We start from the raw sequence: 534125 nt of genomic DNA on the forward strand, positions 1-534125 counted from the left end.
AAGGAGGGCAGTTTGAACTTCCCCAATCTCTCCTCAGAGCTGAAATCCCTCATTCCAATTTGAAGAGTGGTAAAGATATTCTGTTCTCCTGGAAAACTGGGTCAGATTCCCACCTTTCACATCCCGAATTATAAACAAACCCAAAAAGTGGATCCAGCCAATGACCCGGCAGGTGACACAGGGTGTTTCACAGAGACTTGCCCCCTGTCCCTGTGAGAATTCCCTCAGCTACATGACCAAGACTTTCCCTGGAATGAGATTTGCACTTTGACATCCACCTGAATGTATCTGCCCACTTCGCCCATTTCCAATTATTAATCTCAGAAATAATGTGACTCCCTCTCACAGAAACGCAAACATCTGCAACTGCTCAACTTCCCTACCCAGATACAACAACTCATATTTATATTGTGCCTGAAGATACAGGCTTGGAGGTTTACAGCATGGAAACAGGCCCTTCGGCCCAACTTGTCCATGCTGCCCTTTTTCTTTAACCACTAAGCTAGTCCCAATGGCCCATATCCCTCGATACCCATCTTACCCATGTAACTGTCTTAAAAGACAAAGTTGTACCCACCTCTACTACTACCTCTGGCAGCTTGTTCCAGTCACTCACCACCCTCTGTGTGAAAAAATTGTCCCTCTGGGCACTTTTATATCTCTCCCCTCTCACCTTAAACCTATGCCCTCTAGTTTTAGACTCCCCTACCTTTGGGAAAAGATATTGACTATCTTGCTGATCTGTGCCCCTCATTATTTTATAGACCTCTATAAGGTCACCCCTCAGCCTCCTACGCTCCAGAAAAAAAAAGTCCCAGTCGATCCAGCCTCTCCTTATAACTCAATCCATCAAGTCCTGGTAACATCCTAGTAAATCTTTTCAAATCTTGTGAATCTTAACAAAATTTAATATTGGGCCACATGCACGGATATTAGGACAGAGACTTGGTCGAGGGAGAGTCTTTGAGAAGAAGAGAGAAGGAGAGAGTTGGAGAGGTTTGGGGAGGGAATTCTAGAGCTTGGCCACCAAGGGGGAGTGATGGAATTCCGGGATATGAAAGGGGCCAGATTGGGAAGTGCAGATATTTTGGAAGATTGTGACTCTATTAAAGTTGCTGTCAAACTGCTGCAGTTCAGAGCAGTAAAATGAACTTTGCCATGGCAACACGGGATTGACTTTTTCCACTGAGGCTAGGGGAGAAAAAAACTAGAGGGCATGGGTTAAGGGTGAAAGGGGGAAAAGTTTAAAGGGAATATTAATGGCGGGGCTTCTTCACACAGAGAGTGGTGGGAGTGTGGAATGAGCTGCCGGATAACGTGGTAAATGCGGGGTCACTTTTAACATTTAAGAAAAACTTGGACGGGTTCATGGATGAGAGGGGTGTGGAGGGATATGGTCCAAGTGCAGGTCAGTGGGACTAGGCAAAAAATGGCTCGGCACAGACAAGAAGGGCCAAATGGCCTGTTTCTGAGCTGGAATGTTCTATGGTCCTATGGTAAATAATGCCAGCTTTGCCAGTGAGACCCACACCCTGTACTTCGTGCCCAGTCACAGTGTGAGGCATCTCTCAGCCAGCAGATGGAGGTGTGACTCTGCTCACTGGGTTGACTCAGGTGTTGAGATTGAATGTTGAATGTCTCTGGTCACTTGGTGCTGGATTTGGGGGACAGTGGGGAGGAGGCCGGGGAACTAGAGGAGGAGACTGTGTCAGGATGGCTTTCCCTGTAATCCCAGCGGCCGAGAGCTCTCCAAAAGGCGGCTGGAGAAGCAGATTGGCTGGCAGCCACTTGATATCATTAAAGCCCAAATTGACTGTTGGATCCGATTTGGCAGCTTTGCGGGCACCTCGCCACCAGCAGAGATGCTCCCTGGCACGAGGGGAGATTAGCAGCTCAGTGGAGGTGGTCACATTGAGGAAGGAGGCTTCATGCTGCCTGGACGGTGTGAATCTGCCTGGAGGGGTTGCCTCTCTGCTCTGATGTACCAAGATGTGGAGATGCCGGCGTTGGACTGGGGTGGGCACAGTTAGAAGGCTCACAACACCAGGTTAAAGTCCAACAGGTTTATTTGAAGGGGCAGCGCTCCGAAAGCTCGTGATTCCAAATAAACCTGTTGGACTTTAACCTGGTGTTGTCAGACTTCTTACTGATGTACCAATCCAGCTCCAAACCACACACCATCCTGACTTGGAAATATATCGGCCTTTCCATCACTGTCACTTCCTGGAATTCCTGGAGCACTCTCCCTAACAGCACTGTGGTTGTACCTACACCACGTGGGCTGCAGGTAGACCACCACAACCTGCTCTTGGACAATTAGTGATGGGTGATAAACCCTGGTCTATCCAGCGACACACAAACATCCTGTGAATGGATAAATTTATAAAATAACTGTATGCTTCTGCCGGGCTGCTGAGGTCCCGGAGGTGCCAGCTCTCTGATTGGATGAGAGCCCGGCTGCCATCTTTAATGGGATGGTGAGTGCGGAGGCAGCCAATGAGATCCACCCCCAGGGAGGCCACACCATTGGTCTCACTGTTCGGGTCTCCCATTGGCCCTGACACTGGGGCCTGTATCCATGGGGAAAGCCTGCCCTCGCTTCCCGATGAATATCCATTGCACGCACTCCACCAGGAGGGGTGGGGGGGGAGTTGTCGTCTCTCCAGGATTGGCCGGGAGTCTCTGAGTTTTGTGGATTGAACTCCAGGAGAAAAGCGAGGAGGAGAGTCTTTGAGGCAATTGTATAAATGGTGATTTTATAAAACAATTCTTTGAACATTCGGTTTAACCAGAATATTGTAATGTGTGGGGCAGCAATGCAGAAACTGTCTCCTCGCTGTTCATTTTGTGTACTTGTTTATTACAGTCATAGAATCCCTACAGTGCAGAAGGAGGCCATTCGGCCCATCGAGCCTGCACTGGCCACAATCCCACCCTGACCCTATCCCTGCAACCGCACATATTTATTCATCTCCAACACTAAGGAGCAATTTTTAGCACGGCCAATCCACCCAATCAGCATGCTTTCGGACTGTGGGAGGAAACCGGAGCACCCGGAGGAAACCCACGCAGACACGGGGAGAATGTGCAAACTCCACACAGACAGTGACCCGAGCCGGGAATCGAACCCGGGTCCCTGGAGCTGTGAGGCAGCAGTGTGCCACCGTGCCGCCCAATCATTTTCCACTGACAATCTCCGACATGGTGGGACAAAGGCTGTTTGATTGGTTGGGGAGGATCATCCAATCAGATACTGCTTGCTGATTGGCTGTGGGAAGGCAGGACTCCATTAAAACAGATGTATCAGGTGACCAATGGCATGAACTTAGGGGCGGGGCAGTTGAAGGTCATGTGACAAAGTCTCCAGGACTGGGGCTAATCTGAGTTGGCAACCCGACCAATCCCAGTGTGCTGCGTATTCCCAGTGCTGCTTTTCCATCCCCCTGCCGTCCTTCCCACTTGCTCCTTTTCTCTCCGGCTCCCTCTTCCTGGGGTCAGTGCGGCTCAATATTCCCTGGGAATTGGAAATAAAAACAGGAAGAGCCATCAGGCAGTATTTGCAGATATGATGGTGAGATCTAAGGAGCGTCTTGACAAATACATGAATAGGACGGGAATAGAGGGATGTGGTCCCGGAAGGGTAGGGAGGTTTTAGTTCAGTCGGGCAGCATGGTCGGTGCAGGCTTGGAGGGCCGAAGGGCCTGTTCCTGTGCTGTAATTTTCTTTGCTCTTTGTTCTTACCCGTGGAGACAAGATAAAACAGATTTTCCAATCTATGACCTTTGATTCAAATTGGAATTTCGGGCAGCATGGTGGCACAGTGGTTAGCACTGCTGCCTCATAGTATCAGGGACCCGGGTACGATTCACAGTGGCACAGCGGTTAGCACTGCTGCCTCACAGCGCCAGGGACCTGGGTTCAATTCTGGCTTTGGGTGACTGTCTGTTTGGAGCCTGCACGTTCTCCCCATGTCTGCGCGGGTTTCCTCCGGGTGCTCCAGTTTCCTCCCACGGTTCAAAGATGTGTGGGTTAGTGGATTGGTCGTGGTAAATTGCCACTTAGTGTCCAAAAACTTCTAGGTTGGGGGGATTAGTGGAATAAATGTGTGGGGATAGGACAGGGAGTGGGCCTGGGGTAAGGTGCTCTGTCGGAGAGTCAATGCAGACTTGATGAGCTCAGAAGCCTCCTTCTGAACTGTGTGCATTGTATGATAATGATTATTTTAGTTTCCTGTTTAAAAACCATTGATAGATTTACTGGAATGAGGCCAATATGAGAAAGAGCGAATAGTCTGCAGTCGTGTTCGCTCGATATGTGACCTGATGAAGGGGTTAAGAGTATGAAAGACTTTGATAGAATAGTTGTAGAGAAGCAGTTTTCACGTGTGGGGGATCCAAAACTCATAGCAAATAAAAATAGAATATTCTCTTATGAATCCAATCCTGAATTCAAGAGAAACGTCTTTACCCAGAGAGTGCAGAGAATGTGGAACTTACTCCCACGGGGAGTGGGGAGAATGTGGGACTCGCTCCCACGGGGAGTGGGGAGAATGTGGGACTCGCTCCCACGGGGAGTGGGGAGAATGTGGGACTCGCTCCCACGGGGAGTGGGGGAGAATGTGGGACTCGCTCCCACGGGGAGTGGGGAGAATGTGGGACTCGCTCCCACGGGGAGTGGGGAGAATGTGGGACTCGCTCCCACGGGGAGTGGGGAATGTGGGACTCACTCCCACGGGGAGTGGGGAGAATGTGGGACTCACTCCCACTGGGAGTGGGGGAGAATGTGGGACTCACTCCCACTGGGAGTGGGGAGAATGTGGGACTCGCTCCCACGGGGAGTGGGGGAGAATGTGGGACTCACTCCCACAGGGAGTGGGGGAGAACGTGGGACTCACTCCCACGGGGAGTGGGGGAGAATGTGGGACTCACTCCCACGGGGAGTGGGGGAGAATCAAAAATAAGCGATTAGGTTTTGAAAAGGATGCCACTGACTGAATGTCTTTGGGAAGTGCTGGAGTTGTGGAACGAGCTGTATCGATGTAAGATCTTTGTTTCCACTTCAAAGATCAAAGAAAATTCCAGCACAGGAACAGGCCCTTCGGCCCCTCCAAGCCTGCACCGACCATGCTGCCCGACTGAACTAAAACCCCCTACCCTTCCGGGGACCATATCCCTCCATCCTACTCATGTATTTGTCAAGATGACCCTTAAAACTCACTACCTTATCTGCTTTCACCACCTCTGCCGGCAACGAGTTCCAGGCACCCACCGCCCTCTGTGTAAAAAAAATCTGCCTCGTACATCTCCTTTAAACCTTTCCCCATCGCACCTTAAACCTGTGCCCCCGAGTAATTGATTCTTCCACCCTGGGGAAATGAGAATTCCTGCCATGTTTGCTTAAACTTTGACTTGAAAATGTGAGCCAACAATTAGCCAGAGGCAGGGACCTGTCAGACAGGCGGATCTGTTCACTGTCGATTGCAGTGTGTGAACAGAATCCAGGGACTGATTCTGTCTCCTTCTCCTGATTCGATCTGAACAATGGGTGTCTGGAATCCATCGTAAAGACAGGTCAATATGGAACTCAAACCGATTGTGCTGCCTCTTCCCCTAGCTCAAAGGAGAGGTGGCACAGTGGTTAGCGCTGCTGCCTCACAGTGCCAGGGATCCAAGTTCGATTCCCCGGCTCGGGTCACTGTCAGTGTGGAGTCTGCACATTCTCCCTGTGTCTGCGTGGGTTTCCTCCGGGTGCTCCAGTTTCCTCCCATAGTCCAAAGATGTGCTGTTTAGGTGGATTGGCCGTGCTAAATTCTCCCTCAGTGTACCCAAACAGGCGCCGGAGGGAGACAACCAGGGGATTTTCACAATAACTTCATTGCAGTGTTAATGTAAGCCTACTTGTGACACCAGTAAATAAACTTTATATTTTAAAGAAGGTGAGAACAAGAGACAAGAGAGAGAAAGAGCTTTCACTTGTATAACTACTTTCAAATCCTTAGGAATCCCGAAACACTTCACAGCCAATGAAGTAGCTTTGAACTGATTGATACAACATAGGAAATGGAGAAGCCAAGTTTCGCACAGCACGATCCCACAAACAGCAATGTGATGATGTGATTGAGGGGTAAATATCTCTCCCAGCACACTGGCACAAAACCCTTTGCCCCCCTTCAGGATCATGCCATTATTTTCTTTTACACGCTCCTGAAAGGACAGATGTTTAAGTGTAAGTTGGCACCACTGACAGGGCGGCACTCCCTCCGTACGGGACGGGTCTCTCAGCCTTGATTATGTATCTCCTTCTCTGGGCTGGGAGTTTGAACTCAGGATCAGTGAGTCACAGGCGGCCTGATGGTCTGGGGGTGTGGGGGCAGTGGGATAGATTAGGGGAATTACAGCTCCATTCCAGCCATCCTCTGGGAGGTAGGAGCCAGCCAGTGGATTCCTCCCTCTCCTGTCCCTGACGTGGACCCTCAGCTTTACCCCCCCTGTGTGGCTGAGCTGGATAAACAGTCAATGTCACATTTGTGTGTGTGTGGGGGGGCGGGGGGGGGGGGGGGGGTGGATGTGGATGTTGTGTAGGGTTTGTGTTGTTGGGGGGAGGGGAGGGTGTGTAGGGTTTGAGTTGTTGTGGGGGGAGAGGGGAGGGTTTGGGTTGTTGTGGGGGAGGGTGGGGTGTGTAGGGTTTGGGATGTTGGGGGGAGGGGATGGGAGGGTTGTTGGGGGGGGTTCGGGTTGTTGGGGGGGAGGGTTCAGGTTGTTGTTGGGGGGGCTCGGGTTGTTGGGGGAGGCTCGGGTTGTTGGGGGGGTTCGGGTTGTTGGGGGGGAGGGTTCGGGTTGTTGTGGGGGGAGGGTTCGGGTTGTTGTGGGAGGGAGGGTTCGGGTTGTTGGGGGAGGTCTCGGGTTGTTGTGGGGGGAGGGTTCGGGTTGTTGGGGGGGAGGGTTCGGGTTGTTGGGGGGGAGGGTTCGGGTTGTTGTGGGGGGAGGGTTCGGGTTGTTGGGGGGGAGGGTTCGGGTTGTTGGGGGGGAGGGTTCGGGTTGTTGGGGGGGGAGGGTTCGGGTTGTTGGGGGGGAGGGTTTGGGTTGTTGGGGGGGAGGGTTCGGGTTGTTGGGGGGGAGGGTTCGGGTTGTTGTGGGGGGAGGGTTCGGGTTGTTGTGGGGGGAGGGTTCGGGTTGTTGGGGGGGAGGGTTCGGGTTGTTGTGGGGGGAGGGTTCGGGTTGTTGGGGGGGAGGGTTCGGGTTGTTGTGGGGGGAGGGTTCGGGTTGTTGGGGGGGAGGGTTCGGGTTGTTGGGGGGGAGGGTTCGGGTTGTTGGGGGGGAGGGTTCGGGTTGTTGGGGGGGAGGGTTCGGGTTGTTGGGGGGGAGGGTTCGGGTTGTTGTTGGGGGAGGGTTCGGGTTGTTGGGGGGGAGGGTTTGGGTTGTTGGGGGGGAGGTCTCGGGTTGTTGGGGGGGAGGGTTCGGGTTGTTGGGGGGGAGGGTTCGGGTTGTTGGGGGGGAGGGTTCGGGTTGTTGGGGGGGAGGGTTTGGGTTGTTGGGGGGGAGGGTTTGGGTTGTTGGGGGGGAGGGTTCGGGTTGTTGGGGGGGAGGGTTCGGGTTGTTGGGGGGGAGGGTTCGGGTTGTTGGGGGGAGGGTTCGGGTTGTTGGGGGGGAGGTCTCGGGTTGTTGGGGGAGGTCTCGGGTTGTTGGGGGGGAGGGTTCGGGTTGTTGGGGGGGAGGTCTCGGGTTGTTGGGGGGGAGGGTTCGGGTTGTTGGGGGGGAGGGTTCGGGTTGTTGGGGGGGAGGTCTCGGGTTGTTGTGGGAGGGAGGTCTCGGGTTGTTGGGGGAGGTCTCGGGTTGTTGGGGGGGAGGGTTCGGGTTGTTGGGGGGGAGGGTTCGGGTTGTTGGGGGGGAGGGTTTGGGTTGTTGTGGGGGAGGGTTTGGGTTGTTGGGGGAGGGTTCGGGTTGTTGGGGGGGGCTCGGGTTGTTGGGGGGGGTTCGGGTTGTTGGGGGGGGGGTTTGGGTTGTTGGGGGGGAGGGTTCGGGTTGTTGGGGGGGGCTCGGGTTGTTTGGGGGGGGCTCAGGTTGTTGTGGGGGAGGGTTCGGGTTGTTGGGGGGGGTTCGGGTTGTTGGGGGGAGGTCTCGGGTTGTTGTGGGGGAGGGTTCGGGTTGTTGGGGGGGGCTCGGGTTGTTGGGAGGGGGTCGGGTTGTTGGGGGGAGGTCTCGGGTTGTTGTGGGGGAGGGTTCGGGTTGTTGGGGGGGAGGGTTTGGGTTGTTGGGGGGGAGGGTTTGGGTTGTTGGGGGGGGGGTTTGGGTTGTTGGGAGGGAGGTCTCGGGTTGTTGGGGGGGAGGGTTCGGGTTGTTGGGGGGGAGGGTTCGGGTTGTTGGGGGGGAGGGTTCGGGTTGTTGGGGGGGAGGGTTTGGGTTGTTGGGGGGGGAGGGTTCGGGTTGTTGGGGGGGGAGGGTTCGGGTTGTTGGGGGGGGTTTGGGTTGTTGGGGGAGGTCTCGGGTTGTTGGGGGGGGTTTGGGTTGTTGGGGGGGAGGGTTTGGGTTGTTGGGGGGGAGGGTTTGGGTTGTTGGGGGGGGTTCGGGTTGTTGGGGGGGAGGTCTCGGGTTGTTGGGGGGGAGGGTTCGGGTTGTTGGGGGGGAGGGTTTGGGTTGTTGGGGGGGGTTCGGGTTGTTGGGGGGGAGGTCTCGGGTTGTTGGGGGGGAGGGTTCGGGTTGTTGGGGGGGAGGGTTCGGGTTGTTGGGGGGGAGGGTTCGGGTTGTTGTGGGGGAGGGTTCGGGTTGTTGGGGGGGAGGGTTCGGGTTGTTGGGGGGGAGGGTTCGGGTTGTTGGGGGGGAGGGTTCGGGTTGTTGGGGGGGAGGGTTCGGGTTGTTGTGGGGGAGGGTTCGGGTTGTTGGGGGGAGGGTTCGGGTTGTTGGGGGGGAGGGTTCGGGTTGTTGGGGGGGTCTCGGGTTGTTGGGGGGGAGGGTTCGGGTTGTTGGGGGGGAGGGTTCGGGTTGTTGGGGAGGAGGGTTTGGGTTGTTGGGGGGGTCTCGGGTTGTTGGGGGGGGCTCAGGTTGTTGGGAGGGGGTCGGGTTGTTGGGGGGGAGGGTTCGGGTTGTTGGGGGGGAGGGTTCGGGTTGTTGGGGGGGAGGGTTTGGGTTGTTGGGGGGGTCTCGGGTTGTTGGGGGGGAGGGTTTGGGTTGTTGGGGGAGGGTTCGGGTTGTTGGGGGGGAGGGTTCGGGTTGTTGGGGGGGAGGGTTTGGGTTGTTGGGGGGGAGGGTTCGGGTTGTTGGGGGGGAGGGTTCGGGTTGTTGGGGGGGAGGGTTCGGGTTGTTGGGGGGGAGGTCTCGGGTTGTTGTGGGGGAGGGTTTGGGTTGTTGGGGGGGAGGGTTCGGGTTGTTGGGGGAGGGTTCGGGTTGTTGGGGGGGAGGGTTTGGGTTGTTGGGGGGGAGGGTTTGGGTTGTTGGGGGGGTCTCGGGTTGTTGGGGGGGGCTCGGGTTGTTGGGGGGGAGGGTTCGGGTTGTTGGGGGGGGTTTGGGTTGTTGGGGGGGAGGTCTCGGGTTGTTGGGGGGGAGGGTTCGGGTTGTTGGGGGGGGTTTGGGTTGTTGGGGGAGGTCTCGGGTTGTTGGGGGGGAGGGTTCGGGTTGTTGTGGGGGGAGGGTTCGGGTTGTTGTGGGAGGGAGGGTTCGGGTTGTTGGGGGGGAGTTCTCGGGTTGTTGGGGGAGGTCTCGGGTTGTTGGGGGGGAGGGTTCGGGTTGTTGGGGGGGAGGGTTTGGGTTGTTGGGGGGGTCTCGGGTTGTTGGGGGGGGTTTGGGTTGTTGGGGGGGGCTCGGGTTGTTGGGAGGGGGTCGGGTTGTTGGGGGGGAGGGTTTGGGTTGTTGGGGGGGAGGGTTTGGGTTGTTGTGGGGGAGGGTTCGGGTTGTTGGGGGGGAGGGTTTGGGTTGTTGGGGGAGGGTTCGGGTTGTTGGGGGGGGCTCGGGTTGTTGGGGGGGGTTCGGGTTGTTGGGGGGGGGGGGTTTGGGTTGTTGGGGGGGAGAGTTCGGGTTGTTGGGGGGGGCTCGGGTTGTTGGGGGGGGTTCGGGTTGTTGGGGGGGGCTCGGGTTGTTGTGGGGGAGGGTTCGGGTTGTTGGGGGGGGTTCGGGTTGTTGGGGGGAGGTCTCGGGTTGTTGTGGGGGAGGGTTCGGGTTGTTGGGGGGGGTCGGGTTGTTGGGGGGAGGGTTCGGGTTGTTGGGGGGGAGGGTTTGGGTTGTTGGGGGGGGTTCGGGTTGTTGGGGGGGAGGTCTCGGGTTGTTGGGGGGGGAGGGTTTGGGTTGTTGGGGGGGGTTTGGGTTGTTGGGGGGGGTTCGGGTTGTTGGGGGGGAGGTCTCGGGTTGTTGGGGGGGAGGGTTCGGGTTGTTGGGGGGGAGGGTTCGGGTTGTTGGGGGGGAGGGTTCGGGTTGTTGTGGGGGGAGGGTTCGGGTTGTTGTGGGGGAGGTCTCGGGTTGTTGGGGGGGAGGGTTCGGGTTGTTGGGGGGGGAGGGTTCGGGTTGTTGGGGGGGAGGGTTCGGGTTGTTGGGGGGGAGGGTTCGGGTTGTTGGGGGGGAGGGTTTGGGTTGTTGGAGGGGTCTCGGGTTGTTGGGGGGGGCTCGGGTTGTTGGGAGGGGGTCGGGTTGTTGGGGGGGAGGGTTCGGGTTGTTGGGGGGGAGGGTTTGGGTTGTTGGGGGGGTCTCGGGTTGTTGGGGGGGGCTCGGGTTGTTGGGAGGGGGTCGGGTTGTTGGGGGGGAGGGTTCGGGTTGTTGGGGGGGGTTTGGGTTGTTGGGGGGGAGGTCTCGGGTTGTTGGGGGGAGGGTTCGGGTTGTTGGGGGGGGTTTGGGTTGTTGGGGGAGGTCTCGGGTTGTTGGGGGGGAGGGTTCGGGTTGTTGTGGGGGGAGGGTTCGGGTTGTTGTGGGGGAGGGTTCGGGTTGTTGGGGGGGAGGGTTCGGGTTGTTGGGGGGGAGGGTTCGGGTTGTTGGGGGGGAGGGTTCGGGTTGTTGGGGGGGAGGGTTCGGGTTGTTGGGGGGGGTTCGGGTTGTTGGGGGGGGTTCGGGTTGTTGGGGGGGAGGGTTTGGGTTGTTGTGGGGGAGGGTTTGGGTTGTTGGGGGGGAGGGTTTGGGTTGTTGGGGGGGAGGGTTCGGGTTGTTGGGGGGGAGGGTTCGGGTTGTTGGGGGGGAGGGTTCGGGTTGTTGGGGGGGAGGGTTTGGGTTGTTGGGGGGGTCTCGGGTTGTTGGGGGGGTTCGGGTTGTTGGGGGGGAGGGTTCGGGTTGTTGTGGGGGGAGGGTTCGGGTTGTTGTGGGGGGAGGGTTCGGGTTGTTGGGGGGGGTTCGGGTTGTTGGGGGGGAGGGTTCGGGTTGTTGTGGGGGGAGGGTTCGGGTTGTTGGGGGGGGTTCGGGTTGTTGGGGGGGAGGGTTTGGGTTGTTGGGGGGGTTCGGGTTGTTGGGGGGGAGGGTTTGGGTTGTTGGGGGGGAGGGTTCGGGTTGTTGTGGGGGGAGGGTTCGGGTTGTTGGGGGGGAGGGTTCGGGTTGTTGGGGGGGAGGGTTCGGGTTGTTGGGGGGGAGGGTTTGGGTTGTTGGGGAGGGTTCGGGTTGTTGGGGGGGAGGGTTCGGGTTGTTGGGGGGGAGGGTTCGGGTTGTTGGGGGGGAGGGTTTGGGTTGTTGGGGGGGAGGGTTCGGGTTGTTGGGGGGGAGGGTTTGGGTTGTTGGGGGGGAGGGTTCGGGTTGTTGGGGAGGGTTCGGGTTGTTGGGGGAGGTCTCGGGTTGTTGGGGGGGGTGGTTTGGGTTGTTGGGGGGGAGGGTTCGGGTTGTTGGGGGGGAGGGTTCGGGTTGTTGTTGGGGAGGGTTCGGGTTGTTGGGGGGAGGGTTCGGGTTGTTGTGGGGGGAGGGTTCGGGTTGTTGGGGGGGAGGGTTCGGGTTGTTGGGGGGGAGGGTTTGGGTTGTTGGGGGGGAGGGTTCGGGTTGTTGGGGAGGGTTCGGGTTGTTGGGGGAGGTCTCGGGTTGTTGGGGGGGGTTTGGGTTGTTGGGGGGGAGGGTTCGGGTTGTTGGGGGGGAGGGTTCGGGTTGTTGGGGGGGAGGGTTCGGGTTGTTGGGGGGGAGGGTTCGGGTTGTTGGGGGGGGTTTGGGTTGTTGGGGGGGAGGGTTTGGGTTGTTGGGGGGGGTTTGGGTTGTTGGGGGGGAGGGTTCGGGTTGTTGGGGGGGAGGGTTCGGGTTGTTGGGGGGGAGGGTTCGGGTTGTTGGGGGGGAGGGTTCGGGTTGTTGGGGGGGAGGGTTCGGGTTGTTGGGGGGGAGGGTTCGGGTTGTTGGGGGGGAGGGTTCGGGTTGTTGGGGGGGAGGGTTCGGGTTGTTGGGGGGGAGGGTTCGGGCTGTTGTGGGGGAGGGTTTGGGTTGTTGGGGGGGAGGGTTCGGGTTGTTGGGGGGGTCTCGGGTTGTTGGGGGGGGCTCGGGTTGTTGGGAGGGGGTCGGGTTGTTGGGGGGAGGTCTCGGGTTGTTGTGGGGGAGGGTTCGGGTTGTTGGGGGGAGGGTTTGGGTTGTTGGGGGGGAGGGTTCGGGTTGTTGGGGGGGTCTCGGGTTGTTGGGGGGGGCTCGGGTTGTTGGGAGGGGGTCGGGTTGTTGGGGGGAGGTCTCGGGTTGTTGTGGGGGAGGGTTCGGGTTGTTGGGGGGGGTTTGGGTTGTTGGGGGGGGCCTCGGGTTGTTGGGGGAGGTCTCGGGTTGTTGGGGGGGAGGGTTCGGGTTGTTGTGGGGGGAGGGTTCGGGTTGTTGTGGGGGGAGGGTTCGGGTTGTTGTGGGGGGAGGGTTCGGGTTGTTGGGGGGAGAGGTGGGGTGTGTAGGGTTTGTGATGTTGGGGGGAGGGGAGGGGAGGGTTGTTGTGGGGGGGGGGTTCGGGTTGTTGGGGGGGGTTCGGGTTGTTGGGGAGGGTTCGGGTTGTTGGGGGGAGAGGTGGGGTGTGTAGGGTTTGGGATGTTGGGGGGAGGGGAGGGGAGGGTTGTTGTGGGGGTGGGGGGAGTCTGTGACATATTCCCCGCGAGCTGTTTCTACATCGAGCTGTGGTGAGCTGAGTGATTTATTTGGATCATTTTTTTTCCACAGACTGAAAACTCATTCTAAACCCAGGCCAAGTGGAACATGTCCGGCCAATGACAATTCTTCTTGTGTCTTTCCCAGTGGCTTTTTGCCTGGCAGTTGGCGACACGCCTGTTACAGCTATTAGAGAACTCACTCACTGGGCTTTGTTTGAACTATATGTAAGAGGTATTGTCTCAGTGAAGGCCCCCTGACCTCTCCCTGTGCTGTAAATGCTGTTTGTTTCTATGTGATATCCTCATTGGAAAAAGAGTATGAAGAAATCGGAACTGGAGGAGGGCCCTCGCGCCTGTCCCACCGCTCAGTAACAGTGTGGCTGATCTTTTGCTTGGTAACAGAGATGGGATTCGATTCCAACCTCGGGTCACTGTCTGTGCAGAGTCTGCACATTCTCCCCGTGACTGTGTGGGTTTCCTCCAGGTGCTCCGGTTTCCTCCCACAATCCAAAGATGTGCAGATTAGGGGGATTGGCCGTGCTAAATTGTCCCTTAATATCCCAAGGTGTATAGGTTAGGGGAATTAACAGATTAAATTATATACAGTAAACGGCAGGACCCTTAAGCGTATTGATAGGCAGAGGGATCTGGATGCACAGGTACACTGAAAGTGGCAATGCAGGTAGAGAAGGTAGTCGAGAAGGCATACGGCATGCTTGCCTTCATCAGCCGGGGCACCGATTTTAAAAATTGGCAGGTCATGTTGACGCTTTATAGAACCTTAGCTAGGCTGCACTTGGAATATAGTGTTCAATTCTGGTCTCCACACTACCAGAAGGATGTGGAGGCTTTGGGGAGGGTACAGAAAAGATTTACCAGGACGTTGCCTGGTATGGAGGGCATTAGCTATGAGGAGAGGTTGGAGAAACTTGGTTCATTCTCACTGGAACAACAGAGGTTGAGGGGCGAACTGATGGAAGTCTATAAGATTATGAGGAGCGCGGACAGAGTGGATAGTCAAAACTTTTTCCCAGGGTTGAAGAGGCAATTACTAGGGGACATAGATTTAAGATACGAGGGGCAGGGTTTGAAGGAGATGTACAAGGCAAGTTTTTTACACAGGAGGTGGTGGATACTGGAGGAAGTAGTGGAAACGGATACGATAGTGACTTCTAAGGGGTGTCTTGACAAATACATGAATAGCATAAGAATGGAAGGATATGATCCCTGGAAGGCGAGAGGGTTTTGGTTCAGTTGGGCAACGTGGTCAGTGCAGGCTGGAGGGCTGAAGGGCCTGTTCCTGTGCTGTAATTTTCTTTGTTCTTTGTTCTTTACTCTTAAATGTGTGGGACCTGGGTGGGATACTCTGATGGAGAGTTGGTGCCGACTCAATGGGCCAAATGGCCTCCATCTGCACCGTAGGGGGTTTTATGATTCTATGATTCCACACTCCTGCACTATCCCCATAATCCCCCAATTCCTAAGGATTTATTGATCACTACCTTGAATATACTCACTTACTGAGCATCAACAACTCTCTGGAAAATAGGCTCAAACAGGCTGCTCACCAACACCTTCTCAAGGAGAATTAACAATGGGCCATAAATGCTGGCCTAGTCACTGACACACATATCCCAAGAACAAAGATAAAACATTCCACAACCACGAAGGGCAAATGAAATTAAGACACAAATCAGTACTGCAAAAAGAGACATGCTGTTGAAGTTTTTCATCTTGCACTCATCAGGACAAATCAAAGAATGTTAAATTTCAAATAGGCAAAACAAGTTATTCTACAGAGGAGAGGAGTGTTGATTGATTGGCTAAGGTGTTGTCATGGAGAAAGCAGTAGGGAGTTTTAGGTGCCACAAGCTTTTGGGTAATTTACAGAAAGATTCAAGACTTGAGCATATTCCTTTTGTTTGCAGAGAATGAATGCCACTTCTAGCAAATGCAAATGAGCCACATTATATGTGCAACTAATTGCCTCAAATGGGTTGTTAGTATAGTTATTAGCACACTCAGGATTGTTCAACGATTGCCCGATCGTAGAATCACACCTAACAGGAGACATTTTGATATGGGTTGTGCAAGTTCAGACTGGTTGAGTGCATTCTGTACTCTGTCTGTGACAAACAAGCAAAGGAACCTATTGGACGACACAGATTAGTCAGGGGCTACAGGGAAAAGGCAGGAGAATGGGAAGGAGAAAAATATCAGCCATGATTGAATGGTGAAGAAGACTAAATGGGCCGAGTGGCCTAATTCTGCTCCTATGTCTTAAGAGCTGGAATTCTCTGGCCATTCACGCCCCGCCACCGTGGACAGCACAGATGGAGAATCTCCATTCAGTGCAGCGTGACAGGAGAATCTCAGGCATGGGCGAGGATGGAGAATCGGCCAATGATCTCAAGGAATGGCGGGATAGGTTGGAGGTGCTGAATGGCCTCCTTCTGTTCCTGGGTTCCTATCATTGAATCACATGATCACCAGGATGGCAAAAGATAAGCGATGTTACATAAGAACATAAGAACATAAGAAATAGGAGCAGGAGTAGGCCATCTAGCCCTTCGAGCCTGCCCCGCCATTCAATAAGATCATGGCTGATCTGTCGTGGCTCAGTTCCACATTCCCGCCCTCTCCCCATAACCCTTAATCCCCTCGCTTATCAAAAACCTATCAACCCGCGTCTTAAATATATTGAGCGAGGTAGCCTCCACCACTTCAACAGGCAGAGAATTCCAGAGATTCACCACCCTTTGAGTGAAGAAGTTCCTCCTCAACTCCGTTCTAAACCGCCCCCCCTTTATCTTGAGGCTGTGCCCCCTAGTCCTACTGTCTTTTTTGAACTTTTACATTAGTTCCTGTTTCTTAGTTCCTTTGCCTAGATTCCTGGTTTGCCGGGATTATTTGCTGTCTATTTCGATTTAACGGGTTGGACTGGAAATTGACTGAAATCTCGACTCCAGCATCTTTTCAATCACCTGTATCTCCCGATGAGGAACAGGTGGTAGAAAGTTGAACATCTCACCCAGAATATCGGGGATTGAGAACTACAGAGAAGCTCAACCCCCAAACAGTTAATCCTTATCCCATCTCGGTCTCATTCAGAAAACAGACACACACTCACACACACACGGCTAATGAAAGGCTTGTGACTGGATTACAGTCAGTAATAACAAGGCTCTGCTCAGATCCAAACCTGCACCATCAACTTAGCACTGAATAGACTTCAGTGTCTGAATGGCGCTGGCAATAGACTCTGTCTCAGACTGCAGTTATACCGCACTGCGCCTCTGACGCTGGCAGCTGCACAGGGTGACTCTGCCAGTGGGATCTGAGGAAGAGTGGAATCATAGAATTGTAGAATCTCTACAGTGCAGAAGGAGGCCATTTGGCCCATCAAGTCTGCACCCATCACAATCCCACCCAGGCCCTCTCCCCGTATCCTCATGTATTTACCCTAGCTAATCCCCCCCTGACAATAGGGTCAACTTAGCATGGCCAATCCACCTAACCTGCACGCCTTTGGATTGTGGGTGGATATCGGAGCACCGGGATGAAACTCATACAGACACGGGGAGAATGTGCAGACTCCACGCAGACAGTGACCCAAGCCGGGAATCAAACCCAAGTCTCTGGCGCTGAGCTAACCGCTGTGCCACCGTGCCGCCTAAACGTGAATCACACTCAGCTTGTCCACAGACCCCGTGTGCTGAATGGGTCAAGAACCAGGGCTCAGGGATTTAAAATGGTAGGAGAGGTGAGGAGAACTGTTTTCGTTCAGATGGGACCTGGAGCGTTCATGGGCATCGCGGAGAAGGTGCTGGAAGTGAGAACCACCTGCTGCCTCTTCTCAGGAAGGCCTGTTGCCACTCAGGTACCTGACAACACCGCCGCGTCACTGGCTCCCCCCACCCCCTCCCCGTCTTTAAAGAATTCCGGAAAGTTGGCCAAGGAGAAGCTCTCTCCAAATCCTGAACCAATCCCGGCCTTGACCAGCTCCTAATTCCCTGAGCGCTCAGTGAGAATTCCCGTCTGCATCACCGGCTAACCAGTCACTCCAGCTGATTAACAAGCCTTTCATTCTCTGGCCCCCCCCCCCCCCATCTCCTTTCATGAAACATTGAGTCACATTTGGAACCTCCTGGCCTGCTGAGGAATCTTGCTTCTTCCCACAAGATCTTTAAAGCCTCCACATTCCATATGCTTCCTCCGGGCAAACTCAGCTTCAAGATCCTCACACAGGAACCATTGAGTTTGATGCCGTGTACCCTTGGGTTTGGTCCCATCTCTCTTTGAATAAATTTGGGGTGGCACAGTGGTGAGCACCGCTGCCTCACAGCGCCAGGGGCCCGGGTTCGATTCCCAGCTTGGGTCACTGTCTGTGTGGAGTTTGCACGTTCGTAGAATCATAGAAACCCTACAGTGCAAAAGGAGGCATTCGGCCCATCGAGTTTGCACCGACAAGAACCCACCCAGGCCTTATCCCCACTGCCCCACACATTTACCCCACTGATCCCTCTAACCAACACATTCCAGGACACTAAGGGGCAAATCTGCAAGGCCAATCAACCTAACCCGCACATCTTTGGACTGTGGGAGGAAACCGGAGCACCTGGAGGAAACCCACGCAGACACGGGGAGAATGTGTAAACTCCACTCAGATAGCGACCCAAGCCGGGAATCGAATCCAGGTCCTTGGAGCTGTGAGGCAGCAGCGTTAACCACTGTGCCACCCATTCTCCCAATGTCTGCGTGGGTTTCCTCCAGGTGCTCCGGTTTCCTCCCACAGTCTAAAAGACGTGCTGGTTAGGTTCATTGGCCGTGCGAAGTTCTCCCTCAGTGTAACCTGAACAGGCGCCGGGGTGTGGCGACTAGGGGAACTTCATTGCAGTGTTAATGTAGCCTATTTGTGACGTTAATAAACTTTAAACATTTAAATAAAAAACCCAGTTAACACATCTGGTGATTTGACAATCCCAATATCCACCTCCCCACGAGCATTTTTTTATTTTCTGCTACATTCCCTCACTGCCGCTGAGGTTGTATCTATTGAATATCGAACCCCCCCTACACTGGTGTGACTACAGACAGCAATTTCACTGCTTTTGCCAGAAGAGAAACCCTTTAACTAATACTTTCAAAAGAAATAACTTGCATTTCATAGAATCACAGGTATCACAGAATCCCTACTGTTACTAATTTCTACAGCACCTTTTCACAGAATCCATAGAATTCTGCAGTACAGAAGGAGGCTATTCAGCCCATCGATTCTGCACCAACCACAGTCCCACCCAGGCCCTATTCATGCAACCCCACATATTCACCCTGCTAATCTCTCTAACACTAGGGCCAATCCACCCAACCCACACATCTTTGGACTGTGGGGAGCCAGTGAGGTTATAATGCAGGAAATGCAGCAGCCAGTTTGTGCACAGCAAGATTCCACAAGAGAATGATGTGTTCCCTTCTGGATAATTTGCTGCGGTGATGTCGCGTGAGGGGAAGGTAACAGGTGTACGCCCAGGATAACTCAACCGCTTTTCCCAAAACAATGCGGTTACGTCCAGCTGAGATGGCAGACGGGGCCTGGGGATAATGTCTCGTGTGGACGACAGTGCAGCACTCCCTCAGCACTGCACTGGAGGGTTCATCTGGATTACAAGGCGTCTGTCCTGGGATTCCAACCCACAGCCTTCACGAGTCAGCGGGAAGAATTCCTCCCACTCAGTCACATACACTCACTACTTGTCAGATTCCCGAAAGCAGTGTTTACACCATTGGTAGGAATACAGGGAGGCCATTCAGCCCGTCTATCCCAGCTGATCATAGCCAACAGGCACCTTCAATTAATTTAGCCGCCATAGTTTCATATCTCTTGACTCTAAAAAAACCATCAATGTCAGTCCAGAAAGGTCCATTATGCAGCTCGTGTCCACAGCTGTTTGGAGAAGAGAGTTCTAGAATCCTACTGGACTTAATGTAGAAAAGTATTTCCCGCAGTGACCCCTGAATGACCTGACTCACAGTGTACGATTCTGGATTACACCGACGGAGTTTACAGCATTCGCTGGAAATCTGTCACACAGTCTTGTCTGTATTTTTAGACACTCTAATCCTATTAGCTCCCATCCTGAAGTCTGACTTAAGTTAATATAATTATAAAGTGTGCAGTCGCTGAGGTCAGGATGGGGTGAGATAGTCTGAGCCTTCCTACATGTATCTGCGGAAGGCAGGGCGGTGAGGGCGAGGCCAAGTATGTTTTTCCCTCTTGTTGGTTCCCTCACCAGTCCCAGTCCAGCAGCGATGACCTCTGGGGCCCGGCCTAGCTTGGTCTGTGGTGGGACCATCAAGTCAGTCTCGGTGATGGACACTGAAGACCCCCCTCCCCCCACCCAGAGCACTTTCTGCCGTCCTAACTGTTTCCTCCAAATGTGCAACCTGAATAGTTCACAGTCTGAAGATGTGTAGGTGGATCATTCCCTTAAACAGCTGGAGTTGAGGTTTAATAGGCCCAGGCTGGATAAGGTCAGTATGTCTCCTTCCCGACACCATGAACCAGTTGGGTTTTGATGACTGGTCCTGTACCAATCGTCTCGGCAATATATTAAACAACAAAAACAGAAAAACGCAGCAAAATCTCAGCAGGTCTGATAGCATCTGTGTGGAGAGAGAATAGAGCCAATGTTTAGAGTAGGAAGAATGGTAGGAAGGAATATTACTTACAGGGCGAAAAACTGCAGCAGGCGACGGTGCAGAGGGACCTCGGGGTCCTTGTGCATGAGTCGCAAAAACCCAGCCTGCAGGTGCAGCAGGTGGTCAGGAAGGCGAATGGGATGCTGGCCTTCATAGCGAGGGGGATTGAATATAAAAGTAGGGAGGTCTTGCTGCAGCTGTATAGGGCATTGGTGAGGCCGCAGCTGGAGTACTGTGTGCAGTTTTGGGCGCCGCACCTGCGCAAAGATATTTTGGCCTTGGAGGGAGTGCAGAGGAGGTTTACTAGGCTGATACCGGAGTTGAGGGGGTTGAGCTATGAGGAGAGGCTGAATAAACTAGGCTTGTACTCGTTAGAGTTTAGAAGAATGAGGGGAGATCTCATTGAGACGTATAAGATGATGAATGGGATGGATAGGATAGAGGTGGAGAGACTCTTCCCGCTCAGAAAGGACAGTAGGACTAGGGGGCACAGCCTCAAGATAAAGGGGGGGGGCAGTTTAGAACGGAGTTGAGGAGGAACTTCTTCACTCAAAGGGTGGTGAATCTCTGGAATTCTCTGCCCGTTGAAGTGGTGGAGGCTGCCTCGCTAAATATTTTTAAGACGCGGGTTGATGGGTTTTTGATAAGAGAGGGGATTAAGGGTTATGGGGAGAGGGTGGGAAAGTGGAACTGAGCAGCGACAGATCAGCCATGATCTTATTGAATGGCGGGGCAGGCTCGAAGGGCTGGATGGCCTACTCCTGCTCCTATTTCTTATGTTCTTATGTTCTTATGACCCTTCGTCAGAGCTCAAACAAAGCTGACAAAAGATCATCCAGACTCGAAACTTTGGTTCTATTCTCTCCCACTTAAAGCCCACTTTATCCTGGTGTTGTCAGACTTCTTACTGTGCTTATCCCAGTCCAACGCCGGCATCCCCACATCATGTCTATCCTCTCCCCACGGAGGCTGTCAGACCTGCTGAGATTTTCCAGCATTTTCTGTTTTTGTTTCAGATTCCTGCAACCGCAGTATTTTGCTTTTATTCTGAGTATTAAATCACTGAGCCTGTTTGCTGTGGTTTACGGGGGGGAGACAATTGATAAGATGGGCTTGGATTTCTTGGAATGTAGATGATTTGATTCTGATTTTTAGGATCTTAAAGTGAATTGATAGGATAGAGAGAGGGAGAAAGAGGGGTCTTTTGTCTGCTTGTGGGGGACAAGAGAACATCACCTCAAAATCAGGTAATTGAAGGGAGAATTTAGGAAACACATCTTCACATCAAGAATGGTAGGAATGTGGAACTCTCCCAGAAAAAGCAGCCATTAATTGCTCAAACAGCAATCAATAGACTTTTGCAATACAGGACAGGTGGATGGATTTGGGATATGGATCAACTATAATCTGACTGAAAGAGGAACAGGTTTGGTGAACTGAATGGGCCTCCTCCTGTTCCTATTAAAAGTAAAGGCAAAGTTTATTAGTCAAAAGTAAGGCTTACATTAATACTGCAATGAAGTTACTGAGAAATTCCCACACTCTGGCACCCATTCAGGTAATTTAACATGGCCATTGCACCAAACCAGCAGGTCTTTCAGACTGTGGGAGGAAACCGGTGCATCTGGAGGAAACCCACGTAGGTACAGGGAGAACATGCAAACTCCAAACAGGCAATGAACCAAGCAGGAATACCTGGCGCTGTAAGGTAGCGGTGTTAACCACCGTGCCACTGTGCTGTCCCAAATAATAGTAATAACACATTCGCACGTGCACATACACACTCACACACACACACACACACACACACTCACACTCACACACATATACACACTCACATGTACACACACTCAAACAGACATACTCACACAGACACACACAGTCATTACTTACACTCACACACGTACACGCTTACACTCACCACACAGCCAGGTAATCACAGGCCTGTGAGCCTTAAATCAGCGGTGAGGAAATTATTGGGGAGAATTCTTCAAGACAGGATTTATTCCCGCTTGGAAATAAGTGGATGTATTAGTGAGAGGCAACATGGTTTTGTGAAGGGGAGGTCGTGTCTCACGAACTTGATTGAGTTTTTTGAGGAAGTGAGGAAGATGATTGATGAGGGTAGGGCAGTGGATGTTGTCTACATGGACTTCAGTAAGGCCTTTGACAAGGTCCCTCATGGCAGACTTGTGCAGAAGGTGAAGCTGCATGGGATCAGAGGTGAGCTGGCAAGGTGGATACAAAATTGGCTAGGTCAAAGAAGACGGAGGGTAGCAGTGGAAGGGTGTGTTTCTGAATGGAGGGCTGTGACAAGTGGTGTTCCTCAGGGATCAGTGCTGGGACCTTTGCTGTTTGTAATATATATAAATGATTAGGAGGAAAATGTAACTGGATTGATTAGTAAGTTTGCAGACGACACAAAGGCTGGTGGATTTGTGGATAGCAATGAGGACCATCAGAGGATGCAGCAGGATAGAGATCAGTTGGAGACTTGAGCAGAGACATGGCAGATGGAGTTTAATCCGGACAAGTGTGAGGTAATGCATTTTGGAAGGTCTAATACAGATAGGAAATATACAGTAAATGGCAGAACCCTTAAGAGAATTGATATGCAGAGGGAGCTGGGTGTACAAGTACACAGATCATTGAAAGTGGTAATGCAGGTGGGGAAGGTAGTCAAGAAGGCATACGGCATGCTTGCCTTCATCGGCCAGGGCACTGAGTTTAAACATCGGCAAGTCATGTTGCAGTTTTATAGAACCTTAGTTAGGCCGCACTTGGAATATAGAGTTCAATTCTGGTCGCCACACTACCAGAAAGATGTGGAGGCTTTGGAGAGGGTACAGAAAAGATTTACCAGGATGTTGCCCTGGTATGGAGGGCATTAGCTATGAGGAGAGGTTGGAGAAACTTGGTTTGTTCTCAGTGGAACGACGGAAGCTGAGGGGAGACCTGATAGAAGTCTACAAGATTATGAGGGGCATGGACTGAGTGGATAGTCAGAAGCTTTTTCCCAGGGTGGAAGACTCAATTACTCGGGGGTACAGGTTTAAGGTGCGAGGGACAAGGTTTAAAGGAGATGTACGAGGCAGATTTTTACACAGAGCGTAGTGGGTGCCTGGAACTCGTTGCCGGGGGAGATAGTGGAAGAAGATAAGATAGTGAGTTTTAAGGGCGTCTTCACAAATAGATGAATAGGATGGGAATAGGGGGATACGGTCCCCAGAAGGGTCGGGGGTTTTAGTTAAGTCGGGCAGCATAGTCGGTACAGACTTGGAGGACCGAAGGGCCTGTTCCTGTGCTGTAATTTTCTTTGCTCTTTGTTCACATATACACACTCACATGGGGCATGCACTCGGGGGTCGTGCGTGGGCTGCTCTTTGATGTTTCGAGGGTGGCCTAGTACTTCACGTCGTTTGTGTGTGCTTAAACCTGGACCAGCAGATGGACACCACAACAGCTCAGTGACTATCACTGATTGCTGTGCAGATACATGGATTTGGGCCTGTGTCTGTGGGAGTTTGCGCATTCTCCCTGTGCTTGCGTGGGTTTTCTCCGGGTGCTCCGGTTTCCTCCCACACCCCAAAGGTGTGCTATTAGGCTGATTGGTGGAACAAATTGCCCCTAAATTATTCCCCCCTGAATCTGGTTTCCAATGGGGGTACCATACGCATACACACGGGTCAAGGTAGGTGTAGGAAAATGCTTTGCTAAGATGGTGGCGCGGGCTCGTTGGGCCGAAGGGCCTGTTTCCCATGCTGGGTTGTTCTTTGTTCTTTGTTCACACACACACACTCACACTCACACACACTCACCCATACACGCACACTTTCACACACACCCACACACACTCACCCATACACGCACACATTCACACACACCCACACACACTCACCCATACACACACACTCACACACACATTCACACACACATACACACACTCACACACACACGCACAAACACACACTCACACACACACTCACATATACACACACACACAGTCACAGTCACGTGCCCAGTCACACACACATAAACACACACACACGCACACACAGTCACACACACATTCACACACTCACACACACACACACACACACACACACACTCACACATACACACACACAGTAATTTAATTGCAGTGTTAATGTAAGCCTTAGCCTTACTTATGACTAATAAATAACATTATATTACATCACACACTCACATGGGACTTTAAACAATTCCCATTCCCCCAGAGTAATTCACATTTATCAGCAGAAAGGTTACAAATACATTGATATCCAAGATTTGACTCAGAGTCTCAGAGTTTAACTGGCAGTGAATCATTTACTTTTAATAAGGCAGCAGGTGAAGGTGTGTTGTTAATTCCAAAAATACTTCACTAAATATTTTGACCTTACTGGATTATGAATTACTTAAGATATTCACCTCAGTTATATTCCATCATTGTAACATGCTGACTGGTTTATAGCTTCCATATCAGCTATAACTATGTAACCACAAAGTGCTGATGATTGTAAAACATTAGTTAACAGCTTTGTAGATAAGATTTTTTTAAGAACACGGCAAGAAATTTCAGGTTCAATGCCTTGTCAATGATCAGTGATCCAATTCCAGTGAGACAATAACGGAGTTAATTTTGGATTGAAGTGTAAACATTCTCTCCCTCCACTGTTGGGTGAACCATTTACAAGATGCATTGCAACAACTCACCAAGGCTGCTTCAACTGCACCTTCTGAAGCTCTAACCTGTACCATCCAGAAAGACAAAGGCAGCAGATACATGGGAGGACCACCAACTGCAAGTTCTCCTCTAAGCCACAAACCACCCTGACTTGGGAACATATCGCCGTTCCTTTGCTGTCGCGGGGTCAAAATCCTGGAACTCCCTCCCTAACAGCACTGTGGGTGTACCTACACTGCAGCGATACAGGAAGGCAGCTCACCGCCACCTTCTCAAGGGCTAATTAGGGTTGGGCAAAAATGTTGACCTAGCTAGCGATGCCCACATCCTGAGAAAGAAAAAAAATCAGGATGTAGGATTTCGCAAATGGAAAATGGGGAAAAAAGGAAGGTGAGGAAGAGGGACTTTTCCTTGTATTTCGTACCTCTGTCCACATCCTGAGAATGTAGACAGGTAAGAGTATACTGCAATAGCACACTGTATCCAGAAAGGTAGGTTATACAGATGTGTGAATGGGGATGATATTGTTACAGCCAGCCCCCAGTGAGATCCCTCAATTTGTTAGCATCTGGCTGGGATTTGCCTAAATTGCTCTGCCCAGTTGGGGAGGGATGGTTTCGCTCCCTTCGCATGAGTCGCAAAAACCCAGCTTGCAGGTGCAGCAGGTGGTCAGGAAGGCGAATGGGATGCTGGCCTTCATAGCGAGGGGGATTGAATATAAAAGTAAGGAGGTCTTGCTGCAGCTGTATAGGGCATTGGTGAGGCCGCAGCTGGAGTACTGTGTGCAGTTTTGGGCGCCGCACCTGCGCAAAGATATTTTGGCCTTGGAGGGAGTGCAGAGGAGGTTTACTAGGCTGATACCGGAGTTGAGGGGGTTGAGCTATGAGGAGAGGCTGAATAAACTGGGCTTGTACTCGTTAGAGTTTAGAAGAATGAGGGGAGATCTCATTGAGACGTATAAGATGATGAATGGGATGGATAGGATAGAGGTGGAGAGACTCTTCCCGCTCAGAAAGGACAGTAGGACTAGGGGGCACAGCCTCAAGATAAAGGGGGGGGCGGTTTAGAACGGAGTTGAGGAGGAACTTCTTCACTCAAAGGGTGGTGAATCTCTGGAATTCTCTGCCCGTTGAAGTGGTGGAGGCTGCCTCGCTAAATATTTTTAAGACGCGGGTTGATGGGTTCTTGATAAGAGAAGGGATTAAGGGTTATGGGGAGAGAGCGGGAAAGTGGAACTGAGCCACGACAGATCAGCCATGATCTTATTGAATGGCGGGGCAGGCTCGAAGGGCTGGATGGCCTACTCCTGCTCCTATTTCTTATGTTCTTATGTTCTTATGTTATTCAAACCCCTCTTTTTGCTGAATTCAACAACCAGAGAGAGAGAGAAATACCTGCAAACAGCCTCACAGGAATTCTGCTGCTGCTGGCTGCCTTCATTGCTCTGTGTTACACTGTTCTTATATACGCATATGCACACACACACGAACGCACGCATACACACACACACACACACACACACACACACACACACACACACACACACACACACACACACACACACACACACACACACCCCTACACACACACACACTTACACACATACGCACACACATGCACGCATGCATGCACACACACGTATATAAATGCACGCACGCATACACACGCATGTATGTACACACAAATGCACGCATATGCACACACACACGAAAGCACGCATACACACACATGCGCACACACAGACAAACACACATACACACACCCACTCGTGTATATGCACATGCACACACACACACATGCACACACTCACTTTTCATTATGTCCCATTGTCCCCATCAGAGATGGCAATTAGTTTCTGTGTGCCTCAGAAAACCATGCCTGGAAAAAGGATGGTTCTCTCTCTCAGAGTATCGCTCACCAACAATTCAACCAATGACTGACTTTACACCCTCAGCCATCTTTATGGTTCATGTATCCATTCGATAAAACCTCACCGGTTCTCAGTTATAAGTTCAGTATTTCCGGATGTAATTTGGTGTTTTTCCTTCATTATTAATACACTTCCCACCTTCACCAGAATGAAACATAAATCGTTCTTCTTTCTTTATAAAAAGGAAAACAACAAAACTAAGACAACAGCAACTCTGTCTCACACACATTCATTCTCTAAACAATGGTCAATTTCTCTTTTTCAATTCTAACTGGACTTCTTTAAGTGTTGTATATAAATGTAAAGTTTTTTTTCAGAAGTTTATTTATTAGTCACAAGGCTTACATTAACACTGCAGTGTCTGTGAAATTCCCCTAGTTGCCACACTCTGGCATCTGTTCAGATTAATGCACCCTAACCAGCATGTCTTTCAGAATGTGGGAGGAAACTGAGGCACCCAGAGGAAACCCAGACAGACACGGGGAGAACGTGCAAACTCCACACAGACAGTGACCCAAGCCGGGAATCGAACCCAGGTCCCTGGCGCTGTAGTGCAGCAGTGCTAATCACTGTGCTACTGTGCCACCCCATTCATCCATGGGGCATGGGGTGTTGCTGGCTGGCCAGCATTTATTGCCCATCTCTAGTTGAGCTTGTTCAGAGGGCTGTTAAGAGTCAGCCACATTGCTGTGGATTTGGAGTCACATGTAGGCCAGACCGGGTAAGGACGGCAGATTTCCTTCCCTAAAGGACATTAGTGAACCGGATGGGTTTTTCTGACAATCGACAATGCTTTCATGATCATCAGTAGATTCTTAATTCCAGGTATTTTTTATTGAATTCAAATTCCACCATCTACCAAAGTGGGATTCGAATCCGGGTCTCCAGCTGTTGCCTGTGATTTGGGAACCCAACACATTTACTCTTGACAGGGTGGGTGTGGAACGGTTGTTACCTCTTGTGGGGGACTCTAGAACAATGGGTCACTGTTTAAAATTAGCAGTTGCCCATTGAAGACAGAAATGAGGAGAATTTCTTTCTCTCAGAGGGCAGTGAACCTCTGGAACTCTCTTCCTCAAAAGGAAGCAGAGTCTTTGAATATTTTTCAGGCAGAGTTGGATAGATTTGTGATAAGCAAGGGGGTGAAAGGTTATCAGGAGTCGGCAGGGATGTGGGGCTGAGGTCACAATCAGATTGGTCATGATCTTATTGAATGGTGGAGCAGGGTCAAGGGGCTGAATGGCCTATCCCTGCCCCTAGTTTATATATTTGCGTTCTCCCTGGTGTCCTGGCCAATATTCAATCAAAGATCACAAAAACAGGTTACTTGGTCATAATCTCACTGCTGTTTGTGGGATCTTGCTGTGTTTTTGCCTGTTGTATTTTCTACATTATAACTGTGACTATAGTTCAAAAACACTGTGTTGACTCTAAGAAATTCTGGGATGTCCTAAAAATTGTGAAAATTGCTATAAAAACATGTTTATTTTGTGAAGAATTTGGAGTTGCGAGGAGGGCTGACTCCTGTGTTTGAAAACACCAGCTGTGAAGGAGCTGAGAGTTTAGTTGCTGATAAAAATGGATATAAGGCTGGAACTTTCTGGCTGTTCACTCCCGCGGGATCTTCCGTAGGCGCACCCCATCGCGACGAGGGGTGCATTTCACAGCGAACCCCGTTGACAATAACAGGACCAGGAGATCCCCCCCTCACTCCTGTTGGGTGGAAAATGCCACCCATTAAGTTCTGAAATTCCATAGAACGGAATTTTGATGCCAAGTTCTGACATTTGAAAATAATCAGCATGAAATGACTTGCATGAGAATTTTAAAATGTGCAAAGTGACTGCTGAGATTTGAAGGGGAGAATTGCAGATTCTTTCGGAGAGTGTGAACCAGCTAGTTGTGGGGAGACCATCAGATCCTCTTGTCTGTGTCCAGTCCCTGTCCCCGTTCTTTACCCAACTCCCCGGGAGGAAGGTCTGATTATTCTCCAGGGGAGAATTTGGGTGGACTGGGCCTCTATCCTCTGGAGTTCCAAAGAATGAAATGTGATCGTAGTAAAATGCATAAAATTATTTCTGGGTCAGACGGGGTCAGACCAGGCTCCTGATTTATGGCCAACCAGTGCAGAAGGGGGTGGGGAAGGAGGAGGGTGTCCTTGTGAACCTGCTCCTGGGCCTGGTTAAACGCAGTGTGCGCGGGCACTGTCGAGGCATTCTGTACCCATTGGGTATCGCAGCGACTGGGTGTATTATCAACCCCTGTCATCACATTTTGGTTTGATGGTTTAAGTTTCCTTTACGCTTTGATTTTTGTTTCAGACAGTTCCCTGCTTTTAAGGAGCTGCCTCTCTTGGCATTATCCCTTAATTTAATTGTTTTAACCAAAAAGAAAGACAGGGTCAGACACTGTGATGTTATTTCCCTCTACTGGGCAATCTAGAACATGAGGGTGACTATCTGAGGATACAGGGGTTGATTATTTAAGACTGGCATGAGGAGAGATTCCTTCAGTCAGGGTGTTGTGAATATTTGGAGGTTTCTAGGTTAGCTGTAGATGCTCAACTGTTAAGTATCGATCATAGAAACCCTACAGTGCAGAAAGAGGCCCTTCGGCCCATCAAGTCTGCACTGAACACAATCCCACCCAGGCCCTAACCCACGGATCCCTACATAATTGACCCACTAATCCCTCTAACCTACGCATCTCAGGACATTAAGGGGCAATTTTTTTTTAGCATGACCAATCAACCTAACCCACACATCTTTGTGGGAGGAAACCGGAGCACCCAGAGGAAACCCACGCAGACACAAGGAGAATGTGCAAACTCCACACAGACAGTGACCCGAGCTGGGAATCGAACCCGGGTCCCTGGAGCTGTGAAGCAGCAGTGCTAACCACTGTGCTACTGTGCCGCCCTGTAAAGTATATTCAGGACAAAGGTTGATTGTGGGAATTAAGGGAATTACAGGATATTGTGGGAAGGTGGATTAGCGGTAGAAGATCAGCATTGTGTCATTGAGTGGCACAGCAGTTCCGCAGTCTCCTGTAACTCCTAGGGTGGGACGTTTCAGCCTGAGGTTAATGGACCTTTGCAGGGTTCAGCCCCCCTTCCTCCCTGCCTGCTATGACTCTCGTGGCAGACAGGATGGGGACAAGAAAATCTCCCCCTCTAGTGTTTACGTTCTCCCTCATCTCTCCACTCTTTCCCAGGTAAGGTCAGTTAGTTTATCCCAGATTAGGGAGCTGTTTGTGCAGAGCACTTTGCCATGGAAGTAGCTCAGTCGCCGGCTGTTCTTTGCCTGAGTCAGTAACTGAGTAATGGGATCTTGCTGAGTACAGAGGTTAATTCTATACCAGCGATTCACTTTGACCACTGAGCCACCAGCAGAGCCCAAATCCACATCCAGCCACTGACCACAGGCACAGGTTTCTTATACCCCACCCCTGTTGTGATTACACGGTAAGAAATCTCACAACACCAGGTTAAAATCCAACAGATTTATTTCGGTAGCAAACACCACCAGCTTTCGGGGCTTTTCCCCTTTGTCACTCACCAGACGAAGGGGCAGAGCCCAGAAAGCTAGTGGTTTTTGCTACCAAATAAGCCTGTTGGACTTTAACCTGGCGTTGTGAGGCTTCTTACTGTGTTTATCCCAGTCCAACGCCGGCATCTCCACACCACGATTACATCATCAGAGTGTAAACTGTGAAATTAAGGGAAATATGATCTAAATCTGTAACAAAATTGACGGTTGAGCTTCCACATCCAGTGTGAATCAGCTATTTTCTGAAGCAATTGTCACAAACACAGGAAGTCTGTGTGTAATTCTAAATACTCCCGAGCTTTCACGAAAGAATCACTTCCTGCTGGAGTGATTTCAGAGGAAGTTATGGGGGCCACAGGGTCTCAGAAGCAATCCTGATCAGCTGGGGAAGTGGGCTAGGAAATGGCAAACGGAGTTGAATACGGATAGGTATGAGGTGTTACAGTTTAGAAAGTCAAATCAAGGTAGGACTTTTGCAGTGAATGATAGAACCTTAGGGAGTATCATGGAACAGAGGGACCTTGGAATTCAGGTGCATGGTTCTCTAAAGGTGGAGTCACAGGTAGATAGGGCAGTGAAGAAGGCTCTTGGCACGCCGGCCTTCATCAGTCAGGGCATTGAGTGTAGGAGTTGGGAAGTTATGTTGCAGTTGGACAGGATGTTGGGTGAGGCAGCGCCTGGAGTATTGTGTTCAGTTTTGGTTGCCTTACAATGGGAAAGATGTGATTAAACTGGAGAAAGTGCAGCACTCCCTCAGCGCTGACCCTCTGACAGTGCGGCACTCCCTCAGCGCTGACCGTCCGACAGTGCGGCACTCCCTCAGCACTGACCCTCCGACAGTGCGGCACTCCCTCAGCACTGACCCTCTGACAGTGCGGCACTCCCTCAGCACTGACCCTCTGACAGTGCGGCACTCCCTCAGCACTGACCCTCTGACAGTGCGGCACTCCCTCAGCACTGACCCTCTGACAGTGCGGCACTCCCTCAGCACTGACCCTCTGACAGTGCGGCACTCCCTCAGCACTGACCCTCTGACAGTGCGGCACTCCCTCAGCACTGACCCTCCGACAGCGCGGCACTCCCTCAGCACTGACCCTCCGACAGTGCGGCGCTCCCTCAGCACTGACCCTCTGACAGTGCGGCGCTCCCTCAGCACTGACCCTCTGACAGTGCGGCGCTCCCTCAGCACTGACCCTCCGACAGTGCGGCACTCCCTCAGCACTGACCCTCCGACAGTGCGGCACTCCCTCAGCACTGACCCTCCGACAGTGCGGCACTCCCTCAGCACTGACCCTCTGACAGTGCAGCACTCCCTCAGTACTGACCCTCTGACAGTGCGGCACTCCCTCAGCACTGACCCTCTGACAGTGCAGCACTCCCTCAGTACTGCACTAGAGAGTCAACCTCGATTAGCGCTCACGTTGGTGTGGGACTGGAATGCAGAAACGCCTGACTCTGAGGTGAGACTTGGACTGCCTAATCAATGTGCTGAGGTGAGCTCTGTTGGGAGCTCCTGGATTATAAAAAGATCATCAGGCAGTGCTGAGCTGGTATACGGAGAGATACTGAAATTATAAACCCATCAAAGGACGCAGAGCAGCCTAATATCCACAAGCAATTGTGTAAATGGAAGATGAAGGAGGAAAGAATGAAAATAATCACTATTTATTTCTAATCGCTGTGTTTATTTTGTTCTTGCACTGTTTCAACAAAAGACATAATACAATTCTTATTCAGCTGAATATCTTTATTATTGAACAGCTGTTTAATCTAATAAATTACAGATATGGAAACTGATTAAAAACAGAATCACCACAATCAGCCATTTCTAAACAACTCAAAACTGAGAACAGATCCCAATGCCCAGGACAATCTTCAGGATACAGAGTAGACATTAAACTTGTTTATTCTTACCAGTATATACCCTAGTCCGTGTAAGATCAGTTATGGTATGTGTGCTTTGCTGGTTGGTCAGCATTTATTGTCCAACCATAGTTGCCCTTGAGAAGGTGGTGGTGAGCTGCCTTCTTGATTCACTGTAGTCCCTGCGGTGTAGGTACACCCACTGTGCTGTTTGGGAGGGAGTTCCAGGATTTAGACCCAGCGACAATGGAGGAATGGTGATATATTTTCAAGTCAGGATGGTGTGCGACTTGGAGGGGAATTTGCACAATCCCAGTGGTGTTCCCAGGTATCTGCTGCCTTTGTCCTTTTAAGTGATAGAAGTTGTGGGTTTGGAAGGTGCTGCGGATGGAGTTATAGAGCATTGTGTAGATGGTCCACACAGCAGCTACTGTGCATGGGGGGTGGTGAGAGTGAGTGTTTAAGATGATGGGGGTGATCAGCTTTGCAGTCAAACCTGAGGGAGTGCGGCACTCATCCAGGCAAGTACCCAACGCACTGAGCTTGCTGAGCAGTGATTTTGGACGGTCAGTGATGCCTAACCAGTGATACAGCTGCAGACTAATGTTAGGCCAAGCGGTACCTGGGCAGTCCCACAGCATAGCTCCACATAGCTTGTGCTATATCTAGTTCAGTGTGAACTGAAATTTATCAAATGCTCCTGTTTATTTGTGGGTGGAGAGGAAAGGGGAAACGTCACGATGAAGCTTGGAAGGAAGTGGGGGAGCTAGAGTTTGACCCGTCTGCTCAGAGCTCTGCTGGCCTGCTGGGGACCTGGCAGTGCAGGGTGAGCTGGAGATTGCTATCTGCAGTATATATCATCCCCAATCACTCATCGCTGGCTTGTCGCCCCAGTTCTGCATGCAGAACCTTCACCTTCAACCATTGCTGTCGCATTTCTAACAGGTTTGAGAGAACGTGAGTCAGAGTCACCCAGCACGGAATAGGCCCTTCGGCCCATCAAGTCCACACTGACAGACTACCACTTAATTCACGTTAATCTCATCTTCCAGCACTTGTCCCTTGAATGCTACGATGCGTCAAATGCTCACCCAAATACTTTTCAAAGGCTGTAAGGTTTCCGGCCTCCCAGACTGAGCATTCTAGATTCCCACCAAACTCTGAATTTTTTTTCTCAAAATCCCCTCTGATTCTCCTGCCCCTCACTCTAAGACAGTGCCCCCTTGTGATTGACCCCTGAACCAAGAGGAGCAACTGCCCCCTACTCACTCTGTCCACACCCTTCATATTCTTACGCACCTCAATCATGTCCCCCTTCTCCACTGTGACCAGCCTTCTCCACTCGATAGAAAGGAGTGTTTTACAAAAACATTTGACAGGCAGGTTAAGAGTCAGTGACATTGGTTTGGGTCTAGAGTCACATATAATAGTCCCAGGTTGCATAAAGAGAACAGATTGTCTTCTCTTGAAGGACATTATTGAATCAGTTACACTAATGGAAAGCAGATTTTGGATTGCTCAAATGATTTAAACCCTGAAACTCCCCATGGTAGAATTTGTAAACTCGTTCTCTGGACTATAATGGTGGGTAGAGGTAATGTCTCGTTCCCCCCACTGTTTGTTAATCTGTAAAGAATACATCTCAGAAAACAATGCATGGAATTCAACAAAACTCAGTATATAAATATATATATATATATATGTATATATGGAATGGCCCAAAGAAGAACTGGTTAGTTTCTGGTGAAGTTCTGGACCCCGATCTGGATCCTGGACTGTTTAAACATTGGGAGATATGGCAAATTTACCTTTTTTTTAAAGAATGTAATGGGTTGTTTTGTATTTAAGAATATTGCAAATTGTTTCAGTTGCTGGGGTGAAATTTGTCATAGATGTCAAAATGTGAGCAGAGTTTTCAGATCAGGCTGTTGGATGTGGAACCAAAAGAGAAAATGCTGGAAAATCTCAGCGGGTCTGGCAGCATCTGTAAGGAGAGAAAAGAGCTGACGTTTTGAGTCCAGATGACCTTTTGTCAAACCTGTGTTGGATGTGGATTGGCTTGAAACCTCCCCACTGAGACTGAAGCTGTGAATCAGAATATTTCTCTTTTGTGAAAGCATTTGTGAAAAACCTCATGGATAAGCTGTGTAGTTACATTAACGGAGTTAACACAGTGTGTTAACAGTATAGAGTCTATTGGGGTAACACAGTGTGTTAACAGTATTGAGTCTATTGGGGTAACACAGTGTGTTAACAGTATAGGTCTATTGGGGTAACACAGTGTGGTAACAGTATAGAGTCTATTGGGTTAACATAGTGTGGTGACAGTATAGAGTCTATTGGGTTAACACAGTGTGGTAACAGTATAGAGTCTGTTGGGTTAACATAGTGTGGTAACAGTATAGAGTCTATTGGGGTAACACAGTGTGTTAACAGTATTGAGTCTATTGGGGTAACACAGTGTGTTAACAGTATAGGTCTATTGGGGTAACACAGTGTGGTAACAGTATAGAGTCTATTGGGTTAACATAGTGTGGTGACAGTATAGAGTCTATTGGGTTAACACAGTGTGGTAACAGTATAGAGTCTGTTGGGTTAACATAGTGTGGTAACAGTATAGAGTCTATTGGGTTAACACAGTGTGGTAACAGTATAGAGTGTATTGGGTTAACATAGTGTGGTAACAGTATAAAGTCTATTGGGTTAACACAGTGTGGTAACAGTATAGAGTCTATTGGGTTAACACAGTGTGGTAACAGTATAGACTCTACTGGGTTAACACAGTGTGGTAACAGTATAGAGTCTATTGGGTTAACACAGTGTGGTAACAGTATTGAGTCTATTGGGGTAACACAGTGTGGTAACAGTATTGAGTCTATTGGGGTAACACAGTGTGGTAACAGTATAGAGTCTATTGGGTTAACACAGTGTGGTAACAGTATAGAGTCTATTGGGTTAACACAGTGTGGTGACAGTATAGAGTCTATTGGGTTAACACAGTGTGGTAACAGTATAGAGTCTATTGGGTTAACACAGTGTGGTAACAGTATAGAGTCTGTTGGGTTAACACAGTGTGGTGACAGTATAGAGTCTATTGGGTTAACATAGTGTGGTAACAGTATAGACTCTACTGGGTTAACACAGTGTGGTAACAGTATAGAGTCTGTTGGGTTAACACAGTGTGGTGACAGTATAGAGTCTATTGGGTTAACATAGTGTGGTAACAGTATAGACTCTACTGGGTTAACACAGTGTGGTAACAGTATAGAGTCTATTGGGTTAACACAGTGTGGTAACAGTATAGACTCTACTGGGTTAACAGTGTGGTAACAGTATAGAGTCTATTGGGTTAACACAGTGTGGTAACAGTATAGAGTCTGTTGGGTTAACACAGTGTGGTAACAGTATAGAGTGTATTGGGTTAACATAGTGTGGTAACAGTATAAAGTCTATTGGGTTAACACAGTGTGGTAACAGTATAGAGTCTATTGGGTTAACACAGTGTGGTAACAGTATAGAGTCTGTTGGGTTAACACAGTGTGGTGACAGTATAGAGTCTATTGGGTTAACATAGTGTGGTAACAGTATAGACTCTACTGGGTTAACATAGTGTGGTAACAGTATAGAGTCTATTGGGTTAACACAGTGTGGTAACAGTATAGACTCTACTGGGTTAACAGTGTGGTAACAGTATAGAGTCTATTGGGTTAACACAGTGTGGTAACAGTATAGAGTCTATTGGGTTAACACAGTGTGGTAACAGTATAGAGTCTATTGGGTTAACACAGTGTGGTAACAGTATAAAGTCTATTGGGTTAACACAGTGTGGTAACAGTATAGAGTCTATTGGGTTAACACAGTGTGGTAACAGTATAGACTCTACTGGGTTAACACAGTGTGGTAACAGTATAGAGTCTATTGGGTTAACACAGTGTGGTAACAGTATAGACTCTACTGGGTTAACAGTGTGGTAACAGTATAGAGTCTATTGGGTTAACACAGTGTGGTAACAGTATAAAGTCTATTGGGTTAACACAGTGTGGTAACAGTATAGAGTCTGTTGGGTTAACACAGTGTGGTAACAGTATAGAGTCTGTTGGGTTAACACAGTGTGGTAACAGTATAAAGTCTATTGGGTTAACACAGTGTGGTGACAGTATAGAGTCTATTGGGTTAACACGGTGTGGTAACAGTATAGAGTCTATTGGGTTAACACAGTGTGGTAACAGTATAGAGTCTGTTGGGTTAACACAGTGTGGTAACAGTATAGAGTCTATTGGGTTAACACAGTGTGGTAACAGTATAGAGTCTATTGGGTTAACACAGTGTGGTAACAGTATAGAGTCTATTGGGGTAACACAGTGTGGTAACAGTATAGAGTCTATTGGGGTAACACAGTGTGGTGACAGTATAGAGTCTATTGGGTTAACACAGTGTGGTAACAGTATAGAGTCTGTTGGGTTAACACAGTGTGGTAACAGTATAAAGTCTATTGGGTTAACGCAGTGTGGTGACAGTATAGAGTCTATTGGGTTAACACGGTGTGGTAACAGTATAGAGTCTATTGGGTTAACACGGTGTGGTAACAGTATAGAGTCTATTGGGTTAACACAGTGTGGTAACAGTATAGAGTCTGTTGGGTTAACACAGTGTGGTGACAGTATAGAGTCTATTGGGTTAACACAGTGTGGTAACAGTATAGAGCCTATTGGGGTAACACAGTGTGGTGACAGTATAGAGTCTATTGGGTTAACACAGTGTGGTAACAGTATAGAGTCTATTGGGGTAACACAGTGTGGTAACAGTATAGAGTCTATTGAGTGGCCTTTTCCCTTGCCTTTCACTTTACTGCAGGAAGTGTTTTAAGAGAGGATAGATATTGGAATTGATGTGTAATGCAAATAACCCCAATCTGGGTTCCAACACTCTGAAGATAAGGCTGGATTCAACCTGCAACTTTAGTGTACTAAGATCCTTTACCTGTAGGTGTCCCTACCCTTGATCAGATAATGTCCTTTCAATCGATAACAGCAACAACCATCATTCCAAGATTAAATGACCACCCCTGTCTTCGTGGTGTTAATAATCCATTGACACAGGGTAGTGACTGGATATGTGTGTGTGTCTGTGTGTGTGTGTATGCACGCACGTGGATGAGTATGGGTGTGAAGGTGGGTGGGTAAGTGTGTATATATTTATATATATATATATATAGGTAAGTGTGTGTAAATGTGCGTGTGTGTTTGTGTGTGAGTGAGAGAGAGATTTTAAACCAAGCCCAGATTTTAATATTAATCCCGATGCAGCTCCAAGAGAGAATTCACACCAACGAACAGAAGCTTTTGCACATATGAACTAATTAGCGCAGAATATCAAGAAATTAACTTAAGGGTGGGGGGAAGATGGGTATGGAATAGAATCACCATCTGATGCCACACCTAACAGAGACTATCAAGATCTTGTACCTGAGGGAAGGTGAGGAGAGATTTGGTTATGTAGGAATGACAAGTCAACTGGCCAGTGTCCCATTCAGTCCATCTTGTTCCCAGTTTGCTGTGTTCTATCCCCTGCAGGTATGTTATCTTCAGTTTGGATCCAGGAGTTGGTGCAGGGTTGGTGAAAGCTACAATTGGAAGGAAGCAAGAACTGTTCTTCCTTTGAGGGGCTGAGGAGGCCGGAAATTATCCACCATTGGCTGCTTCTCAGAGTCTTCCTCTCCTGAGAAGAGGAGCATCCGGAACTTATCCATCTGCAGAGAAGAAGTTTATATTTTCACTCTCACTGGTAAATGGACTCTCTTCCACAGAGGGCAATACATGCTAGTTTAATTCATCATTTTAAAGCTGTGACCAATGGACTTTCACTAGACAGGAAGGGACATGGAGCCAAGGCTCGTGGATAGATTTCAGATACAGGGCAGCCATGAACACACTCAATGGCAGAACAGGTTTGAAGGGCCAAATGACCTCCTCCTGTTACTGTTACAACAAAAGGGTTTACATCTCACTCAGAGTCATAGAGGTTTACAGCATGGAAACAGGCCCTCTGGTCCAACTTGTCTATGTGCTCTGTCTGAGGCCAGAACTCTCCATTCACCTGACAAAGAGGGTGTCCCTCGAAAGCTTGTGAGTATATTATCAAATAAATAGGTTGGACTAAAACCTGGTGTTGTCAGACTTTTTACCAACTTGTCTATGCCACCCCCTTTTTTTTAAGCCACTAAGCTAATCCCAATTTGCCTGCATATGGCCCATATCTCTTTATACCTATCTTACCCCATGTAACTGTCTAAATGCTTTTTAAAAGACAAAATTGTCTTGGATATGGTCCCTGGAAGGGTAGGGGGTTTTAGTTCAGTCAGGCAGCATGGTTGGTGCAGGCTTGGAGGGTCGAAGGGCCTGTTCCCGTGCTGTATTTTTTCTTTCTTTTTGTCCTTCTCTTAGTAAATCTTTTCTGTACTCTTTCTAGTTTAATAATATCCTTTCTATAGTATGGTGAAGGAGGCCAAGCGAGCTAGTCAAGATGGTAGTTTGCAAGAGCATGCTGGGAGAATTGGACAAGTGCTGAAACAGACAGGCTGCAGCTGTGATATCGGAATATACAGGATATAGGCCATCTCCAGTTCAAAGGACACTTCCTGGTCAAACCAGACACAGGGGCGCCTTAACCCCTTATTTGGGAGGGAGGGGTGTGTCCTACGTGCCTTCAGCACCTACAGACACGGCCATTGAGGACACACCCAGAGATCCGGGTGGCAGCACCTGATTGGACTTTATCGATCAGGGTGATCAAGTCCTGATTGATTGATTGGTAATGGCCAAGAACAGCGTAAAACAAACGAGGTATAAAGGACACTGCGCAACAGAAGAAACTCTCTCTACCATCGAACGAACGACAACAACGGTGACCATTGCCAGCAATGACCGGCAGGAGGAGAGACACCACATTAAAGGAGGAAGGAATTCCAGAGCCAGAGTGTCAGACCAGACCACGCAGAGGGCCACAGAGAACAACACACAGATAAAGGCCAATATCTGCCTGGGTACTTGCCAGGCAAGCAAAAATTAAGTCAAGGCCTAGTATTGGACTTTAGTATTCTATAAGATAACTTAATATTGATTGTGTGGGTAATTAATAATTATGTGTGTAATTAATATTAGTATAGTAACAAGAAGTTTACTTGCAATTCTTTGTCCACCATATAAGGGTTTAAACAGACTGTGTGGCAGGCACAACAGTGACCAGAACTGCACACAGTATTCCAAGTGTGACCTTACCAATGTCTTGTACAACTTCAACAAGACGTCCCAATTCCTGTACTCAATGTTCTGACCAACGAAACCAAGCATGTCAAATGCCTTCTTTACCACCCTGTCCACATATGACTCCACATTCAAGGAGATATGAACCAGTATCCTAGATCTCTTTGCCGTATAACTCTTCTCAACACCCTACCATTGACTGAGTAAGTCCTGCCCTGGTTCAGTCTACCAAAATGCATCACCTCGCATTTATTTAAATTAAACCCCATCTGCCATTCATCAGCCCATTGGTCCAACATGTCAAGATCCCGTTGCAATCCAAGATAACCTCCTTCACTGTCCACTAAGCCACCAATCTTAGTGTCACCTGCAAACTTACTAACCATGGCTCCTAAATTCTCATCCAAATCATTTATGTTAATGACAAATAACAGTGGGCCCAGCACTGCTCCCTGAGACACACCGCTGGTCACAGGCCTCCAGTTTGAAAAATAACCCTCTACAACTACCTTCCATCTTCAAGCCAATTTTGTATCCATTTGGCTACCTCACCCTGGACCCTGTGAGATTTAACCTTATGCAACAACCTACCATGTGGTACCTTGTCAAAGGTCTTTGCTAAAGTCCATGTAGACAACATCAACTGCACTGCCCTCATCTACCTTCTTGGTTACCCCTTCAAAACAAAACTCAAATTCGTGAGACATGCTCACTATTACTAATCAGTCCTTGTGTCTCTAAATGCCTGGAGATCCTGTCTCTCCGAATACCTTCTAACAACTTACCCACTACTGATGTTAAGCTCAGCGGCCTGTAGTTCCCAGGCTTTTCCCTGGAGCCCTTCTTAAACAAAGGCACGACATTTGCCATCCTTCAGTCTTCAGGCGCCTCACCTCTGGCTGTTGATGATTCAAATATCTCTGCTCGGGGACCTGCAATTTCCACCCTGGTCTCCCACAACATCCTGGGATAAACTTCATCAGTCCTGGGGATTTATCTACCTGGATGTGTTTTAAGACTTCCTTCACTCCAGAGACTCCAGACCAGCAGTATCGGTACAGTACTGAGGCCGTGCTACATTGTTGGAGACACTATCACTCTGATCAGATCTTTTCAACTTTCACTAAGCCTCTGGAATCGAGACTTCAAGCATGAGCTCTTGACTCAAGTGAGCATTGTTACCTATAGAGCCACAGCTGACAAGACCAATTAAAGTAATCCTTAATCTGGCCAGGCACAATCTCCAGATCGAGGGGGCTGTGGTGGGCAGGAGGAGGTAAAATACTAATTTGCTGACTGAAGTCCAAACAACGAGCTTAAGTGCTGCGTTATTTCTCCATCTCCACATCTGACATTTGGATAACTTAATTCAGAGTGAAGTTTACAAGCACTGTGCTGGCCAAATGCCAGGGTCAACTTGAAGTGGAACTAATTTACAAACCTGATGTACAGCACTGAGCAGCAGGAAGAAACACACGTCTCAGACACATCGGCATGTCTCTCATCGCCGCCTGCACACCCACTTGTTCTCCTGCATCACACCCCATTTACCGACCCTCGGGGCACAGTCCCCACCACGCTCACCAATTCAAAGCTCAGTTACTCTCACTGATACCGCACCCGACTTTTAAATTCCAGGTTTAAATTCTCAAACTGCCCTGGTGGGTTTTAAATTGACAGTCGTTGGATGATTAGTCTCACTTACACCACCGCATTCATCACTTATGCCACTTGCTGTGGATTCAAGTGATGACTCACTTTGGCCCACTCCCCACTCCCAACACTCCCACACTCCGGCACGGGGGTGTACAAAATCAGCCTGATGGACTGGGTGGGTTTTTTTTTTGATTGTTTCTATTCTAAACTCAGTGAAATCGAGAGGCTGTCTGTATTAGCCTCTCCATCACGACCGCTCTCCGCTCAAAAATCTGATCAGATCCTTCAGTCCATCACCAGCTTCCAGGAATCACACTTATAGATCCGAGCTTGTGGCACAGCCTGGTCCTGTACTGAATGGCACAATTCCCACTTTCCTGCAGCATCAATTACCGGGAGGCCGGGGTTAATCAGTGCTCCCACTAAGACAGGCGTCTATATCCTTCACCGCAAGGTCCCTAATTCTACCCGCCTCATTACATAACACCAGATCCAAGATAGCTCGCTCCCTCGTCGGCTCCAACACACACTGTTCAAGGAAACTATCCCGGCAGCATTCCAAGAACTCCTCCTCGAGCCCACCGCGTCCAACATGGGTCGACCAATCTATATGTAGATTGAAATCCCCCATAACTACGGCCATCCCATTCCTGCACGCTGCACTTATTTGCGCGTTAACAGCCCGCCCCACCTCCAGATCATTATTCGGGGGCCCATAGACGACACCCACCAGCGTCTTCCTCCCTTTGCTGTTCCTAATCTCTACCCACAACGATTCCGCTTTCTGCTCCTTGGCTCCAATATCATCCCTTGCTACCACCCTGATGCTATCCTTAATCAGCAGAGCTACGCCCCCCCCCTTTTTCCTCCCGCTATCCTTCCTAAACACTTGATACCCCTGGACATTCAGCTCCCAGTCCCTGTCACTTTGCAGCCACATCTCTGTAACAGCCACCAGATCATATCCATTTGTGCTGATCTGCGGTGACTAGTGGAGTGCCCCAGGGGTCGGTGCTGGGGCCTCAGCTATTTACCATTTATATAGATGATCTGGAGGAGGGAACAGAGTGTAGGGTGTCGAAATTCGCTGATGACACCAAGGTTGGTGGAACGGCAAATTGTGCGGAGGGTGTGGAGAGTCTGCAGAAGGATCTAGATAGGCTGGGCGAATGGGCCAGGAACTGGCAAATGGAATTTAATGTTGGCAAGTGCGAGGTGGTCCACTTTGGTAGGAATAATGGTAGGAAGGATTATTACATACGTGGCGAAAAACTGCAGCAGGCGACGGTGCAGAGGGACCTTGGGGTCCTTGTGCATGAGTCGCAAAAACCCAGCTTGCAGGTGTAGCAGGTGGTCAGGAAGGCGAATGGGATGCTGGCCTTCATAGCGAGGGGGATTGAATATAAAAGTAGGGAGGTCTTGCTGCAGCTGTATAGGGCATTGGTGAGGCCGCAGCTGGTGTACTGTGTGCAGTTTTAGGCGCCGTACTTACGCAAGGATATTTTGGCCTTGGAGGGAGTGCAGAGGAGGTTTACTAGGCTGATGCCGGAGTTGAGGGGGTTGAGCTATGAGGAGAGGCTGATTAAACTAGGCTTGTACTCATTAGAGTTTAGAAGAATGAGGGGAGATCTCATTGAGACATATAAGATGATGAATGGGATGGATAGGATAGAGGTGGAGAGACTCTTCCCGCTCAGAAAGGACAGTAGGACTAGGGGGCACAGCCTCAAGATAAAGGGGGGGGCGGTTTAGAACGGAGTTGAGGAGGAACTTCTTCACGCAAAGGGTGGTGAATCTCTGGAATTCTCTGCCCGTTGAAGTGGTGGAGGCTGCCTCGCTAAATATTTTTAAGACGTGGGTTGATGGGTTTTTGATAAGAGAGGGGATTAAGGGTTATGGGGAGAGGGCGGGAATGTGGAACTGAGACATGACAGATCAGCCATGATCTTATTGAATGGCGGGGCAGGCTCGAAGGGCTAGATGGCCTACTCCTGCTCCTATTTCTTATGTTCTTATGTTCTTATATGGGTGCGCAGTCACCCAGAATATATTGCACAGCCCACTCACAAGCTTCCCTCTTTAGGATGTGCAGATTGCAAAACAACTATACCATATTGGGAGATGTGACAGCAATGTCACTGGGCTAGAATTCTAGAAGCCCAGGCTAATACTCTGGGGACACGGGTTCAAATCCCATCAACACAGGGGTGGTATTATCACTAGACTATTAATCCAGAAATGCAACTAATGTTCTGGGAACCTGGGTTCGAATCCCGCCACGGCAGATGGTGGAATTTGAATTCAATAAAAAAAATCTGGAATTAAGAATCTACTGACGACCATGAAACCATTGCCGATTGTCGGAAAAACCCATCTTGTTCACTAATGTCCCTTTAGGGAAGGAAATCTGCCGTCCTTACCCGGTCTGGCCTACACGTGGCTCCAGAGCCACAGTCAATGTGGTTGATTCTCAACTGCCCTCCAAGGGCAACTAGGGATGGGCAATAAATGCTGGACAGCCAATGATGCACATGTTCCATCAATTAAAAAAAAAGACAGCTGGTGGAATTCAAATTTGATGAATAAAATCTGGAATCTAAGCTCTCTTTGTGTTGTATAACATATCAGGTTCCGGGAAGGCCGGTGGTCAGGAAGACTGACAATGTCAGGAAACCAATGATGGGAATGTGGAGTGGGAATGTTGGAGATGGAAGGTCACAGGATAAAACTTTCAGGAATATGTGTAACCAGAGTCGGCAACCCGAGGTTACCTAGCCTGGCCTATATGTGACTCCAGACCCATAACAACAAACATACAAATTAGGAGCGAGCCACCTGACCCCCTCCAACTTGAACATAGTCAATCTGATCAACATGGTTGATTTTTAACTGCCCTTAGCCTAGTTCAAGGGTAATCAGGGATGGGCAATTGCTGGCTTGGACAGCAGCAGCCACAGCCCACCAAACAGGTGGCACAGTGGGTTAGCACTGCTGCCTCACAGCGCCAGGGGCCTGGGTTCGATTCCTGGTTTGGGTCACTGTCTGTACGTGAGTCTGCATGTTCTCCCCATCTCTGCATGGGTTTCCTCTGGGTGATTAATTTCCTCCCACAGTCCAAATACATGCGGGTTAATTGGCCGCACTAAATTGCCCCTTAGTGTCAGGGGGACTAGCTAGGGTAAATGCATGGGGTTATGGGGAAAATCTTGGGTGGGATTGTGGTCAGTACAGACTCAATGGGCCGAATGGCCTCTTTCTGCACAGTAGGGATTCTATGATTCTAAACAATAGAGGAACAAAATGAACTAAACAGACCATGAACAATACAAACACATTGTTGTCAACACCTCCAGGATTGTTCTGGAAATTTCCACCAGCTCTGCTGCAGCAAAATCAGGGACATAGAAAGCGTTTTTGTTTTAAATTTCCCGTCAACAATTTGTACATTCATTAACACAGATATTGGAGATGGGGGAAAGCCACTGTTTGATTGGATGATCTTTGACTGTCCATCGTTACCGATGGATCAGTTCCAGGAAGGCTGGTGGTCAGGAAGACTGACAATGTCAGGAAAGCAATGATGGGAATGTGGAGTGGGAATGTTGGAGATGGAAGGTCATGGGATAAAACTTTCAGGAATATGTGTAACCAGCGTCGGCAACCCGAGGAATAAGTCACAGCAGGCAGTGCAACGTCAAAGATTTTGCCCAAGAAAAGGGCAGCCTCCCAACATTCACTTCTTGAATAAAAGTTTGTCCTCTCCTTCTCACGAAAGTCTGGGCTCTCACTGACATTCCAGCAGTTATTAGGTGGGGCGTGAGCTTCATCAGTCACTCCTATCTCCCGCCGTGTTCACAGCACCGGCCACTTGGTCCAGTTCCTCACAATAATCTCACCCCTTCAACATATCCTTCTGTTCCTCTCTCCCTCAGTATTTAGGGAGCTTTTTAAATTCATTTACAAGGTGTAGGCATCGCTGGTAAGGCCAGCGTTTATTGCCTATTTCCAATTAACCTCCATTTCAAAGGGCATTTGAGAGTCAACCACATTGCTGTGGCTCTGGAGTCACATGTAGGCCAGGCCGGGTAAGGATGGGAGATTTCCTTCCCTAAAGAACATTAGTGACCCAGATGGGTTTTTCCAACAATCAACAATGGTTTCATGGTCATCAGTAGACTTTTAATTCCAGATTTTTACTAAATTTCACCAGCTGCCTTGGGGGGGGATTCAAACCCAGATTCCTGGATCTTGCCCTGGGTCTTTAGATTACTGTTCAAACTACAATATCACTGCGTCACTGCTTTTCCCTCGAATTTATCCTCAACCATTTCTTGTAGCAGTGATCCCCACAATCTCTCTGCAAAGTTTCTCCTGAATTTCTCTTGCATTTTTTAGCGAGTGTAGGAACTGTTGTAAGGCAGAGATTTAAAAGGAAACTTTTTTTCATATAGCAAGTGGTTAGGATCTGGAATGTACTGTCTGAGAGTGTGGTGGAGACAGATTCACACAGCAAGTGGTTAGGGTCTGGAATGTACTGTCTGAGAGTGTGGTGGAGACAGATTCACACAGCGAGTGGTTAAGATCTGGAATGTACTGTCTGAGAGTGTGGTGGAGACAGATTCACACAGCGAGTGGTTAGGATCTGGAATGTACTGCCTGAGAGTGTGGTGGAGACAGATTCACACAGCGAGTGGTTAGGATCTGGAATGTATTGTCTGAGAGTGTGATGGAAACAGATTCACACAGCGAGTGGTTAGGATCTGGAATGTACTGTCTGAGAGTGTGGTGGAGACAGATTCACACGGTGAGTGGTTAGGATTTGGAATGTACTGTCTGAGAGTGTGGTGGAGACAGATTCACACGGTGAGTGGTTAGGATCTGGAATGTACTGTCTGAGAGTGTGATGGAGGCAGGTCCAATTGAGGCTTTCAAAAGGGAATTGGATTGTTTTCTGGAAAGGAAGAATGTGCAGGCGACTGGAAGAAGGCGGGGAGTGGCATTGCCCCTTTGGAGGGCCAGCACAAACACAATGGGTTGAATAGCCTCCTTCTGTGCTATAACAATTTTGAGAGTCTGAGAGAGATGGGGTCAGAGTGGAAGAGAGTAATTAGAGTGGGAGGAGGTTCATGCGGAGTATAAACACAAGCAACAAACAATCAGGCCAAGTGTGCACTTGTAAAGTCTATTTTGTGTTGAGTGGACGGCAATCTGCAGGAGCAGGTTAACAGGAATGGAAAGACGCAGCAGAGCAGCATGCAAAAGTGGTGCCAGACTGCCGTGGTGTAGAGCTCTGAGTCACAGAGTGACACAGAACCAGGGCAGACACAATGACGCTGCTGCAGGCCTAAGCTTTCTCATAAACAGCTGCTCCACTCTGCAACCGAGAGGAGGTGAAAGGGAAACAGCTCATCTCCTACACACTGAGGCAACACTCATCGCCAGCACCTCAATCAGTTTAACCCTTTGCCTTCCAATTCACATTCTCAACTCAGCGCGTCAGTGCTGGATAGAGGGGAGCGGGAGACAGTGAGACCCCAGCCCACTCACCCACTCCCTCCACTAATCAGCAGGGTGAGGGGGAGAGGACACACACACACACACACACACACACACACACACGAGAAAGAGAGAAGTTGCAGCCGCACGCACAAAGTGAAAGGAAAAAAGCAACATCTGTGGGGGTGTGAGTGTGACAGAGAGAGAGAGAATGTGGGGAATGAGTAAGAGAAGAAGATAGTGAGCAAGAGGGAAGTTAGATAGTGGGAAAGGGAAGACACATGAGAAAACTGTCCAACTTTCTTGAACTTTAATGGTATATTATAATTAATGTTATATTTTAATTACTAATATTTTAATGGTGTAATGGTAATCGGGATGGCATGGCGGTTATCATTGCAGCCTCACGGGTTCGATTCCTGGCTTGGGTCACTGTTTGTGTGAAGTTTGCACATTCTCCCCGTGTCTGTGTGGGTTTCTTCTGGGAGCTCCGGTTTCCTCCCACACTTTGAACGACGTGCTGGTTAGGTGCATTGAACATGCTAAATTCTCCCTCGGTGTACCTGAACAGGCACCAGAGTGTGGCAACTGGGGGATTTCCACAGTAACGTGTTAATGTAAGCCCTACTTGTGATACTAATAAATATAAACTTTGACTTTATATTTAGACTTTGTGGCTTTCAGTTCCTCTGGCATTAATCATATCATTATAACCTCTTGAAGCAATTAATCTTTAACTAATGATTAGACTAATTGATTTTTAACACACTCAATAAACAGCCAATATCACAAAGGTCCATTTGAAACAGTCCTTGATCAATCTCACAGGAAAAGCCAAGTGAGATATTGGGGGAATGGGCAGTGCAGTGACAATATCACTGGACTAGTAATCCTAAGGCCCAGGCGAATGCTCTGGGGACACGGGTTCAAATCCCACCACGGCAGCTGCTGGAATTTAAATTCAATTAATAGACCTGGAATTGAAATAGGTTCTCAGTGACCACGGCCGGGATTAGCCCCCTGCTCTCTCTGCATGGCGGGAATTTCCGTGGTGGGCTATTGGCCACTGGTTGGATCTTCCAATCCAGCCAAAATCAATGAGCTTTGCCTGGCTTTCCTGCCCAACACTGCGGGAGGTTCCCTTTGGTGGGACTGGAAGATCCAGCTGGACAACTGGAGAATTCTTTCCCACGAATCTATCAACAATTGATGTAAAAACCTATCTGTCCACTAATGTCCTTTAGGGAAGGAAATCTGCCATCGTTACCCAGTCTGGCCTACGTGTGACACCAGGGCCACAGTGATGTGGTTGATTCTTACTGAAATAGCGTCCAGCAAACCTGCTCAGTTCAAATTTAGACATAGAAATTTAGAAAATAGGTGCAGGTGCAGAGATGGTAGACCATCTCTCTCCTTTCTGTAATGCAGGATTTATGATGATGCTTTCAGTCTTTCCAAGATTTATTTGGAGCAATTTCTACACAAGCGGTACGGAGTGTCCGAATCGGAGAGCCAGCAGTGCTGGCGAGGAACCTTGGCTACCTGGAGCCTTGAAGACAATTCTGGACGGTTGGCAACCCTGAGGTCACTCACCTGCTTCTCAGACACTAGGATGGGCTCCTTGAAGACAATCCAGGTCACGCTCTCGTAGAGTGGAGGGGTGGTCAGAGAGCCTGGGTACGTCCAGTAATCCCTGCATTTTGGCAGCAGACATTGTGGGTCAAAGTCCTTAAACTGGGCCTTAGTTTCCTGGTAAGAGAGGAACACAGTTTCCATATCAGAAATGGCCACCTCAGGTAGCAGAGAGTTTCAGCCTCGTTAATACATCCCAGCATTTATCAGATTAACAGCAACTGTGCATAAGGGATAGGAATAAAAGGAGGCCATTCAGCCCCTCAAGCCTAGTCAACCATTCAGCAAGATCAATCCACTTTCCCCGGTTTCCCTCAAGTATCCAAGAATCTTTCAATCACAGTCATAAATTTACCAATCGGGTGAAGACTCACAATTCTCTGAGTGAAGAAATTTCTGGATCCTAAATGGTTAACACCTAAGAACATAAGAAATAGGAGCAGGAGTAGGCCATCTAGCCCTTCGAGCCTGCCCCGCCATTCAATAAGATCGTGGCTGATCTGAAGTGGATCAGTTCCACTTTCCCGCTCTCTCCCCATAACCCTTAATTCCCTTGTCTATCAGAAACCTATCCACCCGTGACTTAAAAATATTTAGCGAGGCAGCCTCCACCACTTCAACGGGCAGAGAATTCCAGAAATTCACCACCCTTTGAGTGAAGAAGTTCCTCCTCAACTCCGTTCTAAACTCCCTCCCCTTATTTTGAGGCTGTGCCCTCCAGTCCTGCTGTCCTTTCTAAATGGGAAGAATCTCTCTCCCTCTACCCTATCCATCCCCTTCATTATCTCATACGTCTCTATAAGATCCCCCCTCATCCTTCTAAACTCCAATGAGTACAGACCCAGTCTATTTAGTCTCTCTTCATAGTCTAACCCCCTCATCTCCAGTATCAGCCTAGTAAATCTCCTCTGCACTCCCTCCAAGGCCAAAATTTCCTTACACAAGTTCGGCGACCAAAACTGCACACAGTACTCCAGCTGCGGCCTCACCAGTGCCCTATACAACTGCAGCAAGACCTGCAGCAAGACCGGTGCCTCCTACCTTGGATCTGTGCCAATTTGTGTGTCAATACACTGGTGAAGCATCTTGGAGCATTTTACTGCATTAAGGAGGCTATATAAATGCAAATTGTTGTTATTGAGAAACCAAAACGTCCCAAAGGCATTCAACACAAAACATATTTCACTTTGAGCTCCAGCACAGCCTTCCTGTTATTTGATGTGTGTGATAAAATCTGGCAAGATTGTTCTCCAATCCCAACTAGTTCAGGATGTTCTTCGGGGCAGGAAACCTGAGTCAAGTTGGTCAGTCCAACGGCTAAGTTTCAGACTATGTGGCTGACTCAATGAAATGGTCTAACAAACCACAATCTTTTCAAAATTAACTGGTACCAACCAGAGCCCCAGCACCTTTTTGGTGGCAATTAGAGATGGGTAAATAATCAAATGGTCAAAGCGAGCATTAATATCTCATTGCAAAACAGACTGAAAGCTACGCTGTTCCGATTCAGGGAAATCAACTGGCTGTCGTCAAATATCGACAACCCTCCAAACTTCCCGTCTTACCTTGAACTTAACCATGTACAAGGCATCTGTTAATCTGTGCAGGTTGGCATGTCTATCACCAGTCTGTAAGAGAGAAGAAATTTCAAAACATAGGATACAGAAAAGGCCATTCAGCCCATCAGGTATGTGCCGACCCTCCAAATGAGTGCCCTACCTATGCCCAGTCCACCACCCTAACCCCATAACCCTGCGCATTGATCATGGCCAATCCACCTAACCTGCACATCTTTGGAGTGCATGAGGAAACTGGAGCACCCGGAGGAAACCCATGCAGACATGGGGAGAATATGCAAATTCCACACAATGACCCAAACCGGGAATTGAACCTGGGTCCCTGGCACTGAGAGGCAGCAGTGCTAACCACTGTGCCACCCCATGACTAGGTTAGATTGGTTAAGAGTATCTCATGGAATTTACAGCACAGAAGCAGGCCATTCAGCCCAACTGGCCCTTGCTGCTGTTCATGCTGCAAGGGAGCTTCCTCCCACCATCTTACTGATTCTATCAGCACTTTCTTCTATTCCTTCTCACTCGGGTGTTTGCCCGATTTCCCCCTGAAGTGATTTGCTTCTGCACTCTGTGAAGGAAGTTCTACGTTCTCGTCATGCTCTCTGTAAAAATGTTTCTCCTGAATTCCCTGTTAGATTTATTACTGATTATCTTATATTTCTGGCCCCTAGTTTTTGTAAACATCCCTCTATCCATGCTATCAAACCTTTTCAGAATTTTAAAGATCTCCGTCAGGTCACCCCGTAGCCTTCACCTTTCTCCCAGCTAACTCCATTTTCAAGTTTGCTGATGACACCACTGTAGTGGGTCAGATCTCAAACAGTGACGAGACAGAGTACAGGAATGAGATAGAGAATCTGGTGAACTGGTGCGGCAACAACAATCTCTCCCTCAATGTCAACAAAACAAAGGAGATTGTCATTGACTTCAGGAAACGTAAAGGGGAACATTCCCCTGTCAATGGGGGTGGGGTGGAAATGGTTGAGAGCTTCATGTTTTTAAGTGTCCTGATCAATAACAACCTGTCCTGGCCCCCCCAATGCTAACACTATAGTTAAGAAAGCCCAGCAACACCTCTACTTTCTCAGAAGTTTAAGGAAATTTGGTGTGTCTGCTACAACTCTCACCAACTCTTACAGATGCACCATACAAAGCATTCTTTCGAGTTGTATCACAGCTTGGTCTGGGCTCCTGCTCTGTCCAAGATTGCAAGAAACTACAAAGGATCATGAACGAAGTCCAGTCCATCACGCAAACCAGTCTCCCATCTAATGACACTGTCTACACTTCCCGCTGCCTCGGCAAAGCAGCCAGCATAATTATGGACCCATGCACGCACCCCGGACATTCTCTCTTCCACCATCTTCCATTGGGAAAAAGATACAACAGTCTGAGGTCCCGTACCAACCGACTCAAGAACAGCTTCTTCCCTGCTGCTGTCAGACTTTTGAATGGACCCACCTCACATTAAGTTGATCTTTCTCTACACCCTAGCTATGACTGTAACACTACATTCTGCACTCTCTCCTTTCCTTCTCTATGAATGGTATGCATTGTCTGTACAGAGCGAAGAAACAATGGCTACGATTCTCCCTTCCCATCGTACTAATTTTTTAGCGCAGCGGGCTGGGAGCATCACCGTCAGCCGATTCATGGGGTTCCCGCGAACATTGGCGCCACGCTTGCATCTCCCAACACTGGATTTTTGCTCTGCTCTGCACTGGGAATCGATGAGGAGATGCGGAAATCATTTAGTTAATCATTTTTCTCCAATTTAAATGTGGTTATCAGGCCTGGGACTGGATTCTCCAGGCCATTGGGATTGATGGGGGCAGGAGGAAGGCCAGCGATTGGGTCGAGCTGGGGAGTGGGGGGGGGGTGGGGTTGGGGGGGGGGGCGTCTGCACAGTTTGGGGGTGGAGGGGATTGGCACTGCGGGGAGGGCTGGAGATTGGAGCAATCCGGAACGGAACAAGAGTTGGGGTCGAGGCTGGCCGGCAAACAGGAGACTGACAGTTTGGGTCCACTGCGCATGTGCAGAGACTGGCTGCTTTCAGCCTCCTGGGTGGGAATAGGCCTCGCTCCCTGAAATATGATGACATTCGCACCAGTGGCCTCTACACTGCACAGACTGTGGGAGATTCGAGTCTGAACTCCCACTGAACAAAACATCGTGAATTACTCCAGTTTTCCCACGAGGAAAGGCTGAGGGACTTGAGGTTATTTTTGTTAGAGAGAAGAAGGTTACGAGGTGACCTGATTGAGGCAGACAAGATGATCAGAGGGTTAGATAGGGTGGACAGTGAGAGCCTTTTTCCTCGGATGGTGATGGCTAACACGAGGGGGCCTGGCTTTAAATTAAGGGGTGGTAATTATAGGATGGATGTCAGAGGTAGGTTCTTTACTCAGAGGGTAGTAAGGGTGTGGAATGCCCTGCCTGCAGCAGTTGTGGACTCGCCAACTTTAAGGGTGTTCAAATGGTCAGTGGATAGGCATATGGATAACATTGGAATAGTTTAGGTTAGAGGGTCATTAGATTGGTTCCACTGGTCGGTGCAACATCGAGGGCCGAAGGGCCTGTACTGCGCTGGAATGTTCTATGTTCTATTTGACACTTAGAATATTTTTGGGAGAATTTCGTCCAATACTTTTTGCTGTATACTAATACAATAATAAATCAAATATCAAACTTTTCTAGAGAAAAGAGCCCCAGTTAAACTTTACTCAGTAACTATAAATCATAAAGTTCCCTGATTCTTTCTCCGTGGCGCCACCTTGGTCGATCACAGTCCATTGGCAAAAAATCAGTACCTTCCTTTCCTTACAGTATAACTCTTGTGAAATTTGGCATCCTTGAATTTGATGAGAGCAAAATAACTTGGCAACAGCTTCGTCTTTTCAGCTGAATTGCAATGATCTAGTAAATCATTGTTTGCATCTCCAGTGACTCCATATCACTTCGATATTAATCTACTAGTTAATCTACAGGGTTAGAACAAATAAACCTGTGGTTGGGAGACACTGATTATATACTGTAGAACAATATAAACGCATTGCTCCCAGCATGTAATCCTGGCTGGTATTCCCAGTGCCGGCACTGAGGGCGCGCTGCACTGGAGGTGCCACCTTTAAGATGCTAAACCATTCTGAATCTCTGTGCCTAATTCATTACATTGTTCAGGTTTATTGGCAATTACATTGCTAAACATTGCTATTTGTACACCTATAAACGGGGATGGCTGGGACACCGGGATTGGGGTATTATTGACTGTGAATGAAGGGTATTTGTACACCTATCAATGGGGATAACTGGGACACTGGAGATTGGGGTATTATTGACTGTGAATGAAGGGTATTTGGGGATGACTGGGACACTGGAGGGTTGGTCTACTGTTGACTGTGAATTAAGTCAATAAACTTGCTCCAGTAAAGAAAGCAATCTTGGCTGTAACTTCACCAACAGCACATGGATCTGATCAAGAAATATTGTTCCCTCGTGTGCGTGTAAGAGGTTTCCTGGCTTTATTTCAAAGGGCAGAACAGTTCTGCCGGAGCCCTGGTCATTATTTATCCTTCAACCAACATCACCAAACCAGATGATTTGGTTCCTGCTGTTTGAGGGAGCTTGCATTATAACAACGTCTGTACAAGCTAAGTGCTTTGAGAGAATCCGAGGTCATAGTGGGCCTAAATGTAAAATATTCCTCGCTCATAAAGTATTTTGTAACAATGGTTGTGACAGATCTGACCTTTCATTCATCAGCCTTGGCTGAATTCGGCGACAGGGCACGCTGGTTATTACAGGTAGAACCTTTCTGCCTTTCTCCTGACTAAATTCAGATCAGATCACAATAAATATTTCCTTTTCCGACATTAAATTGAAAGTTTACCTCCAGGAAAACAGCGACCACAGCCAGTCCATCCGGTGACACTGCTGCCTCTCCAAAGGTTTTGTACTTTGCTGAGTTCCAGTGAACCAAGTGGAGCTGTAACGTGAGGATAAAGGAAGAATTATCATGCAAATTCGGAGAGGGCAAGGACCTCACCGCTGTCAGCGAGTGGAGCCAATTTGAACTGTATTTCCCGGCAAACAGAGTCTCCACAAACTCCAACAAATAGAACTCATAACCAGAACTAAAGCAAAGTTTTCCGATAAAAGCAGGATATTTATCTGGCAAGATGCAGTGAGTAGAGGATTATCACGGATTGTGTGTGAAATTCATCCCTCTTACTCCCACCCTGTTTGATCCTTCCAGATGTGACCGACAGGGGAATTCACCAATCATCTCAATTCTGATTGGGAATTGTGGTTTCGTTGGCTGTGCGCTGACTAAATTAATCCTAATTAGAAGTAAAAACCAAGATAGGCTAAAAGAGTTGGGATTCTATCCTTCAGTATAGGGGAAATTTGACGGTGGTTTGTGTGATGAAGAATGGTTGGTGTTGGAGTCAATAGTTTATTCTGATTAAACAGGTTAGTGAGCACCAGGGGTTCACAGAATCCTACAGTGCAGGAGGCCATCCAGTCTGCACCAACCACAATCCCAGCCAAGACCCTATCCCCATAACCTCATGCATTTACCCTAGCTAGTCTCCCTGACACCAAGGGGCAATTTAGCATGGCCAATCCACCTAACCCGCACATCTTTAGACTGCGGGAGGAAATCACAGCATCCGGAGGAAAACCTGAGCACAATCCCACCCAGGCCCTACCCCTATATCCCCACATATTATACCCACTAATCCCTCTAACCTACGCATCCCTGGACACTAAGGGCTAATTTCTTAACATGGCCAATCAACCTAACCCGCATGTCTTTGGACTGTGGGAGGAAACCGGAGCACCTGGAGGAAACCCACGCAGACACGAGGAGAATGTGCAAACTCCACACAGACAGTGACCTGAGTCAGGAATCGAACCCAGGACCCTAGCGCTGTGAAGCAGCAGTGCTAACCACTGTGCTACCGTGCCACCCGTGAATCAGTTGCTTGGAGCATCCTTGAAACCCAGGGGGTTGGAAATGTTACACGGTTAAAGAGCCACTTGATATTGTTATCCTCTCTCAATTTGGGTCAGATAGTGAGGTTACCATTAGTCTCGGCGCCCCCAAAATAAACAGAAACTAAAGGGGACTATCCATTGCAGATTGTGCTGTTTGGGAACTTTGGATTAAAGTGAAGGTTGCAGGGGGAGGGGTACAAGCTCAATATCTGCCATTACTCATTATCTCAACTGATGAATGAAGATTGGTCTCTAGTCTATACAAGCTCCCTCCGTCCCTCTTGCATAGAAACAGCTGTGTGTGTCATTTAAAGATGCATCGCAGAAATTCACCAAGACTCCTTAGACAGCATCTTCCAAACCCACAACTTCTACCATCTAGATTGGAAGGACAAGGGCAGCAGACACATGGGAACTCCACCACCGGCTGGTTCCCCAAGTCATTCACCATCCTGACTTGGAAACATATCGCCGTTCCTTCGCAGTCACTGGGTAAAAATACTGGAATTTCCTCTCTAACAGCATCGTGGGTGTACCTACACCAGACGGACTGCAGAGATTGAAGAAGGCAGCTCACTACCACCTTCTCAAGGGCAATCAGGGATGGGCAACACTTTGCGAGTGACACCACATCCCGTAAATGAATAAGAAATGGAATTTGAGGAGGACAGAGTGACAACAAGACTGAACCCTAAAAACCTTCAGGGCAGAGGGTAAAACACAATGATCACAACCGTCTACAAGATGATGAGTGACATAGACAGGACAGAGGCTTTTTCCCAGGGTGGAAGTGTCAATAACACAGGGGCACAGGGTTCAAGGTGAGAGGGGGAAAGTTTAAGGGGGGATGTGCAGGGGACATTTTCATGCAGAGAGTGGTGAGTGCCTGGAACACGCTGCCAGAGGGGGTGGTGGAAGCAGGAACATTAGCACCATTTAAGAGGCATCTGGATGGGTACACGGATAGGGAGGGAATAGAGGGATACGGATTGAGTAAGGGCAGAAGGGTTGTTTTTACACAGGGAATCATGACCGGCACAGGCCTGGAGGGGCCGAAGGGCCTGTTCCTGAGCTGTGCCGTTCTTTATCTGATTGAAGAAAGGTCTGCTTACCTCGCCAGGGTATGACTTGCCATCGACAGTGTGCTCCGATCCCTGCCTGCCTCTCTGTCCCCAGTGAAAATGGAATTGTTTCAGTTTATAGGGATTCTCCAGGGGGCCACCACTCACCACTGCAGGATCAGGAACGGGGCCAAGGTTAGAACTGAGGATCGAGGAACAAAACCATTCATCGTCATACAACAACAACAACAACAACTTGCCTTTAACTAGCACCTTCAGCGTGGTCAGATTTCCCAAGGTGTTTCGTCGGAGCGTTAGCAGACTGGGACAGTCGCCGAGCTGCACAAGATGCTGCTGATTCACTTTTGAACTGCTGCGCTGTATCATTCTGTGACTTTATTTGTGGGTCTGATTAGCTCAGATGGCAAACATGTGGTTCAGAATAATGCCAACACTAGGAGTTTGATTCCTGCTCCAGCTGAGATGGACCTGGTTCCTGCCGCCACCCGCCACCTGCACCCCCCCAGCAGCACCACCCCCACCCCCCCCCCCCACCCCACCCCAACCCCCACCCCCCACGAGTGGAAAGGCCACCACTGACGAAAAATCAGAGTCAAGCAAACAGCCCAGGGTGAAGCACCAGCAGAGAATGAGCCAAGGAACTGCCTCTGGACAGAGCCCAGAATCTAGCTTAGTGAGGGGGGGGATAGAACATAGAACATTACAGCGCAGAACAGGCCCTTCGGCCCACGATGTTGCGCCGACCAATTGAAAAACAATGACCCTCTAACCTAAACCAATCCCTTTCCATCCATAAACCTATCCACGGATCTCTTAAACGCCCCCAAACTAGGCGCATTTACAACTGCAGCAGGCAGGGCATTCCAATCCCTCACCACCCTCTGGGTAAAGAACCTACCCCTGACATCCGTCCTATAACTACCCCCCCTTAATTTAAAGCTATGCCCCCTCGTGCTAGCTTTCTCCATCCGAGGAAAAAGGCTATCACTGTCCACCCTATCTAAACCTCTCATCATCTTATATGTTTCAATAAGGTCCCCTCTTAGCCGCCTTCTTTCTAACAAAAACAACCCCAAATCCCTCAGTCTCTCCTCATAGGACCTTCCCTCCATACCAGGCAACATCCTGGTAAACCTCCTCTGCACCCTCTCCAATGCCTCCACATCCTTCCTATAATGTGGGGACCAGAACTGCACACAATACTCCAAGTGCGGCCGCACCAGAGTTGTGTACAGTTGCAACATGACGTTGCGGCTCCTAAATTCAATCCCCCTACCAATAAACGCCAAGACACCGTATGCCTTCCTAACAACCTTATCGACTTGATTTCCAACTTTCAGGGATCTATGTACACATACACCTAGATCCCTCTGTTCGTCAACACTATTCAGAGTCCTACCGTTAGCCCTATACTCTACACATCTGTTATTCCTGCCAAAGTGAATTACCTCACACTTTTCCGCATTAAACTCCATCCGCCACCTCTCGGCCCAGCTCTGCAACTTGTCCAAGTCTCTCTGTAAACTATGACACCCCTCTTCACTATCTATGTCAAGGAGCATCTTAGCAGCAAGACAATGAATCATAGAATTTCACAGCGTGGAAACAGGCCCTTCGGCCCAACTTGCCCGTGCCACCCCTTTGTTACTAACCACTAAGCTGGTCCCAATTGCCCGCATCGAGGTGGAAAGAATCCAACAACTTAGGACCTTGGCAGCTAAAGACACAGCCACCAGTGGAGGAACAACCACAAATCAGGATAGCCAGAAAGTTGAGAATTCAGATCACAGCAGAGAGCAAAAAAATTTGCAGGGAGTGAAGGCCATTCAACCCATCTTGTCCACTCAGTGATTCCTTACTTACCCACCCTGTCCTCCCATCCCCCACCTCACTTGCTGATTATCTCAGAACCACGTCCATACATATACTGAGAAATAAATTAATGAGCAGTGTTGTTAATCACTCTGTAATCCTTAATCTAGATATCCAGTCTGTTGCTTTTAAATAAAGCTCCCCATTGATTCAAATCAGGGAGGAAGGCACAATGGGAAAGCAGAGACGAATTCTCTCCCATTGTTACCTGTCCTGTCCAAGGTTAGGAACAAGACTGAAAGTGGCAATGGAGCAGGATAGAAGCACTGTGGAGTCAGCACAATTTAAATTCACCAGAATCATACCATTGCCTCCACAGGTAAATTAAGGGAATACAGGTTTGCTAGAATTTGAGGGGCTGAATGGCCTCCTTTTTTACCGCCCTGTGCTGCAGAAACCAGCCAACGTGGGCTCTCTTCCCTTTACTGAAACTGGTACAAGAGTTACAGCTGAATAATTTATACACAGCAAGCGCCAAGTTGGCAGAAGTTTCATTTCAGTAATTTGATTCACTCAGAGTCCCACCATCTCATTGTTCATTTTACCGGGCTCTCAGAAACAAAGCGCTGCACTTAAAAAAATATTTCCATTGAACCATGAACATACTAATCATGTAGACTTTGGATTCGACAACTTGTATTTATATAGCGCCTTTAATGCCCTGTTAGAGCAGGTGGCAGAAAGCTGAGACATAGCAGAAGGTTTTAGAATCCCTACAGTGCAGAAGGCGGACATTCAGCCCATTGACTCTGCACCAACAATAATCCCACCCAAGCCCTATCCCAGTAACCCCTCATATTTACCCTGCTAGTCCCCCTGACGCTAGGGTTAATTTAGCATGGCCAATCAACCTAACCCGCACATCTTTGGATTGTGGGAGGAAACCGGAGCACTTGGAGTTGACCCACGCAGACACAGGGAGAACGTGCAAACTCCACACAGACCTGGAATCGAACCCGGGTCGCTGGCGCTGTGAGGCAGGAGTGCCAACCACTGGGCCAACCTGCTGTTTTAAAGAAAATAGGGGAGATAGCAAAGTGGAAAGATTTGGAGAGGGAATTCGAGAAAATGAGTAAAGAGATGTTTAAACAATGGAAATTTATCTAAACAGCCAGCACGGATATGATGGGCAGAATGGCCTGCAACCCCCCCCCCCCACCCAATCCCCAATCCACCCCCCTCCCCCACCCCCACCCATCACTGAATGCTTGTTCCCAACTTCTGGATCAACACAGTTTAGGGATGAACTGGGAAGGATGGACAGATCCTCAAAGTGCCAGAAATAGGAACCTGAGAAGATAAGGCCTCTTCATTCATCATCACATTGACCAACAGATAAAACCCAGACACTCTGTGTTTGCTTTGAAATTCAAACCCCGTGAACAAGGCTCACTACATCTTAACCCTTAACATCTGAACAAAACGCTGGTCTACAGTTCCAGCAAGCAATTAGAAAAGCTAATAGAACATTATCACTTATTGTGAGGGGAATTGATTACAAGAGTAGGGAGGTTATGCTTCAGTTACACAGGGCACTGGGGAGAACACAGCTGGAATATTGTGTACAGTATGAGTCCCTTTATCTAAGGAAAGCTGTAAATGCATTAGCGGTTCAGAAAAGTTTACTAGATTAATACCAGGAAGGGGTTGCCTTATGAGGAAAGGTTGGAGAGGTTCACTTTGTATCTACTAGAGTTTAGAAGAATAAGATGCGACTTAATCAAAATCTTTAAGATCCTGAGGGATTTTGGCAGGCTGGATGTGGTAAAGATGTTTCCCCTTGGGGGAGAATCTAGAACTAGGGGTCTCTGTTTAAAAATAAGGTTTAGAAAGGATAGCAGGACTGGAGGACACAGCCTCAAGATAAGGGGGGGGCAGTTTAGATCAGAGTTGAGGTAGAACTTCTTCACTCAAAGGGTGGTGAATCTCTGGAATTCTCTGCCGTTGAAGTGGTGGAGGCTGCCTCGTTGAATATATTTAAGTCACAGGTAGATAGGTTTTTGATAGACAAGGGAATTAGGGGTTATGGGGAGAAAGTGGGAAAGTGGAACTGATCCACTTCAGATCAGCCATGATCTTATTGAATGGCGGGGCAGGCTCGAAGGGCTAGATGGCCTACTCCTGCTCCTATTTCTTATGTTCTTATGACCCATTTCAGACAGAAGCAAAGAGAACTTTTCTCTCTCAGAGGGCGGCGAGTCTTTGGAACTCTCTTCCTCAAGAGGCAGTGGAAGCAGAATCTCTGAATATTTTTAAGAGAGAATGAGATAGATTTTTGATTAACATGGGGGTAAAAGGTTATCGGGGGATAGGCGGGAATGTGGGGTTAAGATTACAACCAGATCAGCCATGATCTTATTGAATGACAGAGCTGGTTTGAGGGGCCAAGTGGCCTCCTCCAGCCCCTAATCTGCATGTTTGTAATCCTTTGGGAACCTAATTACCGAACAACGTTGTCAAATTAAAATCAATTCCCTATCCTCCTGCCAACTACCTCCTGCCCCTCTCCCAGTAATTCAGTGCCAGGGTACAGCCCACTGCAGGAAAGACCCTCCCGTATTTCTGTCACTGGACAGGTGTGACCTTTGCAATGGGCAGCACCACCAACTCAATTCTTCCTCCGACACTTAAACAGTTTTATTCCAACTGAGCCTTACTGAGGGGCTTGAAGAATAATTAGTCAGCAACGGGGATGGGAAATGCCAAGACTCAATGTCATCCCCACTTACATTCGCTCAAAGCTAGATAACAAGTTTTGACAGGCTCGATCCGAAGAATTGTGCACCAGGTTATGGTAGTGTATAGATTCAGGGATACTCATTCATGAGACCCTGGGAGGAAATCCATCATCATTAAACGGAGTTCCCATCTCTCCCGGACTGGCCTGGAGTTCCCAGCAATTAAAAATTAACCAGCAGACTTGGTTATGGGCAGGAGGAAGATATTAGAAAATTTAAAACATTGTTTTGTTTCTTTGATCAGTTGTGGGTGACACGGTGGCATAATGGTTAGCACTGCTGCCTCAACAGTGCCAGGGACCCAGGTTTGATTCCCGGCTTGGGTCACTGTCTCTGTGGAGTCTGCACATTCCCCCTGTGTCTGCGTGGGTTTTCCCCCTACAGACTGAAAGATGTGTGGGTTAGGTGCATTGGCCGTGCTAAATTCTCCCTCAGTGTACCCGAACAGGCGCTGAAATGTGGTGACTAGGGGATTTTCACAGTAACTTCATTGCAGTGTCAATGTAAGCCTGCTTGTGACATTAACAAAAAAAGCTTTAAATAACTTTAGAAGAAACTTTATTAGAGAGAGGAACAGCCAAGGAAACTGCTCGCTTTCTAATTGGCTGCAGGGAGCCAACGATTGACATGTAGAGCAACCAATGAAACAGAGTGGGGGAGGGGCAGCACGTAACGAAACATTTGTGAAATTATTCATGTGGTTAATACAGGACTCCAGATCCGCACTCAAATCTCAGGCTCCATCTGTAGCTTTGGCTGAATGAGTTGATCTGGGAAAGGCCAACAGTTGACTGTTCCTCTGACATTGGTCCAAGGCAGTCCTCTCCCCCACTGAGACAGCAGCACTCCCTCAATCCTGCCCCCATTCCTCCCTTGTGCTCCCTCTGATGAGGTGGCACTCAGTACTCCCACCTCTGGCAGTACAGCGTGCCCTCGGTGCCAGCCCAGCACTGCCTCGGTACCGCCCACCCCACCCCGAACAGTGTGACGCTCCCTCTGCGATTAGCAGCCAGATGATGTGCTCAAAGTGTCTGGAGTGGGACTTGAACCCACAGCCTCCTGACTCAGAGGGAATGTACTACCCACTGAGCTACAGCTGCTGTGTGTTTGGATCGATTTTCTATTGAAGTAGAGTCTGTCTCTGCTTTCTGACCAGTTTATTGTGCTCAGAAATTCATCAACAAGGAACAATGCCGAGTCCTTTACTGCAGTTCCCTGTACTCTGGTCAGCTGTGTCGCTCCATCTCTCAATGATAACCCACAGCCTCAGTCCTGTAATTTGCCACTACATTTAGCTCAAGAGGTTTGCTCAAACCGCGTTAGTGAGTGACAGATTAAAACCCAGGCCAAGAGATCGAAATCAATGTCAGACCTCCCACTTCACTGTTTATATCAGCTGAAGCTTTTAATTAAACTCCGAGACATGTAACAACCACACTTAATGACAGTTGATCCTTAAAGTGGCTTCTGATTACCTGGGACTGCGTGTCTGCTGCTATTTCCACCATCTCCCTTCGTCACTGAAAATAATAAGTCATGTTTAGATTGGCAAAGGCACACAGTCTAGCATTATAGACTAGCACAATTGGACTCACATATGGCGATCTTTAAAGCCTGGGGAGGCATCACAAATCAAAGGCTGCTGCTTGAATAGTGTATGTGCCTGTGTATGTGACCGCAGAACCACAGGGCAGCGCAGTGGCACTGTGGTTAGCTCTGCTGCCTCACAGCGCCACAGACACAGATTCAATTCCCGGCTCGGGTCACTGTCTGTGCAGAGTTTCCACCTTCTCCCCGCGTCTGTGTGAGTTTCCTCCGATAGTCTGAAAGACATGTTGGTTAGGGTGCGTTGACCCAAACAGATGCCAGAGTGCAGCGACTCGGGGAGTTTCACAGTGACTTCATTGCAGGGTTAATGTAAGCCTTACTTGTGACTAATAAATAAACTTAATTTTCAGAATCCCTACAGTGCAGAAGGAGGCCATTTGACCCATCGAGTCTGCACTGACCATAATCCCACCCAGGCCCTGTTCCCATAACCTCACATATTTACCCTCTAATCCCCTGACACTAGGGTCAATTTAGCATGGCCAATTAACTTAGCCTGCACATCTTTGGACTGTAGAAGTAAACTGGAGCACCCAGAGGGTACCCACGCGGACATGGGGAGAACATGCAGACTCTGTGCAGACAGTGACCCGAGGCCAGAATTGAACCCGGATCGCTGGCGCCATGAGGCAGCAGCGCTAACCACTGTGCCACCCATGTGCGTGTTTCAGTGTAGATATCCCAGATCTGCTTCATGACCCACTCCCTCCATCAGTGACAGCCACGTACACCAACTACAAGGGGCGCTGCAGAAACTTGCCAAGACTCCTTTGACAGCACCTTTCAAACCCTTCACCTTTACCACCTAGGAGGACAGGGGTCAGGGGGCATGGGAACACCATCACCTGCAATGTGATTGTAATTTTGAAATCTTAGATTTACAAAAACAGATTATAGTTCATTTATCAGGAGAACGGCAGTCAGTGTTAGCTGTGGCCTTGACTGTGTAATATATCGTGCTGCCATTTCTAAATGAATAATTAACTGGCAGAAGATTGCAGGAGAAGATTTAACCCTTGCAACACCACATTCTGCACCCTGGATCTGTCACTTTCCTCCCTCTAGAAACTTGAGAACATTTTACCCAAAACTTATTTGGCTTTAGATTTACATTTTCTGTCTGCAATGATCTCATTTGGTAATAACTTAAATTTCTACACATCTCCTCAGGCAAGAAGGAGACCAACACCTGCAGAGAAGCAGCTGGAGCTGAAACTGAACTGGATCCAGCCGTATAAATACTGTGGCTACAAGAGCAGGTTAGAAGTTAGGAATGCTGCGGTGAGTAACTCACCTCCTGACTCCCCAGAGCCTGTCCACCATCAACAAGGACCCAAGTCAGGAGTGTGATGGAATATTCCCCACTTGCCTGGGTGAGTGCAGCTCCAACATCACTCGAGAAGCTCAACACCATCCAGGGCAAAGCAGCCTTAATTGGCACCACATCAATAAACATTCAATCCCTTCACTACTGACACTCAGTGACAGCCATTTTTGCCATCTATAAGTTGCACTGCAGCGACTCACCAAGGGTCCTTCGACAGCACCTTCCAAACGCATGATCCCTACTATCTAAAAGGACAAGTGAGGCAGATACATAAGAATATCTGAAAGTTCCTCTCCAGAGCATTCACCTGGAAATACATCGGCCATTCCTTCATTGTCGCTGGGTCAAAATTCTGGAACGCCCTTCTGAACTGTGGGTGAACCTACATCACAGCGACTGCAGTGATTCGAGAAGACAGCTCGCCACCACCTTCTCAAAGGACAATTAAGGTTGGGTGATAAATGTTGACCTAGCCAGCGATGTTCCCAACCCATCAACGGATAAAAAAAACAGTTGAGTGAGGAGGAAAGACGTAATGATGTCAGGGCGAAGGAGGGTTAAATTATGAGTACAGGTTTCATAGACCAGGTTTGGGAGAGTTTAAAAGATTAAAGCATGAACTAATTAATATGATTAAAGAGGAGAAAGAGGGAGAGAAATTATTTGGTTTGGTAACAAAGGGATAGAGTCTCAAACTGGTGGCGGGGGGGGTTAGTGGGTGATGTAAGAAAGCATTTCTTTACACTAAGGTAAGTGGAAATGAAGAACTTCCAAACTTCTGAGGTTGGGGGAATGGGGTGTCAATGGAAAATTTTCAAACAGAGATTAATATATCTTTGCCAGGCAAAGGTAGTAAGAGATTATGGAGCTAAGGTGGAGAGATGGAATTAGGAAACAGTTCAGCTATGATCTAACTAAACAATCAAACAGGCTCCAGGGGATGAATGGCCTTCTCCAGTCAAAGAGGGAAAGTGGCGGGGGGGGCGGGGGTGGATTCAGCAAAGGGAAACTGCATTGGCCAAGGGCACGCAGAGAGGAGATAGCTGTAATCGGAACTGCAGTACCACCTGGAACATTAATCTACTGACCTGTCCCGCAATATTGGGGCTGAATTTCAACTGCCCGGTGAGGCAAGATAGCAACAGATTTGCTATAGAATGGAGCAAAGCTTACCACTGAGGGAAACAAACTCTGCTCACATCATCAGCACCCACTTCCCAAGAATAATTTTTTCTAAAATACGCAGAAAATCAAAATTTCTACACATCTGTCTGGCCTTTCGCTTGATAGATGCGTTGTTGCTTTTTGACAGCATCTAGTCACTTGCTGATCAATCCTGTGCTTTTTTTCCCACATCTAAGGAGCACTTTTTGAAGTGTCGTCAGTGTTGTGATGCAGCAGCCAGTTTGGGCACAGTAAGCTCCCACTAACCAACAGCAAACTACTATGTCCAAGGAACACAAAGTGAGTGTGCAGGTACAGCGAATGACCAGGAAGGAAATGTCACATTCGCCTTTGATTCAAGATGTCTGGGGTACAAGAATAATTAACTCTTGTTACATTTTCATGAGCTTTAGTGAGATCACACCAGAAATACTGTTTTGGTCTCCATATATAAGAATATACTTAGGCAGTATAATGAAGGTTCACGAGAAGGCCTATGATGAAAGGCTGAAAAAATTGGGCCCATGGTCTCTGAAGTTAATAAGAATGAGAGGGGATCTTGTTGAAATATGTAAGATTCTGAAGGGGCTTGGTAGGGTGGGGGTGGAGAGATTATTTCTCCTGGTCGGGGAATCTAGGACACAGTCTCAGGACTGGGAGCTGGCTGTTTAGGATTTAGAGGAGAACTTTCTTCAGTCAAAGGGTTGTGAATCTTTGAAACTCTCTACCCAGGGGATTGTAGATGCTCCATTGTTGAACAAATTCAAGCCGAGACAGAGATTTTTGATCTCTTGGGGAATTAAGGGATCTGGAGAGCGAGCGGGAAAATGGAGTTAAGGTGGCCATGATCATTGAGTGGTGGAGCAGGCTCAGGGGTCAACTCCTGCTCCTGTTTCTTACATCCTTCCTACAGCAATCAAAGGAACTAATATTTTTTTCAAGGTGACTTTGGTTGAGTGATAAACAATGGCTATGACACTTCCAGGGGCATTGAGAAACCTTTAGTGGGCACTGTAGGGGCTTGATTTAACAATGCAAAGCCAACACGTTCACCTCCGACAGTGCAGCATTCCCTCTGTACTGGCATTGGGAGCATCGGCCTGGAACTTGTGCTCCAGTCTCTAGGTTGGGATTTAAAACTCTGACTCACCAACAGACTCAAACACTGAACAACCATCTGAATTGTTTCAACTTCAAAGTGAAGGTCAAAGGTCCTTCGGTGTTTGTTGGCTTCCTCACCCATTAGTCAAAGAAATGTTAATGCTGCCACTGCACCATTTGTTACCATCGAGCTTGAGAACATAATCCAGGCTGACATTCCCAGTGAAGCACTCACTGATTATCAGAGGAGCCAGCCTTCAGATTAGACATTACACCAAATGCCCTATCAACCTTCTCTAGAAGAGGAGGGGGGGAGGAGTTTACCCCAATGTTCTGATCCAAATTAATGCCTCAACCATCATAAAGTAATCTGGTCATCATCATGTCTGTGGGAACTTGGCTGCCTCATTTCACTACATTACAATTTAAAAATATTGCGCTGGAATGTCCTGAAGTTAGGACAGTTACTGCAGAAACGCAAGTTAGGTCTGTCTTTAGGCAATGGCGTCAGCTCGATGTTTGTCTGGGGGTCTCTGGAAGTGGCCCACACCCCTCCCCCCTTTGCAGGAGTTCCACGTTTGTCAATATTTACAGGAGGTTTGTTGGCACACACACAAGTTAAAGCCACAAACATTTGTGGAATAGGGATGTTAGTCTGTGATGCCGTCACAACCAAAGAGAAACAGGCGCAGAAACCAAGCTAGTTAAATATAGGTCAACCAGTTCCCTACTGTATTTCATCAACCTTATTATCAGTCTACACACAATACCCACTGCAGAGATACAGCAAGATTAATCTCATCTGTTTGGTGTAAAAGATACAGTGACACAGTTTTTGAAAAGTGCAGAAAAGTTTCTGCAGGCCAATATTTCAGTGAAAGAACAGATTCTCTGGTTATTAGCACATGTAATGGGATCTTGCTGTGTGCAAACTGACTGCTGCTTTTCCTATATTAAGATAGCCACCAGGCTGGAAAAACATCTGATTGTCTTTAGGATCGTGAATGCTGCAAGTTTCTTCCTTAATATAGAAACATTCTGATGCCCTCGCCTCAGCCCCCTCCTCCCCTCAGCCTCCTCCTCCCCTCAACCCCCTCCTGCCCTTGGCCCCACACCCTTGCTCACCTGTCTTATCATTGCAGTCCTCGAACTCCACCATGACCGAGTGGCCATTGTTGCAGATGGACAGGGAGGTACAGGCACTGTAGGATATGGAGATTGGCGCAAGGTTGGCATCATAGACCGCCTGAGCAGGCACAATGTCGATAGGTGACTGCCGATCTCCCTCTGCGAACGGGAATTGCTTGTGCCAGTTCAAGGGACCTGGAAGAGAAAACAGAATTCAGTGAGGTGGAAGGGAGCCATTCAACCCTCCATGCCCGTGCTAGCTCTTGGAACACGCTGCCCAATTAGCACTGACAAGGAGCTACCCAGACTTTCTCTGCAGATCTTCTCAAATGGGACTGGCTAAGATTTTCAGACATTTTCTGTTTTTTTTCCCCGATTCCACCGTATTTTGCTTTTATCCAATTGATCTTGCTCTCTTTCTCCTTGAGCCCTGAAATATTTTCTTTTCCAAGTTTATTTCCCTCCCTGGTGGCCTTTTCTGTGAGTTACATTCAGAGTCCAATTTGACCATAGATAAAAACAAAATACTGCAGGTCACCTAAGTGACTATTAATGGGTGCTGTTAGCACCATTCTCAGCCTTTATCACCACCATTTACATTCCCTTTATGTCAATGACATCTCGGTTAATTACATCCCCCCCCCCCACCACCACCCTTACAGTAAAAATCTTGTCCTATTTTCTTTGTCCTTAGCCCTGACGAAGGGTCACCCAGACTCGAAACGTTGGCTCTATTCTCTCACTGCTGAGATTTTCCAGCATTTTCTGTTTCATATCCCAATTTGCCCATGGTGGGTGGGGGGTACCTGCGCCACAGTCCAGTGGCACCCAGTTCCGAGCGCTGATTAGCTGTGTCCAATTAGTCTTACTGCATTATATCTTTCCTTGAAATGTTTGTTTAGAATATTTCTCCAATTGCCTTTCGAAAGTTCAGGCTGAATCGGCTTCCACTGCCTTTGTTGGCAGCACCTTCCAGCTGGCGTTAAAAAAAATCTGATCTCCCCTTCTGGCTGGCTTTGCTGATGATTTTAAAATGTGTGTCCTTGTGGTTACTGACCATTCTGCCAGCCCTTTCCGCTCATTTACTGTTACAACCAGCTGGTTGGTACCTTTCAGCCTAACTGCAGTCGAGCCCACACACACACAGCAAGCTGCGAATGTACCTGAGACACGGGGAGGGATCGTTCATCACAACCAAATACAATTAAACACAATCAAACTTCCAATACTACAATCCCAGTCCTTCAGGTATTCACAATCCCAGTTCCTTAGCTGCTGTATCGAAGTAAAGGACAATGTAGCAATCTGCGATGCAGGATGTATCCAGAGACATTAACTGTGACATTTCCATGTCGCCACTGCGGCAAGGTGCTATTTCACAAGAGTTGAGAGATTCGAATGAAAAGAATTGTTTTATTAAAAAATTTTTTAAAAAGCTACTGCTCACCATCCTCATGTCCGTAACCCCAGCAGTTCTGTTCACTCATTGTCAGCTGGTGTGGGTGGGTTTGGGTGAGAGGTTCCTGTCCGAGGTGTCTGTGCCTCTCACCTGCCCGCTCATTGATCTGAGGGAGGGAGGGAGGGAGGGAGGAGGGAGGCAGAGCGTGGAGGAGCACACAGCCCTTTCCCAGTGAAGGGGAAACCAGTTCTGCAGATTGCACAGCTCATCAGCGCCTCTTCCCGATGCTGCTGCCTGGCTCCCCGCTCTCCGGCGCTGTCAATCAGCCCGTGTCCCCGGGGAGGAGCTGCCGGCTCTGGAGTGGGACACGTCCTCCCCCCCCCCCCCCCAAGTCCTGTCCCGTCCCGCAATCTGGGGAAACTTGCTCCGAGAATGAAGCAGCGTTAGCCAGGCTGTCTGGAGACCCATTCTCTTAGCAAACAGTTTCATTTCAACAGCCAGGGCTAAAATTAGCCAAAATATGTTTCAATATTTCTTAACACAATCACGTGTGTGAGAGACTGTTTAACATCCTCTCCACGCACCATCTGAATAGCTACTTTCCTGAGGAAACAAATCACTTCATTTTTTAAATCTTCATGTGTAGTTCCCTAAGAGAGAGTCAGGCTCCATCCCCTGCTCCCAGTTTGCTGCTACCTGTCCGTAAATTTCGGCACATTTTTGTGTCAATTAGACACAGTTTATGCCACATGTATTTTTTAAGCTCCGGTATTGAAGGGGAACAGCCTCTAGTTTCATGTTTAGTAAGCAGAACACGCAGAAACCGCAGTTATTGGAGAGTGAGAGAGAAATGCAGCTCTCCTTAACCCTTTCACATCCTACCCCTGTACAGGGCACTGGTGAGGCCGCAGCTGGAGTACTGTGCGCAGTTTTGGTCACCGCACTTGCTGAAGGATATTTTGGCCTTGGAGGGAGTGCAGAGGAGGTTTACTAGGCTGATACCAGAGATGAGGGGGTTGGACTATGAAGAGAGACTAAATAGACTGGGTCTGTACTCGTTGGAGTTTAGAAGGATGAGGGGAGAATCTTATAGAGACGTATGAGATAATGAAGGGGATGGATAGGGTAGAGGGAGAGAGATTCTTCCCACTCAGAAAGGATAGCAGGACTAGAGGGCACAGCCTCAAGATAAGGCAGGGGGGGGCAGTTTAGAACGGAGTTGAGGAGGAACTTCTTCACTCAAAGGGTGGTGAATCTCTGGAATTCTCTGCCCGTTGAAGTGGTGGAGGCTGCCTCGCTGAATATATTTAAGTCACGGGTAGATAGGTTTCTGATAGACAGGGGAATTAAGGGTTATGGGGAGAAAGCAGGAAAGTGGAACTGATCCACTTCAGATCAGCCGTGATCTTATTGAATGGCAGGGCAGGCTCGAAGGGCTAGATGGCCTACTCCTGCTCCTATTTCTTATGTTCTTATGACTCTGAAGGAAGTTGCAGGCGACGGTGCAGAGGGACCTCGGGGTCCTTGTGCATGAGTCGCAAAAACCCAGCCTGCAGGTGCAGCAGGTGGTCAGGAAGGCGAATGGGATGCTGGCCTTCATAGCGAGGGGGATTGAATATAAAAGTAGGGAGGTCTTGCTGCGGCTGTATAGGACATTGGTACGGCCGCAGCTGGAGTACTGTGTGCAGTTTTGGGCGCCGTACTTACGCAAGGATATTTTGGCCTTGGAGGGAGTGCAGAGGAGGTTTACTAGGCTGATGCCAGAGTTGAGGGGGTTGAACTATGAGGAGAGGCTGAATAAACTAGGCTTGTACTCGTTAGAGTTTAGAAGAATGAGGGGAGATCTCATTGAGACGTATAAGATGATGAATGGGATGGATAGGATAGAGGTGGAGAGACTCTTCCCGCTCAGAAAGGATAGTAGGACTAGGGGGCACAGCCTCAAGATAAAGGGGGGGTGGTTTAGAACGGAGTTGAGGAGGAACTTCTTCACTCAAAGGGTGGTGAATCTCTGGAATTCTCTGCCCGTTGAAGTGGTGGAGGCTGCCTCGCTAAATATTTTCAAGACGCGGGTTGATGGGTTTTTGATAAGAGAGGGGATTAAGGGTTATGGGGAGAGGGCGGGAATGTGGAACTGAGCCACGACAGATCAGCCATGATCTTATTGAATGGCGGGGCAGGCTCGAAGGGCTAGATGGCCTACTCCTGCTCCTATTTCTTATGTTCTTATGTTTGTTGGGAAGAAAAGGGAACGATGGCAGTTGGGGTACGGAACGGGCAGAGAGACAACAAACAGTCATGGTGAAGATGTAAGGACCTCAAGGAGGCCTGTGAGGTCGGCCTCTTGGAGTATGAGATCCTTGATTGAGATAATGATTGCCTGCCTGGGGTGGGGGCGGGGGTGGGGGGGGGGGGGGGTGGTGGCAGGCAGAGTACCTCCTCGTGAACCTGCTCCTGGGCCTGGAAAAGCTTGCCATCTACAAGTCCAGGAAGCGGGCGACCAAGGGTGTCATCAGACCTCACTGTCTGCCCCTTACTGTGGCTATATTCACTGCTGGGTCTCTCTGGAGAGGGAGTATGCAGTGTCCGAGGGCACTGTTGACACCTTCCATGCTCGCTGGGCACCGCAGGGACTGGGGCGCATTGACGATCCTCCTAATCACATTTTATTCAATGTTTTAAGTTTCCTTTCCACTTTGTCTTGTGTTCCAGGCAGTTCTCCTCCTTCTGGGAACTGTCCCTTTTAACATTCCCCTCCGTTCATTTGATTTAGTTTATTTAATTGGTCTAAAAGATTGGTAATGGTTGCCTGTCCAATCAGGGAGTCTCATCTATATATATATTGAGGAGTGTCAGGGCTCCTGACACTCTGGATTCTGACTGTGACCCTGAAGCACTCTTAGGAGTGGAGATAAGTTTGTAAATAAAGGGAATCTGAGTGAAGGGTACCAGTCTCTAAGGAGTTATTTCGGAAGGGGAGTTTGTCAGACTGCAGGATATTTTACACTGGGCTTCACCACAGCTGGCTGCTAGCACCCCTGCTTTTCCTCATCCATACAGACTTGGAAGTACAAATGTTTCCAAACGTTTCAGATGATAAAAAGCTTGGGAAGTATTCTGCCCTCCAGGACAGGTGGAATGGACAACAGGTGACAAATGAAACTTAAAGCAGAGAATAAGGAACAGGAGCAGGATTGACCACAGCCCTCCCCCTCCCCCCCCCACCCCCCACCCCCACCCTGCACTGAGCACCCCCCCAACCTGTCCCCACCGCCATCCCCCAGAGTACACTCTGCCATCTTGCTCTATTATGGCTGATCTTGGGCATCTCTCCATTCTCTTGCCCACTCCCCATTTCCCTTAGAGATCAAAAATTCCCAGCCTTAAATGTAAACAATGACTGACCATCCACAACCGGCTGAGGTAGAGAATTTCAAATACTCACAATTTCTGATTGAAGGAAAGTCTCCAGATTTCAGTCCTAACTGACTGTCCCCATATCCTGACATTGCGCCCTCCTATATTAGATGTTTAGGGATACCTCTCTGTCTCTAACCTGTCAAGCCCCCTCTCGTATGTTTCAGTGAGATCACTCATTCTAAACTCCAGAGAATATTAACACAACTATTCAAGACAACCCTCCCAACCCAAGGACCAATCTGGCGACCTTCCCTGTATTGTCATCAATGCTTTCAGGAAGCATTTCCTTCCTTAAGAATGAAGACCAAAACTGCACACACTTTTCCAGGTGTGGCATGGTGGTACAGTGGTTAGCACTGCTGCTTCACACTGCCAGGAATCTGGGTTTGAACCCCAGTTTGGATCACTGCCTGTGTGGAGTTTGTACATTCTCCCTGTGTCTGTGTGGGTTTCCTCCAGGTGCTCCAGTTTCTTCCCACATTCTGGAAAACGTGCTGGTCAGGTGCATTGACTTGAACTGTGGCGACTGGGGGAATTTTACAGTAACTTCATTGCAGTGTTGGTGTAAGCCTTACTTGCGACTAATAAATAAACTTTAACTTTAGATGTGGTCTCACTAAAATCCTATACAATTGTAGCGAGACTTCTTTATTCCTGTACTCCAAACCCTTTGCCATAAAAGGCTATCGAGGTTTGCCTTCCTCATTGTTTTCTGGACTTCAATGCTAACTTATTGTGATTTCTATAAAAGTACACCCAAGCCCCTCTGAACATCAACATTTATCTGTGTCATGCCTCAAACAATTTTCTGCTTTTCTATTCTTACAACCAGAGTGAATGACCTCACACTTCCTGATATTATTCTCCATTTGCCCCTACAACCTCTCCGTATCACTCCCAAAACTTGTTTTGTGCATTAGCAAAATTGGTTACGTTAGTGTCAGTCTCTCTGCCAAAATCATTAATATAGACTGTAAAATGTTGAGGCTCCAGCACTAAACACAGAATCCCTACAGTACAAAATGAGGCCCTTCAGTCCATTGAGCCTGCACTGACAACAATCCCACCCAGACCCTATCACCGTAATGCCATGATTTACCCTAGCTAATCCCCTGACACTAAGGGGCAATTTAGCCTGGCTAATTAACCTAACCCACACATCCTTCCAGAACCCCACTAGTGGCAATTTTCAACTTGAGAATACTCCATTCATTTCTACTCTCTGCTTCCTGTTCATTAACCAATCCTTGATGCGTGCTAATGTATTACCCTCATATCAATGAGCCTTTATTTTGCACAAGAAATTTTCATGAGACACTGTGTTGAATGTCTTTTGGAAATCAAAGTTTACTAAAACTATTGACTCCCCTTGACCTACCCTTCACTACTAACACCCTCAAAAAGCATTAGTAACTCAGTCAGGCATGATTTTGCTGTTGTGAATCCATTTTGACTCTGTCTTATTACTGTCTTTAGCCTATTGCTAAAACTTGGTAATAGATTCCAGTGTTTTCCCAATGACTGATGTCAGATGAACCATCCTTGAATGTGAAGAGGAGAGACAAGGGAGTGGGGGAGAGAGAGGGGGGTTAGGGGTAGGGGGAGAGATTTAGGAGAGACAACGAGAGAGAGAGGATGGAGAGAGAGAGAGAGAGAGGGTCAGGAGAAAGAGGGAAGAGAGAGATTGGAGAGAGAAGCAGGTAAAGAGAGCAGCTAACTTCCAATCTGCTGGGGTCGGGTTAGAATCTTCCACTACAAAGACAGACAGAAAATACTTATTCAACATTTCTGTCCTTTAATGAAGAGAATTTCTCCTGTCTTGGCCTCCAAAGCCCCAGTGTTTAATTTAGCTACTCTACTTTTATACACTTCCAAAAGCTCTGACAATCTGGTTTCACGTCCCTGCCTAGTTTACTGTAACATTTGTTCCCTTTTGCTTCAGCTGAAATGGGTGATCGTTGTGTCACATCTTTGATCTGGAACTCCAGATCTTCCTTCTTGCCATTGCCAATTTTGGTATGAGTTTCATGCCATCACTTATCTTACTCTCGAGGGCATCATTTTCCGATCACCGTGCTGAGTCACTTTGCACAGATCTGTGAAGATGATTGTACTGCATGACCATAGAAAATTACAGCTCAGAAACAGGCCTTTTTGGCCCTTCTTGTCTGTGCCGAACCATTTTTCTGCCTAGTCCCACTGACCCGCACTTGGACCATATCCCTCCACACCCCTCTCATCCATGAACCCGTCCAAGTTTTTCTTAAATGTTAAAAGTGACCCACATTTACCACTTTATCCGGCAGCTCATTCCACACTCCCACCACTCTCTGTGTGAAGAAGTCCCCCCCTCATAATATTCCCTTTAAACTTTTCTCCTTTCAGAGAAAACAGTGTCTATTTGACATTTCTTGCTCCCTTGCTATTTTCACTCTGCAGTATGGTAACAACCACAAACCATTTGTTTATAGACTTGATTGAACCAACCTGTTGTATTGTGCTTAGTTCTCCATTAGACTCATAAGAACATAAGAACATAAGAAATAGGAGCAGGAGTAGGCCATCTAGCCCTTCGAGCCTGCCCCACCATTCAATAAGATCATGGCTGATCTGTCGCTGCTCAGTTCCACTTTCCCGCTTTCTCCCCATAACCCTTAAACCCCTCTCCTATCAAAAACCCATCAACCCGCGTCTTAAAAATATTTAGCGAGGCAGCCTCCACCACTTCAACTGGCAGAGAATTCCAGAGATTCACCACCCTTTGAGTGAAGAAGTTCCTCCTCAACTCCGTTCTAAACCACCCCCCTTTTATCTTGAGGCTGTGCCCCCTAGTCCTACTGTCTTTTTTGAGTGGGAAGAGTCTCTCCACCTCTATCCTATCCATCCCATTCATCATCTTATACGTCTCAATGAGCTCTCCCCTCATTCTTCTAAACTCTAACGAGTACAAGCCCAGTTTATTCAGCCTCTCCTCATAGCTCAACCCCCTCAACTCCGGTATCAGCCTAGTAAACCTCCTCTGCACTCCCTCCAAGGCCAAAATATCTTTGCGCAGGTGCGGCGCCCAAAACTGCACACAGTACTCCAGCTGCGGCCTCACCAATGCCCTATACAGCTGCAGCAAGACCTCCCTACTTTTATATTCAATCCCCTTCGCTATGAAGGCCAGCATCCCATTCGCCTTCCTGACCACCTGCTGCACCTGCAAGCTGGGTTTTTCGTTTGCAGATATCTCTCTGATGGCCATCCATGTAGACATGGTTTGCTTTTTTTCTGGGCATACACTTGTGTGCAAAATGATTTTGCTTCTTGCTGTTAAAACACTGCTTTCCCCTTGCTGGACAATTGTTCTTCTCCCGTGCGTGCTGTACTCTGCAGCATTTGCATCCTGCTCCTTGCCTGTAAAAGCTCCTTTCTTTCAGATTGGCTTGTCTCTCAGTATAACGTATCCCCTGGTCTGCTCTGCCATGCATATGCTCTAACTGATGTTTTACAACTTCCGGACTTCAGCACAGCACTTTCTTCAGAATCAGTTTCTCATCTTTTAATAGAATTGCTCTCACCAACTGATCTCTCACGCCTAAGACTACTTTATCTTTAATCAGATCAAATTTTAGCTGTCCAAATTCATATGATTCTGCTAGCAGTGTTACTGCCATGGTGTACCATTCAATGGTCTCATTTTCACTCTGAACTCGAATGTTGACTCCATAACGTTCATACGCAACATTCACTTGGGGTTCAAAATGTGCGCTCGAGGCTTCCAAAATCTCTGCCATCTGCTGTCTTTACTCATCTCTAAGATTGAGAATGGTAAATGCTTTGCAGCAGTCCCTCCCCAGCAGTGTTAGGAGTCTGACTACTCTTATCAGTTCAGGCTTCTTAACTAAATCTGTTGCAATCTCATAGTTTGCCGTTGGAAGTGGAAAAACTGCCAATTTTGCCATGCATCATTTTGGAGATGGGATTGGAAAGTTTACTGCCATATTTTACTCACTCAGTAATTTACCTGCAGCCTCTGTCTGTGTTCCCTTTGTCCTTTTTCTCTGCAGTCCATAATTTTATTTGTGTGTTCTTTTCTTTCCTCAGGAGCTAATTTTTTGCCAATTTGTACTTTTCTATGGTGTCTTTCTGAGCTCGTCTGCATCCTTTGTCTGTTTCCCTTTGTTGTTTCCAGCGGCTTTATGTTGCAGATCTGAACATTTCTGTGTTGCTGGGCTCTCTGTGTCTTCTCTGCGCATTTACAGGGTAGACAAACCTATTCTTACCCTCTTGTATGCACCAAGTTTGATATATAAGGATGGCAGTCTTTTTCAACAAAAGCAAATTGCTGCGGGATGCTGGAATCTGAAACCAAAAGAGAAAACGCTGGAAAATCTCAGTAGGTCTGGCAGCAACCTCTTCAGTGTTGATCTCTATGAAAGGCTTTATTGAATTGATCTTAAACTGTCTGTCCCGAAGCAGCCTCATGGCAAAGTCACATCTGAGTGAGCCACACTTTCAATCCACGGTATTAGGTTATTCTATTCACTGATCAATTTCCCTTAACAGGATAATCACCAATTTAAATCACATCAGCTTGAGATAATATAATTTATGCCTGAAGCTGTGGACTAGGCAGAGGGGGGTCAGTCAGATTGGTTACATTTCAACACTGCTGTTCTATGCAATGTTCTAAGCCTCTATAATCCAGTACGAATCTTACCTTCACTGGTAAATCACAGATGAGTCTTCCTTGCTGCAAATTTGTTTTTTTTTAAATGGGACATATTTTTGCTGAATTTGAATAACTTCTTTAAATGTTTCTCACCGTTTGTTGACTGCCACTAAGTCTGGTGAGTAAGCACTTTCTTACGCAGTGAGTTATTGTGATCTGGAATGCACTCCCTGAAAGGGCGACGGAAGCAAGTTCAATCGTAACTTTCTAAAGGGAATTGGATAAGTACTTGAAGGGGGAGAAATAAGGCCAAAGGGCAAAAGAGTGGGGAGAATTGGACAGTTTTACCAAAGAGCCAGCACAGACACGATGGGCTGAATGGCCTACCTTTCTGCTGTACGAGTCAAGAGTTCTCAAAATGCTTTGTAGGCAGTGAAATACCTTTTGCAGTGGAATCGCCGTTGTAATTTGGGCACAGTAAGATCCCACAAAAGAGGAATGAGATAAATGATCACAGGATCTGATTTTTATTCAGCATCCTCAGCTAGGCGATTCGGAGGGACGGAGGGCTTGGGATCAGGAATACGGCGTTAAGTTTGAAGGTAATTTATTTATTTTAATGTGATAAGGTCCTTGCCAAGCTCAGCAAGCTATCCCAGTATGTATAACACTCAATTCCACAATAAGTTAAAAGCCTGTTCCACGGCTTCAGACATAAACTGTATTATCTCAATCTGATGTGGTTTAAATTGGTGATTATCCTGAAAAGGGGAATTGATCAGTGAATAGAATAACCTGATTGAAAGCGTGACTCACTCACACTCTCACTGTCCGTGTTGCTTCATTCCAGATTCCCCTCCCACATCCAAACCTCACCCCCCCCCCACATCCCCCCCCCACATCCCCCCCCCCCCACCCCCCCCCCCCCACCCCCCACCACACCCCCCCACACCCCATCCCACCAGTCCTTATGAAAGAAAACTATTCCGCTCCGATTCGGGACAAAAGCTTATTTAAAATGTGCGCAAGATATCCAAGTGTTTAAAGTTTATTTACTAGAGCTTACGCTAACACTGCCATGCAGTTACAGTGAAAATCCCCCAGTCGCCACACCCCAGCGCCTGTTCGGGTACACTGAGGGAGAATTTAGTACGGCCAATCCACCTGCACATCTTTGGTGTGTGGGAGGAAACCGGAGCACCTGGAAGAAACCCACGCAGACACAGGGAGAATGTGCAAACTCCGCACAGACAGTGACCCAAGCTGGGAATCGAACCAGGGTCCCTGGCGCTCTGAGGCAGCAGCGCTCACCACTGTGCCGCCCCAGAATCAAAGGGAAAGTTTGACAGGAGATTCACTATGCAGACTGAGCATTGGAATTCTCTGCAAAGGAATCATTATTTGAAGGAAAACTTAGGCAAAGAGATTTGGGGAAATAATAATGGGGAACCAGGAAATGGCAGGGGAGTTAAACAAATACTTTGCATCTGTCTTCATGGTGGAAGACACTAATAACATTCCAAAAATACTAAACAATCAAGGGGCAAAAGCAGAGGAGGAAATAAATACAACAGGTGGGATTTTAACCTGCCTTGTGTTCTGAGCAGCGGTGGTGGTCACCATGGGCCAGTGGTGGCATCTTAAGGTCCCACCATGGGGTTTCCTGTTGAATACACTCCTCGCCGTGGTGGGGATCACCTTCGGTGTCACCAGAGAATCCCACCGGTGTGAATGGCTGGAACATTGCAGCCAATAACTATCACTGGAGAAAAAAATACTCGGGAAATGAGTGGGGCTAATGGCCGATAGGACCCTGGAGCTGATGGGCTGCATCCGAGGATATAAAAGGAACAGCTACAGAGACAGTGGATGCACTGGTAGTAACCAAGACCCCTTTAATTCTGGAAAAGACCCAGAGGATTGGAAAACTGCCAATGTAATGCCTTTACTCAAAAAAGGAGAGAGACAGAAAACAGGTAACTACAGACCTGTTAGCTTAGCATCTGTCACTGAGAAAGTGTTCGAGTCCATTCTAAAGGACGTATTAGCCCAGGTTCAGTTCCCATCAGAGGAAGCGTCAACCATGGAGGGAGAGTTCACCTGGCTCAGAGCGGGTTGTTGAATTGGCCAGAAAAATCCTTCCAAAACTCCACACCATTCCTTCCATTCTTCCTTTTGGGGAGAAGGTGGGAAAGTGGAACTGATCCACTTCAGATCAGCCATGATCTTATTGAATGGCGGGGCAGGCTCGAAGGGCTAGATGGCCTACTCCTGCTCCTATTTCTTATGTTCTTATGTTCCAAGGCCCAAAAGAGTGTCACAATGTGCTTAAAAAAACCGTAACTGGCAATTAAAAACTGATGTTGAGAATGAGAGATTGCAGTCACTGTCCGTTTAGCTGAGTCTGCCTCGGTCTCCAAACTGGGTCCTGATCCAGCGTGGGCAGGGGTCATGGTAAGGGGCACGGGTCAGTGGTCAGAGGCAGGGGTCAGGGGTCAGAGGCAGGGGCATTCTTGTGAGTCTGCTATTGCGATCGTCCTAGTGGCTATCCAAAGATCATGTGTTCAGTGGTGGGGGTCTCATCAATTGCCTCCAACTCCTCTGTGATCTTGTCAAGGTTAGATACAGAGTAAAGCTCCCTCTACACTGTCCCCCCATCAAACACTCCCAGGACAGGTACAGCACGGGGTTAGATACAGAGTAAAGCTCCCTCTACACTGTCCCCCCATCAAACACTCCCAGGACAGGTACAGCACGGGGTTAGATACAGAGTAAAGCTCCCTCTACACTGTCGCCCATCAAACACTCCCGGGACAGGTACAGCATGGGGTTAGATACAGAGTAAAGCACCCTCTACACTGTCCCCATCAAACACTCCCAGGACAGGTACAGCACGGGGTTAGATACAGAGTAAAGCTCCCTCTACACTGTCCCCCCATCAAACACTCCCAGGACAGGTACAGCACGGGGTTAGATACAGAGTAAAGCACCCTCTACACTGTCCCCATCAAACATTCCCAGAACAGGTACAGCATGGGGTTAGATACAGAGTAAAGCACCCTCTACACTGTCCCCATCAAACACTCCCAGGACAGGTACAGCATGGGGTTAGATACAGAGTAAAGCACCCTCTACACTGTCCCCCATCAAACACTCCCAGGACAGGTACAGCACAGGGTTAGACACAGAGTAAAGCTCCCTCTACACTGTCCCCCATCAAACACTCCCAGGACAGGTACAGCACGGGGTTAGATACAGAGTAAAGCTCCCTCTATATGGTCGTTTTAGTATGTTTAATATTCATGTCAGGGAGAACAGAGATTATTTGGTGCTGTTTATTTGATTGCAGCTTATTTCTGAGCAGAGTGTGTAGTTCTGGCCCAATGGTTGTGGATGGGGTCTGTACTCAGCGTTAGTGTGGAGCACACTGCACCCTGCTGGACATGGGAATATCTGCTCTCGTCAAATGGTTACACCGATCATTGGATTTCAGAATGATAAAATGGGATAAAAATTCTTGCCTATATACAGCAACTTCCAAATCCTTAAATATCCCCAAGTGTTCGACAGCTTTTTAGGGTGTAGTTATTGTATTGTAGCAAATGCATCAGGCTATAAATCCCCATTACTGGCCACGGAGAGAAGCCCCCTTCCGTCTCTGAAATAATTTCATTGAATCATCAAATCCAGATGGCAGAAATTCAGTGGCCTCGATTTAACATCTCAGCTGTAAAGATGCACCTCTGACAATGCGGGGCTCCCTCAGTACTGAGTGTCAGCCGGGATTGCGTTTCGGGATTGGGATTTGAGGCTGTTGTTATGGAGTCACAGCTCAGGGACGGACGGTGCTGAGGTGTAGAGTGTGGGGACCTTGTTCAGCTTGTGGTGCTGGAGGAGGAGGGGAGGGGCTGGAAAAGAGTGATAGTGGGAGGGGGGAAGGGGGACGAGAAGCCCCCGCAACTCTCCAGGGTATCTGTGTTCCTCTTGTGTACCCTCAGCTTCAGTCTTTCCATCATCCCTGGCCATGCCTTCCACTGGTTTGATCCTAAGCTGTGAAGTTCCCTTGCTGCAACCACCCACACCGCCACCACTCCCCCCCACCCCCACCGCTGCTCCTTTAAGATGCTCCTTAAAATCATCTGACCATAGAATAATAGAATCCCTACAGTACAGAAGGAGCTGTTCGACCCATCGAGCCTGCACCAACCACAATTCCACCCAGGCCCAATTCCTGTAACCCCATGTATTTACCCTGTTAATCCCTCTGACATTTAGCATGGCCAATTCACCTAACCCACACCTCTTTGGACTGTGGGAGGAAATCGGAGCACCTGGAGGAAACCCACGCAGACACAGGGACAACATGCAGATTCCATACAAGCAGTGACCCAAGCCGGGAATCGAACCCAGGTCCCTGGTACTAACCACTGTGCCACTGTGCACTCCCTCTGTGACTGAATCCCAAACTTTCTAACTCACAGACCACAATCAGTAAGGACAGGCAACAACACCTCCTCCACGATCACCCCACAAGGCTGTGTTCTCAGCCCCCTACTATACTCCTTACACACTTATGACTGGCCAAATTTCTCTCCAATTTGGTTTTCAAGTTTGCTGATGACGCCACCGTAGTGGGTCGGATCTCAAACAATAAGGAGGCAGAGTACAGGAATGAGACAGGGAATCTGGTGCGGCAACAATAATCTCTCCCCAGTGCCAACAAAAAGGAGATTGTCATCGACTTCAGGAAGTGTAAAGGAGAACATACCCCTGTCTACATCAACAAGGACAAAGTAGAAAAGGTTGAGAGCTTCATGTTTTTCAGTGTCCAGATCACCAACAATCTGTCCTGGCTCCCACCCGCGCGCGCCCCCCCCCCCCCTCCCCTCCCCATGCTGACATTATAGATAAGAACGCCTCTGATGAAATTTGGCATGTCAGCTACAACTCTCACCAACTTTTACAAATGCACCATAGAAAGCATTCTTTCCAGTATCACAGCTTGGTATGGGATCCTGCTCTGCCCAAGACCACAAGGAACTACAAAAGGCCGTGAATGTAGCCCAATCCATCACACAAACCAGCCTCCCATCCATTGACTTTGTCTACACTTCCTGATGCCTCAGCAAAGCAGCCAGCATAATCAAGGACCCCACGCTCCCCAGACATTCTCTCTTCCACCTTCTTCTGTCTGGAAAAGGATACAAAACTCTGAGGTCGTGTATCGACCGACTCAAGAACAGCTTCTTCCCCGCTGCCGTCAGACTTTTGAATGGACTTACCTTGCATTAAGTTGATCTTTCTCTACACCCTAGCTACGACTGTAACACTACATTCTGCACCCTCTCATTTCCTTCTCTATGAACGGTATGCTTTGTCTGTAGAGCGCGCAAGAAGTAATACTTTTCACTGTGTGTTAAGACACGTGTCAATAATAAATCAAATCAAAAAAATCAAATCAAAATCAAAAGAAAATCTCCTTATGCAGCTCAATATCACTCTTTGCTCCCACAGAGTCTTGGGACATTTCAGTATGCTGAAGGCGCTATATAAATGCACCTTGTTGCTGAAAGGGTCGATATTCAATGCCACCGGATATATCTGAGCGACACGTTGACAGAAAGCAGAGTATTCGAATGAATGGGTTTGTATAATTGTGACATGAAGCAGCTGAACCCATTAAGCTGCAGAGCTGGAGTGATCTGAGTCATGTATCAAAGAGACACTGCAGACAGGCAGGAAGATAAAAGAAAGCTGAGAAAATCAAATTAAAAAGACATCTGTTTCCCAATCAAAGGAGAGACTGTGTGAGGGGGTTGTTGGGAGGTGGGGAGGGAAGGGGATGGTTTGGGGAATTCACTGGGGGGATGGGAAGGGAACATACATTGAATAATTAAACTGCTTTGCTTCACAACAGAGGGTCATAGAATCCCCACAGAGCAGGAGGCCATTCGGCCCATTGAGTCTGCACTGACAAAATCCTATCTAGGCCCTATCCCTGTAATTCCATGTATTTATCCCCCTGACACTAAGGGGCAATTTAGCACGGCCAATCTTTGGATTGTGGGAGGAAACCCACACAGACACAGGGAGAATGTGCAGACACCACGTGGACAATGACCCAAGCTGGGAATCGAACCCAGGTCTCAGGCGCTGTGAGGTAGCTGTGCTACCGAGCCGCAGTGTAAGTCAGCTGATGAATGCACCTGCTTGTGTGGGAGGGAGACACTCGGAGTTGGGTACCCCTCATCTCAACCATGGCACCACTTGGGGGGGGGGGGGGGCGGGGGGTTGCCAACCCTCCAGGTTTGCTCTGGAGTCACCTGGAATTGAAGGTTCACCTCCAGGATCCTGCTGGGATCCAGTACCCAGGAGAGGAATCGCCGGGACCTTATAGTGTTTGATTTTTAATTATCTTTGAATACTTTCACTTGTTGTTTATAAAAATATTGAACATGAGGGGAAAGGGTAGAGTCAGAACCGTCAAACTGGGTAATGTTAAGTCTGCTCACTCTCTGATTGGGAAGGTGGGGCAACGCAAGGTGAGGGTAGAATGGAAGGGTTTGTCAACACTGCTATTAAATAGCATTTACTCAACTGACTGGTGGCCTGGGAGTCAGGGGGTGAGTTACTCACTGCAGGATTCCTAGCTTCTGAGCTGCTCCTGTAGCCACAGTATTGATACAGCTAATCCAGTCCAGTTTCTGATCAATGGTAACTCCCAGAAGAATGATTTTCACCCAAAGTCTGTCCACCAGCTGCCAGCCACTCGCCTCTAGCCTGGATGGGTGCGGCTCCAGTAACACGCAGGAAGCTCAACAGCATCCAGGACAAAGCAGCCCCGCCTGATTGGTACCCCCTCCACCATCTTCAACACTCACTCCCTCCACCACAGTAGCGGCCGTGTGTAACATCTACAAGATGCACTGCAGCAACTCACCAAGGCTCCTTCAACAGCACCTTCCAAACCTGCAGCCTCTATCACCTAGAAGAACAAGGGCAGCAGATATACGGGAACAGCACCGCCTGTAAGTTCCCCTGACCGGAAACATATCAGTGTTCCTTCACTGTCACTGGGTCAAAATCCTGGAACTGCCTCCCTAAAAGCACTGTGGATGTACCTACATGATTTGATTTGATTTATTATTGTCACAAGTATTAATGTACAATGAAAAGTATTGTTTCTTGCCCACTGTCCAATCAGATGTTGCCTTCATTCTCTCATCTCATATGGTAGAAATACATTTTCTCCTTTTTTTATGTATTTTTCTGTTGAATTTTTATTAATGTAAAATAACTGATGAACATTGTTGGACCTGCATACCCTGTTTCTCACCTCCCCCACATCAGACCCAGTCTTAAACTTGAACTCACGATCTAGGCTGCCACTGCTGTGCAGTACTGAGGGAGCGTCACATTGTTGGAGGCACTGTTATCCACAAATGTGGTTAAACTGAAATAGCCATCCACTTCAGGTTATAACATATGAGTAATTTGAGACATGGCCGTGTGGTAAGTGGGAGATATAAGAATAATATTGGCACCCAGTGCCAGATATACCAAAAGAAGGTGTGATTGATTGAATTGATGGGGAAGTTGGGAGGGGGTGAAAACCACACTCAGTAACTCAATCTCAGTGAGGCTGCCGTCGGTGGTGGTGGAGGCGAACTCGCTGGGGTCTTTTAAAAGACTTCTGGATGAGTACATGGGATTTAATGGGATTGAGGATTACAAATAGGCTTGGTAGGTATGGATGTGATCGGCGCAACTTGTGGGCTGAAGGGCCTGTTTTGTGCTGTAGTGTTCTATGTTCTAATATATTTCTTAACCCAAAAATCTCATCTGATTGACAGCACCCCGTGCAAACTCAGTGTTCCCTTAATGCTACATTGGAGATTCAGATTTTATTTTGTGTTTAGATTCTGAAATGGGACTTGAATTTGTGACTCAGATGTAAGAGTGCTACCAATTGAGCCATACCTGATACTACTTAGTTCACTCACTCTCTCTATAACTCTCTATAAGCTGCAGGAAAGATTGTTCCCAGATACAGGACATCGGCAAGACCATGCAGACACTACGACAATGGCTGAACGGACACCGTGTGACAGAAGTATTCCCTTCCAGTCAGGGAACACTTCAGCAGTCACGGGCATTCAGCCTCTGGTCTTCGGGTAAGCTTTCTCCAAGGAGGCCTTCAAGACACACAACAGTGCAGAGCTGCTGAGCAGAAACTGATGGCCAAGTTCCATACACATGAGGACGGCCTCAACTGGGATCTTGGGTTCATGTCACACGACCTGTAACCATCTGGCCTGGACTTGCAAAATCTCACTAACTGTCCTGTCCTGAGACAATTCACACCTCTTTAACCTGTGATTATCCCTCTCTCCACTCACATTGTCTGCACCTGGAAAGACTTGATCACCTTTAATGACTCACATTCCAACCATTATCTTACAATTGCATCTTTGTCTGTATATGCCCTGTTTGTGAATCCCAACTCTCCACTCTCCTGATGAAGGGGCAGTGTTCTGAAAGCTAGTGATTCCAAATAAACCTATTGGACTTTAACCTGGTGTTGTGAGACTTCTTACTGTGCCCACCCCAATCCAATGCCGGCATCTCCACATCTCTCCATAACAACTGTCACCAGATGAGAGTTAACAAACTAGGAGCACTCTCCCTTTAACAACCGAGGACACTGCCCCTTTAATAAACCAAGGAGACTGCCCCTTTAATAAAACAAGGAGACTGCTCCTTTGACAGACCAGGGACACTGTTCCATTAACAATCCAGGGACATTGTCCCTTTAACAAATAAGGAACACTGTCCTTTCAACAACCCAGGGACTCTATCCCTTTAATAGTCCAGGGACCCTGTCCCTTTAACAACCCAGGGACTCTGTCCCTTTAACAGCCCAGGGACTCTGTCCCTTTAACAGTCTAGGGGACATTGCCCCTTTAACAATCCAGGGATACTGACCCTTTAACAGACCAGGGACTCTGCCCCTTTAACATTCCAGGACTTCTGCCTCTTTAACAGTCTAGGGATTCTGTCCCTTTAACAATGCAGGGACTCTGTCCCTTTAACAATCCAGGGACTCTGTCCTTTTAACAATCCAGGGACAATCTCCCCTTAACAATCCAGGGAGTCTATCTCTTTAATAGTCCAGGAACTCTGTACCTTTAACAATCCAGGGACACTGTCCCTTTAACAATACAGGGACTCTGTCCCTTTAATAGACAAGAGACTCTGTCCCTTTAACAATTCAGGGACAATCTCCCCTTAACAGTCCAGGGACTCTGCCTCTTTAACAGACCAGGGACTCTAACCCTTAAACAGACCAGAAATTCTGCCTCTTTAACAGTCTAGGGACTCTGTCCCTTTAACAATCCAGGCACTCTGTCCCTTTAACAGACCAGGGACTCTGCCCCTTTAACAATCCAGGGACTCTGCCCCTTTAACAGACCAGGGACTCTGCCCCTTTAACAATCCAGGGACTCTGCCACTTTAACAATCCAGGGACTCTGCCCCTTTAACAGACCAGGGACTCTGTCCCTTTAACAGACCAGGGACTCTGCCCCTTTAACAATCCAGGGACTCTGCCCCTTTAACAGACCAGGGACTCTGCCCCTTTAACAGACCAGGGACTCTGCCCCTTTAACAATCCAGGGACTCTGCCCCTTTAACAGACCAGGGACTCTGCCCCTTTAACAATCCAGGGACTCTGCCCCTTTAACAGACCAGGAACTCTGCCCCTTTAACAGACCAGGGACTCTGCCCCTTTAACAATCCAGGGACTCTGCCCCTTTAACAATCCAGGGACTCTGCCCCTTTAACAGACCAGGGACTCTGCCCCTTTAACAATACAGGGACTCTGCCCCTTTAACAGTCCAGGGACTCTGCCCCTTTAACAGACCAGGGACTCTGCCCCTTTAACAATCCAGGGACTCTGCCACTTTAACAATCCAGGGACTCTGCCCCTTTAACAATCCAGGGACTCTGCCCCTTTAACAGACCAGGGACTCTGCCCCTTTAACAGTCCAGGGACTCTGCCCCTTTAACATTCCAGGGACTCTGCCCCTTTAACAATCCAGGGACTCTGCCACTTTAACAATCCAGGGACTCTGCCCCTTTAACAATCCAGGGACTCTGCCCCTTTAACAGACCAGGGACTCTGCCCCTTTAACAGTCCAGGGACTCTGCCCCTTTAACATTCCAGGGACTCTGCCCCTTTAACAATCCAGGGACTCTGCCACTTTAACAATCCAGGGACTCTGCCCCTTTAACAGACCAGGGACTCTGCCCCTTTAACAGACCAGGGACTCTGCCCCTTTAACAGACCAGGGACTCTGCCCCTTTAACAATCCAGGGACTCTGCCCCTTTCCGTGCTCACTGCGCCCTCTGCTGCTGAGCCGCTGTCCCTGTCCCGGTGGCGAATCTGCGGCCGGCGGAGCGGGAGCGGTGTTTACCTGAGCGGCTCCATGGCGGCGGGCAGCGGCCTGAGGAAGGAGGAGAAATATGACCGGCAGCTGCGGTGAGCCCGTGGCCGGGGCAGGGCGCTGAGCCCCCGGGGGAGCCCGAACCCGAGGCCGGGGTAGGGCTCTGAGCCCCGGGCCTGCGATAGGCCTGAACCCGGGCCTGATCATAGAAACTCTACAGTGCAGAAAGAGGCCCTTCGGCCCATCGAGTCTGCACTGACCACAATCCTACCCCCATAACCCTACATATTATCCCCACTAATCCCTCTAACCTACACAACCCTGGACATTAAGGGGCAATTTCTTAGCACGGCCAATCAACCTAACCCACACATCTTTGGACTGTGGGAGGAAACCCACGCAGACACGAGGAGAATGTGCCAACTCCACACAGACAGTGACCCGAGCCGGGAATCGAACCCAGGACCCTGGAGCTGTGAAGCAGCAGTGCTGACCATTGTGCTGCCCACTCCTCAGCCAGGAGCTGCTGGGCAGTGTTTCCAGCCTGGGTAATTCCACCCCTCCCAGGCACCCCCCCACACATCAGATCTGATTTATTATTGTCACGTGTATTAGTATACGGGGGTATATATGTGGGTGGTACAATGGTTAGTGCTGCCGCCTCTCAGCTCCAGGGACCTCGGGTTCAATTCCCGGCATGGGTCACTGTCTGTGTGGAGTCTGCATGTTCTCCTCGTGTTTGTGTGGGTTTTCTCCGGGTGTTCCGGTTTCCTCCCAGATTCCAGGGATGTGCAGGACACGGAAATAATTTCTCTGAGACCATTATCCCCTCACCAAACTTAGATTTATTTCCATAGTCAATAACACACAGCTGTGGTGGCACAGTGATTAGCACTGCTACCTCACAGCGCCAGGGACCTGGGTTTGATTCCTGGCTTGGGTCTGTGTGGAGTTTGCATGTTCTCCCTGTGTCTGTGTGGGTTTCCTCCAGGTGGTCTGGTTTCCTCTCACAGTCCAAAGATGTGCGGGTTAGGTTGATTGGCCTTGCTAAAATTGCTGCTTAGTGTCAGGGACATTAACAGGGTAAATATGTGGGATTACAGGAAAAGGACCTGGGTGGTCAGTGCAGACTTGATGGGCTGAATGGCCTGCTTCTGCATTGTAGGGATTCTATGATACACAGTGAAAACTATTATTTCCTGTGTGCTATACAGACAAAGCATACCATTCATAGAGAAGGCACGGAGAGGGTGCAGAGTGTACTGTTACAGTCACAGTGTAGAGAAAGATCAACTTAATGCGAGGTAAGTCCATTGAAAAGTCTGATGGCAGCAGAGGAAAAAACTGTTTTTTTACCATAATCATAGAATCCCTTCTGTGCAGAAGGAGGCCATTTGACCCATTGAGCCTACACCAAGCACAATCCCATCTGGTCCTGATCCCTCTAACTTCATGCATTCATCCCAGCTAGTCCCCTTGACGCTAAGGGTTGATTTATCATGGTTAGTCAACCTGACCTGCACATCTTTGGACTGTAGGAGGAAACTGGAGCTCCTATGGGAAACCCACGCAGAGACAGGGAGAATGTGCAAATTCCATACAGACAGTCACCTGAAGCCAGAATTGAACCCAGGTCCCTGGTGCCATGAAGCAGTTCTGCTAACCATTGCCACTGACTCAAGCTGTTCTTGACTCAGTTGGTAAGTGATCTCAGACTTTTGTACCTTTTTCCCAATGAAAGAAGGTGGAAGAGAGAATGTCTGGGGTGTGTGAGGTCCTCAATATCAGATCTGCTGGCATTTTCTGGTTTTTTTTCAGAATCTAGCATCCACAATAACTTTTAACTCACTGCCCACCCTCTCTGATGCCATCCCCTTGACAGAACTTATTTGTTATTAGTGTCACAAGTAGGCTTACATTAACACTGCAATTAAGTAACTATGAAAATCCCCTAGTTGCCAAACTCTGTTGCCTGTTTGGGTGCACAGAGAGAATTTAGCATGGCCAATGCACCCTAACCAGCATGTGTCTCGGACTGTGGGAGGAAACCAGAGCACCTGGAGGAAACCCATGCAGACACGGGGAGAATATACAGACTCAGCACAGACAGTGATTCAAGGCTGAAATTGAACTTGGATTCCTACAAACAGAGGCTTTGCATCTTTACACTTGCTCTAACCATCATCCCAGGCAGCAGTCAGTGGACAGTAATCCTACATCTTGCCTCACACCAAGTCTCTTTATTCATCGCCTCTGTACTTGCTGAGCTACTTTGATTCCTTATCTGCAATATTCAATTTTAAAATTATCACCTTTGTTTTCAGATCCCTCCATGGCCTCACTCTCCCTATCTCTCTGATCTCCAGCCCTCTGAGATAGCTACGCTCTTCTAATTCTGGCATCTGAAGGAGGTTTTGACTGGTGGGAGAGACTAGAATGTAGGGTACAACCCCAGAGTGAAGGGGCACTTCTTTAAAACAGAGATGAGGAGGAATTTCTTCAGCCAGAGAGTGGCGAATCTGTGGAACTCATTGCCACAGAAGGCTGTGGAGGCCACGTCATTGAGTGTCTTTAAGACGGAGATAGAGGGGTTCTTGATCAATAAGGGAATCAAGGGTTATGGGGAGAAGGCAGGAGAATGGGGATGAGAATCATATCAACCATGATTGAATGGTGGAGCAGACGTGATGGGCTGAATGGCCTAATTCTGCTCCGATATCTAATGGTCTTATCTTGCACATCCCCGATTTTAACTGTTGGTTGTGCTTTCTGTTGTCTTGTCCCAAGCTCTGGAATTCCCTCCCGACACATCTCTACCTCACTCTCTGTAACACACTCCTTAAAATCTGCCACTTTGACCAAACTTTTGGCCCTCTAATCTAATATCTTCTTAAGGGGTTCAATATGTTTTTAGTAACACTCCCGTGAAGCCCCTTGGGATGTTTTACTATGTTAATGATGCTACGTGAATGCAGGATAGGTGCAGCCATATCCAAGCCAACTGGAGAACACATTTTATTTCCTCCTCCCCCCACTGCAATGAGATCAATCAAACCAGGAATAGAGCAATTAATGTTGTGCGTGATTTCACTCCATCTGTGCCCAGTTATTTACATAGTGAACCTGTGTCTGTCTGTCTGTAACTGTGCTTCAACAAGCTTGCAAAGTTTAACTCCACTATCTGCATTCCGTCCGCTAGGCTGTGGGGGGATCATGGACAGGAAGCATTGGAAGCCGCTCATGTCTGTCTGATCAACGCTAGTGCCACCGGCACTGAAATCCTGAAGAACCTGGTGCTTCCTGGTAAGATTGGAGTAGCTAACATTCCAGGAACACACAATTACAGCCAGCCTATTAGAAATGTTAATTCCCCTTCTTCTCTTCCCCAGGAATTGGATCTTTCACCGTAATAGATGGCAGTGTTGTCGCTGGGGAGGATGTTGGCAATAAGTAAGTCTTTAAACATTATGATGTTTTAGTTTGTCCATTTGAAGTTTAATGCTGAATGTATAATGTTTTATTCAGGAGAGCGAACAGGCCAGTGTGCTGCCTGACCCCAATCCTAGAGCTCCTCCCTCCACATTCAACCTCGATCATCAGCCTTATTCCATGATTTCAGTTGCTCCTGACTTGTCCTTCCCTTCTGTTTCACCCTCAGGCTTGGTGATTGCTCTTTGGGGCCCTATTTTACCATTTTGATTTTAAGTGCTGGGTGGACTTGAACTGGGAATGTTCAGATCCGACTTTTGGACCCATTCACAGGTGCTCCTGTACGCACTCTGCCTGAAAAAATATCAGCGATTCTGAATCGCACTGCAGAAGCCTGTGAGCGGGGCTCAATGTGCCCGAAATCCTGCAGCTCCAGTTGGAGTCTCCAACTGCACAAAACCGTAGAACGCAGCTCCGCTGCCATATTGTTCCTGGCCTGGATAATGCCTCCTGCTGGCCCCCACAGACATTGCCCCAACCGCCCAACATTACTGACCGACCACCTTATTCCCCTCCCCGTCGATGGAGATGTTGCACATCCCATGTCCCCCCCCTCACTGATGGAGTGCCGAATCGGACTTATATGGAGCATGTCTGTTTTGCGCTGATTCTGGATGGGCAAAATGCGGTGGTAAATGGGGATGTGACGATAAAATTGGGCATGCAGCCCATAAAGTCAATTTAAATGCGTCGGGCGCAGTCCTGATCACAGCCATTTTTGGGCCTTGGTAAAGGGGGAATGCGCATGGAGGTGGGCACGGATTGCACTACTCGCCTCGTACCCGACTTTAATTTGAAAACAGATACAACTCGATGGTAAAATCAGGCCTTTTCGATTCAGTGTATTTTGCCTTTATCAAACTCCTGGTTGAATGTCTTTAACATTAAAGCGAGGCCACAATGTCAAGAAGCACTCGTTCATACAAAAGCCAGTGGAAATCTGGAACTTTCTCTTCCGCCTCCCTCCAGCCCCCCACCAAAAAAAAACTTAAGGTTGGAGGTCAGTTAAAAATTTCAAAACTGAAATTGATGGAGCTTTTGGCAAGGCTGTTGACAGTTACTGGAACAAGACGGGCAGAAGGAGTTGAGACACCAGAGTGAAGCACTATTGATGCTGAGAATCTGGAATTATAAACTGAAAATGCTGGAAATACTCAGCTGGTCAGACAGGAGAGAGGAAATAATGAATGATCTTTCATCAGAACTGGGAACGGTTAAGGATGTAACAAGTTTTAGGAAAGTGCAGAGGCAGGGATATGGGGGTGTGAGGAAAGGACGAAAGTGAATGTGCGGGATGGAGTGGAAGCAAGATAAAGGAATGACAGGATATTGATGGAAATGGAAAGGAGGTGGTCATGGGGCAAGAAAAGAAACAAAAATGGGGCTCCTTAACAAAAGAATGCGTGGGGTTCAGTTTCAGGTCAGTAGTAGCCCACAGGATATTGAGAGTGGGGAGTTCAGCATTGTTAATGCTGTGGAATATCAAAGGTAGATGGTCAGATTCTGTCTCATTGGCGATGCTGATTGTTTGCCACTGGTATGGCCTGGATACTACCTGCCACTTGTCTCCTCAAACTAGGACATTGTCCAGGTCTTGCTGCGTTTGGGCATGAAGTGCTTCAATGTCTAAAATGTTACATTGTGCAACATCCCCTCTTCTAATATTAATGATTGGGAGGTTGTTGATGAAGGAGCTGTAGATGGCTGGACCTAGGACGCTCTCTAGAGGATGTCCTGCAGTGATGTCCTGGGGCTGAGAAGATTGGCCTCCAACAACGACAACCACTGTGCTAGGCATGAGTCCAACCAATGGAGAGTTCCCCCCCCCCCGATTCCCATTAACTTAAGTTTTACTAGGGCTCCTTAGTGCAACATCTGGTCAAATGCTGCCTTGATATTGAAGGCAGTCACTCTCTTCTCACCAAATGGCATTAATACTGTCCACAAATGTGATAAAAGGAAATGGGAAGGGGGAACCTGAATAAGAAAAGAACAAATAAAGAAAAACATGCAATTATGTCGTGCTTTTCACAATCATCGGACATCTCGAACACTCTTTTGAAGTCATAGAATCCCTACAGTGCAGAAGGAGGCCATTCAGCCCATCGAGTCTGCACTGATCATGGTCCCACCCAGCCCTATTCCCATAACCCCACATATTTACCCTGCTAATCTCCTGACTAGGGTTAATTTAGCATTGCCAAACCATCTAATCCACAAATCTTTGGACTGTGGGAGGAAACTGGAGCACCCGGCAGAAACCCACACAGACATGGGGAGAGTGTGCAGCCTCCACACAGACAGTGACCTGAGGCTGGAATTGAACCCAGGTCCCTGGCGCTGTGAGGCAGCAGTGTTAACCACTGTGTTGCCCCAAGTGTCATCTCTGATGTCAGCAGCCAGAGCAATGTGACCACACAACCTGCTTTTGTGATTGCTGATTGAGGTGTGAAGATTGGTTTGGACACTGTGGAGAACTTCTGTGCTCTTCTTGGAAGTACAGCCTTGAAGACAGGCTTTAGTTTACCGTCTTACCCCATAGCCGGCACTACTGCAATGTTAGCCTTGTTCGTCAGTCCTGTTGTGGGACTTGGAGCACAGAAACTTGTGAACCTGAGATGAGAGTGCTACCAGCTGCGGCACAGCTGACATGCACAGTGCCGCATGGATCCCACTGAAAGGCAGGTGTGGCTGCAGTCCACACAGATACCTTTCATTTGAAGGAAGGTTGTTATTGTTTCCTAGGGTGTCACTGACTAGGCCAGAACATATTGCTCTTCCCTGATTGCCCTTGAGAAACTAGTGGTGAAAAGCCCTCTTGAACACCACCTTCTCGAAACGTGTCTCACTCAGCCATTTTCAGAGGGCAGCTAAGAGTCAACCACATTGCTGTGACACATTGCTGTCACATGTAGGTCAGACTGTGATGCAGAAATGCCGGCGTTGGACTGGGGGTGGGCACAGTGGGCAGGCGGAATGTTGGCACTGCTGCGTCACAGTGCCAGGGGCTCAGGTTCAATTCCCTTGCGTCATTGTCTGCGCAGAGTTTGCATGTTCTCCCCGTGTCTGCATGGGTTTCCCCCAGGTGCTTCGGTTTCCTCCCACAGTCCAAAGATGTGAGGGTTAGGTTGATTGGCCGTGCTAAATTGACCCTTAGTCTTAGGGGGACTACCAGAGTAAGTATGTGGGGGTTACGGGAATAGGATTGTTGTTTATGCAGGCTCGAGGGGCCAAATGGCCTACTTCTGCACTGTAGGGATTCTAATGATTCTACAGTAAGAAGTCTCACAACACCAGGTTAAAACTCAACAAGTGTACTACCAGGTAAAAACTTTTGGAGTGTGGCTCCTTCATCAGTTGTTGGACTTTAACCTGGTATGAGACTTCTTACAGTGGGCCAGACCAGGTAAGGATGGCAGATTTCCTTCCCTAACGGACACCAGTGAACTCGTTTTTATGACAATTGATCATAGTTGTCATCACTGAGAATAGCTTTCAGTTCCAGACTCTCAGAACCTATGTCCCAGCATATTAATCTGGGCCTCTGGATCACTACCCAGTGACAATACCAGTGCACCATCATCTCACGAGAGTGGGATTAAAGGTGAAGTTATTCAGCACATACAGACACACCGTGATCTAATTGAACGATAGAACAGATTTGAGGGGCTGAATGGCCTTCTCCTGTTCCTCCTCCCTTCCTGTCTGAATGTCTTTGTGGTTAGAGTTATGAGTTCATTATTTCTTGCTCACAGACACCAGATGTGAGAAGTGGCTGAGAGATTTTGTTTTCTTTACTGACTGTATTTTATCCTCTTGCAGCTTCTTCCTGACAAAAGACAGCATTGGAAAGGTGGGTTCCTGTGTCATCTTTAAATTTAGAAGCTGCGAATTGAATAGTTCCATGAAGGGAGATTGTCTTTTTCCTCCGGGGCCCTGCATCACGCTTCCACTCGGGGTGGGGTAAGGCTGGGGTCTGGAACGGGGTCTTGGGTTTGGCTGTGCTCTGGAATGGGTCTGAGGGGTAAGGCTGGGGTCTGGAACATGGTTTGTGTGAACTCTGGAAGGGGTTTGGGTGTAAGCGGTAGCTGTGTGCTCTCTGGGGCAGTCAAGAGTGGAGCTCATGGTGTGAAAACCTGTGTGCATCACACTACAGCTGGATTCAGCCATTTGGGAAGAGTGAGACAGAGAGGCTAATGAGCCACAAGGAAGAACAGGTCCAACATTGGAGTTAGTTTCTAGAGCAGAGACATTATAGTAAACTTATGTAGACCTTTTGTTTTGGCTACATTCTGAGAGCTGAGCACAGATCTGGTCTCCAAATTTAAAAAAGATGTGAAGACACTGGACAATTAGTGTTAACGTAATCCTACTTAAAGTCATAGAGGTTTACAGCATGGAAACAGGCCCTGCAGCCCAACTTGTCCATGCCACCCTTGTTTTTTGTAAACCCCTATGCTAGTCCCAATTGCCTGCATTTGGCCCATATCTCTCAATACCCATGTAACTATCTAAATGCTTTTTAAAAGACAAAATTGTACCCACCTCCACTGCTATTTCTGGCAGCTTGTTGCAGACATTCACCACCCTCTGTGTGAAAAAATTGCCCCTCTGGACACTTTTGCATCTCTCCCCTCTCACCTTAAACCTATGCCCTCTAGTTTTAGTGTGATACGAATAAAATTTAGATACAAAAAATATTTCCTGAGAAGGTACCCAAATTGAGAAGTTATATCTCTCTGCATCCTCTGTTTGGCTGCTTCTCCATACTCCCAATCTTTGCCTTCTCTATCGATATTGAAGGAACCTAGTTGCATATGAGGTCAAAAGACAAGCTCTATAATCTACCCAGACTGAAAGCAAAGGCAGAAACGTATTGTGTCCTGATCAAAGACTCCTTCCTCTGAACGGACAATGCTGAGTTATTTGCCCACACAAACTCAGCTACAGTATTCTGGCTCCCATTCCTGGAACTTGTTCTCTCTGTCTATAAGGGTCAATAAAACTGTGGTCGTGGGACAGAGTGTTACATCTCTGCAGCTGATCACACTGGACAGCACCCTGCTGATCTTGATTCACAAATTCTGGTGCCTCAGATCCACTGTGACAGAGAATCTGTCCCTTGATACTTTTGGCTTTTGGCCAATTCATGAAACGTTGATGCGATAATGTCAAGCTGACTCTTTGGATCAAACAGAAATACAAAGAACAGCACAGGAACAGGCCCATCAAGCCTGCGCCAATCACGTTGTCCTATCTAGACCAACTGCCTATATCCCTGTACTTGAAACTGAATTTGCTCAAATCTCCGCAGGTCAGGCAGTATCTGGAGATGCTTTTCGTTCGATTCTCTCTCCTCAGATGCTGCCAGACCTGCCGAGTTTTTCGGGCACGTTTAATTTTTATTTCAGATTTCAAGCATCTGCAGTATTTTGCTTTTACGTTGGGACCAAGCTGCTATTTTATGAAGCCTGTAATCTCGGCATCTTGCTGCGGGGCTCTGAAACATGAATGGCCCATTGAGTCTGCACTGACCACAATCCCACCCAGGCCCTACCCCAATATCCCTATATATTTACCTGCTAATTCCTCCAACCTATGCATCTCGGGACACTAAGGGGCAAGTTTACCATGGCCAATCAACCTAAGTGCACACCCTTGGACTGTGGGAGGAAACCGGAGCACCCGGAGGAAACCTATGCAAACACGAGGAGAATGTGCAAACTTCACGTAGACAGAGACGTAAGCTGGGAATTGAACCCGGGTCCCTGGAGCTGTGAAGCAGCAGTGCTAATCACTGTGTTACCATGCCACATTCTCAGCCACCCAGAGAGTCCTGAGAATGTGGATTGATCACCAGAGGTGGTTGAGGTGGATGTCCTGCATTTATTTAAGGGGACTCTCACTAAACACAGGGGACAAAGGAACTGAAGGATCTGTTGACAAGGCAGTGAAATAGGGTGGGAGGAAGCTTGTGTGGAGCATAAACATCTCCGCCAAGCAGACTGTTTCTGTGCTGTTAATGCTTTCTAAAGGAAGGGAAGGTAGCAGATAGCTGGAGATAGTCCATTTTGGTAGGAATAACAGCAAAATGGACTGTTACTTAAATGGTAAAAAGTTGCAGCGTGCTGCTGTACAGAGAGACCTGGGTGTCCTTGTGCAGGAATTTCAAGGAGTTGGTTTGTAGATGCAGCAGGTAATTAAGAAACAGATGGAATTTTGACCTTCATTGCTAGAGGGATGGAGTTTAAAAACAGTGAGATTATATTGCAGCCGTATAAGGTGCCGGTGAGGCCACACCTGGAGTAGTGTACAGTTTTGGTACCCTTAACTTGAGAAAGGATATACTGGCACTGGAGGAGATGCAGAGGAGATTCACTAGGTTGATTCCGGAGCTGAGAGTGGCTTATGAGGAGAGACTGAGTAGACTGGGGCTATGCTCATTGGAATTCAGAAGAATGAGGGGGGATTTTACAGAAACATACAAGATAGAAGCAGAGAAGTTGTTTCCACTGGCAGGTGAAACTAGAACTAGGGGGCATGGCCTCAAAATAAGGGGAAGCAGATTTAGGACTGAGTTGAGGAGGAACTTCTTCACACAAAGGGTTGTGAATCTGTGGAATTCCCTGCCCAGTGAAGCAGTTGAGGCTACCTCATCGAATGTTTTTAAGGCAAGGATAGATACATTTTTGAACAGTAAAGGAATTCAGGGTTATGGTGAGCGGGCGGGTAAGTGGAGCTGAGTCCACAAAAAGATCAGCCGTGATCTTATTGAATGGTGGAGCAGGCTCGAGGGGCCAGATGGCCGACTCCTGCTCCTAGTTCTTATGTTCTTAGAATGAAGTTTTTATGTTTCTGATTTTTCAATTCAGAATCGAGCCCAGGCAGCCACGGAGCTCCTACAGGAGCTGAATAGTGACGTCAGCGGAAACTTCATGGAGGAGGTGAGGATGTTTAAGTCGGGTAGCATACAAGACTTTCCTATATTGCTATGAAATAGCATTAGAAACAAAACAATGTCATATTGCAAATCCAAAGTCCTTCCACACAATTAATCAAAAGCTGCTGCTTCCACTGGCAATTACTTCCACATGTCAGTTACTCGAGGTCACAAGTTTATGATAATTTTGCAAAAGAGCCAGAGGGCAGATGAAAATGAAAGTAGTTGCTATAATTGGGAATGCGCAGTCTGGAAGAGCGGTAAACAGGGCTAAAAGTAACTTTCCAAAGGAATTTTGATTAAAGGAAATCAACATTCAGATTATGGAGAGAGCAGGGGTGGGACTAAGTGGACATGTCCTTATAAGAGGCAGTACCAATAAGATGGACTGAATGTCCTTCCACTATGTTGTAATATTCTACACCAAATGAGGCACTGTTAAGTTAATGGTTTAGCTGCTTCACCTCATGGCATGTGACCAAAAAATCACATGCTGAAAAACCAGTTAATTTGGTTTTGACTCTGTTCTTGGGATGTCATTGGTGGAAGTAGTGTTTGGGGGGGTGGGGGGAGTGAATGTTAGTTGAGATAGTATTGGTGGGAGTGTTGGTTGGGGTGCTGTTTGGGGGAAGGGGGTGTGAGTTGGGTATTGTTGGGAATGAGTATTGGTTCAGTGCTGTTTAAGGGAGGGGGGGGTTGGTAAGGGGTGGGAGTGGTGGTTGAAGGCCTTTTGCTGGGGGGGGGGGCGGGGGTGTGTGGTGGCGGTGGTGGAGTGTTGGTTGGGATGCCACTGGGTAAGGATGGAGCTTTTGTTTTTAAGTACCCAGCTCTCAACGGCTCTTTGACTTTAACCTAAGACAACAAATGGCAGGGTAGCAGGATCTCCATTTCACATCTTTATCTGTTCCTGGGATGTGGATGACATTAACCTTCATTGCCTGTCCCTCCCTGTCCTGAGGTTAATAACATTCAAACGGAGAATGGTACAGGAGTCATGCAGGCTAGAGTGAGTGAAGGAAGTTAATGATCCAGCTGAGATTGTATGAGTAGCTGATAGCTTTGTGAAGGAAAGGATAATGGGGAGATATTTGTACGTGAAGCTAAATGTTTTCTATATAATCTTTTGTCTTTTTTGGAATTGGACGGGGAATAAAATGTTGACAATTTCAGAGCCTTGAACAGCTGCTTGAGAATGATCCCACAGTCTTCCTCAGATTCGACATGGTGATAGCTACACAACTCTCAGAAAGGTAATCAGACCTTTATAATACATTGATGCTTTTTCCATCATTGTTTTCCCTTCCCTCCGAGATCTTACAAGTCAGGAATACTCTCCCTGCCTGAATGGTTGTAGCTCAAATGGCAAAGAGACAGCACAAATCCATTCAGAGCAAAGCAGCCCATTCACCAGATTCAATATTCGCTCCCTCACTATAACCGTCCCCCCAGTTTATGATGATTCTGGCCAGATCCCATCCCCCAGATTGTTCTGCTCCCGGGTGAAGCGGAGTGAACTGCCTCCCCTTCTTTATTAAACTCTCTCGGTAAGTCACAACAAGGTTAATTTAAAAAGGACCCCCCTCCCTCGTGAATACCTTTCCTCAGTCTGAATGTATTCTGTGTTTTAAAAGGAGCAATTTAACCAGACTTTGTTGAGTTTAAAAAGGTGAATTTATTATTTACTAAAATGCAGGAGGAAGCTAATAGAACACAACCGATATACACACAGATTAGAAATGAGCAGTGAGTCCAAAAATAGAAGTTAAAACAGCTATCAGTCTTTAGCTTGTCTGAGGAGTAGATGGTGATACATTGAGTTGGGTGATTACAGTAGCTCTGACTCTGTCAGCTGAGCAGTTGGTTTGGAGATCCTTGGTCCTGCAGATTAACTGAAAGGATATGATGCCATTACTGGTGCCATAAACACTAGGCTGCCTTAAACATGGTTGGTTTTCTGCGGATGTCAGAGACTCAAGAAAAGAATAACGAGCGAAGAGGGGATTCATTGGAAGACCTACCTCCACCACACTGTTAATTTAACATTGTTACAATTACATAGCTCTTCCTTCTGAATTTTTCCCTGTCCGATCGACACTATGTAATTATCAAGCTGATAAAATAAACTTGTTTATTAAGACTTCTATCTCACTGAGGGAGGCTTAATGCCAATTTGCATCCAACAACCTGCTCTGAAAACTGCACATGTTTTGGCACCTGTGACAAATTCCATCACACCAACTGAGATGATCCACAACATTCTAAAACATGCTAAAAAACAAATCAAATTACCCTATCTCTCAATGTTAACAAAGGGAACCTTTTGAAAAGAATCCCAGGATCCAGATTTACACCTTACCCAAAGATGAATCAGTTTTTCCTTGGACTGTACGTTATCTTTGTACCAGGATTCATTAAAATCCATCCATTATTTTTTGAGATTTGTTGTTTATAAATAGTCTAACAAGTGGGTGGAACCATTACCTTCCTGTACTCAGTGGTGGAGGTAAAGATGGCAGTAAACCTAATGCAAGAGTGCTGGTGGCTATTTGTAAATTTTTTAGATATGACCATTTCCTTAGAAAATAAATAGCTTTTTTCTTTCGCTGTTGTCAGTTCGCTGCTTCGTTTGTCGACCATTCTTTGGAACGCTGATGTGCCGCTGCTGGTGTGTCGCACGTATGGGCTGGTTGGCTACATGAGACTGGCCATTAAGGAGCATCCAGGTAGGTTTCCACATAACACAACCACTCAACCATCACTGACCCCCCTGCAGTGCTGCTCAAGGTGAATCAGACAGTACGGTTTTAATAGAGTCCTAGAGGTTTACAGTATGAAAACAAGCCCTTCGGCCCAACACGTCCATGCTGCCTTTTTTTTTCATAAAAACTCCTAAACTAGTCCCAATTGCCCACATTTGGCCCGTATCCCTCTATACCCAACGTACCCATGTAACTATCTAAATGCTCCTTAAAAGACAAAATTGCACCCACCTCTATTACTACTTCTGGCAGCTTGTTCCAGACCCCCACCACCCTCTGTGAAAAAATTACCCCTCTGGACACTTTTGTATCTCTCCCCTCTCATCTAGTTTTAGATTCCCCTACCTTTGGGGAAAGTTATTGACTATCTAGCTGATCTGTGCCCCTCATTATTTTATGGATCTCTACAAAGTCACCACTCAGCCTGCTACGCTCCAGAGAGAAAAATCCCAGTCTATCCAGCCTCTCCTTATAACTCAAACCTTACAACTAATACCGTAGAAACATTGTAATGTAGTGTTAAAAGGCATATCCACAATGTGGGCAACCTGTGACCCAAGGGCACCTGCAGCCCACAAGATATTTTGTTGATCATGGGCAAGGTTTCCACGTTCCGTTGACTCCTGTCTGCCTAGTTTCTTTCCTACTGGAGCGATTCACCCTTAAAGCAAGAAAAAGTGAAGTGAGATGTGTGCTGATTGCTCACAATATTGACTGTGTGCTCGCTCTGTGCCCAGAGTGTCAAATTTTTTTTTGACGATTTGAATCAATGACAATTCTATCAATAAATGATTAAGCATTTTCTGTAATTCATTATGAGATATTTGGTGTATATTAAATATATTTTTATGGGATCAGTGTTAGTGAACATGCCTGATTCCAATCTTGCGGCCCACTGAGATGAAAGAGGGCCACTCAAGTTGACCAGCAATAATCATAAAATTCAAATCATAAAATCCCTAAGTGCAGAGGAAGGCCATTTTGCCCATTGAGTCTGAACCGACAATAATCCCACCCAGCCCCTATTCCTGTAATCCAACCTATTTACCCCACTAATCCCTGTAACCTATGCATCTCAGGACACCAAGGGGCAATTTAGCATGGCCAGTGCACCTAACCCGCACATCTTTGGACTCTGGGAAGAAACCGGAGGAAGCCCACCAGACATGGGGAGAACATGCAAACTCCACACAGACCGTCACCTGAGCCGGGAATCGAACCCAGGTCCCTGGAGCTGTGAAACAGCGGTGCTAACCACTATGGTAGGACTAGTGAAGCTGTGATTATTCTCCTTGGAGCAGAGAATATTCAGGGAAGGCTTGATAAAAATGTTCAGAATTGTACAGATTGTTATTAGAGAGACTTTTGCCACTGACAGGCAACACGAAGCCATATTTAAGAAAAGTGGCAAAAGAACCAGAGGGCTTTTGGAGAATATTTTAAAAGGAGTGAGTTACAATCTGAAACACTCTGCCTGAGTGTGTGGTGGAAGCAAATTCAACAGTGCCTTTCAAAAGGGAATTGGATGAATACCTAAAATGGAAAAAATGATGGGATATGGGGAAAATACGGAGGAGTGGGATTAATTAGTAAGAGGTACAAACACATTCGGAAGCACATGTGCGCATACACATTTAGACTAGTATTCTGGAGAGTTTATTTAACATCCAGCATTTAAAATCCTGAATTTGTACCTTAAATTCGTCAGAGATTGAGGTGGATTTGAGAGATTGAAATGAGTCATTGAGACCATTCAGGATACAGTGTCAGGTTTATTGCTGATTTTGTGATATATATTGTGAATTTAAGGTCTTGCTGATGCAGCTGTTTTCTTTCTAGTTGTGGAATCGCACCCTGACAATGCACTGGAAGATCTGAGACTTGACTCGCCTTTCCCTCACCTGAAGGATCACATTCAGGCATATGACTTGGATAGAATGGATAGAAAGGTATATTGCAAAGACCAGTGAAAGATCCAATAATACAGGTGGAAATTTCCCCTGGCCGGAGGGTCTAGGGAGTCATAAACACAGGATAAGGGTTTAGCCACTTGAAACTGAGGTGAGAGGAAATTTCTTCACAGAATAATAGAATCCCTACGGGGTAGGAGGCTGCCATTCGGCCCATCTAGTCTGCACTGACTTGCCAACATCTTAACCAGGCCCACCCCACGTCTTCCTCTGTAACCCCATGAATCACCCTAACCTACATGTGTTGGGATACTAAGGGATAACGTAGCATGGCCAATTCATCTAACCTGCACATCTTTGGACTGTGGGAGGAAACCCACACAGGCATGGGGAGAATGTGCAACTCCACACAGTCACCCAAGGCCGGAATAGACCCGGGTCCCTGGCGCTGTGAGGTACTACTGCTAACCACTGTGCCATCGTGCTGCCCAAACTTTACTTGGGGAGTTGTGAATCTGGGGAATTCTCTATCCCAAAGGGCTATGGATGTGAGTCATTGCATAAATTTAAGGCAGAGATGTTTGGACATTGCAGAATTCCAGGGATATGGGGATCAGAGTAGGAAGATGGAATAGTGGTGTAAGATCAGCCATGATCTTATTGAATGACGGAGCAGGTTCAAAGAGGCCTATTGCCTACTCCTCTTGTGCAAATTACCATTGCTGAACATGATTTAGCAGGTTTAGAAATTGGTTTTGCAGTTGTGGCATTGATTTAAATCTAGCCCAGGGTAATCAGGTGAAAGTTTCTGTGGCTATAGCTGAGTTTGTAATGCTTTTAAAGTTTTTTTGTTTATTAGTCACAAGTAGACTTACATTAACACTGAGCGAAGTTACTGCGAAAATCCCCTAGTCACCGCACTCCGGTGCCTGTTCCGATGCACTGAGGGAGAATTTAGCAGGGCCGATGCACCTAACCGCCAAGTTTTTCAGACTGTGGGAAGAAACCTGAGCACGCAGAGGAAGCCCACGCAGGCACAGGAAGGACACTGACCCAAGCTGGGAATAAAAGCCATGTTCCTGGTGCTGTGAGGCAGCAGTGCTAATTCACTGAGCCACCATGCTGGAACAAGCAAACAAAGCCAGTTGAAAGCTATTGTTAGGCATCAGCAGTATTGAAGGTAGACCAGTCCCACTCATCAATCTCAGTAACTTCAGTGTTCCACGAGGCAGTTATCTCCTTTAGACTCAATAAGTTATAAAGTCAGGACTTAATAAATTCAAAATATGGCTCTAGTTTGTAATATTGGAGATGTATGATTATGTTATGGGTGCATACTTGAAATGAGTTTGGGCAGTTTAATCAGCATGGGACCATAGCACAGAAACGCTTTTAATTCAAAATTAGTTGTTGTTAAATTGACCACATCTCCCAGTTAGGCTGCAGTATAGGGCGTGAGTGGGATTGGAAAATGCTGAACCAGGGTGAATGTTCGTATTGAGTAACGGGAGTCTTAGCTTGTGCATAACCCACACTGTGACTGAGCTGGCACACTGCCCAAAGCAGTAAAGTTTGTGTAAAAACTCACGCACAGAAAGAAAACTTTGAGGGTGGAAAAAAGCAAGGCCAAATGAGGTATTGTGACGTACGTTCATTGGTGCAGTCGTACCCACTAATGCAGTTTATTCCTGTTCCCTGCAGGACCATAGTCATACACCATGGATAATTGTGATGGCCAAATACCTGGAAAAGTGGTGCATGGAGGTACGTTGTGGATTTTCTGTTGATATTTCCTTTGATTTCCTTATCCAGCTGAACAAATCGAATTCACAAATAGTTCTGTACAAGATAGAAAATATTACTTCAGTTGCCACAGGATTCGTTGCCGTTCCGATGCCATTATTAAATTGGGACGTTGTGTCAATATTCGTAATATTTCAATGTTTAAATTACAAATCTTGTGTCTGTGATATGTAGGGAGTGCAATTTCTGCCTCCTCTCATTTACTGGTGAATTTTTTCCATTGTCCTTCTCTCTGTCATTCTTCATTTCTCTCCACCTCTCCTTCAGGTATTGTCAGGATGCAGATTCTGCTGCATCAGTGGTCATTATCACATACTCTGCCTTGTGAGGGATGCATCAGTGAAATCCCAGACTTCATCCCAATTCAGCGGGAGTCACTCGTAACATTCCCCTTCCCAACCCTGGAATGTCGAGTGCCTTTAACATCTGCATCCCGTTGTTCCTGCTTTGTTAGGCAAGGGAGTCAGGGGTTATGGGGGCAGACAGAAAAGTGGAATTGAGACCACAACCAGACCAGCCATGATCTTATTGAATGGTGGAACAGGCCCAAAGGGCTGAATGGCTCCTGCTCTCATGTTCCTGTCTGAGATGACTTGGATAACAGCAGATGTCATCTGCCCACGGAGCTGTATCTGAGCACAAGCCAGTATCTTCAAGAAAGGAAATAGTTTTGCTGCAGTGTGTGTTATGATTTAGACTTGGGTCCAAACAATTACTGTATTAAAGCACAATGGAGTTGTGTTACAAAGGGTGGCTCTGAAGGTAGTCTCTTCCCTTTAGAGTAGAAAGTTCAGGGTTCAAGTCTGACTCAGAGATGTGAAATAGGCTAACACTGGTGAAGTACTGCACAGATGTTACATTGCCTTTTGGATGAGGTCTAAAGGCAAGACCCTGTCACTTCCCTCAGGTAGATGTAAAAGACCCTGTGGCAACTGTTTGATGACAATGGAGTCAAAACTAGCACAAAGAAAGATGTCTGTTGGAGGCCAATTATCTCAGCACCAAGAGTTTGCTGCAGGAGTTCATCAGTGACTTTTCTCCATCATAAGGTCAGAAGTGGAGATGTTTGCTGATTGTGGAATCTTCAGCACTATTCAGAGCTCTTCTGATACTTCTCAAGTCCGTGTCTGTATGCCTAGGCAATATTCATGCTTGGGCTCAGAAGTGGCAAGTTAACATTTGTGCCACACAAATGCCAGGCAATGACCATCTCCAACAAGAGAGAATCTAACCACCTCCCTTGACATTCAATGGCATTGCCATCGCTGAATCTTTCACCACCAACATCCTCAGGGTTACCATTGACCAGTAGCGTTGATAAGTTATATAAATACTGTGGTTCCAAGAGACTTATGGTGAGTGATTCATCTCTTGACTTTGAAAAGTCTGTCTACCAGCTTACAAAATCAAGTCATAAGGGTGATGGAACACTGTTCACTTGCCTGGATGAGCGCAGCTCCAACAACACTGAAGAAACTCAACACTAGCCAAGACAAAGTAGTCCACTTGATTGGCATCACATTACCAACTTAGATATTCATTCCCTCCACCACCAATGCACAGGAGCAGCAGTGTGTACCATCTACAAGGTGCGCTGCTGGAACTCACCAAAGCTCCTTTGGTAGAGCCTTCCAAACTCTCATGCTCTACTACCAAGAAGGACAAGGGCAGCATGGGAACCGGTGAGAGTTCCCCCGCAGTCACACACCATCCTGACTTGGAATCATATAACTGTTATAGGATCAAAATCATGGAATTTCCTTCCTGTGGGTGTACCTAGAGCAGTGGTTCAAGAAGGCAGCTCGCTACCACCACCTTGAGGGAAATTAGGGATGGGCAATAAATGCCAGCCTTAGCAGCGAAGTTGCATCCCTAGAACAAATAGAAAAGAAAGGGATGTTCACCTTTTGTGTCCTAGCCAATGTTTAACCCCTCAAGCAGCATCCCTTCAGTATTACCTGGGCAAAATCTCATTACTGTTTCTGTGCTTGCTATGTACAGATAGACAATGTTGCAGCAGCCTATGTTCCAATAGTGATGCCATTTCAATGAAAGTACCTCATAGGCTGCAAAGTGTTTGGGACTTCCTTGGGTTTTGACAGATTGATATGAATGCGAGTCTTCAACAGCTCCAACATTAAAATGTAACACTGCTCTGTGCTGACATAACCCTGTAAAGCCATTCATTGAATGCTTGTATGGTCTTTGTGATCAGAGAATCTCATTTCCTCCTCTTTCTTTAAACTATGCAGCACAACAGTCAGTTACCAAAAACATACAAAGAAAAGGAAGCATTTCGAGAGTTAATACGGCAAGGTACAGAATCTTTGTTTCTTTTTATGGGTGGTTTTGTCAATTAGATTTAGTGCACGTGAACAGCCAATTGTTGTTATTTGTTTTAGATCTTCCTAACTTGCTTGTCAAACTAATAGTTCTTGTGGTTCAGTGATTTACACAATTGGACCAGCAATCTTAAAGCTATGAGTTGAAGTCTCCCTTCCCATGGCAAGCTATGTAATTAAATTCAGAAGGCCTGGGAATTTATTGTCTTGTCCCAGAAACCTGCTCAGATGCTGTTTTGTGAAAACCCAGCCATTTGGTGGATGACGTTCAGTGCTGGAAACCTGCCATCCCTACCCACCCGATAGTGTCACTTGCTGCCAGATATGACCCAGTGTCATCTTCAATTTTGAATGTCTCTACAAAACAATGTGTATTTCAGAAATCAGTGTGGATAAACACTGTAAACTGATACAATTTTAGGGGAGGTGGCAGGAACAAAATGACCCAGAACTGTGTCGATACGCCAGTCTGAAAATGGCAGAGCAAGCTGAGGAGGCTGTTTAAAAAGGCATTTGGGTTCCAGGCTTTATAAATAAAGGCACGGGAGTTATATTAAAACTTTATAAAAGTCCGGTTAATCCCCTCTAGAGTGTTTATAGAACCATAGAATTCCTACAGAGCAGGAGACCATTCAGCCCTTTGAGTCTGCAACAACTCTCTGAAAAAGCATCTTATCCAGACCCTATCTCCATAACCCCATGTATTTACCCTGCTAATCTCCCTAACCTACACATCTTTGGACAGTAAGGGGCAATTTAGCATTGGCAAATCCACGTTGAAAATTATGAAGATAGAATAACTAAGGAGAAATTGCTTTTAATATCGGACAGTAAGTAGTCTCACACCACCAGGTTTATTTGGTATCAGGAGCTTTCGGAACGCTGCTCCAGCTCCAAAAACTCGTGATACCAAATAAACCTGTTGGATTTTAACCTGGTGTTGTGAGACTTCTTACTATACCCACCCCAATCCAACACTGTCATCTCCACATCCTGGCTTTAATATCAGAAGGGTTGACAACCAGAGAATGAAGGCTTGAAATAATTGGCAAAAGATTCGCTCGTGACATTAGGAATTTTATTTTACAGAGCGAATAGTCCACAATGGACTGTGAGTTATTCTCATTAAAGAGAGGCAGTTGGTTATATAGCTTGACAGGCACCACTCCACACAGTGAGGTAAGATGAGGAAGCAGGCCTGGAACTGTCAGGAAGATAACTTGGATGTTTGGGTTTCTGTTTCAAAAAACAATAAATGAAACTGTTTCATGGATTTTACTGAGACTGAGCCTGGCCTGTGCTAAACAAGTTTAATGGCCACTAATTAATTAATTTTTGCCTTGCAAATGAATTCAGGATTGTTGAAGAAAGACAGTGGAGCACCAGAAGATGAAGAGAACTTTGATGAAGCAATCAAAAATGTCAACACTGCCCTGAACCCTACCAAGGTACAACTGATGGGCTGGTTATTGCATCATGCGTTGCTTTGATACTTGAGCATGAGATTGGTGCATCAGAAGAAGGCATTCTCCTGTTCTATTGGCTTGGGTCACTCTCTGTACAGAGTCTACACATTCTCCCTGTATCTGCATGGGGTTCTTCCGGGTGCTCCGGTTTCCTTCCACCGTCCATAAGACCTGCTAGTTAGGTGGACATTCTAAATTCTCCCTTAGTGTACCTAAACAGGTGCCAGAGTATGGGATTTTCAGAGCAATTTCATTGCAGTGTTAGTATAAGCCTATTTGTGACACCAATAAATAAACTTTAAAACTTTCACTTCCGCAAATGGGCCTTGCAGGGGCCAACACTAGTTCTGAGGTGATTTAGCCATATTAACTAGGTCGTGGGGATGTTGCCATAGATCGTTACACAGCTCGCTCAAGAGTTACCAGTCGTTTTGTCCATTTTACTCCTGACACAACTTGCCTCCTAATGGTGAGATTATCAATGCCAGCACGGAGGTACAGATTGTCCACTTTAAGCAACTATTCATAGGAACTGTAATAATAATGGAATCCAACGTCCTGACGTGGGTAGTGTGTTCTCTTATCAGCTGCTGCGAAGCAGACAAAGATGGTCATTTGTAATATTTTCAGGTCAATTGTCCATTTAGAGTTAGCTGACCCTTTCAGACGTAGTTTTTTTTTGCAGCTTCAGCTTTACTTTGATAACCTGATCTTTTAAAGCTTAGCGTGTGATCCAGCATTACGTTAAAGTAAACTGGCTTATAATTGTGCACCAGTGTTCCCTCATTCCAGCATTAGTTAAGTTCTTGTCTTGTTTCTCTAATCCTAAGATGCAGAACGCTGACCTGTTGTGTTTAGGGTTGGTCAGCAGACGGTGAATTACTTAGAGTGGGAACATATTTGGAATTTTAAGAAAGACTTCAGCTGCAGAAAATGAATAATATCTGCTTCAAGTTAGAATAGCCAACTTCTCCAAGAGGGTAATTTTTGATGTTTTGAGAAGTCAGATGCTTCCCCCACTCACGTTGATCTGATTAACAGAAGGTTAAACCTCACTGCTTTAGATGATGACTGATTGTGAGATAGTTTTGAATGAGGAAGATGTTTGAACGTCTTAGCTTATCCGTCTCCTGGCCCAGCAGAGAATGTTAAGAGAAGATTTTATGAAGAAGCAACAAGAAACTGTTCCCACTGATGGGAAGGTCATTAACCAGAGGGCACAGGTTGAAGGTAATTGACCTAAAGAACCAGGATTGAGACTGGGGGGGAAGTTTCTGTATGCTGAAGTTAGTCTGAACTGGAACGTGCAGCCTGAAACGTTAGTAGGGACAGAGTCAATAATAACTTTGGAAAGGGAAATAAATACTTTAAAAAAGGATAAGTACCATTCTAAAGACTTGGACACAATATCCAGGTTGACACTCCCAAGTGAGGCGCTGAGGGAGTGCCGCATTTGCAGGGCCAAAAAGGAAAAGAGCAGTGGAGTAGATAATTTGTTCAGTGATGGACTGAAAGCGCCTTACTTTATGCTGTATGATTCAATATTATAGTTGAAAGAGCATTTCCTATTCCCATGGCATTTACTCTCCTTCTGTCCAAATGCACTTTTGCAGATTCCAAGTAATGTCCAAGAGCTGTTCAAGGATGAGAGATGCACCAACATCAATCCACAGGTTGGAACAAAACTTAAAACCAAAAAATATTGTAGGAGAATGTTTGAACTTTGAAGTTAGATGAGAATTTTCTGTAATGCATTTATCCTTGTCTCCAGCAAAGGATCAGTTGCAATTGAACACATGTTGTTGAACTATTGGTTTTGTGTCCATGTATGATTGTACCTGCATTCTTGGCTGTCTTTTTTTATTTACAGAGCCCTCCGTTTTGGATCTTAACCCGAGCAGTGAAGCAGTTTGTGGAAAAAGAAGGACTAGGAAGCTTGCCAGTACGTGGCACCATCCCAGATATGATAGCAGACTCGACAAGGTTTATCAGGCTGCAGAATGTGTATGTAACTTGTGCTTTAAACAAAGTTTTTTTCCTTTTGCGTAGTTTGATCTAGAAATTTTGCTGCCCTAATCTTGTCTCTGGTTCACAGTGTCCTTTAGGTCCTAACATCTTAAGGCCATTCCCTTTTCTAAGATATTCCTTTGCAGAGATCTGTTTTGGCAACTACATGATACTGTGCTGCTTATGGTTTTGATGTGTCAGATTTAACTCAGTGACTAACATCCTCATTCAGTCGCTAGTACAAGCATCACTTGAAAGATGAGCACAATATCCAGGCTGACATTCCCAGTGTCGTGCTGAGGGAGTGCGGCACTGTCAGAGGGTCAGTGCTGAGGGAGTGCGGCACTTCTTAAAAAATTATTTCTCGGGGGGTCAGATTATGGAACACTCCCTGACCTGTGAGATCTCATCTCCCCACAGAGCTTCCATTACCTGCTGGAACAGGTAGGCAGGATCTCAGTCCCACGTCCAGATGGAAAGTTGAACAATGTGTTACTTGTCCCATGCAGTACTGGATCATGGATCTGGTGACCATGTGTGGCCTAAACCACCCTGTTCCCTTTGATGTTTAGTTTTAAATAATTGACAGTTCTTGTTACAGTTTCTATTTATATACTTGGTTCTCTCTCTTTCCCTCTCTCAGATACCGTGAAAAAGCAAAAGAAGATGCGTCTATTATAAGTGATTATGTAACTGAAATATTAGAATCTATTGGCAAGGTAAGTTATCCTCTAGATTGTTCTTCTTACCTATACTTTTTTGCAGCTGGGGTTTATCAGCTTGTTTCCATTAGTTTTCCTTCCGTTTTTTTTCTCCTTACCTACTTTAAAAATTGACTGTTAAATAACATATCAGGATGTCTTGTGATGCTGGGCAGCACGGTGACACAGTGGTTAGCACTACTGCCTCACAGCGCCACTGCATTCAATTCCCTGCTTGGGTCAGTGTCTGAGTGGAGTGTGCACATCCTCCCCGTGTCTGCATGGGTTTCCTCCGGGTGATTTCGTTTCATCCCACAGTCCAAAAGATGTGCAGGTTAGGTGGATTAGCAAGGTAAACACATGGGATCGTGCAGATAAGAGCTGGGTGGGATTGTTGTCGGTGCAGTCTTAGTAGGCTGAATGGCCTCTTTCTGCACTAAAGGGATTCTGTGCCTCACAGTTAATGAATTGCTTTACGGAATTTACCGATCTGGTGAAGGATAAGTCTGGTGAATGATCGTCTAATCTGGTTTTGGTGTTGGCTGAGAAAGGAACATTGACCAGAGAACTCACCTGTTCCCCTCCCAGTAAAACCGCAGCATCTTTTAGATCCACCCAGACAGGCAGATCAGGTTTAATATCTCATCTGAAAGACAGCGCCTCTGACAATGTAGCTCATTTTATGTTTATGTTTATTATATAAAATATATATGCATTCATCTCTATATGCATTTACAGACAATATATTTATTTCAGATTTTTAGCATGTGTCATATTTTGTTTTTTGTGTTATTGTAACACATTCCCCGACCTTCTTGAGAATTCTAGAATAAACAGCAACAGGCCCACACTGGCTGTTTCAGAAAAGTGATTTAATTGATTCCTATCCTCCACTTTCTCCCCGGGGAACCTTTTTAGTTCTGCTTTAGCCCTGTAGCTTTCTCCTTCAAATATTTATCCAATGCTTATTTGAAAGTTAACACTTTTGGGTAGCACGGTGGCACAGCGGTTAGCACTGCTGCCTCACAGCGCCAGGGACCCAGATTTAATTCCAGCCTCGGGTCACTGTCTGTGCAGAGTCTGCACTTTCTCCCTGTGTCTGCGTGGGTTTCCTCTGGGTGCTCTGGTTTCCTCCCATAGTCCAAATTTGTGTAGGTTGGGGGATTAACCATGGTAAATACATATGATTATGGAATAGGGTCAGGATAAGATGCTCTATTGGAGAGTCAGTACAGACTCGATGGGCCGAATGACCTGCTTCTGCAGTGTAGGGATTCTATGAATCAGCTTCCAATGTCCTTCAAGCAGTCTATCTCGCATCATAACAGCCAACTCTGTTTAAAAATAAAGTTTTCTTGGGTCACCGGTTGATTTTTTGCCAATTTAAACTTGAGTTTCTGATCTAGTTGCTACTGAGGAAGGTTTCTGATTTGATTTATTATTGTCACATCTTTTTAACGTACAGTGAAAAGTATCTTTTTGGGCGCTATACAGACAAAGCATACCGTTCACAGAGAAAGAAACAAGAGAGTGCAGAATGTAGTGTTATAGTGATAGCTAGGGTGCAGGGAAACTTAGTATAAGATAAGTTCATTCAAAAGTCTAATGGCAATAGGGAAGGAGCTGTTCTTGAGTCAGTTGGTACATGTCCTCAGACTTTTGTATCCTTTTCCCAACAGAAGAAGGTGAAAGAGAGAATGTCCAGTGGCGTGGGGTCCTTAATTATGCTGGCTGCTTTGCAGTGTAGGCAGAGTCAATGGATGGGAAGCTGGTTTGCATATTGGATTGAGCTTCATTCAAGCCCTTTTGCAGTTCCTTGCGGTCTTAGGCACAGCAGGAACCCATACCAAGCTGTGATACAACCAGAAAGAATGCTTTCTATGGTGTATCTGTAAAAGTTGGTGAGAGCCGTAGCTGACATGGCAAATTTCCTCCTTTTCATCAAATGCTTTATGATTTTGAACATCTCCATCAAATCTCCTTTTAACCTGCTTTAAGGAGAGCAATCCCAACTTATCAAAACACTCCACACAATTGAAGTCCCCGATTTCTTGGAAAAAAATAAAAAAGTCATTCAGTTGCTAGTTAAAAAATTCAATAACAAAAGGTTTAATGTACGGTGCCTTTTGAGATTGAGATCCACAGCATGCCATCACAAACTAGTCGTGCTTCCTTTTGCTTTCTCTGAATCCTTATTACCTTCTCTTATTTAATTAGAGAAGAACGTCAGAGGGTGAAAACATAAGAACATAAGAAATAGAAGCAGGAGTAGGCCGTCTAGCCCTTCAAGCCTGCCCCGCCATTCAATAAGATCATGGCTGATCTGAAGTGGATCAGTTCCACTTTCCCGCTTTCTCCCCATAACCCTTAGTTCCCTTGTCTGTCAAAAACCTATCTACCTGTGACCTGTGAAAAACCTTCTTAAATTTTGAGATTGAGGCACGGGCCATGGGTTAGCCACTGCTATGGTTCCTGTTGTTGCTTTTTTCCTGTTGTTTTGTGTAGTGATGTGCAAATTAAAAGTTATTTGTGTTCCTTTGACAGCCTCCTGAGACCATCTCTGAAAAAGACATTTGGCTTTTCTGTAAGTGAACTTGTCGTAACCCATTTCTGAGAGCATAGCATTGTTTTCTAAATGTGGAAGCTATTGTTGGGGCCCATTGTTATTCCAGGTATGCTGTACAGGAAGCTGCAGCAGGGAGGTGCGATGCTTATGTTACTGGACTAGTTATCCAGGGAGTGAGTTTGAATCCCACAGGGACAGTTTGCAAATTCTATATTCCATTCAGAAAATCTGGAAATAAAACGCAGGTACAGACCAGAAACCTGAGATTGTGAAAGCCCAGTTGGTTTTAAAGTTTTTAAAGTTTATTTATTAGTTTCACAAGTAGGCTTACTTTAACACTGCAGTGAAGTTACTGTGAAAATCCTGTATTTGAATTTGGGAGTAAACATTTTTAGTGAAACTTCCCAAGCTGCTTCACAGAATTATAAATCGGACAGAAACTGCCACTGAACTACACAAGGGAACATTAGATCGTGTGATCAAAAACTTTTCAAAGGGTCTATGTTTAAAGGGCATCTCAGGAATGTGAGGAGCCCATTCAGTTCCTTGAGCCTGTCCCACCATTTAATTAAATGGTGGGACAGGCTCGCAAGTGGAGGATGTGGTCAAGAAGGCGTATGGTGTACTGGCCTTCATTAATCGAGGGATTGAGTTTAGGAGTCGGGAGGTAATGCTGCAACTTTATAAGACCCTTGTCAGACCCCCACTTGGAGTACTGTGTGCAGTTCTGGTCGCCTCACTACAGGAAGGATGTGGAAGATATTGAGAGGAGATTTCCAAGGATGTTGCCTGGATTGGGAGGCATGCCTTATGAAGATGGGAGCTAGGTCTCTTCTCCCTGCAGAGACGAAGGTTGAGAGGCGACCTGATAGAGGTTTATAAAATGTTGAGAGGAATAGATAGGGTGGATTCTCGGAGGCTATTTCCCAGGGCTGAAGTGGTTGCTACGAGAGGACCCAGGTTTAAGATGCTGGGGAGCAGGTACAGAGGAGATGTTAGGGGTAAGTTTTTCACTCAGGGTGGTGAGTGAGTGTAATCGGCTGCCATCGGTGGTGGTAGAGGCAAACTCGCTGGGGTCTTTTAAAAGACTTCTGGATGAGTACATGGGATTTAATGGGATTGGGAGTTACAGGTAGTTCTATGGCTTGGTAGGCATAGATGTGATCGGCGCAACTTGTGGGCCGAAGGGCCTGTTTGTGCTGTAGTGTTCGATGTTCATATCTTAAAGGAAGAAAGAAAGGTGAAGAAATTTGGGAATTGAGTTATGGATTTGGAGTTACATGAGAACTCACTAGCTGACTTTCCTGACCTTTTGATTTCACTCTTGGTTCAGTGGAGATCAGAAGTTTTCCTGTATGGGGAATTGTAGATAAAGAGACAATTAGTGAGGCAAGTTAATGCAGCAAAGTGTTTGGTTTTCCAATTGTTTTCTCCATAAGCAGTGTGCGATGAGGGATGAAAAGATTCTGTCCTTAAACATTTGTTTGACTTTTTATATTTTTAAATGGTATTGCTCCTAATCTCAACTATCTCCATCACCAGGCAGGAATGCTGCTTTTCTACGATTGGTGCGATGCCGTTCGCTGGCAGAGGAGTTCAATACAGAGACGACCAATAAAGATCAAATAGGTAAATGTCGTCAGTTTGTGGGGCCCACAAATGGTCTTTAAGGGGGTATCTTAAAAATATATATTAATGCAGGACAATGTGCAGCCAGCCAAACTATATCTGAAGAATATGTCAACACCATTATACTGTTTTTCAGGAGTTTTGCATTGTAGATTTAATTTTTTTTATTCAGATTTTTGGAAAACTGTGTTCAATGCCCACAATCTTCTCTATTATGGGAGTGTTGCACTGCCAGAGGTGCTAAAGCTCCATCTGCCTGATCTGCCATGATGTTAGTTAAGGGAGTTGTAAATTTGGCAACAATGACAAAGTAGTTAATAAATGTTCAAGCCTGGATGGTGCATTCCTTGGAGGAGAACTTGGAGACGATGGTGTTCCCTTCCATCTGCTGTCCTTCTCTGTCCCCAAAGCACCTGTGCTGCGCTCATCAAATTAACAATTTAGAAAAGGATGTCTAAGATTTCAACTACAAATCAATTTTGAGAGTGTGTGGAAAACCAGAAAGCTTTGTTGATTGATGTGTTCCTTTTGATTCTGTGCAGTTAAACACCTCATCAATAAATTTCACAAACCAGCTTGTCTTTTTAAGAAGTCGAGTCCATGCACCCTCCAGTGCTAGCGAGGGAGAGCCAATACTCCCTTCACAAGATGGATAACATCACCAACTTTGTATTCATAAAGCACCTTTCAATATAGTAAAGCTTCCCAAAGTGCTTCACAGGAGCGATTAGCAATCAAAATTAGACCATGTGTTTTTATTTTTATGGTGCAGGGATATGGTATTGTTTGCAAGGCTATCATTTATTGCCCATTCCAAATTGCTGTTGAAATGGTGGTGAGCTGTAGTTCATGTGGTGTGGATACACCCACAGTGCTGTTAGGGAGGGAGTTCAGGATTTTGACCCAGCGACGTGAAGGAACAGCAATATGTTTTCAAGTCAGGATGATGTGGAGCTTGGAGGGGAACCTCCAGGTGGTGTTCTTGTGTGTCTATTGCCCTTCTCTCTCCAGGTGATAGAGGTCATGAGTTTGAAGAAGCCTTGGTGAGTCGCTATAGTGCATCTTAGTGTACACAATGCTACCACTGTGCGTCAGTGGTGGAGGGAGTGAATGAGATATTAGGACAGATGAGTGAAAGTTTGGTCAAAGCATTAGGCTTTAAGGAATATCTAAAAGGAGAGGACAGGCCAAAGGTGCAGCTGCTATTGATGTTGCCTAGAATTCTCCGAATGTCCACGTGGCAACAGCTTACCTCCTGTTGTGTCTCCTTTATGAACCTCCTCGTTCTGAAGCTGTTTAAAAGACTACAACCTCACCAGCAATCTGAGCCTAGACCCAAACATCTCATTGTGTGAATCTCACTGCCCAGGAACATGTTGAATTTTCTGGTGCACTCAGATAAAAATGAAAATGCATTACTGTCTGCCTCAGTAATGACTCCAGATACCATTTGCGTTTGTGATAAAGATCTGAGCACTCCTTGTTTGCAGATGACTTGGCTTCTCTATCTCACATGGCGCTAATCGCTATGAACTCCATCCTTAACAGTACTTTTACCAGCTAGCTTGTTCCAACAGCTTTCGAACATTCTTAACTTGCCGTGAGCACTTGGCCTGGAACCTCTTGCTCACGAGTAAATTTTTTTTTGTCTTCCAGCATCATGTATGGAGAATCTCGACAGCGAAATGGTTTTGTACATAATGCTACGAGCTGTTGATAGTTTTCATAGGCAGCATGGACGATACCCAGGTATGTAATCTCCACATCGGGTACGCAGCCACCTCCTAACACCTATTTCCTGACCTGTTATAACTCCCCAAGCGCACAGTTTTCAGATTGAGACTCATTGTGTCTACGTCAGCTCCCAGCAAAAACCTTCCCTGTTTTTCAGTAGTGGCTCAGTGGCCCTTGTCCCAGAGACACAATGTTGTGGGTTTGAGGCCTGCTCCAGGGCTTCAGGCTGACGCTCCAGTACAGTTCTGAGGGAATGCTGCACTCTCAGTGCTGCTATCCTTCAAATGAGGCTTCAGTCTGCGGCCCCATCTATCCACTTGGGTGGGTATAAAGGATCCTGTGTTACTGGCGCATGAACAAAGAGTTCTCCCTGGTGTCCTGGCCAACATTTGTCCATCAAACAGCATCACTAAACACATTGTGGGAGCTTGTTCTGTGCATGTTGGCTGCAGTGACGACATTTCAAAATGTACTCTGTCACTGAAAAATGCTTTGGGATATCCTTGGACCATACCTGACTCCAGGTGTGAGTATTTGCCCCGTATCCCTTTGGTTAACCAAAATCTGTCAGATTTAAATTTAATAACTGAACTATTGCTAACAAAAGACATTTTGTTGAAGCTTTTCATCTTGCACTCATCATGACCATCACAGAAATAACGATGTCAGGGAAACAAAGTTTAAAGTGAAGTTTATTTATTAGTCACAAGTAAGGCTTAATTAACACTGGAATGATGTTACTGTGAAATTCTCCTTGTCGCCACAGTCCGGTGCCTTTCGGGTCAATGCACCCTAACCAGCATGTCTTTCAGGATGTGGGAGAAAACCAGAGCATCCGGAGGAAACTCATGCAGACATGGGGATAATGTGCAAACTCCACACAGACAGTGACCCAAGCTGGGAATTGAACCCAGGTCCCTACTGCTGTGAAGCAACAGTGCTAATCGCTGTGCCACCCCATAATGTATGAAAAAGTGCTGATTGGCGTATCGTATCAAACATAATGTTGTTTCCACTGTTCACACCGAGCGAGGTATCAAACCAAACCATGCTGCAAAATTCAAAACAGTGTCCAACATTAGGTGTGATTTTGCATTAGACAACATTTGCTAAATAATCCTCAGCCCGTTTAAGAATTACGCTGACAACCAATTGAAGATTGTCATTCGGGCTTGCAGCATTGGAAATTACATATATACAGGGCCCTGTTCTTTGCAGACTGCTCTGGTTCTGTTTCAGGTAAATAAAAGGTGTTAACTATTTGCCGGCTCATTCTCAGAGAAATACATTTCTCTATCAGCCCGGTTGTGAATTTTTAAATATTGCTTGAGTTACCATTAATTGGTGCATTCTCTATGGAAACAACTCTACCAATCAGCACTCTTGTTGTACAGAATAAAGTTATTGTTTCCTCTGACATTGTTGTTCTTGCGATTATCCTGGTGAGTGCAGGATGTAAATATTCAACAAATTGTCTTTTACTACAACCCTCAAGTTCTGAACTGATGTTGTATCAATTTCTGTTCTGTCTATTGAGAGCATCAATGGCAAGACATGTGTTGCCCCTTCCTAATTGCCCTTGAACAGAGTGGTTTACTCAGCCATTTCAGAGGGCAATTAAAAATCAACCACATTGCTGTGGGCTAGTGTCTCATGTAGGCCAGACTGGGTAAGGATGGCAGATTTCCTTCCCTAAAGGACACCTGTGAATCAGATGCATTATTTTTTCAACAATTGTTTCATGGTCACTATTACTGAGACTAACTTTCAATTTCAGATGCTGTTAATTGAATTGAAATTCCTCCAGCTTCCATGGTGGGATTTGAACCTTTGTCCCCAGAGCATTAGTCTAGGCCTCTGGATTAGTATCCAGTGATGTTATCACTCCGCCATCATTTGTCAGACAGTTCCCATCTCTGACCATCCTTTGTGTGTAGAAGTGTTATCTAATTTAACTGCAGAAAGGTCTGGCTCTAACTTTTGGACTATATAGTCTAACCTCCAGATTAAGTTCCCAACCAGAAGAAATTACTTATGTTTGCTGATCTGTTCCTCTTAACTTCAGAATCATAGAATCCCTACAGTGCAGAAGGAGGCCATTTGGCCCATCAAGTCTACCCCAACCACAACCCCATGCAATTAACCTAGCGAGTCCCCTTGACACTAAGAGGCACTTTAGCATGGCCAATCCACCTAACCGGCACGTCTTTGGACTGTGGGAGAAAACCAGGGCACCCGGAGGAAACCCACGCAGACAGGGATAACTGCAAATTCCACACAAACAATGATCCAAGCTGGGAATCAAACCCAGGTCTCTGGTGCTGTGAGGCAGCAGTGCTAACCACTGTGCCACCGTGCCGCATCTTGAAAACATAAATTAAATTACCCCATAACTTTGTAAATTTCAGGAAACACAACCTTAGTTTCTGTAAACGCTCCTCCATAATTTAATTTCGGAGCCCAGGTACCTTTCTAGTAAACCTACGGTGTATTCCTTCCCAGGATGCAGTGTGAGAACTGAACACACTATCCAGCTGTGCTGTAACAAGGGATTGATATAGCTGAAACACAACTTTTATCCCCATGAAAAAAAAAATTTTTTTTCAAAACTACTACAGTGAATAATGGAGGGGCATGTGATGTGTGGTTTCTGTATGATGTGGGAACTGGTGGACTCCAGGGTCCATCCCAGTGACCATGTCTGCAGTAAGTGCAGGTTGCTGGAGGAGCTCCAGCTCAAGGTGGATGAGCTGGCCTCTGAGCTACAGACACTGAGGCTCATCAGGGGGAGAGAGGGTGCCATTGTCAATGGGATGCAAGAGACATCCACCCCCCCCTAGACTGGCTAACTCTAAGGGTCAGGAACAAGAGGGGGCTGCTGGGAGGAGGAAGGAGAGTGGGGAGAGGAGGAAGGAGGGTGGGGAGCGGAGGCCTCAGCCTCTTAATCTGCATAACAGGTTTGAGGTTCTTGCTTCCAGTCTGGAAGAGGACGAGGCAGGTGAGGTTGGTGAGCAAACTGCACACGGTACAGTGATGCAGCAGGACATAGGCAAAGAGAAGGGGAAAAGGAACGTAGTAGTGATTGGGGATAGTGGGGTGAAGGGTATTGACACTGTCCTTTGTCGCAATGACAAAGTACACAGAAGGGTGTGTTGTCTGCCTGGTGCTCGGGTCCGGGATGTCGCAGCTGGGCTGCAGAGGAACCTGGAGTGGGAGGGTGAGAATCCGGTCGTTGTGGTACATGTGGGTGCCGGCGACGTAAGCAAAATGCGGACTGAGGATCTGGGGAGGGAGTATGAAAAGCTGGGAATGGAATTAAAAAGTAGAACCGAAAAGGTGGTCATCTCTGGGCTACTGCCTGAACCGAGTGCAGACGGGCATAAGGTTGACAGGATTAAGGAAGTGAATGGGTGGCTCAGGGATTGGTGTGGGAGGAATGGGTTTGAATTTATGGGGCATTGGCACCAGTATTGGGGTAGGTAGGACCTGTTCGGGTGGGATGGGGTTGGTCTGAACCGTGCTGGGACCAGAGTGCTGGCGAATCGAGTAAAGAGGACTGTAGACAGGGCTTTAAACTAATTAGGGGGGGGAGGGTGCGAGGGTAGGTGACGTTACGAGGTCTAAAGTTAAGGATAGGGTACAGGTAAGGGAAGAGGCCAAGGATGTCCCAATAATAGAGGGAGTAGGGGGCGTGAGTATGGTTGGTGGCGTTATGGCAAATAGGGTCCAGGTGAAGGCTGGGATGAAGGTGCTTTATCTGAATGCGCGAAGCATTAGGAATAAAGTGGATGAGCTGGTGGCGCAGATCGACACAAATGGATATGATCTGGTGGCCATTACAGAGACGTGGCTGCAGGGTGACAGGGACTGGGAGCTGAATGTACAGGGCTATCAAGTGTTTAGGAAGGATAGGCAGGAGGGAAAAGGGGGGGGCGTAGCTCTGCTGATTAAGGATAGCATCAAGGTGGTAGCAAGGGATGATATTGGAGCCAAGGAGCAGAAAGTGGAATCGTTGTGGGTGGAGATTAGGAACAGCAAAGGGAGGAAGATGCTGGTGGGTGTCGTCTATAGGCCCCCGAACAATGATCTGGAGGTGGGGCGGGCTGTTAACGCGCAAATAAGTGCGGCGTGCAGGAATGGGACGGCCGTAGTTATGGGGGATTTTGATCTGCATATTGATTGGTCGACCCATGTTGGACGCGGTGGGCTCGAGGAGTTCTTGGAATGCTGCCGGGATAGTTTCCTGGAACAGTGCGTGTTGGAGCCGACGAGGGAGAGAGCTATCTTGGATCTCGTGCTGTGTAATGAGGCGGGTAGAATTAGGGACCTTGCGGTGAAGGATTCTCTTGGGGAGAGTGATCATTGTATGGTGGAGTTTCTGGTGCAGATGGAGGAGGAGAAAGTGGGTTCCCGGACACGCGTACTTTGTTTGAATAGAGGGGAGTACGGTAGGATGAGAGAAGAATTGGCGAATGTTGACTGGGGGAGCGTGTTGGAGGGAGGGTCTGCTGAGGAGCAGTGGAGGATCTTTAAGGAGATCTTTCTTGGTGCTCAGCGGAAATTTATTCCGATGGTCAAAAAGGACAGTAGGAGGAGAGGTAATAAGCCGTGGATAACGAAGGAGGTGAAGGAAAGTGTTAAATTAAAAGCGGAGGAATTTAGAGTAGCTAAGAGTAGTGGGCGAGAAGAGGATTGGGAGAGGTTTAAATGTCAACAAAGATTGACAAAGAAGTTGATAAAGAAGGGTAGGAGAAACTATGAAGCTGGGCTAGCGCTTAATATAAAAAAGGATAGCAAGAGTTTTTATAAATATATAAAAAGGAAGAGGCTGGCTAGGGTGAACGTTGGTCCTTTAGAGGATGAGAAAGGGGACCTAGTGGTAGGGGATGGGGATATGGCTAAGGTATTGAATAACTTTTTTGTTTCTGTCTTCACGGAGGAGGACGTGAATAATTTGTCGGGTGTTAGTGATGGAAAGGTGGTAGGACTGGAGGGTCTTAATGACATTACTGTTACTAGAGAGGCGGTGCTCGACAGACTGGAGGGGCTGATTGTGGACAAGTCCCCAGGACCGGATGGAATGCATCCGAGGGTTCTGAAAGAAATGGCGGAGGTGATAGTGGATGCCTTGGTGGTTATTTTCCAGACGTCGCTGGATTCCGGGGAAGTGCCGGAAGATTGGAAAACAGCTGATGTTACGCCGTTGTTTAAGAAGGGTGCCAGGCAAAAGGCGGGGAATTATAGGCCGGTTAGTTTAACGTCTGTGGTAGGTAAAATGTTAGAATCCGTCATTAAGGAGGAAATTGCGAGGCATCTTGAAGGCAATTGCTTGATAGAGCAGACGCAGCACGGTTTCATTAAAGGGAAGTCGTGTCTGACAAATTTACTGGAGTTCTATGAGGATGTGTCTAGGGCGGTGGATAGAGGAGAGCCGGTGGATGTGGTCTTTCTGGATTTTCAGAAGGCGTTTGACAAAGTACCTCACAAGAGGTTATTGCAGAAGGTCGAGGGACATGGAGTTGGGGGTAGGGTGTTAGCGTGGATAGAGGATTGGTTGTCAAATAGGAGGCAGAGAGTGGGGGTCAACGGGTGCTATTCGGATTGGCGGTTGGTGACTAGTGGAGTGCCCCAGGGGTCGGTGCTGGGGCCTCAGCTTTTTACCATTTATATAGATGATCTGGAGGAGGGAACCGAGTGTAGGGTGTTGAAATTTGCTGATGACACCAAGATTGGGGGAACGGCAAATTGCGCAGAGGGTGTGGAGAGTCTGCAGAAGGATCTAGATAGGCTGGGCGAATGGGCCAGGAAATGGCAAATGGAATTTAATGTTGGCAAGTGTGAGGTGGTCCACTTTGGTAGGAAGAATGGTAGGAAGGACTATTACTTACGTGGCAAAAAACTGCAGCAGGCGACGGTGCAGAGGGACCTCGGGGTCCTTGTGCATGAGTCGCAAAAACCCAGCTTGCAGGTGCAGCAGGTGGTCAGGAAGGCGAATGGGATGCTGGCCTTCATAGCGAGGGGGATTGAATATAAAAGTAGGGAGGTCTTGCTGCAGCTGTATAGGGCATTGGTGAGGCCGCAGCTGGAGTACTGTGTGCAGTTTTGGGCGCCGCACCTGCGCAAAGATATTTTGGCCTTGGAGGGAGTGCAGAGGAGGTTTACTAGGCTGATGCCGGAGTTGAGGGGGTTGAGCTATGAGGAGAGGCTGAATAAACTGGGCTTGTACTCGTTAGAGTTTAGAAGAATGAGGGGAGATCTCATTGAGACATATAAGATGATGAATGGGATGGATAGGATAGAGGTGGAGAGACTCTTCCCACTCAAAAAAGACAGTAGGACTAGGGGGCACAGCCTCAAGATAAAGGGGGGGCGGTTTAGAACGGAGTTGAGGAGGAACTTCTTCACTCAAAGGGTGGTGAATCTCTGGAATTCTCTGCCCGTTGAAGTGGTGGAGGCTGCCTCGCTAAATATTTTTAAGACGCGGGTTGATGGGTTTTTGATAAGAGAGGGGATTAAGGGTTATGGGGAGAGGGCGGGAATGTGGAACTGAGCCACGACAGATCAGCCATGATCTTATTGAATGGCGGGGCAGGCTCGAAGGGCTAGATGGCCTACTCCTGCTCCTATTTCTTATGTTCTTATGTATTCTAGTCAGAATATGATGGGATAGAGGTCAGAATTCCAAGCCTTTCTCGTTGTGTTCTTGTGCATTTTCTGAACCTGTCCATAACAGGGTTGATGTGGAGATGCTGGCGTTGGACGGGGGTAAACACAGTAAGAAGTCTCACGACAGCAGGTTAAAGTCCAACAGGTTTATTTGGTAGCAAAAGCCACTAGCTTTTGGGGTGCTGCCTCTTCGTCACTCACCTGACCAAAAGGCAGTGCTGCGAAAGCTAGTGGTTTTTGCTACCAAATAAACCTGTTGGACTTTAACCTGGTGTTGTGAGACTTCTTACAGTGCATCACAGGCTTAGACAGGGTAAATTCAGAAAGAATGTTCCCGATGGTGGGGAGTCCAGAACTAGAGGTCATAGTTTGAGGATAAGGGGTAAACCTTCTAGAACTGATGGGAGGAGAAATTTCCTCATCCAGAGGGTGGTGAATGTGTAGAATTCACCCCCACAGAATGTAGTTGAGGACAAAACACTGAGTTCAAGTAGAAATTAAATATCGCTCTTTGGATTAAAGTGACCTAGAGATATGGGAGGAAGGGGGAATCAGGATATTGATTTTGATGATCAGAATGAATGGTGGAGCAGGAGGCTCAAAGGGCCTAATGGCCTCCTCCTGCTTCTAGTTTCTATGATATTAGAATGATTCATGTACTTGGGTCCTTAAGTTTCTTTGAAAGTCAACGGTTTCTGGCATTTCACTATTTAGGAAGTTCTCTGATCTATCTTTCTTGGGTCCAAAATAAATTACCTCACAATTACTTATATTGGGCAAAACTGTAGCAAATTGACGTATTTCTGTAACTGAACACACCAATCTACACAATTTACAATGTCTCTGATCTTCATTCATTCACAAATTTGCATCTGTGACTTTCTACCCCCATCGTAAGTCATTGGTAAATGTGATGAATAGTTGAGGAGTGTTTGAGATAAAGAGGTTACTGGTTCTGCCCTGTGACTGGCTAATCAGTTGTATGAATGAGCACCCCCCTCCCTGGCTCATAGCGTAGAAGGCCCTGCCATCATGCTCCGTGATGTAACCTGCGTAGGATCGATGTTCGCTTCTGTCGGGGTGTAGAGTGTGCTCTCTCATTTTGCAGAGCAATGCTCTGGAGATCGTACTATCATGTGCTCTCATTCTGCTTGCTAGAGAATATGGCAGAGTGGATAAGTGCATCTGGCTTGTGGAAAAGAACCTTACAGGCTAAAAGGACACAGGTTCCCTTCCCTGAATTAGTGACGTCAGCTGCTACATCAGTTAAAGATGTGACAGTTTCCTCAGTAGCTGTTGGTTAAAGAGAAGAAACCCTTGTTCTTGTTTCTGCTCTGACTCCTGGTGCAATCTCCTGTGAAACTGTATCCCAACACCGGAGAGGAGAGGTGTTTCATTTATTTTAGAAGCATACTGTATTTTGAGGAGATAATGAATCTTTCTTCCGGCAGGTGTTTATAATAACCAAGTGGAAGACGACATTGGGAAGCTGAAATCGTGCGTGGTCAGCCTGCTGCAGGATTGGGGTGTCTCGGTATCTGTGAAGGACGACTACATCCATGAATTGTACGTTGTGTTTAAATGATCTTGTGTGCATCACTCACTGCTAGAGACAACTGCGTGGATGATGTATAAGAGCACAATGCTGCTTGGAGAGGTTCACATCTCTTATTATTCACTTCATCCCCTTATTTCAGAACACTCCCAGAATGTATCAGCGGGAATTCCACACTCTCCTGCTCCAGCCCTCTGACACTATATCAGTGTGGGAGAATCACAGCCTCTCACACCAACTCCATCAGCACTCTGAAACTATACCCATGTGGGGGTTCGTAATCCACCACACCACCTCACTCAATCCCTGACACTATATCAATATGAGGGTTCACAATCATAGAATAGAAGCATAGAATCCCGACAGTGCAGAAGGAGGCCATTAGGCCCATCGAGCCTGTACCAACAACGATCCCACCAGGCCCAATCACTGTTACCCTGCTAGCTCCCCTGGCATAAAGGGGCAGACACAGGAAAACATGCAAGTTCCACACAGTCACCAAAGGTCAGAATTGAACCCAGGTCCCTGGCGCTGAAAGGCAGCAATGCCACCAATCCCTCTCTCCAACTTCATTGGCACTCTGCAACTATGTGAGGAAAGGAATGGTAATCTGTTGTCTATTTCACAATCTCATTACAGTCTGTGTGTGAAAGTGTGTCTCCTGCTTTCTGTCCTAAGTGCCATGTGATCTTGTATCTGTGACTGTGCCAATTCTGGCAATTAGGGGATTTTTTTACAGTAACTTCATTGCAATGTGAATGTATGCCTACTTGTGACTAATAAGTAAACTTTAACTTTAATTAGGGTGTACCAAAGTGAATAAATTCAAATTGGAAAAGTGGATTGGATTAAACCTTGATATTTGACTTTGAAAACTACTGGACACAGATAGAGGTCCACACAAAAGAATGTTTGAGAGCATCACTGCAAACTGCTGTCTGTTTAAGGGGAAATGGGCACTGTGTTTTATGTATAGTTTAAATCCGCTATTAACTGCATAGAGTTTCTGAAGAGCGTACCTGTTCTATTTCAGTTGTCGCTATGGTGCTTCAGAACCACATGCTGTTGCCTCGTTTTTGGGAGGTATGTTATTGGTGTATTTCTGTTTACAGCTAATTGTTACATTAGTTATGGTGAAATATGAGCTGATTGACTTATTTTATCTTCCCTGCTCTTAACATTTTTAAAATATAAATTGTCTTTGTAAGATGTTAACTTTAACATTTTGCCACTCGGTTAGATTTGTGCTTAATCAGTGCCTCAGCCTGATTTTTTTCACAGAATCATACAGCACAGAAGAGGCCTTTCAGCCCATTGGGTCTGCACTGACATGTGTGAAACACCTGACCCCCCCCCCCCAATCCCATCTACCTGCACTTGCTCCATAACCCTGAATGTTATGACATGCCAAGTGCTCATCTGGGTACTTTAAGTTTGACTCTCCTGTTGTTGTACCTTTCCCTAACAGAAATGCATCCAATCTCAGTCTTAAAATTTCCCAGGCCCCTCCAGCATCCACAGATCTTCACTACCATATGTATGGGGAAGTAATTGTCAGATTGACCTCTCTCCTGAATGACCTAACTCTAATCAAGGTTTTGCCTCTTGTCTGGACTCCCCCATAGAAGGAAGGTTTCTCTCAAACCTATCGAATTCCTTTATCATTTTGAACATTAACACAACAAAATTTGAGCCATTCGACCTGTCCTCCTCATTTAGCCCATTAAGGTCTGTATTATCTGTCAATCTGTGCTGCAGTCTCCAATTCAGTATATCCTTCCTAAGGTGCAGTGAAGCTAGATGGAACTGATCGAGGCTCTATAACTGGAGCATCTACCTGTTTGTAATCTAGTCTCCTTGTGATAGAACCCCTTTATTACAGGGTCATCCAGACCCAACATTGGTTCTATTCTATCTCCACAGATGCTGTAAGACCGGCTGAGATTTTCCAGCATTTTCTATTTTTGTTTCAGATTCCAGCATCCGCAATGTTTTGCTTTTGACTTAAAGTCAGAAATGTACTCAGTTTAAAGCAAGTGAAAGAGGAGGCAGAGTGAGATAATGAACAAACGGGAAGGCCAGTGATAAAGTGGGGGAGATGGGAGAAATTAAAGAACAAGAATTGGTGATACAAGGTCAAAGATTTTGGAACAAGAAACAATAGATGTCTAGAGGAGATGTGAATGACTGAATGATCATAGGATCCCTACAGTGCAGAAGGAGGCCATTCGGCCCACTGAGCCTCACTAACAACAATCCCATCCAGTCCCTAACCCTGTAACCCCACACATTTACCCATCTAATCTACCTGGCACTCAGGGTCAACTTACCATGGCCAGTCTGCCTAATGTACACATCTTTGGAGTGTGGGAGGAAACCAAGGCACCAGAGGAACTGCAGACACAGCGAATATGCGGACTCTGCACAGCAGTGACCCAAAGCCAGAATTGAACCTGGCTCCCTGCACTATGAGGCATCAGTGCTAACCACTGTGCCATCGTGTTGTGCCGTGTTGAACAGCTGCACGCCAGAAGTAAAAACAAGAGAAAAATTGAAAGAAAAAGGAAGCAAAATGTGGACTGAGATTAGTCTGGAATTGTTGAACTTGATGTCTAATCTGGAAGGCTGTAGCATACCTCATCAAAAGATGAGAGACTCCCTCAAGCTCACATTGAGCTTCATTGGAACCATGCAGGATGCTGAGGGTCAGTGAGGAGCAAGGTAGAGAATTACAATGGCAGCCCATCAGAAGCCTGGATTTATGGGCTTGTCTGTGAAGCCTACACACAGGCCCCACCTGAAGCCCCCACACAACCTACCTTACAACATCCACACCACTTCAACAAATGAGCCTGTACTCTGCACTCCTCCCCCAGTCAGCCTCACCATCTCAACTTCTCAAAGACTGATCTGACTGCAGCAAATAGAATTCACCATCAAGACACCCTGGAGACTCTGTGTAGTACAACAGCATTATTTACTCCAGAGAAGTGCAGTAATGGGGTGTGTATAAACTCAATCCCAGCCTCTTAAACTGTGTTATTGGTGGGATAATTACACACACACACCCCCTGGATTCTGGCTGGGGTTTGTGGCATAATCATCATCATGCAGCTTTCTTTGTAATTAAGACCTGTCACCAAAGGCTTTGTCCATCATTGCTTATTAGGTGGTTGACAGTAATCTGCATTATTAATTTCTGTATGTTTTTTATTTCCCTAGGAGCTGCTGCCCAGGAAGCCATCAAAATCATCACCAGGCAGTTTGTACCATTCAATAACACCTTTATTTACAATGCAATGTTACAGACATCGATGACTGTGATGATGTAGGGCCCAGGTTTCCTGCAGCCACGTGACCGTGTGCACATGAAGACAAGGCGTGTGCTTCTGGAGGAGTTTTGTTAGTAACCAATTTATGTAACATAAAATTCAATTAAATTAATAAATTTCCATGTTTGTTTTTGTAAGAGTGCTATGTTTATTCCAAAGGAATCAGTGAATTCTGTTGCAAAAATGTGATTGATGTAACAACCATCAGCCGTGGCTCTGTGGGTAGTGCCATCACCTTGCGTTAATCACAACAGGCTGAGTTCAAGTTGCACTTCAGAGGCTTCAGTAAACCAAAACTAGTCTGAGGGAGTGCTGCACTATCAGAGGGGTTGTCTTTTAGATGAGAAGTGAAACCAAGGTCCCTGCCTGCTCGCTCACGTGAATGTAAAAGATCCCACAACAGTAATTCGAAAAAGAACAGGGCCGTTCTTTCAAGTATCTTGGTCAATATCCATCTGCGAACCAACTTCACAAACCGATCTCATGGTCATTATCACATTGCCTTTTTGTGGGAGTTTCCTGTGTGCAATTTAGCTCCTCTACATGACAACTGTCCCTGTAAAACACTTTGGGACATTGTATTGAAAAGGGCTATGAAAATGCAAATTATTTCTTTCCTGAATAACCAAATAAAAGCCTTTTGTACCGATGGTTTAGAAGCTGGGGGCTACGAGTATCTTGTAGCTCTTGTCCTGATCAAAGTAGACTAGTACAGCCATGAGCTGGACTCTGAGTGTCTTCACCTAGCTACTTCCTCCTTTTCATGTTATGTTTATGCCCGTTTGAGAGGTAGAATGTGTCTGGCTCAAGCCAGAGTTGGTGGGTTCCATCCTCCCGGATCTGGCATTGCTTTTGGACAAGTGTAGGTGACTGGTGTTTTGAGTTGGTATTTGGGTCAAACACCTTGCCACGTCACTGATGTCGCACTCAGTTGAGCGAGACACTTAACAGTCAAAGCTGAAAAGACATTAATACACAGTGAATATTTTATAGGTGTAAAAAATACTTAATTATTTATATGTTAATAGAACTGGCATCAACTTGAAAACAGAAGAAATATTAACACGTTGAACACGGGGAGTGCACGGCTCTCTGTCAGTGTTATAAGCAATCAAGATGCACCTCACTTCACTTGTCCTTGCTTTAGGTGCAAATCACACCAGTCACACTGGTAGGAAAAAACTACATGGACAGAAATCAGCAGAATCTGGCAACTCTGTGCGTTAGCACTCTGACGCTCCACAGAACTCCGATATCTGTGTTGAGGCCTCTAGGCTGCAGGTTGCCCACTCCAATCTAATCTTAAGATAAAGTTAAACTAAGTAGTCTGGTACACTATGTTCAGAGAACCATGAGGTTGAAAGATGCTCTTAGAATCATAGGGTTTAACAGCACAGAAAATGGCCCTTCAACCCATTGTGTCTGTGCCAACCACCAAGCATCTATTCTCATCCCATTTTCCAGCACTAGGTCTGTACCCTTGTATGCTATAGCATATTAAATTCCCAACTAAATGCTTCTTAAATAGTGTGAGGATTCCTGCTTCTACCACACTTGTAGGCAGTGAATTCCAGGTTCCTACCACCCTCTGGGTGAAATGGGTTTTCCTCAGATCCCCTTGAAATCCCGTGCCCCTTTCCTTAAATCTCTGTCCCCTGTTTATTGACCTTTCTACTAAGGAAAGTGTCTTCCTCTCTATATACCTTATAATTCTGTATACCTAAGTCAGGTCCCCCTCAGCTTTCTCTGCTCTAAGGAAAACAACCCCAGCCTAAGCACCCTCCCTGCATAGCTGAAATGCTCCAGCTCAGGCAACATCCTGGTGAACCTCTGCACCCTCTCTAGCACAATTACATCCTTCCTACAATGTGGCAACCAGAACTGCACACAGTACTCTAGCTACGGCCTAATGAGTGTTTAATCCTCCAAACTCTTAACCTTCAATACCTCAGCTAATCAAGGTAAGTGTCCCATATGCCGTCTTAATCACCTTATCTACCAGTCCTGTTGCCCTCAGGGATCTGTGAACGTGCCCCCCAATCTATGTGTATAGAAACTGCTCTAGACACACCTGATTACCTAACAAATTTATCATTTATGCAATTTTATTGGAACTTTGAATCGGGTGAATAGAGAGGGAAAACCTGCTTGTCAACTAGAGCAAGATGCTACTAAGAATGCAAGAACAGGTGTGGGTCATTGAGTCTGGGCCTGGTCTGCCATTCATTTAGATTACAGATAATCTATTGTAATTCAGTCTACCCACCTTGGCTCCATTTCTTTAATACTGCCAAACAAAGGTCTATCAATCTCAGTTTAGCTAGCTCCACTTACTGGTCCTTTCCCTGGAGCCTTGCTGTTTTTATTCCTTCAGGTGCTTTATAAACTTCCTTTGAAAGCCATGATTGAATTAGCTTCTGTCACGCTCTCAAACAGTGCATTCCAGATCTTAACCACTTGCTGCATAAAACTGTGTTTCCTTTTCTTATTGATGGGCACCTCTGGCAAGGCCAGTACTTTTTTTAAAATGTTATTTATTTATTAGTGTTACAAGTAGGTTAACATTAACACGGCAATGAAGTTACTGTGAAAATCCCCTAGCCACACTCCGGCCCCTGTTCGGGTACGCTGAGGGAGAATTCAGCATAGCCAATGCATCTAACCAGCATGTCTTTGGACTGAGAGAGGAAACCGGAGCACCCGGAGGAAACCCAAGTGGACACAAGGAAAACATGCAGACTATGCACAGTGATCCAAGCTGGGAATCATAGCGCTGTGAGGAAGCACTGCTAACCACTGTACCACCATGCTGATCTTTGTGCCCAGTCTCTGACCTGCTCTTGTAGCTATAATATTTAGATTGCAGGTCCAGTTCAGTGTCTGCTTAATGGTAAACCACCGAATGCAGCAAAAACTACAGTTCAAGTGGATTTATTTGGTTCTAAAGTGCTTTGAGATGTCCTGAGCTGGTGAAAGGTGATACCTCAATGCTTGTCTTATTTTCTAAATAATAGATCTCAAGCAGTTAAATCTTTTCTGATAGGTATACTCACTGAGTGCACGGTACTGGGTATGAGTGGGCGGGGCTGTGCATGAGTGGGCGGGACCGGCTTCCCCGGAGCAGTGGTCAAGCTGAGTAATCCAAGTACGCTCACTCAGGCACCAAGGTGCTCACAGGTAAGGCCAGACAGCAACTAGAGATGATTTCCAAGGAGAATCTTGCAATGATAAACAGCAAGACAAGGAATGGGAGACAGGTTGATTGGAAAACAGTGGATGCAGGGGTAACTAAGAAGCTAGACGAGGGCAGTGCAGCTGATGTTATCTACATGGACTTTAGCAAGGTCTTTGACAAGGTATCACCTGGTAGGTTGTTGCACAAGGTTAAATCTCACGGGTGAGGTAGCTAAATTGATACAAAACTGGCCTGATGACAGAAGCCAGAGGATGCTTGTGGAACGTTGTTTTAAAACTGCAGACTGGTGACCAGCGGTGTGTCTCAAGGATCAGTGCTGGGTCTCACTGTTATTTGTCATTTATATTAATGATTTGGATGAGAATATTAGAGGCATGGTTAGTAAGTTTGCAGATGACACCAAGATTGGTGGCAAAGTGATCAGTGAAGAAGATTGTCTCGGATTGCAACGGGATCTTGATCAATTGGGCCAGTGGGCTGACGAATGGCAGATGAAGTTTAATTTAGATAAATGCAAGGCGATGCATTTTGGTTGACTGAACCAGGTCAGGACTCACTCAGTTAATGGTAATGCATTGGGGGAGAGTTACAGAACAAAGAGATCTAGGGGTATATGTTCATAGCTCCTTGAAAGTGGAGTCACAGAGGTGGACAGAGTGGTGAAGAAGGCATTCAGCATGCTTGGGTTTCATTGGTTGTTGGGACAACTTGTTGAAGTTGGTAAGGCCACACTTGGAATACTGTGTACAGTTCTGGTCACCCCATTATAAAAAGGATATTATTAAACTAGAAAAAGTGCAGGAAAGATTTACTAGGATGCTATCGGGACTTGATGGTTTGAGTTATAAGGTGAGGCTGGAGAGACTGGGGCTTTTTTCTCTGGAGTGTTAGAGGCTGAGGGGTTATCTTATAGAGGTCTATAAAATAATGAGGGGCATAGATCAGCTAGTCAATATCTTTTCCTGAAGGTAGGGGAGTCTAAAGCTAGAGGGCATAGGTTTAAGGTACGAGGGGATAGTTACAGAAGTGTCCAGAGGGGCAATTTTTTTCACACAGAGGGTGGTAAGTGTCTGGAACAAGCTGCCAGAGTTAGTAATACAGGCATGTACAATTTTGTCTTTTAAAAAGCATTTAGACAGTTCCATGGGCATGATGAGGTATAGAGGGATAATGAGCCAAATGCAGGCAATTGGGACTAAGAACATAAGAACATAAGAAATAGGAGCAGGAGTAGGCCATCTAGCCCTTCGAGCCTGCCCCGCCATTCAATAAGATCATGGCTGATCTGTTGTGGCTCAGTTCCACTTTCCCGCCCTCTCCCCATAACCCTTAATCCCCTCTCTTATCAAGAACCCATCAACCCGCTTCTTAAAAATATTTAGCGAGGCAGCCTCCACCACTTCAACGGGCAGAGAATTCCAGAGATTCACCACCCTTTGAGTGAAGAAGTTCCTCCTCAACTCCGTTCTAAACCGCCTCCCCTTTATCTTGAGGCTGTGCCCCCTAGTCCTACTGTCTTTTTTGAGCGGGAAGAGTCTCTCCACCTCTATCCTATCCATCCCATTCATCATCTTATACGTCTCAATGAGATCTCCCCTCATTCTTCTAAACTCTAACGAGTACAAGCCTAGTTTATTCAGCCTCTCCTCATAGCTCAATCCCCTCAACTCCGGTATCAGCCTAGTAAACCTCCTCTGCACTCCCTCAGGGCCAAAATATCCTTGCGCAGGTGCGGCGCCCAAAACTGCACACAGTACTCCAGCTGCGGCCTCACCAATGCCCTGTACAGCTGCAGCAAGACCTCCCTACTTTTATATTCAATCCCCCTCGCTATGAAGGCCAGCATCCCATTCGCCTTCCTGACCACCTGCTGCACCTGCAAGCTGGGTTTTTGCGACTCATGCACAAGGACCCCGAGGTCCCTCTGCACCGTCGCCTGCTGCAGTTTTTCGCCACGTAAGTAATAGTCCTTCCTACCATTCTAGCTTAGGGTTTTTTAAAAAAAGAGCAGCATGAACAGGTTATGTCAAAGGGTCTGTTTCTCTGCTGTAAACCTCTATGATCTCTATATTCTGGCACCCATCCTTACACATTTTTCTTCGCATCCACTTTTCAAATAAATCTGTCCCCCATTCCTTGTCTCGCTGTTTATTATTGCAAGGTTCTCCTTGGAAATCATCGCGAGTTGCTGTCTGGCCTTACCTGTGAGCACCTTGGTGCTGAGCGAGCGCACCTGGACAACTCACCTTGGCCACTGCTCAGGGGAAGCCGGCCCCGCCCACTCACGTTTGTCCACGCCCATTCATGCATATCCCCGCCCGCTCATGCCTACCCCCGTTCACGTCTAGACACGCCCACTCACGCACGACCCTGCCTACTCAAGTCCGACGGCGTGACGCAGCAGCCTGGCCGTGCTGTGACGTCAGGACGTGAGCGTGCACCGCGTGGGTGGCGGTTCCCTTTTGGCGGGAACAGTTCGTCCGCACGAAGCCGCGGCTCTGACTGAACCGGGGGCCGGTGCCCGGTGCCCGGAGGCCGCGGCGGGTAGGCCCCAGTTGAATACGCGGCTGATTGCAATCAAACCGAGAAATAAGTCAGCAATAATGAGGCAGAAAGTCTGAAAAACACCATGGGCTCAGATTGCCACTGAATGCGGTAAAATCAGAGAGGCTAACATGAGGGAGAAATGGGAATGAGGAGGAAAGTTTAGAGTTTATTTATTAGTGCCACGAGTAAGCTTACATTAACAGTGCAATGAAGTTACTGTGACGAGGAGGCAATGGGTACATGGGAGAAATGGGGAATGAGGCAGTGGAAAATGGGGCAATGGGAATGGGGAGCAGAGGGGTAAATATGAGGGGAAAGGGGGAGGGACAGGGAAGCAAAAGGTGTTCAGAAGGGATTGGGGGAAAGGCATTGCAGGGGAGAGGGATTGGACCAGGAACAGGAATCTTTTTAAAAATTGAACCCCACAGTGCAGAAAGAGGCCATTCGGCCCATCACATCTGCGCCAACCAACCCCCCATATCCCTACATATTTACCCCCATATTTTACCTGTTAACTCCTCTAACCTATAAGCCTCAGGACACTAAGGGGCAATTTTAGCATGACCAATCAACCTAACCTGCACATCTTTGGACTGTGGGAGGGACACAGTAAAAAGTCTGACAACACCAGGTTTTAGTCCAACCGATTTATTTGATAGTAAACTCACAAGCTTTTGAGGGGACTGCCTCTTCGTCAGGTGAATGGAGAGTTCTGGCCTCGGACAGAGCATATAAAGCACAGACAGTTTAGAGATTACTGATTAGAATGCGAGTCTTTACACCTAACCTGCTGTTCAAGTCCTGAAGTGGCTGACAATGTGAGTGGAAGGAGCACTGATCACAGGTTACAGAGATGTGTATTGTTTCCAGACAGCACAGTGAGTGAGGTTTTGCAAACCCAGGCAGAGACCGTCCTCAACAGGGATCTTGGGTTCATGTCACACTATCTGTAACCATAAGAACATAAGAAATAGGAGCAGGAGAAGGCCATCCAGCCCTTCGAGCCTGCCCCGCCATTCAATAAGATCATGGCTGATCTGTCGCTGCTCAGTTCCACTTTCCCGCCCTCTCCCCATAACCCTTAATCCCTTCTCCTATCAAAAACCCATCAACCTGCGTCTTAAAAATATTTAGCAAGGCAGCCTCCACCACTTCAACGGGCAGAGAATTCCAGAGATTCACCACCCTTTGAGTGAAGAAGTTCCTCCTCAACGCTGTTCTAAACCGCCCCCCCTTTATCTTGAGGCTGTGCCCCCTAGTCCTACTGTCCTTTCTGAGCGGGAAGAGTCTCTCCACCTCTATCCTGTCCATCCCATTCATCATCTTATACGTCTCAATGAGATCTCCCCTCATTCTTCTAAACTCTTAACGAGTACAAGCCCAGTTTATTCAGCCTCTCCTCATAGCTCAACCCCCTCAACTCCGGTATCAGCCTAGTAAACCTCCTCTGCACTCCCTCCAAGGCCAAAATATCTTTGCGCAGGTGCGGCACCCAAAACTGCACACAATACTCCAGCTGCGGCCTCACCAATGCCCTATACAGCTGCAGCAAGACCTCCCTACTTTTATATTCAATCCCCCTCGCTATGAAGGCCAGCATCCCATTCGCCTTCCTGACCATCTGCTGCACCTGCAAGCTGGGTTTTTGCGACTCATGCACAAGGACCCCGAGGTCCTTGCCTGGGTTTGCAAAGCCTCACTCACTGTGCTGCCTGGAGACAATACACATCTCTTTAACCTGTGATCAGTGCTCCTTCCACACACATTGTCAGCCACTTTAGGACTTGAACAGCAGGTTAGGTGTAAAGATTCGCATTCTAATCAGTAATCTCTAAACTATCTGTGCTTTATATGCTCTGTCCGAGGCCAGAACTCTCCATTCACCTGACGAAGAGGGAGTCCCCTCGAAAGCTTGTGAGTTTACTATCAAATAAATCGGTTGGACTAAAACCTGGTGTTGTCAGACTTTTTACTGTGTTTACCCCAGTCCAACGCCAGCATATCCACATCTGTGGGAGGGAACCAGAGCACCTGGAGGAAACCCACGCAGAAACAAGGAGAATGTGCAAACTCCAGACAGACAGTGACCCAAGCTGGGAATCAAACCCAGGTCCCTGGAGCTGTGAAGCTAACCAATGCTAACCACTGTGCCACCGTGCTGGCCTCCAAAGGTAACCTTGGTCCCTGGAGCTGTGAGACAGCAGTGCTAACCACTGTACCAATATCGGAGGTGACACAGCATTTTTAAAGATGTTTTCATTTCCCAGATGTAATTTTTTAAAACTTTGTTCCGAGTGAAAGAACAGAACTGACCCAGTTTGTCTGATGCAATATTTTACACTCTGTTACCCATATCATATTGCAGCCCTCAGGAGGAAAATGTGTGTGCTCACTGAAGTGAAATTTCCTGAGTTCATGTGTGAAACAGATTGCAAATCATTTAAATGTATTGAGCTGAGATATTTTAAAGAACACATTTCTAGTTTAAAGGGAAAATTTCTCCTTCCTTTAGAGTCTTACATTATGGATCAAGATGGATAGAAATGTTTCTGTTATTTCTTCTCTTGACCTGGGCAGAGGTCAATTGAGGGCAATTAAAAAAGTTTCAATACAGCTCTTTCTATGTGTTGGAATTTCTTCTTTCCCTCTTCCACTAATAACATGGTCACAATTAAACTTGTTATGCAAGTAATTTTGATGTATTCTGCATTCTATTGAGCTTTCTCCTCAATTCAGCTATCAACATACTGCTGTGTTTTCCTGAATACCAGGTTTAGAAAACTCCAGTCCTTAGTTTTAATTAACTTTCTGACAACTATTCACGAGTGAACTTAATCCAATACAGTCAGGCTATATTAATTGTTGCAATTAATTAACTGTTATAATCTCAAAAGGATGCTACAACGTTGACTACCTCAAGTTTCTCACATTGTTGAGCCATACTGTTGTTGGGTTTAAGTCTCCAAAGGCAAAATCTATTTAATAATTTAACATTTACACTTTAAAGCATCCACTGTATTCAGATTCTCTGAAACTTCACGTAACATCTTTGTTTACCCTAATTTTACACAACATTCGCTACTTATTTACTCTTAAACATGTTATTAAATTGATTCCCTGTTATGGGTGATGAACTCAAATTGTTAAGTGACAGTCCCATATCATGAGACCAGGGGATGTTTGCACGATTTACTCATTCAGCTGTCTAGACCAACCTATTGGAAAGCATTTTACATTATTTAATTGATCAAATCCACGGTCTGCAAATAATTCCTCTGATTCAGTTCAAATCCAATTTCAGATGATAAATGTAAAATGCATGTACAAAAGTTGTGATGACGTATGACAATCCATTATATTATACATTATCTTCAATATACCTTGTAGACAATTTTTATATATACTGATTAACTGAAAAAATGAGTTCTCACAAAGTAAATCAAAAACTGAAATATTTGTAATGTCAAAATTAGTAATGCTAAGGACTGCAAGTGGCTGAAGCTTCAAATCCAAAGAGATTTTATGACAACTTGGTGAAGCCAGCTCCTTGTAAGCTTATTTTTTAGTTACAACTATAACTCTAGTTTTTAATCCTGTACATTAATTTGGCTGTTATACTTCTTAGTTTCTATCTTTGTACCTTTGTTATTTTATAAAATAATTTTCTTGGTTTTGACTGGTAAAGTCATTTCTTCATTCATTATGTTGTAAAATAGCCAGTTCCTCTGGGGTCCTAAAATGCCAGATAATACTGCTAAGAGAAACAAGTTTTGAGCTGTTGTTTCCACATCAAGAACGAGAATTCCAGATGTGGAGTCTTTTGCTTAGAGATTTATTAGAGGTCATGACATATTCAATATACTAGTGATGCAAAGGTTGTGGGACGTCTCGTGTTATATCCACTAAGCTCAGTACTTGCCCTCAGTACTTAGCCTCTATATCTTCCTAATTTTGCCTTGGAGCAGTCTAATTTTATCTGAGGGGACTTTCACAGTAACTTCATTGCAATGTTAATGTTAGCTTACTTGTGACACTAATAAATAAACTTTAAACTTTAGTTTATTTCAAGGTTGATCAACATTCTGAAGAGTAGTTAAATGCTGTATCTTGTTTTTTATAATTATAACTTGCATCACCATAAAGATCTTTAGGTCTGAGGTAATGTTTGGACATTTTTCAAGATGCTAGCCAATTCTGGAAAAGTTATCTGTAGTAAAATAGTCTTTAACTAAAAGATAGATTCCTTAAGACAATTTTCCTTGTTGTGTTTTTGACAGACTCATTGTCCAAATTTTCAGACCTGACTATCTGTAGCTTGCACACCTGGCACTTACACTGAGTAAAAAGTCTGACAACACCAGGTTTTAGTCCAACCTATTTATTTGATAATATACTCGCAAGCTTTCGGGTTAGCCCCTTCGTCAGGTGAATGGAGAGTTCTGGCCTCAGACAGAGCATATAAAGCACAGACAGTTTAGAGATTACTGATTAGAATGCGAATCCTTACACCTAACCTGCTGTTCAAGACCTGAAGTGGCTGATAATGTGAGTGGAAGGAGCACTGATCACAGTTTAAAGAGATGTGTATTGTCTCCAGACAGTACAGTAAGTGAGGTTTTGCTGAGACCATGCCTTCCTGCACTGACCCTGAATCTTGGATATTTGCTTGCCCCTTGCCGTAGGAAATCTTAACTCCGGGCCACCGTGCAGGAAAGGAACTGAGTTCAGTCACATGGCCCTATGACATGGTTTGCCTTATAAGGATTGAGCAGAGATTTCATCCCAATTTCACCCCAGCGTGTCGGAGCTCCAACATTTTTCGAGTGGTTCTACCCCAGATACTGCTGGAGTCTGATGGAAGAGTGAGGAATTTCCCTACTCATCACTCTGATTGTTCCTTAAAATTTATTGTTCTTCCACGGAATGATATGAGTTTAGCAGTTTAATGGAAGAAATGTGGCTTAGATTTGATATTTAGTTTGATTATAACTGTATGTTATATTAAAACAATAATGCTGTCAGACGTGCTGAGTTTCTCCAGCATTTTCTGTTTTTGTTTCAGATTCCAGCAACCACAATATTTTGCCTTTATAATAAATTCACATTATTTCCTTTTTGCAAAGGCACAGCCACAAGATTTTGATTTCTAAATCTATTGAAATATTTAGGCAGTGTACAGATTTGTATTTGACAAATGCCCTTAATGGTACAGGAACTGAGTATGTAACCAACTTTTATCAAGTTTTAAAACAAGAATACCTCATAGAAGTTGCAGAAGAGGCGCATTTCATGAAATAAAATTTTGCCATTAACTAAACCATCTACTTGCAAAGATTCCCTTATTAGCAAGTTTTTCTCAATGACTCCATGAGCAGGAAATTTCAATTTTTTATACCTGACTCCTGCTGGTGTGGCGAACATCAATTACAGTGAAGACGTGATAAGGGAAAGCGGTAAGGGAAAAAAAGTTGGGAAGCAGGGTGAAATAGGGGATGGAAAAATAATTCAGTGGAAGAAATGAAACTAAAAGGATGGATATAAAAATAGATGCAGATGGAGGAGAGAATTCACAATCTGAAGTTGTTGAATCCAGTGTTAAGTCCACAAGGCTGTAACATGCCTAATCGGAAGATGAGGTGCTGACTTGTAGACTTGTCATGCCAGTGCTGTGGATAAATCAGGGGTTAAAACCTAATGGTAAATTGTAAAACAGTGTTAAGTATGCTAGACAGATTTTCTAGTATGTAGGGATGTGTTTGCTGAAGTTACATCAAATTTCTGCTGACCAAGCGATGCATTTCTACAAACCACTTAGTGGAAATTAACAATACCTTTTAAATTTCAGGATCCAGTTCTTTGTGTTCAACAAAATTCGGGGAGTTATGTGGTAAAGATGGAGAACCCAGAAAGAAAAGGTGGCAACATACTTTGTGGTAAGAAGTTTTTATACTGAGTGATTTTAATGCCAGGAAGTGTTTTGTGGGTTGTTTAGTTCGAATGATTTATCTTATTAACGGATCTGAGATATGTGGTGCTGAATAATGCTTTGGTAAAGTTGGTCCGGTTTTGTTTTCTAAAAGTAATATGTGCAGCTCTACATGTAAAAAGTCAGTTCTTAGAAGGTATGTGCCTTCTCTTTGTAGTAGCTAGTCTCTTTAAGGGGTGGTCTTCTGAAGGGTCATGTGACCTGCTCATTCAGTCCGTAACTAGCATGTGGGATCACCCAAGCAGAGCACAGTCTTTTGCTCAGTTAGATCCTAGAGACATGATTGGAAACATTGAATCTGGATCATCCTGTAAATAGTTGTTAATAAATATTTATAGTTCATTCATGACTGGTGGAGCCAAGTTATTACATTTGGCGACAAGTGAAAAAGCAGCAAAAGTGCTTGCAAGTTTATCAGCACAGAATCTGGTCCAGTCGAAGTCCAGCTCACAAAGTAGTGGAGGGCTACAGAGATGCCTGTGTTTGTTAGATTAGATTCATTCAACTCCTCCGCTGAAAATTGGGTACAATGTGTTGAGTGATTAGAATATCTTTTCAATGCAAATGGAATTGAGGAAGAGGGAAAGAAGAAAGTGATGTTAATAACTGCATGTGGGACCCAAACCTATAATTTAATCCATAGCCTTATGTCTCCAAAATGTACCCGATCCAAGCTTGTTTGCAGAGATTCTGGATTTTTTAAAAGGGCCTTACCACTCAAAGCCCTCTATGATTTTGCAACAACTTAAATTGAATTCCATGGGGAGAGCTCTAGGGAGACCATTGCAATCTACATGGCAAGGCTTAGGAAAATTGCGGAACACTGTGACTAAATGATATGCTGAGGAATTGCTTGGTTTGTGGAGTCAATGATGAGGCCATACAGAGGAAGCTGCTGGCAGAAGCTGAAGTTAATTTTATAAAGGCACTGGAAATAGCGTTAACAATGGAGAACGCTGAGAAGGAATTCCAGAACAAGCAGAATGGCGCAGTCCAACAGTTAGGGCAGGAAGCTGCAGGCAGTAGTGGCACAACAATGAGAAACAAATACAGAAGCTCGGAGAGTTAGAAGATTCAGGAGAATTAATCAAAAGCCTAGGATTGGTATACAGTGTTACAAGTGTGAGTACCCTCTTCAAAATCTCCACATCCTTCTGGTAGTGTGGCGACCAGACTAGATACAATATTCCAAATGTGGCCTAACTAAAGTTCTATACAGCTGCAACATGACTTGTCAATTTTTATACTCTATGCCCTGACCAATAAAGGTAATCATGCCATAGATGTTCTTGACCACTTTACCTACTTGTGTTGCCACTTTCAGGGAATTGTGGACCTGTATACCTAGATCCCTCTGTATGTCAATGCTTCTAAAAATTCTGGCATTTATAGTATACTTCCCTCCTGCATTAGACCATTTATGTGGACATGAGTCACCCAGAGAGCCAATGTTACAGCCTGATTTGTTGTTGCTAGCTGGGAGTGTTGTTGGCTGCCTGAGAAGTGAAATGTCCAATCAGCCTGTGACAGGCGAGAATATTGTTCCAACTGAAATAGAGGAGATTCAAGCACTGGTACCTGAAGAGAAACCAAGTGTGACAATTTCTAGAGACAGTACCCCAACAGAAGCACTCCAATCGGTGGACTTGTGCCACTTTATGAAGAAACAGAAGCCACCAAAAATATTGAGTTTTTGAGGGATTGATTAGAAATGTTCTTTGTCGTAAATTATGGGGAATTACATTAACTATCATTTCATCTAATCGGTAACTAATGCATGGGATCACCTGAGCAAATCCTAGAGACATGATTGGAAGCACTGAATCTGCATCACCCTGTAAATAGATTGTTAATAAATGGCGGAGTCAAGTTATTACACCCTAATTAAAGTATCAGAGGTTTTATCCTAAAACCCAGAGTGTCCTTGGCTCCAGGTCAGTCGCACTCTTCCAAAGCAAAATTAATACTAAAAAAGAAATTAAAGAATGAACTTGTGTAAAATACCAGAGGCGGCACAGTGGTTAGCATTGCTGCCTCACAGCGCCAGGGACCTGAGTTCGATTCCCAGCTTGGGCCACTGTCTGTGGGAGTTTGTACATTCTCCCCATGTCTGCATGGGTTTCTCCTGGGTGCTCCAGTTTCCTCCCACAGGTTAGGTGCATTGGCCATGCTAAGTTCTACCTCAGTGTACCATAACAGGCGCCAGAGTGCAGCGACTAGAGATTTTCGCAGTAGTTTCGTTGCAATGTGAATGTAAGCCTGCTTGTGATTAATAAATAAACTTTACACTTCATGATCTCATGATGACCTAAAGCACTTCATTGCAAATTGATAAATTTAGTGGTCTGCTTTGTTGGCAAATATGGTAGCTAATTTATACACAGCAGTATGCTATAAACATCAGAGAGACCAATGACAAACTAACTTGCTTTTTGGTGTCTTGTTAAGGGATGAGTGTTGGCTCATATTGTCTGTACCTTCAAGACTTGATTATCTATAAAAACTCGCATTCCAATCATCATCTTGTAAATTGAGTTTGTGTCTATATATGCCCTGTTTGTGAACACAACTCCCACTCACCTGATGAAGGGGCAGTGCTCCAAAAGCTTGTGCTGCCAAATAAATCTATTGGCCTTTAACCTGGTGTTGTGAGACTTCTTACTGTGCTTACCCCAGTCCAACGCCAGCATCTCCACATCATGACCATGAAACCATTGTCGTTTGTTGGAAAAACCCATCTGGTTCACTGTTGTCCTACAGGGAAGGAAATCTGCCAAGCTCACCTGGTCTGACCTACATGTGACTCCAAAGACACAGCAATGTGGTTGACTCTGAATTGCTCTCACTCAGTTTCAAGAGCAACTAGGGATGGGCAACAAATGCTGGCCAGTCAGCAAAGCTCATGTGCCTCGAATGAATAAAAAAAGAATCACAAACACCTAGTGCAGAGAATTACTGTGTTACCAACTTAAATATTTGCTTACATGATTTAATGTCACAGGCATGATGATATATGCATAATGTTTTCTATTGTGGTGCAAAGTTTGAGGAGTTATATATACATGGATGAAAACAAGTTTCAGTGAAATACATTACTATAATCAGACTTGATTTTGCTGCCATTTGTGCTTTGTAAGCCCTTAATTTTAATGAGTTCCTTATTGTGTTTGTAACTGTATCACCCTGCATGCAAATATCACGTTGTTATATTTTATTTTAATCTACAGGGTTAAAAACAGATTTGAATTTACTGCTGGAATGTCTGAAATATCAGATGGACAGCCCTATGACTCAGAAACAAGCTCTGATCACCATCCATTCTATATGTCAACAGAACAGTAAGATGGATTATGTTGAGATTTCATGCAAATTATATTTTAGGAATTATTAATGTTTAGATTTATTATATTGCAGTAAACATTCTCTATACTGCAGTGTTAATGTAAGCTAACTTGTGAAACTAATAAACAAACTTTAAACTTTGAAGAAGTGTTTAAAGTTGCACACAAAGACATGACACCAAAATGAAATTGGCATCTATGTTCTCTAAGAGTGCACTGCCCGAGAATTAGTGGAGGCAGGGTCCATTGAGGCCTTTGAAAGGAAATTGGATCATTATTGGAAAAGGAAAGATTTGCAGGGCTACAGTGGAATTAGCTGAATTGTTCCTTCAGAGGGCCAGGACAGACATGATGGGTTGAAATACCTTCTTCTGTGCTGTCACCATTCTACGATTCTATTACAATGCAGAATCTAATAGTGACATTTGAAGTGACACTTACCTTTCATAATGTTGGCGATTCCTCAGCAGGGTTCTCCCACTGGTCACAAATTCTCCAAGGAGGTGTATTTTTTAAAGGGTTCCAAAATCACGCAAAATAAAACCATATTCGGGAGGCAATATAGTTTTCCTGTGGTCTTCAGAATGGGGACCCTAACCTTGCAAAAGGTGCTTGTGTGTTTTGTATCTAAATCTTTCCCAACATACTAGGATCCACAGATTGACGACAGTACTATCCCCCATCAATCATTGAGTGTTGGATACCAAACTAGAACTAAAAGAATTAGAATCAGAGAGATTGTTATCTGGCCTGAAACAGGGAGACTTATTCTGAACTGAGTTGGAGTAGACAGAGAGACTTGCAGCCAAGTCACCACTCACCTGTAGGCTGCTGTTCAAATAGATGCACCAATGATCTAGGAGACAATTTTAAAGGGAGTAACTGACCATGGCTCATTGAGGCTACAGTGGAGCCCGATTGCTAACAGGCCTATAATTGAGCTTAGTGCAGCCTGCAGAGACTCCCCTGTCCATTCTCTTCCTCCCTAGAAGAAGAACCTTTTAGTAGGTAGGCCAGCACTGACTCTTAAAAGGTGAAAAAATGCATATTAGAGATTGCTGTCCCTCTCTCCCAACTCTTCCAACTCTTCCCTGTCTGGCAGAAGTGGTTATAACTCAATAGAGGAAGTTCACAAAATGTGCTAGAGAAGATGAAAATAGGGTGCAAGGCAAAATATGAAATGACTGCACCTTTTGTAATGGCAGCCTTGATGTCAGCAGACATGTGTGCGGATGTGCGACCCCAAAGCCTTCCTACCCTGTGAAAGAGTCACACAAAAATAGTGCAAGGTTGGGAAGGGACTGGAATTATGAATTTGTTGCAAAACATTTTGATATTTTGGCCTTCCCGATCTCACCAGCAGATGGAAATCTGGCCCAGAGATTGTCAGATGGAAAGCAATAGTGAGGAGAGTGGCTCTTACTTTTTGGACCATCAGTTACAAAGGTGGCAAGTCGAGCCGTTTTCGATTGGGAAATTAATCTCTCAGAGGGCAGGAAGAGGAAAAGATTGACGAATGATAAACAATAATTGAAAAATAACAAAGTGAGAAATAAGAAAAATCTATCTGGTATATTTTTATGAATGTTGATTGGCCTGTAGTGTCACGAAAATAGTGTGACCAATCTTGGAATCTGATTGGCTAAACTGTCACAGGTTGAACCAAATAGCATCATTACAGTATTAAGCACACTGCCAAACAGCTAAAGCAAGTAGGCACAACTACTGTTGTTGGTTTTGATTTTGAAAGGATAGATAATATGTAGTGTTTTAAGAAATATTTGTGGGATGGTAGAGAAATAAAATTAAATCTTACGTTAACCATAAATCTCCATCTGTTTTTACAAAGTAAGCTGTTTATTGCTTTCTTATCTATAGGTGAAGCAAGTGATTACTTTCGTGAGATTGGAGGCTTGCAGTTTGTTAATGGACTTATAAAACTGAGTGGTGCTCCTATCCTTCGGGAGGCTGCACTGTTCACTTTAGGAGCTTTAGCTGAAAGCAGTGGTAGGAATCACTTTTATGTAATTCTATTTTTACCTTTTTTGAAACTTGCCCAATTTTGATTTTTGTAGGCTTTTATTTCCTCATTCTTTTTTGTTTGCCCTGACAGTGAGTAGAAGCATTGGCTGATGCAGACATGGTGACTGTGAAACTACCAGATTGTTGTAAAAATCTATTGGGTTCATTCCTAATGTCCATTAGGAAAAGAAATCTCCTGTCTTTCCTTAGACCATCTCTGCAAGGTGGTTGACTGTAAAGTAAGTGATACAAAACTGAGTGGGAGGGTGAGCTGTGAGGAAAATGCAGAGGTCCTTCAGTGTGATTTGGACAAGTTGAGTAAGTGGGCAAATGAAGGGCAGATGCAGTATAATTTGGATAAATGTGAGGTTATCATTTTGGTAGCAAAAGTAGGAAGGTGGATTACTATCCAAATGGCCATAAATTGGGAGAGGGTATGTGCAACGAGACCTGGGTGCCTTTGTACATCAGTGACTGAAGGTAAGCATACAGGTGCTGCAGACAGTAAAAAAGGCAAATGGTATGTTGGTCTTCTTAGCAAGAGATTTGAGAACAGGAACAGGGATGTTTTGATACAATTATATAGGGCTTTGGTATGGTCACCTGGAATATTGTATGCAGTTTTGGCCTCCTTAAGGAAGGATGTTCTTGCTCTAGAGAGAGTGCAGAGAAGGTTTACCAGACTGATTCCTGGGATGCCAGGACTGAAGTATGAGATGGCAGGATTGAGATATGAGGAGAGATTGAGTCAGTTAAGATTGTATTTGCTGGAGTTCAGAAGAATGAGGGATATCTTGTAAAAACCTACAAAGTTCTAGCAGGACTAGACAGGATAGATGCAAAAAGGATGTTCCCAAGATGGGGGTGTTCAGAAGCAGTGATCACAGTGTGAGGTTACAGGGTAGACTTTCTAGAACAGAAATGAGAAAACATTTATTTACCCAGAGAGTGGTGAGTCTGTGAAATTGGCTATCACAGAAAGTAGCTGAGGCCAAAACACTCTTATGTTTTCGAGAAGGAGTTAGATATAGGTGAAGGGGATCAAAGGAAGTGGGGAGAAGACAGGATCAAGTTATTGAATTGGATAATCAGCCATGATCATAATGAATGATGGAGCAGACTCGAAGAACTGAATGGCCTCCTCCTGCTCCTTTTTTCTATGTTTCTATGTCCTCTGAAGAGGCCAGGCAAACCACTTAATTGAATTCAAGGAGGCAGTTCACCACAACCTTCTCAAGGACAATTAGAGATGGGCAGCCACGCCCACATTCCATAAATGGATTTAAAAAACACATCATATACACCAAAATGTTTGATATTTGTTTTCTCTTACGCACTGAGTTTGTTGGTCTCAGAAGGGGTGGTAATTGGTGTGCTACAATTAGTCTTGGCACCCCTGGGCTGTGGAGGAATGTGGTGAAAAGGCTACCAAGCTTCCCATTCCTCATCCAGGATCCAGTGCTTCCTGCTGAAAAGTGTGTGTGTGAATATTGGGTGAGAACTTGATCAGGTTTGATGATGATATTCTGTGCATCTAAATGACCATTTGGTATGCACTGCCTTAGCTCCTGCATAAGCAAAAATGAACATTTGTGTCACGTTCTGGAAGGGACAAGCATCCAGGAAGTTTGGGAGCGAGAAGGAAATTGAGAGGGTCATAATGGATGCATGGGTTTATTTCATGGTAGAACTCGCAATTTATTCAGAAAATGCTTATAAGTCATTCAAGCTTCTTCCAACAAGCCTTTTGAAATCAGCCAGCTGTGCATGAATTATTGTTCACATTTCTTGACTATTGCAAAGTATATATCATAGCACTTCTTCTTTTATGTGTTTCCAGTGTACTGCCAGCAGAGTTTGTGCACTGCAGAACTGCTGTCTGATGTTGCCTTGTCACTTGCTCAGAAGGATGCTTCACTGATTCTGAAGAGGATGAATGTCTATGTGATCCTGGTTTTGGTGTCACAAAACAGTATGGAAGTCATGTTTATATATTGAAATGTCCTCTGTTCTGCAAGTAAAAAAACTTAATGTCAAATAAGCATAAATATCATGTAATTACTTTTCCCTTATCCTGCTAAACCCTTGCAGTACAGTAAATGAAACTCACAGTATGAATGAACAGGCCAGTGTACATTAACTAATCCTTATATAATTGAATAAATAACAACCTGATGCAAGTAAGTAACAAGCAATACTATGCTGTACCAATAAACAGAAATGCCAGAAAGCACGATAAATAACCCTTGCCTTTATGATCAAACAAAGGACACCACACCGAACAAAACATGCCCTGCTGAATAAACTGTATAGATCCACTAGAAGTGGATGGCTGGCAGGCAAGGTGTGTTGTTTAAGGGTGGCATGGTGGTTAGCACCGCTGCCTCAGCGCTAGGGACCCTGGTTCAATTCCAGCCTCAGATCACAGTGTGGAGTTACACATTCCCCTCGTGTCTGCATGGGTTTCCTCTAATTATCCCGTTTTCTCTCACGCTCCAAAAATGTGCAGGTTAGGTTGATTGGCCATGCTAAATTAACCCTTAGTGTCAGGGGGATTAGCAGGGTAAATGTGTGGGGGTTACAGGGATAAGCCTGTGTGTGACTGTTGTTGGTGCAGGGCTGAATGGCCTCCTTCTGCATGGTAGGGGATTCTATGGTTGTATTCTATGATTCCTCTCCAACCCAAAGGAGATTTCTGAAACCCTGGCACTGTGTGGGAAACACAGTAAGAAATCTCACAACACCAGGATAAAATCTAACCTGGTGTTGTGAGACTTCTTAGTGTGTTTACCCCAGTCCAATGCCGGCATCTCCACATCATGACTGTGTGGGAAACACAGCCTTTCGAACGCCAGCTCTCGGCTTCAGAGGACAATATCTATCTTCTAACTTTACTGTTCTTTACTACAACTACATTTCTCTTTACTCGTCCCACTTAAATGGCTCCCTGCACTTAAATGGCTCCCTGCCACAGTCAGCATGCCCCTGCAGTCCCTGTTCTAGTCCACATAAGCTGCAGGAAACTTGAACCAGTTGGACAATTGTAGGGGCTGAGGCTCCTCTATTGCTCCCTTTTGAGTTCCTATACTTTCCTCATTCACGGTTACACTCTCCTGTTCCAGACCATGTACCAAATCAGAAATACTTAGCCTAGGAGTTGTGACACCTTCCTTGAATGTATGTTGCTAACTATCCCCCTCCCTGAGCTCAGACTCCAGTTCATCAACTCTGAGCCACAGTTTTGTAACTGCAGCCATTTACTGCAGATAAGATTGGTGTACATCTCACTGGTGCCTACAAGCTCCCACATGCGACAGCTGCAACACATCACCTGCTGTAACAATATTATTGTGTTTTTTTAACTAATTAAGGTACCTTTCAGGTTTTAGAGTGGGAGTAGTTATAGGCCCGAATTCTCTAGCTGTTCACATCTACCCGCTGTCAGTGCGAATGGAGAATTTGGTGCTCAGCTGTGGGTAAGGTTGGAGCATCTGACCCATTATTTTGTATGTGGCATGCCAGGAGCATTTTTTATCCTAACATGGGCTGAACAAAAGTATAAAAATGATAACGTCTTGAGTACTGATGTCAGTTAAAATTAAATCTGAACACAGTAATTCCTCTGGGCATTTTTACAGAATCTGGGCAAGCATTGGTGAGGACAACTGGATGTATTGACGTTCTGCTGAATTTGTTCAGGTAATTAGCAAATTGTGCACTTCACATTTTTCTCATATTATTCACAAAGGTGATAGATGGAAACATATTTTATACCATGAAAATTACTTTTGATCCATTCAAAATTATCTTGGGAATTAACAAAATGAATGCATGCAATTCATTGAAATATCAGGGAGTTAAGTTAAAAAATCATAAAAAGGGAAATTATGAATGTCCTTTGTTTGCAAAAAATACAAAGATTTAGAACAGTTATCTGGTAATAAAGAGACAAACAGTATATATGGCTTCAGGAAACAAATAGATGTTTTACTAGAGAATGGAGGGAATGAGAAATACGATGACCTTGGAAAGCATGCTGAGCGCAATAATGGTATGATGGCTTAACGTGTCCATAACAATTTCCTTTGACTGCTATTTTAACTGAAGATTTAACCCACATAAAATCAACAGGTAGATTAGCAGATAGTTCAATGCAGTGTCAGATGATCAGAGACGGCCCAGCCAGCGTCAAAGTAGTTGAGTTGAACCCTATGAACTTGCAGCCACTGTACTTTTATGGAGCTAATTTTCTCCTTTCCTCTTTGCGTGAAAACAGTGAAAGATGCAAAGATATATGGTTCCACAGGTAACAGTCATTCTTTGGTATTTATTTCTTTAGTTGGTTCTGTATGCCTGAGTGCACTCAGGGTTTTCCACTGTGGATATTTGGGCATTATGTGAAGAAGAGAGTGCTTCTGGGAAAGCCTTCCAACACTCTTAACACAGAGATAGTGAAGGCATTTTAGCATCTCAATTGGTGCCCTGGTGAAGATCAGCTAAATTAAAATGTACTAAAGGTCAAGCCTGGAACGCACAGGTCTGTTTGATTCAGTACCACATAGACAGAGAATATACTGTAAAGTTATCTGAAGAACCTTAATTTTAAGAAACTACCTGCTGAAGATATTCAAAATAACAAATGAAGCAGTAGGTTACTGAAGTTCTAATCGCACTTGGATTAAATATAACATCAGAAATAGGAGTTGGAGTGGGCCGTACAATCTCTTGAGCCATGTCCATTGTTCTAAAAGATGAATGTTGACCTTAGACCTCAACTCCACATTATAGCAAAGATATATTGTGTAACCTGTGTGTTATCCTTGCAATAGGTGTACATTTATGAAGATAAGGGGGAGTGAAGGAATAATGTATTACAGTCAAACTTTTCATGTCCTGTTGTTAAAAGCTAATTGGCAGTTCTGTGACTTTATAAAAATTATGGTCTTTTGAACCAAGGTTCTATTGAAACAAATGTAGATTTACATTTTTGATTTTATTTTTCACCAGAACTAGTTTCCCAATATTAGACAAGCAGTCCATACATGAAAATATTGGTCAGTGCTATGAGCTGTGGTCATCCATTAGTAGCACTCTCTGTGCTTGTGTCAACAATCCACAAAATGGTATTTAATTTTTGTCTCTTTCAGATGTGCTTGTGACTTTGTCTTTTGATGTATTTTCTTCAGGATTTTTGTATAATGATTAAAGAGAAGCTATGCTTATTTTAACTGTGGCACTACTACCTTTTCATGAAGATTGCCTTACGATTCATCATTCTTCATATTTCTAGTTTCCACTCGATTCAAGCATATTGCCAAAGTGTGGCCATTTCTTGTATGTGTGTAAGGCAGTGATTATTGGCAAGTTTTTGAGGAAAATGAGAACCACATCTGAGCTAACAAGATGTGGATTTCCAGTTGGCAGTTGTTGGATAAAATTCAATAGAAATAACCCTGGTTTACTTTTAACTCTTCTGTAGTTCAGGGATGCTGTAGATAATTGTAACAATAATAATAATCTGCTAACTTAACAGAGATCAGCTTTAAAACTTAAGAACTTTATTGGCACGGTACAGTTATGGCTTATGGTCCATTCACCCAATGAGCCTACAACAGGATGATTTGATTTTATTGAACACTTAGAATGACCTGCTCTTTACATGGTAAGTTCTCACTGCTGTTAACTATTTCATGTTCTCATGAGGACTTGGAGCAAGACCCTGACAAGTACGTTTATAGATAAATCTCCCAAACGATTGCCTGCTGCTAGTTTGAGCTGGTCATGGCAGCAAAGATTAAAATAAAAAAAACACAATTTGAGTTAGTTGCTCTGAAGAATAACAATAAAGTTTTATGATTAGCCTCGAAACCCCTCAGCTAGGTAATAGAAATCAATTCCCACTGCCAGTTGTTATCAAGAAAATTTGTATCATTGGTTGAAGACAGTGCAAGCTTGGCTAAGATGTCTGGTGAATAGCCTGCCATCACTCAGCGTCTAGGTTGACAAAGAATAGCTACATAGAAAAAGCACCAGAGGGCACTCAATACTGGCGAAACTGTAATATTGCATTAGTCATCATCCGTATGGGGGGAGGGAGAAAACTGGCTTAGTAAAAGGAATTTTAATATTGTTGAATTCACTTGTGCTTTGTGCATCTACATTGACTGTTACAGAAGAGAACCAGAGACTGTGTACAGCAGCCTTTCCATTTGCAAAAGACTGCCTGCAGAAATGCATCAGACAAGAAGTAATCCGGCCCATTTGTGCATTTATTGGTCTCGCTGTTGCTAACAACTGTAAGTATTTGGTTGTATAAAATGGTTATTTGTATGTGTATGATGTGATAGTGTGTAAAGAGTAGGAGAGGCCATTTTTCCTCTGTTTCACTCCCACCATCCCCCTCCCCCACTTAAGATTCAGCTTCATAAATTTCTGAGATCAGCTCGTTCATGTAGCCAGGTTTTCAACTGGAAATGCCTAATGAATGGCTGGATGGCCCAGAAAGCTGCTGTCTGAAAGGGCTAAAAGAATGCAAATTCTCAACAGACACTCAGTGTTCTGGCTTCTGTCAAAATCCTTATTGCTATGGGCCTGAAGTGGTTGCTGGCATCTCTTTTCAAATTCTCAAACCTGAAGTAGCTGATCACAGCTTCTGAAGCCACTGTCTGTTTTCATGGGTGACCAAGAGCAGATATTTCGGAAATGCATGCCAAGTACAAATGAATGGAAACTCTGCTCCACTTTGCTGTTCCCCTTTATGTTGACTGCAGGTCTTTTTTCATTATTCCTCTTCCCTTCTCTTCTGTGCTTTTTCACCTCCCTTGTGGGCCTGGGTCTCAATTGTATTTTCTACCCTTAAGTCTTTCATAAGCACAATTTTTCTTGTTTATCTTAATTTATATCTCCTTTTTCATCCAGTGAACTCTGGACTTGTTTGCCCTACCTTTTGCTTTTGAGGGAATATACTTTGATGGTGACCAAACCATTTCTTCTTTGAAGGTGGCCCATTGTTCAGTCAGAGTTTCTTCTGCCAATCTTTCATTGCATTTCATCTGGCCAACTCCATTCCCATCCCATTGAAGTTGGCTCCCTCCTACCCTGGAAAGCCCATTGTCCTTTTCTACTGTCATGCTAAATCTTGCGGTGCAATGATCACTGTCTTCTAAGTGTTCCCCGCTGACAATTGATAAGATCATAAGATGTAAAAGCAGAAATAGGCCATTTGGCCCAGTGCTCCACCACTCAATGAGATCATGACTGATCTGATATAATCCTCAACTCCATTTTCCTGCTGTATTCCACAACTTTTGATTCTCATACTGATTAAAAATCTGTACATCTAAGCTTTGAACATACTTAATGACCCGGCCTCTATAGCTTTCTGTAGTAAAGAATTCCACAGATTCACTACCCTCTGAGAAGAAATTCCTCCTCACATCTGTCTTAAATGGGTGACCGCCTTACTCTGAGATTATGTCCTCTGGTCCTAGTCTCTTCCATTAGGGGAAACAATCTTTTAGCATCTACCCTATCAAGCCCCCAAAGAATCTTATATGCCTCAATAAGGGTGCCTCTCATTCTTCTAAACTGCAGTGAGTACTAGCCCAGCCTACTTCATCACTCTCGTAAGAAAATCCCTCCAAACTCAGGATTAAACTAGTGAACCTTCTCTAGCCTGCCTCCAATGATGTGGAGATGCTGGCGTTGGACTGGGGTAAGCACAGTAAGAAGTCTCACAACACCAGGTTAAAGTCCAACAAATTTATTTGTAGCACAAGCCACAAGCTTTCAGAGCACTGCTCCTTCATCAGGTGAGTGGGAGTTCTGTTCACAAACAGGGCATATAAAGACACAAAACTCAAAATAATGACTGGAATGCAAGAAACTGATCGCATTCAGAAACTGAACACATTCCAACCATTATTTTGTAAATTGAGTTTTTGTCTTTATATGCCCTGTTTGTGAACAGAACTCCCACTCAACTGATGAAGAGCAGCACTCTGAAAGCTTGTGACTTGTGCTACCCAATAAACCTGTAGGATTTTAACCTGGTGTTGCGAGATTTCTTACTGCCTCCAACGCCAGTCTTTCCTTAGACAATGGGGCCAAAACTGTTAACAGTATTCCAGGTGTGGTCTAAGCAGTGCCTTTTAGCATTTTAGCAAGACTTTCCTATTTTTCTACTCCATTCCCTTTGAAATAAAGACCAACATTCCATTTGTCTCCCCAATAACCTGTTGAACTTGCATGCTAACCTTTTGTGATTTATGCACTTGGACCCCCACATCCCCTCTCTGTGTCCTTCTTATCTTCTCCAAACATCTTGTACTTAGGAATATTTAACATCCAGTCCTGTCCTTTCTTAAATTTCATTATCGCCACAACATAATTCCACATCGTAATCTGGGCCTGTAACTCAGCAATATTATTTACTATACACTGTACATTCGCATACATTCAGTATAACTTTGATTTGGACTTCATTACTTTCTTCTTTACTCCAACTCCACCTATTAACTTACAATTCTCTGAGCTACCCCACAGGTTCCCAACCTGCTGAAGTTTAAATCCTCTCCAACAGCACTAGCAAATCTTCCTGCAAGGATGTTGGTCCTGACCTGATTAAGGTGTAACCTTTACAGCTTGTACAGGTCCAACATGGCCCAAAACTGGGCCTAGTGGCTCAGAAATCCAATGTCCTTCTTCCTACACTAATTATCCAGTGACATGTTCATCAGATAAATTTGAAAGTCTGTGTTTCAAAATTACTTTTGGATTTCAACCAAGTTCTCCATATACCCAGGTGACAACAACGCTTGTTCTGCTACCATTAGTCCTGCCCACACAAACACACCTTCTCGTTCCATCTCTCCACCCCAAACACATATTCACGCAAATACCACCCTCTCTTCCCAAATCCCAATCTGCCCGCACACTTTCGCAGCAGCCCCTCTTCCTAACTCCCTTCACACAAACCCACGCACCAACTCCTCTTTCCAAACCCATGTTCTCCACTCACCAGCCTCTTCTCAACCACCTCCCCCAACTCACTCAACAGCTGCTCTTTCTAACACTCAGTCACTCATCTCTCTTCCAAACTCCCTTCCTTCACTCACTCAGCAGTCCCTCTTCCCAACCCCTTCCCCGCTCACTCCCCCACCAGCTCCTCTTCCCAAACCTCACCCATTGACTATCTCAGCAGCCCCTCTTCCCAACTCCCTCCTCTTCCATTCAGTCAGCAGGATTCTTCCCAAACCCCTCACTCACTCACTCACTCACTCACTCACTCACTCACTCACTCACTCACTCACTCACTCACTCACTCACTCACTCAGAGCACCTCTTCTCAGCATCCCAGTAATTAGAAATCTCATAGGAGGGGCGGTGAAAGTGAATTTGGGCCATCTTGAAATATTGGTATAAAACTGCTCTTAATCCACCACTGCTTGTCAGCTTTGCTCAGACAGCTTGTAAAGATAACTAGAATTGAAATGTTATACTGGTGCCATGAAGATTGTGCAGTTGAGGCTGAGTTTAAAGGGGACCTCTCAGAAATGCTGTTTTGCTTTACGGGGCAGAACTTGTGAATAAAAGGTTTCCACATCTAACGTCATGAGACCCTGTCTATAGATCACACAAGTGGTCTCAGTGTGTAATGGGTAGATCCTCAGCAATAAGTTCACTGAGTAGGATTTTGTGATCTCACAAAAGGGGACTTCTGTTGCAGTGCTGCTTCTATCCCAAGAAAGATGATTTTGGTTGTTGAGTAACCATCTCAGCCTCACAACATTGCTCCAGAAGCTCCTGACATTAATGTTTTAAGCCCAAGCATCTTCTGCTTCCTTCCATTGTAAGGTCAGAAATGGGGATGTTTTCCAATGATGCACAGTGCTCAATGCCATTTGCAACCCCTCAGATGCTGAAGCAGTACCTGAACAAAATTCAGGCTTGGACTGATAAGTAGCGAGCAACATTTGCACCACACAAATGCCAGGCAATGATACCTTCACAAGAGAGTATATAACCATCTCCCTTTGATATTTAACAATATTACCATTGCTGAAACCCCCATCAGCAGCATGCTCGGAGTTATCTTTGACCAGAAACTTAATTGGGACTACCATATAAATACTATGATTACAAGAGCATAAGAACATAAGAAATAGGAGCAGGAGTAGGCCATCTAGCCCTTCGAGCCTGCCCCGCCATTCAATAAGATCATGGCCGATCTGAAGTGGATCGGTTCCACTTTCCCGCTTTCTCCCTATAATCCTTAATTCCCCTGTCTATCAAAAACCTATCTACCCATGACTTAAATATATTTAGCGACGTAGTCTCCACCACTTCAACGGGCAGAGAATTCCAGAGATTCACCACCCTTTGAGTGAAGAAGTTCCTCCTCAACTCTGATCTAAACTGCCCCCCCCCTTACCTTAAGGCTGTGTCCTCTAGTCCTGCTATCCTTTCTAAGCGGGAAGAATCTCTCTACCTCTACCCTATCCATCCCCTTCATTATCTCATACATCTCTCTAAGATCCCCCCTCATCCTTCTAAACTCCAACGAGTACAGACCTAGTCTATTTAGTCTCTTCATAGTCCAACCCGCTCATCTCCGGTGTCAGCCTAGTGAACCTCCTCTGCACTCCCTCCAAGGCCAAAATATCCTTGCGCAAGTGCGGCGACCAAAACTGCACACAGTACTCCAGCTGTGGCCTCACCAGTGCCCTGTACAGTTGCAGCAAGACCTCCCTACTTTTATATTCTATCCCCCTGGCTACAAAGGCCAACACTCCATTTGCCTTCTTGATCACCTGCTGCTGTCAGTCCCGGTCAGAGACTGGGAATTCTGCACTGAGTAACTTACCTCCTGACTTTCCAAAGGCTGCCTGTCATTTACAAGGCACAAGTCAGGCATTTAATGGAATAATCTACACTTGGCTGGATGAATGCAGCTCCAACAATACTCAAAAACATTCATCCAGGACAAAGCAGCCCGCTTGATCAATACCCTATCTGCCAACATAAACATTACACCCCCTCCCAAAAACTGGCTCAAAATAGCAACATATAAATGTAGTTCCTTTGACTTGCAACCTCCACCATCTAGAAGTACGAGTTGCCCTTCAAGTCACACACCATCCTATCATGGAACAATGTCACCATTTCTTCACTGTCATTGTGTCAAAATCATTTGTGATGGATAATACATGCTGGCAATTTCAGCAATGCTCATATCCCATGATTGGAAAGAAAGCTCTAATGCAGAGAACAGCAAGTCATCACTAAGAGATACTGATAAGAAAGAGATGCAGTTTATTCTATTAAGAACTTCACAAAATCCCCTTGGAATCCTCTAAAAGAATATGGGTTATGTTGATTGGCCATGCTCAATTATCTCTTGTCAGGGAGATTAGCAGGGTAAATATATGGGGTTATGGGGATAGGGCCTGGGTGGGATTGTTATTGGTGTAGGCTCGATGGGCTGAATGATCTTTTTGCACTATAGGGATTCTATGCTTTATGCTCAGACATTTACCATTGGTTTATTAAGAATGCTCTGTTCTTGACACTGGACATGAAAAGTAGAAAATGTTATTTTGCCCCAAAGCAAACTTGATTGATCTTAATGAGTTTAATGTTCTCTTCCAGAAGCTTAATTATTAAACTATAATTGCATTTATTATTTATCTTATTTTGCCTTCAGCATACGTACAGGACTACTTTTGCAAAGTTGGTGGCCTGGATGCTCTTGCTCAGGTTCTTGTGAAATTGTTGGACGAATCCATAAGACATCATTCCAGAACAAAGCTGGCAGTAGCTGTGATAAAGACACTGGATTCCTGTATTTCAGAAAATCGTGAGTAAATCAGTAGTTTGGGCCCCCCAAGACGTAGAGGCATTCAGGGGTCTAAGGGGAGTGGGCTGCAATGTGGATGATCAGCAGGTATCAACTGACTCTGGTTGGATGAGTGTCTGTATATGAAAGAGAGGGAATGGGATCAAGATAACCTATGAAATCCTGGTGTTACAAGCAGAAATAGACAATTTGGCGTAACCAGCCTGTGAGTGTCTATGTATAACTTCATTGCAGTGTTAATGTAAGCCTACTTGTGACACTAATAAAAAAAATTAAAGTGGCAATTACTCATCTTGTTTGCAAATCCATTCAACACCTTCTCCTTCATCTACCTCACTACCTAGTCTAATTTTGATTTTGTTTCTGCTTCAGCCATTAACCCTGGAATGAATTACAGTTTCAATTTTTTGCATTGTCACAAAAATACCTCTTTAAATGAAAAAAAGATTTTTTAAAATCTTTCAACTGCTTGGAATTTCAGTACTTTAAAAACAAGACAGGAAACTGCTTTGAAGTGTGAGCACAGTAAGAAGTCTCACAGCACCAACTTAAAGTCCAGCAGGTTTATTTGATAGTAAACACCACAAGCTCTCGGGGCTCTGCCCCTTTGTCAGGTAAGTGGAGAGTTTTGGTCACAAACAAAAACTCTGTTACTCAACAGGGTGCACTTACTCTGAGGAGGAAGACGGGACAAAGAGAGAGGGAGAAGAAGGTGGCTGCAAACATCCCCTTAGAGCAAAGGCATAGGCACGGGATGCTCAGGGCCAGCAGGAAAGGCAAGGAGGACATCTGTGCACAAAATATTTAATATGCAGCGGCCAGCGCATACAGGCAGTGATCCAACTACCCTGACATGATCGAGGCCTAGTGCACAGGAGGCTTTGGCTTTCAAATGATGCCATCATGACCTTTGGATCTTTCCAGGGGTTAGAGGGTGATCTTTGCAGAGTATTCCGTCAGCTGCACACAGTTGTGTCAAGCTGGATGGTTGACTGGTGACAAAGCGTATCCTTTGAGAAGGCTGCACAGTGGCAAGGTAGTTAGCACTGCTGCCTCACAGCTCCAGGGACCTGGGTCCAATTCCAGCCATGGGTGATTGTGTAAATTTTGCATGTTTTCCCATGTCTGCATGGGTTTCCTCCAGGTGCTCCGATTTGCCCCCCCCCGGTCCAAAGATGTGCAGAGGAAATGAACATGCTAAATTGTTCCTTAGTATTCCAAGATGTGTTATTGCATGCGAGTGTACCTTTAAGAAAGTTTATTTTTTAAATCATTCAGCTTTCAGCTTCAGCGGTGTCATTGGGGCTTTCAGTTTTGTTTGTGGCTGTCAGGTGATAGGGGTTTTTTCCTTTGGGCTTTCAGTTTTGTTTAGGGGAGTGTGTTGGAAGCAGTTTAGCAGTAAGCTAAGAAGCATGCTCTCTCTCTTCCTGTTCTCTTTGTTTGGTTCTGAAACTATTATAAATTAGCTGAAGGAAGGCTTATTGCCATCCTGCCTTAAAGAAGCAGTGTTTTGGGAAACAGACTCGACTACAACCTCTTCTGAGGTTATTCTCGAGGGATTTTAGCATTCGACCCAGGAGGCTGAATTTCTGTAACAAGTGGGCATTCACCTATGCTGTATTGTGCTTATTTGGAGGGGTTTGTGCATTGGATGTTGGCTTTGGTTGGAACAGGTTGGAGATATATCCTTAAGAGTTATACATTATCGTGGTTGCTGTGTTTCTTGTTTGTAATTGTTAAAAGTTCTTGCTAATTGTCTTGCTATACACGTCAACAATATTCTTAATTAAATGTTTTTGATAAAAGCTCCACGTGAGTCAGCTAAATCACACCTGAAGTGAAACCTCCCATGCTCATCCTAGCCAAATTCAACATAAAACGTTACAGGTCAGGTGAGCTTCGTAGAACACCTTGAAGTATATAACTTGTATCAGTAGGCTAGGGGTAGGATAGAATGGGGTATAGAGCCTGGGTAAGATACTGTCAGAGAGCTGCTGCAGACTCAATGGGCTGAATGGCTTTTCTGCATTGTAAGGATTCTTTGATTCGTTCTATGAAAAGGTGGCTAATGATGCCTCTCAAGTCCCCAAGGACAGGGGAAAGATACAGCTGTTGCCAGGTATCCTCAAGGGCGATGATGGACATGACAATAGGCCTGATGAAGATGAGGTTCCGATGCCTGGACCACTTTGGGGATGTTCTGCAATAGCCGCCAGAGCAAGTTGTCATTTATCATCAATGTGCTGTTCACAATTTTGCTCTCTGTAGGGCAGAACTACTGGACCAGGAGAACACTGAGGCAAGTTCACCAGCCTTAGAGGAAGAATCCAATGAAGGCTCAGGTGGAAAGTCTGGGCAGGCAGCTGACAAGGATGAAGAGGCTGAAACGAGGAACCTTCAGGGAGGCAGGGATGTGGGGCCTTGATTCAACCTTCTATTAGCTAGGCTGGCAAGGCCTACTGTCAGTCTGAGTTCATGGGCACCACCTCCCAATGTGGCATCACTGCCTCAGAAATAAAGTTTAAAGTCCCTAAGATCTCAACAGTCATTGCTGAGGGAAATACCAATACATGGAATACTCATAACTTGTGAACAAGCAGTAATTTATCATAACATTAATATGAAACAAAACAAAAACATGCAGTCAAAATAGTTCAAAACACTAGTGATATGAAAACGAAACATAAGCCTCCAGTGCAAACCCATTCTGTGCTCACTGTATCTTAAGCTTACATTTGTGGGTGCTACATCTATATGTCAACCCCACCCCCACTTTTGCTTACAGCGGCATTAGAGGCAGGTTGATGACTGATGTTCAGTTAGCATCGATGACCTCTGCCATTGGGTAGCCTTTTCCTGGGAGGGTGTGCTCATTGACATGGCTGGACACTCCTCAGTCATCGCAGACTCTAAGAATGGTGCAGTGACTGGCAGCGATGCAGAGGAGCTCCTGCTATCATCCAGGGCACTGTATGAGAAGACTAGCTTAATTCATGCACCTGGACCTCCCTGTCCACCACAGAAGAATGGGCACCCATCTGAGAGACTGGGTGCTGCATCGTTCTTCCATACTGACAGTAATCTCCTGAGGTCAGTGCCTGTGTGAGGGCTCACAGATCTGAGCGCAACTCCAGGAACCTCTCATTCTGTTCCTGAAGCTGCTGTCCTTGAGAGTCATCACTCTCTGAATGGTTGAGGCTGTGCACTTGGAGCTAAGGGTCAGTGCAGTGTTCATGCTTTGCAAAGACTCCTCCAGGACTGAAACCGTTGCACGCTGGTAACATTGCAAAGGGTGGGCACGGTATCCTCTAGCCTTTATACTTGTCAGTGGAGGAAACATAAATCCAGCCCTAAATGTATTCAAAGTTTTTAAAGCACTGTTTTAAGTTTTATATAATTTCAATCTTGTATGTCATACCGATTTGTTCATAAATTATTGCTTTCTAATTAATTAGAGTTTGGCCTATTAATATTGTACAACGTAGGTCAAATCTATTCTGTGAGAGCACAAAGGATTTTCACCTCAGCTAAAGAGAAGGATTGGTTTCTCATTATTTTGACTAGTATACCCTGAAAATTGAAGCACCGTGCAAAAGTTCTGTTCCAAGGTGAACATTTTATTATGATTCTATATTCACATTCTATCCTTTTAATATCAAAACGAAATGCCTTTTTAAAGCGAAAATATTACATCTGACAGGCTTATTTTTGACAGCTCCTGCGGCTTCCTGCTTGTCGGAATACTTAATCGTACCCAAGCTTCTGGCACTGTTGATGCAGAATGGTCTCGACATAAGCAGTAAATTGGGCATTATTCTTGCTATTGGGCACTGCACTGATGGATGTGGTAAGTAACAGAGATTGTGCTAACAAAGCACTTGAACCTTCATATTTGGAATCCGCTTTCATCTAATAATGAGCTCAGTGTATTTCAGCACAAGGCTTAAAGTAAAATGGAACTACAAGCTGAGAATTCTCCATGCTTGTCATAACGTTTGAAATAAAGATCTCCAAGTTGTCCAGCATTTCAAAGATTGGGGACAGAATTCTCCCAAATAACATTCTAGATATTGAATTAGCGGGAAAACTGGAGTAATTCATGCTGGCTTTTCAGGGAAGTTCAGATTAGAATCTCCCACACTCTGTGCACTGCAATTGTCACTAGCGCAAATATCATTATATTTCCGGGGGCAGGACCTATTCCCGCCCAGGAGGCTGAAACCAGCGGGCCTCTGTGCATGCACAGTGGACCTGAACTGTCTGCCTCCATTTGCTGGCCAGCCTGGGACCCCTGCAGTGATGCCCCCACGGCCCAATCATGTCCCGTCTCCCTCTCCCTCACCCCAGACCATTCCCAGGCCAGCCTCAACTGATGTTACAATTATAAGATGTTGTTTTGCTGGAGGAGTCTGGTAATATTGGCTTCCAAACTGGGCAGTACACTTATTCCAAGAGAGAGCCCAGCTTTCAGCCTGTTTTCTGTGCTGTAAACTTTCTTGTAACCTCTCTGTAATAGCTGGCTGGTTATACTTAACCCATTGTGTATTTCCAAGCAGTTTTGTGGTTGCCATTGTTTCATGTCCAGTGCTTTGCATTTTATTGTCTCTTCCTTGGACAGTGACGGGTTTTGACGGGTCTTTGAGTTATAGAAAATGTTTCCCTGTGAGTGATTTGTTTGTTTTCACCTTCATCTTGGAAGATCACCTTGCATTTTTAAGTAGCTTGTTCTGTCTCAATTTAAATTTGAAAATTTTCAGTTTGTCAAAATTTTCAAATTTAAAGGGGCATATATAGCCTTGTGGAACCCAACATCCACCTCTACTTCTTTATTACTAGATTGGGGCAATGATTTCACTTACTCCTATGTTTTCCTACAAGGAAAACATAGTTGTCTATGATTTTCCTGTTAATCTCCACCCCAGTAGAAAACTTTTTTGATGAACAGGAACACCAAACCATTTCCCCCATTCCTTAATGTTCTGAAGCATGTCCACTGTGGGCAGAGGCCCATTGGTTTCAGCCTCCTGGGCAGGAATAGGTCCTGCCCCCTGAAATATAATAATATTCTGTCAGCCCAATAGCAGATAGCCCTCGGCACTAGTTAGAGAATAGTTAGAGAACCTAGGAACATGTTTACTTCTGCTATCCATTAGGACACTGGGATAAGTCCCACAGTCACTTGAAACCACCCAGTTGCTACCTAAGTGGCAATATACTATGTATGTGCAGTTTGAAGAGAAGAAATTACTTTGGATTCCATAGGAAATCAAGGAAAAGACGAGGAGGAGCCACATTCTTCAGCCATCAAAAGAGAAAATGCTGGAAAATCTCAGCAGGTATAGCAGCATCTGTAAGGAGAGAGAAGAGCTGACATTTCGACTTTGAACCTTTGTCAAAGCTTTGACCTCCTGAGATTTTCCAGCATTTTCTCTTTTGGTTTCAGATTCCAGCATCCCCAGTAATTTGCTTTTAGCCACATTCTTCTGAGCTACATAAAATACTTTAAAAACATATAGTATATTCCACCGAAGAGAACAGTGTTGACTAATTTAGAAATCACAAGATTAAGTCATACTGAATACAATGGAGAACCTAGTTTGTGGATATGAACAAAGAAGAAAGAACAAAGAAAATTACAGCACAGGAACAGTCCCTTCAGCCGTCCAAGCCTGCATCGACCATGCTTGTAACCTTTCAAACGCGCTTAATATGTTATTACTTATTGCTGAATACTTTACCAATTTCAAATATAGAAGTTAGAAGAATCCCTGTTCCTGCTCAGCTAAAAGAACATTGCGATTTTGAATAGTTTATTATATGGTTGCCTGGTAACATACAACAGTTGTGTCTGGTCAACTTCATCTGGTACTTCTTTACAAATTCCCCTCAGACCGTGCTGGGCCAACACACAGATGAGCAGGAAACTAAATGATGTTTACACCTCTGTAAAGCACACGTACTCTATTCAAAAGCAGTTTCCCCACCCAAAGCAACTTAGAACTGCCTTTGAGATATTTTCTGATTTGTGCTTTACAACTACATCAGAAGATTGAAAATGAGAAGTTTTCTCAAATTCCAGCGTAATTATCAGGTTTCAAAGGCTTCTAGCAATCTTATAAATCAGCCTGTGGAATGCTTTCACAGTAATGCACATGTAAACTGACCAATTCTGATAATGTGTTTATTTTGTTACAGATAGCAGAGAGACAGGCAAACTGTACTTCTTTCCTCTCATCAACTGTTCATAAACAGAGGATATTCTGAATTATGTTGTAATTTCCAGTGGCAATTTTTTCCTAAATCCTTAGCTATGTGAAGAAATCTACTACTAACCCGTAGCAAACTTGTGTTATGAACAACTCAGAAAGTTACTTCCTTTCACACCCACGCACATGGGGTGGAGGGGGAGTTGGGGGGTGGGCGGGGTGGAGGGGGGAATGGCAGCAGGTGAGAATGGAAGAAGAGTTTTACAATAATGGATAGTAACAGGGCAAAACCACAGAAATTAATATCAGTTCTCATGATGTCCAGAGTCCAAGAAGTCAAAGTCCAGAGGGTGTTGCCTTCGTGGCTTGGTTCAGTCCCAGTGAGTTTCTGGTTGCAGGTGACAGCACAAAAACCCTTGAAACAAATGGTGTTGCCACATGCTTTTTGTGCTTAGACTGGTTGGCAGGCATGATCAGATATTTTTAAAATAAAGCATGTTTCATGGGACAGGATTTACTTCCCCCATATGATGTGTTTTGTGGAGGCACCCCACCATTGGCCAATGGCGTGATCTTCCGGTCCTGCTATCCCAAAGATGTGCTCTTAGGCTGATTGGTGTACCAAATTGACACTATTCTCCCCTGAATCTGGCTACATTAGGGGTTCCACTCACATACACACAGGACAGGGTAGGTGTAGGAAGATGCGGCGGCGCGGGCTCGTTGGGCCAAAGGGCCTGTTTCCCGTGCTGGGTTGTTCTTTGTTCTTTGTTCTTTGCTACTGTCAGTAGGTTTTACTGTTGTTGTATCCTCCGTCATTGGAGAACCTGCAGCGGAAGGTCGCTGCCGGTGGTCTGGCTGTAAAATGTCACCAATGGTGATGAGATATGGTAACTGACTACGGGCTGCTAGAGTCCTTTGCAGTTCATGTTAAAACAGCAGACTGCCTGCGAGGCCGAAGATTTATAGTTAAAACTATTGAAAAAAAACAGAGGCTTGGGTCATGTGGCATAACCTGTTAATGGTTAATTGCAGCTTAACAAGCAGTTTCTGTGCTTCTGGCCATTGTTCTCTCAATATTTTCCTTTTGAAGTGGACCTGGACAGTCGCAGATATGAGAGTCTGTTAACAGATCTGTTAGCAAGGCATGATGAGTTTCGATTTCTCTTTTTTACAATAGTCCTGATTGGGAAGCCAGTTCATCTGCACTTCCTCTGCTTTCATTGATTACAAGGTGTCTGCATAGAGATTCCATTGACTGAGAGGGGAATTATTTTGTGCTTGCAACTCATGTTGGTAGCTTCCAGAACTAAAGGCCGTTTCTGTGATCATACGACGGGTAGCATCCATCTTTTGGTTCAGTGGAAAATTAGTATTTAAATGTGGCAAACCTTTTGGATTTTGTGTCACATGGACCCAACACTTTAAAAATAAATTTGTTATGATTGGATCTCTGATTTCCTTGTTAACATGAAGGGAGTCAATTACCCAATGGCTTAATGGGTAAATACATTATTTGCCACCTCCAGTATTATTTGATTTGTAATTGTCACATGTATTAGCATACAGTGAAAATTATTGTTTCTTGCATGCTATACAGACAAAACATGCCGTTCATAGAGTATAGACGAGAGAAAGAAGGCAGAGGTGCAGAATGTAATGTTGCAGTTACAAATAGGGTGTAGAGAAAAATCAGTGTGATGGAACCATTCAAAGGTTTATAGTAGCAAGGAAGAAGCTGTTCTGGAGTCAGTTGGTACATGTTCTCAAACTTTCATATTTTTTTCCCCAACGGAAGAGGGTGGAAAGAGTATGTCCGCGGTGCGTGGGGTCTTTGATTATAATGGCTGCTTTTTTGAGTTAGCAGGCAGTATAGACAGAATCAATGGATGGGAGGCTGGTTTGAGTGATGAACTGGGCTACATTCAGAACCCTTTGTAGTTTCTTGTGGCGTTGATCAGAAAGATCATCTGGTGAAGGTTGTGTGTAACTGGGCCAATAAGTTGGTTAACTGAGTTAGTTAGCTAAGTTAAATGATGTCAGCCCAGGAGGCTACTAGAGTGATTAAAATTATGAGGGGCATGGACAGGGTGGAAAGTCAGTAGCTTTTTTCCAGGGCGGAAGAGTCAATTACTAGGGAGCATAGGTTTAAGGTGCGAGGGGTGAAGTTTAAAGGAGATGTACAAGGCAAGTTTTTTTACACAGAGGGTGGTGGGTGCCTGGAACTTGCTGCTGTGGAGGTATTGGAGGCTACTACGATAGTGACTTTTAAGGGGTGTCTTGACAAATACATGAAAAGAATGGGAATAGAGGGATATGGTTCCCGGAAAGGGTAGGGGGTTTTAGTTTAGTTAGGCAGCACAATTGGTGCAGGCTTGGAGGGCTGAAGAGCCTGTTCCTGTGCTGTAATTTTTCTTTATTCTTTGCCCTCTTTGAGTGATCCAGTTGGTCTTCAGGGAAAAATGGAAATGGTAGGAGAATAAAAATCAAAATTTCAAGTTGAGGAGGGAGAGCGCCACATCTTGAATTAGCAGAAACTGTTTGTATTTTAACGTAAATAAAAACAAACATGCTAAAAATACTCAACAGGCTTGACAGCATCTATGACAGGAGACACAGCTTCAGACCTGTGAACTTTCATTGGAACCCAGTTCCTGATGCTTCCTGACCTGCTTGAGTATTTCCAACATATTTTGTTCTTATTTCAGATTTCCAGCATCTATAGTCTGAGGATTCAGGGTAGACCCTTTAGGATGGAGCTGAGACGACATTTCTTCACCCAAAGAGTGGTGAACCTGTGCCACTCATGACCACAGAAAGTAGTTGATGCCAAAACATTGAATGTATTCAAGCTGCAGCTGGATATAGTACTTGGGGTGAATGGGATCAAAGATTCTGGGGAAAAAGCAGGATTAGGCCTTTGAGTTGGATGATCAGCCATGAATGTGATGAATGGTGGAGCAGGCTTGAAGGGCCAAATGGCCTCCTCCTCCTCCTTTCTTGTATGTTCTATGTTTATACTATTTTGGTATTGTGATTTTAACATACTGTTCGCTAGTTTAAAATAATTGGGTTAACATTTTCATTAAAATACCAGATAAGGATGTTGCCACTGACAAGGGAATCCAGAACCTGGCTTACAGTCTGAGGACTTGGGGCAGACTATTTAGGACTGAGATGAGGAGAAATTTTTCACTTAGAGAGTGATAAGTCTTTGACATTCTCGACTACACAAAGCATTTGAGGCCAAAACATGTTTTTAGGAAGGAGTTAGATTATAGCTCTTGCAGCTAAAGGGATCAAAGAATATGAGGGGAATGTGGGAACAGATTACCAAATTGGATAATCAGCCATGATCAGAATGAATGGCAGAGCAGGTTCAAAGGGCTGAATGGCCTATTCTGCTACACCTATTTTTTATGTTTCTAAGTGATGACATCCAGTTTTAACCCAATGGTGCAACTGGCTGGTTTTTGAATGAGTTAAAATCTTGTCCATCACTACTAATGCAGCATAATTTCAAAGACTGCATATTTTGTTATAGTAATGCTAAAAATCTGTAAATACATTATGGACTGCTGATTCCGTTTTCTAGTGAAAAAGTGAATATATTACATAAGACTTAAGTGGAAATGATTAAGGAACTTGTACTATGGGTCATGTTCCCTGCTGTCTGAAATTGATGAATTTGAGTAGTCAAGAAATGCTGCTCATGCACAAAACAAAACTGTGCGACTGTGAGCATATAAATCACTTGTCTGGGAAGAGCAGAGGCTTGTAGATATCACTTCTATAAGGTGAACAATGAGTAATTTTAATTTAGTAAGTTATTTATCCTGCTCCAACTGAGGTAGATTTGAGATCTGCCTCCTTATCCTGCCTGAGATGGAAAGACAATGACAAACCATCGTTGACAAAAACCGCCAAGAAAATAACTCAGGATGAAGCATCAGTAGATAAAGAGCTTTTTGGGCTGAAGACAAGTGAGATGATGAAAATATCTAACTAGGTCAGTTTTTTTTTGTTTATATCCAATTCAATCCAATCAAAGTCCAATTCAAAGTCTCAGCAAGTGAGATATTCCTGATCCAAGCTGACAAGACAAGCATCCCACTTCCTCTCTTGGGCTTGAGCTACATGATCCAAGCTGAGTGGAGTAGACACCTTCACCAAGGCTTGATCTCATTTGCATCTTAGCCAAAAGGCCTAGATGCTGCTTTAAAAAATTGCTTCAAATAAAGCCTCAGTGTAACCTCATGACTTCAGTGAAGTGCAGGATGCCAAAACTACACTTGATCTTAGCCAAAAAGGCTGAGAAGTGATTCATAAGATGTCATGTTGACATGTTAATTTAACATAAGAAATAGGAGCAGGAGTAGGCCGTCTAGCCCCTCGAGCCTGCCCCGCCATTCAGTAAGATCATGGCTGATCTGAAGTGGCTCAGTTCCACTTTCCCGCTTTCTCCCCATAACCCTTAATCCCCTTGCCTACCAAAAACCTATCTACCCGCGTCTTAAATATATTTAGCGAGGTAGCCTCCACCACTTCAACGGGCAGAGAATTCCAGAGATTCACCACCCTTTGAGTGAAGAAGTTCCTCCTCAACTCCGTTCTAAACTGCCCCCCCCTTATCTTGAGGCTGTGCCCTCTAGTCCTGCTGTCCTTTCTGAGCAGGAAGAACCTCTTCACCTCTACCCTATCGATCCCCTTCATCATCTTATACGTCTCAATAAGATCCCCCCTCATCCTTCTAAACTCCAACGAGTACAAGCCCAGTCTATTCAGCCTCTCTTCATAGTTCAACCCCCTCAACTCCGGTATCAGCCTAGTGAACCTCCTCTGCACTCCATCCAAGGCCAAAATATCCTTGCGCAAGTGCGGTGACCAAAACTGCACACAGTACTCCAGCTGCGGCCTCACCAGTGCCCTGTACAGTTGCAGCAAGACCTCCCTACTTTTATATTCATTCCCCTCGCTATGAAGGCCAGCATCCCATTAGCCTTCCTGATCACCTGCTGCACCTGTAGGCTGGGTTTTTGCGATTTATGCACAAAGACCCCCAGGTCCCTCTGCACCATAGCATGCTGCAGCTTTTCGCCCTTTAAATAGTAGTCCCTCTAATTTGTGAAGATTTAACTGTAATTAACTCCAAGCTTGTTTGAATTGCATTTACTTCAGGGTTACTTATCAATTTCATAATCAGATCCCAGTTAAAACTTAAATTCTTAAACTAAAAACTATATTCATTTGTGGGCATGGGGTGCCATTGGCTGGCCAGCATTTATTGCCTATCCCTAGTTGCCTGAGGACAGTTGAGAATCAACCACATTGAATTATGAAATTACAACAACAAATGAAACCATCTGTGACTGTTAAAAGATTTCCAGCATTTTCAAATCTCCTCCATTCTTTTGGTTGTGTGGAAATTATTATGCAATTCTCAAATGCAATGAGGTCAAATGGAGAGGTTGAATGTATTTGTTCTTTGTTCTGAGAAAATCTACCAAGTGAGATAAGTTTTGAAAGTGTGTGACTTAGAGTAAAGAGCAGTAATTTGCTTTTAATCAGATTTATGATCACTACATTGAACTGCGGTCCCAATTTCAATCCCATGATTTGTGCAGAGTTAACTGATCTCAGCTGGGGTGCTAGTTGGAGTATTATAATTAATATTAATGGCCAAGACTCTTTTTTGAGGTGACCAAGGCTCATTACTACACCAAGGTAAAATATAATGATGAAATCATGGAGCAAGTAAGTTTCTTTATTTGTTGAGATTAAGGAAATGTTTATTTTTTATAACCAAAAGAGAAAATGCTGGAAAATCTCAGCAGGTCTGGTAGCGTCCGTCAGGAGAGAAAAGAGCTAATGTTTTGAGTCAAAGTGCTGCCAGACCTGCTGAGGTTTTCCAGCGTTTTCTCTTTTGGCTTCAGATTCCAGCATCCACAGTAATTTACTTTTATCTATTTTCTATAATGTTGCTTGACATTTTATATTTTGATGATTTGTATTTGTCAATAGTTAATAAACATAATGGGTAAAACCAAAATGTTTGTTTTCAGAGGCACATCAGTACCACCTACTGCAGAGCAATGGCCTTCCACTTATGATCCAAATTGTAGCTGAAGCCCAGGATGAGGAGCAAAGGAAAGCAGCCACCTTTGTTCTACAGAGTTGCCAGCTAATCAGTAAGTACATAAAAGCATTCGTGTTCTTTTAACCTTTACTAAGGGCTTTACTTAGATTTGTAGTTTTGGAATTTCACTGGTACAACCAGAGCCCAATATGTGGTTAACTCTTAGAGAACAATTTCACCAAATATTGTACATAAGAACATAAGAACATAAGAAATAGGAGCAGGAGTAGGCCAACTAGCCCTTCGAGCCTGCCCCGCCATTCAATAAGATCATGGCTGATCTGTCTTGGCTCAGTTCCACATTCCCGCCCTCTCCCCATAACCCTTAATCCCCTCTCTTATCAAAAACCCATCAACTCGCGTCTGAAAAATATTTAGCGAGGTAGCCTCCACCACTTCAACGGGCAGAGAATTCCAGAGATTCACCACCCTTTGAGTGAAGAAGTTCCTCCTCAACTCCGTTCTAAACCGCCCCCCCTTTATCTTGAGGCTGTGCCCCCTAGTCCTACTATCCTTTCTGAGCGGGAAGAGTCTCTCCACCTCTATCCTATCCATCCCATTCATCATCTTATACGTCTCAATGAGATCTCCCCTCATTCTTCTAAACTCTAACGAGTACAAGCCTAATTTATTCAGCCTCTCCTCATAGCTCAACCCCCTCAACTCCAGCATCAGCCTAGTGAACCTCCTCTGCACTCGCTCCAAGGCCAAAATATCCTTGCGTGAGTACGGCGCCGAAAACTGCACACAGTACTCCAGGCAATGATGAGATGGCCAACTTTTGGAGTTTTAAATTCAAACATCAATTAAGCCTGCATTTGGTGCATGATGCCCTCTTGATTAAGGAGTAAAAGGCAGCATTTGAAGAAAGAGCAGTACAGCAAAGGAGCAGGCCCTTCAGCCCAACAAGCCTGCGTCAATCACGTGGTCCTATCAAGGCCAACCGTCTGTATCCCTCTAATCCCCACCTGTTCACATGTCTATCCAGATAAGTTATAAATGTCACTCTGCCTCAGCAACCTCACTTAGCAGTGCATTCGAGGCCCCCGCCACCCTCTGTGTAAAAACCTTCCCCTGCACATCTCTACTGAATCTTTCCCCAATTACCTTGAACTTATGCCCCCTTGTAATTGTCATTTTTGCACTGGGAAAAGGTTTCCAGCTGTTCACCTTATCTATGCCCTTCATAATTTTATAAGCTTCTATCAGGTCGCTTCTGAGCCTCCATCTTTCCAGGGAGAACAATCCCAGTTTATTCAATCTCTCCACATAGCTAATGCCCTGCATACCAGGCAACAACCTGCTAAACTTTTTCTGTCCTCCCTCCAAAACCTCCACGTCCTTCTGGTAGTGTGGCAACCAGAATCGGACACAGTATTCCAAATGTGGCCTAACCAACATTTTATATAACTATAACATAATTTGCCAACTTTTATATTCAGTGCCCCAGCCGTTGAAGGCAAGCATGCCGTATGCTTTCTTCACTCCCATTTCCACCTGTGCTGCCACTTTTAAGAATCTGTGGACCTGTACTCTGATATTTCTCTGTGTGTCTATGCTCCTGATGGTTCTGCCGCTTATTCTCTACTCTTATCTGAATTGGATCTACCAAAATGCACACCTCGCATTGTCCAGATTAAATTCCATCTGCCATTTCTCTGCTCAATTTTCCAGCCTATCTATAACCTGCTGTATTCTCTGACAATCCTCATCGCTATCTGCAACTCTAACAATTTTAGTATCATCTGCAAACTTGCTAATAAGACCAGCTACATTTTCTTCCAGGTTGTTTATATACATTACAAGCAACAGACATCCCAGCACTGATCCTTGCAGAACACCGCTAGTTACAGACCTCTATTTAGAAAATCAACCTTCCACCGCTACCCTCTCTTCTATGGCCCAGCCAATTTTGAATCATCTAGCTAGTTCACCCCTGATCTCGTGAGATTTAACCTTTTGCACCAGCCTGCCATGAGGGACCTTGTCAAATGCTTTACTAATGTCCGTGTAGACAACATCCATGGCTCTTCCCTCGTCAATTATTTTTGTCACCTCCTCAAAAAACTCAATCAAATTAGTGATACATGACCTCATACAAAATCATGCCGTCTGTTGCTAATAAGACCATTCAGTTCCAAATGTGTATAGATGCTATCCCTAAGAATCTTCTCCAACAATTTCACTCTCACTGGGTTATCCTTGCTACCCTTTGTAAATAACGGGACAACATTGGCTATCCTCCAATCCTGTGAGACCTCACCTGTGGCCAACAATGTATCGAAGATTTCTGTTAGAGGCCCAGCAATTTCCTCTCTCGTCTCCCTCTGTAATTTGGGATAGATACCATCTGGCCCTGGGGGTTCCTAACACTTCCTCACTCGTAATGATGATTTGCTCTAGAGGGTTTACATTCCTCTCTGAGACACCACCAATCGACATGTGCCTCTCCTTTGTGAATACCAATGCAAAGTATTTGGAATGGCCATCCAGAGGCTTGTTGTATAGCTGATTGCCACTTAAACTGTCTGCTGGCACTTGTTAAAGAGGCTGCATAGCATTTTTGTGGCTCGTGTTTCAACCAACATCCTCTCTTGATTAACTGTTTGAGAGCAACCAAAGCATTAATATTTTTAAGCATTATTTTAGAGGAGACTCACCATTTCTTTTTGCTTTAGGTGTCACTGGCTGGGCCAGCATTTCTTGCCCATCCCTACTTGCCCCTGCAGGGAAGTTAGTGTCAACCATATTGCTACAAATACTGACTAAATCAAGATAAAGTAACTCAGTACAAACTAAGATTAATAACACAGATGTTTTGTTACTTTGTATGAATACTAACACAATTAGCACATTTACTGATTGAACTATCAGGAGTAATTGAGTATGGTTGGCCTCAACACCCCGAGTTCAGCAGGAGCTCCTACCTGAATCATTATCTAATGACCTTTTCGGGAATTTGTGTGGACCTCAGAACAGAACAGGACCCTGCACTGCTTTGCAGTTGTATGTTCTGCTTATCCACAATATTGAATTCCAAATATCAGTGAGTACTTGCTAATGAAGTCAGGCTTGGAGCTGTTTGTTGATAATTTGATAGTGTTCTGTTCCATTCATAACTTTGACAATATTAAAGCAGCTTACCATCACCTTCCCAATTGTTAATGGTTTGCTGATTATGTGTTAAAGACACACAAGTGATGTGCATTCTTTCATTCAAGGTTTTAATTTCAGCTGCGATGTTGAATTATTCATTAGGAGACAGATGTTGCATCTTGTGAATAAATCTATTAGCAAGAAAAAGAGCTGTTGTTTGGTTTGTACTTCATCTGGTTTTGGTCCATTTAATGTACAACCACAGAAAGGTAGCCTAAAGGTGAAAATTGGAAACTAAGAATGTATTTTGAGACAGAAGATTGTAACTGGAGTTACTTTTGAGAGGAATGGCTGAAACCAAGAGTAAAGTGTCAGGATATGATTTCTATCCCCTGCAATGTTGTCTGAATCTGAATCTTACGATCAGTGGAAAATGCAGTAGATATGTGGACATGGGTTATATCCTTCCCAAAGAAACAGCAGGTTTGGCTTTGGTACTGTTGCTTCTTAACATAAGCAGGATCAAACTCAATGTACTTTTGGAGCTAGTGGCAGTTAGATACTGAGGAACAAAGAACAGGAACAGGCCCTTCGCCTAACAAACCTGCACCAATCACATTGTCCTATCTAGACCAACTGCCTATATCCCTCTATTCTCCGCCTGTTCATGTGTGCTTCCAGATAAGTCTTAAATGCCACTAATGTATCTGCCCCAACCACCTCACTTGGTAATGCATTCTAGGCCCCCACCATCCTCTGTGTAAAATAACTTCCCCCGTACATCTCTACTGAACCTTCCCCCCACCACCACCGCCGCCACCGCCACCACCCTGCTCTCGTGCCCCCTTGTACTTGCCACCTCTGCCTGGGACAAGACTTCCAACTGTTCACCTTATCTATGCCTCTCATAATTTTATAAACTTCCATCAGGTTGCTCTTCAGCCTCTGTCTTTCCAGGAAGAACAATCCCAGTTTATTCAACCTTTCCTCATCATTCCCTGCATACCAGGCAACATCTTGCTAAACCCTTTCTGTAATCCCTCCAAAGCCTCCATGTCCTTCTGGTAATGTGGTGACCAGAATTGGACATAGTATTCCACATGTGGCCTAGCCAACGTTTTATATAACTGTAACATAATTTGCCAACTTTTATACTTGACACCCCAGCCGATGAAGGCAAGCATGTCATATGCTTTCTTCAACCCCATTTCCAGCTGTGCTGCCATTTTTAAAGGTCTGTAGACCTGTACTCCCAGATACCTCTATGTATCTATGCTCCTGATAGTTTTGCTATTTATTTTGTAGCTTCCACCTGAATTGGATCACTTCACATTGGTCCAGATTAAATTCCACCGCCATTTCTCCACCCAATTTTCCAGCCTATCCGCATCCATATCTGACAGTCATCATCACTATCCGCAACTCCAGCAATCTTAGTATCATCTGCAAACTTGCTAACCAAATCAGCCAAGTTTTCTTCCAAGTCGTTTATATACATTAAAAGTTTGGATCGTCTATTAAAATTTATGGATAAAATTTATAAGAAAAATGACCTATTAAAAATGCAAAAAGGGCATGGTAAGACTTTGATCATCTTAGAAAGATGGATGGTTGTTTCATCAAAGCATATATCATTGAATTTAACAGACTATGTACAAAATTGCAGAAAGTCAACTTGTAAATAGCTGGTTCAGTGTTTGCTTTCAAATTGTTGGATTATGCAAAAGCACCCGGGCTTTAACTGGAGTTCGATTCTCTGAAGGAGACACTCCAATGTCTGAGACTTTAAAAAAATTCCTGGGAAACCAGTTATTTACCGTGGCCTTCAGTTCAAAATAATGAGACATTCGGCAGTGTCACAAAAGGTGAAGGAGTCAATGCCTGTGGCATTTCAAGACCGCATAGATATGGGATGCAAGACGGCATACATTAATGTAACACAGGAATCACAGACAAAAGAACTGAGGATGCAGTCATTTTATGGCAGATCTGGCAGATGACAAGTCTGGAATAATAATAACAGAAGAATGAACTGCAGGAATGCTTGAGGAATAATTAACAGATGTGATTTGAAATATCATTATGCAGTAAATTGTCCAAAATGGAGCAACAGGGTTTTTGATGGCAAAGCATGACACTGAAGGTTCAGAAAGGTTAAGCTGACAAGATTGATCAGTCTGAGAGAATTGTATTGGTCACAAGAAGCTTCAGTTTAATAATGTGTAATAAGTCATTGATTTATTTAAATGTGCTGTGTTGGACAGAGTTGCACATCCACAGTTTGTGGAACGGATTGGTTGAAATGTAAGTTGGATTGATGCAGTAGTCGATAAAAGTAAGATCAAGGAATATAAAAATTCTACTTGCTTTAGGTTCAGGGATGATAACGCGTATGATTTTCTTGCCATGTCGTGCCTCGCGCAGATCGCAATAATCCAGGAAAATTGCGTGCAGGCTCAAAGCCTGGCGCCATATTGGTGCCAAATACTGTACGATATTCTTTAATGTTGATTAATTTTAATGCAATTATCCTATCCGGAACTACGGTGTTTGCCTTCACCCATCCTGCTTGGTGGTCCTAAATTTTCTTAGGCATGGTCCAATGCTACGTCCAAGTGACTTGGCAGAATGCACATCAGAGGTGCAACCAGTCTGCTGTCTTCCTTACCCCATTGCCTGTGATGCCCTTGTCCAGCAACCTCTGGAGGGCTGGGACCCGGAGGGCCCAGCCAACTTTCAGATGTCACGGATGTAGCCGTGCCACCCGGTTCAGCTCACTGTTCTTGAAATGCACCAGTGTCTGGGAGGGAGAATTTGGAAGGGCTGGAGATTGCTGGAGTCTCCTGGTGGAAGGCCTCTAGAGCTTCCTCCTCCTTTGGGACACTTGTGGGCCCCAGGGACAATCAATGGGAATAGAAGGGCAGCTGGAGTGAGAGCCAGAAACCGCTGTGCCACCTGGGGCTGCCAGTCCTGGAGGCTCAACATTTGCACTAATGTTGATGTGACAGCCCTCAGCTATGGCCCTCTATATCTGGAGCATGTTTCTGAATTCCTTAGCTGTGGTCCTCAGGGACTTAGCCATGCCTTGGATACTGCTGATCATGGCTACAAATTCTTGCTGTGGAGATGCCGGCGTTGGACTGGGGTAAACACAGTAAGAAGTCTCACAACACCAGGTTAGAGTCCAACCAGTTTATTTGATAGTAATCTCACAAGCTTTTGGAAACAGTGTTCCTTTGTCAGGTGTGTGGAAGGTTCTGATCAGAGACGGGCATATAAAGTCACACACAGTTTACAGAATACAGATTAGAATGCAAGTCTTTACAGCTAACCTGCTATTCAAGTCTTAAAGATGCAGACAATGTGAGTGGAGATAGCATTAGCATAGGTTAAAGAGATGTGTATTGTCTCCAGACAGGACAGTAAGTGAGATTTTACAAGCCCAGGCAAGTCATGGCGGTTACAGTTAGTGCAACACGAACCCAAGATCCCGGTTGAGGCCGTGTTCTTGTGTGCGGAACTTGGCTATCAGTCTCTGCTCAGCGACTCTGCATTGTCGTGTGTCGTGAAGGCTGCCTTGGAGAACACTTACCCGAAGATCAGAGACCGAATGCTCGTGACCGCTGAAGTGTTCGCCAACAGGAAGGGAACAGTCTTGTCTGGTGATTGTTGAGCGATGTTCATTCATCCGACAACGTGATGAATGGCATGACTGTTCCCTTCCTGTTGGCAAACACTTCAACGATCACGGGCATTTGGTCTCTGATCTTCGGGTGATCTCCATCCCTCTGGCAATAAAGGAAAAAATTTCATTTGCCTTCTTAATTACCAGCTGCACCTGCAAACCAACTCCTTGTGATTCTTACACAAGGACACCCAGGTCCTTGTGTAGCATGCTGCATTATTTTACCATTTAAATAACAGCCCATTTTGTATCCTTAAGAAAAACTAAATAATAGTCCATTTTGTATCATAAGGAGAAACTCACAGGCATATTAATGATGCACATCGATTTTCTATGGGGTGTTCTGTGGAATTTGAGCAATTTGTTTTTGGTAAAAGGGGAATTTAAGATTGGAAATCAGGCTTCAAGGAGTCTTTCTATAGGGTGAGATATTAGTGGAACAGGTCAGGAGTAACCTTGAATCAACAATCATACCTAGAAAGTGTGAATCATATTCCTACAAAGTAGATCAGGTCTTCACGGAAAGATAATCCAGCATCCAAAGGACAAATAGAGGGTTAAGAAGCTTGTTTGGAGAGTTAAACTGGCTGTACGCTCAGATAAGACCTGATACCAGTTACAATGTTTTGGAACTTAGTACCATGATTAAACATGTTACAATTGAGGAGGCTCCGAGGAGAATTAAAACATTTAAGTAATTAGATTCAGAGAAATGCATTTGTACACAATACAGAGATCAAGGCACATGCGCAATAGTATACCTTGCAGTTAGTAGCCAGCTTCCCAACAAGAATAGACTCCATCCACTCCCTTTATTGGCGTGAATCACACTTTGCCTCATTTTCCTTAGGTGGCATGAAATCGAGTCTGAGAGCTTGTCCAAAAAATGGGTGCAATTCTTTCCCGTTTTACCACTCTTTTGGCCCTCAATTGTTTTGGTAAAATCACCCTCTATATCTTTATATTTAGGGTTTATTATGTTTGCCTTTATACCTGTTGTTGTCTCTTTCCAAGCTGAGAAACTATCGAATAGCCTGATGGAGGATGTTCAACCAAGACGAGACACGGTTACTACATCTGACATTCCTAATCAAAAGAACAACAGCCTGAACAGTTACTGGAAATTTGCAGAACAATTTTTAAATAAGATAAAAGCATTAGAAAAACAGCAAGAACAGGTTAATTGTTTAAGTTCTCCTTCATATAATTACTTTTTTCTAAAAAATAATAATTTGCATTTATATAGAGTATTCTTAGTGCAATAAAATACCTCAAGACACTTCAAGGAGCTTTAGCATCCAAAATTTGACACTGAGCTATAAAAGACACTTTTAGGTCTGTTAACCGAAAGATGGTTTAAAATTTTTGAGTACCTTAAAAGAACTTAAGATGCAGATTGGTTTGGCAAGGGAATTCTAAAACTTAAGTCTTAGGTAGCTGAAGGTATGGCCCCCAATGATGGGGCTGAGGATATCTGCGGTAGAATATGAGGGTCCAGAATTGGAGGAGTGCAGAGTTCACAGAGGACTATAAGGCAAAAGGAGATTACACAAGTTGGGAGGGTGTAAGACATGGAGGAATTTGAACACAATATTGAGCATTTCAAATTCAAGTCATTGGTGGGCCATAAGTTGACAAGCACAGGGGGAATGGGGTGAATAGGACTCTGTGCAAGTTAGGACATGAGCAGCAGAGCTTTGGATAAGCTCAGGTTTAGGAAGAGTGGAAGATAGGGAGACTGGTCAATAAAGCATTGGAATATTCAAGTCTGGAAAATCATGGATGAATGTTTCAGCAGCATGGGCAGAGAAAGATGATGAATTGCAGATTCTGTTTGGTGCAGTGGATCAGTACATGAATCTTTCATCTCTGGAGGTTGGATTCAATCCCAGTCTGTCTAAAGTGATGGGATAATATTACTTTTTTTTGACTTTTTGAAACTGACAGCAAGAGAGAGATGAACATGTCATTAACCCTAAGTGCCTGCCTTTTTAACTAGAGTTAATTTGTGATTTCATAGCATTAGGCTTAGTAAGTGAAGGATTATGCAAAGTCTTTAAGAGATATTCAAAAAATATATTTGAGTCTTTCCCCAGTTACTGTCATTTATTTATTTTTCCCACCCTCTCCCAGAGATGCATGGCCACTCATGTTGAGAAAGTGTGAAGTGATATTTCTCTGAAAGTTCTGTGTTGCTACGAACTTGCCACGTGGAGGCAATCTGGGATAAGTCTTAGGGTTTATCAGCCTTCCTGTCTGTAGGTATCTAGCTTTTGCTCCGTACTTGCCCACAGTGCCACAATAATTCCCTGTAGTGGAGCTACTTGTACTGTTCCAAACATTTTGACTTTGTTTTTCAGAAAAACTCAGGGGTGGGTGTTGCACGATTTGGATTTCTTCATTTTCTCCTGAGGGTGCTGATAAATGGATTTTGGTTTCATGGTCACTGTCAGACATCTTCCCCACATGGCTACTCTTCACATAAGGAGAAGCATCCCAGCTAACTGGCTCCCATCTTGTCTAACCTCTGCCAATGCAAGCAGTTCTAATCCTAGATAGGAACTAGAAATAGAAACAATAGTTGATTGTTTTATACTCCTATACCAGCTCAGAAACACTGAAGCAATTGTAGAAAGAATACCAGCTACTGTACTGACTGTGATTAGCACTAATAGAGATTGACCTCTGGAAACTTCTGCTCTAAAGACCTCAGTACTACAGCAACCATTGCAATTATCTACTATGCCGCAGCTAGACCTCTCATGATAGTTGACTGATTTTTTAAAAAATCATTCATGGGATATGAGCATCGCTGGCTAGGCCAGCGTTTATTGCCCATCCCTAGTTTCCCTTGAGAAAACAGTGGAGTTACTTTCTTGAAGCTCTAAAGCCCTTTAGATGTATTTTCACTCAGAATGCTTTTGGGGAGAGTTCCAGGATATTGATCCAATGACAGTTAAGGAATAGCGATATGTTTTCAAGTCAGGATGATGAGCAATGATGTGTTGTTATTCCTGGTATATATTCGATACTAATGAACTTGTTGAAAAATAATTTCTGATTATGTTGCTCTAACTTACATTATTCTGCATTAAATCATATAACAGACGGCAAGTAGCGTTATGAATGCTGGAGAGACAAATGTACACCAAGCAGCTACAGGACCAAATTCACAATTGATCCTGAAGCTTCAGTCATGTGAGCCATTGCTTACGGAAAGAGACCAGATGGTGAAACAGAAGGAAGATGTGCCACTGAAACATTGCAATGAACAGCATTCCTTGGATAAACTTTGTGTGGATAATTCAAGGGCTAAGTGGACTGGTGGAACAAGACAGGCAACAAATCAGGACTTTACCCCAGAGAAAAGAAAACTCCATCTCAATCATGCAACAAATGAATACAGGGAAGAGAATTCTGTTATTCCTGCAATTAATTCATCCTATTCAAGAGCTGATGCGAATAAAATTCAATGCAGAGATCAGCGGCTAATGGTGCGGCACTTATTTTGTTGTTCTTTATTCCTATGACAATATTGAATCTTTTACACGTTATTAAACAGTGGTTTGTTTTCATGTACCGTTATATATTGTTCTATTCTAGAAACCTAATTGGTGAAGGATCGAACTGGAGTCAAACTTTACACACTTTTGTGTTTATTTATTTATGTTTCCTAACCCAATGATTACAATTTCAATCTGTGTCTATAGGAATTCAGGTGAACAGTTAATGCCCACCTTCTGCGCAAAGTTCAATACAAACATATATATCAAAATTACCCTTATTTTCTTGCCTTATTCTTGGAAAGTATCCAGATGAGAGCAAGTTGAAAAGCTTTGACATGTCTTATTTCAGCAATACTCGAGTCCTGTACTACCAAATGATTATTCGTAGAAAGCTTACAAAGATGACTTGGGGTGGTTTCTCCAAATTTTCTGTTTTCTTATTCTCTCCCTATTGGAGGGGGCTTAACCTCCAGCAATATCCCCCAACAATGAGATGGTAAAGTAAGGAATAGGAGCAGGAGTAGGCCATTCGGCCCACTGTGCCTTCTCCAACATTCTGTAAGATCTTGGTTCATTGGATTGTGGCCTTAACCTTTCCTGCCAGTCTGCCATAATCCTTGACCCATTTTGTAAATTAATCTGTCAGCTCAACGTTGAATATGTTCAATGACCCAAATTCTACTGCTCTCCATGGAAGAGAATTCCAAAGACTAACAAACCTTTAAGAGGAAAAAAATACTCATCTCTGTCTTAAGGATTCAGGTAGACCATTTAGGAAAGAAGTGAGGAGACATTTCTTCACCCAAAGAGTGGTGAGCCTGTGGAATTCATTACCACAGGAAGTAGTTGATGCCAAAACATTGAATGCACTCAATACTTGATATAGCACTTGGGGCGAATGGGATCAAAGGGTATGAGGGAAAAGCAGGATTAGGCTATTGAGTTGGATGATCAGCCATGATCTTAATGGCCTCCTCTTGCTCCTATCTTCTATGATTCTGTGTAAATGCGAGACCCCTTATTTTAACTGTGCCCCTTAGTTCTAGATTCCTCCATGAGAAGAAATATCCTCTTAGATTCTATCCTGTCAACCTCCCCCTCACCAACTCTCCCCCCACTTCATAATATATGTTTCAGTAAGTTCGATCTCTTTTTCTTCTAAACCCCGATGAGCGCAGGCCCAAGCTTCCTTATGAGATAGCTGTTTCATCCCAGGAATCAGCCTCGTGAAACTTCTTTGAATTGCTTCCAATGCAAATACATGCTCCTTAAGTAAGGAGACCAGAACTCTGCACAGTACTAAAGGTGCTATCATATCACCACAGATAGATGCAGTATCACCAATGTTTTGTACAGTTGTAGCAATGCCTCCCTACTTTTATATTCCATGCCTTGTATTAATGGCCAACATTCCATTAACCTTCCTAATTAGTTATCTTCATGTTTTGTGATTCAGTGTTTACCCTCTCAATTTAAATGATATTCATTTCTATTCTCCCTACCGAAGTTGACAGCCTCAAATTTTCCCATATTGTACTCAGTTTGCCAAATTTTTGCTGACTCACTTAAACTTAGGTTTATTTCTTAATGTCACACATAGGCTTGTATTAAGACTGCAATGAAGTTACTGTGAAAATCCACCAGTCACCACGCTCCAGCAGCTGTTTGGGTACACTGAAGGAGAATTTAGCATGGCAAATGCACCTAACCAGCATGTCATTTGGACTGCGGGAGGAAACCAGAGCACCCGGAGGAAGTCCATGGGGAGAACATACAGGCAGTGATCCAAGCCATTAATCGAACCCAGGTCCCTGGTGCTGTGAGGTAGCAGTGCTAACCACTGTGCCACCTATCTAATACTTAATTTATCAAATTCCCTTTGCAGACTTTATATCCTCCTTATAAATAGTTTTCCTACATATCTTTGTATCATCAGCAAATTTGGCTATAATACATTTTGTTCTTTCGTCCATGTCATTAATATAAATTGTAAATAGTTGAGGCTCCTATATTGATCCCTGTTGTACTCCACTAGTCACAGTTTGATCTCCTGAAAATGACTCATTTATCCTGACTCTGGCTTTCTGTTAATTAGCCAATCCTCCATCCATTTTAAAATTCACCCCAACACCATGAACTCTTGCATAATAAACTTTTATTTTGCATTTTATTGAATACCTTTTGGAAGTCCAAATACATTACATCAATTTGTTCCCTTTTATCCTCTTTGCTTGTTACATCCTCAGAGAATTCTACTAGATTTATCAAACATGATTTCCCTTTCACAAAACCATGCCTGATAATATTATGCTTTTCTAAATGCCCTGTTACTAGCTCTTTAATAATGGATTCTAGCATTTTTTCAATGACTGGTCTATAGTTTCCATGAATAATCATGTTACATTTGTGGTTTTCCAATCTGCTGGGACCTTTTCACAATATAGGAATTTTTAAAGTTTTCAACCAGTGCTTCCACTATCCCTTAAACTATTTCTTTTAAGACCCTATGATAGAGGCCAGGTCTAAGTGACTTGTCGATGTTTAGTTCCATTAGTTTTTCTAATACTTTTTCTTTAGTGATCATAATTGTTTTAAATTCCTCCTCTGTTGTACCCAACTTTCTGCCATTCCTGGAATGTTTTTGAGTATTCCATTATGAATCATAACATAAAATATTTATTCAAAGTATCTGTCATTTCCTTGTTTCCCTTATTAATTACCCAGCCTCACCCTGCAAAGGACCAACATTCACTTTAGCCAGTTTTTTTTATATACGTGTAGAATGGTGGCATAGTTGACAGCGAAGAAAGTTATCTCCAAATGCAACAAGATCTTGATCAATTGGGCCAGTGGGCTGATGAATGGCAGGCGGAGTTTAATTTAGATAAATGCGAGGTGATACATTTTGGTAGATTGAACCAGGGCAGGACTTACTCAGTTAATTGTGGGGCTTTAGGGAGAGTTACAGAACAAAGAGATCTAGGGGTACATGTTCGTAGCTCCTTGAAAGTGGAGGCACAGGTGGACAGAGTGGTGAAAAAGGCATTCAGCATGCCTGGTTTTATCAGTCAGAACATTGAATACTGGAGTTGGGACGTTGTGTTGAAGTTGTACAAGACATTGGTAAGGCCGCACTTGGAATACTGTGCACAGTTCTGGTCACCCTATTATAGAAAGGATATTATTAAACTGGAAAGAATGCAGAAAAGATTTACTAGGATGCTACCCGGACTTGATGGTTTGAATTATAAGTAGAGGCTGGATAGACTGGGACTTTTTCTCTGGAGCGTAGGAGGCTGAGGGGTGACCTGATAGAGGTCTATAAAATAATGAGGGGCATAGATCAGCTAGATAGTCAATACCTTTTCTCAAAGGTAGGGAAGCCTAAAACTAGAGGGCATAGGTTTAAAGTGAGAGGGGTGGGATACAAAAGTGTCCAGAGGAGCAATTTTTTCACTTAGTGGGTGGTGAATGTCTGAAACAAGCTGCCAGAGGTAGTAGTAGAGGCAGGTACAATTTTGTCTTTTAAAAGCATTTATGTAGTTACATGGGTAAAATGGGTATCGAGGGATATGGGCTTAGGGATTTTAATAAAAAGGAGGCATGGATAAGTTGGGCCGAAGGGCCTTTTCCATGCTATAAACCTCTATGACTAAGCTTTTAATTTGTGTTTCTGTATTTCTTGCTAGTTTTCTCTGATACTCCAATTTCTCCCTTTTTTTTAGTCATCCTTTGCTGATTTCTAGAAGTTCTCCAATCTCCTGGCTGACCACTTATTTTTGCAGTATTGAACGTTTTTTTATTTGAAACTGCCCTTAACTTTGTTGATTAGTCATGGATGGTGTATCCTTGTAGAGTCTTTTTTCTCAATAGAATATATCTTTGTTGAGAATTATTAAATATTTCCTTAAATATCTGTAGCTGCTTCTCTTACCTTTTAGCCTATTTTCTCATTCCACTAACTTTGTCATCACACACTTGTAAATGTCTTTATTTAATTTTAAGGCATGAGTTTCAGGGCCTAATTTCTGACTGTCAAACTGAGAGTGAAATTCTGTGTTGTAATGAGCACTCTTACTATGGTGCTACAGTGGCAACATGGTAAGCACTAGTGCCTCACAGCGCCAGGGACCTGGGTTTGATTCCTGGCTTGGATCACTGTGTGGAGTCTGCACATTCTCCCCATGTCTGCGTAGGTTTCCTCCGGATGCTCTGGTTTCCTCCCACAGCCTGAAAGACACGTTGATTAGGTGAAATGGCCGTGCTAAATTCTCCCTCAGTGTTCCCGAACAGATACTGGAGTGTGGCATTTTCACAGTTACTTCATTGCAGTGTTAATGTAAGCCTACTTGTGACACTAATAAATAAGCTTAGGTTGCCTTTGTCAATTTGATTCATCCAATCTATATGAAGATTAAAATCTTCTGCACTGATTGTAATACATTTCTAAGCAGCCCCATTATTTCTTAATTAATACTTGTCCTACAGGGTGGCTACTGTCACAGACTATAAACCACTCCTACCAGTGGCTTCTATCCTTTGCTATTTTTTATGCCCACCCAAACTGATTCTACATTTTGGCCCTCTGAACCAAGATAATTTTTCACTACTGTACTGATCTCATCTTTTATTAACAGGATTATACTGCCTCCTTTTCCTTTCTTTCTGTCTTTCCAAAAACTCAAATACATTTGAACGTTGAGGTTCCAGCCGTGTTTACTTTGTAACGGTGCTTCGGTAATGGCTTTCATTCAACCCATTTATTTCTATTTGTGCTATCAATTCAGCTGTGTCATTTTAAATGTCACATGCGTTCAGTTAAAAAGCCTTTACTCTGTCTTCTTACCATTTTTTCTACTTTGATTTTATTTGCTTGTGCACTCCTACATTTGTACGTTTGTCACTTTCTGTTATATTGGTTATCATTGCCTGCAAACCTACCCTGCATTATTGGCTTCTTTTTCCTTTTAACATTACAAATCTCCCCTCATATGAACCCTTCGCCGCATGAATGAAATACATCAGGGAAATTATGGATTTAAAATCACATGGCAAATGATTACTGCCTTGCTTGGTAGTATGGACCAATATGGTGTGTCCACCCCACTACCCCAGTGAAGGCAGCACAAAACAGGAAACCTGAGTGATGAATTTACTCACTGTGCTGTGGGAGGAGCAGAGAGCAGACCATTTATACAATGTAATAATATCAAAATATTACATACTTGTTCTCAAATATCATCCTAAGCTTTATTTAATTGAAAACAAGCAAAAATAAATAGTAAGAAATTAAAAGCAAATTCTTATCCTTTATTTTTTTCTTAGGAAAAAGTGAGACGACAGATATTTGTAGAAGATGATTTTCCACAGGAGGCAAATAGAAAAATTTCCAATGCACAGCAATTTGGTAATGTTGACAAATGGAGTTCTGATGCGAAAGCAAGGGATATGGAAAGCCAGCAATATGATTTGTCCTTTGACCCAGCTGGTAGTAATGGCCCAAGTGCATCTTCTGATATTAAGAACAAAGATAGGGTTCCAGAAACTGATCAGCAATATGGTGCAAAATTTTGGTCTGTGCCAGGTGAAAAGCCTTTTAACCAGTCAGTAATTGCACCTGAGGCTGAACTTCCAAGACCAAGTACATCAAGAAAAGAGCAGAAATCCAGCAATGAGCAAGATTTTACAAAGAGGTAGGACACCTTCTTATGATTAAGTAGGAACGAAAGGCATTTTTTTAAAGGGTAAACAAAAAAGAAAACAAAGGGCCATAGATTCTAGATTCTGCAGCATTGATTTGTGGAGGGTGTCCCTCTTGGACGTTCCCAAATGAGGGTTTGCATCACAATTACTCAGACCTGCTACTGCCTCTGTATTGTGTTGTGCTGGGAACCATCTGACAAAGTGATTTAAATCACAATGGGCAGGGTTTTCCAGCCATGCTCACTCAAGACTGCAAAATCGTGCACAAGACCGACGGACCTCAGCATGGTTCATGTTCCGCCTGCTGTAGTGGGCTGTATGGGAAAATTCCACCCTAACTTGGATGGTTCTGCCATTATACTAATAGTTACTGAGAAATAGAACCTCTTCTAACTTCTGTGTGACTATTTTTAAAAATCCCAGACTGATCTCTACATGGGACTCTCCTCACAATCACAGCTCTCCAGAGGAATCTTGACATCCCCTCCGATTAATTGACCACCCCCCCCCCAACTTCATACCCCACTCCTTGACACCCCATTAGGAATCTCCCACCCCTCGATCTTACCACTCCCAACCTGCAGGCCTGACTCTCATCCTCAACCTAATGCCCCAACCTGGCTGGATGGCACTTTGATCCAACCTGACTCCCCAGCCTGTCTCCCACCAGCCTCCTCCCTCCCCCCCCGACCCTCTGACCCCAACACCCCTCTCCCAATGTCTGACCCTTTCATCCTATTCCAATGTCCAACCCCTCCACCTTCCCCTGATGTCTCATCTCAGCTGATGTCCAATCCTCCTCTAAGCTGACCTCCAATTCCCCCCACCCCACGAAACCTGCCCACTTACCTTTGACCTATTCTCTCCCTGACCTGTCAGTTTCAATGGAACCTTTATTACCTACTTTACAGCAACTAGTGCAGAAAAAAGGAGCTTCAACTTTATTAGACTGTGATGCCGGTCCCCAGTGAAATCTGGATCTTGCCCTGCCTGCGTCAGAAGGTTGGTGAGACTGGCATGGAAGGCATTTGGTGCAGGTAAGTGGGTGCAGAGTAGCAGTCTGACCCTGATTGCCATCTGAGGAAGTTCATCATCATTAATGAAGGAAAGCTACCACAGAAATAGATGAACAGCTGTTTGGCTGTAGTTATCTACAGAAGAATGGTCACTGCACTTTATTGGCTAACTGTGAGGCATGAAAGACATTAAATAAATGCAGGCTATTTCACCATTTTCATAACTGGGTGGTGTATGAGAGAATTGTAACTTTCACTTACTTAATTATCACTTGTCTATCATGTTTGAATCACACAATGCAGATTTTGCAATGTGCACAACTTTCTAAAAGTTGAAGTAGACATCCAAGGTATTTCAGATAAATGTTGTCTGTGATCTCTTTAGTTGTCCATGGTTGTCTCTCCTTGGCAGGTAGAGTTCTTGCCCCTTTGAGGTATGAATTGTCACATTAAACACATTATTCCGATCTTTTATTTCACCCTTCAGTACATTTGCCCAGTTTATTTTGGACTCTTGTATCCTTCCATTGAAGTCAGTCCTAGTAATATCTAGAATCTTAGTAGCTGTTTAATGTGTGTCCTTTTAGTGAAGGAATGCAGCTATAACTACAAAATTATAAGAGAGTCCAATTCAAAATAAAGTGCTATAAGATTTAAAAGAGTGATTCTCCGATGAAATGGGCATTAAAATTTAAAGCAGGATTCAAATTAAAGGCAGAGTTCATCTGCTGGATAAAAAGAAAAGATTTTAAAACTTTATAAACATGTCTAGGCATAATTGTGTGCTCAAGTAAAAATATCCCATAGCATAGAATTTAGAACGTCCTTTAACACAAGGTATTTTTGAAAAACAGGAACCTGCCCTTTACATCACCTCAGCAAGGAATTAATAAATTATAAGATGCTGCAATCTAAAATGGATAAACTTAAGGATGACCTAATTAGCTTGTTAACTGAATCTTGGAAACTGGGTGCTGCAAAGAACCGACTGCACCTCTCAGTCCTGTTCGATTGAATGATGTTGAGTCGAAACTGATTTGATTTGATTTATTATTGTCACATGTATTACTATACAGTGAGCAGTATTGTTTCTTGCACGCTATACAGACAAAGCATACCGTGCATAGAGAAGGAAAGTAGAGGGGATAGAATGTAGTGTAGAGTCATAGTTAGGATGTAGAGAAAGATCAACTTAATGCAAGGTAGGTCCATTCAGAAGTCTGATTATTAACCTCCAAAAGGACTGTGCTGTTGTAGGAAAATAACTTTTAAAGTAATTGTAGAATCTGCTGCCAGATCATGATGAGTTTACATGTGGACATAAGAGTTTATAACAGGAGGAAATTGACACAAAAGGGTGGGATTTTACAGCCTCGCTCATCCCAAAACCATAAAATCCCACTCGAGGTTAACCATTGTCTGCCCCTCACCCATTCTGATGTCAAGTGTTGCAGGCAGAAAATGTATTACATATGAACCAGTAAAAATGATTATTTTTTATCTTTTTAAAACTATGAACATTTATCATTTTGTTCATTCAACCTTGCATTATCTTATCCCATAATTGTTTTTCCTTTATAGCCATGACTCATTCAAAAAACCTGTTCCAGTTATCAGAAAGAGAAGCAAACAGAACTACATAGGTATGGAACACTTTCATTCTGAAAACAATGATAATAACATGTCAAAAACTCTTGAATGGAAAGCAATATCATAAATTCTAATTGGTTAGTACAGCTAACATTAAGAGGGGCCATATGTTGTGGGCGGTGCAGTAGCATGGTGGTTAGCACTGCTGCTTCACAGCTCCGGGGACTCGGGTTCAATTCCTGGCTTGGGCACTGTCTGAATGGAGTTTGTACATTCTCCCTGTGTCTGTGTGGGTTTCCTCCGGGTGCTCTGGTTCCCTCCCACAGTCCAAAGATGTGCAGGTTAGGTTGATTGGCTATGCTAAATTGCCCCTTAGTGTCCCGAGATGCATAGCTTAGAGGAATTAGCAGGAAAATATGTAGGGATGCAGGGTTGGGCATGGGTGTGACTATGATTGGTGCAGACTTGATGGGCTGAATGGCCTCTTTCTGCACTACAGGGTTTCTATTTCTATGTTTATATCTTCTACATCTGTGGTTCTCAGGCTTTCTTTGTTGAAGGAGCCCATTTTAAGTGGACTAGTGATCATGGATTCCCCCATCGAAATGCAAATGCTATATAACTTTATATAGCTCTGTAGATATAGGACATGGTTTGGATGTGGGGCTCTGTGAATATCAACATATGAAGCATTTTCCTGCTATGAGTAGTAATATACTACATAATATTCATAGTATGAAAGTGCTGCATGTAAAGGGTGTTTTAATAATGCTTTAAAGAAAATAGATATTTACTTACAGATTCACTGGGGTCTTTTAAAAGACTTCTGGATGAGTACATGGGATTTAATGGGATTGGGAGTTACAGATAGTTCTATGGCCTGGTAGGTATGGATATGATTGGCGCAACTTGTGGGCTGAAGGGACTGTTTGTGCTGTAGTGTTCTATGTTCTATGTTCTATATCAGTGAGATGAAACTGCCTGCTTCCTTCCTAGGTGAGATAGCCAGCCCACTCTGTGCCGCTTGTGTGGTGGCCTCACTCTGTTCCCGGCTTGCATAAAGCCTACCCTTGACTGCTACATATTCACTTCAATGCTCAGTAAACAATTTTAGATTATCTTGCTGATTCCCTTGGAATACATATAGGACCTCGTGTGAATCCTAAAAGCATGTAAGCATTCCATCTGTATGTGGCAATAACCTGGACTATTCCAAAGTAGAATGTATAGATAGATTTATCTGCCAAATCATATTTAAACTATTTATAAGTGCACTTTGGAACATGCATTCCATACTATGACATTGGACCATAGCGAGCAGATCCCAGGTGTGATGGCTGTTCTGAATTCACTAATCTTAGCAAGAAAACAAAAAATGCTGAAGTTCGCTTTGGTATTCCTGCAATGTACAAAGGACAAATTGGTTTGTCATGCTATTGATTAGGTGATACCCAGTGGTGGAAGTCTGGATGATTTCGCTCTCAGTAACATTAGGAAACTGAGCCATCTGTTGGTGCTTCTACCATACCTTGGTTGAGATTAATTAATCCAGCAGGATCTGGGACTCAGCCTGATCTCTATGGTTTAGCTACTTATTGTTTTAACTAACTAAACTTTTGATTTCCAAACTCAGACAGTACCTCTGGGATGTGGGAGTGGAGATGATTTTTTCATCCAGAAGGAAATGAAAATGGTACTCCTGCTATCCTCCAGATACAGAGTTATATTGACAGAGAACCTCGCAATGGGTTGTAAACCCTATTAGGCAGGACTGAAAAAGAAAATATTACTTTTATAATGAAGAATAGACTTGTAAAGTAAATGTTTTCAATGCTTTATTGTCTTCCTATTTATAGATCCACTGATTCTGTGTTCAGATCTAATTGACAATGAAATCACTATTAGTCTTACAAACCCTGCACCTTCAGTTACTGTGGGCCAAGATTTCCGATGTTCAGGTATGTACATATAACTTTTAAATTTCACTTTTACCCACCTAAGTATGTGCCAAGTCTTTAAATTATTACAACATTTTTCTAGGGCCCTCATTCTCCTTTACTTTATAACATGGTTAATGGAAATCTAATTGGATGTTTCAGATTTCGCTGACCACTGAGGGATACTGTGGTCAATTTTCCTAAGTTTGCATCTGGGGAATGTCTGTACCCTATTTGCAAAGGTTAGGGCAAAGAGGGCAGTGATCCATGATCTTGGGATTCGATCACCATCCCACCTTTCTGATTGTCATGTTTAACCAATTTACTAGAGTTCTTTGAAGAAGTAATGTGCTGTAGATAAAGGAGAACTGGTGGATGTAATGTACTTAGATTTCCAGAATGCATTTGATAAGATGCCACATCAAAGGTTATTGCAGAAAATAAAAGCTCATTGTATAGTGGGTAACATATTGGCATGGATAAAAGATTGGCTAGCTAACAGGAACCAGAGAGTAAACATGAAGAGGTAATTTTCTGTTTGGCAATAACAGATGTGTCACAGGGATCAGTACTGGGGCCACAACATTTTACAATTCATACAAATGACTTTGATGAAGGAACCAAAGATATGATTGCTAATTTTGCTGATGGCACAAAGATAGGCTGAAAAGTAGTTCATAGTTTTTTTTTTATTAGTGTCACTTGTAGGCTTACATTAACACTGCGATGAAGTTACTGTGAAAATCCCCTAATTGCCACACTTTGGTACCTGTTAGGGTACATGGAATGAGAATTTAGCGTGGCCAATGCACCTAATCAGCATGTCTTTCAGACTGTGGGAGGAAACTGGAGCACCTAGAGAAAATCCAGGCAGACACGGGGAGAATATGCACACTTCACACAGTCACCCAAGCTGAGAATTGAACACAGGTCCCTGGTGTTGTGAGGCAGCAGTGCTAACCAATGCACCACTATGCCACCCCAGGAAGTAAGTTGTGAAGAGGACATAAGGAGGCTGCAAAAGGGCATAGCTAGGTTAAGTGTCTAGGCAAAAATCTGGCAAATGGAATATGATATGGGAAAATGCGAAATTGTCCATTTTGACTGGAAGAATGAAACATAAGCTAAACATCAACATTATCTAAACAGTGAGAGAATGCAAGCTCTGCAATTCAGCAGGAGCTGAATGTCCTGTGCAAGAATCATAAAAAGTTAGAATGCAGATACAGCAAATAATTAGGAAAGCAAATTCATCATCATATCTTCCTTGTATCTCTAAAAGTTTATGACATTCACCACTTTCCAGTCTTGTGATATCTCACCTATATCCAGGAAGATTGGAAAGTTATGGCAAGCTCCTTCATTACCTCTACCCTAACTTTCCATAGCAGCCTGAGATGCAAGCCATTCTTGGAGGCAATTACATAATGATATTGTCACTGGGTTAGTAATTCAGAGATCCAGGGAAATTCTCTTGGGACCTTGGTTCAAATCCCACCAGAACAGATGGTGAAAATTGAATTCCATAAAAATCTGGAATTAAAAGTCTGATGAAACTATTATCAATTGTCCTAAAAATCCATTTGGTTCGCTAATGTCCTTTAGGAAAGGAAATCTGCCATCCTTACCTGATCTGGCCTATATAATTTTCTCTGAAACGCACTAAATTCGAGGGCAGTTAGGGAAGGGCAATAAATTCTGACCCAATCGGTGATAATGTGGAGATGCCGGTGTTGGATTAGGGTAAGCACAGTAAGAAGTCTCACAACACCAGGTTAAAGTCCAACAGGTTTATTTGGTAGCACAAGCTTTCAGAGTGTTACTCCTTCTTCAGGTGAGTGGAGAGTTGTGTTCACAAACAGTGCATACATAGACACAGACTCAATTTACAAGATAATGGTTGGAATGCGAGTCTTTAGGTAATCAAGTCTTAAAGGTACAGACAATGTGAATGGAGAGAGGGTTAAGCACAGATCAAAGAGGTGTGAATTGTCTCCATCCAGGACAGTTAGTGAGATTTGCAAGCCCAGGCAAGTCATGGGGATTACAGATAGTGTGACATGAACTCAAGATCCCGGTTGAGGCCATCATCATGTGTGCGGAACTTGGCTATCAGTTTTTGTTCAGCGATTCTGAGTTGTCCTGTGTCGTGAAGACCGCCTTGGAGAACGCTTACCCGAAGATCAGAGGCTGAATGCCCGTGACTGCTGAAGTGTTCCCCGACAGGAAGAGAACACTCCTGCGTGGTGATTGTCAAGCGGTGTTCATTCATCCATTGTTGTAGCGTCTGCATGGTCTCGCCAATGTACTATGCCTCGGGACATCCTTTCCTGGAGTGTATCAGGTAGGCAACGTTGGCCGAATCTCACTAATTGTCCTGGCTGGAGACAGTTCACATCTCTTTAACCTGTGCTTAACCCTTTCTCCACTCACATTGTCTGTACTTGAAAAGAGTTGATTATCTATAAAGATTCGCATTCCAACCATTATCTCGTAAATTGAGTCTGTGTCTATGTATGCACTGTTTGTGAACACAACTCACTCACCTGAAGAAGGAGCAACATTTGGAAAGCTTGTGCTACCAAATAAACACGTTGGACTTTAACCTTGTGTTTTGAGACTTTTTACTGTGCCAATCAGTAATGCCCATATCCCATGAATGAATAAAGAAAATCTGGTAATATATCCACACTAAACAAATCCAGCAATTGCATCATTTTTAAGAGGATTATAGTTCTCCCCTCCCAAATTCAGACATACAGACAATAGATCCAATCTGACGAGTTGCACTCTTGTAGATATAGCAAACAAAAAGTGAATGCTGGAAATAAAAAATTGAAATGCTCTGTTAGTCATACAGCATGTAGAACAGCCCATTTCCACTACATTTTCAAATAATTGTGCCCATTTTACACCTATTTGTTACCAGATTGAAAATCTACCCTGCTGTTTTCAACTTCTGTTATATGTTGCGGAGCCAGTTATATTTTAAGTTTATTTATTGGGGCAGCCCAATGGCACAGTGGTGAGCACTGCTGCCTCACAGCACCAAAGACACAGGTTTGATTCCTGACTTGGGTCACTATCTGTGTGGAGTCTGCACGTTCTCCCAATGTCTTTGGATACTGCAGTTATCCTTAACATCTCTAGACTAAGGGTGTAAATCAGGCGTGCGTTTCCTCCAGGTGCTCCAGTTTCCTCCTACAGTCTGAAAGTGCTACCTACTGAATTAGCCGTGCTGAATTTTCCCTCAGTGTATTTGAACAGATGCCAGAGAGTGGGGACTAGGGGATTTTCACAGTAACTTCATTGCAGTGTGAATGTAAGCCCACTTGTGACTAATAAACTTTAAAAAAAAGCTTTATTAGTGTCACATTAACACGGCAATTAAGTTACTGTGAAAATCCTTAAGCCACCACACTCCAGCACCTGTTTGGATACATTGAGGGAGGATTTAGCATAGCTAATGTACCTAACCAGCATGTCTTTTGAACAATGGGAGGAAACCGGAGCACTTGGAGGAAACCCACACAGACATGGGGAGAGTGTGTAGACTCCGTACAGACAGTGATGCAAGCCGGGAATTGAATCCAGGTCCCTGGCACCGTGAGGCAGCAGTGCTAACCACTGTGCCATCCTAGTAAGGATAACAATTTGGATACTGCAGTTAGCCTTAATATTCTCTAGACTAAGAGTATATATCAGGCACAGTTTCAACTCATTATTGATATCTGTTAAGATACCTTTCAGGAAATGTGTGTGTGGGGGGCCTTTGGATGAAGACACAATTTCCATCTTTGAATAACCTAGTCCTCATTGGCTAGGTGCACATAATAAAAAAATGGCACTTGAGAGAGGTACCAGTTAGTGGTTGTGAGCCACAGAACCATAATCCTAGTCCAAAGTCTGTGAATTCAAGGTTACAGGGAAGAAAGCTGAAATCAAAATCAGTGAATGCTAGACATGCACAGCTGGTTGGTCTTCATCTGAAAGACTATGTTAACATTCCTGATAAAGCCCTTCATCAGTACAGCGAATCAGCATTTATTCTTTTCCAATGTGTGACACAACTTTTTTCCCATCCTCTGTCAAAGACATTCGAGTATGGTACAGTGGGCACCTAGCAAACTGCAACTTAGCTAAATGATCATTCTTCATGAGTAAGATGAGTCCTTTCTTACCTTTAGACAATATTCACATATGCACACACATGCACGTATTCTATCAGAGGTCAATGTTAATGTCAAAAACCCTGCCTGACTTAGACCACTTCAATTCAAGGGACCCAAATTTAACCCACTCAAAACCCACCCACTGGCAAGGAGCTAAAATTGGGCCTCATTGACTCCAAGGACAAATGTCGCACTCCTCCAAATCAGCTGGTGTTCCTGCTAGTGTCAGATAACTAAACACTGAATGGGAAACAAACTTGTACCTGCCAATCTGTCTGATGAAGTGATTCTGATTTTACCGTTTGGGCTGTTGAGGAGCCAGGGCACAATTATTTCAGCTTTAACTGACTGTAATCCAACAAAATAAAATCTTCTAAACTCTTAATTAGTAAAAGAAGTATGGTGCAGATATTAATCTCATCTAGTTTAATCTCTAATAGGTTGTTCAACTATATCAACATCCTTGAATAGCAGAAATTTCTGCAAAATTCTTCAGTTGTGCCCCAACAAATGCGACCGTCACAAAGTGATTCAAGAATGTGAGGACAGATACAAAAAGGAACGAAAGAAGTTATTAAGTACTGTGCATGACAAAAGTAAGTAATCAATTCATCATCTTTAAGATTGGCTATAGGTTATATTCATACAAATATTTATACACCCAAACTGTAACACTGAATTGTGGAAGAGCCACATGTACTACATTATTCCAGAGAGAAGCTTGGAGAGAAGTTATTCTTGTAGGTTGCAAGCTAGCATCGGAGCCAACATTGACCCTGCACAAGCTTTATAATACAACAGCAAAACTATAGAGTTCAGAACACTATTACCAATATACATTAGGTGCTTTTTAAGTTACCCATTTACTTATTCTGACCAGGGTTCAGTTTGTATTTCTGACGGAAATTGTCCAGGAAAAATTGAGGTGATGACTCAATGTCAGTAGACCACAGCCATCATCTGAGAAGGATCACTTTGTTCCCAAAACAGTCAATTAGGGGCACTGACCTAACAACTCCAGGTAATGATAGGAGAGGACAGTCCATTGAGGTAGACTGTTTGGAGACTTGGGACAATGTGACCACAGTGCAAATGTTCCAGTGACTTACTCGATGACCTCTCTCCTAATCTTGCCCAAGTCATTTATTTAATTTTTGGATCATATGCCATACCGCAGCCAAAATAGAATCACTGAATGATTACAGCACAGAAGGATGCCATTCTGCTTGATGTGTCTGCACTGGATGCCTCGTGAGTTGCTGCCATGCTTCTTGTAGATGTGGTAGAGCTTTTTCTGGAAGTTGCTGCATGAGAATCTGAATCACTCTCCAGAAGTGTCAGAAGGGTGGAAATCTACTACCTCCGTAGCATCTTTGGTTTCTGGTTCTAAGGAAAGAATTTATGTCCATTGAGGTACTGCTAAATTAGAATAATAGAGATAGCTAGCTGTTAAGAATTATACTTTCTCATGCTTGAGAATTTTAATTGATAAAAGTTATGCTAATTCTTTTTGTTATTTTCTAACTAAATAAAATTTGTTTTGATAAAAACTTCCTAGTTGGTCACTTGAATCATACCTAGTGTTAAACACCTAATGCCAAAATCAAATGTAAAAATTAGGGTCTAGGCTAACTTCATAAAATATCTTGGACTTTCTGATCTGGTCCTTACCACTGAGCACAAGGCCGAATGCTGTCCAGGCCTAGCTGCATATGGACACGGACTGCTTCAGGATCTGAGGAGTCACGAATGGTGCTGAACACTGTACAATCATCAGTGAACATCCCCACTTTGGACCTTATCATGGGAGGAAGGTCATTGATGAAGCAGCTAAAGATGGCTGGGCCTATGACACAACCCTGAAGAATTCCTGCTGTTATGTCCTACAACTAGGCGGCACAGTAGCACAGTGTGGTTAGCACTGCTGCCTCACAGCGCTAGGGACCAAAGTTCAATTCCTGGCTTGGGTTACTGTCTGTGTGGAGTTTGTACATTCTCCTTGTGTCTGCGTGGGTTTTGTCCAGTTTCCTCCCACAGTGCAAATGTGTGCGGATTAAGTTGACTGGCCGTGCTAAATTGTCCTTTAGTGTCGGGGGATTAGTAGGATAAATACATGAGGTTATGGGGATAGGGCCAGGATGGGATTGTTGGTGCAGGCTCGATGGGCTGAATGGCCTCTTTCTGCACTGTATTCTATGAACTGATCTGCAACAACCGCAACCATCTTCCTTTATGCTGGGTATGATTGCAACCAATGGCGAGTCTTCTCCTGATTCCCATTGATGCAGTTTTGCTTGGGCTCCTTGATGCCACGCTTGGTCAAATGCTGCCTTGATGTCAAAGGCAGTCACCGTCACTTCACCTCAAGTTTGGTTACTTTGTGCATGTTTGGACCAAGCACATAACTGGACTATTTTCCACATTGCCAGGAAGATGTAATGTTGTAGCTGCACTAGAACAACTTGGCTAGGGCTACAGCTAGTTCTGCAGCACTAGTCATCAGTGCTATTGGCAGAATGTGGTCAAGGCCCATAGCTTTTGCAGTATCCAATGTCTTCAGCTCTGTCCTAATATGTGGACTGAATCTAACTGGCTGAAGACTTGCATCTGTGATGCTGGTGACCTCAGGGGAAAGCTGAGATGAGTCATCCACTTGGCACTTCTGGCTAAATATGGTTGCAAATACTTCGGCCTTGTCTTTTGCACTGGTGTGCTGGTCTCAACCTGATGCACTTTGTCCCAGTGCAAGAATGCCGTATGCCCTCTTGGCTATCTACTACTATATAATAGTTTATGAACAAAATCCTACTCAGTACATTAATATTGAATTTCTGAGTCCACCAGAATCTGAGAACCAACAGTTCAGATTAACGTTCAGCAGCACGATTAAACCCCACATGATGTAGATAGACCTTGTATGATAGACCAGACTGAGAATTGAAAGAACAGATTTAAATAAAGTGAGTTTGTAAATCACGTTACAAAAGAGAAACTGAAATAAAAAATAAACAGAAAGAAATACAGCTCAGTAACTTGTAAAACATTGAAAGAGTTTCAGAAATGATGGGAAGGGAGGTATTTAGCATCAAAAACTGCAAAACGAATCAAAGTTGGAGGGAGAAAGAAATCTGGAATCAACAGTGAAAACCCCCTTTGTAAATTGGCTGCTGTCCTGTTCTTTGAGATTACTAAAGCTCTGCTTAATAATTGTGGTATGGCAGGTTCAGTTATACTAATTTAATCACAAGTAATAGAAAAATCCCCAAAGGATCAGACTTTTAAACAATTGATGATTTTTGTACTAAAGTGAAAAAAATGATAATGGAATATTTTGCTCATTTTGTTTAGCTGGATGAGAGAATAAAGGTCATAATAAACAGGCATGGGATTTCATGCAGCTTTACATGCAGTCTCATAGTGTAACTTCCAGGATATTATATATTTTGTTTTAGAATATCAAATGCATACTTGGAAGTTATTTCTGCACATAAAATTTTGGAAATTGCGTACTGTTCAGTACACAAAAGGGTTATAATACAAAGACACTTGACACCAACACAGAGAGCAGTCTTCCCAACCCACCCAGTACTGGAATCATAAGAACATAAGAACATAAGAAATAGGAGCAGGAGTAGGCCATCTAGCCCTTCGAGCCTGCCCCGCCATTCAATAAGATCATGGCTGATCTGTCGTGGCTCAGTTCCACTTTCCCGCCCTCTCCCCATAACCCTTAATCCCCTCTCTTATCAAGAACCCATCAACCCGCTTCTTAAAAATATTTAGCGAGGCAGCCTCCACCACTTCAACGGGCAGAGAATTCCAGAGATTCACCACCCTTTGAGTGAAGAAGTTCCTCCTCAACTCCGTTCTAAACCGCCTCCCCTTTATCTTGAGGCTGTGCCCCCTAGTCCTACTGTCTTTTTTGAGCGGGAAGAGTCTCTCCACCTCTATCCTATCCATCCCATTCATCATCTTATACGTCTCAATGAGATCTCCCCTCATTCTTCTAAACTCTAACGAGTACAAGCCTAGTTTATTCAGCCTCTCCTTATAGCTCAATCCCCTCAACTCCGGTATCAGCCTAGTAAACCTCCTCTGCACTCCCTCCAGGGCCAAAATATCCTTGCGCAGGTGCGGCGCCCAAAACTGCACACAGTACTCCAGCTGCGGCCTCACCAATGCCCTATACAGCTGCAGCAAGACCTCCCTACTTTTATATTCAATCCCCCTCGCTATGAAGGCCAGCATCCCATTCGCCTTCCTGACCACCTGCTGCACCTGCAAGCTGGGTTTTTGCGACTCATGCACAAGGACCCCGAGGTCCCTCTGCACCGTCGCCTGCTGCAGTTTTTCGCCACGTAAGTAATAGTCCTTCCTACCATTCTTCCTACCAAAGTGGACCACCTCACACTTGCCAACATTAAATTCCATTTGCCATTTCCTGGCCCATTCGCCCAGCCTATCTAGATCCTTCTGCAGACTCTCCACACCCTCCGCACAATTTGCCTTTCCCCCAATCTTGGTGTCATCAGCAAATTTCGACACCCTGCACTCGGTTCCCTCCTCCAGATCATCTATATAAATGGTAAATAGCTGAGGCCCCAGCACCGACCCCTGGGGCACCCCACTAGTCACCAACCGCCAATCCGAATAGCACCCATTGACCCCCACTCTCTGCCTCCTATTTGACAACCAATCCTCTATCCACGCTAACACCCTACCCCCAACTCCATGTCCCCTGACCTTCTGCAATAACCTCTTGTGAGGTACCTTGTCAAACGCCTTCTGAAAATCCAGAAAGACCACATCCACCGGCTCTCCTCTATCCACTGCCCTAGACACATCCTCATAGAACTCCAGTAAATTTGTCAGACACGACTTCCCTTTAATGAAACCGTGTTGCGTCTGCCCTATCAAGCAATTCCCTTCAAGATGCCTCGCAATTTCCTCCTTAATGACGGATTCTAACATTTTACCTACCACAGACGTTAAACTAACCGGCCTATAATTCCCCGCCTTTTGCCTGGCACCCTTCTTAAACAACGGCGTAACATTAGCCGTTTTCCAATCTTCCGGCACTTCCCCGGAATCCAGCGACGTCTGGAAAATAACCACCAAGGCATCCACTATAACCTCCGCCATTTCTTTCAGAACCCTCGGATGCATTCCATCCGGTCCTGGCGACTTGTCCACAATCAGCCCCTCCAGTCTGTCGAGCACCACCTCTCTAGTAACAGTAATGTCATTAAGACCCTCCAGTCCTACCACCTTTCCATCGCTAACACCCGGCAAATTATTCACGTCCAGCAGGCGGGACACCAACCATGCAAAGGTCTGTTGATGTTAGGTGGGATTTAAGAACATAAGAACATAAGAAATAGGAGCAGGAGTAGACCATCTAGCCCCTCGAGCCTGCCCCGCCATTCAATAAGATCATGGCTGATCTGTCATGGCTCAGTCCCACATTCCCGCCCTCTCCCCATAACCCTGAATCCCCTCTCTTATCAAAAACCCATCAACCCACGTCTTAAACATATTGAGCGAGGCAGCCTCCACCACTTCAACGGGCAGAGAATTCCAGAGATTTTCCGGGCAGCAATTCACTAAGGTTCCTTTGAAGCACCTTCTATATCTGCAATCTCTACAACCCAGAAGGATAAAGCAGCAGATGGATAGGAATACCACTACCTGGAACCATACACTATCCTGACTTGGAACTATTTTGTTGTTTCTTCACTGTTGCTGGGTCAACATTCTGGACCTCCCTCCCTAGCAGCATTGTGGCTGGATCTACATCACATGGACTGCAGCAGTTCAAGAAGGCAGCTCCTCACCGCCTTCTCAAGGGCAATTAGGGATAGGTAATAAATGCTGGTCCAGCCAGCGGCACCCACATCCTATGAAAGATTAACAAAAAAAAGGTTGTTCTCCATCTTGGGGCAGCGTGGCCAGAAAATCCCATGCAGAACGTTACAGTTGAGCCTAATCCAGCCCATTTACCATTTTGCAGCATTTGGGAACCTGCTACAAACTATGATTTGTTTGTCCCCTTTAAAAAGTCAAGAAGTATTTATCTTCTTTTGCGTAGTCAGTCAGCTTAGCCAATGAAAGTAGATCATCATTTTTTTTTGGCATGATAAAAATGTAAAGCTTTACATGAAGCGACAGCCCAAAGCCAAAGCTCTTTACTGCTTGTGAAGTTTCAGCAATCTTGTGCTTTGAAGCAATTACTTCTGCTCTATAAAGCAAGAGTTATAGTTAATAATAAAGAAGGAATATTTTTACCAGCAGTTGTAATTTATTTGAAAAAACAAATGCATTTGGTCTGAAGAGCAGGATTATGTTCTGAAGCAGAATTAGTATGCTCAGGAGTCATACATTTGATTGTGACCCAGAGTCATATCTTTCAGCAGTTTGCTGGGTAGATGACAGGACTTCAAATAATCAACTATATAAAAAAAAGAGCATCTTGCAGATTGTAGCTATGCATCAAAGCATCCATCCTGAATGTTTTATTAAAGAATTCTTACAAGTATAAATGTATTTGCGGGCATACTGGAGCAAGATCCGACAGTATCAAAGATTTTTCTGTCCAATAATGTAATATTATTGTAGATAGCCAAGAGGGCATACAACATTCTTGTCTTCATCAGCCGAGGCATTGAGTTTAAAAATTGGCAAGTCATGTTGCAGCTTCATAGAACCTTAGTTAGGCCGCACTTGGAATATAGTGTTCACCACACTACCAGAAGGGTGTGGAGGCTTTGGAAAGGATACAGAAAAGATTTGTCAGGATGTTGCCAGGTATGGCGGGCATTAGCTATGAGGAGAGGTTGGAGAAACTTGGTTTGTTCTAACTGGAGGTTGAGGGGCGACCTGATAGAAGTCTACAAGATTATGAGAGGCATGGACAGAGTGGATAGTCAGAAGCTTTTTCCCAGGATGGAAGAGTCAATTACTAGGAAGCATAGGTTTAAGGTGCAAGGGGTAAGGTTTAAAGGAGATGTACGAGGCAAGTCTTTTACATAGATAGTGCCTGGAACTTGATGCAGAGGGCGGTAGTGGAAGCAGATATGGTAGTGACTTTTAAGGGGCATCTGGACAAATACATGAATAGGATGGGAATAGTGCGCTATGGTCTCCAGAAGGGTAGAGGGTTTAGTTCAGCCGGGCAGCATGGTCGGTGCAGGCTTGGAGGGCCAAAAGGTTGTTCCTGTGCTGTGATTTTCTTTGTTCTTTTCTTTGACCTTTGTTATGGTTAATGCTGTCAAGGGCCCTTAGTAACTATGGAAATATGTATGCCTGGGTATATAAGGATACTGCAGCATTGCAGATTTTTTCAATTCCTTGAATGACCTCCACAAATAGTGATTCTTCGTAAGTGAAGTCAGGCAATGGGTAAAATTCATTCACCTTCAGCTGCTCTTCCCTGTTCCCAGCATTGCCACGTTCCATCTGTACTGAGCAGAAGTCATACCAGCAAAAATTCTTTATTGTTATATTCTGCGTTGGCCTTGTCTTGTTTCTTTGTCCCTCGTATTGCATTCAGGTGTTTTATATGTAGCCACTCACAACTCATCTGGGCACAACCTTTGTTTCTTTATATATAATCTGTCTTGTAAAGTTTTGCATTTGTAGCACTTTGTTGAACGTCAACAGCAAGTTTTGTTTTTGGCTAGATACCATGATTATGAAAATTAGACAGCACAAAGTTACAGTGCTGCTTGACTCAACAGGACTGGGCACAGTCTAATCATAAATTGTGATTCCAGCTCCTGAAAGCAGGAACAATCCAAGCTTTAGCCCTCAATGTCTCGTGGTTTCACAAAGAGTGTTACATATTTCCCACATAGGATACATAAAATCTTTGCAGCCATTATGCATTGGCACCAGTATTGGGGTAGGTGGGACTTGTTCAGGCGGGATGGGGTTGGTCTGAATCGTGCTGGGACCAGAGTGTTGGCGAATCGAGTAAAGAGGACTGTAGACAGGGCTTTAAACTAATTGGGGGGGGGAGGGTGCGAGGGTAGGTGACGCTACGAGGTCTAAAGTTAAGGATAGGGTACAGGTAAGGGAAGAGGCCGAGGATGTCCCAATTGGTGGCGTTACGGCAAATAGGGTCCAGGTGAAGGCTGGGATGAAAGCGCTTTATCTGAATGCACGAAGCATTCGGAATAATGTGGATGAGCTGGTGGCGCAGATCGACACAAATGGATACGATCTGGTGGCCATTACAGAGACGTGGCTGCAAGGTGACAGGGACTGGGAGATGAATGTACAGGGCTATCAAGTGTTTAGGAAGGATAGGCAGGAGGAAAGAGGGGGTGGCGTAGCTCTGCTGATTAAGGATAGTATCAAGGTGGTAGCAAGGGATGATATCGGAGCCAAAGAGCAGAACGTGGAATCGTTGTGGGTGGAGATTAGGAACAGCAAAGGGAGGAAGACGCTGGTGGGTGTCATCTATAGGCCCCCGAATAATGATCTGGAGGTGGGGCGGGCTGTTAACACGCAAATAAGTGCGGCATGCAGGAATGGGACGGCAGTAGTTATGGGAGATTTCAATCTGCATATTGATTGGTCGACCCATGTTGGATGAGGTGGGCTCGAGGAGGAGTTCTTGGAATGCTGCCGGGATAATTTCCTTGAACAGTGTGTGTTGGAGCCGACGAGGGAGCGAGCTATCTTGGATCTGGTGCTATGTAATGAGGCGGGTAGAATTAGGGACCTTGCGGTGAAGGATCCTCTTGGAGAGAGTGATCATTGTATGGTGGAGTTTCTGGTGCAGATGGAGGAGGAGAAAGTGGGTTCCCGGACACGCGTCCTTTGTTTGAATAGAGGGGAGTATGGTAGGATGAGAGAAGAATTGGCAAATGTGGACTGGGGGAGTGCGTTGGAAGGTAGGTCTGCTGAGGAGCAGTGGAGGATCTTTAAGGAGATCTTTCTTGGTGCTCAGCAGAAATTTATTCCGATGGTTAAAAAGGACAGTAGGAAGAGAGGTAATAAGCCATGGATAACGAAGGAGGTGAAGGAAAGTGTTAAATTAAAAGCGGAGGAATTTAGAGTAGCTAAGAGCAGTGGGTGAGAAGAGGATTGGGAAAGGTTTAAATGTCAACAAAGATTGACAAAGAAGTTGATAAAGGAGGGTAGGAGAAGCTATGAGGCTGGGCTAGCACTTAATATAAAAAAGGATAGCAAGAGTTTTTATAAATATATAAAAAGGAAGAGGCTGGCTAGGGTGAACGTTGGTCCTTTAGAGGATGAGAAAGGGGAGCTAGTGGTAGGGGATGGGGATATGGCTAAGGTCTTGAATAACTTTTTTGTTTCTGTCTTCACGGAGGAGGACGTGAATAATTTGCCGGGTGTTAGACATGGAAAGGTGGTAGGAATGGAGGGTCTTAATGACATTACTGTTACTAGAGAGGTGGTGCTCGACAGACTGGAGGGGCTGATTGTGGACAAGTCGCCAGGACCGGATGGAATGCATCCGAGGGTTCTGAAAGAAATGGCGGAGGTTATAGTGGATGCCTTGGTGGTTATTTTCCAGACGTCGCTGGATTCCGGGGAAGTGCCGGAAGATTGGAAAACGGCTAATGTTACGCCGTTGTTTAAGAAGGGTGCCAGGCAAAAGGCGGGGAATTATAGGCCGGTTAGTTTAACGTCTGTGGTAGGTAAAATGTTAGAATCCGTCATTAAGGAGGAAATTGCGAGGCATCTTGAAGGGAATTGCTTGATAGGGCAGACGCAACACGGTTTCATTAAAGGGAAGTCGTGTCTGACAAATTTACTGGAGTTCTATGAGGATGTGTCTAGGGCAGTGGATAGAGGAGAGCCGGTGGATGTGGTCTTTCTGGATTTTCAGAAGGCGTTTGACAAGGTACCTCACAAGAGGTTATTGCAGAAGGTCAGGGGACATGGAGTTGGGGGTAGGGTGTTAGCGTGGATAGAGGATTGGTTGTCAAATAGGAGGCAGAGAGTGGGGGTCAATGGGTGCTATTCGGATTGGCGGTTGGTGACTAGTGGGGTGCCCCAGGGGTCGGTGCTGGGGCCTCAGCTATTTACCATTTATATAGATGATCTGGAGGAGGGAACCGAGTGCAGGGTGTCGAAATTTGCTGATGACACCAAGATTGGGGGAAAGGCAAATTGTGCGGAGGGTGTGGAGAGTCTGCAGAAGGATCTAGATAGGCTGGGCGAATGGGCCAGGAAATGGCAAATGGAATTTAATGTTGGCAAGTGTGAGGTGGTCCACTTTGGTAGGAAGAATGGTAGGAAGGACTATTACTTACGTGGCGAAAAACTGCAGCAGGCGACGGTGCAGAGGGACCTCGGGGTCCTTGTGCATGAGTCGCAAAAACCCAGCTTGCAGGTGCAGCAGGTGGTCAGGAAGGCGAATGGGATGCTGGCCTTCATAGCGAGGGGGATTGAATATAAAAGTAGGGAGGTCTTGCTGCAGCTGTATAGGGCATTGGTGAGGCCGCAGCTGGAGTACTGTGTGCAGTTTTGGGCGCCGCACCTGCGCAAGGATATTTTGGCCCTGGAGGGAGTGCAGAGGAGGTTTACTAGGCTGATACCGGAGTTGAGGGGATTGAGCTATGAGGAGAGGCTGAATAAACTAGGCTTGTACTCGTTAGAGTTTAGAAGAATGAGGGGAGATCTCATTGAGACGTATAAGATGATGAATGGGATGGATAGGATAGAGGTGGAGAGACTCTTCCCGCTCAAAAAAGACAGTAGGACTAGGGGGCACAGCCTCAAGATAAAGGGGAGGCGGTTTAGAACGGAGTTGAGGAGGAACTTCTTCACTCAAAGGGTGGTGAATCTCTGGAATTCTCTGCCCGTTGAAGTGGTGGAGGCTGCCTCGCTAAATATTTTTAAGAAGCGGGTTGATGGGTTCTTGATAAGAGAGGGGATTAAGGGTTATGGGGAGAGGGCGGGAAAGTGGAACTGAGCCACGACAGATCAGCCATGATCTTATTGAATGGCGGGGCAGGCTCGAAGGGCTAGATGGCCTACTCCTGCTCCTATTTCTTATGTTCTTATGTTCTTATTATGAGGCGTCATGGTGGCACAGTGATTAGCACTGCTGCCTCACAGCGCCAAGAACCTCGGTTCAATTCCTGTCTTGGATCACTGTCGATGTAGAGTCTGCACGTTCTCCCCTGTTTGGATTTCCTCTGGGTGCTCTGGTTTCCTCCCACAGTGTGAAAGACGTGCTGGCTAGGTGCATTGGCCATGCTAACTTCTCCCTCAGTATGCCAGACAGGCGCCGGAGTGTGGCGTCTAGGGAATTTTTCACAGTAACATCATTGCAATGTTAATATAAGCCACTTGTGACACGAATAAATAAACTTCAGTATTTTTCAATGTCATACAGTAGCTCACATTTGCAATGAAATAAGCTTTACAGAAGGCATTTTGTTTCCATTGTACCTCAGAACTGATGATCTCAGAAAAGGGATATTCCAGATGAGTCATTCCAGAACAAGTGTGGATCGGAAGTTGTGTGATTTATGATCACTAGAGTTCAAGGAGGTTTTGAAAATTTTGGACACTTGGGTAACATACAGTGCTTCAGATGCCAGTTTCAAGAAAGGAATTAGAGGACATTAAAAAAATCAGTTTTACCATACTAAAGTATTATAAAGCCCAACTTGAGCTAAAGCATTGTAATACAGCTTTCATAAAATGTCAGCCTGCCTCATTTTGTAGCACTCATTTCTAGGTTGGAAGATTGTGGGTCCAAAAGTTATCCCCAGGCTTGAGTGTGTAATCTAAGCTAACTCTATTCTGAAAGGTTCCATATGCTATCTTTTGGATGAGATGTTAAAACCAACTCGCCTGTTTAGGTGAATGTAAAAGATCTACTGACACTTTGTAAAGAAGAATGGGCAAATGTTCTGGTTACCGCCCGACAATCTCCCCACTACAAAGCTGACCGTTAACTGTTTATGGAATATTCCTGTTTACAAGCTGGTTGTCTTATATTGCTGCCAATGTAAGAACAGTCACTATACTTCAAAAGTAAATCATATGTGAAGTGCTTTGGGACAGACAACCTGAAGCTAAGGTGAAAAACCATGGGTCTTCTAGCTTTACAAAACCTTTTAATCCATTTGTCAATAATTAGTACATTAGTTCTATAAGCTTAATTAGTTGCCAATCATGTAATATTTAGTGAAACCTTTTTGAAGGAGTTATGCATAATCCTTTTTTGCCGATTATTGTCAGCAAAATAATCTTAAAGGAGAAAACATGATTGTGATAAATTCTATATATGATTTGTAAGTGATTGTGGCAGTGTACATTTTCTAATGATGCTTTATTTTGTAGAGGTTCTTTTGACTCCAATCAAAAAAACTGCATCTCACATAACAAATTTCTACAGACAACATACAGATTTTATAACCGGGCCTAAACCATCTACAAAAGATGTGCACGAGAAAAGTAAGTATGGTTCTCGCTGCTGGGTGCTGGATTATACCTTTGGATCCTAGGCTCAAATTCAATTCAGATGTTCATTAAAAGCACCATTCCCTTTAGAAATGCATAAGCATGGCTGTATATCAATCTTAAAGGATTGCACAGTTCAGTAAGCTCACCAACAAACAGAAGTTAGAGGGCACATTGGTAAGAACTAATTTACTCCTGGTCTGTGTTATGGACAGGAGAGAAAGGAAAATTGAACTTTTTTATATTCTCATTAACTGTCCATAAGCAAAAGATACTTTTGAATTGTTTTAAGTAGTATGGTGTGTTTTCCCAAACCCTTAGTTTGGGTAGTCCAATTAATGAGTAACTCACCGCAAACTCACATTGTGATTAACTCAAAAGTTTATTCACATTCAACAGGGGAGGAGTGTTCACAATGTCTCACACCACCACACACACACATACACATTAAGCAGGGTGAAATGGGAAAATATTGCAACTTTGGATAGTAACAGTAAAAGAACCACAGAAATGAATTTTAGTTCACGTGATTATCAGAGTCAGTATCTAGTGAGGAGTTCTTTCATGTAAGAGCTCAAGTTCATTGGCTGAAAACCGCAGTTCTAGAGTTCTCTTTGTAATTTGTGCGGATACCCAAGATGAAGTTGGTCCACAGACACTTGGTCAGTTTTGCAGTTGATAGGAAATCTTCCACCTGAGATAAGCTTTGAGTAGAAGGCTGTTGTTCAATTTGGAGTCCTACTTCTTGGGGTTCACTGGTTGGATGTTAAACACCAGACTGAGGGGTTCTCAATTCTCAAAGGAATATAGAGATTTCAAAATGTGAAATAGGTTTCACATTTTGAAATTTCTATATTCCACCTTCTACCAACCTCTCAGACAAGTCATGTGACCTTTCACCACAATGATTTTGAAAGGAACCTTTATCAGGTGTCTGGAATTGGCTTTAATTTCAGAACTGATAATATCCTAGCCATTAGCTTTTGAAAGAGTGACCATCTATTGAGGGTCCTAGACTGGAAAACCATTGTCCAGGCAGACCTTCTGACTCCACCAGAAGAATAAGTTTATCAAGTTGCCAATGACATCCATTATCACCTTAGTGGCCCCGTTTTCAAATGGACTTGGACAGTCCAAGGTATGGGATGGGTTGCTTAATGAGTCTGCAGCATAATGAGTTTTGATTTTCAAGTCCCCTACTTTTGTCATCATAATGTCCTTACAATTGGGTGTGGTATTCCACAATGATAAGAGGAGAATTAGTTTGTTCTTCTAACTCTTATTGGTAGCTTTCAGAAGAAAGGGCCAGTAATGTGGTCATGTGACTTGTAGCAGCTATCTTTTTTGGTTTGGCAGAAAATTTATTTAAAAAAAACAATTTCGAGTAATTTATTTGTTGGTGTTTATTTGATGTTTCTGGCATTTACATTATGTTTCTGTGTACAGATATCCACTCTTGTTTGCCTACATGTCTATTAGAATCCCTATAGTGCAGAAAGAGGTCATTCGGCCCATCGGGTGTGCATTGATTTTCCAAAAAAGCATCTTAGCCAGGCTCACCTCCTTGCCCTATCAGAGTAACTCCAAGCATTTACCATGACTAATCCACCTAACCTACACATCTTTGAACACTAAGGGACAATTTAGCAAGGCCAATCCACCTCACCTACACATCTTTGAATGTGGGAGGAAACCAGAGAAAGCCCATGCAGACACAATGGGAGCATACAAACTCCACACAGATCGTCACCCATGGATGGAATCGAACCCGGGTCCACGGACTGTGAGGTAGCAGTACTAACCACTGTGCCATTATGCTGCCCCTTATTTCTTTTCAAAACTAAATGTATGTGAAATGCTTTGGAACACCTTGAGCCCAAGATGAAGAACTATGTTTCTTCTTCTGTATTTGCAAAACCTTTTAATTCATTTGTCAATGACAACTTCATTCACAAGTTATAAAGTTTAACTAATTGCCTTTCATGCAGAACTTTATGAAATTCTTTTCAGCAACTGTGTATAATCTTTTGTCACAGTTACTGTGCTTAAGGTAATCTTGATGGGCAAGAAACATGATTATGACAAGTTTTAGACATAATTTTTAAGTAGTTTGTAACATTCTGAAGTTTATAATAATGTTCTATTTTCAGAGATTCTTTTGACTCCAATCCAAAAGCCTGTGCCACTCATGACAAATTTCCACAGACAACAAACAGATTTTATACCTTGGTCTAAACCGTCAACAAAAGATGGTCATAGAGAAAGTAAGTATGGTTTTTACTGTTGGGTAGTGGATTACAGCTTTCGGCTCTCGGCTCAAAAGCAGTTTAGATTTATAGTAGAAATGACCATATGTTAAGCAAACCATGATATAAACATAGCTTATAATGGAAGAAGAGTCTTTGAGTAATTGCACAACATAGAGACATTTACCATAGATCTTTGCCTTTTGGCATTGCAAATACCATGGAGATTTCCCATAGGCAAGGTGAGTGCTCTTGCTTTGAGCTGGCATGGACATTCTAAAGCAGTGTATGTGAGATAGGAAGAATTATTAGACCTCAATCATTGCATCTAGGTGCTCTCAAATCTGAGAATGGGAGGAGAATAGTCTACATGGGCATATTTGGCCCTAAAAGGGAAGGTATGGCAAAGATTATTCATCCTTAACTGGTACTTCATTGGATCTCGTCAGAGGATCTCATGGGAGTCTACATGGTCAACAAGACTGGAATATCTCCTAGTTGTAGGGTGGAGAGTAATCTCCACCAATTCCACTGAATTCAGGCAAAAGAATCCTTGTGGCACTGCAGTGGATACACTGTGACGGCACCGAACTGATATGGCAATGAAAGATTTCATAGAGATAAAAAGTCTATAAGGCCAAATCTATTCTCCTGCAGATGGCCTCAGCCAAGACAAGATCACTTGGCAGGTAATTCTTTCTCCAAGACAGGTTAGAGATCCCTCTCCTTCTACTAAAGGATCAAATTTCACCACTGCTTCCTAGAGCCTGTGATCACATTTTATTTTGTATGCCAGGAAGTAATAGCAAATTGTGAAGAAGCACTGAGTGTAACAAGGGCACAGAATGTACTCTGGATGGGGAACATCAATGATGCTTGTTAGCACCATTATTGATCAAGCCTGTGAGACCTGAAGGACATATCTGCCAGATTGGGCCTGCAGCAGGTGGTAAAAAACCAGCACAAAGGAAAACCTACTGGAACTCATCTTCATCAAAATACCTGTTGCAAATGCATTATTCATGACAATATTGGTAAGGGTGAACATCGTGTAATCCTTGTGGAGACAAAATTCTATGTTTGCACTGAGGATATCCTCCATTCTGTTGCATGGCATCATCACCATACTAAATGGAGTAATTCAGAATAGATCTAGCAGTTCAAAACTGAGCATCCAGCAGTAGCAGGATTGTGTTCCACCACAATCTGAAACCTCATGGCCCAGCATATCGCTCAATCATTGCCGTCAAGGCAGGAGACCAACCTTGATTTCAATAAAGACTGTGAAGAGCATGCCAGGACGACTAATCATACCTACAAATAAGGTCCCAACTTGTTAATGCTCTGTTATAGAACGACATGGTAAATAGCATGCTATAGACAAAGCTAAATAAAATATCAGATTAAACGACTGTAGTTCTGCCAGATCTAGTTATGAATGGTTGTGGACAAGTAAACAATTTATAGGAGGAGAAGCTGCATGAACCTCCCACCATCAATGATGCAAAAGGCAAGACTCAGTGTTTGCAAATGTCTTCAATCAAATGTTTCTCCTCACGAGTTCCCCATCAGCACAGATGCCAGTCTTGAGCAAGTTCAGTTCACTCCATGTGTTTCTTTAAACTCTTTCAACTGTGCTGGCTGGGCTAAGTAGGTTTCCCATACACCCCTGACTTGTGCCTTGTAGATGGTGGACAGTCTTTGGGGAGTCATGAGCTAAGTTACTCACCATAGAATTCCCAAACTCTTGTCGCTGCAGTATTTAAATGGCTGGTCCAGTTCAATTCCTAGTTCCATTTCAGTGGTAACCTCCCTGATTGTTGTTAATAGGGGATTCAGAGATGGCAATGCCACTGAGTGGCAAGGGAAGATGGTTGGGTTCTTTCTTGTTAGAGGTGGTCATTGCCTGGCACTTGTGCAACACAAATGTTACTTCTTACTTATTAGCCCAAGCCTGAATGTTGTCCAAGTCTTGTAGCATATGAGCACAGACTGCTTTATTATCTGTGGGGTCATGAACTGTGCTGAACATTGTGCAATCATCAATGCACATCCTTACTTCTGATTTTATAATGGAGGGAAAGTCATTAATGAAGCAGCTGAAGGTGATTGGGCCTGGGACACTACCCTGAGAAATTCCCACAATGATGTCTTGGAATTGAGATAGTTGTCCTCCAACAATCGCAGCCATCTTTCTTTGTGCTAGGATAACTCCAACCAATGGAGAATTTTCCCTCTCATTCCAGTTTTGACCGGGCTCCTTCATGTCACACTTGGTTAAATGCTGCCTTCAGTACAGCACCTTTACCATGTTTGGACCAAGGCTTAATAAGGTCAGAGTGGGACAGGACATATCCAAGAATGGTGATGGTGGCAAATGGGACATTGTTCGCTATGATTCTATGAGTGTGACCATACTCAAGCTGTTGCTTGAACTACTCTGTGAGACAGCTCTCCCAACTATGACACAAACCCACAGATGCTAGTAATGATTACTGCAGGGTAGATAGGGTGGGTGTGCCATTGTCATTTCCAGTGCTTAGGTGAATACCAGATGGTCCATCCAGTTTGTTTCCTTTTAGACATTGTCATGATTTGACACAACTTAAGTGGCTTGGTAGGCCATTTCAGAGGGCATGTGAGAGTCTGGAGTCATATGTAAGCCAGACGTTCATTAGGCTTTTTATGACAATTGATAATTGATAATTACTGCTTTGACAAAGAGTCATCTGGACTCCAAATGCCAGCCCTTTTCTCTCCTTGCAGATGCTGCCAGACCTGCTGAGATTTCTCGGCATTTTCTCTTTTGGTTGATTATCACTGAGACTAGATAATTAAATTCTAGATTTGGCTGTCATGGTTGGTCTGAATATTGTCCCCAGAGCATTTGTCTGCGCCGCTGGTTTGTTGGTCCATTGACATAACCACCAAACACATCACCTCTCATGAAACAGCTGAGCATACTGGATGCAGCAATGACCATCAACATCCAGGCTGCAATGCTGGAGACTTGTGCTTTAGAACTGTCTGTGTTTCTAGCTAAGTTGTTCCTTGTAGAAACTCTTCTTATCTATTTTTATGTTACTCACTAGTTTACTCTAATATTTTAATTTCTCCCTTTGTATTATTTTTCTAGTCACCTTTTGCTGGTTTCTAAATTTTCACCAATCTTGTGGCCAGCCATTAATTTTCACAGCATTGTATACTTTTTCATTCAATCTAATACTAGATTGTTCATTTGTTAGCTTGAGATGGTCAATCCATCTTGTAAAGTCTTTCTCTTTCAATGAGTTTTTTTGGGAGTTATAAAATATCTCTTTAAATGTCTGCCACGGCTTGTCTATCACCTTTCCTCTAACCTATTTTCCCAGTTCACTACAGTCAATTCTGGTTACGTGTCTTTGCAATTTCTTTTATTTAAATTTAGGATACTAGTTTCAGACCCAAATTTGTTACCTTGAAACTGAATGCAAAATTCTTCATGTTATGATACTATTTCCCAGAGGATCTATTACTAAGAAATCATTCATAATCCTGTCTCATTACACATTACCAGATCTAAAATAACCTATTCTCTGATTGGATTTAATGGGATTGGGGGTTATAGGTAGGTCTAGTAGGTAGGGATATGACCGGCGCAACTTATGGGCCGAAGGGCCTGTTTGTGCTGAGTTTTCTATGTTCTATGTTCCGCAAGGTATTATTCTAAATGCAAGACAGTATTCCTGCATCACTGACGAATAAGAATTCATACTTATGAATTCTGAACTTCAGCAGATCTGTTGATGCATTACCTCTCATTGTAAATGCCAGGAATTACAATGGAAGCTCAAATAAATGGAACATAATAATAATCTTGTAACATTAGATGGTGTCCCATTCTTTCTTTGAGTGTCAATTAACATTATGTTTATACTTACTAGTATATTAAATTTGGAATGGTGAGATGAGTCACCAGTTGCTGATACTTGACACTTAGTTTTTACTACATAATAGAAATTTTTTAATTCCTTTCCAACGTTGAGTTAACTGATCTTGGTCAAGATAGCTATAGAAATTGCTCTATTGAGTTCCAAACAGATTGGACATTAGCACTCTCCCATTTGAGTCAGAATGTTATGCTTTAAAACTCCACTCCAAGGTCTGAGAAAGTCTGGGCTGACATTTCATTACAATAGTGTGGGAGTGTAGTATTGTCAGAGGAGATGTCCTTTGGATGAGGTATGTCTGTTCTGTTGAAATGGAAGCTTCATCAGCACTAACTGAAGAAGGGAGAATAGTTGTGCAGTAGTAATGTCACTGTACTGGTAATCCAGAAGCCTAGGCTAATGCACTTGGAGACATGATTTAAAATCCCATCTCAGTAGCTGGTGGAATTAAAATTCAATTAATAAATCTGGAAATAATGGTCGTCTCAGAATGGTGACATGAAGCTCACATTGATTGCTGTAAAATCCCATCTTTTCACTCATGTCTCTTAGGGGAGGAAATCTGTCATTCCTACCTGGTCTGGCATGCATGTGACTCTAGACTGCCCACTGAAACGGATGAACAGGCCATTCAGTTCAAGGGCAATTAGGAATGGATAGCACATGCTGGCGTTGCCAGTGACACATCCCAGAACATATCTTTTAAAAAGGTCTCTCAAACAACCTTCCTCTCTTTACCAATGTCATCATGCAATTAGATTTATTAGCCCATCATCAAATGCTATCCAAGGGGCATTAGAGTATGTCACAGGGCTGGTACATTTGTCTACGTAAGCGTAGGAAATTCATTGCATGTAAAACACATTAGGATATATCTGAGAAAACACAAGAAGTGTTATTTTTAATTGCAAGTTATTTCTTTCCAGAGAAGGTCTCTCAGGGAATGGTAATGTAATGGTTGTGTTATGGAATTAGCAATCACAGACTTGAACTAATGTAAAGAATGTGGGTTTAAATCCCACCATGGCAATTTGATATTCAGTTTTAAAACATTGGAAATATGACTCCAGTCCCAATGTGATTGACCTGTGTTCCGAATTAGCCTCACAATAGTATTGGTCATAAAAAGCAGTGGGCTTTAACAAGCTGAACTGCTGAAGGAACTCTTTCTTACTGTTAAGCTTTGCAATACATATCCAACTTGCTGGATTATCGCCATGTTTTTAAATTGCTTGCAGGATGTCTTTTGACACCGATGAAGAAATCTGCATCTGGTGCTACTGCTTCCCCCAAACAGCGAAGAGGCGATATATTACCATGTAAACCAAATGTAGGACAAGGTTGTGTAAATAATGAAAAAAATCAGGGCAATTATTTAAATGTGTAAAGCTATATTTGGTGGGATATTTTCTTGAACAAACTGTGATGGAGAATATTTTATTATTTAATTCTAAATGATTTTCTGAATACTTGCTTCTGATACAATCTTTTTCACTGCAATCGAGCTTTGAGAAACTACAGGTATTCCTCAAGATTTCCTGATTTGTGTTCCCGCATGCAAAATGCACAAATGTGATAAAAAGTTTACAGTTGTTCCTGTGGTACTGGATTTCATTGATTGTTTTGTAATTTTAATGATTATTAAAGGTAGGAATTTTAATTAATGTGTGAATTACTATAGCTAATCAATAGACTGGAGGAAAGAGGATAAAGAGCTGTAGTAGCAATTGCCATCAGGGCAGCCAGTACCAACGTGGTACAGTTTGGACCATTCAACCTGAAAGGGATGTAGAACAAACACTTGGGGAGTGAATTTTCAGATTGTTTTATGATAATGAGGCCATATGGTTCTGCAGCTCTGAAGTTCCTCTTTTAACACCTGCAATCCACTGAGAGTAACTTATACTGAAAATCATAAGGCACAGCTGTTGCCAAGATCAGAGGAGACTGGTGAAAATGAGTTTCTGAGCGTCAAAACTCTAGAGAATTTCATTAGGTAATTTCTGCAGGTTTTACAGCTATTATTTTTGATTACCTCTAGCTTTTCATCTCCCACTACCAACATGGCTTGCCACCTTTCCCCTCACCTCCAACAAGATGTGTAGGAGCTCATGAATTACTTTCTTCCTGAGATTCAGATCAGCTGCTTGATCCCAGCCTTCCCCTTTCAGAAGAATCTTAATTTTTTTTCCCAAGAATTCCCTGTCTTAATTGTTTATCCATGTCATTCTTTTCTTTGCTGCCACAGCCTTAAAATGGCTCTGATTAAAGTCACAAATAACATACCCATGACTGGCCATGGTCATTCTCTCATGATATTCTTTGTGATTTCTTCAGCTTTTGTCAAGTCAGCCACACCATTCTCTTCTGACGACTCTCCTGCATTGAATAGCTGATTGGTCTGTTCAGACTTCCATTTTACTTACCCAGTCATAATCAGAGCATTTCCAGCAGTGAGTTCTTTTTCAGCTCTTATGCCATTATGTCTGAAATTCCCCGAGCATCTCCCTTGGGGGTCTTCATTTACACACTGCTCTCCTACAGCATCAGCCAAAGAAATGCCATGTTTTTTTACATGTATCTTGTTTACACCTAGTTCAGACTTCCCAGGGCCTCTCTTACTCCCTCCACTTACTGCTTCCGCTTTGCCAATTGCTTTACTGACTTCCACTTCTGGATAACCATAGTTACCTCCAATGAAACATTAAGAAGACCGCAAGTCATTGCTTTTGGCCCATTCTGCAAATGCTTTACACTCTCTACTAATTCCAACTCCCCCAGATAATAGCTACGGTTCGAAGCAGGCTGTTCACAACCATCGTTATTATTTGACCTGAAGCTCAGCTTCCAGCCTCACAAATTCCTCTCCATCACAAATTCTATCTACCTTCACCTCTCTAACAATTGTTTGCTTCAGCGCCTGCCTCAGCTCTACTGCTGAAACCCTTATCCATAGCTTTGTCACTTAAAAATGAATCCAGTAGTTAGCTTTGCATTTTCCATCTTTCATACAGTTCAGCTCATCCAAAACGCTGCCAGTCAAGTCCCATCCTGCATCAAATCCCATTCACCCCATCACTGCTGTGCCAGCTGACTCATTAACTAACTTCCATTTCCCCAATATCAGATATTTAAAATTCTCAAATTTGTGTTAAATACCTTCATGGACTAACACCTTCAAGGTGCATTTCTCACTCCTTTTGCCCCATAATAGGTAGCCTTAGCTTCAGCGAACTAGTCCCCAAGTTCTAGAATTCCCTCCTTAAACCTCCTTGACAGCAACTTCTTTAACCAGGCTTTTAGTCACTCCTCCTAATATGACCTTCCATGGCTCAACGTCAAATTTCAGACATCTGATTACACTTTTGTAAAGTGCTTTGGGACATTTTTCTACATTAAAAGCACTTTGCAAGTGGAAGTTGTTGTTTTTTTCCCTATGAGGTTTTGCCAGTTATAATTCTTTTGCTCATCTCCAGTTATGCACTAATGATCCGTTCATTTAGAGTTGAGATGCTCTGGCTTTATCTGATTGACAGCTCTCTGGAGACTAATGCATTATTTAGACCAATGTGAAATGGACTGTAATGAACTTCTGAAATTTCAGTGAAGGAGCAGCAGTTTGTTAGTGCTTTCTTCATTCAAGACATTATTCATTTGTCTGTGCTCTTGCATCATTATTAATCTAACCTCTATCTTATTGCTCTGATGGCTCAGTTATATTATTGGACTGCCTTGTAAGGTGAGCTGCTCCTCTGTCCTTGGGGTGGAGGGGACAAACCACCATTAGTAAATGCTAGTTCTTGTTGTTGGTTGTTGGTTCTTGCCATTTTAATCTGTGCGTCTCTTCTTTTCCTGGTGCCCTTGATTCTTAGTGGGGTGTGACTGCAAACATGCCTGCAACCATCCTTTTTTTCCATTCAAGCTAACTTATTCCTTCTTACCGGAAGGAATCAAGGTCAGTTATAGTAGCAGCTACAATTCACTTCAGCTGAATTAACACCAACTTCAGATCTACACCTAAAATTTTGCCTTTACTCAAAGGATATCCTATTCCCAGAAGTTATTTCTCTCAACCCCCGGTGCAATTCCCTTCCATCTTTTTCCCATGGCCTTTCCATGGCATTTCTTAGCTGAATACCAGTTTCCAAGCTTCACCAGTGCTGTTATTTTTTTTTTGCCTTCGATCAATGAAAAGAACTAAGAAAACACAGAGGAAATCCTCCACATAATATTTGTTTGTCAAAATATATCAAAGGGACTGCACTTTAAAGTAAGTAGCTAAGGAAGTTGGGGATGTCTTTGAATGATGTGATCAGTAATTACAAAAGATTTTTTTTAATTCGTTTTTTAGGATGTGGGCATTGCTGGCTAGGCCAGCATTTATTGTCCATCCCTACTTGCCCTTCAGAAGGTGGTGGTGAGCTGCTTTCTTGAATCGATGCACTGCATGAGCTGTAGGTACACCCACAGTGCTGTTAGGGAGGGAATTCCAGGATTTTGATCCAGCAGCAATGAAGAAATGATGATATATTTCCAAGTGAGGATGGTGAATGACTTGGAGGGGAACATCCAGGTGTTAGTGTTCCCATGCTGCTCATGTCCTTCTAGATGGTAATGGTTGTGGGTTTGGAAGATGCTGCCTAAGGAATCTTGGTGAGTTCTTGCAGTGCATCTTGTAGATAGTGCATACAGCTACTACCGAGCTGGAGAGTTTGAATTTTTGCAGAAGGGGTAGCAATCAAATGGGCTGCTTTGTCTTGGATGATGTCGAGTTTCTTGAATGTTGCTGGAGCTGCACTCATCCAGGCAAGTAGAAATTATTCCATTACATTTCTGACTTGTGCCTTGTAGGTGGTGAACAGGCTTTGGGGGACTCAGGGGATTAGTTACGCACCATAGGATTCCTAGTTTCTGACTTGCTCTGATGGTCACAGTTTTTATAAGGCTAATGTGGTCAATGGTAACCTCCTGGATGTTGATAGTGGGGGATTCAGTGATAGTAATGTTATTGACTGTTGAAGGCATGATGATTAGACCCTCTCTTGTCGGAGATGGTCATTGCCTGGCCCTTTTGTAGCGTGAATGATACTTGTCATTTTCAGTCCAAGCCTGGATATTATCCTGGTCTTGCTATATTTGGACATGAACCACTTCAGTGTCTGAGGAGTTATGAATGGTGCTGCACATTGTACAGTAATCTGCAAACATCCCCATTTCTGATTTTATGATGGAATTGCTGAAGCAGCTGAAGATGGTTAGGTCAAGGACATATTATCATATTTAATTGCAGTGGTGACCTGTCAAAGGCAGGCCCTCTACTCCATGTCTTGGGGTACTGTACTTTTCTCATTTGCTCATAAAAGCCTCAGATTTTCAACTTCAACAGACAATATGACTTGAGAAAAGAATGAATAAGATGGTTTCCTATTGCATTCCTCATGCGTGCTTAAAGAAAGCACAAGTCCTCGTCCTGAAGAAAGCAACTGTTGTCCCTCAAGGATCACTACCAAAAATTCACTGGTTCTACAGTTGGCCATAGCTCGTAACCCTGAGTATGGAACCTCCTCCTGGGCTTAGTACAACTCACAAAAGGATAGCGCTGACTACCCTGAGGTCTCCACTGGCCCTCCTACCTTAACTTGTAAGTTGGCAAACCATTTGCAATTAGCATTCAATTCAGGCAATGTAAGGTTCTTCTCATAGGGTTGAAAAGCTTTTGTGTTGAGGCTGTCAAGAGATTTCAGCCTTTGTTTGTAACAAAAGGTATTTATTGATAAGAGAAACATAGGTACTGGAGGTTTTTGCAGCATGAAGCACGCCCTGGGGCAGAGCCCAGTTCTACATGCTTACAACATGGTTCCAGAAGTAAAATGCCTGAGAGAGAATTCTCTCTGGTGTGATCACTCACTCTCAGTTCCCCTTAGTCCCTCAAGCCAGAAGACTCATTTCAGCTGTACTGTCTTAAAGTGACAAGACACCACCTACACAACATCCCTCCCCTTTTAACTTTCTTATACAATCTTCGAAATTGATTTACCTAACCCTTTCTAAATAAACATTATACAAACAAGCTAGACATTTGTAAATCGATGTAGCGATTGTACATTGGAGTGATCTTGAGGTTTGCATTTAACCTTACACTTCTACTACTATGCTGCAACTATGTACAGTTCCAAATATAGTCTTGCATGGGTTTCTTCTGTACAGGCTTCCTGCTTTCCGAGTTCTGTCTAGACCATGCACTGACCAAGGACTACATACTTTGAGGATGGTATCACTCTGTAATCCTTTGTTGGTCCTTTTCTCTGTCAAAAAGCTTATTCTACAATGCATGCAGGTACTGTCATTGCAATATAACACAGTCTTATGTCTTAGCCGTTCTTGCACAATCTCAGTTTGTCCCTTGTAAAGGAAATGGTGGTTGGATTCTATTTCTGGCACTTAGGTCATGTCATAAAGTTTCTTATCTTCCTAGCATTTCTATTCAGCGTGTTTGCCATCAACCATGTTATCATATTTGTTCTTGTGCATTTCTATTAGTGTGACCATTTTAGCAATCTTGCTCTGGCATGTAATCTCAGGTTCCTTCTCTGCCTGAATAATTGCTTTGTATAGTTTCCTCTGGCACAACTTTTTCAACTGGGTGGCTTCATGTTCCAATATCTTTCATTTTCTGACTCAGCCAATCTTCAACTTGGACCTGAGTAGTTCTTTATTCTATTCTCTGCTTTTGCAATCCATTCAGTTTATCCATTTCTGAGTTTCTTCCAAGGTGAAACCACCATTGTCTTCTAACATTTGGTAACGATTTCTCCCTTCTCATGCTTTGCATGTTTTCAGAACTGATACATTCCTTTTGTTGTAATTGTAACAAACTCTGCTTCTACATGCAACATTTCTTTCTTTTTTTTAGACAATTCTTCTGAATGGATAACTTGTTCAACAATTGTGTTCCCGCTCTGGGTTTGTCCATTGCTATATTCTCCTTCGCACCCTCAAATACCAGACAATTTCTGCATCTCTGCAGAATGGGTCTGTAGTGAATTCCCAATATGAATCTGGCGAGTGATAGCTCTGTTCTAATTTCTGCTTCAACAGTACAATGACTCTTGCAGTAGATCGTTTAGGATGTCGTACATGAGCGCCATGGATCAAATCCTTGAGCTGCTTCACTCTGAGACGAGCAAATCTCTCACCGATCACAAAAAGATACCACCCATTATGTGAGATTTCCTTGGCTCTTCGAGTCACGTGCCATAACCTCTGTTGCTGAGTTATGCTTGTGCCTTTTCTCTCAATCCAGCTATTTTTTATTGACACCTTTTTATTCAAATTTGGCATGGCAGCTACGATTCTCACCAATGTGTACAGATGCACCATAGAAAGCATTCTTTCTGATTGTATCGAAGTTTGATATGGCTCCTACTCTGCCCAAGACTCCAAGAAGCCACAAACAGTTATGAATGTAGCACAATTCATCACGCAAACCAGCCTCTCATCCATGGCCTCTGTTTACATTTCCCGCTGCCTCAGAAAAGCAGCCAGCATAATTAAGGACCCCACACACCCTGGACATTCTCTCTTCTGCCTTCTTCTGTTGGGAAAAGGATACAGAAGTTTGAGATCACGTACTAATCGACTCAAGAACAGCTTCCTCCCTGCTGCCGTCAGATTTTTGAATGGACCTACCTTGCATCAAATTGATCTTTTCCTACACCCTAGCTATGACTGTAACACTACATTCTGTACTCTCTCGTTTCCTTCTCTATGAATGGTATGCTTCACCTATATAGCGCACAAGAAACAGTACTTTTCACTGTATACTAATACATGTGACAATAAATCAAATCAAATCTTGAGCTCCAACTCCAGTTTCTTGTACCATTTGTTGGTAAATATTGTACTGTTTTTTACTGGTCCTAATAGATTTTCTAGCTACTTCCATCATTTTCATAGTGCAAATTTTTGTTTTTTCCTTGATGTAGCTAGGCCGCTTCGCATTTAGATTGCGGGTCACAAATTCTTATTTAATTTTCTATTGTAGTTCTTGGTAAAGTTTATCCAACTGTTTTTTTTTCCCTTCCTGCTTTTCTGTGGCTTGTTTTACTCTGATTACAGTTTCATTGTTCGCTTGTAGTTCATTGCCATAACTTCAGGAAAGTTCTCATTATAATGCAAAGGGATGGGATGCAACTCAGCTTTGCTTTCAGCTCTTCACTTTGTCATTTAGGGTCTTTCGTTGCCCTCCTGGGATCTTGCATCATCCTACTTTTGGGCTCTTTTATTATCCTCCTGCAGTCTTTTTGTACTCAGGAGATTTTTATTGCCCACTGAGTCTGGCGTTGCTTCTTGCTACTGGGCTTATTATCTTCTATGAACTCCAGCATTGCATCTTTCTTTCAGGTATTAATTTCCTCTGCTGACGTCTTCATTTGCATATGGACCCCAATTTAGAGTTGCCCCCTATCTGGGGCCTTCTCTGTTTTTCCTGTCCCTTGTCTTTTGTCCCTTATGTGTTTTGCATTTAAATGCATTACCTTTTTAAATGCATCACTGCTTTAAGATTGTCAAAGTTTTCAGTAACTGCAAACAGCTGTTTCTATCTATCCGCTTTTCCTGTGCTTTTGGAGTATTGGCGGGAACCTACAGCTCCTCTATTCTTGGATCCTTTCTTTAAACATTTAACTTGCTTTGCCACTGGAAGATTTCTACCTCAACTTCTGCAGTTTTCCCAATTTTTTCTGGCTGCTTGGAGATTTTGTTTTCTTGCCTTCTTTAAACATTGATCTATTTTGCCAATTTCATTACTGGCCCCAATCGGGACTGTTTGTTTAAAAGCATTTTCAACAGCTTTACTTGCAAACAGATGGAGGTCATCTCCTCTTCCAAAAGCTTCAGAACTTCTCTGCTGGAAATTCCTCAGGGCAGGGGTTGCTACCCGGATCTCTTGCAGGTTCTATTCAGTTTGGGAGGCTTGCACAGGCTCCAAGGCTTTTCCTCCTCTTTTCCACTTTATAGCCTCTGAACTTATTAACTTATCTTCAATATCTTCAATCCAATATCTTCTTAAGAACAATATCTTCTTAAAAACTTCCAAAATTTCTCCTTTTTAAATTTGGAACACAGCTTTCTTCTGGCTCAAAATATCTTGCTTTTATTTCAAACACTCCTGTCTTTTTTGTTTCCTTGCTAATTTCTCTTCCTTTTTAATTTTCTATATCTTTCCAAACTGGCAGCACCAGCTTCAGTACTTCGACTGCCCCTCAGGGTCTGTGAGTAGTTTAGCAACTCTCGCTGAATCTCTTCACTGAGTCTGTTCGCCCAAGCGATATCCCTTTTTTTCCAGCTTCAGTTAAACTGAATACTCACAGATAGGCTGTGCTATTCAATCAGTCCCAACCTCGTCACCTATATGTTATGTCGTGGCTGTCCTGGCGTCGTCAAGAGATTTCAGGCTGTTAGGAACAAAAAATTCGCTGTTAAGCGAAACTTAGATCAGGAGGTTTACGCAGCATGAAGGGTGCCCAGTTCTACACACTTACAACATGATGCCTGAGAGAGGATTCTCTCTCTCTAGTGTGATCACTCACTGGTCCCTCAAGTTAGGTGAATCACTTCAGCTGCACCATCTATGTGACACACGCCACACACATAACAAAAATAAAACAATTAAGTGAACGGTGCTGGAATTGGTAAGGATGAAGTTAAGAGAGACCTACATATTCACTTCAGCACTAAGCATGTCAAACCAATCAACAACACTGACAGAATGATGAACTACACAGCAAAGTGAGTAGAATACAAGTCAGAGGAGGCAGTGAATCAGATGGCCCTGTGGTAGCAGAACACCAATCTTTTTTTCCCAGGGACAGGAACAAGTCTTAAGTTTATTCCTGGTAAGGTTTAGGAAGTAGTCTAATAAATAGAGGCATTTAGAAAATATTCAATTATTTTGCTCCTCAGTGCAATATACTGAGTGTAGAATCAGAGAATCCCAATAGTGCAGGAGGCCATTCAGCCCATTGAGTCTGCACCAACCACAATCCCACCCAGGCCCTATCCCTGTAACCCCACTTAATCAGCCCTACAAATCCCCCAACACTAAGGAGCAATTTAGCATGGCCAATCAACCTAACTTGCACATCTTTCAGACTGTGGGAGGAAACTGGAGCACTTGGAGGAAATTCATGCAGACACGGGAAGAACATGCCATCTCCACACAGTGTCCCAAGCCTGGAATTGAACCCAGATCCTTGGCACTGTGAGGCAGCAGTGCGAACCACTGTGCCACCGAGTACATAAAAATCAACTTAGAACAAACTAATATTGTAAATAATCTAAACTAAGACAAGGCTGAGCAGATTGAGTAACTGAACTGCAGTATATGTGAGTTTGTAGAAAGCAAGGCTGTCTCAAATGGACACATCTGCAGTAGATGTTTTTATCTCCAATCTGTCTGGCTCAGAGTTACTGAGCTGGAGCGCTAGTAGGTAAATCTCCAACACATAAGGGAATGTGTTCTTTATCAACAAAGAAGTTGATAAAGAAGGGTAGGAGAAACTATGAAGCTGGGCTAGCGCTTAATATAAAAAAGGATAGCAAGAGTTTTTATAAATATATAAAAAGGGAGAGGCTGGCTAGGGTGAACGTTGGACCCTTAGAGGATGAGAGGGGGGACTTAGTGGTAGGGGATGGGGAAATGGCTGAGGCCTTGAATAACTTTTTTGTTTCAATCTTCACGGAGGAGGACGTGAATAATTTGCCAGGTGTTAGAGATGGAAAGATGGTAGGAGTGGAGGGCCTGAATGACATTATTGTTACTAGAGAGGCGGTGCTCGACAGACTGGAGGGACTGATTGTGGACAAGTCCCCAGGACTGGATGGAATGCATCCAAGGGTTCTGAAAGAAATGGCGGAGGTGATAGTGGATGCCTTGGTGATTATTTTCCAAACGTCGCTGGATTCCGGGGAAGTGCCGGAAGATTGGAAAACGGCTAATGTTATGCCGTTGTTTAAGAAGGGTGGCAGGCAAGAGGCAGGGAATTGTAGGCCAGTTAGTTTAACGTCTGTTGTAGGTAAAATGTTAGAATCCGCGATCAAGGAGAAAATAGCGAGGCATCTTGAGGAGAATTGTTAGAGCAGACGCAGCACGGTTTCGTTAAGGGGAAGTCGTGTCTGACGAATTTATTGGAGTTCTATGAGGATGTGTCTAGTGCGGTGGATAGAGGAGAGCCGGTGGATGTGGTGTTTCTTGATTTTCAGAAGGCATTTGATAAGGTGCCTCACAAGAGGTTATTACAGAAGGTCAGGGGGCATGGAGTTGGGGGTAGGGTGTTAGCGTGGATAGAGGATTGGTTGTCAAGTAGGAGGCAGAGAGTGGGGGTCAATGGGTGCTATTCGGATTGGCGGATGGTGTCTAGTGGAGTGCCCCAGGGGTCGGTGCTGGGGCCTCAGCTATTTACCATTTATATAGATGATCTGGAGGAGGGAACCGAGTGTATGGTGTCGAAATTTGCTGATGACACTAAGATTGGTGGAACAGCAAATTGTGCGGAGGGTGTGGAGAGTCTGCAGAAGGATCTAGATAGGCTGGGCGAATGGGCCAGGAACTGGCAAATGGAATTTAATGTTGGCAAATGTGAGGTTGTCCACTTTGGTAGGAATAATGCTAGGAAGGACTATTACTTACGTGGCGAAAAACTGCAGCATGCGACGGTGCAGAGGGACCTCGGGGTCCTTGTGCATGAGTCGCAAAAACCCAGCCTGCAGGTGCAGCAGGTGGTCAGGAAGGCAAACGGGATGCTGACCTTCATCGCGAGGGGGATTGAATATAAAAGTAGGGAGGTCTTGCTGCAGCTGTATAGGGCACTGGTGAGGCCGCAGCTGGAGTACTGTGTGCGGTTTTGGTCGCCGCACTTACGCAAGGATATTTTGGCCTTGGAGGGAGTGCAGAGGAGGTTTACTAGGCTGATACCGGAGTTGAGGGGATTGAACTATGAGGAGAGGCTGAATAAACTAGGCTTGTACTCGTTAGAGTTTAGAAGAATGAGGGGAGATCTCATTGAGACATATAAGATGATGAATGGGATGGATAGGATAGAGGTGGAGAGGCTCTTCCTGCTCAGAAAGGACAGTAGGACTAGGGGGCACAGCCTCAAGATAAGGGGGGGCGGTTTCGAACGGAGTTGAGGAGGAACTTCTTCACTCAAAGGGTGGTGAATCTCTGGAATTCTCTGCCTGTTGAAGTGGTGGAGGCTGCCTCGCTAAATATTTTTAAGACGCGGGTTGATAGGTTTTTGATAGGCAAGGGGATTAAGGGTTATGGGGAGAGGGCGGGAATGTGGAACTGAGCCACGACAGATCAGCCATGATCTTATTGAATGGCGGGGCAGGCTCGAGGGGCTAGATGGCCTACTCCTGCTCCTATTTCTTATGTTCTTATGTTCTTATGAATGGGAGCAGTATCTGAATATTTTGCTCCAAGCTTTAGTCATACCTCATGGAGAGGTACGGGTTCAGAATGGGGTTGTTGCGACCAATGTTGTGGAGAACAAGGGGAACCCAAATAATAAACATGTGCAAAAACTGATCCTATCCAACCAATATAATGCACCTGTGAGAATAAGATTAAAGATGCTTGCAAGGATAACTAATATGTTTACTATGGTACCCTGAAGTCGGAGACTGACACAAAAGGAGGAGGAGAAGCATAATACTGTAGTTGTATTGGGGGACAGATAACATCCTTTGTAAGGATGGAGGTCCATAAGGTATATTATCTACCTAATAAGCCACTTAAGGGCATCAATTGGCCCAAGGGTAAGCTGGTAGGTGGGAATCATAGAATCCCCACACTTCAGATTTGAGGCCATTCAGCCCATTGAGCCTGCATCAACAACAATCCCACCCGTGCCCACTGGGCACTTGAGCAATGCCCATCGGGCAATATCAGGGGAGGGGCCAATGGCAGCGGAAGCTGTGGGAGGGCAGGGTCAATGGGGACGGGCCAATGAGGAGAGGGTCCCGCTGCCACTCTGCATGCGATCGGTGGGAGAGGGAGGGGGGTGTGATCGGTCTGGGGGGCGGTGAGGGCAGTGAGCCCCTGCGATTATGGGAGGGTGGGGATTGCTATTTGAGGCTGCCTGCGCTTCCAGGAGGCTGACAGCTCTCTCTTTGTTTGTCAGACCCCTGCTACTGTTAATGCGCATATGCAGGATTAGAGGTCTGCACATGCGCAATACCTCCCTCCACAGACTGTCTGGTGAGTTAAGCCCCACCCACAGCTTCTCCAGCTCGAAACTGAATAGCCCATCTTTTCAGAGATAGAGTGCATAAGATCGGGCGTGAGAACTCACCCAAAAAATGGATCTGGAACTCTCCCATTTTCGGACTAACTAGACAGAAAAAATCTTGTAAAATTCCACCCAGTGACTTGTTCCTTAAACTTATATGTAATTGCTATTTCAGCATAAGGCGTCAGACAGACCATGTTTAATTTTGTCAAATATTTAACTACTTTTGTCCTTTCACAGCTCTCTTAACCACATTATTTAGTAATCATATCTTGACATTTTTGGACAAGTTTAACTATCATACTTTGCAATTTGCCTTTGAAATAGAAATACAACTAATGTCAGAAAAAGATCATAGAAGACAATTGAACCTTATGGAAGTATGTGATGAGGGGCAAAAGCTCTATTTCCTTAAAGACAACCATGGACAACCAAAACAATAAGGGAGCGCATAAAACTAAACGGAAAAGCATTCAAAATGCTAACAAAAAGCATAGATTGGAAATATATACCCCAAGAAAATTAATACTGAATCAGGACCATGGAATTACTGAAACTAATGTAAGCAAAATAACAGTAATAAAGACAATAATGATGCTGAAGTGTGACAAATCCCCAGGACCAGATGGACCCCTTCCCAGGATTTTAAAGGCAGTGGTTGAGAACATTGTAGATATGCTAATGATAATCATCCAAAGATCTCTCAATTCAGGAACCATTCATTTAGATGGGAAAACTGTGCAAAATTGAAAGTCAGCTATTCATCTTAAGTAAGAGTGGGAAACCAAGAAATTGTAGACTAGTTGTGACTTTTCATCAGTCTATTCTGCAAGAATCTCAACTACTCACCTTATTAAGGACTTAGATAATGGAATAGAAAACAACGTATCTAAATTTGCTAATGACACAAAGATAGGCACAATTTATTATGCCTCTCCAAAGATGTGCGTGTTAGGTTGATTAGCCATGCTAAAATTGCCCCTTAGTGTCCTGAGGTGCGTAGGTTACAGGGATTAGCAGATAATCAGTTTCAGTTACAAGTGCTGTACCTCAAGGATCTGTTTTGGGGCCACTGCTGTTTGGCATTTTTATAAATGTCCTAGATGAGGGTGTAGAAGGATGGGTTAGTAAATTTGCTGACGATACCAAAGTCGGAGGAGTTGTAGACAGTGAGGATGGATGTTACAGTTTGCAGAGGGACATAGATAAGCTGCAGAGCTGGGCCGAGAGGTGACAAATGGAGTTTCATGCGGAAAAGTGTGAGGTGATTCACTTTGGTAAGAGTAACAGGAATACAGAATATAGGGCTAATGGAAGGACTCTTGGTAGTGTTGACGAGCAGAGAGGTCTCGGTGTACATGTGCACAGCTCCCTGAAAGTTTGCACCCAGGTTGATAAGGTTGTTAAGAAGGTGTACGGTGTGTTAGGTTTTATTGGTAGAGGGACTGAATTTCGGAGCCGTGAGGTCATGTTGCAACTGTACAAAACTCTGGTGCAGCCGCACTTGGAGTATTACGTACAGTTCTGGTTGCCGCATTATGAGAAAGGTGTGGAGGCATTGGAAAGGGTGCAGAGGAGGTTTACCGGGATGTTGCCTGGTATGGTGGGAAGGTCTTATGAGGAAAGGCTGAGGGACTTGAGGTTATTTTCGTTAGAGAGAAGAAGGTTATGAGATGACCTTATTGAGGCATACAAGATGATCAGAGGGTTAGATAGGGTGGACAGTGAGAGCCTTTTTCCTCGGATGGTGATGGCTAACACGAGGGGACATAGCTTTAAATTAAGGGGTGGTAATTATAGGACGGATGTCAGAGGTAGGTTCTTTATTCAGAGGGTAGTAAGGGCGTGGAATGCCCTGCCTGCAACAGTTGTGGACTCGCCAACTTTAAGGGCGTTCAAATGGTCAGTGGATAGGCATATGGATAACATGGGAATAGTTTAGGTTAGAGGGTCATTAGAGTGGTTCCACTGGTCGGCGCAATATCGAGGGCCAAAGGGCCTGTACTGTGCTGTACTGTTCTATGTTCTATATAAGAACATAAGAACACAAGAAATAGGAGCAGGAGTAGGCCATCTAGCCCTTCGAGCCTGCCCCGCCATTCAATAAGATCATGGCTGATCTGTCGTGGCTCAGTTCCATATTCCCGCCCTCTCCCCATAACCCTTAATCCCCTCTCTTATCAAAAACCCATCAACCCGTGTCTTAAAAATATTTAGCGAGGTAGCCTCCACCACTTCAACGGGCAGAGAATTCCAGAGATTCACCACCCTTTGAGTGAAGAAGTTCCTCCTCAACTCTGTTCTAAACCGCCCCCCCTTTATCTTGAGGCTGTGCCCCCTAGTCCTACTATCCTTTCTGAGCGGGAAGAGTCTTTCCACCTCTATCCTATCCATCCCATTCATCATCTTATACGTCTCAATGAGATCTCCCCTCATTCTTCTAAATTCTAACGAGTACAAGCCTAGTTTATTCAGCCTCTCCTCATAGCTCAACCCCCTCAACTCCGGCATCAGCCTAGTAAACCTCCTCTGCACTCCCTCCAAGGCCAAAATATCCTTGCGTAAGTACGGCGCCCAAACCTGCACACAGTACTCCAGCTGCGGCCTCACCAGTGCCCTATATAGCTGCAGCAAGACCTCCCTACTTTTATATTCAATCCCCCTCGCTATGAAGGCCAGCATCCCATTAGCCTTCCTGACCACCTGCTGCACCTGCAAGCTGGGTTTTTGTGACTCATGCACAAGGACCCTGAGGTCCCTCTGCACCGTCGCATGCTGCAGTTTTTCACCACATAAGTAATAATCCTTCCTACCATTATTCCTACCAAAGTGGACCACCTCGCACTTGCCAACATTAAATTCCATTTGCCAGTTCCTGGCCCATTCGCCCAGCCTATCTAGATCCTTCTGCAGACTCTCCACACCCTCCGCACAATTTGCCGTTCCACCAATCTTGGTGTCATCAGCAAATTTCAACACCCTACACTCGGTTCCCTCCTCCAGATCATCTATATAAATGGTAAATAGCTGAGGCCCCAGCACCGACCCCTGGGGCACTCCACTAGTCACCATCCGCCAATCCGAATAGCACCCATTGACCCCCACTCTCTGTCTCCTATTTGACAACCAATCCTCTATCCACGCTAACACCCTACCCCCAACTCCATGTCCCCTGACCTTCTGCAATAACCTCTTATGAGGTACCTTGTCAAACGCCTTCTGAAAATCAAGAAAGACCACATCCACCGGCTCTCCTCTATCCACCGCCCTAGACACATCCTCATAGAACTCCAGTAAATTTGTCAGACACGACTTCCCTTTAATGAAACCGTGCTGCGTCTGCTATATGTAGGGATGGGGGGTAGGGTCTGGGTGGGATTGTGGTCAGTGCAGACTCGATGGGCCAAATGGCCTCTTTCCACTTTGTAGGGTTTCTATGGTTCTCTCAAGGGTCATCCTGACTCAAAACATTGGCCCTATTCTCTCTCCACAGATGCTGTCAGACCTGCTGAGTTTTTCCAGCATTTTCCATTTTTGTTTCAGATTCCAGCATCCGCAGTATTTTGCCTTCACACTTAACCAGATTATGCTCCTTGTGCTATATTTCTGCCCATTCATTTAATCAATCTATAATCTCATTGCAGCCATTCCATGTCCTGCTCTTTGCTAACATTTCCACCTAGATTTGTATTGTAAGCAAACTTACTTTCTATCTTTTTACTTAAGCCATTAATATGGATTGTAAATAGCTGAGTTCTCAGCACTGATTCTTGCAGCTTCCCATTAGTTACAGCCTGCCAATGTGAAAATGCCCCATTTATGCCACATCTGCTTCCTGCCCATTAACCAACCTTCTAACATCTTTTGTGTTACACCGTATCAATGTAGACAGACAGCTGCTTTGGATTTTTAAAGGTCCTTTATAAATGACGAAAAGTCAGAAAAAGTGACAGTTCAAAGAAGCTTCAAAGAAGATAAGGGGGAATAGATTTTTAAAACGTTAACCAAAGTTACTAAGAATATGGGGCAGAGACATGTATGTGGAGTTAGGTCTCTAACAAGTCCGAGGATTCCTCTGTTGTTGTGCTCAGATGTTGTGCTGTGGTGGTCAGACTGCAGTTTGCAGCTGCATTAAGTTCTTGTTGTTGAGACACAGGACATTCAAATGCTGATTGAAGTGCAGGAAATTACCATAAAGCTGATTCTAACCTGCATTTTGAGGCAAGACTGGACAAACATAGGGTGGTAGGCATAGGAGGTGAATTTATAGAGATGAATAAAATAGCTAAGGAAGAGGTAAATCTCGAATATTACCTAATTAGATACTGAGATTAGGACAAATGTTTAATCAATAAATTGTCAGTTTAGGACTAGAAAAAGAATTTAATAAAAGGACCATTTTTTCCCATTTATTCAAAGGATGTGGGCATTGCTGGCTAAGCCAGCAGTTATTGCCATACTAATTACACTTGAGAAACTGATGGTGAGCTGCCTTCTTGAACCACTGCAGTCTATGTGTTGTAGGAACTGCCACAATGTTGTTAGGAAAGGAATTACAGGATTTTGATCCAGCAACAGTGAAGGAACGGCGATATAGTTCCAAGTCAGGATGGTGCGTGACTTGGACGGGAATTGCATGACTTGCAATTTTTGGATTAATAGTCTAGTGATAATATCATTAGGCCATCTCCTCCCCACATGAAACATGATGGTCAATTTCTGTACCCCAGGAACAATGTAATCTTTGGTGTTGTTAGTTAAGAAATTAACATGAGTCAGGATCCCAAGGAAAATTCATGTGCTCTTTGAAATGGTGACACAGGATTTTTTAAGTTCAACTAGTGGACTGACAGAGCTTCAATTTATTGCCGTATTCAAAAGAGGGCACAGCTAATGATAATGGGGCACAAATTCTTCATACGTAAACCCAACAGGTAAAGTCTCTGTGCTAGGAGCACAAACTCCTAAGATTGCCAGTTGTGCTACTCTGATTTTTTGCATCCATTTCAAGAGTTTGCCTGCATTGTGTTATATTTCATTGACTGAGCTGGGGGGAGGGGAAGGACCAACTGAGAGGGCAGTCTGTCAGGATGAGGTTATCTCGTAAATGAGTCTTGGAAGCAATTCCCTTGAATCTTCACTTACTGCAGGTTAGCTGTAAATGTACCATGTAAAATGTCCCAATATAGTAAGAGTTAAAGGGAACATCTGCAAAAGTGTCAAATTTATACATGTTTGTTCACCAGTTTAGTATAACAAAAGAGAGAGCCATTTTAGTAGCAGAAAACCTTGTCATTTAAAATGGAACCCTGGAGAATTGCTGTGAAATGGCAGGGGAGCAGGTGGTCATCCAGCCTCAGCTGGCTGGCTGAAGGAAATGCAATGTTTCAAGCAAAAACAGAAACTATAAATAACACCAATGGATCACCAGGGCTTTCAACTATCTTAGTTGGCAATATTGCTACTACATAGCCACTGTTTCCTGGTATAGCACTGCTGTCTTATAGCGCCAGAGACTCAGGTTTGATTCCTGGCTTGGATCACTGTCTATGTGGAGTCTGCACATTCTCCCCATGTTTGTGTGGGTTTCCTCCTGATGCTCCGGTTTCCCCCCCATAGTCCGAAAGATGCGCTGGTTAGTTGCATTGGCCATGCTAAATATTCCCTCAGTGTACTTGAACAGCCGCCAGAATGTGGTGACTAGGGGATTTTCACAGTAATTTCATTGCAATGTTAATGTAAGCCCACTTGTGACACTAATAAATAAAATTTAAACTTAAAAAAAACTTTAACTGCTTCCTTGTCAGAGATTTTAACCCCTGCTGAAATAGCTTGTATAACTTCTTAAAAAACATCAGTTCACAAATGGAAGAAACAAAAAAAAACACATTGTGAAGAGGAGGGAGGGATTTTCCAAAAGTTGCTTCTTCTGATGCATTTCATAAAGGCTTTTAGAGAAGGAGAGGGAGAATTTGAGGGTGAGATCGGGATAGGGAGTGCAAAAAAGATTAGCGGATTAAAGGGGTGGGGTGGAGGCATGGTTGGCATGGTGGATCCTGAGAGTGAAGTAGGTAGCAAACAGAAAGTGGGGCAAGAACATGCAGGGATTTGAAACTGAGAAATTGAAAATGATTATCCTGTGGACAGGAACCTGGAACTAGCTTAGACTAGTGAGAATAGGGTGATGTGCAAGCAGCATTTAGAGTGGTAGCTGGAAAAATTTCACTACAAACAACAAATGCATTTAAACTCACACTATTCCTTTTACCCCTTACAGAACAAACCCCCAGTGAAAATTTACCACTAAGTTAATACCAAGTCTTCTTGCTCAGATTGTCTCAATTGCAAACAGTTCTCCTTCAGTGCTTCCTGAGCATTCACAAATGCTTTTCCCTAGCTGTCCCTGTCCCTGAAACACCTAAAAACCACAATCTATACTTACCAATACTTCAATTCCCAAGCAGTCTTGCAGAATTTCTTGCTAGAGAGCTGACAACTTCTGCCTCCATTCTCTGGCATACACAAAATGACTGAATTGCCTTTCTGTCTTTCCCTGTGTTTCTATGTGTCCCTGGGCCCTGTCACGAGCACAGTTTTTCCAGTATCTTTTCTGCCCAAATTCACTGAACATCTAACCCTTTCACTTTAAGGGTAGTAAAATCCCTTTAAAACTTCATGTATATAGACACAGCTTCCAGTACCCAGCTCACAAAAAACTCAAAATGAAACAAGAACCATGTTTCACCTTTCTGAACACACAAATATAAATTAAAATTCAAGTTTCTCATTGTTCCTAACACTTGAAATCCCGATTTCCTCCAGTCGCTTTCTCTGAAGGTGGTAGCCCATGCTGGTTATGCCTTGTCCAAGAGCCAACATATCTGCTTGAACCAACACAGTGTCCGTTGACAGAATGTTCAACCATGGAGTGAATGTAGCTGAGTCAAAGCCATGTCTTTATCTGATGTCATCTCACAAACACAATGCAGCAACAATCACTCGATCACAATCAAAACTAGGGACCCTGGTATTTTTATTAACTCCTCAATCCCAGGGTCACTGACAATTCAAGATGCATGGTGTACTAAAAAGCAAGAAGAAACCTGTTTTAGTAATTGGGGCCATTCAGCACCTCACTAAATGGTTACCCACTCAATGATCAGATGCTGGTTTCTGAAGTTTTTTGGAAGTGCAACAGATATCAGCTAGGTTCATGAATGACAGGCTTATCCAACTTTTTTGTGTAAGGGGCCAATGAGCAAATTTCAAAATGATATGGTTTGGCACAACATTAAATATGAATATCAATAAAATATTGAGGTACAAAGAAAATGAACAACCTGCTGAGTAAAAATAAAGCAATGTTAAAGCAATAAATTGATAAGTTAAAATTATGAATAATTAATAAAGACGGCCATTAGAGGGTCAAATTGTGTATTTCCGGCTCACGCTCAGTCTCAGGATATTTATTCACCCACCCTCACCCTGTGTGAATTGGTGTGAGTGAGTTAGCAAATGACAGTGAGCGTGGGTGCTAACTCTGAGACTGGGAGTGAGACAGACTCTCTCATTCTCGTTTAGATACATATCCCTCACTCACACACACACACACACACACACACACACACTCGCTCACTCAGATCCTTGTTCGCACACACAAACTCTCCCAGCAGTATCTGGTTCCTCTCCCCACCACCAACCTGTTTCCTGCCCCCACCCAATGGTTATGTACTTGCTCCCCCGCTTTGCCCCACACAGCCTCCACTTTCCTGCTTGCCAGCCATTTTGGCAGCCACTTTGACTCTTGCCTACTCTGAAAACCTCCCTCCCTCCTCAGCAGACTCACCACTGCAGTTGTGCCATATTTTCTGGCCTTTCTTTAGGCTGAAGAAAGCTGCTCCTCCAATCAGAGACTGATTCTGTCCTGCCTTTACTGCTGTTTGGCTCACTACTTGATTTTGGCAACAACAAAAGCCTGTGATTGGAGGAACACTTCTTTGAAGAATCTTCAAATTCATCTACTGACATTTTGAACAAAGAGTCCATGTGTGGATAGAGGCCCGCTGGGCCAGGTAGTGGCTCACAGGCTGCACATTGAACAAGCATATTTTAGAGTATCCTAGTCAATAACAACAATATATTATGCAGAATACATAATGTAGAATACACACTGTTAAGCTTAGAGCCAAGATGAAAGATTGAAATCGATGTAATGTTTTAAATTGGTTCTGACTAATGGACTTGAGTCACATCCCTTTGAGTACTGGTTTGCCCGAGTGTTTCTCAATTTCGCACACGTATCTTGAACTAATATAGTTCCTTTAATGGAGTTGAATGCCCATGTTGGATTTATCTCTAAATGTGCTGCTCAGGAGATATTTGCACCTGCAGTGCTTGCCTTTCGGCTAGTCTGGACTGTCTCAGGCTGAACAGAAATACTGGCCTGGTATTCTGAGATGATTGGTGAAGGCCTGATGGGCAATGTAATTCTATGTGACTTCAAAGCTCCTTCAGGGCTGAGTCAGACTCACTGTCATTTTGATAATCTGTGCGCAGAGTAGTGCTTTGGCATTAATAGCTCAGCTTTGAATCTCCAAAGGTTTGATTGCAACCCTCCCCAGAGACATCTAAAAAGTTAAAAAATATATAAATCGAAGGGAATTGCACATATACTTAGAAAGGAATAACTTGTATCAGCACAGGAAGGGAGCAAAGGACAATTGGATGGTTCTTCCAAAGAACCAGTGTGGGCACGATGAGCTACATCGTCTCCTTGTGCTGTATAATTTTATGAAGCAGCAACTTGGTGGTTGGTGACTAGTGGGGTGCCCCAGGGGTCGGTGCTGGGGCCTCAGCTATTTACCATTTATATAGATGATCTGGAGGAGGGAACCGAGTGCAGGGTGTCAAAATTTGCTGATGACACCAAGATGGGGGGAAAGGCAAATTGTGCGGAGGGTGTGGAGAGTCTGCAGAAGGATCTAGATAGGCTGGGCGAATGGGCCAGGAAATGGCAAATGGAATTTAATGTTGGCAAGTGTGAGGTGGTCCACTTTGGTAGGAAGAATGGTAGGAAGGACTATTACTTACGTGGCGAAAAACTGCAGCAGGCGACGGTGCAGAGGGACCTCGGGGTCCTTGTGCATGAGTCGCAAAAACCCAGCTTGCAGGTGCAGCAGGTGGTCAGGAAGGCGAATGGGATGCTGGCCTTCATAGCGAGGGGGATTGAATATAAAAGTAGGGAGGTCTTGCTGCAGCTGTATAGGGCATTGGTGAGGCCGCAGCTGGAGTACTGTGTGCAGTTTTGGGCGCCGCACCTGCGCAAGGATATTTTGGCCTTGGAGGGAGTTCAGAGGAGGTTTACTAGGCTGATACCGGAGTTGAGGGGATTGAGCTATGAGGAGAGGCTGAATAAACTAGGCTTGTACTCGTTAGAGTTTAGAAGAATGAGGGGAGATCTCATTGAGACGTATAAGATGATGAATGGGATGGATAGGATAGAGGTGGAGAGACTCTTCCCGCTCAAAAAAGACAGTAGGACTAGGGGGCACAGCCTCAAGATAAAGGGGAGGCGGTTTAGAACGGAGTTGAGGAGGAACTTCTTCACTCAAAGGGTGGTGAATCTCTGGAATTCTCTGCCCGTTGAAGTGGTGGAGGCTGCCTCGCTAAATATTTTTAAGAAGCGGGTTGATGGGTTCTTGATAAGAGAGGGGATTAAGGGTTATGGGGAGAGGGTGGGAAAGTGGAACTGAGCCACGACAGATCAGCCATGATCTCATTGAATGGCGGGGCAGGCTCGAAGGGCTAGATGGCCTACTCCTGCTCCTATTTCTTATGTTCTTATGTAACTTGCAACCTTAGAATATTTTAACATAGAAAAACTCTCCAAGGCATTTCACAGAAATGTAAGGAATTAAAATGGACATTGACTCAAAGTTGATACTAAAGGGCGGCATGTTGGTACAGTGGTTAGCACTGCTGCTTCACAGCACCAGAGCCCGGTGTTTGGTTCCTGGCTTGGGCTACTGTCTTTGTGGAGTTTGTATGTTCTCCCTGTGTCTGCATGGGTTTCTTCCGGGTGCTCTGGTTACCTGCAACATTCTGGAAGAAGTGCTGGTTAAGTGTATTGACCTGAATGGGCGCTGGACTGCGGGATTTCACTGTAACTTCATTGCAGTGTTAATGTAAGCTTTACTTGTGACATAAATAAATTTTACAAACTTTACAAAGTCATCCAAAAAAAATTAGACAAAGTGGTGGGTTTTGCAAAGGGTGTTAAAGCTGAGGGTGGTGGGTGAGGAGGCAGGGGTTCTGGAGGGAATTCCAGAGAAAAAGGGCTGGAAATGCAGAAATTGCTGCTTACAATGACAGGATAAATGAAAATGTAATGCATAAGAGACCAGAGAGGAGCAATGGAAAGGTTTGGGCAGAGATGTAAGACTGAAGCAGGTACGAGAAGTAGATAGGAATATGGCCATCAAGAGATTTAAGTAAAAAACATTTTAAATCCAGACAGGAATCCAGTATCGTTCAGCAAGGTCAAATGTGATCGTTGTTGGCTTAGGGTGAGTTAAAGTTTAGAGAGCATGGATGATGAGAGGTTGGTCATGTGAGCATTGGAATATGGAGCTTTGACAAAGAGCCATCCAAACTTGAAATGTTGGCTCTGTTGTCTCTCCACAAAGGCTCAGACCTGCTGAGATTTTCCAAACATTCTCTGTTTTGTGTTGGAATAGTCAATCTAGAGATATAACTAAAAGAGAACAATGTCACGAGTGGATCTATGCAGCCTTTGTGTTGGCAAGGATGTGGTTTCAGAACCTCAGTTTGGCGTTAAACATGATGCCAATGTTGCGAACAGTTAGGTTCAACCCTCTTCAGTGGTCAGGGATGAGGAATGGAAAGTAATGACGAGGAAATGGTTTTTGTTGCGAGGGCCACATGCAATTGACCCAGTGTTCAAACGTTTAACTGAATGAAACTGTGGGTTGTCAAAGGCTGGATGTTGGAAAGCAATGTGATAAACGCTGTTACAGTAATGAAGTTGAGTGTGGCAGTGAAGTAGAATTGGGTGTCAGCTGCCTATATCTGGAAGATAATCCCATGTCTGTGAGTGAGGTCAACGGTGATGAGTAATTTGATTTATTATTGTCACATGTACTAACACACAGTAAGAAGTATTGTTTCTTGCAGGCTATACAGACAAAGCATACCATTCATAGAGGAGGAAAGGAGAGAGTGCAGAATGTAGTGTTACAGTCATAGCTAGGGCATAGAGAAAGATCAACTTAATGAGAGGTAAGTCCATTCAAATGTCTGACAGCAGCAGGGAAGAAGCTGTTCTTGAATCGGTTGGTATGTGACCTCAGACTTTTGTATCTTTTTCCTGACAGAAGAAGGTGGAAGAGAGAATGTCCAGGGTGCGTGGGTTCCTTAATTATGCTGAGTAAATAATGTACCCTGATCATAGTCACAGGCAATATTGTACTTAGTGAGGAATAGAATATAAAAGCAGGGAGGTCTTGCTGCAACTGTACAAGGCACTGGTGAGGCCGCAACTGGAGTACTGTGTGCAGTTTTGGTCCCCTTATTTGCAAAAGGATATATTGGCCTTGGAGGGTGTACAGAGAAGGTTCACCAGACTGATACCGGAGATGAGGGCGTTGGTTTATGAGGAGAGATTGAATAGACTGGGCCTATACTCGTTAGAGTTTAGAAGGCTGAGGGGGGATTTTATAGAGACTTACAAGATAATGAAGGGGCTAGTTAGGGTGGAGGTGGAGAGATTCTTTCTGCTTAGAAAGGAAAACAGAACTAGAGGGCACAACCTCAAAATAAGGCGGCGGGGGGCAGCAGTTTAGAACGGAGTTGAGGAGAAACCTCTTCTCTCAAAGGGTGGTGAATCTCTGGAATTCTCTGCCCATTGAAGTGGTGGAGGCTACCTTGTTGAATGTATTTAAGTCACAGGTAGATAGATTTCTGATAAACAAGGGAATTAAGGATTATGGGGAGAAAGCGTGAAAGTGGAACTGATCCACTTCAGATCAGCCATGATCTTATTGAATGGCGGGGCAGGCTCGAAGGGCTAGATGGCTTACTCCTGCTCCTATTTCTTATGTTCTTATGTTCTAACCCAAAGCAAAGGATTCAGACTGGAATGATGGGCATGGACTAAGGTAGCAAGAACAGGTTGAAGAACTTTGGAAGGAAATGGAAAGGTTAAAACACAAGATGGTAATAGGACAGAGGATGGCTTTTTTGAGGATGTGGGATTGGAAATTGTTGTGTGGTCTTGAATGGAAGGGATCATTGAATCCCTACAGTGCTGAAGGAGGCCATTCAGCCCATCAAATCTGCACCGACAATAATCTCGCCCAGGCCTTATCCCCTTAACCCCATGCATTTACCCTGTTATTCCCCTAACACTATGGGGCAATTTACGATGACCAATCAACCTAACCTGCACGTCTTTGGACTGTGGGAGGAAACTGGAGCACCCAGAGGAAACCCATGCAGACATAAGGAGAATGTGTAATCTCCGCACAGTCACCCAAGGCTGGAATTGAACCCGATCCTTGGCGCTGTGAGGCAGCAGTGCTAACTACTGTGCCACCATGCTGCCCAACAGTTCAAGAGGAGAGTGAGTCATTTATGATTTCAGCAAGCATGCATAGCAGGATGAAATATTTGGGTAATTAGGAGTTTGATGGGTTTGGATTAAGGAAACAAGAGTTTGATCTCATGAATGGAATGGGTTTGAGGAAAGCATGGTGAGGGGGAAACACGGCAATAAAGCTAAAGAGACTGCTACAGGTGGGATGGGGAAGTCTTGGCTTCACAGGAAGGGGAGGAAACAGCAGAGGCAGCTGAAAGGTGGTCACTATCTTTACAATAAAGAAATCGATGAGTTACTTGCACTTCTTGCAGGGCAGCATGGTGGGTTAGCACCGCTGCCTCACAGCGCCAGGGACCCAGGTTCAGATCCCGGCAGCACGGTAGCACAGTGGTTAGCACGCTGCCTCACAGCGCCAGGGACCCGGGTTCGATAGCACTGCTGCCTCACAGTGCCAGGGACCCAGGTTCAATAGCACTGCTGCCTCACAGTGCCAGGGACCAGGGTTCAGTTCCTGGCAGCATGGTGGCACAGTGGTTAGCACTGCTGCCTCACAGTGCCAGGGACCAGGGTTCAGTTCCCAGCAGCATGGTGACACAGTGATTAGCACCGCTGCCTCACAGCACCAGGGACCTGGGTTTGTTAGCATTGCTGCCTCACAATGCCAAAGACCTGGGTTCGATTCCCGGTGGCACAGTGGTGAGCACTGCTACCTCACAGCACCAGGGTCCTGGGTTCTATTCCTGGTGGCACAGTGGTTAGCACCGCTTCCTCACAGTGCCAGGACCCGCATTCGATTCCCAGCAGCACGGTGGCACAGTGATTAGCACTGCTGCCTCACAGTGCCAGGAACCCGGGTTTAATTCCTAGCAGTGTGGTGGCACAGTGGTCATCACTGCTGCCTCACAGCGCCAGGGACTTAGGTTCGATTCTGGCCCCGGGTCACTTCTGTGTGGAGTTTGCATATTCTCCCCATGTCTGCGTGGGTTTCTTCTGGGTGCTTTGGTTTCCTCCCACATTCTGAAAGACGTGCTGGTTAGGGTGCATTAACCTGAACAGTTGCCGGAGTGCGGCGACTCGAGGAATTTCACAGTAATTTCACTGCAGTGTTAATGGAAGCCTACTTTGTAACTAATAAATAAACTTTAACTTTCTTATATGAGCAGGTAAGAGAGGGAGAGGATAGAGGTTGAGGGAGATGATTGTGAAGTGGAGAATTGATACCTTAGGTTACCATGGGAGATGTAAAGAAAAATTGGAAATTTGAAATCAAAGCAAAATTTTTATAAACATGTAAATTAGACATCATCACTTTCAGATGAGGTGTGGCATCAGAATTGAAATTCTAAAGCCCCTTGCCCCTTATGTTCTTATGAAATGTTAATTTGTTATTTAAACTTCAGATGTTAGCTGAGCTGCAGTATCTTTCCAACCCGTTCTCTTAAACTGAAAGTGTTTTTTTAAAATCTTGAATGCAGCTGAAATGACGCCACCACTCTGATTTGAGCATTGGTGTTATTTCTCATGGTTTCTCTCAGTGTTGTGTGATATAGTGTACCACATATACAATAGCTCCAGGGTTTCTCTATGAACAGAGGACAGTAGGTCACGTTTACCCAGGAGCATCAGTGGATGCTGGCTTGTTCAAATTGCAGGGAAATTCAGGTCAGCTGGGAGTACCACACACGTTTGCTTTATCTACTCGTTTTAATTCACTGGTACATGATTTAGTTGTGCTTTGAAAGAAAGAACTTGCATCCCCACAACCTCCCAAGGCATTTCACAGCTGATTACTTACTTTGTTATTAAGTGTAGTCATACATATGTAGGCGGTTAATATGTACCCAGCGACACCTCACAAGCAGAATGTGGAATGACCAGATAATCTGAGGTTGAAATTCAAATAACGGCCATGACACAGAGGAAAACTCTCCCACTCTTATTCAGATTGCTTTTTGTTTAAGTTTATTTTTAGTGTCACAAGTAGGCTGACATTAACACTACAATGAAGTTACTGTGAAAATGCAGAATACTTAACATTGGGGACCTCCATAAGACATAGGAGCAGAATTAGGTCACTCAGCCCATCGAGTCTGCTCCACCATTCGATCATGGCTGATATTTTTCTCATCCTCATTCTCCTGCCTTTTCCCTATAATCCCTGTTCCCCTTATTAATCAAGAACTTATCTATCTCTGTCTTAAAACACTCAATGACCTGGCCTCCGCAGCCTTCTGCACCAAAGAATTCCACAGACTCACCACTCTCTGGCTGAAGAAATTCCTCCTCATCTCTGTTTTAAAGAATCATCCCTTTAGCCTGAGGTTGTGCCCTCTGGTTCTAGTTTTTCCCACTAGTAGAAACATCCTCTCCATGTCCACTCTATCCAGGCCTTGCAGTATTCTGTAAGTTTCAATAAGATCCCCTCTCATCCTTCTAATCTCCAACAAGTTCAGACCCAGAGTCCTCAACCGTTCCTCGTACGACAAGCTCTTCATTCCAGAGATCTTTCTTGAAAACCTCCTCTGAGCCCTTTCCAAGGCCAGCACATTCTTCCTTGGATGTGGGACCCAAAACTGTTCTCAATATTCCAAATGGGATCTGACCTCAGCAGGAAAGTGGAACTGATCCACTTCAGATCAGCCATGATCTTATTGAATGGCAGGGCAGGCTCAAAGGGCTAGATGGCCTACTCCTGCTCCTATTCCTTACGTTCTTATGAATCTCATGGATATATTTGGTGGTTTTAAAAGGTAGACTTGAAGGTTTAAACAACTGAGAGATTATTGAAAGGACGTTAACATAGCACACTGCTAAAGTAGACTGCCCGCTTACCCGCCGTCAGTGATCAGTTTCTGAAAGCGCCCCTGTGTCACTGCACAGCTGCAAGTGACGAAATGCTAGAAATAACATGCATACACCACAGAAAAGACTGCATCTTCTGGACAGGCATCCTTATAGTGCCTGCGAAGATGGCCTCCACAACTAGCTAACTCAGGGAGGAGTATTAAGACCATAAGACATAGGAGCAGAATTAGGCCACTCGGCCCATCACGTCTGCTCTGCCATTCAATCATGGCTGATATTTTTCTCTTCCCCATTCTCCTGTCTTTCCCCCATAACCCCTGATCCCCTTATTAATCAAGAACTCATCTATATCTTAAAGACCCTTAATGACCTGGCCTCCCCTCATCTCTGTTTTAAGGGATCATCCCTTTAGCCTAAGGTTGTGTCCTCTGGTTCTGGTTTTTCCTACTGGTGTTACCAGTGAGCCAAGCTGACTCTCAACTTCATGTTTACATCATTCTGGATGGAACATAATCCTTGGTTAAGGCAGTGAATGTTTTGTTCATTTAATATTAATTGCATGAAAGAAAAACAATTTTGTCAAGCACATTTTATTCTAACTTCATTTTATTGCAGATATATGCTTTGCTTGTCACATTTTTTTTAAGTTTGATGCACTTATGGGCCAGTTGCTGCTATATGGGATTAGGTAGCTAGGTTAGGTGATTCTCATGTGTTGGTGCAATCTCGATGGGCCAAAGGGTCTCTTCTGCATTGTATAATGCTGAGATACCTCTCGCTTTTGTGAACCAGCACAGAATTGTTTCCAAATAGTGGATTGAAATTTCTGGAATTATTGATGCATGTTTAAACCACCCCTTCCCCCCCCCCCCCCCCCCCCCCCACCCCACCCCACTCTAAAGATGCTAGATTCGGGTTCTGATGGATGGTGCTCAGGACGGAATGGGTTATTCTAAAGTTTATTAACTGAGAGATTATGAATGTTACACTATCAGGTATATAGATCTAGTATGTAACTTGAACCGATTTGCAGACAAACATGCTACTGCCTCAACTAGTCAGACACTTAGCAGCTATTTATTTATTAGTCACAAGTAAGGCTTACATTAATATTGCAATGAAGTTACTGTGAAATTCCTCTAGTCACCACAGTCCGGCGCCTGTTCGGGTCAATGCACCTAACCAGCACGTCTTTCAGAATGTGGGAAGAAACCAGAGCATCCGGAGGAAACCCACGTAGACATGAGGAGAACGTGCAAACTCCATACAGTGACCCAAGCCGGGAATTGAACCTGCTAACCACTGTGCCACCATGCCGTCCATAGCTAGCTTAATAAACAGACTTCCGGATTTGTTCTTCTGATCAAACAACCCTCCAAATATTGGTAGTTTAATCCTGTCCTCACATAATGTTCACAATTAAAACATTTCACCAGCTGCCAGCCCAAGGGTAGGAACACAGAGCGATTTTCCCTTCTCTCAGGGTGGCCAATTTCTGAGATTGACTTACTCAGCATTGGACAGATTTAATTGAAAACAACCTTTATTAAATTTCTTTCTATTGCACAACTGCAACACGATTTGCAAAACTGATTTGGGTAACTGGATAGTCACAGCTCTGTTGCTTTTAAACCAAGAATAATTAAATGAGATTCCTTGCTTTAATATTCCACCACGTACCCACTTGTAGGAACAAAATGCAACTATGGTGTTTTAGACTTTACTAAAAGGGTGTTGAGGGGGGGAGGTGCTCTGCTGCAAATATTAACAGATTGTTGGGGACCATTCCATTCTAACCTTTGGAAGGCAGCATTAGCTATGCGAAGGTAATGCAGAAAGTTCATTGATGTACTGAAGGGGTGCTGCACTGCCAGGAGATGCTCGCTTTCAGATGAAACAGTGGTAACAAGAGCAAGTCAGAGGACTAGGAATCTTGTGACAAGTAACTCACCTCCCGACTCCCCAAAGCCTGTCCACCATCTACAAGGCACAAGTCAGGAGTGTGATGGAATTCTCCCCACTTGCCTGGATGAGTGCAGCTCCAACAACACTCAAGAAGCTTGACGCCACCCAGGACAAAGCAGCCTGCTTGATTGGCACCACATCTACATTCAGTCCCTCCACCACTGATGCTCAGTAGCAGCAATGTGTACTATCTACAAGATGCAATGCACCGATTCACCAAAATCCTTAGACGGCACCTTCCAAACCCACGACCACCTCCATCTAGAAGGACGAGGGCAGCAGATACATGGCAACACCACCTGCAAGTTCCCCTTCAAGCTCACCGTCCTGATTTGGAAATATATCACTGTTCCTTCGCAGTCGCCGGGTCAAAATCCTGGAATTCCCTCCCTAACGGCATTGTGGGTCAACTCACAGAACATGGACTGTAGCTATTCAAGATGGCAGCTCACCATCACCTTCACAAGGGCAACTAAGGATGGGCAATAAATGCTGGCCAGCCAGCGACACCCATGTCCCATAAATGAATGAAAAAAACTTGAAACAGATGCCCTGGCCACACTCAGGTAGAAATTGTAAAGGATCTCATGGCAGTATGTCAAAGAAGAGCCTAGAAGTACTGACCAATATTGTTTTTGTGTCTCATCTGAAAGAAAACACCTTAGACAATTTGACCCAGGAGCAGAAGTAGTCCATCTGGTCCACTGGGCCTGCCCTTCTGTTCAATGAGATCATATCGAATATGATAACCCTTAACTCCACTTTCCTGCTTTATCCCCATAACTCTGGATTCCCTTACTGATTAAAAGTATGTCTACCTCAGACTTAAATATATTAATGACCCAACCCCTACAGCTCTGTGATAAAGAATTCCACAGATTCATTCCTCTCTGAGAAAAGAAGTTCCTCCTCATATCTGGGCAATCCCTTATTCTGAGATTGTGCCCTCTGGTCCTAGACTCTTCCACAAGGGGAAATAATCTCTCAGCATCTATGCTGTCAAACCCCTTGAGAAGCCTATATGTCCCAATAAAGTCACCTCTCATTCTTCTAAACTCCAACGAGTACAGGCCCAATCTACTCAACCTCTTTTCATAAGAAAATCCCTCCCTACCCACGATCAATCCAGTAAACTTTCTCTGGTCTGCCTCCAATGCCAGAATATCTATCCTTAGATAAGGGGACAACACTGTTCACAGTATTCCAGATGTGGTCTTGTATAGTGTTAGCAAGGATTCCAGGGTCTTGATCCAGTAACAATGAAGGAATTGCGATATATTTCCAAGTAAGGATGGTGAATGAATGACTTGACGGGAACCTTCAGGGCTAAATTGCAAGAATGTGTTGTTTAGATCAGGTTCATGTGCTGTTGAATATAGACGGCTAAGGGGTGATCTAAAGCACATGTTTAATATGGTTAAAGGAGTTGATAGGGGAGATAGAAACTTTCCTCAGGTGAAACAATCCAGAAAAAGGATCATCACCTTGAAATTATAGCTAGGTCATCCAGGGTTAATGGCAGGAAGCAGTAATTTATGCAAAAAGTAAGCAGAAATTTGGAATTCTCCCCAGAAAGCTATTAAGGCTGGAGTTAATTAAAAAACTAAAAACTGACTGATGGACTGTTAAGTAACAGTGTTAAAAGAAATGGGAACCAAAGGAGGGTAGATTGGAAGGTAGTTGTGATACACTACAGCCACAATCTGATTCAATGATAGAATAGACCTTCTCTATACATCATACGCATTCAGGTACAACCACCTTTCCCAGGCCTCTGCAAATATTACTCAGAACCTTATGATTCCACCAGATATTGGCTGATCATACCTGGCTCCCAAAGCCAGTTGGTGGTTTTCCTTGATAATCTGGACACTGACCCTTAGATGCCAATGTAATCATCATAGCTGCGCCCACTCCTAATCTGGCTTTGCCAAAATCCACATGCATTGACAAGCAAGAGTAACGATCGGGAAATCTGTGCTGTTTCTGTTCTCTAACTCAAGTTGCATTGGAGGCTTAGCGCATACATAACAAGTGCTTCATTTCAGATGCAGGTAAACAGTAACTTGGATAAATCTACTTTACAGATCAGAAATACCTGGCCGATGGTAGAAAAGATCTGTGCACGCCACAAGCCTGCAACCAATCTACATTTCGGGATCATATTTACTCTTTCGATGATAATAAGGTTTGTTTACTTTTTTTATTGCAAAGGATAAGGGAATTCCTATTTGCAGATTGATGCCTTAACTGGTTATATCTTGAATCATTGGGCAGGTTTAATTCTCTAACATACCATATCAATATCCCAAGATGAATTCTGACACTGACCAACATATAGAATCTACGTTGCAAAAGGAGGCCATTTGGCCCATCAAGCCTGCACCGAGAACAATCCCACCTATGTCCTGCTCTATCCCGATAACCCCACATATTTACCTCCTAATCCCCCTGACATTAAGGAGCAATTTATCCTAGCCAAGTCAACCTAACCCACACATTTTTGGACTGTGGGAGGAAACCTGAGCACCGGAGGAAACCCAGGCAGACATGATCTGGAGGAGGGAACCGAGTGCAGGGTGTCGAAATTTGCTGATGACACCAAGATTGGGGGAAAGGCAAATTGTGCGGAGGGTGTGGAGAGTCTGCAGAAGGATCTAGATAGGCTGGGCGAATGGGCCAGGAAATGGCAAATGGAATTTAATGTTGGCAAGTGTGAGGTGGTCCACTTTGGTAGGAAGAATGGTAGGAAGGACTATTACTTACGTGGCGAAAAACTGCAGCAGGCGACGGTGCAGAGGGACCTCGGGGTCCTTGTGCATGAGTCGCAAAAACCCAGCTTGCAGGTGCAGCAGGTGGTCAGGAAGGCGAATGGGATGCTGGCCTTCATAGCGAGGGGGATTGAATATAAAAGTAGGGAGGTCTTGCTGCAGCTGTATAGGGCATTGGTGAGGCCGCAGCTGGAGTACTGTGTGCAGTTTTGGGCGCCGCACCTGCGCAAGGATATTTTGGCCCTGGAGGGAGTGCAGAGGAGGTTTACTAGGCTGATACCGGAGTTGAGGGGATTGAGCTATGAGGAGAGGCTGAATAAACTAGGCTTGTACTCGTTAGAGTTTAGAAGAATGAGGGGAGATCTCATTGAGACGTATAAGATGATGAATGGGATGGATAGGATAGAGGTGGAGAGACTCTTCCCGCTCAAAAAAGACAGTAGGACTAGGGGGCACAGCCTCAAGATAAGGGGGAGGCGGTTTAGAACGGAGTTGAGGAGGAACTTCTTCACTCAAAGGGTGGTGAATCTCTGGAATTCTCTGCCCGTTGAAGTGGTGGAGGCTGCCTCGCTAAATATTTTTAAGAAGCGGGTTGATGGGTTCTTGATAAGAGAGGGGATTAAGGGTTATGGGGAGAGGGCGGGAAAGTGGAACTGAGCCACAACAGATCAGCCATGATCTTATTGAATGGCGGGGCAGGCTCGAAGGGCTAGATGGCCTACTCCTGCTCCTATTTCTTATGTTCTTATGTTCTTATGACATGGGGAGATTATCTATATGGAGTTTACACAGTCACCAGAGGCCGGAATTAGACAGTCTCTGGCGCTGTGAGGCAGCAGTGCTAACCACTGTGCCACCACGGAGAGATTAGAACAAATACCTCCGTCCTCCTTTGCAGCTGGGATTCTCCAGTGCTGCTGAAAGCGAACAGAGTTTTGGATGGAACACGAAGTTCTCCATTCGCACCTGCAGTGGGGCAGCCACAGACGAGATTGGAGAATCCCACCCTAGGATAGACAACTAAAAATTTGATCTAAGAGGCAGGTTTTAAAGGAAAAGAATTGGGTGGAGAGATTGAGGGATGGAATTCCAAAGCTTAGGGTCTATGGCATGGTCACCAATGGGTGACGGAAATTGGGAACCTGCAGGTTGGAGAAACAGAATTCTCAAGTAGTTGAGAGGCCAGACCAGGCGAGAGGCTGAAACATGGAGCAAAACTCAAATGGCGAGTCAGCAGATAATCAGTGTTTCCAATTTTCTCCAATCATCCTGGAATACATTTGCAAAGGTAAATATCTGGTACCTTAGCTCAATGTGGAACATTGCCTGTTGAGGCGTCACAATCAATCCTGACCACAGAAATGCACAATTAGGGCATTCTGCCCATCATGTCTGGCCCAAAATAAAATAGAGTTAGCTGCTCATTTTAATCCCAGTGATTAGCCTTGCGGCATTTCAGGTACCTTTTACCTAACCACCAATTTAGGCAGCGAATTATCCCATATCTTTGAATGTTTTGATATTTCAAGTGCTCATTCAAATAGTTGTAAGGTTCCAGCCTCCACTACATGGAATTTAGAACAGTACAGCACAGTACAGGCCCTTCGGCCCTCGATGTCGTGCTGAGCTACGTCCAATCCCAAGATCAAACAATCTCACCCCCTATCAATCTGGTGTGTTCCATGTGCGTATCCAATAACCGCTTGAAAGTTCCTAAAGTGTCTGACTCCACTATCACAGCAGGCAGTCTATTCCACACCCCATCCACTCTCTGAGTGAAGAATCTACCTCGGACATTTCTCCTATATCTTCCCAGACGACACATTCCAGATTTCCACAACCCTGAGTGAAAAGATTCTCAAATTCCACCTGAATCTCCTTTCCCTCACCCCAAAACTATGACCCCTTACCATCCTCTCACAATCAGTCTTAATTTTTTTCCCAGTAATTTGCCCAAAGTCTAGTTTTCTGGCCTATCCCGTGTGCCTGTTTTTGATCACAAAATACTGTTAATATTTCTAAGTAAGATATGCTTACTCAATTCTGCTGAACTATGTGAAAATGAAATGCATGATTAGTTATCATTGCCAAATCTGAAAGCTGTGTAACATAATATCAGGTTTATTGCTGATCAGTAGAAGATGGCTTTGAATTTCTGGCTCATTTATCATACTCATTTATCTATAGCTGTCTGTCACATTTCCCGCTAAACAGACTTAAAAATGTGACATTTGCCATATCTTGTAACTTCACTTATAACCATAGAAAAGTTACAACACATGAGGCCATTCGGCCCATCTTGCCCATTCCAGCCGGAAGACACCCAGGTCCCTTGCTAATCCCACCTTCCTGCACTCAGTGGTTTACAGCAATTAAGGTGCAGATCCAGGTACTTCTAAAAAGAGTTTAGGGTCTCTGCCTCCACCACCAATTTGGGCAGGAAACTCCAGACACCCCACCACCCTCTGCATGTAAAAGTTCTTCCTTGTGCCCCTCTACACCTACTGCCACTTATCTTGAATCTGTGTCCCTGGTTCTAGAATTCTCCGCTTGCTCAATAATGTTGATGTGCACTCTGGTTCTTTACCTGACTGCTCTGTAAGGTTGAAATAAACGTCCTTTAGGGAAGGAAATCTGCCGTCCTTACCCGTTCTGGCCTACATGTGACTCCAGAACCACAACAATGTGGTTGACTCAACTACCCTCAGGCAACTAGGGATGAGTAATAAATGCTGGACAACCAGGGATGCCGACATCCCATGAATGATTAAAAACTACTCACTGGATAAACTAAGCAACTGTGACATGTTTGGGTGGCCAACAGTGCAGTGCATCTTGATACATCATTTTAATTATTTGACCTTGAACTGAGATCTCCAACACCATTAATTGTTAATCACTGGTTACAGCCCAAAAGTTAAACCTGCCATGATTTGCTGAAGGCAGAAAGGCCCAAGTAAAAGTTCCAGATATTAATCATCACAAATCCCACAGATTGGTAAACGGCATGGGTCTTGCATTTATAATCTGAGCAAGTGACGACATTCAGCCGGGCTATCCTGTTCACCAGATAACTGTTAACAAGAATGATGGTTGATTTATTTCCCTTCCCCTTCTCTCAGCCCAGAAACCAAACATTCCGATCAGCAACTTAAACTAGACTCACTGATTCAGTGCATCCCATACTCCAATCACTAAATAACTTACCTTTAAAACCATTTTAATCCATCCTCAGGGTGCAGTATAGTTACCATTGACAAACATGGTAACCAGTCTCAAATGCCAAATGAGTGAAAGAGCAAACACACTGATTGATGGTATTGATTGAAGGAAAAAGAACTTGCCATTGGTGAGACACAGCATGGGTTCATGAAGGGCATATCATGTTTGGCTAATTTGGTGGAATTCTTTGTGAACATTACATGTGCAGTGGACAGTGAGGAACCTGTGGAGGTGGTGTATCTGGATTTCCAGAAGGTATTTGAGAAGGTGCCGCACCAAAGGCTGCTGCATAAGATAAAGGTGCATGGTCTTACAGGTAATGTATTAGAATGGATAGAGGATTGCTTAATTAACAGAAAGCAAAGAGTGGGGGTAAATGGGTGTTTTTGTGGTTGGCAATCGGTGACTAGTGGTGTGTCTCAGGGATCAATGTTGGGACAGCAATTGTTTATGATTTACATGGATGATTTGGAATTGGGGACCAAATATAGTGAGTCAAAATTCACAGATGACACGATGAGTGGTGGAGCAAAATGTGCAGGGGACGCTGAAAGTCCACAAAAGGATATAGATAGTCTAAGTGAGTGATTGAGGGTTTGGCAGATGGGAGTACAATATTGGTAAATGTGAGGCCATCCACTTTGGTCGTGATAACAGCAAAATGAACTATTATTTAAATAGTCAAAATTGCAGCATACTGTGTGCAGAGGGACCTGGGTGTTCGTGTGCAGAAATCTCAAGGATTTGGTTTGCAGATGCTGTAGGTAATTAAGGTGGTAAGTGGAATTTTGTCCTTCATTGCTAGAAGGATGGAGATTAAAAACAGTGAGGTTGTATTGCAGCTGTATAAGATGCTGGTGAGACCACACCTGGAGTACTGTGTACAGTTTTGGTTTCCTTACTTGAGAAAGGATATTCTGGCACTGGAGGGGGTGCAGAGGAGATTCACTAGGTTGATTCTAGAATTGAGAGGATTGGCTTATGAGGAGAGACCAAGTAGACTGGGGCTATACTCATTGGAATTCAGAAGAATGAGGGGAGATCTTATAGAAACATAAGATTATGAAGGGAATAGATAAGATAGAAGCAGGGAGGTTGTTTCCACTGGCGGGTGGAACTAGAACAAGGGGGCATAGCCTCAAATTAAGGGGGAGCAGATTTAGGACTGAGTTGAGGAGGAACTTCTTCACACAAAGGGTTGTGAATGTGCAGAATTTCTTGCCCAGTGAAGTGGATGAGGCTACCTCACTGAATGTTTTTAAGGCCACGATAGATAAATTTTTGAACAGTAAAGAAATTAAGGGTTATGGTGAGTGGACAGGTAAGTGGAACGGAGTCCACAAAAAGATCAGCCATGATCTTATTGAGTGGTAGAACAGGCTTGAGGGGCCAGATGGTTGCCCACTATTTCTTATATTGTTGCTGCTCTCATTAAATTATGCTGCGGGTTTTTGAACATCCTTGTAGATGGGGCTTCAGTTATGATTCACCTGAATGATGGCATTCCCTCAGGACTGTTATCAGCATGTATTCCAGTCCTAGAACAGACTTTAATGCATTTCAGCAGCATGTTAGACAATGTTTACCAAGCAGCGTGAGAGTGCTATTGATGTTAGTGTTTTCTCTTTGCACCAACCTGTCCTTCTTTTGCTTTAGCATTCAGACATCTGTAAATACGCATCGAGACCAAAACGAAAGACGAAAAGGCGGCGACGACGCAAGAATTTCACAGAAAAGGAAGTTAGCTACCTTGTAGAAGGGGTGAAGAAAATGGGATACCACTGGAATTCTATCCTTTGGTCATACCCATTCCAGAAAGGAAGGACTAATGTGGATCTAGCACACAAGTATCGCAAGTTGCAGGTGAGGGAAAAGATCCATGTCGGGCTCCATGTAGAAGCTTTGTTCAACTAGTTCCAGTGGTATTTGGACCACCAGATCATAGATTTAAGCTGGCAAGTATCTAGAATGCTCATTCCTGATAGGTAGCCAATAATATTAGTTAGAGAGATTGGATATTGGGTAAATACAGGATAAGGCTCATCCCTACTAAAGTAGGGTGTTGATTTTCAGACACTGGTTTTGCTGGATTACATTTTCCCCACTTACCTGAAGACAGAAACTGTGTTTGGATTTAGTAGTCATTAAGAATCAGTAACTCTAACTTTTCTTTAAATTTAGACTCAAGCATTGTTGGGAAGGCTGGAATTTACCACATTCCTGTTAAAAACCAAGAGGGTCAAAGTGGGAGCAGATGAGTCAATCACATTGCATAGGATTGGAGTCATCTATAGGCTAGAAGTCTCCTTCCCTTGGTCACTTGAATCCAAATTGCTTCTGGTGGGATTTGAACACATTCTCTGGATTAATGATCCAGGATCATAACCTTTACATTGTGATAGAGGAAGCGCAGAACCCAGACCCAATCCCATCTTCAGAAAAATGTTAGAGCAGTGTGAATGACTTCAAGTTTGGGTTGAACTTCACCTCCATAGTCCAGAAGCACTGGACTTATTCCAATGTTCCTCATTCCACCCTGCAAATCACTAAGATTGCCAACTATATGATGCAATGGATTTAAGGGATTAGCCTGAATGGAATTCAAGTCAGGCTTAATGCCAGCTGCATAGTGATGAAAATTCACTGCATTGGCAAATAATTAATGCAGTTGGACTTCATGTCTCACCTTACTACCCCAGTGAGGTAAAGTGTACCATGGAGTAAGGCTGAAAGAGCTAGTGGGATGGTTGTGTGTGTGTGGGGGGGGTGGGGGGGGGGGGGTGGAGGAGACACCAATAGTGCCTCAAAGCCATGACTTCCACCGTCTTTAAAGGACAAAGGCAGCACATCAGGTAGTTTGGCCCAATTTGTCCATGCCACCCAGTTTCTACCACTTAGCCCCAGTTGCTTGTGTTGACCCATATCCTTCTGCAGGCAGTGGTATTGTCACTGGGTTAGAAATCCTGACTAATGCTCTGGGAACACAAGTTCCAGTCCCACCATTGCAGATATTGATTTTTTTTGGACAAATGTGGGGTAATGCATCTTGCAATGTCTGGTAGATTGGAAATATACAGCAAATGGCAGAACCCTCAAGAATATGATAGGCAGAGGGATCTGGGTGAATAGGTATACACACCATTGAAAGTGGCAAAACAGGTGGAGGTGGTGGTCAAGGCAACATACCTGCCTTCATTGACTGGTGTATTGAGTTTAAAAATTGGCAAGTCATGTTGCAGCTTTATAGAACTTTAGTAAGGCTGCACTTGGAATATAGTGTTCAATTCTGGTCACCAACTACCAGAAGGATGTGGAGGCTTTTGCAAAGGTACAGAAAAGACTTACCAGGATGTTGCCATATGGCAGGCATTAGCAATGAGAAGAGGTTGGAGAAACTTGTTTTTTTCTCCCCCCCTCACTGGAATGAGGGGAGGTTGAGGGATGATCTGATAGAAGTCTACAAGATTAGGGAGCACAGACAGTGGATAGTCAAGCTTTCCCCCCCAGGGTGGGAGCATAGGTTTAAGGTATAGGGGCAAGGTTTAAAAGGCAAGTTTTTATTTTAAAAAAGGGTAGTGGGTGCCTAGAACTTGCTGCTGGGGAGGTAGTGGAAACAGATAGCATAGTGACTTAACTGGTGTCTTGACAAATACATGACTAGGATAGGAATCAAGGGATATGGTCACTGGAAGGGTAGGGAGTTTTAGTTTAGTTGGGTAGCATGGTCAGTGCAGGCTTGGAGGGCCAAAGGGCCATTCCTGTGTTGTAATTTTGTTTTTTTAAATCCATTAATGGTCTAAATGCTTAAAAACAATTGTACCTGCCTCTACAATAGCCTCTGGCAGCTTGTCCCAGACTCTCACCAACTTCTGAAAAAAAATTGCTCCTCTGGATTCTTTTGTATCCCTCACCTTAAACCTATGCCCTTTTGTTTTAGACTCTACCTCTGGGAAAAGATATTGACTATCTAGCTGATCTATGCCACTCATTTTATAGGCCTCTAAGATCACCCCTCAGCCTTCTGTGCTCCAGAAGGAGAGTCCCAGTCTACCCAGCCTCTCCTTGTTACTCAAACCATCAATCCCAGTAGCATCCTAGTAAATCTTCTCTGCACTGTCTAGTTAATATCCTCTTGTGGGAGAGAGTGTAGGATAAGAGGAAATGACCTCATTATCTCACTGGTCTTCCTCCAACAAGGTCACTTCATTCTTCTAAACTCCAATGAGTACAGGCCCAACCTCAAAAAATCTCTTCATACCCAGGATCAGCCTGGTGAACCTTCTCTGGCCTGCTTCCAATGCAGGAATATCTTTCCTTAGACAAGGGGAAAAAGTTATTCAGGGTGTAGTCTAAGTAAAGACTTCCATTCTGTGAAAGACTGATCAACATTCCATTTGCCTTCCCTATCACCTGTACTTGCATGCGAGCTTTGTGATTTATACACAAGACTTCCAAATCCCTCTGCAGCAACTTTAGGAATAATGCACCTAACTGATCACTGATGTGTCATCCTTGTCCAAGTAATAAATATAGTGACCCTAGTACTGATCCCTGTAGAACACTATTAGTTACAGGTTGCATCCTGAAAATGTCCCTCTTATTCCAACTCTTGCCCAGTTAACCAATCCTCTCCATAACATACCAACTGCAACGCCATAGCTGCTCGTTCAAATGCTTTCTCATTACACATCAAATCCATAATATTTCACTAGTTCCCCTTACCAATTCAATTTTAATTGGTCAGGCATAATTTCCCCTTCATGAAGCCATGATTATGTATTTCTAGATGCTCTGATGTTACAATCAGAAGTTGTAACATTTTCTCAATGTTGTCAAATTAACTGGCTTAGTTACCTGCCCCCACTGAGCAAGGGTTTTATGTCAGTAGTTTTCCAAACTTCTGGAATGAGCCATTTTGCCTGCACCAAGAGCATCTTACAAGCCTCAGTCCACCCCAGCATCTTCATAACCCTATGCTTTACCATGGCCAGTCAACCTAACCCAACCCACATGGAGAAAAAAGTGAAGCACTTGTGTCAATCCATGCAGATCATACAAACTCCAATCACCTAGAGCCGGATTGAACCCAGGTCCCTGGCACTGAGGCAGCAGTGCTAACCACTGCACCACCCCATTTGTTTCCCCTAGTACTTTTGCCACCTTGGAGTTATTTCCTCCCCTTCTGCACCTTGATTAGTACAAGTTGTGTCTTTTACCATGAGAATTGACAATATATTTACTTATCTGCCATTATTTGGTGGCACAATCTTGTTTAGACCTATGTTTGCTTTGGCTTCTTCCAATAAAATTTAATTCTTGCTGCTCTATATAATAGGGCTAGTTCACCCTCAGTTTATTTTCCCTGTATTATTTGTGGTCATTTGTCTCCCAATCCTCTGACTTGCCACACAGATTAAAAAAACTAGTCAGTATTTCCAGTCCTGCTGCTGAGAATGGAGATTTGGCTGAGTTCTTGCTTCAAGTGGTAGAGGAGCACACAAGCAGCCTTTGTTGCAAGTCATTACTTGCCCAGTCAATTCTTAACTGTTCCATAATTAACCTTAAAGTCTCTCTCAACTGGAAGCCAAATCCTACAATGTTATGATCACGGCTTCCTAGGGGATCTTTCACTCAAAATTACCAGATCCAGAATACCCGATCCCTGGTTGTATCCACAACATACCATTCTAGGGATGAATACACTTACCTCTGCCAATTTGGTTTTCCTAATCCATAAAAGATTGAAGTCACCATTTTTAACAATGCCCTCCATCAGGATTTATCTATCCAACAGCATAGCTACTCCCACTAGTATCTCCTTCCTCTTTCTTGCCTCCACCTACATGGATTCTACATCTGATCCAAGATCATTTGTTGCTATTGTAGAAAAAAGAGTCATCAATTCTAGTTTTGCCACTAAATGGGCAACATAGCCATTGGATTCTGTCTTTGCAGCAAAGATCAATGCTAATCCTCTCACTATCCAACTGTCAATACATTGACGTTTCTCTTCACTGCAAAGACCACCACCACCCCCCCCCCCCCCCCCCAATGGCTCTGTGCCAGTGCTCTGGCCTATTGATTCTGCAGCTTTTCAGCCCCCACCTCATCCAAACAAGCAGAGAACCCCACACCTGTGACAATTGCAAAAGGCTGACAGAAAAAGATGGAGCAGGAAGCCATTTGTCCCTTCAAGCCTGCTCCAATCATGGTTGATGATCTAACTATCTAATCCTGCTTTTTCCCCCCCAATAATCTTTGAACCCATTCACCCCAAGTGCTATATCCAGCCACTTGAATGCATTCAATGTTTTGGCATTAACTATCACCTATGGTAATGAATTCCACAGGCTCACACCTGAAAGAAACATTTTCTCACCTTTGTCCTAAACAGCCTGGATCTTCAGACAAATTTCTAGTTCTGGACTCTACCATCAGCAACATCCTCCCTTCATCTACCTTTAGTCCTGTTAGAATTTAAGGCTCAATGAGATCCTCTCCCCACCCTCATCTGAGCTCCAGCAAAAAAGTCACACCATCCCTGGAATCAGCCGGATAACCATTCTCTACTCAGAGCAAGAACATCTTTCCTCAAAAAGAGACACCAAAACTACATAATACTTCAGGTGTGGCCTCAAGGCCCTGTATAATTGCAACATATCCCTGCTCCTGTACTCAACCCCTCAAAATGAAGGCCAAAATGCTATTTGCCTTCTTTACCACCTGCATGCTTACCTTCAGTGACTGGTGCACAAGGACACCCAGTCAAGTGGCACACTCCCCTCTCCCAATTTTCAGCAGCAATCAAGTGGTCATCTACCTTGTTTTTGCTTCCAAAAATCAAGGACTTCACACTTATCCAAATTATACTGCATCTGCCATTGATTTGCCCACTCACCCAGTGTCCAGATCATTGAAGGATCTCAGCATCCTCATTTTACCCAGTTGAGTGGGAGGGTATCTGCCAACTTTGTTACATTTTGTTCCCTCATCCAAATCAAAATATTGTGAATCCCTGTGGCACCCCACTGTTACTGCCCTCCAATTTGAAGAGCAACCATTAATTACTACTGTTTCCTCTTTTCTATCCATCTCAGTACACTTCCCCCAATCCCATAACACCCTGCAGTCCTGCCTGCTGGGTCCCCCTTACCTGCTGTTACACCCCCATCCTAAACACTAACTTGGAGTTACCTGGATGCTTTGTTTCAGGAGGTAGTCCCCCCTTCATAGTTTAGGGTCTTCTGGTTTGCAGTGTCCACAGCTCACTGACTGCAGATGTGCGCTCTAGATCAAATGTTATCCAGCAGCTCCCACAAGCTGTAGCCTTGACACATGACTTGTCCTCCTATCCTTAGTATTAAATATGGTGCTTTATGTATTTTAAAACACAAAACTGGTCCTTTACCATGTTAAACCTCAAATTAAGCCAACAGGTCTACACCAAAGAGCTAACTATTCCTGTAGGAAGGCAAGACCATATTAGAAAGCAAAAGAGCACCCCATTCCCACTTTAATCAAATTCCCACATAGGATGGCCTCTCCCACTCCTACTGCACCTCTAGCCTCATTTACTGTCTGAGTCACTTGTGTATTATAGGAAGTTGGCATTGAGATTATACACTCAATTTAAGACGTGTGAAGAAAAATAAAGTGCAAGAGTTTACAGCAGCATTATTGCAACTTTTGTCCACTACCTCGTGCACTGTTTCTGCTATGACATTAGTATTTAATTTTTCTTCCAAAAGGGAAATGCCACAAAATGAAAAGATCAAAGCAGCCAGGCCTCAAGTGGAATTGGGATGCCCTCAAATGTATCCACAATGAGACAACTACAAGGAACCAAGCTATGCTGAAATGTAATTGCTGTACATATTGTAAAAGGCTAAAGAAACCCTGCCATGTTTAAAACTGAATTGATTGCAATAGTGGTTACTCTGTGCATGTCAGAATTTGCATTGGTTAGAAGTCAGCATTCACTATATTCAAAACAGTGGATGGGAGAGGGCACAATCCCAAGTCAAACCCCTTCAGGGGTTAATTGGCATATTATGGGATGGCTCCCAGGTTTAATCCAAACCTTATCAGGTTGTGATAATGATTCAAATGGTTATGACTGCACTAACAGGTGGTAGTGTTCAAAGGAATGGCTTACTGATTGGGTAGCACACCGAATGTTTCTGCTTTAGACCAGTGGCATAGAGCTTGCTTGAAGCAACTGCTCAGAAAGTCCTCATTAGAAAACTCCAACTTGAGCAAGGCAGTGCTGAAGCCAACAGATAGACCCAGAAGTGATTAGTGCTGGTTCTTGGCACAATTGCTTTGTTATCAACACCTTTAGTCCCTCAGCTGATGCCATCATACACACCCAAATCCCTTCATTAGGGATTCAATTTTCTCCATTAGTTTTGAATCCACATTCACATTTATTTAGATCAAATTGAACAACTAAAAATAAACTAATCACAACTGTACTTGGTATTTTTGATCTGTTAAGTATTGTGATCACAGCAAGTACTGAATATATGTCTTAATTTTTAAAAGTTTTCAAATGAGTTGTGCATGCAGCCTAAAATTTCACTTACATTTACAGCATCCAGTATTTGGCTTTGAAATCACAGGTAAACTGTAAAACAGTTAAGTATAATTGTGGGGGGGGGGGGAAAAACACTACAAGATTGCTGTTAACATGACTGATTCAATGACAATGTGGATAATGTTTCTTGTAGGCAAATGATTGAAGGCCTTTAAGAAAATCAAATTCAGAAACTTACCCAGAATAGTGATCAGAGTTGAAGCAACTGGTATAGATGGTATAAAAAAGTGAAGCTTGACAAACTAGGGAGGGAGGGAGGGAAGGAATAGATGGGAGTTTGGGGAACAAACCAGAGAAGGATACTTGGGCTTAAGCACTTTCTGCCTTGTATAGCCAATGTAATCCCACAAATTGTATTAGCTGGAGCTCAGATAGCACACTGATCAGAGGACAGGACAATTTTGGATTCAAGCCCCACAAAAGGGTGCATAATTTAGGCAGCCTTTAAAGTATACTTTGAGTTGGCATGCTTCAGATAAGACACTGGACTTGAGCCTTCATCCCACACCATCCCAACATGAAGTGAACAATGAGTGGAATGTGGTGTGTGTGGGAGCTGTGCCTGAAGTGGCTACTACACTATTCAGATCTCAAAGCAATTTGTTTAGAAAATCAGATGTTTCCCCTCCCATCTGTTGGTTGGCCATTAAATGCCCATTTATTTTTGGGAATTGCACTGATGAGCCCCAACATTCCAGACAGTAGTAAAGATTAGGCAGAGGTGCAGGTTGCTACTGCTAAACTGGCTGAGTCCAGAACAGACCATTTGATTGATGGGTCAGTGCCAGTCTTTATGCTGCTTTGGAGTGGTGTTTGCAACAGTTCTATGGGTGTAGCTACACCACAGGGACTGGTTCACCATCAATAGCAATTATTAACAAAAATACTGTCCTAGCCAATGATACCTACATGCTATGAAAAAGCTGACTTACCTTGAATGTAAAGACTTCCTGTAATTGCATTTGCACAACTATGGTTGTCAGTTTCTCCAGAATTCCATATTAGACTTGATCAGAACCCTTCCTTACAAGTGAATGAAATTGCTACTTTTGCCAAGTGCAGTACTGCTGACATGAGGTTCCTGCACCAGTTGAATATGTTCTTAGAAAGAAGAGTAAAGGTTACACTTGAATTTTCAGAGGTTTCTGCCAATCCACAACATTTAAAATCTGAGGAATTAAGTAATTCTCAGGCATCAACTCCCAAAGTTGGAGACTCAAGTTCCATCAACTTGATGCAATCTTAATTCAGGAATAAAAGGAGAATTGCCATTTAAACCCTGGACTGGACCATTGGGCAAAATAAATTGTGCAAACCAGTATGACAGATAGTATTTATTTAGTGTCAAAGCATCAAAATTTTAAAACCTTCATCCAATTAATTAGTTACAACCAGCTTTGTAAAACATGAATGGGAAATTTCTAGTTATCTTGACTACTTCAAATTTGCAGTTTAGCTATCCTTAAATTACTGTAGAGCTAAAGTGGTCTGAACAGATTTAGTAGATCTACATGCCTTAAAAAGGTAGAGTTAACATTGGACATCTTGCACACCAAAAGCTATTGGCACAAGGTTGGGTCTTCAATCCATCTTCGTGGTTTTTTGGCATCTCAAAAGTAGTCAGTGAAAGATTGTGGAACCAGTTCATTCATATGCTGCAAGTCAAGAGTCCATCATACTTGTAGCAGTTAAGCTCAGTCTTTACTCAAGTCAAACCTAGGCACCAGCTGGTTTGAAAAAAAATCAAATTCCATCTTCCACTTAATACATGCTCTGATTAATTCCAAGCTTGCATTCAGGAGCTTTTCTGCTTGATATCTTCTCATAGCCCTGAATCTAGAGTTTGATTATCCAGTTTGAGACATCCAGGTTCCATTGCAGGTGGATTTGAATTCATTTGTTCAATGGATTTAGATCCTACTGCTGAGTCAGAAATGCTGTCTTGGATATTCTCTTCAGCTTTTATAGTTTCACTTTGGCTGTTCATTTCAACTTGGCTCTTTTTGCTTTGATCTCCATCAACAGGTGTCCCATTCAAAATGGAAGTGTTTGGCAGCTTTTCCCCTTCATCCTTGAGAGCAGATTCATTCTGGCTTTGCTCATCTACAGAGAAACCATTTTCAGTTTTTGTGGAACTAATTTCTTCTGTCTTTATCACATCTGTTGGACTTGATTCTCCAAATGTTGGAGCACTTGCAGTTCCAGGTACAGTGCTATCCAGTTTGGGTGGATGTGCTTCAGAGTCAGAAACAAAATTCTCAGGAAGACTTTCATCACCTGTCAATCCCTTTGTTGGTTCAGTTCCTGTTTCTATTTGCTCTTGTAAACCTTCAGTATAAAGAGTGACTTTAATATCTGGTATTGTTTCAGAACTGGTCTCAAGTGGAGCTGTTTTGACACTATCTTGGTGGCTGACCAGTTCTGGTGTTTGCTCACACCTGGTTTCTGTTACCATGTTGGACTTGGTCTCAGGAGCAGATTCTGCAGTGATAACCTCTGCTGCACTCACTGATGTACTGACTGTCTCTGGAGGACATTCTGCCATGGTATCCTTGGATTCTACTGGGACTACATCTGTCACACTAGCTTCCCTTGAAGTGTCTACAGATAGATTTCCAGATCCTTCTGCCAAGTTCTGATCTGCTAATACTTTATCACTGTCCTCTTGACCAGAACCATCTTGTACATGGTCAGAATTCTTTACAGAATGCTCTGTAGGTTCAATTTTTACATCAACCACCATTTGGTCAGTTGGGTGACTAGTTTCACTCATTGTTTCCTGGATTTCATCCAGGGTGTCTGATCCAGCTACATGTTTCTCACAGCTTGCAATTTCATTCTTCAATACAATATCAATGGGTGTTTCTACAGTTATTGGCAATCTGGGAATCTCAGTCTTAGGGGGAACCTCAACTCCAGAATCAGATGTCTCCTGGGGAGCACTTTCAACCTCTTTCAAATTGGATTGTGGGGAAACATTGTCCTGGTTTTCAATTACTTCAGGAACATGAGATTCATCTTGATTTTCTGGGATTAGGTGGGAGTTCTCCAACTGTTCAATTTTCATGATTTCTGTTGCAACATGGTCACCTAAACTAGATGTCTCATTTGAGGGGTCTTCAGAGGTCATACCCATTTCTTGGTCTAAAACTGGTTTTGCCTGGGTTTTGTCACACACTGCCAGAACAGTTTGTTTTTCCCCTTCACTGAGCTCTGGCACATCTGGAATGTCAGCACTTGACCCAGTACGAGAAGAACTGGATTCCACGGTTTCTGTTACAAGATGGTGTTCAACTGGCTCAGGTTCTGTTGCCTTTATCAAGTTTATAGCTGGTAAACTGGCTTGTACATCTGAAGCCTGCACATCAGTAGCTAGTATACCTGAAGCCTGCACAGAATCAGTAGCTGATACATCCAAAACTTGTACAACTTCAGTAGCTGCTACACTGGTTTGTACATCCAAAACCTGCACAGGATCAGTAGCTGGTACATCTGAAACCTGCACATCAATAGCTGGTACACTGGCCTGTACATCCAAAACCTGCACAGGATCAGTAGCTGGTATGTCTGAAACCTGCATATCAGTAGCTGGTACACTGGCCTGTACATCCAAAACCTGCACAGGATCAGTAGCTGGTATGTCTGAAACCTGCATATCAGTAGCTGGTACACTGGCCTGTACATCCAAAACCAGCACAGGATCAGTAGCTGGTATGTCTGAAACCTGCACATTGGTAGCTGGTACACTGGCCTGTACATCCAAAACCTGCACAGGATCAGTAGCTGGTACATCTGAAACCTGCACATCAGTAGCTGGTACACTGGCCTGTACATCTGAAACCTGCACAGGATCAGTAGCTGGCACACTGGCCTGTACATCCGAAACCTGCACATCAGTAGCTGGTACAACAGTTGCTTCTTCAGTTTTCACATCAAATGTTGCCAAGTCAGCTGGTTTTACAGCATCACTGGCTGCTTTGGGAGCTTCAGTTTCTGATTTCTCTTCAGGCAGCTCAACATCTGGTTTCTTGACCTCTTCCTTTGAAGCATCTGGATTTTCAGGTGCAGCTTTCACCTCTGGATCTTGTGTGGATTCTACAGTGGCTTTGCTCTCTTTTGGGTCATTTACATTATAGCCCCTCTTCTTTCTGCTCAACCTGCCACCCATGGTGTTAACTGCAAATTGAAAGTCAAGATGTCAGCTGGCAATAAAGACATTTAAAACAAGAATTTAATGTACACAGGTGGCATGTTTTCCTTCCACTTACCCATCTTAAATCAGTTTACAACTAATATTGCAGAAAACCACCATCATACTTAGAGTTTAGTAATCTGTTCTACAGATTCCTGCAGTATAATAATGGTGGCAAAACATGCTAACAGTTGATAAGGATACTGCCCCACAATTAGGCTACAGATCAAGGGAATGTTGCTGTCTCATCTGTGCCCCAATACAGGGGGGTGTCTACAAGGAGTGAGGAGACTAAGTTTATATTCTAGAATCCCTACAGTGCAGAAGGGAGCTATGTGGCCCATCAAGTCTTCAGTAACCACAATTCCACCCAGGCCTAGCCCCATTACAGTATTGGGCAATTTACCACATCCAATCAACCTAGCCCATTTGAGTGTGGGAGGAAACATGCAGACAGAATGTACAAACTCTGCAGTGACATAAGGCTGGAATTGAACCTAGATCCCCATCACTGAGGCAGCAGTGCAAACCACTGTGCTGCCCCCATATTCTCTGAATACTAAGGCACAATGACTTGACAGGGCAGATGTAGGATGCCTTGTTTCATGGAAGGGCAGGGGAGGTTCTGAATAAGAGGCAGCCATTTTAAAAGTGAGATGAGGAAGAACTTCATCCTGATAAGCAATGTTAGTAGCAGTAGATCACAGCCTCTAAAGCCTGCTCTGACATTCACCAAGATCATGGCTGATTGGATTTTAACCTTAACTCCAGATTCTTGCTCCACACCTAATAATTTTTAGCCTCTACCTAGCCTTCTACTTTTAGAATGCAAGAAACTTAAACCTAGTTTCACATTCTCCAAAAGAAAGTATCTTTTCCACATCCACCCTGCCAATACCTCTCACATTCAATCAAGTTGCCGCAGGGATAAAAGGGGGTAAACTTTAAGAACTGAGTGGGGGGGGGGGGGGGGGGGGGAGAGAAATTTCTTCACCAAGGGTGGTCAATGTGTGGAATTCACTACCACGGAATGTGGTTGAGGCCAAAATGTTGGCTGATTTCAAGAAATTAGCTATAGTTCTTGCGGCTAAGGGAACAAGGGGGGGAAATCAAGATATTGAATTGATGATCAGCCATAATCAAAGTGAATGGTGAAGCAGGCTCAAAAAGGGCCAAATGACCTGCTCCTAGTTTATGTTACTATGATGTATAGAGTAATAGACTCAGAACACTCTGGAAGCAGCTTGGGGCTAAAGGGATCTTGGGTCAGGATATGGGATTGGTTGGTGAGCCATGATCAAGATGAATGGAGAAGCAGGCTCAAAGGGCTGAATGGCCTGCTCCTGCTTCTAGTTTTTAAAAGAAACTAGAAATTTTTGCTGCATGAGTGACTATTGAGATTTACTCCACTCCAGTCCAACCTAAAGAAGCCTCAATTGCAAGCTGTTCAAGGGCACAAGTTAATAGAACTAAAAAGACAGCTGAGCCCAAACCAATCCCAGCAACATCAAAGCTTGAAAATAGACATTCAAGAGGCAGTGCTGTAGACGAGAGATGAAGATGAGAATGTTTTGGTCTACTGGACTAATTGAACCATACAAAGCTGCTCAGAGACTGGATGAACCAGCTGTGTTTGATAGAGACAAAACTAACATTTTGGTCAGTGCTCAAACTGGTGGCAGTCTGATGGGGCAGGGAATTAATTGGTGGCTGCAAGATCTTGACAGAACAAAAGAATTGATGTAATCTAGTTGAAGCAGACAGCTCCCAAAACCATGCAGCTGTATTAAAGTGGCTTTTAGCAATTGATTACTTCAGGTTGCTGAGCATCAAGTCTGTCCCAAGGGAGGACAGCACTTTAATCACATGAGCACAGCTGGCAATGAGCCTTCACTAGGATCAACATGAGGTAGACCCAGCTTAAGCAGCAGATGGACTCAATTTTAATAAATCTAAACTCACCTCATCTCTGGCATTTTTCCAAAGCTCAAGATATAAGCAAGAGAAACTCTGCTGCAGAGAAAAGTGCTTAAAGTTTGGGCTATGATTCTACAGAATCAATGCATGATTGATTCATTCAAAAGGATCTGAGCTCTCATTTAATGCCATTCTAGTCCTCTAATAGGGCTTTTAATAAAATGGACCTCATTCTCCCCTCCATGACATGGTCAAGTGTTGAGATTCAGACCCTCAAAAAAACAGGTATTAGGATATTAAGAGCAGAGTAGAGCCACAAAGTTGTACTAGTGAAAAGTGCATTTATAATGGACTATTTTCAAAAACCATATGAAAGAAAATGCTGAATGGCAGCATTCATGGAGCTAAATAGTTTAGGCCTAAACCTTTTCATTCAAGTAAAATTAAGCTGTACAAGATAAAAAGGTATGGATAAAATAGACATGAAGTGGATGCTTCCTCTGTGGAAGATTGTCAGCTGAGGGGTCAGTCTGAGGATAAGGGGCAGCAAATTTACAACAGTTGAAGAAACTACTCCCAAAGGACTGAATGTGTGGAATTTGCTATTCAAGTGTGTTGGATGCTGGGACAGTAAATTTGAGTTAGATTTTTAATTGACAATGGATTGAAGGATTTTGGGAAAGAGGCAGGGAAATGGGGGTTAATATGCTTAATCATGATAGAATAGTGGAGTGGACTCAGTGGGCTGAATGGCCCATTCTGTTCCTGTATCAGGATCTTGTTAACTATGATATTGCAAGTCCATATAACTGAGCCTAACTGCCTCTCCAGATGCAGTCAGACCTACAGAGTTTTGTTAATTTTCAGTACTTGTGGCATTTTTACTGGTCAGAGCTTGCTCTACCATTCAAGATCAGTTGATATTCCAGCCAAAATATGTAACAGCCTTGACCCAGCTTCCACTGCTGGAGGAAGTAGATGATTCCAACAGCCCCAGAAATTCCTCTTCATGCCCATCTTAAATGGGCATTTTTATTTAAACCATGCTCCCACATTCCAAATTTCTGCAACTTGCCCCCAAAGGCCCCCACCATCTCATGTTTCATAAGATCATCTCAATACATCAGAAATGCAAATGAATATACACCCAGCCTTCTCAACAACCCTTCAGCCCAACCCAGCTGGGTGAACTTTGAACCATTTCCAACTATATCCTTCAAGGAAACCAGAACTGGTGATTGCACTGCTGCTGCAAAATGGGCTCACAAACATGGCTGCTCACTACATACTCAGCTTATCAGATTTCATTCCACTTAGTCAGAGGCATAGGCAGCTAAACAAACCCACAATTGAAAGCTGCTGGCTTCATCTGTCCAAAGGGATGAGGAATGAGCTCAGTTTCAATCCTAATAAAGACAGCTGTGCCTGCCAATAGTCAGAAATGGACAGATCAGGTTCCCTATAAATTAAAGCATTCCTTATTGCACCAAGGCAGGATGGGCAAGCTATACATGCTTCTGCCCAAGGTATAATTACCCAGGCTGGCACCCTGCATATATTGCAGTAATAGTATTGACATGCTCCAATGGCAAAAATAACCCCCACTACCTTTTAGGATTGGGGCAAAAACAACTTTAGAACCAACTTAGTTGACTAGTCCATTAATCACAATGAGATGTCACTGTTGCTTGGCTGTTAGTTCTGTCATTTAGACAAAAATGACAGTTTTTCCCCCCTCATCCCAAGTGCCAGTTTGAAATAGGTTCAAACTGGATGTGGAGTTATGGCCAGAATATTACACTAGGGGTCCTGAAACCAAGGCCTTGTGAAAAATCCAAACTGCTCACATGGTGTTTCAATATTTCTAACATGTTTTGCTGAACTGTCATGAGATTGATGTTCACATGAAAAACCACCAAGGTGTGAACAGTTAATGCACAATATTTATCCAGTAATGTGAGCCACCTTCTTGTGTCAGCATTGTATAAACTCCAATTCAGATTTTTGACCCAGCAACAAAGGAACAGCAAGGTGCATCAAGCAATGAAGTATTGGTTGATAGCATTTCTATGCATCTGCTGCCTTTTGCAAATCCAGACTGACTACGCAGAAGGACAAAGTGCTGTTGAAGAAGCTGTGGCCATGCTACTCTGCACTAACAGTGGAGGAATTGCAGGCAATCTAGTAGGCTGCTTTGTACTGGATAACGTCAAGTGGAATGTATTCTATCACTCTGACCTAGGGAGACAACCTTTGGGGAGTCAATGAGGTGAGAAACTGATACAGGGCTCCTAGCTTCAGATCTGCTTTTAGTTAGTCCCCTTCAGATTCTGGTCAATGGCAATTCCTAGGAATTTGATGAGATGTGGCACAATATTGCCATTCACTGAACAATGGTGAAATCATTTTAAGGTTGAAATATATTATGCTGCTATACAAATAGCAAGACATGGGCCTGAAATGGAGATTCTAGCCTCATTTGAGCCATCCAGCACTGACCATACCATCAAGAGGTAACTCACCTAGCTAGGAGCAATCCCTGGATAAGTCATGGAGGTCAGGGATAACAGGAAGCAGCTGTATGGTCACTGCCTTTTTGCTTCCTCCAATCAGGAAACAATGGCATTTGTCTCACTGAAAGCCTGAGCAAGATGGGTGTCTTAAAATGAACATTCCCCAGCATCCTGGGTGTACAGCTGAGATTGAATCTAGAGAAGTGAAGGTAGAACTCAACAGTTCACTGCCCAAAAGATCCATCAAGTCCAAACTTTAAATGGTCAATAAAGTTTGAAATGCATTTAGGGGCAGTCTGGTGGCCACTTATCTGCCTCTAATACACTATAGAAAACTGGTCATACTTGCTCAGTCTTACAGGAAGCTACAATCCCAATTTATTAGTAAATAAGCCAATGATGCTCAGTTGAGCATATATTCAAGCCACACAAGACTCCAAGTTCCACCCTTAGCCTCCACCAGGAAGTTGAAGTTTCAATCCCTCCTTTTCACCCTGGGCTGTGGCCTCCAGCAATGCTGAATCTCTCATCCACAACCCCAATTGGGGAGAGAATGTCAGAAGGAGACACTTTCTCCTCTCTCCCTCCCCCTCACCCCCCCCCGCCCCCGCCATGACCTTTTAGGTTATTTAAAAAACTAGGCCGGCCTTCTTTACGATGCAGAGTTGAAGTCAGATATTGACTTGGAGCCTAATCTGAAGTAGCTTCTCCAATTGGAAATCATTTGATCTGCAAGGTGTAGACCACAGCAGGGACATCATTTAAACTAGCACAGAAAAACATGAGAATGAAAAGCTATTCAGATCAAGTGTTTCATGCTCCACACAAACCACCAATTCTCTCCCATTTGCCAATTAAAATGTTTGCCACAATAGATTCAGGATAAAATGAGGAATTTTTAAATTCCCACAAGCAGCACCAACTGGTTCGGCCCTTCCTGATTTCTGGTACTGCTGTCCCCATTGCCTGTATTCTTTGTCCCAATGTTACATAAGAACATAAGAACATAAGAAATAGGAGCAGGAGTAGGCCATCTAGCCCTTCGAGCCTGCCCCGCCATTCAATAAGATCATGGCTGATCTGTTGTGGCTCAGTTCCACTTTCCTGCCCTCTCCCCATAACCCTTAATCCCCTCTCTTATCAAGAACCCATCAACCCGCTTCTTAAAATATTTAGCGAGGCAGCCTCCACCACTTCAACGGGCAGAGAATTCCAGAGATTCACCACCCTTTGAGTGAAGAAGTTCCTCCTCAACTCCGTTCTAAACCGCCTCCCCTTTATCTTGAGGCTGTGCCCCCTAGTCCTACTGTCTTTTTTGAGCGGGAAGAGTCTCTCCACCTCTATGTTCATGTGATTGAATGTGTTTCAATCTATTCAACTTGTCTCCAATCAGTTCTGCACATTAACCCTATCATGTCAGGTCCTTCTCTATCCTGGAAGAGATTTCTTTCAATGTGCTTTGTTGCCAAGACCAAGTTAATGATTTCATTTATCACATGTATTTGAATACAGTGAAAAGTATTGTTCCCTGTGTGCTATACAGACAATAGCATCAAGGCCAGACTGTTTTTGTCAATGTCAAAACCACTCTAGCCTTGGTGTAAAGTAAAAAGTTTATATATTAGTCACAAGGCTTACATTAACACTGCAAAGTTGTTTGTGAAATGCCTGCACAAGCATATTGAAAGAAATTTAGTCCAGAGGGTCTGGCATGTACAGGGTTAACGTGGGACTGAGTCCATGATACAAGAGAACATAACATGTTGGGACAGAGTTGTGCGTATAAGCAAGCTTGGAGTTAACTGCTGGTTTATCCTTTACTGTATACACGTACATAGTTAATACATAGTTAACCCATTTAGGATTAGGCTTCATTAAGACCTACTTAACAATATCCAACATCTTAAATAGATCACAAAGACTTCATTGTTCGATCCCATTCCTGCTTTCACAGCAAAAGGGCAAACGGACAACTCCCCAAGGAGACTGGAGCAGTTTGCATTCTGCCTCTTGTGTAGTCAAATCACATGCAGATTAATCCAGAGCTCCAGGAAGCTAGGTAACCAACCCAACCATCGAGGCAAACGTCCAAACCCCAGCGACAACCAGCTCAACATTTAAAAATTGGCTGATACGAGATTTGGACACCACCCCTTCAAATTTGCAAAGCCAATTCCGTTATAGAATCCTAGGTCAAAAAAGCAGCCTTGAACCGCTTCTAGCGAGAAAAACCCATGTCCAAATAGGATTGACTGAAGAACCTTTTATCCTCTAGTTCTTTCCTTTCCCACCACCTCCCCGCGTTTTAAAATCTGGGCAGCAGACAGTCACTTTACACCCAGACAGGGTGTGTTTCCCACCCAGACACTGACCGGGTGGGTTCTGCGCTCACTGCCAGTGTTCAGAGAGAGACAGTCCCACACTTGCGGTGGGAGCTGTCCAGAGTATGAACAGATAAAGCGGACACTGGAACGACCCCACCCCCATTTACAGAGGATGTTGGGGGAAAAACAAATCCAGCCAGCAGCCCCACCCTGTCCAGCCCGTGGACGCCCCCCCCCCGCCCCTCTGTTCCCCATTCCAAAACGGAGTCCAGACCCAGATGGCGAATATGCCGGGAGATTGCAATAACTCATCAGCACACTAACAAATTCCTTGCTCAAATTTTTTTGGTCGCAATAAATGAGGAAGCGCCTCCGGGCAAGATGAGACAAAAATACCCCCCCACACCTCCCGGAAGCAATGGGGAACCACAGTTTCAGGGGGGGAATTAGTCTTACCGCACGGTTGACATGCTGATATCTCGATCAGGAATTCAGAAGGTGTTTAAATTAATTCTGCCAAGATTCCACTGGGCAGCTCACACACCCTCTGGAGCCGAAACCAGGATTAACAAACTCCACTCAAACCCCACCGCCCCCGCCCCCCCAAAAAAAAACCCCACCATCCCAATATAACTGGTGGAAAACACGTCGCTGAGGAAACTTGATCAAGATTAGGGTTTAATTAATGAAATCACTGATTTCAATGACCCCCCCCCCCCCCACCCGGGAATTTCACAGCTACTTAGTCACTACCCCGAATAAATTTAAATATCTTGTTTTAATCTAACTTCGCGAGGAGACACAAACCCGGAGCACCCTAATCACAAAGTCAACTGGACGATCCCGTATCTTATTCGTTTTTTAAAACTGTTCAGAGCCACAGTTTTCTTAATGCTGATGTGAACATTTCCCCGAATCATTGCAGGGAAGATTCAGAACAGCATTGGAGATTTAGGGGGAGTTACAGTAAGAGTAAGAATCCCCAGGGCTGTGGGGAAAATACATTTCTGAAATCAGGGTCAATCTCTCTCGGGTTTGAAATCACAGTAAGAAGTCTCACAATACTAGGTTTGAGATTACAGACAGTACAACTCGGAGGCAACTGAACCTGAGATACAGACCAGCTCCTTACAAACAGGACTGGGGTGGGGGTGGGGGGGGGGGGGGGAAGAATATACAAAACATGACAGAGGATAAATGAAGGAGAAATTCCTAAAGGGGTGTAAGGAGGAAGCAGCTCAGACCCCCAGGGAAACAGCTAATTTCACCTTCCCTTGGTTCAAGGCGAGTTGGAGACAGAAGGAGGAGGGAGGGTTCAGTCCCGGGGATAAGAGTAATGGGAGTGAGCACATGGAGAACAAAAGCTCCGGGCAGCCCCGGGCTCTCCAGCACAGAGAGAAGACTTCACCGCAGCTCAGACTCACTGGGAAAGCAGAGACTATAGACAAACAGCAGGTTCAATTCCACCCACCAAAAAGAATAAAATAAACATTGTGTGTGGGGGGGGGGGGAATCAATTATAACTTCTGCAATATAATAGAGAACTGCACCCCCCCCCCCGGAGGAATAGCCTCCTCTAGCTGCCACCTACCGCTCTGAGCTCCTCCTGCCCGGCAGCAACACAAGGATCTGCTCCACTCGCACCAGCGGCTCTGCAGCGACTGAGCAGCAGGGCGGGACATCTGGAAAAGCCGATTCACACTGCCCCCTCCTCCAGCCCTCCCCCTATTTATTCCCTTCCCACTCAATAGCTTTCCCTCATTATTGATCCCCCCGATCTCTCTCCTTCCCTCCCTCCCTAAAACATCACCTCTCTCCATCCTTTCTCAGTCTCATTTTTTTTTAGATTAAAACAATTGTCTTATTTCAACAGACCCTTTCACCAGAAGTCTATTCCCATTGGCAGAGAGCCCGCCCTTCCTTCCGATCCTGCTCCTGACTTCTTTAAAGTTTATTTATTCGTCACAAGTAGGCTGACATTAACATTGCAATGAAGTTATGGTGAAAATCCCTTAGTGGCCACACTCCGGCACCTGATTGGGTACACTGAGGGAGAGTTTAGCACAGCCAATGCACCTAACCAGTGCATCTTTCAGACTGTAGAAGGAAACCGGAGCACACGGAGGAAACCCACACAGACACGAGGAGAATGTGCAGACTCCACCCAGACAGTCGGTGTCCGTGGGCACAGTCGATGCCTTCCGCGCCCGTTGGGCACCGCAGGGGCTGAGGTGCCTTATAGACCCTGACAATCACATTTTGATTTGACATGTCTTAAGTTTCTTTTGTACTTTTTGTTTCTGTTCAGGCCATTCCCCTTTCCTTTTTGGGGAGCTGCCCCTTTTACTTTGTCCTAACGTAATTTCAGTTTGTTTACTTGGTTTGTCCTAAAAAAATAGGCTCCACCCAGACAGTGACCCAAAGCAGCGAACCCGGCTGCCTGGCGCTGTGAGGCAGCAGTGCTAACCACTGTTTCTTTACATTAACTTTATTTAACTTTCAGATGTGAAATATTGTTGCATGATCAGGGCAGTTCTCCCCAGTGCCCTGGCCAGTATTTATTCCCCAACAAACATCACTAAAGAGACTGTTTATCGCGTGTTGCTTGTGGGATCTTGCTGTGCACACATTGCCTGCTGCAGTTCCCACAATCTAACACGACTACATTTCGAGAATACTTTATTTACATTAAAGAGCTTCAGGGCATCTTGAGTTGTGAAATGTTTTTCCACAGGTAGTTGATGCGATCCGGAAGACACAGCCTGAAGGAGCGGTGGAATCAGATTTTCAAAAAGGGATTTGATAAATAATTGAAGGTGGGGGAGTGCGGGAAAAGGTACGAAGCTGGAACAGGAGACTAAGATTCACTGGAGATATCTTTCTTGATTTGATTTGATTTATTATTATCACATGTATTAGCATAGATGAAAAGTATTGTTTCTTGTGCGCTATACAAAGCATGCCGTTGATAGAGAAGGAAAGGAGAGAGTGCAGAATATAGTGTTACAGTCATAGCTTGGGTGTACAGAAAGATCAACTTAATGCAATGTCCATTCAAAAGTCTGACAGCAGCAGGGAAGAAGCTGTTCTTGAGTTGGTTGGTACATGACCTCAGACCATTGTATCTTTTTCCCGACAGAAGAAGGTGGAAGAGAGAATGTCCGGGGTGCGTGGAGCCCTTAATTATGCTGGCTGCTTTGCCGAGGCAGTGGTAAGTGTAGACAGAGTCAATGGATGGGAGGCTGATTCGTGTGTGGATTGGGCTACACTCATGACCCCTTGTCGTTCCTTGAAGTCTTGGGCAGACCAGGAGTCCATACCAAGCTGTGATACAACTAAAAAGAATGCTTTCTATGGTGCACCTGTAAAAGTTGGTGAGAGCTGTAGTGGACACGTCAAATTTCCTTTGCCTTTTGCGGAAGTAGAGGGGTTGGTGGGCTTTCTTAACTATAGAGTCAGTGTAGAGGAACCAGGACAGGTTGTTGGTGATCTGGACACCTAAAAACTTGAAGTTCTTGACCATTTTCACTTCATCCCTGTGATGTAGGCAGGAGCATGTCCTCCACTTCCTGAAGTTGATGACAATCTTCTTTGTTTTGTTGACATTGAGAGATTATTGTCGCTGCACGAGATCACCAGATTCTCTATGTCATTCCTGTACTCTGTCTTATCATTGATGAGATTCAACCCACTACAGTGGTATCGTCAACAAACTTGAAAATTGAATTGGAGGGGAATTTGGCCACACAGTCAAAGGTGAATATGGAGTATTGTAGGGGGCTGAGAACATAGCCTTGTAGGCAGCGGTGTTGAGAATGATCATGGAGGAGGTGTTGTTGCCTGTTCTTACTGATTGTGGTCTTGGACTTAGGAAGTTCAGGATCCAGTCACAGAGGGAGTGGCTCTCCAAGTTCCTGGGTAATTCAAAGAAAGGTGCAAAGCTGGGACATATTCCTGTGTAAGGGGTTACAGGCTGGACATGGAATAGGAGGACTCCCCCCTAACCCTGTCCACAGTCCACATCGATTGGACATGGAAAATGAGGTTGTTTCACCAAAATGCAGCTAATGAAAATACTCCAACTTATAAATCAAAGAAAGGGTTAAATAAAGAAACATCGTTATTCCAAACTTAGGGCCTCACCCTGGGCCACTCCAAGCTCCCCTCAATTCTACCTGGTTCCTTATTTGTCATGAATCAGCTGGTCAGCTGACTATTACATCACTCTGTAATTGGTTCCTTGGTTTACTGGTCAGCTAACCCTTACATCTTGTTCCCATTGGTAACACTATATCCAATACAAAGTTATCACCGGTTATATACTAACAGAGGGCTCCCCCTAACCCTGTTCACAATCCACACTGACTGGCTGACATCCCGCTAGGTAGTCAGACCAGAGCCGCAACATTGACCCACTTGTTGGTCTTCCCAAATAAGATCACAATTCACTGCAGTCTCTCCTGGCTGTTGTATTGTTGGGCTGCTGGGGTGCAGGGGGGTGCAGGGCAAGGGGTTGGTTTGTCTCTCTGCCCCTTCGATGGTTTTCTGTGTGGGTCAGGTGACTCTGGTATCTTCTGCAACCTGTGAGAACCACACTGGGCTGGAGTGCCTGCTCGATATCAATAATAACAATTGGATTGCATAAGGAAGTATTTACTTTACACAGGATTTATTGTTATTTTGCCATTGTGTTGGTTTGATGGGGGCCATATATTTTGTTGCTATATTCAGGACACCTTATATCGCTGTGACCCTTGTCGACTCACCCAGCATCTCATTCCCATTCCAGCACAAAATGGCCCCATTGGCTATCAAACCATCCTTCTGGAAGCTATAATTTGGAGCAAAATTAATTGTCATTTAGTCAGGAGCAGGGTCATTAAGGAAAGCCAGCATAGAACATAGAACATTATAACGCAGTACAGGCCCTTCAGCCCTCGATGTTGCGCCGACCAGTTGAACCAATCTAATGACCCTCTAACATAATCTTTTCCAATATTATCCATATGCCTATCCACTGACCATTCGAACGCCCTTAAAGTTGGCGAGTCCACAACTGCTGCAGGCAGGGCATTCCATGCCCTTACTACCCTCTGAGTAAAGAACCTACCTCTGACATCCGTCCTATATTTATCACCCCTCAATTTAAAGCTATGTCCCCTCGTGTAGGCCATCACCATCCGAGGAAAGAAACTCTCACTGTCCATGGATTCATTAAAAGGAAATCATATTTAACTAACTTGCTGAAGTGTCTGGGGTGGGGGGATGGGGTGTAATAGAGAAGGTTGATGAGGGCAGTTTTGTTGATGTGGTGTATCTGGATTTTCACAAGACATTTGATACAGTGCCACACAACAGACTTGTGAGAAAAATTCTAGCTCATGGAGTGAAAGGGAGATTAAGCACTTGGATAAGAAATTGGCTGAGTCACAGGAAACAGAAAGCAGTGATAAATGGTTCTTTTTCAGATTGGTGGGAGGATTGTAGTGGAGTTCCCCAGCGGTCAGTGTCGGGTCTCTTGCTCTTCCTGAATTATATTAATGACCAAGACTGCAGTGTTCAGGGAATGATTTCCAAATTTACGGATGATATGAGGACTGGGAGTATTGTCAACTGTGATGAGGATAGTCTTGAACTTCAGAAGGACATAAATGTAACGGTGGAGCGAACAGAAATGTGGCCAATGAAATTCAATGCAGATGAGCGTGAGGTGATCCATTTTGACAGGAAGAATGTGGAGAGACGATCCTAAATGAAGGGATAAATAAATAAATCCTAGTTGAGGAGGAACTTCTTCACTCAAAGGGTGGTGAATCTCTGGAATTCTCTGCCCGTTGAAGTGGTGGAGGCTGCCTCGCTAAATATTTTTAAGACGCGGGTTGATGGGTTTTTGATAGGAGAGGGGATTAAGGGTTATGGGGAGAGGGCGGGAATGTGGAACTGAGCAGCGACAGATCAGCCATGATCTTATTGAATGGCGGGGCAGGCTTGAAGGGCTGGATGGCCTACTCCTGCTCCTATTTCTTATGTTCTTATGAGTAAGGAGGTGATGTTGAACTTGTATAAGACTCCAGTTAGCCCTCATCTGGAGACTGCCTCCAGTTCTGGGCGCCATTCTTGAGGAAGGATGTGAAGGAATTGGAGAGAGTACGGAGGAGATACACCAGAATGATTCCAGGGATAAAGAACTGGAACTATGAGGAAAGATTGGAGAGGTTGGGACCGTTTTCCCTGGAGAAAAGAAGCTGAGAGGAGACTTGATGGAAGTATTCCAAATCCTGAGGGGTATGGACAGGGGAAATAGTGAGAAAGTATTCCCTCTCAGGGTTACATCAATTAATAAAGAGCGCAGATTCAACATAATGGAGTAGAAGGATGTGAGGTAAAATGCTTCCACCCAGAGTATGGTTGGAGTCTGGAATGAGTTTCCTGACAGGGTGGTGGAGGCAGGTTCAGTCGAGTGATTCAAAAGGGAATTGGATTGTTATCTGAAAGGAGAGAATGTTCAAGGTTACAGGATAAGGCAGGTAGGACTAGGTAAAACACTATTTTAGAGAGCTAGTGAAATCTGATGTGCTGAATGGCCTCCATCTGGACTGTAAATATTCTGTGATCCTGTGAAATCACCTCACCAAGGATTAACCTCAGGACTCAAAACCACTCCTCTCTCTCAAAGTCAACATAACATTCAATTGGATTATGTTTGCTTTCACAATGAGAACATCAATTAGTTCCATCTTGTTACCAGGGCTGGAACTCTCCAACCTCACCCACGGCTGCTATTCTCCAGTCCCGCTGCTGTGAGCGCTAGATTCTCCGTTCTCACTGGCAGCAGTGGCCGGGTGGCTGACATCAGAGAATTCCAGCCCAGGGCTAGTTGAGGGCCAAAGGGCCTGTTTCCTGTGCTGTACTGAGCTTGCTCTCTGGCCAGGCTGTTCCAAAAAACTACGACAAAAACATGGTTCTCATCACTGCAACATTTGCCCATCTGATTATTCCAGGCTATCTGCAGATTGAAGTCCCCCATGTATTGTAGAAATGTCAGTCTTTCTTGTCCTTGGTATGAGTGAGGATCCTGAGGGGAGAGAGTCACTGGAATATAGATTAGCTGTAGCTGGACAAACAGATGGTAAAAGGATAGCTGAGCAGAGGTCTAGTGCAATCGAATGGGCTGTCAGGTAAAGTTCTATCCATGTGCAGTCTCATGTTTCAATGCAGCAAAACCACTCTCTGAAGGAGTGGAAATAGATTTTTAAACTCTGTAATGTCTCTTCCTGTAGCTTGACGTTGTCAATGACGTTCTCTCTTCTCCCTGACGTTACTGCTACCAAGGGATGCTGCTTATTTTTAACACTTTCTTGTTTTTATTTTCTCCATTTTTCAGTAAATCCTGACTGTTTTTGGGGCAAAGTTTTATGGAAATCTTACTATTATTACCACTTAAATTATTGACAACAGTTCAGCACAAACCAACCTCCCATCCGTTGACTCTGTCTACACTTCCCGCTGCCTCGACAAAGCAGCCAGCATAATCACGGACCCCACGCACCCCAGACATTCTCTCTTCCACCTTCTTCCATCAGGAAAAAGAAACAAAAGTCTGAGGTCACGTACCAACCGACTCAAGAACAGCTTCTTCCCTGCTGCTGTCAGACTTTTGAATGGGCCTACCTCACATTAAGTTGATCTTTCTCTACACCCTAGCTATGACTATAACACTACATTCTGCACTCTCTCCTTTCCTTCTCTATGAACGGGATGCTTTGTCTGTATCACGCACAAGAAACAATACTTTTCACTGTATGTTGATACGTGTGACAATAATACATCAAATCAAATCAAGTTCTGCATGTCAAAGACAGACAGGGATTAATACAGAGCCTTCCGTGTCCCCAGGATGTCCCAAAGGAATTTTTTTCACAGCCAGTGAAAGTATTTCTGAAGTATAGCCACTGATTTACTGTCAGAAATACAGCAGCTGATCTGAGCACAGCAAGATCCCATACAGTAATGTGGTGGTTGACAGGGAGTCTGTTCTTTTGTGATGTTGATTGGTAGATAATTATTACCTGGGAGACTGGGGATAACTATCGGCTCATCTTTTATGTTCTTCATTTATGGGCTGTGGGTGTCACTGGCTGGACAACATTTATTGCCCATCCCTAATTACCCCTTGAGAAGGTGGTGGTGAGCTGCTTCCTTGATCTGCAGCAGTCCATGTGGTGTAGGTACCCACAGTGCTGTTAGGGAGTGAGTTCCAGGAGTTTGAACCAATAGATTAGGCAGAATCGCTATAATTCTGCACCCCATTTCCGCCATCTCACTCCCAACCCCCTTTCCTCTTCAATATCCTTGAATGAGTTGTCACCTCCCAGATTCATGCCGTGTTTCCTGGAACTCTGGGTTTGAATGCCTCCAGTGAGGTTCCCTCAATACCAAGACAGCTCTTCCCAAAATCACCAGTGACAGCCTGTGTGACTGTCACAAAGGTACACTTTCCTGCCTCGCCCTTCTCCAGCTGTTTGCAGCCTCTGACACGGTGACCACCCCGTCCTCCTTCTACACCTCTCTACTGGATGCTCCCGCTGGCTGGGATTACACTCCCAGGTTCCCGCCTTATCTATCTATAGCAGAGGTTCACTTGCCTCCCTTCCTGCTCCCGCAGTGTAAGCTCTAGGCTCCCCCAAGAATCTCTCTGTGGGTCCATCCTATTTCTCATCCACATTGTCTGGAAGCACATTGTTGGTTTCCAATGACCTATGATGGTCACCAGCTTTACCTCACCACCATTCTCCACTCTGTCGGTAAATTACCAGATTTCTTGTCCAACATCTAGCCCTGGATAGCCAATAACTTTCCCCAATTAAATATCAGCAAATCTGAAGCCATTGCTTTCTGTCCCCACTCCAATCCCTGGTTTCACCTCCGACTCTATCACCCTTCTCAGCAATTACCTTTCATAAATGACCTGGATGAGGAAGTGGAGGGATGGGTAAGCAAGTTCGCAGATGATACGAAGGTTGGTGGTGTTGTGGATGGTCTGGAGGGATGTCAGAAGTTGCAGCGGGACGTAGATAGGATGCGAGACTGGGCGGAGAAGTGGCAGATGGACTTCAATGCAGATAAATGTGTAGTGGTCCATCTTGGCAGGACCAATGGGATGAAGGAATACAATATCAAGGGTAGGAATCTCTGCTGTGTTGAAGAGCAGAGGGATCTTGGGGTCCGGGTCCATAGGACTCTTAAATCGGCCTCGCAGGTGGAGGATGTGGTCAAGAAGGCGTATGGTGTACTGGCCTTCATTAATCGAGGGATTGAGTTTAGGAGTCGGGAGGTAATGTTGCAACTTTATAGGACCCTTGTCAGACCCCTCTTGGAGTACTGTGTGCAGTTCTGGTCGCCTCACTATAGGAAGGACATGGAAGCTATTGAGAGGGTGCAGAGGAGATTTACAAGGATGTTGCCTGGATTGGGAGGTATGCCTTATGAAGACAGGTTGAGGGAGTTGGAACTCTTCTCCCTGGAGAGATGAAGGTTGAGAGGCGACCTGATAGAGGTTTATAAGATGTTGAGAGGAATAGATAGGGTGGATTCTCGGAGGCTATTTCCCAGGGCTGAAATGGTCACTACGAGAGGACACAGATTTAAGGTGCTGGGAAGCAAGTGTAGAGGAGATGTTAGGGGTAAGTTTTTCACTCAGAGGGTGGTGAGTGAATGGAATCGGCTGCCGTCGATGGTGGTGGAGGCGAACTCGCTGCGGTCTTTTAAAAGACTTTTGGATGAGTGTATAGGATCTAATGGGATTGGGGGTTATAGATAGGTCTATGGCTTAGTAGGTATAGATGTGATCAGCGCAACTAGTGGGCCGAAGGGCCTGTTTGTGCTGTAGTGTTCAAAAACAAAAAAAAAATTACCTTAGGCTGAAGCCTGTAGATACACCCACACACACACACAAACACACTCATGCACTCAGACACACACACTCAGTCACTCACACACACACACAGTCACGCGCACGCACACAGAGTCGTGCGCACACACACACACACACATACGCAGTCGCGCACACACACACACACGTCGCTCACACACACGTGGCACACAGTTAGACAAACACAAACACACACAGATACATACAGACACAGTCATGCACACACACACAGTTGCACAAACACAAACACACAGGGACACAAATGTACAGATGGACACAGGCATATACACACAAACACATATACACACATACACTGAAAGACAAATGCAGACAGACACAAACACATGGGCAGCACAGTGACACAGTGGTTAGCACTGCTGCCTCACAGTGCCAGGGACTTAGGTTTGATTCCCAGCTTGGATCACTATGCGGAGTTTGCAAGTTCTCCCCGTGTCTGCATGGGTTTCCTCCCACAGTCTGAAAGAAGTGATGGTTAGGGTGCGTTGACCTGAACAGGTGCCGGACTGTGGCGACTAAGGGAATTTCGCAGTAACTTCATTGCAGAGTTAATGTAAGCCTTACTTGTGACTAATAAATAAACTTTTTACTTTACACAGACTGGTAGACAAATACAGATACACACACACACACACACACACACACACACAGAGACACACAGAGACACACACACACAGACACACAATGATAAACAAACAGAGGTAGACAAACACAAGTGAACATTTGAATTTTTAGTCTGACTGCAACAAAGGACTCAACACAAAGATTTTAATTAGTTGGCGCTGAACTGGAAGCTGTGTTGGCACAGAGCTTTAGCCTGGTACAGACGTCTTCAGGGTTTTAGAGCAGACAGACATATGGCTTGTGCGGTTGGCAATCTCCTCCAGGGGCACTGGGCTTTGACTGGCAGGAGCAAGGCACAGCTGGCTGGGTAACCCCACCCTCGCAGAGAGAGTGTCTAATGGTTATCTGCAGCCAGCCCTGTCATTTACCAGGTGTTTAACTCTGCTCACTGTAATTTAACACTGGGGATTCGAGAGGAAGTGGTTGTTTACAGGGATCAGGGCACCCGGAGGATGCTTCTCGACAAAGCCACGTGACCGATGCCTGTGTTTTTCCATTAGGGAGGTGGCAATGAGCCTCTCTCCCAGCCTGAGAGGGCTGGAGTGATCAGACTGGAGGGTGATTAACCCCCAGCCAATCACTGCACAAATCAGGCAGGCTGGAGAATTCATCAGGAGAATGAGGGGGATTTTTCCGATTCCATTTGCTCAGGCACAGACAGCACAGGTTGGAAGGATTGCAGGGGGAGGGGATAGCACGCTTAGCGCTGGCGAGAACCTCCTTTGAGACTCTCCCAGTCCTGTGCCCGGACGTGATCTGGTTCCTGCCCAACGAGGGCACGAAGTAGATTAGCATAGTTAAATATTCATTTAAATATTCCTTGTCCACTTCAAGCTAGATTTCCCCTGCTCCTAAGTGTCACTTTGGGCGGCACAGTGACACTGTGGTTGGCACTGCTGCCTCACAGCGCCAGGGATCCGGGTTCAATTCCAGCCTCGGGTCACTGTCTGTGTGGAGTCTGCACATTCTCCTCGTGTCTGCGTGGGTTTCCTCCGGGTGCTCCGGTTTCCTCCCACAGTCCAAAGATGTGCAGGTTAGGTTGATTGGCCATGCTAAAATTTCCCCTTAGTGTCCTGAGATGTGTAGGTTAGAGGGATTAGTGGGTAAATATGTGGGGGTAGGGCCTGGGTGGAATTGTGGTCGGTACAGACTCAATGGGCCAAATGGCCTCTTTCTGCACTGTAGGGTATCTATGATGATCTATGAACCACTCTGATCAAGGGCCTTGCGATCAGCATCAAATTCCTCAACGTCTCAGAGGAAAGTAATCCCAGCTTCTCCAATATATCTGTTCAGCGGTGTTGTGAAACATTCTAAGATGCTTCATTAGGAGCAACTGTCAACTTAAATCTACACAGCATAAGAAATAGCAGCAGGAGTAACCATTCAGCACCTCAAACCTATTCTGCCATTCAGTGAAATCATGATCAAATCCAGTTTCCTGATCACTCCTCATAGCCCTTGACTCTTCAGGTTTATCTCAGCATTGAATATGTTCAGTGACGGAGCATCCATATCTCTCTGGGGTAGAAAATTCCAAAGATTCACAATCCTCCGAGTGAAGAAATTCTCCTCATCCCAGTTCGAAATGATCAGTTCCCTATATTGAGTGTGCCTGTGGAGATCTGAACCACAGGTAGTCAGGTGTGGTTACACTATAGCTCTGTACAAATATAGAAAGATGATCATTTGGTAGGACAGAACGTCTTGACATGTTGTCAGACCAGTTTGTCTAACATTCATCAGCAATACCAAATATAAAGGGAACAACAATAGTACTTCATGAGCAGAGAGTGCTGATTAATTGGCAAGTGGACTCTGATTGGTGGAAGTGTTGCCATGAAGAATGCACCAGTTAACTGATGATTGACAGTTAACTTCCAAGCATCGTTTAAATTCAAACAAGGCAGGTTCGCTCTGATTGGTCAAGACATTGGCCTGAGACATGAACCAGAGACTGGTTGTTGCCCGTTATGTTTAGTTGCAAAAGGTGCATTGCGTGCACATGTTCTGTCTGTAAAAACAGGGGTCTGTGTATGAATATATGTGACTTCCAGCACACATAAGTGAGCCACACTGTGAGCCAGACTGATAATCCTAAATTGGTGGTCTGTGTAATTCTTAGCACAATCAGGATTGCTTAACAAGTGTTGCCCAATCAAGGAATCAAGTCATGAACAACACTTGTCTGAAATATGCCTGTTCTGTAACCTCGCTGAAGCAGAAACAGTTTGGCAATGCAATTAACAATGTCAACAAACACACAGTAAATCTCTCTAACCTTGAGCTCTCTGAAAGTCAGGAGTTTGTTCTTGCGCATGGTTTAAATTTCATTCTGCCTTCAACCCATGTCAGACAGGAGGAGGTATTTGCTGAGTTTGAACTCCTCCACTCCAAGATCTCCAGCCTCAAAGCAGCGTCCAATGAAGATGTTGAGTTCTGGAAGGTTCACCAGGTTGATCGAGTGCCCACGTATGAATTTGGCTGATTTTCACAAGCAACACAAATATCTGTTAGCGTTGTGAAGCCTCAAGGCCGTCAGATATTGGTTAACTGGTGCATTCTCTATGGCAATGTCTCCACCAATTAGATTCCACGTACCAACCAATCAGCACTCTCTTCTTATGGAGCATAAATTGTTGTTCCTTTACAAGTGGTATTCTTGTGAATCTGCCCTGAGTGCAAGATGAAAAGCTTCCACAACTTGTATCTTTTATAGAAAGACCTCCTTATTCTTGTATTCCAATCCCCTTACAATAAACACCAACATGGCATTTGCCTTTCTCATTGATTGCTGTCCCTGCACATCAAGAGGGAGATAGACATAGTTCTAATAAAAAAGGAATAAGGGGATATGGGGAACAGGTGGGAAGGTGGATTTGAGGCCAGGGGGAGATCAGCCATGATCTGATTGAATGGTGAAGCGGGATCAAGGGGCTGAATTTGCAAACTTCTGCCCCCAATTCCTCTGTTCCTGTATTAACTTTCTGTGATCCTTGTCTGAGTACACCCAAGCACCTCAGAGCATCACCATTTAGAAGTTTCACACCTTATAAAAACCATTTTGTTTTTCTATTACCAAAGTGAAGAACCTCACACTTCCCCACATTATTCTCCATCTGCCACCTTGTTGCCCATTTACTTAACCTGAAGTGTGGACCTGTCCTCTAATGGAGTGAGCTAGCTCTCACCATTGCGGCCAAGTCTCCCAGGTGGGTGGGAGGTGGTGGACGGTAGGGTGGGGGTGGGTGGGGTGGGGGAGCGAGGAAGGGGTGGTGAGCTTGCTCGCTGGATGTCTGGCTGGTCGCGGGTGCAGAGTGTTATGCCTCTGCTCCAGCAGTTCCCTCTGTGAAGTATGGTGCTGTGTTCCTCGCAGTCACCTCCCCCCCCCCCCACCCCGTCCCCTCCACCCCCATTGGGAATCGGACTCGGAGCTGGGGAGTTGGTTACAAAGGGACGCCATACTGATTACAGAGATGAAGATTTCCCAGGGTGAGCCAATCAGAGACAGGCCACCACCATCATGGCGTGAATCACATTGGAAACATATTCTTGTTAAAGAGTTGAATAAACAATGAGGTTTCCTGCCATCGGCACCAGCCGGATTTTTCCTGGTTTCGTCGACACCGACACTTTGGAAAAAAAATGGAAAAATTCCACTCCTGGTCTGAGCAGGCCATGGAATCCCTACGGTGCAGAATGGGGCCCATCAGCCCTTCAACAATCCCAGCCAGGCCCTATCCCCGTAACCCCACCTATTTACCCTGCGAATCCCCTAACACTAAGGGGCAATTTAGCATGATCGTGAAGATATTGGATCTGATTTGATTTATTATTGTCACATGTATCACCAAACAGTGAAAAGTATTATTTCTTGCACGTTATACAGACAAAGCATACCATTCATAGAGAAGGAAATGAGAGTGCAGAATGTAGTGTTACAGTCATAGCTAGGGTGTAGAGAAAGATCAACTTAATGCAAGACAAGACCATTCAAAAATCTGATAGCAGCAGGAAAGAAGCTGCCCTTGAGTCAGCTGGTACATGACCTCAGACTTTTGTATCTTTCGCCAGATGGAAGAAGGTGGAAGAGAGAATGTCTGGGGTGCGTGGGGTCCTTAATTATGCTGGCTGCTTCTCCCGAGGCCGCAGGAAGTGTAGACAGAGTCAATGGATGGGAGGCTGGTTTACTCTCATCTCATTGACTCCTTACAGCGCAGAAGGAAGCTATTCGGCCCATCAACCCTGCACTGACAACAATCTCACCCACATTCTATCCCAATAACCTTACATATTTATCCTGCTAATCCGCCTGACACTAAGAGGCAATTTAGCATGGCCAATCAACCTAACCTGCACATCTTTGGACTGTGGGGGGGAAACTGGAGCACCCAGAGGAAACCCACACAGACACAGGGAGAATGTGCAAACTCCACACAGTCACCCAAGGTTGGAATTGAACCCAGGCCCCTGGCGCTGTGAGCTTAAAAAATGTTGAAGTATTATTTATTGGTCACAAGTAAGGCTAACATTAACATTGCTATGAAGTTACTATGAAATTCCCCCAGTCACCACACTCCGGCAACTGTTTGGGTCAATGCACCTAACCGGCATGTCTTTCAGAAAACCGGACCACCCGGAGGAAATCCACGCAGACACAGGGGGGATGTGCAAACTCGACACAGATAGGAATCCAAGCCAGGAATCACACTGGGTCCCTGGCGCTGTGAGGCAGCAGTGCTAATCACTGTGGAACTGTGCAACCTGCCATAAGAACACGAAATATTAACTTTGTTTCTCTCTCCACGAATGCTGCCTGACCTGTTGAGATTTTCCCACATTTTCTGTTTTTATTTCAGACTCGCAGCATCCGCAGTATTTTGCTTTTATTTTGGATGGAGAAACTGTTCCATTTTGCACTAGGATCAAGAACTAAAGATGGTGATTCAAACAATCTTAAAAGAACCAACAGCAACGAGGAGAAGATTTCTGTTTTACATAGTGAGTGGTTAGGATGTGCAATGGACTGTCTTGGAGTGTGGTGGAGGAAAATAAAGTTTAAAGTTTTAACTATTAGCCACAAGTAAGGCTTATATTAACACTGCAATGAAATTACTGTGAAATTCCCCTAGTTGCCACAGTCCAGCACCTGTTCGAGTCAATGCACCTAACATGCACGTCTTTCAGAATGTGGGAGGAAACCACAGCACCTGGCGGAAACCCATGCAGACATGAGAAGAATGTGCAAACTCTGCACAGGCAGTGACCCAGGCCAAGAACTGACCTGGCACTGTGAAGCAACAGTGCTAACCACTGTGCTGCCAAGCCAATCATGGCTTCCAAAAAGGAACTGGTTAAGCATTGATGGAAGATTGCAGGGAAATATGGGGAGTGGGACCAATGAAATTGCTCTTCCAGAGAGTCCACATTGGGTTCTATGTTGTTCAAAGTTGTTGTTTTATGTGATGAAATGGTCTAGTGTCATTCCATAGTGACACTGCTGGTCAGCTGTGGAATTGCCACAGGTTGTTGCTGCAATTCACTAAAGAACCAATGGTGTCACTGTGGAGTCACTGAATGGCCCAGATGAAAGGTACACCAGGCATCGAAAAGAGATCTGCATTGATATAGTGCCTCTTACAGACATCTCAAAGCATTTTACAATCAATGAAGTACCATTTTAATGCAGGAAATGCAGCAGCCAATTTAGCTCACGAAGAGAGATTTTGAATAGACTGATCCTGTACTCGTTAGAGTTTAGAAGGCTGAGGGGATCTTATAGAGACCTACAAGATAATGAAATGGCTAGATAGGGTAGAGGTAGAGAGATCCTTCCCACTTAGAAAGGAAAACAGAACTAGAGGGCACAGCCTCAAAATAAGGGAGGGGCAGTTTAGAACGGAGTTGAGGAGGAACTTCTTCACTCAAAAGGTGGTGAATCTCTGGAATTCTCTGCCCGTTGAAGTGGTGGAGGCTACCTCTTTGAATATATTTAAGTCATGGGTAGATAGGTTTTTGATTGACAAGGGAATTAAGGGTTATGGGGAGAAAGCAGGAAAGTGGAACTGACTCACTTCAGATCAGCCATGATCTTGTTGAATGGAGGGGCAGGCTTGAAGGTCAAGATGGCCTACTCCTGCTCCTATTTCTTACGTTCTTACATAAGCATTTATTGTCTGTCCCTAATTGCCCTTCAGTTGAGGGCATTTAAAGGTTAATCACATTGCTGTCAGTCTGGAGTCACATTTAGGCCAGAACAAGTAAGGACAGATTTCCTTCCATTAAGGTGAATGAGTTTTTACAACAATAGTTTCACAGTCATCAGTAGACAATTAATTTCAGATGTTTATTGAATTCAAATTTCACCATCTGCTGCGGTGCAAATTGAACCCGGGTCCCCAGGATATTGCTCTGGGTCTTTGGATTACTAGCCCAGATTGTCAAGTCTTGTTGGTACAGTTGGTCAATAGGCCAGCCTCAGCCCCCACCCCCAGAACCAATTCTCCATCCCAATGACGTCATTGACAACCATCATGGCGGCCTGACCAATCCACTCCTGCCTATACAGCTGCCTGACAAGTAAAACAACATTTGGAAACGGAAACAAACATTCCGCCTAGAAAGCAAACAGAGTAACTCATTAAATAACAATATTATAATCGCAGCAATTGCAAACTGGCAAAGCTGCAGTCACGTCAATGACATCATTGCAGCATCACGTGACCACCAACACCCTGGGGCTGTCCCCAATGTTGCCTGAATAAAGTGGTCTTTTAAAAAATATTCTGAATAGAGAAGCAGCAACTTGGTGCGTTTGGACTATTATAACTATAGCGGTTTCGGAAGCGCTGATTTCAGATCGAGTCAGGAGCCGCAGTCGCCGTTACCCCCCCCGGGGCCCTGAGGCAGCGGGGGCGCGGTGACGTCATTGATTCGGGTGCCGCGTCATTGCGCGGTTACGTCACTGACCTGGTTGCCGCGTCTTTGCGCGGTGACGTAATCGATCCGGATGCCGCGTCGGTGCGCGGTGACGTCACTGATCCGGGTCCTGCGCCGGGCGCGGTGAGGAAGATGGCGCCCGTGGGGGAGAGGAAGGTTCTGGGCGGAGCGGTGGACGGGCAGGAGGCGGTGGAGGAGGATGAGGGACACAATCTGTGGTAGGTTAGCCGGGCCAGCAGCGGGACCTCTACCCTCCTCCTGCCCCTGGAGTTGCTGCCGAGGGTCGTGGCGGTGCGAGCGGGCGGGCCCTCTCTCCCTCCCTTCATCTCCCGGCTGTGTGGGTGCGCGGGCGGGCGGGCCGGTTTGTTTTCATCATGTTTGCACAAACAGCAACTTATATAAGTTACAGTTCTAGCCATTGGTGTGATAGAAGCGCCTTTCATCTAATTAAACATCCCCTCCCACTTCCCCCTCAGAGGGTTTGCCAAACTGAATACAACCCTGAGTCACATAGGGTGGTAGTGATTTATTATTGCCTCATGTATCGGGATGCAGTGAAAAGTATGGCTTCATACCGTTCATAGAGTACGTAGAGAAGGCAAGGAGAGGGTGCAGAATGTAGTGTTACAGTCATTGCTAGAGTGTAGAGAAAGATCAACTTAATGTGAGGTAGGTCCATTCAAAAATCTGATAGCAGCAGGGAAGAAGCTGCTGTTGAGTTGTTTGGTATGGTGTTAGGATGTCCCAAAAGCTTTATATTTTAAGGAGTGTCTTAATGGGGAGAGAAAGAGAAACAAGCATTTAGGGAGGGGGTTACAGAGTTAGGCCCAATGTGGACACTGGTTGTAATTGGGAATGCTGGTGACCAGAATTCAATGATTTGTTTCCCTCCCCTCCCTTCTCCTCTGTTTCTGCAGGACCTCCATCCTGAGTGAAGTCTCCACCCGCTCACGATCCAAACTACCCTCCGGGAAAAATATCCTTGTGTTAGGTAAGCATGAGATTGATGGATTAACGTAAAATTAATTAAGACAAAAGCTTTGGTATTTAAGTCTGAACATACTTTGTACAGATAATGCAAATCAGTTGCCTTAACTATTCCTGTAATTGATAGAAATGAATGTTTGCAATTAGCAAGGAAAAATATGAAATGATGGGTGAATGTTTCAGAAAATTATAGATTTTATGTCATGTAAGCATGTCGTTTAATCATTTTTGAAATATAAATGAGTGTTTTCTGTATTGGTCTAATATATTTACTTTTGCTCTTTCTCCAATTTTGTTTATTACTTCTCTCACCCAGTTATTTACTTCATTGTTAGTAATCACTGATCAATACTGACATCTCTTTGTAGGTGAGGATGGCTCGGGCAAGACCACACTCATGGCCAAGCTCCAAGGTGCAGAACACAACAAGAAAGGGAGGGGACTGGAATATTTGTACCTAAATATACACGATGAAGACAGAGATGGTCAGTGAGTCATCTGTGAAAACAGCATGGTGACTGTGTGTGTCAAATGTAATATGCGAGGGGTTGGGTTAGAAATACAGTGCAGCAGAATTTGTCCTGGTATGTCGTAACTTCTTGACCATGTCTTCATTTGTTTCTTTGTGGGTTTTTTATTCCAGTTCAGTGCAGTGAGTCCCCGGTGTTGGGATGATCTGATGGTGACAAGGGATTGTGTTTTGTATTCTGTAGTTGCATGTAGTTCCATTGACAAACTACAATTAAAATGGTTTTTGTGTGTGTGTTATAAAATGTACTTTCTCCAAATTAAGCAGGGTGTGTGCAGATTAATGTTTTTGGCAGGTGGTTAGGTTTGGGGTGTGCACTAAACATGGATAACCAATGTAAGATTCACTTTGTCTGCTGTTTGTTTTCTGAGAGCTTTTACTTACTACTATTTGAGGCAATTTGGTTTTGACTCTGTTCCTATACCAAAGGCAAGTGTTTTGTTGACACTTGTTGAGTTGGACAATTTCAGTTTTGTCAGAGCTGTGTAAGATGAATTGTTCTCACTAAATCTCCCAGCAGCATAATGAATCTCTCACTGTCCACTGCACAAAGTGATGCAACTGAAAAGGTTCAAGGTTTAATTCCTGCTTGGGTTAATTTGAGTAGCCTCAGTGTGTCTAGGTTAGAGAATGTTCCTACTGTTGATTTTCTGTTCTTGTATAAAATCTGGTGAGGTCAAGCTTGGCTTTATTTATCCCCAAATCAGTTGATTTAAGAGTCTGGGAACTATTGCTGATTGTGGAACATGACGCTGATAAGAATCTGCTTCTTAGAGTGGGCAAGAAAACATTCAGAATATAGTATATATGGTTCAGTGGTGCGTTTTGAATGTTTAAAGAAATGTTCATAAAATAATGCCTTGTCCCTCAATGTATTCACATTTGTTCAGATAATGGAGTTAGTGTCACTAGTAAATCATGTTAACTTGCTGTGGGAAGTGATACACTCGTTGTGGATTTGTTTATTGTCTTTTTCCTGTGCCATCTAAAGTTTTGAATTGATTTATTATTGTCACATGTATTGTCACGCCTTATACAGACAAAGCATACCATTCATAGAGAAGGAAAGGGGAGAGTGCAGAATGTAGCGTTACAGTCATAGCTCGAGTGTGGAGAAAGATCAGCTGAATGTGGGGTAGGTCCATTCAAAAGTCTGACAGCAGCAGGGAAGAAGCAGTTCTTGAGTCGGTTGGTACATGACCTCGGACTTTTGTATCTTTTTCCCGACGGAAGAAGGTGGAAAAGAGAATGTCCGGGGCGTGTTGGGTCCTTAATTATGCTGCCTGCTTTGCTGAGGCAGCAGGAAGTGTAGACAGAGTCAGTGGATGGGGGACTGGTTTGCGTGGTGGATTGGGCTGCATTCATGGCCTTTTGTAGTTCCTTGTGGTCTTGGGTAGATCAGGAGCCATACAAAGTTCTTTTTGCAGAATTTTATTTCTGTACATTTACATTTCAGTTCAGCCTTGATTTCAAAATGACTTTGATATCAAGGAGCTCGAGAGAAACTGGAACACGTTTGAATTTGGGTGTGTACAAGGAATAACTGACACCCGCAGTGAATAACAAGCTTAGAGTACAATTGGAAGTTTGAGTGGTTAATATATGGAATGGATCAGATTTTTATATCCAAGTCCCATTCCGGGAGTTCACTGAATGATCTAGTTGATTGTGTCATACTGATGGAGTGCTGCTTTGCAAGATTCTGCCTTCTGGGTGAGATTGAGGAATTGTCTGTTTGTGATTCAAGTGGACAGGAAAGATTCCAAGTCAGAGAGTAGAGCCAATGTTTCAAATCAGAATGACCCTTCATCAGAGCTCTGACGAAGCATCATCCTATCTCAAAACGTTGGCTCTATTCTCTCCCCACAGAAGCTATCAGACCTGTTGAGATTTTCCAACATCTGCAGTGTTTTACTTTTATCTTAGGATTCTGAGACTGGGTAGTTTTCCTCTTGGTGACCTGGGCATGCTCTGCCACGCAGCACCCCACAAAACTGAGTTTGAACCCTGTACCCTCCGTCACAAAGACAGCCTGTGGCTATTTTCCTGTGATTTGGAGATGCCAGTGTTGGACTGGGGTAAGCATAGTAAGAAGTTTCGCAACACCAGGTTAAAGTCCAACAAGTTTATTTGGGAGCACAAGTTTTCGCAGTGTCTCTCCTTCAGATGATGGACTGGGCTACATCACCCAGTCCATCACCTGAAGGTGTGACACTCCAAAAGCTTGTGCTACCAAATAAACCTATTGGACTTTAACCTGATGTTGTGAGACTTCTTACTGTGCTATTTTCCTAAACATTGTACGTGTCCATGCTCCTACCTCAAGGCTTTTGCTGCTGAAACTTTCAACCATTCCTTAGTCAGCTGCACTTTGAGCTATTCTGGTGTTGTCCCTCATCCAGCACACTCTGTAACTTGGGTATTGCTGTAAAAAAGAGCTACTTTTGTAAAGTCTTGCGATCATCAGGATATTTGCAAGAATAGAGCGTAAAGGAAGTCAACTGTTGATACTTTCTGAGAAGAGAATGCTGAATGGTAAAAGCGTTGCCAGTGAGAATGCATCCGTTGATAGTGACTGACACGTCATAATTAGGGCCTGCACCATTTGCTCACCATGCAAGCTTGATGCTGAAATAGGGCACATCAAAGACATCCTGCAGGCAAATGCTACAATGATCAGATCATTTCATGCTGTATGCTGCAAGCTCATGAATGTCACTTTCAACAATGAGAAGTGCCCTAATTACCTTGGAAGGGTAAGATATCTCAAATATGAACGACAGATGAAGTTGTTACTGTGTTGTAGCATTCGCCATTAACAAGGCACTACCATCAAGGCAAAATATGTTCTGGCAATCATACAAATGAATAATGTGGTATGAGTTTCACTGCCAATGTGATGCTGGATATGGACATCTCCATAATGGATCGCTTCAAACAGCTTTTCCCTTCTGCTGTTCACAGCAGGCAAGGTACACACCAGATCCAACCAAACCATGCTTGTAAAACTAAAAACTCTCCAACATTAGATGTGATTCTGCAATTGGACAACATTTCTAAATAATCCTCTGTGTTAAAAACTATGCTGACAGCCAATTTAAGATTCAGTCAGCCTTGTAGTGTGATGCATGCATGTGCGCTGGAGGCTTCATATATTAATACACATCTCTGTTCTTTGCAAACAGGGCATGTGCACACATTACACCTGTTTCAGTTAAACAAAGTGTGACAGCCATTCACTGATTCATTCCTCAGGCCACTGCCTTGACCAATGTGAGTCAAGCTGTCTGGTTTAAATTTCAAACAATGCTTGGCAGTTAACTGTCAGTCACCATAAACTGATGCATTCTCCATGGCAATGCCTCTCCCAGATTCTACTTTGTCAATCAGTCAGCACTCTTCTTCCACAATATAAAATTGTTGATTTACCTTACATTGTTTTCCTGTAAGTATCCTGATAAGTGCAAGGTGAAAAACTTTTAACAAAAGATGTTTCTTTTTTCAGCAATACTCATGTTCGGTATGACCAGATGACTATTTACACACTGTAACCATCAACTGCTCTGACACTCTGCTCCCTCCTAAGTCCTGTTTATCTGCTGCATGAGTCCTCACCAATCCAGATTGGTTCCTGTCTCTCTGTATCTTCAACTTAAGATCCTCTTGTGCTGAGATCCCTTCAGCTATTTGAATCTGGAACGTCCTCTACCCGAATAAACTCCAATTCATCCCACCTTTTTTTTCTTCTTTCATGGGTTGGGGGCATCACTAGGAAGGCAGCATTTTGTCTATCCCTAATTGCCTTTGAACTGAGTGGTTTGCTAAGCCATTTCAATGGGCAGTTAAGGGTAACCACATTGCTGAGGTTCTGGAGTCACATGAAGGCCAGACTGGGTAAGGACAGCAGATTTTCTTTTCTAAAGGACATTAATGAAGCAGAAGGGTTTTTACAACAATTTATACTTTCATGGTCACTTACCAAGACTAGCTTTAAATTCCAGATATATCAGTTGTATCTGTACTTAAATTCCAGCAGGTGCTTAGCTTACTGTTCCAGTGATATTCCATGATGCTGCCATCTAACCCCACCATAGCAATCTTCCCACTCACATTTGTGCCTCCATTTGTCTGCTGCCACACTCGCACATTTCCCATCTGAACCCATCCACCTCTTCTTCTGTCTCATCCTCCAGGACCTTCCTTAGCTTACAGTCATCCCTCCTGACACCTCTTTCTTTGGTTGGGTCTTGTTGCATTTTTGATTGTGCCTCTGAAGCACCTTTGCATCTTTTTCAGTGTTAAAGTTGCAATTCCTAGTTATTTTAATTCACTTTTTTGCAGGCTAATTGCTACCTTCAAAGCATCCACCCCCAGCTGTGTCTGTTCCTGCATCCCCTTTAAAATTTAGTCTTCCTTGATCTGGGACTTGTATTTATCCAGTGTCATACCAATTCCTCAAGACATCCCTAAAGTTCTTTCAAACCTGTTGAAAAGAAAAGATTGACATGAGGAATGGATTACAAAAATAAGAAGGTTTAAATACCCTGATGTACATCAGCTTGAGTATTGTGAACAGTTCTGGGGAGAGCCGTAAGGAGGATGGAAAAGAGATTTCCTTGAATGGTACCAGGTTATGTGAAGAAACTCTAGTTTGGCTCTTCCCCTTACAGCAGACAAAGTTGAGGAGAGATTGATAGAGATGTTAAAAATCTGGACGAGTTTGGACGGGGTAAGTAAGGAAAGGTAGTTTTGAGGACCTAGAGCAGGTGAACCAAATCGCCTCCTGTACTGGACTCTTTGATGTTCTTATGGAGAATGTTATAGGCTGGAATCTGAACAAGGGTTCAGCTGATTTACGTGCTCAATTGTGGACGCCTGGACTTGGACTTTTGAACTGAAAGGGGAAAGGCCCTGCTTTTTATATTTAACTGGAATATGATTATTGTCCAAGCTGTCAGCTCCTGCATGTAGTTTCAGCATCTTAATGTGGATAATTGCCATTGATTATTTATAATTAATGGTGCCCTGCCCTAACTCCCACCAAGCCGTACTTGCCCACCACCTCTGCCTGTCACTATCATGTATTGGTTCTCAGTCTGACAACTCTTGGCTTGCCTGCCCCTGCCCCTCCCTGTCTCTGTAATCACCCCCTGCTCATCAACTTTACCAGACAGCATGCTTCTCCGGTTTTGATTTTCATTGCTCCACCATTGGCGGCCAGATGCTGAGACACCAGGTGCTGTGGAATTGTTACCTTTCCTGTCCCTACATCAACCTTTCTGCCTCTCTACCCTTATCCAGTAAGATGCTCCTCAAAACCTTGCCCTTTGTCCAAGCTTTCGGTCACCTTTTCGGATATTTGTTGATGGGGATCATTGTCAGATTTGGTTTGATAATTGTTCTGGTGAAGCATTTTGGGAAGTTTCACTCATGGGGTGTTAGATAAATGGAGGTTTGGTATGTATTTATTAGAATTAGTTTAGGGTTTAAAGTGAGAGAGTCTGATCTGGACCATTACTGAATGAGTAGAACATTTGTCCAGCTACATGTTGGGAAGACCAAAGCCATTGTCTTTGATTCCTCGCATAAATTCTGTTTCCTTGCCCCAGATTCCATCCCTTTGTCTATTTACCATCCTGTCTCCAGTGAACCAGCCTGTTCACAACCTTGATCTCATATTTGTGATGATCTTCTGACTAATTTTCTATCATTTAAGGCTGCTTATTTCTATTTTGCCTGACTTTACCCCTGCTGAATGTCATTTGCCTCAAACCCGCAGCATGCTTTGTTACCTCAAGACTTCACTGTCGCACATCAGCCTCCCATGTTCTGCCCTCTGCAGATTTGAGGTAAGCCAAAACTCTGTTGCCCACATCCTAACTTGGTCCAGTTCATAGAAATTTAAGGTATTGGGTGGAGGCCATTTGGCCCATCCAGCCAAATTCCAGTTCTTGGTCTGTGGTGCTCTAGGCTCCAGTGCTTCAAGTATGAACGAGCTACTTCTTGAGTACAGTTCCAGACACTAGAACTCCTCTATTCCTTCTGAGACTTAATTTTGAGGAATTTCTTCAGCCAGAGAGTCGTGAATCTGTGGAACTCTTTGCCACAGAAGGCTGTGATGGCCAGGTCATTGAATGTCTTTAAGTCAGAGATAGGTAGGTTCTTGATGATTAAGGGGATCAGGGGTTATGGGGACCAGGCAGGAGATGGGAATGAGAAAAATAGCAGCCATGGTTGAATGGCAGAGCAGACCCAATGGGCCAAGTGGCTTAATTCTGCTCCTATGTCTTATGGCCTTTCAATCTATGTTCGTTGTTTAAGGACCTCTCTGTTAAGGGAAGTATTCACTTCTATCTGGGCCTCATAATTTTATGAGCCACTGTTGAATCTCCTCAGTCTTTTACATTTCATCTTTGCGAAAACCCAACCCATCAAATCTTTCTCAGCTAAAATTCTCTGATAGTCTTTCAAAAAAAATGCCTAGAAACTACCCAAACAAATCTCCATCCCTGTATGTGGAATTATAGAGCGCAGAAGGAGGCCATTTTTGAAAGTGGTATCCAACTTTGGGATCCATGGGGGTGGAAGACATCAATAATGTGCTTTGTGGTGATATGCTCTTTGTCCTCTGACTAAAGCTAAAGTGCTTTAGGACCTGACACGACACGTAAGGCACTATATAAATGTGATTGTTAGAATGTTGAGTGACTTTCACATGCCCTTCAGGAGAGAAATGAATATTGATAAGATGGGTTCTAATAAATTTGAATCTCTGAACTGGATACTCTTCCTTTCATTTTTCTGTTAATACGTATTGCTGTTTCTCCAGTAACTCCCAAGGCACTTTCCCCTTCACACCTTGCACCTCTGTTGCCTTGTCATTTTGTATTTCAAATATTTACTATCTGAAGTGAATTGAATATTTAGGTGCAGTGTTCCAATAATGTGGCAGGTTTTCCTCCATATACAGTAAAGTAAAGCATTTTAGGTTTATGAGTAGTAGGGAGGGGGTGTGCAATAATAACCAGGAGTCAAACTGTATCGCTATTCAGCCCTTGTTTAAAGTGGTTCCTCGGTAATTCGTAACTCCTCCCAGTTTTTGACTATAGTCTCCATGCGTACAGAGTGACTGTAACATCATGTTACCAAATCCATGTGCAAACAAGACTTTCGCCATTTTATGTCAACTCCCTATTACTTTTGTGTTTTGAAACCAATACACTATGAAATACAGTATCTGTTGACTGTTGTATTAATATCCAGTAAAAAGTTGAATATCAGAATTTATTTTGGAATCTTAGTTGAGGCAAGCGTTCCCTCAGATAGCAGGAGAACTTGCTGTGTTTACCTTAATAGTGACATTCACTAGGTCAGGTGGCTAGCAGCTTTCTTGTCTGAAGGATAGCATCTCCAACAGGGTCAACTCTCCCTTGCTACTGTCTCGAGAATCTAGATCTTGATTATACAGATTGTGCCATGCCTTCTGATGTCACACAAATTAAATCAAGCACTCAATAATTGTACATGTATCTAAAGCTATGGGTACAAGTTTGGCCTTTGATTGAGGATTTATCTAGTACTGAGGCAGTGGTGATGAAGGCGGCTCTTTTCAAACCAGCAGATCAGAATGTTATGGATTAGAAATCCATATGGTGCAAAAGGAGGCCATTTGGTCCATTGAGTCTGCACCAACTCTCTGACAGAGGATCTTAACCAAGCCGCACCACCCCCCCGCCCTATTCCTGTAACCCCACACATTTAGCATGGCTAATCCGCGTAACCTACACATCTTGGGACTCTAAAGAGGCAATTTAGCATGGCCAATGCACCTGACCAGCATGTCTTTCAGACTGTGGGAGGAAACTGGAGGTGTTGATGTGATCGGCGCAACTCGTGGGCCGAAGGGCCTGTTTGTGCTGTAGTGTTCTATGTTCACCCAGAGGAAACCCATGCAGACAGAAGGAAAATGTGCAGATGCCACACAGACAGTGACCTGAGGCCAGAATTGAACCCGGGTCCCTGGTGCTGATGCAGCAGTGCTAACCATTGTGTCACCGAGCTGCAGTGCCAACGTGCTGTGTTAACCTGGAGGAAGCAAGAATTTGGAAATAAGCATTGGCTTTTGAAGGCACTTTGCCAGATTGATATTGTGACGATGTCCCAGTGCAGATCATACAATGGTTGGTCATACTCTGGGATAGCTGCTCTCTGGACTCATGAGTCTTTGTTCACAAACGGTAATGTCTTTAAATCACACTCTCATTTTTTATCTTTTGGACTGTTCAAGAGTTTCACTGTCTCATAATGGGCTCAATGCTGTGATATCAATTGCTGACATATCAACAGCCAGATCTGGTTTCTAGACTTCACAACATGGGAGAACTGCACAAATTGTCAATTCTTTTTGGAAGTCGTCTGCTTCCTGGTGTAAATATATTGAACCTGTATGGATCGGATTCTTTCTTACGATCAGTCCCCAAAACGACTATTAACAAATGTTGCTGTTGAAATTTGTCAAATTAAAAACAATATTCCAATTTAGCAATGAATGATGTGCATCTGGTAGTACATAGACTTAAAGATGTAAGGCTAATGGCATTGCCTACGTGCTGAATGGCGTTGCCTGTATGATCTCTAACTAGATCCAAACAGCAAATGCTGGAAATAGTTCTCAGTGTAGTAATACCTTGAACCATTTTATTTGGTGCTTATATTTTTGAAGTTTTGTCCTGCTGTACTTGCATCAAGGAAACAGTAGTTTGTTAATTAAGCAGTAGAAATCCTGCCATGCGCTTCTATCAATGTGTTGCTGCTTATAGCTTGAAATAGATGAGAGTAGAATATTTTAATTTTCTGGCATTTAGTCATGAAAAGTGTTCAAACTAAATATTCACCTGCTGCCTCTTCTGGTCAAATATTTGGTCCCACATGACAGTTGCATGTTTATGGATGGCTTTGGCTGTCATCTCGTGGCTTGTAGTGATGCTGGGATGATTTGGTTCAACTCACCCTGCATGGTCTTTGATGTGGCTTGCATGGTGCTGGGTAAGTGCCGAGTGATGGTTTGACATTGTTTGCAATGGAGAGGTTGGAGAAGTTAACTGTAACCAGGAGGTTGTTGCAGATTTCTTGCTGACTGACTCACTCTAATATAGATGGCGCCTAACTGGCCCCAACTTGTTTGCAGGAGCATCCGTCTAGAGAAACTGAAATTGGAGAACAAGTTGATATTCGGGGATAAGTTTTTCAATGTTCTAAATCTTGATACCTTGAATGTAGGATAAAATGTCTAAATTTCTCTGGTTTATTTTCTCCTAGCTCACCTCTATTGCTAGAGATTATCTTGTTGCACTTCGCAGGTCATACGTGATTCCAGAAGTTTTAATGGTGCTTTGGAAATTGCATTCTTCCATGAAAACTGCATTGCAATATCCATGACGATGACCTCATTTTATTGGGTCTAAGGCAAACTTCAGATGCTGTGGTGTCATCCAGCGTGTAAACTCAAATCACGTCAAGTATTTGAATACCAGTAACTATCAATGCATAATGCCAGCTCCAGTCAATTCCTGCATATAAATCTGCTTTTAACATTGTGATGCCCTTGTCATTTTCTGAAACCATAACTTCTTGCCCAGGCATTTTTGTGGTGGTTGGCCTGTCTTATCCAAGTGACTGCTAATGTTTTTGCGTGCCATACAGACAAAGCATACCATAGATAGAGAAGGAAAGGAGACGGTGTAAAATGTAGTGTTACAGTTATAGTTAGGATGCAGAGAAAGATTAACTAGATATGAGATAGGTCCATACAAAAGTCTGATAGCAGGGAAGAACCTGTTCTTGAGTTGGTTGGTACATGTCCTCAGACTTTTGTATCTTTTTCCTGGCGGAGAAAGGCAGAAGAGAGTATGTCCAGCTTGCGTGGGATCCTTGATTATGCTGGCTGCTTTTCTGAGGCAGTGGGAAGTGTAGACAGAGTCAATGGATGGGAGGCTGGTTTGAGTGATGGGCTTTGTTCATGACCATTGAAGATTATTGTGATCTCGGACAGAGCAGGAGCTATATCAAGCTGTGATACAACCAGAAAGAATGCTTTCTCTGGTGCATCTGTAAAAGTTGGTGAGGGTCGTAGCGGACATGCCAAATTTCCTTAGTCTCCTGAGAAAGTAGAGGCATTGATGATCTTTCTTAACTATAGCATCAGCATAGAGGGACCAGGATAGGCTGATGATGATCAGGACACCTCGAAATCTTGAAGCTGTCGACCATTCCTACTTTGTCCCCATTGATGTCGATGGGGGCATGCCCTTCACTACACTTCCTGAAGTCAATGACAGTCTCCTTTGTTCTGTTGATGTTGAGGGAGAGATTATTGTTGTAGCATCAGTTCACCAGATTCTCTATCTCTTTCCTGTACTCTGTTTCATCATTGTTTGAGATCCGACTCACTATGGTGGTGTCATCAACAAATTTGAAAATTGAGTTTGAAGGGAATTTGGCCACACAGCCTGACTGTTTGAAAGGTGCTATATAAATGCTAAATTGATTTGTTTTATTATTATCACATGCATTAATATATAGTGAAATATGTAAACCTATACAACAACTAGCATTTATTTGGCATGTTTGAGACAGGCAACCCATGGTACTTCATGTGGCACAAAATTTGACATGGAGCCACGTAAAACACTGAGACAGGTGACAAAAGCTCAATCAAAAAGGTAGGTTTTAAGGTTTAGGAATTCAAAGCTTGGAACATGGACAGCTGAAGCCACAGCTACTTGTCATGGGCACAGGAAATTGGGAACATGCAAGAGGCCAGAATTGAGAATTTTAAAGAGCTGGAGGAAGTTATAGTGTGTGTGTGTTTTGAATGCTTTTTGATTGGGACCATCATGGTTCAGCCAGATGTCTCTATGTAGGTACATAGCTGTATGAAGTTATCAGATTTGCATTACGGTGTGGGAAGCTGGACTGCCACTTCCACTCATCAGCTGGTTCACTTCAGACAGAAACTGGTATCTTTTCAATGCTACAGCATGCATTGCTTTTTTTAAAAACTTTATTAGTGTCATAGTAGGCTTGCATTAACACTGCAATGCAGTTACTGTGAAAATCCCCTAGTCAACACGCTCTGGCGCCTGTTTGGGTACACAGAATTTAGCATGACATGGTCAACATAACCAGCACATCTTTTGGACTGTGGGACGAAACCAGGGCACCTGGAGGAAACCCACACATACACAGGGAGAACATGCAGATTCTGCATAGATAGTGACCCAAGCCTGGAATTGAACCCAGGTCCCTGGCACTGTGAGGCAGCAGTGCTAGGCACTGTGCCACCTGATGTACTCTGCCTTCAATGATAATGATCTACCTAATTCAGCCATTTGATGCTAACAATTTTATTTAAAAAGCACCCTTCCCTAGATGCTTAACTAGAGTCCAACCCTGGTCAGAGGCATGTGTAGGGAACAACATAGAACATTACAGCGCAGAACAGGCCCTTCGGCCCACGATGTTGCGCCGACCAGTTAAAGAACAATGACCCACTAACCTAAACCAATCCCTTTTCGTCCATAAACCTATCCACAGATCTCTTAAACGCCCCCAAACTAGGCGCATTTACAACCTCAGCAGGCAGGGCATTCCAATCCCTCACCACCCTCTGGGTAAAGAACCTACCCCTGACATCCGTCCTATAACTACCCCCCCTTAATTTAAAGCCATGCTTTCTCCGTCCGAGGAAAAAGGCCATCACTGTCCACCCTATCTAAACCTCTAATCATCTTATATGTTTCAATAAGATCCCCTCTTAGCCGCCTTCTTTCCAGCGAAAACAACCCCAAATCCCTCAGTCTCTCCTCATAGGACTTCCCCTCCATACCAGGCAACATCCTGGTAAACCTCCTCTGCACCCTCTCTAAAGCCTCCACATCCTTCCTGTAACGTGGGGACCAGAACTGCACACAGTACTCCAAGTGCGGCCGCACCAGAGTTGTGTACAGTTGCAACATGACGCTGCGACTCCTAAATACAATCCCCCTACCAATGAACGCCAAGACACCGTTTGCCTTCTTAACAACCCTATCTACTTGATTCCCAACTTTCAGGGATCTATGTACACATACACCTAGATCCCTCTGTTCATCCACACTATTCAAAGTCCTCCCGTTAGCCCTATACTCGACACATCTGTTATTCCTACCAAAGTGAATTACCTCACACTTCTCCGCATTAAACTCCATCCGCCACCTCTCGGCCCAGCGCTGCAACCTGTCCAAGTCTTCCTGCAAACTATGACACCCTTCCTCACAATCTACCACACCTCCGACTTTGGTGTCATCAGCAAATTTACTAATCCACCCAACTATACCTTCATCCAGATCATTAATAAAAATTACAAACAGATTTCTTAGTGAGAAATCCCAGAGTGAATGATGTATAAAGTGAGAACAACTTCATATTAAACTATGATTTCAGGATGAGAACGTAGGTGTAAATTGGTAAAAGCTGAGTTGAGGAATAATATTGAGCAACAGTTTAATTGACACATGCAATGGCCAATTTCTCAACTCTTATTGAAATGGTCTTGTGGAAGGATACTGAAGGCACAAACCTTGGTGTTAACTGACAGATGCTTTGATTTGAGTGGGGTGGGAGAGAGGGGAGAAAACTTTAGGTTTTGTTACTTATTGAGTTTGTTTGTCGGTGTACATTGATTCTCTTTCAGCCTGTGTTTATCTGAGATGAATTTCATCTCTCCAGCATGTAGTCTGTCTGTATTCCAAAACTGCCACTGCAATCTATCAAATTACTCTTCCCACACTTGTGTTATGGTATGCAGCAGGATAGAAATCTTGTCACCAAGCTGGTGAATGATAGGAAGCTGAAACATTCCTTCATGTCTGACTGCTTAGTAACCTTCAGATTGCAGATGTGGCAGCAGGGAAATGCGTCAATGTAATGCATAAGTCTCCTAGAGTGTTTGTGTTTATTTCCAGAATTATTGGTAGAAGAAAAAATGTACTTTCCCACATCTGTATTTTTGACTGCATTTTGAGCGATGCTAGAGCTTTATCGCATGAAGCTTATTGTGTAGCCAGGTTGGTATTTTTGAAGAACACAAGGTAGCCAGTATGTTTTCAGATTTTTGTACTGGAAAATAAAGTCTACTGCTTGGAGGATTACAACTCAGACTCTCTGTTTCAATCGGGTTAAATAAGTTGTCGTCTTGGGGAACCACGACAGTAGCCAGTATGTTTTCAGATTTATCTCCCAGAAGTAGCTGGTAGATTTTTATATTTTGATTCTTCATTGACTTGTCAGGCTACATGCTGGTTTCTGTGCTGTAATGACTGTGCAAGCCATTTAAATATTGGTGGGCTTCGGAACGCTGGATGGTAGGCATCTGTCCATCTTTGGTGAGGCAAGTGGACAAGGGCATTGAAAAAAGATTTTACAAATAATAAAATTCTCTCTGCCAAACACTTCCCACCCATCCAATTGTGTAAAATATTATTTTAATAGGATTGACTTGACTTGACTTGAGCTTGTTTTGTACTCCTAGTTGGTGCGACCTAGTGGCGGTGTCATTAAGACTTTCCATAGTAATAGTCCATCATAGTCACATCACCTGATACTGTTCTGTTTCAGCTTAATGTACAGTAGGAGCATAATCGTATTAAATTTGATACTGGGCTAGCTGAGGTTTCAGGATAGGTGAGCAACAGTTTATTCAAAGAACTAAGTTTTTAAGGAGAGTCAAAGGAAGATAGAAGGGGGGTTTAGGGAGGGCGTTCTAGAGGTTAGGCTTTGACAGCTGAAGACATGACTGCTAATGGTGGAGCATTGAAAATCAGGGACTTGCGACCTACTGGCTAGTAATAAGCCAATTCATTGAAATTAAATTCAGTTCAATGCAATTCAAAGTTCCCACTGTTGAATGATTCCCATCATTGTAAAATGATTACCTGGCACAATTGTGATAGCTTCCACAATGGAACTGCTGCTCTCCACCCAAGCTGGAGTGATGAGTTGACACTTGGGTGCCTATGGCATTGTTACTTTTGTCAAATTCAAAATGCCTCAGAATTGGATAGAATTTAGTTACACCATTAGATGTGATTTTTCAATACTTGTCCAATGCTGACCCTGTTTTCATATTGCCGACTGATGTACTGAAACCTGCTGAGTTCGGCTTGTAAAGGTGAGAATTCAGCAATTTGAACCTCTGCTTCATTGTATTAATCTTAGATTTGCTGCATTCAGCAACTCTGAACATTAACAACACAAATTCAAGCATGAAGACTTTAGCAACTCCCATATCTAACCTGTTTCACCTCCCTCGTTACGGTGCCTCCCTCCTTACCCTTAGGCTATTATATCAGTTGGTAGTTGCTGTTTGTGATGAAATTTGAATAGTTGATTTCCTGTGTATATACTTTCCCCTCAAAGCTGGGATGCACTCTACCTGAGAATATAATTTGCATAGCTGTGGGCTGTCCCCTGAAAGTCCATAAGAGTATCCTCCATAGCAAAGCCTTTTCTAAGGCTGATATTCTGTCACTCTTTTTACCTGGTGTTTTCCACCTAGGGTGCCAATTTTCCCCAGTGTCTCTGGGAATTAATCTCTCGACCATCCTGTGAGCAAACCAACGACTGCATGGCAAGGTAGGGAGCTAGCTCAAGAAGATTAAGGTTTGGCAGGAATAGATTGCATTGTCCCTGGAATCTGCTCAACCCATGTAAGATGGTGACTTGTATTTGACCTCAAACTCCACTTTGCTCTCCCATCCCTATTTCACTTAATTCTCTTAGCTTGGAGTAAGGAGTTTTGAATATGGATGAATCGCCCCTAATGCTATGTGTGTATGGGCATTCCTGATTATTATTTATTCATCACTGCTGTCTAATGTATGCATGTGGAGGTTTTGGTTGAGACATAGGAACTAAAGGAGGTTTTCATCCTCCTTAAGCCTCTTCCAACATTCTTTTAGGTCATATCCAATTGGTGTCTTAACTTCATTTAGCCCCCTATTTTGATTACCCTAATGTCCTTGCTTAACAAAAATCTATCAATCTCAGTTTAGAATTTTTTATTTGAGCTCTCCTAACTGTACCCTCCAAAAGCCCCCAGCCTCAGCAGCTTTGTGGGAATTACAACAGATTTACAACGCTGTGTGAAGTAGTACTTCCTGCTATTACCCCTAAATTGCTTGGTTTTGATTTTAAGATTATTAGTCAGGACATGATGGCACGGTGACAATGTCATTGAACTAACAATCCAAAGGCCCTAGCTAATGCTGTGGGGACCCAGGTTCAAATTCCACCACGTCAAAATAAATTTGTTTAATAACACCTGGACTATAAAACTACTCACAGTAACGGCCATGAAATTATTATAGATTTACCATAAAAACCCATCTGATTTGTTAATGTCTTTTCGGGAAGGAAAGCTACCACCTGTACCTCTGGTCTCCATGTGACTCCAGATTCACAGCAATGTGGTTGTCCCATAACTGCCTTGCAAGTCACTCAGTTTAAGGACAATTAGTGGTGGTAAAAAAGAGCTTCTGGACCCCTTCTGGACTTTGCCAAAAGAGGAATAATGATCCTTTCCAGTCCTTTCTGACAGTTTGCCATTGAGCACTTCAAGCCTGTTACAGCACTCATTGTTTGCTGGGAACAGAAAGATGGTGGTTATGTTACTGGAGAAGTAATTCAGGCATGATGATCTGGAGACACGAGCTCAAATTGCACCATGTCAACTGAGGAAAGAAATCTGGAATAAAAATCCAGCACTAATGATGACCATGTAACTACTGAATTATTGTAAAAACCCAGCTGATTCTCTGATGTCTTTCATGTGTGGCAAAGTATTGCTGTGCTGGTGCTCCATCATTTCTGCACTAGCAGTCCACCTTTATTTGCCACTGTGGTCTAAAAGCTGGGCTTTCTAGGCTGACTAGTGACTGTGTTTAACCTGAGTGAGTGACTAATCCCATGTTTCTCCACAGATCACACACGATGTAACGTATGGATTCTAGATGGTGAGCTGTACCACAAAGGCCTTCTTAAGTTTGCGGTTTCTGGGGACAACTTGAAGAACACCCTGGCAGTCTTTGTGGCAGACATGGCCAGGCCTTGGACTATCATGGATTCTTTGCAGAAATGGGCTAGTGTTTTGCGGGAGCACATTGACAAACTGAAGATCCCACCTGAGGAAATGAGGGAGATGGAGCAGGAATGTGAGTATGGTATCGGATTTTATAATGTGGAATGATGAGAAGTTCTATTCTGTTTTCTCCCTGTGGTTTATTTTGCTGAGCTGGATTGTATTGGATGCAGTGGTGAGGTTGTTGGTATGCTTAGTTCCATATTTGGTGTTACTGCTGTTTCCTGTAAGCACAGTATTAAAAAGCCATGTGGCACTGAATGTTGATTTTTAGAACTGTTCTATTGACTTGGGTTTTAACTACTGCCTATAGTGGTGTCCATCCTTCAGCTTTGTTATCTCAACTGCAGCGATAGGATTTGTTGGATTCTGTACTTTTAATATTCTGAACTAGAGTCTCAAAAGATCAAAAAAGTCTAGTTTTGGATTATGAATTTTTGATTTGGGTTGTCTTTATGTCATGCTGCACAGAAATGAGTAAGAATGACAAAATTGATGAATTGAAGTAATTGTTTTCAATACTAGAATGCCTTGTTCCTACATGTATGATGTTCAGTGGTGCAACAGGAGTTAGAATTGTCTTAGGATTGGGGTCAGCCTGATAGTTGTGACACTGGAGTAACAACCCAGAGTTTGATGGGTTCAGATTCTACCATTGCAAGCTCTGAAATTAAATTCCGGAAGAGTTTCCGGGCTCACGTTCTCAGAAATGCAAATAAGGAGATCATATTTTTAATCTCTCCATGGTAACCTACAATTGTCCCTGGTTCTGACCTTGCTTGGCATTCATAAGGAGCTATGGTAGCAGAAACTATCCAGTAGTACCCTCACCACTCCCCTGGCTGAGATCAACACATTGTGAAAATGGAAATAAGACCTGGGACATTCTGCTTTTACCAGCTGAGTCTCTGAGTAACTGTAGTCTATTAGTTTCATGTTTTGGGGTTGATTGACACAATGGGCCTTTCCTTTCTGGCATCTGGGCCAGAACCAAAAGTTACCTTTGCTGGCTGGCTGTAAAATTCCCATATCCTCATTGTGGGGAACATAACTGCAGCACAAAAAGAAATAACCAGCAGAGTATTTTCTTGCCTTACTGGCTTCACCCTACAGTACAACAGCTCCACACTTGAACTGATGATATCACAGAATGACAGTGTGACATTCTTGAGTCACGTGGGGAATAACCATGAGAACCTAGTCTCCATCATTCTATTAATCTCCAGATCTGAAATGGGAAGTATTTTAGTTCCCATATGAATTGGAAATTCTCTGTTTCACAAGTGAAATTTGCAGGAAAAGTGAATTTTGCACAGTTAGAGAATCACTGACCCTGTTGTTTTAGCAGCTGGCTCGGAGAAGTTAAAAGGTGCAGCTTCCGCAGTAGATGCTTTTATATTGATGTTGTTTGTGATGGGTGCCACTGCACTCTACTGCTACAAAGCGGTTTTCAAGATTAATCTGTCTGTTCAAATCTTTTCCCCTCCATGCCCCAAGAATGACCCAAGGCTCCTTCTGATTGCCTCTTTAGGAGTTGTTATAGGAGGTGCTGTTAAATGTTATAATGGACTTGGTAATTCTGACATTGTAGGCCTCCACTTAACCATGGCTGAATGAATCAATGTAATGGAGACCACTGGAGTATGGATTTCAGTGGTTTATATCCAGATGCAGCATTTAAAAAACAAATCTAATTATAAATTACTAATGATAACAGCTTTGTTATACATTTTAACAGAAACTGAGATTTCTACTTATTCTAATATGTATTTACATCTGTGTGTGCACGTATGTATGACTATATATGCATGAATATGTATGTATGTATGACTATGTATGTCTGTGATCATTACACTAGTGGCTGGAATTTGAATTAAGTCAGCCAAATTACTGAAGGATGATTAACAGCTTCTTCCCCGTCGTATAGTCACTGTGCTGTTTGTTCCATTCTTTAAGTTAGTGTTGGGAAGATTTTCTTTGGCTTCATTGGCTATTTTTATTTTGAATGGGTGTTACTTGTAGAAGGTGCAGAAGTTGAGAGGTATAGATCGGGTGGATTCTCGGAGGCTATTTCCCAGGGCTGAAATGGTCGCTATGAGAGGACACAGATTTAAGGTGCTGGGGAGTAGGTACAGAGGAGATGTTAGGGGTAGGTTTTTTACTCAGAGGGTGGTGGGTGAGTGGAATCGGCTGCCGTCGGTGGTGGTGGAGGCAAATTCGATAGGGTCTTTTAAGAGACTTCTGGATGAGTACATGGGACTTAATAGGATTGAGGGCTATCGGTAGGCCTAGTAGGGAGGGATATGATCAGCGCAACTTGTGGGCTGAAGGGCCTGTTTGTGCTGTAGTTATTCTGTTCTAAGTCGTCCCCATTTATTCCAGACCATTATCTTTTCCCAGGCCAATGTTATCCAGTTGAAATCATCAAATAACCATAGATGTGGCTGCAGTGAATCCATTTTAGCCACATTCTCTCATTTTACTAGAAAGCACCTGACACATTCCAAGTGACTTCACTGTGTACATTTACTTAATCATTGATCATTCAGTAAACAAGGAAATCAAACACTTAAGGATCAAAAATCTCCTCATTTTCATTTTAACATTTTACCAACAGCACCCAAAAGGTTGAAGTTCACAAACCTTTTGCATATTGTGTAATGATATAATGAATGCCGATTACTTGTATATTTTTTAACTTAATCAGATATGCAGTTATCCACATCTGGATTCCCACGTAGTGATTAGACTATAAGTAAGAATAGGAGTAGGCTGTTCGGCCTCTTGAGCTTGTTCTGCCATTCAGTTGAATCGTGGCTGGCCAGTGTGGCCTGGGGGGAATGATCGTATTGGACAATATAGTTCCAGGTTGTGCATCTTCTGTATCCACATTGTATGGGAGGGTGATCTTGTGAGAAGTCTCACAAGACCAGGTTAAAGTCTAACAGGTTTAATAAGAACATAAGAACACAAGAAATAGGAGCAGGAGTAGGCCATCTAGCCCTTCGAGCCTGCCCCGCCATTCAGTAAGATCATGGCTGATCTGTCGTGGCTCAGTTCCACTTTCCCGCCCTCTCCCCATAACCCTTAATTCCCTTGTCTATCAAAAACCCATCAACCCGCGTCTTAAATATATTTAGCGAGCAGCCTCCACCACTTCAATGGGCAGAGAATTCCAGAGATTCACCATCCTTTGATTGAAGAAGTTCCTCCTCAACTCCGTTCTAAACCGCCCCCCCCACTTATCTTGAGGCTGTGCCCTCTAGTCCTACTGTCCTTTCTGAGTGGGAAGAGCCTCGCCACCTCTAACCTATCCATCCCATTCATCATCTTATATGTCTCAATGAGATCTCCCCTCATTCTTCTAAACTCTAAAGAGTACAAGCCTGGTTTATTCAGCCTCTCCTCATTGTTCAACCCCCTCAACTCCGGTATCAGCCTAGTAAACCTCCTCTGCACTCCCTCCAAGGCCAAAATATCCTTGCGTAAGTGCGGCGCCCAAAACTGCACACAGTACTCCAGCTGCGGCCTCACCAGTGCCCTATACAGTTGCAGCAAGACCTCCCTACTTTTATATTCAATCCCCCTCGCTATGAAGGTCAGCATCCCGTTAGCCTTCCTGACCACCTGCTGCACCTGCAGGCTGGGTTTTTGCGACTGCAGGCTGGGTTTTTTTTGTCGCAAGCGCCAATAGCTTTCGGAACTGGCTGTTCCTTCGTCAGGTGAGTGGAAGTTCAAAGTATGAAGTGCTTTGAAAAGCCCGATATTATGAAAAGCACTGTACAGATTATTTTTGTCTTTTTCCTTACGTTCACTCAGTTAAGGTCTGGTGTGTCCCTACAGTAGTGGAGCAACTTTCACTGGTCTTGCAAACTTTCTTGTGTTTCTGAATATGTAGTGGTGCTTTACTTGCTAGTGATTCATACTTTGTCAGTACTTCCAGCTTTGTGTAGCAGTTGTGTTTATATGGTGGCTCTGTCAGATATAATTGAAATTTTAAGTATAGTGTTGTCATGTAGTTAGTTGATTGCTTTTTGGCGCAACATTGTGATCATGTTTGACTGAGGGAGAAACTTTAGCAACAAGACCAAGAGAACTCCACTGCCATCCAGTAATGCTGTGAAATTGATAAAAGCTGCATGAGCTGTATGAACTGGAGTGTTTGCTATATCTTAGGGATAGAATTTATTAGACAAGATGCTTGTGGTTTTGTCCCACTTGAGATTTAAACACATAATTCAGACTTGCATTGCAGATTTCAGATGAACCCTACCATACAAGCCAATTGAGCTGGATTATGACTGTGCAACCCATATCCATCTGGAAATAGTATAGGATCCTGGCAACGTAATAGTTTGAAAATGCAATTTACTTTGGCTGTCTAGTGAGGTTTCTTGTAGCTTTTCTAACTATGGCACATCATTTCTTCACTTGGCTTTTTTTTGACCATTGCTTTAGTCATTTGGCTAGTTGTTTTAAAGTTGAAGCTATTTGAAAAGTTTGCTTGAAATGGGAAGTAAGTAGGCAATAACTTTAACACTGTATATCTCAGTCTTGCCACTCTCTAATCCCACTGAGCACTTACCACTAGCTGGTTACTCCCATGACACCAAAGCACTCTGGGGAAATGAGCTCATCACTTTGGGGAAATTACTGGAACTCATCCAGAGCTCAACAACAAAAGATCACACAGTATTTGACAAAGTGATTAAAGCATTGGTGGGAGAAATCTATGGATGTTGTTTATGTGGACTTGAGAAGGCATTTGATTGAAATCTCTCATAGCAACTGTTAGCTTATGGCAAATTATTGACCTGGTTAGGGAAGTGTCTGAGGGGCAGGAGAGTCATTAGGGATTATGTGCAGGTATTCTCATTGGCTGGATTTGATTTGTTTGTCCTTCAAGGATTGGTGTTGGGACTGAACCTTTCACTATTAATGATTTTTTGATAGTCATTGATCAAAATTTGCCAATAACATTTAGTGTCGTAAGCAGTTTGGAAGGAAGCATGAAATTACTTTGGATTTGAAAAGGATAGAACCAGGGTGTATACTTAATGGTGGAAAGCTCGAAACAGTGGAGGTCCAAAGTTGGGCTTTATAGCTGGAGACTAGAATACAAGAGGGTAGAAGTCATGCTACAGTAATACGAAGCCCTGGTTAGACCACATCTGGAATATTGTGAGCAGCTCTGGGCATCACACCTGAGGGAATATGTTAGCTTTAGAGGGATTGATGTGGAGATGCCATCGTTGTTGGACTGGGATGGGCACAATACCAAGTCTCTCAACACCAGGTTAAAGTCCAACAGGTTTATTTGGACTCACAAGCTTTCAGACCACTGCTCCTTCATCAGGTGAGTGGAGAGGTAGGTTTCACAAGCACAGCATAAGTAGACAAAGACCCAGTTGCAAGATAATGGTTGGAATGCAAGTCCTGAGGACTCTCAACTATCTTGCAACTGTGTCTTTGTCTGTATATGCTGTGCTTGTGAAACCTACCTTTCCATTCACCTGATGAAGGATCAGTGCTCTAAAAGCTGTGATTCCAAATAAACCTGTTGGACCTTAACCTGGTGTTGTGAAACTTCTCAGAGGGAGTGAGCATAGTTTTACCAGAATGGTACCTGGACTCCAAGAGGAGGGAATACAGAAACTAGAATTATATTCCCTGGAATGTAGAAAGTTAAGTGATGACTTGATCAAACCCTTTGAGATATTTACCAGAAATAGATAGGGTAGATGGAAAGAAACTGAGCTGGCTGGTTGGGGTATGAAGTATAGATGTTGGGTGGAGGAGAATGGGGTCGAGCATAGTTTTAAAAATTAGAGCTAGAAAGAAATAAGGAAACGCTTCTACATGAACAGGTTGGTAAACTTTTGGAGTTCTCTTCCCCACAGGGTAATGCTAGGCCAATTGTAACTTTTGATTAGAAATTGATAAATTCTTGTTACCCAAACGATATGGAGCAAAGGTGTAAGTATATGGCATTAGGACACAGATCAACCCAATCCAAATTGAATGGCGTCCTCTTGCTCCTAGACTCGTATTTTGTTTTCAGGGTGGGCACTAATAATGAATCCTGAACTAGTGTTTCAGCTTTCACTAGTTTTTTTGTGTTGGCTGCAGGACCTGGCAGGGGTGAAACCATAATCAAGCAGGTGGTTCGCCCAGAACGAGCCTATCCCGTTGCACTCCGGATGTGCTGACGCCTGTGATGTCCCTAAATGCGGGATATTCGACTTGCAGGAGGGTACTGGTCAAGCAGGCTCGACACCTCTCTCTCTTTGCACTGTATCTACATACCACCTCATCTGTTTATAGTCTCCGTTCTCTGAACTCATTGAAACATTGGGACTGGGAGTTTGCTCTCTCTTCCTCCATTGTTCATCAAAAGTGACTTTTGAATGGGCCTGATAGTCATACTCATTGAAGTAGTCATGCCATGTAAACTCTGCCAATGCCAACAGAGACATGGGGTAGGAGTGATCAGATCAACCTTTCAGACCTGTTTCACCATTCTCTTGGATTGCAGCTGATAATTTAATCTCTGTTTAGTTGTCTATTCCCCATATTTTCTGATAACTCTGACTTATAAAATCTATTGATTCAGTCTTGAAACTTGCAGTGAATCACAAGAACACACAATCATTTTGGTAATGGGGAACTGAGAGGCTGAATGCCAGATTTCTACTCCACACAAATCCCCAATTCCATTCAATAGCTTGACTTCAATTTCCAGTTTATAATCTCTAGTTTTGGATTTGCCATAAGACGAAAAACTTTGTCTACCTACCCCATCAAATTTCTTTGTCATTTTAACAACTTCTGATCAGGTGGCTCTCAAATTTTGAAATTCAAGTGAACACAAGCTGGTTTATGCAACCCATTCTCATAATTTAACCATTTAAAGGCTAGCGTTCAAGATTAGCGTCTTTCCTGATTTTTGATGCCAGACTGGATGCAGAACACCTGATGGAGCAATGGAATAAAAATAATTTGGAGTGTGGACTGTGATAGAAGGACTGGGCCATTCACCCCTTGAGCTTGTTTCACTATTCAGTTAGATCGTGGCTGACTTTCATCTTCATGTGCCCGCCCTGGCCCCATTACCTTGAATACTTGTACCTCACAAAGTCTGTTTCATCTCAGTTTTGGATTTGTCACATGGGAGCCCCCAGCCTCAACATGCTGCCTTGCTGTTATGGGCAGTCACTCGTGCCTCGACTCCTGAATTCAACTCTTTTATCTGTGTTTGAATCAAGGCAGTAATGAGTTCAAGAGCTGAGTAGCCCTGCCAGGTATTGCACAGTGGTTAATACTGCTGCCTCAGTCAGAGACTTAGGTTTAATTCCAATCTTGGGTGACGGAGTGGAGTTTGTATGTTTGCCCCATATCTACATGGGTTTCCTCCTGGCGCTCAGTTTCCTCCTCCAGATATGTAGGTTAGGTGGATTAGTATGTTAAATGTGCGGGTTACAGGAATAGGACCGAGTTAGCCCTGAGTCAGATGCACTTTTGAAGAGTGGATGCAGACTTGATGGGCTATGTGTCTTCCTTCTGCACTGTAAAGATTCTTCGGGTCTGAGCACCCAAACTGAGAATAGTGAGCAGGCTATTGTTAAACAAGTGCTGCTTGGCAATGCTGTCAATACTTTGATTACATGATTACTTTGGTGATTGAGAGTATACTGATGCCAGTGTTGTAGCTGTATTGGGGCAGCTTGGCTAAACAGTTCAGGAGCACAAGTCTTCAGTACAGGTACTATTGTCTATCTGGACTTCCCACTAGAGGAAATAGTTGCTCGCTATCTGTTCTTTGGCTCCTTCCATCTTTGACGTCTCTTAACATGGTGGCTTGTCTTGGGGAGTTTATTTTTTTGCTGGGTGATGCTGCACAAGTAGTGTAGCTTCTGTGGCAGACAAAAATAACAAGGAGACATCCAGTGATTTTGGATCTATTATAGGATCACTTCACTGACAAGCTGTGTGTGAAGCGGAGACAGTGTTTTCTGGCTGCTGGGGCAATTGCTGTCTGCTGCTCTAATGAGATTCTTTCTGCGTAACTCTTCCCTTGGACAGTGCTGGTGGAAGTGCCATCAGTGCAAGAACTTTACCGTGTTTAATTCACTTCAGCTGAGCTTGAGACAATCCAGTAAAGAATGTGAGCGTTTGGGCATAATTTAGGAGATGTTTTGGTTGTTAGTGACAGCCTCTGGAATTTGTTGCAGATAGTTGCTCAGGTTTTTCTGAGGGCTGATGCTGCCTTCAGCTTTTTTTCGTGACTAGAATTTTCATGTGTCCCATGCCCTGCCACCCAGCTATTCCTTAGAATTACTGTGTTGGATTCTGATTATGATCAGACTGTTTGCTATTTTCAATTCAGTTATGTTACATAGTGTTGTGGTATAAGTTCTGTTCCCTTCACCCTGGGTACTATGTTGGATTTTTTTCTTCCTTTGCTTTACCAAGAGGACAAACATGTGATCTTTTCTCAGCTGCTCCTTTAGTGATTTAAAAATTATATAATTTTGCTAATGTTCCCCTCCAGGAGTGCCAGTTATCCCCATGTCCAGATCAATCTTCAAATTACTCCAGGCAACTCGCTCTGTCTTTTGAATATCAAGGGCTTCCCAACCAAGTATATTCAAATGTATGCCTTATATCCAAGCATCACTGGACAGTTTTCCAGATGTTAGGACATGGTTTTGGTCCCGAGAATTCCTCCCATCCCAAATATCCCACATTATAGCTACTGAGCTCAAGTCAGAGCACCCCAGCTGCCGTTCCGGTAGAACCGGTTTACTTGTCACAGAATTGAATCCTGGAAGGTTAGGGTCTGCACCTCGGCTGCTATAAATCAGGGAAATTGTCCTTGTGTTTGACTATAATGATAGAAAACAGCCTCTGACATTGTCTTTCTCCCCACTCTCCCCAGGAAGTCTGTCACTATCATAGAATCCCTATAGTGCAGATCACAGTTTGGCCCATTGAATCTGCACCAATTCTGTGACAGAGCATCCCATGTCTGCCCCATTTCTATAACCTCATGCATTTACCCCAATATCCCTCTAACCTGCATATTCTGGGATACCAAGGGGCTAATACACCTAACTTGCACGTTTTTGGGTTGGGAGAGGAAACCACCAAGCTATGTTTTGGAGTCTTCCTCTAGATGGCGCTGAATTGAGACTCTGTTCCTGCTTTGTCCTCAATGACTGCTACGCTGGCAACTTTTACAGTTCCTGGCAGCAATGCAAGCTACTGACTAAATTCAGAAAATCATTGGTAACAAATACACAAGGCTGTGCAGATTTTCCCAAGAATTCTGTGAAAGACCTGACAGAGTCGTGGGGTCAGCACAGTTTCCCACCTCCCTGGGATGATTGTTTTATTTTGGGGGGTAGATACGCACTCAGATTTACTCCCTCAAAGATGAGCTCATGCAGGGAACACAAAGCTCGCATTCTTGAATGCAGAGTGCTGGCTGCCAATGAGATTACATCATAGGCAGTCCTTGCTACTGAGTGTCTAATCCTCTACGAATAGATTACCATCAGAATGAAAGCTGGAAGCTGATTTGCATTTTCCTTTGTCAAAATGAGACGTGCATGTGTAGCGCAGCATGTTCGTGTTGGTCAGTGACACAAAGTGGCGCGAGATACTCTTTTTTTCCTCCTTTGAATTTTTCCTCTGTCTAAAAGCTTTGGCTCCTTGATGGGGGTGGGGATCTGCTATCACTTTCTACATTGTTTAAATAACGTGAATCTCGGCATTTTCTTCAGGTGGATTTTCTAATGTGCACCTGAACAAGCGGACAACATTGTTCCTCCAACTGCGAACTCTCCACATCTTTGCCCTTTCATCGATGGCTGTGCCTCAGACATCTATGCCTGAAGCTCTGGAATCCCCTTCATAACCTCTCCACCTCTCGCTCCTTAAGACCCAGCTCTTTGATAAATTGTCTTTATGTTTCCTCCTTTGACTCAGTTTCTGGTTACATTGTTCTTAATATTCTCCTATGTGATGTAGAAATGCAAGTTTTTTTCTTGCTAACTTTTTTCTCATCTTACTGTCCTTCCCTGTCTTCCCCCATGATGTGGAAGCTGCTGGACAATGGTCGAGTGAGAGCCCATCCCGATTTTCTATGCCCCCCCCCGCCACCCCAAGAAGTCCAAGCTGCAAAGGCCCTAGCTCTGTTGTCTATTGTTGGCCTGTTTGAGCTCAGCGCAGTTGGAACAGACCAAGGATGGAATACCTACGGTGCGGAAGAGGCCATTTGCCCCATCGAGTCTGCACCGACTCTGTGACAGAGCATCTTACACAGGCCTTCTCCCGCACCCTATACCTGAAACTCACGCATTTCCATGGCTACTCCATCTAACCAACACGTGACCAAGTTACCCTCCAGTTCGATTTTCACGTTTGCTGACGGCACCGCCATAGCGGGTCACATATCAAACAATGATAAGACTGAGTATAGGAATGAGATAGAGAATCTGGTGAACTGGTGTGCAAACGATAATCTCTCCATCTACTTCAACAAAATGAAGGAGATTGTCATCGATTTCAAGAAATGTAAAGGCGAACATGTCCCTGACTCCATCAATGGGGAAGAAGTAGAAAGGGTTGAGAGCTTCAAGTCAAGCTAGGTAGTCAATATCCTTTCCCGAAGGTAGGGGAGCCTAAAACCAGAGGGCGTAGGTTTAAAGTGAGAGGGGTGAGATACAGAAGTGTCCCAAGGGCAATTTTTTCACGCATGCGGTGGTGTCTGGAACAAACTGCCAGAGGTAGTCGTAGAGGTGGGTACAATTTTGTCTTTTAAAAAGCATTTAGACAGTTACATGGGTAAGATGGGTATAGAAAGATATGGGCCAAATGTGGGCGATTGGGACTAGCTTTGGGGTTTTAAAAAAAAGCGGCATGGACAAGTTGGGCCGAAGGACCTGTTTTCATGCTGTAAACCCTCTATGACTAAGTGTTAGGTGCCCAGATTGCCAACAACTTATTCTGGTCCCCCCATGCCAACAGTATAGTTAAAGCCCACCAGTGCCCCTATTTTCTCAGAAGACTAAGGAAATTTGGCATGTCAGCTACAACTCTCACCAACTTTTACAGATGCACTAGAGAAAGCATTCTTTCTGATTGTATCACAGTTTGGTATGGCTCCTGCTCTGGTCAAGACAGCAAGAAACTACAAAAGGTCGTGAATCTAGCCCAGTCCATCATGTAAACCAGCCTCCCATACACTGACTTTATCTACACTTCCTGTTGCCTCGGCAAAGCAGCCAGCATAATTAAGCACCCAATGCACTCCGCACATCCTCTCTTTCACTACATTCCATCGGGAGAAAGATACAAAAGCCTGAGGTCACATATCAACCGACTCAAGAACAGCTTCTTCCCTGCTGCTGTCAGACTTTTGAATGGACTTACCTCACATTAAGCTGATCTTTCTCTACACCCTAGCAATGACTGTAACACTACAAACTGCACTCTCTCCTTTCCTTCTGTATGAATGGTATGCTTTGTCTGTATAGCATGCAAGAAACAATACTTTTCACTGTATGCTGATACATGTGACAATAATAAATCAAATCAAAACTCTAGATGGCACAGGAAAAAGACAATAAACAAACCCACAACGAGTGTATCATCTCCCACAGCCAGTTAACATGAATTCATAAATCAAATCAATTCTTGGGACACTGAGGGAGAACTTAGCATAGCCACTTCACCTAAACTGCACATCTTTGGACTGTGGGAGGAAATTGGAGCCCTCAGAGGAAACTCACTCAGACATGGGGTGAACATGCAGTCACCAAGGGTGGAATTGAACCTAGGTCCTTGGAGCTGCGAGGCAACAGTGCTAACCACTGTGCCACCTGTGAACTTGGTCTGAAGCAATTTACCAACTGAGCTATTGAGCCTACAATAAAGGACTGAACTGACTGACGCTGCCATTCTGTGGGTTGGAGGAATCTTGGCTTCTGAGACGCATCTCAGATGTAATAAGGAGCACACAAATATATAAACGTCCATTTAAAAACATCTCATTACATCCTCAACACATTGCTTTAGGCTCTCCAGGCACACACATTGACACACGTTGTGTGCTAGTTTCTTGTATATTTCATGGGGACTGCCGAATGGGATCTGGGGTAATTATGCTACACATCAAAACTGCTTTCAATATGTCTCAAAACAGCATAAATTCCCGCAGTTGTCCAATACTTTAAGGATTAAGCAGCCCCAGTGAGTCATCAAGTACTCTGACATCTGAATGGCACCAAGCCGGTTTCTAAGTTTACAAAATGGAGCAGATACATCATCAAGTCGATGAAACTTTAATACTTGCTCCATTTGTCTTACTGTTGTCACTGAGACGGGATCTTTCAAATGATGTCCTGCCGGGAAAACAGCGTAAACTTCTGGATTTTAGAACCTGCTTTCTATTTATCCTGGTAGAAGTTAAATAAAGCCAGTCACCCAGCTGCCATTTAATTGTTAGGTGACAATAAGCAAGCAACTTAAAATTATTCAGGGGAATAACAAGCTATTTAATTGATACCAGCCTAGGTTTGGCTCACTTAATCGATACTGTTTTGAAAACTACGGGCTTCCAGCCAAGACTCTCAGCAGTTCAGTGGGTAGTGCGTTGTTGTGAAATTTATTAAAATCATTTTTTATGAAGAGTAATTTGCTAGGCTCAGCTCTGCTGTGGCAGAGCTATAGTGCCCTCTCATTACATCGTCTAATGCACCCTTAAACAATTTCCTGACACTACTGGTCCACTGCCCATGTTTTCCATGCCACATTCCAGATGAATGCCTGATATCAGTCTGAGATTTATCGGTTTGAACCCATATCCAATCCTCCTGTTGTTCAATTCGGGAGAAATTGCAAAACATTGTGGATTTTCATAGCACTCCCTTAAGATTGCACTGCAGTGCCAACCTAGATGATTTTCTGAAGTCAGTGTGTGGATTTTAAGCTGTGGCCTTCTGTGACAGACAGGGTGCTGACTGAGCCAAGTTGACTCAAGTTGTGGTTGAAGTAAGTCTCCAGCGAATGTTAGTTGTGATGCAACTCCCCTCGCTGGTTGATATGCCCTTCATATTTTCAACTCCATCTTTCATCTATATAATATTTCAGTCACACAACAGACCAAGTGTCTGTGAAATGGGAAGTAACAGATCTAACTTTAGAGGGATGAGGAGGATGTGACTTTATGTGCTGGAGTAGCAGTTTGGTTTGCGAACATTGTGTCTGTTTCCTCTGTCTCATTGGATGAAGAAACCAGCGAACTCCACCCATTGGGAACTATGAGAGTTACACAATTATCCAGTTTTAGTTTGAAGAATGTTTGAAAAATGCTTGTATTTTCACATCACCACATGGCAGTCAGTGAAAGCACTTCACGCAGTGAATTACTTTGGAATAAAGTGACAACCATCTCGGCAAATACAGCAAAAAAATTAGATGAATGAAGTTAACAAAAACAAATGAAAGAAAATGGAAATTGATGCAAATAAGGAGTGAGAGTAACCACAGTAACAGCTGTGACAATGCAAGGCTTGTGGGAATGCTGCACTTGGATCCCTGATCAGGGTATGCGTGATGTAAATGACGCTCATTACCTAGGCATAGGCATGCAAGACAATTAGAAAAATTTCCAATTTTACCATTTGTTCCACAACTATTTGCCAGCCAAGCTATTGAAGTGCAGCTACAGCATTGGCATCTATCTACCTGATGATGTGGAAAATTGCCCATCTAAGTCCTGTCCTTAAAAGGACCACAAATCTGACCATCAGTTACCACCACTCCATCAATCTCCTTTCAATTATAAGCCAAATGATAGGCGGTATCATCAGCAGAGCTATCTTGTTGCAGTTAGTCCTAACTTGCTTATCAATGCTCAGGATTGGGTTCTGCCAATGCCACTTAGCTCAAGACTCAATGCACCCTTGATTCAAACAGGGATTTAAAAAAAAACTGGATTCCAGAGGTGAGTGTGACTACCCTTGAGTCAGGATTGCATTTGACTGAGTGTGCCATCAAGGGGTCCTAGCAAGATTTGAGATCAGTGGGGATCGGAGAAACAGCTATCCTTTTTTGGACTCATACAAGGTTGAGTTTTTTAAACCCTGCCCCAGCAGCATTGTGGGTGTACCTGCACCTACAGTGGTTCTAGAAGGCATCTCATCATCACAGGCAATTGGGGATGGGCAATAAATCTAGCGTGGCCAGTGACACCCACATCCTGTAAATGAATCTAAAGGAAAATTCTACAGTTCTTAATAATCCCTGATAACACACACATTCTGATAATCACTTTGAGATGTGATTTATTTAGGCAAACCCTTTGTTTTGGAATCCTTCACCAGAAAAATAGTTTATCTGTCCTAAACTAGTCATTCCTTCTTAGACAATTCAGTTAGATTACACCTTGACTTGAAAATAACTGGTTTTATCTTTGTGACATTTTGCCAGAAGTTGGCCTGTTTAGCCTTGGTATCAGTGTTGTCAATTTGTTCTTTGAAGTTCCATTTCTAAAGATATTTCAGATACATTTTGAATAAGGCTGTCAACAACTGAAGCATTATTTCCCTACTTTTGCATACAAATCCCTTTATATAGATTGTCTATATTGTCTTTTTGATTGAGTGCACTATCTTTGTGATGTGTTCTTCCACCGATAGTTAAATCTCTGCTCCTGTACAGCTCCAATTTTCTTGGAGTAGCTTTTTGGGCACAAGTTGTTTTACTGCCAGGTAATGGTGACTGGTCTGCTCTCTGTTGCCTTTGTTGAATTCAATATGACACATCCTCTCTTCACCCCCCACCCTTGACTGGCCAAATTGGTATCTGTAAATTCAAACTAATTGAAAACCCATGTCCTATCTTGCGACATCCCACTTTCCTCTCCCCGTTTTCGTTGACTCTTGTTGATTTCCAATCCCCCAGTACTTCAATTAAACCTTCCTCCCCTTGTTGTTAAATCCTTCCATTTCTCATCATTCCTTTCTGCAACCATCTCCAGTCTAACAATTGCACTCTCTTCCCTTTTGTCCCTTTGATTCCAGACTTCCCTCTGACTGCATCATTGACAGCTGGGCCTTCAGTTACTCAGGGCCCACAATCTGGGATTCTCTTCCTAAGCATCCCTTCTTCTTTCCCCATTCCCCCACTCATCCACTGCTTTCTGCTCTCTTGTTTTCTTTAAAATCCACTGGAGCAGGATTTCAGTCACAACTCCGAATCTCTCTCAAATTTGCTTACACTATGTACTGTGGGATGTTTGTAACATGCTAAAGACCCTATATAAATGCTAGACACTTGTTTGCGTCTGTGCACACCTAGGATTTACACAGCTGAAGTCAGTTTAAAATTGGCGTTATGCAACAGTGGAGCTAATTTGAATTTGCAGTACTATATCTATTTGCATGGTTCATGTCTTTGGGTGGAAGGAGAAAGAGATAATGTGTAATTTAGCTTATCTTCTCTCCACCCTAGATAGATGACCATGGATACATTTATCAATTTTACTGCATTATTTGCTTTGAGAGGGCAGTGCCCTGCACTGAAAGCCCGGATAGCTCAGTTTGCTATGTTTATAGAATCATAAAAGTTTGCAGTATAGAAACTGGTCCTTTGGCCCAACTTGTTTGTGCTGTCCAGTTTTGAACATTAAGCCAATCCCAGTTGTGTGCATTTAAACAGTTTGCTGCTGTGTCTCTTCAGTGCTGCATTCGATGCTTAGACTTCTGCACAAAATAAATGTAATTGTTTTCTGAAAGAATTCCTGTAAATTTGTAAAGGGTTTCTGCAGCCCCAGTGTTTAAGCCATGAGATATTCTGTGATTAGCATGGCTAGGATTTGATTTCATTTATGATTGTGACAAATATTGGTATGCAGTGAAAAGCACAGAGCTACAGTGGAGGTCCCAGAGGATTGGAGAATAGCCAATGTCCTTCCTTTGTTTAAGAAGGATAGCAAAAATAATCCAGGTAATTACAGGCTGGTGAGCCTTACATCAGTGGTAAGGAAATTATTGGAGAGGATTCTTCGAGACAAGATTTAATCCCACTTAGAAATAAGTGGACATATTAGTGAGAGGCAACATGGTTTTGTGAAGGGGAGGTTGTGTCTCATGAGCCTGATTGAGTTTTTCAAGGAAGGGACAGAGATGATTGATAAAGGTTGGGCAGTGGATATCGTCTACATGGACTTTAGTAAGGCCTTTGACAAAGTCCCTAATGGCATACTAGTGCAGAAGGTGAAGTCGCATGGGATCAGAGGTGAGCTAGCAAGGTGGCTACCAAACTAGCTCGGTCAAAGAAGACAGAGTAGCAGTGGAAAGGTGTGTTTCTGGCAGGAGGGATGTGACAAGTTGTGTTCCTCAGGGATCAGTGCTGGAACCTTTGCTGTTCGTAATATATATAAATAATTTGGAGGAATATGTAACTGGATTGATTAGCAAGTTTGCGGACAACACAAAGGTGGTTGGATTTGCAGATAGCGATGAGGACCATCAGAGGATACAGCAGGATATAGATCTGTTGGAGACTTGGGCGGAGAGATGGCAGATGGGGTTAATCCGGACAAATGTGAGGTAATGCATTTTGGAAGGTCTAATACAGATAGGAAACATATAGTATATGGCAAAACCCTTAAGAATATTGGTAGGCAAAGGGATCTGGGTGTACAGGTACACAAGTTACTGAAACTGGCAATGCAGGTGAAGAAGGTCGTCAAGAAGGCATACGGCATGCTTGCCTTCATCGGCCGGGGTATTGAGTTTAAAAATTGTCAAGTCGTGTTGCAGCTTTATAGAACCTTAGTGAGGCCGTACTTGGAATATAGTGTTCAATTCTGGTCGCCACACTACCAGAAGGATGTGGAGGCTTTGGGGAGGGTACAGAAAAGATTTTCCAGGATGTTGCCTGGTATGGAGGGCATTTGCTATGAGAAGTTGGAGAAACGTAGTTTGTTCTCACTGGAGCGACGGAGGTTGAGGGGGGAGACCTGATAGAAGTCTACAAGATTGAGAGACATGGACAGAGTGGATAGTCAGAAGCTTCTTCTCAGGGTGGAAAACTCAATTACTAGGGGGCATAGGTTTAAGGTGCGAGGGACAAGGTTTAAAGGAAATGTATGGGGCAGAGTTTTTACACAGAGAGTAGTGGGTGCTTGGAACTTGCTGCTGGGGGAGATAGTAGAAGCAGGTACGGTAGTGACTTTTAAGGGGCATCTTGAAAGTACGTGAATAGGATGGGAATAGCAGGATATGGCCCCAGATGGGTAGGGGGGTTTTAGTTAAGTCGGGCAACATGGTTGGTGCCGGCTTGGAGGGACAAAGGGCTGTTCCTGTGCTATAATTTTCTTTGTTTTTTGTTCTATTGTTTCCTGCATGCTATACAAAGCATATCCTTCATAGAGAAGGAAGGAAGAGAGTGCAGAATCTAGTGTTACAGTTATTGCTATGGTGCAGAGAAAGATCAGCTTATTATGAGGTAGTTCCATTCAAACGTCTAATGGCAGCAGGGAAGAAGCTGTTCTTTAGTTGGCTGGTACGTGGCCTCAGACTTTTGTATCTTTTTCCTGGATGGGAGAAGGTGGAAGAGAGTGTGCGTGGGGTCCTTAATTACGCTGGCTGTTTTGCCGAGGCAGCAGGAAGTGTAGACAGAGTCTACACTTGGCCTATCCAATTCCACTTTTGTCTTTTGATTTGGAGGGCCATTGGGTCCTTTGTCTCCTCCTACAGTCTAATTTTGTTGATGGTGTTTGGCAAGTGTATCCTCAGGATCCTCCCGAGGCATCTGTTGGTGAAGGTTAGTTTTTCATTGACATTGTTGGTGGTCTTCCATGTTTTGGAGCCGTAAAGGAGACCAGACTATATGTTGGAGCTGAAGATCTTTAGTTTTGTGGACTTGGTGATTAATTTAGGGCATTTTATGTTATAGGATGCCTTTGGCTCAATTTATAAACTGTGTGTGTGTGTGTGTGTGTGTGTGTGTCTCTCTCTCTCTCTCTCTCTCTCTCTGAACTGGCAGCTGAGAAGGAAAAACATGTTCTCAGGTTGTTGACTTCGAGTGTTATGTTGTACTGTACGCAGTGTTCCACTCCAGAAAGCTAAGGGGAGCAGGATCTTCATCTTGAGAAACCAACAGGAGCCACTGAGAACAAAATAACTATTGAAGTACTATGAGCAGTTTCTAGAATAGCATGTGATTGCTGGTTTATTCAGCAGCAGCTGGTTGATGCCTCTTTTCAGCCTCTCTGAGGCAGAACATGTTAGATTACTGGGTGTTCACTGGTGGCTGGAGTGTATCAGCAGGAAATTAGCTACTGCAGTTCAAGAGTTTGCATTGTATTGTAAAATTTTTAGTAAAGCACTTGCCCAATATAAATGACCTAGATCTTCTTGCAATTTACCAAAGATTCTTAAGCAGTACCTTCCAAACCCACAACCACTTCCATCTAGAAAGACAAGGGCAGCAGATACTTGGGAACACCACCATCTACAAATTCCCCTCCAAGCCACTCACCATCCTGACTTAGAAATATATTGGCTATTCTTTTACAGTCACTTGATCAAAATTATGGAACTCCTCCCTAACTGCAGTGGATGTACCTCATCTCAAGGACTGCATCATTTCAAGAAGGCAGCTCGCCAAGGGCAACTAGAGATGGGCAATAAATGCTGGCCGAGCCAGCGACATCCATGTCCCATGAAAGAATATAAAAAACTTGTTGTGCAGAGGAAATTTTTTAGTCTGCAGGTGACACAAAACTTGGAGGTATCGTAAATTGAGGACAACAGTGTAGAACTTCAAAAGGATGTAAACAAGTTGGAGTGGACAGACAGGTGGCAGATAAAGTGCAAGGTAGGAGAGACAATATGAAATAAGAGGGTACAATTTTTGAGAGTGCAGGAACAGAGAGACCTAGGTGATTATATGTATAGATCACTGAAGGTGGCAGGATACTTGAGAGCAGTTAAGAAATCATATATTATTCTGGGGTCTATTAATAGGGACATAGAGCATAAACCTGTTGGACTTTAACCTGGTGTTGTGAGACTGCTTACTGTGCCTACCACAGTCCAAGCCAGCAACTCCACATCATACATTGGGAAAAGCGAGTGTCCCAACATTCACCTCTGGGGGAACACCACTACAAACCTCCCTCTAGCCTAAAAAAAAATCAACATTACTCTCCCTTTCCTGTTATTCAGCCAGTTTTATAACCATGTTGCTACTGTCTGTTATTGCATCAGTAAGAGCTGTCTCCCGTGTGTCAGTCCAGCCCCAATGTGAAAGTGCTTAGGTATTCAATTTAGGTACTCTTATCTTTCTCCAGTAGTTCTGGTTTCACTAGTTGTGCTACGTTTTTACTGTTGGTCTGCTCTGGTGTCTGTGTGAAGTGGAACAAGCGTGGACACTGTTCCAAGCATGTCCAGTTCCCATCTGCTGAGTGTGGGACACTTGATCCTACGTGCACAGTTGAGCCAAATTTGTTTAAATCTGTCTGCTGTGACTAGCTTTACCACATGCCTGTAGATTTCAAATTTCAACCAGTAAACTTGCTGGAGGCTGTGAATTTTTTAAATGGCCCACACGGCAAGATATTACAAAATTCACAGCCTGAAGCAAGACGTGAGCTTAGAAAGAATGTGTTTTTCCCGTAAGCCAGTAAATTGTGAAATAGAATACTGGTGCAAATAACTAACTATGGTTTAGTTGTTGCCTATTTGCAAAAGAGCTGTTTTTTTAGCCAATGTAGATAGATCTGTTTGAGGGAGTTCAGAAGAGAAGGAGGAGATTTTGGATTGGGAGGTGAGGAGAGAGAAAGCTGTTTTCTGATTTGCAGTGGACTGTGGGAACAGTGGGATTAATTCAGCATCTTGTGTTGTTCCTAATTCTATGCCACTTTCTTCATCTCTGCTCCTAGTGGTGAAGGAATTCCAGGAGTATGTGGAGCCTGAAGAAGGATCTCAGGGGTCCCCACAGAGGAGAGCCCCGGTTCCTGGACAGGAAGATGAAGAGGTGGTTTTGCCGCTGGGCGAGAATGTACTAACGCACAATTTGGGCATTCCAGTACTGGTCGTCTGCACAAAGGTAGGATTGTCATCCTATAAGATGTGGCATTGCAAAAAATCAAGCTGTGGATGTCCAGTTTATAGAATGAATTGAATTCAAATTTGTCAATGTTTTTAGCAGGTATCTGCTCCAGGAAAGTTGGTCTCCAGTAAAATCACTGGTTAATGCAGGAGTCATTGCTAATTATGCATTTTAAGGGTGTAGTTAATAAGTTCATGTTTAAAGCAGTAAAATCCCTGGTTTATATTTGGTTAGTCAATCTTTGGACAAGTGGTGGGTATGGTACAATTGGGTTCAGACTCACTGGACCTCTACTGGAGAGAGAAAGAGTGCATGTATGAGTGCGTGCATGTGCACCCGTCTTGTTTAGTCCCTCTGTTGTTTATATTCACACATCAGCAATGATCAGCTTGAGTGAGATGCTGGCTGTTTGCCATTGCTCATGAAGCACTATCCTAGCAAGCTTCTGTGTCTCAAGGGGAGAAGGTACCATTTCAGTTGGCAATGGTTATAGTGCCTTAAAGTTGGTGTTCCTCTCATGGGAGGAAAGAATGCAAGCAGCAGTCATCTCCTGAATGTTGTATAATAGAAGGATGAGAGAGCATTGATGTTGAATATTGAAAGGTTATTAAGTCCGCCCTTAAATGCCATTATATCCAAGTTCTCTCTCAAGTTGTGCATTGTTCTTCATTGCTACGCATAATTCAAGAATTTCCTATCTTTCCATCACCATGTGGACTGCAACAGTTCAGTAAGCCCCATCATCATTAATTTTGGGCAATTGGAAATGGCAGTAGTGAGACCACATCTTAAGGGAGGGGAGGCATGAATGTATTCGAGAAGTGTTTGAATTTAAGAATGAGAGTGGGAATGGTACATCATGATTGTAGCGTCCTTTAGGAATGAGCCTTGGAGCAGTGTTGTGATTGGTTTTAGGAATGTGTGCATGTTTTGGAGTGGTGTGTCTTGTTAACGAATGGGTTGGTCGCTTGGTTTGAAGATGCTCTGCTGTTTTCCTGGAATTGGGGTTACGATACACAGAGCTCAAATATGTGGAGCAAGTTTTCAAAATCCCAAGCAAATGCTCAGTATCTTCTGCTCTTGAACCTCTCTCTTAAAGGAGGTGAAGGAAAGTGTTAAATTAAAAGCGGAGGAATTTAGAGTAGCTAAGAGTAGTGGGCGAGAAGAGGATTGGGAGAGGTTTAAATGTCAACAAAGATTGACAAAGAAGTTGATAAAGAAGGGTAGGAGAAACTATGAAGCTGGGCTAGCACTTAATATAAAAAAGGATAGCAAGAGTTTTTATAAATATATAAAAAGGAAGAGGCTGGCTAGGGTGAACGTTGGTCCTTTAGAGGATGAGAAAGGGGACCTAGTGGTAGGGGATGGGGATATGGCTAAGGTATTGAATAACTTTTTTGTTTCTGTCTTCACGGAGGAGGACGTGAATAATTTGCCGGTTGTTAGCGATGGAAAGGTGGTAGGACTGGAGGGTCTTAATGACATTACTGTTACTAGAGAGGCAGTGCTCGACAGACTGGAGGGGGCTGATTGTGGACAAGTCCCCAGGACCGGATGGATTGCATCCGAGGGTGCTGAAAGAAATGGCGGAGGTGATGGTGGATGCCTTGGTGGTTATTTTCCAGACGTCGCTGGATTCTGGGAAAGTGCCGGAAGATTGGAAAACGGCTAATGTTACGCCGTTGTTTAAGAAGGGTGCCAGGCAAAAGGCGGGGAATTATAGGCCGGTTAGTTTAATGTCTGTGGTAGGTAAAATGTTAGAATCCGTCATTAAGGAGGAAATTGCGAGGCATCTTGAAGGGAATTGCTTGATAGAGCAGACGCAGCACGGTTTCATTAAAGGGAAGTCGTGTCTGACAAATTTACTGGAGTTCTATGAGGATGTGTCTAGGGCGGTGGATAGAGGAGAGCCGGTGGATGTGGTCTTTCTGGATCTTCAGAAGGCGTTTGACAAAGTACCTCACAAGAGGTTATTGCAGAAGGTCGAGGGACATGGAGTTGGGGGTAGGGTGTTAGCGTGGATAGAGGATTGGTTGTCAAATAGGAGGCAGAGAGTGGGGGTCAACGGGTGCTATTCGGATTGGCGGATGGTGACTAGTGGAGTGCCCCAGGGGTCGGTGCTGGGGCCTCAGCTTTTTACCATTTATATAGATGATCTGGAGGAGGGAACCGAGTGTAGGGTGTCGAAATTTGCTGATGACACCAAGATTGGTGGAACGGCAAATTGTGCGGAGGGTGTGGAGAGTCTGCAGAAGGATCTAGATAGGCTGGGCGAATGGGCCAGGAAATGGCAAATGGAATTTAATGTTGGCAAGTGTGAGGTGGTCCACTTTGGTAGGAAGAATGGTAGGAAGGACTATTACTTACGTGGCGAAAAACTGCAGCAGGCGACGGTGCAGAGGGACCTCGGGGTCCTTGTGCATGAGTCGCAAAAACCCAGCTTGCAGGTGCAGCAGGTGGTCAGGAAGGCGAATGGGATGCTGGCCTTCATAGCGAGGGGAATTGAATATAAAAGTAGGGAGGTCTTGCTGCAGCTGTATAGGGCATTGGTGAGGCCGCAGCTGGAGTACTGTGTGCAGTTTTGGGCGCCGCACCTGCGCAAATATATTTTGGCCTTGGAGGGAGTGCAGAGGAGGTTTACTAGGCTGATACCGGAGTTGAGGGGGTTGAGCTATGAGGAGAGGCTGAATAAACTAGGCTTGTACTCGTTAGAGTTTAGAAGAACGAGGGGAGATCTCATTGAGACGTATAAGATGATGAATGGGATGGATAGGATAGAGATGGAGAGACTCTTTCCGCTCAAAAAAGACAGTAGGACTAGGGGGCACAGCCTCAAGATAAAGGGGAGGCGGTTTAGAACGGAGTTGAGGAGGAACTTCTTCACTCAAAGGGTGGTGAATCTCTGGAATTCTCTGCCCGTTGAAGTGGTGGAGGCTGCCTCGCTAAATATTTTTAAGACGCAGGTTGATGGGTTTTTGATAAGAGAGGGGATTAAGGGTTATGGAGAGAGAGCGGGAAAGTGGAACTGAGCCACGACAGATCAGCCATGATCTTATTGAATGGCGGGGCAGGCTCGAAGGGCTAGATGGCCTACTCCTGCTCCTATTTCTTATGTTCTTATGTTCTTAAATTGGTCATCACTGTCCTTAGGTAGTCTGTCCTGAATATTATTTGTTGCTTGTGTACAACGTTCCTTTGGCTCAGATTTTTGACTTGCCCCATTACAGGAGAATGCGAGTCCCCCACCCCCACCCACCCAATAGCAGGACTCCTTTTGTGGGCTGCTTAAAAGAGCGTGAGGATGATGATTAAGGAGAAGTGTGTTCATTCTTACTCCCTGCTTCTATTCTTGCCCAGTACCGACCCTAAACACAATTCCGGAGCTGAGTTTGGGGAGAGTGGGGGGATTTGCTGAGTTAAGTCACATCATAGAATATTAATCAAGGGAGAAACCCCTGACTTCAGTCCTTTATTCCCAGTCCGAATCTGGGGCACTGACCAATTGTCCCAGCTGAGGCTAGCTTGACCCAAACCCAAGTCTTTACTGATCTGTACCTCTGTTTCACACCTGACCTTTTTTTTCATTCATTCAACGAACCGCAGTGAGACTAAGAGGAGCTGGTGATTAGCGATGAGCTGAAAGAAGTAATTCAATCGAGGCGGCTGATGTTTCAGAGATACTCCATCCAGCATTGCTGCTTCTTGCCATGTCATCACAACAGCTTGATTCAATTACTTGCGTTTAGCTCACTGCTGGGTATCATAAACTTCTGCTATATTTAAACGGCTGGCGTGGCCTTACAGCTGAGTCACAGTCTGCATCTCATTCACCGATTCAGGCCACGATCATGCTTTGCAAAAATCTGATTTTAAAGGGGCATTGCAGAGGATGTGATTTCCCACCACATCCCTCCCCTTCAATTTCAATATTCCTTAATTTTTATTGGCTTCAGAAAGTATAATCTCACATTTCATCAAGGCTTTGAATAGGTAAGGTATAGTGTATATATAGGTAACTCCATTGCAGTGTTAATGTAAACCTACTTGTGACACTAATAAATAAACTTTAACTTTAAACTTTATATATTGTATAGGTTTGCATTAGTGGAGACATTGTACTGCAGTTGCATAGGGGAGGCTGGCTGAGCAGAGCATCTTTTCCTGCCTGTTATTATTTGTCTTTAGCTGAGTAAGCAGATCTGAGGTCACTGAGTTCATATTTGCATATTATACTCCGCTGTGCAGTTCTTGTACCAGGGAAATATTCAGGTTTGTTGGTCTGATTGCCTACACTGAGAAATGGGAGTTTGAGGCAGCTCCTTTGGTTTTAAATTCCAGATCTTCCAGAATGGCTTGGTGACCGTATTATTAATTTTTCGTATAACAGTGTTAACAAGGGGAACCAGCATATTTAACTGTGATTAACTGGATGCAGAGCGTTGACTGGCATTTCATTTGTACACTATAAATAGACACAAACTAAAACAGGTATTTTTATTCAGTTAATTTGCCACGTGCCTGTCTGTATCTTGTTTCATTGCTTCTGCTTTCAGCCAGAGTTGTTCATTATTCTGCCATTGACTCTCACTCTGGGCCAATGCTTTGTTTCATTACTGCTAAATTTACCTCCTTTTGTTCCATCGTATCTTTATTTTATCTGTCCACCCTGTATCCTGTCTCAGACCTACCCTTTGCTCCTCCTCCTCTCTCAATCCTCTCACCTCACCCTCCCCCCTATGTGTCCTCACCCACCCACATGCACTCTCGCATTCGTGCTTTTACACTTCAACATAAGAACATAAGAAATAGGAGCAGGAGCAGGCCATCTAGCCCCTCGAGCCTGCCCCACCATTCAATAAGATCATGGCTGATCTGAAGTGGATCAGTTCCACTTTCCCGCTTTCTCACCATAACCCTTAATTCCCTTGTCTATCAGAAATCTATCTACCCGTGACTTATATACATTCAACGAGGTAGCCTCCACCACTTCATTGGGCAGAGAATTCCAGAGATTCACCACCCTTTGAGTGAAGGAGTTCCTAAAAGCCATCATAGCTCTATCTCCCTTCAGTTACAAAGAAGTCGTATTCTACTTGAAAAGTTAACTGGACTGCATGGTAGCACAGTGATTAGCACTGCTGTCTCACAGCGCCAGGGACCCGGGCAGCACGGTGGTACAGTGGTTAGCACTGCTGCCTCACAGCATCAGGGACCCGGGTTCAATTCCTGGCTTGAGTCACTGTCTGTGCAGAGTCTGCACATTCTCCCCGTGTCTGTGTGGGTTTCCTCCTGGTTCTCTGGTTTCCTTCCACAGTCAGAAAGATGTGCTGGTTAGGCGCATTGACCCGAACAGGTGCCCGAATGTGGCAACTAGGGGAATTTCACAGTAACTTCATTGCAGCATTAATGTAAGCCTTACTTGTGACTAATACATTATCTTTAACTTAACTTTTTCTCTCTCCACACATACTGCCAGACCTGCTGAGTATTTCCAGCACTTCCTGCTTTTATTTCAGATTTCCAGTAGCCGCAGTATTTTGCTTTGATTTTTGTCTCCTGACACTGAAACTGTGGCAGTTGAGTTTGGCTTGTATGATTGTAATGCATAGATATAAATAAATGATTGAAAGTGTGTAAAGATTGGCTGCACTTCTCACTGTTATCAGCTGCCTGTTTGGAATATCATTGGCGTGACTTCCCTCTCGCCAACAGCAGCATTTTCCAGCAGGAACTCCTGAAGCAGTAATCTGAGTCTGAATCACTGATTTTCCACCCTCCAGTTGTGCCCCCGCACCCTTAACCCTAAGGTGCAGAGATTGTTCATAGTGCCTTGTGTGGCGCTGCAGCTGCAATCCTGTTACAAAGTGATGCTGGAATCTTCCAAGTATCTGCACTTGGGCCTGTGAAAAGATTGACAGTGTGGTTGCAGTCAGTGGGCATGCGTGCAGACACAGCCCAATCCCTGCTATTGCTGTATTCCCATCAGTTAGTGTAAAAGTGACATCATCTGGCTAGGATCAGCTACTGCAAAGAATGTTACATTGAAATGGGGCAGAATAAGGAGGAGGGTTTTGTGTGTGTGTGTGTGTGTGTGTGTGTGTTGGGGGGGCGGTGCGGGAGACAGTGTTCCTGATCCCACCTGATTGCCCTATTTCCAATACCTTTATTCCTCATCCAACCTTGCCAACCCTGTTTTGAAATGCTAACATGGTCTGTCTTTCCACTGCCCTCTGCTATTCCAATCTCAGCAACCTCAGTGTTTAAAAAAGGTTCCCGTGTGCGTGCGCTCTTGCTTGCGCACACAGCCTCGCATTTAGTTATCATACCTGTCTGTCCCTTCAATCATTGGAAATAACCTAAACATTGGGAGACTGAAGCCACTGTTTTCATCAACGTCCTGTCAAGTGCTTAACCCTCATCCACCCTCCCCACTACATCAAAGAATTTTATCAGTTAGTCACATATGATTTGCCTTCGTCAAATTGGATAAAGTAGTTATAATGGTTATGTTTGCTTCACCGATAATCAAAAATCTTGAACTAAGAATCCACAAATCCAAATCCCATCATGGTGGTTGATTCATAAAGATCCAGGAATTTAAATTTGCTGTCACCTTTCTGCCCCTAATTTCAGCATAAGGCAATATTGCAGCTCTATGTTTAACTGAGATCACTGTGCCCTCATCAATGCTCTTTCTGTTTGTAGCACAATCACTTTCCTTATTTAGATGTCTTCTATCTTTTCCCCACAATATTTTAGATAACAGTCCTGAGATAGTAATGCCTGAAATGTTGTGTGTTAGGTTTTATTTTTCACCATATTCCATCTATATCCAATTTAAAAAGCTTTCCCTCTAACTTTGTTACTGCCAACTGGCTAAGTGTTTGCCCTTGTTGTCCTGAAAGTACCCAGTCTTGCTGGGGTGTCATTTAATGGAGTGTTACCATTACGGTTGATGGACAAGTAATCCAAATCTTGAACTAACAGCTCTGAACCCACTATGCACTTCAAGACTTTTAATTTAGTTGAATAAAAAAACTATAGAATTTTTTAAAATGCTGGTGTACATAAACTGATCATGAGGTTAGGTGCATTGGTCATGCTGAATTCTCCTTCAGCGTACCCAAACTGGCTCTGGAGTGTGTGACAAGGGGATTTTCGTAGTAACTTCATTGCAGTGTTAATGTACACCTACTTGTGATGCAAATAATAAATTTAATAATAAATAAAAGTCAATTTTAAAAACGCAACTGCTTTCATGTTCTTAAGGAAATAAATCCTTCCTTATCCTCTCTGGGCCGCAATGATAACTTCCGTCCCAGGCCACCCTGGTTAATTATTAACTGCCCTTTGAAGTAGCCTGGTAGGAACTCAGTTGAATCAAACCAACAAGTAGCAATTGAAGGGCAGAGAACCATACTATCATCTTGGAGTGACTGCGAATGGGCAATAAATGCCAACATTTAGGAGTAAAAATTGAAGTTGAGATTGTAAGTTTTATTCAGCTTTAATCTCTAGGGCTTCAGTTTTAATATCTTCCAGATGACAGGATAGAAATCTCTACGTTAGCTGTATACATCCTCTGTGTGATGAGTTCAGATTGGTTATATGTTGTGGAGAGAACTCTAGGCACTGTACTTTGGGGCCTTGACCTTGTCTGAAAGTATGCTGATTTCTTGTCTCTCTCTCCGTCCTGAATGTGTTAGAAACCCCTCAGGGGTTCTGAGGTATGTAAAGTGGCTGTATTTCTATGTTGTGATTACTAGATTGCTTGCAGTTTATTTGTGCTGCTCGGTTGCTAAACATGTTCCTTTCTCTTTCCTCTGCAGTGTGATGCAGTCAGTGTACTAGAAAAGGAGCATGATTACCGAGACGAGCACTTTGATTTCATACAGTCACACATCCGCAGGTTCTGCTTACAGTGTATCCTTCAGCAGATGAGTGTCATCAGAATGCAGTTGTTGACACACCCCCTCGTCTCATCCTGAAGAGGCTGTCTGTATTTGTTATCTTCTCTCATCAGTTAGATATGGAAATTGGAAAGAACAGATGGGAAGCGATCAGTTCATTTAATCGTTGCTTATTGGACCTTTCAGTGCAAAATTGGCTGTCATATTTGCCTGCAAAAATGGGCAGCAACTTATGGCTGTTTGCAACGTACTAAGGATGTTTCAAGGTGCTACATTATTAATGAATTTGTATTTATTCATGGAATGTGGACATTGCTGACAGGATCAGCATTTATTGACTATCCCTTGTTGCCCTTGAAAAGGTGTCTTGCTAGGCAATTTCAGAGGGCATTTAAGCACCAGCCCCATTGCTGTGGATCTGGAGTCATGTGCCGGTCAGACTGGGTAAGAATGGCAGGTATCATATCCTACAGTGTAGAAGGAGGCCATTTGGCCCATCGAGTCTGCAACGACCATAATCCCACCCAGCTCCTATTCCCGCAACCCCACATTTACCCTTCTAATCCCCTGACACTTGGGTCAATTCAGTTCAGCATGGCCACTCAACCTAACCTGCACATCTTTGGACTGTGGGAGGAAATCCACACAGACATGGGGAGAATGAGCAAACTCCACAGTGACAGTGACCTGAGGCCAGAATTGAACCCGGGCCCCTGGCACTGTCGGACAGCAGTGCTAACCACTGTGCCACCCCAGAGTAACTTTATTGCAGTGTTAATGTAAACCTACTTGTGCCACTAATAAATAAACTTTAAAAAGTTTAAAAATACTTTCACGGTTTATTCCTTAGCCATTGCCCTTTGTCTTTCTTCTAAAGGCCATGAAAAAAATGTGTTTTTGCAGTTTTTGGATTATTCTAGTAACCAATCGTGGTTTTATACAAAGCTCTCTAATGAGGCGAGATTTCCTGGTATGTTCATGCGTTTTAGCTTGTTGAATAGCTGATTTAGCAGAGGCAAGGTCCAGGTTCAAGCCCCAGCCTGTCGAGTTAGCAGACCACAAACAGGACATTGAAGAGGCTGCTGTGTTATGAAGGAAAAATTGAAGTGGTATTACCACACCTGATTGCCACCCAATCTCACAGCTCCATGATAATCATTGCCAAGGTTCACTCTTGAAGAATCAGTTAATGGTGATTTGAGGAGAGGTACCAGTTGGCAGCCTGCACAATATGTGAAAATATGAATTAGGAACAGGAGTAAACCACTCGGCCCTTCAAGCCTGAAAAGATTATGACTGATTGTAACCATCCTGTCTATGCCTGATAACGTTTCTCCCCCTTGTTAATCAAAAATCTATTTAGCTCTGCCTTTAAAGTTGTTCTAACATTCTGCTTCCACTGCCCTTTGAGGAAGAGTTCCAGACACTGACGAGCTACAAAGAGAAAAAAATTCTTCTAAGCTCAGTCTTAAAGGAGTGACCCCCTTATTTTTAAATAGTGACCCCTAGTTCTTGATTCTCTCACAAGAGGAAATGTCCACCTTGACAATACCCCTCAGGATCTTAAAGGTATTGATGAAGTCACCTCTTACTCTTCCAACCTCAACTTGATGCAAAGCTAAACTCTCTAACCCTTCCTGAAAAGACAGCCCGCGTCTTTGGAAATGAGGGAGAGGGGGAGGAAGAGAATTAAACCAGTTTGAAAATAAGAGGGGGAAGAGCATTAAAACACCCAGATGTCATTTGAAACATGAGCAGAGTGTTGAGTTGGGTGGCAACTGTGTTAGTTTAAGTGTAACCAAAATCACAGGCATGCCATTCTAAGCCAGCCCTGAGCACAGAACACCCAGGTTTAAATGATTGAGTCAGTGATTCTTGTATATTACTCAAAGAACTAAGGCAGTATCATCACTTGTTGCATCTCTCAGCATGTTTTAAATCCTCAAACTCTTGACAGTTTGATCTTAACCATTGTCAAGTCAGGCAATGGTTAAACTGCAGATTAGAAATAAATTGAAATCATTGTGACTTTGGCCTTAAATGTTAATGTGCTGATTCAGGACCAGGGAAAATGGTTTTTGTCTCCTCTCCTTGCCAAACCTGCACCAAACAATCGCCAGTCAAATGGCTTCCTTAACCAGCCTTTCAGATGGTGCTGCCTTGATCTACACATCAATAAAAGAAGAGAAGAATGTTGATCTCTTGTATAAATATCTTGTCCACAAAATGTATGATTTCCAGTTTACTACGCCTGCCTTAGTGGTGGAGAAAGATGCGGTTTTTATGTAAGTACCTGCCCTAAAGTATGTGCTAGAGTTATGCCAATATGCCATTGTGACAGTACACTTGCAGTGTGTCTCTGAGTAACATGCCAGTGATTTAATGTTGGCTGAGTCTGCGCTGAAACCCGAAGCTGACAGCACTTTCCAATCTGCTTGCATTGTCAGGCGTGGCTGACTGAGTAGCACTCTGGCCTCTGAGTCAGAAAGTTGTATGTTAAAGTTCCCCTCCAATAATTGACCATACTCCAGTGTAATACTGACAGAGGGCTGTACTGTCATATTTCCTATGAGATGTGAAACTTAGACCCTGCTTACCCCCTCAAGTGGGTATAAAAGTCTAACAGATAAATAGTCTAACAGATAAATAGATCATTGTTTCTAAGGAAAGTGGGATGGCTATTCCCAATCTCATGGCCAATGTTTGTCTCTGAATCAGCATCACCAAAACACTGTCTCATCATTTATCACAAAACAAGTTACTGCAGATGCTAGAATCTGAAACAAAAACAGAAAATGCTGGAAAATCTGCCAGCATCTGTGAAGGGAGAATAGAGCCAACATTTTGAGTCTGGATGACCCTTCGTCAGATCTGGCTAAGGGTCATTCGGACTTGAAACGACGGTTGTATTCTCTTTCCACTAATTGTGGGAGCTTATTAATGTGCAAATTGTCAGTCAACAGTCAATGCACTTCATTGGCTGTAAAGCCTGAAAGATGTGCCAGTTAGGCACATTGGCCCACGCTAAATTCTCCCTCAGTGTACTTTAGGCACCAGAGTGTGGTGACTAGGGGATTTTCACAGTAACTTCATTGCAGTGTTAATGTAAGCCGACTTGTGACGATAATAAATAAACTTAGTGCTTTGAGTCCTTCTATGGTTGTCGAACAAACTATATAGATGCAAGTCTCTTCTTTTCCCCCCACCAAACCAAACAATGGAACCCTCACTAGCTAATGATTGGATTTTGTAGCCTTGAGCACTTGTTTTGTACATTTTAAAAAATAAAAGAAAATCTCAGTCTAACCTGTTTCCTATCCCACCATTGATTTGATGGTTGAGGAGAAATTATATCATGCAAATTTAAGCCAGGCTTCTTAACAGGAGAGTAATACACTCTATACTGCCTGCAGATTTCTGGTGTTGCTCATTGTGAATCACAGGTTATGCTAAACTGTAATGGCTTGTGCATATTGTATACAAGTCTCTTCAGCATAGGTCTAGCTATGGCGTGATATTTCCCTCCTTTTAAAATAGCACATTCTATGACTTCACGTGAGTGATATTTATAATTTATTTTGAATGCATTTGCAATGTATTTTACTGTTGTTTCTGTCTGTTTTTCAGTCCTGCAGGATGGGATAAAGATAAGAAAATTGCTATTTTACACGAGAACTTCGCAACAGTGAAACAAGACGACGCTTATGAAGACATAATCGTCAAGCCCCTGGTCAAAAAGGTAATATTGTTGATAGAGTTCCACTAGTGCTCACCTTGCTCGGTTAAAACTGGCTCGTCTTCTCCTCCTGAGACCAAGGCTGGTGACCCCCACCAACACTCAGCTCTGACACCCACCCAGCTCACAACCGAGCAGCAGCCCACTGATTCTCCCCACTTGGACCCACACTCAGAGAGGAATGCTTAGTTGGTAAGGGGCTGAGAGTTCTGTTGCTGCCCATGCCCTAGCTTAAGGATTGTGAAGGTGAGCAGTGAGAAGGGTGTGCGATTGGGAACACAGTTATTAGAGGTTACTGACAGCTTTTAAGGAGGTGTTGGACAATCACTGGGAAATTTGTAAAGTGCCCAGGAGAGTAATATTTTGAATTCCTAGAGGATTGACAACTGATTTACATGCATGAGTGTCCTCTCGGGAGTTAATGACACCCAGACAAGCGCACTTTTTAGACACCTCATTTAGATCAGTGTTCCGTTCTGGGCATTGTGTATCAGCAAGGATCTGTTGATCTTGGAGTGAGTACAGTGCAGATTCACCAGAATGATAGAGGCTAAAAAGAGTTAAATTATCAGGAAGACTTGCATTCCCTTGAACGATTAAGTAGTGATCTCAATCTTCAGGATGATTAAAGGATTTGATTGGATAGATCGATAGATAGAAACTATTTCCTCTATTTGGATGGTGGGGAGCCCAGAATAAGTGGGCAGAAACTTCAAAGTAGAGCAAGGCTGTTCTGGAATGATGCCAAGCAGCATTTCTTTATAGAGATGGTAATGGAAATGTGAATGTTCTTCCTGTTTAAAATAAATTGTTGATGCTGGGGGCTCATTGAAAATTTCAAACTGGGATTAGTAGGGTTTTTTGTTAAATGAGGCCATTCAGAATTATGGAACCGATAAATTTAGGATACAAATCAGCCATTTTCTGATGGAATATTGGGACAGGTTCAAAGGGCTGAATAGCTTCCTTCCTGCCTTCTCTTTCTTTGAGCCTCTAGTGGAGCAAAAGCTGACCATTTGAGAGAAGAACTAAGGGAATGTTGCTGCTCTCTCGGGTTTTTATCATTTCTCAAATATTCATTTTAAATCACATCTTTTTTCAGCCTGTCCACGATAAAGAAGTGGCTGCAGAGGACGAGCAAGTTTTCCTGATGAAGCAACAGGTAAGATTGCAGTGCTGCGAGTGTTTGAGCTCTACCCCCTCTCCTCCTACTTAAGAACAACCAACATCTTGTGAATTGGGAATGTTCTCCCAGTGCATGTGGAATTGTGATCCAGGGCACACATCAACATATAGGTTAGGAGCAGGAGGAGGCCATTAGGCCCTTTGAGCCTGCCCCATCATTTGATAAGATCGTGGCTGATCTGACTGTGACCTCAACTCTACTTTCCTGCCTACTCCTTAAACCTTTTGACTCCCTTATCAGTCAAGAATCTATCTCATTCAACCTCAGTAATATTCACCAACACTGTCCTCACTGTCTCTGGGGAAGAGAATTCCACAGACCGTTGACCTTCTGAGTGAAAAGCGTTTCCCCTTGTATGTCATAAATGGAAGACTCCTTATTTTAAACTGTATTCCTTACTTGAGGAGATGGTGGGTAGTGGTAATGTCACTGGACTAGTAATCCAGATACTTGGGTTTGCGCTGTGGGGACATGGGCCCAAATCCCACTGTGAGAGTTGGTGGAATTTAAGTTCAATGAATACATCTGGGATATAAAGCTAGCTTTAGTGATGGTGACCATAAAATAACCATAGTTGTTATAAAAACTCATCTGGTTCGCTAATGTCCTTCAAGGAAGGAAATCTGCTGTCTTTGCCTGTGACTCCAGTAATGTGGTTGACTCTTAACTGCCCCTCCTGAAGTGGCCAAGCGAGATGCTTAATTCGGGGGCAGTTAGGGATGGGCAATAAATGCTGAGCCCCACATTCCATGGAATATTTTTTAAGAAGGCACTTGTCTCCTGCAGGGGGAGCATCCTTTCAGTATCTGCCTTATCCAGTCCCCTGGGGATCACTGTTTCTATCAGGTCACCTTTTATTCTTCTAAACTCAAATGGATACATGCCCATCCTTTCCTCACGAGATCGGGGAAGGCGGGTGTTGTGGTATTGTCACTGGAGTAAAAATCCAGAAACCGAGGTAATGCTCTGGGATCCAGGTTCAAATCCCACCATGCCTGATGGTGACATTTGAATTAAAAGTCTAATGAAACCATTGTCAATTGTCGGGAAAAACCTATCTGGTTCATTAATATCCTTTAGGGAAGGAAATCTGTTGTCCTTACTTGGTCTGGCCTACATGTGACTCTAGATCCACAGCAATGTGGCTCTTAAATGCCCTCTGAAATAGCCTTGCAAGGGCATCTGGGGATGGGCAATAAATCCTAATAAATCTTGTAATTCAAGATTTCCCCAGCCAGGAATCAGTTCACTGAACCTTCCCTGTATTGTTTTGAACACTATAATGTCCTTTCTCGGGAAAGGAACTACATAGTACTCTAGGTGTGGCCTCATAAATGCCCTACACAATGATTTTTTTTATATTGGATACTTTTATATTCCATTCTCTTGCAAAAAATGCCAAAGTACCATTTCCTTCCTAATCTTCCTAAGATTGCCTATCAATCTTCTGTGATTCGTGTATCAAGTAGACTTTGTTGCCCTCCAGTGGTGACATGGCAGAATTCTACCTTCCTGGGTATTTCAGTGTCTATATTTTTAAATAGCTGCATTTTAAGTGTTCTTTTAATTTGACGTTGAGGTGGACCGGCACTTACGTTTCGAAGTGCCTTTATAGACATGACAGGCTGGTCTGAACTTTGGGGGTTTCAAAAAAATCATCTGTCTGTGTCCTCACACCTGTTCACCCATTACCCCTGTGCTCCCTGAACCTACATTGGTTCCCATTTAAGCAAGGTCTTTGTTAAAATACTCATCCTTGGGTTTGAATCCCTCCTGGGTCTTGCTTGCCCTCCATCTCTCTGGAATTTCCTCCCTAAACTGTCCCATCCCTCCACCTCCTTAAATATCCTTTATTAAAACGATTAACCTATCTCTTTGATCAATCCTTTAGTCATGTGCCCTAATATCTGCTTGTTGAGATCGATGTCAAATATTGTTTTATAATTCTCCTATGAAGCACTTTGGGACACTTGTTTTAAAGATGCTGAATAATTAAGTGTTGTTTGTACTAAGTTTAAATGAATTAGCTGTGTGCACTTAGTGTGAATTTCTGACACCCCAGACAGACAGCCCCCAGTAGCTTCCATTTATTTATTTGGCACAGTGGTTAGCACCGCTGCTTCACAGCGCTAGAGACCCGCGTTTGATTCTAGACTTGTACGAGTTTGCACATTCTCTCCGTGTCTACGTGGGTTTCCTATGGGTACTCCCATTTCCTCCCATTGTCGAAAAGACATGCTGGTTAGTTGAATTGGTGCCCGAACAGGTGCCGGAGTGTGGCAACTAGGGGGATTTTCACAGTAACTTCATTGCTAAATTATTGTAAACCTACTTGGGATGATAATAAAAATAAACTTTAAAAGTAGCTTACATTAACATTGCAATGAAGTTGTAGTGAAAATCCATAGTTCGTTCCTTGCAAGAAATGTTCTGTGATAAGGAAGGCTGATTTGTGTACAGCAGGAAGATAGATAATTCACAGGCACTAAAGCTGCAGCTAGTTTCTGCTCAGTTTAGAGTTACCATTTTTGGAAAGCTCTGTCAAACTACTACAAAGAGCAGTTTCATTTTTTAAAAAAGCCCACCTCCTTACACCTTAGAATAGCTTAAGAATGGGCAAATGTCAGACTTGTCAGTGACGCCCACATTCCAAAAATTAATTTACCAGGAAAAAAGATCCTAATTGCAGAGAGTTTGTTTTTTCAGGGGTGGAGGAACTGGGGGCCATGAGGTCAGATGGAGGGTAAAGTTTGAATTCTTCCTATAGCCTGAATTAGACTGTCCTTTCCCTTAACCGTCTCAGGTTTAAGTTAAAGTTTATTTATTCGTGTCACAAGTAGGCTTACATTCACATTGCAATGAAGTTACTATGAAAATCCCCTAGCCGCCACACTCTGGCACCTGTTCAGGTATACTGAGGAAAAACTTAGTATGGCCAATGCACCTGACCTGCACATTTTTCAGATTGTGGGATGAAACCGGAGCACCTGGAGGTAACCCATGCAGACACGGGGAGAACATGCAAACTCTACACACACAGTGACCCAATTCAGGAATCGAACCCGGGTCCCTGGTGCTGTGAGGCAGCAGTGTTAATCAAAATTTGCCATTAAGTCTCACTGAGTACTAATGTTGTAGGGGCTGGAAGAGAATGCTTATCGGAATTTGCCCAGAGCGCTCCACATCTGGAGTTCTGAACCACTGGAAGCTGCTGAGCCCCAGCTAAGTGTGACTCTGCCTCTATTCCAACAACCACAGCTTGCATTTAGACAGTTCCCTTAATGTCGTGAAGAGTCCCAGTGTTCTAGAGCTCTGGAAGCCTGTTGTAAGTTGAAGTGTCTGAGCACTGCATCTCAATGCAGTGAGATGTGTAAACCTGAAATTATTCTGCAAAGGGAAGAGAGGTAAACAGAGGAGTCCTAGTAGAGTAACACTACCTGTAGATGCTCTGCTAACAGCGGGAGGGTGACTGAATGGCATGGCGGGTTAGGTGTTTATGCACATCCAGGACCCTTGTTTTAATCTTGCCTTTAAAGTTTAATGGATATTTTAAAAAAAAATAATTCTTCGATGATGTTTTGTTGCCCCTGAGAATGTGGCAGTCTACAGTCTACTTCAGAGGGCAATTAAGAGTCAGCCTCATTGGAGTGGGGTTGGAGTCACATAGCAGACAATGGGTTTCGTTCCTCTGAGTTCCAGCCCTGGCTCACTTGATAGCACCCTTATCTCTAATTCACAAGATTCTGTGTTCAAGTTCTAAACCAGGGCTTGAGCACAAAAATCAAGGCTGACTCGCTGCTGCACTAGTGCTGCTTGTTGGAGCTACTCCCCTTTTGAATTAGACCTTAGACTGAGGCTCCATCTTACCTGCTTGGGCTGAAGTAAAAGATTCTTTGCCACTTTTTCAAAGAGCCCCCCCCACCGGTGTCCTATATTTAATCCTCAATCAACATCACAGAAAGAGAGGATCTGGATTATTACGTTGCATGTTAGCTGATGGCGTTCTTGTAACAGTGACTGCACTTCAACAGTACTTCATTGGTTGTAACGCATGTGGAAATGTTTGGAGTCATTGAAGGCCCTGTACAAATGCAATTCTTTCTTTTCTACTAGAGGACATCAGTTGGGTTTTTACGATAATCCAACAACTTCATGATTACTTTCACTGAAGTTATTCTCAAACCGCCCAGGGTGGGATTTGAACTCTCGTTCTCTAGATTATCAATCTTGGCTGTGAATACTGGTCCAGTAACAACCACTACATCAACATACTCCACCTCTATGGCTTTGAGCTTTTACAGTACTCCATGTCACAGAAAAAGCAGAATTATGAATCATTTTCTGCCCTTTGCTTCCACCCCATCGCAAATCTGAAAAATGAGATTGCACAGAAAAAGATGCTGCCTTTTGGCCATCATAATGCACGCCAAACTTCAGCCTTTGTAGCAGCACAATACAGATCGATGAGTTGGCAAAGCTGTAGGAAGGTTTCCAGTTTCTCTCTCTGATGAGACAGTATCTCCCTTTTCAGATGTACTCTAACACTACCCTTTCTCTTGCAGTCTCTTCTTGCCAAACAGCCTGCCACTCCTTCAAGACCTGCCGTAAGTCCGAACAAATGAGAGCTTGAACTGTCTGAAACAAAAACGTGTTTATTTTTTAAAAACCAAAAAGACTTTATGTTCCTCCGGACAGCCCAGTTATCCCAATGAAAAAGGGTCCCTTCTGTGCTGAGCTGGTGCTCCTAAAGCTGTCTGTACATGTGTGCTGCTTGATAATTTGGTTTTAGGAAGCCAATATCCGCAGGTTCCCTACTTCACCAGCAGATTAACGGGCCCTAGTGCAAGCAGAAGACTCAAATTTAACAGTGTAAGAGGGAGCTGTCTCTCAGACTCCTGGTACTCAAACAGGTGCAATACAAAAGCAGGTTCAGCTGCCCCTCCTTTGTGTCTCTTGCGTTGAAGAACTGCCAGTGGTATAGGCAGCCTGAGAATGGATGGAGCTTGTGACTTGATGCTTGGGTGCATTGCTCACATACAGAGTGTGGAGATGCCGGCGTTGGACCGGGGTAAGCACAGTAAGGAGTTTCACAACACCAAGTTAAAGTCCAACAGGTTGGACTTCAAGCTGCTGCTGTGAGACTTCTTACTGCACATACAGAGTGGCAGCCTGACAATTGACTTTGCTGCAGCAAGACTTTACAATGTCACTTGGATGAACTGTGTGCAAGGAGGGGAGCTGGGAATGTAAGTCTTCCCCATGTTTATACTGCAGGCCAGCGAGTGTTCTGATGGGGCAATAACGTGCAGTTCGCGTAATGAAATTATTCTTTCTAGACTTTCCTTCATGCTGTTTGAGGGGCTGTAAGAGAGATCGAGGTGGGGACATGATGCTGAAAGAGGTCATTCAGCCCATTATTTCTGTGCTGACTTTGTGAGAGCAATCCAATCTGGCTATTCTATTCTTTCCTCTTGGCTCTGCATCAAAACCTTATCCAGGTTTCCCCCTTCCCTGTGTCAAATCATTGCATTCTCCAAGTTGAGGGGCAGGAGGTGAGGAAAATCTTTTTTACTCAGAGGGTGGTGATGGTCTGGAATGCACTGTCTGAGAGGGTGGTGGAGGCGGGATGCCACCCACTCTCTTAAAAAGTATTTAGATGAGCACTTGTCTCATCATAACATTCACGAGTATGGGCCAACTGCTGATAAACGGGATTAGGTGGGAGTTCAGGCATTTCTCGCATGCTGGTGCAGACTCGATGGGCTGCAGGGCCTCTTCTGCATTGTATGATTCTGTGATCCTTTATCATTGCTGCCTTGGGCACAGTTTTAAGTTGGTGATTCTCAGCTGTGACACCCCATCTGGAATAAATAGGCTTTCCTTGTTCATGACACTGAAACACTTTGCAGTTTTAAATGCCCCTGGTGTCTCTTCATTTTCTCAGCTCCCATACAAACAATTACAATTCCTTGCCTTCCAAAAGAAAGATAAACTTGCATTTATATCTTCAGATCTTTGCAAAGCAATTTACAACCAATGAACCTTTGAACCAACAAAGAAATTTATTGCTTTAATGTCAGAAATATAGCAACCAATCAGGTCCCTGATACCATGGTGTTAGTGACTGTCCCAGTAAATCTGAGGCCTGTATTAATGATCAGAGACAGAGTTCAAAGCCCACTGTAGCAGCTGGGAACTTTAATTTCATATCACCGAACAAATATGGAATAAACTGCTGGTATCAGGAATGGTAACCGTGAAAGTATCAGATTGCCTAAGAATTCGTCTAGTTCACTTCAGAGGAGGAAATCTGTAGTCCTTGTTTAGTCTGGTCTTTTTTTTTATTATTATTCATTCATGGGATGTGAACATTGCTGGCAGGCTAGCTTTCATTGCTCATTCCTAATTGCCCTCGAGAATCTGGTGGTGAGCTGCTGCAGTCCCTGAGGTGTAGGTATACCCACAGTGCTGTTAGGAAGGGAGTTCCAGGATTTTGATCCAATAGCAGTGAAGGAATGAGTCATGATGGCTCCAGACCCACTGCAAGGTGGTTGACTTGAAATCACCCTCTGAAATAGTCCAACAGGCAACTTGGTTACATTGAAGATGGCTCACCACCATCTTCTCAAGAATAATGCTGGATAGGCAATAAATGCTGGCCTTACCAGCAATGTTGGCATCCTGAAAATTAATTTTTAAAAAATCGTGAATGCCAAAATCCTACACACGCCTGAGATAATGACCTTACAATTTGTTTCTGTGCTGTGAGTTGAGTGATAAACATTGGCCACAGGGCATTGGGGTGAACTCACCGACACTTTGTCTGCCTGAGAGAACAAATGTCTCATCCGTAAGGTGACATTTCTGGCAATGCAGCACTCCCTCAGTACTGCACTGGCACAAGCCAATTAATAGGATGAAATGTGAATAAATTGCACTCTGCGCTGCTCTCTTTCAGCTCAAGATTAAATTGTTGATTGAATAGGAAGCTAGCAGATAAACTCAGCAGGAAATAACCTGGTAAAGAGTTTGCATTCATTGCTTGTGATATTCTGTAGCTAAGCAAAAGGGAAAAGCCACAATGTGTAATAAACTGCCTGTAAGGATGATAAAATCAGATTCAATAATACATTTCAAAACAAATTGCGTATATATTTGAAAAGGAAAGATGTTCAAGATTATGGACAAGCCGTGGGGATTATTAATTGGATATCTCTCTCAAAGAGCCAGAACAGTATGATGAGTTCAATGGCCCTCTGTGTTGTATGATTCCATTGTACTCTGGCAGTCAGGAAGACCTGAGCTGAAAGATCATCTCTCTGGATTAGGTAAAGTCAGTTCTAGATTTGGTCAGTTTACGGTGACAGTGGTTAGCAGTGCTACTTCAGCGCCAGGGATCTGGGTTCGATTCCCGGCTTGGGTGACTGTCTGTGTGGAGTTTGCAGGTTCTCCCGGTGTCTGCATAAGAACATAAGAAATAGGAGCAGGAGTAGGCCATCTGGCCCTTCGAGCCTGCCCCGCCATTCAATAAGATCATGGCTGATCTGTCGTGGCTCAGTTCCACTTTCCCGCCCTCTCCCCATAACCCTTAATCCCCTCTCTTATCAAAAACCCATCAACCCGCTTCTTAAAAATATTTAGCGAGGCAGCCTCCACCACTTCAACGGGCAGAGAATTCCAGAGATTCACCACCCTTTGAGTGAAGAAGTTCCTCCTCAACTCCGTTCTAAACCGCCCCCCCTTTATCTTGAGGCTGTGCATGGATTTCCTCTGGGTGTTAAGTTTCCTTTCACAGTCCAAAGATGTGCAGGTTAGGTGCATTGCCATGCTAAATTGCCCCTTAGTGTCAAGGACTAGCTAGGGTAAATGCATGAGGTTATGGGGATGGGATCTGGGTGGAATTGTGGTTGGTGCAGACTCCTTCTGCACTGTAGGGATTCTGTGATCTCAAGAGAAAGGATTTGCTTATTTTTAAGCTGTATCCAAGTGCTAGATGTGGGGGAGATATTGTCATATTCCGGCAGTGTAGTCTTGCTCATGTCATATGTTTTCCTTATATATCAGTGTGTTTAAAGTCAAACCTGGATAACCTGTTTTACTGTGATTTCTCTAAGGATTCTCCAAGGCAACCAGGTGGCTCCCCCCGGACCCCAAGACAACCAGGTGGGACAAACATGGTGACTGCAGTCCCACCCATGACATCAGGAACTCCAAAAGGTGAGCGCTGTAAGCCACAGGTAATGTTGTAGCTGTTGGTGAGCATGCAGGGGGTTAATGCATTCATTTATTGAATGAATTAAATATTATATGGATCACAGACTGAACAAAAGGAAAGGACTGCATTTATATAGTGCCTTTCCTGCCTTCTAGATTTACCAACGTGCTTTACAATCAAAGGGCAGCATGGTAGCACAGTGGTTATTGCGCCAGGGACCTGGGTTCGATTCCCGGCTTGGGTCACTGTCTGTGTGGAGCGACTGTGGCGACTAGGGGAATTTCACAGTAACTTCATTGCAGTGTTAATATAAGCCTGCTTGTGATTAATGAACTTTAGAAGTCCTTACAGTGCAATTAGTATTGTAAATTGGTGACCTGCTTACATGCAGCAAGATCCCGCAATTGGCATCCCAGGAGGAAATGATACAAGATGCAGGACAGTTAAGTAAAAGAAAGCTACAGAATAGTTGGTTGCCCTGAGTGAGTGTATTATAGCTAAATTTGCCTACTGTGCAAAGGTAAGAAAGCAAATTGAGAGGAGGACACAGTCTGCAAAGGGATATTGAAAGGCTCAGCAAGTGGCAAAAAATTGGCAGATGGAATACACTGGAAAATTGAGAAATTTCCCACTTTGGGAAGAATAGAAAAATAGAATATTACTTAAATGGTGACAGAGTGCAGAATGCGGCAGTACAGAGGATCTCCTGGTGCATGACTCTCACAACATTAGCATGTAGGTGCAGTAATTAGGAAGATATTTGGAAAGTTGGTCTTTGTTGCGAAGGGGAGAGAGTATAAAAGTAGAGAAGTTTTGTTACAACTGTATAAGGAATTGGTGAGACCAAAGCTGGGGAGCTGTGTTCTGGTTTGGCCTCCTTGTTTAAGGAAGGATATGCCTGAATTGGAAGCACTGGGGCTTGTCCCTCCTTTATTGTTCTGACCTTGTTTTCCATAGAGTCTAATGCTTGTGCATCTTCGTGATACCCCAGGGAGACTACCTCAGTTGCTTGAAAAATACATTTCTCCTCCTTGAGGCAAATTCCAGTCTCTTGAAATCTTTTTAGCATCTCCTGTTATCTAGCTAGGTGCTCAGCTTCTGTCAATCCAGGTAACAAGACATCATCCTGGTGCACTACAGCTCATGGCAGTCCTCGCAATAGACTCCATTGTCCTCTAAAAGATAGCACATGCCGATGACCCATCAAAGTGTACGTGCGCATACTGTAACAAACCTTTGTGCGTGTTTATCGTAACATAAAGGGGACCTAGTGGTAGGGGATGGGGATATGGCTAAGGTCTTGAATAACTTTTTTGTTTCTGTCTTCACGGAGGAGGACGTGAATAATTTGCCGGGTGTTAGCGATGGAAAGGTGGTAGGACTGGAGGGTCTTAATGACATTACTGTTACTAGAGAGGTGGTGCGTGACAGACTGGAGGGGCTGATTGTGGACAAGTCCCCAGGACCGGATGGAATGCATCCGAGGGTTCTGAAAGAAATGGCGGAGGTTATAGTGGATGCCTTGGTGGTTATTTTCCAGACGTCGCTGGATTCCGGGGAAGTGCCGGAAGATTGGAAAACGGCTAATGTTACGCCGTTGTTTAAGAAGGGTGCCAGGCAAAAGGCAGGGAATTATAGGCCGGTTAGTTTAACGTCTGTGGTAGGTAAAATATTAGAATCAGTCATTAAGGAGGAAATTGCGAGGCATCTTGAAGGGAATTGCTTGATAGGGCAGACGCAACACGGTTTCATTAAAGGGAAGTCGTGTCTGACAAATTTACTGGAGTTCTATGAGGATGTGTCTAGGGCGGTGGATAGAGGAGAGCCGGTGGATGTGGTCTTTCTGGATTTTCAGAAGGCGTTTGATAAGGTACCTCACAAGAGGTTACTGCAGAAGGTCAGAGGACATGGAGTTGGGGGTAGGGTGTTAGCGTGGATAGAGGATTGGTTGTCAAATAGGAGGCAGAGAGTGGGGGTCAATGGGTGCTATTCGGATTGGCGGTTGGTGACTAGTGGAGTGCCCCAGGGGTCGGTGCTGGGGCCTCAGCTATTTACCATTTATAGAGATGATCTGGAGGAGGGAACCGAGTGCAGGGTGTCGAAATTTGCTGATGACACCAAGATTGGGGGAAAGGCAAATTGTGCGGAGGGTGTGGAGAGTCTGCAGAAGGATCTAGATAGGCTGGGCGAATGGGCCAGGAAATGGCAAATGGAATTTAATGTTGGCAAGTGTGAGGTGGTCCACTTTGGTAGGAAGAATGGTAGGAAGGACTATTACTTACGTGGCGAAAAACTGCAGCAGGCGACGATGCAGAGGGACCTCGGGGTCCTTGTGCATGAGTCGCAAAAACCCAGCCTGCAGGTGCAGCAGGTGGTCAGGAAGGCGAATGGGATGCTGGCCTTCATAGCGAGGGGGATTGAATATAAAAGTAGGGAGGTCTTGCTGCAGCTGTATAGGGCATTGGTGAGGCCGCAGCTGGAGTACTGTGTGCAGTTTTGGGCGCCGCACCTGCGCAAGGATATTTTGGCCTTGGAGGGAGTGCAGAGGAGGTTTACTAGGCTGATACCGGGGTTGAGCTATGAGGAGAGGCTGAATAAACTAGGCTTGTACTCGTTAGAGTTTAGAAGAATGAGGGGAGATCTCATTGAGACGTATAAGATGATGAATGGGATGGATAGGATGGAGGTGGAGAGACTCTTCCCGCTCAAAAAAGACAGTAGGACTAGGGGGCACAGCCTCAAGATAAAGGGGGGGCGGTTTAGAACGGAGTTGAGGAGGAACTTCTTCACTCAAAGGGTGGTGAATCTCTGGAATTCTCTGCCCGTTGAAGTGGTGGAGGCTGCCTCGCTAAATATTTTTAAGAAGCGGGTTGATGGGTTTTTGATAAGAGAGGGGATTAAGGGTTATGGGGAGAGGGCGGGAAAGTGGAACTGAGCCACGACAGATCAGCCATGATCTTATTGAATGGCGGGGCAGGCTCGAAGGGCCAGATGGCCTACTCCTGCTCCTATTTCTTATGTTCTTATAACCTGAGAAAGCATAGTCTAGTTGCAGATTTGTCAGACTTGTATCCAGCTTTGTATAAGACTGACCTCCGGCCAGCTTTACACGCAAGTCTTCAATCTTCAGCATTGGATACTTATCTAACTTGGCAGATTAATTCTTAATTTGTAGTCTCCATCGATACAGGTGGTCTTCTCAGACTGTCAAGAGCAGTGGATGCCACATAATACCATTTTCTTCCAATCTCCTTAGTTCCCTGTCCAACTTTTCTCACCAAGGCATCTGATACTGGTCTTACTCTTAAAAGAAACAAGGAGTTGCCTTTGGATCTACATATATCTTCATCTGGGGGCCCTTGATTTTACCTAACTTGTCACAAAAAAACATTCTCATACTTCTTCTTTAACTCAGCAATCCCCCTTCCTGGACTTGGAAGCTTTCCATCCAGTTTAAGTTGATTACCTTGAACCAATCATGGTCCAAAAGACTTGATGCGGAGATGCTGGCGTTGGACTGGGATAAACGCAGTAAGAAGTCTCAACACCAGGTTAAAGTCCAACAGGTTTATTTGGTAGTAAACGCCGCTAGCTTTTGGAGTGTTGCTCCTTCATCAGGTGAGTGGGAGTTCTGTTCACAAACAGGGCATATGAAGACACAAACTCAATTTACAGAATAATGATTGGAATGCGAGTCCTTACAGCTAATCAAGTCTTAAAGGTACAGACAGTGTGAATGGAGAGAGGGTTAAGCACAGGTTAAAGAGATGTGTATTGTCTCCAGACAGGACAGACCCAAAAGACTTGGCCCTTAGCCTGACACTTCAATTACTGGGAGCTGAGCAGACTACAGCAGATAGCTTCCACGTACGGGGGTACCTGCATGCAACTTGCCAGGGTACCTACTATCATTTCTGATATTCTTATCATTGCTGAGATTTCTCTCTCTACATTCCCGACTTGTGGACTCTATTTTACACTGCACTGTTATCATGGTAATTCTGTGCGACCACTGTTCTATCCAATTTGTGTAACTTCAAAGAGAAAAATGGTAGTTTGCCTTCAGTTTATATCTTAGCCACTGGTTCTGGGGAATTTAATACTGAATTAGGAAGACCCAGTGAGACATTAAATGAAATATTCAGAGTTGTGAAGCGTACAGGTAAATTTAGTCCCAATATAAAAGCAAATTACTGTGGATGCTGGAATATGAAACCAAAAGAGAAACTGCTGGAAAATCTCAGCAGGCCTGGTAGCATCTGTAATGAGAGAAAAGAGCTGATGTTTCGAGTCCAGATGACCCTTCGTCAAAGCTTTGAAAAATGGTCATCTAGACTCGAAACGTCAGCTCGATTCTCTCCTTACAGATGCTGCCAGACCTGCTTAGATTTTCCAGCATTTTCTCTTTTGGTTTAACCCCAATATGTTGGACAAATTTATAAACTTAAGGGAGCAGTCAGGGTGAGTGAGTGATGCAGATCTTAGCTTGGAAGAATGAATTGGATTGATGGTTCAGGTTTAGCTACTTTTGACTAAGCATGTGGGAGTCTGTCCCTGTGAGTGGAAAAGATAATGTCCAGTCAGAAAGGACTTGTGGCCAGTTACATGGTCTCCCTCAGTTAGTAAAATGGAATCACTTTAATTTATTTTGGGAATATGACTCTGCTGTTTATTGACCTGGTTGAACTCGAGCCTGGATGGAGCACTCCTAAACACAGTAAAAAGTCTGACAACACCAGGTTTTAGTCCAACCTATTTATTTGATAATATTCTCACTAGCTTTCGAGGGGACAGCCTCTTCGTCAGGTGAATGGAGAGTTCTGGCCTCAGACAGAGCATATAAAGCACAGACAGTTTAGAGATTACTGATTAAAATGCGAATCCTTACACCTAACCTGCTGTTCAAGACCTGAAGTGGCTGACAATGTGAGTGGTAGGAGCACTGATCACAGTTTAAAGAGATGTGTATTGTCTCCAGACAGTACAGTAAGTGAGGTTTTGCAAACCCAGGCAAGTCACGGGGGTTACAGATAGTGCGACATGAACCCAAGATCCCTGTTGAGACCGTCCTCATGTGTGCGGAACTTGGCTATCAGTCTCTGCTCAGCGACTCTGCGCTGTCGTGTGTCGTGAAGGCCCCCTTGGAGAATGCTTACCCGAAGGTCAGAGGCTGAATGCCCGTGACCACTGAAGTGTTCGCCAACAGGAAGGGAACAGTCTTGCCTGGTGACTGTCGAGCGATGTTCATTCATCTGTTGTCGTAGCGTCTGCATGGTCTCCCCAATGTACCATGCTTCGGGACATCCTTTCTTGCAACGTATCAGGTAGACAATGTTGGCCGAGTTGCAAGAGTATTTACCATGTACCTGGTGGATGGTATTCTCACGTGTGATGATGGTGTCCATGTCGATGATCCGGCATGTCTTGCAGAGGTTGCTGTGACAGGGTTGCATGGTACATTGGGGAGACCATGCAGACGCTACGACAACGGATGAATGAACATCGCTCGACAGTCACCAGGCAAGACTGTTCCCTTCCTGTTGGCGAACACTTCAGTGGTCACGGGCATTCAGCCTCTGACCTTCGGGTAAGCATTCTCCAAGGCGGCCTTCACGACACACGACAGCGCAGAGTCGCTGAGCAGAGACTGATAGCCAAGTTCCGCACACATGAGGACGGTCTCAACAGGGATCTTGGGTTCATGTCGCACTATCTGTAACCCCCGTGACTTGCCTGGGTTTGCAAAACCTCACTTACTGTACTGTCTGGAGACAATACACATCTCTTTAAACTGTGATCAGTGCTCCTACCACTCACATTGTCAGCCACTTCAGGTCTTGAACAGCAGGTTAGGTGTAAGGATTCGCATTTTAATCAGTAATCTCTAAACTGTCTGTGCTTTATATGCTCTGTCTGAGGCCAGAACTCTCCATTCACCTGACGAAGAGGCTGTCCCCTCGAAAGCTAGTGAGAATATTATCAAATAAATAGGTTGGACTAAAACCTGGTGTTGTCAGACTTTTTACTGTGTTTACGCCAGTCCAACGCCGGCATACCCACATCAGGAGCACTCCTCCCAGGCCACTTTGGAGATGGATTACAGCTGCAATACAGCCCGCAGTGAGCACTTAGCTGTGATTAAGTAACTTGTGGCAGTGACAGAGCAATTTGCCTACTTTTGATCGGACTTCACTTCAGTGGGAAGATGGATCTTTGTCACTAAAACTTGATTATACAATGTAAGCTAGCCTATGTGGGACTCTGAATTCATCAGTAATTATCACACAATCTCTGTGAGCTACGTGTAGAATTTAAAATCAGTGAAGGGAATAGATAAGGTAGAAGCAGGGAAGTTGTTTCCATTGGCAGGTGAAACTAGAATTACGGGGCATAGCCTCAAAATAAAGGGAAACAGATTTAGGACTGAGCTAAGGAGGAACTTCACACAAAGGGTTGTGAAACTGGAATTTCCTGCCCAGTGAAGCAGTTGAGGCTACCTCATTGAATGTTTTTAAGGCAAAGATAGATTTTTGAACAGTAAAGGAACTAATGGTAATGGTGAGTGGGTGCATAAGTGGAGCTGAGTTCAGGAAAAGTTAGCCATGGTTTTATTGAATGGCGGAGCAAGTTCGAGGGGCCAGCTACTCTTGATCCTAGTTCTTATGACTCTTGAGCCTGTGGGTAGGAAGACGAGCACTAGAGGGCCCTCTTCTGGTTAAATGTAGTAAAGTTGGTTTGTAACAAGAGGAGCCTTTTCATCTTCCGGAACAACAACCAAACACTGCTAATAATTGCCTAATTGCTGCTTTGCTGGTGAAATGCCTGACCTGGCACTGCTCTGTGTTTCTTCGGGAACCTTCTGAGCCTGACTTTCCCAGAAACATGGGGCACACCATCCCCTGGGGAACTCTGTTGAAATGAAGATGGGCTTTACTATCTTTTTCTCTATCTCTGTCTCTCTCTGCACCTGCCCCCCTCCGACCCCGACCCAAGTCACCCATCCACAGGACCTAGCTGTGTATGGTAAGTGTAAAGATACAGTTTGAATATGAAATGAATAGGTGGGTGAGATGGGTGGGGTGGCAGGTGAATGGGTTAGATAATCTGGTCAAGTTGGTGGAGTAGCCCAGAGATCAGTGTGTGTAATTTAGAGGGTCAGTTATGTCAGACTAGGTTTTAATTTATCTAATGTTTCCTGGATAAGTTAAGTCACATGGAGTGATCCAAAGTCTCTGGCTCTTGCTCAGTGTCGCAGTGTTTGTGGGAAATCCCAGGGAGCAACAGAATTGCCCGTTGGAAGTTGAAGCATTGCAGGCAATTGCAGTGGAGGTCGACATATCAGAATATCCACAGGGTCCCAATGTACATCCTTGGTGTAATTCCAGTCTCCAATAACCCGTAGATCTGAAGGTTTGAACACTATCACCAGCTCATCCCTGCTCTTGATTTCTACTTGAACAGGCAGGTGAGGCCTACTGCTCATCCAAAAAGCAGAACTCTCTATGTAAAGCACTGGAATATCAGCCCAGTTTAAACATTAAAGCTGCAGTTTGTTTCCAATTCACAATATGAAGCAAGAGTGCCACTGACTGAATTAAGCTGACGTTCAAACCTTAGCAATTCTGAACTATCAAAAAACAGTAAAGCACAGGAACAGGCCCTTCAGCTGTCCGTGCCTATCATGATGCTCTAACTAAACCTTTTTTAAAAATCCTTCTGCCCTTGGTCCATATCCTACTATTCCCTCCCTATTCATGTACCCATCCAGATGCCTCTTAAATGTTGCTAATATCAACTTCAAGTTTCCCCAGCCATCACCCATGATTTCACTCTTAATTAATGTCCAATGCCTTCAGTTTATAATTTGCATCCTTGTGTTCAATCCCTCCCTAACCTCTTTCCTTCCTGCACCCATAACCACTTACAGCAAGGCAGCTGCTCAAGCTTTCTGTGTACCTCCAGCTCTGGCCTTTTTTGTATGTCCCCAGTTTCCTTTGCCCTGCAGTTGTTGGCCATGCCTTCAGCTGTCTCGACCTTGAGCTCTAAAATTCCCTCCCTAAACCCTTCCACCTCAACTCCCCTCCCCTCCCCTCCTTCAAGACTCTTATTAAAAGCTTATTTCATAACCAAACTTTTTATAATCTGTCTGAATATGTCAACGTTCAGCTCAGTTTTCTATGGAGCAACCTGGGTGATTCATATCCTGATTAAAAAACCAGTTATTTGGCTGTGTTGCTGTTTGTGGGGGCTTGCTGTGTTCAAATAGGCCACTGCATTTTCTATGTTACAATATTGGCTTCTTGTTTCGATCCCAGCTGATGCTGCTGGACAAGTCAGAGCCCAGAGATTGGTGGAACGGCAAATTGTGCGGAGGGTGTGGAAAGTCTGCAGAGGGATCTAGATAGGCTGGGCGAATGGGCCAGGAACTGGCAAATGGAATTTAATGTTGGCAAGTGTGAAGTTGTCCACTTTGGTAGGAATAATGGTAGTAAGGACTATTACTTACATGGCGAAAAACTGCAGCATGCAACGGTGCAGAGGGACCTCGGGGTCCTTGTGCATGAGTCGCAAAAACCCAGCCTGCAGGTGCAGCAGGTGGTCAGGAAGGCGAATGGGATGCTGGCCTTCATAGTGAGGGGGATTGAATATAAAAGTAGGGAGGTCTTGCTGCAGCTATATAGGGCATTGGTGAGGCCGCAGCTGGAGTACTGTGTGCAGTTTTGGTCGCCGCACTTACGCAAGGATATTTTGGCCTTGGAGGGAGTGCAGAGGAGGTTTACTAGGCTGATACCGGAGTTGAGGGGGTTGAACTATGAGGAGAGGCTGAATAAACTAGGCTTGTACTCGTTAGAGTTTAGAAGAATGAGGGGAGATCTCATTGAGACGTATAAGAAGATGAATGGGACGGATAGGATAGAGGTGGAGAGGCTCTTCCTGCTCAGAAGGGATAGTAGGACTAGGGGGCACAGCCTCAAGATAAAGGGGGGGCGGTTTAGAACGGAGTTGAGGAGGAACTTCTTCACTCAAAGGGTGGTGAATCTCTGGAATTCTCTGCCCGTTGAAGTGGTGGAGGCTACCTCACTAAACATATTTAAGACGCGGGTTGATAGGTTTTTGATAGGCAAGGGGATTAAGGGTTATGGGGAGAGGGCGGGAAAGTGGAGCTGAGCCACTTCAGATCAGCCATGATCTTATTGAATGGCGGGGCAGGCTCGAAGGGCTAGATGGCCTACTCCTGCTCCTATTTCTTATGTTCAGAGTAAAACCTGGTTTGAAAGTTCTTGTTTTTTAGAAGCTGTGGCACTAAGTTACTGAACAAATTCGCAGGAGTTTTTCACACTTTTAGCAAGAATAAAATATTTATTAAACATGAAAATTGATCCATATTGCAGCAGACAAAAACATTTGAAAGATCTCAATATAAACAAGAGAAATGATTCAAATATGCTTGATTCCTTCAATCGTATATATCTTTACAGACACGAATGCATTCAGAAGGATGAAACAATTTGCCGTGACTGCAAACCTCTGTCCTCGTTCATGGCTGGGATTCTTCAGTGCTACTGAAAGTGAATGGAGTTTTGGCTGGAATGCCAAATCCTCTGTTCTCACTCTCACTTTCAGCTGGGCAGGCACGGATGAGATTAGAGAATCCTGCCTTCTATCTCTCATATTCTAACATTTAGAGTAAATATGTGGTACATGTGAACCAACTAGCGAACTGTAGTCAAATACACCACACTCCAACGTAAATGACAGATGTGAGCAAGACAGATTTTGTGGATTTCTCACGAGGGTCTCCAATCTCCACATTTGACCGTGCTTTGGAATTCTCTCCAAAAGTTGATCCAACTCGACAGCTTCAACAAGAGGCCACCTCCAGGATTTCCCTACTACTACTTGAAACTTCTTTCCCCTTGATGTCCGCATACACTTGAGTTTCATGTTCTGAGATCGTTTTCAGATTTTTGGCTGTGTCAAGCTGAACACCACTGCTCTGAAAAGGCATCTTTGCCCTTATGGCCTGTAGCATGGAGACACGAACCTTTGACTCTTGGATCTTCTAGGTTTCTCTCAAGCCCATTTTGTTTCGTCTGCACCCACAACTTTCTTTTAATTTGGGGCATTTCTGTCAGCTCATTGCCCCTGCCCAGGACTGTCCCGCTCCCTAGTTTGGTAATTCTCCCTATTCCCCCTCCTTGTGTCCTGCTACCTGGGATACTTTATCTGAAGTGGCGCACCTGTACAAGTCATTGAGGTTTACACCATGGAAGCAGGCCCATTACCCAACTTGTCCATGCTGCCCAGTTTTTACTAAGCTAGTTTCAATTAACTGCATTTGGTCCATATCCCTCTATACCCATCTCACCCATGCAACTGTCTAAATGTTTTTTAAAAGACAAAATTATACCCATGTCTACTACTGCCTCAGGCAGTTCGTTCCAAGCACCACCCTGAGAGTGAAAAATTGCCCCTGTGGACATAGAACATAGAAAAACTACAGCACAAACAGGCCCTTTGGCCCACAAGTTGCGCTGATCATATCTCTACCTACTAGGCTTACCTATAACCCTCAATCCTATTAAGTACCATGTACTCATCCAGAAGTCTCTTAAAAGACCCTATCGAACTTGCTTCCACCACCACCGATGGCAGCTGATTCCACACACTTACCACACTGAGTGAAAAACTTATCCCTGAAATCTCCTTTTTGTATCTTTCCTCTCTCACTTTAAACTATGCCAGTTTTGAGCAAGAGGTCAAAGAAAGTATTTCCCTGTCCTGGAAGCCTCGGCCAAACTGGTATTGCAGACATCAGATCAGCCGCCTTGAAAGTTAGCCCATGGAAAGCGACTGGTCCGGATTGGGTACTCAGGCCTGGATCATGTGCAGACTAGCTGGCGGCAGTATCCGCAGACAAATTGAATCTTTCCCTATCCCAATCTGAGGTCCCTACCTGCTTCAAAAAGATGACCATCATCCAATGGCATGGTGGCAAAGTGGCTTAGCACTGCTGTCTCTCAGTGCCAGAGACCCGGGTCAGTTCGGGCTTGGGTCACTGTCTGTGTTGCACTTTCTCCCCGTTTGCATGACTCTCCTCAGGTGCTCCAATTTTCTCCCACCGTCCGAATGTGTGTGGGTTAGGTGGATCCGCCATGCTGAAGTACCCCTTAGTGTCAGGGGGACTAGCTAGGGTAAATGTACGAGAGTTATGGGGATAGGACCTCGGTGGGATTGTTGTTGATGCAGACTTGATGGGCTGAATGGCTTCCTTCTGCTCTTCCCTGATTCTGAGATTCTATGACTCTACCAAAGAAAAGTCAGGCAGCATGCCTAAATGACCATCACCCGATGACTCTGACATCCATCATTATGAAGTGCTTCGAAAGATTCGTAATGGCATGGATCAATTCCAGCCCTGCCGGACTACGTGGATTCACAACAGACGCCGCAACAGGTTCACAACAGATGCCATCTCCCTGGCCCTGCACTCAAACCCTGGAACACCTGGATAACACAGACACTTGTGTTAGACTTCTATTTGTTAACTACAGCTCAGCCTTCAACACCATTATTCCTGTGAAACTCGTCTCCAAACTCTGTGGCTTGGGTCTTGGCTCCTCCCTCTGCGACTGGATCCCGAACTTGCTAACCCACAGACTGCAATCAGTAAGGATAGGCAACAACACCTCCTCCACGATCATCGTCAACACTGGTGCTCCGCAAAGCTATGTCCTCAGCCCATTATACTTTTTATTCACTGAAGTCTGTGTGACCAAATTCTCCTCCAACTCCATTTTCTAGTTTGCTGATGACACTACAGTAGTGGGTCAGATCTCAAACAGTGATGAGACAGAGTACATGAATGAGCTAGAGAACCTGGTGAACTGTGCGATGACGACAATTTCTCACTTACTGTCAGTAAAATGAAGGATATAGCCATCGACTTCAGGAAGTGTAGTGGAGGACATGCCCCATCTACATCATGGGGATGAAGTGAAAATGATCGAGAACTTCAGGTTTTTAGCTGTCTAGGTCACCAACAACTTGACGCTACAGTTAAGAAAACCCACCAACACCTCTACTTTCTCAGAAGGCTGAGGAAATTTGGCATGTCCACTGCAACTCTCCGAATTTTACAGATGCAGCATGGAAACTTCCAGAAATGATGTATCACAGCTTGGTATGGCTCCTGCTCTGAGCAAGACCACTAGAAACTACAAAGCGCTGTGAACAAAGCCCAGTCTGTCATGCAAACCAGCCTCCCATCCATTGACTACCTACACTTCTGCCTTGGAAAAGCAGCCAATGTAATCAAGGACCCCACACATCCCGGACATATTCTTTTCACCTTTTTCTGTTAGGAAAAAGTTGCAAAAGTCTGAGGACATGTACCAACCAACTCAAGAACAGCTTCTCTTTGAATGGACCTACCTTATATTAAGTTGATCTTTCTCTGCACTCTAGCTATGACTGTACACTACATTCTACATCCTCCTTTCCTTGTACGCTATGTGCTTTATGTATGGTATACTTTGCATAGCGCACAAAAAGGACATTTTTCACTGTATACCAATACATAGGATAATAAATCAAATCAAATTGATTATCATGGGGTGTTTTAATCTACATGTAGACTGGAATAATCAATTGGACAAAAGTAGCATAGATGGTAAATTCATAGAAGGTTTTCATGATAGTTTCTTGGATCATGTTCAGGAGCCAACCAGGGATTGGACTCCACTAAGCTAGGTATTGTGCAATGAGATAGCTGTAAATCAGGAACTAGAAGGGAGGGAGGAACTCAAATTGCAATCATCAGGGAAGTGCTACTTATCCAGGTAGTGGTGTTCCCATGTATTTGTTGTCCTTGTCCTTGTCCTTCAAGTTGGTAGAGATCATGAATTTGGAAGGTTCTTTTGAAAGCGCCTTGGTGAGTTCCTGCATCGTAAATGGTACACAATGCTACCACTGTGTTAGTGGTGGAGGAAGTGAATGTTTAAGGTGGCGGAAGGGGTGCCAATCAAACAGGCTGGATGGTGTCAAGCCTCTTGAGTGTTGTTGGAGCTGCACTCATCCAAGGAAGTGGAGAGTACTCCATCACAGGCTTTGGGGAATCGAGGTAAATCAGTCACCGTGCAATTCCCAGTCACTGACCTGCCCTTGACATTTATGTGGCATGATTCTTATCAGCCCAAGCGTGAATATTGTTCAGGCCTTGATGCATGGACTGCTTCAGTATCTGTGGAGTTGCAAGTGGTGCTCAACACTGGGGCCTTGTGATGGAGGGGAGATCATTGGTGAAGCAGCTGCAGATGGATAGACCGAGGAGGAAATCCTGCAGCTCTCTGGGCCTGAGATGATTGATCTCCAACAACCATTATCATCATTCTGCTCAGTATGACTTCAACCAGCGGAGAGCGTTCCCTTTGCTTTGCATTGACTTCAGTTTTGCCAAAGCAATAAAGGCTCTTGGATGCCACGTTCGGTCAAATGTTGCTTTGGAGTCAAAGACAGTTATCTAATCTAAAAATTGTGTATTTGACCCTTTGCCTTTTCCAATTTACAGCCTTTCCCCAGAAGGGTAGTTACTCTGCATTTCCCAGTCTTTTACTATATTTGTGGCCACATTTTCTGCATTATAGCAGTAGCTACTCTTAAATTCCTAATTGGTTGTAAGGTTTGTTGGGATGTCCTGCGGGTGTGCAAGATGCAATATAAAATACAAGTTCTTATCCTCCGTTCTCCTTTGTTGGCTGGTGTCCCACCAGGTTTTGGTTTCAGGCTGTGCCAGTGTTGAAATCTATTTTTATTTCAGGCTTCTGGCACAGTTCTCTTTATTTCATTTATTATAAAGCGATGGAGGTTGATTTAGTGAGGGTAAGGTTCATTTAATAGAAAGCAGGGCTGCTGAAACTGGCATCTGATGCAGTGTGAAACAAGACGATGATAAAGTGATGATTTAGTATTCACAGTAGATTTATTTTGTAGCTTGAAGGCACTCATGGAGTTTGTGACAACTGAATGAAAAGTGTAAATATAACTCGTGCCTGTGTTTCAATTCCCTGCAGCTTGAAATCATTTCTGGAAACTGGTTTTCGAGGCCTTTAAAAAATTCCTGCAATTATTCATGGGTGAACAGACTGAGCAAGGTTCAATTGGCCATTCTCGTCTAAGATCACTCATCACTGAGGGTGTACTGCAACGGGAATATTGCACTCAGCCTCTGAGGAGGCTCCCGCCATCCCCCTCTTGCTCGGCCCCCACCGTCCCCCTCTTGCTTGGCCCCCGCCAGAGCCTATCCTACTCCTATTTTCTATGTTTCTATATTTGAGTCAAATGTCACTGAAGCATATAAAGGGTTGCTGGATAAACATACAGGGGAGACAGTAATAGAAAGAAATGTTGATGGGGTGAGGTGAATTTAGAATTGTGTGGAGCATAAACATCAGCACAGGACATTTGGGCCAAATGACCTGTTTCTGGACCATTTATTCTTGAGCAGATTCTTTGGCATTCCAGGGCTGGTCATTGAGGGCATTCTTTAGTCAGTTTGATTATGTTTCAGTCTCCTTGCTGGCAGGAACTGAATAGTGAAACTGATCTGTGTATTCGACAGCTGCTTTGTACATTTCAGACTCACTGTTTTTCCGTGACTGAGAGCAAAGTGAAGGATACTGGAAGTTCCTGCTCTCGCAGTTTGCTTGTTTTGTTTAAAGATGATTGTGTTTCTTTATTCATTTCTTGTTTGTTGGTTTATGGCATGAGTGGAAAATCTGTATTACGTTTGGAAAGGATCCTTGCCAAGAAAGATCCCTTGAGCAGGGAAGACATGTTGAAGGATAACCAATAAGATCGCACTCATGCTTTGTGGAGCTGTGCGATTTCTGTTTTTCTGCAGTACACAATCATTCTGTGTTTAAAGGAAAAACACACAACTGGTGTTCCTTTTATATCAAGCAGTCTGGTTGATTGCTACCCCTTCCACAAACGTTCAATCCCTCCAGCACTGAGGAACATTGGCAGCATGTGTACCATGTACAAGATGCTTGGTGGCACTGCTACAGCATCAGGGACCTGAGTTCAACTCTGACCTCGGGTGACTGTGTCAAGTTTACACATTCTCCTTGTGTTTGCGTGGGTTTCCTCTGGGTGCTCCGGTTTCCTCCCACGCTCCAAAGATGTGTAGATTAGGTGGATTGGCCGTGCTCAAGTGCCCTTTAGTGTCAGGGGGATTAGCTGGGTAAATCTATGGGGTTATGGGGATAGGGCCTGGCTGGGACTGTGGTCAGTGCAGACTCGATGGGTCAAATGGCCACCTTCTGCACTGTAGGGATTCCATCCTATAACATGCCTCCATCAGCATTTGAGATACCATGCTTTCTTTTGGAGCTTCAGCAAGGATTATAGGATCCCCCTGTCCTCTAATTCTCTGCCCGCTTTCCCCCTCCAACAAACCAAACAAGCACCAGAACCTGCATCTGATGGAAGAGGACAGGGGAACCCAGACACACTAAAAGGACAAAATTAAATTTGCAAGACCCACAGAAATGTGCTTAACTCTTTACTGCCCTCTGAAATGGCCTAGCCAGCCATTCAGTTGTACTGAAGAAGGGGGCTCACCATCATGCTCACTACTGTCATTTCCCAAGATTCCCTGGATTCAGGTAAGGTGGCATTAGATTGGGAACTAGCAAATGTATCTCCTTTATTCCAAAAGGAAGGGAAACAGAAAGCAAGAAACTACAGGTCAGTTGGCTTAAAGTCAATTATTGGGAAAATGTTAACTGTTATTAAAGATGCTCAGGCAGAGTCAACATAGATTTATGAAAAGAAATCATAATTTATTTATTGGAGTTCTTTGAAGGAGTCACGTGCTGTGTATAAAAGGGGAACCGGTGGATGTACTATACTTAGATTTCCAGAAGGCATTTGGTGGGGTGTCACATCAAAAACTAGTGTGGAAAATGAAAGCTCATGTTGTAGGGGGGAACATGGTGATATTGATGGAAGCTTACTCGCTAACAGGAAATAGAGGGTGGTCGTAAGTAGGTCTTTTTCTGGTTTGTGAATGTAATGGATCATGTGCCCCAGGGATTAATGTTGGGCCCTCAACATTGTATAAAATTTGCTGATAGAAAAGCAAGTTGTGAAGAAGGCATAAAGAGGCTACAAGGAGACGTAGATTAAGTAAGTTGGCAAAGATCTGGCAAATAGAGTATAATGTGAGAAAATATGATGGTTAATTTTGGCAAGTAAAATAAAAAGTCATATCTCAGTGGTAAGGGATTGCTGAGCTCAAATTCAAAGATCTGGATGAATCACAAAAGGTTATTATGCTTGTGCAGCAAGTAAATAGGAATGTTATCATTTATTGTGGGGGAATTGAGTACAATAATAGGGAGGTTATGCTGCAGGATACTGGTGAGACCACATCTTGAGTATTGGTCTCCTTATCTAAGGAAGAATGTAGATGCATTTGAAGCAGTTCAGAGAAGTTTTACTTGACTAATACCTAGAATGGGCAGGTAGCTTTGAGGAAAAATTGGACAGGCCAGGTTTGAATCCATTGGAATTTAGAAGAGTAGGAAGTGACTTGATTGAAGGGTTTTTACAGGATGGATGTGGAAAGGATGTTTCTTGTGGGTGAATCGTGAACTTAGGGGGTCACTGTTTAGAAATAAGGGGATGTCGATTTAAGATGTGGATGAGGAAATTTTTTTGAGGGTTGTTAAACTTTGGAATTCTCTTCCTCAAAGGGGATTTGAGGCAGAGTCTTTGAATATCTTGAAGTCAGAGATGGATAGATTTCTGGTAAGCGAGGTGGTGAAAAATTATCGGAGGTGGGAAGAAGCATGAAGTTGAGGTTAAAAGTAGATCAGTTCTGATCTTACTGAATGACGGAGCAGGCTCTGAGGGCCAAGTGACCCCCTCCTAACTTGTATGTTTGTATGGTCGTTGCCAGTGATGCTCACACTCAGTCAATGGATTAATAAAAACCCCAAGAGTAATCAGCGCATGAAATAGACTTTCTGACTAGAGAGTGGAGGCACAAACCCAGTAATCATTTCAGAAAATGTTGGACCCTGATAGGAAAAGTTATTGTCTCTCCCCTGAAGGATAAGCCCCGATAGGCAAATAGCATTCATCATGGTAGTTGTTTATTCGTGAGATGTGTGTCACTGACCAAGCCAAAATTTGTTGCTCAACCCTGAATCTCCTCAAGGCAGTGGTAAGCCATCTGGTGTCGGTACGTCAAAAGTTTCGATAGGGAGAGTGTTCCAGGGAATTGACCCCATAACATGCTTATGATACAGCTTGTTGCTTCACTTCCAGCTGATTTGAGGTGTGTACCGATGTGTTAATTTCCTCATGTCTCCTTCCTATTACTCCTTCTCCACTTCTACCTAGCGAGTAGGGAGATAAGAATGCCCCTTGTTCACCTGTGTACATGAGGTCCAAATTCCCTTGAAAGCATCTCGGCTGAATTATTCTGTCCTTTCTGATTTCAGGTCCTGCCGCTGCAAATGAAGGAGTGCTGGCAAACTTCTTCAACAGTTTATTGAGTAAAAAGACAGGGTCTCCTGGAAGTCCTGGAGCTGGAGGAGTACCAAATGCAGCCAAGAAGTCAGGTAAGACTTTGCCAGCAGTCATGTCCATCCGGAGATGGCTCATTCAGTTGTTATCACTGAGATTTGGGGAAAGTATCGTGTGGGAGGGCTGGTGAAGGAGATTTTCATGGAAAGCGTTCGTCAGTACTTCTCAAAGTGGGGGCAGCTTTGAGCAGTGAATTCAGGGTATCTTGATGGCTGACCTGAGTCTTGGGGGGCAGAAAGATCCCATATTCATTTCTTGGTTTGTGATGAATTAACTGTTCACTGTCAGAGCAGTGACAATTAGCTCCCGATTTATAGGAAGGATAATCATAGAATATTTATGGCACAGAAGGAAGCCATTCAACCCATTCTGTTCATGCTAACCTTCTCCAAGAGCAACTCACCTCGTCCCACACCCCTGCTATTTCCCCATAACTCTGCAAATCTTTTCTCTTCAGATAACTATCACGTTCTGTTTTGAATCTGTCTCTACCAAACCCTCCGTTAGTGCATTCCAGATCCTATCCGCTCAACTGTATAAGAAAAAATCATAGTTCTTCATGTTGGCATTGCTCTTGTCTGAGGTTTGCTGCTCCTGATGCACATTCTCAGCAGGAATTGTTCTGTATGCCTATGTGGACCCTGGGTGGATTGTTAATGTCCTACATGAGCAGCCAGCTATCACATCAAAACTCATAAGTAATGATGTGTAAGCACTGGAGATTAACTGACTGGATCTGTGGAACTGCTTCTGTATCAGGTATTCAGCACAGTGGAAATTGGTGTTATAATCCAGAAAACCAGGTGAAGAAGGATAGAACTGGAGCCGGTCCTTACACTCTTGTAAAAGATTATGTGCAGTGATCTGCATTACAAACATGCACTTCCTTTTGGAGTTTTATGAGCAGTTTTGGGCCCCGTATCTAGAGAAGGATGTGCTGGTCTTAGGATCTAGAGGAGGTTCACAAGAATGATTCCTGGAATGAAGAGCTTGTTGTATGAGGAGTGGTGGAGGACTCTGGTCTATACTCGTTAGAATTTAGAAGGATAAGGGAGTATCTTATTGAAACTTACAGGATACTGCGAGACCTGAATAGAGTGGGCATGGAGAGGATATTTCCACTAGTGGGAAAAACTAGAACCAGAAGGCACAACCTCAGACAAAAGGGACGAACCTTTAAAACAGATGAGGAGGAATTTCTTCAGCCAGAGAGTGGTGAATCTGTGCAACTCTTTGCCGCAGAAGGCTGTGGAGGCCAGGTCATTCAGTGTCTTTAAGACAGAGATAGATAAGTTCTTGATTAATAAGGGGATCAGGGGTTAGGGAAAAAGGGAGGAGAATGGGGATGAGAAAAATATCAGCCATGATTGAATGGCGGAGCAGACTCAGTGGGCCAAATGGCCTAATCCTACTTCTTTGTCTTATGGTCTCACTCCACAACCCAGAGTTTGTCTGTTCCTTTTTATAAGGGTATAAGTGAATTCCCAGTTAATGCCCACCATCGGCACATAGCTAAATACAATCCTACAATGGATTGGGTAAAATTACATAGACTGGGACTTGGTGATTTACATTTATGGATTCTGAGAAGCTTGGGAAAAGCAAATGGAAAAGTTGGCTCTGGTGGTCGTGGAAGTACCCATTGGAAGGAGGAGGAACGAGCTTCTATTTTAATAACCATTACTCATGTCGTCCAAGTTAAGATAATGGCTGCATTCACAGATCTGTATTCTTCATTATTTACTGACCTGGATCATGTCCTCACAACTTGTTTTGCCTCCACAATGAAAGTTAAGTATTGTCATTGAAATCTTTCTGCATCATCCTGTCTGCTGAAACCAGGAATTATCCTTCCCCTGTTCCCTGTGCGAAATGACTGTTCAAGTACTCGCTTTCTCCATTTGTCACTGACTAACCATGCTGGTCACTGTTGCCTCACAATGCCAGGGACAGTGTTTCAATTCTGGGTGACTTAGAGTTTGCATGTTCTCCCCATGTGTGCATGGGTTTCATCCAGACGCTCTGGTTTCCTCCAATAGTCCAAAGATGTGCAGGTTAGATTGAATTGCCATGGTAAATGTGCAGGGTTATGGGGATAGAAGGGTTGGGCCTGGGTAAGATGCTCTTTTGGAGAGTGGGTGCAGACTTGATGGGCCAAATGGCCTGCTTCTGCACTGCAGGGATTCTGTGGAGTTTGAACCAAAACTCTGCTTCAGCCAGTGTCAGGATTGAATAGAAACAGCATTTGATTGTTGGGATATGGTCCAGCTGCAATGATGCCAGAGGACTTTGGGGGTTATGTTGTTGCCAAAATTGTATTTTGTGTGTGGATGGGGAAAATCAGACAATTCAATCACTGGGAACTCTGCACTAAGCAGTTTGCAAGATCTTTGTATTAATCAGGTCATGACCAGCCTGACAGTTTCCTTTGGAGTTGGTTGGAAATTCCTGAAATTCTTTGGAGCAGAAATTCTAGATCTTCAAGCAGTTTGACAAATAAGATGTATTCACTGAGCAACTAACCATAGGGTGGTCAAGAGGCAGTATCCTGACTGCATTCTCCCTGTGGTTGCGTGGGTTTCCTCCGGGCGCTCCGGTTTCCTCCCACACCCCAAAGATGTGCTCTTAGGCTGATTGGTTTTACCAAATTGACACTATTCTCCCCTGAATCTGGCTAAGTCAGGGGTTCTAATTGTAGATACGCAGGGTAGAATAGGTGTAGGGTGATGCGGTGGCGCGGGCTTGTTGGGCCGAAGGGCCTGTTTCCCGTGCTGGGTTGTTCTTTGTTCTTTGTTCTTTGTTTGTTCTTTATACCTCTACCTGCCAAGTAGTGTTCATACTTGGTTTATGAAACTTTCCCTGATGACTACCTAAATAAAGACAGTGGAGTAAGTTTTGCATTCATTCAGCAGCTTTCATGGACGCGAACACAAAAACAGAGCAACTGCACAGAGCCCAGCAAGCTAACCTGCAACCTGCTGACCTGTACAACGCAGGATTAGAACACACTGTCCCTGCCAAGATGACAGGGTTCAGGTTTGCACTGCAGAGATTCGAGCACAAAAATATAGGTTGACTTTCCAGCATATTAAACTAAAAGCAAAACACTGCGGATGTTGGAGATCTTGAAATAAAAACAAAATGCTGGAAAAACTCAGCAGGTCTGGCAGCAACTGTAAAGAGAGAAAAGGAAAGTTCACATCTCAAGTCCAATAGAAAAGTCATCTCATGAAGAATCCCTTTGGGATATTATGAGGTTGTGAAAAGCACTGATGAAATAGTCTATTTTCTCTTTGGCTTTAAATTCATACAGACAGCAGTGTGTTTTCATATCTGTGCTGTGGCTCATGATTGCAGGTTTTGATGCTAATATGTTGGGATATGGTCCTGAGTGGTGCTGACAACGTCAAGCATATACTTATTGAAGGATTAACTCCATTGCCGCCTTCTCCCTCTCCCCCTCCCCCTCCCACGCACTCTCTGTCTCTCTTGCGCTCTCTCGCGCGCTCGCTTTGCTCTCTCACTTTCTCTGCTTCTTGCTCTGTGTCTCTCGCGCGCGCTTTTGCTCTTTTTATTCCCCTTTTTCCAATCCCCATATCCTCCCTGGTGGGCATAAGTGTCCTAGAATGTTTAAATTATACAACAACTTATGCCCGCCAGAGAGGATGTGGGGGGTTGGGGAGAGGGGAATAAAGATTGCATGTATGTGTGATATAAGTTGTCTCTTGAATCCATCGTGTCTGGTTTGGGTAGTTTTCCCAGGTAACACCTGAAGAGCAATACCTGAAAGGGTGGTGGAAGCAGAGTTAATAGTGATCTTCCAATGGGAAATGGGTGATTACTTATAATGGGGAAAATAGAATCACCAGGTGAGTGGGACTAACTGGATCTTTCAAAGAGGCAGTCACAATGACGTGATTCTATACAGACAAGAAGAAAACTGAGAAAATGTAAAAAAAGAAGTGACGGTTTAGCTGTTTCTCACAACCTTTTCGATTGTGATTTTAAAAAATTGACTTTCTCTTGATTTCTAGGACAAAAGCCGGTTTTAACAGATGTTCAAGCAGAGTTGGACAGGATGTCTCGAAAACCGGATTCCGTAGTCACAAACAACTCTTCCCCAACAGAGAATGAAGCCTAAAAGCTGCAAGACACACTGTATAATATAATATTTAAAGATAAAGACCAAATTAGACAATTGTATCAATCGAGAGGGCCAGCAGTTGTCTAATGCGGCAGCCGCTATCAGTTTCTGTTCAGGGGTTGGGTGGGGGGGGGAACATGAAGGCATTAACTAAATTTTAAAACGGCTTGTGGCAGGATAAGTGTGCATTCCAGAAATGTAAATAAATCCCTGTGTCGGACAACACCGTAATAAAAAAAAACGTTTTATCAGAAAGGCTGAGGAGGATTAAAATCTCACTCAGTACACTAGTGAAGGAGGGGTGTGTTACTGGGGTTTGAGAGCTTGCTTGGAAGGAGGAGAGGGGAGGAACAGTTGGGGTCAGAAATTGGACTAGGTTGCTTGGCGAGTTAAAATTCTGAGCGGGGGGGGCGGGGCGTGGGGATACGGTTATGAAGCGATCTAAGAATTATCAACTGAGATTAATAGCAAACGCTGCACTCTTATTCCCTTTACCCATTGACCGCTTGTACGAGATGGTGAGCGATGCCAGTGAAGCAGTCAGGTGGTGTCAGTCAATTAGTAATTTGCAGAGTTAACTATTGGATGGAAGGGTGAGGCTGGTGCGGGAAGTGGAACCACTAACAGTGGCAGGGCATGATGTGTGGGTGTGTGGGAGGAGGAGAGGTTCAGGAAAGAAGAGGAGGGGACATGACTGAGAGTTGAGGGTGGCGGATGGGTTCAGACTCTGGCTGTAAATAACCCAAGTGTAGAAGTAGTGTGGAACCGTTTTTACCTTAGGGAACAGTTTGAATGAATCAGGAATTGAGGGTGGGCATGGAAGCAACTCTTAAAATCATGAATTCATCAAAGACCAAGTTGAGTCTTTGAACTTAAAGACTTTTAGGATGTTTAGAGGGTACTTTGAATTATTAGTTGTTGTTCAGGATATAGAGAAGAAGGAGAAACCTGCTGGATACAAGTGCCTGACACACCACCATGCAGGTGTTGTAGTAAGCGCTCAACTCAAACATGCACTATAGCACAAGCGGACAGTCGCTTCATGGCATTTTATTTTTTAACTTAATTTAAACATTTTATCCAGTGATGGAACATTTTGTGTTAATTTTTCTGATAGCTCCTGCCTTCCTTGAACTGTGGTGAGTTAGGCCATCTTGAATCAAGAATGGATTAAAAAGGAGAAAAAAAAATGTTTTTTCCACCTTGCCCCATCCCTCCCACTAAAAGATATATTTGAGGAAAACATCATTCCATTGTCTAGCTGCAGTTAATGAAATGGCACATTATTTCTCTAAGTGTAAACACTAAGCGATGTAAAGTACCTTATTGCATTGTATTCTCAAGGGGATAACCACAGAATGGAATTGTGCGGACTTCTACTTTCTGTTGTACAAACTGTCCTAACTTGTGCTGAAATGGGAGGTCTGGATAATCAGCATTTTCCCTATAACATTGCATATATATTATTAAAAGCAGTAATATATTTACCACTGAAAGCTGGGCATAATTAGCTTTGAGTATTTTCCAATAGCAAGGCTGTTTGTATAATTTTTTTATTTTTATTCTTTTCAAAGCTCTTATCTGTAATATGTATGTATGGAGGTAACCAGGAATGATCCACTCCTGTTCCCGGTATCCTTGCACCAAGAAAGGAAAGGGGAATGTTTCCAGGTTTGTCTAGAGAATTTACCTGATAGCTAGAATCAAAGTTGGTGTAGCTTTGGAGAAACTGCACATTTAGTCCACTGTTTTATTTTGTTTTTTAGATTAAATTGCTGGAACCAAACTTTAAACTGCTTTGATGATAACAGAACAAAATGTTAATCCATATAACTGTTGTATAGAGGATGCTGAATGATTGTTACACTAACCTTGAGAAACCAAATTAATGCTTCGTAGAATTTTTTCCGACTTTGTCTCTTCCCTTATCTATCATGTCTGACCCAACCCTTTTCTTTCTTCCGTGATGCATGTTGTCTCTTCCCCCAACCACAGAACCATCATTTTCCCTTTTTCATTTCTCTCTAGCATCTGCTTCTTTGTCCTTTTCTGCTCTGTACCTTTTTCAGTCCGGACATCTGTTCATATTCTTCTGCTTTTATCTCCTTTTTCCATTTTTCTTCTCCCCCATTCCTCTTCTCCATCTTCCTCCTTCTCTGTTTCTTCGATGTGTTTGTGAATCTCCATTTTGCCCCTTCTCCTTTTTCAGTCAGTATCGTTTATCCTATTTCTGTTCTTTCCTCCCGGCCTCCCTTCATCCGTGCCTCTCTCCTTTTCATTCCTCTCTCCCCCTCTATGTTCGTCAGAGTTGCAGTTCCAACCAGAAGATGCTGTAATTGGAAAGATTTGACTTGATCTTGTTCACATTCTTTTTAGAAATGAAATGAAATATTTATGCTGCTTAATTTAAAGTTTGCACTTGAAATATTTTGTGGGAAGAAAATAACAAATTGGCATTTTTGAATCAAGTTTTAAGTGAGAATTATTTAACAAATGGATGTTAATGTTCACCTTTTAATGAAGGCGAATGTTTAATAGAGGGAGAGAGATAGGGGAGATATATATATGTATAAATAAAGTTCTCTGTTAACCATATTAGGTTAAGATTTTTTGTACTGTGTTGGACTGAAATTGTAACATTGAGAGGAGCGTTCTGATTTAGTTCACGTGTATGGCTTTAACCTGATACATTCATGTGGAATCTTGCTTTTTCTCTAGTGCTGACAAAGACAAAAATGTGTGTCTCCACGTGCCGGCTTCAATAAATGTGAATCCAGACTCCGTTGTCTGCCCTTGTATCATGTTTAGCGTTGTTTTAGTGGTTTGGAAGGATTTTCTTCTGGATACACTGACTGCCAGAATATGGGATCCAGTCTGTGAGCCATGCTGGTTTTAGGCTCCATGCATCCGATGGGTTCTATGGGCCTTGATTCGTTGCTCGTGGGGGGCGGGAGGAGGTTAAAAACGAAAAGAGTGCTTGCTACCATGCTGTCCATTGTTGGCTAGGCAGCCAGTATTCACTGTCCAGGTCCATGCAGGAAGAATGGGAGCTTGGGATTTGATATCAGAGAATGAGTTGCTCTCTCAGAAGTGTACCTTAGTAAGGGGTCATAAACTGCTGTAGGCGTGAACGATCATTACTTTCACCTAGAGTTGTCCCTCTTGGAAGCAAAGAACAAAGAAAAGTACATAACGTGGAGATGCCAGCGTTGGGTTTGGCACAGTAAGAAGTCTGAATACCAGGTTAAAGTCTGACAGGTTTATTTGGAGGGGCAGCGCTCTGAAAGCTCGTGATTCCAAATAAACCTGTTGGACTTTAATCTGGTGTTGCGAGACATCTTAAAGAAAAGTACAGCACAGAAACAGGTCCTTCGACCCTTCAAGCCTGTCCCGATCATATCTTAACTAAAAACCTTCTGCCTTCAGTTGGTCCGTATCCCTCTATTCCCTCTCTCTTCATGTACCCATCCAGATGCCTCTTAAATGTTGCTAATGTGTTTGCTTTCACTGCCTCCTCTGGCAGCACATTATTCTGCCTGAAAATCTTTTCCCACACATCTCCCTTAAACTTTCCCCCTCTCACCTTGAACCCTTGTAATTGACACTTTCACCTCTGGAAAAAGCCTCAGACTATCTACCCTGTCTATGCCTCTTGTAATTTTGTAGATCTCTATCAGGTCTCCCCTCAGCCTCTGTCTTTCCGGTGAAAGCCCTCAAACACAAATCTTTTGTGAGGAACTGTCACGATTTTGTTTACTTGTGATTTTCTTTCAGAAGTGCTGATGGCATTGCTGAGAGCCAGAAGCTTTGAGTCTGCTATTGCTGAGAGTGGGTCAAGCTTCTCTCCACCCCTGTCTCCATCATTGTTCTTTCCATCTACCTGTTTATAACTGTACCTCTCAGCACATTACAAGCATCACTCCAAAGGCTCAGCAAATTTATTCATTGAGGGAAAAGTTATTTTCATTCAAATCAAGTTTTAACATTCTCAGAACATCCCAAAGTGCTGAAGAGCTAGTAAGTTAATAGACAAGCCGTCACTTTTGAGGAATCGGGATCTAGCTGGAGACTGACAGGAACAACTATAATGGCACAATGGGTGATCTTCAAGGAAAAGATGCCTTGGTTACAGGCTAGGTAAGTTCCACCAGTGAAAGGTCAGGGAGCCTAAAACAAGGCTCCTGGGATAAGGAGAGTCAATGAAGAAACAACAGAAGAAGGGTGTAATGTCAGGGGAATTCTTGAGAGAGATCCAGGTCAGATGGGTAAAGAGGAAAATAATATTGGCAAAGAGTATTAGAAGAAAATGGCAGTAAACATAAAAAGAACCCCAAAAATCTTCTCCCTGCATATAAATACTAATTAGTTATTAAGAGGTAGAGTGGGACTTATTTGGGACAAAGGGTGATATATGCTTAAAGGGCAAAGCTCAAGTACTTAAGTACTTTATATTGGCATTTACTAAAGAAGAGGAATCTGACAAGTGGAGATAATGGAGACAATAGGTAGTATGAAAATTGAAAGGGAGGAGATACTGTAGGGCTAGCTATATCGGGAAGACGAGTAATCTGGTCTGGACAGATTGAAGAAGAAAGTGGGAGTAGAGGCAGTGAAAGGGACTGCCTTAATTTTCCTTAGGTATGGGGAAGTACCAGAAGATTGGATAGTGGCAAGTGTGACACTTTTATTCAAGAAAGAATGAAAAATTTTTTGCATCTACCGGCCAGTTAGTTTAACATCGGTGATGGGTAAGGTTTTGGAATCCACATTTGGGGGAAAAAATTAACAGGCAGTTGGGGAGGTTTGGCTTAATTAAGGAGAGTCAGCACAGATTTGTAAAAGGCAGATTGTCTTTGACTAATTAAGTGAATTTTTTGTTGAAGGAAGTAACAAGATTGATGAAAGGCATGTAGTGGTTATTATCAATACGAATTTTAAGGTGTTTAACAAGGTGCCACATAAAAGGTTGATTAGCAATATTGAGACTTATGGAATAGGGTGGCAGTGTTCAATTGGATTTAAAAAGACATTGGCTTAAGGACTGAAAGCATGCTCTAGAAGGTTGTTTATTGGACTGGAAGGTGGATTGTCATAGTTTACTCCAAGGGTCAGTGCTCGGACCATTTTTTAACTTGGACCTTGGAATACAGAATAAAATGTCAATATCAACCACCGATATCAAACTGAGAGGAAATGCCAGCAACAGGAGATAGGCGAGCAGAATGGGCCGACAAGTTACGAACATACAAATTAACAGCAGGAGTAGGTCACTTGGCCCCTCGAGCCTGCTCTGTTTTTCAATAAGATCCTGACTGATCTTGTAACTTCAACCCCACATTCCCACCAATCCCTAATAACCTTTCACACCCATGTTAATCAAGAATCTATCTCGCTCTGCCCCCGCAATCAGAGTATTCCAGGGATTCATGATCCTCTAAGAAAATATTTCTTCTCCTCTGTCTTAAGTGAGTGTTCCCTTATTTTTAAACAGTGACCCCCTTAGTTCTAGATTGTCTGACAAGGGCACATGCTCTCCACATGTTGCAGATGGAATTTAACAGATGTGTGAGGGAATGAATTTTGGCCAAAGGCAATAAACAAACAATTCCAAACAGTTTGCTGGGGTACATGTGCTGCATTGATTTTTGAAGGTGACAGAATACATTGAGAGAGTGGTTAGCAAAGCATATGGAATCTTGGGCTTCATATGTAGAGGTGTTGAGCACAAAAGCAGGGAAGTTATGCTGAGCCTTTATAAAGCTTTGGTTAATCTCCACCTGGAGTATTGCATCCTGTTCTGGTTGCTATGTTTTATAAAAGATGTGAAACTCTTTGAAAAGGTTAGAGGAGATTTATTCGAGTGGTTCCAGAGATGGGGGAGTTGGGCGGGATTAGTTTTGAGGTTGGGTTGGAGAATCTGGGATTGTTGTCCTTGCAACAAAGGAGATTTGATATAAGATATTAGGTTTAGATTTTTAAACCTCCCCCCCCGCCACTTATCTTGAACTTGTGCCCCCTTGTAATTGTCATTTCTGGCCTGGGAAAAAGCTTTCAACTGTTCACCTTATCTATACCTCTCATAATTTTATAAACTTGCATCAGGTACCCCCCCCCCGCCCCCCCCCAGCCCGCGTCCATCCTTTCCATGATGTTGAGTTGCCAGCGTTGGATGAAGAAGCAGCGCTCCGAAAGCTTATGCTACCAAATACACCTTTTGGACTTTAACCTGGTGTTGTGAGACTACTTACTGTGCTCATCTTTCCAGGGAGAACAATCCCAGTTTATTCAATCTCTCCTCATAGCTTAATACCCTTCGTACCAGGCAACACCTTGGTAAACCTTTTCTGAGCACGAGAGTAAGAGACTTCTTCCCAATGCCTCGACAATTTTCATCCCTTGAGCAGTATCAGAAATACATCTCCTATCACGTGGCTGTGGGATCTCACTGTGCAAAAATTAGCTGCTGCATTTCCTGCTTACAACAGCCGCTACATTTCATTGGCTGGAATGGGCTCTAGGATGTCCAATGGTTGTGAAAGATGCTGTATAAATGCAAGTCTCTCTTCCGAGTGTGTATATTTAATAATTTTCTGATGTCTCACCCTCTCCACTTGCAACTTAAAGGCAGTCAGTTGTGATGGGGGAAAAAACTGTTCTGGAACATGAGGTCCTTGGATGAATGTATCTGCATGTTCTTAGCTGACCTTCCCAAGAACAATATTTCCATTCTAACCTCAGGCCTAAATAGCAGCTAACCTTTGAATGAACTCAGCTGAGGTTTACTTAACAGCAGTTATCATTTGTAGGCTTACAGCGGCACACCCAATACTTTACATTTTCATGTAGTGCAGTGCTTGTGTGCATGTACAGTACATTCTCTGCCTTGTGTGAGGAGCCTCTTGGAGAAATTTATTGTATGTAAAAACAATACACCTGACACCCATTTTCTCCAACATAGCTGTCTAAATGCAATTTTCACTCTTTTATAAAAGACAATTGATCTGATTTATTATTGCCACGTGTAATAACATAGTGAAAAGTATTGTTTCTTGCGCATTGTACAGACAAAACATACCATTCATAGAGAAGAAAACGAGAGTGTGCAGAATGTAGTGTTACAGTCATAGCTAGGGTGTAGAGAAAGATCAATTTAATGTGAGGTAGGTCCATTCAAAAGTCTGACGGCAGCAGGGAAGAAGCTGTTCTTGAGTGGGTCGGTACATGACCTCAGACTTTTGTATCTTTTTCCTGACAGAAGAAGGTGGAAGAGAGAATGTCCGAGGTGTGTGGCAGTCCTTAATTATGCTGGCCGCTTTGCCGAGGCAGCAGGAAGTGTAGGCAGAGTCAATGGATGGGAGGCTGATTTGTGTGATGGATTGGGCTACATTCAGGACCTTTTGTAGTTCCTTGCGATCTTGGGCAGAGCAGGAGCCATACCAAGCTGTGATGTAACCAGAAAGCATGCTTTCTATGTGCATGTGTAAAATTTGGTGAGAGTCTTGGCTGATATACCAAATTTCCTCAGTCTGAGAAATTAGAGGCGTTGTTGGGCTTTCTTAACGATAGTGTCTGCACTGGGGGGACCAGGACAGGTTGGTGATCAGGGCACCTAAAAACTTGAAGCTCTCAACCCTTTCTGCTTCATCCCTGTTGATGTAGACTGGGGCATGTTTTCGTTTATGGTTCCTGAAGTTGATGACAATCTCTTTCATTTTGTTGACATTGAGGGAGAGATTATTGTTGCTGCACCACAGTTCATCAGATTCTGTATCTCATTCCTGTACTCTGTCCCATCATTGTTTAAGATCCCACCCACTATGGTAATGTTGTCAGCAAACTTGAAAATCGAATTGGAGGGGAATTTGGCCGCACAGTCATAGGTGTATAGGGGCTGAGAACATAGCCTTCTGGGGTGCTGGTGTTGAGGAAGTTGCTATTTAATAGCCGTTTAAAGGGGAACAATACCAGCAACACACAAATACCTCAACACAGAAGAATGAATGTTTCCCAATTCTCAGGTGGATGTGGAATATATGATATTTTGAAGGTAAGAAAGTTCTCTCTGAATTCTGGTCCAATATTTATTCCTCAACTAATGTCACTAAAAGGGATTACCTGGTAATCGCATTACTGTATGCAGGAACTTGCTCTGTGAAAATTAGCTGTTGGACGGAGAGAAACTATTTCTTTTGGTGAGACAGTCCAGAATAAGTAGAAAGGACTTTGAATAGAGAGGCAGACCTTTCAGGGAAGGTCAAAGGATAGTGGAAATTTGGAATTCCCTGTGAAAAACTTGATACTGGGAGTCAATTAAAAACGTCAAAACTGCAATTGATAGATTTTTGTCAGGCAAGGATAATAAAGATTACGGAACCAAGACAGGTCGATGGAGTTCAGAAACAAACATCTCACGCTCCTGCTCATTCTTTAAGGCAAAGCTGACCTTGTTCACCATCTGCGATATTTGGCAGAGCTCCAATAGGTAGGTATGTGATTGGTAAGTCGCTCTGTGTTTGAAATGTTCTGCAAACAAAACAGGAGAAAACAAAACCAGAGACTATTGATTTGAGCTTTGGACAAGTTGCTGGCCTGGGATATAGTCCTCTTGCATTTTGTCTCCTCTTCTGATGTGAGCTTGCTTTCAAAGGAGACCACGCCTTTTTAATTGGTTTCATAGAACCATCGAAACCCTACAGTGCAGAAGGAGGCCCTTCGGCCCATTGAGTCTGCACCGACCACAACCCCACCCAGGCCCTACCCCCATACCCCTACATATTTTACCCGCTAATCCCTCTAAACTAAGCATCTTAGGACACTAAGGGGCAATTTTAGCATGGTTAATCAACCTAACCTGCACATCTTTGACAGCTGCAGCGATCCTGGGCGAGGTTCTTCCGGGACTCGGAGTTCGATACTGAAGCCCCTGAGTGAAGCGTTCAGTGTCCTTGGAGAGCTGCTTCTGGCTGACTTGAGAGGGGACTCAAGCCCTCCATTGAAGATTCACACAGGGTGTCAGGCACTCTGGCTACATGAGCAGCCCAACTCAGTTGTGACTATCTCAGTATGGTGTGGATGCTGGGCAGTGCCAACGTGGCTGAGATGCTACCTGATCTTCAGAAACCTCCAAAAGCATCTCAAGTGAAGATGATTGAGTTCCTTGGCATGAAGTTGGTGCACATCATTAGATCCATGACCTAATTCACTGTTAGAACACTTTCAAGCGGCTGAATGGCTTCATCCTTCTGTTCCTCAATCTGTTTACTAATAACAGACTTTGGGGCCTTAGAAAGACACAGCTTCAATTTAACAGCAGAATAATACTCCTCATCTGGTGCAACATTCCAGTACTTGCTGATCAGTATAGTCATCTAATTTACAGTGAGCACCACCACAGGAATTCTGTTGGAATTGGGTCAATATTTTTCATCCAGTGTATGTCATTCAGTCTTGGCCTGGAGTCCAGAGCAGTTAGGAGGGGGTACTGACCAGTCTGAAAGTGCTGCCTGGGTAGGGCCATGTGTTTGTAATGATATAAAGAACATTGATTGTTCATAATGGGTTGTGTAAACATGTTAGCTGTTCATTTATTGACACTAGGCACATGAGAACGTTCGTGGAGGCAGAAAGCCTGAATGTATCAGAGCTGAGTTTGTGTACCCTGCTGAAAGCAGAACACAAACAGGACCATGAAACATTTCCCTTCCAGTGAATGGCATGTTGCTATCCCATAAAGACATATTAGAACAGATAGTATCCGGCCACAGAAGGCTGCAGGTTCAAGTCTGATTGCAGAGACTTGAGGATACTTGAGTACAGTATTGAGGGAGTGCTGCACTGTTGGAGGTGATGTCTTTTCTGACACCGTCCACCCTCTTGGTTATGGTTCCCAAGCATTAATAGAAGTGGTGTATGGCAGTTCTTCCAGAGTCCTGGTCAAAATATATCTCTCTGCCAAAATTGGTAAAACAAATTATTTGGTCAATGTGACATAGCTTTTTGTGGGAACTTGCTGGACACACATTGGCTGGCATGCATTGGAGTTCTATGAGGATGTGTCTAGGGCAGTGGATAGAGGAGAGCCGGTGGATGTGGTCTTTCTGGATTTTCAGAAGGCGTTTGACAAGGTACCTCACAAGAGGTTATTGCAGAAGGTCAGGGGACATGGAGTTGGGGGTAGGGTGTTAGCGTGGATAGAGGATTGGTTGTCAAATAGGAGGCAGAGAGTGGGGGTCAATGGGTGCTATTCGGATTGGCGGTTGGTGACTAGTGGGGTGCCCCAGGGGTCGGTGCTGGGGCCTCAGCTATTTACCATTTATAGAGATGATCTGGAGGAGGGAACCGAGTGCAGGGTGTCGAAATTTGCTGATGACACCAAGATTGGGGGAAAGGCAAATTGTGCGGAGGGTGTGGAGAGTCTGCAGAAGGATCTAGATAGGCTGGGCGAATGGGCCAGGAAATGGCAAATGGAATTTAATGTTGGCAAGTGTGAGGTGGTCCACTTTGGTAGGAAGAATGGTAGGAAGGACTATTACTTACGTGGCGAAAAACTGCAGCAGGCGACGGTGCAGAGGGACCTCGGGGTCCTTGTGCATGAGTCGCAAAAACCCAGCTTGCAGGTGCAGCAGGTGGTCAGGAAGGCAAATGGGATGCTGGCCTTCATAGCGAGGGGGATTGAATATAAAAGTAGGGAGGTCTTGCTGCAGCTGTATAGGGCATTGGTGAGGCCGCAGCTGGAGTACTGTGTGCAGTTTTGGGCGCCGCACCTGCACAAGGATATTTTGGCCCTGGAGGGAGTGCAGAGGAGGTTTACTAGGCTGATACCGGAGTTGAGGGGGTTGAGCTATGAGGAGAGGCTGAATAAACTAGGCTTGTACTCGTTAGAGTTTAGAAGAATGAGGGGAGATCTCATTGAGACGTATAAGATGATGAATGGGATGGATAGGATAGAGGTGGAGAGACTCTTCCCGCTCAAAAAAGACAGTAGGACTAGGGGGCACAGCCTCAAGATAAAGGGGAGGCGGTTTAGAACGGAGTTGAGGAGGAACTTCTTCACTCAAAGGGTGGTGAATCTCTGGAATTCTCTGCCCGTTGAAGTGGTGGAGGCTGCCTCGCTAAATATTTTTAAGACGCGGGTTGATGGGTTCTTGATAAGAGAGGGGATTAAGGGTTATGGGGAGAGGGCGGGAAAGTGGAACTGAGCCACAACAGATCAGCCATGATCTTATTGAATGGCGGGGCAGGCTCGAAGGGCTAGATGGCCTACTCCTGCTCCTATTTCTTATGTTCTTATGTTCCTGACATTGTAACAGTGACTGCACCTCACAGAATCTTCATTGGCTTTGAAGTGTTTTGGGTTGTCCTGAGTTGTGAAAGTCGCTATATAAATGCACAGACAATCATAACCTGACATTAAGTGCAAATGTACACTGTGTTTTGGGGTTCTTTTCCAAAAGCTTGTCATTTACAAGCTGCTTTCCTGACAAAAGGACAGTCCTTTGTAGTTTCCTACATTCGATTGAGAGCATTGGCTTTAGTCAAAGGGACAGGCAATGTCACATCATCCACCAGACTCTAGACTGTCCCTGAACAACGGCCTGAGATATCTGCTGATATTGTAAGTATTGTAAATAGTTTTGTTCTAAAAAAAGACTTCACTGTGTACACCAACACACAGAGTAGAAAAAGCGAATACAAAAAGCTAGAATATAATGCTAAACTTTAACAAATCATTGATTAAACCCCAGCTGGAGTAGTGTGTTCAATTCTAAGAATCACACATTAGGGACTTCAGTTACATGGAAAGACTGGAGAACAGGGATTATTTTCCTTGGAATAGATAACTTTTGATCGCCGCTTTATTTTAAGAAGAGTCTTGATAAACAAGACACAACTGTTCCTAATGACAGGAGGGTTGGTAATTTAGCGGGCAAAGATTTAAGAGAATTATGTAAAGGACCAGAGGGTGGTTAATTTTTTTTACAATATATAATCCAGAAAAGATTGTGCTTCCTTAATTAAATCGTAAGTTTACACAGAGAATTTTATATGGATTTGAAAAGGAGAGATGTGCAGGGCTGGGGTAGGTGCAGATGAAGGGCTAATTGGGTATTTGTTTTGAAAAGGTTAGTTAAGGCATGAGACTGAATAGCCTCTTGCGCTTTATAATTCCAACTTCTGTTCCTGGCAGGAGGGGATTTAATTTAAACAGTCCTGATTTCTCCCCTCACCACCCATCTGTAAACAGGAAGGTATTTTGATTTATTTACGATTGGTGGCATATTTCCCAACCCCTCAGTTTTGGTATAATGCAATTTCTATCAGTCCCACAGCAAAATAATGTTAGAATGAACTCAGAGGGTTAGTTTATTTGAATACATTCAAGTGCAGGAGGAGGATAGTAAAATTGCCTCCTTTTCACTTATACAATAAAAGAGCGGGACAGAGAAAGAGATTTAAAGGACAAAGACCACAGAAAAGAATTATTGTTTTACGTGAGTCCAAAATTAAAGTTTAAATGTGTATTACTTCATAGAGGTTGGAGATCAGAACTGGATATTTCACTTTTCCAGTAGCAATGGTTTCCACAATGAGATAGGCAGAACGAGATGAAGGCAATGGGACAGAAGTTACAGTTGAAACAGTGTAGATGGGGCCAGGTAATCAAACTTGGGCAGAACCCTTTTCCTGCTCTGCTGCTAGGAGGATGGAAGAATGGCAGACTAAGGTTTACGTGTACCACCTGGCACAACCAGCTGAGGGGGCATGTCACATGATTCCCACCCCTCCACTTTGGCTGTTACAAAGAGGGTGTATCCCTTTGCCTGAGTCACTGAGATTGTTGATATTCCAACCACTAAGTCTTAACAGGAAGATGTGGGGTCCTCAAGATAAAGGGGGGGCGGTTTAGAACAGAGTTGAGGAGGAACTTCTTCACTCAAAGGGTGGTGAATCTCTGGAATTCTCTGCCTGTTGAAGTGGTGGAGGCTACATCGCTAAATATTTTTAAGACGCAGGTTGATGGGTTTTTGATGAGAGAGGGGATTAAGGGTTATGGGGAGAGGGCGGGAATGTGGAACTGAGCCATGACAGATCAGCCATGATCTTATTGAATGGCGGGGCAGGCTCAAAGGGCTAGATGGCCTTCTCCTGCTCCTATTTCTTATGTTCTTATGTCCGAGCAGACAAGTGAGCTGTGGTTGGTTAAGCCTGGCTTATGAAATGTAGCTGACAGTTGTATAGTTCCTTTTACATTTGGCCTCTTAGCCCACCTCCAGGTATTGTTAGGGCTTTTTCAGAGATAACGAGTCATCAATTTCTGCAAACTGCATATTAACTGCTTTTGACCGAAGTTGTAGACAAACACGGCTTCAGCCATTTTAAACAGGGTTTTTGTCCCATTATTAAAATTTTAGAAATTAGCCGTGAGGATATATGTTTTATTCATTCATGGGATATGACCATCGTTGGCTAGGCCAGCATTTATTGCCCATTACAGAGAGCATTTAAGGGAGCATTGCTGTGGGTCTGGAATCACATGTAGGCCAGACTAGGTAAGGATGGCAGATTTCCTTCTTAAAGGGCGTTAGTGAAACCAGATAGGTTTTTCCAACAATGGTTTCATGGTCATCGTTGGAATAATTCCAGATTTTTACTGAATTCACATCCCACCATTTGCCATGGTGGGATTCAAATCCAAGTCCCCAGAGCATTTCCTTGGGTCTCTGGATTACTAGTCCAGCGATAATACCACTACGCCATCGCCTCCCCCTAACTATATATAAAAAATATAGAGTATGAAATCTTAGCTCCCTGGAAAATCATTTACCGTAAGAAGTCTCACAACTGTGCTTAACGCTCTCTCCACCCACATTGTCTGTACCTTTAAGACTTGATTACCTGTAAAGACTCGCATTCCAACCATTATTTTGTAAATTGAGTTTGTGTCTTTATATGTCATGTTTGTGAATAGAACTCCCACTCACCTGATGAAGGAGCAGTGCTCCGAAAGCTACCAAATAAACCTGTTGGACTTTAACCTGGTGTTGTGAAACTTCTTACTGTGTTTACCCCAGTCCAACACTGGCATCTCCACATCATTTACCAACATTCTCTGCCAGTCGATGAATTAATTCAATTGAAACACCTATAACCTGAATTTCTTGTTTATCCCGATGCGGGTTTTTCTTTCCGAAATGCCTACTGTGCTAAATAGAAAAAGCATCCTCTCCGTTATCGCAGCTAATTACCTGTTCTTGCCCCCCTGTGGTTTCAATAATTGGCGGTAGTCTGCAACTTCACTTGGATCCAGTATTGCACTAAGGATGGCAAACGACCAAATACAGGGCGAGACCTCTTCACTGTTCTAATTGAAATTGACCAGAATACACAATACTGAATCCGTGATGTTTGCTGCAATGGTATAATAACATTTTGCAATTTACACGGATCCTTTACATAAAATAATGTTCCAAAGAGCTATTTTGTAAAAAATGACAGAGCCACCTGGAGGGAATTTAGGATAAGTGATAAAAGATTTCCTTAAAGAGGCAGGTTTTCGAGAATGTCTTAAAGGAGAGAGTTGGTGGTGGTGGGGAGGCGAGAGCATTTGAAAGAGAATTCTAGAGGTTAGGATCTTCTGCAAGGCATATTTTCCAGTGGTGGAATGATGAAAATCATGGATATGCAAAAGGCCATGTTGGAATCACAGAATCCCTACAGTGCAGAAGAAGGCCATTCGGCCCATCGAGTCTGCACTGATCACAATCCCACCCAAGCCCGATTCCCGTAACCCCGCATATTTATCCTGTTAATCCCCTGACACTAAGGGGCAATTTAGCATAGCCAATCAACCTAACCTGCACATCTTTGGACTGTGGGAGGAAACAAGAGCACCCGGAGGAAACCCACGCAGATGTGGGGAGAATGTGTAGATTCTGCACAGTGATCCAAGGCCAGATTTGAACGCAGGTCCTTGGCGCTGTGAGGCTAACCACTGTGCTGCCTCTCCAAGGAATGCAGTGATCTCCACTGGGCTGGAGGAAGTTAGAGAGATGGGGGGGCGGTGAGGGCGAGGGAAGATGAGAATTTTAAAATAAATTGATATTTGTGGAATGAATACCCAAAGTAATGTTTAAAATTCATTTGTGGGACATGGGCATCGCTGGTGTTTATTGCCCATCCCTAGTTGCCCTAGAGAAGGTGGTGGTAAGTTGCTTTCTTGATCCACTGCAATCCCTGAGTTTTAGGTACACCCTCAGTGCACTTAGGGAGTGAATTCCAGGATTTTGACCCAGTGACAGTGAAGGACCGCTGATATATTTCCGAGATCTTAGATCAAAACAGGGAACTAAATATTCAGGGAAGTTTGACCATTCGGAAAGATGGGAAGAAAGGAAAAGGTGGTGGGATAGCACAGTTAACTAGGTGAAATGAGGTCAGTTGTAAGAGACAATCTAGGCTCAGATGATGGAGAATCAATTTGGATAGAGATAATAAACTGCAAGGGAAAGAGGACATTGGTAGGATTGGTGTATAAACCCCCAAACAATAACCATGCTGTAGGAATGGGCATAAATCAACAAATAAAAGGAGCACGTAAAAAGAATAGAACAATAATTAGGGTGACTTTAATCTTGTTGATTGGGTTAATCAAGTTGGAAAGGGTAGCTACGACAACCAATTCATAATATTCCTTGGGGATAGTTTCCCAGTGCAGTGTGTCATGGAAACCAGGAAAATGCTATCTTGCATCTGGTAATGAGGAAGGTTGAATAAATGACAGAATAAAAGATCCCTTAGGAAGTAGTGATCATAACATGATTGGATTTAATATTCAGTTTGAGGGTGAGAAACAACTGAGTTTAAGTTAAAGAGAATTATAACGAAGATAGAGTTAGCTAAAGTGGACTGGGTGGATAGATGAGCAGGAAAGGCGGGAAGCAAGCAGTGACACATAATTCATAACTCTCAGTAAAAATATAGCACAGTAAGGAGGAAAGATTCTAAGGGAGGGATGAACTGACCATGGCTAATCAAGGAAGTTAAGGAGAGGATTAAGAACATAAGAAATAGGAGCAGGAGTAGGCCATCTAGCCCTTCGAGCCTGCCCCGCCATTCAATAAGATCATGGCTGATCTGTCATGTCTCAGTTCCACATTCCCGCCCTCTCCCCATAACCCTTAATCCCCTCGCTTATCAAAAACCCATCAACCCGCGTCTTAAAAATATTTAGCGAGGCAGCCTCCACCACTTCAACGGGCAGAGAATTCCAGAGATTCACCACCCTTTGAGTGAAGAAGTTCCTCCTCAACTCCGTTCTAAACCGCCCCCCCCCTTTATCTGTGCCCCCTAGTCCTACTGTCCTTTCTGAGCAGGAAGAGTCTCTCCACCTCTATCCTATCCATCCCATTCATCATCTTATACGTCTCAATGAGATCTCCCCTCATTCTTCTAAACTCTAACGAGTACAAACCTAGTTTATTCAGCCTCTCCTCATAGCTCAACCCCCTCAACTCCGGTATCAGCCTAGTAAACCTCCTCTGCACTCCCTCCCAAGGCCAAAATATCCTTGCGTAAGTGCGGCGCCCAAAACTGCACACAGTACTCCAGCTGCGGCCTCACCAATGCCCTATACAGCTGCAGCAAGACCTCCCTACTTTTATATTCAATCCCCCTCGCTATGAAGTTAAAAGAAAAAGCATATAAGGAGGCAAAAGTCAGTGATAGCCTTGAAGACTGGGATAAATTCAAAATCCAGCAAAGGAGGATTAAAAAGATAATAGAGAGGAAATACCAGTGAAGAATATAAAAACAGAAAAGAACTTCTTTAAATATATAAAAAAAAGAGTTCAATGTGAATATAGTTACCTTAGAAAATGAATCTGGGGAGATAGTTATGGGGAACAAGGAAATGGCCGAGGAATTAAACAGGTATTTTGCATCAGTCTTTACGTGTAAGATATGTTGAACATTCCTCTAATGCTAAAGAATATGGGGAGGAATTACCATCACTAGATAGTGGATAGTCAGAAGCTTTTTCCCTGGGTGGAAGAGTCAATTATTGGGAGCCAGAGTTTAAGGTGTGAGGGGCAAGGTTTAAAGGAGACGTACGAGGCAAGTTTTCTCCACAACAGGTGTTGGGTGCCTGGAACTCGCTGCTGAAAGAGGAAGTGAAAGCAGATATGATAATGACTTTTAAGGTATGTATTGACAAATACATGAATAGGATGGGAATGGAGAGATATGGTCCATGGAAGGGTAAGGGGTTTTAGTTCAGTCAGGCAGCACAGTCGGTGCAGGCTTGGAGGGCAGAAGGACCTGTTTCTGTGCTGTAATTTTCTTTGTTCTAGAGAAGTAGTATTAGACAAACTAATGGGGCTTAAGGCTGATAAATCCCCTGGCTTTGATGGCTTGCAACCTAGGATCCTGAAAGAAGTAGCTACAGAGATAGGGGATGCATTGGTTGTAATTTTTCAAAAATCCTTGGATTCTGGAGAATTACTGCAGGATTGGAAAACTGCCAAAGTGAAGGGAAGGAGGCAAAAAGCAGGTAACTATAGGCTGATTAACCTAACATCTCTTGTTGGAAAAATGTTGTGATCAGTTAGTAAGGAAATAATAGCATGTTTGGAAAGTCAGTCGAATCAAGCAGAGTCAGCATGACTTCATGAAAGGGAAATTGGCTCTAAGGAACCATGAGTTCCTGCAGTGCATTTTGTAGGTGGTAGACATTGCTGCCATTGTTCCTCAGTGATGAAAGTATTGAATTTTTGTGGAAGGGATTGTAATCAAGCGGGCTGCTTTGTTCTGGATAATCATAGAATCATACCTTGCAGAAGAGACCCTGTGTCCAAGGAGTCTGCACTGCCACATGAGAAACACTTGACCTGCCACCTAATCCTATTTACCAGCACGTGGCCCATAGCCTTGAATGTTACATCATGCCAGTTTTGTTGGAGCTGCACCAGATGCAAGTGAATGTTTATAGATGTGCCAATCAAGCGGCCTACTTTGTCCTGGATAGTGTCAAGCTTCTTGAGTGTTGTTGGAGCTGCACCTTTCCAGGCCAGTACACCCATCACACTCCTGATTTGTGCCTTTTAGATGCTGGACAGGCTTTGGGGAGTCAGGAGATGAATTACTCACTGCAGTAGTCCTAGCCTCTGACCTGCTCTTGTGGCCACTGTGTTTATGTGGTGAGCTGACTTGAGTTTCTGATCAACGGTAACACCAACAATGTTGACAGTGGGAGATCCATTGAATATCGAGGGGCAGTGGTTCCATCAGCAATTCCTGCTTCTGGATTCACTGGGAGGACCGATGAATAAATGCTAGTGTCCTTGAAGTGTCTCTGAGTGTCCAGGCAACATTGCAAAATCAACTTTGCGTTATGTCCAAATGGCCAAACTTGTCTTTGCACCAGATCCAGTTTTCCCAACATTCTGGGAGAAGACAACTGTCTGGATCCTAAGCCCTGGAATTCTCTCACAAAACCTCTTTTCTTTAAGATGTCCTTTAAAAGCTGACTGACCAAGCTGTTAGTAACTTGTCCTAATATTTCCTTGTGTGTCACAGTATCCATGTTTGTCTGATTATGTTCCAGTGAAAAGCCTTTGGGATTTTATGTCAACTGTGTTGTATAAATTGATGTTATTACAAATGATTACAATCACCCAAAATTGTTGCATTGAGTTAGCCATTGGATGAATGCACCAATTTCACACTGTGCTTCTGGTTTATTGGTGGTAGGACTGACTCTTATTCAGTGCTTCCTCTGTCTATTGAATCTATTGATGTGAGATATTATTAATTTAATTGCTCTGTATTGTCTATTGTAATGGATAGATACAAGTTAGCCAGTGGAGTTTAGTGTGTCCATTGCAAATTGTCATAAGAGAATCATCTGTGGCTTTTGTTTCCAACCCTGCGCCATTACCCCTGGTGCCGTCCAAGGATCTTATCTGTCCTTATCTGAGATTCAGCATTGTCTGAGCAGAAATTTCCTCCATCTAAGACCAGGAAGATTGAAGCTATTGTCTTCAGTACTTGCCACAAACTCTGTTCCCTGGCTACCAACTCTATCCTTCGCCCTGGCAAACCTCTGAGGTGGAACCTGACTGTTTGGAGCCTTAGTGTTACATCTGATCCTGAGATGAGCTTCCAACCACATAGCCACACCATCCTTAACACCCCCCCAGCCCCTCTCCCCACGTCCACACCATCACTAACCCCCCCACCCGCACACCATCACTAACACCTCCCTCCCCCCAAATATACACCATCACTAACACCCCCCCATCCCCACACCATCACTAACACCCCCCTCCTCCCAAATGTACACCATCACTAACCCTACCCCACCCAAATATACACCATCACTAACACCCCCCACCCCCACACCATCACTAATAGCCCCCCTCCCCCCAAATATACGCCATCACTAACACCCCCCCTTCCCCCCAAATATACACCATCACTAACACCCCCCTTCCCCCCAAATATACACCATCACTAACACCCCCCTCCTCCCAAATATACACCATCACTAACCCCCCCCACCCACCAAATATACACCATCACTAACACCCCCCTCCCACCAAATCCACACCATCACTAACACCCCCCTCCTCCCAAATATACACCATCACTAAACCCCCCACCCCCACACCATCACTAACACCCCCTCCCCCAAATAAAATACACCATCACTAACCCCCCCACCCCCACACCATCACTAACACCCCCCCCACCAAATCCACACCATCACTAACCCCTCACCCCCACACCATCACCGACACCCCGCTTCCCCCTCCCCCACCCCCACCCCCACCCCCACCCACACCCCCACCCCCAAATCTCATTTCTATCTTCATAGCATTGGCACACATTTGAAATAAAGGCTAAAAGGAGTAGACATGACGTGAGGAAAAGATTTTTCATCCAGATGATTTCTGGAGGCTGGAATGAGCTCAGCTGCTGAACGAGCAGTGCTCCTAAAGCTTGTGCTACCAAATAAACCTATTGAAGTTTAACCTGGTGTTGTGAGACTACTTACTGTGCTCACCCCAGTCTAATGCCGGCAACTGCACATCATAGTTATTAAAGTCCACCAATGCCTCTACTTCCTCAAGACTAAGGAAATTTGGCATGTCAGCTATGACTCTTACCAACTTTTACAGATGCACCACAGAAAGTATTCTTTCTGATTGTATCACAGCTTGGTATGGCTCCTGCTCTGCCAAAGCCGCAAGAAACTACAGAAGGTAGCCCAATACATCAGGCAAACCAGCTTCCCATCCATTGACTTTGTCTATACATATACTGCCTCAGCAAAGCAACAGCATAATTAAGGATTCCAAACACCCCAGCCATTCTCTCTTCTGCCTTCTTCCGTCAGGAAAATGATACAAAAGTCTGAGGTCACATACCAACTGACTCAAGAACAGCTTCTTCCCTGCTGCTGTCAGACTTTTGAATGGACCTACGTCCCATTAAGTTGATCTTTCTCTACACCCTAGCTATGACTGTAACACTACATTCTGCACTCTCTCCTTCTCTATGAATGGTATGCTTTGTCTGTACAACACGCAAGAAACAATACTTTTCCCTGTATGCTAATACATGTGACAATAATAAATCAAATCAAGAAAGAGGTCGGTCTTTTTTTAGATTTTAATGGCATCAAGGTGTATGAGGAGAAAGCAAGAACATTAAGTAGTCTCACAACACCAGGTTAAAGTCCAACAGGTTTATAAGGTAGTACGAGCTTTTGGAACACTCGCTCCAAAAGCTCGTGCTATCAAATAAACCTGTTGGACTTTAACCTGGTGTTGTGAGACTTCTGACTGTGCTTACCCCAGTCCAGCGCCAGCAACTCCACATCAAAGCACTGAGATAAAGGATCAGCCATGATCATACTGAATGACAGAGCAGGCTTGAAGGGCTGAATGGCCTATTCTGCTCCTAGTTTATATCCTCACCAATCTTCCCATTGTAAATGCATCTATTGATGACAGTACGGTAATAGAACATAGCCCTTGATGTTGCGCCGACCTGTGAAACCAATTCTAAAGCCCATCTAACCTACACTATCCCAGTGTCATCCATATGTTTATCTAATGACCATTTAAATGCCCTTAATGTTGGCGAATCCACTACTGAGTGACCACCTCATCTGTTTGTGGAGAGAAAGTCCCATCTTCACACTGAGGATGCCCTGAATGGATTCAGAATGGACTTAGCAGCTCAAAACTGGACATTGATGAAGTGCTGTAGACCATCAGCATCAGCAGCAGGATTGTATACAGCCAGAAGACTGTAAGACATTGGAACGCTGCTCCCAGACCACTCAGGGCAAATCATGGCTGATCTTATTAAAATCAACCTTAAAGTCACCTCTTATTAAAATCAGTTTGATTTCTGGCCCAACCTTGTTCTTTTTCATAACAATCTTGAATCTAATGAAGAATTAAGACCATAAGACGTAGGAGTGAATTAGGCCACTTGGCCCATCAAGTCTGCTCCACCATTCAATCATGGCTGATATTTTTCTCATCCCCATTCCCCTTATAACCCCTGATCCCCTTATTAATCAAGAACCTGTCTATCTCTGTCTTAAAAACACTCGATGACCTGTCCTCCACAGCCTTCTGCGGCAAAGAGTCCCACAGATTCACCACTCTCTGGCTGAAGAAATTCCTCCCCATCTCTGTTTTAAAGGATCGTCCCTTTAGCCTGAGGTTGTGCCCTCTGGTTCAAGTTTTTCCTACTAGTGGAAACATCCTCTCCATGTCCACTCGATCCAGGCCTCGCAATATCCTGTAAGTTTCAATAAGATCCCCCCTCATCCTTCTAAACTCCAACGAGTACAGACCCAGAGTCCTCAACCATTCCTCATATGACAAGCTCTTCGTTCCAGAGATCATTCTTGTGAACCACAATTTATAACCTTGTATAACTCTTCAGAAAATGAAGCAGTCCATGTCTCTGCGCATCAAACCCCAGACAATATCCAGGCTTGGGCTGCTAAGTAACAAGTGACACTCTCACCACACAATTGCCTGAAAATGACCAAAATTCAGAAGGAGAGAACCTAACCATCACCCCTTGACATTCAATGGCACTATCATCACTGAATCCACCACCAACAATCTCCTGGGTGTTACCATTGGAGCAGAAACTGAACTGGACTAGCCATATGAATACTGCGACTACAGGAGCAGGTCAGAGGCTGGAAATCCTGGAGCAAGTAACTCATCTCCTCACTCCCCAGAGCCAGTATACAATCTACAAGACATGAGTCAGGAATATGATGGAGTACTTCCTTCTTGCCTGGACAAGTGCAGCTCCAACAACATTCTAGAAGGTCATCACATTCCCGATCAAAGCAGCCATCTTGAGAGGCACCCCACCCAGCACTTTGAACATTCACTTCCTCCACCACCGACACACAGTGGCAGTCATGTATACCATCTACAAGATACAGCAGCAATCACCAGGACTCTTGACAGACCTTCCAAACTCTTAACCTCTACTACCTAGAAGGATAAGAGCAGCAGACAGAATCATAAAATCCCAGAAGGAGGCCATTCGGCCCATCAAGCCTGAACCGACAACAATCCCACTCAGGCCTTATCTCCATAACCCCATGTATTTACCCAGCTAATCCCCCTAACACCAAGGAGCATTTTAGCATGGCCAATCCACCTAACCTGCACATCTTCGGGAACACGGAAATACCACCAACTGGAGGTTCCCCTCCGAACAACTCACCATCCTGACTTGGAAATATATCACCGTTCCTTCACTGTTGCGGGGTCAAAATCCTGGAACTCCCTCTCTTACAGCACTGTGGGTGGACCTACACTTCAGGGACTGCAGCAGTCAAGAAGGTAGCTCACTACCACCTTCTCAAGGCAATTAGGAATGGGCAGTAAATGCTGGTCTAGCCACCGAAACTCACAGCCTGTGAATGAATGAAAAAGAAACAGACAAACTGGAAATAAGAGGTGGAGAGCGACAGAACAGAATTAGATCCAGAGGGAGAGAGAGAAAAAAACTGGGAATAGAGACAGGAGAACTGGGAATACAGACAGGAGAACTGGTAATAAAGTCAGACAGTCAAATTGGTGTCTGGCCCTTGGGAAAATGGTGCTCTGAGTGAGCTTGTACCCTGATGCCTTTTCTTTGAGTTTCAGTATGTGAAACAATTAATGAAAAGAAACATCATTTTTAAATGTCAAAATTTCTGTCCTCAGTTCAAAACTCAGCCGAAACTCATTTTCTAGGCAAATTTCACCTACACCTGACAGTAAACTGAATGACTCACTGACAACTGCTACATATTTAAATATTTCCTTCTCTTGAGTAACATTCAGTAAAAGTCTTAAACACGCAGCTTCTATTATTTATTTCAGGTTATTTGGGCTATTTAGAAGCAGCCTGAACTCTTACAAATTTGAGAAATAAGAACAGGAGTAGACCATCGAGTCTGCTGCGCCATTCAATAAGGGTAAGGCCAGTCTGTCTGTATTTCACATCCCACATCCCCATCTACCTCCCATAACCTTTGGTTCCTTTGCCTGACTGGAATTCCCAAAAGTAGGGGAGTCTAAAACTAGGAGGCATCGGTTTAAGGTGAGAGGGGAGAGATACAAAAGGAGGGACAATTTTTTCACACAGAGGGTGGTGAGTATCTGCAACAAGCTGCCAGAGGTAGTAGTAGAGGTGGGTACAATTTTGTCTTTTAAAAAGCATTTAGACAATTACATGGGTATGATGGGTATAGAGGGATATGGGCCAAATGCGGGCAGTTGGGACCAGCTTAGTGGTAAGGAACTGGGCAGCATGGACAAGTTGGATCAAAGGGCCTGTTTCCATGCTGTAAACATCAATGACTCTATCAATGTCTTAACAATATTCAATGACCCCCTCTCCACTGCCTTCTGAGGCAGAGAGGTCGAAAGTCACGCAACATTTCTCCTCAGCTCTGCCCTAAAAGGGTAGCCGTTAATTTTAAAACGATGCCCTTTAGTTCTGGACTCACCCAGAAGAAGAAATATTTTTTCCACGTCCATCTTGTCAATCCCGTTCAAGACTTCAATTTGCTGAACTCCAGTGGAGACAAACCCAGTCTGTTCAACCTTTCCTCATTAAGCAACCCACTCATTCCAGGTATCAATCCAGTAATCCTCCTCTGAACCACATCTACATCCTTCCTTAAATAGGGAGACCTGAACTCAGCAGATACCCAGCACAGCCGTGCTAACTGCTGGTCCACTGGGTGATCTTGGTACCTCCCCTTCCACACACTCTCCCCTCAGTGAGATAGACCGCTCTCCTCTGGATGTGTGAGAGCACCCCCCCCAACTCCACCCCCCCCACCCCACCCCCATCTCCTCTTCCAACCGTTGCTCATTCATTTACAATCCGCATTCCCAAAGCAAATCCTGATTGATCTGCTGGTCAGACTGGGAGCGTACGGATGGAGTGTTAGAGTGTGGGAAGTGAGGGTGATTCTGCTCACTCTGCGTACAGAACGGTTCGCTGTTCGGGCTGCTACTCATGACCCATAAAAACAAATTACTTAATCAGCTAAAGCTTCAGGTCTTTCCGGCAACAACATCCTCGTCAAAGGATTGAGAACGAGAGGGCATAGATTGCAAGTAATTGGCAAAACAAGACAAAGTGATATGAGGAATATAACTTTCATGCAGCGAGTGGCTAAGATCAGGAATGTTCTGCCTGAGAGTGGGGTGGTGGTAGGTTTGATGAAAGCATTCAAAACGGAATTGGACTGTCTTCTGAAGTGGGACAATGCGCAGGGTTACAGGAGGAGGTTTGGGAATGGCACCAAGTGGCACTCAGATAGCCAGCATTGACATAGTGGGCCGAATGGCCTCCTTCTGTGCCCTAACAATTCTGTGACTCTGTAATCTCTCACATCCATTTTAGAGGGCAGATAGGGCCTTGGTTTAAGATCCCATTTGTAAGATGGCACTTCTGCCAGTGCAGCACTCCCTCTGCGCTCCTTGGAGTGTTGGCTTAGATTTGTTTATACAGAATGGAACTGTTACCCAAAACCTTGTGAGTCAGTGAGTGAGTGAGTGTACTGGCCATTGGTTCAGAGACTGATAAAGAGCTAAAATAAGGATATGGAGAGCAGGAGACAGTGGAATAGACAGAGAGAATGGGAATTCATTGACTCTTGTCTACACTTCCTGCTGCCTCCAAAAAGAAGCCAGCAAAATCAAGGACCCCGCACACCCCGGACATTCTCTCTTCCACCTTCTTCCTTCGGGAAAAAGATACAAAAGTCTGAGGTCATGGACCAACCGACTCAAGAACAGCTTCTTCCCTGCTGCTGTCAGACTTTTGAATGGACCTACCTCACACCAAGTTGATCTTTCTCTACACCCTAGCTATGACTGTAACACTACATTCTGCACCCTCTCTGTTCCTTCTCTATGATCAGTGTGCTTTGTATAGTGTGCAAGAAACAATACTTGTCACTGTATGTTAATAATAATAATAAGTCAAATCAAAAAATAGACAGACTGGGAATGGGAATAGACAGAGAGACTGGGAATAGACAGACTGGGAATGGGAATAGACAGATTAGGAAGAGACAGATTGGGAATGGACAGAGAGACTGGGAATAGACAGACTGGGAATGGGAATAGACAGATTAGGAAGAGACAGATTGGGAATGGACAGAGAGACTGGGAGTACACAGACTGGGAATGGGAATAGACAGACAGGGAGAGGCTGGCAGTTTAGGGGTTGATAAAATTGGGGATTACACTGGATCGCGAGTTGCGAATATAAATAGTGGGGAGATGACAGATTAAAGAGGGAGAGGCGGAGTGAAGGTGGGATTAGAGAGAGAGGGAGGCGGCAGGGAGAGGGAGCCAGAGAGAGACAGGCAGCCGGGGAGGCAGCAGCAGCAGCGGCTCAGTGTCCTCACCCTGCCCGGGGATCGGAGGCGGAGAGGCGGCAGCAGAGGCGGTGTGTGTCCGGGGGGCCTGGCACCATGCTCGGGGCTTTGTGTGAGCGAACCCTGGCCCTGCCGCCCTTCCCCGGGAATTAAAATCCGCTCCAAACTCCCGGGGAAAGTTTGCTGTGTGCGGCCGCGCTGAGTGCCTGTGTCCCGGGCGGTGCTGCTCAGTCTCCCCGGGGCAGGATGAGCGATGCCGGCGATGGGGATGGCTTCGGGGGAGAAGCCTCCAGCACCTCCATGATGTCCGGGGCCAGCAGCCCGTACCAGCCCACCACAGAGCCGGCTCTGGCTCCGCACCCCCTCCGCATCAGCTGCGACACCGACTACCTGCGCTCCAGGTTCGGCAGCCTCAAGATCCTGGAGGTGGTGAGTGTGATTTCACTGGTAGCGTAACCATATATACACATGGATCTGTATACACACCCTCATATACACAGCTTTGTACAGCACACACAGATACACAGCTCTATATAAACACCCTCACACAGATCTGTATAGACAGACACACACAGAGCTCTGTGTATATACACACATCTCTATATATAGTTACATACACACAGAGCTCTGTATACACAGACACACACACAGCTCTATATATATATATACACACACACACAGCTCTATATATATATACACACACACACACACAGCTCTATGTATATATATACACACACACAGCTCTATATATATACACACACACAGCTCTGTGTACATATATACACACACACAGCTCTGTGTACATATATATATACACACACACAGCTCTGTGTACATATATATACACACACACAGCTCTGTGTACATATATATACACACACACACAGCTCTGTGTACATATATACACACACACAGCTCTGTGTACATATACATACACACACACAGCTCTGTGTACATATACATACACACACACACAGCTCTGTGTACATATACATACACACACACACAGCTCTGTGTACATATACATACACACACACACAGCTCTGTGTACATATACATACACACACACACAGCTCTGTGTACATATACATACACACACACAGCTCTGTGTACATATACATACACACACACACAGCTCTGTGTACATATACATACACACACACACAGCTCTGTGTACATATACATACATACACACACACACAGCTCTATGTACATATACATACATACACACACACACAGCTCTATGTACATATACATACACACACACACACAGCTCTGTGTACATATACATACACACACACAGCTCTGTGTACATATACATACACACACACACACAGCTCTGTGTACATATACATACACACACACAGCTCTGTGTACATATACATACACACACACACACACAGCTCTGTGTACATATACATACACACACACACACAGCTCTGTGTACATATATACACACACACACACACAGCTCTGTGTACATATATACACACACACACACACAGCTCTGTGTACATATATACACACACACACACACAGCTCTGTGTACATATATACACACACACACACACACACAGCTCTGTGTACATATATACACACACACACACACACACACACAGCTCTGTGTACATATATACACACACACACACACACAGCTCTGTGTACATATATACACACACAGCTCTGTGTACATATATACACACACACACACACACACAGCTCTGTGTACATATATACACACACACACACACACACAGCTCTGTGTACATATATACACACACACACACACACAGCTCTGTGTACATATATACACACACACACACACACAGCTCTGTGTACATATATACACACACACACACACAGCTCTGTGTACATATATACACACACACACACACAGCTCTGTGTACATATACACACACACACACACAGCTCTGTGTACATATATACACACACACACAGCTCTGTGTACATATATACACACACACACAGCTCTGTGTACATATATACACACACACACACACAGCTCTGTGTACATATATACACACACACACACACAGCTCTGTGTACATATATACACACACACACACACACACACAGCTCTGTGTACATATATATACACACACACACACACAGCTCTGTGTACATATATATACACACACACACACACACACAGCCCTGTGTACATATATATACACACACACACACACAGCTCTGTGTACATATATATACACACACACACACCTCTGTACATATATATATACACACACACACACAGCTCTGTGTACATATACACACACACACACACACAGCTCTGTGTACATATATATACACACACACACACACACAGCTCTGTGTACATATATATACACACACACAGCTCTGTGTACATATATATACACACACACACACACACAGCTCTGTGTACATATATATACACACACACACACACAGCTCTGTGTACATATATACACACACACACAGCTCTGTGTACATATATACACACACACACACACACAGCTCTGTGTACATATATATACACACACACACACACAGCTCTGTGTACATATATATATATACACACACACACACACACAGCTCTGTGTACATATATATACACACACACACACACAGCTCTGTGTACATATATACACACACACACACACAGCTCTGTGTACATATACACACACACACACACACACACACACACACACAGCTCTGTGTACATATATACACACACACACACACAGCTCTGTGTACATATATACACACACACACACACACACACAGCTCTGTGTACATATATACACACACACACACACAGCTCTGTGTACATATACACACACACACACACAGCTCTGTGTACATATATACACACACACACAGCTCTGTGTACATATATACACACACACACAGCTCTGTGTACATATATACACACACACACAGCTCTGTGTACATATATACACACACACACACAGCTCTGTGTACATATATACACACACACACACAGCTCTGTGTACATATATATACACACACACACACACAGCTCTGTGTACATATATATACACACACACACACACAGCTCTGTGTACATATATATACACACACACACACACCTCTGTACATATATATATACACACACACACACAGCTCTGTGTACATATATACACACACACACACACACACACACACACAGCTCTGTGTACATATATACACACACACACACACACAGCTCTGTGTACATATATACACACACACACACACACACACAGCTCTGTGTACATATATACACACACACACACACAGCTCTGTGTACATATATACACACACACACACACACAGCTCTGTGTACATATACACACACACACACACAGCTCTGTGTACATATATACACACACACACAGCTCTGTGTACATATATACACACACACACAGCTCTGTGTACATATATACACACACACACACACACACAGCTCTGTGTACATATATACACACACACACACACACACACACAGCTCTGTGTACATATATACACACACACACACACACACACAGCTCTGTGTACATATATACACACACAGCTCTGTGTACATATATACACACACACACACACACACAGCTCTGTGTACATATATACACACACACACACACACACAGCTCTGTGTACATATATACACACACACACACACAGCTCTGTGTACATATATACACACACACACACACACACAGCTCTGTGTACATATATACACACACACACACACACACACACACAGCTCTGTGTACATATATACACACACACACACACACAGCTCTGTGTACATATATACACACACACACACACACACACAGCTCTGTGTACATATATACACACACACACACACAGCTCTGTGTACATATACACACACACACACACAGCTCTGTGTACATATATACACACACACACAGCTCTGTGTACATATATACACACACACACAGCTCTGTGTACATATATACACACACACACAGCTCTGTGTACATATATACACACACACACAGCTCTGTGTACATATATACACACACACACAGCTCTGTGTACATATATACACACACACACAGCTCTGTGTACATATATACACACACACACAGCTCTGTGTACATATATACACACACACACAGCTCTGTGTACATATATACACACACACACACACACAGCTCTGTGTACATATATACACACACACACACACACACACAGCTCTGTGTACATATATACACACACACACACACACACACAGCTCTGTGTACATATACACACACACACACACAGCTCTGTGTACATATATACACACACACACAGCTCTGTGTACATATATACACACACACACAGCTCTGTGTACATATATACACACACACACACACACAGCTCTGTGTACATATATACACACACACACACACACACACAGCTCTGTGTACATATATACACACACACACACACACACAGCTCTGTGTACATATATACACACACAGCTCTGTGTACATATATACACACACACACACACACACAGCTCTGTGTACATATATACACACACACACACACACAGCTCTGTGTACATATATACACACACACACACACACAGCTCTGTGTACATATATACACACACACACAGCTCTGTGTACATATATACACACACACACACACACACACACACACACACAGCTCTGTGTACATATATACACACACACACACACACAGCTCTGTGTACATATATACACACACACACACAGCTCTGTGTACATATATACACACACACACACACAGCTCTGTGTACATATACACACACACACACACAGCTCTGTGTACATATACACACACACACACACAGCTCTGTGTACATATACACACACACACACACAGCTCTGTGTACATATATACACACACACACAGCTCTGTGTACATATATACACACACACACACACAGCTCTGTGTACATATATACACACACACACACACACACACAGCTCTGTGTACATATATACACACACACACACACAGCTCTGTGTACATATATACACACACACACACACAGCTCTGTGTACATATATACACACACACACACACACACACAGCTCTGTGTACATATATATACACACACACACACACAGCTCTGTGTACATATATATACACACACACACACACACACAGCCCTGTGTACATATATATACACACACACACACACAGCTCTGTGTACATATATATACACACACACACACCTCTGTACATATATATATACACACACACACACAGCTCTGTGTACATATACACACACACACACACACAGCTCTGTGTACATATATATACACACACACACACACACAGCTCTGTGTACATATATATACACACACACACACACACAGCTCTGTGTACATATATATACACACACACACACACAGCTCTGTGTACATATATATACACACACACACACACACAGCTCTGTGTACATATATACACACACACACACACACAGCTCTGTGTACATATATATACACACACACACACACAGCTCTGTGTACATATATATATACACACACACACACACACAGAGCTCTGTGTACATATATATACACACACACACACACAGCTCTGTGTACATATATACACACACACACAGCTCTGTGTACATATACACACACACACACACACACACACACACACAGCTCTGTGTACATATATACACACACACACACACACAGCTCTGTGTACATATATACACACACACACACACACACACACAGCTCTGTGTACATATATACACACACACACACACAGCTCTGTGTACATATACACACACACACACACAGCTCTGTGTACATATACACACACACACACACAGCTCTGTGTATATATATACACACACACACAGCTCTGTGTATATATATACACACACACACAGCTCTGTGTACATATATACACACACACACACACAGCTCTGTGTACATATATACACACACACACACACACAGCTCTGTGTACATATATATACACACACACACACACAGCTCTGTGTACATATATATACACACACACACACACAGCCCTGTGTACATATATATACACACACACACACACAGCTCTGTGTACATATATATACACACACACACACCTCTGTACATATATATATACACACACACACACAGCTCTGTGTACATATACACACACACACACACACACAGCTCTGTGTACATATATATACACACACACACACACACACAGCTCTGTGTACATATATATACACACACACACACACACAGCTCTGTGTACATATATATACACACACACACACACAGCTCTGTGTACATATATATACACACACACACACACACACAGCTCTGTGTACATATATACACACACACACACACACAGCTCTGTGTACATATATATACACACACACACACACAGCTCTGTGTACATATATATATACACACACACACACACACACAGCTCTGTGTACATATATATACACACACACACACACAGCTCTGTGTACATATATATACACACACACACACACACAGCTCTGTGTACATATATATATATACACACACACACACAGCTCTGTGTACATATATACACACACACACACACACACAGCTCTGTGTACATATATACACACACACACACACACAGCTCTGTGTACATATATATATATACACACACACACAGCTCTGTGTACATATATATATATACACACACACACATACACACAGCTCTGTGTACATATATATACACACACACACACACACAGCTCTGTGTACATATATATATACACACACACACACACACACAGCTCTGTGTACATATATATACACACACACACACAGCTCTGTGTACATATATATACACACACACACACACACACACAGCTCTGTGTACATATATATACACACACACACACACACACAGCTCTGTGTACATATATATACACACACACACACACACACACAGCTCTGTGTACATATATATACACACACACACACACAGAGCTCTGTGTACATATATATATACACACACACACACACACACAGCTCTGTGTACATATATATACACACACACAGCTCTGTGTACATATATATACACACACACACACACAGCTCTGTGTATATATATATATATACACACACACACACACACACAGCTCTGTGTACATATATACACACACACACACACACACACACAGCTCTGTGTACATATACACATGATGTGGGTATGCCGGCGTTGGACTGGCGTAAACACAGTAAAAAGTCTGACAACACCAGGTTTTAGTCCAACCTATTTATTTGATAATATACTCACAAGCTTTCGGGGTTAGTCCCTTTTCACCTGACGAAGGGACTAACCCCGAAAGCTTGTGAGTATATTATCAAATAAATAGGTTGCACTAAAACCTGGTGTTGTCAGACTTTTTACTACATATACACACACATACACACACACACACAGCTCTGTGTACATATACACACACATACACACACACACACAGCTCTGTGTACATATACACACACATACACACACACACACAGCTCTGTGTACATATACACACACATACACACACACACACAGCTCTGTGTACATATACACACACATACACACACACACACAGCTCTGTGTACATATACACACACATACACACACACACACAGCTCTGTGTACATATACACACACATACACACACACACACAGCTCTGTGTACATATACACACACATACACACACACACACAGCTCTGTGTACATATACACACACATACACACACAGAGAGCTCTGTATATATAAACGCACGTGAGCGCAGCCCCCGTACGCGAGCGCAGCCCTGTGTAAATATATATATATATACACACAGACACGTGTGCGCGCACACTCAGCTCTGTGTATATGCATTAAACTCCGTCATGTACATACATTCTGGACACAAACATCCTTATATACACAGCCATGTACACAGTAAACAACCCCTATTATACGCAGCTTTGTACACAGTAAACACACACACCCTCATATATGCACATACAGCTCTGTACACCCCCATTTACACTCACCTCTGCACAAACACCTCACACATACACCACATACATTCACACACATCTCATACACACTCAACCATCCTCATGTGTAAACATACGCATCTTCTGTACAGACTGTCATATATACATCACACCTCTATTAAACCTTCATTTACACACACAACTCTCACATCCATACACCCTCACATGTATATACACACAAAGCCCTCATACAAGCACACAAACCTTCATGTATGCACACGGTCACACATTTACACTTTGTGTTTGAAAGATGTTTCCTCTTGTGGGAGAACCTGTTTAAAAATAAGGAGTTGAATATTTGAAATGATGCGATGAATCCTAGAGGATTGTGATCTCTCTTCCTGAGGAGGGGCTGGAAGCAGAGTCTTTGAATATTTTTAAAGCAGATTCTTAGTAAGTCGGGAGTGGGGTGGTGGGGGGGCAGAGGTTATTAAATGATGGAACAAGCTGGAGGGGCTGAATGGCCTACTTCTGTTCCTTGTTTGTGTGTACACAGACAAACACCTTCATACATACACACGTCTCTCCCTCTCTCTCTCTATATATAAAATCACATACAACACTTCCTACACCTCCCCCCCCGCCCCCACAGAACACACACACACACACACACACACACAGACACACAAAATCCCTACACTCCTCCTCACACACAAAACAAACCCCCTCTCCCCATCAAACGAACACACACACACCTCATCACTGCTGGGCAGTTAATTACAGCTACAAGAGAAGAAAATCTCCTTTATTTAGTGCTTTCCGTGCCCACCAGACACCACAAAGAGCTTCACAGACAATGAAGTAATTTTTTTCACTGTAATGTAGGAAACACAACAGCCGCTTTACACTCTGCAAACTCCCACAAACTGCAGTGTGACCAGATAGAGTCATAGATCTTTTGCTGTTTGTGTGGTGTTGAGGGGATAAATATTAGCCGGGACCATCTTACGTCCTGTCTTCGAAACTGCGCTGCGGGGTGTTGTACATCCACAAGAGCAGGCAGCTGGAGCCTCGGTTACTGTCTCCTCTGACAGTGCGGCACTCGCTCAGTACCGCAGCCTTGTCTTTGGGGCTTGAGTCCCGGAGTGGGACTGGAAGTTGGAACCACGGGCGAGAGTGTTACCGAAGGAGCCAGGCATATATTAAAAACAATTTCTCGTGGACCTAAAACAGAAAAAAGGAAATGCTGAAAGTAATCAGCAGGCCGAGCAGCATCTCAGTGGGCCGAGTGGCCTGTTTCTGCTCCTATATCTTATGGTCTTATCTGTAGAGGGAGAAAGAGCTGGTGGTTCAGGTTGAATAGAAGATGGAGCAGCGTTTAAAACTGGTTACAGATTGTGGTGGAATCAGGTGACCCTCGCGGGTTCTGAGTTTCGGGACATTGGGTCTGTTCGGAATCGGCTGTTACTGTTTCTCTCTGCGGATTCCTCCTGATCCTCCACGCGTTCCCAGGATTTTCTCATTTTGTTTAAGATTTCCAGCTTCTGCACTGTTTTGCTTTATGTTGAAGCCCTGGTTTCAGTGAGCGGTGAACTTGGTCCTGGGACAGAGGGCCAATTTGTGTGTTCAAATTCTCAGTGTGAAGGAACTTTGGGCACAGAGCCTAGAGCAGGGATGGACAGCCTAGAGCCCAGGGGACCACACGTGGCCCTTCCGGGTCCTGAGTGTGGCCAATGAGACATTTTGTCACCCATACGCATGAGGGGAAGCGATGGCCTAGTGATATTATCGCCAGACCGGTAATCTGGAAACTCGGCTAATGTTCTGGGTTTGAAGCCCACCATGGCAGCTGGTGGAGTTACCTTAAAAGAGGGTCACATTCCATTGATTCCGATCCGTGTAGATCTTTTCCTGCTGGTGAGACTGAAGTGATTCTCACATAAAGCAAGGGGAGTGAAGTGAGGTGCGGGTGGATTGCTCACAACATTGACTGTGAGAGCCACGCGCTCCCTCTGCGTCCAAAGCTTCAATATTCCATTTGCATTTACCATCTTAAGTTGATTGTAGCTCTATTAATATATAGGTAATTAAACCTTTCCTATAACTTATGAAATATTTGGCGTGCATTGAATGTATTTAATCTTTATTCATGGGGTCAGGGTTAGTGAACGAGCCCGATTTCAGTCTCGTGGCCACTCATGTGCTGGCCGAGAGTGACCCTCACTGACCTAGACTGACCCCCCACCAAATCCCAGTGCAATACTGTGGGAGTGCTGCAGAGTCAGAGGTGCCGTTTTTCAGACGAGACCAAAGTCCTGTTTACCCCATGTCACTTTTTTAAAGAGTAGAGATGCTTCTTCCTGGTGTCCAGATCAGGATATTATGGTGATTTATCTCACTGCAGTGCACAAATGGATTACTTCCTGTCTGCTGTAAATTGTGTGTCAATTGTGATTAACAATTGGAGGGCGTCGATTTAAAGCTTTTAGTGTTTTACTTATTAGTCACAAGTAGGCCTACATAACACTGCAGTGAAGTTACTGTGGAATTCCCCTTGTTTCCACACTCCAGTGTCTGTTCGGGTTACACTGAGGGAGAATTTAGCATGGCCAACGCACCTCTAAACAGAATGTCTTTCAGAGTGTGGGAGTAAACTGGAGCACCTGGAGGAAACCCACGCAGACACGAGGAGAATGTGCAAACTCCACACAGACAGTGACCCGAGCTGGGAATCCAGCCCGGGTCCTTGGCGCTGTGAGGCAGCAGTGCTAACCTACTGTGCCACCGTGCTTTACTGAGTGAAGATTTGCTTTGATCTTATCCTTTGCTGACTGATAAGATTTCCGAAATCTTATGCAACGTGCTTTGGGATGTCCTGAGGCTGTGAAAGGTGCTACAGAAGTGCAGTTTGTTCTTTCACCTTCCTCTAACCTCCTCCCCAATTACTCACCAGTGCTGAGATTGATTGGAATGGGATTTCCCTCTTGCTGAAGTCAGGGCAACCCAATACAAGTCAAAGATGAAGCCTTAGATGTTCAGGAACTATTTCTGGAGGTATCTCTAGCACTGAGGGACTGAGCTGAGCCGTGACGTTTAACGGTAAATGGTTGGCAGCCAGTTTGTGTTTCAGGCTGAGAATTGGCATTGATGCTGGTCTATCTAATCTTTCCCTCCAGTCTGTTTGTTAGCTTTCCCATTTATCTGGAATTCCCACAGGCTCATGGTAAAAGTTACTGATGTCACTCAGTGTATTGGGAGCTGTAGATAGCTGTAGACTTAAAATAGTTTATGTTCTTAATTGAATTCCTATTTGCTGTTTATTTTTAAAATTTACTTGAGTGTCACAAGTAGGCTTATATTAACACTGCAATGAAGTTACTGTGAAAATCTCCTAGTCGCCACACTCTGCCACCTGTTCGGGTACATTGAGGGAGAATTTAGCACGGCCAATGTGCCTAACCAGCACGTCTTTCGGACTGTGGGAGGAAACTAGAGCACCCAAAGGAAACCCACGCAGACATGGGGAGAATGTGCAGACTCTGCACAGACAGTGCCCCAAGCCGGGAGTCAAACCTGGTCCCTAGTGCTGTGAAGCAGCAGCGCTAACCAGTGTGCCACTGGGCTGCCCAGTGCAGAATGAGACCATTCGGCCCATTGGATGTGCACCATGACTTTGAATGAGTATCTTATCCAGGCCAACACCTCCCCCCCCAACCCCCGCACCCCCATCCCTGTAATCCCACACATTTCCCATAGCCAGTCCACATAACCTGCACATCTTCTGGACTGTGGGAGGAAACCGAAGGACCCAGAGGAAACCCACGCAGACATGGGGAGAACGTGCAGACTCCGCACAGACATTGACCCAAGCTGGGAATCAAACCTGGATCCCTGGCGCTGTGAGACAGCAGCACGGTGGCACAGTGGTTTGGGCAGTTTTCTGTGGCTTGTATCTTTCTGCTCTTGTATATTTTGTCACCGCATCCAGCCTTGGAAAATTTCTCTTGAAAGACATTTTGTCTTGCCCTGACGGGATCGGCTTGAGAAATCTTCGATTTGGCTGCACCCCCTTTCCCATCCTTCTGCCCTTTTTTTTTATTTCCCCTTTCCTTCTTGTCACAGATTCTTAAAAAATAGTTTTAACAAGAAGATCGTTGCAGGGAAGGCTGTATTTCTCCAGTACGCTCCCAGCCCCTCCTGAAGCATTCTCCCACCATGTGAAGTGCTGGTAACACAGCAGCCAGTTTACAAACAGCCATGTGATGAGTTTTTGCAGTGTTGGTTGTAGGATAATTATTGGCCAGCACCCTGGGGACACGCATGATTTTTACTGAGTTTTGGCACCTTTCTGACTTGGGTTTGGCCAGTCCTAGGATAATGTGTAAAGTGTTATCTGTGAAGAATGTAAACCTGCCTGCCTGATTGTTTACTGATCTAACCTCTCTGTTTAAAGATTGTAATTCGCGCTCCACCCAACACAGCTAAATCCTGTCGTGAGTTAAGAATGTTTAAAAGAAATTTAGTTGAATTTCATTATTATTGATGAGTCTGCGTTTGAGCCAATGCACGGCATTCCGAAACATGTCACATTTAATGGGGACAGCAAATTCCAGTCATCATGGTTAGACGACAGTGAGCTTACACGGTGGCACAGTGGTTAGCGCGGCTGCCTCACAGCACCAGGGACCCGGGTTCGATTCCCGGCTCGGGTCACTGTCTGTGTGGAGTTTGCACGTTCTCCCCGTGTCTGTGTGGGTTTCCTCCAGGTGCTCCGGTTTCCTCCCACGGACTGAGAGGCGTGCTGGTTAGGGTGCATTGACCTGAACAGGCGCCGGACTAGGGGAATTCCACTGGAACTTAATTGCAGTGTTAACGTAAGCCTTACTTCTAAATAGACTTTAAAACATACAAACAAAGAGCAGGAGTAGGCCATTCAGCCCCTCAATCCTCCTCCACCATTCAATAAGAAGATGATGGCTGATCTAATAGTAACCTCCAACCTGCATCCTGCCTAACCCTGATGACCTTTCACCCCCTGGCTCACCAAGAATCTGTCCACCTCTGCCTTAAAAAAATATTCAAAGTCTCTGCTTCCACCACCTTTTGAGGAAGAGAGTTCTTAAAAACTCAGAACCATTTGGGAGAAAAAAATCACTTCATTTACATTTTGAATGGGCGACCGATTATTTCTAAACAGTGACCCCTCCCCCCAGTTCTAGATTCTACAAGGAAAATCCTCCCCACATCTACCCTGTCGATACTCCATAGGATCTTGTATGTTTCAAGTTGCCTCTTACTCTTCTAAACTCCAGCAGGTACGAGCCTAGCCTGCCTGACTGTTCCTCAAATGAAAACCCACCCATTCCATCTGGTTAGCTTTCTTTGAATGACTGCCAAAACATTTACGGATTTCCCTAAATAAGGCGACCAATAACGTACACAGTATTGTCATCTCACACCTGTCCTGTACAACCGAAACATTACTTCCTTATTTTTGTATTCAATTCCCCTCACAACAAAGGATAACATTCTACCAGCTTTCCCAATTCCTTGCTGGACCTCCATACCAGCCTTTTGTGATTCATGTACTGGGACACCCAGATTCCTCTGCAGCTCAGAGCTCTGCAATCTCTCAACACTTAGGTAATAAGCTTATTTTTTATTCTTTCTGCCAAAGCAGACAATATTTGCCCACATTGGAGGTGATGGCCTAGTGGTGTAATATGGCTAGACTATTAATCCAGAAACTCAGCTAATGTTCTGGGGACCTGGGTTCGAATCCCTCCATGGCAGATGGTGGAATTTGAATACAATAAAAAAAATCTGGAATTAAGAATCTACTGATGACGATGAAACCACTGTCGATTGTCGGAAAAACCCATCTGGTTCACTAATGCCCTTTCGGGAAGGAAATCTGCCGTCCTTACCCGGTCTGGCCTACATGTGACTCCAGAGCCACAGCAATGTGGCTGACTCTTAGTTGCCCTCAGGCAACCAGGGATGGGCAATAAACACTGGCCAGCCAGTGACACCCACGTCCCACCAATGAATAAAAAAAATTATACTCTCATTTGCCAGATCTTTGCCCATTCATTTCACCTTTCTCTCTCTCTTTGTAACCTCCTTATGTCCTCTTCATAAGTTAATTTTCTTCCTATTTTGTGTCATCAGGCAAACTTGACAACCCAACCCTTCAATCCCTTCATCCAGGTTATTTATATAAACTATAAACAGTTGAAGTCCCAGCACTGATCCCTGTGGCACACACCTATTACAATCTGCCAATCTGAAAATTACTTATTTATGCCTACTTTCTGTTTGCTGTTAGCCAGCCAATCTTCTCCCTATGCCAATATGTTAACCCTTACACCATGAGCTTTTATTTTCCACAATAACCTTTGATGTGACACCTTCTCAAATTTCACCTTCTGGAAATCTTTAAGTACGATCTCAACTTGATTTGAAAAGCCAGTTAAGTTGTAGGCGGAAGCAAGAGTTGAGGGAATGCAAGCAGGCCTTTGAATTATTGGAATCCATTCAAGCGACTCTGGAACCGTTTGTGTGTCAAGTTTTAGCATTGCATTCAGATTGGGTCTAATTTCAAATGTGGCACAATGGCTTGTGTGTGAAGCTGGTGGCACCATGCCAACAGGAGCGCAAGCCACCTGCTAACGCAGGACTAGCCATTCCACTTAAACGGGAGGAGCTGGTGAGGTTGTTGAGAATCCTTTTTTGTATCCTAAGGTCAGTCTCAGCCCAGAGAACGATGTGCCTGAAAACACTGGCTCCCTTCGTCCTACCCTGTTTTATGGTACAGTCTTGTGAGCTTGAAGCACATTGAGTCACTTCCTCTGGCCTTGGCAATGCGGGTAGCAATTTTGCCTCTTAGTCATGAGGTTGTGGGTTCAAATTCCACTCCGTGGACCTGAGCACACAACCCAGGCTTACACGCTGAGATAAAAACAAATTACTGCGGATGCTGGAATCTGAAACCAAAAGAGAAAATGCTGGAAAATCTCAGCAGGTGTGGCAGCATCTGTAAGGAGAGAAAAGAGCTGACGTTTCGAATCCAGATGTCAATAGCGAGCTTTGACAAAGGGTCATCTGGATTCAACATCAGTTCTTTTCTCTCCTTACAGATGCTGCCAGACCTGCTGAGATTTTCCAGCATTTTCTCTTTTGCTCACACTGAGTCTGTAATAGCCGCTGTGCAGTACTGAAGGACTGCTGCACTGTCGGATGTGCCATCTTTCAGATGAGGTGTTAAACTTGCAATCCCTTGTGTTCCCTGAGATGGATGGCAGTGACATTGTTTAATTGTCATGATTGTGGGATCTTGCTGTGCACACTTGGCAGCTGCATTTTTTTTAGATCACCATAGTGGCAACTCTTCAAAAAAAAATGCTAGCAAGCTATGGGATATCCTAAGGCTGCGAAAGGTGCTATAGAAATGCAAGTCCTTTCTTTTGACCTACTTGATCCTTGCATCCCACAAGCCTTTGTTCCTCCGTGTTAGACTTCAGAATGGTGTCAGTGAAGGAGGTGATGGGCATTGAAAACCTCCGGGTTTTGGAAGAAGAGTTTTTGTTGGAAGCCTGTGGAAGACTTGAGTTGGAATAGGAGGCAATCACAGAGGGAGATGATTCAGGTCCAAGGGGTGACTGAGTGCCAGCACCTTCCTGACAGTTTGTTTATTCCATATCCATCACAGAACTAGACTAAACCTTCCAATAATGTGGCACAGTGGTCAGCACAGCTGCCTCACAGTGCCAGGGACCCGATTCGCTTCCCGGTTTGGGTTGCTGTCTGTTCATATGGAGTTTGCACATTCTCCCTGTGTCTGCGTGGGTTTCATCCGGATGCTCTGGTTTCCTCCCACGGTCCAAAGATGCGTGGGTTATGTTGATTGACCGTGCTAAATTGCCCCTTAGTGACAGGGTAACTAGCTAGAGTAAATGCATGAGGTTATGGGGATAGGGCTTGAGTGGGATTGGTGCAAACCTAGAACATATTAAGAACATAAGAAATAGGAACAGGAGTAGGCCATCTAGCCCTTTGAGCCTGCACTGCCATTCAATAAGATCATGGCTGATCTGAAGTGGATCAGCTCCACTTTCCCACTTTCTCCCCATAACCCTTAATTCCCCTGTCTGTCAGAAACCTATCTACCCATGTCTCAAATATATTCAGCAAGGCAGCCTCCACCACTTCAACGGGCAGAGAATTCCAGAGATTCACCACCCTTTGGGTGAAGAAGTTCCTCCTCAACTCTGATCTAAACTGCCCCCCTCTTATCTTGAGGCTGTGCCCTCTAGTCCTGCTGTCCTTTCTAAGCGGGAAGAATCTCTCTACCTCTACCCTATCCATCCCCTTCATTATCTTATCTCTATAAAATCCCCCCTCATCCTTCTAAACTCCAACGAGTACAGACCCAGCCAATTTAATCTCTCTTCATAGTCCAACCCCCTCATCTCCGGTATCAGCCTAGTGAACCTCCTCTGCACTCCCTCCAAGGCCAATATATCCTTCCACAAGTGCGGCGACCAAAACTGCACACAGTACTCCAGCTGCGGCCTCACCAGTAACCTGATGGGCCAAATGGCCTCCTTCTGCACTGTAGGATTCTATGATTTATTCTCCAATCTCTCAGTTAACCTGCTTTTTGTGGGATCTTATCATGTAGGAACCTTGGTGGCCAGAATGCACACAGCAACAGTGACTGCACCCTGAAATCTTTCACTGGCTGTGAAGTATTTTTGGGGTGTTTTGAGGCTGTAAAAGTCACAAAGGAAATGCTAGAGAGCGAATACCTGTCCACGACTCAGAAATCTGATTCAGCCACTGTACCATAGTGAAGAGGTGACTGGATTTAAATGGACATCCAGTTCCAGGATGTGTAGGTTAGGGGGATTAGTGGGGTGAATACATGAGGTTATGGGGATAGAGCATGGATGGGATTCCCTGTAGGAGAGTCAGTTTAGACTCGATGGGCCGAATGCATTCTGCACTGTAGGGATTCCATGAATTCTATCCTTTGGGGCTGGTCTCACCCTGACCCGGTTAATCACAAACTGGAAATCAAAAGTCACATCTTCAATGCTTCTGTGCTGATGTATGAGCGAGGCAGTTTTACACTCAACATCCCCCCCGTGTCTGCGAGGGTTTCCTCCGGGTGCTCCGGTTTCCACCCACACTCCAAAGATGTGCAGGTCAGCTGGATTGGCCGTGCTAAATTGACCCTTAGTGTCAGGGGGATTAGCAGAGTAAATACATGGGGTTATGGGATAGGGCCTGGGAGATTTTTTTTATTCATTCATGAGACATGGGCGTCACTGGCTGGGCCAGCATTTATTGCCCATCCCTAATTGCCCTTGGAGGGCAACTGAGAGTCACATTGCTGTGGCTCAGGAGTAACATGTGGGCCAAACCAGGTAAGGACAGCAGATTTCATAGAACATAGAACAGCACAAACAGGCCCTTCGGCCCACAAGTTGCGCCGATCATATCCCTACCTACCAGGCCTATCTATAACTCTCAATCCCATTAAATCCCATTCCCTAAAGGACATTAGTGAACCAGATGGGTTTTTCTGACAATGGTTTCATGGTGATCAGTAGATTCTTAATTCCAGATAGTTTTCATTGAACTTAAATTCCACCATCTGCAGGATTGCTGTCGGGGCGGGCTCGATGGGCCGAATGGCCTCCTTCTGCACTGTATGGATTCTATGATCTTGTATCATTATCAGTGTTTGTTATGCTTTATCCTGGAATAAGGTATTCCTGGGAGGGGGCTGGGCTGCATGTAGGAGTGACACATTGTGTATGAGGCAGACTGACCGAGGGCCAGTTTAGCTAATGACTAAAACAAAAGCAAGTTACTGCGGATGCTGAAACCAAAAGAGAAAATGCTGGAAAATCTCAGCAGGTCTGGCAGCATCTGTAAGGAGAGAAAAGAGCTGATATTTCAAGTCCAGATGACTCCTCGTCAGAGCTTTGACAAAGGGTCATAGAATCAAAGAAACCCTACATTACAGAAAGACACCATTCGGCCCATCAAGTCTGCACTGATCACAATCCCACCCAGGCTCTACCCCCATATCCCAACATATTTACCCACTAATCCCTCTAACCTACGCATCTTAGGACACTTAAGGGGCAATTTTAGCATGGCCAATTGACCTAACCCGCACATCTTTGGATTGTGGGATGAAACTGGAGCACCCGGAGGAAACCCACACAGACACGAGGAGAATGTGCAAACTCCACACAGACAGTGACCCAAGCGGTGATCGAACCCAGTTCCCTGGAGCTGTGCAGAGCTGGGTCATCTGGACTCGAAACGTCAGCTCTTTTCTCTCCTGACAGATGCTGCCAGACCTGCTGAAATTTTCCAGCATTTTCTATCTTGGGTTTAACAATCGACTAATCGAACCAGTCAAGATTTCTTAACACAGAGGCTGGTGAGAACATGGAAGCCACTACCAAAGGGAAGTGGTTGAGGTGAAAAGTGTAATTTAAGGGGAAGCTGGTTAAACAAATGAGGGAGAAAGGAATAGAAGGATATGTTCTATTATGGGAGGTGGGAGGAGTTCGTATGGAGCATGAGTGTACACCAGTTGGGCTGAATGGCCTGTTTCTGTGCTGTAAATACTGTTTAAATCTTGAGTTTGAAAGCACAGTGTAAACAAGGAAGGAGACTGTGTGAATGCGTGGTGTGATTATAATGAACTGGGATTATGCAACAATCTTTGTAATTGTAGGTGCAAGATTAGCTGGTGAAAGAATGTGTGTGTTTTTAATTACAGCACAGCATGCTTGTTGCTTGAGTTTGTTCACTCCCAGTTTGGTATTTTCTCTACACCCTGACTACAGGTAACTCTGATCACAAACACCGATTGAAATAAGTGCAGAGTGATGGAAAGAGGTTGTGAAGGAGACAGTGATGGGGTAAGGGGAAGTGAGATGAGAAAAACGGAAGGGACGGTGCTCTCTACACCCCAGCCATGACTGTAAGGCTACATTCTGCACTGTCTCCTTTCCTTCCCTATGATTGGTATGCTTTGTCTGTATAGGGCGCAAGAAACAATACTTTTCATTGTACACTTATACATGTGACAATAATAAATCACATCAAAAATCAAGTAGTAGAAGATGGTAATGGATCAGGAAAAGAAAGGAAAGATGCATCCCAGGATAAGATCAGAGAATGCTGGAAAAACTCAGCAGGTCAGGCAGCTTCTGGAGACCTCACACATCAGGTCCAAACTGTTGGACTTTAACCTCGTGTTGTGAGACCTCTTACTGTGCCTACCCAGTCCAACGCCGGCATCTCCACATCATCTGTAGAGAGGGAGAGTTAAAGTTTCAAGTTGAGGTGACCTTTCACTAGAAAGTTTCAAAGGTCATAAGAACATAAGAACATAAGAAATAGGAGCAGGAGTAGGCCATCTAGCCCTTCGAGCCTGCCCCGCCATTCAATAAGATCATGGCTGATCTGTCGCTGCTCAGTTCCACTTTCCCGCCCTCTCCCCATAACCCTTAATCCTTAAGCTCAACCCCCTCAACTCCAGCATCAGCCTAGTAAACCTCCTCTGCACTCGCTCCAAGGCCAAAATATCCTTGCGTAAGTACGGCGCCCAAAACTGCACACAGTACTCCAGCTGCGGCCTCACCAATGCCCTATACAGCCGCAGCAAGACCTCCCTACTTTTATATTCAATCCCCCTCGCTATGAAGGCCAGCATCCCATTAGCCTTCCTGACCACCTGCTGCACCTGCAAGCTGGGTTTTTGCGACTCATGCACAAGGACCCCGAGGTCCCTCTGCATCGTCGCCTGCTGCAGTATTTTGCCACGTAAGTAATAATCCTTCCTACCATTATTCCTACCAAAGTGGACCACCTCGCACTTGCCAACATTAAATTCCATTTGCCAGTTCCTGGCCCATTCGCCCAGCCTATCTAGATCCTTCTGTAGACTCTCCACACCCTCTGCACAATTTGCCGTTCCACCAATCTTGGTGTCATCAGCAAATTTCGACACCATACACTCGGTTCCCTCCTCCAGATCATCTATATAAATGGTAAATAGCTGAGGCCCCAGCACCGACCCCTGGGGTACTCCACTAGTCACCATCCGCCAATCCGAATAGCACCCATTGACCCCCACTCTCTGCCTCCTATTTGACAACCAATCCTCTATCCACGCTAACACCCTACCCCCAACTCCATGTCCCCTGACCTTCTGCAATAACCTCTTGTGAGGTACCTTGTCAAACGCCTTCTGAAAATCAAGAAAGACCACATCCACCGGCTCTCCTCTATCCACCGCCCTAGACACATCCTCATAGAACTCCAGTAAATTTGTCAGACACGACTTCCCTTTAACGAAACTGTGCTGCGTCTGCTCTATCAAGCAATTCCCCTCAAGATGCCTCGCTATTTCCTCCTTGATGACGGATTCTAACATTTTACCTACAACAGACGTTAAACTAACCGGCCTATAATTCCCTGCCTTTTGCCTGGCACCCTTCTTAAACAATGGCGTAACATTAGCCGTTTTCCAATCTTCCGGCGCTTCCCCGGAATCCAGCAACGTCTGGAAAATAACCACCAAGGCATCCACTATCACCTCCGCCATTTCTTTCAGAACCCCCGGATGCATTCCATCCGGTCCTGGCGACTTGTCCACAATCAGCCCCTCCAGTCTGTCGAGCGCTGCCTCTCTAGTAACAATAATGTCATTCAGGCCCTCCACTCCTACCATCTTTCCATCGCTAACACCCGGCAAATTATTCACGCCCTCCTCCGTGAAGACAGAAACAAAAAAGTTATTCAAGACCTCAGCCATTTCCCCATCCCCTACCACTAAGTCCCCCTTCTCACCCTCTAAGGGTCCAACGTTCACCCTAGCCAGCCTCTTCCTTTTTATATATTTATAAAAACTCTTGCTATCCTTTTTTATATTAAGCGCTAGCCCAGCTTCATAGTTTCTCCTACCCTTCTTTATCAACTTCTTTGTCAATCTTTGTTGACATTTAAACCTCTCCCAATCCTCTTCTCGCCCACTACTCTTAGCTACTCTAAACGCCTCCGCTTTTAATTTAACACTTTCCTTCACCTCCTTTGTTATCCACGGCTTATTACCTCTCCTCCTACTGTCCTTTTTAACCATCGGAATAAATTTCTGCTGAGCACCAAGAAAGATCTCCTTAAAGATCCTCCACTGCTCCTCCTAACCTGGTACGTTAGCTGTTTCTCTCTGCACTGACACTGCCTGGCCTATTCTGATTTATTCTGGATTTTCAGCATCTGCATTATTTTGTTTTTCTACATATGAATGGACGTTAAAGAAATGGACTGCTGGTTCCACATCCTCCAGGAGGTTTCAGCAAGTTTTCCCCCACTGGATCAGATGATTTGATTTTAATTTGATTTGATTTATTATTGTCAACATACAGTGAAAAATATTGTTTCTTGCATGCGTTCTGTTCATAGAATCCCTACAGTACAGAAGGAGACCATTTGGCCCATCAAGTCTGCACCTACAACAATATCACTCAGGCCCTATCTTCATATATTGACTGAGCTAGTTCCCCTGAATTAGGGTGAATTCAGCATGGCCAATCCACCTAGCTCGCACATCTTTGGATTGTGGGAGGAATCCCACGCAGACACAGGGAGAATGTGCAAACTCCACACAGACAGAGGCTGGAATTGAACCTGGGTCCCTGGTGCTGTGAGGCAGCAGTGCTAACCACTGTGGCACCGTGCCGCCCCATAGAGAAGTGAAGGAGAGAACACAAATGTAGTGTTATAGACATAGCTAGAGTGCAGAAAAGCATCAGCTGAGGGCAAGGTAGGTCCATTCAAAAGTCTGATAGCAGGGAAGAAGCTGGTCTTGAGTTGGTTGGTATGTGACCTCTGACTTTAGTATCTTTTTCCCAATGGAAGAAGGTGAAAGAGACAATGTCCATTCAATGGAAGCAAATTTGGGGAGAAAGTGCCCTATTTGATTTTCTTTTGCCACCTGCTGTGATTTATCTCTCTGATTCCTGCAGCAGTGACGGACACTTTTCAGAAAAGTCTGATTTATGACTTGAAGCTTTAAGCTGGGTGTCACCACTTCAGGATTCCCATTTGTACTGCTGGGAATTTTGGGGAATTCAATCGGGGCAGTGAGCCTATTCCGCTGGAACGTTGCTGCCTCGAAAACCAAAACTGCGACCCGTTTTTAGTGCTTTGTCTTTCTGAGAGGCTGGCTGACTCCTATCTCCTGAAGGTCCGCCTCTGGCTGTCTGGACCCAGTGCTGAGACTGAACCTGTTCATCCTGTCTTCCCAGTTTGGTTCGGTTCTTATTTGGTTTGGAGTGAAGGGCAGGCCAGGGGAAATATTGGTATCACTACCCATGTGGATAGTTCAAGAACTCTAAACAAAATAGAGTGGACTTGAGTCTAAAATCACAGTGGTCCCCACCTCCACAATGAAAGCTGTATTTAAACATTGCCGTTCTGATATGGAATGTTGGCCTTTATCACAAGACAACAAAGAGGTAGAAATTCTGTCATGACTCTGCAGAACCTGGTTAGAGTTTAACCAAACTTCTGTACAATCATTAGACACCATTCAGAGAAACTGCATTCCATTCTGGCACTGACCCTCAGGGTGGATATATGGTCACAGTTGCTGACTCATCAAAATAATACTGATACAACCACCAGGCTCCTGAATATAGGAGATTTAATTAGAGTGGCACAGTGATTAGCACTGTTGCATCACAGCACGAGGGACCCGGGTTCAATTCCGGCCTTGGGTAACTATCGGTCTGTGTAGCGTTTGTACATTCTCCTTGTGGGTTTTCTCTGGGTACTCTGATTTCCTCCCACAGTCCAAAAATGTGCAAGTTTAGGTAGATTGATCATGCTAAACTACCCCTTGTTAAACTCACCACCCTGTAGTTCCCAGGCTTGGGAAAACACTTGGGAATGTCCCGAGGTCCTAAGCTGGGAGGATTTACAAAGGCTGGGGGCAAGGGGAAGGTTTACATCTCTGAGAATGCAGAGAAATTCACCATCCACAAGGCACAAGTCAGGAGTGTGACAGAAGACTTTCCACGTGCCTGGGTGAGTGCAGCTCCAACAACACTTGAAGCTCAACACCATCCAGGACAAAGTATTGGGCAGCACGGTAGCACAGTGGTTAGCGCTGCTGCTTCACAGCTCCAGGGTCCTGGGTTCGATTCCTGGCTCGGGTCACTGTCTGTGTGGAGTTTGCACATTCTCCTCGTGTCTGCGTGGGTTCCTCCGGGTGCTCCAGTTTCCTCCCACAGTCCAGAGATGTGTGGGTTAGGTTGATTGATTGGCCGTGCTAAGAAATTGCCCCTTAGTATCCAGGGATGTGTAGGTTAGAGGGATTAGTGGGTATAATATGTAGGGATATAGGGGTAGGGCCTGGGTGGGATTGTGTTCGGTGCAGACTCGATGGGCCGAAGGGCCTCTTTCTGCACTGTAGTATTCTATGTTCTATATTCCACTTGACTCATTTCCCTCCCCCTTATTCGCCACCATAAACGCACATTCCCTCCAACACTGAAGCACAATGGCAGCTGTGTGTACCATCTACAAGATGCACTGCAGCAACTCACCAAGGCTCCTTAAACAACACCTTCCACCACCTAGAAGGGCAAGGGCAGTAAAAATCCAGCAGGCTAAATATTTGGGGTTATGGGGATAGACTGGGTGGCATTGTTGTCAGTGTAGGGCCAATGAGCTGAATGACCTCCTTTTGCACTGTAGGGATTCTAAGAAAAGATTGAGAGGAGATTATACAATGATGTTCAAAATCAGGTAAGGTCTCAGCAGAATAGGTGGAGAATAACTATTCCTGTTAGTGGAAGGATCAAACACCCGAGATCACCAATTTAAGGTGCTTAGAAAAAGAAGCAATGTTGATGTGAGGGAAAACATTTAAATAAATGAGTGGTTAGGATTTGGAATTTACTGTCTGAGAGCGTGGTGGAGACAGATTCACTCAGCGACTGGTTAGGCTCTGGAATGTACTATCTGAGAGTGTGGTGGAGACAGATTCACACAGCGAGTGGTTAGGATCTGGAAAGCACTGTCTGAGAGCGTGGTAGAGACAGATTCACTCAGCGAGTGGTTAGGATCCGGAATGTACTGTCTGAGAGTGTGGTGGAGACAGATTCACACAGCGAGTGGTTAGGGTCTAGAATGTACTGTCTGAGAGTGCAGTGAGAGAGATTCTGTTATGGGTTTTGAAAGGGCATTGGATAGGTTTGCAAGATTGGATAGGTTTGGAGAAAAGTTGCGGAGGAGTGAGACTAAAAACTATTTGAGAGATTCTAACCATCTCCCTTTGACATTCAAAAGCTTTATTAGCTCTGAATTCCCCACTATCAACATCTGGGGGTTACCTTTGGTAAGAAACTGAACCTGACTAGCCATGTAAATACTATGGCTACAAGAGCAGGTCAGAGAATGTGAACCCTGCGGTGAGTAACTCGCCTCCTGACTTCCTCAAAGCCTGTCCACCATCTACATTGTCAGGATTGTAATGGAATATTCTCCACTTGCCTGGATAAATACAGCCCTAACAATACTAGAAGCTCCACACTATCCAGGACAAAGCAACCCACATGAATGACACCTCATCCAGCACCTTAAACGTCCAATCCCTCGCCCACTGCACAGGAACAGCCGTGTGTACCATCCACCAGGCGCACTGCAGGAACTCACCAAGACTCCTTTGACAGCACCTTCCAAACCCATGGCCTCTGTCACCTAGCAGCACAAGGGTAGTAGGCACATGGGAACACTACCATCCACAAGTTCCTCTTCAAGTCACAGACCATCCTGACTTGGAAATATATCGCCGCTCCTCCACTGTCACTGGGTCAAAATCCTGGTGAAAATCGGCCAGTCAGATTAGTTTCTGAATTGCAGAGTATATATCACCTCATCCTCTCTCTCTACGCACACACACACGCGCGCGCGCGCACACACACACACACACACACACACACACACACACACACACACACACACACACACCCCCCCCCCCCGCCCCGCCCCAATGATTTTCTATTCTAGTCTGCCATGTGGTACCCATTCTCTTGCATCAATGTTAGGGGAGAAAAGTTTCTGAATGTTTAACTCTGGTTTTCAGAATCCTTCTCGTTCCTGCTCGAGCAATTTTCCATCTTTTTTGTTTTTCCTTCAATTTGCCCTTGGGTTTTGATCTGTTTTGACTCTCCCAGAACATCGCATGGCTCTGGGAAGGAGAATGTGTCTATTGTGTGTGAAGCTTTGCAGTTTTGTGAGTTGGAGTGGAATGTCTAACCATCCGTCATCACTCACACTCCCAGTTCCAGCATTGCTTTGCTGCAAGAGAGACTTGTTAAATCAGTGGATTATCGCTGCTGAGTAAAAGCACTTCAGCGTTTGTCAACTCTCACTTGCTCTCAGGGCGATGGGATCAAAGGTACGGGAGTGGGACAACTCGAACAGCTCTTTTAATTTAGCCAGCATATACACGACAAGCTGTGTATTTGATGCCTGCAGTAGTTCCATGGGAAGTTTAATATCTGAGCTGCTGTGTCGCTGTAAGCCACACCTTCTGTCCATTCCAGTCATATTTGATGAAAGAAGCAATTCCCCAGTCTGGAGAGCAGTCGTGGTGAAGAGTTCTTTGATGTATCAGAGCTGGATCTCCACTGGGACTGCTTTGCAATTCTGGAATTGCTGACTGAGTCCTTCGGAATTCCAAATTTCTCCATTAGCCCCATGAACACGCTGAGTGACTCCGACGTAAGTCCTTTCTTGGGGAGGTGGCACAGAGGTTAGCGCTGCTGCCTCACTGCACCAGGGACTGGGGTTCGATTCCCAGTTTGGATCACTGTCTGTGTGGAGTTTGTACATTCTCCCCGTGTCTGCGTGGGTTTCCTCCAGGTGCTCCGGTTTCCTCCCACAGTCTGAAAGACGTGCTGGTTAGGTGCATTGACCCAAACAGGAGCTGGAGAGTGGCGACTAGGGGAATTTCACAGTGACTTCATTGCAGTGTTAAACGTTAAGCCATACTTGTGACTAATAATAAACTTGAAACTAAAACCACAATGTGAGAATGTGTGTGAGAGAGTGATCCCAACGTCACTGCCCACCAATGCTCTGTTCCCACATCCTTACGTTTGGTAAAGACCCTTCACAGTCTTATTCTCGCCAGAGTGTATTTTTAAAAAATTGTTCCTGCAATGAGGGTGTCGCTGGCATGTAGTGCCCATCCCTAATTGCCCCTTGATAAAGTAGTGGTGAGCTGCCACCTCGAACCACCACAGTCCCTGTGGTGTAGGTGCCATTGGGGAGGGAGTTCCAGGATTTTGACCCAGTGACAGTGAAGGGACGTTTCCAAGTCAGGATAGTGAGTGACTTGGAGGGAAACTTGCAGGTTGTGGAGTTCCCAGATTTTTGCTGCCTTTGTCCTTCTAGGTGGTGGAACTCACAAATTTGGAAGGTGCTGCTATAGGAGCCTTAGTGAGTTGCTGCGGTACGTTTTGTAGATGGTACATATGGCTGCCACTGTGTGTCGGTCTTGGAGGGAATGTGTGTTTATGGTGGTGAATGGGATGGGGGGTTGAGTCAAGTGAAATGCTTTGTCCTGGATGGTGTTGAGCTTCTCAAGTGTTGTTGGAACTACACTCACCCAGGCAAATGAAGAGTCTTCTGTCACACTCCTGACTTGTGCCTTGTAGATGGTGAATTTCTCTGCATTCTCAGAATATAAACCTTCCCCTTGCCCCCAGCCTTTGTAAATCCCCCAGCTTAGGATCTCAGGACATTTCCAAGTGTTTTCCCAAGCCTGGGAACTAGGGCAGTGAATCTCACATCTGTGGTGGGTAAATTGTTGGAATTATTTTGAGAGACAGGATCGACAGGCATTTAGAGACACGAGGACTGATTAGGGACAGTCGGCATGGCTTTGAGTGGGAAATCATGTTTCACAAATTTGATTGAGTTTTTTGAACCAAGAAGGTAGATGATGTTGTCTACCTGGACTTCAGCAAGGCCTTTGACACAGTACCACATGATAGGTTGTTGCATAAGGTTAAATCTCACAGGATCCAGGCCAATACCGAATTGGCCTGATGACAGAAGCCAGAGAGTGGTTGTAGAGGGCTGTTTTTCAAACTGGAGGCCTGTGACCAGCGGTGTGCCTCAGGGATCAGTGCTGGGTCCACTGTTATTTGTCATCTATATTAATAATTTGGATGAGAATATAGGAGGCATGGTTAGTAAGTTTGCAGATGATGTGAAGATTGGTGGCATAGTGGACAGTGAAGAAGGTTATCTCAGATTACAATGGGATCTTGATCAATTGGGCCAGTGGGCTGACGAGTGGCAGATGGAGTTTAATTTAGATAAATGTGAGGTCATGCATTTTGGTAGATTGAACCAAAGCAGGATTTACTCAGTTAATGGTAGGGCACTGGGGAGAGTTACAGAGCAAAAAGATCTAGGGGTACATGTTCATAGCTCCTTGAAAGTGGAGTCACATGTGGACAGAGTGGTGAAGAAGGCATTCGGCATGCTTGGTTTCATTGATCAGAACATTGAATACAGGGGTTGTTGTTGCACAAGACATTGGTCAGGCCACACTTGGAATACTGTGTACTGTCCTGGTCATCCTAATATTGTTAAACGGGAAAGAGTGCAGAAGAAATTTACCAGGGTGATATCGGGACTTGATGGTTTGAGTTATAAGGAGAGGCTGGATAGACTGGGACATTTTCCTCTAGACCATAGGAAGCTGACGTCTATAAAATAATGAGGGGCACAGATCAGCTAGATAGTCAATATCTTTTCCCAAAGGTAGGGGAGTCTAAAACTAGAGGGCCTAGGTTTAAAGTGAGAGGGGAGAGATACAAAAGGGTCCAGAGGGGCAATTTTTTCCACAGAGGGTGGTGAGTGTCTGGAACAAGCTGCCAGAGGTAGTAGTAGAAGCGGGTACAATTTTGTCTTTTAAAAAGCATTTAGACAGTTACATGGGTAAGATGGGTATAGAGGGATATGGGCCAAATGCAGACAATTGGGATTAGCTTAGGGGTTTTAAAGGGTGGCATAGACAAGTTAGGCCGAAAGGCCTGTTTCCATGCTATAAACCTCTATGACTCTGTTTAAATGTTGAAGCTTTACGAAGTGCAGGATCCTGTGGTAATATTGCAAACACAGCAGGCAGTTTGTGCCCACCAACCATGATGTGGTAGATAACCAGATAAGCATGTGCGTCACAGTTCTGTAAATGTCAGAGCTTCATGGATTAATGTACTGAACCTGCTGCCATTACATGGTTGACATGCTCGCAGGGTGAATGGTCGTTGTATAAGAGCAGCACTGATCTCTGCAATCCCGTCGGCCACACTGAGGTGAAATATCGTCGCTTTATTCGACTGAGCTGGACTCCTGGACAGCATCACTTCATCACTGCCACCACCGTCTGCAAGTTCCCATCCAAGCTATTCATCATCCTGACTTGGAAATATATCACCGTTCCTTCGCTGTCGCTGGGTCAAAATCCTGGATTTCCCTCCCTAACTGCACTGTGGGTGTACCTACTCCACACGTACTGCAGCGGGTTCAAGAGGCAGCTCAACGTTACCTTCAGTATCACCCAGCCAGCCTGGGGATCATTCTACCTAAAGATCCAAGTCTCAGGAAGCAGAGAGACTTGTGATCTCCATAGCTGGCTTGCTTTCCAACAGCGCTCCCCTTACTACCCACCAGCTCCCCCAACCCCAACCCCATGTTAATATTCTGGAGATTATATATAAAACGCATTGTTTCAAATGGGCTATAACAACAAGGAGTTTGCATTTACGTAGCAGCTTGAGTATGGTGAACAATCCCAGGGAGCTGCAAGGGAATATTATCAAATGAGTTTTGATAGTGAGCCACATGCATTGGGACAGGTGACCCATCTCTTTGACCAAGTTTTTGGAAAAGCAGCCAGCATAATTAAGGACCCCACGCACCCCGGACATTCCCTCTTCCACCTTCTTCTGTTGGGAAAAAGATACAAAGCCTGGTCACGTACCAACTGACTCAAGAACAGCTAGCATCAGCCTTTTGAATGGACTCAGTTCACATTCAGTTGATCTTTCTCTACACCTTAGCTCTGACTATAACACTACATTCTGCACTCTCCTTTCCTTCTCTACGAATGGTATGCTTTGTCTGTATAGTGCACAGAAAACAATACTTTTCACTATGTTAATAGACGTGACAATAATAAATCACATCAGCTGCATCTTAAAGAAGGATAGAGTGATAAAGAGACAGAGGTTTTGGGAGGTAATTCCAGAACTTGGGGCCCAGCCAGCTGAAGGCACAGCCACCAATGGTGGAGCAATCAAACTGTAGATTTGCAAGAGACCAGAATGAGAAGAGCATGGATATCTCCTGAGGATTGTGGTGTTGGAGGAGGTTACAGAGATAGGAAGAGGTGAGGATCTGGAGGAATTCGGAAACTAAAATTAAGGAATTCGGAAAAAAATTAAGGAAGTGGCTTTTGGGGAGCGGAAGGTCAGCAAGCACAGCGTTGGTGTGAGTTCCAATACGGGCGCCAGGTCCGTTCAGGTGAGTTTAGGTCTGCAGGTCAGAAAGGCAAGTGTAAGGGTTTCAGCAGCAAATAGTGGGAGCAAACAGGATCTGGATATCCCCCCTCCCCCCTCCCCACCGCAACCCAAAGAGCAATTGCTGCGAAAATGCCTTTACACTGATTTTGGCTGTTAGCACAATGACTGAACTATCCCCCAGTGTGATTCCACTGTCTGGAGATGGTGGTTAACGTGAACGGTTGCACAGCAACTGACCAGGAAAATGGATTGGGAGCAGCTTGGTGTGTTAGGGAGAACCTTTGTCCTCTTGGGAAGATGTAAGTGATCCAGTGGCATTATTCCGAAGTACAGCAGGAGAGCTCTCCCCGTTGCCTTGAACAATACTTAACCCAAAGCAATTGTTAGCACATTGGTCTTTGTGGGATCTTACTGTGCCTGTAAATTGGCTGCCTCCTTTCCTGCCTGACCTGTGAGCTGGCTCCAGCATACCCTCCAATACTATCTTTCATTCTCGTTCTACTACACTTTTTGTAAAAAAAACACACTACCTCATTGGCAGTGAATTGCTTTGGGATGTTGTTGAGATAACGGGGCAATAATAAATTTGAGTTGATTGCTCTGAGTCAGTGTGCCTGCTTCAAGATGACGTTTCCTCCAGATTCTTTGGAAGGCTGAGTTTGAGGGAAGTGGGGATTGGTGGGCTGTGGCAGGGGGTGGATGAGAAGTATTTCGTTCGCCAATCTTGAGTGCAGTCACGCTGTGTCTGCCCTTCGATCTTGTCACATGAGTGAGTAGATTATCCTCACCCCTTCCTTGTGACTTGCTGCTGTGGAGTAAGAGTTTCTGTGCCTTTCCAAATCCTTTGTCCTGACTTCCCTCGAGGGCTGGCAGCTCTGCACTTTGCAGTCCCCGCCTCTCGTGCTGAGTCATTCAGCTGGACCTTGGTTCATAAACAGCACAACTTAGAGGGGTTTTAATTAAATCACTTCCGTTGCTTCACGTCCAAACTGGAAGGTGAACCGGAAGAGTTGTATTTATTTAGCAACTCTTGTGATGTTGGAGTTCCCAGAATGTTTATCAGCCTTCGGGAAGTATATATCTTTGAAGTGTAGTTGTTGTAATGTAGGAAATCCACTCAAGCAAAGCCACAAACTGCTTTTTTATAATAACCTGTGGATCGGATATGGAGTTGTGGTTAGATCAGCCATGACCTACATGAACAGTGAAACAGGCAAAAGGGGCTGAATGGCCTCCACATGTCTCTTCTCTCCCCTCTTTTCTCCCCCTGTTTTTCCCCGTCTCCACTTGCCCCTCATTTACTCCATTTGTCAACTCCCCACTCTCTCTCTCTCTCTCTCTCTCTCGGCATTCCTTCTAAAACCGCTCCCTGTGTGTCCTTCCCTCCTCTCTTTTTTGTTCCCATTCCCTTTCCTCTCCCGCCGTTCCTTCTCCCTCCTGGTTTAGTTTTGTCTGCAGTCAGCCTGCGCTGGGATGAGCAGACCTCCTCCTGCTGCCTGAACGCAGATGTGACGCCTGCCTGTTCCAAGTCTAGAATTCCAACGGTCCGAGTCGCTTCCCACTCGGTCCCATTCCATCACATTCCTAACCCAGGAATAAAATACTTCCCAATTAGTTCTAGTTGAGACTGTGAACTGCCAGATATCACCAGGGTGACTGTGTTAGGGAATGTCTGAATTTCTCTCTTTTGTTGTTTTGTGTATTTTGGAAAAGTTACAGATATCAAACAGCAAGATGTTCGGAAAACTGGCCACTTACATCTGAAATTCTTAGTGGTCTGGCAAATGTTCAGTTTTAACTTGACACAGTTCCTCCCTATGCTTGTCCACTTGCTGTCCTCTACTGATGCTGCTTAAATCTTCAGTTCGGCCAAGAGTAACATATGGCGTCAGCGCAGGATCTGTGTGTAACACTCCCACCTGAAGTCAGAATATCACAGTCACAACCCCCAACTCAAAAAGCTTGAGCAAATATCCAGGATAGAACCGAGGGAGTGCAGCACAGTCAGAGGTGCTGTCTTTCAGATGAGACATCAAACCAAGGCCAGGCTGCTTGGGTCATTCTCAAAGATTCCGTGACTCTGCTCTGACAAAGAGTTATACCTGGATGTCCTAGGACAATATTTATCCCTGAAACAATTTCTACAGTAGATTATCTGGTGGTTATCGTGCTGCTGTTTTGTGGGAGCTTGCTGTGTGTAAATTGGCTGCCAGGTTTCCTACATCATAACCATGATGTGATCGCACTGGAGGGGGTGCAGAGGAGATTCACCAGGATGCTGCCTGGGATGGAACATTTACGTTATGAAGAGAGGTTGGGTAGGTTTGGTTGGAGCAGAGAAGACTGAGGGGCGATTTGATCGAGGTGTATAAGATTATGCGAGGCATGGACAGGGTGGATAAGGAACAGCTGTTCCTGTTGGTACGGGTTCTCTCCCATCAAAATAAGCTGTTCCTTTTGGTTGAAGGGTCGGTCACAATGGGACGTAGATTCAAGGTGAGGGGCAGGAGGTTTGGGGGGGATGTGAAGAAAAACTTTCTTTACCCAGAGGGTGGTGATGGTCTGGAATGTGCTGCCTGGGAGGGTGGTGGAGATGGGTTGCCCCATCCTTTAAAGTACCTGGATGAGACATTCAAGGATTTGGGCCAAGCGCTGGTAAATGGGATTAGGTGGGAGTTCAGTTGTTTCTCATGTATTGGTGCAGACTCAATGGGCTGAAGGGTCTCGTCGGCACTCTGATTCCATAACTAAAGCTTCGGAGTGTTCATTTGCTTTAATCTACTTTAAAATATTTCATTTTTGGTTAATGTTTTTCCTTAACAAAATTAGGGCTGCCAGTATTGGGGAATGGAAATAAATAATTTCATGCATTAAGTAGCATCAAACACTCCCAGGACAGGTACAGCACGGGGTTGGAATACAGAGTAAAGCTCCCTCTACACTGTCCCCCATCAAACACTCCCAGGACAGGTACAGCACGGGGTTAGATACAGAGTAAAGCTCCCTCTACACTGTCCCCCATCAAACACTCCCAGGACAGGTACAGCACGGGGTTAGATACAGAGTAAAGCTCCCTCTACCCTGTCCCCCATCAAACACTCCCAGGACAGGTACAGCACGGGGTTAGATACAGAAGACATTGGAATGTGTGTCATAGAAGTTTATTTGGACAGGAGTGAATGTCCCTGTAAAGGATATGAAAGGGGGGAATGAACAAACACTTGGTCAGAGCAGGGTTTGGTGAAACGTGGTGCAAAAGGAGTGAGAGGTGATAGATTTAGGGTGTTAATTGTGGAGGGTGGGTCCTTTCCTGCAGTGAGTGATGGACTGAAAGGAAAGAAGACTGGGGGGTGGGGGGGGGCGCAATTCGCAGGAATAACATTGGGGAGGATTGTGTAGTCACTGTGATACTGAGGGTCAAGGCTTTGATGGCATTTGAAGATGTAAATGGAATCTTAAATTGGAAGTTTTTTGGCATTTGGAGGCAGTGTAAGGTCAGTGATGGGTACATGACATTGGATATGAATTTTGATACGGGAGCAGGATGGCTAATGCTGAGTGGCCTAATTCTGCTCGTATATCTTGTGGTCTAAGCCAACCAACCTGATCTGCACACCTTTGAACTGTGGGAGGAAACTGGAGCCCCTGGAGAAAACCCACACAGACATGGGGAGAATGTGCAAACTCCACACAGACAGGCTGGAATCGAACCCAGGACCCTGATGCAGTGAGGCAGCAGTGCTAACCACTCTGCTGCTATGCTGTCCACTGAAATGGTCTCGGGAGGCACTCAGTTTGTTCTATTCAAAAGATGAATGGTGGCCTCACCAGCGATATCCCCGCCCTCTGTGAATAAAAATTCAAATGGTGTAAATGTGCGAGAGTGAAGGGTGAGGAACTGGTAGCTTTTCTAATGGAGGCATTCTTTCAGAAAGTCTAACATGCTTCAGATTATGCAGGAGGGTTAAGAGGAATGCTGTGTGTGCTGAAGAATTTGGTGATTATATTGGGTGTTCCTGTTTAGTGGTCTGTCTCTTGAGTCATTCCTGAGGTGAATCAGGAGAGGAAATGAGGATTTAGTTTGGCTGGAAAGGGCCGTGGAACAGATGTGACAGTAATTTTCCAAAGGGAATCGTGTAAATGTTTGGAGGCGGTGGGGAGGGAACAGGGGAGCGAGATTAATGAGATAGCTCTCCCTAAGAGCTGGCATGGACTCGAGGGGCCAAATGGCCTGCATCCCCAGACCCTATGACCTGTGGAGGCCTCTCTGTATCGTGTTAGGAACAGGCTCGAGCTGTCTCTCTCTGAATTCACTGCTGTCAGTTAATAGAGGCTGCTGTTCCCATAGCGCTGGGAATTATCCCAGGTGGGAGTTGAGCTGTTCCATATGGATCCTTCTGGTAAATGCTGCCAGCCTCAATTAGGTTCAGGCACCCAGTAAGACTGAAACAAAGGTTATCAGTCAGGGCTCCGTCCCATTATACAGCGATACACCCATTACTGTAGATTAGCTTAATTCACACACAGAATTTATATATAGTCACCAAACAGATTAGTCAGTGTGTAGATAATGTTGATATATCCAGTAAGGTAACAATACATACAATTATAATAAGTAGGCTGTTCATTTGCTAATCTGTGTGTATGTAGATATATGTTTTGCATAGTTACTTAGTAACAGTGGTGTGTGGCGATCGAGAAACCTGTATAAACAAAAGCTCAAATAGCCCCTTATCCAGACACACACATCACCTGCAAGGTAACTGGGTCAAGGTTTCGTCAGAGACTTGGATGTGTTTAGTGCTTTATTTAAGATCTCATGAACATTTCAAAATAGTCTTGAGGTGCAATGGCTCCTGTGTGCCGGAGGGGGCTTAGGGAGCCGGTTACTTTGTGCACTGCAAGATCCCACACACAGCACTGAGATGAATGGCTCTGTTGCGATCCTAGTCCTGAGATGTGGCAGGACAATCCCGATCCAGTATGAGCAGAAATATTAGGAAGGCTGAATATTCCTTGCCGCAAACTCCATTCCTTTGCTCCTGACTCCATTCCTCTCCCTGGTGATAGTCTGAGATTAAACCAGTCTGTCATAGCCTTTGACCCTGTTACATTTGACCCTGAGATGCGCTTTCAGCCATGTGCCCATGTAGTCAGTAACACCAGCTATTTCCCCCTTTGTTGCATTGCCTGACCGCCTCTGCCTCGGCTCATCCAACTGAAATCTTCACCATTTCATTACCCCCAGACTCAACTGTCCCAACCCTCTCCTGCCTGCTCTCTCACTCTGCCTGTATCTTCACACCAGATCTGACTTGCCTTCCACTCCTGTGCTCACTGAGATACCTTAGCCCCTAGACAAGCAACACTGTCATATTAAACTCATCATTCTTGCATTAAAATCCCTCCGTGGCCTCGCACTCTGTAATCTCCTCAAACCCCACAAATTCTGAGATGTCAGTGTTCCTCTAATTCTGCCCCACCACTGGGGATGCACCTTCAGTTACCTGGACCCCAAATTATGGAATTCCCTCCCTATGAGTCTCGACTGCCTCTTGACCTCCCGCCGACTCTGGGCCCCCATCTCCGTTCCCTTCCATTCCCTGTCTGCCTCTGGTCCTCCTCTTTGCTCCTGATACCTTTTGGGCCCCTGTGCCACCACCCCCAGCTCCTCTGGACCTCCCGCCGACTCTGCCTTCCCCCTGCCCCCTCTCCCCCTGCCAACTCTGTCCCCCCAGCCACCTCCTGAGTCTTTCTACCTCATTTTGCTCCATCAGGAAACCCCCTTAAGCCCTCCCTCCCTCTTTGACCATGCTTTTTGGTCATCTAACTTAATGTCTTGGTATGTAGCTCAGTCTTCAACTTTGCTCCAGTGTTTCTGCGTTAGCATTTTAATTGTTTCATTGTGTTAAATTGTGCTGTATCAGTAAAACCTGCTTTGGCTGAAGACACCGGGGCAGGTGTGGGTGACGCTTTGAGGGTGGGGTTTTCAACGGTCAACAAAAAAGAATAGTGCTTTAATTAACAAATGAAACTCTTCGAGGGAAATGAAAATAAATCCATGTTTTTAAATGCCCCTATGATTTCTCTACTGGATTTCGCTGACCTTTGATTCTAAAACAATCTTGGCGGGTTGGCAACCTTGTAGGTGCTCAGAGTCACCTTGTAGCTATTTGTTCTGCTGCTGTATTTCCAGTTTCACTGCGGGAATCACGTGCCGATAGGATTGTAACTGAGTGGGGGTGTCTGTCGGGACAGGATGCTCCCTGTAGCCTCTGACTCCCTGCGTGCTGTCTAACTGAGTGCTTTTCCACTGCGAGTTATTCTACAACTTCCTTAACTTCTTGGTGAAAGATATTCCATCTGACTTCACCTTTCACTCTGCGTTTCCTTTTAATCTTTAACTTGGAACTTTCAGGGCAAGTTGCTCAAGCTTCAATTCCTTGGAGTTCTGTTGTCAAGGATGATCTGCTTGAGGTACTACTGCTCATTTACAGAAACAAGACTAGGACATTCGGCCCATCAAGCCTGTTCCATCACTCAGTGAGATCAGGGCTGATCTGTGGCCTAACTCTGTTTTTACCTGCCTTTGGTCCAAATCCCTCACCGTCTTTACTTCACAAAAAAGTTATTCATTTAGTCCTGCTATCCTTTCTAAGCGGGAAGAATCTCTCTAGGGTAGAGGTAGAGAGATTCTTCCTGCTTAGAAAGGATAGCAGGACTAGAGGGCACAGCCTCAAGATAAGGGGGACGCAGTTTAGATCGGAGTTGAGGAGGAACTTCTTCACTCAAAGGGTGGTGAATCTCTGGAATTCTCTGCCCGTTGAAGTGGTGGAGGCTACCTCGCTAAATATATTTAAGTCACGGGTAGATAGATTTCTGATAGACAAGGGAATTAAGGGTTATGGGGAGAAAGCGGGAAAGTGGAACTGATCCACTTCAGATCAGCCATGATCTTACTGAATGGCGGGGCAGGCTCGAAGGGCTAGATGGCCTACTCCTGCTCCTATTTCTTATGTTATTATCTCGGGTTTACAGATAGCAACTGATCATGCATCAACTGCCGGTTGTGGAGGAGAGTTCCAAACCTCTACCACCCTTTGTGTAGAAATGCGTCCTAAATTTGACATGTCCGCTACGACTCTCACCAACTTTTACAGATGCACCATAGAAAGCATTCTTTTCTGGCTGTATCAGAGCTTGGTATGGGCTCCTGCTCTGCCCAAGACCGCAAGGAACTACAAAAGGTCACGAATGTAGCGCAATCCATCTCGCAAACCCATCCATTGATTTCCCCCTGCCTCGGTAAAGCAGCCAGCATAATTAAGGACCCCACGCATCCTGGACATTCTCTCTTCCAATTTCTTCCATTGGGGAAAAAGATACAAAAGTCTGAGGTCACCTACCAACTGACTCAAGAACAGCTTCTTCCCTGCTGCTGTCAGACTTTTGAATGGACCTACTTGACACAAGTTGATCTTTCTCTACACCCTAGCTATGACTGTAACACTACATTCTGCACTCTCTGCTTTCCTTCTCTATAAATGGTATGCATGGTCTATATAGCGCACAAGAAACAGTACTTTTCACTGTATCCCAATACATGTGGCAGTAATAAATCAAATCAAATATCATCTCTCCTGATCAGTCTGGCCCTAATTTTTAGACTATTCACCCTAAATCTGAAGTCTGTAACCAATGGAGATAGTGTGCCTAGCCTGTCTTTTCCTGTTAATGGAATGTCGAGTTTGGCTATCAGTTTTATGCCAAATAGAGAATTGAGGTGCTCCGGCATCATTTTATATCATAGAATCCCTACAGTGCAGAAGGAGGCCATTCAGCCCATCGATCCTGCACCGACCACAATTCTACCCAGGCCCATCCACATAACCCCACATATTTTCGCTACTAACATTGTTTAAGAAGGGGAACAGAGACTTTCCTGGGAATTATAGACCGGTGAGTCTTACTTCTGTTGTGGGCAAGGTTTTAGAAAAAATTATTAGGGATAGGATTTATAGTTATTTAGAGAGTAATGAATTGATTGGAGATAGTCAGCATGGTTTTGTGGAGGGTAGGTCGTGCCTCACTAACCTTATTGAGTTTTTTGAGAAAGTGACCAAAGAGGTGGATGGGGGTAAGGCAGTTGATGTGGTATATATGGACTTTAATAAGGCGTTTGATAAGGTTCACCATGGAAGGCTTCTGCAGAAAATGCAGATGTATGGGATTGAGGGTGATTTAGTTAATTGGATCAGGAATTGGCTAGCAGATAGGAGACAGAGGGTGGTGGTTGATGGTAAGTATTCGTCATGGAGTTCAGTTACAAGTGGTGTGCCTCAGGAATCTGTTTTGGGGCCACTGCTGTTTGTAATTTTTATAAATGATCTGGATGAAGGTATAGTTGGGTGGATTAGTAAATTTGCAGATGACACCAAAGTTGGAGGTGTGGTAGATAGTGAGGAGGGACATTCCCTGTTCCACCTTCTTCCAGCGGGAAAAAGATACAAAGGTCTGGGGTCATTTATCAAAGAACTCGGGAAGATCTTCTTCCCTGCTGCCAGCAGACTTTTGAATGGATCTGCCTCGCTTTGAGCTGATCTTTCTCCACACCCTAGCTGTGGCTGCGGCACTACATACTGCACTCTGCCCTTTCCTTCTCCCCTATGTACTCTATGAACAGTATGTTTTGTCTGTGTAGCGTGCAGGAAGCAAGACTTTTCACTGTATACCAATACATGTGGCAGTAATAAATCAAATCAAACCTTTGTTAAGATGACAGACACTTTAGGAACTTTCAAGCGGTTATTGGAAAGGCACATGGAACACACCAGGCTGAATAAACTGGGCTTGCACTCGTTAGAGTTTAGAAGAATGAGGGGAGATCTCATTGAGACATATAAGATGTTGAATGGGATGGATAGGATAGAGGTGGATAGGCTCTTCCCGCTCAGAAAGGACAGTAGGACTAGGGGGCACAGCCTCAAGATAAAGGGGGGTGCGGTTTAGAACGGAGTTGAGGAGGAACTTCTTCACTCAAAGGGTGGTGAATCTCTGGAATTCTCTGCCCGTTGAAGTGGTGGAGGCTGCCTCGCTAAATATTTTTAAGACGCGGGTTGATAGGTTTTTGATAGGCAAGGGGATTAAGGGTTATGGGGAGAGGGCGGGAAAGTGGAACTGAGCCATGACAGATCAGCCATGATCTTATTGAATGGCGGGGCAGGCTCGAAGGGCTAGATGGCCTACTCCTGCTCCTATTTCTTATGTTCTTATGTTCTTATGTCATAGTTTACAGAGAGACTTGGACAAGTTGCAGAGCTGGGCCGAGAGGTGGCGGATGGAGTTTAATGTGGAAAAGTGTCAGGTAATTCACTTTGGCAGGAATAACAGATGTGTAGAGTATAGGGCTAACAGTAGCACTCTGAATAGTGTGGATGAACAGAGGGATCTAGGTGTATGTGTGCATAGATCCCTGAAAGTTGGGAATCACGTAGATAAGGTTGTTAGGAAGGCATACGGTGTCTTGGCGTTTATTGGTAGGGGGATTGAATTTTGGAGCCGCAGCGTCATGTTGCAACTGTATAAAACTCTGGTGCGGCCGCACTTGGAGTATTGTGTGCCGTTCTGGTCCCCACGTTATAGGAAGGATGTGGAGGCATTGGAGAGGGTGCAGAGGAGGTTTACCAGGATGTTGCCTGGTATGGAGGGGAGGTCCTATGAGGAGAGACTGAGGGATTTGAGGTTGTTTTCGTTAGAAAGAAGGCAGCTAAGAGGGGACCTTATTGAAACATATAAGATGATTAGAGGTTTAGATAGGGTGGACAGTGATAGCCTTTTTCCTCGGATGGGGAAAGCTAGCACGAGGGGGCATAGCTTTAAATTAAGGGGTGGTCGTTATAGGACGGATGTCAGGGGTAGGTTCTTTACCCAGAGGGTGGTGAGAGATTGGAATGCCCTGCCTGCTGCAGTTGTAAATGCGCCTAGTTTGGGGGGCGTTTAAGAGATCCGTGGATAGGTTTATGGATGGAAAGGGATTGGTTTAGGTTAGAGGGTCATTGCTTTTTAACTGGTCGGCGCAACATCGTGGGCCGAAGGGCCTGTTCTGCGCTGTAATGTTCTATGTTCTATGTTCTAACCCCCTGACACAAAGGGGCAATTTAGCAATCAACCTAACCCGCACATCTTTGAATTGTGGGAGGAAACGGGAGCACCCGAAGGAAACCCACGCAGACATGGGGAGCTGGGACTCTTCTCCCTGGAGAGACGAAGGTTGAGAGGAATAGATAGGGTGGATTCTCAGAGGCTATTTCCCCGGGTTGAAATGGTTGCTACGAGAGGACACAGATTTAAGGTGCGGGGAGGAAAGTACAGAAGTGATGTTAGGGGTAAGTTTTTCACTCAGAGGGTGGTGAGTGAATGGAATCGGCTGCCGTCAGTGGTGGTGGAGGCGAACTCGCTGGGGTCTTTTAAAAGACTTCTGGATGAGTATATGGGGTTTAATGGGATTGGGGGTTATAGATAGGTCTATAGATTGGTAGGTGTTGTTGTGATCGGCACAACTCGTGGGCCAAAGGGCCTGTTTGTGCTGTAGTGTTCTATGTTCTAATGTGCAGACTCTGCACAGGCAGTGACCCAAGCCAAGAATCGAGCCTGGGTTCCTGGTGCTGTGAAGCAGCAGTGCTAACCACTGTGCCACCGTGCCACCTTTGTGGCGTACCTGATAGTCTGAGACACAGGTTATCCCTCCTTGTCCACTTGGGGAGTCAGATGTTTGCATTGTTCGTGCCCGGTGTATTTTCTGACCTATCTTTGGTCTCCCTGTGTGTGCTTGAGAAACTGGAGCCAATCTATCGTCAACATAGGTTTATTCACTGACACTGTATGGTATAAGTGCAGGCCACTTCTCCCCTGTTCACCGTTTCTCCCCCCGCGCAGGTGGAAACTGGTGCACTAACCTTTCTCCAATGAAAATCAGCTCTTGTTAACCTGGAGCATGTATTCGATTGTCACAGTGCTTGCAGCATTAACAATCTGTGCTAGTTCATCAAGAATTTACCTTCCGCCCATAACCTTCTGGACTGGAAACAAACGGCTGACTCCTGCCCCTATTTTCCATGTTTTTAAAGATATTTGATGAGAAACAATTTCTTCTGAAGGGGGAAATCAGAACCAAGGGGCATAATCTTAAAACTAAAGCTAAACTAATTAGGATGAAACCGGGAAGCAATTGATCACCGAAAGGATAATGGAACTTGTTAGAAAACTTGCGAGATGTGGGCTTCACTGGCTAGGCCAGTGTTTATTGCCCTTTATAACTGTCCTTGAACTGAATGGCTTACTTGGCCATATCAGAGGATATTTAAGAGTCAACTACTGCTGTGGCTCTGGAGTCACGTGTAAGCCAGACTGGATAAAGACGGCAGATTTCCTTCCCCAAAGGATGATAATCTCCAGAATTAATTAATTAGAACTACTGATGACCATGAAACCATTGTCTGAATAACCCATTTGGTTCACTAATGTTCTTTAGGGAAGGAAATCTGCCATCCTTACCCGGTCTGGCCTACATGGGTTTCCAGAGCCACAGCAATGTGGTTGACTCTCAACTGCCCTCCAAGGGCAACTAGGGATGGGCAATAAATGCTGGCCCAGCCAGCGACACCCATGCCCCCGAATGAATTAAAAAAAGCACCCTTTGAAATTTACCACATTAATTCAACAGCATCTTGTTTTTCCCTCGTCCAAGTACCCTCCTCCAAGTAGCCACTGTGCCAGAATTATTGCCTGTGCCGGAGTCTCAGTTCTTTCTTGCTGTGTAAGTGTTGTATTTGTGATGTTAACCGGTTTGAGGCAGTCCCTCTCCAGATGACATTGACTTCAGCCTGTGTGCACGCTGCCTGCATCAATCTTTATTTATACAGCCAATCTCAAATGCCTTTCTGTTTGAGAATTGCTCTTGAAATGCTAGTTGCTACCTCGGCCTCACCCTGTTGGTTCAGAAGGTGATGGGTTCAAGTCATGTCATGGAGACTGGAGTTCATTCCCATTGCCTCTGCTTTCTCAGAAGGCTAAGGAAATTCGGCATGTCCGCTGCAGCTTTCACCAACTTTTACGGATGCACTGTAGAGAGCATTCTTTCTGGTTGTATCACAACTTGGTATGGGCTCCTGCTCTGCCCAAGGCCGCAAGAAACTAGAAAAGATTGTGAATGTAGCCCAATACATCACACAAACCAGCCTCCCATCCATTGACTCTGTCTACAGTTCCCGCTGCCTCGGGGAAACACCCAGCATGATCAAGGATCCCACGCACCCCGGACATTCTCTCTCCCACCTTCTTCCTTTGGGGAAAAAGATAGAAAAGCCTGAGGTCACATACTAACCGACTCAAGAACAGCTTCTTCCCTGCTGCCATCAGACTTTTCATAGAATCCTACAGTGCAGAAGGAGGCCATTTGGCCCACTGAGTCTGCATTGACCACAATCCTCCCCAGGCCCTATCCCCATAACCCCCTGATACTAAGGAGCAATTTAGCATGGCCAATCCTTCTAACCAGCATGTCTTTCAGACTGTGGAGGAAACCAGAGCACCCAGAGGAAAGCCACGCAGACGAGGGGAGAACGTGCAAATTCCACACAGACAGTGACCCAAGCCAGGAATCGAACCCGGGTCCCTGGCACTGTGAGGCAGCAGTGCCAACCACTGTGCCACCCCATGGACCTACCTTGTAATAAGCTGATCTTCCTCTACACCCTAGCTGTGACTGTAACGCTACGTTCTGCGCCCTTTCCTTCTCCCCTGTGTACTCTATGAACAGTATGCTTTGTCTGGATAGCGCGCAAGAAACAATACTTTTCACTGTATCTCAATGCAAGTGACAGTAATAAATCAAAACAGTGTGGAGGGTGGAGCTAAAATGTTCTTTAGCTGAGATATTTGACACCAGGTTCCTCCTGCCCCCGCAGCTGGGTGTAAAAGGTCCCATGGCATTATTTACAACCGAGCCAGGGCTGGCGGGGGTGGAGGGAGAAAGATTTCCCCCTCCTGTGCCCAGGTCAACAATTACCCCCTCAAACAACATCACAAACACGGACTCTCTGGTCATGATCACATTGGCGGGATCTTGCTGTGTACAGTTTGGCCACACGTTGGAACCGCGTCTCCTTTGGCGGTGAGGTGCCTTGAAGCTGCTATGCTGTGAGGGGAAAAAACCACCTCTCTCAGCCGGCTTCGCTGCGTTAATTCCCCAGCCCTGCCTCTGCCTCGATTCCGTTACCATAGCTACCTGGCGAGCAGCGTGTCGTCTGTGTCCCTGTGGGCTGATCAGCAGCGAGCCACTGTGGCTTCTCTTGGCAGTAAATTGGAGTGACTTTTATTTTTATTCTTTTTTTTAAATAGAGTGAGATCAGTCCCCAGCTGCAGTGAGAATCGCACCCGGCACATTCACAACCCCCCACGCCCCCTCCTTCAGACTGCCAGAACCAACTCTAATCTTCGTTTTCAGAGCGGAATGTCGATGCTGAGTTTGTTAAAAATGCAGGGATAATGCATAATTAAATATTCCAAATAGCTTTTTATTGTTTGCTCTAAATATAGCTCGGAGTAGTCTCCCTTTTTTAAGCAGTGCATTAAAACTTGCAGCACTCTTTCTTCCCCCCGCTTCCCCTGCAGAGACAGTTTAATTAATTGTCTGTCTGGATAAGTCTGGCACACCTCCAGCTTTCACTGTTGAACACTTGTGGGCACCTGGTGTTTGCCATTGTCTGTGACTGTGGACCACTCAGGCAAGCAGAACATGCTGGGAACACTCGGCAGGTTTGGCCGCGTCTGTGCGGGGAAATGTTTCAGGTCCCGCCACAGTCCCCGTCTACCCCAGATGGGCGGCACGGTGGCACGTTGGCTATCACTGCTGCCTCACAGCACCAGGGACCCAGGTTCGATTCCCGTTTTAGGTCACTATCTGTGTGGAGTTTGCACATTCTCCCCGTGTCTGCGTGGGTTTCCTCTGGGTGCTCCGGTTTCCTCCCACAGTTCCGAAAGACGTGCTGGTTAGGCGCATTGGCCCGAACAGGCACCAGAGTGTGGCAACAAGGGGATTTTCACAGTAACTTTGTTGCAGTGTTAATGTAAGCCTTACATGTGACTAATAAAGGATATATTGGCCTAGGAGGGAGTACAGAGAAGGTTCACCAGGCTGATACCGGAGATGAGGGCGTTAGCTTATGAAGAGAGATTGAATAGACTGGGTCTGTACTCGTTGGAGTTTAGAAGGCTGAGGGGGGATCTTATAGAGACGTACAAGGTAATGAAAGGGATGGATAGGGTAGAAGTAGAGAGATTGTTCCCACTTAGAAAGGATAGCAGAACTAGAGGCCACAGCCTCAAAATAAGTGGGAGGCAGTTTAGATTGAAGTTGAGGAGGAACTTCTTCACTCAAAGGGTGGTGAATCTCTGGAATTCTCTGCCTGTTGAAGTGGTGGAGGCTACCTTGCTAAATATATTTAAGTCACGGGTAGATAGGTTTCTGATAGACAGGGGAATTAAGGGTTATGGGGAGAGAGCGGGAAAGTGGAACTGATCCACTTCAGATCAGCCATGATCTTATTGAATGGCGGGGCAGGCTTGAAGGGCTAGATGGCCTACTCCTGCTCCTATTTCTTATGTTCTTATAAATAAATGTTACTTTACTTTAGATGGTCCAGCCCTATTTTGTAGACAAAGTGAGTAGTGCCTCGACCAATCAGAGCTAATTAGCCAACCAATCTGTTCTCTTTTTTCATGGAGTATAAATTGTTGCTTCCTTTGAAATTTGGCATTCTTGTATCTGTTCTGACATGTTCCTCTTGACCCCTCAGGACAAACACAAGAATACCAAATTTCAAACAACCACAACAATTTATACTACAGGAGGAGAGGGCACTAATAACTACAGAAACCAATTTAAGATCATACTTTGAGCATGTAATGTGGCTCAGTTACGCTTGCGAGAAAGGATGTAAAAGGGAACCATTATCTGCCAACAAAAAGACTATGTTCAAGCCTTGCAACTTTTTTGAATTAGACCAGAGCTTGGGGAGCCCATTGTTCTCCATTATTTACTCCATGGCAACTACTCAACCAATTGGAGTCCACTCAGCCGATTGGAGTCCACTCATCAGCCAGTCAGCACCCTTTTCCCCTATAAGTGGCTGTTGAGTGAAATTTGACATTCTTCTGTTTGACCTGATGAGCCCAAGGTGAAAAACTTCACCAGCATGTCTCTCTTCTCAGCAATGTCTGTGTTCTGTATCACCCAGCAACTGATTATAAATAATCATTGCCTGTAAAGTAGTAAAGATGTCCTGAGTTTGGGAAAGGTGATTTGATTTGATTTATTACTGTCACATGTATTAGTATACGGTGAAAAGTATCGTTTCTTGCGCGCTATACTGACAAAGCATACCGCTCATAGAGTACATAGGGGAGAAGGTGTGGCATAAAGGCTTGCCTATCTCCTTCTCATAATCTCTTCTAATGGGTTGAATGTTTGAACTGGCTGTCCGTGGCAGGGAGCATTTGTTTGAGGTGCTGAGGAATGCTGGAACGGGCATAAGTGATGGGGAAACTGGAAGGAAAATTAAAGACATTTATCTAGTGAGAAATACCAGCGTTTCATAGAAACCCTACAGTGCAGAAAGAGGCCCTTTGGCCCATCGAGACTGCACCGAACACAATCCCACCCAGGCCCTACCCCCATATCCCTACATATTTACCCCACTAATCCCTTTAACCTACGCATCCCTGGACACTAAGGGGCAATTTCTTAACATGGCCAATCAACCTAACCCACACATCTTTGGACTGTGGGAGGGAACCGGAGCAAACCCATGCAGACACGAGGAGAATTTGCAAACTCCACACAGACCGCGACCCGAGCCGAGAATCGAGCCCAGGACCCTGGAGCTGTGAAGCAGCAGTGCTAACCACTGTGCCACTGTGCTGCCGCCCAATAGGCTACCTTGACGTGTTTTGTGGAGTTATTTTTGAGGGAGAATGCTGGCCAGGGAACCAGGAAAACTCTTCAAGTAACACCGCGGGATCCTTTTCTGCCCACCTCACCAAGTGGAGAGCAGCTGTGACAATGCAGGGCTCCCTCAGTATTGCACTGCAAACATCAGCCCAAAGTGGGACTCAAACCCACGACGTTCTGACTTGGAGACAAGGAGACCCATTGATCCAAGCCGGAACATATCTTTAAATTATTCTTCATTTTTATAGCCTTGCTGTGTCTGTCGTTGTTGACCATAAGCATTGGAATTCAGGGCCAGGGAGCCTTTAGGATAGTTCCATTGCTTCACCATCTCTTTTACTGATACCAGCTTTGCATTTTTTTAACGCATTGAATTTGGTTTTTCAAGTTTATTCTCAGTTCTTTTCTCAGGATGTACACTTCATTGGCAATGCCACAATGCAATACCCATCCCTAATTCATAGAATCCCTACAGAACAGGAGGAGACCATTCAGCCCGTCGAGTCTGTACTGACCACAATCCCACCCAGGCCCTATTCATGTAACAGCTCATATTTACCCTGCTTATCCACCTGACAACTAGGGTCAATTTAGCACAGCCAATCAGCCTAACCTGCACATTAATGGACTGTAGTAGGAAACTGGAGCACCCGGAGGAAACCCGCGCAGACATGGAGAGAATGTGCAAACTCCACACACAGTGAACGAGGCCGCAATTGAACCTGGGTCTCTGGCACTGTGAGGCAGCAGTGCTAACCACTGTGCCACTCAATTGCCCCTTGACAAGGTGGTGGTGAGCTGCCTAATTAAATCATTGCAGTCCACATGGTGTATCTACACCCACAGTGCTGTTAGATCATAGATCATAGAAACCCTACAGTGCAGAAAGAGGCCCTTCGGCCCATCGAGTCTGCACCGAACACAATATCCCCATGTCTCTACATATTATACCCACTAATCCCTCTAACCTACGCATCCCTGGACACTAAGGGGCAATTTTTTAGCATGGCCAATCAACCTAACCCGCACATCTTTGGACTGTGGGAGGAAACCGGAGTTAGGGAGGGAATTCGAGGATTTTGACCCAGTGACAGCGAAAGACCAGCGATATATTTCCAAGTCAGGATGTAATTGGAACTAGGTGGTGTTCTAATGCATCGGCTGCCCTTGTCCTTCTAGATGGTAGAGGTCAGGGGTTTTGACACTGTGTTTGATGGAGTCTTGGTGAGTTGCTGCAATGTAGCTGCGTGTACCAACTTCAAGATACCAGTGATGGGGGGAGGAAATGTTGGAAGGTGGTGGATGGGGTGTCAGACTCGTGGGCTGCTTGACCTGGATGGTACTGAACTTCTTGAGTGTTGTTGTAGCTGCAGTTATCCAGACAACGGAGAGTATCCTGACTTGTGCCTTGTAGATGGTGGACTGGGGGTTTAGGGGGTGAATTACTTGTGTTTAACCCTGTTCTTTGGCTTCATGCTGAGAGACTGGGTTCTTCCTCATCAGAGCAGCAATAGTTAAGAGCCGATTGAGACGTTTGAAATTATGAAGAGTTTTGAGAGAGTAATTGGGGCAGGAGGATGACCAGAGGATGACAATTTAGGGGAATTTGGCAAATCCAGAGGAGGGGGGGGGGCGGGGGGGGGGGGGGGCGTGCGGGGGCATGGGTGAGTAAGAATTTTTCTTAATTTATTCACAAAGCGCCTTGGGATAAAGCATCACAAGTTGCTTCACTCACTCATAAAGCAAAATTAGACACAGAGTTACAGAGGGAGCTCTTAGAGCAGATTGTCAAAGCTAGGCCAGCACTGTGGCACAAAGGTTGGGTGGCACGGTGACACAGTGGTGAGCACTGCTGCCTGACAGCGCTGGGGACCTGGGTTTAATTCCAGCCTTGGGTCACTGTCTATGCGGAGTTTGCACATTCTCCCCATGTCTGCTTGGGTTTCCTCCGGGTGCTCCAGTTTCCTCCCACATTCTGAAAGACGTGCTGGTTAGGGGGATTGGCCGTGCTAAATTGCCACTTGCTGACCAAAGATGTCTAGGTTAGGTGGATTGATTATGGGAAATGCGCAGGGTTCCAGGGATAGGATGGGGGAGTGGGCCTGGGTGAGATACTCTGTATCTCTAAGAGTATCTCTGGGTACTCTGAGGGTCGATGCAGAGTGGATGGGCCCTATAGTTTCCTTCTGCACTGTAGGCATTCTATGATTCTATAATTCAAAGGGGTAGGTTTTAAGAAATGCCTTAAAGAAGGTCAAACTTGCTGAGGTTCAGAGAGGGAGTTCCAGTGTTTGGAATTCCAGTGTTTGGTGTGCAGCCAGAAACAGGCAGGGCTGCTAATGGGGAGAGAGATTAAAATCAGGAATGTGCAAGAGACCAGAATTAGCAGAGTGCTGAGATAGCGGAAGGTTGTGGAGATTGCAGAGATAGGGCGGGGTGAAGCAAGTTGTGGGGGGAATGGGTCACCGGGCAGTGAGTTTGAAATTGAGGCATTGCCTGGCTGGGTGTTAATGTGGGTCAGTGAACATACAACACAGTGAATAATGATCTGGAATAAACTGTCTGAAAAGGTGGTGGCTGCAGATTTGAAAGGGCAAGTGGGTTGAAGGAGAGAAATTTGTTTAAAGTTTATTTATTAGTGTCATATGTAGGCTTATATTAACACTGCAATGAAGTTACTGTGAAAATCCCCTGGTCACCACATTCTGGTGCCTGTTCAGGTACATCGAGGGAGAATTGGGGCGGGGGTGAAACAGCGGGTATAGGAATAATGGGTGCAGTACGATTCTGTGATTAGTCAAAGTCTCTGGATTATGATTGTGGACTGCACGGTGGCACAGTGGTTGGCACTGCTGCCTCACAGTGCCGGGGACACAGGTTCAATTCCCAGCTTGGGCCACTGTCTGTGTGGAGTTTGCACGTTCTCCCCATGTCTGCATGGGTTTCCTCCGGGTGCTCCGTTTTCCCCCCACAGTCCAAAGATGTGCGGGTTAGGGGGGGGAATCGGCTGTACTAAATGCATGGGGTTACGGGTAAGATGCTGTTCCGGAGAGTCGGTGCAGATGGCCTCCTCTGCGCTGTCGGTATTCTGCTCTGACGAAGGGTCATCCAGACTCGAAACGTTGGCCCTATTCTCTCTCCACAGAGGCTGTCAGATATTTTCCAGCATTTTCTGTTTTTGTTTCAGATTCCAGCATCCGCGGTAATTTGCTTTTAACTCCGGATTATTAGTTCCATTCCACACGGTGTTACTGAGCTGCAGTATGGGTGGGAGATTAAGATGACTGAACATTCATTGTCAGAAGCAGTGAGGGGTTTCCGAGTGTTGGCGACTGACTTCCACCGCGGCAACTATGGGCTGTGTTTGTTTGTCGGGGCTACTGTTCAACACTTAGCTGCCCACCGCTCCCCCCTCCCCAGACCAGATTCTGACTTCAATCTCTCGCAGCAAGTCAGTCAGAAAGTTATAAGGGTTATTCCTGAGCTCTGCAGTATATTGGAAAGTGAAATGTTTCCTGGAAGACAGTTCTCGGTGTCGTGTGTAGACTCCTTATGAATTCCACTGCTATTTTGAGCTGTGTAGCACATGACTGTTGGGAACAGACAAATGTTTCAAGACTAAGACGGATCGATGTTTGAATAGGGCTGTCCGAGGGGTGGGTAAGTGGAGCCCATGCCCAGGAGTGATTTTCTGCATTAAAGGTGCCATACAAGTGCAGGTTGTTGTTGATCCAATGTGAATGGCAGAACTCGCTCGAGGGGCTGAATGGCCTACTCTGGTTCCCTAATCCCTGGTGTGGAATTGTAGATCCAGTTTTCTGCTGAATCTTTGATTTCACCTCCCCCACCACCCCCACTCCGCCCCAACCATTTACTGGCTGAACTCTTAAAATAGGCAGAAGGATCTGGGTGTACAGGTACACAGGTCACTGAAAGTGTCAACACAGGTGGAGAAGGTAGTCAAGAAGGCATACGACAAGCTTGCCTTCATTGGCAGGGGTATTGAGTTTAAAAATTGGCAAGTCATGTTGCAGCTTTATAGAACCTTAGGCCGCACTTGGAATATAGTGTTCAATTCTGGTCGCCACACTACCAGAAGGGGGGAGGCTTTGGAGAGGGTACAGAAAAGATTTACCAGGATGTTGCCTGGTATGGAGGGCATCAGCTATGAGGAGAGGTTGGAGAAACTTGGTTTGTTCTCACTGGAGTGACGGAGGTTGAGGGGAGACCTGATAAAAATCTACAAGATTATCAGGGGCACGGACAGAGTGGGTAGTCAGAAACTTTTTCCTAGGATGGAAGAGTCAATTACCCGGAGTATTAAGTTTAAGAGGTAAGGTTTAAAGGAGATGTACGAGGCAAGTTTTTTTTACACAGAGGATGGTGGGTGCCTGAAACTCGCTGCAGGGAGAGGTAGTGGAAGTGGATACAATAGTGATCTTTAAGGGGCGTCTTGATGAATACATGAATGGGATGGGAATAGAGGGATATGGTCCCCGGAAGGGTATGAGGTTTTAGTTCAGTCGGGCAGCATGGTCGGTACAGGCTTGGAGGGCCGATGGGCCTGTTCCTGTGCTGTAATTTTCTTTGTTCTTTGAAGGGAAGTGGGTTTAATCCCCATAATACGCAAGCCAATGATAAACCTGGCCAATGTAAAATTGGGTTTATGCTGCGACAGGATTCTGTAATTAAACACAGCTTGGAAGAAAGAGAATGTCTTTAATATCACTGATACCAATATCTGAACCACATTTATTCAGTGTATAAACATCACAAACAGGGGTGATCAAACTTTGAGTTGGAATTATGATTTTTAGACACTGTTTGAGACAAAATCAGGAAAATCCTGGAAATTTTCAACAGTTCCAAGAGATCTGTGCAGAGAACAAGCATTTCCCTTCCAATCTCTCACTGGGTTTGCAACTGAAATGCTTGCTTTCTGTCTCCCTGTCGCGTACTCTCTCTGTCTCTCTCTCTCACTCTGTATCCTCTGTCTCTGTGTGTGTGTCTCTCTCTCTCTCTCTGTTGCTTGCTCGGTCTGTTGGTCTCTCTCTCTTGGTCTGTCGCTCTATATCTCTCACTTGCTCTTTCTCGGTCTGTTGCTCTGTATCTCTCACTCTCGGTCTGTGTCTCTTGGTCTGTTGTTCTATGTCTCTCACTCTCTATCGGTCTGTTGCTTTGTCGCTCTCTCTCTCGCTCTCGCTGTCTCACTCGCTCTCGCGCTCTCTCTCTCTCTCTCTCTCTCTCTCTCTCTCTCTCTCTCTCAGTCTGTCACTCTGTGTCTCTCTCTCTCTCTCTCAGTCTGTCGCTCTGTGTCTCTCGCTCTCTCTCTCAGTCTGTCGCTCTGTGTCTCTCGCTCTCTCTCCCGGTCTGTCGCTCTGTGTGTCTCACTCTGTCTCTCTCTGTCTGTCGCTCTGTGTCTCTCGTGCTCTCTCTCTCTCTCTGTCTGTTGCTCTGTGTCTCTCACGCTCTCTCTCAGTCTGTTGCTCTGTGTGTCTCACTCTCTCTCTCTCGTGGTTCAACACTCTTGGTCATTCTCTTTCTCAGTCTGAAGAAGTAGTCCAGCAGCCTAGCCAAATACACTGGGAGCCCAGGCTGTGTGATCCCATGGAATGTAAACTCAGTTAACAAATTTGGAATATGAAGTAATTTTTAAAAATTCTTCCATGGTTGTGGTGATTGCTGCCAAGGTCAGAATTAATTGTCCATTCTTCATTGCCCCTGAACTGAGTGGTTTTCTCGGCCACTTCAGAGGATGGTTCAGAGTGACCAGGTTACTGTGGCTCTGGAGTCACGTGTAGGCCAGACCAGGTAAGGATGGCAGATTTCCTTCCCTAAAGGACATCAGATGTTTATATTTCAGACAATCCAACAGTTTCATCGTCAGTTTAACCAATATCAACTTTGTATTTGCTTAGTTTGTAAGACCCACATTCAAATGTTCAAGTAATGCTGTTGTGAATTTGCATTGTGTGATGTGCATGAGGGCCTGTGGGTGTGCTGTGGGTGGCGGGTATATATTAATAACACAAAATGCAGCAAACATCACTTTTCACAAACTGCCACTCAGACTCAAATTCTCCAACATTGAGGAGAAAGATAAGAAACAGTTTATTTTTGTAGTGTTGGGGGTAATCCAAAGTGTTTTCCAGCCAATGAAACACTTTTTTTTTCAAAGTATAGTTGCTGTTGTAATGTAGGGAGAACAGCAGCCAATTTCCGCACTGCAAGATTCACGAACAGTAATGAACGCACACTCTATTTTTGTGTTGTTGATTGAAGGTACGTAATGCCCAAGACACCAGACATATCTCCCCTGCTCTTAAATAGTGGCTGGGGGATCTTTTGCATCCAACGCCTCTACTTTCTCAAGAGATGAAGGAAATTTGTAATGTCTGCTACGACTCTCACCAACTTTTACAGATACACCACAGAAAGCATCCTATCCGGTTGTACCACAGCTTGGCATGGCTCCTGCTCTGCCCAAGACCGCAAGAAAATACAAAGGGTTGCGAACATAGCCCAATCCATCACGCAAACCAGCCTCCCATCCATTGACTGTCTACACTTCCCGCTGCCTCAGAAAAGCAGCCAGCATAATTAAGGACCCCGTGCACCCCGGACATTCTCCCTTCCACCTTCTTTCAGCAGGAAAAAGATAAAAAGTCTGAGGTCACGTACCAACCGACTCAAGAACAGCTTCTTCCCTGCTGCTGTCAGACTTTTGAATGGACCTACCTCCCATTAAGATGATCTTTCTCTACACCCTAGCGATGACTGTAACACTACATTCTGCACTCTCACCTTTCCTTGTCTATGAACAGTATGTTTCATGTGTATAGCACACAAGAAACAGTACTTTTCACTGTATGTTAATACATGTGACAATAATAAATCAAATCAAATCCAGTTGAGAGGACAGATAGAATCAGTAGGGGGGGGGGCGGGGTGCGGGTGGAGAAGGTGGGCAACCCTCCCAAAAGTGCTGAATTGATGGGAAAACTGTTCTAGATCACCGCTGTTTTCTCAGTGCAGCTTCAGACCTGAATCCCTGCACTCTGTGCACTGCAGAGATCACAGTTGGGAATCTCATTAAAAACCTAGGGTGACGGGACCTATTTGTGCCGGAGTTTGATAGCTCCCAGAACTCTGTGCATGCACAGTGGCCCTGATCTGTTGGTCTCCCTGTTTGCTGACCAGCCCAGGACTCCCACAGTGCTGCCCCTCTAGCCCTGCACCTCCCCCCTAGGCCTGATTGCAGCTCCTACAACAATTCACAGGCCAGCCTCCCCCCCCCCCCCCCCCCCCCCCCCCCGACTCCCATCGCCGCCTCAGAGCACCCCGATGTGCAGCAGCCCACCACCACACACTCCAATCACTGGCCTCCTTCCAGCCCAGCCCAATCCCAATGCAAAGTGGCAGCGGGAACCCCCCACCCCCCCCACTGATTGTCCTTAGGCCCCAACCACAATAGGCCCTGCCCCCTTGGCACTATCCCCTGCCTGCTGGGCAGTGCCAAGGTGCTCCCTGGTATGGGCACTTTGCCCCATGAACACTACCAGTGAGCACAGGATGGCACTGCCAGGGTGCCCATGCCCAGGGGGCCCTGATTGACACCCCCCCCCCCCCCTTGTTTCCAGTGGGATCTCTCGCTAGTTCATGAACGTGGGGAGTTACTCTAAATCCCACTGGAATTGAGTACTCCTAGTGAGGTGGGAGATTCTATCAGGCCTGGCACGGAACCTGCCGGGCCCGATAATCAAATGCAAAACGTATTTAAACTGCATTAAAAAAAGATTCAAATCGCTTACCTGTCTTCCCGCTGGTTTCCATCATGGCCTGGACTCCGACTGTTCTCCGGCTCTGGGAGGCGGCATGCATTCCTAGTGTGCGCACAAATCCCGGAAAAGGGCCGATGATGAGATTCTGATCAGAACCGCCAGAAAAATTACAGGTCGCGATGGGAGAATCGGGCTTGAGGTCCCAGTTGAATGTTTATGAAACGCTGCGGTCACACTCTGAATTGCTCTGGAGTTTTTGCTGGTTTTTGAGACGAGAGATTGTGGACAGAGAGAGCAGAGAGAATTGGGTAAGTTTTCTTATTTCCCTGTCAGACTGTGGTGTGGATTTTGACTTCTCCCTGATACCCTGAACTCTGGAGAAATCAGACACAGAAAGAGGCCATTCAGCCCATCGAGCCACTGCTGGTTCTCTTGGAGCAACACTCTGCTGTTCAATTCCTGGAACTTTCATTCCATCAAATGCCTTTTGAAATTGTTTCTCCTTTCTGCTTCTGTCACCCTGATGGGCAGCGAGTTTCAGTTCATCACCACTCGCTGTCTGAAAAGCATTCAAACTACAGACAGAGTACAGGAATGGGATGGAGAATCTGGTGAACTGGTGCGGCAACAATAATCCCTCCCTCATTGTCAACAAAACAAAGGGGATTATCATCGACTTCAGGAAGTGTAAAGCGAACATGCCCCTGTCCCCATCAACGGGGATGAAGTAGAAAGGGCTGAGAGCTTCAAGTTTTTAGGGGTCCCAGATCATCAACAACCTGTCCTTGGTCCCCCCCATGTTGACACTATAGTTAAGAAAGCCCACCAACACCTCTATTTTCTCAGAGGACTGAGGAAATTTGGCATGTCCACTCACCAGTTTTAACAGATGCACCGCAGAAAGCATTCTTTCTGGTTGTATCACAGCTTGGTATGGGATCCTGCTCTGCCCAAGACCGCAAGATCATGGATGTGGCCCAATGCATCACGCAAGCCAGCCTCCCATCCATTGACTCTGTCTACATTTCCCACTGTCTCAGCAAAGCAGCCAGCATAATTAAGGATCCCAAGCACTCTGGACATTCTCTCTTCCACCTTCTTCCTTCAGGAGAAAGATACAAAAGTCTGAGGACACGGACACGGGGAGAACGCGCAAACTCCACACAGTGACCTGAGGCTGGGATCGAACCCGGGTGCTGTGAGGCGGCAGTGCCAACTCCTGTCTATGACTTCTTCACTTTCCTCTTCAGTTGCTATGGCCTCCAGTTTTTGATTTTGGGTTGTCTGATATTGTTGTTGTCTTTGTCCCTCTTGGTCAACATCCCTCAAATCTTTCTTTCATCGCTACCTTTAACCATGGAATGTGGCCAGTCCAACCTTGTTACCCTTTTTTAGATGGAATTCACTAACAGTCTTCACTCAGCCACCATCCCGGGAATTTCCTCATTGCTCTCGGATCGGCTCCGAATGACCCGCTCCAACCTTCTCCAGAAACAGCTTTCTAGTTATTGGATGTCCACTTTTACAAGATCCATGAATCAGCCTCGCACAAAGGGATACTTTAAATCACAATCTTGATGACTCTTTCCTTCTGAAACTAAAATCTAATCCTGATCATGAAACCATTAACTTAAAAAACCAACAACTATCATTAGTATTTAAACCTTTTAAGACTAAGGAAATTTGACATGTCAGCTACGACTCTCCAACTTTTACAGACGCACCATAGAGAGCATTCTTTCTGGTTGTATCACAGCTTGGTATGGGCTCCTGCTCTGTCCAAGATCACAAGGAACTACAAAAAGTCATGAATGTAGCCCAATCTATCACACAAACCAGCCTTCCATCCATTGACTCTGTCTACACTTCCCACTGCCTTGACAAAACAGCCAGCATAATTAAGGACCCCACGCACCCCGGACATTCACTCTTCCATCTTCTTCTGTCGGGAAAAAGATACAGAAGTCTGAGGTCACGTGTCAACCGACTCAAGAGCAGCTTCTTCCCTGCTGCTGTCAGACTTTTGAATGGACTTAGTGTCTTGAAAAGACACTGAGCGTCTTTTTCTTGGATGGTTATGGCTAACACGAGGGGGCATAGCTTTAAATTGAGGGGTGATAAATATAGGACAGATGTCAGAGGTAGGTTCTTTATGCAGAGGGTAGTAAGGGCGTGGAATGCCCTGCCTGCAGCAGTTGTGGACTCGCCAACTTAAAGGGCATTCAAATGGTTATTGGATAGGCATATGGATAATTTTGGAATAGTTTAGGTTAGAGGGTCATTAGATTGGTTCCACAGGTCAGCGCAACATCGAGGGCCGAAGGGCCTGTACTGCGCTGTAATGTTCTATGTTCTACCTTGCATTAAGTTGTTCTTTCTCTACACCATAGCTATGTCTGTAACACTGCATTCTGCACACTCTTGCTTCTTCATAGCGCGCAAGAAACAATACTTTTCACTGCATGTTAATACATGTGACAATAATAAATCAAATCAATTTTTGGGTTCAGTGTTGGGCTTACACCTTACAGGAGTGTTTTTGCCAAGACAAGTGTGTTAATAAAACGGAAAATGCCGGAAATTCCCAGCGGGTGATGTGGCGCCTGCTGCGAGGGGAATAGAGTTAATGTTTCAGGTGCTGAGTTCAATGAACTGGAAAGAGCGAAAGGGAGACTGGGGACAGAGGGGGAAGGGTGGAAGGAACAAAAGGGAGGGGGTGGAAGGCAGGAGACGTTATAGAGCAAAAGTGAGCTAGAGCCAGGGAAAATGGGAATGGGACAAGAAAAGAAACACGACGTGGGGTCGGGGGGGGGATGTCACTGAGGAAACATTAGCAGCAACTGATCAATAAAATGAGAGTAAAGGTTATGATCTGAAATTGTTGAACTGGGTATTGAGTCGAGGAAGCTTTAAAGTGTGTCACTGAGGTACAGACTGCTGTCCCTGAATTTATATTGAGCTTTTTCAGAACCTTGCAGTGGGAGAAGGTTAGAATGGAGTGGAGAATTAAAGTGGGTTAATTATTGTAGACAGGAGTTTCCTCTCCAGGTTATGTATAGCTACTAAAGCTAATACAGAGATTCAAAATGCAGTGTACTGATTTTAGGACGTGACTTTATTTAACCAAACGATCTAATGGGAGAATGATGTGAGGAAGCCCTGGACTCGAGGTATAGAACATAGAACACTACAGCTCAGACAGGCCCTTCGGCCCACAAGTTGTGCCGGTCAATGCGGGCAGCCGGATATCCGTCTGAAGAACAATGCCCCCGTGAGGGCAATTACACATTCCCAAAATCGTACCACCCATCTTCCCGGTGGACAATAGCCAGTAAACATTCACATAAATCAGTCAGTGACCATCCTGTCATTAACTCCAGCCAATAAAGACACACGTCCTGACCTCAAGGGATTCCATTTGTTATTAATTACGGACGTTGCCTCCACTCAGTTGCCCAGCAATATGGGAGGCTGGACAGTGAGATGGGAGAATGATTCCCTCCGAATTAAACCCACATGACTCTCGTCCGACCCTGAGAAATTCTTCATGTCTGCTCGCCACCTGTGTTAATCTCTCAGAGTTTGTGTGTCCCTATTCATAAGGCTGGCACTAGTAGCCATCTTGTTCCTGACCACTGCTGATAGCGTGACTGCTTTCAGTGTAACTATTGTTCCTTCCCCCCGCTCCTCCCAGAGCCTGCTGGATTTTGTCACTGACTGGCGTTTCACAAAATGTAACCAAAAGCAATACACCATCCATCCTGTAAATTCAAAATACATGTTTTAAAATGAGAAATATTTGTTAATTCTGCAGAAATGTCATTTATGGCAACAGCTCTTGGCTGGCTTACAGTCCCACAGTCCAAGATCATTCATTCTAATGTCAGTATTGTGTTAGTGTTCTTAAATCTATGGTTTTGTGTTTATTAGCCTAATTAGCCCCCCTACACCAATTGCAGACTGGAATCCACCCTTTGATCTGTATTCTTGAGAGACGCCTCGATCTGTTCACTGTAGCGGCAGGGATCAGTGTAGCGAATGCAGGATAAAGTATTGATTTGCTAGATGTCATTTCTCCCCTCGCTCTGTGCACACACAATGAGCTGCGTTCATTGAGCCCCGTTCTGTGTCTGTCTAAACCATCCCAGTGGAGCCTGGGCTTTACTGAATGAAGCTAAGTGATTATTATTTTTAAAGAATGAACATGAAACTGGCACTTAAAAACCAATGTGTTCACTGACGTCCTTTAAGGGTAACAATCTGACTGGGTTCAATTCCAGCCTGTCTGTGCGGAGTCTGCATGTTCTCCCTGCGTCTGCGTGGGTTTCCTCCGGGTGCTCCAGTTTTCTCCCCACAGTCCAAAGATGCGTGGGTTAGGTGGATTGGCCATGCTACGTTGACTCTTGGGGGTGAGTTTTTCCATTCAGCCTGCCATGGGAATCATAAGAACATAAGAAATAGGAGCAGGAGTCGGCCATCTAGCCCTTCAAGCCTGCCCCACCATTCAGTAAGATCATGGCTGATCTGAAGTGGATCAGTTCCACTTTCCCGCTTTGTCCCCATAACCCTCCGATAAGGATTATGGGGACAAAGCGGGCGAAGAATCGGAGCGGGCGAAGGGTGGACCACAGAAAGGTCCATAGACCTCTGGCTTTTCCAGTTTCTGGGTGAGTGCAGAGAAAAAGTAACCTGCCTTGGTGTCCCAGAATGTGTAGGTTTAAGGGGATTAGCCATAGAATCCTAGAATCCATACAGTGCAGGAGGAGACCATTCAGCCCATCGAGCCTGCACTGTCAGCAATCCCATTCTATCCCCATAACCCCACACATTTACCCTGCTAATCCCCCTGACACTAAGGGACAATTTAGCACGGCCAATCAACCTAACCCGCACATCTTTGGACTGTGGGAGGAAACCAGAGCACCCGGAGGAAACCCACGCAGACACGGGAAGAATGTGCAAACAGACAATGCCCCAAAGCGGAAATTGAACCCAGGTCTTGGCGCTGTGAGACAGCAGTGCTAACCACTGGCTTTGACAAAAGGTCATCCAAACTCGAAACGTCAGCTCTTTTCTCTCCTTACAGATCCTGCCAGACCTGCTGAGATTTTCCAGCAGTTTCTCTTTTGGTTTCAGATTCCAGCATCCGCAGTAATTTGCTTTTATCCAGTGCTAACCACTGTGCCAACATGCCGCCATGGTAACTGTGTGGTGCTACGGGGATAGGGTGGGGGAGTGGGCCTGGACCAAGTGCTCTGTCAGAGAGCCAGTGCAGACTTGATGGGCCGACTGGCCTCCTTCTGTGCTGTGAGGATTTTATGTCTGTTAATATCCCTTCTATTCCTCTCTCTCTCTCTCTCTCTCACTCGTTTATTTATATATATATATATATATATATCTTCCCCTTAAATATATTTGTGTTGCTCACAGCGACAGTATGTGGTCGCACCCCCCGTGTTCTCACCTTTTCCTGGATGAATACACCTCACAGCTTGAGCAGGGATCTGATGAATGTGTTTGAAATTGTCAGTGTGACTGAGTTGGGAGCGCACACTTGCCTCAGAGTCAGGGGGCTGAGAGCTCAGGCCCCACTCCAGAGTTTGAACTTGGGCGTGGAGTAATATATACCTGTAATAACCGCATCATAAAAGTTAATAGTTAAAAAGGTGGAGGAAGGGCAGCAGCCATTGTGGGCTGTGCAAACAGGAATGAGATGAACAGTCCATTAGTTTTAGGTTATATTTGCTGAGTTGTATTATACTTTCTTGTATGTGTGTGTGTGTGGGGTGGGGGGAGATTGGCAGGGTGCTATATTTACCAGGTACAACACCCTGCAGATGTTGCCGTCCATGTTTGCTACCTGATGGGCTGTGGGAGGGGTGGGGAAAGGAGAGGGAGGGGGGGGATCTTTCAAGCTGTGTTATGATTGGAGACGCCCCAACAGGGAGTTGGCTGGTTACCGTGCCAACAGCACTGTGAGGCTGAAGGAAGAAACATTGAACAGCACAGTACAGGCCCTTCGGCCCTCAGTGTTGTGCCGAGCTTTGTCCAAACCCAAGATCAAGCTATCCCACTCCCTATCATTCTGGTGTGTTCCATGTGTCTATCTAATAACTGCTTGAAAGTTCCTAAAGTGTCTGACTCCACTATCACAGCAGGCAGTGCATTCCACACCCCAACCACTCTGAGTAAAGAATCTACCTTGGACATCCCTCCTATATCTCCCACCATGAAACTTATAGTTATGTCCCCCTGTAACAGCTACATCCACCTGAGGAAATAGTCTCTGCACGCCCACTCTATCTATCCCTCTCATCATCTTATAAACCTCTATTAAGTTGCCTCTCATCCTCCTCCGCTCTAATGAGAAAAGCCCCAGCTCCCTCAACCTTTCCTCATAAGGCCTACCCTCCAAACCAGGCAGCATCCTGGTAAATCTCCTCTGCACTCTCTCCAATGCTTCCACATCCTTCTTATAGTGAGGTGACCAGAACTGAACACAAGGATTAAACTGAACACTGAAAGAAGCAAAGATTAATTGATGGGTTTTCAAAGACAAGAGAGTTTTAGCAGCCAGAGGGGACCGAGTGCACTGAGGAGTTTCACCATTTCCAGCTCCTAATGGAGATAATGAGCCTGGTCTGGAGGTGGAGGTAGGGCATTGAGTACAGTTCCTGTAATAAACCTGCAGAGGCAGAAGTTCCTTCACCAAAATCCCTTTCTTTACAATTCCAGCAGCAGTACACAGAGCGCTACCAGGCAGCAGTCTACCTGTGGGAGTGGCAGAGGAACCGACAGTCCCAGTTAAATACAAAGAAAAGACTCACTGATTAGTCCATCAATTGACTCCTTAATCAGGGAGTTCAAATTCCAATAGGCCAACAGCAATGGCCTGATTGAAGTCATTACAGTTACTTGAAGGCTGAACTGTGGTTAGGCACAGCTGCCTCATAGTGCCAGGGACCCAGGTTCAATTCCTGCCTCGGGTGACTGTTGGAATTTGCACGTTCTCCCCGTGTCTGCATGGGTTTCCTCTGGGTGCTCTGGTTTCCTCCCACTGCCAAAAGATGTGCAGATTAGGCGAATTGGCCACATGCTAAATTACCCCTTAGTGTCAGAGGGATTAACAGATGGGTGGAATTATTGTTGGTGCAGACTCGATGGCCTCCTTCTGCACTGCAGGTATTCCATTCTACAGCACCAGGGACCTGGGTTCAGTTCCTGGCTGGGGTCACAGTTTGTGCGGAATGTTCATGTTCTCCCTGTGTCTGCGTGGGTTTCCTCCAGGTGCCCCGGTTTCCTCCCACAGTCTGAAAGATGTGCTGGTCGGGTACATTGGCCGTGCTAAACTGCCCCTTAGTGTACCCGAACAGGCGCCGGTGTGTGGCGACCAGGACTGAGAGGGGACAATAAAGAGAGATAACGAGTGATGCTGAGGACTGTAACCAGAAACAAAACATGTTTGATTTGAAAGATTGTCTTTTCCTTTCAGGTTTTGGCGCTGATTGCTTTCATCTGCATTGAGACGGTGAAGGAGTGTTTGCCATGCGGAGGTCTTTATTTCTTCGAGTTTGTTAGCTGCACAGCGTTCGTGGTGACTGGTGTTCTGTTACTGATGTTCAGTCTAAATCTTCACACAAAAGTACCGCAGATCAACTGGAACTTGACGGTGAGTTTGGCCGAATCATTGTAGAATGGTTAGAACACAGAAGGAGGCCAATCAGCCTGGGATTTCTGTGCTGGCCCCCATTAAACAGAAAGTGTCTATCTTATTAAACCCATTCATAATTTGAAACGGCCTCTATTGGGTCACCAGCCAGAGCCCCTCATTCTTGTTGTCGAAGGCTTGTGACTAAACTAACCTTGTGTCCAATGTGATTATATCATCTGCCAAAAATAGAGATAAAAATGACCCAATTAAACCATCATCACACCCATTGTTATAGACATCAGTTAGCCTCTGCAGAGTATTAGTGGTTAGATTGAAAGCTGACTATGAACTGACTGGTGGAAAGCAAATAACAACATAAAATGCAAGAATCATATGTCTTCAATCAGCCCCGGCCCTAGGATTGATTAACAATGGCCATTGATAATCCTGTTGTTTTTCAGGTCAACACAACATCTCAGATTGTGGGCAATCCGAATTCTCAAATCTCTGATTTCGAGAAAACAGGAGATTATTTCACAAACCAGATACAGATGGAATGGGATTGTGAGACACAACAATGACTATGGGGCAGCACAGTGGTTATCACTGCTGCCTCACAGCACCAGGGACCCGAGTTCGATTCACGACTTGGATCACTGTCTGTGTGGAGTTTGCACGTTCTCCCCGTGTCTGTGTGGGTTTCCTCCGGGTGCTCCGGTTTCCTCCCACAGTCTAAAAATGTGTTGGATTAGGTGGATTGGCCGTGCTAACTTGCCCCTTAGTGTCAGGGGGGAATTGGCTAGTGTAAATGCACGGGGTTATGGGGATAGGGCCTAGGTGGGATTGTGGTCAGTGCAGACTCGATGGACTGAATGGCCTCCTTCCGCACTGTAGGATTCTGTGACCTCTGCGGAGTTGAAGGTACAGATCTTTACAATGAGATCAGTCAGATCCCAGTTCTTCCGGCTCCTGAGTTGTGTTGCCCTTCAGCCAGGTGGGCAGGTCAGTAACCTTTAACTGAAGGGGATGTTCCATAGAGACTTACACTGGGTTCAGTGTGCATCATCCGAATACATGGTGTGGCTTCAACAATCTGAAGCGAGTCTGAGTCTGAGTCTGAAGCGAGCCTGTATCATAAACCGAGTTTATTTCCAAGACAACCAGGTCACCCAGTGCCTCCCAGACTCACCCAGTGCCTCCCAGACTCACCCAGTGCCTCCCAGACTCACCCAGTGCCTCCCAGACTCACCCAGTGCCTCCCAGACTCACCCAGTCCTTCCCAGACTCACCCAGTCCCTCCCAGACTCACCCAGTCCCTCCCAGACTCACCCAGTGCCTCCCTGACTCACCCAGTCCTTCCCAGACTCACCCAGTCCTTCCCTGACTCACCCAGTCCTTCCCTGACTCACCCAGTCCCTCCCTGACTCACCCAGTCCCTCCCTGACTCACCCAGTCCCTCCCTGACTCACCCAGTCCCTCCCTGACTCACCCAGTGCCTCCCAGACTCACCCGGTCCCTCCCACACACACACATTAGGTTTATACACTGCAACATCCCCTCCTCCTTCCCCCGCTGGGAGACAGTTGTGCTTAATTACCAATTTAAAGTCTGTATTAGAACAAAATGTCAACATTAACATTTCACAGCAGAGGAATCCAGTAATTGATTTACCAATTATTTAAAGTAGTGATAATTTAACAAGGCCATAAAAATGCAAACCAAGCAATGATGTTCATTTCTAGGAGAGTAAAAGTGAAGATCAGAGTTTTAAACCAGCCTCCCATCCATTGACTCTGTTTACAATTCCCCCGCCTTAGAAAGCAGCCAGCATAATTAAGGATCCCACGCACCCCGGACATTCTCTCTTCCCCCTTCTTCCATCAGGAAAAAAATATAAAAGTCTGAGGTCACGTACCAACCGCCTCAAGAACAGCTTCTTCCCTGCTGCCGTCAGACTTTTGAAAGGACTTACCTTGCATTAAGTTGATCTTTCGCTACACCCTAGCTATGACTGTAACACTACATTGTGCACTCTCTCGTTTCCTTCTCTATGAATGGTATGCTTTGTCTGTATAGCGCGTGAGAAACAATACTTTTGACTGTATACTAATGCATGTGACAATAATAAATCAAATCAACATTATGTTAAAAATATGAGACCACACTTGGAGTACTATGTACAGTTCTGGTCTCCATTATAAAAATAACTGTGATAGCTTTGAGAGAGAGCAGAGGGGATGCACAAGGATTGTATCAGAGCTATCAGGAAAGAATGGACAGGCTGGGGCGAAGAGGATGATGTAGTAAAGATCTTAAAGGAAGAGTTTGATAGGGTGGACAAGGTAAAAAATGTTTCCACTTGTTCAGGAGACTATAAGTAGCAGTCATCAATGTAAAATAATTAGATGCTTGGTAGTACAGAATTTCAGTTTTGCTGAAAAAAGACATATTGAAACTTTTTGGTTTGTACTCATCAGAACAGTTTTCAAGAATACCTGGTGCATTCTCCTCTACCAAACAGAGTCCACTTACTAACCAACCAGTGCAATCTTGAAGTATAGATTGTTGTCTCCTTTAGGTTTGGTATTTTTGCGCATTGTCCTGATGAGTGCAAGGCGAAAAGCTTCGACAATTTTTTTCAGCAATACTGTAAGATAATTAATAAATCCAAGAGAGAATTCAGGAGTAATTTCTTTACCCAGAGAGCGATGGGAACAGGGAGTCAGTAAGGCAAATGATGTGAATGTGTTTGAGGGGAAGCTGGGTAAGTACGTGAGGGAGAAGGAAAGAGGTGAATGAGCTGATAGGACAAGAGGAGGCTCATGTGGAACATTAACACTGGCACTGAGCAGTTGGGCCAAATGGCCTGTTTCAATGCTATGGACTCTAGAGGCAGAGAGTGGGGGTCAATGGGTGCTATTTGGATTGGCGGTTGGTGACTAGTGGGGTGCCCCAGGGGTCGGTGCTGGGGCCTCAGCTATTTACCATTTATATAGATGATCTGGAGGAGGGAACCGAGTGTAGGGTGTCGAAATTTGCTGATGACACCAAGATTGGGGGAAAGGCAAATTGTGCGGAGGGTGTGGAGAGTCTGCAGAAGGATCTAGATAGGCTGGGCGAATGGGCCAGGAAATGGCAAATGGAATTTAATGTTGGCAAGTGTGAGGTGGTCCACTTTGGTAGGAAGAATGGTAGGAAGGACTATTACTTACGTGGCGAAAAACTGCAGCAGGCGACGGTGCAGAGGGACCTCGGGGTCCTTGTGCATGAGTCGCAAAAACCCAGCCTGCAAGTGCAGCAGGTGGTCAGGAAGGCGAATGGGATGCTGGCCTTCATAGCGAGGGGGATTGAATATAAAAGTAGGGAGGTCTTGCTGCAGCTGTATAGGGCATTGGTGAGGCCGCAGCTGGAGTACTGTGTGCAGTTTTGGGCGCCGCACCTGCGCAAGGATATTTTGGCCCTGGAGGGAGTGCAGAGGAGGTTTACTAGGCTGATACTGGAGTTGAGGGGGTTGAGCTATGAGGAGAGGCTGAATAAACTAGGCTTGTACTCGTTAGAGTTTAGAAGAATGAGGGGAGATCTCATTGAGACGTATAAGATGATGAATGGGATGGATAGGATAGAGGTGGAAAGACTCTTCCCGCTCAAAAAAGACAGTAGGACTAGGGGGCACAGCCTCAAGATAAAGGGGGGGCGGTTCAGAACGGAGTTGAGGAGGAACTTCTTCACTCAAAGGGTGGTGAATCTCTGGAATTCTCTGCCCGTTGAAGTGGTGGAGGCTGCCTCGCTAAATATTTTTAAGAAGCGGGTTGATGGGTTTTTGATAAGAGAGGGGATTAAGGGTTATGGGGAGAGGGCGGGAAAGTGGAACTGAGCCACGACAGATCAGCCATGATCTTATTGAATGGCGGGGCAGGCTCGAAGGGCCAGATGGCCTACTCCTGCTCCTATTTCTTATGTTCTTATGTTCTTATAACATTAATATTACAGGACAGGAAGGCCTTTGATTTGATTTATTATTGTTATATGTATTAGTATACAGTGAAAAGTATTGTTTCCAGCCCACTATACTGACAAAGCATACCATTCATAGAGAAACAAAGGAGAGAGTGCAGAATGTATTGTTACAGTCGTAGCTCAGGTGTAAAGAAAGATCAACTTAGTGTGAGGTAGGTCATTGTTACAGAGTTTTAGAGCATAGAATTAGAAGCTGTGCTGGGCACAGTTTGCAAGAAGTTGCCTCACTCCGATCCCATCTTGAGGAAATTGTGTGCGAAATTTATAATAATTATTTTCACCAGAATAGTTCTAACAGTCTGAGATTTACTTCAGAAGATAACATTTCAAAATGACTCTCGGGTTTGTGGGAGTGGACAAGAGCTATACTTGTACACAAATGCCTACATTTAAAATCAAAGAGTTGGCTGGTAAAAGTTGAAAGGCTATCTTTCATAGAACCATAGAATCCCTACAGTGCAGAAGGAGGCCATCTGGTCCATCCACTCTGTACCGACCACAATCACACCCAGGCCCCACATATTTATCCTACGAATCCCCCTGATGCTAAGGGTCAATTTATCATGGCCAGTTAACCGAATCTGCACATCTCTGGACTGTGGGAGGAAACCAGAGCACCTAGAGGAAACCCAAGCAGACATGGGGAGAACGTGCAGGCTTCACACAGACAGGGACCCAAACCAGGAATCAAACCTGGGTCCCTGGCGCTGTGAGGCAGCATTGCTAACCACTGTGCCACCGTGCTGTCTTATTTAACTTTACTTTTCTTATTTTACAAGTGTGAGGTAATGCATTTTGGAAGGTCTAATACAGACAGGAAATATACAGCAAATGGCAGAGTATTGATAGGCAAAGGGAGCTGGGTGTACAGGCACACAGATCACTGAAAGTGGCAATGCAGATGGAGAAGGTAGTCAAGAAGGCATATGGCATGCTTGCCTTCATCGGCCGGGGCACTGAGTTTAAAAATTGGCAAGTCATGTTTCATTTTTATAGAACCTTATTTAGGCCGCACTTGGAATATAGTGTTCAATTCTGGTCGCCACACTACCAGAAGCATGTGGAGGCTTTGGAGAGGGTACAGAAAAGTTTTACCAGGATGTTGCCTGGTATGGAGGGCATTAGCCCTCCATAGGTTTTTGATAAGAGAGGGGATTAAGGGTTATGGGGAGAGGGCGGGAAAGTGGAACTGAGCAGCGACAGATCAGCCATGATCTTATTGAATGGCGGGGCAGGCTCGAAGGGCTGGATGGCCTACTCCTGCTCCTATTTCTTATGTTCTTACTAGCTATGAAGGGAGCTGGGAGAAACTTGGTTTGTTCTCATTGGAACGGCGGAGATTTGGGGGTAACCTAATAGAAGTCTACAAGATTATGAGAGGCATGGACAGAGTGAATAGTCAGAAGCTTTTTCCCAGGGTGGAAGAGTCAATTGCTAGGGGGCACAGGTTTAAGGTGCGACGGGCAAGTTTTAAAGGAGATGTATGAGGCAGATACTTTACACAGCGGGTAGTGGGTGCCTGGAACTCGTTGGCGGGTGAGATAGTGGAAGCAGATATGGTAGTGAGTTTTGAGGAGCGTCTTGACAAGTACATGAATAGGATGGGAATAGAGGGATACAGTCCCCGGAAGGATAGTGGGTTTTAGTTCAGTCAGGCAGCATGGTTGGATTGGAGGGCTGAAGGGCCTGTTCCTGTGCTGTAATTTTCTTTGTTCTTTGTTTATTTCATTTTTAACACTGAATGTAAATCCATCTGGAGGAGGATGCATAGTTCTAATCTCTGTTTTATAAGAATAGAGAAGGTGTAAAAAATGATGTACAGTCTGAACTGAGAGGTGACAACTATTAGGAAGGAATGAACACACTGCGGTTCTTGTCTCTGGAAGACAGAAAGTGAGATAACTGTGATCTGATCAAAGTCTTATTTCATGAAGGGGTTTGATAAATATAGAAACAAAAGATGCGGGGGAGACCAAAACTAGCAGTCATACCGTAAAAGCAAAATACTGTAGATGTGGGCATCGCTGGCTGGGCCAGCATTTATTGCCCATCCCTAGTTGCCTTTGAGGAGGTGGTGGTGAGCTGCCTTCTTGGATCGCTGCAGTCCCTGAGGTGTGAGTACACCCACAGCGCTGAAAATGTCGGAAAGTACCTGGCAGGTTTGGCAACATTGGCGGAGAGAGAAGCTGAGCTGAATATTTCAGGACGAGAGCCTTTGTCAGAACTGAGGAAGGAACAAGATTCTGACGAAAGGTCATTGATCTGAAACGTTGACGCGGTTCCTGTCTCTCCACGGAAATTGCCTGAGTATCTCGGCACTTTCGGTCGAAATGTAACCACTACCAAAGCCAACAGGGAATCGGGTCACGGGGACTTGAAACATTAACTCTGTTCCTCTCTCCACAGAAGTTGCCAGACCTGCTGAGTTTTTCCAGCATTGCCTGTTCTTATTTGGGAACTGAGGAGAAATTTCTTTATCCAGAGAGTGGCGAGAATGTGGAAGTCGCTCCCACAGGGAATAGTTGAAGTGAATAGTGTAGATACAGATCATAGAATCCCTACAGTGCAGAAGAGGCCATTCAGCCCATTGAGTTTGTATCTGACACAGGGCCCCTCTCCCACCCTATTCCTGTAACCCCACACATTTACCATGGCTTATCCATCTGACCTATACATCTTTGGACACTGAGGGGCAATTTAACACGGCCAATCCACCTAATCCGCACATCTTTGGACTCCAGAGCTCTGGAGGAAACCCACTCAAACACAGAGACTCCACGCACACTCCACACAGACAGTTAATTGGAAATTGGATAAACACATAAGGGAGAAAGGAATAGAAAGATATGTTGATTGAGGAGGCACGTGTAGAGTATTAACACTGATGCCGTTTGGGATGATTGGTCTGTTTACGCACTCCGTTATGCAAATCAAAACTGAACAGTTTATCTGATGTGCAGGTTTGTGTTTAACCAGCTTAGGTTTTTGTGCTTGGTAGTATTTTAACTCTGATAGTTTATGTTAACAAAATAACCTTATTTGAAGTCCAGGCCACTGTCTGATCAAGATTCACTAATTCATTTAATCATAGGAGCTTTTATCATTATTATCTTTGCCTGTCCTATTGTATCATTTTGAAAATGCTTAACAGAATTATCTTAAATGTTATCCATAAAATTAACTGCTTGGTCTGGAGGGGAGGTTCTGATGGTGGAATTTATTTTTGTACAATCCTGAGAGAGACTCTAAGCAACAGAGGTTGTATTTATATTAGCATTTTTAGCATCGGGAAATGGCCCAAGGTGCTTTGCAGGAATGTTATAAAACCAGAATTGGCATCAATCCACGTTGGGGAAGATGGCTGATAGCTTGCTCAATGAAGTAGGCTTAAAGAGACATTTTAAAAGAGTGAGACAAAGGTCGAATGATGGAGAGGTTTAGGGAGGGGGTAGATACATAGAAAATACAAGCAGGAGGAGGCCATTCAGCCCTTCGAGCCTGCTCCACCACTCATGGCTGATCATCCAACACAGTATCCTGATCCCACCTTCCCCCCACCCCGCATTGCCTTTGATCCCCTTTGCCCCATGAGCTATATATACTAACTGCTTCTTGAAGACACTCAATGTTTTGGCCCCAACTATTTTCTGTGGTAGCGAATTCCACAGCCGACTCCTTTCTGGCTGAAAACATTTTGCTTCCTCTCTTTCCTCAACAGTCTACCCTGTATCCTCAGAGTGTATAACTGAAGCATGGCTTCTACCTGTTTGTATTCTAGTCTTTAGATATAAAGGCCAGCATATTCCCTCCCTAACGACACTGTGGGTCATCCCACAGCAAGTGGACTGCAGTGATTCAAGAAGGCAGCTCATCACCACCTTCTCAAGGGCAGCTGGGGATGAGCAATAAATGCTGGCGAGCCAGTGATACCCAAATCCCATGAATGAATAAGAAAAAAAAAATCAGTAACCTTTCTGAATATTTTCTATACCTGTTCCTGACGATATAATGATCTATGTACCTGGACACCAGCCCTCCCTAGTCTATTTTGTTTCTTCATTGCTTTTAGCTTGTCACCATTTTGAAAGTTCCCGTTCCAATTCCATGTTCGGTCCAAAGTGGACAACCTCACCTTGCCTACATTGAAAGGCCAGAATTACTCTTTCATTTCATCTATCAATATCTTTGTAATATTACCCTTCCATCTGCATTGATGTTACCTATTTTTGTGACATTGGCAAATTTGGACATGTGCTTTCTATCCTGACATGTAAGTCATTAATAATTAGGATGGATGGCCCCAAAATGGTTCTTTATAGGGCATCATTTGTCGCATCCAGCCAATTAGAATATCTGTCCATTATCCCTACTCTCTGTCTCCTGCCGCTCAACCAGTACATGAAGCAGTTCAATAATTTACTTTCATTTCCAGGAGCTTCAGCTTTAGTTAACTATGTCTGTGAGATGTGAATTTTACTTGCCATTATCAGCACAAGTCTGAATATTGTACCGGGTGGCATGGTGGCACAGTGGTTAGCAGTGCTGCCTCACAGTGCCAGGGACCCGGGTTTGATTCCCAGCATGTCTGTGGGGTTTCCTCCAGGTGAAAGTTTGCACCCAGGTTGATAAGGTTGTTAAGAAGGCATATGGTGTGTTAGCTTTTATTGGTAGAGGGATTGAATTTCGGAGCCGTGAGGTCATGTTCCAACTGTACAAAACTCTGGTGCGGCCGCACTTGGAGTTTGGTGGAACGGCAAATTGCGCGGAGGGTGTGGAGAGTCTACAGAAGGATCTAGATAGGCTGGGCGAATGGGCCAGGAACTGGCAAATGGAATTTAATATTGGCAAGTGCGAGGTGGTCCACTTTGGTAGGAATAATGGTAGGAAGGATTATTACTTACGTGGAGAAAAACTTCAGCAGGCGACGGTGCAGAGGGACCTCGGGGTCCTTGTGCATGAGTCGCAAAAACCCAGCCTGCAGGTGCAGCAGGTGGTCAGGAAGGCTAATGGGATGCTGGCCTTCATAGTGAGGGGGATTGAATATAAAAGTAGGGAGGTCTTGCTGCGGCTGTATAGGGCATTGGTGAGGCCGCAGCTGGTGTACTGTGTGCAGTTTTGGTCGCCGTACTTACGCAAGGATATTTTGGCCTTGGAGGGAGTGCAGAGGAAGTTTACTAGGCTGATGCCGGAGTTGAGGGGGTTGAGCTATGAGGAGAGGCTGAATAAACTAGGCTTGTACTCGTTAGAGTTTAGAAGAATGAGGGGAGATCTCATTGAGACGTATAAGATGATGAATGGGATGGATAGGATAGAGGTGGAGAGACTCTTCCCGCTCAGAAAGGACAGTAGGACTAGGGGGCACAGCCTCAAGATAAAGGGGGGGCGGTTTAGAACGGAGTTGAGGAAGAATTTCTTCACTCAAAGGGTGGTGAATCTCTGGAATTCTCTGCCCGTTGAAGTGGTGGAGGCTGCCTCGCTAAATATTTTTAAGAAGTGGGTTGATGGGTTTTTGATAAGAGAGGGGATTAAGGGTTATGGGGAGAGGGCAGGAATGTGGAACTGAGTCACGACAGATCAGCCATGATCTTATTGAATGGCGGGGCAGGCTCGAAGGGCTAGATGGCCTACTCCTGCTCCTGTTTCTTATGTTCTTATGTATTGTGTACAGTTCTGGTCGCCGCATTATAAGAAAGATGTGGAGGCATTGGAAAGGGTGCAGAGGAGGATTACCAGGATGTTGCCTGGTATGGTGGGAAGGTCTTAAGAGGAGAGGCTGAGGGACTTGAGGTTATTTTCATTAGAGAGGAGAAGGTTACGAGATGACCTAATTGAGGCATACAAGATGATCGGAGGGTTAGATAGGGTGGACAGTGAGAGCCTTTTACCCCAGATGGTAATGGCTAACACAAGGGGACATAGCTTTAAATTAAGGGGTGGTACTTACAGAATGGATGTCAGAGGTAGGTTCTTTACTCAGAGGGTAGTAAGGGCGTGGAATGCCCTGCCTGCAGCAGTTGTGGACTCGCCAACTTTAAGGGCGTTCAAATGGTCAGTGGATAGGCATATAGAACATAGAACATAGAACATTACAGTGCAGAACAGGCCCTTCGGCCCACGATGTTGCGCCGACCAGTTAAAAAGCAATGACCCTCTAACCTAAACCAAACACTTTCCATCCATAAACCTATCCACGGATCTCTTGAACGCCCCCAAACTAGTCGCATTTACAACTGCAGCAGGCAGGGCATTCCAATCCCTCACCACCCTCTGGGTAAAGAACCTACCCCTGACATCCGTCCTATAACTACCCCCCCTTAATTTAAAGCTATGCCCCCTCGTGCTAGCTTTCTCCATCCGAGGAAAAAGACTATCACTATCCACTCTATCTAAACCTCTAATCATCTTATATGTTTCAATAAGGTCCCCTCTTAGCCGCCTTCTTTCTAATGAAAACAACCTCAAATCCCTCAGTCTCTCCTCATAGGACCTCCCCTCCATACCAGGCAACATCCTGGTAAACCTCCTCTGCACCCTCTCCAAAGCCTCCACATCCTTCCTATAATGTGGGGACCAGAACGGCACACAATACTCCAAGTGCGGCCGCACCAGAGTTTTGTACAGCTGCAACATGACGCTGTGGCTCCTAAATTCAATCCCCCTACCAATAAACGCCAAGACACCGTATGCCTTCCTAACAACCCTATCTACTTGATTCCCAACTTTCAGGGATCTATGTACACATACACCTAGATCCCTCTGTTCATCCACACTATTCAGAGTGCTACCGTTAGCCCTATACTCTACACATCTGTTATTCCTGCCAAAGTGAATTACCTGACACTTTTCCACATTAAACTCCATCCGCCACCTCTCGGCCCAGCTCTGCAACTTGTCCGAGTCTCCCTGTAAACTAAGACACCCTTCCTCACTATCTACCACACCTCCGACTTTGGTGTCATCAGCAAATTTACTAATCCACCCAACTATACCCTCATCCAGATCATTTATAAAAATTACAAACAGCAGTGGCCCCAAAACAGATCCCTGAGGCACACCACTTGTAACTGAACTCCATGACGAATACTTACCATCAACCACCACCCTCTGTCTCCTATCCGCCAGCCAATTCCTGATCCAATTATGGATAACATTGGAATAGTTTAGGTTAGAGGGTCATTAGATTGGTTCCACTGGTCGGCGCAACATCGAGGGCCGAAGGGCCTGTACTGTGCTGTAATGTTCTATGTTCTATGGGTGCTCCAGTTTCCTCCCACAGTTCAAAGATGTGAGGGTTAGGTGGATTGACCATGCTAAATTGCCCCTTGGTGTCAGGGGAAACTAGCTAGGGTAAATGCATGGGGTTGTGGAGCTAGGGACTGGGTGGGATTGTGGTCAGTTTAGACTCAATGGGCTGAATGGCCCCCTCCTGCACTGTAGGGATTCTATGATTCTAGGTTTTGTTGTCTGTGGATACGGGCTGCTTCAGTACCTGAGGAGTTGTGAATGGAGATGAACACAAGAGTTGATTAACATACTAGTTGTCAGATAACCCTATGAATGCGGACGCAGCCATTCAGAAGAATGGGTAGTCTAAAATATTTATCCACAGACTGATACCATGGAGAAGATAATGAGAAAACCCTTTGTTCACTGCTGATGGCCTCACAATGGAAATATTTCAATGTATGAAGGCCACGTGCTCTCCCTCTTGACTCAAGTAACTGACTATTAGCAGAACAGATCAAATATTCTATTAGAGGCTTTTTAAATTATAATGAGGTTTGACAAGATAGAAATGGAGAAAACCTTTCTGTTTATTGGGAGTTGAGAACTTAATGCCATAAATGTAAGAAGGTAACTAATGAGAAACTTCACACCTCTTTAACCTGTGATTATCCCTTTCTCCACTCACATCGTCTGTACCTGTACAGACCTGATGATTTGTAAAGACTCCCATTCCAACCATTATCTTGTAGTTGTGTCTTTGTCTCTATATGCCCTTTTGTGAACCCAACTCTCCACTCACCTAATGAGGGGGCAGCGCTCCAAAAGCTCATGATTCCAAATAAACCTGCTGGACTTTAACCTGGTGTTGTGAGACTTCTTACTGTGCCCACACCAGTCCAACGCTAGCATCTCCACATCAAGAAACGTTTTGATCCAGCAAGGGTGCAGAAGGAGGAGCTCTCTGCCACGTGGAGTAGTTGTGGCAATAGGATGGATGCATTGGAGGGCACGCATGATATATAGCAGGGAAAAAAGAATAGAAAGATCTGGGTGAGATGGAGAAGAGTGGGAGGAGGCTCATAAGAACATAAGAAATAGGAGCAGGAGTAGGCCATCTGGCCCTTTGAGCCTGCCCCGCCATCCAATAAGATCATGGCTGATCTGTCGTGGCTCAGTTCCACATTCCTGCCCTCTCCCCATAACCCTTAATCCCCTCGCTTATCAAAAACCCATCAACCCGCGTCTTAAAAATATTTAGCGAGGTAGCCTCCACCACTTCAACGGGCAGAGAATTCCAGAGATTCACCACCCTTTGAGTGAAGAAGTTCCTCCTCAACTCCTTTCTAAACCGCCCCCCCTTTATCTTGAGGCTGTGCCCCCTAGTCCTACTGTCCTTTCTGAGCGGGAAGAGCCTCTCCACCTCTATCCTATCCATCCCATTCATCATCTTATACGTCTCAATGAGATCTCCCCTCATTCTTCTAAACTCTAATGAGTACAAGCCTAGTTTATTCAGCCTCTCCTCATAGCTCAACCCCCTCAACTCCGGTATCAGCCTAGTAAACCTCCTCTGCACTCCCTCCAAGGCCAAAATACCCTTGCGTAAGTGCGACGACCAAAACTGCACACAGTACTCCAGCTGCGGCCTCACCAATGCCCTATACAGCTGCAGCAAGACCTCCCTACTTTTATATTCAATCCCCCTTGCTATGAAGGCCAGCATCCCATTAGCCTTCCTGACCACCTGCTGCACCTGCAAGCTGGGTTTTTGCAACTCATGCACAAGGACCCCGAGGTCCCTCTGCACCGTCGCCTGCTGCAGTTTTTCGCCACGTAAGTAATAATCCTTCCTACCAAAGTGGACCACCTCGCACTTGCCAACATTAAATTCCATTTGCCAGTTCCTGGCCCATTCGCCCAGCCTATCTAGATCCTTCTGCAGACTCTCCACACCCTCCGCGCAATTTGCCGTTCCACCAATCTTGGTGTCATCAGCAAATTTCGACACCATACACTCGGTTCCCTCCTCCAGATCATCTATATAAATGGTAAATAGCTGAGGCCCCAGCACCGACCCCTGGGGCACTCCACTAGTCACCAACCACCAATCCGAATAGCACCCATTGACCCCCACTCTCTGCCTCCTATTTGACAGCCAATCCTCTATCCACGCTAACACCCTACCGCATGAGAGCAGTGCACTGATATACCACGGTGGGAAGGCAGAGAATAAGATAGAGATTCCGGGGAATATTCACTCTACAAAGATTATCAACAGTTGGAATGTTTGATGAGGATAGTGGGTGAGCTAATTGAAGAAATGGCTGATGTTTTGGTAATAAGTTTTGGTTGTTTTATTGGGTCAATGATTCACTGGGATACTGCCTTATATAACAAAAACGCATGAAGAAAGACCCAGGAATCTGGGTCACCTGGGACAAGGCTTGATTAGCACCTGACCCAAAACCTTAAACATTCACCCCTTCCATCACCGGTGCACAGTGGCAGCCATGTGTACCATCTACAAGATACTGCAGGAACTCGCCAAGGCTTCTTCGACAGTACCTTCCAAACACGTAACCTCTACCACCTAGAAGAACAGACATGAGGGAAAACCACCACCTGGAGGTTCCCCTTCAAGTGGGCGGCGCGGTGGCACAGTGGTTAGCACTTCTGCCTCACAGTGCCAGGGATCTGGTTTCGATTCCAGCCTTGGGTCATTGTCTGTGAGGAGTTTGCATATTCTCTCTGTGTCAGCCTGGGTTTGCTCCGGTTTCCTCCCACACTCTAAAGATGTGTGGGTTAGGTGGATTGGCCATGCAGATTAGTGTCAGGGGGACTAGCTGGGGTAAATACATGGGATCATGGGGATCGGGCCTGGGTGGGATTATTGTGGGTGCAGCCTTGATGGGCCAAATGGCCTCCTTCTGCACCGTAGGGATTCTGTAACTGTGTGTTCTGTTCTGTAAGTTACTCACCATCCTGACTTGGAAATACATTGCCGTCATTCCTGGGTCAAGATCCTAGAACTCCCTCTCTAACAGCACAGTGGGAGTACCAACACCACATGGACTGCAGCAACTCAAGAAGGCAGCTCACCACCACTTTCTCAAGGGCAACTAGGGATGGGCAATAAATGCCGGCCTAGCCCACATTCCTTGAATGAATGCTTTTAAAAAGTTGGGTTTTATAGAACAAAGCAAACGAGGACTGAGGGGTTTGGAGCAGAGTTGCTGATCTAAAATTGATATCAAGATCAGCCATGTCCGAATAAAAAGGGGAGGACCCGATGTGAAGGGCTGACTAGCCAAGGCAAATGGGATGCTGGCCTTCATAGCGAGGGGGATTGAATATCAAAGTAGGGAGGTCTTGCTGCAGCTGTATAGGGCATTGGTGAGGCCGCAGCTGGAGTACTGTGTGCAGTTTTGGGCGCCGCACCTGCGCAAAGATATTTTGGCCTTGGAGGGAGTGCAGAGGAGGTTTACTAGGCTGATACCGGAGTTGAGGGGGTTGAGCTATGAGGAGAGGCTGAATAAACTGGGCTTGTACTCGTTAGAGTTTAGAAGAATGAGGGGAGATCTCATTGAGACGTATAAGATGATGAATGGGATGGATAGGATAGAGGTGGAGAGACTCTTCCCGCTCAAAAAAGACAGTAGGACTAGGGGGCACAGCCTCAAGATAAAGGGGGGGCGGTTTAGAACGGAGTTGAAGAGGAACTTCTTCACTCAAAGGGTGGTGAATCTCTGGAATTCTCTGCCCATTGAAGTGGTGGAGGCTGCCTCGCTAAATATTTTTAAGACGCGGGTTGATGGGTTTTTGATAAGAGAGGGGATTAAGGGTTATGGGGAGAAAGCGGGAAAGTGGAACTGAGCAGCGACAGATCAGCCATGATCTTATTGAATGGCGGGGCAGGCTTGAAGGGCTGGATGGCCTACTCCTGCTCCTATTTCTTATGTTCTTACGTTCTTATGTTCTTGTATAAGCTTCAAGCTGCTATGGAGGGAGTGTTAAAATGCTGATACTGAGACAGGGCGGGTAAACTCAGCTTGTTTCCAGTTGAAGAATCGAGGATGAGGGCCAGAGACGAGATGGAATTGAGAAGATTTTGAACAAAGTGAGGGAAACTTCTTCATGCAAAACCTGGGAGAGGCAGAGACCGTGTGTCAACATTCAGGATAAGATTGGAAAGGAACAGTGAAAATGCAGTGAAAGGAATGGGGGATAGAATTGGTGAAAGTGTCTGTGTGTGTGTGTGTGTGTGTGTGTGTGTTCCTGTGTAAATGGGTGTTTCTGTACTTGTGTTTCTGTACACAGAAGTTTATGTTTCTCCTCTGGCACAGTTGTAGTTGGGGATGAGCATAAGATTTGTTGGAAGGGTTCCTCGTCCATCTCGTCCACCCTGACCTCTCTGCAGTTTTACATTGGGATGGGCCTGGCCCCGGACTTTCCACCTGCTCTTGCTCCAGTTGAAGCCGTTAAGTGGCCAGTTATTGACCACATTTGGCCCATTTCCCACCCAATATTTGGGCTAACAGGGGGAATTCCTTGGTATGTTATTGCTGGACAATGAGTAAATTTAAGGAGGAGTTGGACAGATTTTTAATTGATAATGGTTTGAGGGGTTACAGGAAGAAGACAGGAAAATGGGGATGAGGAGCATATCCGCCATGATCGAATGGCGGAGCGGACTCGATGGGCTCAATGGCCTAATTCTGCTCCTATCCCTTATCAACTGATGTATGGGGCAAGGTGAGAACTAGTCGGGTTTAGGCCTTGGGTGGGAAGGGCTAGCTCATGGCTCGGGCATCCCCGCACTGCCCCCCCAACCGACCACTACCCCCTCCCGTCCCTTTAAGGTCCGATAACCATAGGTCCTCTTTCCTATCCCAGCCTCTCCACAACTATCACCCACTGCCCATTCCTCCCCAAACTGAGACCCCCCCAGTGCCCACCAAAACCTGCCTCCCGGGAGTCAGGCACTGCTGACCGATTGCCGTCTCGGTCTTGTCCACTGCAGCTTCTGGCTCTGCTGAGAGTGGACAGCTTTGACATCAAGTCGGGGTGTGGGGAGGGGGGGGGAGGGGCTGGGCGGAGGGGAGGGGGGGTGAGCCCCCCACCAAGAGTGAGTGATGGAGTCCCTCCTCCAGCCGGTGAAATTGCTGTGGGGTAGACAATATTGGTGGGGACGTGCTCCCCACTGCCTCTCCGGATTGTCGGAAGGGAGGTCTCACCATCCAAAAAGTCCTGGCTTGTGCTTGAGCACATGTGTATGTTTAAAGTTTATTTATTATTATAATATTATAATGTTATATATTATTTATTTATTATTTAGCTTATGAAGAAATAAAAAAAAATTTATTTATTTAGCTTATGAAGAGAGACTAATTAGACTGGGTCTGTACTCGTTGGAGTTTAGAAGGATGAGGGGGGACCTTATAGAGACGTATAAGATAATGAAGGGGATGGATAGGGTAGAGGTAGAGAGATTCTTCCCGCTCAGAAAGGATAGCAGGACTAGAGGGCACAGCCTCAAGATAAGAGGGGGGGCAGTTTAGAACGGAGTTGAGGAGGAACTTCTTCACTCAAAGGGTGGTGAATCTCTGGAATTCTCTGCCCGTTGAAGTGGTGGAGGCTACCTCGCTAAATATATTTAAGTCACGGGTAGATAGGTTTCTGATAGACAAGGGAATTAAGGGTTATGGGGAGAAAGTGGGAAAGTGGAACTGATCCACTTCAGATCAGCCATGATCTTATTGAATGGCGGGGCAGGCTTGAAGGGCTAGATGGCCGACTCCTGCTCCTATTTCTTATGTTCTTATGTCCTTATTATTAGCCACCAGTAAGGCTTACATTAACACTGCAATGAAGTTACTATGAAAATCCCCGAGTTGCCACACTCCGGCTCCTGTTCGGGTACACTGAGGGAGAGTTTAGCCTGGCCAATCCACCCTCACCAGCACGTCTTTTGAACTGTGGGAGGAAACCGGAGCGCCTGGAGGAAACCCATGCAGACACGGGGAGAACGTGCAAACCCCACACAGACAGTGACCCAGGCCGGGAATCGAACCCAGGTGCTGTGAGGCAGTAGTGCTCACCACTGTGCCACCATGCCGCCTGTATATGTTTTCTTGTGTGTACGCGTGCGTGTATATCTGTGTGGAGTTTGCACATTCTCCCCGTGTCTGCGTGGGTTTCCTCCCACATTTTGAAAGATGTGCTGGTTAGGGTGGATTGGCCTGAACAGCGCCAGAGTTTGGTGACTAGGGGAATTTCACAGTAACTTCATTGCAGTGTTAATGTAAGCTTTACTTGTGACTCATAAGTAATAAACTTTTAAAACTTTCAACAGTTGTGTTTCAGTCTGTGCGTACGCACGTCTCTCGGGGTGTGTGTATGTGTGTGTGTGTGTGTGTGGATGGACATTTAGTTCTGGCCGTGTGTGTCTGCTGTGGGTTAAGTATTTCAGCAGAGACTTGCTCAGTAACTACATGAGTAATGGCCACCTGGGAAAGGTCCTGGCTGTCGGTAGCCCACCCTTGGTGGGTGGAGGTGGGGGGAGTGAGGGGTGGAGGTGGGGGGAGCGAGGGGTGGAGTGGAGACAGCTGGTGACCAGTTGAAAAAGCAGGGAGGGGTTAAGTGTGGAGCCAGTGCGATGAGAGCTGGGATGAGGTGAGAGCAGATTCCTTTGCTGGTTGTTTTTGGACTCGGTTTCAGGTCCATGTTCCTGTGCGCTCTGACTAAAGCTGAACCACAAAAATGTCAGCAATTCCATTTGGAAGGTTTAATATCCGTGTGGTTTAAGTTTTCTATAGAAGTGGATTCCAGACGCATTGTGCTGCACAGTTTGAGATCAGTGCATCTGCTGACCAGGTGCCTCCGGGGTTCTGATTTTTAGAGTTTAGGAATCGATGTGTTCCCAGATTCTGTAGAACAGCTTCAGTATCTGGGAACACTGAGACCCTTCAGCCCATTTAATTGTCTTTTCAGGAAAGCTCCCAATCCCTACGTTACAGCATCAGTCCCAGTGTTCTGGCATGGGAGCGCACTCAACTGAAAGAATGAAGCTTCTCATTGGCGTCTGTCCTGGATACAGCTCACATGTAAAGACTAAACAACCCACCCCCCCACCCACCCATCTTCTCCTGGAGGCTCCCAGCCCAGCAACTTGCATGCCATTCAAACCTGTAATCCCATCATTTTCACATGGAGATGTGTGGGATAGGCAGTGCTGAAGGATTGCCACACTGTCAGAGGGTCAGAACTGAGGGAGTGCCGCACTGTCAGAGGGTCAGAACTGAGGGAGTGCCGCACTGTCAGAGGGTCAGAACTGAGGGAGTGCCGCACTGTCAGAGGGTCAGAACTGAGGGAGTGCCGCACTGTCAGAGGGTCAGTACTGAGGGAGTGCCGCACTGTCAGAGGGTCAGTACTGAGGGAGTGCCGCACTGTCAGAGGGTCAGTGCTGAGGGAGAGCCGCACTGTCAGAGGGTCAGTACTGAGGGAGTGCCGCACTGTCAGCGGGTCAGTACTGAGGGAGTGCCGCACTGTCAGCGGGTCAGTACTGAGGGAGTGCCGCACTGTCAGAGGGTCAGTACTGAGGGAGTGCCGCACTGTCAGAGGGTCAGTACTGAGGGAGTGCCGCACTGTCAGAGGGTCAGTACTGAGGGAGTGCCGCACTGTCAGAGGGTCAGTACTGAGGGAGTGCCGCACTGTCAGAGGGTCAGTGCTGAGGGAGTACCGCACTGTCAGAGGGTCAGTACTGAGGGAGTGCCGCACTGTCAGAGGGTCAGTACTGAGGGAGTGCCGCACTGTCAGAGGGTCAGTACTGAGGGAGTGCCGCACTGTCAGAGGGTCAGTACTGAGGGAGTGCCGCACTGTCAGAGGGTCAGTACTGAGGGAGTGCCGCACTGTCAGAGGGTCAGTGCTGAGGGAGCGCCGCACTGTCAGAGCTGCTGTTATTTGCTAATTGAGGTTTCCTCTCCATACTCAGCTGTGTGTGAAAAGATTGTACGACCAATCTGTAAGGAAAAGCAGAGAATCCTCCCTGCCAGGTGTCCAGGACAGCAGTGGCCTCTCGATCAATATCGGAAAGCAGTAGGTTATCTGGTCCTTGCCTCACTGCTCTCTGGGAAACTTGCTGAGTGTTGATCGATGTCCGCATTTCCGGATATTACAACGCGGACCTCATGTGGCTTGGGGTCACTTGAGGTTTTGAACAGTGAGTGTCTTTATGCCTCACCAGAAAGATGGTTAAGTGTCTGTGACAGTGTGGCACTCCCTAGACGCTGGATTGGGGAACAATCTAGAACCTGTGCTCAAACTACAAGATTGGGTCTCAGACCCATGGCCATCTGACCCAGAGGTGAGTGCGCTGACCCACTGGGCCACAGTGACTGGGGCAGCGGTTCTTGATTTAAGAACATAGTTAGGGAATGTGCTGCCTGGGAGGGCGGTGGAGGTGGGTTGCCTCACATAAGAACATAAGAACATAAGAAATAGGAGCAGGAGTAGGCCATCTAGCCCTTCGAGCCTGCCCCGCCATTCAATAAGATCATGGCTGATCTGTCGTGGCTCAGTTCCACATTCCCGCCCTCTCCCCATAACCCTTAATCCCCTTGCCTATCAAAAACCTATCAACCCGCGTCTTAAAAATATTTAGCGAGGCAGCCTCCACCACTTCAATGGGCAGAGAATTCCAGAGATTCACCACCCTTTGATTGAAGAAGTTCCTCCTCAACTCTGTTCTAAACCGCCCCCCCTTTATCTTGAGGCTGTGCCCTCTAGTCCTACTGTCCTTTCTGAGCAGGAAGAGTCTCTCCACCTCTATCCTATCCATCTCATTCATCATCTTATATGTCTCAATGAGATCTACCCTCATTCTTCTAAACTCTAACGAGTACAAGCCTAGTTTATTCAGCCTCTCCTCATAGCTCAACCCCCTCAACTCCGGTATCAGCCTAGTAAACCTCCTCTGCACTCCCTCCAAGGCCAAAATATCTTTGCGCAGGTGCGGCGCCCAAAACTGCACACAGTACTCCAGCTGCGGCCTCACCAATGCTCTATATAGCCGCAGCAAGACCTCCCTACTTTTATATTCAATCCCCCTTGCTATGAAGGCCAGCATCCCATTCGCCTTCCTGACCACCTGCTGCACCTGCAAGCCGGGTTTTTGCGACTCATGCACAAGGACCCCGAGGTCCCTCTGCACCATCGCATGCTGCAGTTTTTCGCCACGTAAGTAATAGTCCTTCCTACCATTATTCCTACCAAAGTGGACCACCTCACACTTGCCAACATTAAATTCCATTTGCATCCTTTAAAAAATATCTCGATGAGCACTTGGCACACCAGAACGTTCAGGCTAGGGGCAGCATGGTGGCACAGTGGTTAGCACTGCTGCCTCACAGCGCCAGGGACCCAGGTTCAATTCCCGGCTTGGGTCACTGTCTGAGTGAAGTTTGCACGTTCTCCCTGTGTCTGTGTGGGTTTCCACTGGGTGCTGTGGTTTCCTTCCACAGTCCAAAGATGTGGGGGTTAGGTTGATAGGCCGTACTAAATCCCCCCATAGTGTCAATGGGACTAGCAGGGATACATGGGGTTACAGGAATGGGGTCTGGGTGGGATAGTAGTCGGTGCAGACTTGATGGACCGAATGGCCTCCTCCTATGCTGCAAGGATTCTATTCTAGATGCTGATAGGATTAGGTGGGAGTTCAGGTGTTTCTAATGTGTCAGTGTGAACTTGATGGGCCGAAGGGCCTGTTCTGCACTGTGTGATTCTATGATGTACTGGAGGGGAAATCTGAAAGGTTTCTGCTGTGTGTATTTCCTAACTCACACCAAGTCCTGGCCACCCATCTCCCCCTGTGTTTGGTCACTTACATTGGCTCCCAGTCCAGCAACCATCGGGTTTTGAATTCTGTTTTCAAAGCCCTCACCGCTCCCTATCTCTCTGATTCTTTTTTATTCATTCATGGGACACGGGCACCGCTGGCTGGCCAGCATTTATTGTCCATCTCTAATCGCCCTTGGAGGGCAATGAGTCAACCACATTGGAGTCACACCAAGGCCAGAACGGGTAAGGACGGTAGATTTCCTTCCCTGAAGGCCATTAGTGACCCAGATGGATTTTTTCGACAATGGTTTCATGGTCATCAGTAGATTCTTAATTCCAGGTATTTTTCATTGAATTCAAATCCCACCATCTGCCGTGGTGGGATTCGAACCCGGGTTCCCAGAATATTACTGAGTTTCTGGATTAATAGTCTAGCGATAATACCACTCAACCATTGCCTCCAGTTCCAGAACCCTCTGAAATATCTGCCATATTCTCATTCTGGCCCCCTGCACAATCCTAGTTTGTGTTTATGCCAGAATTCCCTCCCTAAATCTCTCACTGTCTCTGTTTCCTACTCTGAAATGCTCCTTTCAAACCTACCCCTTTGACCAGAATTGGAGTTGTGTTTGTGGATATAACCTCTTTCCATGGGTCAATGTTCTGTCTGTTTGTTCCTCAGGACTTGATCAACACTGTGGTCAGTGCTATTCTCTTCTTCATTGCCTCCATCGTGCTGGCAGCCATGAACCAGAAGAGGGGAGGGGAGATCGCTGCTGTGGTAAGTTTACCAGCCCCCAACCCCGGGGTAATCTCCAGACCTTAGACACCACAGGATTAACAAGTCCGAATCAATCCCATCATTCGAGAGAACGATCGACGCTCGGAGTCATTGGGCATCTGATCTCAGAATCCCTTCAGCCAGGCAGAAGCTGTCTGTACCAACTCTCTGAAAGCTGTCCAGTTAATCCCACTCCCTTGCTACTTTCTCCAGATCCCTCTACAACATTCTCCGTCAACTAGTTATCCAGTTCCCTTTTAAAAGTAACAGCTGCAGGATGGCCCAGTGGTTATCACTGCTGTCTCACAACGCCAGGGACCCGGTTCAATTCCATTCTACCCATGTCTGTGTGGGTTTCCTCTGGGTGCTCCACATTCCTCCCACAGTCCAAAGATTGGCCATGCTAAACTACCCCTTGATGCCCAAAGACATGCATATTGGGTGGATTGGCCATGCTTAATTGTCCCTTAGTGTCCAAAGATGTGCAGGTTGGGTGGATTGGCCATGCTAAATTGTCCCTTAGTGTCCAAAGACGTGCAGGTTGGGGGGTTGGCCTTGGTAAATGTGCAGGGTTATGGGGCTAGGGCAGGGAGTGGGGCTGGGCAAGATGTTCTTTCAGAGAGTCGTTGCAGACTCAGTGAGCCGAATGGCCTCGTGCACTGTAGGGATTCTGTGATTCTATTGTCCCTTCAGGCAGTATGTTCCAGATCGCCATAACTCGCTGTGATTAAAAACAAAATTCTCCCCTTTTGTTTCTGTTTGCCAATCATCGTCCATCTATATCGCCCCTGCTTACTGACCCCTTTGCCACAGGATACAGTTTCTCCTTATTTACCCAGTGAAAATGCTCTGAATACCTTCATTCATTTTCTGTTCTGAGGACAGATAAATGTAGAGTTGCCATTGTATGGTCCCAGATGACCATAGGCTGCTTCCTCCTTTGAGGGGGAGAGCTGACTGCTGGAGATCTAACCTGAGGGTCAGCACACCTCAGGGGAGGGGCAAGGTTGGGAAGGCGGGGCCTCATGGATAACCTCAGCTGGTACAGGAATTGGACCCACGCTGTTGACATCGTGAACCAGCCATCCAACCAATCGAGCTAGACCGACCACTCAGGAGAAGAGTTCCAGTCTCTCCATGTTATTGAGATCTCTCATCTTTGGTCCAACAGTTTCCGTCCGACTGGAACGATTAGAGATAGATTTTGGTTTGGTTTCTGAGTTGTGTTGTGAGGGGAGGGTAAGTCCAGGACACGGCTGCTGGTAGAGTTCGCTCTGGTCCAGGGGAGGCATTCTCTCTGCCCGCGCTGACCTGAGAACTTCAACCCAAGCTAATGATGCCACTAGGGAGAGTGCTGTCCTGTCATGGATGCCGCCTGTCTGATGAGACTTTAACCTAAGGCCCCCACCTCCCCTCCCAGGTGGATGTCAATGATCCCATGCTAATGGTTTGTGAGCAATAGCGTTCTCCCTGGTGTGATGGCCGAAACCCCTCAATCAACATCGCAGAATACATCATAGCTGGTCATTTATCACAATGTTGTTTGTGGGATCTTGCTCGCCCAAATTTACGACTGCATTTCCTACGTTGCAACAGTGCCTACACTTCAAAAAGGAAGAACTTCATCTGTTGGAATTGATTTTGGGAATTCCTGTGGTTGTGAAAAGCACTAAATAACTGGGAGGCAGTGGCAGAGCGGCATTATCACTGGTCTACTGGAGCAGTATGTGGATAGCCCGACCAGGGAGGGGGCTATACTGGACTTGGTTCTGGGGAATGAGCCTGGGCAGGTGGTTGACGTTGAAGTAGGAGAGCAGGTGGCTAACAGTGACCACAACTCTGTCTGGTTTAAGATATTAATGGATAAAGATGAAGCCTGTCCTAAGGGGAGGGTGTTAAACTGGGGGAGGGCTAGATACAACCGGATTAGGCAGGATCTTAAAGATACGGACTGGGGTAAGCTGCTTGATGGCAGGTCGACGCTGGGTATGTGGGAGTCTCTCAAGGGAAAACTAAAATCTTTGCAGGAAAGGCACGTGCCGGTCAAGAGGAAGGATGGGAAGGGTAGGATTAGAGAGCCGTGGGTAACTAGGGATATTGAGGACCTGGTCAGGAGGAAGAGGGAGGCGTACATTAGATCTAGGCATTTGAGGACAGAGATAGCGTTAGAAGAATACAGAGAATGTAGGAGAGAACTTAAAAGGGGCATCAGAAAGGCAAAAAGGGGCCATGAAATGGCTTTGGCGGGTAGGATTAAAGAAAATCCTAAGGCATTTTACTCCTATGTTAGAAATAAAAGGATGGTTAGAGGGAAGATTGGTCCTCTCAGGGACAGAGGAGGGGAACTATGCTTGGAGCCTGGGGGAATGGGGGAGATCCTGAATGAATACTTTGCGTCGGTATTCACGCAGGAGAGGGGCCTGATGTCTGGTGCTGTGCTTGAGGAGTTTGAGGATCCGTTGAGGGATATAGTCATCACGAGGGAAGAGGTGTTGGGACTTTTAGACAGTATAAAGACGGATAAATCTCCAGGGCCTGATGGCATCTATCCCAGGCTGTTAAGGGAGGTGAGGGATGAAATTGCTGGGCCTCTGACGCAAATCTTTGTCTCTTCTTTGGACACAGGTGAGGTCCCAGAGGATTGGCGCATTGCAAATGTAGTACCGTTGTTTAAGAAGGGTCAGAGGGATAACCCAGGGAATTATAGGCCGGTGAGCTTGACTTCAGTTATAGGCAAGCTAATGGAGAGGATCCTCAAGGATAGGATGTATGAACATCTGGAGCGCTGCAATCTGATCAGGAATACGCAGCATGGCTTCGTTACAGGGAGGTCATGCCTTACGAATCTAGTGGAATTTTTTGAAGAGGTGACAAAAACGGTTGACGAAGGACAAGCCGTTGATGTTGTCTATATGGATTTCAGTAAGGCGTTTGACAAGGTCCCTCATGGTAGGCTGATGGAAAAGGTGAAGGCTCATGGGATACAAGGCCAGGTATGTAGATGGGTGGAGAACTGGCTTGGGAGGAGGAGACAGCGAGTAGTAGTGGGAGGCTCCTTTTCCAATTGGAGGCCTGTCACCAGTGGTGTGCCGCAGGGCTCGGTACTTGGACCTCTTCTATTTGTGGTATATATTAATGACTTGGAAGAGGGGGTAGGTGGTGTGATCAGCAAATTTGCTGATGACACCAAGATGGTTGGATTGGCGGGTACTGAGGAGCAGTGCCTGGCAATGCAACAAGACATAGACAGGCTGGTAGATTGGGCAGATAGATGGCAAATGGAAGTTAATCCGGAGAAATGCGAGGTGATGCACTTTGGCCGGAATAATGTGGAGGGGAGTTATACGATAAAAGGTAGAACTATCCAGAGTATAGATACGCAGAGAGACCTGGGGGTGCAAGTGCATAAGTCCCTGAAGGTGTCGGTACAGGTGCAGAATGTGATGAGGAAAGCGTATGGTATGTTAGCCTTCATAGGAAGAGGTATAGAATATAAGAGTAGGAGTCTGATGTTGCAGTTGTATAGAACGTTGGTTAGGCCTCACTTGGAGTACTGCGTCCAGTTCTGGTCGCCGTACTACCGGAAGGATGTAGAGATCCTGGAGAGAGTGCAGAGGAGATTTACCAGGATGTTGCCTGGTATGGAAGGGCTGTCTTACGAGGAAAGATTGGATGAACTTGGGCTGTTTTCCCTTGAGAGACGTCGGCTGAGGGGGGATCTAATAGAGGTTTATAAGATTATGAAGGGGATAGATAGAGTAAATGGTGGTAAGCTTTTTCCGCTACAAGAAATGGATAGAACGAGGGGTCACGGGCTTAGGGTGAGGGGGGCTAGGTATAAGACAAATATTAGAGGGCAGTTTTTCACGCAAAGGGTAGTGGGGGTGTGGAATGCACTGCCGAGTAAGGTGGTGGAAGCAGGCACGCTAGGGTTGTTTAAGAGTCACTTAGACAGCCATATGAGCGGGCTACATATAGGGGGATATAGTAGGCCTTACTGAACATTGTAGGCTTGGGAATACGTTTTGCCTCAGGAATGTTAGTCTTTGCCTGTTTAATAATGAATTTTTTTGTCTCCACAGGCATTTAAGTCCAGCAAGGGGCATGCAGGCGGCAGGTTGTAGTGGGCTGCTCTTGGATGTTGCTTCGGGAGTTGCCTATTGCTTCATGTCGTTAGTGTGCTTAAACTGGACCATCTCGAGGGCAACATGACAGCTCAGAGACTATCTCTGTTGCTGTGCGGACACATGGATTTGGGCCTGTGTCTGTGGGAGTTTGCACGTTCTCCCCGTGGTTGCGTGGGTTTCCTCCGGGTGCTCCGGTTTCCTCCCACATCCCCCAAAGATGTGCTTTTAGGCTGATTGATTGGGTACTAAAATTGTCCCTAAATTGGACCTCCCTGATCCTCGCACGTTAGGCGTAGACTAAAATCATGAATAGGTCACTGAGATAGTAGGACGGCGGCGCGGGCTCGTTGGGCCGAAGGGCCTGTTTCCCGTGCTGTGTTGTTCTTTGTTGTCTAGTTATCCAGAGAGCCAGGGTGAAGCTCTGGGGACCTGGGTTTGAATCCCACCGTGGCAGATGGCGAAATTTGAATTCAATAAAAACCTGGAATTAAAGTAAAAGTCCACTGTTGACCATTGTTGATTGTCAGAAAAGCCCATCTGGTTCACTAATGTCTTTTAGGGAAGGAAATCTGCTGTCCTTACCCGGTCTGGCTTACATGTGGCTCCAGAGCCACAGCAATGGGGTTGACTTTTTTTTAATCCATTTGTGGGACAAGGGTGTCACTGGCTGGGCCAGCATTTATTGCCCATCCTTAGTTGCCCTTGGAGGGCAGTTGAGAGTCAACCACATTGCTGTGGCTCTGGAGTCACATGTAGACCAGACTGGGTAAGGGCAGCAGATTTCCTTCCCTAAAGGACATTGGTGAACCAGATGGGTTTTTCTGACAATCGACAGTGGTTTCATGGTCATCGGTAGATTCTTAATTCCAGATATTTTTTAGTGAATTCGAATCCCACCATCTGGCGGGATTTGAACATTAGCTGAGTTTCTGGATTAATAGTCTAGTGATAATACACTAGAGCCATTGCCTCTCAACTGCTCTCGGGGGTGGGCAATAAATGTTGACCCAGACACTGATGACCACATCCATGAATGAATAAAAAAAAACTTTTTAATTTTCTTATTCTGCTGTGGGTGTTTTTTTTGCCTTAAGAGATGGGAGTGTATTCTTTCTTCTGTTAATTAGAATTCCTGTCCTCACCCCACCAGGTGTTTGGCTTCCTGGCTGCAGGTGTCTACATAGTCAACTCGTATCTGGCCTTCAAGATATGGATCCTGACCGTCCGCCGCCAGACGGGTGGCCCGGCCAGTGAGTATACCCGTGCCCGCTCGGAATCTCGGGGAGAAGTGGAGGGGCGGCCTGAGATACAGCGTTTGGAAGGATGAAGAGGAGACATTGACCCTTCTCTCTCTCCCTGCGCAGCGGGGAGAGAGTCGAACCTCTCCAACAGTTGGCAGCTGAAGGATTGAATATCTGACATTTACAGAACAGACACTTGCAATGTTTTAGCAATGACAGGTTTAATCGTGGAGCGGTGGAATACCGAGATTTGGAGTTGTGATAGCTAGTGGGTGTGTAATTTCTGAGGCGGGGGGTGGGGTGGGGTGGGGGGGCACTCCGGTTCTTGCCGCTGCTCCCCTGGGCTGAACGCTGAGTTGTCCACACTCTCTGATCCTGCTTTGCCGAGTGCCTCTTGTGGACCATGTCCGAGATGCTCAAACTTCAGCGGCTGGGAGTGAGCGAAATCCTAATGAGTCAAAATGCTTTATTTATTGGCGCTGGAAGTGGGGGAACGAATATGAAGTGTGATTTGCAAACGTTTGGGAATGAAGATCCCAAGAGAGGAGGGATGGTGGAAGGGGGGTGGGTGGGAGAAAGGGTGAGGGTTGTCATGAGACACGGTGTTGGTCTAACCAAGAGCACAATGTATATTGTATAAAGAGTGCACGGTGCAGGAAGGAGCTTTGGATAGAATCTGAGTGATGTGTTGTCGAGTGGGGAACCTTGCTGATTAATGAGTTGCTGGGTCCAGGTAGCTCACACCACCCCCCCACCCCACAACACAAAAATGAAGCCTTTCCACTAGATTGCAATTCAAATAACTGCGGCAGGATTCTCTTCCGCAGATCCTGCCGAAGACAAAAATCTTCATCGTTCTCTTATCTCGTTTCTCTTCCAAACGCTTTCTTGAAAAAAGAAAACAGAAATTATTCCAAAGATTGATCCTCGCTTGCGACCAAAAGTGACCGCGGCTAAAGAGATTGTTTTGGTGACCAAACAGATTTGTACGCGTATCAAAATGTCAGATGTATCAGAGTGCAGAAAGGAAAGCCTTTGGCCCCCGTGTTTAGTACTGAATCCCAGGGATATTTATTCCCTTTCTGACCAATGTCATCATCCATTTGTTCTGGTGACTCGGATCTGAATTCCCAGTGCCGAGCGTTTTGTGATTTCCTTTCTTGTTGTCAAAGCCTTTAGGAATTCTGAATATGTAACGTGCTAATGACTGGGTATTTATTGCTAGATTTGCTTGAAGCTGTTACCGAATCAGAACCCTTTGTTTTTAAAAACAAAACTTTGCTTTATCGGCTGAAATTTCCTTTGCGGATTTCGGGGCGACTGTCTCTGGGTCCTCTTTACACCCACTCCTCTGGGTGGTGTTTACTGTCTTTGTTATCCTCCCTCCTTTGGACGGGGTAAGGGAAATAGGACTCAGCGCTTTAGTACAAGGGGAACACCTTTCTATTTTCACTGGTTAGAGTCACCACTACTGGCAGTAACCTGTACAGCTGCATGTTCAAACTCTCTGAGTCCTGTTTAGTCTTCAGTGACACACGGGAGATTTGAGTCCCAGTGACCTGCAGCAGTCGGCCATGGCTGAGTGGGCAGCAGTCTCACACTGAGATTATGGACTCGAACCCCACTCCCCAAGGACTCGAGCACATCATCTGCGCAGGCACTGACAGTGCAGCACTGAGGGAGTGCGGCACTGTCTGAGGTGCTGCCTGTTCACTGAGGTTCTGTCTATGCTCCTTAGACCAATCCCATGACACTACATGAGGAGCAGGGGAACTATCCCAATGCCTTGGCCAATACTTGTCCCTCAACTGCCAGCATTTTGAAAACATTCGGAACTTTCTGTGCTTCCTAAATTACAGCTTCGAAAAGTCCCTTAGTGACCGTGAAGCTCTGTGGAATTTCCAACAACGGGTCAAATGTGACCTGGACATCCCCTCCCCTCCCCCCAGAAAAACATATCTGCGTCTTCATGTCGTCAGAAGCAGCAGGGTGATGTTGCTGTGTATCCAATCACACAGCCAGTGAAGGGTGGCTCTGCTGCACCGCAGTGTCTGCCACTAGATGTCAGCAGTGTCCTGTGATTTGCCCCTTTTTAGGCCAGTGTAGGTCAGAGAGAGCACCCTGGGCCATTGGGGGTGGGCAAGATGCCACCCAACCACCATTCCTGACGTTGGGTGCCTTCATTTTTACCTGCGAACCAAACATTCCAACACAGACAGCGCAATTTTTGTACAATGTTTCTAAGCTGTGTTGTAAATTGCTTCGAATCTCACCGCAAGTGCCTTTGACAGGAGCCCCGGGACGAGGACGGACATTATTTCCTGCAGCTCGGACTGGGGAGTTGAGTTTGTTGATTCTCACAGCCTCCCTTTGCATCGCTGCTTCTCTGGGTGGGTCCGGGGATTCAAACTCAACTCTGGTGGAAGTCTCGCAACACCAGGTTAAAGTCCAACAGGTTTATTTGATAGCACGAGCTTTCGGAGCAGCTGCTCCTTCATCAGGTGAGTTCAGGATTTGTTTCACAAAAGCTCCGAAAGCTCGTGCTACCAAATAAACCTGTTGGACTTTAACCTGGTCTGTGAGACTACTTACTGTGCCCCACCCCAGTCCAACACCGTCCACATCATACCTGATACACATTACTCTGTGTTAAGATGAATACTAAGATGAAAGCTGCAAAGAATCCCAGTCTTGGAGTCTTTTGATTCACAACAGTTTTATCCCACATTTTGCAGCACCGCGCCCCCCCCGCACCCCCCACCACACCCCTCGGGTTAATTTTCTGGAATTTTGCCTTCACAATGCTTCCCTGGGGGAAACTAAGAACAAGGATGTTCCCCGCCCCCCTCTTTGGGGCTGACCTGGGTCACTGCGAATTGGGAGGGTGCAGGGTCAGCGTGTTCTACACTGAGGGCAACTTTACGGAGGTGGAAATCTCTCCCAGCCACGCCAGGGGCTGCCCGATGGCCCTTTGCGAGGTGGGTGTTCATCACAGTCAGGTTTTCCTTGTCCTGTCCCAGTGTGCGACAGTCTGTTATTGGAATCGATTCTCTCTCTCTCTCTCTCTCTTTGCTCCTCTCTCTGTCTCCTAAGAGCTGTATTTTTGTATGTGATTAGACTTTAGTCTGGTGGATGTCATTGGTTGGTACGGGTTCTCGCACCTTTCCTGTGTACCCATGTTATTAAATAAAACTGAATTTAATTGTTGAGGGTTGTTGGGAGTGATTGGGAAGTGTGTGACGGGCTTGACTGAGGATTCCTGTCTCTTTTCAGAAGGGTCATTCCTGGAGAGGCTAACCATGTTATTTATCTTCCTTCCTTTTAAAGAACACTATAGCTCCAAGCAGCCCAGTAAGAAGTCTCACAACACCAAGTTAGAGTCCAACCGGTTTATTTAATAGTAATCTCACAGGCTTTCGGAAACGGTGTTCCTTTGTCAGGTGTGTGGAAGGTTCTGATCAGAGAAGGGTATATAAAGTCACACACAGTTTACAGAATACTGATTAGAATTCAAGTCTTTACAGCTAACCTGCTATTCAAGTCTTAAAGATACAGGCAATGTGAGTGGAGATAGCATTAACATAGGTTAAAGAGATGTATATCAGCCCTCCAGGGAGGCCTTTTGACAAATGAATGAAATCCTATCCCATCTGCGCCGGCAGACTTACCAGTGGAATGTTCCGGATGAAATTTCTCTTGCTCCTTCCTCCCCACCCCCAACCTCCGTTCCCCCCCCGATCAGCCCTAACACAACGCAAGATCTCATAGTCAGAAAGTTGTGGGTCCCTGTTTCCCCTCCATGTCTTTGCCCCTTTCTCACATTACCTGCTGCTGAGACTCTCATCCGTGCCTTCATTACGTCTGGCCCCAACTATTCCAGCACACTCCAGGCTGTTCTCCCTTATTCTGCCCTCTGTACGCTTCAGGCCCTCTTGCCTGCCCCTTACGTTGCGTCCAGTGCCCTTTCCCGATCGCCCCCCCCTGTGCTTGCTCAGCCTCGCTGGCTCCCAGTTCAGCAACACCTTGATTTTAAACTTACCCTCATTTCCAAATGTTTCCATGGTCTCACCCCGCTCCCTCTCTCTGTGATCTCCTCCAGCACCCACAGCTCTCCGAGATCTCTGCACTCCAATTCCAGCCCCTTGTACATCACCGATTTTAATCGTTCTACCAGTGGCAGCCATGCCTCCATTTCCCTGGAATTTCCTCCATAGACTTCTCTATTTATTAGTGTCACAAGTAGGCTTACATTAACACTGCAATTAAGTTACTATGAAAATCCTCTAGTCGCCACACTCTGGCAACTGTTCGGATACACTGAAGGAGAATTTAGCACGGCCTATGCACACATTTTGGACTGTGGGAGGAAACCAGAGCACCCAGAGAAAACCCATGCAGAAATGGGGAGAACAGACAGTGATGCAAGCCAGGCACCCTGGTCCCTGGTGCTGTGAGGCAACACAGCCAACCACTGTAGCACCATGCCACCAAAATTGCACCTGGGGAAGAAATGGCCTGGTGGTATTATTGCTAGACAATAATCCAGAAGCTCAGCTAGTGTTCTGGGGACCTGGGTTCAAATCCTGTCACGGCAGATGGTGGAATTTGAATTTTAAAAAAATCTGGAATTAAGAATCTACTGATGACCGTGAAACCATTGTTGATTGTCGGGGGAAAACCCATCTGGTTAACTAATGCCCTTTAGGGAAGGAAATCTGCTGTCCTTACCCGGTCTGGCCTACATGTGACTCTAGACACACAGCAATATGGTTGACTCTCAACTGCCCTCCAAGGGCAACTAGGGATGGGCAATAAATGCTGATAGTAGTCATGATGCGGAGATGCCGGCGTTGGACTGTGGTAAACACAGGTGAACTCTCCATTCACCTGACGAAGAGGGGAACCTCGAAAGCTTGTGAGTTTACTATCAAATAAATCAGTTGGACTTAAACCTGGTGTTGTCAGACTTCCTACAATAAATGCTGGCCACCAGCAACGCCCATGTCCCGCAGATGAATAAAAAAAATCTCCTTAAAACCTATCTCAAGCTTTAGGTCACCTGATTTAATATCTCCTTGGTGTTAAATTTTGTTTCCTAATTCTCCCAGTGAAACTTGTATTCTGTTAAGAGTTGTATAGATATAAGAACATAAGAACATAAGAAATAGGAGCAGGAGTAGGCCATCTAGCCCTTCGAGCCTGCCCCGCCATTCAATAAGATCATGGCTGATCTGTCGTGGCTCAGTTCCACATTCCCGCCCTCTCCCCATAACCCTTAATCCCCTCTCTTATCAAAAACCCACCAACCCGCGTCTTAAAAATATTTAGCGAGGCAGCCTCCACCACTTCAACGGGCAGAGAATTCCAGAGATTCACCACCCTTTGAGTGAAGAAGTTCCTCCTCAACTCCGTTCTAAACTGCCCCCCCTTTATCTTGAGGCTGTGCCCCCTAGTCCTACTGTCCTTTCTGAGCGGGAAGAGTCTCTCCACCTCTATCCTATCCATCCCATTCATCATCTTATACGTCTCAATGAGATCTCCCCTCATTCTTCTAAACTCTACAAGCTACACAAATATAAACTATGTATATAAGAACATAAGAACATAAGAAATAGGAGCAGGAGTAGGCCATCTAGCCCTTCGAGCCTGCCCCGCCATTCAATAAGATCATGGCTGATCTGTTGTGGCTCAGTTCCACTTTCCCGCCCTCTCCCCATAACCCTTAATCCCCTCTCTTATCAAGAACCCATCAACCCGCTTCTTAAAAATATTTAGCGAGGCAGCCTCCACCACTTCAACGGGCAGAGAATTCCAGAGATTCACCACCCTTTGAGTGAAGAAGTTCCTCCTCAACTCCGTTCTAAACCGCCTCCCCTTTATCTTGAGGCTGTGCCCCCTAGTCCTACTGTCTTTTTTGAGCGGGAAGAGTCTCTCCACCTCTATCCTATCCAACCCATTCATCATCTTATACGTCTCAATGAGATCTCCCCTCATTCTTCTAAACTCTAACGAGTACAAGCCCAGTTTATTCAGCCTCTCCTCATAGCTCAATCCCCTCAACTCCGGTATCAGCCTAGTAAACCTCCTCTGCACTCCCTCCAGGGCCAAAATATCCTTGCGCAGGTGCGGCGCCCAAAACTGCACACAGTACTCAAGCTGCGGCCTCACCAATGCCGTATCCAGCTGCAGCAAGACCTCCCTACTTTTATATTCAATCCCCCTCGCTATGAAGGCCAGCATCCCATTCGCCTTCCTGACCACCTGCTGCACCTGCAAGCTGGGTTTTTGCGACTCATGCACAAGGACCCCGAGGTCCCTCTGCACTGTCGCCTGCTGCAGTTTTTCGCCACATAAGTAATAGTCCTTCCTACCATTCTTCCTACCAAAGTGGACCACCTCACACTTGCCAACATTAAATTCCATTTGCCATTTCCTGGCCCATTCGCCCAGCCTATCTAGATCCTTCTGCAGACTCTCCACACCCTCCGCACAATTTGCCTTTCCCCCAATCTTGGTGTCATCAGCAAATTTCGACACCATACACTCGGTTCCCTCCTCCAGATCATCTATATAAATGGTAAAAAGCTGAGGCCCCAGCACCGACCCCTGGGGCACTCCACTAGTCACCAACCGCCAATCCGAATAGCACCCATTGACCCCCACTCTCTGCCTCCTTCTGGTGATACCTGTTGTAACATTGTGTCCTGTGCTTCTGTATCCTTTCAGCTGGGCTGGAAATAGTTGCTTTCTCCCTGATCTTGCTCTATAAAAGTTGACACTTTTGACAAACTGGATTGTGCTGCAGGGACATCCAGCAGCCCCCAGGTGGCAGTGTGGGCAGGTGCACTGTGGCTCAACAGCACCACCACGAGGCTTCTTGCGTCACTGCGGGGATTAGCAATGCACTTCCCAAATGTCCAGACACCTTGGGTACTTGCCCCTTCATCTCACAAGTGAGCTGTTTTCACTGGAGACCCCCTCCACCCCAGGCATTCTGAACAATATCCATCAACCAACATCACTGAAACAAAGATTGCCCTGTCATTAATGCATTGCTGTTTATGGGATCTTGCTTTGTGCAATGTGGCTCCCGCATCTCTCAAATCACAACAGCACTGACCCTCTGACAGTGCGGCACTCCCTCAGCACTGACCCTCTGACAGTGCGGCACTCCCTCAGCACTGACCCTCTGACAGTGCGGCACTCCCTCAGCACTGACCCTCTGACAGTGCGGCACTCCCTCAGCACTGACCCTCTGACAGTGCGGCACTCCCTCAGCACTGACCCTCTGACAGTGCGGCACTCCCTCAGCACTGACCCTCTGACAGTGCGGCACTCCCTCAGCACTGACCCTCTGACAGTGCGGCACTCCCTCAGCACTGACCCTCTGACAGTGCGGCACTCCCTCAGCACTGACCCTCTGACAGTGCGGCACTCCCTCAGCACTGACCCTCTGACAGTGCGGCACTCCCTCAGCACTGACCCTCTGACAGTACGGCACTCCCTCAGTACTGACTCTCTGACAGTGCGGCACTCCCTCAGCACTGACCCTCTGACAGTGCGGCACTCCCTCAGTACTGACTCTCTGACAGTGCGGCACTCCCTCAGCACTGACCCTCTGACAGTGCGGCACTCCCTCAGTACTGACTCTCTGACAGTGCGGCACTCCCTCAGTACTGACCCTCTGACAGTGCGGCACTCCCTCAGTACTGACTCTCTGACAGTGCGGCACTCCCTCAGTACTGACCCTCTGACAGTGCGGCGCTCCCTCAGCACTGACCCTCTGACAGTGCGGCACTCCCTCAGCACTGACCCTCTGACAGTGCGGCACTCCCTCAGTACTGACTCTCTGACAGTGTGGCACTCCCTCAGCAATGACCCTCTGACAGTGCGGCACTCCCTCAGCACTGACCCTCTGACAGTGCGGCACTCCCTTAAGCACTAACCCTCTGACAGTACGGCACTCCCTTAAGCACTGACCCTCTGACAGTGCGGCACTCCGTCAGCACTGACCCTCTGACAGTGCGGCTCTCCCTCAGCAGTGACCCTCTGACAGTGCAGCACTCCCTCAGCACTGACCCTCTGACAGTGCGGCTCTCCCTCAGTACTGACCCTCTGACAGTGCAGCACTCCCTCAGCACTGACCCTCTGACAGTGCGGCACTCCCTCAGATCTGACCCTTTGCTCTGGGAAGGTAGTGGAGGCCAAAACCTGACAACCTTTAAAAAGTATTTGGATGAACACTTGAAATATCACATTCAAGGATACGGGACCAGTTCTGGACAATGGGATTAGTGTGCCTTTCTTGGTATTCTCGGTGCAGACTCGATGGGCTGAAGGGCCTTTTCTGTGCTGTATGACTCTATGACCTCACCAGCTGGTCTAAACTCCAAACAAACCTCATATACAGCTTCGCTGTAGCAGCCACAAAGCAATGTCCAGGACAACTGGCTAACTCTCCTCATAGCCCAGGAGTATCTGAACTGGAATTTCATCCCAGGAGGCAGCAGCTCATTCAGTGAAGGTCTGGAATTCTTTAGAAAACATATGCATTTCAGTGGCACCTTCCAAGTCCACGGGACATCCCGAAGTGCAACTATTCCAAGTACATTTCACGTGTAACCATGGCTTCATAGCACCAGGGACCCGGGTTTAATTCCTGCCTTGGGTCACTGTCTGTGTGGAGTCTGCACATTCTCTCCGTGTCTGCGTGGGTTTTCTCCAGGGGCTCCAGTTTCCTCCCACAGTCTGAAAGACATGCCGGTTAGGGTGCATTGACCTGAACAGGCACCAGCGTGTGGCAACTAGGGGGAATTAACTTCATTGCAGTGTTAACGCAAGCCTTGTGATTGATAAATAAACTTTAAAAACTTTGAAGGAGGGGCAGTACTTGAAAACCTCTCATTGTCAATGCCCCTTCCCTGGGAAAAGGGCTGTGTGTGTTTGTCCTGTCAATGCGCCCTCGTGATTTTATGCACCTCAGTAAGGTCACCCCTCATTCTCCTACGTTCCAAGGAATAAAGTCCTGGCCTGGCCGACCTCTCCCTATAACTCAGGCCCACTCGAGCTGGCAACATCCTCGTAAATCTTCCCTGCACTCCTTCCCGTTTATCAGTCTCTTTCCTATAACAGGATGGTCAAAACTCTGCACAATACTCAAAAGTGTAGCTTCACCAAGACTTCTACAACTGTAACACAACACTCGCTGCCCTGACTGACGAGCACAGTGAGAAGTCTGACAAGACCAGGTTAAAGTCCAACCAGTTTATTTGATAGTAAACCCACAAGCTTTTGGAAACGGTGTTCCTTCGTCAGGTCCAAAGATGTGCAGGGTTGGGTTGATTGGCCATGCTCAGAAATTGCCCCTTAGTGTCTAGGGATGTGTAGGTTAGAGGGATTAGTGGGTATAATGTGTGGGGATGTGGGGGTAGGGCCTGGGTGGGATTGTGTTTGGTGCAGACGTGATGGGCCGAATGGCCTCTTTCTGCACTGTGGGGTTCGAGGTGTGTGGAACCTTTCACACTCCGGACAAAGGAACACCATTTCCGAAAGTTTGTGGGTTTACTATCAAATAAACTGGTTGGACTCTAACCTGGTGTTGTGAGACTTCTTACTGTGTTTACCCCAGTCCAACGCCGGCATCTCCACATCCTGACTGATGAAGGCCAGTGTGCTAAATGCCTTCTTCACCAGCCTGTTTACCTGTCATGCTGTTACCAATGAGCCAAGGATGTGAGAGGTGTCTCAGAAAAGGCAGTTCTGTACTCGCCGACACACTCACCATAATGTGACGTCATTCGCATTTGTAAATAAATTGGAACAAGCTGAGATTTGAATTCCAGGTTCCTCATGTTCCAGTGTTCATATTAAAAATGAAACAGCCAAAGCTTCCCATTTCTCCCCCCTCCCACAGAAGCCTATCTGCTGAAATCACTTCCTGATATGATGGGTATTTTTAGCAACTTCTGTTTTGTTTCTCTTCCCGCTGATGTCGTGCTTTATTTCCTCAAATCTGCAAAACTCAGAGGCTTAACTCATCCTTCACCAAACTCAGTCAACGGGGGTTAATGCAGTCACCATCACTGCAACGCAGAATATTACATTGTCAGAGGGTCAGTGCTGAGGGAGTGCCGCACTGTCAGAGGGTCAGTGCTGAAGGAGTGCCGCACTGTCAGAGGGTCAGTACTGAGGGAGTGCCGCACTGTCAGAGGGTCAGTACTGAGGGAGTGCCGCACTGTCAGAGGGTCAGTACTGAGGGAGTGCCGCACTGTCAGAGGGTCAGTGCTGAGGGAGTGCCGCACTGTCAGAGGGTCAGTGCTGAGGGAGTGCCGCACTGTCAGAGGGTCAGTGCTGAGGGAGTGCCGCACTGTCAGAGGATCAGTGCTGAGGGAGTGCCGCACTGTCAGAGGGTCAGTGCTGAGGGAGTGCCGCACTGTCAGAGGGTCAGTGCTGAGGGAGTGCCGCACTGTCAGAGGATCAGTGCTGAGGGAGTGCCGCACTGTCAGAGGGTCAGTACTGAGGGAGTGCTGCACTGTCAGAGGGTCAGTGCTGAGGGAGTGCCGCACTGTCAGAGGGTCGGTGCTGAGGGAGTGCCACACTGTCAGAGGGTCAGTGCTGAGGGAGTGCCGCACTGTCAGAGGGTCAGTGCTGAGGGAGTGCCGCACTGTCAGAGGGTCGGTGCTGAGGGAGTGCCACACTGTCAGAGGGTTAGTGCTGAGGGAGTGCCGCACTGTCAGAGGGTCAGTGCTGAGGGAGTGCCGCACTGTCAGAGGGTCAGTGCTGAGGGAGTGCCGCACTGTCAGAGGGTCAGTGCTGAGGGAGTGCCGCACTGTCAGAGGGTCGGTGCTGAGGGAGTGCCACACTGTCAGAGGGTCGGTGCTGAGGGAGTGCCGCACTGTCAGAGGGTCAGTGCTGAGGGAGTGCCGCAGTGTTGGATACTGTATTTGAGATTTGATGCTAAATTTGGATCCTGTGTCAGGCTGATATAAAATATCCCACAGTCGCTGTTTTAGAGGGCGCGGGGGGCGGGGGGGAGGCGCGGTTTGCCTCAGTGTCCTGACCAACATTCATCCCCAAACCACCACGAATTTTGAAAAGAAAGTGTTTATTTAGTCATTTTACCTCTTTACAATGTGTGTGATCTTCACAAATTGACTCGCGTTTCCAACAGTAAAAAAAAACCTCATTGGCTGTAAACCATCCTAAAGTGGAGAAAGGTGCTATATAAATGCATGTCCTTTCACCATTCCTGTAATGAGGGTGACGGTGGGACTCAGCAAGGGTGCAGGAGTGGGGGGGGAGGGGGCGTGTGGGAGGTTGCCGGGAGAGTTTGAATGCCTCCCCTGGATTGTCCTCCCTTTCCCTCCCCTCATCTCCACCCTCCTCTCTGAAGCATCTTCAAATCTCCCGCTACGATGGATATTGTGGTCACCTCGTACCTGTCTGTGAGACTCATTGTCACTGTATTAGAACGTTTCTTGAATTTCGTCCTTGACGTAATCTGTTCAAAGTCGCGTAGATTCGCATGAGGAGCAGGCCTGGAGATGGGAGTGGAATTCGCACTGACGTTCGATTGGAATTTTAACTGGTTCCTGTTTAAAAAAGGGGAAAATCTTCTCCTCTCAGGTAGGAACAGAACTTCCTTCCTTGGGGGCGGTGGGGATCCGTGCAGCAGAAATAAGAATCCGTGAGGGAAGGTTTAAAACACAGAACACTTGGGTGTGGAGCTCCAGTTATTAAACTTCACGAGCAGGAAGTATTGCATGGCACAGTGGGTTAGCACTGCTGCCTCACAGCGCCAGGGACTCGAGTTCGATTCCCAGCCTGGGTCACTGTCTGTGTGGAGTTTGCACATTCTCCCCATTGTCTGCGTGGGTTTTCCTCCGGGTGCTCCGGTTTCCTCCCACAATCCAAAGATGTGCGGGTTAGGTGGATTGGCCGCGCCAAAGTGCCCCTTAGCGTCAGGGGGATTGGCTAGGGTAAATGCATGGGATTATGGGCCTGGGTGGGATTGTGGCTGGTGCAAACTTGATGGGCCGAACGGCTGCCTCTTGCACTGTAGGAATTCTATGGGGTTGGAATGTCCCACAGTGAATGATCCAACAGTGTGAAGCTCAGTTAAATCTCTGGGGTTAAGGAGTGCTGCTGGAAATACTCAACAAATTGTCCCTAAATTAGTCTTCCCTCAATCTTCCCCAATAGGTGTAAAGGTCATGGGTAGCGGAGGGCACTCATAATGTTAAAATAGCAGGCGCGGGCTCGTTGGGCCGAAGGGCCTGTTTCCCGGGCTGTGTTGTTCTTTGGCATGGCAGAGTTAACCTTTCAAGCCAATGACCTTCCCTTTAGAACTGGGAAAGGTTTCCGAGTTGGAATAGGTTTTGTCAGCGCGGAGGCGGGGACACGATGAGGGCAAGAAATTCCCTCGAGGGAAAATCTGTGATTCCCCACTGACCTCAAAATGAAAGCAAAATACTGCGGATGCTGGAGATTGGAAATGAAACCGAGAAGCTGGAAATGGCTCAGCAGGTCTGGCAGCATCTGGAGTAAACACAGTAAGAGGTCTCACAACACCAGGTTAGAGCCCAAGCAGTTTATTTGAGAGTAATCCCACACTGGGTTTACTATCAAATAAACTGGATGGACTCTAACCTGGTGTTGTGAGACTTCTTACTGTGTTTACCCCAGTCCAACACCAGCATCTCCACAACATCTGGAGAGACAGAGAAACATAGAAAATAGGAGCAGGAGGAGGCCACTCAGCCCCTCGAGCCTGCTCTGCTACTCATCACGATCATGGCTGATCATCCAACTCAATAGCCTGATTCCACCATCCCCCCACCCCCCATCCTTTGATCCTCTAAGTGCTACATCTAACTCTTGAAGACGTTCAATGTTTTGACATCAACTACTTCCTGTGGTAATGAATCCCACAGGCTCACCACTCTTTGGGTGAAGACATGTCTCCTCATCTCCATCCTAAATGATCTATCCCGAATCCTCAGACTGTGACCCCTCGTTCTGGATTCCCCCTCACCATCGGGAACATCCTCCCTGCACCTACCCTGTCCGGTCCTGTTAGAATTTTGTAGATTTCGATCAGATCTCACTCCCCATTCTTGGATGTTTCGAATCCAATATGACGGAGGAAGAGTCACATTGGACTCGAAATGTTAACTCTGTTTCTCGTTCCACACATGCTGTCGCACCTGCGGAGTTTTCCCAGCATTTTTGGTTTTTATTTCGGGTTTTTAGCATTTGCAGTATTTGTCCTTCGGATCAGTGTGGGCGGGATCCTTGCTAAATATATTTAAGACGCGGGTTGATAGGTTTTTGATAGGCAAGGGAATTAAGGGTTATAGGGAGAGGGCGGGAATGTGGAACTGAGCCACTTCAGATCAGCCATGATCTTAATGAATGGCAGGGCAGGCTCGAAGGGCTAGATGGCCTACTCCTGCTCCTATTTCTTATGTTCTTATCTCTTTCTCTCCATCTCTTATTTTATGAAGAAGTGTTCTGATTATGTCACAAGCAATGATACAGATCAGTGCAAAAGTGCTTCACATTTAACACACGGAACGGGATCACAGGGAGATGTGACCAGCAGAATCTTCATATTCCTACACTTTGTTTCAGTCAGAATCTGAGTCTTCCTCTTCATCCTCACCTTGACAGACAGGGAGAGAAACAACGGACAGAAACGTTAAAGATGATATTTCATTCATTATACTTTTAACAGCACGACACGGTCAGTTAGTGAGTTAGAAAATCATACGTTCAGGTTCTGTTTTGGAGACGTGAGTACAAAACCTGTTGCAGCGCTGAGGGAGCCCTGCACTGCCGCGAGTTCCCTCTTTCTGTCCAGATGTTAAAATAATGCAACTACAGCTGTCCTTCCAGAACCCCCCTGCTCCTGAAGGTGGCACAGTGGTTAACACAGCACCAGGGACCCGAGTTCAATTCCAGCCTTGAGTCATTGTCTGGGTGCAAACGGGTTTGCACATTCTCCCCGTGTCTGCGTGGGTTTCCTCCGGGTGCTCCGGTTTCCTCCCACTCTCCAAAGATGTGTGGGTTAGGTGGATTGGCCATGCTAAATTGTTCCTTTGTGTCCAAAGATGGGTCAGTTAGGCGGATTAGCCATGGGAAATGTGTGGGGTTACGGGGATAGAGCAGGGGAAAGAGTCTGGGTGAGATGCTCTGTCAGAGAGTCAGTGCAGACTTGATGGGCCAAATGGCCTCTTTCTGCACAGTAGGGATTCTATGATTCTTTTGTGAAATGGTTCTACGGGATCTCTGGTATTTGTCAAAAGGCGGTTGGGACCTTAATGTCTCATCCTGAAAAATGGCACCTCTGACAGTGCAGCATTCCTTCAGCACTGCACTGGATTACTGCCTCTGGAATGGAATTTAAATTTAAACAAAGGTCTGTGGTGGAATCTAACACAACAGTGATAACCTTCAGGCTTGGGCTGGTAACACTTGTGCAACACGAGTGCCAGTTAATGACCAACTCAAACAAGACAGAATCTAACCATCCTCCAAAGATGACGAACAGTATTTCCCTTATCGAATCCTCTGTAGCTGTGGGTGTGACTATCGACCAGAAATTGAAGTGGACTAACCACGTAAGTATTACAACTACAAAGGCAGGTCAGAACCAGGACATTTGACTCTCCAAAGCCTGTCCACCATCTGCAAGACACAAGTCGGGAGTGTGATGGAACAGCCCCGACTTTCCTGGATGAGTATAGTTCCAGAAGCTCAACACCATCCAGGCCAAAGCGGTTCCAATCGCCTGGCATCCCAGTTACCGCCGTTAACATTCACTCCCTCCATCATGGACGCACAGTGGCAGCCCTGTGTACCATCTACAAAATACACTGCACAAACTCATCAACTTTCTTCCAGACCCGTGATTAATTCAGTCGTTTCATGGTTACTGATTCTAGCATTCCCAGATTTATTCAATTCCAGTTCATCAACTGCGGTGGTGGGATCTGAACTTGTGTTTCTGAACTTTAGTCCACGTGGGAAAACAAGTTGTGAGGAGGATACGAAGGGTGTCGAAGGATGGCGATAGGTTAAGCGAATGGGAAAAAATTTGTTAGATTGATTATAATGTGTGAAAATATGACTTAAATTGGAAAACAATAGAAATGCAGAATATTATTTAAGTGGAAAGATACTACACAACGCTGTGGTACAGAGGGATCTGGGTGTCCAAGTATGTGAATCACAAAAGATTAGTGTGCAGATACAGCAAATGATTAGGAAGGCAAATGGAATGTTGGTCTTTGTTGCAAGGGAGATGGATAAAAGTAGGGAAATCTTGTAATAACTGTACAGGGCATTGGTAAGTCCACACTTGGGGAACTGTGCACAGTTTTGGACTCCTTGTTTGGGGGGTGGGTACACCTGAATTTGAAGAAATCAGAAAAGGTTCACTAATTTGATTCCTGGGGTGAAGGGGTTGCCTTCTGAGGAAAGATTGAGTAAGATGGGCCTTTACTCATTAGCGATTAGGAGAATGAGAGTTGATCTTACACTGGAAGGTAGAAACAGGAAGAGGCCATTCAGCCCCTCGAGCCTGTTCTGCCATTCAATGACATCATGGCTGACCTGTGGCCCAACTCCTGATTCAAACAGAGAAGATTCTGAGGAGATAAAAGCAAAATGCTGCGGATGCTGAAATCTGAAACAAAAACAGAAAATGCTGGAAAATCTGTAGAGAGAGAATAGAGCCAACGTTTCAGGTCTGGATGACCCTTTGTCTGAGATTCTAAGGAGACTTGGCTGAGATTCTAAGGTAGATGCTGAGAAGGTGTTTCCTCTTGTGGGGGAATCTAGAACTAGAACATTGAACCCTACAGTGCAGAAAGAGGCCCTTCGGCCCATTGAGTCTGCACCGACCACAATCCCACCCAGGCCCTACCCCCATATCCCTACACATTTACCCACTAATCCCTCTGACCTACACATCCCTGGACACTAAGGGGCAATTTCTTAGCATGGCCAATCAACCTAACCCGCACATCTTTGGACTGTGGGAGGAAACCGGAGCAAACCCAAGCAGACACAAGGAGAATGTGCAAACTCCACACAGACAGTGACCCGAGCCGGGAATCGAACCCAGGACCCTGGAGCTGTGAAGCAGCAGTGCTAACCCACTGTGCTACCGTGCCGCCACAGTTCTGTTGGAGATGAGGAGAAGTCGCTTCTCTCCGTGGGATATGAATTTTTTGGAACTCTCCACCTCAGGGAGCTGGGGACACCGAGTCACCCAGTATATTCAGGCTGTGAGTTAGAGACATTCTTGAACTGGACGGCTATGAGGGACAGGCAGGTAGATGGAGATGGGCTCAAAGTGAGATCAGCATAACTTTAGTGAATTGTGGAGCAGATTTGAGGGGCCAAATGGCCTACTCCAAAGACGTTACCATAATGATAGAGACCCCACAACTGTTTGAAAATACCGCATAACAGCCAGAATTTTACCGTCTGCCCTGGAATCAGGGAGGGCGTGGCTCACAGAACGGAATTCTCCATTGGCCTCGGGGTTTTATGAGCCTTGCCCGAGCGAGACTGTAAAATACCGGCCAGTGTCTCCGATCTCTGTTATTGGGAAAGCAAGGTTCGTGGAAGGGTTTTGTGCATCTTCCTAATCCATTCAGAAACCGGGGAGGTTGCAGAGGGTCCCGCCCCTGTGATACTGAAGCAGTTGAGGCTTGGAGAAGATAATCAGCCATGTTTCGTGCTGGAGTTTCCATATCTGCCGATGATATGAAGAGAGGCGGAAGGGCAGAATGTGATGAGGATATTGTGATTTTGTAACGGCATATTGATAGATTAGATGGGTGACTGGACAAAAGTAGGCAAATATGGGGAAATGTGAGGTCATGCACTTTGGTAAGAGGAATCAAAAGACAGATTATTATCTCACTGGGGAGAGACTGCAGGTGAGTGAAGTGCAGAGGGATCTGGGTGTTCTAGTGCATGAATCACAAAAAACCTGCAGGCAGGTCCAACAAGTAAAGAAGGCAAATGGCATTTTGCAAAGGGACGTTTATTGCAATTGTATCGGGTGTTGGTGAGACCTCACCTGGAACACTGCCTACAGTTCTGATCCCCTGACCTTATAAACATTGGAGACAATCCAAAGAAGGTTCACCAGGTTAATTCCTGGGATGTGAGGGTTGTCCTATCAGGAGAGACCTCGGAGTTTAGAAGAGCGAGGGGTGACCTTATTCAAACATAAGATCCTGAGAGGGTTTGACAGGGTCGATGGTGAGATGTTTTCACTAATGGAAGAGTCTCGAACAAGGGGACACACTACAAGAGAAAGGGCCGGTCATTTAAAACTGAGGTGGGAGAAATTTCTTTTCGCAGAGGGTGGTGAATCTCTGGAATTCTCTGCCCCAAAGGGTGGTGGAGGCTGGATCATTAGAAGTATTTAAAGTGGAGATGGATAAATATTTGATAGATCGAGGAATCGAGTGCTATGGGGAAATGGCACAGATAAGGAGTTGAGGCCGGGATGGTATTGAATGGTAGGGAGGCTGGAAGGACCTGGTGGCCGAATCCTGCTTCTGTTTCTTGTGTTCTTCTGATCACTGACCAGTGCACATGAACAGTATCAGGATAAGGTGGAGACCAGTGGTTCACCCCATTTGGAGTGTTGTCAGCAGTTTTGGGCACCGTATCTAAGGAAGGATGTGCTGGGCCTCGGAAAGGTTCACAAGAATGATCCCTGGAATGAAGAGCTTGTCGTTTGAGGACCAGCTGAGGACTCTGGGTCTATACTCATTGGAGTTTAGAAGGATCTTATTAAAACTTACAAGATACTGTGAGGTCTGGATAGAGTGGAGGTGGAGAGGACGTTTCCACTAGGGGGGAAAGCTGGAACCAGAGGGCACAACCTCAGGCTAAAGGGACGATCCTTTAAAACAGAGATGAGGAGGAATTTCTTCAGCCAGAGAGTGGGGAATCTGTGGAACTCTTTGCCGCAGAAGGCTGTGGAGGCCGGGTCATTGGGTGTGTTTAAGGCAGAGATAGATAAGTTCTTGATTAATAAGAGGATCAGGGGTTAGGGAAAAAGGCAGGAGAATGGGGATGAGAAAAATATCAGCCATGATTGAATGGCGAAGCAGATTTGATGGGCCGAGTGGCCTAATTCTGCTCCTCTGTCTTAATAGGCCATGAATGTTCATTGTGCAGGCGTACCATCTACCTCTTCCATACAACTGTCCAGCAGTGAGTATTACTGGAGGACAGCACTGAATTCACATAAAGTCTTCTTCACCCATTACCCCCTGTGCTTGTTGCGCTACACCGGCTACTGCTCTGACCTCGCTATTTTAAAATACTCACGTCCCAATCCCTCCATGCCCTCAAACCCTCAATGTCTCTCTGACTTCTTGGAGGCACACAATCCTCTGAGATAGCTGCACACTCCTCCAATCCTGGCATGGTCATGATGTGGAGATGCTGGCGTTGGACTGGGGGTAAACACAGGAAGAAGTCTCACAATAGCAGGTTAAAGTCCAACCAGATTATTTGATAGTAAACCCACAAACTTTCGGAAATGGTGTTCCTTCGTCAGGTCCGTGGAAGGTTCCACACACCCGATGAAGGAACACCGTTCCCGAAAGCTTGTGGGTTTGCTGTCAAATAAACTGGTTGGACTTTAACCTGCTGTTGTGAGACTTCTTCCTGGATGGACTCATAGCTTCACAACAGGCTGGCTCAGTCCTGGACTCTGGAACTCCTGCTGGAAACTCCTCTGCTTGGCTTCTGTCCCCTAAACTGCCTCTTAAAAACCCACCTCTTAGTCTAGGCTTTCAAACAGCAAACTCCCATGTCTGTTAGACAATCACTCCTGTGAAGTAGCTGGAGATGTTTGTTAGACATAGAGGTTACAGTGAGGAGGTACCTGTGGATTTTTTGATGGTCGCAGTGTGGGTGGGGAGTTCCTGTGGACTGATGAGGCTGATCAGGTGGTTGCAGAGGTAGTAGAAATCGAAAGCGAACACAACCGTCGCCACAAAGCCAAAGACCTTTTTTTTATATATGAAAAAAAGAGGAACACGGTAAAGTTACTGATTCGAGACGAGAGCGGGGAATCTGACTCAAAGCCAACTCCAGGTGTGAAGTTACTCACTCCGGCTGTTTTCCAAGACGCTGAGCTCTTTGTAATGGCGTAAATCGAGATTGCGAAGAAAATAACGGCAGCGGTCACACACCGCAGGAAATCCTGGAGGGGTTTTTTTTTCAAAACACAATAATTGAAATATGTTAAAGAAAATTGCACGTTGCAACAGAGTTAGCGAGATTCTGTCAAATGAACCGAATGCGATGATTAGTGACAGGAAGTGAACTGGGAGCCCCAGGGCAGCGCGTGTAAAGGTGATGCACTGAATGTGAAACTGTACCTTCACAACCTCAGGGTGTTTCAGAGAACATCACAGCCAATGAAGTACTTTTTGACATGTGGTCCCTGTCGTCATGTAGGAAATGCAGAAGCTAATTTGTGCAAAGCAAGCTCCCACAAACAGTGATGTGATAGTGGCCAGATAATGTATTTATAACTGTGGGAAAGGCATAAATATTGGCCAGAACACCACAGTCAGCTCCCCTGCTGTTCCAAACTGGCCTCTGGTTTTCATATTTCTCCAAAAGACACTATCTCCAAAAACAGTATCTGCTGCTGTCGAACTTTTGAATGGATCTACTTCGCATTAAGTTGATCTTTCTCTGCACCCTAGCTTTGACTGTAACAATACATTCTGCACTCTCTCCTTTCCTTCTCTATGAACGGTATCTCCTGCACTTCCTCAGGACTGCACCGGGAGAACATAAGAAATAGGAGCAGGAGTAGGCCATCTAGCCCTTCGAGCCTGCCCCGCCATTCAATAAGATCATGACTGATCTGTCGTGGCTCAGTTCCACATTCCCGCCCTCTCCCCATAACCCTTAATCCCCTCGCCTATCAAAAACCCATCAACCCACGTCTTAAAAATATTGAGCGAGGCAGCCTCCACCACTTCAACGGGCAGAGAATTCCAGAGATTCACCACCCTTTGAATGAAGAAGTTCCTCCTCAACTCCGTTCTAAACCACCCCCCCTTAATCCTGAGGCTGTGCCCCCTAGTCCTACTGTCCTTTCTGAGCAGGAAGAGCCTCTCCACCTCTATCCTATCCATCCCATTCATCATCTTATATGTCTCAATGAGATCTCCCCTCATTCTTCTAAACTCTAACGAGTACAAACCTAGTTTATTCAGCCTCTCCTCATAGTTCAACCCCCTCAACTCCGGAATCAGCCTAGTAAACCTCCTCTGCACTCCCTCCAAGGCCAAAATATCCTTGTGTAAGTGTGGCGACTAACTGCACACAGTACTCCAGCTGCGGCCTCACCAGCGCCCTATACAGCTGCAGCAAGACCTCCCTACTTTTATATTCAATCCCCCTCGCTATGAAGGCCAGCATCCCATTCGCCTTCCTGACCACCTGCTGCACCTGCAGGCTGGGTTTTTGCGACTCATGCACAAGGACCCCGAGGTCCCTCTGCACCATCGCCTGCTGCAGTTTTTCGCCACGTAAGTAATAGTCCTTCCTACCATTATTCCTACCAAAGTGGACAACCTCACATTTGCCAACATTAAATTCCATTTGCCAGTTCCTGGCCCATTCGCCCAGCCTACCTAGATCCTTCTGCAGACTCTCCACACCCTCCGCACAATTTGCCGTTCCACCAATCTTGGTGTCATCAGCAAATTTTGACACCATACACTCGGTTCCCTCCTCCAGATCGTGTCACTCTGAATCAGTATCACAGCAGGCAGTCTATTCTACACCCCAACCGCTCTTTGAGTGAAGAATCTACCTCAAACATCCCTCCTATATCTCCCACCATGGACTTTATAGTTATGCCCCCCTAGTAACAGCTACAAATACCCGAGGAGATAGTCTCTGCATGTCCACTCTATCAATCCCTCTCATCAGCTTATAAACCTCTATTAAGTTGTCTCTCATCCTCCTCCGCTCCAATGAGAAAAGCCCCAGCTCCCTCAACCTTTCCTCATAAGACCTACCCTCCAAACCAGGCAGCATCCTGGTAAATCTCCTCTGCACTCTCTCCAATGCATAGCTCGGCACAACACTGAGGGCTGAAGGGCCTGTACTGTGCTGTAATGTTCTATGTTCTATAGAACTAGGAGCAGGAGCAGGACATCTGGCCCCTCAATAAGATCATGGTAAGCAGTGTCACAACACCAGGTTAAAGTCCTAGAGGTCTATTTGGAATCTCTGTATTTGGAACTGAACCCATTGAGCAGGCTGGACTGGGGGGAAGTAATTTGGTGCTGGATTTGTTTTAGCTAGCGTAAGGAAAATAACAGTTCCAGATATAGCTTTGCAAAATTCGCAGAGATTAACTGGGGTGTGTAAGATTCAATAGGATCGGTAGAGAGAAACTATATGTCCTCTGGTGGGGCAGGGGAGTCCAGCACAAAGGGGCAGAATCTTGAAATGAGAGCCAGGCCACTCAGCGGGGAGTGTCAGCACTTCCTCACACAAAGGGGGGAGTGTGAATCTGGAACTCTCTCCCCGCAAAAGGCCACTGGGGCTGGGGTGCAATTGGAAGTTTGAAATCTGAACCAGTCACATAACCGTTAGCTGAGTTATGAAGCCAAGGTGGGTAAATGGAGCGAAGAGGCATACTGATCACAATCTCACTGACTGACAGAATACTTTACCTTCTCAGGAGACTAAGGAAATTTGTCATATCCGCAATGACTCTCACCAACTTCTGCAGGTGCACCATTCAAAGCATTCTCTCTGGTTGTATCACAGCTTGGTATGGGCTCCTGCTCTGCCCAAGACCACAAGGAACTACGAAGGGTTGTGAATGTAGCCCAGTCCATCACGTAAACCAGCCTCCCATCCATTGTCTCTGTCTACACTTACCACTGCCTCGGGAAAAGCAGCCAACATAATCAAGGATCCCACACACATCCCGGACATTCTCTCTTCCACCTTCTTCCATTGGGAAAAAGATACAAAAGTCTGAGGTCCCGTACCGACCAACTCAAGAACAGCTTCTTCCCTACTGCTGTCAGACTTTTGAATGGACCTACCTCGCATTAAGTTGATCTTTCTCTGCACCCTAGCTATGACTGTAACACTACATTCTGCACTCTCTCCTTCCCTTCTCTATGAACAGCACTGTGTATAGTGCACAAGAAACAATACTTTTCACTGTATACTAATACATGTGACAATAATAAATCAAATAGGGTTGAAGGGCTAAATGGCCTCCCTCCTATCCCTGTACCATGCTGGGAAGTGAGGGTTTACACCTACTCTGAGGCGAGAGTGATACTGGTTAAGCCAAGGTGTCCAGAACAACTTGTCCCAGAGCAGAGGCTTCAGATAGCCTAACAGAGGCTGTCACTGGGTAATGCTGCACATCTTGGGATAGAGAGAGATGTTACTTACCATCAAGGGACCGTGAAAGCCTGGGATATAGTCGATGTACTTTGTCACGTAAATGTAATAGGCACAAATGGCTAGCAGGAACTCGATGAGTGGAGCGGCCATGAAAGCTGCCATGGATGATGCCAAATAACAAATGAAAATGATGAAGGATAGAACCTGAGGCGAGAGAGAGAGAGGAATGTGAACCAGCAGAGGCTGCATAGCTAGCAGACGAATGAAAGCAGTCACTGAGCATTGTCCTTAGAGTCTGTCAACCAAAATCCCCCCCCCCCACCCCTCACACACCACCTGATTACTTATAGGAGTTTACGGCATAGGAAGAGCCCATTCAGTATTTGTACTGGCTCTTTGAAAGAACCGCCCAATTAGTCCCTTGGTTTGTACTACCAAAAACCAAAGGGAAATGCTATTTGAGTCAACTGGCCAATCACGAGGGTGCATGATCTATATGCCTGGGATCGCACTGACATTTTGCCTCCCCGAGTATAAATTGCTGCCATTGTTTGAAATTTGGCATTCTTGTGTTTGTCCAGATGAGTGTGAAACGAAAAGCTCCTCTACGTAAATGTCCCTCGATGTAAATGTTCGTGATCTGTGCTATTGAGTGATTGCTTTCTCTGCGTCGCTTTCTCTGGCCGAGCTGAGCTGAGGGGCAGTGGTTTTGTGGGGGGAGGGGCAGCAGATTTTGTAGGAGAGGGGGCAGAAGGGAGCCAGTCAACTGTCCCTGTTCCCGGGGTGTGGAGGGTGAGGGGAAGGGAGCGGTCCGTGTGCAACTCTGCCCAAGGTTGGGATCACAGCTTCGAATCAACAGCGCAGAAGTGGCCCTTCGGCCCATCAGATCTGCACTGACACATGAGAAACACCTGCACTCCCACCTGCCAGCACTTGCCCTGAATGTTATGCCGTGTCAAGGACTCATCCAGGTACTTTTTAAAGGATGTGGGGCCTTCCCCCTCCACTACCCTCCCAGGCAGCGCATTCCAGACCCTCACCACCCTCTGGGTAAAAAAGCTTTCCTTGACATTTCCTCCCCCCCAAACCTCCTGCCCCTCACCTCGAACCTATGTCCCCATCGTGACCGACCCTTCGACTCAGAGGAGCCCCCCCCCCCCCCCCCCGTTTATTTGGCAGGAACAGCTTATTTCGGTAGGAGAGAACCTGCAGTAAGAGGCACAGCTGCTCCTTCTCCATGCCTCTCCATCTTGCGATGCCCTCTGTGGTCCAACAGCACAACCAAGAACCACCCACCCTGCTCAAGCATGAGAAGGGACAAGGGACATTTTTGGTGCTGCGGGGATGGTGGAATGGGGACAGTGACCCTGGGACCAGCCCTGACCATGCCAGGACTTGCCCCTTCTTTCACTGGCAGTTCCCCCATTTGCTATCAGATGAATGCGTGCCCTCTCTCCTGCCAAAATAAGCAAACAGACTGCCTGATAAGCAGTGTCCCTGCCAGCCTATTGTGTTCTGACATGGTCAGTGCAAATTCAGCGCGACGGGAGATGATGATGGAGAGAGGGGGGGAGATCAGAGCGATTACAGAGGAGGACTCACCAACTCCGCGGCCAACAGCAGCCCCTTGCGAGAAGTTAGGAAAGTTTTGTCCGGGATGAGGGCAGCCAGTCCCGGCGGAGAGGGGGGAGCAGCTTCGGGCACCTCAGTCTCTCCCATGGCAGCGACAGATAGAGGGGAGGGACTGGGGGAGGAGGCGGAGGAAATATTTAAAATATCGGGGCTTCTTTTTTTCGCTTTTTAGGGAATTTAAATCTCTTTTCCCTTACCAAAAAAAAGGGGGCAGCCTCAGCGGGAAACGGAAATCGTAAGTTTGCGGAAACTTGGAATCCTCCAATCTGAGACAATGGGGGGATTGGAGAGAGAGAAAGAGAGAACATTCCGCTGGAGCAGACAGGAAATCAAATAATAGCAGCATAATAAGTGAGATTCTCAACATTCAGACAACTCAATTTAAACTTTGCACCCCCCCACCCAAAAAAAGTGCATCAGAAAACTTCCTAAAACTTTGCAAACAAGTATTTTGCACGAAAACAACTTTGCAAAAAGTTTTGCAAACAAGTTAAAAAGTTCTGAGCAACTGTTTCCCCCTGTAATCTCCCCCTGGACAGAATTGCAGAGAAGCTAGCCTGTAACATTTTGCAAAACTCGTGATGAAAATGTTACTCGTGACGAACTTTACAAATAACTTTCTGCAAAAAAAGGGACTTTGCCAAGTTCCATTTCCAAATTTAAATAGCTGTAAAAAGGGGGGAAAGCTGTGTTTAATATATGAAAAAAAATTGTTCCCAGATGCAGGGTCTCAATCTTTACTCAAATCTCTCAGTAATTTTGGTAATTTGGGGTGTTGGGGGGAGAATGCAATGTGGGTTCAGTTCAGTATATGCTCTGTGTGTGTGTGCGCCAGGTTCAGAGTTGCTGCGAGGCTGTGTCTGCGAGCCCTTTGCTCTCGGAGCTGTAAACTCTTGTCGTTTCCTGTCACACTCTGTAGTGTTTTAACAATCTGCTATCAGATCCTGCAACAAGAGCGAGTTAGTGAACAAGGCGCAGTGCCAGAGATCTTCTGATGTGGAAAGTTGGCAGCTGCGCCAGTGCGGCACTCCCTCAGGACTGCACCCGGGGTTGTAAACTTGGACTGTGTGCTCAGGTCTCTGGGGGGAAATTTGACTTTGCAACCTTTTGCCCTTAAGAAATATGAAAGTTCCTAAAGTGTCCGACTCCACTATCACAATAGGCAGTCTATTCTACACCCCAACCGCTCTCTGAGTGAAGAATCTACAGTAAAAAGTCTGACAACACCAGGTTTTAGTCCAACCTATTTATTTGATAATATACTCACAAGCTTTCGGGGTTAGCCCCTTCGTCAGGTGAATGGAGAGTTCTGGCCTCAGACAGAGCATATAAAGCACAGACAGTTTAGAGATTACTGATTAGAATGCGAATCCTTACACCTAACCTGCTGTTCAAGACCTGAAGTGGCTGATAATGTGAGTGGAAGGAGCACTGATCACAGTTTAAAGAGATGTGTATTGTCTCCAGACAGTACAGTATGTGAGGTTTTGCAAACCCTGTCTGGAGACAATACACATCTCTTTAAACTGTGATCAGTGCTCCTTCCACTCACATTATCAGCCACTTCAGGTCTTGAACAGCAGGTTAGGTGTAAGGATTCGCATTCTAATCAGTAATCTCTAAACTGCGCTTTATATGCTCTGTCTGAGGCCAGAACTCTCCATTCACCGGACAAAGGGGCTAACCCCAAAAGCTTGTGAGTATATTATCAAATAAATAGGTTGGACTAAAACCTGGTGTTGTCAGACTTTTTACTGTGTTTACGCCAGTCCAACGCCGGCATACCCACATCATGAAGAATCTACCTCAAACATCTCTCCTATATCTCCCACCATGAACTTTATAGTTATGCCCCCCAGTAACAGCTACAAATACCCGAGGAAATAGTCTCTGTACGTCCACTCTATCAATCCCTCTCATCAGCTTATAAACCTCTATTAAGTCTCCTCTCATCCTCCTCCGCTCCAAAGAGAAAAGCCCCAGTTCCCTCAACCTTTCCTCATAAGACCTACCCTCCAAACCAGGCAGCATCCTGGTAAATCTCCTCTGCACTCTCTCCAATGCATAGCTCGGCACAACATTGAGGGCTGAAGGGCCTGTACTGTGCTATAATGTTCTATGTTCTATGAACTAGGAGCAGGAGCAGGCCATCTGGCCCCTCAATAAGATCATGGTAAGCAGTGTCTCAACACCAGGTTAAAGTCCAAGAGGTCTATTTGGTACCACGAGCTTTCGGAGCATTGTTCCTTCATCAGGTGAGTGCGATGCTCCAAAAGCTCGTGCTGGCAAATAGGCCTGTTGGACTTTAACCTGGAGTTGTGAGATTACTGTCAGTGCCCAACTAGTCCAACACTGGCAACTTCACATCAATAAGATCATGGCTGATCTTTTTATGGACTCAGCTCCGTTTACCTGCCCGCTCACTATAACCCTTAACTCCTTTGCTGTATATCTGTCCTTGCCTTAAAAACATTCAATGAGGTATCCTCAACTTCTTCACTGGGCAGGAATTCCACAGATTCTCAACCCTCTGGGTGAAGAGGTTCCTCCTCAACTCAGTCCTAAATCTGGTCTCCCTTTAAGTGTGTTTGAGAAGGGGAATAAACATTAGGGGCAGAGTTTTCCTGTCCCATCTGCAATGGGAATTGCAGTGCGCAGGACAGTGTGGTGCAGAGGTCCTTCGACCTTGGGTGGGAATTTCCGGTCTTGGAGTGAGCACAGCCGGGAAACCCCACCCATAGGTGGCAATGGCGTTGGAGGAGGCCATTCAGCCCTGGGAACCAGTCCACCATTCAGTAGGACCACGGCTGATTAGGTTCTGATTTCAGCCTTCCTGCCTGCTCCTCCGTAATCCTCAGCTCACTTGTCTATCAAAGGGTGGCATGATGGCATAGTGGTCACTGTGTGGAGTTTGCACATTCTCCTCGTGTCTGCGTGGGTTTCCTCTGGGTGCCCCAGTTTCCTCCCACACTCCAAAGATGTGCGGGTTTGGTTGATTGGCCGTGCTAAATTGACCCTAATGTCAGGGGATTAAAGGGTAAATTTGTGGGGTTACGGGAATAGGGACTGGATGGGATTGTGGTCGGTGCAGACTCGATGGGCTGAATGGCCTCCTGCATTGTAGGATTCTATGGTCTATCTAACTCTACCTTGAATCAATCCAGTGACCCAGCATCTCGTACTTTCTGCGGAAGAGAATTCCACAGACTAACCACTCTCAGAGAAATTATTTTCCTAATCCTAAAAAGGTAGACTTCTTATTCTACAACTGTGTGTCCTGGTTCTGGTCTCTCCCACAAGAGGAACTATCTTCCCAGTACCCACCCGATTATTTATGTGTCAGTATGAACACCTCTCATTCTTTTGAAGCCTACATGTAGATTGACCCAATCTCTTCACTCTCTGCTTCTAAGATAAGCCAGTATCTGTTGTTACAACTTGTGATGAGGGATAAAATTGTTTCCCCCAATTTAACACTCCAGGTCTGACTGTAACAGATACAGCGATGACACAAGGATTGGCCGGGTGGTTAAGAGTGAGGTTGAGTGTCTTGGGTTACAGGAAGATATAGACAAGATGGTCAAATGGTCGGATAAGTGGCAGATGGAATTTAATCCTGAAAAGTGTGAGGTGATGCACTTTGGAAGGAGTAATTTGACAAGGAAGTATACTATGAAAGATCTGATACTGGGAAGTTCCGAAGAACAAAGGGACCTTTGTGTGTTTGTCCATAGATCTCGGAAGGCGGAAAGGCTGGTAAATAGGGTAGTGAGAAAGACATTTATCACACTTGCCTTTATCAATCGATTACAAAAGCAGAGATGTCATGATGGAGTTGTATAGAACTTTGGTGAGACCACAGCTGGAGTATTGTGTGCAGTTCTGGTGGCCACATTATAGGAAGGATGTGAACGCACTGGAGGGGGTGCGGAGGAGGTTCACCAGGATGTTGCCTGGGATGGAACATTTAAGGTGTAAAGAGAGATTGGATAGACTTGGATTATTTTCTCTGGAGCAGAGAAGACTAAGGGGCCACCTGATGGAGGTGTTGTGGGAAAATTACCACTTTGGAGTCAGACTGGGGGTGCAACAATACAGTTTTATTTAACGAAGCTTCGTGGAGAAAAGGCACTGGCACTCCGCAGCACTGGGCAGCTACCTTCTCTCAACGATACTACAGGAGCGGTCCATCTTTATACCCTTTATACAATAGATGGAGCGGACATCATTAACACATTGTTGTAACCAAATAGTTTAACGCATTGTTATAGACAGATACAGACATGATCTATCACATTGTTCCATGAATGGATACATTTCCTCTTTATCAATGACTTCGGTTTATTCATACAGTAATTGTTTTTCCTGCATTTATACATTCCCTTCACACTTGTGGCTAATCTCCGTATCAGACCCCATTGTCCTAGGACTATCTTTATCTTTTAAGGTGCCTGGCTTCCTGCAGTATTTGTTCCCTGTTTGTTTAATTCAAATAACTGTCTGCCCTGTGGTTTAAATTTCAAGTAGCTTCTGCATTGAAAGTCAGTGTCTGCTTAATGTCTTTTAACCCTTCATGTGCTGGGCAACTATTTTTAATGCCAGGCATCCATCTTTATGGTTTTTTTTCCCACTACAGTCCCCTCTTTTGGTCGGATTACTATTCTTAATAGTCCCTAGACCAACAGCTGCATCTTCACAGTATAGGAAGGATGTGAATGCACTGGAGGGGATGCAGAGGAGATCCACCAGGATGTGGCTGGGATGGAAGATTTAAGTTATAAAGAGAGATTGGGTAGACTTGGGTTGTCTTCGCTGGAGCAGAGAAGACTGAGGGATAACCTGAGTGAGGTGTTCAAGATTATGAGGGGCACGGACAGGGTGGATAGGGAGCAGCTGTTCCCCTTAGCTGAAGGGTCACTTATGAGGGGACACAGGTTAAAGGTGAGGGGGTGAGAGGTTTCAAGGGGATTTGAGGGAAAATCTTTTTACTCAGAGGGTGGTGAGGGTCTGGAATGTGCTGCCTGGGAGGGTGGTGGAGGCGGGATGTCTTATAAAAAGTACCGGGGTGAGTACTTGGCACGCCACAACATTCAAGGGCCAAGTGCTGGCAAGTGGGATCAGGTGGGCAGGTCAGGGCCTTTTGTGCATGGGTGTGGACTCGATGGGCTGAAGGGTCTCTTCTGCACTGTAGTATCCTGTGATTCACTAACAGGGTATTTCGTGAATTTCAAGGCAATGTGATTTGTCAGAACACTATTTACATTTTCAGGTTATAAAGAATTCATCAGGCAGGGTTTCTGAGTTTAAATCAAAATATGAGGTAGGTTTATTGACCCTACTTCCATTTAAGAACATTAGGTGAGTTGTAACCCACGTTTATATATCACATTCAATCCCTGTCCCCTCTCTCCCACACACACACCCTAGTACATAGGATACAAGGATAGACTTAAAGGTTATTTTACAGTTCATGAAGAAAATAAATGATTGTTGAGATATACGATGGACTGTCCTTTGACTGATTTGTGGTGAGTCCATATTGTTTGGCTCCCTGCCAGGATATAACATTATGGAGCTGATTTCCATGTTGTATCCCCAAAGATTTTGGTTTGCAGTAGATCTCTTTTCTAGGTGGTGTTAGGGTGCTGGGCCAGAACCCCAAATTACATTAGAACCCCAAACTAGACACCTACAATTTTTCTGTTTTGGCATAAATGTGAGGATAGGATATTTCCATGAGGAATAATTCCACTGATAAATTGGGGATCTTTTATAGTAAAACTAATTTTATTTAACAACATAGTTTATCTATATGTTAACCAATGAAGCAGCTTATCTCTTAACAGTTGACCGATATTTAAAAATGAAAGGCAGCAACTTTAATTTCTAACTTCTGTTTCAGTTCCAAATAAGCAACATTCCTCTAACTAACTTAAAAGCCACTTAAAAATAGTTAGCAGCCTTGAATATACTTGCTATAATGAGTGTAGACAGTCTTGAAGTTTCTCAGGGTGATATAGAGTTCGAGAAGCCTGCAAAATCCTTCTAACTTTAACCGTAAGAACATAAGAACATAAGAAATAGGAGCAGGAGTAGGCCATCTAGCCCTTCGAGCCTGCCCCGCCATTCAATAAGATCATGGCTGATCTGTCGTGTCTCAGCTCCACTTTCCCGCCCTCTCCCCATAACCCTTAATCCCCTTGCCTGTCAAAAACCTATCAACCCGCGTCTTAAAAATATTTAGCGAGGCAGCCTCCACCACTTCAACGGGCAGAGAATTCCAGAGATTCACCACCCTTTGAGTGAAGAAGTTCCTCCTCAACTCCTTTCTAAACCGCCCCCCCTTTATCTTGAGGCTGTGCCCCCTAGTCCTACTGTCCTTTCTGAGTGGGAAGAGCCTCTCCACCTCTATCCTATCCATCCCATTCATCATCTTATATGTCTCAATGAGATCTCCCCTCATTCTTCTAAACTCTAACGAGTACAAGCCTAGTTTATTCAGCCTCTCCTCATAGTTCAATCCCCTCAACTCCAGTATCAGTCTAGTAAACCTCCTCTGCACTCCCTCCAAGGCCAAAATATCCTTGCGTAAGTGCGGCGACCAAAACTGCACACAGTACTCCAGCTGCGGCCTCACCAGTGCCCTATACAGCTGCAGCAAGACCTCCCTACTTTTATATTCAATCCCCCTCGCTATGAAGGCCAGCATCCCATTAGCCTTCCTGACCACCTGCTGCACCTGCAGGCTGGGTTTTTGCGACTCATGCACAAGGACCCCGAGGTCCCTCTGCACCGTCGCCTGCTGCAGTTTTTCACCATGTAAGTAATAGTCCTTCCTACCATTATTCCTACCAAAGTGGACAACCTCACATTTGCCAACATTAAATTCCATTTGCCATTTCCTGGCCCATTCGCCCAGCCTATCTAGATCCTTCTGCAGACTCTCCACACCCTCCGCACAATTTGCCGTTCCACCAATCTTGGTGTCATCAGCAAATTTCGACACCCTACACTCGGTTCCCTCCTCCAGATCATCTATATAAATGGTAAAAAGCTGAGGCCCCAGCACCGACCCCTGGGGCACTCCACTAGTCACCAACCGCCAATCCGAATAGCACCCATTGACCCCCACTCTCTGCCTCCTATTTGACAACCAATCCTCTATCCATGCTGACACCCTACCCCCAACTCCATGCCCCCTGACCTTCTGTAATAACCTCTTGTGAGGCACCTTGTCAAACGCCTTCTGAAAATCAAGGAACGCCACATCCACCAGCTCTCCTCTATCCACCGCCCTAGACACATCCTCATAGAACTCCAATAAATTCGTCAGACACGACTTCCCCTTAACGAAACCGTGCTGCGTCTGCTCTATCAAGCAATTCAATAACCAGGCTTCAGCTGCAAACTAAACTGCTTTCTGCAAAAGCAGCTTCTCCCTGCACATTAACCACATCATCATATGACCCTGTCAATCACTTTAATCCAAAATCACTGGATAACGTAAGTAAACAAAAGTCCATTAGCTGTACTTAACATAACCACTTGCAAAGCTAAAGTGAGTGATTATCCTGCTGTCCCAGAGTCCGAGCTACATTCTTGTCGTGTAAAGCTGAATGCAGAAATTCCCTTAATCACGAAAATATTTATATTCATATCAATTGCAGTGCTATTGTTACACCTCCCCCTTATGAAACAAACCAACAATAGGAAAAGATGGCTTTATTTTTCTAAAGTCTCTAGCTTTTTTCACACTATTAGTACTCTATAAAGTATAAATTGTATTACACTTAAGCATGTAAATCTAATCTGTAGTATAATTCAATCTTTCTTTCCCAACAGTGAACATTCCATCCTTTTATATGTCACAATCATGATCTCTCTTTGTATGATCTTCAAATTAAATAGCTGTAATAACAAGCCCCATCTGAACAGTCTTACATTTTTATCTTTAAACTTCACCAGAAACTTCAATGGATTATGATCAGCGTTAGCAATTGTCTCTGATAAGTTGCTGGCAAAATAAATGTTAAAATGTTGCAATGCCAATACCAAGCTCAATATCTCCTCCTCAATGGTTGAATATTTATTTTGATGACTTATTAGTTTTCTAGAAAAATAACCAACAGGTCTTTCTATCCTTTCATCGTTTCTTGAAACGGTACCTCACCAACGCCCACACCACTCGCATAAGTGGCCACCTTGAATTGCTTTGCATAATCCAGTGTCGCCAAAACTGGTGTGGTGATTAACACAGTGTTCGGGTTGTCAAACACCCCCTGGTGTTCGCTGAAATTTCCTGTGCTTTTTCAGCAGTTCAGTCAGTGGAGCAATCACGCTGCTAAAATTTGGCACAAATTTCCTGTAGAAACCACTCAAGCTCAGGAATCTCAGCACTTCTCTTCTTGTTGACGGTGTGGGCAGCTCCCCAATAACTTTCACTTCCACGTTCCGCCGGGCCATCTGTCCATGTCCAACCGTGTGGTCTAAGAACGTGAGTCGGGCTCTCGCAAATTCACTTTAAGCCAAGTTTACCACCAAGCCCGGCCCCTGTAATCGAACAACCAATCCCTTTAAATGCTCCAAATATCTCTTCCACATCTGACTGAAAACCACCTGATTTTCATGTACACCGCACAATTATTTACTCCAGAAATGACATTATTGATTATCTTTGGAATGTTGCTGACGCACTTTGCATTGCAAATGGAAAAAACTGATACCGGCTGTTTGGTATCACAATAGCCAAAACTTCCTTCGTCCTTTCTGGTAAAGGTACTTACCGATATCCTGTACGTAAGTCAAATGTGGTAATGAAATTTCCTTGTCCCACCTTTTCAATACTGCCTGCCAAGCAAGGAATAGGATATGAATCTGACTTTGTAACCGCATTGACTCTTCTATAATCCTCGCATAACCGTTGTGTACCACCTGGTTTTGGTACCATCAGGTGAACTCCAATTGCTACAACTCATTTCGACGATATCAATAATTTTTCTATTTTGGCAAAAATGTGGAGATATTGAGGAGTTAACTGAGAGGGTTAATGAGGGTAATGCTGTTGATGTGATGTACTTAGATTTTCAGAAGGCATTTGGTACAGTGCCACACAACAGACTTGTGAGGAAAGTTGTAACTCATAGAATAAATAATACAGGTGGCAAAACGGATACAAAACTGGCTGAATAATAGGAAGCAGAGGGCGAAGGTCAGTGGATATTTTTTGGGCTGGAGGAAGGCTTGTAGTGGTCAGTATTGGGACCTTTTGTTTCTCCTGAAATATATTAATGATCAGTTACGACGGGACACAAGTTAAAAGTGATGGCGGGAGGTTTAGGGGGTATTTGAGGAGAAGCTTTTTTACTCAGTTGGTGGTGATGGTCTGGAATGTGCTGCCTGGGAGGGTGGTGGAGGCAGAAATGCCTCACATCCTTTAAAAAGTACCTGGATGAGCACTTGTCACACCATAACATTCAGTGCTATGGGCCAAGTGCTGTTCAGTGGGGATTAGGTGGGCAGATCAGGGCATTTCAAGCGTCAATGCAGACTCGTTGGGCCGAAGGGCCTCTTCTGCACTGAAGTAATGTGCGATTCTGTGATCTGTGATTCTCTGATCTGTTAACTTTCGCTTACTGAAACTTAAAGACCAGGATCTCAAACCCGACACAGTACACTAGGCAGCAATGACTACTGTTCTCCTATAGGCTTTGGAAGCTTGGACAACCTCTAGCAGGAACATCAGAACACTTCAAAGCGCTGTAATACCACCAGTGGGGCCTCCAAATCCAATGGCAATAAAAGTATTCCAATAACAGTGTCCTCTCCCAGGCCAACAAGCCCAGCATTGAATCACTAACCACTCAAAACCAGCTCCACCGGGCAGGACATGTTGCTCAGCTGCCTGACGCCATTCCTCTGCTCTATTTCTAAACTCAGTCGCACAAGAAGACCCTGGAGTTGGACTTTAGAGATGTCCTCAAAGCAACCCTGAAGAGGTCAAACATCCCAAGGACCTGGCTTGCGATCAACCCAAATGGAGAAGGTTCATTCGGGAAGGTAGTGATACTTGTCTGGGTGTACGTGAAGGAGACATCGGGGTGTTGGAGGGAGTGCAGGAACCTCCAAACACCTCATCTACTGGAGCCTTAAAGCACCAGCTGCCCAGTGTGTGTTAGAGTCTGCACTAAACACATTTCAGAACCCATCTAACTGGAGTGGAGGCAGATCATCCTGAATCCTGAGAAGAGTGAAATGACATGAGAAAGAGGCAGAATCTTCAACGCGTGATTCCCGTTTTCAGGCGCAGTATGGTTGTAAAGTGGAATGTGAAGCAATTCGTATGATTGGCTATGGTTTTTGCGACCAGGGTCATTTTACAAAGATTAGATTTCCGGTGCAGTCAGCTCCTCACTGGAAATGGGTGAGAGGCAAGTTCATTTATTCAAATTTATTGATTATAAACATTTCATAGAACCCTACAGTTCAGAAAGAGGCCAATCAGCCCATCGAATCTGCACCAACCACAATCCCACCCAGGCCCTCCCCCCATATCCCGACATATTTTACCCACTATTCCCTCTAACCTAAGCATCGCAGGACACTAAGGGGCAATTTTATCATGGCCAATCAAACTAACTCACACGTCTTTGGACTGTGGGAGGAAACCGGAGCACCCGGAGGAAACCCACACTGACACGAGGAGAACGTGCAAACTCCACACAGACAGTGACCCGAGCCGGGAATCGAACCCAGGTCCCTGGAGCCGTGAAGCAGCAGTGCTAACTGCTGTGCTACCGTGCTGTTCCATTTCAATGTCATTACCAAGCTCAGCGCTCAATCATCTGGGCCCAACCCCTATTGTGACCTCACCAGGAAAGGTCCTCACCAGCGAGGAATAGACATGCTCCCCATGAATAGGAAGCAGTCAACTTGGCTTCGCTGGTGGAACCGGAGGTCACTGAGGCCCCCTGTGGGTAGGCTGAGGGCAAGGGAGGATATCCCTTGGGCAGTGCCAGACTGGCACCTGGGCAATCTCCTGTGGGCAGTGCCAGGGGGCAGGGCCAATGTGGAAGGGGCCAGTGGGGATGAGGCTAATGGGGGGGGGGGGAGGGGGCTTGCTGCCACTCTGCAGTGATCGTGGGGGGAGGGCAGTAGCACTGCGATCGATTGGGGAGGGAGAGGGTCGGCGATTGGTCTGGCTGGTGGGGGGGGAGGGGGTAGGGGGAGGTCAGCAGGGGCTGCATGTTGAGCTATGCATCCTCGTGATTGCGGGGAGAGTTGCTTCAAGCTGCCTGCAGCAGCAGGGGCCTGACAGCTCTCTCTTTGTCTGTCGGGCCCCTGTTACTGCTCAAGCACATGTGCAGTGTCAGAGACCAGCACACGTGCACTACATGGCAAATAGAGAGGGGTTGCAGAGTCAAATGAGGGTAAAAATTAAGGGAATATTTTAATAAGGTGTCAGACGTGACTCAGTGGGTAACATCCAGGAGGCTGTGGGTCTCGTGCCCGTCTCCCGAGACCTGCGCACGCAATCCAGGCCAACGCTTCTGCTGTGCTGCTGGGAGAATGTTGAACAGTGCGAGTGGGGCAGTGTTCAGGTGAGATGTTAAACTCCCGTGGGTGGACAGAGAGGATCCCGTGGTCACTATTTTGTAGATGAGCAGGGATGGCGATGTTCTGGACACTATTCACCCCTCAGCCAGCATCACACAAACAGGTGGGTTTTCTGGGCATTCCCGCTGACGGATGTTCTGGTGCCACTGACTGCAACCACCACCACTGCCCTCCCCCCCCACTACCACCGCCCCCCACCCCACCCACTCCACCCACCCCCACCCCCCCCACCCCCCCACACCCGCACCCCCCAACCCCCACCACCATCCCCCCCCCATTCCCCACCACCGCCCCCCCGTCCGTCCCCCCCACTTCCCCCCCCATCTTCCCCCCCTCGTCCTCCCGTTTCCCCCCCCCATCTCCCCCCCGTCCCCCCGTTTCTCCCCCCCCACCCACCACCACCACCACCGTCCCCCCACCCCCACCCCCACCACCTTTCCTGTTGTGCCTCCCCAGTGGCAGAGGGTGTGAACAATGGGAAAACCCATTGAGAGTGGCGGGACTGGAAGATCTCACTGCTGGCCAATGGCAGGCCTCCTCCACCACCATGGGGGGTGGGGCACAGAAGATCCCGCCCACCGGCCCCCTCATTTTCACATTGATTTGTGGGATCTTGCTGCTCTGTTTTTGACAACGTATCAGCGGCAATGCTACTGATTGTGAAGTGCTTTGAAAACCGGAGGCTTCGACAGGTGCTATAGAAATGCAAATCCCTCTTTCTACAAATACAGAATAAAATAACAAAAGCTTTTCTTTTGAAGTTTTTTTTAATTAAAGGAGAAACATTCAGAGACACATCAGAAAAACCATCACAATTCCTGGTGATTGTTAACCAGTTTACGCATTAGCCTCACAACACCAGGTTAAACTCACCGCTCACCCGATGAAGGGGCAGCGCTCCGAAAGCTCGTGCTACCAAATAAACCTGTTGGACTTTAACCTGGTGTTGTGAGACTTCGTACTGTGCCCACCCCAGTCCAACACCGGCATCTCCACATCACATTAAGATGCTTAACCTGTACATTCTGTAAAGGGACCGTACTTTGAATAACTTTGGCAAATATCTACACAACTAGCATAAAAATAAGCAAAATACTGCGGATGCTGGAATCTGAAACCAGAACAGGGACGGTGCAAAAGTTCAGCAGGTCTGGCAGCATCTGGAAGGCAATTATCAGCATGGTTGGGCTGAGAATTCCTTCTGTTTGCTGAGTGAGGCAATGTGATATTAACATTCTCCCCGTGATTGCGTGGGTTTTCTCCGGGTGCTCCGGTTTCCTCCCACACCCCAAAAAACGTGCTCTTAGGCTGATTGGTGTAACAAATTGTCCCTAAATTAGTCTCCCCTCAATCTTCCCCAATAGGCGTAGACAAAGGTCATGGGTAGAGGAGGGCACTCACAACGTTGAAATGGCGGCGTGGGCTCATTGGGCCGAAGGGCCTGTTTCCCATGCTGTATTGTTCTTTGTTCTAACATGTTTCAGAGAGTTCCCTCTGCTAATTATCTCCGGGAGAAGCATCAAACCCACATCTTGAAACTGGCTCGATGTGAAGAAAATGTTCTTTTAAGTTTAAGTTTTATTTTATTATTGTCACAGGTAGGCTTACACTAACGCTGCAATGAAGTTACTGTGAAAATGCCCTAGTCGCCACACTCCAGCACCTGTTCGGGTTACACCGAGGGAGAATTTAACACGGCCAATGCACCCTAACCAGCACGTCTTTCGGACTGCGGGAGGAAACCGGAGCACCCGGAGGAAATCTATGCAGACGCAGGGAGAGAACGTGCAAACTCCACGCACGCAGTGACCCGAGCTGGGAATCGAATCCGGATCCTTAGCGCAGCGCTAACCACTGTGCCACGCCTGTTGTGGGTTGGGGGGGGTGGGGATAGAGATTGGGGTGAGGGGAGTCCAATATCAGGGGTGCTCACAAATTAAAGTGAGCCACTAATGGATGTAGAAGAGGATTCAGAAGGAAGGGGTTTCCCCAGTGAGTGGCGGGAAGGTGTTAGGGTAAAATGCCCGAATGGGCGCGGCTATCCTCTGCTACCCTGAGTCCTGGCAGCTTGGTGTGAGGCGCGGGTGGGTCTGAGTGAACAGCACGAGTGGCTCTAGGAGTGCAAGAGGCTGATAGTCTGAGAGGGCCGGAACTGAAGCTGTGAATCCACTGTCGGCTGGGTCAGGCTAACGTCCTGAGGGCCCAGTCCAGTCACAGAGACTGGTTTCCATGGCGTTACTTGCTGGGAGTCTTTCTTTCGTTCAGTGTTATGAGGCTGCACATGACGTAAGCATCAGCGATATAAAGAGCAACAGCTGCAAAACCAAAGACCTGGAGGTAAGATAGAGAAAAGTTAGTGTCCATCCTTAAATACACGCTCAACTCCTGGAAAGTATTTCCCTAGTTAAGTTTGCTAGCTAATGTCACTAGTAGGCTTACATTAACACCGCGATGAAGTTACTGTGAAAGTCCCCCAGTCGCCACACTCCGGCGCCTGTTCGGGTTACACTGAGGGAGAACTTCGCACGGCCAATGCACCCTCACCAGCACGCCTTTCAGACTGTGGGAGGAAACCGGAGCACCCGGAGGAAACCCACGCAGACACGGGGAGAATGTGCAAACTCCACACAGACAGTGACCCGAGCCGGGAATCGAACCCGGGTCCCTGGTACTGTGAGGAAGCAGTGCTAACCACTGTGCCACCGTGCCTGCCCCTTGGAAGTTAATGGGGAGAGTGCAGGTTGTGGGGTGACGTGGTGAATGAGTTTAAAAATTACCCAGTAGGTGAAGGGTCGAAGCAAAGGTGGCTCAGTGGGTTAGCACCGCTGCCTCGCAGCACCAGGGACCCGGGTTCGATTCCCAGCTTGGGTCACTGTCTGTGTGGAGTCTGCATGCTCTCCCCATGTCTGCGTGGGTTTCCTCCAGGTGCTCCGGTTTCCCCCCACAATCTGAAAGGTGTGCAGGTTAGGTGGATTGGCCACGGTAAATGTGTGGGGCTAAGGGGACAGGGTGAGGGGTTTGGGCCTGGGTAAGATGCTCTTTCGGACAGAAAGCGTAGACATGATGGGCTGAATGGCCTCCTTCAGTGTAGGCAGAGGATGAGACGGGAGCAGGTGGGGGAACACACTTCACCCGGTGAGTTAAGAGAACTGTGGGAATCAGTTCCAGGGTTAATGGCTGATGCAGAATCTCTGATCAACTTTTGAGATTAGACTGGAGAGGTGGTGGAAGGAATCTGGGAAACAGGGTGACGAACGGTGATTATTTACTGTCACAAGGATAAACATCAGCTTGAAGTGATTCGGCTGAATGGTCTATTTCTAGGTGGTGGGAAGAGCTTTCCTGTGATTTGTTTGGAGATGGAGAGGGCAGGATGGAAGCGGGGGGGAGGGGGAGCGGGAGGGGGAGCGGGAGGGGGAGGGGGGGGGATGGGTGGCGGGGGGTGGAGGGGGAGCAGGGGGAGGGATGGGGGGTGGCGTGGGTGGTGGTGGGGTGTGTGATGGGAATTTCACCATCTTTTTTATTCATTCGTGGGACATGGGCGTCGCTGGCTGGGCCAGCATTTATTGCCCATCCCTAGTTGCCCTTGGAGGGCAGCTGAGAGTCAACCCCATTGCTGTGGCTCTGGAGTCACATGTGGGCCAGACCGGGTAAGGACGGCAGATTTCCTTCCCTAAAGGACATTAGTGAACCAGATGGGTTTTTCTGACAATGGTTTCATGGTCATCAGTAGATTCTTAATTCCAGGGATTTTTTTTATTGAATTCAAATCTGCTGTGGCGGGATTCGAACCTGGGTCCCCACAACATTAGATGACTTTCTGGATTAATAGTCTAGCGATAATACCACCAGGCTGTTACCTCCACCCCAACCATGCTCAAGGTTAAAAGGCCTTCTTATCCTGCCATCAGTCGAGGACCTTACAGGCCAACCAATGCCTTCTTTGAAGTAGTCTTCCAGCCACTGGGGCAATTAACCCAGCACCCAACGTGTCTGCTGCCCAAACAGACATGCTGTGCAAATGGTTCACATTGCTTGTGGTGTCCCGTGGTGAGGGTCCCTTATTCAAAGGCACTCAGTGCCTGAGCAGCGTCAGGAAGTTGGGGGGGGTCTCACCCTCCCCTTGCTTCTGCTCCCCCCACCCCCGAGAAACCCCTCCTGCTGTCACTTAACTCTGGCCCGGACCAGTCTGCGATCTGGGGTCTCCAGTTAGGGTTGCTCTGTCAGCAGCCTCTGTCTCCCCAAGGCCAGCGGCTCTCGACTGGTGGAACTTCCAGCCCCTGGGGTGCCGACCCCATGGAGATCCACAGGTGACCCCTCCACTGCCCCATTGATGGATCAGTGTGTTAATGCACTGGGTAACCTGTGCAATACTCAGCTACACACACCAACAGCGATTCAAACCTGCTCCACATGCTGTGGGTACCTACTCTCAGCAGACCAGATATATAATTCACCTTAATCTCTTTGCTTTAGGGAGAGGGATAGTCAGGCATGTTTTTACACTAACTGGGAAGTGAATTTGATTGAATCAGGATGGGTCACGATGCTTTCTCATGGTTGAATATCCCGTCTGATCTCACCCATGAACACCCTGGTGAGTTTCAGTGTGCTCCTGGGATTTTGTACACCGATATGTGTTGGCTTCTGACTCTCACTGGCTGCTGTGAATATTGGCTGGAGGTAAGCATTAGGACCACACGCACGCCCACAGATTGATAGAGGGGTGGTACAGTGGTTAGCACAGCTGCTTCACAGCGCCGGGGACCCTGGTTCGATTCCGGCCTCGGGTTACTGTCTGTGTGGAGTTTGCACATTCTCCCCGTGTCCTCCAGTTGCTCCAGTTTCCACCCACAGTCCAAAGACGTGCTGGTTAGGTGCACTGGCCGTGCTAAGTTGATCCTTAGTATTCCGGGATGCGTAGGTTAGAGGGATTAGTGGGGCAATTATGTGAGTTTATGGAGATAGGGCCTGGTGGGATTGTGGTCGGTGCAGACTCGATGGGCTGAATGCCTCCTTCTGCACTGTAGGGTTTCTATGATGGGCAAATAAAGGTTTGCTGTTATAATCAGCACCAGGTCATCAATTCAGAGGAACAGCCAGGCTTGACTGACACCCCATCCACCACTAAAACATTCAATCCCTCCACCACCAACACACAACGTGTACCGTCTACAAGATGCACTGCAGCAACTCACCAAAGCTGCTTAGACAGCACCTTCCAAACCCACGACCACTTCCATCTAGAAGGACAAGTGCAGCAGATACCTGGGAACACCACCACCTGAAGGTTCCCCTCCAAGCTACTCACCACCCTGACTTGGAAACATATCGGCCGTTCCTTCACTGTCGCTGGGTCAAAATCCTAGAACTCCCACCCTAACAGCACTGTGGGTGTACCTACATCTCATGGACTGGAGAAAGGGGCCCACCAGCACCTTCTCAATGTGAAATTAGGGATGCTGGCCTAGTCAGTGACATCCACATCCCGGAAAATGGATAAAAGATAAACACTCCCTGAGCATTGACGGGAGTTTCACTGGAATCTGAGGGCTTCGCATACTAGAGTGGGAAATGATTAGACCCCAGTAGTATCTGATACCCGAGAGTGAGATGACTGGAGTGAGGTGGTGTTAGTGTGCAGGATCATTGGGAATGAGAATGGGAGTAATTCACAGAGGTTTACTCCGCTACAGAGACTCCCTGCCAGGGGATGGGATGGGGTGTGATGGGATTCTGTGTGATTCAGGGAATCTCCTCTGCAATCTTTCCAATGCAATCACATCCTTCCTGTGTTGTGGTGAGGGTCCAGTTACAGCCGGATCCAGCTGGTTCCAGTCATAGTGGATGTAGGGTCTGTTTACAGTGGGGTCATATAGCAGGGCCCAGGTCCAGTCTCACACCATTTACTGAGGTTATCTGACCATCACTTACCGATCCTGTTATGATACCAGAAGTTATCCTGCTCACTACAGCAGCGAAACAGACAATCAGCAACATCAACGCAGCAAACACAGAATTTACACCATCCTAGAACACAATAACATTTCAATTAAAATTACTTCACCAACAAAATACACAGTCTCCAAACTATCCCCATCAAACACTCCCAGGACAGGTACAGCACGGGGTTAGATACAGAGTAAAGCTCCCTCTACACTGTCCCCATCAAACACTCCCAGGACAGGTACAGCACGGGGTTAGATACAGAGTAAAGCTCCCTCTACACTGTCCCCAGCAAACACTCCCAGGATAGGTACAGCACGGGGTTAGATTCAGAGTAAAGCTCCCTCTACACTGTCCCCATCAAACACTCCCAGGACAGGTACAGCACGGGGTTAGATACAGAGTAAAGCTCCCTCTACACTGTCCCCATCAAACACTCCCAGGATAGGTACAGCACGGGGTTAGATTCAGAGTAAAGCTCCCTCTACACTGTCCCCATCAAACACTCCCAGGACAGGTACAGCACGGGGTTAGATACAGAGTAAAGCTCCCTCTACACTGTCCCCAGCAAACACTCCCAGGATAGGTACAGCACGGGGTTAGATACAGAGTAAAGCTCCCTCTACACAGCCCCCATCAAACACTCCCAGGATAGGTACAGCACGGGGTTAGATATAGAGTAAAGTTCCTTCTACACCGTCCCCATCAAACACTCCCAGGACAGGTACGGCACGGGGTTAGATACAGAGTAAAGCTCCCTCTATACTGTCCCCCATCAAACACTCCCAGGACAGGTACAGCACAGAGTTAGATACAGAGTAAAGCTCCCTCTATACTGTCCCCATCAAACATAGTAACAAGTCTCACAACACCAGGTTAAAGTCCAACAGGTTTATTTGGTAGCAAAAGCCACTAGCTTTCGGAGTGCTGCTCCTTCGTCAGGTGAGTGGGAGTTCTGTTCACAAACAGGGCATATAAAAACACAAACTCAATTTAGAAAATAATGATTGGAATGCGAGTCTTTACAGGTAATCAAGTCTTAAAGGTACAGACAATGTGAGTGGCGAGAGTTTTCAGCACAAGTTAAAGAGATGTATATTGTCTCCAGACAGGACATTTAGTGAGATTCTGCAAGTCCAGGCCAGTCGTGGGGGTTACAGATAGTTACATCCTGGAAGAACTCCCATGCAGCTCTTCAAAATAGTGTCCGTGGGATATTTTACCCTATGGGGAGTGCATCTGGGGCCTCGGTTTAATATCTCCTCTGAAAGATGGCATCTCTGACTGTGCAGTACTCTCTTGGTAGAATCATAGAATTGCTACAGTGCAGGGGAAGGCCATTCAGCCCATCGAGTCTGCATTGACCACCTATCCCTGTAACCCCATATATTTATCCTGCTAATCTCCCTGATACTAGGGTCAATTTAGCATGGCCAACCAACCTAACTCGCACATCTTTTGGACTGTGGGAGGAAACCAGCGCACCCAGAGGAAACCCACACAGACACGTGGTGAATGTGCAAACTCCAGACAAGCTGGGAATCAAACCCACCCGGCGCTGTGAGGCAGCAGTGCTAACCACTGTACAACTGTGCCGCCCCAACTCTTAATGAATACATTCTTAGTGAATACGTTCAAAACAATAAGGAAGGAGCAGTGGGTGAGGAGAGGATTAGAACTGCTGCCTCACAGCGCCAGGGACCCTGGTTTGATTCCCGGTGCGGGACTTTGCACATTCTCCCTTGTGTCTGTGTGGGTTTCCTCCGGATGCTCCAATTTCCTCCCACAGTCCAAAGATGTCCAGATTAGATGGAATGGCCATGCTAAATTGCCTCTCTGTGTCCCAAAATGTGTAAATTAGGGGGATTAGTGGGGTAAATACATGGGACTATGGGGATAGGGCTTGGGTGGGATGCTGTGTTAGAGAGTTGGTGCAGACCTGAATGGCTCCTTCTGCACTGCAGGGATTCACTGCCAATACACTGGGGACCCCTGTGATAAATTGTTCAATGTCCCAGCACATAATATTCACTCGATTTTACTTACCATCAGTGGCCAGAACAATAAGGCCATTTTGGAATCGAGTTTGAGCAGATACAAGAAGAAGAAGGCCAGTGTGATGATTATCTCCATGAGGGGAACAGCGATGAACACCCCTGAGGTGGAAGCAGCAAAGGAAACAAAAGCCACAAAAGACAGAACCTGCAAATGGGTAAAAAATAGACCTCGTTCACTCAGAATCAAGAATTCCATGTTGTGTTCGTAGGCTGATTGGTGTCAATAAATTGTCCCTGAATTGGATCTCCCTTAACCTGGCGTACATATAATTCCCTAAATTTCCACCCCCTTTATTGTGGAGTTCCACTAGAGGTAGACAAAAACCTCGACGAGCGACGAAAGACTCGAATAAGGCACTCACTGAGTGCTAAAATGGGCGGCGCGGGCTTGTAGGGCCAAAGGGCCTGTTTCCTGTGCTGTGCTGTCCTTTGTTCTTTGTTAGTATTTTATGTTCAATTTACTCCTTTTCTGAACAGGTCAGCTATCGTTCCTCAGGTACTGAAACAGTCAATGTCCAATTGCAGTAAGGCTGTCCAGGCTTGGGCTGACAAGTGGAAAATAACATTCACGTCAGACAAGTGCCAGGTAATGACCATCTCCAAGAGAAATATAATCACCTTTTGATGTTCAATAGCATTACTGTCACTGAATCCCCCAAAATGAACATCCTGGGGGTTATCATTGACCTGAAAATGAACTGGATGAGCCACATAAATACTATGGCTACAACAGCAGATTAAAGGCTAGGAATTCTACAGCAACTAACTCACCTCCTGACTCCCCAAAGCCTGAATGGTTGAGGACTCTGGGTCTGTACTCAATGGAATTTAGAAGGATGAGGGGGAGATCTTATTGAAACTTACAGATACTGCGAGGCCTGGATAGAGTGGATGTGGAGAGGGTGTTTCCACTTGTAGAAAAACTAGAACCAGAGGTCACAACCTCAGGCTAAAGGGACGATTTTTTAAAACAGAGATGAGGAGGAATTTCTTCAGCCAGAGAGTGGTGGATCTGTGGAACTCTTTGCCACAGAAGACTGTGGAGGCCAGGTCATTGAGTGTCTTTAAGACAGAGATAGATAGGTTCTTGATTAATAAGAGGGTCAGGGGTTATGGGGAAAAGGCAGGAGAACGGGGATGAGAAAAATATCAGCCATGATTGAATGGTGGAATAGATTCAATGGGCAGACTGGCCTAATTCTGCTCCGATGTCTTATGGTCTGTCTAATATCTACAAGACACAAGTCAGGAGTTTGATGGAAAATTGTCTCTTTGCCTGGATGAGTGCAGCTCCAACAACACTCAAATCAACTCCCTCCCTCACAGCAGTGTGGGTGTCCCGACAGAACAATTGGTTCACCGTCCCTTTCTCAAAGACAATGTTTGAAATTCTTTCAGAGAATGTGGACCATCGCTGGCTTGGCCAGCATTTACTGCCCATTCCTAATCAATTGCCCTTAGGAAAGGGGGTGCTGAACCTTCTTGTACCACAGCAGTCCGTGAGGTACTTATTTACCAAACTTCGCTGGCTTCCGGGGAAGTGCCGGAAGATTGGAAGACGGCTGATGTTACCCCGCTGTTTAAAAAGGGTAGCAGGCAAAAGGCAGGGAATTATAGGCTGGTTAGTTTAACGTCTGTTGTTGGAAAAATGCTTGAATCCGTCATCAAAGAAGAAATAGTGAAGCACCTTGAGAAGAATTGTTTGATAGAGCAGACGCAGCACGGATTCGTTAAGGAGAAGTCGTGTTTGACGAATTTGTTGGAATTCTATGAGGATGTGACTAGTGCGGTAGACAGAGGGGAACCGGTGAATGTGGTGTTTCTCGATTTTCAAAAGGCGTTTGATAAGGTGCCGCACAAAAGGTTGCTTCAGAAGGTTAGGGGGCATAGAGTTGGGGGTAAGGTGTTAGCGTGGATAGAGGATTGGTTGTCTAATAGGAGGCAAAGAGTTGGTATCAATGGGTGCTATTCTGATTGGCGGTTGGTGACTAATGGAGTGCTGCAGGGATCGGTGCTGGGGCCTCAGCTATTTACCATTTATATAGATGATCTGGAGGAGGGAGCCGAGTGTAAGTTGTCAAGATTCGCTGACGACACAAAGATAAGTGGAACAGCAAATTGTGTGGAGGGTGTGGAAAGTCTGCAGAGGGATCTGGATAGGCTGAGCGAGTGGGCGAGGACCTGGCAGATGGAGTACAATGTTAGCAAGTGTGAGGTTATCCACTTTGGCAGGAATAATAGTAGGAGGGATTACTATTTAAAGGGCGAAAAGCTGCAGCATGCTACGGTGCAGAGGGACCTGGGGGTCCTTGTGCATGAGTCGCAAAAACCTAGTCTGCAGGTGCAGCAGGTGGTCAGGAAGGCGAATGGGATAACAAACAAAAACAAAGAACAAAGAACAAAAACAGCCCGGGAAACAGGCCCTTCGGCCCAACGAGCCCACGCTTCCATCTTAACACCACCAGTCCCCCCCTCCACCCACGACCCCTGTCTAATGTTTTATGGCCATCAACATTGAGGGAAGACTAATTTAGGGACAATTTATTACTGCCAATCAGCCTAATAGCACATCTTTGGGGTGTGGGAGGAAACCGGAGCACCCGGAGAAAACCCACGCAAGCACAGGGAGAATGCGCAAACTCCCACAGACACCGGCCCAAATCCATGTGTCCGCACAGCAAACAGTGATAGTCACTGAGTTGTCGTCTTGCCCAGTATCTGGTCCAGTTTAGGCACACACTAACGACATGAAGCACTAGGCCAATCTCGAACAACCAAGAGCAGCCCAAGTACGACCCATCGCGTGTATGCCCCTCGTCGGACACAAGGCGGACCGACTTAATGTTGGCCTTTATAGCAAGGGGGATAGAATATAAAAGCAGGGAGGTCTTGCTGCTACTGTACAGGGCACTGGTGAGGCCGCAGCTGGAGTACTGTGTGCAGTTTTGGTCCCTGCACTTGCGGAAGATATATTGACCTAGGAGGGAAGGCAGAGGAGGTTCACTAGGCTGATACCAGAGATGAGGGGGTTAGACTATGAAGAGAGACTAAATAGACTGGGTCTGTCCTCGTTGGAGTTTAGAAGGACGAGGGGGGATCTTATAGAGACATATAAGATAATGAAGGGGATGGATAGGGTAGAGGTAGAGAGATTCTTCCCGCTTAGAAAGGACAGCAGGACTAGAGGGCACAGCCTCAAGATAAGAGGGGGTGCAGTTTAGAATGGAGTTGAGGAGGAACTTCTTCACTCAAAGGGTGGTGAATCTCTGGAATTCTCTGCCCGTTGAAGTGGTGGAGGCTACCTCGCTAAATATATTTAAGTCACGGGTAGATAGGTTTCTGATAGACAGGGGGATTAAGGGTTATGGGGAGAAAGCGGGAAAGTGGAACTGATCCACTTCAGATCAGCCATGATCTTATTGAATGGCGGGGCAGGCTCGAGGGGTTAGATGGCCTACTCCTGCTCCTATTTCTTATGTTCTTATGTACTCCCACAGTGCTGTTAGGAAGAATCGCACACAGGCTCAAACACAGAAGGCCAGCTCACTCAGACAGACCTGTACTTCCAGTAAACAAATATCCAGAGGTATTCATAAATATTCATAGAATCCCTACAATGCAAAAGGAGGCCATTTGGCCCATCAAGTCTGCACCGACCACAATCCCAGCCAGCCTCTGTTCCTGTAACACCACACATTTCCCCTACTAAATCCCCCTGACACTAGGGTCAATTTAGCATGGCCAATCAACCTAACCTGTACATCTTTGGACTATGGGAGGAAACCAGATAACCCAGAGGGAACCCACCCAGACATGAGGAGAACACGCAAACTCCACACAGTTAGGCAAGATGGAACTCGAACCCAGGCCCCTGGTGATGTGAGGCAGCAGTGCTAACCACTGGGCCACCGTGGAGATCCCTCAGATGGGACTGATACAAGATTCCTCTTCACTAGGTGTGTTCCGTGGCTGAGGTCAGTGCCAGGATTGGTTGGGATCATTAACTAGATGCAACAGGTGAAAAGGGAGAAGCCAAAGACTGCTTCAAAGATCTGACAGCTGGAAATATCCCTGGAGATGGAGAGTCCCGGTCAGAAACAGCCAGCTGAGCTGTAGAGGTAGTTACAGAAGGAGCAGTGGTGAAGGGAACACACCCCACCCAGCTATTCGAAAGTAAAACTAATGAAGGAACAGGGGGTAGAGCCTGTTAGTCTCGTCAACGACACCCGCATCCCACAGGTGGATAATTTGTGAATTACTCTGCAGGGAACTCAGACCCGGGCACCGACACCCTTCAATCCAATAACTGCACCGTCTGACATTGAGACCAGAACTGGAGTCTGCAGCCAGACCCACACACACTCCTCTGGAAGAGAATGCCCATTTTAAAAAGTCCACTTAGAACACACTCACCATCTCTGCAATCTTCAAGGCGCTTCGTTTGGATTTCAGGAACAAGAAATTAATCTCCATATCTAGTTTTTTTTTCTCGCACAGATAAAGTTTCCTGTATGTTGGGTCGGTCTAGTACAGCTCTCTCTCTCTCTCTCTTCGGTAACTACATAGCTTGGCTATTTCCTGGTTTGAAACTTCCTTATTCTGCCTGGCTTGCTGCAGTCACAGTGTCTGTGGACACCCCTCTATCTCTCTCACTCTCTCACCGAAGTGTAGAGTCTGCTGATAACTAACTGGCTTCATCAATAGGGAGAAACCTGGGAAAATACTTTAAAACTCCTCGCCTAGGTAGTTTGAGTTGCTAAATTCAATTGATCAGACCTCAAAAACAAACACAGCGATAAATTACCGCATTTCTCTGATTATAGGACGCAGACATATACAAGCCACACTTCCCTCTTTGGACAACAGTTTTGGGTAAAGTGTCGGGACTAAGATCCCTCAGTCATTCCAGCAACAAATTTCACTGGTGTCTGGGAATCCCCATCCTTAGTTTTGAGGAGTTTACAATCAGCCCTCCTAGCCCCCCCCCCCACACATGCCCCCTCACCCCACACTCACACCCCACAAACCCCCCATACCTCTGATCTCTCAATACATCTATCCCAGACCGCAGGAAAGGAGGAACTCATTTTTATATGGTGTCTTTTATGAGCTCACGTTTTCAAGCTTATTTATTAGTGTCAAAAGTTGGCTTACATTAACACTGCAATGAAGTTACTGTGGAAATCCCCTAGTCGCCACATTCCAGTGCCTGTTTTGGAAGAATTTATCATGATCAATGCACCTAAACTGCACATCTTTCAGACATTGGGAGGAAACTAGAGCACCCTGGAAGAAACCCACACAGACACGGGGAGACTCCGCACAGACAGTGACCCAAGCCAGGAATTGAACCTGGGTCCCTGGTGCTGTGAGGCAGCAGTGCTAACCTCTGTGCCACCGTGCTGCCCATTGTGCCCATCACGGTTGCCCCAAAAGCATTTTTGTTGGCCAATGAAGTTTTTTTTGATGAAAATTTAACAATCAATTTGTGCACAGCAAGATCCCACAAACAGCAAATATTCAAATGAACAGATTTAATAGGAAGACTGGTTATTATTTGAATGGGTATAAATTGAGGGAAGTGGATACTCAGCAAGACTTTGGAGTCCTCACGCATCAGTTGCTGAAAATAAGTGCTCAGGTACAGCAGGCAGTAAAGAAGGCAAATTCGGTTACGTTCACCTTAGTGATGGATAGGGATAGGCATGAACCTCGGGTAAGTAGTTTTAGCTGGGGGAAGGGTAATTATGAGGCTATTAGGAGAGAATTAGGAAGCATAGGTTGGACTATGAGATTACAGGGACTGGGAACGTCCGAAATGTGGAATTTTTTCAAGGAACAGCTACTGCGGGTCTGCAATAGGTATGTCCCTGTCAGGCAAGGAGGATTTGGTAGGGCTAGGGAACCGTGGTGTACTAAAAAAGTTGATTCGTTGGTTAGGAAGAAAAAGGAGGCTTATGTTCGGATGAGGCTTGAGGGCTCAGGTAGTGCATTAGAAAGCTTTAGATTGGCTAGGAGGGAGTTGAAGAGGGAGTTAAGAAGGGCTAAAAGAGGACATGAGAAGACTTTGGCTGATAGGATTAAGGAGAATCCTAAGGCGTTCTATAGGTATGTCAAGAACAGAAGGTTGGTCAGGGCAAGATTAGGGCCAGTTATAGACAGTAGAGGGAAGTTGTGTGTGGAACCGGAAGAGATTGGAGAGGCATTGTACCAATATTTCTCTTCGGTGTTCACGCAGGGGGACATGAATGTAGTTGTGGAGGACACTGGGGTGCAGGAGTGTAAAATAGAAAGTATTGCAGTTGAAACCAGGGATGTGCTGGATATTCTAGAGGGCTTGAAAATAGATAAGTCCCCTGGTCCGGATGGGATTTACCCTAGGATTCTCTGGGAGGCTAGAGAGGTGATTGCAGAGCCTCTGGCTCTGATCTTCAGGTCATCATTGGTCTCTGGTATAGTACCGGAAGATTGGAGGACAGCGAATGTTGTCCCATTGTTTAAGAAGGGGAACAGAGACTTCCCCGGGAATTATAGACCGGTGAGTCTTACTTCTGTTGTGGGCAAGGTTTTAGAAAGAATTATTAGGGATAGGATTTATAGTTATCTGGAGAGTAATGAATTGATTAGAGACAGTCAGCATGGTTTTGTAGCAGGTAGGTCGTGCCTTACTAACCTTATTGAGTTCTTTGAGAAAGTGACCAAAGAGGTGGATAGGGGTAAGGCAGTTGACGTGGTATATATGGATTTTAGTAAGGCGTTTGATAAGGTTCACCATGGTGGGCTTCTGCAGAAAATGCAGATGTATGGGATTGGGGGTAATCTAGGTACTTGGATCAGGAATTGGCTGGCAGATAGGAGACAGAGGGTGGTGGTTGATGGTGAATATTCGTCATGGAGTTCGGTTACGAGTGGTGTGCCTCAGGGATCTGTTTTGGGGCCACTGCTGTTTGTAATTTTTATTAATGATCTGGATGAGGGTATAGTTGGGTGGATTAGTAAGTTTGCTGATGACACCAAAGTCGGTGGTGTGGTAGATTGTGAGGAAGGGTGTCATAGTTTGCAGGGTGACTTAGATAGGTTGCAGAGCTGGGCCGAGAGGTGGCGGATGGAGTTTAATGTGGAGAAGTGTGAGGTAATTCATTTCGGTAGGAGTAACAGATGTGTTCAGTATAGGGCTAACGGGAGGACTTTGAATAGTGTGGAGGAGCAGAGGGATCTAGGTGTATGTGTACATAGATCCCTGAAGGTTGGGAATCAAATAGATAAGGTAGTTAAGAAGGCATACGGTGTCTTGGCGTTTATTGGTAGGGGGATTGAATTTAGGAGTCACAGCGTCATGTTGCAACTGTACACAACTCTGGTGCGGCCGCACTTGGAGTACTGTGTGCAGTTCTGGTCCCCACATTACAGGAAGGACGTTGAGGCTTTGGAGAGGGTGCAGAGGAGGTTTACCAGGATGTTGCCTGGTATGGAGGGGAGGTCATATGAGGAGAGACTGAGGGATTTGGGGTTGTTTTCGCTGGAAAGAAGGAGGCTAAGAGGGGATCTTATTGAAACATATAAGATGATTAGAGGTTTAGATAGGGTGGATAGTGATAGCCTTTTTCCTCGGATGGAGAATGCTAGCACGAGGGGGCATGGCTTTAAATTAAGGGGTGGTAGTTATAGGACGGATGTCAGGGGTAGGTTCTTTACCCAGAGGGTGGTGAGGGATTGGAATGCCCTGCCTGCTGCGGTTGTAAATGCGCCTAGTTTGGGGGCGTTTAAGAGATCTATGGATAGGTCTATGGACGAAAAGGGATTGGTTTAGGTTTGTGGGTCAGTGTTTTTTTTTAAAAAAAACTGGTCGGCGCAACATCGTGGGCCGAAGGGCCTGTTCTGCGCTGTAATGTTCTATGTTCTATGTTCAAATGGTATGTTGGCCTTCATAGCGAGACGATTTGAGTTAGGGATAGGGATGTATTGCTGCAATTGTATAGGGCGTGGTGAGGCCACATCTGGAGTTTTGTGTGCAGTTTTGGTGTCCTTATATGAGGAAGGATGTCCTTGCTATAGAGGGAGTACAGTGAAGGTTTACCAGGCTGATTACTGGGATGGCTGGTCTGTCATAAGAGGAGAGTCTAAGTCGGTTAGGATTATATTGACTGGAGTTTAGAAGAGTGAGAGGGAATCTCATAGAAATTTATAAAATTCTAACAGGGTTAGACAGGGTAGATTCAGAAAGAACGTTTCCAATGGTGGGGAAAGTCCAGAACTAGGGTTATAGTTTGAGGATAACCTTTTAGAACTGAGATGAGGAGAAGTTTCTTCACACAGAGGTTGGTGAATGTGTGGAATTCACTAACACAGAATGTAGTTGAGGCCAAAACATTGCCTGATTTCAAGAAGAAATTAGATATCGCTCTTGAGGCTAAAGGGATCGAGGGATATGGGGGGCAGGGGGGATCAGGATATTGAATTCAATGATCAACCATGATCAAAATGAATGGTGGAGCAGGCTCGAAGGGCCGAGTGGCCTCCTCCTGCTTCTAGTTTCTATGTTTTTATTTTAAGGAGGTTGGATGAGGGATAAATATTGGTCAGGAAACTGGGGAAACTCCTCTTGTTCATCGTCAAATCCATGCCACGAAAACCATAGCTCAAACTCACTTCCATGTAAGGATGCACTGCATTGTTGTGGGTGCTGTCTTTTGGATGATGAATTAAACTGTGTTTCATCTTTGTTTTATTCCTTTTTTAAATTAATTTATGGGATATGGGTGTCACTGACTGGCCAGCATTTATTGCCCATCCCTAGTTGCCCGGGGATAGTTGAGAATCAACTGCATTGCTATGGATCTGGAGTCACATGTAGACCAGACGGTCACAGTATTTGTAACCCCCATGACTTGCCTGAGCTTGCAACATCTCACTTACTGTCCTGTCTGGGGACAATACACATCTCTTTAACCTGTGCTTAATGCTATCTCCACTCACATTGTCTGCACCTTTAGGATTTGATTAGCTGTAAAGACTCGCATTCTGATCAGTATTCTGTAATCTGAGTGTGTGTCTTTATATGCCCTGTTTGTGATCAGAGCTCCCCAGTCACCTGACGAAGGAGCAGTGCTCTGAAAGCTAGTGGCATTTGCTATCAAATAAACCTGTTGGACTTTAATCTGGTGTTGTGAGACTTCTTACTGTGTTTCCCCGAGTCCAACGCTGGCATCTCCACATCATTTCCCCCACAGTCCAGGGATGTGCGTGTTAAGTGAATTGGTCGTGATAAATTAAGAATACTCAGGGATGGCGGGGTGGCACAGTAGTTAGCACTGCTGCCTCACAGTGCCAGGGACAAGGGTTTGATTCCCAGCTTGGGTCTGTGGTATGATTTTGTCATTTATGATCATATTCTCCCCATGTCTGCATGGGTTTCCTCTGGTTTTCTCCCACAGTGTGAAAGATGTGCTGTTTAGGTGCATTGGCCATGCTAAGTTCTCCCTCAGTGTACCCAAACAGGAGCTGGAGTGTGGCGATTAGGAGATTTTCACGGTAACTTCATTGCAGTGTGAATGTAAGCCTACTTGTGACTAATAAATGAACATTACTTTTTTGTCTCTCTACTGTTCTGTAAGATGCTCCTGCTATGCTCCTCTTTGACTAATGTGTTGTTAATTTGCTCTAATGTCTCCTCATGTGACTTGATATTGAACTTTGTTCCTTGGGATGGTTTGCTACATTAAAGGCGCAGTGAGAAAAAACTCTCTCACCCAGCGAGTGGCTGGGGTCTGGAATGCTCTGCCTGGAAGTGTGGTGGAAGCTGGTTCAATTGAAGCATTCAAGAGAACATTGGGTGATTATTTAAATAGAAATAATGTGTTGGAAAAAGGCAGGGGAATGGCACTAAGTCATGATGCTCATCTGGAGAGCTGGTGAAGACACGATGGGCTGAATGGTCTCCTTTTGCACCGTTACAATTCTATGATTCTGTGAAGTTCTTGTTGCCCCAATAGCAAAAGCAAAAGGTTAAAGTTTATTAGTCACAGGTAAAGCTTACATTA

The 534125-nt window shown here is 45.2% G+C and overlaps 8 protein-coding genes and 1 non-coding gene across 11 annotated transcripts; 4 read left to right on the forward strand and 5 right to left on the reverse strand.

Annotated features, from left to right (window-relative positions):
• Positions 1–36436: 36436 nt before the first annotated feature.
• Positions 36437–68072, reverse strand: ca7 (carbonic anhydrase VII). Its single transcript, XM_080186680.1, has 8 exons — positions 67807–68072; positions 66357–66554; positions 61507–61551; positions 55452–55570; positions 53228–53323; positions 49330–49392; positions 47726–47881; positions 36437–37467 (listed from the first exon to the last, which is right to left on the reverse strand). Exons 1-8 carry the CDS (start codon positions 67844–67846, stop codon positions 37342–37344), a joined length of 843 nt encoding a protein of 280 aa, XP_080042806.1. The 5' UTR covers positions 67847–68072; the 3' UTR covers positions 36437–37341.
• Positions 68073–86263: 18191 nt separating this feature from the next.
• Positions 86264–127304, forward strand: nae1 (nedd8 activating enzyme E1 subunit 1). Of its 2 annotated transcripts, XM_080186682.1 has the most exons (20): positions 86264–86376; positions 89481–89584; positions 89671–89731; positions 93593–93623; positions 96643–96714; positions 97881–97960; positions 99324–99433; positions 101309–101418; positions 103081–103143; positions 105435–105498; positions 106881–106972; positions 108604–108663; positions 108861–108994; positions 109641–109716; positions 112243–112282; positions 113807–113893; positions 115550–115642; positions 123745–123859; positions 124882–124931; positions 127071–127304. In XM_080186682.1, the coding sequence occupies exons 1-20, from the start codon at positions 86324–86326 to the stop codon at positions 127178–127180; spliced, it is 1605 nt and encodes a 534-aa protein (XP_080042808.1). In that variant the 5' UTR covers positions 86264–86323; the 3' UTR covers positions 127181–127304. The 2 variants fall into 2 exon arrangements, with proteins under 2 accessions (XP_080042808.1, XP_080042809.1); XM_080186683.1 differs by lacking the exons at positions 86264–86376; positions 89481–89584; positions 89671–89731; positions 93593–93623 and adding an exon at positions 93645–93733.
• Positions 127305–139855: 12551 nt separating this feature from the next.
• Positions 139856–256734, forward strand: terb1 (telomere repeat binding bouquet formation protein 1). The gene is made up of 22 exons (XM_080186592.1): positions 139856–139973; positions 142137–142247; positions 144129–144257; positions 146113–146244; positions 147911–147971; positions 149280–149395; positions 150446–150568; positions 155977–156129; positions 159845–159976; positions 168398–168523; positions 176267–176430; positions 178360–178746; positions 184084–184451; positions 187059–187120; positions 188924–189025; positions 193617–193772; positions 205507–205620; positions 207777–207890; positions 213040–213141; positions 244567–244667; positions 250129–250335; positions 256221–256734. Exons 1-22 carry the CDS (start codon positions 139856–139858, stop codon positions 256236–256238), a joined length of 3096 nt encoding a protein of 1031 aa, XP_080042718.1. The 3' UTR covers positions 256239–256734.
• Positions 166464–166658, reverse strand: LOC145342741 (U2 spliceosomal RNA). The gene has a single exon (XR_013886604.1). It is a non-coding gene; the product is annotated as a U2 spliceosomal RNA (small nuclear RNA).
• Positions 256735–258396: 1662 nt separating the features above from the next.
• LOC145341765 (uncharacterized) lies at positions 258397–269688 on the reverse strand. Its single transcript, XM_080186684.1, has 2 exons — positions 269606–269688; positions 258397–261244 (listed from the first exon to the last, which is right to left on the reverse strand). The coding sequence occupies exon 2, from the start codon at positions 261234–261236 to the stop codon at positions 258891–258893; it is 2346 nt and encodes a 781-aa protein (XP_080042810.1). The 5' UTR covers positions 261237–261244; positions 269606–269688; the 3' UTR covers positions 258397–258890.
• A 15939-nt stretch (positions 269689–285627) lies between these two features.
• On the forward strand, positions 285628–368917 carry dync1li2 (dynein, cytoplasmic 1, light intermediate chain 2). 2 transcript variants are annotated; one of them, XM_080186685.1, is made up of 13 exons: positions 285628–285744; positions 286444–286517; positions 286882–286998; positions 303062–303292; positions 323180–323346; positions 331179–331272; positions 333409–333544; positions 334887–334998; positions 336098–336157; positions 340744–340785; positions 344296–344398; positions 361910–362029; positions 366029–368917. In XM_080186685.1, exons 1-13 carry the CDS (start codon positions 285659–285661, stop codon positions 366133–366135), a joined length of 1449 nt encoding a protein of 482 aa, XP_080042811.1. In that variant the 5' UTR covers positions 285628–285658; the 3' UTR covers positions 366136–368917. The 2 variants fall into 2 exon arrangements, with proteins under 2 accessions (XP_080042811.1, XP_080042812.1); XM_080186686.1 differs by lacking the exon at positions 340744–340785.
• A 23123-nt stretch (positions 368918–392040) lies between these two features.
• cmtm4 (CKLF-like MARVEL transmembrane domain containing 4) lies at positions 392041–480693 on the forward strand. The gene is made up of 4 exons (XM_080186687.1): positions 392041–392500; positions 453009–453185; positions 474928–475026; positions 480304–480693. Exons 1-4 carry the CDS (start codon positions 392318–392320, stop codon positions 480478–480480), a joined length of 636 nt encoding a protein of 211 aa, XP_080042813.1. The 5' UTR covers positions 392041–392317; the 3' UTR covers positions 480481–480693.
• Positions 480694–493078: 12385 nt separating this feature from the next.
• On the reverse strand, positions 493079–504665 carry LOC145342493 (CKLF-like MARVEL transmembrane domain-containing protein 3). The gene is made up of 5 exons (XM_080188055.1): positions 504440–504665; positions 502886–503041; positions 499548–499640; positions 499320–499443; positions 493079–494057 (listed from the first exon to the last, which is right to left on the reverse strand). The coding sequence occupies exons 1-5, from the start codon at positions 504554–504556 to the stop codon at positions 494023–494025; spliced, it is 525 nt and encodes a 174-aa protein (XP_080044181.1). The 5' UTR covers positions 504557–504665; the 3' UTR covers positions 493079–494022.
• A 13295-nt stretch (positions 504666–517960) lies between these two features.
• Positions 517961–528652, reverse strand: LOC145342494 (CKLF-like MARVEL transmembrane domain-containing protein 3). Its single transcript, XM_080188057.1, has 4 exons — positions 528499–528652; positions 524075–524230; positions 522017–522112; positions 517961–518413 (listed from the first exon to the last, which is right to left on the reverse strand). Exons 1-4 carry the CDS (start codon positions 528556–528558, stop codon positions 518318–518320), a joined length of 408 nt encoding a protein of 135 aa, XP_080044183.1. The 5' UTR covers positions 528559–528652; the 3' UTR covers positions 517961–518317.
• Positions 528653–534125: the final 5473 nt, after the last annotated feature.

The sequence above is a fragment of the Carcharhinus amblyrhynchos genome, chromosome 4 (genome assembly GCF_965287045.1).
Source record: "Carcharhinus amblyrhynchos chromosome 4, sCarAmb.v2.hapA, whole genome shotgun sequence".
Taxonomy (NCBI): Eukaryota; Metazoa; Chordata; class Chondrichthyes; order Carcharhiniformes; family Carcharhinidae; genus Carcharhinus; species Carcharhinus amblyrhynchos.

Coding starts and splice junctions, on each gene's coding strand:
- terb1 (XM_080186592.1), top strand. CDS start 139,856: ATGGAGAACGCTGAGAAGGAATTCCAGAACAAGCAGAATGGCGCAGTC. Junction 207,891..213,039: donor AAAAGATGGTCATAGAGAAA/GTAAGTATGGTT, acceptor AATTGCTTGCAG/GATGTCTTTTGACACCGATG. Junction 213,142..244,566: donor TAAACCAAATGTAGGACAAG/GTTGTGTAAATA, acceptor TCTACTTTACAG/ATCAGAAATACCTGGCCGAT.
- dync1li2 (XM_080186685.1), top strand. CDS start 285,659: ATGGCGCCCGTGGGGGAGAGGAAGGTTCTGGGCGGAGCGGTGGACGGG. Junction 323,347..331,178: donor TACTGGTCGTCTGCACAAAG/GTAGGATTGTCA, acceptor TTTCCTCTGCAG/TGTGATGCAGTCAGTGTACT. Junction 344,399..361,909: donor GACATCAGGAACTCCAAAAG/GTGAGCGCTGTA, acceptor TTCTGATTTCAG/GTCCTGCCGCTGCAAATGAA.
- LOC145342494 (XM_080188057.1), bottom strand. CDS start 528,558: ATGGAGATTAATTTCTTGTTCCTGAAATCCAAACGAAGCGCCTTGAAG. Junction 524,231..528,498: donor CCTTGAAGATTGCAGAGATG/GTGAGTGTGTTC, acceptor ACCCATTTGCAG/GTTCTGTCTTTTGTGGCTTT. Junction 518,414..522,016: donor CTGGTATCATAACAGGATCG/GTAAGTGATGGT, acceptor TCTTACCTCCAG/GTCTTTGGTTTTGCAGCTGT.
- cmtm4 (XM_080186687.1), top strand. CDS start 392,318: ATGAGCGATGCCGGCGATGGGGATGGCTTCGGGGGAGAAGCCTCCAGC. Junction 453,186..474,927: donor AGATCAACTGGAACTTGACG/GTGAGTTTGGCC, acceptor TTTGTTCCTCAG/GACTTGATCAACACTGTGGT. Junction 475,027..480,303: donor GAGGGGAGATCGCTGCTGTG/GTAAGTTTACCA, acceptor TCACCCCACCAG/GTGTTTGGCTTCCTGGCTGC.
- nae1 (XM_080186682.1), top strand. CDS start 86,324: ATGGCGGCGGGCAGCGGCCTGAGGAAGGAGGAGAAATATGACCGGCAG. Junction 103,144..105,434: donor TGGAAAAGTGGTGCATGGAG/GTACGTTGTGGA, acceptor TAAACTATGCAG/CACAACAGTCAGTTACCAAA. Junction 124,932..127,070: donor TGTTGCCTCGTTTTTGGGAG/GTATGTTATTGG, acceptor TTATTTCCCTAG/GAGCTGCTGCCCAGGAAGCC.
- LOC145342493 (XM_080188055.1), bottom strand. CDS start 504,556: ATGGGAGAGACTGAGGTGCCCGAAGCTGCTCCCCCCTCTCCGCCGGGA. Junction 503,042..504,439: donor TGCTGTTGGCCGCGGAGTTG/GTGAGTCCTCCT, acceptor CTCTCGCCTCAG/GTTCTATCCTTCATCATTTT. Junction 494,058..499,319: donor GACCATCAAAAAATCCACAG/GTACCTCCTCAC, acceptor CTGTCTGTCAAG/GTGAGGATGAAGAGGAAGAC.
- LOC145341765 (XM_080186684.1), bottom strand. CDS start 261,236: ATGGGTGGCAGGTTGAGCAGAAAGAAGAGGGGCTATAATGTAAATGAC.
- ca7 (XM_080186680.1), bottom strand. CDS start 67,846: ATGAGTGAACAGAACTGCTGGGGTTACGGACATGAGGATG. Junction 49,393..53,227: donor TGGTCGCTGTTTTCCTGGAG/GTAAACTTTCAA, acceptor TCTCTCTTACAG/ACTGGTGATAGACATGCCAA. Junction 37,468..47,725: donor TCCTAGTGTCTGAGAAGCAG/GTGAGTGACCTC, acceptor TCTTCTCTGCAG/ATGGATAAGTTCCGGATGCT.